The sequence below is a fragment of the Cydia fagiglandana genome, chromosome 17 (genome assembly GCF_963556715.1).
Source record: "Cydia fagiglandana chromosome 17, ilCydFagi1.1, whole genome shotgun sequence".
Classification (NCBI taxonomy): domain Eukaryota; kingdom Metazoa; phylum Arthropoda; class Insecta; order Lepidoptera; family Tortricidae; genus Cydia; species Cydia fagiglandana.
In genome coordinates, this window is record NC_085948.1 from 16,754,998 (window position 1) to 17,323,896 (window position 568,899).

The 568,899-nt window shown below is 37.8% G+C and overlaps 11 protein-coding genes, 3 long non-coding RNA genes and 2 other non-coding genes across 18 annotated transcripts; 8 read left to right on the forward strand and 8 right to left on the reverse strand.

Moving 5' to 3' along the window:
* Positions 1 to 54,085: 54,085 nt before the first annotated feature.
* On the forward strand, positions 54,086 to 57,677 carry LOC134672579 (uncharacterized). Its single transcript, XM_063530523.1, has 3 exons — positions 54,086 to 54,194; positions 54,739 to 55,783; positions 57,598 to 57,677. The coding sequence occupies exons 1-2, from the start codon at positions 54,086 to 54,088 to the stop codon at positions 55,776 to 55,778; spliced, it is 1,149 nt and encodes a 382-aa protein (XP_063386593.1). The 3' UTR covers positions 55,779 to 55,783; positions 57,598 to 57,677.
* Positions 57,678 to 64,518: 6,841 nt separating this feature from the next.
* On the forward strand, positions 64,519 to 363,786 carry LOC134672615 (uncharacterized). The gene is made up of 11 exons (XM_063530570.1): positions 64,519 to 64,772; positions 128,948 to 129,093; positions 143,860 to 143,905; positions 302,564 to 302,772; positions 303,401 to 303,567; positions 350,277 to 350,449; positions 351,202 to 351,403; positions 354,005 to 354,138; positions 354,516 to 354,667; positions 356,789 to 357,830; positions 358,235 to 363,786. Exons 2-11 carry the CDS (start codon positions 129,028 to 129,030, stop codon positions 358,450 to 358,452), a joined length of 2,409 nt encoding a protein of 802 aa, XP_063386640.1. The 5' UTR covers positions 64,519 to 64,772; positions 128,948 to 129,027; the 3' UTR covers positions 358,453 to 363,786.
* LOC134672603 (uncharacterized) lies at positions 139,961 to 143,580 on the reverse strand. Of its 2 annotated transcripts, none has more exons than XM_063530557.1 (3): positions 143,520 to 143,580; positions 141,984 to 142,217; positions 139,961 to 140,805 (listed from the first exon to the last, which is right to left on the reverse strand). In XM_063530557.1, the coding sequence occupies exons 2-3, from the start codon at positions 142,168 to 142,170 to the stop codon at positions 140,267 to 140,269; spliced, it is 726 nt and encodes a 241-aa protein (XP_063386627.1). In that variant the 5' UTR covers positions 142,171 to 142,217; positions 143,520 to 143,580; the 3' UTR covers positions 139,961 to 140,266. The 2 variants fall into 2 exon arrangements, with proteins under 2 accessions (XP_063386627.1, XP_063386626.1); XM_063530556.1 differs by having other exon boundaries at positions 141,984 to 142,191; positions 143,492 to 143,580.
* LOC134672816 (uncharacterized) lies at positions 156,744 to 158,790 on the forward strand. Its single transcript, XR_010099391.1, has 3 exons — positions 156,744 to 157,263; positions 157,761 to 157,889; positions 158,772 to 158,790. It is a non-coding gene; the product is annotated as an uncharacterized LOC134672816 (long non-coding RNA).
* Positions 158,699 to 160,524, reverse strand: LOC134672817 (uncharacterized). Of its 2 annotated transcripts, XR_010099392.1 has the most exons (3): positions 160,173 to 160,524; positions 159,843 to 160,075; positions 158,699 to 158,923 (listed from the first exon to the last, which is right to left on the reverse strand). It is a non-coding gene; the product is annotated as an uncharacterized LOC134672817 (long non-coding RNA). The 2 variants fall into 2 exon arrangements; XR_010099393.1 differs by having other exon boundaries at positions 159,843 to 160,524.
* LOC134672620 (uncharacterized) lies at positions 313,134 to 314,253 on the forward strand. The gene is made up of 2 exons (XR_010099355.1): positions 313,134 to 313,607; positions 314,002 to 314,253. It is a non-coding gene; the product is annotated as an uncharacterized LOC134672620 (long non-coding RNA).
* Positions 363,787 to 364,359: 573 nt separating the features above from the next.
* Positions 364,360 to 364,431, forward strand: Trnad-guc (transfer RNA aspartic acid (anticodon GUC)). The gene has a single exon. It is a non-coding gene; the product is annotated as a tRNA-Asp (tRNA).
* Positions 364,432 to 381,455: 17,024 nt separating this feature from the next.
* LOC134672907 (zonadhesin-like) lies at positions 381,456 to 404,229 on the forward strand. The gene is made up of 7 exons (XM_063530856.1): positions 381,456 to 381,568; positions 389,330 to 389,512; positions 389,682 to 389,900; positions 390,882 to 391,064; positions 400,546 to 400,746; positions 403,495 to 403,641; positions 404,062 to 404,229. Exons 1-7 carry the CDS (start codon positions 381,511 to 381,513, stop codon positions 404,211 to 404,213), a joined length of 1,143 nt encoding a protein of 380 aa, XP_063386926.1. The 5' UTR covers positions 381,456 to 381,510; the 3' UTR covers positions 404,214 to 404,229.
* LOC134672818 (p53 and DNA damage-regulated protein 1) lies at positions 399,305 to 399,841 on the reverse strand. The gene has a single exon (XM_063530773.1). The coding sequence runs from the start codon at positions 399,768 to 399,770 to the stop codon at positions 399,375 to 399,377; it is 396 nt and encodes a 131-aa protein (XP_063386843.1). The 5' UTR covers positions 399,771 to 399,841; the 3' UTR covers positions 399,305 to 399,374.
* A 1,675-nt stretch (positions 404,230 to 405,904) lies between the features above and the next one.
* Trnad-guc (transfer RNA aspartic acid (anticodon GUC)) lies at positions 405,905 to 405,976 on the reverse strand. Its single transcript has one exon. It is a non-coding gene; the product is annotated as a tRNA-Asp (tRNA).
* Positions 405,977 to 406,083: 107 nt separating this feature from the next.
* LOC134672652 (N6-adenosine-methyltransferase non-catalytic subunit) lies at positions 406,084 to 415,919 on the forward strand. The gene is made up of 6 exons (XM_063530609.1): positions 406,084 to 406,379; positions 406,457 to 406,615; positions 408,146 to 408,346; positions 409,064 to 409,220; positions 411,602 to 411,911; positions 415,665 to 415,919. Exons 1-6 carry the CDS (start codon positions 406,314 to 406,316, stop codon positions 415,906 to 415,908), a joined length of 1,137 nt encoding a protein of 378 aa, XP_063386679.1. The 5' UTR covers positions 406,084 to 406,313; the 3' UTR covers positions 415,909 to 415,919.
* A 15,086-nt stretch (positions 415,920 to 431,005) lies between these two features.
* Positions 431,006 to 504,412, reverse strand: LOC134672661 (phosphatidylinositol 3,4,5-trisphosphate 3-phosphatase and dual-specificity protein phosphatase PTEN). The gene is made up of 10 exons (XM_063530619.1): positions 503,629 to 504,412; positions 463,325 to 463,497; positions 448,854 to 448,995; positions 444,231 to 444,329; positions 442,937 to 443,118; positions 440,311 to 440,518; positions 439,886 to 439,983; positions 438,638 to 438,773; positions 435,091 to 435,166; positions 431,006 to 431,118 (listed from the first exon to the last, which is right to left on the reverse strand). Exons 1-10 carry the CDS (start codon positions 503,879 to 503,881, stop codon positions 431,115 to 431,117), a joined length of 1,371 nt encoding a protein of 456 aa, XP_063386689.1. The 5' UTR covers positions 503,882 to 504,412; the 3' UTR covers positions 431,006 to 431,114.
* Positions 504,413 to 508,473: 4,061 nt separating this feature from the next.
* On the reverse strand, positions 508,474 to 520,008 carry LOC134672623 (nucleolar MIF4G domain-containing protein 1 homolog). The gene is made up of 14 exons (XM_063530575.1): positions 519,746 to 520,008; positions 519,222 to 519,450; positions 518,599 to 518,985; positions 518,023 to 518,300; positions 517,558 to 517,648; positions 516,828 to 516,985; positions 514,997 to 515,051; positions 514,601 to 514,722; positions 513,641 to 513,837; positions 512,804 to 512,979; positions 511,522 to 511,700; positions 510,536 to 510,700; positions 509,579 to 509,710; positions 508,474 to 508,770 (listed from the first exon to the last, which is right to left on the reverse strand). The coding sequence occupies exons 1-14, from the start codon at positions 519,944 to 519,946 to the stop codon at positions 508,474 to 508,476; spliced, it is 2,667 nt and encodes an 888-aa protein (XP_063386645.1). The 5' UTR covers positions 519,947 to 520,008.
* A 455-nt stretch (positions 520,009 to 520,463) lies between these two features.
* On the forward strand, positions 520,464 to 539,306 carry LOC134672625 (outer mitochondrial transmembrane helix translocase). Its single transcript, XM_063530576.1, has 9 exons — positions 520,464 to 520,817; positions 522,922 to 523,030; positions 524,088 to 524,232; positions 524,600 to 524,767; positions 529,842 to 529,970; positions 530,183 to 530,322; positions 531,027 to 531,158; positions 532,410 to 532,565; positions 533,871 to 539,306. Exons 1-8 carry the CDS (start codon positions 520,645 to 520,647, stop codon positions 532,563 to 532,565), a joined length of 1,152 nt encoding a protein of 383 aa, XP_063386646.1. The 5' UTR covers positions 520,464 to 520,644; the 3' UTR covers positions 533,871 to 539,306.
* Positions 539,307 to 540,511: 1,205 nt separating this feature from the next.
* On the reverse strand, positions 540,512 to 542,309 carry LOC134672840 (uncharacterized). The gene is made up of 3 exons (XM_063530794.1): positions 542,295 to 542,309; positions 541,346 to 541,521; positions 540,512 to 540,941 (listed from the first exon to the last, which is right to left on the reverse strand). The coding sequence occupies exons 1-3, from the start codon at positions 542,307 to 542,309 to the stop codon at positions 540,512 to 540,514; spliced, it is 621 nt and encodes a 206-aa protein (XP_063386864.1).
* Positions 542,310 to 548,626: 6,317 nt separating this feature from the next.
* LOC134672626 (uncharacterized) lies at positions 548,627 to 555,030 on the reverse strand. The gene is made up of 3 exons (XM_063530577.1): positions 554,892 to 555,030; positions 551,444 to 551,625; positions 548,627 to 549,207 (listed from the first exon to the last, which is right to left on the reverse strand). Exons 2-3 carry the CDS (start codon positions 551,623 to 551,625, stop codon positions 548,661 to 548,663), a joined length of 729 nt encoding a protein of 242 aa, XP_063386647.1. The 5' UTR covers positions 554,892 to 555,030; the 3' UTR covers positions 548,627 to 548,660.
* Positions 555,031 to 568,899: the final 13,869 nt, after the last annotated feature.

Sequence of the window (568,899 nt, forward strand, 5' to 3'; positions counted from 1 at the left end):
AAATACATTAACACATTAGGTATGTACCTCCCTACTTACTTAGGACATTTAGGCTACCTGCACTATTGTAATTAAACTCCGAGCTGAACAAGTGAGAGCATTGTTCTTTGAAAAGAACATTTTTCAATTAATGAAAGGTCAACGAAGCATTTAATTGCGTAATTTAAAGGCATTTTACATTTTAGCGCCCGACGTTTAAATAGTCGAATAAATGGGAAATAAAATGCGCCTGGCGAAATGTTAAGAGCAATACAACTGGAGGGAGATTTTATTACAATTATTTACTATAGGGGAGCGGGGTATAATAATATACAGTCAAGTGGTTTTCTGATGTGTCAGTAATTAAATATGAATGTACAGTCTGTAATAATTATGATGTTACTCTTCGAAGGCCGCAAAAATATGTGAGACGCTCCTAGCGCTCTACAAAAAAGATCGTGTCTGATATTTTTGCGGCCTTCGTTGTGTAACATAATTATTGCAGGTGCTTTGTACAATACGCTGCAGAGATAACTGACCCCCCTGTAAACAAGTTTCAATGCGGGGGTCAGTTATATAGCAGATTTCTATACAGACAGCTTCAAAAGTAATGGGCCAAATTATACGTGAAAAGTATCTCTCAATCTCTCAATAACATAACTTAACCAGGGGGCCGATTTTTGAAATTCGACCACTCGATTTCGTGTATTTCGTTAAATGATATCTCCACTACTAGGCGTTTAAATTCTACTAATGGAATTGATATCGAGTGGTCAATACCACTTGATTCCAAATTTCGCTCGCTCGTATTTCAAAAATTAGCATTTCGCCGTTTTCCATCGATTTACGAGTGGCGAAATCGAGCGATCAAAATTCAAAAATCGGCCGCCAGGCGTGGCTCACTCCTTGATTTCGTTGATTTGCTACGGGTAGCTACAAGTACATCCGTTCCACACTAATTTTGGTGGCTAGCCATAAGCCGCGCGTGGCGCTTTCTCCACCTAGCGGCAATATCTGTCCTGATCGTAACAGACGCGTTTTGTTAGAGAGTGAGTCTTCTGTACCTAGTACTATTATTTATTCTGTCTTAACCAAAAAAGGAATGTCTTTCTATGTTAGCCATTATTATCTCATTCAATAAATCGCAAAATTTGGCCTACGCGTGTGGCCCGGTAGTACTTAACTGTTCCGTGTCGGTTAATCCGGCGGTTGAGGGCATCGTTCCACATTTAACAGATAATTCACGGTGACGAGAGGATTAACAGAGTGCAGTCTCACTGGGCCGTTGCGTAATTCGAACTGAGATTTAAACTATGTATAGCTAAAGCTCTACAGGTAAGTAAAGCGGACCACAGACCATCAGTTTTAACTGTTCATTCAAACTGTTCAGTTAAAACGTACGTGTATAGGCAAATCTTTGAACTGTGCAGTTGAACTGACGATCAAATCGAAATTTCATTCTATTCAGTCAAACTGAACAGTTTGACTGAACAGTTAAAACTGATGGTCTGTGGCCCGCTTAAGTAAACACTTTATTGTACACTCGACGTCAAAAATGTGTCTACACTTTTGCACCTTATTCCTTTGTAATAAGGCGAAAAATGTAAACATATCTTTGACGTTGACCGTACGAAAAGAAAGGAATAATGGTACATCAGATAAAAAGAAAAAAAAGAAAGAAAGAAAAGAAAGGCTATTTGAGGGTAGATTTTGTTTACTTTTATTTCCATACCTAAAGATACAGAGTATAGGGTGTCCTCAATTACCTATTTCGGCCTTCTTTAGATCACATCACATCACAGCACACTTTCGAAGCCATTCATATTTATATTAGTTAGTACCTATTACAATAATCCTACATATAAATGTCAATAAGAATATTTTTATAACACGATAAAATTGTAAAGCAGCGTACGCACTATTTGAGTAATCAAAATCATACTCATCATTATTGTTATAGAGTCTGGAGGCCGATTTTTGAATTTCGATCGCTCGATTTCGTCACTTGAAAATCGGTGGACAACAGTGAAATGCTAATTTTTGAAATACGAGCGATCGAAATTTGGAATCTATTGGTATTATCCACTCGATTTCATTTCAATTCTATTAGTAGTATTTAAATGCCTAAAAAGTGGAGATATTATTTAACGAAATACACGGTGTGGTCGAATTTCAAAAATCAGCTCCCTGTTCGGAAAGAGAAGAGTCGTCGTGGAATTTATGGGGACAATTATGTTTCCGAACATACTATAAGATAAGTACTTAACCGAATAATTTTGTTTATTGCCTTTTCTAAGTCAGATAATTTGTTTTTATTTAGTTTTTAACTTTGCCGGTTTTAACAACCGGTTTAATAAGCGTATTTTCATTAAAAAGTCAATTCTACTAATTTTTTCTTTGCATTTTCGCCGCAATTATTTATAATTTTATAACCTACACGCTTTATATTTATTGGATGAAGACACCGGCCTGACACCCGGTGAAATTAAATATTATTAAAAACGCGCGTTAAAAAAGCGCTTGAATCTGTCCGCGTCCGCACTCTAAATTCGCTTTAACGACCAAGGCTTAAAGTCGAAAATCCAACAACGCTTAATAAAAAGCGCCACCGCCATCGTGTGAATAAATACACATGTATCCATTTGTGCCATTCGAACTCTTTTTTAACGCGCGTTGAAAAAGCTGTCGTGCGAATGGGGTCTAAAAGCTTGTAAAATATATTGATTTATTTCAGAGATCGTGCAGTACTCAATTAATAAGTTCTGTTCTGAGGTGCACTTTATAAAAACATGCTTAACTCAAAATCGCCATTTTCGAAAATCCTGAAAAATTGATTCATTTTGAAATTAATTAATTTTTAAATTAGTCTATCAAATTAGGTACGAAATTCTCTTTCAAAAATAGATTAAGCAGGTTTACACTCGTAGCCAACGATATAACGCATGAATTGAAGCGCCCGCCAGTCTACACCCAGCCTTAAACTGACAAGTTACCAAACGCCACGCCGTGTGTATAAATCTTTTTTTAGCTGTCGTTTTATGAAGTTTTATGACACTGTTGCTGACATTGTTGTCACAACGTCTTATTAGCATAATGCGCTGGTGGTCGGGACACGGTGTATAAGTTATAGCACGGAATAAATAATAGTACTGCCGTACAGAAAGGAAACTTCCTACAAAACCGAAGTTTGACGATTTCGTCACTCGAAGATCGGTGGAAATCGGCGAAATGCAAATTTTTGAAATACGAGCGATCGAAATTTGGAATCTAGTGGTATTGACTATTGAATCAGTAGAAATTAAAGGCCTAGTAGTGGAGATATCATTTAACGAAATACACAAAATCGAGTGGTCGAATTTCAAAAATCGGCCCCCAGAATCGAATCGTGCTGTCCCTTTCTAATATATGGCACTATCCCTTTCGGCTATTTCGGGTTAAAATTCAAACCATTACCTTATCTGTGGTCGTGCAAGCAACGGGACGTCAAGTGTCAACCCTAATAATTGCTCGGAGCAATACTGAGCCGAGCGGAGCCGAGTTTGGCCGAGGTCAGGAATTTCGCACCCCTGGTTATAGAAAGAAAGAAAGTATCAACGTACAGTCGCTATCGGATATATCGGAGCGGCCGAGGCGCTCACAAATATCTGAACATGCCTCTATTGTTAGGGCGTTAGAGTGGATGTACGGATATTTTTAAGCACCGCGACCGCTCCGATATATCTCATGGCGACTGTACAGTCAACAAATTTGATTCGGCGTTTACACTTTTGCACCTTTACTCCTTTGTGATAAGGGGAAAAATCGAAACATATATTTGGCGTCGACTGTACATACCCAGTTCGGCGATCTGCGATGAACAGACATTGTTAGAGTCAGACCGAGAAAAGTCTGCAGCGATTTTGATAGCCCACGCAGTGCAAGTATCCTTTTAAACCTCAAACTTCTATGAAACTATGACGTAAAATAACACTTGCACTGCGTGGGCTATCAAAATCGCAGCAGACTTTTCTTGGTCTAACTCTATAAATTAATAACATTGTTTCTCAGGTTGATTCTGCGTTACAAACGATAATTTTCATATTACATATCTTCATAAAATTCACCATTCGAGGAGAAATGTCAAAATCTGGAACAACCGAACAACAAACAACAATTATGGGGAAAGTTGAGCCATTACTCAATAAGCTACCCCAATAGGCTACCCATGTCAATTGTAAACGTTCACCTGACATAAATATACCCGGAGCTAGGCGTCACAAACCCGGTTTCACCGAAATCGAAAATACCGGGTTTACAGCCAAGTGCGAGTCGGACTCCAACCGTATCACAAGCGCGTTGCCGATACTTAAACTATAGTTAGGGCATACTGAAAATTCCTGGACTGGCCACTTAGAAAATATAAGTAGTCTCATAGGTGTGGCCTGTAACATGAGCAAATAAATTAACTGTAGGCTGTACTCCTCATAGTGATCAACATTTTTCAGCGACTTTTGAAAATAACTTGTTGTTTGATTTTTAATACACTTTAAAGGTTATTCAAAGACGCAATGTATAGCGAATTTTGTTATGTTTAAGGTTTGACAAGCAACGTCAATCACAATGATATGACGTGGCAATGGGTTCCATTGAAGATAATATTTATTTTGTATGAAAAATAGGGAGTATAAATACTTCATAATTTTTAAAAGTTGTTGAACAAAAGTGTCACCGTTTGAGGAGTACAATCTATGTTTTAATTATTTGCTCATGTTACAGGCCACACCCGGTATATCAGAATTCAAAAACTTTCAGTATTGCCCACGTAACATACTAATTGCAAACGTAGAGTGACTTCAAAAACATGATTTCACGGAAAAGTATTTTTAAAATGTAAACAAACACAGTCACAATGTTTTGTAAGTAAACGATAAATCAAAAGAGCAACGAAATCCCTCTTTTTACCGAAAAAACGGTAACCAAACCTACCGCACACAAACGTGCTTTTCTCCAAAAAACAACAGATACAAAGTATGGCAATTAAACAAACCTACATACTAATTTAAATATCTCGCATCTTATTCACTTACTTCATTTTAAAAACGACCTTATATTTAACACAATAAGACTCACATTTCAAAATGTAGAATAAGAAAGAAAGTTTCTAAAGGTGTATATACACTAGCGCCATCTGTGATGAGCCATCGCAGTTAATTCTGTTCTTACAGGGGGTGGTAAAAAACTGCCCCTTTTAAATGACTTGGTTAATTATCTTTAGAAATACTTCAGAGGGTTGGTATGCGGGGGTATAATTGATGGGTCATGGAATGAGTATCAGGAATGGAATGAAAACATTTTTTCAGTATGTAAATGAGGTAGTTATAGATAAAAAGTGAGGTGTAATTACGAGTTTATTTTCACCTTAATGACGAAAAAGGGACGGTAGTTTTAATATCGGACGACATTAGAAAGACGGCAGGGCGGACTTGGCGTGGAAATCCATGAAAGAGGCTTATTTATGTTCAGCAGTGGACGCAAATATGCTGAGAAGAAGAAGAAGAAGAAAAAAGTTTTAATATGACTTTCGGATGACAATTGCGATATTACTGCGTCTGTCAATTTCTTTGATAAAATGAGTGACAGATTGAACGTCTTAATTGCGACAGTAAAAGTGACAGTCCATTTCCAACGACAGCTGCATTACTGTTCATTTTACTATGGAAATTGACAATAACAGCGACGCGTTCAGTACTAGGAGTGCAGCTGCGATTAGAAATGGAATGTTACCATAATGCGTCGGCGAACGACGAAAAAAAAATCATCTGTGACAATTTTCTCATTTACAATTAGGTAGCCCCTAAGTCTGAACAAATTATTTTTTCTGAGAATAATAATTATTCAAATTGTAGGTAATTTAACAAATTATCTTTTTAAGTTTGCCAGTGGCGCTTTTTTTTTTTTTTTTTTATCAGCCTATTAGTGTGTCCCACTGCTGGGCAAAGGCCTCCCCTCTTTCCCGCCACTTGTCTCTGTCTAATGCACACTCCCTCCACTCCACACAGAATGTATCTAGGTTGTCCCGCCATCTCCGTTTGGGTCTTCCTCTGCCCCGAGATCCATCCTGTGGGATCCAGTCCGTGGATACTTTAGCCCAGCGTTCTGGGTGCATTCGGCAGATGTGCCCTGCCCAGTCCCATTTCAGCTTTGCGGCCATCATACCCACATCCACAATGCCAGTTTTGGAACGCAGTTCGGTGTTTCTAATACGGTCGGTTCTACGAACACCCAGTATGCTGCGTTCCATTGCTCTCTGGCAAACCTTGAGTCTGGACTTTTCAGTTTCAGTTTGAGACCATGTTTGGGCGCCGTAGGTAAGGATAGGCAGGATACACATGTCGAGGAGTTTGCGCTTTAAAGAGAGTGGAAGGTTGCCCTTCATTAGCGTCTTCATGGACCAGAAGCTCTTCCAGGCGTTTGCGATACGGCGATCAATTTCTTTGAACTGCCTGTTGTCGAAGGACACTAACTGGCCCAAGTAGATATACTCGTCGACATACTGCATATCCCGCCCATCTACCATTACACTACGTTTCGCGCGGTTGGTCATCAACTGTGTCTTGGATCTATTCATGGAAAGTCCGACTTCAAGGCTTGCCATGCAAAGTTCTTGGAGCATTTGTTCGAGTTGGGATGCGGTGTGGGAGAACAGGACAATGTCGTCGGCAAAGCGTAGGTTGGTTAACCTTTTGCCGCCGACGTCGATTCCCATTGTTTCCCAGGAGGCCGCCAGCTTTCGGAATATCTCCTCTAGAGCACACGTGAAAAGCTTTGGAGAAAGCGGATCTCCCTGTTTCACACCTTTTTCAATTGGAAATTTGGGGCCGGGAGCGTGAAGTTTGATGCATGCGGTATTGTGATGGTATATGGTGCCAACGAGTTCGATGTAGGCATTATTAATATTTTGATTCTTCATTGCGGAAATTACAGCAGAGTGCCTGACACTGTCAAACGCTTTGCTGTAATCCACGAATGCTAGGTAGATTGGTTTTTTGAACTCGTTGGCCTTTTCTATGATTTGGTTGATGGCGTGAAGGTGGTCGGTAGTAGAGAAGCCAGGTCGGAACCCTGCTTGTTCAGGGGGTTGTGGGGGGGTCAGTGGCGCTTTACTTAAGTATTTTTAATACCTACCTAAAAAAACCTCTTTGGCTTAGCTAATTCTACGGTCGACTTTTCTCTTCCTATCAGTGAAAAAACATTCGTAAGTAAAGGTTTATTATTTATTATTTGAGTGACACAGTTCTAAGGCATAATACATACATACTTACAATATAATCACGCCTCTTTCCCGGAGGGGTAGGCAGAGACCACTTATCCACTTGCTACGATCCTGACATACCTCTTTCGCTTCCTTCACTTTCATAACATTCCTCATACACGCTCGCCGGTTTATGGTGCCCTTGACCTGGCTTTTCTTCAGGATTTCCCCGATCTGACCAGAGAACTTTCGCCCAGGTCTACCCCTTCCAAATGGAAAATATTTTCATAAATGAATGAAAAACACAGAAAAAACTGAAAATAACATTAGTTTTGCATCACAGTTCGGAGATTTTGAACTGTAATTTTAACAGTACACTTCAAAATTCAACACCCCATTATCAGATAAACTATTAAAAGATATTCCTCAAAAACGCTTTCTCAAGTAAAATGCTCTGACACTTGAGGTGACAAACGGACCGACGTCTTTTAACGGAGTCGTTATTTTTTTTCTTTTTTAATGGCTGCGGCACTAAATGAAGTGCCGGTACGTGTGAATGAGACACTTGTCTATGGTTTGCTGAGTGAGTTGCGATCAGTTTGGTCAATGTTTGTTAGGTTTTGGTAATTTTCTTGAATAGGCAAGCTTTATTTTAAATTGAAACTGTCGTGAAACTAACATTAAGCTAATTTTACGGCTTAAACTCAAGTGTTTGTAGTCACTCGCGTGACATGTTACGGAGAGCCTAGGTCTCCTTTTTCAAGCACTAACAGTGCGAGTAGCGTTCACGACGGCCGCGCTTCGCGTACTGCTGCGCGCGCTAGGCCCTCCGAAATAAGTCGCGCGAGTGACTAAAACACGCGACTTTGAACCCTAAACTTAGCTTAAACTTTATAGAAAATTAGTTTCTGCCCGCGACTTCGTCTGCGTGGAATGATGATGATGAATGATTGATAAAAACTATCCTATGTCCTTTCTCGGGTCCCGGACTCCATACCAAGTTTTGTCTAAATCGGTTTAGCTATTTAGGCGTGAAGAGGTAACAGACAGACAAACAGACACACTTTAGCATACGAAACGCCTGAGAAATTGTAGACGTAAACTAAAGGCTCAGTGGACTTTCGGGATAAATTCGCCTTTGTACACATTTAGAGTTAGACCAAGAAAAGTCTGCAACGATTTTGATAGCACACGCAGTGCAAGTGTTATTTATACGTCATAATTTCATGGAAGTTTGATGTTTAACACACTTGCACTGCGTGTGCTATCAAAATCATTGCAGACTTGTCTTGGTCTAACTCGAGACTAAAGGCTCAGGGATTTTGACGTCGTACACATTTATAGTTTTTAGGGTTCCGTACCCAAACGGTAAAACGGGACCCTATTACTAAGACTCTGTTGTCCGTCCGTCCGTCCATCCGTCTGTCACCAGGCTGTATCTCACGAACCGTGATAGCTAGACAGTTGAAATTTTCACAGATGATGTATTTCTGTTGCCGCTATAACAACAAATACTAAAAACAGAATAAAATAAAGCTTTAAATGGGGCTCCCATGCAACAAACGTGATTTTTGACCAAAGTTAAGCAACGTCGGGAGTGGTCAGTACTTGGATGGGTGACCGTTTATTTTTGCTTTTTTTTTTTTGCTTTTTGGTACGGAACCCTTCGTGTGCGAGTCCGACTCGCACTTGCCCGGTTTTTCTTTATTGTGAAGTGTTTTACTACTACTCCCCGCTGATATGATGATGACGAATGAAGGGGCTATAATCCCCACGCTGCCCCAGTGCGGGTTATGTTCACACATGTCAGCTTTATCTCTTATCTCAGTGGCGCCCCCATGCCGTGCGGCAAGGCCGTTAAGATACGAGTTTTAAAATAATGAAGAGATATTAGTACCTACTAATGCCTTTTTTACTTGGCTTTGTTAACTTTTGGATCAAGGTTCGTATATTCGTACCACTGTGAGCTGTGATACCTACTGGTAAAGCCTGAAAGTTGTAGCCATAGTAGAAAAACCGACCAGTGCGAGTCGGACTCGCCCACCGAGAGTTCCATACTTTTTATTGTCCATCACACACACATACACACACACATATATGAAGGTCATTGCGGTTTAATCTGTAGCTACGAAAGTACTCGAATATTGCATGCAAGTTCTTAAACTCACTAGATGGGCCTTAATTCTCTAATTTTGTTCTCAATGTAACATAAAAACACCTGCTCTCATTTCAAGCGTTGCAAAATCTTTCATCAAATTGTTAAATTTAGAATCGATCTTATCGTCTAGTCAGCACAAATAACGTATTTCAAGCACATGTCACAGTAAATTTTGGCCTACTTTTGCTAAAACTCGTCCATCATTCGGTCTTAGCATCAAAAGATCTAACCAAGACCAGCTATAAAGGTACTGTACCGAACACATTTAACACATAATGGCCCACATTTCGCCAACGACCCTGATGCGGATTTATGACCTTCTGTTCCTAACGACCGCAGCCTTATTGCGAAAAGGCACACCATAATAAGATAATCGTATCGCTTAAGACCTTTTTCCATCGAGATGTGTTATGAGTTCTTGGCGTTCGCTTTGCTAACCATCAAACATTTGCGTCGAAAAAATAAGTAAGCCAGTGCAGTTCTAGATCCATTGCAGCGAGCAGACAGATTGCCTGATGGTAAGCAATCACCGTTGCTCATGGACACCTGCAACACCAAAGGGGTTACATCTGTTACAAGTGTGTGTCAGCTTTGGATAGTAGTTCAGTTTTTAGACTGTGAAGGGATACGAGCCAGCAGGGAGGATGTGGAAACCATTAAACTATAGTATACTGTTGTTACAGGTTAGCTAATTAACAGGTATCGACTACTCTTGAGGCACTGGTCCCACCGCGAGCTAGTAAGTTATGAGCTATCGGCTTTAAACACGAACAAAAGATAAGCACTCCCGTGTAAATAAAAGAGACACGGCGATATTTATAGTTACTCGCCCAGCGGTGAGCTATAAATATAGCCGTGTCTCTTTTATTTACACGGGAGTGCTTATCTTTTGTTCGTGTTTATAGCCGATAGCTCATAGCTTACTAGCTCGCGGTGGGACCAGTGCCTGAAGGCTGCACCCCGTTCCATCTGACAGCGAGATCAGATTCTAAATTCAAATAGAGTGACTCACCGATCAAAAAGGCTGTAAGGTTGCAAACCTTTACAGTACCTAGATCAATAGGCAGTAGACCAATATATACTGCATGATTGCTTGAAGTAATTGCTCTGGTAGCTATTGGAATACTTCTTATGAGTCCGGGTCTCTGTGAAGGAAATAAAAGAAATGATGAACGTTAGAAGATTTAGCAACGCTTGGAATGAGAGCAGGACAGGTGCTTTTATGTTACATTGATAAAAAAATTAGAGAATAAGGCAGGCAGGCAGACATGCTTGGCGGAAATCAGTCCGCGCGCACTAGCCAATAACCCTATGAATGTACGAGTATGGCATGTATTAAGTCAAAAGTGTAAGTTCAGAAATTCTAATACCTAGGTAACATCATCATCTCGCGATGTCCTGGATTTTGCCATTGCTCATGGGAGCCTGTACTCCGCTTGGCGATTAACTCCAAAACTCGGCGTAGGCACTTAAAAACTTTACGAAAGCGAAAGCCATCTGACCTTCGAACTCAAAGGGGAAACGAGGCCTAATTGGGATTACTCCAGTTTTTTTTTTTTTTTTATTATGAATGGGCTTACTCATGGCCACAGACTAGCCGAGGCGTAGACGTGGCCTACGATGGAGCGAGCTCGCCCAGAAGGTGCCTGTTCACTCTTGATTTGAAGGTTGCCGGGTTATAAGAACACGGAAATATAGACGCCGGCAGGGAATTCCATTCCCTGCCGATGTTTCCTCACGATGTTTTCCTTTACCGGAAACCGACTGGTTAATATCAAATTATATATCATAATGAGTTCCGAAAAACCCATTGGTACTAGCCGGGGTTTAAACCCGCAATCTTCGGATAGATAGATCATAATCAGCAACAACTTTAGATGTACACAGAATATCAGAATGTGTGGTAACCCTGATTCAAACGGTGTCCATATTCTAACCTACGTATCTTACGAATATGTTGAACACAGACTATGGATCCATAATTACAATGTGTGATCAGGGCTCTTCCTTATAATAAGTTGAGGCTTAAGCTCGTCAAGTGAAAGTATTAGGTTAGCGTTCATTGTTCCGGCGTGCGCTGAACCACGGCGGTTGCGCCGAAATTACGGGCGAGGGTCGGCAGATACAGTGGAAATATTTGGAAGCACTGGAGGCCTAGCGGTAAGATTGTGCAACTTGCAATCCGGAGGTCGCGGGTTCAAACCCCGGCTCGTGATGAGTTTTTCAGAAATTACCTATATGTTTATGTACGAAATATCATTTGATATTTACCAGTCGCTTTTTGGTGATGGAAAACATCGTGAGGAAACCGGACTTATCCCAATAAGACCTATTTCATGTCATTTACTGGTCGAAGTGTGCAAGTATCATTTCTTTACCTCGACGGAGCCGGAAAGCGGCAACATTGTTAAGCGCAGCAGCGGCTTGAAAGTTGACGCTTGCCGGCCAGAGGACAGAAAAATTCGATTCCACTATCCAACATATTCAGAAACTCTCAATTTGCATTACTTTCTTTGCCACTCTTTTGAATCAAATGCGACTTTCTCGTCAGTTTTTGAATGATAAAGAGATCCTTTACGAGCTGTTGTGGTGAAAAAATATTCTAATAAGTACCTGCTTCTATCAAAATCTTTTTTACAAATCTCTCGCTCATCCACTGACTCGAATTTGCCGACGCTCCCAGTGAAAAGGGTTCATCCGTTCGGATGATTTATAAAAGGCCCTCTCATTTGAATCTGAAAGGTTAGTGTCGGATTACCGGGCTTTTTATCCGGCTAGCCGAATTATTGGCTGTCTGCGGTTTCAATGGAAAATACGTTCAAAGTTAGTGGAGTAGTTTAACTTCAAACAAAACAAAAGCATTGTTGAAGGAACAATAAAACTTTCGAAGCCGGGGTTATAAAGGGGCCCACAGATAACCAGTTCGCCGGACGATATCAGTCTGTCAGTTAAATGCAAAAGGTGACAGTTCCGAACAACTGACAGACTGATATCGTCCGGCGCACTGGTAATCTGTAGGCCCCAGGTAACGCCATTTATAACCTATAAGTGATTATATAGATTGTAATTGTTGTTGATAAGTGATTGTAAAATGTATGGATGATGTGATAACCGCCTTATCCATTGACATTGGGGTACTTATATATGGCGCAATTAGTCTCATTCAACATTAAGATATAAACTTACGGCCCGATTCTAACTTTAAGATACGTCAACTAGATCTAGAAACGATCGATATGGATTAGATATGTCAGTGTCAAATGTGACGTTTCTTCAGACAAATACGTCACTTTTGACACTGACACATCTAATCCATATCGTTTCTAGATCTATTAATTGACGTATCTTAAAGTTCGAATCCGGCAGGTAGTGTGGTTAGTAGATATAAACGTACAAAAATATCCAGAACTTTCATAGACATACTCATATTCTCCCTTTTTTAAGCTCTGCTTCGAATGAAAAAAAACATTTTTAAATTCGGAAATTGACGGTTACGAGCGAATGGTGATGGAGAGCGCTTTATTGACGATATTTCAACTGAGTGTTAAATGTCATTCGCATTCAGTTAAATGTGTTGGATTGGACATGGGATTTTATCGATGATAGCCTAATCCGCTGGGGGAAAGTTGTCCACGGCATGTTTTGTATAGATTTTATGGCTCCTCTACACATTGGGCCAGCGCCGGCCACTCCAAAGGACGCAGCCATACGGTACAATGAGATAGCAATATCACTTGCTCCCTCTAACGCATAAATGCGTCCCTTGGAGTGGCCGGCGTTGGCCCATCGTGTAGAGGAGCCATGAACACTTGGCTTGGCCATTATGTCCCTTACAATCGAATTTACGCTATTATTTTTAAATCTATATAATTAAATTACATGGAATATGGCATCAACATTAACGTTGCTTACTTATAGGGTGACTGCTATTGCTATAGTTATGGGACTTATGGGCCACTACCTACATAGCAATTGGCTCTAACTAAATAAGGTTTCAATTGCCTTGTTTCTTTCTGATTTTAGAGGTAGTTCGTCAGAGGTAGTTCTCTAAAGAACATCATCATCATCTAAATGTTATTCGATCTTATTTGTCAAAAAGGACCCGGGTGTAGAAGTTCAGGCCGCGTAGCCAAGATGCAGATCGCTTACGCTCCGTAGCGATCGAAACGCAACTATCACTGTCGCACTAATATGGAAGAGTGATAGAGAGACATAATGCTTTTCGTTGTCGAAGCGATAGCGATTGTAACCTTGGCTAGGCCGGCTGGGGTGTAAAATCGGTCTCCGGATTGAAAGTCGCACGCTCTTACCGCTAGGCCACCAGTACCAGCACTTGTAGAAAGAAAAAATAGAAATCAATCCTAGGCCACCAGCACCAGCGCTTGTAGAAAGAAAATAGAAAACAAATATCAAATGGATATCACGTGTGCCGTGCACGTGGTAAGAAGCACGTGTCGAGATATCGTATTGTATTGACGACTACTTAACTGCTCGATATCGGGTGTCGTATAGACGGGTAGGATAAAAAATACCAGCACTTTGTTTACTTTTTGCGCATGGATTTGTAGATTTATTTATTTCATATTTATAAGCAGTAAGTACTACTTTTTTTACCGGCCGAAATACAAGCGACGACATCGTACAGCGTGACTCTTAAATAAGTTTTAGGCAAAAATTTCATTTTTGGTACAAGCTTTTATTGCTGACTGTACTTTTCTTACGACAGACAACTAATACTCATCGAGACATTTCTAAAAACCCCTAACAGAATTAGGTTGCGTTGTTTCAGAGTTCCTATGGTCACCTCCTGTCTCCATCATCAGATCAACTCGATGGTACTATAATATTGCATTGTCATCCGATTTATACTTGCATGCAAAATTTCAGCTCAATCGGAAACCGGGAAGTGGATCAAATTTAGCTTGCAAGTTTTGATTACACACAGACAGACAGACAACGGTCAGGTGAAACTAAATAAAAGCTTGTAAAAGTAACAGTTGACCGACGCCTTTGATGTTATTGTAAATGCCGACACCGCACAAGAACACAGTAGGGTTGTCACAGACTTTTACACAACTGCACTTTCACACACTCGAGCACTTTTCGACCCCATCGGCCATCTTATCTGCGCGCAATGTGGCCTGCCCATTGCCACTTCAGCTTGCTAATCCGGTGGGCTATGTCGGTGACTTTAGTTCGTTTACGGATCTCCTCATTTCTGATTCGATTACGCAGAGAAAGAGACAGTTACCAAAACCATTTACCCCTATAATGCTTATTACTACTTCTGAACCCCCTGCGTCCCCGATAACCAACAACAATACTTCGCCATATGGCGCCGTATAATTTTAATTTAGACTACCATCAGTCACCCGTGACGTGACTTAATAACATCATTATGGAACTCATTAACTAGATTAATTAACTGGTTTCATTTATGATGGAACATTTGACATTTAGGATATGACATTCATGTACCTACTTCATCATCATCATCATCTCAGCCACAAGACGTCCACTGCTGAACATAGGCCTCCCCCTTGGATCTCCATACGTGCCTACTTGGCTTACTAAAAAATAAACATATTATACTCGTCGGGCAGGCCAAAGTGGGACTGTGCTGGGTCATGTTTGGGCTGGGCCGAGTAAGTTGTGGGCTTTTAGAGTCGGTAACGCGCATGTTACACCTCTGGAGTTGTACAGTCAGCAGCAGAAATCGGACGTGGTGTTCAAAATGATCTTGACGCGATTTTATTTGCAAGAGAATAAGAGCGTGTCAAGGTAATTTTGAACACCTCGCCCGCTTAGTTAGCAACTTCTGCGTAGGCGTCCATAGTCTACGGTGATCGATGGCTAACTACGACGAGGCTACGTATACTTGTTTACCGCCGACGCGTAGTTTCAGCTAGCACTCTAAAGTAGGTATGCTCTATTATTGCCCACGGTAAAAAAAAAAAAGATAAATACGCTCATAGGATAGGTATACGAAATTTCTCGAGACGAATTTGGCCGCATCGACTAAGGTACTTATGTATTTTTCAAGTCATTTCATTTCAGTCACTACACGGTCATGATATAATGTCCTCACTTACACGTGTGTATTTTTAGGGTTCCGTACCCAAAGGGTAAAACGGGACCCTATTACTAAGACTTCGCTGTCCGTCCGTCCGTCCGTCTGTCACCAGGCTGTATCTCACGAATCGTGATAGCTAGACAGTTGAAATGTTCACACATGATGTATTTCTGTTGCCGCTATAACAACAAATACTAAAAACAGAATAAAATAATTTTTAAGAAAAAAAAACCGACTTCTATGGGGGCCGGTGAAAGATTATTGTAGATGGTATACCTACTATGTATGTAGAAAAGGAGGTAAAACCACCCACTTTTCTACTAGCATTTCGCTTCTGTAAGGGTCGTAGTTCTAGCCTAACCTAACCCACTTCTCTGATAGCAGTTCGGTTCTGTGAGGATCGCAGTTCAAACCTAACCTAACCCACTTAACGGCGCATGCGTTGCGGTGTACGGGGGTTTAAGCGGGAGGGGCTAGTAAGATTGGCATCATCATACTTATATACTTACACATTTTATGGTAGGTAATCAAAGTGGTTTATTTAGTTAAGGTATCATAGTGGTTTTCCGGGTCAAGGTCCGGGTCCGAGTCCGGGTCCGAGTCCGGGTCTGAGTCCGGGTCCGAGTCCGGGTCCGAGCCCGGGTCCGAGTCCAGGTCCGGGTCCGGGTCCGAACCGGATCCGGGTATGAGTCCGGTTCTGGGTCCGAGTCCGGGACCCAGTCCAAGTCAAAATCGAAATTCGTAATCACCAAATGTGTACTATGCGTTGTTGAAGAGTTCTATTCTGGTCATCATCAGCAGTTCCATTTCATCAAATGTGACAGTTTTTAAAGTAAATGCTTGATTTTATGATGAAAATACAAAAAAATCTATGCGTATGCCTTTAATATTTGAGGAGTTCCCTCGATTCCTTATGGTTCCCATCATGAGAACTCGAGCTTGACAAAAATGTGGCTTAAAAACTTAACTTGCTTAACAAACATAACGAAGAGGAAAAATCGCCAAACGTGAACTATGCGTCGTTGAAGAGTTCTGTTCTGATCATCATCAGCAGTTCCACTTCATCAAATGCGACAGTTTTTAATGAAAATGCTTAATTTCCTGATGTAAACACAAAAATCTCTATACGCATGCCTTCAATATTTGAGGAGTTCCCTCGATTTCTTATGGATCCCATCATCAGAACTCGAGCTTGACAAAAATGTGCATTAAAAACTTAACTTGCTTAACAAACATAACGAAGAGGAAAAATCTCGAAACGTGAACTATGCGTCGTTGAAGAGTTTTGTTCTGATCATCATCAGCAGTTCCACTTCATCAAATGCGACAGTTTTTAATGAAAATGCTTAATTTTCTGATGTAAATACAAAAATCTCTATACGCATGCCTTTAAGATTTGAGGAGTTCTCTCGATTCCTCATGGATCCCATCATCAGAACTCGGGCTTGATAAAAATGTAGCTTAAAAACTGAACTTGCTTAACAAACATAACGAAGAGGACAAATCGCCAACCGTGAACTATGCGTCGTTGAGGAGTTCCGTTCTGGTCATCATCAGCAGTTCCACTTCATCAAATGTCACTTTTTTGGATGTATATGCTTGATTTGATGATAAAAACCCAAAAATCACTATATGTATGCCTTTAAGATTTGAGGAGTTCCCTCGATTCCTCATGGAACCCATCATCAGAACTGGGTTTTGATAGAAACGGGACCAATCTGTATGCATATACATTCAATCAAAAAAAGAATTTTCAAAATCGGTCCAGTAATGACGGAGATATGGAGTAACAAACATTAAAAAAAAAAAAAAAAAACATACAACCGAATTGATAACCTCCTCCTTTGGGATTTGGAAGTCGGTTAATAAAGATTTAAATGGGGCTCCCATACAACAAACGTGATTTTTGACCAAAGTTAAGCAACGTCGGGAGTGGTCAGTACTTGGATGGGTGACCGTTTTTTTTTGCTTTTTTTTTTGTTTTTTTTTTGCAGTATGGTACGGAACCCTTCGTGCGCGAGTCCGACTCGCACTTGCCCGGTTTTTATATGATTAACATTATCAAACATAATACAATGGTTTAATTAGTCTGTGAAAGCTCAACCGGTGGGTATCATTTTTCCCTAAATATTTATTCTTCTCTTGCTTTGTAGGATCAGGTAATATGTAATAGATAGAATAGTATAATATTAAATAAAATATACCTACGTAATAGATGTTTTTTCGACAGATTTCGATAAAATTTGGTGCATATATAACGTAACCTATTCTGTAAAATATGGCGCAATATCACCGCTTTTCCTAGTAAATCTTCCGTAGAGTTGCGAAAAAGTACCGTAAAATGGGGTGAGTTCGGTGAAATTTGACTTTCAAATCTCGATAAAATTTTATTTTTACATGTGAAAACTGAATGGTGTATAATATAATAAGTGGTTCGAACGTTTGTATTTAATTTTGGATAGTTCCATTTCATAACTTTGACGATAAAGAGGAAACCCCACCTCACCCCGTAGTGCCTCGTATTTAGGGTGAGAGGGTTTTTCATACAAAGGTGATTTTGGAAGATTGTTGTATCGATTTTTTTTATTATGCGTATTACTATAGCCTCATTTTAAATTGGAATACATTATTTTTGTAGCAGTAGCCTTAAAATCCCTTCTCACCCCCTCTCAATCCTTCTCTCCCCATTCATAACCCAACTCTCCCCGCGTAACCTACTCACCCCGTTTTACGGTATGGTATTTTCGTACGCGTTTTTCGGAATAAATTGTGACTTCGTATTTATCCCTCTCAGAATAAGGAACTTTTCAAACTAGGTAGCCAAATTTAATCCAAATTCAACGAAACAAATATTCGACAACAAATTAAAAATCTGCCCTCATTCGTCAATCTATTCAATAGACCACGTGAGTTACGCCTATTTGTATACAGGGTGGAATACCCAACGGGATCTTTTACTAATCGAACACACGTGTTCAGGGGTGCCGGTTGCCGTGTGTCCGTAAATGTGGTTATTTATTATGTTTAATAATAAATGGTTTGTTGTTGTAGGTGATATTGGTTTCGGTCGGAAATTTGCGGAGATATGTGACCCAATTTTCGGTTTTTGAGAATTTAGGCTAGATTTTAGATATTCGAATGACGCATAGATATTTTAGAACCTACCTAACGGTTGTGTGAAAATTAAAAGTTATAGGATAGGTAATATTAATACGAATGATAATACGTCATTATTGTTGGGGTTAATTATAAATTCAATGTAAGTAATTATCATCGTTATTGAAAATTAAATGTCAGACTTCAAAATTCAAAACATTAATTGAGAATGGACAAAAAATACTACAAACATAACTATTTAAAATCCTTACAGATGTGTCTATGTATCGGAAATAAAAATATTTCGAACATATTTAATCATATATGCTATAAATTATGATACTAAGTTTTCAAAACGTAAAAAATAAATGATGTTCATAAAGAAAACAATCATAAAGTAACAATATTTCTCACAAAAATTTTACAAGTTGGCCCAAAAACACGTTTTTAGATGATTTTTGAATGACAAACTTCCCAAAAATGCTACCAAAACACAACTTCCGATTCCCTATTCGCGTTCGCTCACTCGCTACCTTTACCCCAATCACAAGCCAATCCATTGTGATTTTTATTCCCTAGTTTTTAAGGTCGTTATTATAAGTAAGAGTATAATTCAGAAAGTTAGGATATATTTCATAGCTATCTCGCGTCAACTGGCTTTAATTTCCTGATGGGAAATGAACTTACATCTCATTAATTTAATTAATATTCGTCTTCATTAGGTTTTAGGGTTAAAGTTAGTAAAGGTTAGATATTAAAGGGATTAATTACGCGTAAATGAATAGATAGTAAAATGGGGAAAGTAGCAAAAAATATATAGTTTATTTTTATTTTTATTTATTATATTTGACATAGTAGTACTGTCAATGTGGAAAAGATCGTCTATAAAGCCTCATTTAGACGATTTAAGAAGTTGCATGCGATTTTCGTTACATTGCGGTATTTGGTGATCGACTGAATTTATTGTACCTACTCATTTGTTGGCAATGTATCGAATATTGCATGCAAGTTCTTGAACCGTCTAAATGGGGCTTAAGGGAAGACCGTCTACGGGCTCTACAGAGGGGCTACCGCGAAAACCGAAAGTCGCAAATTGCGGGGATCCCTTTTACTCCAATGAAGGCGTAATTAGAGTGACAGAGAAAAATGCCCGCAATTTGCGAACTTCGATTTTCACTGTTATAGCCCGGTCGTCGCTTTTAATTCTTGCATTTGTACACAATATTGTTTATACGTCCGTCATCCACAAATTGACCTTCAATTAAACATAAATTATATACGAGTCAGCAACCTATTGCACCCTGTATTTATAGGTAATTAATATTTTAGTAAACATACCTCAGTACCTATCCGTATCGAGTTATAATAATAAAGCGTTTATGTATGTATTTTTGTTTATCTTTTTTGCGATATACATACCAAAGTACTCGTAATAAGTAATCAACAGTCCTTTTAAAATATATATAAAAAAAATTAAATTACAAAGATCTCAGAGAAAAATAATAATATAATAATTAGACCGTCTAGAATTCCTAGACCACAAACCGGTTACCCAGGATATAACTTTTCTCAATAAAAAGGCTTCTTTTTATAGAAAATGTATGGCACTTGCGCCTTTTATATAACGTACTCGTCAATCCATTAAATAATAGAAAGAACTAAGTCTATGATAAAGTAAAGTAGATACGTCGTTTTGGAACTATCCTGGTTGAGTTTCTCGACCGGCGCCTGCGCTGATGGAAAACATGTTTTTACGATGTTCGTTTTATTCAGGTTAATGAGATTTTTCTATTTCTATTTAATAGAGCAGTCATTCCTGAGATACTTCGTTCCCATCACAGTAACAGTTGAAGTGCATTGGGATAACTTCGAAAGCGGGGTAATTTTAATCGGCCAAGTGCGAGTCGGACTCGCGCACGAAGGGTTTCGTAACATTACGCAAAAAACGGTAAAAAAAATCACGTTTGTTGTATACATTGTAGAAGCTCCACTTAAATATTGTAAAAAAAAAAATAAACGAAAGTGTCAACTGTCTAGTTATCACGGTTCATGAGATACAGCCTGGTGACAGACAGAAAAACGGACAGAAGGACGGACAGTGGAGTTTTAGTAATAGGGTCCCGTTTTAACCCCTTGGGTACGGAACCCTAAAATTGGCAAATATAAATCAGAAGCACCAGTGGCGGATTTGCAGTCTTTGCCGCCCTAGGCCCCAAGCCTTGTAGCCGCCCCTTTCTCAGCATCAGCACCCATCATATTGACTACATTTAGATCAGGCAACGAAAAGATATATTATAGAGAGAAATGCTTGGGACACATTTTTTACTTAGTAACTTTTTTGGACTCGTTAGGAGGTGAACATATCAAAAGTAGGGGGGGTCACATTTTTCGGTTTTTCGCTTATTATATCTCAGAAACTATACGTCCTTGTGACATGATCATAGGAACCAGGGATGTTGCGGATGCAGATTTTTTGACATCCGCGGACGCGGATGCGGATATTTAAAGCCTCACATCCGCGGATGCGGATGTCAAGATTTAGTACTTAAAAAACGTAAAATATTACAAAAAAACGAAACGTTTAGTATTTGAGCGAGAATATAGGTGCGTTTTATTTAATAAACAGTAACTTCGCCGACTTTTTGCGATCTAGACGATTTCGTTATATATAAGACGAAATTACCTAGCACTTACGCCGCCGGCGCCGCCGCTAATACGTTTCCTGTTACCGACTTGGTCGACATCCGCATCATGCGGATGCTCCGCATCGATTTTATGCGGATGCGGATGCAGATGCAGATGTTGAAAATAATGCGGATGTTCCGAGGATGCGGATGCGGATGCGAATATTCGCAACATCCCTGATTGGAACATAGGTTTTACGAAAAAAATAAGCAAATACTTATTCATTTTAAGTGACAGTTTTACCAATAACATTGACTTTTTATGTACCTACAAAAACAAATTCTAAAAAAGATACATAAGAAAAAATTTTTTTTGCCTATTTTCTTGAATAACTGCTAAACTATGAAACCTAAAACTATTTAAAAAAAATTGAGATTCTTACAATGAGCTCTTTGATTTGATATAAACACGATATAGTTTGAAAAACTTTATTATTAAATTTTCTCATTTACCCCCGAAAAATGGCCTCCATATTTAAAATTCATTTATTTACATTACACGTCCATCTTTGGGTCACAAACTTACATATGTATGCCCAACTTAATTGGTCCAGCAATTTCGGAGAAAATAGGCTGTGACAGACGGACAGCCAGACGCACGAGTATAAGGGTTCCGTTTTTTCCTTTTGAGGTACGGAACCCTATAAACGGGGAACAAGGCGCGAAGGCGTCAACAATAGGCGAAATCGACGCCACACTCGCGTTCGCGGCTTCGCGCCGCGATTCGCGCACAAGTGTGGAGGGCCCTCCAGATATCGTAAAAATTTTAGCTTGTAGCAAATTTAACCAACTTTCATTTTGTATAATGATCATGTCGTTAGAACGCATAGTTTCCGAGATATAAGCGAAAAACTGAAAAATGTGACCTTCAAACCTCTCTCTTCCCCAGGCTCAAGGGCTACGGCCGCCGGGGACTTTTGATATGTTCACCTCCTAGATAGTCCAAATAAAGTTAAGTACAATACAAAGTCAAAAATTGTGTTTCAAGCATTTCCCTCTATAGGTACCTTTTTTTGAGAATTCGTTGCCTGGCCTAATTTTGAGTTATTTTTTGTTATCAACAGGGAATTTTTTGTCACAATTTGCCGCCCCTAATATCTCGCCGCCCTAGGCCCGGGCCTACTGTGCCTTATGGGAAATCCGCCACTGAGAAGCACTGCATAAATACTTTAGCTACACTTTCGCTACTGAAACGCTTACCTAATAGGCATCTTGCTATTAGATGCAAATTATTAACCTAAGTCGTAAGTACATATATATATAACTTAGTATAGACATATGCCCAAATCATACAAGTCAACAAAAACGTTGTAATAAAGAAACCCTTTTGGATTAAATCCAAAGTCACTTCAATAGAGGAAGGGCTCACAATCCTAATAGTAAACATGATTTCATCGACAACCGAAATCTTCACAATCTCTTATCAAAGTAAAATCAACTTAAATTAAACTGTATCTCCTCAATTTAAAGTCGAATTTCGAACTAAGTTGAATGATATACGACTTTGGTAATGTTAAGTTGATATGCGTATGTTATTACCGGAAAACCATGCAGAGGACAATACAGTATGTTGTTCTTAATGCTTGCAGCAAAATTGCTTCGTTTCAGTCAGTTTAATTATGAACCCAATTATACACGGTGTAACATGAGCAAACCGAATAATTTTAACCACGCATTTCTGAGATCAAAAGAAGTAAAAAATGTAATATGAATTTAGGTCAATTTCGCCAAAAAAAAATTTGTTTTTGTTTTGTTTTTTCAATTTTTTGAACGTATTTGTACATAAAAAATAAATGTTATTGGTAAACTTGTCACTTAAAATTGATTTTTACATTTTTTTTTCGTAGAACCTACTTTTTGCAAAGTGTTACTTGTCTCTTTTTGACATCTATCAATAAGGATATTTAGACTACGTCCCATAGCAGCAACATCACCATCAAAAAGGCCTTTTACACTATGTAACAATAAAAACTTTTTTTTTTTAAATTAATAATATCTCTGAAACTAGGCGAATATCAAAAAAGTTTATAGGACATATTTGTCTCTAAATATGATCAGGAATACGCTGTTAAAATTATTCGGTTTACTCATGTTACACCGTGTATAAAATTATAAAACAACTAAGTACAATGTGGGGAAAACCGTCTCTATGTATAAGGAACGACCGTCTACAAGCTCTTTCGTCGCTTTTAACTCTTGCGTTTGTACATAACTTATACTTGGCCAACAGGAGTGGTCATTTCTCCATACAAACGTACTCGACTGTTTCCTTCATGGTTTTTGAAGCTAGAGCAATGATTTTTTTTCAACACTGATTAATATTGTCGTAATATCAAAATTGAGAACGGGCTCAGCTCCTGTTTCGCCTTAAAGAAGGCCGGTAGAGCAGGAGTGAAGATCCTCCTGTGTGACGGTCTTTCCAGCAATTTTAATATGCTGGCCTTCGCCACAATGACCTTGGGCAAATATAATCTCGGTAAAATGGGTTCCAACCAAGAACTCAAGTAACCAGTGGTGTTGGTGATCCTTCCGGCCGATTTCGACCAAGGCGACCACTTCGACTCCTAGTTAGCTCGACGCTCGTGCGCCCGAATATGGCTGACTTAGCCGATCTTTAACGTGAAGCTCCGCGCAAATTGATGGCACGTGAGAAAACCAACCACATAGTGTTAGTGAATGGAAGCAGGCTGGCGTGCTTTCAGTTCGTCGCGTTTAACGTCGAGGCAGGCGTGGCTCACTCCGCGATTTCGTCGCTTTGCTTTGTAGCTAAAAGTACATCCGTTCCACACAAATTTTGGTGGCTAGCCATAAGCCGCGCGTGGCGCTGTCGCCACCTAGCGGCCATATTTTTCCTGATCGTAACAGATCGAACCAGTTTTGTTAGAGAGTGAGTCTTCTGTACCTAGTACTATTATTTATTCTGTGGCCGAGGTCAACTTTACGTTGCTCCTCGAAATCGCGCACTTTGTCATAAACCAGTAGGTACCTACTAATATCTAAAAGATTTATAGCTAATTTGCATGAGGCGATCCGCAATCGCAACGAGAACATCTCCATCATTTATAGGTACTCAAACCAACAGACGTAAGTGCATCTCAATCTAATGGCGTATTAGCCATTTTCAACAAAGCCATAGCCAGTGTAATCAAAGTCCTCTTAACCCACATAAGGGTTCATTAACCTCGGCCCTTTGAGGATTAGTTATGATATTAGATTCTGTATAGGGCCTGTTTGATGCGTATGCGAAATGTTGAATGCCAAATGACATGACATACCGGTACTTAAAGCGGGTTTTCCACCGCGAGCGGAGCGGACTCATTAAGGACTTAGTTTAACTCGCAAGACTAAACTACGTACTTGTGTTTCCACCAACAAATAGTCGAGCGGAAATGACAAAATGACCAAAAAGAGTTGAAATGAGCTCGCTCAGCTCGTGAGAGCGGAGCGGTGTCATTACGGAGTCCGGTCAACTCGCAATGGTAAATTACATAGGCGCGTTTCCACAGGGAAAGAGGTGAGCGGAGCGAGCCAACTAGTTAAAATGAGCCCGCTGCGTCAAGGTCCGGCCGACTAGTTTGAAAAGGACTCGTTGCTGTCTCCGCCCCTCCTTCCCCCGCCGCCGCCGGCACCGAGCGCGCTTTCATATTGCTGTGATAGCTGAATGACTGATGAGTCGTGTTTTTTGGCAAATCGTTGAATAGCCTATATTCCCCCTTCAGTGTTCTTTCTCGAATGTGCTGGCATAACCAAAATCTTCGTTTGGCGCTTGTTTCTCTGTTTACAACAATATGTATGTATTTGTTGTATACAACAATATGTATTTTTTCTTCTTGTATAAAAACTAGTAATCGCTATCACTTGATTCCGTATCGCTCGACATCATGTTCAAACACGACTGTGTGGTCGACCAGTTCAAAACTTCAACTGAACTCGCTCTCTGTGGAAATCGACTATTCATTTTCTATTTCTCATTTTCCGTTCAGCCCGCTCCGCTCATTCCTCTTTTTCATTTCTCTTTTGCGGTGGGAATCAAACAACTAAACTCTTTGTTGGTGGAAACGCAAACCTATTTTTTAACAACGAAGTCCGCTCCGCTTAGCCATCTCTCGCTCATTACTCGTTCGCGGTGGAAAACCCGCTTTAATGCTTTGAACTATTGAAGACTCATCAGTAGTCATGGATAAAGGAATAAGTGGTACAAAAGTTGTGGTCCTAGATTTAAGATTTCCGGCTACTAATAAACACCATTCTTCAGCCGGTTTATTGCCACGGCATATGGGAGCCTGCATGGGGTCCGCTTGGCAACTATTGCCAAGAATTGAAAAGCAACTAACTTAACTTATAGGGGAAACTAAGAGGCCTTATATATCGGATGGCGCTGGAGCTAATATACGGCGTTGCATTAACAAGAGATTTCCTTTGGCAGGATTGGTCCTTAGGACCCAGGGATGGATTCAAGAAGTGGAGCCACCAAGATTTTTGATGTAATTTTTTAGGGGGGGGGGGGGCTCTCAACTTGATCTTGATATCTGTATCATTTAAGCTACTAGGTCAAGTTTGGTATCGTTTCTGTATAAATGGGGGGTGCCGAATTCATTTCTGATATCATAATGACACCATTCCGAAGTAAAAAAAAACACATAAAATATGAAAAGAATACTTTTTTTAAAATTCCTCTTCACGCTTAAACTGCTGAACCAATTTAGTTAAAATTTGGTACAGAGATAGTTTGAGTTCCAGGAAATAACATAGCATACTTTTAATCTCAATAATCATCCCTTAAGGGTGTCAAAAGGGAGGAAGAAATTTGTATGGGGATTCAATAACCGCTGAACCGATTTAGATAAAATTTGGTATAGAGATAGTTTGAGTGCCGAGGAAAGGATAGTTTTTATTCCAAAAAAAACCTTAAAAATGAAAGGTAAGGTGTAGGATTGTATGGGAAATCAATAAACGCTGAACCGATTTCGATTAAATCTATGTCTACATCTTTGATATAGTTGAAAATGACACTAAACTTGACTTAGAACCTAAGCTTTAAAAAATAATAACCTCAAACGTCGCAGACGCTTAAAACCCCCCCTACCCCCCACCTGCATCAAAAATCTGGGTGGCTCCACTGCTTAAATCCATCCTTCGGTCCTAAGGACCAATCCTGCTAAAGGAAATCTCTTGTTCATGCAACGCCGTGGTTGACCTTTTTTTGCTCTGAGCAAACACAACTAGCTAATATAGAAATCTGTACCTACATACTTACTTCGAAATATACTTACCTACAATTACTGTATGTTATATGTGACATTACGAGTACCTATCTACCGCGTACCATACATCCTGTAGGACAAGTGCGAGCTATAAATAAGTAAATATCAATTACTGCGGTGAAATGTTCCACACTGCTCCGTAGAAAGGGGTTACAATAATAATAAAATAACCTATTAAATGCGAACTTTTATTTTTCTTTTTTTTTTAAACGAGCAGGTAAATTCAGTCCACAGTATTGTCTGTGCGAGGCGGGAAGTTTCTGGAGAAACGCACAGTTGAAAACTGCCAACCATTTATATTTAGCCAATTTTTTTATTTAGTTTTGTATTAATTGTTGAACAATATTTAACATTGGGCAAATTAAAATGTGGCATTTTAAATAATGGATAACTCAAAACGTATTCAATATTTTTAAACATATTATTTATTCATTTAAACATTATTGCAAAGTATGAAATATACAGCACAAGGCGGACTTATTGCCACAAGACATTCTCTACCAGTCAACCTTTATGTCAAACAGAGAAACAAAGTTTTTGCGTGGTTTGTAAATAATTCTAGAAATGAGAAACTTGATTCATAGTAGATATAATGATTTTATTCCAATTACAGGTTGGATTGAATTACAATATAATTATTGACAAAATAGGTACCAGAATTAGTTTTGAGACCCTTACAATACATACGCTATAGTTTGTTTTTTTTAACATTAGAAGAAAGGTAAATAATCTTAAAGTGTCTTTAATGAAACAATAATTTTTATTAAGATTAAAATAGGTACATATCTACAACGAGTCCAAAAATACAATAACTAAAACAATACTTAGTCTAACCTCTCAAAACTCTTTAATTGAAAAACACGGTTTAAAAATAAGTCACGGCAAATATGTAGGTAAGTAACAATTATGAATCTAATACGATCATTTATATTCTTCTGATTTCATAACTAATAGTTACTGATTTTTAAAAAGCGTTTTTCAAATAAAGACATGTCAAGATCGCTCATCTTCTTTGTGCTTCTTTCTAATGCTTAAAAAAACGAACTATAACGTAGAACAGACGTCATGTATATAAACTCACATTTTATAGACGGGTCTAACGCGAAATTTATTCAATTACCATTATTTACCCATCAGGTACCTTCTGGGCGAGCTCGCTCCATCGTAGGCCACGTCTACGCCTCGGCTAGTCTGTGGCCATGAGTAAGCCCATTCATAATAAAATAAAAAAAATCTCTTCAAACATCATCATCCTCATCATCTTTAAACGTCATGTAGGCTACAAATATGTAGTCCTCCTCATCGATTTCGATGACGGCGAACTCAGCAAATACGGATTACGCCTGTTATGGGCCGGAATGTGGCTGGCCAGGCCGAACTTGGTCTTAAAGACTCTTCTGCAGGTGTTACAATAGAGTTGGCCAGACGCGTTGTATGTATACGTGTAAGAGGGCTTCGGTCTCTCTTTACGTTGCGTTGTTGGCGTTGGTTGTAGGCTACAACCAACATCGTTAATATTCATTCAGCAACGAGTGCAGTGCGGAACGCATCGCCCGGAGCATATGATATTAATACTGCATGCACTCGGACAGACGGACAGACACGCAATAAGGCGCCTTTCATGCCAGATGCATCGGGAAGCGTTCTGACACACTTGCTATTGCTAAAAATGTTTTCCTACTCATCTAGAGTTAAACCAATATAAGTCTGCAGCGATTTTGATAGCCTAGACGGTGCAAGTGTTATTTATACGACATAATTTCATAGAAGTTTGACGTTTAAAATGACACTGCATAGTCTCGGCCAGCGGTCGGCAACATGCGGCCCGCGAACCTCTTTCTTGCGGCCCGCGAGCGTCCCTGACTATTTTGTATATAATATTGACATTCATCAATGTCGGATAAAAAGTCATAAATATTAACAAAGTGCGGCCCGCGTCAACTTCGCTAACTACTATGTGGCCCTTGGCTGCTAAAAGGTTACCGATCGCTGGTCTAGGCTATCAAAATCGCTGTAGACTTATCTTGGTCTGGTCTAACCCTTATAAAATTCAATAATTATTTTTTCTCCAATATGCTCGGAAATGTTCACCTTACTGTAGCAAAAATAGTACGGGAAGTTCTTCGTTAATGTCAAACTCTAACTAAAAAACATCAAACTATCGCTGTCCTGTTCTAGCGGACGGGAAGTAAAAAAACACTACAGTAATAACTTATTACTGTAGTGTTTTTTACTTTTTAATAATAAAAAACGCAAACAGCCAATTATTATTGCCGCGAGCCGCTTCTACACGACCCGATCAGCTATCATTTCACGTGTATGATCGTGCGAATACTGCTTAATAAAATCAAAGATTATTTTTATATTTTTTTTAAATCTCATCCGTGTTCATAAAGCTTACATAGTTTGTCAAAGGACTTTCTCATTTCAAACATAGACAAAGAGAATCATACTATCTTTGTCTTACACTAGTACTAGCACCCAAAAGAAAAGGATGGGTGTAGTTTTCCTGGTTCTTACTGACTGAAAAGTTGGTTTGACAAACTATATTGCGCAATTATATTGAATGAACGAATATTGAATGGTACTGAATGGCAGAATAAGTTTGTGCCTTTAACTTTTAAAAATTAATTAAAGAGGGAAATTGTTTTTGACATTTTGGATGTGAAGGTTTGATTTGAGTGATGCTTGATGCTTAAATAATAATTATTTTAGCTTATTTCCTCGCATGTTTGGAGAAAAGCACTATATATGCCTCGGCAGGAATAGCAATTCGTGGATTCGTCTTCTTTGTCGGACTCCGCTTCGCGTCGTCCGACAAAATCGAAACTCATCCACGAATTGCCCTTTCCCGGCCTCTGCAATAATGTACTAATTATTTAAAGTACCTAAACTGCAAAACGTAATTCTAGACCATAAAAAGTAAGAAATGTTGCCACTTTTTTACTAGCGCGTCTTGTATTTATGTACAAATAAGTCAATAAAAGTATTTTTTTTAATAGTAGGAGTAAAATTACTAATGAATAAATTATCTTAGCGTGATTATTTATCAAAAGGAATTTACTATTTTACAAACAAATGATTGCAGTGGCAACATTGTCTTACTTTTTTTGGTCTTGAATTACGTTTTGCAGTATAAGCTTCATTTTTAGTGTTCCGTACAAAACTTTGTTTACGGAACACTTATGGGATCACTTCGGTCTTGCAAATCAGTTAAATACGTTTTTCTCAGAGACCGTTTGACATAGATACCTAAAATTTGAAACAGTTATAGCAATTACCACCACTCATATTGTAAATAAGTCAAAACTGCTTATTTCTTATTAAAGGGGGAAATTTAGGGGGTTGAGCGGGGTAGGCTGAAACTTTTTTCATTTGTAAGAATCGTGTGGGGTACCATCAGAAAGCTTGCAAAAAATTGAGTCGATGGACTGATTTTGACTTCATTTTAGACTGCAATAGTTTCGTCAAAAAATGCATTTAAAGTTGCAAGTTTTCATACAAAAATTTTCACCTCTGTCCTGGCGATTTTTGTGAAAACTATAGCTAACAGGCAGCTGACCAGTCAATACCCAACTTAAAGAAGAATGGAGACGGCGGGAAAATTATCAGCTTAACTTTATCTTTATTAGTTTTTCAACTGCAGCTTGACCTTTGGTTGCTTAGGGCTAGCTATCTGATGCTTACACTGGTCAATTCATATTAGGCGAGAAACATCCTTAGTTAAAACTTTGGCATTGAAATTTATGACTTATGTCTTTGACACAAAGTTTAATTCTGCTTGCTTATTTTTGTGGGATATTTAATTTTATCTCAATAGCCTACTATAAGTATGAGAGAGATCTACAAAATACGACCTTATTATATTGCAAATAAGTTTCAATTTCGAAGCGGGGCTTTCCAACCAATGGACTACTTATGCATCTCAAAAATCTGAAAAATTCAAATTAAGAATTCCGTTCTTGACTGTCGTTGTGTTTTTTTTTTCCACAATAGGACACATAGAGTTAGTAAGGCGTATAGAGATAATAAAGTCATTTAATATTTATGAACAGCTTTGGCCTCATGTATAGATTTTATTGAGAGTATCTGTTCGTCGAAACAATATACACAATATTCCTTTTCATTAAGTACCATTACATTTCTGTATTAATTGTATAATTATAATATCTATTAATTATATTCAGTACTTATGTATATTTTTGAACGGATCGGTGAGCAACAAGATTCAGGGCTATAACCGCGAAAATAGAAGTTCGCAAATTGAGAGCATTTTTCTCTGTCACTCTAATTACGCCTTCATTAGAGTAAAAGAGAAAGATCCCCGCAAATTGCGAATTTCGGTTTTCGCGGTAGCCCCTCAGTCCTGTTACGAGAAAATAATTTTGGAAGACATTAATAGTATGTGATGACAGTTAAATATCACAGTTTTTAGAAACAAAGGTAAAATTGACGAAATATTTAAAGTAAGCCGATCTTGTTTTTTAGCAGTTCTAAATAATATTAAAGTCTTTATATATGGCATAGAACTAGAAACAAAATCAAATAAAAAATAATAATGAGTTCTAAATTCAAATTGAAGGAGTATACATTTATTTAAGGTATTATAGGCCAAGCGCGCACCACGATATTAATTTTTGCGACACGATTTTAGAATCGCGCTGTAATATATCGCAGAAAATTCACTGCGCGCACTGCGATTAAAAAGTCGACGATTTGTTCATTCACAACATGGATTTCGTACCAGTCGCTTGTCATGGTCAACATCTAGCGTCTCATTTTGAGACTCCATTGGAGATGCAGGTGCCGAGATGTTGGGGTTTGGAGAGCGAAATGCCGACTGAGGTCCGGCCGGGGTGCGATTTTATTAGTGCGCGCGGGGCCGTACAACTCCGCATGCTGCAATTCACTTTGCGACAATCGCGGAAAAATGTGACAAATCACAATTTTAAAATCGCTGCAATTTTTTTGTCGCATATGCGCGCACTAACATATAAACACATACGTTGCATTTCTGCGACAAAATTATCGCAGGACAAAAAATCGTGGTGCGCGCTTGGCCTTACTCTAAATTATTATAATACATCAAGCATTCGCGAGATGCTCGATTTCGGTATTCAAACACAAAGCAATAGTACAAGAATCTAACTAAATGCAAAGGCCGGAGGAGCGATTCGAAGATCCGAAGCGTCCGACAGACGCGCGCCTCCCGTAACTTTTCCAAGTATTTTTAAGTACAAGTGTCTAAGTCGCAAGATCCAAACGCTGAAGTCGCATTGGGCCGAAAGTCCGAAGCACCCAGGAGGTCAGTTCTAAACACAGGTAATTAATACAAGTGTCTAAATGCGAAGGCCGGAGGCCGAGCTCCGCGTAAGTAGGGCCGAAGGCCCGAAGCCTGCAAGATGTCAGTGGTTAAACACAGAACTGACAGCCTGGACGCTTCGGGCCTTCGGCCCTACGCGGAGCTCGGCCTTCGGCCTTCGCATTTAGATACTTATACTATTGTTCTGTGTTTAAGTACTAACATCCTGGACGCTTCGGGCCTTCGGCCCTACGCGGAGCTCGGCCTTCGGCTTTCGCATTTAGACACTTGTACTATTGTTCTGTGTTAAAGCACTGACATCCTGGACGCTTCGGGCCTTCGGGCTACGCGGAGGTCGGCCTTTGGCCTTCACATTTAGACACTTGTACTATTGCTCTGTGCTAAAGCGATGACATTTTGCTAAAGCTCGGCCTTCGGCCTTCGCACTTAGACACTTTGTACTATAGTTCTGTGTGTGTAGTTGAATACGGTATCCTAAAAACAGGCAAACAACCTCTGTAAAATGTAACGATGCGAGCGGTACGGCTACCATCAGTTTGGCATTGACATAAACGCTACCGTGGGCGTGAACGTAATTTACTTTCTATGCATCTCGGTCTTACTGACATATTAGTGCGAAAGAGATATACCTATAGGAAGTAAATTACGTTCACGATATCGTTTATGTCAATGCCAAACTGATGGTAGCCGTACGGAACACTAAATGCCTCGAGCTATCTCGGACTTGGCCAAATTATTAAGGCTGCGGTCGTACTGCAGACGCCGCACGCAGCCGACAACGTCACGTCGCACGCAGCGTCTGAATGGTGGTGGCGGGGGGACGCCGCACGCAGCGAGCGAAAACGACCACTCCCGAGCATTCTCGAACACACCATTCAGACGCTGCGTGCGACGTGACGTTGTCGGCTGCGTGCGGCGTCTGCAGTACGACCGCAGCCTAATAGCTGAGACGCAAACGTTACACCATTTTGTTTTTGAAAGAAAATATCGCATGTTAGTTGAAAATAATATCAGCTTTGCTCGGAAAACATATAAAAACTTAAAATTTTATTTTATTTAAAAAAAAAAAACATTAAGTATATAATATTTTTCGCCCCGAAAACCCCATATAGCAAATTTCATCAAAATCGTTAGAGTCGTTTCATAGATCCCCGAAAAGAAAAAAATATACAAGAATTGCTCGTTTAAATAAATAAATAAATATCATAGGACATTCTTACACAGATTGACTAAGTCCCACAGTAAGCTCAAGAAGGGTGTTGTGGGTATTCAGACAACGATATATGTATTATATGTCGGTTACCGACGGTCTTAAAGGCGGTGGGCGCGTGGGGGCAGCATCTCGATGTATTACTTCACAGCTAAACCAGTATGCTACCATTGCTACCAGTGCATGAAATAAATATTCGGACTCGTTAACCATACTAGTGCCTACTATATTTCAGTACTAAATAATAAAAAGAACTAATTTCTTTAAGGATGTTAACGGATTACTTTCAAAACAAAAAGATCACATGAAACCGTTAAAATCTTTATTCAAGTCAAACTAGGCCGGCTCCAACCCTACACATCTGACCTAAGAAGATTTAGCCCTATATGGGACCGGCAGCAAAGTCAGAGGGACAAATCTTTTCAAAACAAGATAAAACAACACATAACACATCCTTTCTTTATTTCACAAAAGTAAGCTACTAATGAAACATAAGAAACCAAAATAACACTTGAAATAAAACACTTAGCTAAATGGTTAAACAACGCTAGATTCTATAAGCTATCAGAATAATCCTTCAGGTATAAGCCTTCAGGAACGTAGCGAGTTAGGCACGAGGTTGGCTAACGAGTACGTCCGATCTCTAGCGCGGTCCGATCCAGAAGAACTACCAGCGGCGGAGCCACCCTGCTCCCGCTTCAAGTCAAGTTGGCAAACCTGCTCAACCAGTCTACCAACATACCGACAAAATGCCACTCGTGCCTACGCTCACTCGAGAAAAACCTCTCGACGTTCCAAAGCCTTCTACCTGTCATCTTAGTTCAACAATACGCCGATAGATGGCGTTACTCTCTACGTGACTTTATATCAACAATGGGCCAATAGACGGCGTTACTCTCTACACAACTTTATTTATTTTGTTACAATCAAATAATACGTAGCTCAACATTGCTAATCGATTTTATACAGGCGTCTAAAATAAAGAACTATAACGCTGCAATACGTCTTTCTGGTGTCAGGCTCCGACACGGCCGTCCTGCGCTACACACGTCCTCGTGTGTGGGTGTATGCATTTGATTCTGTAACAAAATACTCAGCACAGTATCTCATCGCTCGGTCATTCCTGACCAACAATTTGGGTCTCACTCAAATTACTATTAAAATCAAACTGTTATCAATCAAACCAAAAAAAAAAATTGTTCAAAATTACTTTAACAATCCTCAATTCTCTAGTCAAAAATAGTCCATCGAGCAACGACTAAATAAAAAATAATCATCAGTAATCATCGCCGCTATCTAGCGGATACACTCCAATAATCATCGCCTCCATCTGGCGGATACTCTCAAATCTACGTGAAAACAGAACAATCTCAAACAACACCAACACTAATCGCAACAGCTCTAATTCATTGCTCGACAGTATCACTACTATTGTCATCAATATCAATTTACGGGAAAATTATCTGGTATAAAAAAAAAAAATATTTGGTCAAATGTGATAATAATCATTGTAGAAAATCTTAAAATAAATACACTCTGACTTAATAATGCCAATTTTACTCATATGAACACACTACATCAACGGGAATTCATTTTTAACAAAACAACACCAGTCCTTCGGTGCATTGCCAGTCCATCGGCAGATACCAGACCCTCGTCAGAAGTAACCATCTCAGCCGCGTAAGTGCTACTCCTCGCAAAGAGCATTCTGCACATAAAAAGCAGACCACTTGCACCTCTTACATGCTCCGGCACTTCTGATGCGGTCACTAAACAATTAATACCCAGTCCATCGGGCGTGCCTTCAGTCCATCGAAAGCAAAATAGTAGTGCCCAGTCCATCGGGCGTGCCTTCAGTCCATCGAAAGCAAAACAGTAGTGCCCAGTCCATCGGGCGTAATTTCAGTCCTTCGAAAATACAAGCTTTCAGTCCGTCGAAAGCAAAAACAATGTTAAGAGTGAATTCCAAAAATAAAAAAAAAACAGGCTTTTAAATTATGTTACTCAGAACCATTGGTACTATCAGCGTCAACTGATCGACTGAAACTGAACATTACTGATCAAAATCACTAAAGGTCGCTTTCTACTTTAGCTTTTAACAACAGAAACTCGCTCAAGACTTCTATGCAGAAGTAAAACCTCTCAAAATAATCCCAACAAAATGGGAACTGCTCACCAGATTAATAAAGCATGATGCACGCGACCAAGTCAAAGGTGGTGGTGGTGAAGTCCGACCCAAGCACGAAGGCTGATGCTTTCCGCCTTGCAGTTGCCGTTGCTGCGGCAGATGGCGAGATGCACGATGTAGTTTAACATAGCTGGGTGTTACTGAAATCATCATTTGCACGGTATCAGGTTTATCATGTAAGTAGGCTAAACTCAAAGGTTTATGAAATGCCCTAGTAGTGGACACTAAATACATGTTGCTACTTTTAAAAATCTCAGATTAAAATTTAAACTTCAATGAGTGTGTTCTATTTCATTCTATGAAAAAAAAACAAACACGTGTTCCAAAAACAAGTAACACGGTAAAATGGGCCAATACGAACAGCTTATTAGTTACGTTCGACTGTTATGCTTCGCCATTACACTCAAAATAAAATTCACTCATAAACAATTGGAACGAAACCTGTCCTTTTATTTCCAAATCTCCAGCACAGATGATACTGCACAGCTGCTTCTGTGTCACAGGCGTAATGGTGTCTGTAAGTTGGCTCGGCTCGGGCTGCAGGACACTGTAACATTAATTTTCATATGCGTAGCTAATGTTTCCATAGTCTGCACGATTTGTAAACTATCACGCCATTACGGGCAATAATTTGTTGTAATTTTATTAACTACTAAACGTTGCCACCCTAAGGATTGCATAATCCTATGCATTAGCAAATCAGCAGGATCAATTTCTAACGGTGCATTGATTTTCATAAAAAAATAATTTTTGAGGGTAGATGCACAAGTGAGCGATGAAATAATATCACTTCGCGACAGCCAATATTTGATTTAAATTAGCAATATGGATTTCACACCAAAATAATCCAAGATCACTTAGATTTCAATGGATTATAAAAATTAATTGTATTTTCATGAAAAATCATTTATCGAGGGTAGATTCGCAAGTGAGCTATGAAATAATATCACGTCGTGATAGCCGATATTTGGTTGTAATTAACAAGATGGATTTCACATCAAAATAACTTAAGAACACTTAGATTTAAATGGATTATCAAAATTAATTTTATTTTTATGAAAAATCAATTATTGAGGGTAAATTCACAAGTGCGCGATGAAATAATATCACGTTGTAATAGCTAATACTTGGTTTAAATTAACCGTATGGATTTGAAATCAAAATAACTCAAGATCGCTTCGATTTAAATGGATTACAAAAAATAATTACAAAGAGACGTAACGATCCCAGAGATGACGTCACGTAACGACCGCTATGCTTGACTGCCTCAATCACAATTTTATTCACAATTTCACAATAATTCTCACCAAATAACAATGAATTACACTCACCTTTCAATCAAGGTTAGACACGTGAGCTTACCATTACCACGTGTCCAGATTATGGAATGTAGGTCACCAGAAATACACCACGCTCCCAGGTGGCTGTGTAAGCAATACATGATACCTTGACATCCCACTTGCTGATGTCGGTTACCGACGGTCTTAAAGGCGGTGGGCGCGTGGGGGCAGCATCTCGATGTATTACTTCACAGCTAAACCAGTATGCTACCATTGCTACCAGTGCATGAAATAAATATTCGGACTCGTTAACCATACTAGTGCCTACTATATTTCAGTACTAAATAATAAAAAGAACTAATTTCTTTAAGGATGTTAACGGATTACTTTCAAAACAAAAAGATCACATGAAACCGTTAAAATCTTTATTCAAGTCAAACTAGGCCGGCTCCAACCCTACACATCTGACCTAAGAAGATTTAGCCCTATATGGGACCGGCAGCAAAGTCAGAGGGACAAATCTTTTCAAAACAAGATAAAACAACACATAACACATCCTTTCTTTATTTCACAAAAGTAAGCTACTAATGAAACATAAGAAACCAAAATAACACTTGAAATAAAACACTTAGCTAAATGGTTAAACAACGCTAGATTCTATAAGCTATCAGAATAATCCTTCAGGTATAAGCCTTCAGGAACGTAGCGAGTTAGGCACGAGGTTGGCTAACGAGTACGTCCGATCTCTAGCGCGGTCCGATCCAGAAGAACTACCAGCGGCGGAGCCACCCTGCTCCCGCTTCAAGTCAAGTTGGCAAACCTGCTCAACCAGTCTACCAACATACCGACAAAATGCCACTCGTGCCTACGCTCACTCGAGAAAAACCTCTCGACGTTCCAAAGCCTTCTACCTGTCATCTTAGTTCAACAATACGCCGATAGATGGCGTTACTCTCTACGTGACTTTATATCAACAATGGGCCAATAGACGGCGTTACTCTCTACACAACTTTATTTATTTTGTTACAATCAAATAATACGTAGCTCAACATTGCTAATCGATTTTATACAGGCGTCTAAAATAAAGAACTATAACGCTGCAATACGTCTTTCTGGTGTCAGGCTCCGACATATATGTAATATACAAGTACTTAAATACATAGAAAACACCCATGACTCAGGAACAAATATCTATATTATCATACAAATAGATGCCCTTACTGGGATTCGAACCCAGGACCAAAAAAAGTTTCGTTTAAAGGAATAAGATTAATAGACGACAACTCTTGTTTAAAAAAAATCTAAATTCTTACTTACCCCGCTAAGCATAATAAAATACTATCTTTAATGACCCGTGGCTATAACCCAGCGCCAGCCACTCAAGACCCGGCTTTCCTTAATTAGCTTATTGTTCTAAACAAACAGAACAATGACGTTAATTAATAATGGTAATTGTCCATAACCGATCGAATTAATATCTCTGCGGGTGGTGCGGTCGACGGAGCGAGACGCTGACGGCAGACGGTCACGGGTACGCAGGTCACATTGAAAACCACAATAGACCAACTTCCAAATCGAGATATAACATAGAATGCACATAATTTTTATTATTTATTAAATATCTGGGAGAACGAACTTTGCTCGGAACCATATGGAAACAGAAAAATGCGCGTTTTCCCAGACATAAGACCTAGCTTAATCGATTTATCGCCCTTTACGACGATACGTCGAACCTTTCCGACTTTGACGATACTCTAGGCTGGTTTTAGTGTCACACGGACCGTCCATGCGGATCGCTCCGCACCGCCAAATAGTACGAGAAAGCTGCCGCCAAATTGTACGACCATCAGCGCGGACCCGTCAGCTTTTACTCTATAACGCTGATCTCAATCTCCTGATCACAATACATATTGGGCCGGTGCGGAGCGATCCGCACGGACGGTCCGCGTGACACTAAAACCAGCCTAGTTTTACCATGTTCGTCTGCATATTCTATATTTATTTTTACTAGGTACCCTCTCTCTCTTCCTAGCTATCCATCCCACATGGTGGTGGGATCAGCTTTCCTGCTTAACCTTCTCCACTTCGCCCTATCCACGACATCATCCTCGGATAACTTGCACTCACTCATGTCCTTTAGCGCTACATCCTTCCATCTTGTTCTGGGTCTGCCCCTAGATCTTCGACCTGGGATGGAAAGTTGCAGCGCCAAATTTCCTACGTAGTCAGAAGGCCTTCTTTTTACGTGACCATACCATCGCAGCCTGCGCGATATAAATTTAATATAACTAGGTACCCTAGTTATATTAAATTTATATCGTTTTGATTTAGTTACTTACTCTTGCAGATATTTTTGATTTAGTTTACCTAACAGTTTTAAATGATTCACGGTTAGTTTCACTAGACTTATATCGACCGGGATATGAACCGTGATTACTTTTTGTATTGTTTTCGAGCTCCCGATATTTCGACGCAGTAAAAGGCGCGTCAAGTCAAGAGCGCGGTCTACACAACTTTGACACCCACCGCTATCATCAGAAGGGCTACCGCGAAAACCGAATTTCGCAAATTGCGGGGATCTTTCTCTTTTACTCCAATGAAGGCGTAATTAGAGTGACAGAGAAAAATTCCCGCAATTTGCGAACTTCGATTTTCGCGGTTATAGCCCAGTTACCCGTGAACAAGTCAAGATGCATGTAACTGCGTCGAAATATCGGGAGCTTGAAAACAATACAAAAAGTAATCACGGTTCATATCCCGGTCGATATAAGTTTAGTTTACCTAACAATGTCTAGAAAGACATTAAAGGGCATATGAATAATGCTGTGACGTAACGTCCTATAAGGAATCCCATTAATTCCATCAGATCTAAGCCGTGCGGGGAGGAATGTCCACAGATAATCGTATTCAAGTCTGTTCTAGTCCACAGAGTAGAAATAATAGCAGTTAGCTCACTTCAAACTGCGAAACTGCTACAAGTTTATAATATGCAAGAAATTGCATATGACAGAAAAATCTCACAAAATCGATAACAATTTATGAAATAGTAGACGCAAACTGTTAATATATATTATGTATTTTTAGGTTTTTGAATAAATCGACTATATACCACAAAACTAAATAGACAAAAGTAACTGTTGAACTTTGACCTGGATTGTTTGATAAACCAATTGATAAACATAATCAAGTAAATCTAACTGACGATTAGTCCATGAAACCTGGACTTATCAAATCTACTGCGGACATCAAAAAAGGAACTTCTTCAAATACCCTGTCGAGCAACGGAGGCGGCTGTCCATCCAGTCCTTTTTAATCGATGTCAAATGTCAGCTTGTTCGACGTACCTAACATGCGCATTGTTATATTAGATCTCAATCAAAAGTGAATAGGCACGATCTTGGAAATCATTCTACGCAGTCTATTTCAATCGTAAGATATCAGTTATTAGATTGTCATCCCTATTTTATATTTTAGATTGGCATCTAAATAAGCTGAAATTTCAAAAATCTGCAATTTTATCGTGTTTACTTAGCATTAGTATGTAATTAATGTATAGTAAGGGCCCAATGAAAATCAGCGTCTTTGCACTACGTGCTTTGACACATGCTGACTGCAATCCGTTTTGGAACAATAATTTATGTCATACGTTGAACATAATAAGTCGTAAGATTGTGTTGTTAAAATGATTTCATTTTAATTAAGTACGTAATATACTCGTAGTCAAGGAAAACTACATCCGGTAATTGACGATAAAAACTTGTCTCAAAAATCATTTTGTTTCTGCCATTTTTTTTGTACAGTGCACTTTCTTCTCCACTGCTCTGTGATTCAAGCCTGCGTCGTGAATATGTTAGTATAATGCGGCTTTTCAATGTAAATATTATTTAATCCGCCTGTTGCCGGTGCTATATGTCGTGACCGTGGACTTTCCTTTGTTGGTGGCGTTTTTCATTATAAATGTAGCCGCTGTATTTATAAAATAAATTGTTGTTTATGCATTGTCATTATGAGCAATTTTCGACACTGACAATTTTATTGATAAATTTAATAGCCGGGGGTAAGAATATTGTAACCTCGAGTCTTTAATTCCCACTTACCCCCCACGTTGCACAATGTACTATAAGTAGTTAAAGGAGAAGAGAACGAAAGATATTTTAATTCAAGCTATTGCAGCCTGTTAAGAGCCAACAGGAGTGGTCATTTCTCCATACAAGCGTACTCCACTGTTTCCTCCGTGGGTTTTGATATTTTCAACTAGAGCAATGATTTTTTCAACACAGATTAATATTGTCAATATCTGTGTCGGATCGTTTTGCTCTTTTGGTATTTTTAATTTTTTAAGGCGCTAGAGCCCTTCAAAAATGGCCAAAATGGCATCATTGACTATGCCGCAATGAGAGGCGTATAGTATTCAAAACAAAACTGATATCAATTAGCCAAAAAAGCAAAACGGCCCGACACAGATAATCTCATATTCATTTAGATTTCCAAATTTGGTTACGACTGGTTAAGTTTTGGAGGAGGAAACATTATTTAAAACTCAGCTCCTGTTTCGTCTTAAGTGTAGATAGATGTATGTCCTTGGTAACTGCGTACTACAGTCAACGTCAAAGATATGTTAACATTTTTCGCCTTATCACAAAGGCATAAGGTGCAAAAGTGTAAACATATCTATGACGTCGACTTGCTCTGACGCAGGCGTACGTAAGGGCCACCCCTTACCATAAATAGGTTTGAGCTAATATTGGTATTGTGACTGTTTACGGCTGTTTTTCCTAAGCAGTGACCTTACAGCTGACTTAGAGTGCTGTTGTACAGTCAGCAGCAGAAGTTGGCAAGCGGGCAAGGTGTTCAAAATTACCTTGACACGCTCTTATTCTCTTAACAATAAAGTCGTGTCAAGATGATTTTGAACACGTGACCCGCTTAGCAACTTCTGCTGCTGACTGTACCTAGATTTATAAGGGGATATACAGCCACTTTTTATGATGTAGAAGGCAAACGAGGAGACGAATCACATGATGGTAAGCAAATACCGTCGCCCATGGACACCTGCAACGCCTAAATATGAAGCCGATGGTCCTGCCTGGGTTCGAATCTCGGTTAGGACATAAAATATATACAGGGTGTCCCAGAAATCGACGTCAAGCCGTAAACGGATGATAGACCAAGTCATAACAGTTATCATAAAAATACAAAAAAAAAATCCAACTCATGTTCTTTAAAAATTATGGTCACTTTAAAAATTCACTAAAAATTCCACACCCTGTAATGGTTCTTTAACTCTTGTTAATACAAATTCCATAATTTATTCTATTTTTTTTATTATTGTGTAATCTTGAATAATTACAGGGTCTGGATTTTTTAGTGAATTTTTAAAGTGACTATAATTTTTAAAGAACATGAGTTGGATTTTTATGATAACTGTTATGACTTGGTCTATCATCCGTTTACGGCTTGACGTCGAATTCTGGGACAGCCTGTATACCTACCTATTGTGGTGTGAGTACCCATAGCAGAAGCCTGCTTAGAGCTTATCGTAGGGCTTTGTTATTAGTGTTCCGTACAAAACTTTGTTTACGGAACACTTATGGGATCACTTCGGTCTTGCAAATCAGTTAAATACGTTTTTCTCAGAGACCGTTTGACATAGATACCTAAAATTTGAAACAGTTATAGCAATTACCACCACTCATATTGTAAATAAGTCAAAACTGCTTATTTCTTATTAAAGGGGGAAATTTAGGGGGTTGAGCGGGGTAGGCTGAAACTTTTTTCATTTGTAAGAATCGTGTGGGGTACCATCAGAAAGCTTGCAAAAAATTGAGTCGATGGACTGATTTTGACTTCATTTTAGACTGCAATAGTTTCGTCAAAAAATGCATTTAAAGTTGCAAGTTTTCATACAAAAATTTTCACCTCTGTCCTGGCGATTTTTGTGAAAACTATAGCTAACAGGCAGCTGACCAGTCAATACCCAACTTAAAGAAGAATGGAGACGGCGGGAAAATTATCAGCTTAACTTTATCTTTATTAGTTTTTCAACTGCAGCTTGACCTTTGGTTGCTTAGGGCTAGCTATCTGATGCTTACACTGGTCAATTCATATTAGGCGAGAAACATCCTTAGTTAAAACTTTGGCATTGAAATTTATGACTTATGTCTTTGACACAAAGTTTAATTCTGCTTGCTTATTTTTGTGGGATATTTAATTTTATCTCAATAGCCTACTATAAGTATGAGAGAGATCTACAAAATACGACCTTATTATATTGCAAATAAGTTTCAATTTCGAAGCGGGGCTTTCCAACCAATGGACTACTTATGCATCTCAAAAATCTGAAAAATTCAAATTAAGAATTCCGTTCTTGACTGTCGTTGTGTTTTTTTTTTCCACAATAGGACACATAGAGTTAGTAAGGCGTATAGAGATAATAAAGTCATTTAATATTTATGAACAGCTTTGGCCTCATGTATAGATTTTATTGAGAGTATCTGTTCGTCGAAACAATATACACAATATTCCTTTTCATTAAGTACCATTACATTTCTGTATTAATTGTATAATTATAATATCTATTAATTATATTCAGTACTTATGTATATTTTTGAACGGATCGGTGAGCAACAAGATTCAGGGCTATAACCGCGAAAATAGAAGTTCGCAAATTGCGAGCATTTTTCTCTGTCACTCTAATTACGCCTTCATTAGAGTAAAAGAGAAAGATCCCCGCAAATTGCGAATTTCGGTTTTCGCGGTAGCCCCTCAGTCCTGTTACGAGAAAATAATTTTGGAAGACATTAATAGTATGTGATGACAGTTAAATATCACAGTTTTTAGAAACAAAGGTAAAATTGACGAAATATTTAAAGTAAGCCGATCTTGTTTTTTAGCAGTTCTAAATAATATTAAAGTCTTTATATATGGCATAGAACTAGAAACAAAATCAAATAAAAAATAATAATGAGTTCTAAATTCAAATTGAAGGAGTATACATTTATTTAAGGTATTATAGGCCAAGCGCGCACCACGATATTAATTTTTGCGACACGATTTTAGAATCGCGCTGTAATATATCGCAGAAAATTCACTGCGCGCACTGCGATTAAAAAGTCGACGATTTGTTCATTCACAACATGGATTTCGTACCAGTCGCTTGTCATGGTCAACATCTAGCGTCTCATTTTGAGACTCCATTGGAGATGCAGGTGCCGAGATGTTGGGGTTTGGAGAGCGAAATGCCGACTGAGGTCCGGCCGGGGTGCGATTTTATTAGTGCGCGCGGGGCCGTACAACTCCGCATGCTGCAATTCACTTTGCGACAATCGCGGAAAAATGTGACAAATCACAATTTTAAAATCGCTGCAATTTTTTTGTCGCATATGCGCGCACTAACATATAAACACATACGTTGCATTTCTGCGACAAAATTATCGCAGGACAAAAAATCGTGGTGCGCGCTTGGCCTTACTCTAAATTATTATAATACATCAAGCATTCGCGAGATGCTCGATTTCGGTATTCAAACACAAAGCAATAGTACAAGAATCTAACTAAATGCAAAGGCCGGAGGAGCGATTCGAAGATCCGAAGCGTCCGACAGACGCGCGCCTCCCGTAACTTTTCCAAGTATTTTTAAGTACAAGTGTCTAAGTCGCAAGATCCAAACGCTGAAGTCGCATTGGGCCGAAAGTCCGAAGCACCCAGGAGGTCAGTTCTAAACACAGGTAATTAATACAAGTGTCTAAATGCGAAGGCCGGAGGCCGAGCTCCGCGTAAGTAGGGCCGAAGGCCCGAAGCCTGCAAGATGTCAGTGGTTAAACACAGAACTGACAGCCTGGACGCTTCGGGCCTTCGGCCCTACGCGGAGCTCGGCCTTCGGCCTTCGCATTTAGATACTTATACTATTGTTCTGTGTTTAAGTACTAACATCCTGGACGCTTCGGGCCTTCGGCCCTACGCGGAGCTCGGCCTTCGGCTTTCGCATTTAGACACTTGTACTATTGTTCTGTGTTAAAGCACTGACATCCTGGACGCTTCGGGCCTTCGGGCTACGCGGAGGTCGGCCTTTGGCCTTCACATTTAGACACTTGTACTATTGCTCTGTGCTAAAGCGATGACATTTTGCTAAAGCTCGGCCTTCGGCCTTCGCACTTAGACACTTTGTACTATAGTTCTGTGTGTGTAGTTGAATACGGTATCCTAAAAACAGGCAAACAACCTCTGTAAAATGTAACGATGCGAGCGGTACGGCTACCATCAGTTTGGCATTGACATAAACGCTACCGTGGGCGTGAACGTAATTTACTTTCTATGCATCTCGGTCTTACTGACATATTAGTGCGAAAGAGATATACCTATAGGAAGTAAATTACGTTCACGATATCGTTTATGTCAATGCCAAACTGATGGTAGCCGTACGGAACACTAAATGCCTCGAGCTATCTCGGACTTGGCCAAATTATTTTTTGTAAGAAATGTCCTATAATATTTATTTGAAAAACAAAGAAATACCTACACTCAAACATGCCCTGAGTGTGTGGCATGTAGCGATTTCGGGCATTTCCACGTAACTGTGTACAATTAATAGCCGGTTAGCAATCGTCACAATTTGATGGTCAAGGCCGAAAATGTGACGGTTAGACGTCTCTGAAATACTAAATTAAGTCGCGCTTAAAAGTACAAGTTAAAATGAAATTGCCCATAGAACTAAAATAAAACAAAAAGTATATTCACAATCCCAAAAGATGCAATTTATGATTTAAACGAATGTCATATAATATTAATAGTGCTAAGGTAAAATAAACATAGCATTGCCTTTCTGCTTTCAGCAATTTATTTGAGAAGCGTCTCAAAATGCAACAAAACTAACATTAGCTTAGCACAGGACAGACAGACAAAAGGACAAGGGAACTGCATTAGGCGGACAAGGCAGGTGCCCGTAGGTTTTGTATAGGTACTTACAATATAGGTACCTATAGAATATTACAGTCTGACTTTACCTTTTGAGTAATATAAATATCCTTTGGTTCCAGAGGATATCTGGTGCTTTCGTGCCAAAAATTATGATCTTATATCGTACCAAAGCTGAACATTTAAGGAATTTTATTATAATTAGCATCGTAAACTGCGGTTTTTGATTTTTGGTGAATAGGTAGGCAGTTGATTTTTGAATGCGAGCTAAAATTGTATGTGTTGTTTGCAACCTTAACAGAAATAAATGATAAAAGTTTTCAGAAACGAACTTTTTATGCTTTATACATCGATGATCATTGATCAAGGTTAACCCACGAATCAAAGTAACCCCCAGTTTACGGTATTTGTCGAACCTTATGCATCGGGAAGTGTTATGATTACTTCAAATATAAATATTTCAACGTATGTTCACTTTGCATATACTTACCATATTTAATTAACTGATCAGCGTTAATACATAATTAAATTGAATAGTCAAACTTATTGATATGTTCACGGATGTCACAAAACAATTTAACCAACCGTAATATCCGTTCTGGCTATCAGCCACACATTTACTAAAAACGCATTCAGAATCACTGACATCTCAATAGTTTACGCAATAGAATGTAGGACACACGGGGAAGAGCAAGCATAATAAAAAAGCAATTTTAATAAATTAGAGTGCGTATTAGAGCACAAAGCTTAAACTATTGCAATTGCTTATAAAGAACGGGTGAGTCAAAAGCTCTGGAGCAGAACAGACCGCTTTTCGATCACGAATGATCATGTTCTTCTCAGCATGTCATAATATCACAGAATAAGTAATAGTACTACCGTATATATGTCATCATTATTCTTGAGAGCCTAGCTCTTCTCGGTAATCGCCATCCCGTTCTTCTCTCTGCCACTGTTTTGAGCTCCTGATACGTCTCTACGTTAATTTTCTCTTTGTCCTGGTCAATATATGCACGTCTTGGTCTTCCTCTGCCTCTCTGTTTTTCTATTCTGTCTTCAAATATAGAATTTATGTAAGTGGGTGAATCAACTTTTTCTTGTCACTAGTTGCCATGGTTACGGTCTCCTGGGTCACTCTTAAAATACTAGTTATTTCGTATTTAAATGAACCAAACTTTTTTTTTTGGTAGTTATAAGGCCTTTCCATAATGGGACATCTACTAAGCACGTTTATAGAACATGGTTCAGCAGCTCTTCTAAGAAACTATGCTACAATTGTCTCCTGGCTGATGGGACAGAATAACAACAAGAAATAGTTGATTGACCCAAGTATCGTGACGTATCAGGTGCCCCAACATGTTTCCCCTGTCTGTTTTCAATTGTTCTTAGCAGTGTAGGTTCCGAAAATAGCCGCGAATAGTGCTCAGACTAACTAGGATTCAAAAAGTTATTAATAGAATAGAATAGAAAGCGTTTATTCTTAAAAAAATAATAAATAAAGCAACAGGTAATACAATATCACGGTCACGAAATGGTCCCGACTCAGCACGTGCTAGCCTCAAGTTAGAAATAACAGTCAGAGTTAGAAATAACGGAAAGAGAAAAGTCGTGGAATTAATTTTGGGCCCCATAAATTCTACGACTCTTCTCTTTCCGCACCAAAATTATTAGGTTTCACTGATCTAAAGGTCATTTTATACTGGTCAGAGAACTCTGTTCTTTTTACAGAAAAGGCACTGGGAATGGCAGTGTTCAAACAAAAGAGCCCTCTGGCAAACAAACATGCTCGAGCGCAATAACGATTTCATGCCACTCCGGCGTACTCGAATAGAGGCCTATTCTGACTTCTGACAAATACACGGCTCGATCCGGAAAATGAATTAGATATCTACTAGACTTCAACAAGTTACGATATGGATAATTTAAAGATTCTGGAGGTCCTCTTGAACGATTTCGACAAGTTATGACTTAGATATCCAAGTCACATCTAGTCGATACCTAATGTAGATCTAGTTGATCTCTAAATCGTGTCTAATCTTGGCATTATCTCGTTTCCCGAATACGCGTGTCAGTCATGTAGTCTTCTAGCTGGATCGTGGATTATATGTAGAGAAAAGAATAGCGCCTATGACGGAATTTAGCCACATTGACCTTATATAAAGAAAGCCAAATCGACGACAATGCATGCCTATATTCAAGACAAGACCACCAGTGGACGGCCAGCAGCGTCCCGCAAATTCGGTGTACTCGACTGCGATCGCCAACCCGCCTGCCAAGCGTGGCGATTATGGCATTCACCCCCCCCTTCTCCCCCCGTAAAGGGGAGGCCTATGTTCAGCAGTGGACGTCTTATGGCAGAGATGATGATGATGGCATGCCTATATTATGTTGATATAGTGACAAGCGTCGTTACTTTTAGATTTTTCACCATTCTAATATTTAAAGTGTCATTCTATGGAACTTGCTAGCTATGTAAACAAACCGCCATATTGAAATTGTCAAAGAATGATGAATTTACTAGTGAATTTTGTTTACATAGTTAGCAAGTTCCAAAGAATGACACTTTAGGTACTTAACCTACTGTTGCACATAACACTTTATCTACTTGCTGTACCTAAATATATTTTTGGTTTTTGGAGATGTATTATGGACTTTTAGACTTGGACAATGTTTGTGATGTCAAAATTCATCGACCTGAAGTAAAATTTCAATGCCAAAAACGACCACCACCCCACACACAACCACCAACACACCAACACCAACCAACCACCAACACCAACCACCAACACCAAGCACCAAGAGGAAAACATCTTTAATTTTTTCCGCACTATCACCAGAAAACTTTACGCCTCAAAACAACTGCCGCACGCTCGAATACCCCCGTGACATGTCAATGTCACCAATCATCACGGGCGGATATAACGTATAACGAGCACGTGCTTATAATTTGTGCACCCTTTGTTTGGGGCACGTGCCCCTTTCATTTTATTGGGGTTTCTGTGAGAATCGACTATCGATTTGTTTTGACAAAATTCTGTATTGGTCTTTTTTTGTAGTGGTGTTGTAATAACTATTAAAGATCGATTGAGTCGGTCCAAGCTTTTGCATGGCATTTGCAATATCAAAGATTCTATGGAAAATATGGCTAACTTTTGTATTCAAGTTGGTGAAAAATTAACTTAGAGTTTTTACTATCGCTTTCGTTTTTTTAGCATTAGAATGAACTCTACAGAAGTAAGCGTACAGTTTTTATCAGTCTCTTTAATTGTTAATAATTATTGAATTATCTAATGTAGCACGGACAATACTTATAATTTACTTCAAATTATTACCGCTAAAAGTGCCGGATTGGGAACCACAAGCTTACTTCCGCGAAGTTCTTTCTAATGCTAAAAAAAACGAACTATAGCCTATTGGGTAACCTAGTTAAATATGTTTGCCTCCAAAATTCCGACCTCTCAACATTATCGTATTACTATGTAATTAATAAATACACAAAGTCATTCATCAATATAGGTATTTAGATTGCGTGTTCATTAATTACTGTATATGACTATGTTCTTAATATAACTGCCCTAAATTTACTACTAATTTGAACCCTATTATTACGTTAAATAAAGTCTATACCCTGTTCTAGAGTCGCAAAATTAAATATAAAATTTCACTTTCACAACCTCGCATCTCATTCGTTTCTCTTATTTAAATTAAACTCTATCTCCATGTTCTAAAATTCATAATTGCTTAAATCACCGTCACGAGATTCGACACTGCAAGGACTCCTTCTGTTCTGCAGTACGGTCCCCTCATAAGCAAAAGGTCGTAAGTGACATATATTTTGTACGGAAATGTGACGTTTCATACAAAGTTTGTAAGAACCCCGACCGGATGTGCGTACGTAGGACAATTATTCTAAAATAGAACTCGCAGGATGCATTATCGTTTATCGGTTTAAATTTAGAACTTCCATTAGTATTGTTTTCTTGGGTAAGGGAAAGATTTATGTACCTACATTTTTGTTAAGTGCTCTGCTTATTTTTACACAACTTGGAAAAAGGAGGCGCTTGTTTTAGTTTTTTTTCCTTATTAGAGTTCCGTTATGAAATACCTATCATTTTTTAATTACTTAACTTGCATTGTATCTAAGTAGATATGTAACTATGTTTGTACGGGTCAAATCTTGCAAGTTAAACTTGACCCACTTCCCGATGAAGCTAAAAATCGGAAAAAATATATAAAAATGTATGAAACAGTCAAATAGGTATTTTTTTTCGTGATTTCGGAGTAAAAGTGGCTCAGTATAATCTGGCAACGAGAATGCATTTATTTTTTTAGCCACCCTGTTGTAAATTCGACATGGGTAACCTAGGGAAATAAGAAATAACCATGCAGGCCCAGAACCGACTACACGATAGTATATTACAGCCCGGAAGTGCCCGCAAGATACAAAGCTGGAGTGTTTCCGGTGCGTGAGTTACGGCCTTATTTTGTACGGGCCTCGATTTATGACGGCCCCTACTTAGCTTGTAAACAACACTGATTCGCGTTCTTTGAGTAGAATAAAACATATTCTTTCTTGAGAGTCTACACTTCTACAGTAAAGGGTTCTTGAAATTATGCTTAAGAAAAGATAAACCGATTTTAACGGGCGGGCGGAACTGGAGACGTCATGGGCGTCATGGCTGTCATTTTCTGAACAAAAAAAGTCTGCCGATTTTTGCGGGGGAGGGGATATCAAATATGGATGCTGTCAACCCACATTAATTTTTCAATAAGATGTGAACTCAAAAAATTTACGCTTAAAGTTGTCATTTTATTGTAAAATGGATGTGGGATGACTCAGTTTTGCTAAACACCATCCATATATGGCTATTTCTACACGATTTGTACGTAACGTACAAATAGCTATGTCACTCCATATAAAAGTTTGCACAATTGTGCAAGGATTTCGGCAGAAGGGTAAGCTCTTAAAGGCGACTTCAGTTATTAAATACTCTAAGAAGTCTAAGGTTTGGGCAAATAAACAATAAAAACACTAAAAAAATGTAGAGTTATTTAAAAAAAAATTATACTCAGGCTTCTATCGCTGATTGTACTTTTTTTTTCAACAGGCTAGAGACAATTCTAACAAACCCAAACAATTATTTTTTTTCAACAGGCTAGAGACAATTCTAACAAACCCAAACAATTATATTAGGAATGCGTTGTTGCGTTGTTTTATCACAGACTTCCTATGGCCACCTCCCGTGTCCAGTCAGCAGCAGAAGTTGCTAAGCGGGCGAGGTGTTCAAAATGATCTTGACGCGACTTTATTGTTAAGAGAATAAGGGCGCGTCAAGGTAATTTTGAACACCTCGCCCGCTTAGCAACTTCTGCTGCTGAGTTATATCGTCGTATCAGCTGATGGTAATATGTTACCTATCGTATATAAAGTTTCAGCTCAATCGAAAAACGGAAATTGGGTATAATAGGCCTGTTGCAAGTAACAAAGAATCATGGAAATAATGGTTTCAAAGAAACATACATGTTAATATGATTCTAAAAAATGGTCCAATCTCAGTATAAACTAAAGGATTATTAAGATATTCAATAAAATAAAAGTGCAAAATTCTCCAATCGGCCATTATTACTGAAACGCCAATCAGAAGCATTCTAAACAGTGACGTCATCAATCCTTAACATATTTCTTAGAGCAACATAGACAACCTCTTGACCGAAATCCATACATCCTCACCAAAGAGTTCGAAAGGTGCAAAAAAAATATTGTTTCGCCACTAAACATTTATTACGTCCGAAAAATATTATTACACGATATAATGTAGATATCTATTTGTTATTATTTGAATAAAATGCTAAATAATACGATATTTCAACAACAAACTTTTTTCATTATTTGGCTGAATGGAACTATCATTGCCATATTGGCTGTCGTAACTAGAAAAAATGAAAAATTAATAAGTAAAATCGGCGCTGGGTAATTTCCATTAAAAATTTACATGTATCTAAATAATTCATTTTAAATTGCAATAGTGTGAGAGTTTTTTTTGATAAATGTTTGTAATATATTTATCATCCCTAATCGTAATATATGGTGCTGAATTAACAATATCATTCGGATTCAAGGGAAATTCGTAACTGTAAGTATGTAAACAATGTCTACCACCCTACCACCAACTAAATGGTGACGTCACAAATGGCATGCGAGGCGTTTTCGCGCGAAGTTTAAACTAGCTATAATAAAATGCGATTATTTATGTTAAATCTTATGAGTATAGCTGAAATATTGTGTTTTTCGGAACCAATACAAGTGTACCTACCGACAATAATAAAAGGGATTTCAAAATTTGTCATCAGGCCTATTACACTTTCAAGATTTGACCCACACGTACATACATACATACAAACATTGCTAGATTTGCAAGTTAAATAATAGATTTTACAGAACATATACCTAGTGATACTTTACCGCCCTAAGGCGGGATTAAGGACAATACTTGCCTGTTACTGAAAAATTTAAAGGGCCATATGTACTAACGTTACATGTACAATACACGTGCGAAAAGGTGATTCCTACTTTTCGAACTTGTATCGTAATGTACTATTATAACAAAGTGAACAATGTTTAATAGTAGTGTAAATAAATAAATAAACAATGATTAGTAAGGTTCATTGAAAGCCCTCAAGCCCCCCATGGGTGGTATCAAACACTGATAAGGGTAATAAATCTCCTCGTCTGATAGCGCTATCTGGCGGTGAAAACTGGAGATTAAAGTATTAATAAACGGCTTTTAGCAGCTGATCGTTATAGGCGTCTTCCTCTCAAACAGTTTTATATTTACTTATATTACGATCGTAAGATCGGCCCCTGTTTCACCAACGTGACAGGTGCGACGAATTGTAAAATCACTGTTGCTGACGTCACAGGCATCCATGGGCTACGGTTACCGCTTACCATCGGACGGGCCGTATTCCTGTTTGCCACCATCATTGTATTATTAAAAAAAACTTTATGATATCGGAAAAAAACAGATATTTCTCTTGCTAAGTTTATGACAATTGTCACAAGAAACACTACAATTGTCACGAAATTCCGACATATAACTCATTACCTGTCAAGAATTACCTACAATTCTTCTAAATCTTTGACAATTGTCAGAATCTTCGCAGGAGAAATATCTGTTTTTTTCCGATATAATAAAGTTTTTTTAAATAATACAATGATGGTGGCAAGCAGGAATACGGCCCGCCCGATGGTAAGTGGTAATCGTAGCCCATGGATGCCTGTGACGTCAGCAACAGTGATTTTACAATTCGTCGCACCTGTCACCGATGTGAAATTGGGGCCAGGCATAAGTATCGTGAAATTCCTAGGCATATCGTGAAACGTGAAAATCTTTGACTCGTTCCCTGATTCGACGGAGCCCCGCGTAGCTATTTCTGGACAGTTTGCCCTTCGGGCATCTGAAGCAACCTAACGAACCTACCCTATTACCTACGTTTTGGATTAATGTGACTATCGTCAAAACATTACATAGGAACATTACGATCTGCCTGATCTTACGACCGGCCGCTGACATATATACAGGGTGAAATTTAATTCACTGGCCAAATTGAAACAACCGAAAGAACTCGAAAAAATATTAAACCACGTGTTTTTTCTTTTAATACCGCTCAGTACATTTTTTTCAAAATAACTCATCATCAAGTTGTCCTAAAAACCTCGTACGTTATGGTGAACCGACAACTACCCACTACACCCGCTTCTCTCTTATCAGTTAAGGTCATTGACACCCCGCCCCTCCCGCTGTTTGCAATCGCGTCACCAATTATGAACCCTGTTGCAGCGAGATTACCTACATAAGTTGCAAATTTTTCCTTTCATATTAACGGGCTTAGAACCGTCAAAATGCAAAGGCAACCCATTTTTAATCTAAAATGTTATTTCTGACTAATGATTATTAACAAAACGTCCGTGGCTTAAAAACAATGAGTAAAAACTAGGTCAGGGATCTTTGCATTCAGGCGTATTTAAAAAATTGAATCAACTTACGTACATTTGATTAAAAATCGATGCAATTAACGAAAGTCCCACGAGATGGTACTCTTGGATTCAATCCTTGTCTGCGAAGGCGTGGAAAGGATTCCATTTCGTATAATCTTTGTGCACCACGTAAACACTCACCACTTAATAAATAACACCGTACCACTTCGTAATATGCCCGGTTCGAAAACCCGGTTTTTTTTAACCTTAGTACGCGCGCGATTATTATTTTAAGGTTGGCGAGTGACGAGTGACTAATCATTTATGCTTACCGTTATGTTTACCGCTAGCGCGGAATGGTTTAGTTTAGACTACCCTCGAAATTGATAAACCTGCCTACCATCGCCAACACTAACTGGATGGACCCTATTGCAACGATTATACTACGACGTTACATCCTCAAGATTTATTGTCACTCTGTAGTTCACTCTCAATGTATCAGGCATTGCACATAGTTTAAAGCTAGAAAATAGAATAAAAAGTACTAAAATGACTACTTTCCCCCACTCCTGCCCCACCGTCACCCGGTTCTTGCGCCCGAGTTCGTGTCATTCTCTTTCTTTGTGCGGGCATTGCAACATCGTGTTACGTAACTTTGTCATTCCGAAATATCGTATCCTTTTCTTTGGATCGCACAAAGTAGTGGTAATGGGAAAACGTAAACGTAAGGATAAAAATCGTCATTTAAAAGAAAAAATTAGGCGATTAGAAGATCGACTCAACCGTTGTTCATCATCAGATTCGGCAACAGACGAAGGTTAGTGTCTTTTTTGTTTAAATAGAACAATAGTAAGTACCTAAGGAATACAAACTATCATACATTATGTTTCACTACGACAAAATGCTGTGGAATGCGTAATAAATTGAATCTACCCTCCTAAATTGAAGAAAAAATTAATGCTTCGATTCAAACTCGAACAAACATATATAAACAAAGATTCTTTTTTTATGTCTTTTGTACTGTTACCGGATCATCAAGGTTCGTTGTTTACTTTATTAAAATTAACATTTTAGGTAGTAATGGTTATGTAAACGAAAGACTTTCATCGAATAACATGAATATCAGATATTATGACATTACTTATTAAAAGTATTAAAAGGCTAGGTATACACTCGAGCGATTCTAAGCCTAGGTATGCCAACTAAGCAGTCCCGCGTCATAGCGTGCCTATGCCCAGTGACTCAAAACTTTCAGTCCAGCGATATAGCGAGCCTATACCCAGTGACTTAAAAACACTAGTCCAGCAGCATAGCGAGCCTATGTTCAGAGACTTAAAAATTGTTTTTTATCGTCTTTACAGAATACAATGATTATGATCGGTACTACCCAGAACAGTACGATTACCCTCACAATCCAGGTAGTGAGGACGAAGTGCCCCTAATACCGTGGTCTGATTCGGAACACTCGATTCCTGATACAACGCCTAAATCGGTGATCATGCAACCTACACCGATAGCGGACCCAGTTCTTAATTCCGCCGTACCCAGTAACGTCAATGAAACGGTATCGGCTGATCCCGGTATCAGCACCGAGACCGATACATCACAAACATTGCCGTCTGATATATTAGAGGCCCTCGGGGACCCGAAGGGAAAAGAAGAAATATATGGGCCAAAAATAACTGATGAAATCTCTAAACGTTGGGGCCGGGTACTCGTTGATGGCCTAGAGAAAGATGTAAAGCAAAAACTGCCTAAAAAGCACCTGATACCAGATAACTTTCGTTTAGCTAAAGCCCCTATTTTAAATCCTGAGATTATATCGGTGCTCAACGAATCAGTCAGATATCGTGACAAATTATTAGAAAAAGAGCAAAACCAACTGGGTCTAGGCATTTCTGAGCTCACAAATCTAGCTTCAGCGGTAATCAAAGAAAACTTAGATAAAGTCGAAATACTAAAGAAACTTTCTGAAGCTAGCCAGATTTTCCTAGACCTTCATCACGATCAGACCACTAGGAGAAGAAAGCTCATAACCACAACTCTTGACAAAAAGTTTGTCAATATAATATCGGACGTAAAAAGGGATACCTACCTGTTTGGCGAAAACCTAGGAGAAAAAATAAAAGCCACAAAAACAGCGGAAACATCAGGGCTACAAGTGAAGCGTAAAGAGGTCAACGCTATCGCATCTACGTCTAGGAAATATCCCAACCAGGGAAACTGGAGGGGCCCACCCCGAACATACTACCAATACCAATTACAACATTTTCAACGAGCACCGAGACAGGGTGGGCCGAGACCGCGCTACCCTCACCAGCAATACCGGTACCGTCCGCCAGTTCCCGATCGTCAAGCCCAATCGACGCGCAAGCCGCCCAACAAGACCCCAAAAGCCTAATAGAGGTAAATGTACCCCATGCGGGTAGACTAAAATATTTCCATAAAAAATGGCGTAATATTACTGACGATCAGGTAGTTTTGAGCTATGTGAAAGGACTAGTCATACCTTTTAATAGTCCAGTCATGCAAAATGTGTTTCCAGCAAATAACAATTTTAGTCCTCTAGAAATTGAGCAAATCAATTGCGAGATTAAAAAATTAAAGGACTTAGGCGCATTGATAGACTGTAAAGATATACCTGGACAGTTTTTATCTAGTATCTTCCTTACTCCAAAACCAGATGGCTCTAATCGTTTCATACTTAATCTTAAAAACCTAAATAAACACATTGCACATCAACATTTTAAAATGGAAGATGTGCGAACGGTGACAAAGCTCATGACCAAAAACTGTTTTATGTCCACCATAGACCTAAAAGACGCATATTTTTTGATCCCAATGAATAATAAGAGCAAAAAGTTTCTGAGGTTCAAATTTCAGGGAAATACCTTCGAATTTCAGTGTTTACCTTTCGGTCTCTCCTTGGCGCCATATATATTTACCAAGTTACTCAAACCAGTGACGGCGGTTCTAAGAAGCAAAGGCTACATACTAGCTATTTACCTAGATGATATAATATGTTTAGGCGGTACTTATAATGAATGCCTAACTTGCGCTACGGAAACCGTTAATATACTAAAAAATCTAGGTTTTGTAATAAACCAGACTAAAAGTAAATTAATACCTAGTCAAGTTCAGACTTATCTCGGTTTTGAGTTAGACTCTGTTAATATGCGTCTAGGCTTACCAGAAAAGAAAAGACAAAAAATTTTAGACTGCCTCAAATATATCCACAATAAAAAATCAATCACGATACGTGATTTCGCCAAGCTTTTAGGTCAATTATGCTCAGCCTGTCCAGCGATTGCTTATGGGTGGGTTTATACCAAACCCTTAGAGCGTGAAAAATTTCTTGCTTTACAACAATCGGGAGACAACTATGATAGTCTTATTAGTATTGGTGCTCACCTTAATCCTGACTTTACATGGTGGAAAAATAAAATTTTAACTTCATATAACCAAATCCGAGAAGGCAAATATATTTTAGAAATTTTCTCAGACGCATCCTTGACAGGCTGGGGAGCATATTGTAACGGTGAAAGAACCGGAGGTTTTTGGAGCCCACAGGAGGCTAAAAGACACATAAATTTCCTCGAGCTGCTTGCAGCTTTTAATGGATTAAAATGTTTTGCTCGGAATCTTAACAACGTAGAAATATTACTACGCATTGACAATACCACTGCCATATCATACATAAACAAATTTGGCGGGGTGCAGTATATTCACCTAAATAATATTACTCGAAAGATATGGCAGTGGTGCGAGTCACGCCAGTTATACATATATGCGTCATACATTAAATCCAAAGACAACGTTGAGGCAGACGAAGAATCTCGTCATCGCAATATTGATACCGAATGGAGCTTATCTCCTTTAGCATTTCAAAAAATTACACGATGCTTTGGATTTCCTGAAATTGACCTGTTTGCGTCCAGATTAAATAATAAATGCCTCAAGTACATTTCCTGGAAACGCGACCCTGAGGCATTTGATATTGACGCATTTACGCAAAACTGGGCTAACTTTTTCTTTTATGCTTTTCCGCCTTTCTCACTTATCCTCAAAAGTCTGAGAAAAATCATAAATGAAAAAGCTACAGGTGTAATGGTCGTTCCTGACTGGCCCAGTCAACCCTGGTACCCAATTTTCATGAAGCTCTCCAAACAAAAACCGATATATTTCAATCCTGAGCCTCAGTTGCTTCTTTCTCCTTTCAGGAAGAGACACCCTCTCTGGAGTCGCCTTTCCCTGGTGGCATCACTATTATCCGGGAAGCATTTAGAAGACAAAATCTAAATCTAGACACAATAGATATTTTAATATCATCTTTATCAAAGAACTCTTTAAATCAGTATAATGGCGGATACAAAAAGTGGTGGACGTTTTGTTCAAAACATAACATAAGTATCTACTCCACCAACATTCCCGATATTCTTGCGTTTTTTACGGCTGAATATAACGCCGGTGCAAGTTACTCCACTTTAAATACACTTCGTTCTGCACTTTCCTTGATATTGGGCAAACAATTCAGTAATGACGAAAGGGTCGCTAGGTTCCTAAAAGGTGTTTTTAAAACAAAACCTGCGTTACCAAAATATCAGTCAACCTGGGACCCTAATCTAGTATTAGACCAAGTCAGTAATTGGCATCCGAATGAGGACTTGCCTCTAGAAAAAATTACAAAAAAGTTGGTAGCTCTTCTTGCGTTGTCTACAGGACAACGTATGCAGACGCTAGCCCTTATTAGCTTATCCAATATCAAGATAAATGAAAAGAATATTGAAATTGTAATTAATGACCTAATTAAAACTTCAGCTCCGGGTAGATCTATGCCCCGGCTAATTATTCCATTTTTTCCTCATAAGGTCGAGATATGTCCCGCTAAATGCCTAATTGCATATATGGAAAAGACCACTCAATTTAGACATTTAACCAAAACAGACAAGTTGATTTTAACAACAAAAAGTCCAGTCCACAACGCGAGCCCTTCGACCATTAGCCGTTGGATAAAGTCTGTATTGGTAGCAAGCGGAATAGATACCTCAGTTTTTTCGGCCTACAGTTGTCGTCATGCTTCTACATCAGCAGCTAGTCGAAAAGGGGTATCTGTAGACCTTATCAAGAAGTCAGCTGGCTGGTCCAAGAATTCTCTGGTATTCGCAAAGTTTTATAATAGGCCGGTAATTGAAGAAGATAGCAACATTTTTGCAGAGGCCGTATGTAATAGGGACAATGATTAAAATAGCATTTAAATACTGTAAATCGTTGATTAGTAAATACCTAGTATTAGCTTACTATAATAGGCACAGTATGTAATTTAACGAATTAATGCCAAATTCGAAAATACAATTTTTGATTACACATATACATTTATTTTATTCGGTCTTGCTACTTTCCCTTAAGTGCCAGTTTTGCTTGGCGCTAAACATCTACAGAGTGACAATAAATCTTGAGGATGTAACGTCGTAGTATAATTTAAGGTTAAACAAACTTACCTGAAGTGAAGTTTGACCATAATTATACGAGACGTTACATCCGAAAAGATTTATCACCCGCCCTGCCCTGCATTTTTTTCTCCGAGTCTCAAAAAATGATACCCAAAACTGTCGCAAAATGGCACTTAAGTATCTCTAAAACAATGACACGAACTCGGGCGCAAGAACCGGGTGACGGTGGGGCAGGAGTGGGGGAAAGTAGTCATTTTAGTACTTTTTATTCTATTTTCTAGCTTTAAACTATGTGCAATGCCTGATACATTGAGAGTGAACTACAGAGTGACAATAAATCTTTTCGGATGTAACGTCTCGTATAATTATGGTCAAACTTCACTTCAGGTAAGTTTGTTTAACCTTAAATTATAAGGTTTAGTGAAGGTCAGATAAGGGTTTTGCTGATGTTGTTGTTAAAACCTACTATTAGGTTTGTTTACATTTGTGGTAATAGGGTGACCACGACTCGTGGAAAATATTTAAAAATTGAAAAATGAAAATTAAAAAAAAGTGTACTCTTTTTTTTCGCTAGATTCCTTAAGTGTAACCTAGTGCCGGGAATGAATATGGCCAGTGATTTAAATTTCACCCTGTATATAGACATACATTTCAGGAGTGCATAACTATTAAATAGCCAAAAAAACCATTTTATGTAAAAAATGCCTTACATCATTATGGAAAAGAGCTGATACTCTTCAAACGGCTAGATCGTTTTTTATCAAACCTAGTTAAGAACCACCGCAAGGAAACTTGCTTTAACGAAAAAAAAGACCGCATTGAAATCGGTTCATTCGTTTGAGAGATACGATGCCACACTCGGACACACAAACAGACATGGCGTTAAACGTATAACACCCCTCTGCGTAAAAGCAGAACAGTCTCACAATGAAACTTTTCATTATCCTACAAACAAATACAAATAATTAGAAATATCTATGTACTTATTAAATTTTTGAGAAAAAGGGGCCCCGAAACATTTAACGTGTCCTTTTTACGAGCGAAAAGAGACCGGATAAAAACAACAGAAATAAAACGTTCGATTCATTACGTTTGGGCCACATCACTAATCCTAGTGATGGGCCAAAAGAACAATGCCAAAGGGCGCGCAGCCCTTTGGAACAAAGCTGCCTCTTGCAGTAGCGGAGAGGGCATGGCGATAGGCGGAGCGGGAGCGGATGCATAAGCGGAGCTAGTAACAGAAAAAACATGCCAAAGGCCGCGTAGCCCTTTGGAACAAAGGTGCCTCTTGCAGTAGGGGAGAGGACAGGGTGATCGGCGGAGTGGGAGCGGATGTATAAGCGGGGCTGGTAACAGAAATAACAATGCCAAAGGGCGTGTAGACCTTTGGAACAAAGCTGCCTCTTGCTGTAGCGGAGAGGACAGGGCGATAGGCGGAGCGGGAGCGGATGCTTATTCATTCATTTTTAGTTCATGTGTGACCAGTTAGTTATTAAATTGCGGCCAATAATTGAAGGAAAATAAGAAATACAGACATAAAAGACAATATGGACGCTAAAATAGGATCCCCACTCAGCATAACGTTGCGGCAAACCGTGGCCCTGGTTTTCTGTTGGGACCTTAAAGTTGATGGCGACACGTACGCCAATATACATATAATTGACGATTTATCCACCAAACCGCCGCTAAAGCTTATCACTACGCTCTGACCCGAGCCACCGAGCATGCTTTGAGCGTTACTTGCTGAGCGCCGTCGAACAATGAGAACTTTGAGGCGCAAATAACTTTACAGCGCTTCAAGATGCATAAATAGTATTTGTAGTGGTGTTTGAAAACTCGATAGTCAAAGACTACGTGACAAGGAGGGTTACAGAAACTATGCGGTGCCTGTCGTCTACAGTGGGGCCAATTATGGCAGGTAGATTCCTAAATGTTTAAAATACTATCTTACTTTATACTTGCAGAAATGTTATAAATACATCACTAGTGTTTCTAGCTACGTGCCTTCAGTTTTAGATGCATTTATGCATTTCAGTGAGTTTGTAAACGACACAACTATTAAGGGCGAATGTCGTTTACGAACCCTACTATTAAGGTGGATGGACTGTGTGAGAGATGAATGATATGAAACAAACGCAAGTGAATGATGAGATGACGGGTGACAGAGAGGTGTGGAAGAGAAAGACATGCTGCGCCGACCCCAAGTGAATGAAAAAAGGGCAAGAGAATGATGATGATATAACATACCAAAACGCCACTGTGGCTTATCACTATGCGCTGACCCGAGCCACCGAGCACGCTTTGAGCGTTACTTGCTGAGCGCCGTCGAACAATGAGAACTTTGAGGCGCAAATAACTTTACAGCGCTTCAAGATGCATAAATACACCACTAGTGTTGCTAGCTACGTGCTTTCAGTTTTAGATGCATTTATGCATTTCGTAGACCAATGCACCCTATTTTGGGCCGGATTAAGCATGTCGAGGCCCCTAGGCAGTTGCTTACTTTGACTTAGGGTTAATCCGGCCCTGACCCGATTGGGGTAACATCGAATGCAAAAAAACTTATATCGAAAACATCCATCCACCGGGATTCGAATTCAGAAACATACAACCAATTCTGACCTGCTAGCATGAGTTGCATTCTAGTGTTCTCTTACGCAAGTTGCGCACTATACCGGGTGTGGCCTGTAATATGAGCAAAAAATTAAACTGTATGCTGTACTCCTCATACTGACCTACATTTGTTCAGCGACTTTTAAAAATAACTTGTGGTTTGATTTTTAAGACACTTTAAAGTTTATGCTAAGACGCAATGTATTGCGAATTTTGTTATGTTTAAATGCGTGACAAGCAACGTCAATCATAATGATATGGCGTGGCGATGGCGTCCATTGAAGATAATATTTATTTTGTATGAAAAATAGGGAGTCTAAATACTTCATCATTTTTAAAAGTTGTTGAACAATAGTGTCACCGTTTGAGGAGTACAATCTATGTTTTAATTATTTGCTCGTGCTACAGGCCACACCCGGTATAATATATTCCGCGACTTCAAGTATGGACTCGCGCGCGAGAAAGCAACTCATGCTAGACGGCCTGAGCTAAACCGACCCCATCACCCCATCCACGCTCGTCATATGTTTCAATCTATTCGACATTGATGCAATTCGTATGTCAGCCATATGTTGTCACGTGCTCACAATATATCAACTCACCCTATGATCCGCTTCCCCTACTGACCCTATAATTAAACCATTGTCTACTATTTCCCAAAATAACCATTATAATAATGATCCTTGACTACTAATATTTTCTACAAATATAGAGGCCAAGCTAGACTGGAGTTTTATCCTCTAGCCGCCCATACGTCAAAACCTTGCCAAGCAAAATTAAATTTTATCTTGTCAACACAAAGTTCAAATTAGAATGGAACAGGAGACCTTTTTGTAGGTATCTGGGCGGCTAAAGGTAGCTATTTATTACCTCAGTCGCACCTGGAACCTATTTGATTAAGTGCTGCCCTGTAATTAGTAATGATTAAGTTAATTTGCTTGTTAGGGTGCTGATGATTTTAGTTTAGAACTTCAACTAAAGTCTGTTTTTAGGGTTCCGTACCCAAAGGGTAAAACGGAACCCTATTACTAAGACTTCGCTGTCCGTCCGTCCGTCCGTCCGTCCGTCTGTCACCATGCTGTATCTCACGAACCATGATAGCTAGACAGTTGTAATTTTTACAGATGATGTATTTCTGTTGCCGCTATAACAACAAATACTAAAAACAGAATAAAATAAAGATTTAAATGGGGCTCCCATACAACAAACGTGATTTTTGACCAAAGTTAAGCAACGTCGGGAGGGGTCAGTACTTGGATGGGTGACCGTTTTCTTTTTGCTTTTTTTGTTTTTTTTTGCATAATGGTACGGAACCCTTCGTGCGCGAGTCCGACTCGCACTTGCCCGGTTTTTTTTAACTTTTCAAGTACCTACAATAAGCAGTGAAAACGTATGCATTGCTCTAGAACAGCGATTCTCAAACTACGGTCACCGGGCCGTATCAGGTGGCCCACCAGAGGTGATGATATCATATCATCATATGATATCATCACATGATATGACATATAGCAATATACATACTCTTGCCATCCGAACGTCACCTTTGAGCAAATAAAACCGCATGAAAATCCGTTCAGTAGCTTTTGAGTTTATCGCGAACAGACACACAAACAGACAGACGCGGCGGGGGCACTTTGTATTATCTATATGGAGTAGTGATATTATTAGTATATAGGGGTTTATTTTATTTATAACTAAACCATCACCAAGGTGACCAAAAACCTACTGTATGTAACTATAATAATATTAATATTATCGCGTCTGACCGATGGAATTACAATAAATTTAAATACAACAGCCTTCTTAGAAGAGTGACGCATTTCGATTCTTGTAGCTACTTGGCTCTTTCATTCCAGGTATACTAGTATAAAATAATGTAGCTAAATTAATATATCTACTACCTAACTGCAACTCTCTTAAGAGCCAGGACTAAAACGTCGCTCACATACAATCGAAGAAAGTTAAGTACGGTTACCATCAGTACGGTTACCATCAGTTTGTCACTGACATAAACGCCGTCGAGAACGTAATTTACTTTCTATACGAGTACATCTCGCTCGCACTCGCATATTAGTGCAAACGGGATGTATAGAAAGTAAATTATGTTCTCGACGGCGTTTAATGTCAGTGACAAACTGATGGTAACCGTAAAGTTTCCTTTTTAAAACGACGTGGTGCATGAAACTTGTAAATATAAGTAAAAAAAACTCTCCAAAATAAAATATTTATATTTTACTATGTCACAATTTTTCGCTTTAAATATATACTTGCGACCCCGCAAAGGGCGCAGCAAAGTATAGTAACTAAGTAACCCAAAAAACTCAAAAACGCCGTCCGAAATGTTAGCAAAACAAAACACGCATAAAACTTTTTCAGCAGTTTAGCAAACGGCCTGCCCTATAATATTCATGGCCCGAGTTTTTTGCACCTTTTCCTTACTTTTACCCACATAACGTATACGAATTGCCTTTTTCCCTTTTTCTCGGCTTAGCGTTGTAATATTATCGCGCCGTCTTAAAAATATGCCGGACCCGACTTTGGCATAAATATTTTCCATGTCAAATTCCAAACCGTTTTCGCGAAAATGATTTCTCAGCATTTTATTACGCATGTTGCACAGAATTTACTTTTTTTTTAATTTTTTTTTTTTAATAAACAGACTACTGGAAATAAATTTCAGCGACGAAATTCTTAAAAAACATAATAAGAGAAACGAGGTCAGATAATGCCCGGGATTTGAATAACATTTGTGTTTCTCTCACATTTTTCACCGAGTTTTTAATAAAATAAAGAAGTAGGTACTTATGGGATTCGCAGCTGGCAGTCGTTTAATTATGCTATTTTCAAGTACCATTTTAAAACAAAACCACTTCGATACTCCCGAGCGCCGACAAAAACTGGTGAACACGTGGTTCGGATACAAAAACGCGCCAACTCTCAATTTGTGCAATGATTGTGCTTAATGCGTGCCATGTGGTCATTCCCGGTCACGCTTACTCGATTCCGCTAACTTCATTTTTATCTACCATCCATCTCTTTCACACTTGCGCTTTTTTATCGAAACCGAGCGCCCCTCTCTCTCTCTAGCTTCAGTCTGCGTTCTACCGCGTGAGGGGACGGTTGTGTTGCGCGTTTTTTTAATTTCGCGTGATCGCTTCCGATAAAAAACATTCGGAATTCAAATATACTTTTTTTTTTGTTTTTCGCGAAAGTGTGGTGATTGCTTGAGTGCGTAAACCGTTAATGTGTGTGTGCTGAATTGTGGTGTTGAAGTGCATTTTGGAATGTTGCAAACCTATCAGGTAGCGGGCGAAGTGAGCGGTTTCTGAACGGTTAGTTTTTTTTCTTATCAATCTATTGTTGGTTTGGATTTGACGTGGCCGAACGATTTTAGATAAAAGATTTGCGTTATCGAACTGTAACGGTATTAGTTTTTGTATGTACTTTTTCGTGTTTGCGTAATTTCCTTGCAGTTTTGTTTTGTTGTAATATGTAAATTGTGTAGGAAGACAACAAAATGTATAATTTTGCATTAACACGCACGTTCTTGACAATTAATACTCATTTACTGGCACTTGTGTAAATATTACCTGACTTGAGCGTGTTTTTGTCTGGTTTAATACATTTGACATTCACAAAAAGAAGCTATTGTTGTTTATTTCTGAGAATAAAAACAATGTTTTCTTTGTAGTATTTCGTAGTATGGAGGTAGAAACTTATCGTATGGGCTCATTTCTAATGCACGTCACATATGTACATACAGTTTGTATGAAGTGCACTTCACATACTTACTTAGTACTTACATTTTCATGATAAACATTTTTATCAATACATACATATAAAATCCAATGATAACACTAAAAATGTTTAACTTTTAAAACGATAAAGAAAGATACATTGACATTTGCTATCGCAAATTCTTGAACAACTTACTTTCAACAGTCAAAATGGCGCGTTGATAAAGTCGCATAACTCAATAATCTAAAAAAATATTTATCAGTGATGTGTTTTGTTTTAAAAGTTTTATTTTGAAAGGCGACTTAAACTAATTGTTTATTTACTTGTTTATCTAAACATACTCAAATCACGAGCAGCAATTCAAAAAAATAACAAAACAAACAACCCTTTCGCAACTCACGTCAAAACAATGCGAGCCAGAAAAATGCGTAATACAATAAAGACGTCAAACATAAAGTTACAGTCCCTTGTTACTGCCCAAGGGCCCAAAGGTCGGCTTTGTCACAACCGTTGCACAATGGAGTAATGACCTTCGTGATTTTCACGCACGGTAATAGCGCATGTGGAACGATGCTTGAAGAAACAATCGCATTTTACGACTATATTAACACCTGAGCCCTGATTTTAAATGAAAGTTACAATTTTTCAAGTCCAAACACAATACTGGTACAGTCGACGTCAAAGATATGTATACACTTTTGTACCATCAGATATATCGGACCAGCCAAGGTGTTCACAATATCTGAACACGCACTCTAACGACCTGATAATAGAGGCGTGTTCAGATATTTGTGAGCCCTTTAGCCAGTCCGAATGCTCTGACATATCTAATGGGCGAGGCGAAACATGTAAACATATGTTTGACGTCGACTGTACCTATAATAAAGGTTTTAGTTGCAAACACATCTACATCATCTACTATTCATGCAACTGACATGTGTGTAACTAAAGGCAAAAAGAAACCTCTAACATGGTACTAGCATGTAGAGAGAAAATAATCTCGTATTTATTTGAATTTGCTGTGATTGTTTTTTTTTAATTATATCTTTCCACGACGATTTTATTGAAACCTATGCCGAAGTCTCTTCACGGATGATTTTAAAATGATTGCTTTTATTAGGTTCTTTTAAATATAATTTCACTACACAAAGATTATAATAATGCGGGCGTGATTATAAAAAGTAATTGTAAACTTTAATTACAAGTTACAAAAACTGATATGAAGCCAATTCAATGCGAAATCGATGAGGAATGTGAGAGTGAGAAGAACAATACGTGGAATGCTGAGCTAGTCACCTACATATTCTGAGAATCGCGGTTTTGGCGTTGTTGATGCTTTATTTATACGTTTACATCTCTTCCAATATAAGTATAACATCTTAAATTTCTATTGTGAGTCATACTGACATGATTAAAATACTTATTTGAAGTCACAGTTAGCGTAACATGTTTCGATGGCATCAGGATTAGAGTTTGCTGTCACCTTGTAGCAGTTTGTACCAACTTTGTGGGTCCAATCCTGCCGTCTTGAAGAAAATACTTATGCATAAGGAATTCCTTGGAATCCTATTTCGGAATAAAGCAATTTAACTTTTAAATAAAACTTTTCAAAAGCTTTGCGTTTATTATTACTGACGTTACTTTCTATTTGAGGAAATCACGCCATAATATTATAAAGAAATATTAATATTCACTTATGTCTCTGCAGTTTAATAGCTTCGGAAATGCTTGAAAACGATTCTTATAAAAAAATTTAGTGAATGTTACAAAGTAAGTTATTTGTGCTACAAATGATTGACACTAACTATTCACTTCTCTCTATATTCTTAAGAGCGTAATGAGAGACAGTCATGTAGGCGTCTGTTAGCATAACCGCAAAACCTTTGAGGTTAAGCACAAAGCCAGTAAATCCACTTTAAAGTGACACAAAGATGAAAACTTTTAACTAAATCTCGAAATTTAAAGTCTGCGAAGTTTCTCACAGTGCGCGGTTTCGCAACTTGCTCAGTAGTTTTGGAATATGATGTTGATTTTGTGAGTGGAGAATTCAGCTCAAGAATCGTGCTTTGAGAACACTAATTAGGTGGGGAAGTAAACGGAGTTTCGTTACAATACAACAGTTGCAAGAGGAAATTTAAAGAAAGATATTGGCATTTTGAAAAAAATAAGAGTCGTTATGTTATATTGGGTCTAGTCACAGAAAAACCGTTTACTTCTTTCAAAGTTTGCATGAAAAGATTTTTAGATTTCGTTGTGTCATTTACTATTATTGATTTCTTGTTATCATTATGTACTGTAATTTTTAAATTAGTTAGATAATTTTTGTGCACTGGATCGATTTCGTTATCAATGCGTTCTTCCATTGTGATATCAAGATGTAAAAAGATTGACACAAATAACAATAGACTCATGTAGTGTCGTGCTAAATCAAGCGGAATATCTAATTGGCTTAATTATTCACGCATGCAAAGTGAATCTGATATCAAGAAGTGTGTCAAACTTGACTTGCAAATCACCATGCAAACACGAGGAGAATCCAAACTTTAATCCGTACATAACCATAGCTTCGTGGGAAAGATAAAACACCGGCATCGTAAAGTAAGGCTTCATTGAAGATCTAAAACCGGTTTAAGCGGAAAGGAAAGATGCAAAAAACCAAGGCCTCTGGCGCGTTTGAACATGTTTTTATACCTGTCTAATTAAAATTTTGTCTGAATTAATTTGTTATTGCCTCATGAAAATCTCGTCCATTGTCTTTTCTATCCTTGAGGATTAAATATCTAGTACATTTGGTACAACCATTGTTGTTCTTTAACATTTGGACCACCCTTGCGTAATCCATTCAAAGCTCTATTGATATTATCATTTGTAATGCTATTATAATAATTGGAACTTAATTGTTAAAACGTTCATATATAATTGGAGTCCAAAATCTTAACACGATCTTCAGCATTTTAAACGAAATAATGGTAGGTAATATATAAGTTTTAATTAATATTTTTCTTTATACTGGGTACATACTGAACAACTTTTACTATAGGACCGACCACGAAATAACGAAATATTGTTTGGCTTACAAAAACACATAACACAGCTAAAATGTCTGGAACAGCCAATTTTTTCGTTATTTCGATGTCAGTCCCATACTCATAGTAAAACTTTTTCAGTTTGACATAAATTCAACTCTGGAAATGCACTAGGTTAGGGTTGACAAATACACTGTATATACAATACTGAATTGAAATCAGAGTAAATGATTGCAAGAACCAAAGGTTTATTTGCTTAGGATTCTATTTTATGTCTGTATAAATTGTCTATGCTTTCCAACTTGCTGCTGAAATGGAGTCTCGCTTTGTTTCACTTTCGTTTCGCTTTCCTGTCCTTACACTTGTTACTTTACTGCCTGTCCATTCTCTGTTATTTTGAAATTTGTATATAGCTTGTCTAGGAATTTAACATAGCATGTAGCATTTCAGTCAATAGTGGACCGTAATTTACATAACTTATCTATTTTTAAAAGTATATTTAATTCCGAAACACCTGCAATGGCTGCAATTTAATTGCTTTGCATTTCTACAACTGTTTTATAATACATAGAAAATAACATCAGATTGCTTAAAGCAAATAAATGTTTCATGAGACTGATCCAAACTATAATTCCTTTACTACCATATATTTCAGTCAGTTTAGCTGAGCAGTACAATAATATAATAGAAACGGAAGATCCCTGATAAAAGATAATTAATCTTTCAGACGTAGGAACGCCGAGCATCCGTATTCCGAATATAATGGCGTTATTATTATAACTATTTACTAAAATGAATGATCGATTACTCCGGCAATTGTAATGTTAATCAATCATTTGAGACTTAATGGGTAAATGGCAATCATTGCTACCAGAACTGCATTCGTCGCGTGATTTTAGACATTCAGGACTTTGTAATAAGGTTGGATTTCCTTTAATATTTCTTATTTTGTTTTATGCAATTGAGGCACGTGTTTTTCGGTTTGTTTTTAGATGTTGGTAGTGATGTAATGGATCCGTTTTAATGTACTAAATTTGGAACTCATTCATGATGGTCATTAGTTTTGTAATTGTACATGAACGCAGCACAAATTGAGTTTATTTAGCTCATGTTTCAACTGAAATTATGGCAATTATATGATTGGCTAGAAAATGGTGGCAGTGTTTTTGAGGTTGCTAATGTTCACTGGAATATGCCTTTGCCTTGCCTTATTAGTGTTTTACGACTAAGTAGTATTTTTTTCATACCTCAGTCTACGTCAGAGAATAAATTAGAGTGTGTCAAGCTCGGAGTAATTAACAATGGAGCCGCCATTAACAGGCGTTCCCCTCTGTCGAAAATAGGCGGCCAATGGTCAACCTCATGTCAACCATATGTATGGACTGACGTTTATCTGACATGACGTACTCTATACATTTGATGTGCCCCTCCCCCGCAAAAAACGGCAGACTATTTTGTACCGAAAATTTTAGACATGGCGTCTCCGTTGGTTATATCCTCCAAGGTGTCAAGAAACTTAAATGTTGTTCTAAAATTTTGTCGTTAGCTACGATTCTCTGAAATGATAAACCGGTTCATTCTTAACAAACCAGTGATTTCTACGATAGTTTACCTTATCAAGACTTAATCAATGATTTTATAAAAATCTCAATACTGATAATTACCTGTTATTAAATTGACCTCGCCATTTGCGAAGCAAAACATTGCTATGGCATGCACTGAACGCAGACAGCATTCCATTTTTTATTGCACAGACTTGCAGGGCTGCTTAGATAATTAAATTCCATTGACTGCGTCTCGCTTGGGAAAAAATAAATAACACTCCGTTTCCTGGTCTACCTTTTTTCGTACATTTTGGACTTATGTCACTTTACCAACCCGTCGGAATCAAAATTCACAAGGTTTTTATTTTGTTCAAATTAAAATTTGATTTATCATTTCTGTATTATTACTGCGTCGCGACAAAACCCATATCTCAAAAATAGGCAAGATCAAGATGATTTAAATCTTGTGTAAAATAAATTGTAAACACAATTTACAAGTTCAAATTGTCAATTTTTTGTCTATTGACATTTATAAACCGGTAAACGAACTCGACGTAATTTATTAAAGCTTCGTAAATTTATTACGCGTGTTAGGACCAGCCGTAAATAAATCTAAGAGATCGTGCGAAGGTTAGAATGGATTCGAGCCAAGACATAAACTCATAATGTATATAGATACGACAAAGGATAGACATTTGGAGTGCTGAAAACTGTCGTTAAAGCACTAGGCATTACTAATTCTGGAAAAGTTTTGAGACGCATCCTTAAAATGAAAAAAAGAAACAAAAAAACTGCATTTCTTATGACTTTTAAACGTAAATATACTCGTATGTAAGTTTGTTGAGTTTGTAAGTAGTATCTTTGATCTTAGTATGCCTAGTTATAGGTTTCTGTGTAAAATTTATATTATTAGTGAATTTAATATGTGTCATAATAAATAAAAATAATGACATGGTTTCCTTAAAAAGTTTATACAAATATAATGTGTAAAATGATCAATGAGCGTTTACTCACATATTATTGTTTATGAGCGGTTACTGACATATTATTCTTACTCTATGGGTACCAAGTATCAATTTGAATGGTTTTGTCTTATAATAAAATTATGCTCAAACGTGATTACGTGACCCGTAACAGGTCAAGATAATAACATGAATTACATGAATGACCTTACGATAAGGAGTGACTTAACTAGTAATTATGATGTAATAAAATAACATTATTGTGAATCTAATTGTAATTGTCTTCCTATCATTCTGGGTCTTGATATGCCATTGATACTACCTAAATTGACATAATATATAGGTACGTTTACATGACAAAAAAAAACTAATTTAGCTTTGAATGGTGGCTCGTGTCTTACTGATTTTGTTCTATAAATTGTGCTTGTTTTTGTCTTCATAGACACAACAAAGTTATTGTACTCGATATTATAATGATTACTTGGCAACATAAAAAAGAGACAACAATGTTTTGCTTTTTTATCATTCACCTTTTTTAATCGACGCAGACAACAAAATTAATTATTAAATACGCAGGTACATACAAAAAGTTAAAACAGATAACACTAACATGTATCTTAACATTGTTTTTGAACTCTAATTGGTTTTAAAACTAGTTTTTGCAAATCTGGTTTTTATTACCAGTTTTACATAACCTTGGAATGGCCTATTAAATCTGAAGTCTAGTTTTTCTAAACGTAACGCTTCAGTGGCCATTTTAGACTTTATATCAATGCGATAAAAACTTGTTATGTCTGCGGTCTAGATTGACTAAAGTACACGATTTAGAATCGTATTCCTTGGACATAAAGTTCACTTTTGTGGATTATTCGATGTTTTGCTTCAACGTGAATTATCTTTAGTCTGTAATCTTGCGCATGACATCGCAATTATCTCAGGACGATGATGTAAAAGGAAATAAATGAAATAAACCAGCGTATTTACTGTCCTTTTTACGTAAATGAAAGTATAAATATGGTCATAATTTGTTTTATATTTATTGCGAAAAAGAACTTTAAAGCGCAGGAAATGGACGTAAATGGAATGTCAGTGCTAAGATAAATATGTTGAAATTATTGAAGTTCAACAATTAAAACATGAATTTCTTTCGTAACTCGAGTTTTAATTAATTTAGCAAATAAAAATCAAAAATGCTATTTTTGTGGTTGTTACAGTTTACCCCGTGTCCTTTCTCTAAGAAACATACTTACCTGTTACTAAGTATTTTACTGCATAAAATAACATTAAAAATATGCACAAATAATCCAATGTTCACTGTTCTTATGTCAAACGAGCTGTTGAGAGGTAGTAAAGCTATTGTAGAATTTGCAGATGTATTATTTTATTTTAATAAAATGCTACCTACATGTTCACGACAACGAAATTTCTTTACGATTCTTTTCCCCTAATTATCAAGGAATAAACTAAGATCACAGAATAAATAATAGTACTAGGTACTTACAGAAGGTTCACTCTATAACAACGCGTCTATTGCGACAGATATGACTGCTAGGTAAGCGCCGGTCCGCGGTGCGCGGCAACTACTACACGGTGTAACATGAGGAAACCGAATAATTTTAACCACGCATTTCTGAGGTCAAAAGAAGTAAAAAATGTAATATGAGTTTAGGTAAATTACGCAAAAAAATCATTTTTTTTGTTTTCTTTTATTAATTTTTTTGAATGTATTTGTACATAAAAAATAAATGTTATTGGTAAACTTGTCACTTAAAATGGATTTTTATATTTTTTTTTCGTAGAACCTACTTTTTGCAAAGTGTTACTTGTCACTTTTTGACTTCTATCAATAAGGATATTTAGACTACGTCCCATAGCACCAACATCACCATAAAAAAGGCCTTTTATACTATGTAACAATAAAAACTTTTTTTTTTTAAATTTATAGTATATCTGAAACTCGGCGAATATCAAAAAAGTTTATAGGACATTTTTGTCTCTAAATATGATCGCTGAAGGAATACGCTGTTAAAATTATTCGGTTTACTCATGTTACACCGTGTATAGCTAGACACCAAAATTGATGTAGGCCGCATGTGCTTGTACTCGTAGCGACGTGACGAAATCGCGGAGTGAGCCACGCCTGCTAAGATCTCAAATCTTTATGACCAATTTCAGAATCCACTGATGCATTACAAGAGTACCAACACATACTCGAGCAATGTTAAACTTTATTTACGTCAGATTAAGGTTCCATTTACAATGAAGTGAGATTCATTAGTACATCAAACTAATTGACGAAAATCGCAACGAAAAACCATCTTAATTGTCATAGCATTTGAGTTCATTTTTTATCGGATTTTTTTACTTTCACAGTTGGCCGGTTATGGTATTTAACCGAAAATACTTAATTTATAAATGGGCCGATTAAGTTTCTTCATCTGGACTGATTTGGATTTAATTGATGCTTTCACGAATGTTATGTTTTATGATTTATGATCGATGGCAAAAATTACAGACATGTCATGTTGGAATTGAAGTGTATCGTCACGGCGACTGGTGAAAACATTTTTAGGGTTCCGTACCAAAAGGGTAAAACGGGACCCTATTACTAAGACTTCGCTGTCCGTCCGTCCGTCCGTCCGTCCGTCTGTCACCAGGCTGTATCTCACGAACCGTGATAGCTAGACAGTTGAAATTTTCACAGATGATGTATTTCTGTTGCCGCTATAACAACAAATACCTACTAAAAACAGAATAAAATAAAGATTTAAGTGGGGCTCCCATACAACAAACGTGATTTTTGACCAAAGTTAAGCAACGTCGGGCGTGGTCAGTACTTGGATGGGTGACCGTTTTTTTTGCATTTTTTTCCGTTTGTTTTTTTGCATTATGGTACGGAACCCTTCGTGCGCGAGTCCGACTCGCACTTGCCCGGTTTTTTAAATATCGGACCGTTGTGATGTGAGCGAATAATAATAGATTCGGACCAACCTGATTCTGCATGGCATTTGTGATGATGAAGTGTAGAATGTCATCACAAATGCCAAATTTCTATGAAAATATGACGTCTATAATGACGACTCCACACTTTGCTCTTGCTGTATCAAAGTAAGTGCAAATGTCTGAGTTAGACTCGTCGGAATATTATTTTAGTCCAATAGTTTAGAAGAATATGTAGGTATATACGTTATAACTGTCATTTTTATATTACCTACACATAAAAACATAACAAAAACAAACTTCATAATACCTACTTCTTCGTCATTTAAAACGTCTCTCCATGATTTTAATTGAATTTTATTACAAAATAACTTGATTTTTATCTCACATTATGATTAACGTCGACTCAAACGATGAATAAATAAATATTGACATTAAATAGCCTTATATTATTCATGGTATGCGGGTAAAATTGCCACAGGCTGATTCCTATGCAAAACTAGGCAGGCCGGTTATACCGAGTCATTTATAATTATAGGCAACTAGCTTACACTGACATTTTGTACATATCTCGGCATATCTAGAACCTGACTTGTTCGATTATTATTTTTAATTTACCCTCGCTGGTTTTATTAAAGTTCAAAGCTACATCAGGCATAGGCATACCTACTCGAAAAAAAATCGAAGAAGCAATTAGCTTCTTATAAGCTGTACGGATATGATGGTCGTTCTTGTGACAGCGTGATAAAACGGTGTCCGTCACTTTTTATCCCGCGTGTTAAAAAGTGACAGTTATTTTATCACGTGGATAAACAATCCATAATATTTACGCCGGCTGCATTTGTTTGCATTGTAGATGTAGGTATTTCTACCTCCTCGAGAAATTGGGATGGGTGACGCCGTGAATCCTAGGAGTCCTAGGTCTCAAAGGTGCTCTTTTAAATGATTTCAGATTATCATACATATCATACATATTATTACTTAAACTTCTTAAAACGGTAGGCAGATATCACGGATCTGTTTAAGAGAAATTGTGTATGAAGATATTTTGAGTCTCGGGAATGAACCTAGGGTAGTATTTTACATAGGGTAGTATTTGTAAGCAGGGACCGTTACCGGTATTCTGACTACAGGTTATTATTGAGGTATAACCGGTGTAATTTGAATTTGGGTATTTATATCACTTAAGCTCCGAATAGAGGTATTCGAATACCGGTATTCAATAGTGTTATCGGTTTAGCCAATTGACAACAAATACCACTATTTGATAGTTTACTCCTAAAGCTATTACCGGTAATAAGTAAGTGCCAATACCGGTTGTAGTAGTACCACGATTCGTTCCTTCGCTACTCGTCAAGGACGTTGTCCGGCCCGCTTGTAAAGTTGTAAATACTTAAGATTCGGATCTTAGAATGCCCGTTTTCATGTTGCTGGTGAAATTAGCTGTTAGGTGATGATTTTGACGAATACATTTTTAATAGCGTTCATTTGATTCTTTTAATTGTTGATTTAATTGTATTTTATTATGTATGTAGTTTATAATCTCAAAGATATGAGCGCTGATTAGACGTGCGCGCCGCCGCCATAAGGAGTACGCGCGCCGCCGCCGCCGCCGGTAGTTTAAAATTCGCGCCGAATATTTTTTTATAAGACAGTATTATGCAGCGTTAAAATATGTAATAGGTTATAGTCCGATAAGAAATAGTTGAAAATTATTGCGGGCGCCACTTCCTATGTAACTCTCACATTTTTGACGTAAAATACTTACTTAAAAATGGCAATAATTACGTACTTACGGAATTTTTCTGGTTATATAATTGAATTTCTACTATTTTATGTCGCACCAACACCATACTAAGTCATTATTTGTCTTATTACAACGTAATGAACCAAATAGATAAAAAAATATTATTACGGATTTTTTTTCCTGTGCGTTCATCAAGACATCAAGAGACAGACCCGATTTCATTTAAGAAAGTTCTTACGAAAATATTGATAAAATTACATGCATTATTGTATACCATTGTTCAGATGTTGCTGCATCCTACGATACCCCGCTAAGTTTGATTTAATGTTTGTAAATGATAAAGGCGCACTGGTTCAAGATAGTACTTTATTACATGAATCCTAAGAGAAGACTGAACAAAAATATGGTGTCAAAAAGAACATAAAATTATAAGAACAAAGGAATTCAAAAATACAATAAAATTATAAAAAGTAAACGTATAAAAAGGTGCGTCGTCCACATTCCCCCCTTTTTTATTAAAGGGGGAGCTTGATCAGCTTCTTCAGGGGCCGCCGCATAACACCTCCAAGGCTGTGCACATCCGCAACTCTTATGATGCCATCAGGGCCTGGGAAGACAGCAGTAATGCGTCCACGGGGCCAGGAACCTCTCGGAGAATTACCATCCGCAATGAGCACCAAGTCTCCGACTGCTAATTGGGGAACCTCATCTCGACCACGTCTGGGTGTTAACGTCGGAAGATATTCTTTTAACCAACGGCGCCAAAAATGCTCTGATAATCCGACAGCCTTACGCCAGCTGGTTCGTGATAGGAGGTCCGTTTCTGATGATGTGACTGGAAGTGGGCGTCCCGAAGACGAACCCAACAGAAAATGCATGGGTGTTAGTGATTCCTCAGTCTGAGGGTCAACGGAAACATGAGTTAGTGGCCGCGAATTTACCAAGGCCTCCGCCTCAGCCAAAAGTGTACGTAGCACCTCGTCAGTTGGGGCTCGCTCAGTGAGAGTCACCTTGAGTGCAGTTTTCACGCTCTTCACAAGCCTCTCCCAGCAGCCACCCATAAACGGCGCCGCCGGTGGGATGAAACGCCAGTTGATTCTCTGCGCGGCAGCGAACTGGGACGTAGCGTCGTCGTATAAGCGTCGAAGCTCCCGGCTGGCACCCACAAAAGCAGTTCCATTGTCCGACCACAGCTCGGATGGGGTCCCTCTTCGAGCAGTGAATCTGCGGAGGCTCATGATCGCAGAGTCGGTTGTGAGACTGTCTACGATTTCTAAGTGGACTGCGCGTACCACAAGGCAAGTGTACAGGGCGACATATCTTTTTTCTCGTCTTCGGCCAACGGCAACTTGTATTGGGCCGAAGTAGTCCAGCCCTGTGAACGTAAACGGCCGTCTGTGGTGTCCAAGGCGTGCTTCCGGTAAGTCTCCCGTCACGGGTTGAAACTGCTTGGCCCGGCGTATTCGGCAAAATAAGCAGTTATAAGTGATATTGCGGACGGTACTTCTTAGCGACAATAGGTGGTATTCTTGTCGCAGCTCGTTTACCACGGTCTCCGTATTGCCGTGGGCAGCCCTGCGATGGTGGTTCTGAACAAGTAGGCGCACAGCTAGGTCTTTGCCATCAAGCACAATGGGGTTTTTCATCTCATCCCGTACTTGCGACGCTGCCCTTATACGGCCAGACAAACGCATAAGTTTGTCGTCTCCGATGGTCACTGATAGCTTGGATAAACGGCTGGTGCGTGGCATAAGCTGTGCGGGATGGCTGTGTAGGCTGGCCATCTCGTCTGGGAATGTGTTCAACTGTGACTGGCGCAGGATGTGAACTTCGGCTAGGCGAAGATCTGTGGCGGTCAGGCCCGTGGCAGATTCGCACACAGAGCGCGGAGCAGCGAACTGTTGCCATTGGTTGGCTGGCTGAAACACAAAACTACACAAGCCCCCCTCTAAGCGAACTAAATTGTTTACACCTAGACCCCTTCTAGCTAGGCAACGGATTCTAAGTAACGTCAAATACTTATGAGCTATGGCTGTTGCGCGTACCAGCCTCACCCAAGAACTGAACCGTTTAGGATCGGCTGAGACTGGCTCGTGCCTTCCAACGTCACTAATGAGATGAACTAAATCAGGACGCGCTGCACGTTTGCTCTCTTCTTCCATGCCTGGATATTCAGGTGAATTGGGCTCGCTGGGCCACTCCGAAGAGAGCAAAAATTCAGGACCCGAAATCCAGCGCGATTCTGGAGATAACGTCACTCGCTTGATGCGTGTAGCATCATCAGCTACGTTGAGTTGACTTGGCACCCATCGCCATTCTTTTACGTCGGTTATTTCCATAATCTCGGCTACTCTGTGAGAAACAAATGGTTTAAATAAGCGCGCCTCGCTTCGAAGCCACCCCAAAACGGTCATAGAATCGCACCAGAATACGCGATTTATAGGCTTGAATCTGTGTGCTTCGCAAATCGTAGAAGCGAGACGGGCTGCGATCAACGCTCCTTGGAGCTCTAAGCGATTTATGGAGATTTGTTTTAAAGGAGCTACGCGGACTTTGCTGCATATAAGAGCCAGCTTCACTTCACTATTTTCTAAGACGAACCGCCAATATGCAACCGCAGCAAAGGCAGACTCGCTCGCGTCACAAAACAAATGAAGCTCGCACTTATCAATTTTTAATTCGCTAAGTAAGTAACAGCGTGGAATCTGGCGCCAGGATACCGAGAGTGGATCGAAAACCCGCATAACGTGAGCTAACACTTCGCGCTTAGTGAGCCTATTCGGCAACGAACGTTCTCCTTTTATTCCGATATTAAACCCAATTTTATCAGAAACGGGTTGCCAAATAAGTCCCAGTGTGCGCACAGGAGCAGTGAGGCGTCCAAGATCAACATCTACGTCATTTCTAGCTACTGAGACTTCAGCCAAGCTCTCTTTGGGCAGTAGACGCAGCGCAGAGGGATTGTTTGAAGTCCAAGAACGCATCTCAAAGCCAGCATGTTTATGGATGTTGGTGATCTCGGCGGCAAGTTTTGCGGCCTTGTCAACACAATTTAAGCTAACTATACAGTCATCCATATAGTGGTCAGCTATGATGGCTTGAGCTGCGTCTGGAAAGCGCTCCTGCCATTCCACTGCGTTCTTGTTTTTTTATATAAATGGCAGTGAAAGGGCTGGAAGCGGCACCGAAAATCATGGATGACATACGGTATGTCATGATAGGGTCTTTGGGCGAGTCGCGCCACAAAAATCTCTGAGCGTCGCGATCCTCTGCTCGGATCTTAACTTGAGGAAACATCTCGCGAATATCACCAGTCAGGGCAATTTTTCCCTCTCTAAACCGCAATAAGATTCCGAGCAGGGGCTGCAACAAATCTGGGCCGGTTAATAGAAGTGAATTTAGCGAAATACCGTGACTTTTAGCAGCAGCATCGTGCACGACTCTTAATTTGTTCGGTTTATTTGGATTGGTTACGCCGAAATGTGGCAAAATCCAAACGGGCGACTTGGCGCTAGGTTCTTCGGTGCACAGTTCAGCATAACCTTTCCGAAACATGTCGTGTATGTTTTCACGGTAACGCTCTGCATACTGAAAATCACGGGCCATCTTTTTCTCGAGACTAAGAAACCTAGATAAGGCAAGCTTGCGACTATCAGGCACAGATAAATTGTCCGATTTCCAAAGTAAACCGACTTCAAAATGCCCGTTAGGCAGGTGACGCGCAGTACGTTCGAGAATTTGGATAGCGCGATCATCATCAACGCTGCGCGCTTCGTGTTTCGAAATGCCGATTGAGTCTAAACTATATTGCTCGCGAATCAACTGCTCTAAAACTGCGCGATCGCTGACATCCGCGGCCGCGGGCTCGCTCACTATAGCGTGGTTGACAGTTTCGGCAGGAGCAATTTTACTGCAACCAAAGGCAAATAGGACCCAACCTAACGCGGTGTTAATCGCGACTGGTTCTGCCCTAGTGCCCTCGCGTATAGCCCTGGGAATAGTGAGGTGCCAGTTATCGAGACCGACTATAATCGGCGGCTGAATGTTTCCATAACAAAACTCATCCGCGATGTCTGCAAGGTGAGGAAATTTAAGTACGCTCGACCTGTCGGGGGTTTGAGTAGCAAGACCTAAACCTTTCATAGCCCGCGCTTTGCTAATATAGTGCGTATCCTTACCATGGCGACCTTTCATTTGGAAATCGACATATTGCACGGACGTATGCTTTCCTAACCCGCCGACACAGTCTAACCTCATACGTCGCTCGGGTCCACAGGCACCTATTTGCGCGGCGATATCTTGCTCAATAAACGAACCTGTGGCCCCGTCGTCTAACATAGCGTACGTATTCACGGAACCTAACGGGCCGGCCACGGTTACGGCTACGATCTTCAAAAGCGGGCGAGCAGGCAACGTCTGAGCTGGAGATCCCGTGGCAACCGATGTCGATGTGTGGGTCAGAATCTCCTTTGATTCGACATCACACGCGGAGTCGCTCACAACAGTAGATGCCGCGGCGTTGTCAGCAGAAGATCGCGGTGCAGTGCCAGAAGTTCCCGCTACCGGCTCATCATCTTCCACCTCAAAATGCGCAGCTGCGGAACGCTCGTAATTCGGGTTGTGCAGTAATACGTGGTGACGGAACGTACATCCGTCAACGTCACAAACTTTCTTTGCTTTACAAAAATTAAACCTATGCCAACCTACTTTGAGACATCGATGACAGACTCTTTTCTTTTTAATCAAATTCCATCTGTCATCGACAGACATTGACTTAAATTTGTCACATTGAATTAAATCATGCGATTTTTCACACACGACGCATGATTTAATTTTAGGTGCAGTCGCCGATGAATTCAATTTAGCGTTATTTCGCGATGTAGAATTTGAATTCACAGAATGATTTTCAGCGGCAACGTGCACACTATCCCTGGCCCGCCTACTATCTACCGCTTGTGACGCAGTAGTCGGCTCAGGTATTATGCCGAACCGAGACTGCAGGTCGACTTCGTTAGCGAGGAAACCAGCTAGGTTTTCTAGCTTTGACAGACCGGTAGCCTCATAACGAACGGCATAGTCTAGCCATTTAGCTCGCAACAGTGGAGATATTTTAGTAATTAAGGCCTGAAATAGTTCAGGCGAGGCCAGATATTCCGTATGACCCAATAAACGTATTATTTCGACACAGTTGCGAACTCGACTGGCAAACACAGCTAAATCCTTACCTTCAGCGCTCACGCGCGGCAATGCGCGCACCGCAGCTACTTCGTGCGCCACCACCATCTCGGGGCGGCCGAAGCGCGCGTCGAGAGCGCGCACCACGACGCCGGGGTCGCGCGCAGACACAAGCAGCGCGGCGACTGCCTCGCGCGCCGCGCCCGTTAGCGCAGTATTCAGTCTTGACAGATTATTCGCGGCTGTGTAGGAACCTTGTGTATTTTCAAAGGCTTTTTTCAAACTAAGCCAATCTAAATGCGACCTGCCATCGAAACGGGGTAAAGGAACACGATTTATTGCGTGGCCAATGCCTTTATTTACACTGTCAACTAAAACACCCAGACTCCTAACCAACTGTGGAACTTCTCCGCTCTCGGGCCGCTCAGGATGGGCCGCAGTCATCGCAGCACCATAGTCGCGGCGTTCAGGAATTACCGCTGACATCGCGACACCACAGTCGCGGCGCTCGAGAGGAGCCGCCGTTATCGCGGCACCACAGTCGCGGCGCACAGTCACAGTCCGCACAGGGGACACGACATGCGCGCGAGGGGCTTTAGCTTCCAGATCCCTGAAAAAATCATTGTTCGTTAATGTTTCTTCATGGTTAAAAGCAGCTTCAGACTTACTGAGCCATTGGTCTATATTAATATGGCTGCTCCTAGAGCTATGACGACTCGCGTCTACGTCGATGGCGGCGATTTCCGCTTTTAACTCTAGGTCGGCGGTCACTCGTTCCAGATCGACCAGCCGGCGTGCATCTAGCTCGGCCACTTCAGCGGCCTCACGGCGGCGGCGTATTTGTTGTGTCTCTAGCTCGACGAGGCGACGCGCGTGCTGCGCTTCAGCCGCCAACCTCCTGGCCACTACCGTGGATGAAGAGCGAGATGACATACTTACGGGTCGGGATTGTGAAGGCGCCCCGGTGGTGCGGTTGTCGGGTCGACAAGAGGGGTTGAGGGCACGGTTGACGGCCCAGCCTCACTCTCCGCAACGGTCTTACCTTCGTTACCATCCTTACCCGCTTTCACCGATCGTGTGACGACCATATTTACCAATAATAATACAGCTCGCACTTAATGTTGATTCATGATTTACTATCAGACTATCACTTTTAAATCCACGAAGGATCACAATGAAAATGATAAAGGCGCACTGGTTCAAGATAGTACTTTATTACATGAATCCTAAGAGAAGACTGAACAAAAATATGGTGTCAAAAAGAACATAAAATTATAAGAACAAAGGAATTCAAAAATACAATAAAATTATAAAAAGTAAACGTATAAAAAGGTGCGTCGTCCACAATGTTAATAAAATGACGCCAATGACTGGTAAAATTTTACCACCTACGAGCTATAAACTTTTTGGAAAAATATAAAAATAGTAGGTTTTACTTTAGTTCATAACATAAGTTGACATTATCAGTAAGTGTATTTGTAATTAAAAGCAATTATTCTATAATAATTTAAAAAAAAAACCTTATTCATATAAAGTACTGTATATTCGGCAACGTCCAAAATACTAGACGTCTTTTCATTATGCAGCGTATCTTTTTATTTACACCGAACCTGGCAACATCCAACATATTTGTCATACCTATGTTTTTTTCGAAACTATTATAAATAGATTTTTTTCATGATTTTTCTACAATAAACAACCACATACCTAATAAGATAATAACACCGAAAAAATGATACTAACACAGTTTTTTAAGATTTTTTTTAATACAGTTGCTCAAAAAGTGCTACTTTACGTAGCTGTTTAGCGTGCGGAAAGTTGGTTATCTCGAACTAGTGCTTTTTACTTTTCCAATTTTTTTAAATTTATACTTGTTCCAATTCACGACTACTTATTGATGAGTGTTAATATTAGTTTCCTTTAAACGTCGTAATCATAAAAACCTACCGTTAATGTAAGAATACGAAAAATATTACATATTTCATATTTAATTACTTACCTCTTCATCATTATAACACGTTTATTTTTTAATATTCAATATTGAAAATTCCGTTCTTAATAAGTTGACTGAATGGAACGGAATAGCTGCCAAACGCCCATAGATATAATATACTTAAAGACGACGTCTAACCGAGCTGTCACTGTTACCACTTTTGTTTAGTGTACGATTAACAATGTTTTTCTTACTTTTTCGCAACTGTATTAAAAAACGTCGTTCGATACACGTGCGGAAATGTCATTCTTCCGCACTAGCATCGAAATGTACTATTTCCCTTGTCGATTTAAGGGTTAAGCATGACTTTTCATTATACGTCTTAAGAGTGCTATTACATTTCGGGGTTGAGCGAGTTTAGGTATTTTAAGCGCTGCGGCAGGCCGTGCGAGCTCAGTATTCCGATCCCTTCTACCAAACTCGCACTACAATGATGGATTAAACATTCTTGATCCTTCGCGAAGCATATTGAAATCAACCATAACAACACTAACTGTACTTAACTTATAAAGTCCTAAAACTGTTATTTGGTAAGTACGAAAATACTAAATGCAGTGCAAATGTACATAGGGGCTGTTCATAAATTACGTCATCTATTTTTGACCCCCCCATCCCTCAAATCATCCAAAAATCATGCTTCGGATGACTCTGTTTCCTCCTACGTCATGCTACCATCATCCGATGTCCAGACCCCCCCCCCCCCTCCTCCCATTTGAAACGACGTAATTTATGAATAGCCCCATACTCGTACTTATGAACGTATATTACTCGAAAGAAATTATAGGTACTCGCTTATTTACAAGAAACAAGTTACAAGAAACTGAAGATACACAGGGTCTGATGATGGAGCTGGAAGGTGGCCACGGGTACCAGTCTATCATGTAACTAAACCACTTCGTGTTTGGGCTCGTTTGATTCGTCTCAACAAGATCTTTGACACTGAAGATACACAAGGTCTGATGATGGAGCTGGAAGGAGGCCACGAGTACCCAGTCTCTCATGTAACTAAATAATTTCGTGTTAGGCTCGTTTTATTCATCTCAACAAGATCTTTGACACTAGGTGATACTCAGAGTCTGATGATGGAGCTGGAAGTTGGTTACCGGTACCAATCAACCATGCTACTAAAACACTTCATGTTTAGGCTCGTTTGACTAGTCTCAACAAGATCTTTGACACTAGGTGATACTCAGAGTCTGATGATGGAGCCGGAAGGTGGTCACCGGTACCAATCAACCATGCAACTAAACCACTTCATGTTTAGGCTCGTTTGACTAGTCTCAACAAGATCTTTGACACTAGGTGATACTCAGGGTCTGATGATGGAGCTGGAAGGTGGTCACCATTACCAATCAACCATACAACTAAACCACATCGTGTTTAGGCTCGTTTTATTCATCTCAACAAGATCTTTGACACTAGGTGATACTCAGAGTCTGATGATGGAGCTGGGAGTTGGTTACCGGTACCAATCAACCATGCAACTAAACCACTTCATGTTTAGGCTCTTTTGACTAGTCTCAACAAGATCTTTGACACTAGGTGATACTCAGAGTCTGATGATGGAGCCGGAAGGTGGTCACCGGTACCAATCAACCATGCAACTAAACCACTTCATGTTTAGGCTCGTTTGATTAGTCTCAACAAGATCTTTGACACTAGGTGATACTCAGAGTCTGATGATGGAGCTGGAAGGTGGTAACCGGTACCAATCAACCATGCAACTAAACCACTTCGCGTTTAGGCTCGTTTGATTCGTCTCAACAAGATCTTTGACACTAGGTGATAAACCAAACACGAAGCCCAAACACGAAGTGGTTCAGTTATGTGATAGACTGGTACCCGTCGCCACCTTCGAGCTCCATCATCAGACCCTGAGTAGTATCTTGTGTCAAAGATCTTGTTGCGACGAATCAAACGAGCCCAAACACGAAGTGGTTCAGTTACATGGTAGACTGGTACCCGTGGCCACAGTCCAGCTCCATCATCAGACCCTGAGTACTATCTTGTGTCAAAGATCTTGTTGAGACGAATAAAACGAGCCTAAACACGAAGTGGTTTAGTTGCATGGTTGATTGGTACCGGTGACCACCTTCCAGCTCCATCATCAGACCCTGAGTACTATCTTGTGTCAAAGATCTTGTTGAGACGAATAAAACGAGCCTAAACACGAAGTGGTTTAGTTGCATGGTTGATTGGTACTGGTGACCACCTTCCGGCTCCATCATCAGACCCTGAGTACTATCTTAAGTCAAAGATCTTGTTGAGCCGAATCAAACGAGCCCAAACACGAAGTGTTTTAGTTGCATGGTTGACTGGTACCCGTGGCCACAGTCCAGCTCCATCATCAGACCCTGAGTACTATCTTGTGTCAAAGATCTTGTTGAGACGAATAAAACGAGCCTAAACACGAAGTGGTTTAGTTGCATGGTTGATTGGTACCGGTGACCACCTTCCAGCTCCATCATCAGACCCTGAGTACTATCTTGTGTCAAAGATCTTGTTGAGACGAATAAAACGAGCCTAAACACGAAGTGGTTTAGTTGCATGGTTGATTGGTACTGGTGACCACCTTCCGGCTCCATCATCAGACCCTGAGTACTATCTTAAGTCAAAGATCTTGTTGAGCCGAATCAAACGAGCCCAAACACGAAGTGTTTTAGTTGCATGGTTGATTGGTACCGGTGACCACCTTCCGGCTCCATCATCAGACCCTGAGTACTATTTTGTGTCAAAGATCTTGTTAAGACGAATAAAACGAGCCTAAACACGAAGTGGTTTAGTTGCATGGTTGATTGGTACCGGTGACCACCTTCCGGCTCCATCATCAGACCCTGAGTACTATCTTGCGTCAAAGATCTTGTTGAGACGAATCAAACGAGCCCAAACACGAAGTAGTTTAGTTGCATGGTTGATTGGTACCGGTGACCACCTTCCGGCTCCATCATCAGACCCTGAGTACTATCTTGTGTCAAAGATCTTGTTGAGACGAATAAAACGAGCCTAAACACGAAGTGGTTTAGTTGCATGGTTGACTGGTACTGGTGACCACCTTCCGGCTCCATCATCAGACCCTGAGTACTATCTTAAGTCAAAGATCTTGTTGAGCCGAATCAATCGTGCCCAAACACAAAGTGGTTTAGTTGCATGGTTGATTGGTACCGGTGACCACCTTCCGGCTCCATCATCAGACCCTGAGTACTATCTTGCGTCAAAGATCTTGTTGAGATGAATAAAACGAGCCTAAACACAAAGTGGTTTAGTTGCATGGTTGATTGGTACCGGTGACCACCTTCCGGCTCCATCATCAGACCCTGAGTACTATCTTGAGTCAAATAAATACATATAGAATGTCAGGTCGTTTCAAATATTTTTAATCCTGTCCGGTAGTTTATTAAACTGTACCATTATAAATTATAATACTATAAAAACAGTGCTAGGATCAAAGTCTCTCGTTGCGGTTTACACGCACACAGTATAGCGTTTTACACGGCGCCCGCCGCACACAATGATAAAAAACCTCGTCGTCGCCGTTGAAAATGTGCGGAGCCGACCGACACACGTCCTACCTGTACAAGCTCTGCCGCGGCACTGAGCTGGCGAGCGCGCGTCATCGGTAATATAGAGTAGTTTTCAAAAAATTGCCATAAAATTATAGTAGAATTTCATAAACACTAATGTATACCAACAGTATAAGCAAACGTTGCAGATTGCTTGAGTATGAAAATGACTTCGATATTAAGTAGATTTTCGTAGAAATTGACACTTGTTTCGGAGAGAAAATTGAGTTCGTTTTACTTTGATTTTCTCTTTCTCAAAGGTATGTAGGAAAAATATCGTTTGATATGCCTAAAGTACAGGGTATTAGTAATACAAAATAGCCAGGTTTAGCAGAGTAAACTTCTCAACATTTCCAAATAAGAGCTTGCCGTTCAGTGCTTCACGGGGTTTTTCGGAAACGACCATCAGAAAAAAATTCATTACTAATTTAATAAGTCATTTTTCTAATATTTACAACGATATTTAAAAAGATAAGAAGACGCTTTTACTGGAACAAGTACTCATTGTTTCTAATAATGAGCACAAAGTCCTGAATTTCGTCGACTAGTATCATCAATTTTGCATTATTTCGAGTTTTCTTGTAAGAGCGCTCTTAATATTGAAAAGTTGAAAAATTCCACGCCGCCGCCGTGGATTTTTTTGTGGCGCGCCGTTGCCCAATTATTTTCGACCGGCGCGCACGTCTAGCGCCGCCCGATAGGCATTTAGCCGGCGACGGTTCGCCGGTCAAAATTGGTTGGCGGTGGCGGCGAATCGGCGGCGTAGCCTTGAAAACTTGGTTTATGCGAAGAGAATTCAAACCTTTTAATTTCAAGGATTATTTATTGAATTATGGTAGGAAAAAAGTTTTTCATGCCATGAACTGTAGATAAGCAGCACAATGAACATCTTTATATTGTGAGGTTACTGTTATTTGAATTTATCACTAATTCACTACACCTTATAAAACAAAGTCTCCCGCCGCGTCTGTCTGTAACTATATGAATGTATGTTCACGATGAACTCAAAACCTACTCAACTGATTTTCATGCGGATTTCAGCTATCAATAGAAAGATTTTTGAGGAAGCTTTAGTTTAGGTGTACAATTTGTTAAGGTTTTGTGTTATCCGTGCGAAGTCAGTGCGGGTAGCTATAGTCAAATATAATAGTTATTATATGTACGTATCGCCAGGAGAGGTGAATGATTACACACACTGCTCGCACAGAGTACCTACTAATCGCAAAAATAGTATGAATGAATCAATGAGTGAATGCGACTTAAACGTACGATATTAAAAGCCTATAAAAAAAACCTTCAAGAAACTTTTTTACAGTTGATATCAACTTGATATTGGTACGAAATACGGAAGCCTAAAAAGAATATTAATTTCAAAATCTCAATGTCATTACATGATTTTGTTGTTGTGTGCGTGACTTCAACTATCGTGCTCATACCTTTACATTCAATTGTTGAGGATATGTTCTGGAATAGACGTATTAGGTTAGACTCCATATCACCTATTTCTTATTCATTGACATTGCCTGGCCACCGAATCGCTAACTACTGCCACATGTTTAGCTTAAGCATAGACAAGAGAAAGCATGCAGTCTAATATATATTAGCCAAAAAAGTTATATATCCGAACTTAATATAAGGTGCTAACAAATTAGCTACCAATATTTTTACAGCTGATAATACTCGACTCCTGGAGTATATTTAAGTATGAAACATTTAGGTTTTATGATGTTCTTTGAGAAAATTGGAAAACAAATTTGCTACGTAAAAACACCCTGTTAATGAGATAATTAAATGAGACCTCTTTTTAACTGGCCACTTCACGTTGATAAATGAAATGACACGTTGATGATAATGACATTTAACACAAACAATTGTTGGCAAAACAGAAAGTGTTAAACATCTTGTCAGTTAAATCATAGACAAATATACTAAGCATAGAGTGCTCACTCCATACATCAGTTTTGGTACCAAAAAGACTATTATTTTCGTAATTGACATTTAGCATCGAGTAGCGGAATTATCAGTACCGCTACTTGATACTAGATGTCTCAAATGTCGCGACTCACGAAAATTGTATTGAACAACTATTTACAACTAATATTAAAGCAGAAGGAGTTGAAAATAAGTTCCAGTTAATCCTTGTTTAATATTAGCTGAAAGTTGTTGAGCATTAGACTTTTCGGTCGGTGCAACATCTATTGTCAAGTAGCAGTACTGATAATTCCGTTACTCGATACTAATGTTGACTACGAAAAGAATAGTATTTTTGGTACCAAAACTGATGTATGGAGTGAGCATGAGCACTCTATGTATGTTTTCTTTATGTGGTTAAATGCACGTAATGATTATTTTTAATTAATTTTATTAATATAATTTTAATTTATTTTTTTGTTCGGTAAATAAAACAAAAATATGATATGAAAAGTTTTCTTGATTTCTATTTAAAGTTAACTGTTTTTATATAAAGTACCATCTCTTAAAATATCGATACCTACAGCTTGGCAAAAAAGAGTAGAAATTAAAAAGTGGCAACATTGTAGTGTCGTCCCTTTCAAACCAATTTATATAAGAAAACGGGACGACACTACAGTGTTGCCACTTTTTAATTTCTACTCTTTTTTGCCAAGCTGTAATTTGTTAGCACCTTATATAAAAGCAATGAATTCCCGATCAAACTAATCTGCATAGCATTTGCAACGACAATGTGTGTAAATATCATCGTTAATGTCAAATTTCTATGAAAATATGACGTTTATATTATAATAACACTCCCTCACTTTGTTCTGTTCAAATCGGTGCAAAGTTAGCTTAGACAGACTCTAGTATCTAACAAGGTCACGCCGATGCCACGGCGATAGCGCAGTGTCGGCAGCGGCGACGCGAAAATTTTGGCGGCGGCGGCGGCGCGAAAATTTTGATGGCGGCGGCGGCGCGCCGGCGCGGCGCTCATATTTCATATGTAAATGTTTTCTGGGGTTAATTCTTTTCTTTAATTCATTCATTAACCTCGTGCTTTGAAACGGTCGCAATTTCGAACCACTTGCTACGCTCGTGGTTAAATTATGAAATATTTCGCTTGTACTGCGATCAATATTAGCATGAGGACTTAACAACAACTTTAACCTCTTGTCGCAAAGTTTTTGGTTACTCTTTGATCAAGTGCAATGAATACCGGTATTAAATACGATAACCATTACCGGTATACTGAATACCTGTTATTATTGAGGTATTAATGAATACCGGTATTTCATTATGTCAATTAGTGTAGTTTAGCGATAAAGACAAAAACGGAATGACATCAATACCTCTAATTCGAATATAGGTATAACATTTTAACCGGTATTCGTTTGACAGTTTATATACAGGTATTTAATAAAACCGGTTATACGGTCCCTGTTTGTAAGTTCGCACGCTATATACTTTATACAGTTTCTACCTGTGGAAACTTGTAATTGGCTTACTGTTTCTATGTTATTACCTAACTTGTTACTTAAGCTGTAAGTTTTCCTAATAAATAAAATAAAATAAATAAATAAATAAATCATCAGTTGCGATAGAAAAAGTCGCGCGCAGAAGATAGTCGCAAATATTTGCTAAAATTGTGCTTAACCTATACTGCTTTCTTATTTGATATTTAATTATAAACTGTTATTAGGTACGTTCAAGGTTCAAACGATTGCATTGACTGTATTGTCCACTTTCAATCGTAAACCGCCTTCTATTCTGTTGCCGGACAGCCTCGTTATATTAAAGTGTCAAATGTGGATGACCATTTAAGTGCCAACATTAACTATCTGCTTTAACGCGTTTTAACTTTCCTAGTTAATTACTTTGGTGCCACAAATTACTAAAGTGATCATTGTTTTGTAAAAGGTAGATAGGATATACTTTTTGATACCGCGCAATGGAAAGAGTCGAATGCGTCCGACAAGAAATTGTAGACAATTATTGAGGGCGCTACTTCAATAAAATGGATTTATACATTTTTTTTTTCATAATATCTACTTTTCGCAAAGTGTTACTTGTCACTTTTTGACATATATCAATAAGGATATTTAGATTACGTCCCATAGCAGCAACATCACCATCAAAAAGGCCTTTTACACTATGTAACAATAAAAACTTGTTTTATTTTCAATTAATATTTACTGAAACTATGCGAATTTCAAAAAAGTTTATAGGACCTTTTTGTCTCTAAATATGATCAGGAATGCGCTGTTAAAATTATTCGGTTTCCTCATGTTACGCCGTATACAGGGTGATCAATCTAAATGGGTCAGTATGGAGAAGTCAGAAACTATAAGAGATAGCGAAATCTGTTCTTAGGAACCATGGCTCCGATTTTAGATTTAATAATAATGGCATTCAATTTTTTTTTAAATCTATCATACATAACCGGGATTCGAACATGGTCAATATTCTTGTTGTTTGTTTGTATGGAAACTTTTAAACGATGCGTGATAGGTGGGGGGTGCTCGACCAAATATCATAGAGGGCCCCGAGACAAAACAAAGTACATAAAAAAAAACAAAATGGCCGACTTCTTTTTTTATTTTTTCAAGTTGGTCCGAGCGCGCTGAGAATTGGAATGCGGCGAGCCTGAAGGCCCAAGATTACAATGTCAAAAAAATATTTTTGGAAAACTCGAAAATGGCGGCGGACACGGGCAAAGACAAATTTCCAAGTAGGTTAAGCGAGCCTGAAGGGCGACCTTTTGGCCGGGAGGTCGAAGGCCGACCCCGGTGAAGGGCCGAAGACCCGAAGCCTCCACCCCGACGCCCAAAAAGCGACTCCCAATAGGAAAAGTGTTGGGTCGTGTTTAAGCTCCAACTTCCCCCTCTCGTGTGACGCTTCGGGCCTTCGGCCCTACGCAGAGCTCGGCCTTCGGCCTTCGCAAGCCTCGACGCTTCGCCGTGGGGGATTCGGCCTGCCGGCTTCGGTCATCAATACAGTTGACTTGGTAGAACGCTTGGAAGCACCGAATTCACGCAGTTCGGCCTTCAGCCTCGCGTTTTGGGAGTAGGGGTGGAGGCTCAGGGCATTCGGCCTTCCACCGGGGTCGGTCTTCGGCCTCTCGGCATGAAGCTCGCCCTTCGGGCTCGCTTAACCTACTTGAAAATTTTACTTTGCCCGTGTCCGCCGCCATTTTGAATTTTTCCAAAAATATTTTTTTGTCATTGTAATCTTGGGCTCCCAGGCTCGCCGCATGCCGAATCTCAGCCCGACTTGAAAAACCAACCAACTTGAAAAAATTAAAAAAAAAGTCGGCCATTTTGATTTTTTTTAATGTACTTTGTTTTATCTCGGGGCCCTCTATGATATTTGGTCGAGCACCCCCCACCTATCACGCATCGTTTAAAAGTTGCCATACAAACAAACAACAAGAATATTGACCATGTTCGAATCCCGGTTATGTATGATAGATAAAAAAAAAATTGAATGCCATTATTATTAAATCTAAAATCGAAGCCATGGTTCCTAAGAACAGATTTTGCTATCTCTCATAGTTTCTGACTTCTCCATACTGACCCATTTGGATTGATCACCCTGTATAGGTACCTTGTCTTGCTTATTTTCTCTCTCTCTCTCTCTCTCTCTCTCTCTCTTACTTATTAAAGTTCAGAAATACATATATAGGTATAGCAGGCTAAAGCGTGTGACTTTCAAATGTAGTTGGAATGTTAGACATTGTTCAGAACAATCAGAACAAGACAAGTAAACAAAGTTGTTCCAACTTTTGACTTTTTATCACAAAATTATACGGATTTTGTGATAAAAAGTTTTGCTACGTGTTTTGTCGCAAGTAAAGATCTATTTCTGTGAAAATTACTTATTTAGAATCTTCTCTAACAAAAGGCTTTGTCAAGAAGTTTATTAATAAAGATGTATTTTAATTACAAAACTTTAGTGAGTCTCTCACATATAAAATATATTAAAACGGATCTTTCACGTATTTAACGCTTCAACGCGTACTGTTGAAGCTCCTCGGTATAGACCGAAACATGTCGAGCAATCTTCGATTTAAAATACATGAGTGACCCGTTTTAGTATTTAAAGACGTATTTTTAACAATGTCATCACATGTTGCTGGCGTCCATAGGCTACGGTAACTGCTTACCACCAGGCGGGCCGTATGCTTGTTTGCCAACGACGTCGTATTAAAAAAATGAGGCTCATATTTATGTGTGCGACGTTTTATATATTTAATAAAACCGGAAAAATTATGTGTAGGTTAGGTACCTTTTGTTTGTGAGCGACACATCAGTCTTTCGTAGACTTCAATTATGTTATTTGAATGCGTTTAAGAGGACGTAGAGGAGGGTAAATTTTCAGATTCTGTCAAATTACCCCATTTCACGCACAAACGCAGCTCACGCACACTACCTCAATTTACTGGGACAGGTCAGTGACCCCTAATGTTTTTTTAAAGGTGCTGTTTCGAGTTTAGTGTTAACTACTGACCTCCTTTGAGGAATTAAAACTGTCAAACTTTCCTTTGTGAGAAGACAGAGAAAAAACACTTTTTATATATAGCTTTCCTTGTTTGTTCATGTCATGTCATAGGTATGTGACGTATTAGGTAATTATTTATTTTCGTTGTTGACTTTTGTATTAAGATAGGTACAAACGGCGACGCTCTTAACTGTCCATCGGTAGACCTTATGCCTTTTGTAATAAGGTTTACGAACTGTCAGTTAACAGTGTGGTGGTGTGCGATGGTAGGTATGCGGTTTGTAGACATAGACCAAATTAAAACTAGGAGTTTTATTATTAAAGATATAAGAAATCGTCTATTTTACCTACTCGAAGTGAACTACTTATATCTAAAATGATCCCTTCATTAGTTATATATAGGTCTTGTAACATATTTTTTACAACTAAACACGCTTATTATATTTTACTTAAAACTTAATTTTTAAAGCTCTATTGATAATAAGGCTTTAAAAACATCTAATAGAATGCAGGTACTACGCTTATACTTTTGTAAGTCAGTAAGTGATGCTTACTTAAAACTTATCGGGAAATCAAAAAACTCATAATTACCTATATTAAAATATTTAAATTTACTATTCCATCTCATACGTTCAATAAGGCCCGGGACCGGGCCTTGTCACCTGCACTGACAGAGGGCCTTTTTAGCCCCACATAATATTAAAGAACTGTGTCCCGGATAGTATGGGTTCTGGGCCATGACCATGACGCGTCCCGAAGTAACTTATACAGGGCGTAATCGTTAAGTGTAGCCAGGCTATAATTTCGTAAATATAACATATATCAGAAAACTTCAAATTGTTATCGAAAGTGCGTTACCCAATGAGTAAAATTACATTAAGGGGTCATCCATTAATTACGTCACACGTTTGGGGGGGGAGGGGGTCAAGAAAATGTGACATGTTGTGACATGGGGAGGGGGAGTCACAAACACTGTGACGTCACTTTAACTTCATCACTATTCATCAGTAACCGAAAATTAATTTATATTTTTTTATTCGCAGTACATTTAAATAATGAGTTTTTGGAAGTATGTAGGTAATTTTCGTTCCTAATTAGGATTGTTCATTTTTTTTCAAATGTTCTATTTCGAAAACCATTTCGAGATATAAGGTTTTTAAACAGTTTCCGACATTTGCTGCGATATAATAATTGAGGATTGAAGATATTTCAACAAATATCCTTATGACCTTAGTTTGACCTTCTCCTGGGCTGAATGTAAAGTCATTGCATAATAAAAGTTATCGAACCATAGTAAATAAATCCGTCACTCACGTATTGTCAAAGTTATCATTGTCATCGATTGTCATAACAAAATTTTTCAGTTAAACCGCTGCGCTTGTTTGTTACAATTTGATTTATAATTAATACCTAAACAGTAGATTTCATTGCTTAATAATATATCAAAAACCTTGTTCCTATGTGTGGGAATGATTCACAAAAATAATAGTTCGAATCCACGAAGACCTACGACGTGAAAGATGGTGCCGTGAATTAAACTTGGAATACCTACCTACCTACTTCACGTGTTACACACAGTATTGCTGTGAGAATCACGTCGATGTAAGTATAAAATTAATATTAATTTACTACAATTAAGTATTTAAAAGCTCACTTTATTGGTAGGGTCATGGTATCTATTTATTTTCTGTGGTAATGTAGCCAGAGTATCTAAAGGCAAACCGTTAAACAGAGATGGTGCCTACTAGAAAGAAGGAATATACAAGAATACATAGCCATACTCAAAATTCAGCCTGAAACTGCTTTAAAAAGATATAATTTCTAATTTCCAGGTACATGTTGCAGTTCAAGCTGCTGATATCATGGTGGACAAGACTTAATAAAGAGTTGTGAATAATAAAACATGTTTTTGTTTACCTACTTTTTTATTAATTTGGGAAATATGTTATATATGTTTCCAAAAAAAATAGTAACGTTACATTAAATGTATGTTTATCATGTTCTGCACGAGCATCTGACAATGATGGCTTCTTGTTGACCATCCAGAAGAGAAGTGTATGGTTTGTTATTTACTCTGTTCCCAGGCATTATTTACGGTCGTAAAGTATTACGACGATTAATAATTAATATGACGTTCGTTTCAATACAAAATGCTCAACTTTGTTCTGGGCCCAAGTGCAGTGACATATCTCACAGCTGTATCTAAATAGGAATCACGATGACCTGAAATAATAGGATATAATTAGCAAAATTGGCATGTTCCTAATATAGTTAGTAGTATAAGTATGTAGTACAATATCCAAACAATGGTGACAAGCCGGTAGAAAGCACCCACTGGGTGCTAAGCTACCTTTAGCAATGGACGCTTGTAACGATTTTATGAATCCAATCTTCTTACAAATCGAATCAGTTAAAATATATATGATGTAGGTAACTTACATTTGTATTTTTGCTCCCTTGATTTCAGCCAAGTTATGGTTGGAGTTGGATGCTATATGGATACATACTCCAATAAAACTAAGTTATATTATATAACTTAGGCAGATTTCTGGAATCAGCTTTCTCAAATTTATAGCGTAGGTATTTTGAAATTAATGATTCAAAATAAACGAGTTTTCCATTCCAGAAGATTGTTATTTATAGAAACACGTAACACTGACATTGTCGACAGGTGACATTACAATCAATTGACAATGACAACTATTTTTTCAATGCTTGTTGTTGCTTGTGCATTATCCTAATCAGCCGACGACATGTAATTTACGAGAAGTCGTATCTCATATTTTCAATAAATTATAAATATTCAACCGAGCCACGAATTACTAAATCATTCAAATTGGTATCTTAAATTAACCTATATTTTCAGAAAATAAAATAAAAATGGGGGTCTAAAAAAAATGAACAATCCCAATTGGTTTTGTGTTATAAAATTATATATATTTATTTTACCAAAAATAATTTTTTTTTTAAATAATGCCGACTTAGTACTGCCCATTTCGTTGAAAACAAAATTACCTAAAATGTGACGTCACACCAGGTGGGGAGGGAGTTGCATAATGTGACCAAGTGTGACAAGGAGGGGGGGAGGGGTCAAAAAACCTAGAAATTAATGTGACGTAATTAATGGATGATTCCTAATAACTTTTTTAAATAAAAGCAGAAATATCCCAAACATTAACGTCAAACCCTCCCATACATTTAGTACGACGACTCACCCCTCACTGTAATAAAATAATAAAACTACCGTTTATGAAATAATAAATCTATTATTTCATAAACGGTAGTTTTATTATTTTATTACAGTTTATCATCGCAAATAATGAATCTCAAGCAGTTTTATCTCTTACGACACCAACGTTCTTTGAAGGGTGAGTCGTCGTACTAAATGTATGGGAGGGTTTGTGAGTTAATGTCTTAGAGTAGAGTTAATGTCTGGGATATTTCTGTTCTTATTTAAAAAACGTTATTAATGTAATTTTACTCATTGGGTAACGCACTTTCGATATCAATTTGAAGTTTTCTGATATCTGTTATATTTACGGAATTATAGCCTGGCTACACTTAACGATTACACCCTGTATATCATTAGATAGTTCATAGCCTATATCTGTCGAATATATCGTTCTTATGAGCGTATTTGGTGGGCATACCTTATAAGTTTCAGTACAGGAAAAAGTACATATGAGCTGTACTTTTAATTGTTAGTACAATCGGTATCAAATAGATAGTGACGGCCAAAGTGACCAAATATAGCTATAGGATCTAAATGTGAACGAATAGGGTTAGGTGAGGCATATAAGGCCCACCTTTATTTTAACTGAAATAGTTTTATAAATAATCAGGATATTATTAACAATTCAATTCAATATAGATTTCTCATTTGTTCATGTTTCTTCATATACCAAAATAGTTATAATAATATTCCGGCGCTTTTGAAAAATACACGTTTTATAAAAAAACCATACCATGTTGGTTCGGAACCGGGCCTTGTTACTTGCACTGTCAGTGTCAGTGTCTGAGTCATAGTACAAGTTCAAGAATAACAGAGAATATTACCGGGCCTTATTACCTTTTATCATGAATTAATTTCATCTTTAATTTAAATGGTCTAGTAAAATAAGGCCTACATGAGTCATGGAAAAACAAATTGTATTTTATTTAGAAAGTACCTATATGTTGTTCATAATCTTCAGTAAGCTGACCTATAAGTGTCTATCTATTATAATAATTAATGTAGATTGACAGTTTACTTAGCAAATTGTACTTTTACCTTTAGGTTTTATGTCGGAAATATCTCACCCAATTTGTAATTAATGATGTTTACTGATTGTTAATCTTAAATATACCTACTTAATATTATGAAGGGCACTTATATTATTTTAGCGGACCGAACGGATGTATATTATTGTGGACCACTTTTTTATTTAAATAATTAAATTGTAATTCATTTCAAAAAAGGTTATTACAATTAGGGATATAAGTAGATACCTCACCTATCTTATTACAAAGCATTACAAAAATGTCCAAAGGCCAAAGCCACGCTGATAAGACATAAGACCTTACCTATAAACGACCTCATAAATATAAACGTTCACTGAAAAAAACCATAAGCATTTCTCATAATTTTATTTCGTTACTGAGTTATCGTTTTGCACCGAATATCAATGAAATAAAAGCACGTTGTTGTTTGATAGATACATTTATATAAACATCGTCACATGAAACCAATATAGGTACTCGTAAAACAGACCACTGCTGGTATTGGCTTTAAATATCGTTCTTTCAACTGATAATATAGCCACAAAAACTCGCTGAGACTGCAGTTCGAGTCTTGATTTCAATTTCTTGATGATATATCATTGAATTAACTTTCAGAGCTCGTGATAGCTCTTAGAATAGCAACAGAACTAGTTGAAACTAAGAATTTTATTGCTGAAATTATGTGAACAACATTGCTCCGTCTTCATAAATAAAATTTTAATAATTTATATTGCTTAGGCTAAAATGTGAAGAATTTTGTTGATAAATTGTTTATCTAGTATATTGACATTATGTCATATATGTTTTTAAAATGACGTAACATGAATACCAGCACAATGAAAATTTATTCCAATAAGAAATAACAAATCTTCAAACTTTTTTCATTTTAAGTGAATTAGGAAGAAGCTAATTACACTGATTTGGTTGTATTCATATATTTTATTAAATAATTTGTTATATTTTTTAAGTATTATGACTTGTGAATAAAAAGATGTCGAAATTTTAATGACTCTAGATCTCCGTGTGACGTTATTTATTTACCCTATTTATTTTGAACACAGTTTTTCACTGGTATCATCATTCGTATACGGATATGAATTTCAAACTGTCAAACTGGGAGATCCTGGTACGCGTCCGCTTTGAACCAAGCCCAGCGGGCATCTGATTGAAAGGAGAATTTGACAGATATGGCGGATGTATGGAAATTTTACGAAAGTTTACGTTTACGATTGAATTTCTCTGTAGCCTTTAAGAGGAAAAATAGGAAAAGCCTGATTCGTTGTAGTCCAGTTATCTGGCTTTCGAAATCACTCGATTTTATAGCATGAGCATCGATTTTTTTATACAAATTTTACTAAACGCTGACACTCGTTCATCTCGTTTTAGGTACAACTTTGCATAAGTGTATTTATTATATTGTAAAATATTTCAGATTTTCAAGGGTGATTCGTTGTAAACACACTCTTTGGGATAATAATGACATTTATTATAATTTTTTTTATCAAGAGATGTGAACGCTAGCGACTAAACGGTGACTGCCTTTTTCGCTGATTTTGCTCGATGCAGTCTTAATTCCAAGTCACGTTTTTAAATTACATTTCATAGAAAAAATCAATCGATCATAAAATAACATCGACATTTCCACTTTTCACTGAATATATCCAAAGAGCGAAATCGAAATTAAAGATGTGTGATAATTTTTCAATTTAAATTTCTAACGGAGATGAGAAATCGTGAAAATGAAAAGAATAATTCCTTTGAAAACGTATGAGTACGGTTAATGCGATTATTCCGATGGCCGCTCTCTGAAACTCGCTTATATTGAACAAGCTTTTAAGATCTCTTTTATTAAAGAAATGTTTAAAATAATGTTGTTAATATTTAGAACAGTTTGTATTGTAAAATGTAGTGAAATAAACGCATTAGTAATTGTATTTTGTATTTGTAAAATTGTCGTCGTGAAGTTTTACTAACGCACCTAAACTCATAAAACTAGTTAACTACTGAAACCCATTAGAACTACCTATGTTTTATTATATTATGTCCAATAATCTAATAAAATATAACTTTTATTACAGGAAAAGCTGCGACTCTGTGAAAAAAAAAACAAGATGTAATAAAGCCCAATTTGTGATAAAGTTATTACGATAAACTAACCGTGAAATGAGATTATTTGGACAACCGTTAACTTGAATTGCGAATTAATTGCAATCCTCGTTCCATCGCGATTTCCACGATTGGTCACAAAATTGCACTTTTGCATGGTTGTGACTGAAACTAGGACAATTACTGGTCATCTAGCTGTTAGATATGGTTGCGTTGTATGGTTATATAATTGTTGGTCATTTTGTCATTTATAACTTATAATAAGGTTAGGTTCGTTCGTTACTCGTTTCCTTAAATTTCTAGACATAATAAATATTTATTTAACATCTTGTAACTTACCTATGTTGAACAAATAAATCTTTGAATCTTTGAATCTAGTAAGCTTTGTATTTATGTATACGAACTTTATAGGTTTTTTACTACCTATTTATTTTCTTTACAAATCTTGGTACAGTCACCTGCAATAATATGTTACTCTTCGAAGGCCGCAACAATATGTGACACGCTCTTATGGCTCTACTAATAAGATCGTGTCAGATATTTTTCCGGCGTTTGTTGAGTAACATATTATTGCAGGTGACTGTACATAAGTTAGAGGGACACACACACATTATTGACTTTCATTCGGAGCGATTATTTCCAAAATCTCTTTTCTGTACCGAGTTAGGTTTTATCAAGGATTTTTGAGGAATCCTACACCAGAGCAAGTGACACCTCAACAGAAAACTGCGTCACGAAAATGATATTTTTTTTTAATATTTAAGTTTTTATATTATTGTATAATTATATATGTTAGTTTGTAAGGTATGTATCTATGGGCCTTGGTAGCCTGAAAATAAATGCTTTGATTGATTGATAATTATTGAAAAGTCATAATATAATGATTGTCAGATTATCATTAGTCATCATTCTGAAACCGTTACCTTTACAGGATTTTCGTAAGGTTATCCTATATATATGTTATTAAGTTAGGTTTGTTTTATGGCAATCCTAAAAAGTTCCCCGTTTCTGAGAATGCGAGAGATGCGGACAAACAATACATTATGACATTTATGACTTAAAACTTTATGGGAAACAATAGAGACCCGTTATCACTATGTCTGCTGTGTTGTCTTTCCACAGAAATATCGTTATTTACTTACGTAACGCAAGTAATAGATAGTTTTTAGGGTTCCGTACCCAAAGGGTAAAACGGGACCCTATTACTAAGACTTCGCTGTCCGTCCGTCTGTCACCAGGCTGTATCTCACGAACCGTGATAGCTAGACAGTTGAAATTTTCACAGATGATGTATTTCTGTTGCCGCTATAACAACAAATACTAAAAACAGAATAAAATAAAGATTTAAATGGGGCTCCCATACAACAAACGTGATTTTTAACCAAAGTTAAGCAACGTTGGGAGTGGTCAGTACTTGGATGGGTGACCGTTTTTTTGCTTTTTTTTGCATTATGGTACGGAACCCTTCGTGCGCGAGTCCGACTCGCACTTGCCCGGTTTTTTTGCTCGGCGAGCCGTTTCCAAATAACTGGGCCGTTATATTTTATGTCGAAAGTGGAAGTAGGCATGTTGCGATAATATTGTTTATGTACTTTATGGAGATGTTAGTTGGCGTTTTTTTTCCGGGAATTTTTCTTGGGGAATTGGGTCAAGTTTAACTGGTGAGATAAGAACTGATTTAGGTTATGTCGGTCCATAATTCACAGTACGGAGACCGAGGTGAGTTGTGACAGAGGAGAGTTGTGACAGAGGAGAATTGTGACATCGTCGATTTTTCGGAATCTATTAACTAATAACGAGCTCGCGATAGCGCGCGTTTGATACTTCAAGTTACTAACAAAGGCGCACTGTTGCAATGCTAGTTCGTATATAATTAATAGGTTCCAAAAAATCGACAATGTCACAACTCTCCTCTGTCACAACTCACCTCGGTCTAAAGTTCATAGACAAAAGATATGTTGGCTTCTATTAAAGAAATAGATAAGGTAGCTATGGAAAAGTGATTTAGATAATAATATGTAGCAGGGTTCCTTTTTGCAGAATGAAAACCTTACTCGTATCAGATAAGGTAAATTATTGTCATGTCTTGCATAAAATATTTTTACAAGCTTTTATTTAACTTGATTCAAATCTTACAAACTAAATTAGTTTGCAGACGTTTCCGCCTAAAAAAAATCATTTAGTACATTAAGTAGAGTTAGACCAAGAAAAGTGCAAGTGTTATTTATACGTCCTAATTTTGTAATAACATTGGGAATATGAGTGCTTTCAGTTAGTACGTAGTACGTAGTAACAACTTAAAGAAGTAAAGTTTTTTGGCCGCTCTAGCCCCAGCAAGCTACTCGTATAGATGACACCATCTACACACTTCTACCCAGCTACACAGCTTCCGTAGACTATTGCCCGCCGTTTGGCGGCGCGCCTGCCGCTTGCTTTTGGCTTCTACTTCAATAGCTAAGTGTTATTTTACACTCAGAACGGTTGTTAACTAACATTTTTAGTGTAGGTATTAAAACAGAAATATTTGTAATGACAAATAAGTTACAAAACGAATCCAAAATCGTTGGGACTACGACTTCTTTTAAGGCTTTACTCGTCAATTTTAGTTTTCGTCTTATTTTTTTATTAAGCTTATTGTGAGGGCTACAGCTCACAGAGCTGCGCTATCTATAGTCTGTATCTTCAGGTTAGTGATGGGTCGTTACCAGTAACTTACTCAAAGTGGGAATATTCCCGGTAATGCTACCAGTAACATTACCCCCGATCGGTAACATTGAGAAACTTTGGAAAAATTATTAGAATTGAATATCTTTTTTCGTGTTAAATACTTAAATAAATAACAATGCTATTATTTACAGTCATATAACAGTCAAGGATTCTCTGAGAGAGTAAATTCCCAATGTTACCGGTAATATTCCCAATATTACCAGGTATTTTTCCATAGTTACTGGGAATAATACTATCTGGAAATAACTATAAAGTAATGCTTAACTGTGTAAAATTAAAGAAAATATGTGTATAAATCAGTTTAATTATTAAAATATAACAATCAACATTTTGTATAATAATGATTACAGTTTTACGTTATATTAATTAAATTATTTAAAATAAAATGAGCTTTGTACATTTTTTATAATAATACAGATCATGATCAGGTACACAAATCAACAACTAAAAAGTTACAAAAGAGCTTATTTACTATAATTTATATTAATAAAAATATTTTACTTTCATATTAAAATAGGGACACAAATCAACAACTATAAAGTTACACAACAGGTTATTTAGTATAATTTACATCACTAAAATATTTTATATTCTTATTAAAATATTAATATTCAATCTGCAGATAAAACGTCATTAGATGTACTTGAATCTAAATCTTCCACATCTTCAACGTCTGAAAAATCATCTTCAGATTCGGAAGTATCAGCGTCTGGAATATCCTCATTGGTCGTAATACTTCGGTCTATAGGTTTTTGTGATGCTGATTGATGAGACAATTTCCAGTTATGGGATATATATGTCAATTTTCCGGGTCTGTTTGTCTTCAACCGATTCCTTCGTTTCGTATGAATGTTGGAAAATGTAGAGAAGGACCTCTCTACCGCTGCAGAGGTGGCAGGCATGGTTAGTATTTTAACAGCAATTTTACCTAAAGCTGTATGGGAAAATAATGTTTCCCACCATGTGACTGGCTCTGTAGTCGCTGCCATTTTCCACACAAAATCCTTTGCCCAGATGTTTTTGTGAGTCTTGTAGTCAGATAATTCCATTAATATATTAGTTGCTTCATTCCCAAAATTAAATATGATTTCGCATCCATCAACATTTTCTTGATCTGTTAATTGTCCTCCTTGATTCTTCGGGTCCAGTATTGTCGCTGCAAAATGGATAGGTTTCAGAGCATTTGCCTTTCGTTCTTCAAATTTCGCTTTTAAATCTGTTAAATTATTTTCAAGAAGATTTGTCGTTTGGTAATTGTTAAGCAATGCATCTAATTCTTTAAATGCTTTGTAAACTAAGTGTACTGCGAAATAGTCCCCTTCTAGAATGAATATCCATTGGACTATGGGGTCTAAAAACCATTCCAGGCTGCGAAGCTCTGTCCATGTGTCTTCGTTTAATATTTTATTTTTGTATGGTCTTAAAGATGTTGTGGATTCATTTATTGTGATATTTTGTAAAACAATTTTTGATTTTATAAAGCTTTGAAGGCATGCTAAATAACTGCCACATCTTGTTTTAACTGGTAACTGAAGAGGTGTATTGATACATTTTTCTTCCGCAAGTCTTCGGAATTCTGCTCCAAGAATATGAGATCGTGTAACTGTTTTTATAACTCTCACTGTAAATGCAAAAATCCGACGTATTTTCATGATTTTTAATAAGTCTCCAACAAATAAATGTAGGGTATGAGCCAAACATCCTGTCCAAATATGAACAAACTATATAGTTTGTTCATATTTGTCGTGCAAGAGCTTCCCAAATCTGACCATGTTTGCAGCATTGTCTGTGACAACTGCAACGAACTCTGACGGGTGAAACTCTTGTATCTTGTATCTTGATTATGTTTGTGACTTCTTCACATAAATACTCGGCTGTATGTCTTTGTTCCTTTGTTTCTATAAATTTGTAAAAGTATGGTTTCGGAGCATAAAGAATCACATTTAAAATAGATTCTTTTCTTAGGTTAGACCATCCATCAATGGATAAGTGAATAACACTGGCTTGATTGATTTTGCTCACTATGTCACTCTGAACTTCTGAATATTCTTCATCTAATAGCGATGTAGCCAATCTCTTTCTCGAAGGCAGACCGTATGAAGGGTTCATCAAATGAAATGCTTCTTTCCATAGCGGGTGCTCGAAATGAGAGAAAGGTGTGCCAGTTACATACATTGCTCTTGCAACAGCTTTATGTATATTCATCTGAAACAATAAGCGTCAAAAATATAATAAACGCCCTGTACATTAAGAGTACTAGTGGTTATATTCGCAATAAATAAATACCACGCTGTCCTGGCCATTGTTTTAGCTAGTCATATTTAAAAAGAATCACCACGCCTTTAGACAATGACCACTTCATAACAGTGAAAGAGTCGTGGTATTTATTTGCACATGGCCATTAACTTATTTTGTTTATATAAAATAAAAAATAAAATGTAAATGATAGAAATATAATGCAATTATTCAGTATGAGTAGACTACTCATCGTTTCTAGCAAAATCATTGATATGGAATTTATAAAAAGAGAGTCAGTTTTATGGTACGATCCATATTAAGATAAAAATATATTTACCTGCTCATCTTTGTCCATCAATGCTGGTCTTACATCTCTTGTATGTTGCGATGTAGAGGCACGGTCACTGTCACTTGATAGTTGAGTGTCACATAATGTTGTTGATTTTTTGTCATATTGTCTAAAACTCTCCTTTACATCTTGGGGACTCTTTTTACATTTCAGAATATGACATGCAAATTTTGTTGCGTTTCGAAAGTTGTACACAACACTGCAAAAGTTGCAAGTGAAACTTTTTTTATTGTTTATAGTATTTTGGGTAAAATGACTATACACTTGACTTTTCGACTTCATTGTAACATATCCAGTCCTCCATCCACTAGTTATCACCTTATCACAAATAATACGTTCACTCTAACCCGTGTTCTAGATAAGACTAACCCCCTGACTAGGGGTCCAGGTAACAATTGAGATAAGAAACAGATTGAGTGAAAGAGAAAGACATATTTATGTACCTACATAACTCGTTGTACTATGAAAATAACTTTTTAACCTTATTTTATCTCATAGAAATCATTACTATCATCAGTTTCGTATGTTACCACCTTTTGGGAATGTTACTGGTAACATTGGTAACTTACTAGTAATATTCCCAAATGGAAACTTACTGGTAGCGGGAATGTTTCCGCAGCCCATCACTACTTCAGGTATTTAAATATGTAAGTGTAAACAAACAATTTGTACATTTTCGGGTAGTTATAACATTTATTGGTTAACAAACCAAATACAAAACCGCCTGGATCAGTCACTGAACGACCTGACGTTAACCTACATTATTTGATCAATATTGATCATGTAATGTTTCCATCTATCCTCAACTGGCTTAAGGAGCCATTTGAGGATAGATTTTGTTTACTTTTATTTAAATACCTAAAGATATAGAGTATAGTTGAAATGAATATAAATTAAAATTACAAAATAACAAAACTGTACCGACCCCACACGTTGAGATCATCAAGTAAATTGGAAGTGTTGTAGGCCAAGTCTAAGTAAATTATCAGTTATGTGTATATGTTCTTTAAATCACGACAGGTAATGAGGTAGGTATCGATTTTCAAATATCAAATATCAAATATCAATATCAAATATCAACATTTATTCAGCAAATAGGCCACAAGGGCACTTTTACACGTCAACATTGAATTTACATAAAAGCAAAAATAATAACATCAACAATTTTATAAATTAAAACTAACAATTCAATCTAACGTATTACAATTACTAAGAGATGTATATGGTCTCTTAATGTCGAATTACATACAAAATACAGATAAAAAAACACACACAAAAAATCTATAATATTTAGAGGTGTAAATGTCTCTAGGTGTCAGAACTATAAGATTATATAGTTTATCAAGTTATCCTTAGAGATGTATAGGGTCTCCAAGAGTCAATATCCTGTATAATTAATACATTCATTAAAAGAAAAGAAACATACGAGAACAGAATGAGGCGTCTCACTGTAATTAATTAATAAAAGTTACTAAGTATAATAGCTCGTGTTAGCTTAACAGACCAGTCTCCACAAACAGCACCCGTTCACGAGTATGACGCGTATCTCAGCCATCGCCTCCCTCAACCTTCATTCGGGAAAGTGGCGACCCGATCAACAACGCCACCGTAAGCAAAGACTTTTAAGCGAGCATGACATGTTCAAGCTACCGGCCTATATTAATATTAAAATAGTAATAACATGTAGCTGTAAGACACGGCATTTTGTGCTCATATGTTACATAAAAAGACAGTAATATAGCTTCACATAATTACTAGCCTAAGTTGACTTAGAGATGTAAAGGTCTCTAAGTGTCAGAAACATTAAAAATATAGGTAAGTATGTACAATCAAAAATAAAAATCAAATAAATAAATATGTACTTAGAGATGTATAAGGTCTCCAAGTGTCCAAAACTAAAATTAAATTAAACAATATAATCAAGCGAGAACATCATTGTCTCATGTGTCAATTCTACTGGACACTAGCATATTTAATTCAGTGTAAAAAAAAAACAATATTTATTTAATTCTTATTATACTAATGAAACCAATCAAGCTACCGGCTTAAAAGCATCTCTATCGTTTATAAAATCATTTACAGTGTAGTACGCCTTACATAACAAGGAGTGCTTAATGTGCGACTTAAATTTGTGAAGTGGTAAATTCACTACATCAGTGGGGACTTTGTTATAAAAACGTGTACAGTTCCCGACGAAAGACGTACTAACCTTACGGAGGCGGTGGGCGGGCACGGCAAGTTTATGTTTGTTATTTCTTATAGAACTCCATGAAACATAAAACCCGATGTAAACAATGATGGCAGAACTTCTACAATTTCAAATGGCCCATTGTTAGTTAACCACAACGCATTTGACGCCGGTGTTGAAATATGAAAATTACGATGTCTAGACTTTGATAACATTGATAATAGTCCTAAGTTAATTACTGTAATCAAAATGCAGTTATTTAATTTAAAAGCAACCATAACAGAGGTATATCTAAGATAGTACATTATTACCAATCACCTTTCCAAACCTCAATTACCCTTTGCGATTGTATTTTCAGACTAAGTTTCTTAAACCTGAATGTTCATTAATGTGATATAGCACCACAGCGTTGAAGGGTCGATAGCACCTTCTGCCCGCTGTCAATTATATCGCAGTCCCCTCTAATTTCGAGTGGCTTGGCGCACTTGCCAAATCGCTGCCACATTCTGTTTGGTCTGAGTCACGGAATACAAGAGACTTGTCTTAATTTTTTAAGGAATATAGTCTGTATCTTTAGGTATTTAAATAAAAGTAAACAAAAAAATTGTAAATTTTCGGGTAGTTATAGCATTTATCGGTTACCAACAGTCACTGAATGACTTGACTTTAACCTACATTATTTGATCATATTGTGTTTTCACCTACCCTCAACAGACTTAGGAGCCATTTGAGGGTAGATTTTGTTACATCATCATCATCTCAGCCATAAGACGTCCACTGCTGAACATAGGCCACCCCCTTTGGGGGGTGAATGCCATAATCGCCACGCTTGGCAGGTGGGTTGGCGATCGCAGTCGAATACTTACACCGAATTTGAGGGACGCTGCTGCCCGTCCACCGGTGGTCTTGGACGTAGTTTAAGGACATACCCGGGAAACGGGGGAGATTTTGTTTACTTTTATTTAAATACCTAAAGATACAGACTACAGGTACAGAACTTTTGAGATATGAGACTACTTTGAGGTACACAATATTTACGAAATGTTGATTTGTTCAATCACAGTCCTTTAAGACCATTCTTAAAGGACTGTGATTGAACAAATCAACATTTCGTTTTCCAAACTTGGCACCAACTCCTACATAAGTTAATTGTGATTTGCTGATTAGATTTTTGTTTTTCCCAATGAAAAATCTTCGTATAAAAGATTCTAAATATGTTTAAATGATTCTACATACGGTATAATTTATTTCAATTTGACTTGAGACGTTCTCAGCTCATAGTTTGTCTTTTGTTGTCTTTTTCGATGCAAATTCATAAGTACTTTACCATTGCCAGGCCTTATACCATATTCAATTACACAAACGGGTCTACCGCGATATAATTTCATTGTTTTTACCTTTAATTCCGACGTTTCAGCTGAGTTGCACCAGCTGTGGTCACGGAAAGACTGACGTCCCAACAAATGTCGTTTGTGTAATTGAATATGTGTACAAAACGCGAGAGTTTAAAGTGTTATAGGCCTTACACCGTTGAAAATAAGTTTGTTTACAAATGACTAATTAAATAACTGTCTTTAATTGTGACGTCCCACGGGTAAAGGTACCTTATGGCGGTTGGCGCTTATGCTACTATTAATACCGCTCCAATATTATTGTGGCGCTATGCGACGTAAGCACCTGCCGCCATAAGGTACCTTTTTCCGTGGAACGTCACAATTGAAGACTGGTTCACCTTTCAACTAAGAGTAAACTTTAAAACGCTCATAGTTTATGTTCTAACCCCCAATAAGTCTACATAGCGGTGTAGCAACATAGTTTTTCCCGTTAATGAGGTGTAACGTGAATTGCTATCACGAGTAGTTTTCATATGCCATTATTACATTATACTGTAATGGTGTCTGGTTTTAAACTGAAATATTATACTGGAATATTTAGCAAAATTATGTTTGAAATTCTGTAGCTAAAAGCTACAGCGTCAATGGTTTTGGTCAGTCTTTCATCGAAATTGGCTACAAAATGGCGCAATCACACTGAGTCATTCGCTGCATGTAAACAGTGTCGGTTGCCTGGCAACTTCATACTTTGCATTCGGTGACCGAATTGGTGAACCCAGTGTGATTACGCCATTAGGTATAGTCGAGAAAATGTATGTGATTGATTACTTTCTTTTAAACTCGGAATTATTGGCGCTACACACTTTGACTTTTTGCCCAAATATTTATTGTATCTACATATAAACACACATACTTACAGTGAAACACCATAATCCAGACGGTTAAAGAATGGTCAGACAAAAGTTCGAACTAAAATATCTGGGAGACCGAGCTTTGTTCGGAAAACATATAAAAACTCAAAAAAGCGCGTTTTCCCAGAGAGACCTGACTAGATCGATTTTGCGCCCCCTAAAACCCCCATACCTACAGCAAATTTCATCGAAATCTTTAGAGCCGTTTCCGAGATCCCTGAAATGTAGGTATAAATAAACAAGAATTGCTCGTTTAAAAGGTATTAGATATATATTTAACATATTTTTAGGTTTTCTTAGACTTACAAATATCTCAAATTAAAAATATCCATTTTCGTTATTATCTCTATCCTTATGGATCAAGTTCATAAAATAAATATCCGGAGCACCTGTGATCATATCGTTTCTCGTTTGTCTTCCATGATAAAACGCACGTCACTCCACATAATTGTCACAACGTGACAGACATTTTACCGTGCGACATAAACGCCACCATTCCGTATCTTGTCATGTTACATACTAATATTAATATGAAAGTGTCTGTCTATCTGTCTGTTACCTGTTACCGATTTAGACTGGTATGGATATAGTTGGAGTACCGGAAAAGAACATGGTCTAGTTTTCATAATGAAAATAATTCAATAATTATTGACCACAAATTGTACAAATACATGTTGTATTGACTTATGAAAGAACCCTTGATGCTTACTTAAAGAATACATTTTGGATCGATGAACAGGGGGTTAAATTTATCATGTGGAATATGGTCTGGGCACGATTGCCATTCGAGCATCAGTTGCGTTCTCGCGTGCGAGTCCACACTTGAAGTCGTGCTAGATGTATGGATGGAGTCGCGCGCGAGAACGCAACTCATACTAGCAGTTCTGTATTTATTTCTCTTTTTTATTCACTTGGACATTCCAACAAATCGTCTACCAATGACGTTCCCGGCCAATGATGATTACGCAGACGAAGATACGGGCTTCGGTAGTACTTAATATATTACAGATTAATCCCATAATTTCCAAAACAAAACCCGGTCCAATTTAACCGGATAACCGGATCCGTTACGCAAAGCCACTCGGCTTCGATGGCACAATTAAACCTCTGCGGTTTGGGTTACCCGGCTTTATCCGGGCACCTTCGCCCGGACGTCGTAAACTCGGCGCGTGCGAGGTAATCCTTTTACTTGTTGGAGTCGATTAAATTTTCGGAAAATCCTGTGGAGTTCTTCAAAAGGACGTTACATTCATGTTTTCCTATACCTATATTAGTTTACCATCAATGAAATGAAATAAGGATTAAAATATACCTACTTAAATTAAATATTCTGCAGTGTAGAGGTATTGGATTGTTGTGAATTACACATAGAAGTTAGTATGTACTTAAGATTGGTAAAATAACTAATACCGCAGCCGCAACGCAACACATTGCAATCTTCGCATTTAGACTTACTGCATCCTTTTACGGCTTTAATATCTTAGTCACACTTAAATATAATAGCAGAAACGTACCTACGAGATTTCTGGTCTTAGATAAGAATTGTTAGTACTGTTTTTTAATTCTCTTGTTAGACACAGCTGACTTCAAATAAATACACTACACTACACTAGCCCAAGACAAAAAGTCCACCTGACACCTGATAGTTTCTCTACTGCTTCCTAACTAGCCTAGCTCTAACGTGTAATGTTGAAAATAGTTTACTCTATAATAAAGTCGCTCTGACCGGACCGAACCCGTTTTTGACTAAGGGTTACCCGGCCGGATATAAGCGAATTAGCTGTGCAAATTGATATACGATTGATGTTTATCTTTCAATTGGTTTAATCGGATGAGTTAGTTGGTAAGGGTCATGATTGAATTTGGGTCGTGGAAGGATTAAAATTTAAGTTAGTATTATTCGACTTTTAATTAGAATTGAGGTCAGTTGGCAATAACAAAAATTACAAAACCGTAAGTAACGAAGGGCAATCACTTTTAGGTATTCCAAAAGTTAAATGTCTTTCGAGGTTAGGACAAATAAACAAAGGATTGGAAAGATTCGCATGCTTCTGGTAAACTTCAGTAGCTTAGTTGGTTAAGAGCAATCGTAACGGTGTTCCAAAAGGTCGCAAAATCGAATCTAGCCTTAAGCCGTGGATTACCAAATTTGGCTTTTAGTATAAATGTTTTAAATGAGTGACAGTTTTTAACTTTTAGTTTTATAAAATCGATACATCTCTATCCATGCCAGCTATTTTATTTTTTAATTTCCTATTAACGCCATATTCGATCTACCTAAGCATGAAATAATCGAGTTGGCCCAAACCAAACGGATGTCGTTTTTTTCTCCGGCTCTGAGTTTTTGTACCGCTTCAAAATTATACCCCCTGAGCACTAATTTGGCGCGAAATTACATATTCCGTCGAAGGTGTCAGATTTCTGTAAATCACACACATGGTTTATTTAACAAAAGGCTTCGTTGTGCCCTTGTGTGGGTTTTGACACTTTTGACGGCTTTGTCTTGTGTTTAATTACCATAATAATATGGCAGAAAACACCATATTAATTCATCTTTATAAAAAAATACTGCAAAAAAGCGAAAAAGGCTTAGGCTGTTTTGCGTTTGTTATATTTAGATTATTCTCCAATGTTAAACTTCATGATATTATATGTACACATAGTAAAAAACACATTTGGTTACAGAGATAATCTTCTTTCAATTTTCTCTAAAGACGTCACTCATTCTTCGAAACGCATGTGTGATGTGCTGACATCGTAAATTTTATAGCATTTTGGGTGCAGCGGAGTGTGTTAACGGAATTGGTATAGATAATTCCAACTGAAACGTAACGTAATTAACGCTAAATTAATCATAGGGTTGAATTGTTTATAAAATTTACGATGTCTCGCTAAAGTGTATGTTTTTATCTATATACATATTTAAATTTGCACTAAATATGTATTAACACTGTACCAACTTAATGGTAAGCTTAGTGCTGCCATCTCTATCGATTTTTAAGAACATTTATTTATACTTACTGAGAATATAGGTACATACTCGTATCTCGTATAAAATTGATTAAATTCTAAAGCGACTGAAATGAAACTAATATGGTCGCTGTCGCTTCAATTAGGAAGGTATGAAGCCATCAATCTGCCCTAGGTTAGTTGAAGCTATCTTGAGCACCTCTAGGGACTAGGGACAGGTAAGTAAAATGCCCCTAGGTACTTACTTTAGGGTTGTCATATCCAGTACCGTCTTTACCATAAGAGCACACGGGGCCTGTGCCCAGGGCCCCCATCCTCAGGGGGCCCCGAAGGACAGACAGTCACAGTATATTTGAATACCCATAACAAATAGAAGATCATTAGAAAAAAATAGTTTAATTAGCTTTCTTTACTTTCCAAAAGGGCCCCAACTTCTTATGTGCCCAAGGGCCCCAGGATAGTTGGCCCTGGTCATATCCCATTCGACCCATACCGCCGTGACTCGTATGGACGAGCGGTTGAGGCATCTGCCGCAAATGCGGAGGACGCTGGTGTACATATATTTCAGTTTAAATAAAATAAATAAATATTATATGGACATTCTTACACTAATTGACCAAGTCCCACGGTAAGCTCAAGAAGGCTTGTGTTGTGGGTACTCAGACAACGATATATATAATATACAAATTTATACTTAAAAAAATAGAAAACATCCATGACTCAGGAACAAAATTAAATAGCTGTGCTCATCACACAAATAAATGCCCTTACCGGGATTCGAACCCGAGACCATCGGCTTCGCAGGCAGCATTTTGCATAAAGCCATCTTGATCATCATTTATGTGAGACGATTGAGCCGAAAGTGTATCAGCTGGACATCGCTTGCCAAAATATCTAGAAATCCTCTCAACCGACGGTTTCTTGCTATCGTATCGTAGGTTCGTAGGCCTACCTTATTAGTTCATCATTTCAGCCTATATACGTCCCACTGCTGAGCACAGGCCTCCTCTCATGCGCGAGAGTGCTTGGGCTATAGTCCCCACGCTAGCCCAATGCGGATTGGGGACCTCACATACACCATTTCTTCGCAGATGTATGCAGGTTTCCTCACGATGTTTTCCTTCACCGAAAAGCTAGTGGTAAATATCAAATGATATTTCGTACATAAGTTCCGAAAAACTCATTGGTACGAGCCAGGATTTGAACCCGCGACCTCCGGATTGAAAGTCAGACGTCATATCCACTCGGCCACCACTGCTTCTGCTGCCTTATTAGTTATTATTGTAACGGTGCGTGTAACGAAGCGTTACACTATCGACCTTCATACTATTTCTGGCACCATACAAATTCTAAATTCCTTTTTGAAATTCAAATCCTATTCCAAATTCCATTCAATGATTTTTATTTTCAGTTCGATCACATACTTTGATCGATAAACATCATTTTATCTAACGGACTGTACTTCCCAAGTTTCTAAACACGACCGTTTAAGTGTGATTTTTATTAGTAAACGTAATAATTCATAAGTGCGTGCAGTTCAGTATAGTGCTCGTTTTGTGGCCCTGCACACCTTCCAGATATATATCTACATCATCACCAAGGCACATATTGTAAGTTATTTGATTTCTAACCTTCTGAATTACGAAAGTATTTTTATACATACCTATCTGTTAACACGTAACCTGTATTGTTACAGGTGCCTTTTTATTTAAATAATAAATACCCCTCATCGCTCTGGATCCTGCCTTTTCATTCCCATCATCCCCGTGAGGCTCCTCTACCTGCCCCCTCACAATTATATCACATAGGTATTGAATAAATTTTACTTTGAAACGAGCAATAATACTGACAGAATCAGTTTTATTAAATACCTATTAGTGCCGAATGGAGATTACTCGTTAAATATTGACAATTATTCAGTATTTACGATTATAAATAACTTGACAGAGGCTATTATAATCAAACGGTAATTACACCTTTCTGAAACACAAAAAATAATAATGATTAGTTCCAAACGAAAAACGTCAAAAACAACAATTGCAACTGTAATACACAAAAAAACCGATCCCTTACAAGACATAATCAACTAACACCCATATCGGCAATAACAACCCAAGTAACATTTTAGTCCTATAATTTTAGTTTTTATCGCTAAAAGCTTGTATAGACGTCGTATTAAGGTTCCAGAGGTGACCACCTGTTGTATAAAAGCGTTTGGCAACACCTTTTTGCTCTATAGGCTTATACAGCTAATATATTCTATAAACAATTGATGTAAAGGTTTACATCATCATTTTATAGAGCCGTTATAGGCGTGTACTATGACAGGTTCAAATATAACCACTATAGAGCAATATTACTGTATAATAGTCTTTGGAATCACTTTTATGCAACAAATTTGCACTATTAAGGGTCCTCTGCAAGCCACTATAGTTTTGTGTTTTAACAGTGACAAAAACCCAACTATACAACGATTTTAGGATATAGTGGCTTTAGAGATCACTGCTATAGTACATAATACTTTAGTAGTTTGCTCTATTAAAGTTCCCTGCAAGCCGCTATAGTTCTGTGTTTTAACAGTGACAAAAACCCAACTATACTACGATTTTAGGATATAGTGGCTTTAGAGATCACTGCTATAGTACATAATACTTTGTAGTTTGCGCTATTAAGGTTCCCTGCAAGCCGTTATAGTTTTGTGTTTTAACAGTGACAAAAACCCAACTATACAACGATTTTAGGATATAGTAGCTTTAAAGATCACTGCTATAGTACATAATACTTTAGTAGTTTGCGCTATTAAGGTTCCCTGGAAGCCGCTATAGTTTTGTGTTTTAACAGTGACGAAAATCCAACTGTACAACAATTTTAGGATATAGTGACTTTAGAGATCACTGCTATAGTACATAATACTTTAGTAGTTTGCGCTATTAAGGTTCCCTGCAAGCCGCTATAGTTTTGTGTTTTAACAGTGATAAAAACCCAACTATACAACGATTTTAGGATATAGTGGCTTTAGAGATCACTGCTATAGTACATAATACTTTAGTAGTTTGCGCTATTAAGATTCCCTGCTAGCCGCTATAGTTTTGTGTTTTAACAGTGACAAAAACCCATCTATACAACGATTTCAGGATATAGTGGCTTTAGAGATCACTGTTATAGTACATAATACTTTAGTAGTCATATGAACACTATTATACAACTCTTTTGCTCTGTAGTAGCGTTTTTGGGACATATTTTTATAGCATTAAAAATCGCTTTCGTAGTTTTTAAATCCCTATTATATCTCATCGCTGTAAACGTCACAATGACTCTTTTATATCACAAAACTGTTGTATAGTGGTTTTTCTTTTTTCTTTTAAAAAACAACAACGTTATAGCTGAGTTTTTATGTCTTTTATAAACCGAGTTAGATACATAAAGGTAGAAACCGACTACTTGTAAATGATAAATTTGATCTGTAATGGCTACTTATATCTTGCTTATATAAGTTCAGGCCTAAGCCACATAATGTGGTTCCGTACAAAATATTTTTATATTAATGAATTGATAAAAAAAGACCCCAGTGATATTAGTGATTGTAGTTCAGATTTATCATCAATGGTTTAATACAAGCATATAATCGTGACGGTTTTGATATTTATCGCCATCCATTATTAGCACATTTTTTTTACCAATAACACTGAAAAAGAAAACAACAGTAATAACTACATCTTAATAAAAAAAAATCCTACGTCTTTCTAAAGAGTTTGTTGGTGTAACTGGGTCACAGCAAAATTCTTTTGGAACCCTAATTTTAATCATGATGGCGGTGAATATTTCGTCGTAAGTTCTATAGTTAGCCTATAAAAGCGTCGGATTTACTTCTTGGCTGTATAGTAGTAAATATGGTGAATATCATAATATTTTATTAAATTATTTTATTAAAATCATAAATAAATCGAGGGGGCATTTAAAATTCCTCATTAACCTAATACTATTCTAACGGTAAAACTTCCGTCCCATATACTTTTTGCGCTAAGGACCGAATTATTCGACATCTAAATGACGCATATTAATATAGTCTACTTGTCACCATTTTACTTAGTACTTACCGTTTTTGTGAAGTAAACACACAACAAAACCACTCACAACAGTTGATGGAAAACTTGATAGCAAATTGCGTAGTAAAGGAACTATAAATTCTACAATAGTATAAAAAAGCACTATAATAGAATTTCAAATACTACTATAGTATAAAACAAGCACTATAATGGAATCTCAAATGCTACTATAGTATAAATTGACACTATAATGGCGTTTCTGACAACAAATTAGAACAAGAATCATGCATTATATCACTTTTATAGACCTAAAACGTCACGACTGACACTGCTACAGGTCTACTATATCACTGAATGGCACTAAAGATGCGCCATTTTGGCTTTATACAACCTTCATAGGTCTTTTATAGGACCTTAAGTGGTATTTAGGAAACGTTCTATCGACTGCTATAGTACCACAAATTGTTACTTGGGAATGATAACATATCTGCTCAAGCGACAACCCTGGCCATCTGTCCAATACCAGCACTAGCATCATACAAAAGTAGACTTAAACCCATCTAGATAAGACACACAACTGACTGCAGATCTATTCAAACCTGAACGGAGACGTAGTGTTCAAACGACGTTCAAAAATGGACTTTAAGTTATAAATGTAAGACTCAAAACAGGTCGTAGATAATTTCAAACCTGGACAGATGCAAGACGACAGTGCGAAGTCAAAAGGTCTTATAGTCGCTATAAATTCATGTCGCTTACGCCTTTTGCTTCTAAGCAGAGTGCATAAGAAACCTTTGTTGAACATCGAAGTGGGTGCAAAATTAACAGTATATCGAAAAAATAGTATTGTCAGAAAGACAGTCTATTGGAAATCTGGAGCAGATGTTCCTTTTTGAAATATGATATTCTTTAGATATTGGGAAGGCAAATTATGGGTTAGAAAGTGTAAAATTTTATTTGTGTGGATACCAAGGCAGGGGGGATAAAAGCATTATAAATTATCTCGGTTCAAAGGGAAGTGTTGTTTACTTGAATCTTTACAATTAAATAAAACAACACAGCTAACTTTCCTCACATAAAATTATTTTAAGCAGGCAGGTATTTCGACAGAATGGGGAATGGGTTTAGTTCATTCTACAATCTAAAGAATAAGATATCTGGAGATTTTGGGGTCTTTGATAACTTTATTATAATGTTTAGATGTCTGACCTATAAGAAAATCACTTACTACCTATACTATGTATGACATATTTTTGTATTTAGGTACATATATACCGGGTGTGGCCTGTATCACGAGCAAATAATTAAAACATAGAATGTACTCCTCAAAAGGTGATACTTTTGTTCAACAACTTTTAAAAATTATGAAGTCATAAACTCCCTATTATTCATATAAAATAAATATTAGCTTCAATGGACGCCATCGCCACGCCATATCATTGTGATTGACATTGCTTGTCACGCCTTAAACATAACAAAATTCGCAATACATTGAGTCTTAGAATAAACTTTAAAGTGTATTATAAATCAAACCACAAGTTATTTTTAAAAGTCGCTGAACAAATGTTGGTCAGTGTGAGGAGTACAGCCTACAGTTTAATTTTTTCTTCATATTACAGGCCACACCCGGTATACATACCTACCTCAATACCAAAAATATACATTGACTGATATTATGTAGGTACCAAAATTAAATTTATACTTTAGTGTTAAACTTTCATCCGGGTTTAACACAAAGCATTACGCCATTACAAATATTTTAATCAAACAATTAATATAATCCATACGAATTGGTACAAAGCATTTCAATCAATATATTAATAGTAGCGATCTTGATAAATGACCCCTCGCTGGGGCGAGAATGAATTTGATAATGTGTTTTCATCGCAAATAAGTATTATTATATTCAGGGTGTTTCATTTTAAGAATCTACTTACATTATTTTTGACATTAATACCTAAAATTAGGTATTAAATACAATTTCAGATTTTTGGGTTTTTTGACGACCAGTCTGGCCTAGAGTTCTCCCAATGCTTGTGTCAGCCAACTAAGGCCAGTTTGAGACTAGCGTTTTTTACGCGCCTATACGCTGGTTTTTGGAAGTGTGTGTAGGCGCGTAACGCCGAAACAACCTAGGTACACGCGCAGAAAAAACGCTAGTTTTAAACCGCCCTAACGCGCGTGTAAAGGTGGCCACTGACGAGCCTTCCAACAGTCCAAAAAGCGTGGCTGCCATCCAAAATCGGTCCGTGAATGTCAAAAAAGTACAATGTTTAATATTACGATGCCGTCCATTTGGATGAATCCATTCCCAACAAACAATTAAGCGACACTTAGCACTTATTTTATCACCTTAAGACATAGAACGGCTGTAGAATAGCTACATATTCTAAGCTTACAGGCTCTGGTGACATCAAGGTCTTTAAGAGAGCCATGTATAGCTTTAAGATCCACAGTAGCCGTTTTGGCCGCTATAATGCATCTTTAGCCGCTAGTGTTATAGCTCAAAGTGAATTCTACCACCTTAATATCTATATGAGTAATAAGTAGCTGCAATTTTCACTTAAGGTTCTAAACAGGCGATAAAAAGTCTTTTATAGCTCCGTGTATCATAATCGCTACTTAACTCTCTTGTATCACTTACAGTCGAAAAGAGAAGTTATGAGTCACCGTTATCGATCATGTAGTCGCAGACGAGCGTTATTCAATACCTTAGTACATCTTATACTGTTATTAGAGTCTTACTCAGAACCTAAGCCTATAGCGCCATGTTAAGATGACCGATGAATCAATAAGCAAAACAAAAACTATTAATTAGAACGTAAATACTTCATAAAAATCGATACTTTTACGCAATATTGACTTAATGTTAGTATTGTTATATTTAAAACCGGACTTCACGTATATTGAGTAATTTTTCGATAATTAAATACGGTGGACCACAAATAAAAAAATATTATATTCAGATAAATATGCAAAGGATCAGAGGCCCATTAAAATTTTGTTAATAATACATATAGTTTTTGACAGTGTAATTAATTTCGCCATCATATATCCGCAGATAACTCAGGCATCAGTGAACTAAAATAATTATTCGCTTTTAATTATCCGCCATTACATTTCACTTCAAGCTGTCACAGAGCAAGCTTACGAATAATAATACAAAATGGAAACATCTGCAACCAAAGCAGATAGGGCTAAGGAAAAAATGTGCAATTACATTCTTGAGTGTTACAAATATTGACTTTAAATGCTAATATACCATCTAAAGCTGAAAGTGTCATCTATATGGCCCTACACTACTACTCAAATAGTTAGTAATCGCTTATTTGGCACCCTTTTAAATCCTAAGTACTTAATCAACGCTATTACAACACTACTTTAGCGCTCTTCTACTACAACAGTTTGTAGTCACCTATATGCAACCCTTCTAGCTCCTAAAGAATTAATTAACACTATTGTAGTTCCACTATACCGCTCTTATGTCTCTTTTTTTATCCGCTAAACCTACTGTAGCACTGTTATAAATCTTACGGTGATAAAATTTGTGCCCAATCCGGGGTTAAAACGGGGTTATAGCCGGCTATAACTCCTATTTTTAGAGTACTAGCAACACCTAAAGAGTAAATAGGCGCTTATATAAATCTCTTCTAACCCTTAAATTTAGCGCCTAATGTTAGTTGGGTTGTAACGGCATCCATTTGGAAGGCTCGTCAGTGGCCTGCTTAAGTCCACTAGATTTGGAAGCGCCCATAAGCTGCGGTTGCTGCTTAAAATCAGCCGGGCCACAAGCTTGTTTGCCACCGTCGTGGTTTAAATTAATAACACATATCTAAAGTTAAGCCCAGTAAGCTAATTCTTGGGATTAGTTGCCAAGCGGACCCCAGGCTCGAAGGACCGTGGCAAAATGCCGGGACAACACGAATAAGATGATGATCTAAAGTTAAGCCCAGCAGTGGGCTTGTATTTGTAATACACACTAATAAATTGGGTATCTATTTAAAATGCGGTCAAGTTGAGCGCCCTTCAAGCGCGTTCTATGCATACGAAATTGATCTTATTTGAATATTGCCCAATATATAAGTCAATAAAACGTGGTAACGATTTTGACACTTATGTATATTTGCGGTTTTCGTGATACTGTTAATACTTATTTACGAAGAGAAGTACCTACCTAGGAGGTATACGTAGTAGGTACTCGTACCTACGTATTAAGGTGGCCACTGACGAGCCTTCCGACAGTCCAAATAGAGTGGCTGCAATCCAAAATCGGTCCGTGAATGTCAAAAACGTACGTACAATGTTTAATATTAGGATGCCGTCCATTTGGAAGAATCCACAATGGATGGAACGGGATCCATTTGGAAGGCTCGTCAGTGGCCTGCTTTACGTAGGTACACACACGATTACCTACGTAACCTGGCTAGTAAATCCATTTGACCTTCAAAATATAAAATAGCTAACGCATATAAATACGGTCAATATGAATCAACCTGTACAACAAATTCATATTTCGAATCGATATCAATGTATTTGCGCCCAGGAATAGGTACGGAGGGTCATTCTGATGAACATTGGACCACATGGGGCCGTTGGGGCCATTTGGGGGCCATTCTATTTATTTTAGTGGACGAAATGGGCTTTTACCATTTTTTGCACAACACTTAATCATCTTTTCGGTAATAAATATAAATCGATTTTTGTGAGGGATCAACTGTTGCTTGTTACTTTTTCAAGTGCCTTCGAAAAAGGAAAATGTTATTATTAAAACTAACGCGCTTTTGTTTTTTTATCGTTCTCGATAATGAATCCTATGTAAGTACATAGGTACTTATATTTTTTTATATAGGTACATTCAGCTACAGAGAGAGGTGACCCCCTGCAAACAAATTTCTATGCATACTCTGGCATAAATTCTCAAAGAGATAATTTAATTTTGTAGTCACGAAATACACGAAATATCATTAAACGTTCATACATAGCTGGACATTTCTATTTAAAGTTGTACCAAAATTTATTATGTTAAAATTGGGAATTTTTATATTAAAATTTATACTCAGAAATCGAGTTTTTTCCATTTTTACTGAGAACGTGTTTACGTGTCCCCAAAATTTTTGGCCAGTTTGGTTACGGTTTTCAATACACACAGCCTTCTATGACCGTAACAAAACGGACAACAAAAATTTGTATGAAATTTTGGGGGCTCTTTTCTTGCATTAGGATCGAAAGGGCTCGTGATTCTGAGTGGAAATAATATGAAAATTCCAAAATCTAATATGCAAGTTGGGGTACAACTTTAAATAGAAATGCCCACTTACGTAAACTATAACTCACATGTCATTCCGCCTCCAGTGAGAAACCTGCAAAGTATATATAGTTTTAAAACAAAGCTCAAACAGTTTATGCTCAATCACCAGCTTAACCAGGAAACCTGCAGATTAGAAACCAGTTGCCTGTAGTCAAAACTCTTGCTATTGTTGTACTGTATTGTATTGTATTTTTGTTACTTACCACAATGTTTTTGTTCCTTCCGCATAGGAGACGACACCATTCCCGACACGCCATCCTTATTATCTGTGTCATTTCATTATAATGTTTATATTTGTTTCTTTCGTGTTGTTTTTGTTTATGTATTTTAGCCAACTTTGTAACTTGTAAGTAGTAAAAACTGATTGAGATTTTATATTAGGTTAACTCACTTTAATTGTTTGTCAAATCTGTCATCGAATTTAATTTCATGTAGCTACCGCTGGCGCTAGTTATGCGCGCTTAATGCCGCGCCACGATATGACCCGACCGGATGGTACAAGTTCGATCGGTTCTCATTGTCATGTATTCACTTATGTCGTCATGTTGTATCTCTTTTTTGTATTAGCTGTGCAAAATGTTTGTAATCTATTTTTTGGTATATTTTATGTTTCTTTCCTTTATGTTTCTTTATTTTAGTTTTTGTCTGTTACCTTCCGTGAATATTTCTCACTTGATGGTCTCATCGGAAGATCAGCGCTGGAAGTCGCCAGCAACATGCTGAGATGGTACCATTTCGTGACACTTTATTTTACACTGTTTTTTCTTATGTATGTCTGTTCTCTGTGTGTTTACGAATAAAAACCTATTCTATTCTATTCTATTCTATTCTATGTCAATTAATGGGCTGTGCACACCGGCTGCGTGTGCGTGACGTGCACGTGCGCGTGCGGCGTTGTAGTATACAGATCCTTATGAGAGATGGCACACCGCTTGCGTGACGTGTGCGTGTGCGGCTCCAACATTTTACGCACGCACACGCGCACGTCACGCACACGCAAGCCGGTGTGGCTCGGCCTTAAAACAGACGAAGAACAAAGCAAAGCAACGCCTGATTCTATTTACTAGACGAAGAGCCAACTAAGCGTAAAAAAATTTTTGTACCATCAATATCATCCACCTTAGGTTCGTGTGGCTCTGACAAAAGATTTGACTCCCAAATAAAACAAAAAACAAGCCAATTAAGTCAAAGATTTAATTTACTTGTAAATATCTCATTAGACTTTACAAGTATCAATGCGAATTCCGAACTCAATCAAGTACAAAAAGTCTATTTCACTCGCGCTCCCACCCATCACCCATGTTTTCATTTCATGTCGAAGTATCAAAATTTGTAACTTTTTTAATTTTAAACTTCGGCGGTTACATCGGGGTCGGATTAGGAAGAACAATGTAGATGTACTTTTAATACATATGTTTGAGAGTGTAGGGGATGTGACGACCCCATTGCCTACTGATGGTTTTACCATTGCAATCCGTCAACGTATAAGTAGGCACAGAATAAATAATAGTACTAGGTACAGAAGACTCACTCTCTAACAAATCGCGTCTGTCACGATCAGCACAGATATGGCCGCTAGGTGGCGACAGCGCCACGCGCGGCTTATGGCAAACCCCAAACTTGGAGTCGAACGGATGGACTTTTAGCTACCTGTAGCAAAGCGACGAAATCGCGGAGTGAGCCACGCCTGGTATAGGGCAGCTTGTGGCACACTGTTGGGGATTAGGGACCTCACGTACCCGAATGCGCCTGTGGGGAGTACTGTTACCCGCTAGGAGGGTGGGTGAGACAGGAGTCTCTGCCTCTAACTTGCCTTAGCCGGCCAGACAGAGTCGTTAGAGCTATAAGCTCCAGGGGTGGAAGTGAAATACGCAAGACGCGAATTGGCACAGTAGAAAGCGGCGCACACCTCTCGACACCTCTGAGCCGCTCACACCGATATGTAGTCCTTGAGCCATCCTAGATGTCGCTTTTTGTGGGAAATATAATTGCATACCGTTTTATTAGGCAGGCGTCCGGTTATCTATCGTATAGCTCAGTACTTAGTCCATCGCTTTCACCCAATACCCTAGTTCATTTTAGATCCCATCAACTCTCAATAGTCCTTACATCCTGGCTGGTGCTGCCTCTGCGTGCGTCCCATGACACGGGCAAGGGCAGCATCCGCTCGGTGTACCCCTTGCATTTCATTAAAGTGTCAAAAGGGCATATACGTGTCGGCTTCGACTCCGCGCACGCCTCCCAGAGGTCCGGAACCATTGACGTAAAATATCTAAGGACGGGCTAATAGGGCCCGGGACCCGGGTATGTCCTTAAACTACGTCCAAACCAGCGGTGGTAGGTCCCGCAAGGGGCCGCCTGGTTTGCTACCACCCTCCCGCCGGAGTCAGGCGCCAAGCAGCCTTGCTGCGTTTCGTCTATGAGCGGGAGTACCAGTGCCTTTGGGGGATGATTTGCTGTCAGTTGTGTTGCATAATGCCGGTTTTTGGATCCTTGAGTGACGTCGGGCCGAGCAGCTCTCGCTGGAGGGTAGCGGGATCCGAGGCACGGTCTTGCCGGTGGCCGACCGCAGGAAGTTGGGGGCCCAATTGTGCGACAGCCACGTGCGAGAGGCTGCCCCGCCACCTAGCGAAAAATCCTGGAATAGCTCCACCGTGCCAGTTGGCGACTGGACGGGAGGACCCGGTGGGTTATTTCAGGGGGGCTCGGGCGTCCCCGCAGTCTCCAAGTGAGCTCCTCATTGTCCGGATTAGCTCAAGTGATCCAATTGGTAAACGCAACACCTCGACAGGCATTTTTTCACCCATCCCACACTCCACAAATATGAAAACAAAAAGAAAAAAGAATAGGGTTAAACACCGGCTGCACTTCCTCCCATTGAAAGTGCACCTCACCAACATCAGGGGGTTGCACTCAAATATCGATCCGGTCCACCACCATCTTGAAACCGAAAAACCGCACCTATTCTTTTTGACGGAGACGCAAATCAAAACCCCAGCGGACGCGTCGTACCTCAACTACCCAGGCTACTCACTGGAACATAAGTTCAGAGCACGTGCTGGGGTCTGTGTGTACGTCCGCGACGACATTTGCTGCAAGCGTCTCCGTTGCTTTGAGGCTGCCGGGTTTTCCACTTTGTGGATTATGGTCGACTCGGGCTCAGAGAAAACTCTGTATGCCTGTGTCTACCGATCGCACAGCGGAAACCAGGAGACAACTAGGCTCTTTGACCACCTTACTGAGATGGCAGATAAAGCCCAACAGCGGTACCCCGCGGCTCAACTCGTATTCCTTGGGGACTTTAACGCCCACCACGAGGAGTGGCTGTTCCCGTACAAGAATACTTGCCACGCTGGGAGGGAAGCGCGCAAATTTGCTGTATCCCTAAACCTTACCCAGCTGGTAAATGTTGCGACGCGGATACCGGATGTTACTGACCATACACCCAATTGCCTTGACCTTCTGCTGACAACTGATCCAGACAGGCACTCGGTTTCGGTCTCAGCTCCGCTAGGATCGTCCGATCACTGTCTGGTGAAATCCGTGTCGATCCACTCTCCTCCTGATCTCTGCCCTAGGGGCACGAGGAGAGTATGGCGATACGAGTCAGCGGACTGGGATGAGATGCGGCATTTCTTTGCGTCTTTCCCCTGGCAGCAGGTCTGTTTTTCTTCGGGTGGCCCCTCGTGTTCTGCTGAGGCTGTTGCGGATGTGATTCGGCAGGGAATGGAATATTTCATTCCGTTCTCCGACCTATCGCTCGATCACAAGACCCGAGCATGGTACAATTCGGACTGTGCTCGAGCCGAGGCTCTTAAGCAGTCTGCATACCAGGCTTGGGTACTAGCCCGCGATACCAAAGCTGGAGCACAGAGGGTTCGCGCGAGGAAAAAAGCCTTTAACTCAGCTGCCAAGTCCTGCAAACGGGTGCTTCGAAAGGCTCGATTCGACCACGTCAGTCGAATAGGGGCCAAACTCGCCTCCTACCCTCCTGGTAGCAAGCGGTTCTGGTCCCTGTCGAAAGCGGTCGAATCCAACTTCTGCAGACCCACATTGCCACCTCTGCAGAAACCTGATGGGACACTGGCCCACTCCGCGACACAGAAAGCTAACTTGTTTGCTTCTCTGTTTGCGAGCAATTCACGTCTAGATGCAGGCTCAAAACTTCCACCTACGCTACCTCATTGCAGTTCCTCTATGCAGAGAATTGCTATACATCAAAAAGAGGTACGCCGAGCTCTGCTGAATCTTGACGTGAATAAGGCCAATGGACCAGACGGTATACCTGCACGTGTACTAAAGCAGTGTGCGCCTGAGTTGTCTCCTGTACTGACACGCCTGTACCGCCTCTCTCTCCAAACAAGAACGGTGCCGAAATCCTGGAAGCTTGCAAACGTGCAGCCAGTACCCAAGAAGGGTAGTCGTGCTGATCCCTGCAATTACCGACCAATCGCCATTACCTCCATGCTCTGTAAAGTCATGGAAAGGGTACTTAACGGCAAACTGCTGGCATACCTCGAAGCAAATGATCTGCTCAGTGACCGTCAATATGGCTTTCGCCGAGGTCGGTCTACTGGGGATCTTTTAGCGTATGTCACGCACTGCTGCGGCGAGGCCATCGAGAGGAACGGTGAAGCGCTTGCTGTTTCACTGGACATCTCGAAGGCCTTTGACAGGGTTTGGCACGCAAGTCTCCTTAGCAAGCTTCCTGCTTACGGCATCCCTGCTGATTTTTGTAGCTGGCTATCTGATTTCTTGAGTGAACGGTCGATCAGAGTAGTTATTGATGGCTGCTCTTCGGACCTCATGGCCATTGACGCCGGTGTTCCTCAGGGGTCTGTTCTCTCCGCAACCCTTTTCCTGCTCCACATTAACGACATGCTGCAACCCAGCATTGTAGGTTATGCAGATGACAGTACGGTTGTTGAGAGATATTTGGCTAGTGCAAGGGACAGCAGGGAGGATATACGTTCACAGAGAGAGGCCATGGTTGAGCGAATGAACTTGACCCTTAGTCTCGTTTCCCAGTGGGGTGATGACAATCTGGTCACGTTCAATGCCTCCAAAACGCAGGCGTGTCTATTTTCCGCTAAACGGAGTCCATTCGACCTGACTCCTTCTTTCCGGGGTGCATCTGTACCTATTACCGACAGCCTGGAACTCCTCGGCATGGAGCTGAGTTCAGTCCTCGGCTTCGGCAGCTTCATTGAGTCTAAAGCACAAACTGCGGCCAGAAAGCTGGGCGTCCTAAATAAGGTGAGGCGATACTTCACACCTGGACAGCTTCTAACACTTTACAAAGCTCAAGTCCGGTCGTGTATGGAGTATTGCAGCCACCTGTGGGATGGCTCAGCTAAATACCAACTCGCCGCTTTGGACTCAGTGGAGCGCAGAGCCAGGAGGATGATTGGCGACAAGAAGCTAACGGCTAAGCTTCAGACTTTGGCCCATCGGCGGAAAGTCGCCAGCCTGTCGGTATTCTACAGGTTGCACTTTGGGGAGTGTGCCCAAGAGCTACACGAGCTCATTCCACCGTCCCCATTCTACCATCGGACTTTTAGACGCACGGCCGGTTTCCATCCTTACTTGGTAGATATTCCGCCAATTCGCACTAAGCGCTTTGCTTCTACTTTCCTTATGCGCACTGCCAAGGAATGGAATTCCTTGCCGGCGTCTATATTTCCGTGCTCTTATAACCCGGCAACCTTCAAATCAAGAGTGAACAGGCACCTTCTGGGCGAGCTCGCTCCATCGTAGGCCACGTCTACGCCTCGGCTAGTCTGTGGCCATGAGTAAACCCATGCATAATAAAAAAAAAAAAAAGGGCATTAAAAATGGTACTAGTTCAGCGGTGTTACTCACGAATTCCAGCCAATCGTGCAGTCTAATGCAACTAGTTGCGACCAATAGCGCGCGTAATGCGAACTCGTCAACCAATCACGCGCGTGATGCGAACTCATCAACCTATCGCGTTGTCACACCGCTGTACTGGCCCCTGTAATGCCTCATTATTATTGCCCGTAAAGCCAGTCCCTAGATATCTATGTCAATGTCCGGAACACCATTGTTCTGTGATGGGAAAGACATACAAATAGTTACATATAAAATGTATCATGACCTAAGAAGCATGTTGGAACTGTCCATGTCCAACACGCTAACCAAGCGACAAGTAAGTACCTACCTACTCGTAAACTTACAACTCTTACAAGTATTCGAAGCACGACCGTCCTAATGAAGCTCATGTAGTAGACTAGATACTAGAACTAAACAGCTGAACTCAACCTTCGATAACGAGGTCTTGTGCTCGTTAGCCGCGGGTAGTTTTACAAGTTTTTAATTAACTGAAAGAAACAGAGTTGTGGACTTAAGGTTATATTTACTCTTGTTTTGCAAATAGATAATGGAATGTTTATAGAGTTAGACCAAGAAACGTCTGCAGCGCTTTTGACAGCCCAAGCAATGCTAGTATTATTTGTCATAATTTCATAGACGTTTGACATTTTAAATAACACTTGCACTGCGTGGACTATCAAAACCGCTGCAGACTTTTCTTGGTCTAACGTAGTTTGATATTGATATTTTTAACATTCTTATCGAAGGGCCACGGAACTCACGCTCCGAAAGTACATGCTCCTAAAGTCCCTAAGCATGAAGAATGTCGTACTTTGACCTGCCATGTCCTGTCCCGCTTGCACTGTGGTATTTACTGCCGACATCATGGGCAGGACAGCAATATACGTACGCGCGTGAGATAGAGATAGGAAATTGTGGGTCAATGTACGAAATTCTCCGTGCTTTGCGTCCTTACTTTAGCGTGGATTTCGTGGCCTAGGCGTTATACTTTTCTTATGAATAAAAGATGGTCTTTTCGACATATCTATGTGCCAAAAGATAACTTATACATACTATAATCTAACGAGCCGCTACTACCTTTAATATGCTGTTCAAAAAGGTCCTTATCGACCATCGACATGGTCACCTTTTGCCTGAAAAGGTTACATTAATACGATTCTTACCCAGTTAACATATTCATTGTATTCATAATAAAATACAATGTAATGAATACGTGATCATATTATAATATCGCATTGTTCGTCCTGATTGCTTTTTTAATCGCCAATGTTACCAACATAGCTACTTATGTGCTAAATTTAGCAACGTTTGAATCCAACTAGCCTTCAAAATTGCCAACTGGCTACTTTTATTCATACATTTAGCAACTTTCAGAATAGGTACTTACCTATTTATGGTGATATTATCACATAAGTACCGCGGCAACTTACATCTTGAGTTGAGCATGAGCTAAGTGTAAACGGCGTACCTATATGCAGGGTGGTTAAAAAATCACTGCATTCCCGTTGCCAGGAGGTTTTGGGAATATACTGAGTTACTTTTAGTATGGGACCAAACCCGAAATCGCGAAAAATTTTTTGGCTGTTTCATACATTTTGGCTGGTCCATTTTCTATGGGAGGGTATTTTTTTTGCGATTTCGGGGTTGGTCCGATACTAAAAGTTTCTCAGTATAATCCCAAAACCTCTCTGGCAACGGGAATGTAGTTATTTTTTAGCCACCCTGTATACCTAATCTTTAAAAAACACTCCGAAGTCGGTCCAAAAAGTATGCAGTCAGAAAATAAAATTTTTGGGACTATCAAATATCTGATTCCCATGCGTATCCGCTAATCCATTTACCTTATCTTCGGTGTTTTGTATTACACATACTCCTCTGGCGCAGCGACTTAAAGTGTGACTTGGCCTCCAACACGACTGTTCGCCACTCATCCCGGTCCTGTGCCGTTTCTCGCCAGTTCTCAACCCGGAGCTCGCGGAGATCAGCGTCCAGCACATCCACATCCACATCACACCACCACCACATCCACACCACATCTACATCGTTTTGTATTAACCTAATAATTTCGTCTTGTTCCAGACTTAGTGCCAGTGAAGTGCCAGTGATGTGCTAATAGCCATGCGCGCGCGCCGGCGCGTGACGTGACGTCAGAACCCAAGATGGCGGACACCAGTCCCGCCACCTCCATCATCGAGGGCACCGTCAAGTTTAGAGACGGGAAGAAGGTAATTTTCCTTCTTACATGTTATCTATGTGGCCTTCTAAGTGAGGTTGCACTCTACGACGTTTTGTAGTGATTCAGTAGGTATGCATCGTAAAAAAGTCGCTTTGCTGTCGCTGGTAATACCAGCGCCCACACTGTTAACCGACAGTTCGTAAACCTTATTACAAAAGGCATAAAGTCCACCAATGGACATGGTCAGTTAAGAGTGTTGCTGTCACGTCAAGGGGTCGTATCCCGCGATTCAAAAAGTCACTGAATCACTGGAAGAGATCCCTCAAAGGGATAAGTTCGCCTTTGTACTTCTTACTAATTGTACCTATGTTATTTTTAATGTCTTTTTGTACAATAAAGAGTTTACTACTATTACTAAAGTCGCCGTGTGCAACCTCCTTCAGAATGTATGTTACACTTATCGTATATCTCAGGACGGGCCTTACGGGCAGTAAAAATGTTACTAGTTCGTCGGTGTCACTCCCGAGTTTAAGTCAATTGTGCAGTCTAATGGCTCCTCTACACGATGGGCCAACGCCACTCCAAGGGACGCATTTATGCGTTAGAGGGAGCAAGTGATATTGCTATCTCATTCTACCGCATCGCTGCGTCACTTGGAGTGGCCGGTTGGCCCAGCGTGTAGAGAAGCCATAACGCAACTAAATGGTTGCGACCAATCGCGCGTGTTTTGCGAACTCACCACTCCCAATCCCCAATCGCGTTGTATTGTAGCGTTGTCACACCGCTGTTCTGGCCCCATTCTTATTACCCGTAAGGCCTAAGATATAGGTTAGTAGGTACGTTAATGATGTTACATAATAACATAATATTGAACTGCGTGTAACACGTGCGGTATCATGCGACCGCTAGCAAACGTGACAAGACAAGGTATGTCTTTTTATATGGCTACCAAGCTAACGCTGTCATGGTCATTTTGCCACCGACTATCTTCTCAGATATAGAGAGCCATATCTCAAGATTTCGCCTGATATGTCAGGATTTGTTGCCCTTTCTCAGGATTGCCCTACTTGGCAAGTGTCATGCAGGGTTTTTAGAAACCTCAACTAGAGATTTGGAGAAAGGTCAGGATTTTTGACAGGATATTAAATTTTTCATAAAATATGGCAACACTACTTAGATAGGTCATTGCCACAGATTTATACCACTAAATAAATCAAAATCATAATCATAAATGATTATTATTATGATTATGATTACCTATTAAAAATACCTCGCTCCCACCATAAAATGGCTACAGTACAGGTTTAAATCATGAATAAGTTTTAAAATCTGATTTGGTTAAAATTAAGCTAAGGATTTAAAGTAAAATTTATAAAATAACAGTTAACTGAGAGGTTTTCACTTTGAATGTGTCTCTATTCTCTCATAACAGTAATATTCAGGAAGCAATAGCCATTACCTAACCTAACTGACATTATCAAACTATAGTCCTACCGTAAAATCACTACAATGGATACTAGAAATTAAACACTAACATACCATACCACACTGTTATACTTCACAAATGACTCTCAACCTTATCATTGTGAATTTAAAGTTCAATATAGTTTTGTCTTGCTTTCAGAATCGTAGTATAATATTTTAATGATACAGTAGTGTTGACGGTTCTGCGTGTGGTTAACACCAAGTTTCCTGCCATTCTAGCAAGTTGCTACCTGTACTTACCTACTAAGCTACTGGTACGTGTTATTATGTGGCATTCAACCGCATGACTACGCCGCTAAAATATAGGTGTTCGTGGCGCTCAATGTACGTATTGCACAATCTTGGCATTATTTTATCATTGACTACTGATCTATCTATATATTATTTCCATAGACCTAGTATTACATAGATGAGCTATACGCGTGCCTCCGTGAGGGACAAAACATACGCAAAGCGACAATATTAAAAACACGTTTTGACATTCCTGACAACATACCAAAAACAATCTACGTAATTCGGTCGGGTTATTTGTTGCCCACCATAAACCATACTAAATTATTGGTGGGGAACAAACAAAAAGTGAGACTGTGACAAGGACAAGCAATAATACCGCTTTCTCTGCTACTCCTACTGAAATTTTTATAAGTGAATCTCGTTCGGTCGTTTGGCCCCTCCCCCGTGTCATCTCTATGTTATTGTACCTCTTTGATTATTTCGTACTTATTGTGGAAGTGTGTGTTACACGCGTATTCGGGAAACGAGATAATCACAAGATCTAGAAACGATATAGAGATCAACTAGATTTACATTAGATATCGACTAGATGTGACTTGGATATCTAAGTCATAACTTGTCGAAATCGTTCAAGAGGACCTCCAGAATCGCGGAAACGTCAAATTTGACATATCTATCTTGTCGAAATCGTTCAAGAGGACCTCCAGAATCGCGGAAACGTCAAATTTGACATATCTATCTTGCAAATATCTTTAAATTATCCATATCGTAACTTGTTGAGGTCTAGTAGAGATCTAATACATTTTCAGAATCGAGCCGAGAGTTAGTATTCAGTTACAGAGACATACTTATTTGATAATTTAGCTTGTCCTACTTCTGTAGTCTCTAACCTCTATTTCCTAAATAAACTTAACTAAATCATACAATTTGTTGTTTGGGTCATCATGCTTGCTTGCGCACACAGTTCCTAAAATAAGTCGTATCAATGTCGGCGGCCGATCGTAAGATCAGGCAGGTCGTAATGTTCCTGTGTATTGTTTTGAGGATAGTCACATTAAACCAATATATACCTACTTAGGTAAGATAGATTCGTTAGGTAGCTTCAGATGCCCAAAGGGCAAACTGCCCACAAATAGGAGCCCCGCGTTGTGGGGCTCCGTCGACTCAGGGAACGAGTCAAAGATTTTCACGTTTCACGATATGCCTAGGAATTTCACGATATGCCTGATCTTACGATCGGCCGCCGACATCACATAGAGGCACACATACGGACAAGCGTACTTTCATATCGATAACTGGATTTAAGGCGCGGTGTGTAGTAAAATGCGCTTTTTTGTAAACATATTTACAGACTTTTACAAGGACTTCATGCTTTATTTTCTAGTATGTATAACTTTAGTCCTTGAACTACGTTATTGCTTGTCAGAAACACAACGGCTCATTATTTTCTCGATAGAATCTTAAGTTGAAAACATGCTTAAAGCTGTCTTTTGATCCATATTTTAGAAGTACTGCGACGAAAATGGATATGAAACTTACCTCATTCGATAGCTTTTAAGTAAATCTTCGTTATTGCTGGTCCTTTTATCGATACGTTAATCTTTTCATTCATAATTTTATGAATTCAACTTTTGCCTACTAAATTACACCCTACGCGGCAATACCTTGCGCCCATTCCCCGCGCCAGTACGCCCGTGGCCACTGCCAGCGTCGGACCTATGCTAGTTTAGTGGACGTTTCATAAAATGGGTAATCACTGTATAAATATGCAAATAATGTTATACACACAATGTTTTTCAACATACTTACGAAGAAAAGCAAAATAATTCTTAATTACTGTGACATTTCAGACATTCGCCCATCATCAGAGAGCGCAACTTTGGTGCCGATGACAGACGTATGACGTGAAGCTAAATACAGAGTGTTGTTATCTAGATTATAGATACTTAAACAAATAACAACTTATTAGCCTCTTTAGCTTTGAGTTGAGAGTTTTTATACGTACTAGCCACGTACCTATAAAAACATAACTGTCTTTGTCATGTTAAAAATAAGATTGTTGGAAATGACAACCAATTACTGTTTACTTATTTTTTTATTTGTAAAATATAACCGAAATATTATTGTTTGAAGTCGCTATGGAGTCTTTGCAGCCGTATTTGCAGAAATTTCCTTTTCTGATTGTAAAACATGAAAAAATGTGACCAAAATTTAACAGCAAAAGCAAGCAATATAGAGAAACATTTGAAAACAACGAAGCATATTGAATGAGAAGGAGATCGTTTCGTATCGTTTTTTAATGTTTACATTATTTTTTTTGTAAATTACCAAGCATTTTTATAAATATACAATAATATAGGTATATATTATCATTATTAAGAATCATTGAGGTGTTACAACGTTGTTTTAAAAAAACATCCTATATGCGACTTAACGTCATAATGACGTCATCGGCACCAAAGTTGCGCTCTCTGCCCATCATATTGTCATTTTATAACAAGTTGGGAAGCAAAGGCACACACCCATCTAACCAATCCGGAATTCAGTCACGATTGATAAATTGTGTAAACATATTTTATTAAAGGCTATTAAATTAATCAAATTTAATCATTTTTAAACATATGTGTACGGATTTCAAATACATATGTGTGAGTGTTTAGTGTATGGTTACCACCATCATTTCACCGCTTTTAGTTTCCGAGTTACCTACATGCGTTTTAAGGGAAGTGGTCGAAAAATGCCTAAAATGGTTTTCTGTTTAATATTGGGTAAGGTAGATTGCATGTAGCGGAGATGAGAATGTTGAGATGGATGTGTGGCGTGACGAGAATGGATAGGATTAGGAATGAATATATATGAGGAAGCCTGAAAGTTGCACCCATAACAGAAAAAGTAAGGGCAAATCGCCTAGCGTGGTACGGGCATCTGATGCGGAGGGATGAAAGTCATGTGACGAGAAAGGTATTACGAATGAATGTGGAGGGAAGTACGAGGAAAGGAAAACCGAGGAAAAGGTGGATGGACTGTGTGAGAGATGATATGAAACGAATGCAAGTGAATGATGAAATGACGGGCGACAGAGAGGTGTGGAAGAGAAAGACATGCTGCGCCGACCCCAAATGAATGGGACAAGGGCAAGAGAATGATGAATGATGATTGGGTAAGGTAGAAGTACTAGTGCTCGACGCTGCACTAGTATTCGACATGGGTATAGTGTGTAGCGTTCAAATAGAACTCGACGGCTAATCCTTTTGTTATGTAAAACCGCTAATGCCACGTGCTACAACCTTCTTCTTTCCCCTGCCCTTATCCCACCACCTGCATAAAAAATACGTACTTCAGTTACTGAATGCCGGCGAGTAGAACGCTACAGAACCAGTCTAAAATGTGTCATCGAGATGCGTAACAAAGGCGCGTTATCGGAGAGCGCACCTACACTGGTTTTTTAGCGTTGGCTTAGCCCGCGCTCAGGTGCCAAATAAAATAATTAAGACCCTTTTTTGCAGGTAAGTAGCACGTGCGGTTTTACTTAACAATAGACAATAGGATTAGCCGTTGAGCTCTATTTGAAAGCTACACACTATACTTTATGTCAAAGTAATATAGGTTAAATTTGAACGGCGACGATCTTTCTGTATTCAAATTTAATTCTTGTCACTTTGACATAAAGTGCCCGTGTCGAATACTAGTGCAGCGTTGAGCACTGGTACTTCTACCTTATTTCCGCCAAGTCCGTACCGTGCTTTATGGAAATTTATTCCAAAAAATACTGTTTTTAAAGCAAGCATACGACCCGCATTCACCATAGCCTATGGACGCCTGCAGCTACGGGGATGTGACACATCATGCAAATGTTGATTGATTTTATATAAAATAAAAGTCCTAATATATAAAATAAGCTTTCATAAGTAATAGTTACTGATTTTTAAAAAGCGCTATTCAATTAAAAGACATGTCAAGATCGCTTACCTTCTTTCAAGTACTTTCTAATGCTAAAAAAACGAACTACAGTATTCTTCCTTATTTTCAATACCTACTTGCCCGAAATTGACTTCTAGAATTAGACCAAGTCTACGACGATTTTGATTGCACACGCAGTGCAAGTGTTAATCATAATTTCATAAAGGTTTGTTGTTCAAAATAACACTTGCACTGCGTGTGCAATCAAAATCGTTGCAGAATTTTCTTGGTCTAACTCTATTATATTTTTAAGGTAAGTAAGTACTAATTTCTGCCTCATAATAATTGGGTATAATTTGATTAGTTTCTTATTAGTTTGTCGGGGTATACTCTCATATTGTATACATATAATTTCATTAAGTACTCATTAACATACGAATTTGCTAATAAACCTTATTCGATATTAATTGCCGGAAAAAATCCCGGAACTGACAAATCAGAATATTCAGAATACCGATGGCGCCAGAATAAGGACGTAGACGTGCTGCGTGAGAATGGTGCGGCGGGGCGCGCGGGGCGCCCGCCCGCCTGTTCTACCACTCGTCTGCTTCACCCCCTCGGAAACGTAAAACTCCAGTATAAGAGCGCCTTAAAGATAGCCCGTAAATAGGACTCGTTCACGTTATCACTGTCACGATAGCTTATCAAGTTATCATGGAATTGACAGTTATATTGATTATTGGCGTGCTACGGTAGCAATACGTGACCGTTTCTCGAACGTTTAGAAATAGCAGGCAGCTAAGCTGGCAAAATGTCTAAAATGATCTAAACACTATTTTAAGGTTAGATTTGGCGACTGTTGCAGCTTTGCTGCTGCTGCATTGTTGCAGACTGTTGATCTCTTTGTCAAAGTGTGTTGGTGTCTATGCCGCGTTGCTGTCGCGATTAGAACGAACGTTCAACTCCGTCACTCATCTTGTCAATATATTTAATTCCTAATTATGATTGCCTTTCTTCTAGCATTACGAATTAAATATATTATTAGCTACTTAGACGGTAGTGTTTTTTCAGAGAGTTAATGTTTGGTATATCAGGCAAATAACTAAGTATATACCGTAAAACACCCAATTTTAGTCCAGAAGCTCTTATAAATGGAATAATACACTCAAACAAATAATATGTTTTAGGACTGTACCCACTACTGAACTATTAGGTAAGTACAGTCATGTGTAAAAATATACGTATAACTTACTCAATAATATGTCTCATAGTTCTTAATTTGCTGACAACATAAGAGCTAAGGGACATATTTTTGAGTACCTACCTATGATGAGTGCACCCATATTTTTATACTTAACTATACCTACCTAGTTGGGTGTTTTTATGGTAGGTAGGTACTTAATTTAATCGATTGCACAGAAACAATTAAAATGTCTAACTATAGATAAGGTAGCTACAAAACTATAACATGATAAGACACCTACTAACTATAAACATAAGATTATTAGGAAGCTAGTCACGATGTTATGATAACAAATCTAGATTAGCTAGAAATTATAATACTAGGAACCAAATTAATGACTCTGACTCATTAGTTAAATGGAAATACCTTGTAGAAGGGTGTGGTGTTTTAACCCTTCCATTTTGACGTTTAAGGGGCTACCCGAGGTTTTCGTCGATTTTTGACAAGTTTTGAATCGTGTCGTATTTTTTTGCACTACAGATAAAATTATAAGACAAACGGTTATCGGTTCTTCAATCTTTTATCTCCGGTTTTGTCCACCGGCTTTTGAAAAAAATGAGTACATACTTATTTTTTTATTAATTTTTAAAACATTGTCTAAAAAAACACTTATTTCGTATCTAGTTTGCAGTGAAGGATCTTACATGTACGAAGTATATTTGGGTTCGTCTTTGAACTCTCGAAAATCGTGTCCAAGGTTTTAATTTTAAACTAATTAACACAAAAGTTATGGCCAGAAAACCAGTTTTTTAGCCTAAAATTGTTCAACTTTGATGCCAAATATCTCGAAGACAATGAACTTTAAAGTAAATATGGGATTAAAGCTTAAAGCCGTTGCTGTTAATATGATAAGCTACAAAAAACATTAGAAAACTAAGGGATTCAGATCGAAGGTCATTGGCGTGGGGGAGCCCCTTAATAAAAGGTGAAACTGAAAAAAAATGGGGTAAAAATTAATTCATCCATCCAGACTAACTCACAAAATTAAATCATGAATTTAGAAGTGTTGCTGGGAAGTGGGCTGGGGTTTTGGGTTAGCAGTTATCCGTTATAAAATCGAACTTCGCAAATTGCAGGCAGCTTTTTCTGTCACTTTAATTACGCCTTCATTGGAGTAAAAGAGAAAGAGGAGCGGTAGGCCCTCTATTAATATTACAAACATAAGCATTTATTTATAAGTAAGGGATAAAATGTAATTTACCCATTGAGGTTTATAATTTTTTTTAAAATGGTATGTCTTTGTAGGTTACGACTTATCACCTAAGTGTAGACGATAGTTCAGACATGGTCAGATATTAACTAACCTTTGTGGATCTTACGTCTTTGTAATACGGTTTAAAATGCTACTCAAATGTGGACGAAGTGGACATCAGAGATCTTAATGACTTCTAAGGTTTCAAAGACACACTCATGTGCACGTTCCTTTGACTGGACGTTTTCCGAATGGAGTTCCAGTTCCGATTACAGGGCTACCTATACTTGGGAATTTGACACACACGGCGTGGAATGTATACTTTAAATTCTCCCAATTTTACTATCCGAATATTGCTTGCCTTGAAAAGCAGACAACTGTTTTTCTGATACTTTAGCTGTAGCCTTCACCACCACATTATTAGAGATATAAGATGGAGGTTCGCGCTGCGACAGAGACAAGCGACCAAGACATAAAGGTGGAGGTTCGCGCTGCGACAGAGACAAGCGACCGAGACAGAAGACCGCGACCGGAGACCGCGACCATCACTTGACCATCAGGCAACATATAAGCGACAGTTCGCGGTAAGACAGAGACAGGCGACAGAGACGCGAGAGGTCTCTGTCTCTTCGCGAACTGTCGCTTTAAGACCGCGACCGGAGACCGCGACTATCACTTTTGATCATAGGCAACATTCGTTACCTACATAACTACGTCATACTAACAACAAAAGAATCACGGCGCCGTATTTCGGCACCGTACACCGTACAGCCGAGCGAAACGCCGGAAATATAGGTTCCGATTCAGTATTACCTCGATATGTAGATGGAAAGCGCAGTATGCGCTCACGCGAATTAGGACGAGGATATAAAAAGCATAGAAGAGTTAATATTCATCAAAATAAAAGATAAAGAAAAGGGTACACAGTTCGATCTGTAATGTATCATTTTAAATTGAGCAATTTCAAATGTACCTACCAATACCATTATGCCTGCTGAAATAATAACACCTTTTCACCTCAAGTTTGCTTAGTAGCCCGTTTTTTGTCCTATTAAAAAATATATATGAGGGTCTTCTTCGCCTGTCGATACCTATTTCCAACAGATAACTAATGGATGACTGTATATACTTGCTGATATCGCAACCGGAACGAATGAGGATTGCATCGCAGCCAATGTCACAGATAACACTACCGTGGCATAACAATAACACGTACGTTCATAGGTAGATATGACGTGTTCTGTATGCACGTTCTTTAATGACTACTAGTTTTCAATAGTATACATGTATTAACAAAGTGTGGACTTGAGGTGCTCAAGTAGAGCGGAGCTAAATTGGAAAACTGTAACTCTGTGCTACGTTATTTATTTATTTTCACCACACCAGCTCGGAAAGAATTACTTTGCACTTCAAAAATGAATAGCAAAGTTGCATTTTATCCACATGTGAGGCAAAGTAATCAAATGCAAATTTTGAGTTGTTTTCTTATGTTTGCTGGTAGAATTGACTTTTAAATGATGATTTTTGATGATAAATATCTAATAACATTCATTTGGATTTGATTTGGTTTGATTTTGTTTGATATTTTACATTTAATATTTACTTCGGGTTGGTGTGGTGAAAAATTTTGTGTTTCACTCGCGGGGCAAATTTTGTTTAACCCTCGTGCTTTGAAACCCTCGCAACGCTCAAGATTCCATTTTTCGAATCTTTCGCTTGCTCGGGTATCAATATTAGCACGAGCGGTTAAACAACAACTTTGCCCCCTTGTAAAACAAATAACTATTTTAAATCCTCTTCCTCTTTTTTAAGTCAGTTCAAAACAGCCTGATGTAAAACCTTCTTCCTAAAACCAGATCATTAAAATCCCCTCCATTCATAGATTGCTAAAGTCTATATATAATTCTATATATTCCCTTAAAAATGTGCTTTGATAATAAAGGAGAAAAATCAATATACAGTGTGGAAAGATAAGTCGGGCCCTGGAGGGAAACTACCTTAAATCCTTAAGCTGGCTCATTTTACTTAAAGGAGACATTCCTTTATTTCTAAAAAGAAACAAAACTGCATTCAAAGATTTTCTAAAACTCGCTTGCCTCGCCCGGGACTCGAACCGACTTAAAATTCCAAAAAATATATACTCGCAATTTTATTGTACTAGTCGATAAAGTTAATGTTAATGATAACGTTTCTCCAAGAAACATTAGGTCTTACACTCGTCTGTCGTACAAAATATCCATAAAATGTAATATTTCGTACTCAACATTTTTTTAGACAAGCAAAATTGAAGAAAAAAAGAAAAAATCGTTGAATGCAGTTTTGTTTCTTTTTAAAAATAAAGGAATGTCTCCTTTAAGTAAAATGAGCCAGCTTAAGGATTTAAGGTAGTTTCCCTCCACGGCCCGACTTATCTTTCTACCCTGTATATTATATCACAATCTCAATATCTTGTCCAAACATCGATCGACCATGATGTTCCGTATCCGAATTTAATAATTCACACCTCAGACATGAATGCATTTTCTGCAGGCATTAATTGAGTCGTTTCCATTAAAAATCTACATCACTGTAATATTTTAATTAAACCCCGGCTTCATAGCGGACAACAAAACAGACATGACAGCATTAAAACATTTCATTGATATCGTATCGACATTTATGTATGCCAATAAAAAGGTCGGGAATATTTCAATCGAGATATTTATGTAACGGTGTTTTACGGTATGATTGTTTTGGAGTTCAGATTGAGCACATATTTATGTTGTTTTAACATTTTTATTGGTATCAATTTACAAACAGTTACGTTATTGTATGTTACATTTACATGATATATTTCTTATATGTAATTAAATATAACGAGTTTAGATGTTATGAAAAGATTTTGAGTTCCTCAATATGTATAAAAGTAAATAGGATTTTGAATTAAAAGTCCCTATGACTTACCTATGATATAATTTTACAAAAAAAACTAAGATATATCTCTCATCAAATATGATATTTGAATCAGACCACAACCAATGTTAAATATATAGTTTGGCCAACCATTTACTTTTAGTCACTAGAAAAGGCACTCAATTTCAAAATTGTCAGTGCCGAAGTTGACCTTCAGATATTTATATGCGCCGTGGCTAAACTAATTGATTTCTAGATACAGAATCAATTATTTTCTCATTCATCAGGAAATTGTATCTTCTTTAGCGCCTGCAAAATCTGAATCTTAGCTTCAAATTTCTGTCTATCGTCGAATTTTCCAAAAGTTTTCAACAGTGACAGCAAAAATAGTTTATCTTCCTCACAATTTAAAGAATTCAAACTAACACCTTCAACAATCTCAGTGTTTTGAAACGGGTTTTCTGCTTTCAGTTCTTCCTGAGGCTCTATGACCATAATATTATCATCATCCTCATATTCACTGGGACTGGGACATTCAGTTTTGATTTCATTGGAATCATTGTTGACTTCACTCTGATTATCCACATGGTCAGTTGTGTCAGCATGATGATTTGAAGAGGTTACAGCCATAATTTTTTCCATTTCTTTCTTTTGTTCCTTACTTAATAGGAAAAGCATTCTGTTGAAGTATTCGTATCTCTTTCTGCGTTTCATTTCTCTGCCATCTAATATGTCTTTGTATTCTTTCTTCTGAAAAGACATTTCCCTTCCAAAGCAGGTTCGGAGGTTTTTCCAGCGTTTTTTAAGCTCCCTTCCTGTAATAAAAAAATTAGGTATCATAACTAAATATTCCTGGATTGACATGCAAGTATAGGAACGAATGAAAAGAGCAAAACACGAAATATTTAAGAGCGATAGAGAGGCAAATAAGGATTTTTTTTTTGCGGTAGGCCCTCTAGTAGTAAATGTGAAAATAGGCATAGTGTCCTGCGCAATACAAAATCTCAATGTACGCCCTGTATATCTTTGTAGTACCATCAAAAAAGAAATAACTATATTGACCGTAACATGAATCTTATTCCTTTGTGATTAAGGTCTTTTTTAGGCATTTTAGCGACTCACTTGCCCACAGTTCATAACAATCTCAAAGAATTCCCTATGGACTATTTTCCTTTGCTTAAATAACAGAAAATTCCCTACAGTGCAAAGTCAATTTCACACTTTTAAAGCTTCACGCGATTTTGGACTTTAAGAACTATAGTTGTGAATGCATTATAGAATGGAAAGTGAAAATCAATGCCAATGAAAGCAAGAATGGAGGCAACTTAGGAATATAAGATGAAAAGTAAAAGTATGTTCAGAGAGAGTGAGTATTAATAAAATATGATAACAATTGTGTACTTTTACTTGGTACAGTCAGCAACGACGCAATTTAATGTCAATAACAGATGGTTTAAAATGGCTAAATATATTGCAACATACTCTTTGCTGCGTATCTTCAGGCGAGCGAGCTAAAATGTCTTAATTTACTTAGCTAAAATCGAAAATGTCAATAATATATGTTGTGTATACTAAGGCTTCCCTAGATAATTTCATGTCAAAAGTCTAATAAAAAGACAAATAAAAAGTTACATTATTGATAGGATTCCTCGAGGAGCTGGGCTGGCAAGACTAGCCCACCCCCTATCACGCAAAATAGGCGCAAGACGTCGAGTTGCGGAAAATCGCCCGAGCTACAATACAAGTTACATTAAGGGTAAAAATTAAATATTATCGTTTGTTTTGTTCACTGTACTTTTTAACTGAATACAGCGACGTTGATATAGCAGTTTTTTTTAATCGGCGATCAAACATAGACATCAGTATTGTTGATATTAATAACAATTTTAACCTATTAACCGCCGTAGTCTCAGGCAACAAGTCCATCCAACTCATAAATAAGACAAACGTGTAACTTCGTACGCGGTTAAAAGGTTAATAACTAAGTACATACCATACTCTATCCTCTTTTGCATTGGCATCGTCTCCCAATCCGAAAACACTTCAGTACACATTTCCCTCCACAGTCTGTGTTTGAACTTATTATGGCAGTGATACATTGGGTCATCTTTATCATACAATGGGGGTCGTTTTGACACCGCGTCTATTAGTTTGTATAAATTTATGTTGTTCACGTTCATATTTTTGGTCAAACGCTGTTTCTATATATTGATGTTTTGTGTGTTACCTGTTTTGGTTTATTAAATAGTGATGCACTTTGAAAGTTACTGCCCAAAGCGTAGCGTAGGTATTTAAGTGCCTACCTACTTATTGAGTAGTAACCTATGCAAATTTAAAATTGGGAAATTTCTATGGTGGGTCTTACGAGGAGGTACATACCATATTCTATCCTCTTATGTAAGGTCATCGTCTCCCAATCGGAAAACACCTCCGTACAGGTTTCCCTCCACAGTCTCTTCTTGAACTTGCCGTGACAGAAATACATAGCGTTGTGTCTGTCATACAACGCTGGGCGTTTCGATACCGCATCTATCAGTTTGTATGAATCTATGTTGAGTACGTTCATATTTTAGGCTGTTTAAAAAAAATGGTTTTGGGTGTTGCCTGCTGTTGTGTGTATGTATATCCCTACTTATTTCTTTATTCATTTCCTTATTTATTTATTCGAAATTCTCTCTCATTAGTCTTAATAAAAATGTACCTTATATGTATTACCTAATATGTTTTTAAAGGTTTGAAATTCTAAATATATTGATAGCGAATTTTACTAACCCAATAGCACAGAATAAATAATAGTACTAGGTACAGAAGACTCACTCTCTAACAAAACGCGTCTGTTAGTTTGTTACGATCAGCACAGATATGGCCGCTAGGTGGCGACAGCGCCACGCGCGGCTTATGGCTTTCCCCAAAATTGGTGTGGAACGGATGTACTTTTAGCTACCTGTAGCAAAGCGACGAAATCGCGGAGTGAGCCACGCCTACCAATAGTAGGTACATAATAAAGGAATATATAAAGCAAGAATATCGTAATTAAATGTATTTAGATTGCACACGAAATTATATTATTAATTTATGTAAGCGTAGAAGTCGGTTATTTACCCTCGTAAGGCCCTTCATACAACAATTTCCTATTTTTAATTTAAACCTTTTTGAACGTAGGTACGCCCGCAAAAGGAGTTTGACAGATGGATGTCATGTAGATTGACCTATACGTATAATATTATACTCTACATAATATTGGTAAAGAAATGTTACGGGCAGCAGAGTTATATATGCAAAACCCCTTTGAATGAATAATGTGGATACCGGCAAGCACATTCCTTATAAAGACAAGGTCATAGAGACACACGTTTTCGGTATTACAATACGTGTGCCATAAATAGCACATCTTTTACAACACGTGTGTCATAGTCACATCACTATTTAAAGAATGCCCACAAAAACAGACAACACACGAAACATCACTTTGGTTAATACAAAAACACAATACCAACATACACACACTTTTAAATCTATTTTTATTTACTATGTAATAAACGATTTAAATTGCCAGCAACGTAATACTTCGATGTAGCGTTCCCTTGGCATAGGGAAAGCAACTGAGTTGCCTCAGTTGCCGTCGTTGCCAGACGATCGCTAGCGGTGTGGCAACGTCGCGTTGCGTCGCAATACGAATGTTGACAGTCCTGTAAAAAGGTCGTATGTACAAAGATACCTTGTTTGCCAAGTTTCTTTAGACATATTTATACCTACTTAATTTGGTTTATTGGCACAGGATAGATGTTTGTATTATTTTTAAAATTACAGTTTAATTTTTGATCACTTCAGAGCTTAATGGACAACAAAACATTTTTTTTTTGTTTCAGTGGAAATCAAGATGGTGCGTGATGCGGAAGCTATCTCCAGTAGCAGGTAAGATCACTTGTATCTAACCCCTTCACCGCCATATATGTCAAACTGACTCACGCTGCAGCCCAATATCATTCAGTACGGCTACCATCAGTTTTGACATTGACAGATACGCTCGCGTCTAAGTAACTTACTTTCTATGCATCTCGCTCGTACTCGCATATTAGTGCAAGCGAGATGTATAGAAGGTAATTTACGAAGACGCGAGCGTATCTGTCAATGTCAAAACTGGTGGTAGCCGTACAGGTTCACGCTGACGCGCCCACGATGGCCACGATAGGTGATGCGTTCAAAGGGTAAAAACCAACTATACCCATTTTCAAATATCAAAAACCCTACTGTTCTTCCAAACTTGGCTATGTTTTACGCGCACACTGTTTTTAAAAATTAAAAACCCATTCATTTCGGAATACACGAAACCACAAATCGTTTCAAAGCACTTAATTAACGGTTACAAAAAAAAAGTAAATGTAATATAGAATTAGTTTCTAAAACGTCTTAAATCCTTCTCAAATCTTCTTGTAATATCGACTTTATTCATTTAAATTCAAGGTTTATTTTTGAGAAACAGTAGGAATGGAAATATTTGCACAATTTGCAGAATCCGGAGTTCCGGACGAGGCTAGTGAAAATTATTAATATGGTTACTTTATTCCAAATAGAATCTTATTTATATAGAATTAAGAGTTAATTTATCTGTTTAGTATGTAAGCAGGTAAACGGTAGATTTTTATATGACTGTAGAAAATTGTTATTATAGTATGTGTCTGTCTATGTTACTATACTAGTGTAAATATACAAATACAAATATAACATACGAGTATATAGAAAATACAAAATGAAATAATGTTTTCCATGATACAACGGCCAGCAATATTTACCGCTCACGGATAGAAAATGTTACTTCCTGACCGGAAAAAAATATGGAGACCCATTCAGATTTAACAATTTTTTACAATTTACATCATATTTTGATACGACCTTGAAAATAGTTCACTCTGATTGGTGCATGAGAAATGAAGTGAGCCGTGCGTGACATGCGCGCCAATCACCAAGACCAGGGCTCTCCAAACCCCGGCCCGCCGGCCAAATCCGGCCCGCGAAGCGTTCCAATCCGACCCGCCGACAGCGTTCCAATCCGGCCTGCGGGAGCCAGGCTCCAACCAGATACATCCCCCCTCCCCCCTCGGCGCCGACGGTGGCCCGCGTGAAGTTTCTGAGACGCAATATAGCTCTCAGGTACGTAAAAAAAGTTAGGAGAGGTGACGACGATCGTCAAGGTATCAAAACTGTAAGAAATTATTAAATTAGAATCGACCCCCAGTCCTGAAAAAGATTGGAAGTTGTTTACACGCTTCAGGAGGTAAAGGAAGTTTTCAAACAAACATGCAATAGAACAAATACTATATTACAGTTCCAGGTTGCTTTAGAAATCCCAGGGAAACCTAGAAATTTTTATTTCCGGATCGTCTCTAGCGTTTATTTTATTCTTACTACGGTATCGTCTTGTCCCATTCTTAAATTAGTCATATTCTGCTTTCGTCACTCATTCTACATTGAAAGCCACCGACGATTGTGACGAATGTAGAATGGGTGACGAAAGCAGAATAGGACTAATTTACGAACTTGACGAAAAACGAGACCTTTCAGACTTCTATCATCAATTTAGGGATAAAAATATATGTTTATTTAAAATTTTTAGTTTTCATCAAAGATTATTGTCTTTGGTTTGTATGCTTTCGATATTTCCGTGAGCAGCAACCTATGCAATTTAGATATAAAAATTCTAGTATTTTTTTTAACTTAAAATGTGATTCAAATTCAATCACCAACTCTTTAAGGCCCCCTACATCTGGCCTCTTTCGAGCGCCGGCGTCTACAATTCTATGGCCGATGTCGACGCAACGTCGACGCAGCGTCGACGCAACTGCGCAGCGACGTCATTTTCCATAGCGCTGGACCGACGCCGACAGACGCCGACGCTCGAAAGACGCCAGATGTGGGGGGGACCTTAAGCTATCCTATATATTTCATATATTTTTCTGTACATAGTATACCTAATGAGTCACTACTAACTATGGGGAGTTAACTGCCACAAAAATTTAATTTATTTAATTAGGAGTACTAGAGTTAGACCAAGATAAATCTGCATTGATTTTGATAGCACACGCACTGCAAGTGTTATGTACGTCATAATTTTATAGAAGTTTCTTGGCCCTAGGCCCTAACCCCTATTACACTCACAAAAATGATGCTTGTAAGTTTTGAAGAAGAAAACCTCATACCATATATTTTTAATAAAAACATTACTATAACACCGGGCCCGCGGGACTCGCATTGGATATCAAAATTTCACAAGCGTACAAAGTTTCCGTAAGTAAGTGTTTTGCGAAAACTAAAACACAAACTTATGCTTGCGCGTGGCGAATTTAGGAACTAAAGTTTGTACGAACATATTGAAGTTTGCTTTGACGTCCAGCGCTACGTTTAAGGAGTTTTATAAGTTGGTATTATGTGCATTCCTTTGGGAGTTGTCTTGGATAGAGGGCTGATAGAAAATTTTTTTTAGAAAATGTAAAGAAGAGACTAGTGAATTGGGCCTTGTTTAGAAATATGAACTAGCTTTAACCACGGCTCTGCTCGCGTGTAATTTTAATTTTTGTTGTCAGGGTTTATGATTTCTGCGTGCCAAATTTCATTTAAATGGGTTAAGTAACTTTTTGTAGCTTAGCCGCAAAAAAGGGGTTATTCCCACTAGTTACCACCAAGTTCTTACCAGTGGTAATAACTTACTGGGACTTTTTATTCCCCGTAGTTACCACTGGTAAAAGGTGGGACTTTTTTCCCAGTAGATACCGTGGTAAAAGGTGGGAAAAAAAATTCCAGTACTTACCACAGGTAAGAACTTGGTGGTAACTAGTGGGAATAACTCCAAAAAAGTAACAAACAGAACAAAGTAAAAAATACTGTGTAAGTGTAGATATAATTTAAAAAAAAGTATTGCTTAACGTTTTAGATTATTATAGGACAATTTTTACACAGATCAACCTAGTCCCACAGTAAGCTCAATAAGGCTTGTGTTGTGGGTAATAGACGACGATATATATAATATACACATATATACTACTTATATACATAGAAAACATCCATAACTCAGGAACAAATATTTGTGATGAACACACAAATAAATGCCCTTACCAGGATTCGAACCCGGGACCTCCTGCTTCTTAGGCAGGGTCACTACCGACTAGGCTAGGAGGCCGTTGCTGCTTAGATGCTGACTACAATTTCCTTTTGTTTTCTACTGTTAACTATCACCATATACATATTTTCCTCGTGTTTTTTTGCGCCGAGAACATCCTTAAAGCCTTCCTCGAATCCGTGTAAAAAGTTTAGGCACAAAAATAAAAACATGGTAGTTCCACGTTCCACACAAGTAAGCTTTTTAATGATCTAACATGACCTTGGCCAATGCACTACCTTGCTTCCAACTAAAAGTAAACAAAACTATTTAAGTAGTTAGAATTTTTGAATAAACCTTGAACTTAATGCTAGAGCTAGTCATCATGAATACTAAGTAAAACCTATTGCTTGAGGCTTGTCCAAGGATGTTGTCATTTGAGATAATGTTGCCAGCCAAATAGGTACGTCATCGTTTTAAATGAAACGGCCCTATTCGATCTTTAAGATACGTCAAATACCTATTACACGATACGATACGATAGATACGATATGGATGACTAAAAAATAATTGTTCTTGAGTTTCTTAATAAATCATAAAAAGTATTTAAGGACCAAAATATATTTTTTACTATTCATTATGACTCTTTTTATTTAGATTTCGAATGTCTAAGATCATCTCCAAGTATTTTTTATTTTTTTTCGCAGACATGATCTGTTCGTCATCAAAATCTTGCTCTTTCGTGAAGTTGCGTCATATAAAAACTATTATATAATTTAACAATTGCGAAAAAACAATTCCTACTGTCGTTCCCATAATTTGCCCTAACTTGACACTAGATTGCATGCCGCATCGCATTCGACAATGTAAACAAGCTATTATTTTGAAATTTATAAAATCGTATTTGAGATGGAACAATGTTTCATATTGTTTGATGTGGGAAATTTTAAAATAACCACGAAGAGAAAAAAACGGACTAAAGGTAAAAAGCAATTGCATTTCACTTTAGATTTAATGGACCTGCACTCACCACAATCAATTTAATTTAATTCTAATTCAATCTAATTACAGTGCGAAGAGCCCTGATACACATGCATTTGATTTGATTTCGGTACAGCTCAAAACCTTAAAAAGTTCCGTTTGTGTATACCTATAGGTAAATTAATTCAACACAAATTGACGTTAGATTTCATTAGATCATAACAAAAATTTGCTGGAACTGGCAGGAAGTTGCGCAGGATCAGGACAGGTGGCACGCTCTCGTTTTGGAGGCCAAGATTTTCTTTGGATGGCTAAACCAAATAGTTCGATTTGCATTTTCTGTCAACAATTGTTATCTTGGCTACCTCCCAGGTTACCTTATAATATACCTACATATTATTATATCATCAGTTAAATTAAGTTACATATGAATTGAGTATGTAACAACACTAACAACATATTATTATCTCATTGTTTAATCGCTTCCATTTTACATTCAATTTACTTGTTAATTGAATTAATAAAGGCCGGTTAAAACGTCTGGTATTGAATTACTTCATCCGAACATTAGTCTATCACCATCGAAGGTTATCTCTCGTTAATTTGATCATTAACTGGTTTGAATTATGGTTGATTAATTAAATACTATTTCCAGTTGCTAGAATCGGTTGAGATATAATTCTTGATATATTTTATTTTATTACGTACTGCCGGATTTATTATTTAATTTAAAATAAATGAAACATATAGTAAATAATTTATGCATAACGTTTATGATATTTTAACGTTTTTTAGGGTTCCGTACCCAAAGGGTAAAACGGGACCCTATTACTAAGACTTCGCTGTCCGTCCGTCCGTCCGTCCGTCTGTCACCAGGCTCTATCTCACGAACCGTGATAGCTAGACAGTTGAAATTTTCACAGATGATGTATTTCTGTTGCCGCTATAACAACAAATACTAAAAACAGAATAAAATAAAGATTTAAATGGGGCTCCCATACAACAAACGTGATTTTTGACCAAAGTTAAGCAACGTCGGGAGTGGTCAGTACTTGGATGGGTGACCGTTTTATTTTGTTTTTTTTTGCATTATGGTACGGAACCCTTCGTGCGCGAGTCCGACTCGCACTTGCCCGGTTTTTTATGATATAGGAGACGCACGAGCAGTAGAGTCGCATGGTAAGCAATTACTGTCGTCCATGGACAGCTGCAACACCAGAGGGTTGCAAGTGTTATATTAGAGTAATTGATTTGAGTCAATCGGTCCTCGCTAGAAATACGGGCGGCCGTTTGCTCTTTCTTTCAATAAGAGTTGTATTGGTAGTGGATTGCGGGGTCTGTTTAGATGTGCCAAGCAAGAGGTTTCCGAACCGAACGATAACTTTCATTGATATGGTCCGAAAACCTTATTAACTTCTTGCATTAAAACGTAATGTAACGCAAGTCGCAACCCCTAAGGAACTCCACAGGAACAGGGCTGTAACCGCGAAAATCGAAGTTCGCAAATTGCGGGAATTATTCTCTTTCTCTCTAATTATGCCTATTAATTACGTCTAATTACGCTTGGAGTAAAAGAGAAAGATCCCCACAATTTGCAAATCTCGGTTTTCGCGGTAGCCGCTCTGGTGTAGATACACACAGAGGTATTCGCAGTTAAACCATACATACTATTAGTTATTCTGTGGTTAAACCCTCTTTCAAATCTATAAATATTGCAAAATACTCGTACGTTTAAATTAACAGCTAGTTGACAAGATTTACTATTTCAGTTTATCTTTTAACCAAACATTGAATGCCTGTCATAATTAGACCCCTCATCTCTAGGCAAATGGACCAATTCAAAGGCCAGTCTTAACTGGTTGTCGTGGAGAATTTATGAATATAAGTCTAACAGTAGATCACCGGCTCACGAGTTGCGCAGACGCAGACTTTCACTCACGATCCGCGGACAAAAGACTGAGAATAACAGATCTAGAACAGGATGGGATGATGAGCCAGGTGCATGACAGTTTATGTATCTCTTTCACTCAAGATCTGCGGACAAAGGTTGGAGAATAACAGATCTAGAACAGGATGGGATGATGAGCCAGGTGTATGACAGTTTATGTATCTCTTTCACTCACGATCTGCGGACAAAGGATGGAGAATAATAGATCTAGAACAGGATGGAATGATGAGCCAGGTGTATGACAGTAGTTATGTGTCTCTTACACTCACGATCCGCATACAAAGGATGGAGAATAACAGATCTAGAACAGGATGGGATGATGAGCCAGGTGTATGATAGTAATTATGTCTCTTTAAGTCAGGATCCGGGGACAAAGGATGGAGATTAAGAGATCTAGAACAGGATGGGATGATGAGCCGGGTGTATCGGGTGTATCGGGTGTGTGCCGGGAGCCGGGGGGTTGTCATATGGAAAAAGGGAATCTCCTGACAAAGTCCGTCCCTTGGACGGTAATTTTTCCAAATTGAGTGAGATTGTTTTCCGTATCATCCACGATTTACCGTTAGGTATAGTATAGGTACAATTAATCAATCAATCAAAGCATTTATTTTCTTTTACTAAGGCCAATAGATATGTACATACCTCACAAAATAACATATACGAGTATATACAATAATAAAAAACTTAAATACTAAAAAAAGAAAACATTTTCATGATGTAGTTTTGTGTAGCGGCGTCGCCTGCTCTGGCAGGTTCGGCAGATTCCCACGGAATCTTCGAAATATCACACCCTTCGGCCATTCCTTTTTGCAAAACCTTTCGTGGGCCACTTAGCCCTCGCTATTACATATGCTGTCAGGGAAAATCCTGACATGTCAGGACTGTAGACTTTTAAATCTGGCCTGGTGCTTAAACCAACAGTTTACGTCCAGAACTGTATAATCTAGTTACATATCATGTGATACAGGGCCCAATTCGGATTTTGAAATAGACATCTATTAGATATATTTTAGATATCCCAAGATACGATAACGATATGTTTAAGATCTAACCTGTCAAATTTGAGATACTCTTGAACGATTTCCACAGGATATGACTAAGAGATCCATTTCACATCTAATAGATATCTTACTCTATCTAACGTAAAAGTAACATTGGTTGCCCGAATTGCGCTGCAAAAGAGAACTAGCTGATATCTAAACTATAACGTATCTAGAATGGATCTAGTATGTGTCGTCTCTTGTGAATATCTTGAAGTTCGAATACGGCAGTTAGTGTTTGCATCATTAAAAGTAATGTAGTAAGAGTTCTTATCCGTAATCATATCCGTTACAAATTAACATACAGCTGTATCGCCGCGCCTCTGCGCACACGCACTAATTCCAAAACGACGTAACTTGCTCAACAATACAAGGCATTTACGTCCTTGTTACATTAACTGGAAAAGGACTTATTGTTGTAAGAAGTACAAGGCGTTTAGAACCTTAAAGACATAAAGTAGAATGTCTCACGTGCAGTGATGTCAGATTCGCAGCGAGCTTCAAGGTTACCGTGACATTTTACATTACATTTACATTCTGTAATATTTGCATATGCGAATGTGAGATGGGTGGTAAAATCATCATGATCATCATTATATCAGCCTTTTATCGTCCACTGCTAAGCATAGGCCTCTCTTCGAGTAAATACGCCACTTATCCTGGTCTCGAGCCAATCTCCAATCTCATCCAGAAGTGACCTGCAATCTTCCGAATGTCGTCCACCCAACGAGCCAAATGGACGGCACGCACTCCTTTCGTTTGAAAGTGGCCACCATTCCGTTAATACTTTTATACCTTAATATTTTATCAATATATTTACGAGGACGTTGTTTCGTTACTATTTCGTATTGATGTACTCAAGTCCCGAGTTTTCAATACAATCTAAACGTTAACCTAAGCCTAACAGCCTAGCCTAAAATGTGCATAATAAGTACCTAGCCTTAACAATTGGCCTGTGTGTGTTTTCACTGCACTTCACAACACTAAGGAAAACTAGCTGTATAAGGTGTAAACAATAAAAGAAGATTGTCCTAGACATTGCTGCAGTTGTAGGTCAAAGTCTAGCCTCATTATCACACCTTAGCGCACTAAATAAAGGCAGTATTATCTATTTTCTATTTTTAGCTGAGGTCGCACTATCGGCCCAAATTATTATTTTTTCATTGTTTTTTTTTGGAGTGTCGTCTCAACTGAACAGTTGTCTCAAGAATGGTAACTTTTTTTGTAGCATACAGTGCAAAAGGTGAAATTATTAAAATCACAATCCTAGTTTTGCCGTAGGTACCTACTTGAAAAAAAACCTTAAATTTTGAAAAGACACGACCTTCAAATACCTTGCACTATACTTATACCTTGTTACTCCGACAAGGACAAAATATTTAAAAATACAGCACTTTTAAAGTTTTTGTGAAAATAAAAAGTTGTTAGAGATAACTGCTTCGTAAAATAAATGTATTCAGAACATAACGTTGTAAAACCAGTAAAAGAGATTCGTGCCAAAAATCCGCTAATTAAAAACAACAGTTTTCGGTTTTCATGAAACTTCAAGTTGCACAGAACACCGTTGTACTAATTAGCCTCCTTAATGAGATGAGTGTTAACTAATTATTATGCGATAATGTAGCTACAATTAATATTAATTGCTATATCAAACGTAGTACTTGGATGTAACGTGTTTCGACGGATTATACCATTAATCAATTATTATAATGTAATCAGGGTTCTTGTTAAATCGATGATATATAACTATGTAATCGATGATATATAACCTTCCAAATCCATGTTGACAGTAGGTAGGTACTTATCAAAAACTTTAGCCGATAGGATGACCAAATTTTGAAGGCTGATTGTAAACTTCTTTTCGTTAATATTTTAGGTACATTAAAGGTAGCCAGTGACGAGCCTTCCAACAGTCCAAATAGTATGGCTGCAATCCAAAATCGGTCCGTGAATGTCAAAAACATACAATATTTAATATTAGGATGCCGTCCATTTGGATGAATCCATTGTAACGGTATCCATTTGGAATGCTCGTCAGTGGCCTGCTTTACATATTTACAACACAATATAAAGTTATTTAGCTAACTGTAGAACTAGGTTTATTCAAGATTCTTTCATTAGGTACTCATAATACATGCCTAAATACTATTTATCTAAAAATAGGCCGGCTTTACCAACATTGCCATGGGTAATGTGACTAATGTGTGTACTATATATCTCAGTATCTATAGTGTAAAACCACATTGCATCAATCATAAAAGGAAATTACAAAACCGTGCCACTTGAAGCCGGCAATGAATAGAGCTCTGTCCGTCTGTCTGTCTGATGGATCTCGTGAACCAGCGAAAGCGGCGTTGTTCGATATCCGGGAATTTCAAGTGGTTGGGGTTCGATTTCTAGAGCTTGTCTAATATACATTTCTATGCTTCATATTTCGATAAGATCTTAAAATAAAGCTAGGCATGAAAATGGATTACTAAAGTGTCAATCTATGGAACTTGCTAACTATGTAAACAAAAGTCACTAGTAAATTCATCATTCAGAGACAATTTCAATATGGCGGTTTGTTTACATAGTTCTAGACATATATTAGACATCTTTTAGACATCACCAAGATATGATAACGATATGTTTAAGATCTAACCTGTCAAATATGACATTTGCGCGATTGTGGAGATACTCTTGAACGATCTCCATAGGATATGACTTAGAGATCTAATTCACATCTAATAGATACGTTACTCTATCTAACGTATAAAAGTGACATTGGTTGCCCGAATTGCGCTGCAAAAGAGAACTATGTAGTTGATATCTAAACTATAACGTATCTAGAATGGATCTAGTACGTGTCGTCTCTTGTGAATATCTTGAAGTTCGAATACGGCAGTTATACACTTAAACCTTCCTCAAGAATCACTCTATTGTGATAAGTGAAAACCGCATGAAAATCCGTTCAGTAGTTTGTGAGTTTACCGCGAACACACAGTCATACAAACACACAAACAGACAGGCGCGGCGGGTGTCTTCGTTTTATAAGGTGTAGTGATAATATACTGTTTTGCAAGTGGTTGTAGTCTCGGCCTTCTAAACCAGAGCATGATATCATTTCTATCCGTGCGTGATTTCAATCACTTAATAATAGTTTTCGACAAGTAACTGTTCGCGAGGCACAGCTATTGGCAATTACTCTGTAAGTAGGTGCTATAAGTCTAAATTATAGGTATTTTAATTACTGATCATTGGTAGATATTATGCCTTTGTATTAAGGTTTAAGAATGAGCAGTTAACAGTGTCGACGATGTATGCTTCAAGTACAATCACCGCAATTTATACCAGCGCTCAAACTTGTATTTTTTTGGTTGCTTTTTTGGTGCTATCGCGTTTTTATCAAAGTATTAAAGCCTATTTCTATTTAGTAAAATACGTGGCACACAAATATCAAGCGGGCAACATACTTGTTTGCCATTATTTTGTATAATGTATATTATAAAAGCGGTGATCAGATCGGGGAAATCCTGAAGAAAGGCCAGGTCAAGAGCACCCTAAACCGGCAAGCGTGTATGAGGAATGTTATGAATGTGAAGGAAGCGAAAGAGGTATGTCAGGATCGTAGCAAGTGGAAATCCGTGGTCTCTGCCTACCCCTCCGGGAAATAGGCGTGTTTATATGTATGTATGTATAAAAGCGGTGAAACACACATATAAGGCAAAATCTCTCTTTAGTTTTACATTGACTGATCCAAATGTTATCAATATGGTATTCCGCTATGCTCTCTCCAAACATAATGATGATTACGATGTACGAGTTCTAACAGTATTTACTGCCAATCGATGGACCTTAAGGTGTGCGCAATAGAGTTCAAAACCTGTCAGTTAACAAGGTATCAAATATTTGCCCACCTCTCAATCGTAATCACTGAATACGCAGTTACCATTATTAGACAAGCTTGGCTTATTTCCATCACTGGCAAAGCAATCGCCTCATGAAAACCAGTACTTATATGGGATCTTTAGGGGAGACCGAGGTGAGTTAAAACAGAGGTAGGTTGAAATATCTTCAATTTTGAGACGTCTATAACTGTTATCGAGCTGGAATATAAGATGATTAGAGGGGTATTCGACCTGTCCACTATCCACTTCTCCCTCTCGTATGCCCATATTCTTGATATGACAAGACACCAGCTTTTTCTTTTATTTGGTCTACATAGCTACGTCTTGGTCTGCCCCTGCCTCTCTTTCTTTCTATGTTGGTTTTAAAGAAGTTGACGTGCCGTAACAAATGTCCAATCATTTTTCCCCGTCTGTTGTTGATGGTGTTCGATCAATATCATCTTTTTCTCTGTCCAATATTTGATCAAATGTGCATTGCGTCTCACCCTCTCATTAAGCAAAATATGAGACGCAAATACAAATTTGATCAATTATATACCATCCTTAGCCGCGTCTTACTGTCCGCTGGACCCTCAATCTGCGTCTTTGCCTCAAGACGATTATAAAAACCGCAAAATAGACGTTGTTTCAACTTACCTCTATTTTGACTCTCCTCGGTCTCCCTATTTATGTTTAATTATAACAGATCTCTAAGTCGCATAATACTGGTTACGAAAAAGCGAGCGGCTAATAAGTTAGGAATAACATAAAGGTCATTGACTTACTGTTTTGCACACACCAAACGGACCGCGGCTACTAATACCTACTCGAATGCCGTCAAAGATACTTACTTTCACACTTTTGAACCTTACGCACTTGTAATAAGACTAAAATAGTGTACATATTATTGATGTACATAAAAGTGTATACGTAATTAAAATGGTGTAAATGTACCTACTTGAAATATTTTGCAGTTGAGACGGTTTATGGCTTAAATGTGGTTGAATAAGATCGCAGAAACGTTGTGTGAATGCCGGGTTAAACTTAGTTTATTTGAAGGTTTTATTGGGTTGTAAACTGCGCGGTTTGGTTGAGATTTGCTGTTTTGATTTGCATTGATTTCTAGGTGAATAGTGCAAAAAACGAAACTAACAGAACATACACGAAGAAGAACGAATATCGACAGTCGATAAATCGAATATCGTTAGTGTTGTGTGTCGACAGAGTAACTCCCTAGCAGTGGCGGCGCGTCCATAAAAGCCGATTCCCACCGGCTTGCCTGTTTTTGGACGTTTGAGCAGAGTTGTAAAGGAAAATGTAAGCCAAATTAGCCCCGGCTTGCCTCTGGATATGTTTGACGCGCCGCCACTGCTCCCTAGTGAGCAAAACGTTCAAACTGATAAACAAGACCAAGTGCGGGTAGTTCGAAAAACTCGCGCGGCTAAATGTTGATGTCAACTTGAGCCAGTCTTCTCCGAGACCACGGGGACAACGCCGTCCTCGAAACGTCGTAGGTAAATCTTAAAACTTAAATACCCGACTAAGTCCCGTTGTGCAATTCAATAATGTTTAAAAATCGTGAAAGTTTAAATCAGTGTGTCGAACAGAACAGATCGATATGCCTAGGAATTTCACGATATGCCTAATTTTACGATCGGCCGCCGACATATATATACATTATATCTCGTCGCTACAAAACGAGCAATCAAACCTGCCTAGCTATAATTGTATGGTTATTTTCGACCGTGATCTAACTCTCATTAGTATAAATAAAGCTTGATGGATGGGGTGAGCTTCGGCTTTTGCAAGTGTCTCTGCGTTGCGTCATTTTACACTCTAACAGCCGTATTCATAAACAGTTAGAGCATTGATCATCAGTTGCTGATAACCGGATGTCACAAAACGTGATTCATAAACACTTTTTAGCGCTAAACAGTTGATCATCTCTTTATTAAATCCTCGGAAAGTTACGGAGCCGAGGACCCTTCTTTATCTGTTTATTATCTGCTATTTTACAAGATGGCGGTCACGAAACAGCTGATTTTGGCAAGAGTGACAAGAGCAAGAGCAAATAGTACGTTTTGGTTAAAATCCCAAATGTGAATGGAAAACAACTTTAATATGTGCAATTACGTATTACATACCTGGATATAGTGCGAAAATGGCGCGAAACCTAAATATCCCGCTTTTTATAAGTTGTTTATGTGATTTTGTGTATGGTGATTTTCGTTTAACCAAAATATCGAAGAAGGCAACAGAATTCTATGATCGCGTAGTCGGAAAAATGCATCATAAACGGAGCGAGTTCCTCCCTCACAGCTATTAGGCGTTTGGAGAAATAGGTAAACCGCCAGATTCACTTAAATCTATGCGGGCCAGCTTCATTGCTCGCCATACAATCGCATTTTCGAAACCAAGTTTGGCTTGGCAAGTAATATTAGAGCGTTCCATGTTCCTAATTAAAAATATTTGGAGGAGTCGCCATCGTCGGACACGGCGAGGACTTACTTATATTTGTGCGTAAACCCTTTAGTTATTCGTTATTACCACTTGCCAGAAACGTTGTTTTTAATTTAAGATCAGGGTGTTCGCATTTCGCAAACTTAAATTTAATTGCATTTCTTGCGCACATTATACCTACCTATATAATATTATAGACCCTGTAAGAGTACATCAATCTCGTTCATAGTTTGCAATTGAATAACTAACCATTATACCTAATGAGATTATAATATTTACCATAAGTTAACTTGTTTTATAGACATATTTAACCGACTGTGTTTAATAAAAAATATCACAGGTAAGTAGGCACTACTTAAAAGTATCAACTTATTTACAGGTAAAAGAAGTGTGCACTCTTGTCAGTCTGGTAAAGTGATGAAAAATCTGAAAAAGTCACGGGTATATGCAGTCATTGCATAGGCAGTTTGCTCAATATTGGCTTTGAGCATAACAATTTGGCCTCCAGGTAAAAATATTGCAAGCTGAACTTTATAGAATGAAAGTTTCATTTATGTCAACTAATTATTCAGTATGGTCATCCAGGTTGGATTCTATACCTACCTGTTCTTGACGCTAAGGTTTCCAGTGCTCCCAAAAATGCACTGTCGGCTATTTGTAACTCCGCTAGTTGCCTGTAGGCTGCAGTGCTTAATATCAGATGGGCAGCACTAAACTTGTCCTTGTCATTGTCTGGTATTCAAAAATACCTTTTAATTTTATTCTACATAAGAACCATTAATTACCAATATTATTTTTGAACTTCTTTGAACTAGGTACATAGCATGAACTTACCTATGAATATCTACTTTACTTTATATAAATTGTACACTTTCATCAGAACAATATTGCAAACACATGAATATCATAAATATGTGCAAAATAGGGTCCTACTTTCCTTTTTAGAACTCTCAAAATGATTTGCTATTATGGTATTTATATGAAAATTTATTTTCTAATAATAATCTGGTGCTTTATTTTATACATGGTATGGTGTGACATAATTTATTTTAAGTACAGGAAACATCCCTATTAGACTGCTAGATACATTTAAGATTTTATTGCATTGTAATTAGAAAAATGGAATTTTGAGTATTTCAATATGGGTACAGTCGCCTGCAATAATATGTTACTCTTCGAAGGCTGCAAAAATGTGCAATGCTCTTATGGGCCTTTGTTGTGTAACATATTATTGCAGGTGACTGTACATCATTAATAAAAATTGTACAAACCTTAACAAGTCAAAAAATATATTTAATTAGTAAAATAAAACACCAATTAAATTAGAACAATTTTATTACTTCAACCTAAATCAAGCTAGGTTTTCATTTTGATGTTTTTTTTCTTTTAGGTTTCTTGCTGATTTCCTGTTGGGACTTGCAGTGTACGGAGTCAGTTACACTTCTCTGACCAATATTCACAGCTGTTCACAGGCCACAGCTTTTCTTCCAAAGCCTGGAGTTATTCAACAATAACAGTGGCTAATGATGGTACTTTCAGGATCTGAAAAGATGCAATAATTTGAATAAAAGTATTTTTGTATTCAACAATTTTCTTTAATTTTTAGCTTATGATATAATGGATGTACTTAAGTGAGGGTCACATGATTCAATATAGTTATGGTAACTAAGTATCATTTTAAGCTATAGACAGAGATCAATATGACTTCATTTATTATTCATTACCTATTAGGTACTATAATATGATATCATTGTACATTGACCTTGCAAACTCTCTGGAATAGATGTCCAAACTGTCTGATGAGATATAGATTAGCCAACTTAATTATAACCAACTGTACGCAGAAAACATCTTATTTTTAATCAGCAGGTACACAGTATCTATACACACACCTGTACACTGGTATTTAAATACTGCCTAATTTGTGAACCATCCTTCCTCGTAGTAAGTAGGTTGGCTAGGTGATCGAGTATAATAACCATCGCATTGTTCCATGCATAAAATAAATACCATTACAAAATTATTACTAATGACACGATGACAAGAAGTAAACTCGCGACACAACGGCTTGTTACAATAAAACATCACTTGTACATATAATTATCATTTGGTTCCATTGTATGGTTAAGAAATATAATACCTATAATAGGTAGGTACCTATGCATAATTTTAAACAAATACACCAAGCTCCACAAAGCACGGATAAATTTACCAAATTTATAAGTGTTATAACCTTTAAATAATGTCAAAGCCGTCAATGCAAGTGTCAATCTTAACATGTTCAGATACTACATTTTATGTTACGTACCTATGTCTATAATATATTATAAATAGATGGTCATGCCCAAAATTTGAACTGTACCTAGAGTTATCATCAAAATCGCTGCAGACTTTTCTTTGTCTAACTCTAAACACTGCAGGTATGTAAGGTAAACAAGAAAGTATAGGACATTGTTCATACCTGATTTAGTGAGTCTGAATGGACTTCGTTTTGTTGACCCGTTGTGAATTTCTGCCGCAACCAGAATAAATTAGTGTGAACTCATGAACCATTATTCAATGGTTCTTCTTGCGGAGGCGAGTGGGGTCTGGTACGGTATCTGGCTTCGACTTCTTCTCTTCGCTAATTATGCACTTCTCGGTTAGTTTGAAAGAACCCCACTTCTTTCGACTCCATTCCACATAATATTGAAACTAAAAGCAATAAGATATAGGTATATCAACATTGCAGTGAACTCATATTATTACTTGTTGCTGTATAAGATACTTGTCTGTAAACGTAGTTACTCACCAAGTTTTATAAAATTTCCAGCCATGCAGCAATCTTTAATTATTTTTGTGGCACAGAAGCTATTTTAATAAGAGATAATTCCGAAAATTAGTCAAAATAGTAAATCAACTTCTTCATGATATTACGATTGGCCGCTAGTGCTGCTGTCAAACTTTTTTTTTAATTTAATGTTCAGCCATATTTTAGTCTATGATGCGCCAAGATGCCAACATAACGCGTCTAATCTGCTTATTAGTTAAGAAGCCCCTAATAAACGTTTATAAATCATGGTTCTTATCAACGGCTTATTAAGCCTAAACAGCGGATTAGCTAATAAGCTGATCATTCCTCATTTAAGGATTTTTTATGAATACGGCTGTATATCACTAAAAACGGGTCGCAGTGTGTAAAATTTACGAACAAATTTACCGATTTTCATTGCATTTGAGTTCGTACCGCTTTGTTTACAAATGACAGCGGTTGCTGCGTCATTTTATTGTACTGTTATGGCTAATTTGTTTATAGTACATTATTGTCGAGGCTCGGAAGTAGCTACTTGCAGGCTGAGGATTCGTTTTAAACGGACGACCTTGGGAGTCCGTTTAATTGAATCCGAAGCCAGCAAGTAGCTTTCCAGCCGAGTCATATATAGTGCTTTTCTCAAAAATGGTGCAAGAAATATAAATACCATAGAAATATTTTACAAAAGCAACGTTCTTACGTATATATTTTCACATAAAAAAGCCCTTGCCGCCTTTTTATTTTTTTAATAAAAAAAATTTTCTGCCGAAAATACGCCAACCTATTTGAGACGGCTAAATAGTCGCGGTACTAATCATCTATTTGGCTGTTTAATGGGCCTGTGCCTTCATTTGATATGGCCATTTCAACTTTTAAAAAGTTTGGAACACGACAAATAATGGAATTTGTATGCAACATTGCAGTCCCAAAATCGAGACTGCAATGTTTTTAACTTTTTAATTTTTGACTGACCATAAACTATGCGCTTCGCGACCTATTTTTTAGACGGCAAAGTCGACTTTGCCGTACATTTTTGAGAAAAAGGCTTTACAATGAAGATAAATATGAAAGCATGGAAGACAAATACTTACAGAGAAATCTTTGAGATTTAATGTGAGAAATTTTTTAGTGACAGCATAGCGGAATTTTAACAAATTTCAACTGGCTACAGCCTGGTGGCCACTGGCCAGCCAGGCAAACGGACAGCGGAGTCTTAGTAACAGGGTCCCGTTTTTACCCTTTGTGTACGGAACCCTAAAAATACCTTCTTCTTGCACAAACAATAAACTATGATTACAACAAACTATGAACAACTGCCGTATTCGAACTTCAAGATATTCACAAGAGACAACACGTACTAGATCCATTCTAGATAGTATAGTTTATAGGTAGATTTATTCTAGATAGGTACTTAATAACTTAGTTCTCTTTTGCAGCGCAATTCGGGCAACCAATGTCACTTTTACGTTAGATAGAGTAAGATATCTATTAGATATGAATTCGATCTTGAAACGAACCCCAGTCTGAACTCTACTTATCTAGACGATGATGGCCCAATAATACCCCAACATTCACCCCTAAAATAAAACACTTGAAAGTTTCCCTAAACTGAATACTTACCATAATTAAATCTAACCTTATCAGGACCAGGGCTCCATGCATGTGTGGCTTATCTTACAAACTAATTGGCCAGGCTTGTGATCAAGTGGTAGGACTCTACACTGCGAAGAGTAGCAACTCAGATTCTTTAGAGAGAGAGAGGTATATTATTAAAGCAAACAACAGAATAAATTTCAAGGCATTTATTAACTGAAAAATTGATTTTATATTATTTTGATTGAGTGGTTTTGTTTTTGTTTATTTCTTTTAATCCCTAAGAAGCTACCTGCCTAAACTGATCCTAAAAAGACTCTACTATGATTTCGGAACCTGCTTTTACTGGTAGAAAGAAATCACGAAAGAAAACTAAGCCAGTATGCCTATCAACGCGATTAGCTTTTAAAAACGAAACGAAAATCTAAATTTCATACTAAAAGACTAAAATCTCTGAATAAATTCAAAGCTATTGTACAAAAATTCGCAAAGCTAGGTGTCCCTACTAAAAATGAATATAAACAGAATCAATTCAATTGAATTTCTTTGACGTGAAGGCTTGCAGAAGCGAAGGCTCCATGACCGCATAGATCCTGTAAATTATCTAAGCAGTAGTATTCTGACAGACAATGCCTAAGTTTTACATGCTTCCTTTTACAAATTTTACCCGCAAACAAAACCAGATTAAAGCCCATATATAAATACATACAAATAAATTATAAACTGTTCAAGTTTCAATCATTATTTATAAATGGTTATGAACACAGAATGCAGGAGAGGTTCTCTTACCCCCACAGACTTACGGCTTCGTTCAACTATCCGTTGTTCACCATATCATGAAATCTGAACAGGTTTTTGGCATACTTTTTTTTTACGCCAGGCCTTATTCTTCTTACAAGGCTTCATTCTAATTTTATTCACATTTTATAAATCACTCAATTTTCCTTGAGCAAAAGCACATTATTTTTCATTAATTCAGTATCAAATCTCTTTAGAATCAAAATTTCCATGTTTAATATCAATAGCACATAATTTCATATTGCCATAGTTGAAGCTTTTTTATTTAAAATCACCCTATTTTAAAGAAGATCATAGAAAACAATTCATTTGTTCAAAAGTTATTTGGAAGAGATAAGTTCACCTTTATACAAATGATCAAAGTTATTTTTCTTGTTTTGTTTTGATTTTTGTACAATAACGTGTTTTTCTACTACTACTTAAACAATAAAATTCGCATTGCCAAAATATTCTAAAATAAAGACCAGTATTAAGTTTTTCAAATTAAAAGAAAACACAACTTTATGAATTTATAAACACTCACCCGGAGAATTGAAGGCTTCTATGAAGTGGGTAGCTCAGGATTCCCTGGACCCCTGCTCTGATGCTCGGCTACCTGGCCCTTGTAGCTCTGCAAGCAGCTCCCGTTGCCCGAAGTTGTTCGGAGAATGCCCGCTAGGGCTCAGCTGATGTCCTAGGGCTCCTCTGGACTCCAGAGGCGCCGCCGTAGATCTTCGGAGACTCGACTCCGCTGAAGGACTTCTGTCTGCTGTGGCTGGCGTCCCGGGCTGCGCAGGCTCCGCTAGGGCTCCGCCTCGGTCCCTGGGGCTTCTCTGGATCTCTTCCTTCTTCTTGGTTCTTCTCCTGGAGCTCTTCTTGGTTTGGCTGCTGTAGACTGAATGAATCTCCTAGGCTTTTGGCCCGTCTATTTATACCCCCTAAATTTTGGTATTATTTTGTTTTGTTCGTAACCATGGTTACAATCGTCGACTTCGTCACCATCGTCACCATCGTCGCCTAAAATATCTTTGTACCCTTCTAACAACCACAACATGCATTTTTTTTAGCTAGGGAGTGCAAGCAAATTTGAACTTTATATATATGAAATTAAGGTCCATTTTTCAATGACCCCGTATACTGCAAATTTTCCTATGAGAATTGTTTTTCTTACTTTTTACAATAATTGCTAGTTTTCAAGTGATTTTTTAAGCTAAATTGGATGTATTTATTTTTTATCTACGATTTTCAATAAATTTCTTCCATCAAAACTCTATACTTTTGAAGTAATGGACAAAAACAATCTAACATTTTATTTGCATGTTTATGTGGAGTTTTTTAGTATTTCCACTCTTATTTATGGCTAAAACTAATTCTTAAGCTTATAATCTAATTTACTATGGCATTATTTAACAATACAAACACTATTTTCATGTTTTTTTTTACAACTGAACTTTCCTTGCAAAATTCCATTAGTACTAGTAAAAATGTGATCTTTTATTATTTAAATGTCCCATTTTTATATACAATATGCTTTATAAATTGACTAGAATACACTACTCTCATACTTCCAAATCCTCCTGGTCTCACATTGGCATACAAAATTAGATTTTCTTGGTCTATATTCATACATAAATACACTCAAGAATTATATGCAAATTTTAGCTTTTAAGACATTATAAAATTTCAATGCCTTACTTAATTACATTCTTCATAAATGAATCATGATATGCTTCTATAATTTTAACGATTATTAGCAAGAATAGGTTCTCATTTTTCAATTTATTTGCTTATTCCATATAGTATGTATATTGAAAATATTTATTTTAATGGATCGACCAATTATTAAATTCCTATGTACCATACACATATAATGACTCATTTTACAATGAAATTATGTATATCAGTTCTCTAGTTTTGTAGTAATTAACAAAACTAAGTTTTTATTTTACTAAGCGAACACTAATATTGTCATACTTGGCCATAAGTGATGTCTACAATGTTTTATGTAAACCATATATCTTTCTATCAATTTATTTATGTTTACAGTTTATTTAAAACATCTCTACATACAAACAAGCTTATAATTAATTAGTTTAATGATGACAGAGAACATTTTTATGATTAAATTTGTTTTTTCCAACAATTCCAATTTATGTAAAAGCATCTTTATATGTAACTAAATGGCCATAACTTTGATGAACGAGCACAGAGGTCATCTGTCTCGTTTCAGTTCTCCCTTTCGAAGTTGTTTGACGTGATTAGATCGTCTGTTCTATAAACAGAAAACAATTCGCACCCCAAAATGATAAAGTTATCGATATTTCTCCCACCAAAATGTAATTTCGCCCCATCTGAATAACTACCAATCACAAAGTTGATAGTATCATCAAATAGAAAAAATATATAAGTGTGATTTGTATTAAATGACCATTACTCAGTAATAACCAGTTAATCCCGAAAAATTTACAAACTTTAATGATTAAATTAAATTCATGAGTCAAAATTATAAAGAGGCCAGAATTTCCACTCTCGGATAAAGTGCACTGGTTGTGAATCAATACATTCTCTAATAGAAACTACTTATGCCCAATCGCCTGGTAACCTTAAGTTAACTTTTTTTAACATACAGATACCACGTCCACGATGCTCGGACTGACGAGGAGACAAGGCAGTCTTCTCCAAGAATGACTATTCCTTTTATTATGTATAACCTCTCACAATAATATTCCCATGTTCCAATAACCAGCTCGCAATTTTTCGCAATCCAACCAGAATTACCTTTCATGGCGTGATGTCCATATCCAATCTAAGGCAAAACAACTAATAAATACTTGAAAGTTCAAAATATCTTTCATTGATTTACCCTGAGATTGATTACAGGTGTGTAAATTAAATTTGCATCATGTAGAGTGTCACATTATCAAAGAAATATACCTAAAACTGGTATCTTTTAAACTAGCCTAACACCAAAATTTCCTTGACAATGATCGTTGTAATCCCTTCACGAACCCCGGCCCCCCGACCATAAGCTCAAATATTCGAAATATCCATAACCTTGATGACCATATTTTCGAACTTTGTGTCCTTAAACAGAATCTCATTTACACACATAATATACATTCATCGCTTTAGACAACATTCATCAACTCACATAAATCATCTTTGAATCTTGCATACATCGTTTTCGTTGTCTAACACACGGTTCTGTTCAAAAACCCAAAATCATTTAAAACATGATCAGAGTAAATAAAATTTCCTAAACACAAAAAATTCCATTTAATTTATAACACTCAGAAAAATTTCTTTTTAAAAGAATCCGTAATTGACTACGTTTTTCTTTTCTAATTACCATTGTAATAACCACCCTTTAATATTTAAATCCAACCCGCAAAAGCCCACAATACAATCATTACAATATCGCATTTACACAATACTCGCGTCTGAAAACTCGTTTAAATGAAATATTTAAATAAAAGGAAATCAACTACACGAGCTTTCTGAACCCGAAGTATTTTATATTTCTTACATAACAATATTTAATAGATATCATTCCTAAAGTGAGTAAAGCTCATAAAAATCTTTTAAAATACTCAGATTAACAAAATATTTTAAACACCCTAACAAACTTTTTTTTTTATGTTATTGTGAGTTACGCCAGAATTCTTACTGATAAAATAAACCAAAATTTTGCGAACTAAGTCCTATATGCGTTAGAATATTTTAATCACGCAATGAACTTAAGCAATTATAAAATAACTTATAGACCAAACATTTGCAACACGGCCTGCTTCCAAGTATAATCATGCTAGAATATACACATTGCTGTCCACCATACCGAGTTCCACCAAGGTAAAAACTCAATAAAGTTAGATTATCTATGAAAAACAAGGACTATTATGGTCAATTCATCAAATAGTCTGTATATTTCCATTGACTCCGAAACAAAACCTGTTTGTAATGGCAAATGGATAACACCCAGATTTCTCATCCCATGCATGGAGGCCAATAATTGTTTTGCAAGAATCACAAGATTATTACAATCAAAATATTCCTCAACTCCAGCACTTCGTTACACAAGTGTACGGGGACCAAAGATGATTTATTTTCATAAACACCCAAGGACTGATCCTATAAATTTCATACCAAGTATTCAAAACATACACCCACAACAACATTTCCAAACTCCTACAATTTAAAATGTACATGACATTTGCAAACAAATCACATGAACTTGTAGCTCTCAAGAAATTCTCCAATTTGCTTACTGAATAGTATTGAAACGCTGGTATGTATCAGTAATGCATTTACAATACTTAATAAATGATACATGATTCGCATCCAGCCAAACTGAACCAGATTACTTATAAATGAATATATAAAACCAAATCAGGACAAGCCCACAACAACCTTAATTACACACATTATGCTAATAAGTACCAATAAACCCATTATTGTCCTATCTCAGTTCAACACCACATATTATCTTATCACACCACAACTCAAGAATAAATATTGTGTTCTACACATAAATAAATACTTCACTAGGATTCGAACCCATATTATAACAAAAGTTTTACTACATAAAATTTACAGTTCTGTACACAACTTAAACAACTCTACATAGTAGACTCCCGTCCAGTATAAACTCCCTTTATTAATGAACACTCCCTTTATTATTTTATTTCTTCAGGCTATGTGTACTGTAATAGCTAGATCTTCCCAGTTCCATATCATTTCCAATTCCTTATAGCTAGAACAGATGTGCTACTACGTTTTAATGAGGTCCGTTCTGAATATAATATTAGCCCTTAACACCTGACTTTCTTTTCTTCCTTTAAATTGAACTGTTTTAAATCCCAGGCTGTCTTCAATTTATTAGTTTGTATTCCGAAAGCGTATGAAGATAAGGTTTGCAACGTTCTGATCCAAAACGTTCATAGATATTGGTTTTGTTTCCAATTCTTTGTTTCCTTTGCTATTTTTTTTTTTATAAAACTATTCTTCTTTTTACGACTATTTTATAATACTACAATGTTAACTATTTACATAAAACTAAAATGAAATTATAGTATGTTTATGGTCTATTTGATTTCAAACATAGGCAGAAAAAACCATGCCTTCCCTGTCCAACATCAGTACCAGCTCACAAAATAAAAGAATGAGTATAGTTTCCCTGTTCCTTTTTACTGACAAGATTTGGTTGACTTAAAATATTTAAAAGATGTTATAAAAGAAAAGTCTTTTTTTTTTCATAGTCAATCAATTTTACTTTCTAAATTGTCGCGCCTTTTTCTAAATTTTCCCGCCATCTCTTCATATTTCTTTTACTTGTGCAATTTACTTATAAATACATCTCTGCCAAAGAAGTTCCTCCGGAAGCCAAGCCCCTGAGGCTCTCCAAGATGACCTTCCTCCTGGAGCTCTGGCCTATGTGGCTCCCGAGGAGATACATAATTTCTATTTCATTTCCATTTCTAGTCCGGTTAAACTGTACCACAATGGAAAGCCATTCCATTTATATAAAAGGTCGGTTCTGGCGTTCTGCCGGCCCTGTCATGGCATGTTCGCTTTGCTCGCTTGACTCACTTAGTCCTTGTAGTAAAATATTCTCAAAGTCATTGCTCTTTTCCTTCGCTTCTTCATTTTGCTCTGATTTAATCGTTATTATGCATTGCTCATAAAAAATCCAAACTTATGTCTCATTTCTTTCTTGTTTCACAAATTAATTTTATAAGTTAAAAGGTATCCAGAGAGCCTACCATAGAGTCTAGACCTTCATATCTCGTCATTGGTCGGTTAAGCTCCAATCAAGTTTCCATTTGTCTAATTGTCTTAAAAGCCACTATAGACGTTACGACGTAAAAATCTTGATAATATTTTTTTTATATGCACATTTTCAAACACACTTTAATATTTTACACTAAATAGAAATGAACATGAACACACACACCCACACACTTATACACTCACACTCGCGAACGAATCTTAATCACTATCACTCACTATTACCACTATTATCACTACATTTTTGTTACAATACATTTTTAGAATTGATGTGATAAACACTCTTCACGTAATTTTTCCTTATCTATTAATTACAAAATGGTCTTTGTTAGAAGGAGATAGAAACAAATACAAAATCGCACTTATTTTTCACACTTATTATACACCACGAAATCTTGAACAGACGCCAACATTATTATGAGATAGAGTTTTCCTTGTCCCATGTTTATTCTCCTACAATCTTTGTGTCAAATTCAATTATTATTTCCAATAGCGCTCTAAGAATCGTTCTTCTCTTTCTCCCTCTATACATGTCTCTTTCTTGCATACATAAGCATGACAGTGATTAGTATTCATTTTTGACTGCAACAATTTTGCTTTGTTATGATTTACATTTCTCTTCGCAATAAATTCTCCCTTTATGATTTTTCTTCTTCTATGGACTGCTATATAAATTTCCTTTATTGTTTATTTTTCTTTTATTTATTTTTTCGCCACATAAACACTATATAACACACCACTCGAACAATAATAATATAAAACCGCACGCGATTTGATGTAAGAACTGTAGAGCCCTTTAATCCAACATAACGAAACAAAACGCAAACGTGAAACAAAACGCAAACGTTTCAACGCCATTTTGTATTTTGTATCTTGTTATCTATGGTACGTTTCCTATTCCATTCGCCACTTTAAAACGTCAACTTGAAATTGTATTGACTTCAGTGTGTCCCTTTCTTTTATCGTACTGAAGAAAGAGACGTGAGAGCATACTACCGAATCTAATTTTGATTTACGTATCGTGGTGATATTACCGCTAGAAAATTATGTCCACTCATACAAATGTCAAATGTCGTAATGGAGAAATAAAAGTCTCTGTTTGAATTCATATTTGTTTAAAGTGTTAAAACGTTTGGGAAAAAACAAGTGAGTATACATTTTAGAGTTTGAATATTGCTTGATTTTTAATAAAGCCGTATAAATAGTTGTATGTAATTATGCACATTGTTTCTTACCTCCAATGATTGGTTTTTGTTTTGATTCCAGATTCAAATATTATTTACATGACTACAATACGATTTTGCAGCAAACAATGAAGGAAATAGTATCTATTTTACTAGGATAATAATTACAAAATGCAGTCCAAGAAGTTAAAATGACTACAAAATCAAAATTGTGAAAATTACCGGTACGTATTGTCTTTAATTGTAAAACATTATCTGAACCGAGTTATTGTAAATATACTAACTGTTTAACCCTTAATAAACAAGCTTTATTTTATTTCTAACACTCATACTTTTGATTTTATAAACTTGTTTTGTTTTTCAGGTTATGCAACAACCTATGAAAACTTGATCCACTAAAGATGTGTGTATCTAAATTGTGCTTCAATCAGCTTAGTATGGAACAAATGGAATTAATTTGTTGTAAGTACAAAATTATCTATACCTCTTGTAAATAAGTGATTTCTGAGTCAAGAAAACTTCATGATGTCAAATGTTATAAAAGAAAACATCCATATATATCTGAAAAAAGACAATAAAATTGTACCAAAACCAAGCTGTTGAAAATCAAACGTTATTTTAGTATGACAAGATGAACTCTATTGTTCATTATTTTATTAAACCTCATTACCCTATTCTGTTATATGGACTGTTACCCCGTGATATAAAATTCTTACACTAAACTCTTTGATCTTGTACCTTTTTAAAACACCTTGATCATTTATTTTACTACATAATTTCAGATCAACAAAAGCTGATAGAACATCCATTCGCCGGCGTCTCAAGCTTTCAATCTGAAAATAAACATTTTGGAGATTCTGTTCTGCGCTAATGATATCAAGCCATCGACACCCTCTATCAGCACGCCAACAACTTCGCGCTGACAACACCTTTCTCCTTGCTCCAACAACATCAAGCTAACAACACCTTTTCGTGAGACACAAGAGTCAAACATGTAGTCCTATATAATGAAGCAACTACAACAATACAGCTGACGCAGTGTGGCAGGTTCACAGTCTAAAATAATTGAAGCAACCTAGAATGGATAGATACATCTACTGAAAGATAAAGAGAATGTTGCGCTGCTCCTGCTCCATAAATCCTGTCCGTTGTCACGTGACTGCTTTCCTTCTTCAAACCCATTGTAAATCTGCGCTACCTTTTGCCTACAAAATGTGAAAAGTGACTAAGATTTTAGCCCTTCAAGCTACGCCAACATATCATCAAGGTTGACTCTCCACATCTTCCTGATCCAAACCATTTAAACAAAAGTCCTGTGAAACTTGGCAAGGTACTGTCGACGCCTGAGCTACAAACAGCTGATCTGAGTTGGAGGGATGCGAAACGCGAGGTAGGAGTGAGGAGAGGAGGAAGATGGTGCTGTCTCACGAAGGTCGGCCGTATCAATGAAGCTCCATAGGACAACAACAACAACAATCTGTGAAATAAAATGCTAACAAACACTTATCAATGACGCAACGCTTATCAACGACGCACCTGTGTTTCAAGTCAGAACAAACGCAACGACAGAAATGAAGATGAATAAAATGACTTATCTCAAAGAAGAATACTAATATCATAACTAGAATGCTCAGAACTCAAGTTTGATGTAATCCAAAAGGGTATTAAACATTTTTTTATTTATATAAATATAAGTTAAAAATAAGCATGTAAGACCGTATGCTCTATCAATGCTATTAAATCTAACTGAACCTAACATGCATACATACATTCTTACATTTTTTGTAATGACTAAATTTGAACTAGTAAATAACTGCCCTTATGCTATGTATATAACCAGGAAATGGCAGAAAATTACTAACTGAATTCCCCCTATAAACTGTATATTTGAAATCTTTATTTCCAAACTTATTACTCTAGTTTTATGTCATCTGTTAACCAGATACTGAGACCAATTAACTCAAGCAATAAACACTAATTTAATTTATTTTTCTGATTTCAGAATGTATTGATCAACAAGGCTGCAAAGGAGCAAACTCGTCTGTTCCAGTATGATCAGCCTAAGGTCTCCTGACTCGATACTACTACAAGATGTCAAATCTACAGACTACTAAAGAAGAATTTATTTTATATGTTAAGCAATTAATGATGTCTGTAATATGTGACTGAAATTTGTTTTCTGAACATCAATAAAAACGATATTTTGCATTATTCCAATCCCTATACATTATAATTTTGTGTGCTAGCCTTGATAACTGTCTGGCATAATAATAATCAAAGCCTGTAACTTTACAAATACTAACTTTTCCAACCTTTGTAATACTTCCACATTATGTATCTAGATTTTACTAAATAACTGAATAAAAACTGATCTAAATGTGGCAAATGTGATAACATTTACTGATTATTTGCCAATTAAATAAATAATGCTCAAGACTAGTTTACAAAATTATCATTACCCAGTATGAAACGTGGTTCCCTTTCCAATATATCTATCTGTCCATAGACATGTTCATGAATATCCTAAATATGGCTGAACAAATTTTGATAAGACTGGCCTAAAAATAATTCTTTAGCAAAGTTTAGGTATAACATAAAGTTCATGCATGAAGCATAGAGCAGCACAGAAGCGCGCGTCAATAAGCATGGGCTCATTGATGTGAAGCGTAAATAAATGTGAAGTTTGAATGGCCAATGTAGCCAATAAAATGGCATTATGTTTCCAATGCAGACCCCTATAAATTGGAGCAAATTCAAGGCAATAACCAGCTCGCTAGACCGTATTGCAATTCTGTTTTTTTTTCAAAATTCCCGCTTGAATGTAAAACGCATATAATGTTTGTATCTAAATAAATGAATATCGCTTTTAAGTAATTAATTCCTTTAAGTTATTTAAACTGAAAATGCTAATACTTTCAATTGCAAGAAATAATTGATACATGAACGAACTTTTAACCTAAAAATCAGTTGTCATTTTTACCGCTAAATTGGATCCAATTGCAAAGTTGTTTTTTATTTAGTTTAATAGTAAATAAACTCTTAAATATCGTACAAATCGTGAGTGAAAGTAATTATACTGACTAAATGGAAATGCAGTGCTAGTTAAGTGCTGTGCAAAGTGTAAAGTGAGGAAAAAGTTATGTGTTTAAAGTCATCAACAAGTAGGTACAAAATAGTCAAATTTAACTTTTCTCCTTCCCAATAGCTTCAATAACACACCTCTCATTCTCTCTCCGTTAACACGAACAACAACTGAAGCCACACATCACATAAAGCCAAGGTCCCAATAATACTAAAAAATAACCTAATCATAACACCCATATAACACCGGTAAAACCCCTTATTTTGGTCACGGGCACCAATTGAAACGAACCCCAGTCTGAACTCTACTTATCTAGACGATGACGGCCCAATAATACCCCAACATTCACCCCTAAAATAAAACACTTGAAAGTTTCCCTAAACTGAATACTTACCATAATTAAATCTAACCTTATCAGGACCAGGGCTCCATGCATGTGTGGCTTATCTTACAAACTAATTGGCCAGGCTTGTGATCAAGTGGTAGGACTCTACACTGCGAAGAGTAGCAACTCAGATTCTTTAGAGAGAGAGAGGTATATTATTAAAGCAAACAACAGAATAAATTTCAAGGCATTTATTAACTGAAAAATTGATTTTATATTATTTTGATTGAGTGGTTTTGTTTTTGTTTATTTCTTTTAATCCCTAAGAAGCTACCTGCCTAAACTGATCCTAAAAAGACTCTACTATGATTTCGGAACCTGCTTTTACTGGTAGAAAGAAATCACGAAAGAAAACTAAGCCAGTATGCCTATCAACGCGATTAGCTTTTAAAAACGAAACGAAAATCTAAATTTCATACTAAAAGACTAAAATCTCTGAATAAATTCAAAGCTATTGTACAAAAATTCGCAAAGCTAGGTGTCCCTACTAAAAATGAATATAAACAGAATCAATTCAATTGAATTTCTTTGACGTGAAGGCTTGCAGAAGCGAAGGCTCCATGACCGCATAGATCCTGTAAATTATCTAAGCAGTAGTATTCTGACAGACAATGCCTAAGTTTTACATGCTTCCTTTTACAAATTTTACCCGCAAACAAAACCAGATTAAAGCCCATATATAAATACATACAAATAAATTATAAACTGTTCAAGTTTCAATCATTATTTATAAATGGTTATGAACACAGAATGCAGGAGAGGTTCTCTTACCCCCACAGACTTACGGCTTCGTTCAACTATCCGTTGTTCACCATATCATGAAATCTGAACAGGTTTTTGGCATACTTTTTTTTTACGCCAGGCCTTATTCTTCTTACAAGGCTTCATTCTAATTTTATTCACATTTTATAAATCACTCAATTTTCCTTGAGCAAAAGCACATTATTTTTCATTAATTCAGTATCAAATCTCTTTAGAATCAAAATTTCCATGTTTAATATCAATAGCACATAATTTCATATTGCCATAGTTGAAGCTTTTTTATTTAAAATCACCCTATTTTAAAGAAGATCATAGAAAACAATTCATTTGCTCAAAAGTTATTTGGAAGAGATAAGTTCACCTTTATACAAATGATCAAAGTTATTTTTCTTGTTTTGTTTTGATTTTTGTACAATAACGTGTTTTTCTACTACTACTTAAACAATAAAATTCGCATTGCCAAAATATTCTAAAATAAAGACCAGTATTAAGTTTTTCAAATTAAAAGAAAACACAACTTTATGAATTTATAAACACTCACCCGGAGAATTGAAGGCTTCTATGAAGTGGGTAGCTCAGGATTCCCTGGACCCCTGCTCTGATGCTCGGCTACCTGGCCCTTGTAGCTCTGCAAGCAGCTCCCGTTGCCCGAAGTTGTTCGGAGAATGCCCGCTAGGGCTCAGCTGATGTCCTAGGGCTCCTCTGGACTCCAGAGGCGCCGCCGTAGATCTTCGGAGACTCGACTCCGCTGAAGGACTTCTGTCTGCTGTGGCTGGCGTCCCGGGCTGCGCAGGCTCCGCTAGGGCTCCGCCTCGGTCCCTGGGGCTTCTCTGGATCTCTTCCTTCTTCTTGGTTCTTCTCCTGGAGCTCTTCTTGGTTTGGCTGCTGTAGACTGAATGAATCTCCTAGGCTTTTGGCCCGTCTATTTATACCCCCTAAATTTTGGTATTATTTTGTTTTGTTCGTAACCATGGTTACAATCGTCGACTTCGTCACCATCGTCACCATCGTCGCCTAAAATATCTTTGTACCCTTCTAACAACCACAACATGCATTTTTTTTAGCTAGGGAGTGCAAGCAAATTTTCAATGACCCCGTATACTGCAAATTTTCCTATGAGAATTGTTTTTCTTACTTTTTACAATAATTGCTAGTTTTCAAGTGATTTTTTAAGCTAAATTGGATGTATTTATTTTTTATCTACGATTTTCAATAAATTTCTTCCATCAAAACTCTATACTTTTGAAGTAATGGACAAAAACAATCTAACATTTTATTTGCATGTTTATGTGGAGTTTTTTAGTATTTCCACTCTTATTTATGGCTAAAACTAATTCTTAAGCTTATAATCTAATTTACTATGGCATTATTTAACAATACAAACACTATTTTCATGTTTTTTTTTACAACTGAACTTTCCTTGCAAAATTCCATTAGTACTAGTAAAAATGTGATCTTTTATTATTTAAATGTCCCATTTTTATATACAATATGCTTTATAAATTGACTAGAATACACTACTCTCATACTTCCAAATCCTCCTGGTCTCACATTGGCATACAAAATTAGATTTTCTTGGTCTATATTCATACATAAATACACTCAAGAATTATATGCAAATTTTAGCTTTTAAGACATTATAAAATTTCAATGCCTTACTTAATTACATTCTTCATAAATGAATCATGATATGCTTCTATAATTTTAACGATTATTAGCAAGAATAGGTTCTCATTTTTCAATTTATTTGCTTATTCCATATAGTATGTATATTGAAAATATTTATTTTAATGGATCGACCAATTATTAAATTCCTATGTACCATACACATATAATGACTCATTTTACAATGAAATTATGTATATCAGTTCTCTAGTTTTGTAGTAATTAACAAAACTAAGTTTTTATTTTACTAAGCGAACACTAATATTGTCATACTTGGCCATAAGTGATGTCTACAATGTTTTATGTAAACCATATATCTTTCTATCAATTTATTTATGTTTACAGTTTATTTAAAACATCTCTACATACAAACAAGCTTATAATTAATTAGTTTAATGATGGCAGAGAACATTTTTATGATTAAATTTGTTTTTTCCAACAATTCCAATTTATGTAAAAGCATCTTTATATGTAACTAAATGGCCATAACTTTGATGAACGAGCACAGAGGTCATCTGTCTCGTTTCAATCTCTAAGTCATATCCTGTGGAAATCGTTCAAGAGTATATCCAGAATCGTGCAAATGTCAAATTTGACAGGTTAGATCTTAAACATATCGTTATCGTATCTTGGTGATGTCTAAAAGATGCCTAATAGATGTCTATTTCATAATCCGAATCGGGCCGCAAAACTCCGCTCAAATAAAGTAACTGAAATCATTACTGCTTTTAAAAAAAGTAACGCAGGAACTACGAAAAACCTGTTTGTTTGTCAAGTTCATATTTAACCTAAACTTCACAACTTAACACTGTGCCCGAGAATAAATAAAACGTACGAATTTGAACTCTGTTTCAAGGAAATAAGGGGTTGTAATAAATTTAAGCGATACTTAAAAAGCATTTTTTTTGCTGTCGCACATTTGCACACGGAAACCCGTAATGATAACGACTTTTGTTGTGACAACTAGTGCTGTGACACTAATCCTGTTTATCTTTATCGATATCCGTGGAAAAAGTCTAGGTGTTATCGATGTTAGAAACAGTAAATCTCCACAGCATTTTAATAGAAAGTTAACTAATAAACGATCTACATGGATGACCTGGTATCACAGTGAGAATACGGTCAATTGCTGATCAGTTATAAATAAAAAAAGAATATGAAAATACACTGTTGTGTTCCTGCTGATAATAACTAAAACAAAATTAAATTGGATGGTCCCGCAATGTATGTCAGATAACTTTCTCATAACTGTTTGTGAGTTCACACCTATATGTAGTTCAAAAAGTACACACTTAAGATGCAATTTTAAACTAGTTTAAAGACTATAATATTTTCCTTTGACTTGGTTTAATAACATTGACATAATAATATGTATCTTTCTGTGTAAACTTTGTATTACACAGAGTTTCACACGGATTAGCCACTCGTGTTATAGGTATGTGTTGTCATGCAAAAAATGTCTGGACAGTTTTGGAATACCTACAGTTACTTTATTACTCAGATTAAGCCATAGAGCACTTTTCATCCCGTGAATCATCAACGAATGCTAACTGGGGCACAACCATCGATACATTCTCAACTAATTCTATCGACACTATACCCCATCCTTTTAAGACCTCCGAGGTGTTGACTATCCAGCGACAGGTGAACCCAGCTTTTTGTCACACAAACAGATTAACGTTTTCAAGTTAATATTAACAATATTAAGCGTTGGCTTAACGATGTTTTTGTCGTCATTTTTGAAACGGTGCGGTGGGGTGGGATTCCATTTTGTTGGGTTTAAAGCGGCATTTTAAGTGTCATTTACAAGGAGTATTTTTAAGTTGCTTTAGAAGAAAGGTTTTGGTTATAAATATTGTACTTACACCAATGTCTAAGTTAATTTTAAATTTAAAAAAAGTCACACATTTTAGGCTAATTCCTTAGCCGATTCGTTTGCTCGTTGGCTTCCTATATCATATCTTAAATTAAAAATATCTTCCTTTTAAAAAGTTCAGTGGCTTAGTCAATTTATTATTAAACTCAACCATGTTGTTGCATTGCATTCAATCAGTCCCTGTGGTCTTACGTAATATGAAGTCAAAAACTAGCTTATCATCGAGCTATTACGTCTAAATAACAATCACGAGCAGATCAAAATGCTTACTCAACTTCACCTCCGCCGGACAAAAGATAACACAAAAAATGTAAAAAACACGCTTTCTACTCCACTCTTACTTATTTCTTAAAAATTACAACCTTATCAAAACACTAGTAAACTAAAATTTATTGGAATATATTCTTTATAGCGTTGGGAGAAGGATTAGAATAGTTTTAAGCGACGGTAAAATGTAGGTGAAGTTAAGTAAGGAAGTTAAGTTTTTAATTTTTTTGTGGCAAGGGTCCGATTGTCAGGCATCGAGTTACAGATTTGTTAATATAAGTTATCGTGGGATTGTAGGAAGTGTGGTAGAATGGTGTTAGATTGTTTGTTTTATTGTTTTACAAACAAAAGTACGGTCTAAATGGATAATAAGGCTAATTAGAGAGATTTTAACGTATTTTTTTTCTATTTGAAAGTTAGGTACGGTTCCAGACCATGGAATAAAATGAACAGCATAACGAAAGGTTGGCATCATGTAGATTTGGCTTTTATTTAATTCAATAAAAAAATAAATGTACTATCTGTAAGTACAAGTGTAATATATTTAGAACGTGTATTTTTGATGATAGTCGAGTTAATAAAGTAAGTTGTAAATGCCCTATAAAAATTACGCAAATAAATTGAATTGAGAAACTTGACAAAAAATCAGGTCGCGTTTAACCACATGTAATTCCATTTCTGTTCTGATATAAATGTAAGCTTTATTAAGAGCCAACAGGAGCGGTCATTTCTCCATACAAACGTACTCAATTGTTTTTTTTTTTGTTCTTTTTTCTGTCATTTTTGTATTTGATTATTCTGTGTGTATTGTGGCAAACAAATAAACAGATTATCTATCTATCTATCTATCTTTCCTCCGTGGGTTTTGATGCTAGAGCAATGTTTTTTTCAACACAGATTAATATTGTCAATATCTGTGTCGGACCGTTATGTTTTTTTTAAATATTTTTGTTTTTTAAGGCGCTAAAGCCCTTCAAAAATGGCCAAAATGGCCTCATTGATTATGCCGCAATGAGAGGCGTAGTATTCAAAACTGATATCAATTAGCCAAAAAAATAAAACGTTCGACACAAATCATTTTATAATCATTTAGATTTCCAAATTTGGTTAGGATTGGTTAAGTTTTGGAAGAGGAAACAGTCGAGTACGAAACCTCGATTTTTGAGATTTTTACGCGTGATTTGCGCCTTATCTTATCGCACTAGTTTTAGGAGCCGCTTCCGTTAGCGAGACGAGTATATTTAAAACTCAGCTCCTGTTTCGTCTTAAGGTTAGCATAGACGCAGGCGATATCACTGTTAATCTCACACGGTCACATCTCAAACGGTCGATCAAGTAAATTGACAGTAAAATCGTCAACGCATTCTGCAAGTCTACAGGGCTGTAATTCAATTTCAATATAATATATTTAATGTAAAAAACACATGTCCAAATATACAATATAAAATTAAATTAAAATTAAAAATACATCATAACTTACACACTAAATTAAAAAGCAATGCAGTGCCGCTGCAGAGTGCAGTCGGGAACCAAATATAACGTTGAGGTTTTAGACTTTTGCTTTCTGCTCGTTAATTTTAATTCCACATTCATTATGTCGACATGTTATAAAACTAAAATATGATTTAAATACCTGTTGCAGCTGCACAAATGCACAATCAATATTGATAGCCGCAATCAGTCACGGTTATCTCAAGTGGCCGAGATACTGACAGGGGAAAATTTGTGATGAAAATTGATGATGCGATCAAGTGGCATAGTGACGTCAGCGAAATTTTAAATTTGCATAACATTTTTTTCGTGTTTTTGGCTGAGGATATAGGTTTAATCTTGGGCGAAAATGCTTTCGTTTGTATATCCGTTTGTAGTATGTTATATTGGCAGTCGCTTTCGTAAAAACTAGTGCTTACGTCAAGTCCTGGGATTAGTTGTCAAGCGGACTCCAGGCGGCTTGAGCCGTGGCAAAATGCCGGGATAGCGCGAGGAAGAAGAGAGATATATGTTACGTACTTTAATGTTTATGCCAAGTTTCAAGTAGTTAAGCATGTCGTTTTAAAACGAGAGCGTAACTCTATTGTATGGGAGCGTCTTTTGGCGATGGGTTCATGTGGCTGTTAAAATAAGCTTTTTATGGATACGGATTTAAGGAAGATATTTTTTAAAGTAAAGAAAAATAAACAAAAGAGAGTAACGCAATAAAAACAAGTTTTTATTGAAGCGCTCAAATAAAATTAAATAAAGTTTGTATCATATCGAAGGTCTCAATATTCAATACTCCAACATATTTCTTTATTTAGTTCACTGCACTGTAAAAAGTCCCCCTCTATTTTGCCACGCGATAAATATTGACAGCCCCGCCGTTCAAAATCAATCCAATTAAGAAATTTAATTTGTTTAAAAGCCGAGCCCTCTAACTGAAAAAGTTTTTTTGAGGTGAGATTTTTATGATACGGAATTAAAAAAATATTCTGAGACATAACAAGGCAGTTTTAGAACTTCGAGAGGTTATTTTTAAAATTGAGAAGTTTTTATTTCAGTTCCAATATTTTTCACATTGTTGATTTGTATTTTGGCAACACATTTTCTGCAATACTTAATTATTTCGTGTCTTTCATAATAATCAAATCAAATCAAAATCAAAATATACTTTATTCATGTAGGCCTAGCAACAAGCTCTTATGAATCGTAATTAATCTTAATCTAATTATCAGAGCAATTTATTGATGTTAATATTATTCCATAATAAAATTGGATTATTAAACATAAAAATAATTGTTTCCAATTTAACCGTAGAAGAAATACCACATCTAGAAATTGTAGAAGTATTTTTAAGCTAACATTAGTGGCTGCAAATAAGCTGTTAACATTTGTAACAAGTGACCATACATCGTTATCGCGGGAGCAAATATAAATTTATTAAAGAAGTGGTAAAACAGACTGCCCGTTTAGTAAAAACAGACCTTTCTGCCTACACATTATAAGCCTCCAAGAAGTTCATCATACATAGCACGAAGTTTTTGTTGCATAATGTTCATAAATCTTGCTTTACACTCTGTTAGTAAATAATGACCCGGAATCGACATATCAAATAAATATTCATGATTTATTTTGTACAACATTATTTAATTTTTGTTGATCTTAAGTGATTTTCGTAATATACGACATAAATTTTCTCTATGTTTTCTACTCTTAATCTGCGGCGTCGTGCAGTAAATATCCATTTTCATTGGCTAAATGATCTTTCGACTGCTACTGTTGTAATGGGTGCGTTTTTAAAACGACGGAAGTAATCAAATGTAATGAATCTTTTTTGAGAGAAGTGTGTCTTTCAGAGTTAAAATGACGTTTCACGGAAGATTTAGTTTTACAAAAACTAATATTGCACTTCGAGCAAAATAGATTTGTATCGCGAGCCTCTAGCTCAGGATAATCCTGTGTATAAACAACCCCACAAATTCATCACATGTTATTTTCCTTCGAGGCATTTTAAAGGCAACTTCTATTTGATTATGTTGTTACAAATAAAGATCAGTCAAGATTGACAAATGTCTAAATTGACTGATAAGGTTGCGTACCTAATAGGTAATCTTTTTAAGTACCAATCAAGTCAAGTATGGAGGTAAGATAGCATTGATATTCAATAAAATAATTATACATTTTAAGGTCGTAGGTATAAACGTTTCTCTATACGAATGTCATTTCTGTTTTTGACTGTTTTTTATAATCTTTCAGTATTGTCAAATCGTATTTGCTCCCGCGATAACGATGTATGTAACAACTAACTACTAGGTACCTACCTAATTAATTATACTGCAAAACGTAATTCAAGACCAAAAAAAGTTAAAAATGTTGCCACTTTTTTACTAGCGCGTCTTGTATTTAAGTAAAAATAAGTAAATAAAAGTAATTTTTTATTTAAATTGTAGGAGTAAAATTACTAATAAATAAATTATCTTAGCGTGATTATTTATCAAAAGGAATTTACTATTTTACAAACAAATTATTGCAGTGGCAACATTGTCTTACTTTTTTTGGTCTTGAATTACGTTTTGGAGTTTAGTGACAATTCTTATTTAGTATCATGTTATCAACGGTGCCTAAAGAAACCGGCAGATTACATACTGTACACAAAAAGCATAAAAACATCGACAAAACACGGACACACAATGTAGGACGAGAAAGATAAGTCAGTGCATACATTTCACTCGAAATCACGGCTATCAGCTGTTTTCTATCAGATCCTCTGATTGTGTACGCTGTGACATTTAAGGAGAAAGCACAGATGAGATCTTGAGTACGTTTGAAGAATACGTACTAGTTTCAGTACCTTTAGGTACAGTCGTCATGAGATATATCGGAGCGGCGAAGGTGCTCACAAAGATCTATGCACGCCTCTGTTGTCAAGGCGTTAGAGTGCTTATTGTTCATATATTGTGAACGCCTTGGCCGCTCAGATATATCTGATGGCGACAGTACCTACTACTAGGAACTTTCTATACCCACATACGTTACATACTTTACTTTTTAAATTATTTTCTCCTCGCACAGTTAAACTATGGAATTGTTGCCCGGGGTATATCCGAATCGATACAACCTGCAAACCTTCAAGATAAGAGCGTACTCCCATCTTAAATACTGATAACGCACTTACATCCCTTGAGACACCTGGGAGTCTAACTCATAATTAAAATTTGTTTAAGTTTAAATCTACACATGAAAATAATTATTTACATTCAATTTACGCTAAAAACACGATTTAAACATTTCTTGTACTATACATCTCGTTAAATGAAAAATGGCAACAATTTCTCACTAATTGCAATCTGTCAGAGCAAGCTGCGCGAATCCACTCGCGCGCAGGTGATTCACAAATTGATATTCTGAAAGCCTGAGTCCGATTAATTAATAATAACCAGTATAAGTTTATTGAACCAATTGGAAAAAAAGAAATAGGGCCCAATTTTTGTCACTGTGGAACTGTGGTTCTTTTTGAAACTTGTGTACGAAATATCATTTGATATTTACCAGTCGCTTTTCGGTGAAGTAAAACATCGTGAGGAAACCGGACTAATCTCAATAATGCCTCCCTCTGGGTTTGGAGGTCAGATGGCATTCGCTTTCGTAAAACCTAGTGCCTACGTCAATTCTTGGGATTAGTTGCCAAGCGGACCCCAGGCTCCCATGACCCGTGGCAAAATGCCGGGACAACGCAACGAAGAAGATCTATTCATAAAAAAAAAATGAAAAAAATGATGAGTTGATCAATATCCTAGAGCTCCAGTTATACTGGTGGCAATCTCACAGCACACGTTTTGTGAATTGAAAGCCAGATGTAACCAACCTGATTCGGTCGCCGGCTCGCTCAAACCTTATAAGTGTGAGCAGGATGTGATGAGCATCTGGTGGTTTTGCCTTGACATTGGTTGGACATCTGCCGATTCTGAGTCCGAGAAAGTATATCTTTTTTTTATAGGGTTAAGTAGGACATTTTTTACAGGTGAAGGGTCCAGGAGCAAGGTTTTTTTGGAGTTTGTTTTACTTGCTTTTCGGTGAAGGAAAACATCGTGAGGAAATTTGCATACATATGCCAAGAAATTCAAAGGTGTGTGTGAAAACTATAGCGCAAGCCCTCGCGCACATAATAGGAGTCTGTGCCCAGCAGTGAGATGTATATTAGGCTGAATTTAGTTTTTATTTTTTATTGTTTATATTTTCTTTATTTTAAGTTGTTGTAAATTTCTACACGTTTGGGGGAATGTCTATGAAACGGGACCCCATTTCTAAGACTCCACTGTCCGTCTGTCTATCTGTCACGAGGCTGTATCTCATGAACCGTGATAGCTACACAGTTGAAATCTTCAAAGATGATGTATTTCTGTTGCCGCTATAACAACAAATACTAAAAAAGCGGAACCCTCAGTGAACAAGTCCGACTCGCACTTGTCCGGTTTTGTTTTATAAAGCTCTTATACATAAATATATTAAAAACCAAATTTTTTTGGACAATAACATTTGTAGTTACAAAACGTTTAACATATATTTAAACCTGATACCTCACAAACGGTAACATTGCGAATTGGAACCGTGCAAATGCGCCGACCTGAAAAACAATTGTCGTATTTTCAGTCGCAGCTGAAACTGGGCTAATAGCATGCACTCGTGTTGACGCGAATTACTGAAGGATTACCTACTTTCTCTCATTTTCATTCACTATCAGTCTTTTCAGCGCCTTTTCAGGATTCCGTGTCAAAAACTGTTTTGTTAGCTTTCACCCTAATACGAATCTCAATGTATTCGGTATTCGGCCAAAACCACTATTTGGGGCATCTCCACTTTCAATGAATGCATGGCAATCAACTGGTATAGGCATGACCATGTTAGTTTGTTATCGTATACTATACCAGGCGTGGCTCACTCCGCGATTTCGTCGCTTTGTTACAGGTAGCTAAAAGTACATCCGTTCCACACCAATTTTGGTGGCTAGCCATAAGCCGCGCGTGGCGCTGTCGCCACCTAGCGGCCATATCTGTCCTGATCGTAACAGACGCGTTTTATTACGATTAGTGAGTCTTTTGTAACTAACTAGTACTATTATTTATTCTGTGGCATGGCAATCAACTGGCATAGGCATGACCATGTTAAACTGTTCAGACGACAACGGTTTCACTCACTTGAATTTCACGAAGTGCAGCCGCCGCGAGCACTCGAGCCTGAAGAAGGACCCCCGACGGGCCCGAAACATGTCGCCAATAGCGACTAAAAATTCAAGTGAGTGAAACCGTTGTCGTCTAAACAGTTTAAAATATGTCTCACGAAAGTTTAATTTCGATGACCATGGGCCCGATTCGGATTATGAAGTAGACATCTATTAGACATCTTTTAGACATCACCAAGATACGATAACGATATGTTTAAGATCTAACCTGTCAAATTTGACATATGCGCGATTCTGGAGATTGAACGATTTCCACAGGATATGACTTAGAGATCTAATTCGTATCTAATAGATATCTTACTCTATCTAACGTAAAAGTGACATTGGTTGCCCGAATTGCGCTGCAAAAGAGAACTAGTTGTTATCTAAATTATAACATATCTAGAATGGATCTAGTACGTGTCGTCTCTTGTGAATATCTTGAAGTTCGAATACGGCAATATGTTAGTTTGTTATCGTATACTATACTATAAGTTTACGTTTACTGTTTGTCCGTAATTTTACGTAGGTTAGTGGCCGCAGACGCGGCAAACGACGCCCCTGACATTAGTCAACACGTTGGAAATAAGTCCAAACTGTTGCCACGTGCATAACACGCTTAATAGGATTAGATGAGTTATAGTAATCGGTAGATACGGGCAGTGCCATGCGGATGAAATAAGGTACAATCGCGCATACTATACATACATGATACGCCTGATGAAACTTCGAAACGTCGGTGTCTGCTTCTCTATCGCTCTTGCATTTTTGAGCGACCAACAGGCAGATAACGATGTTGTGGGTTACAAAATTAAATTATCTTACCCCACCTATTCTTGCCGCTTTTGCCATCTCTAGAAACGATTCTATTGTCATTTAGATTTTAGAATATGTCTACAATAATAATATATTTATTGTTACATATTTTACACTTTTCTATTAACAGAATTAGGGCTGATTTAGACGGCGCGCAAACTCGCATGCGATTTTAGTTACATTGCGGACTGTTGGTTACGTCCAATACTACCGCCCAATCAAAAACCGCAATGTAATGAAACTCGCATGCGACTAGACTAAATAGGACTTAACTTCACAATCTGTTGAGAAATTCTATGTTCATAGCTCAACAAATTCCACTAGGCCGCATCTAAACTTCCATCTATCTAAACTAAACTTTAAAACGGACAATTCCTTTCACTGGCACTTAGCTCCTAAACTGTAACAAGTTTACAAGTTGCTGACACCCCCCCCCCACCTAAGGGGAGGGGGTAATGGAATAAACTTACTCTGAAGCGATGCTGCGAACAGATTTCGGTAAAACGGGAATTACGGTGGCCGATTCGGTTTTAGGAATTTGATACGGTTTAAATCTCGTTTTGATACGACTTGAGTCGTGATATCAGGCATCTCACGCGCACCGATGAGATCGAGCGTAATGCTTTAGGAGCGTAATGCCTCAACTCCTGATTTAATTTCATCAGCACCAATAAGTTATATGTTTTATTTCTGTCTTCTCTGTTCTTTCTCTTTCGTTGATTCGTGTTTCGTTCGTGTGCCGAGATTGTTTTACCTGATGGTGAAAGTTACCTGAAGGTGGAGAAGGTGAAGATCACCACTAGAAATCGCCAGTAACATACTGAGATGGCATTTCGTTGCACTTTCTCCTTCCTATGTTTTTCTGTTTTATATCATTTTCTTTTCTGGTTTCGTCATCCTCCCTCATCCGTCATACCCTCATTACTGAGGATCGTGACTTCTTCGAAGAATCTATAAATTGTAAATACAGATGTCAATCACAATGAAAAAATTAACGATGATCAACTCTGGCCAACGTGGGACTCGAACCCACATCCTTGGATTGCCAGTCCAATGCGATACCAATTCCGTCAATCAACGCAAATTTAGTCATTGAAACTGTGACAACGTCACTAGCGACTGCATTCTAAGGTTCACAACCTTTCCTTCGAAGAAGTTTCGAAATGGCTTCCCTCCAGCTTCTGTCTTCTGCCTCGTGGAGAGCCGTGCTAACCGACATCTCCAGGCTTGAAGCCACCTGGTCTGTCCAACGTTTAGGGCTCCGGCCACGAGCCCTTTTTCCTTCCACTTCCCGATGACCATAAGGTCTTTGAGGATGTGTAAGGTTGAGCTATTCTATGATGGATGCGTTCGCACGACGTGCGTGTCTGTTTTTGTGCTTATGATTAAATTATTTCTATTCATATCAGCTTACGCCGAATGGTACTCATGGTCAAGGTCGTATCAAAATGAGATAAAACCCATATACATATCAGAATCGGCATTACGTTGAAGTTAGCTTTGGAGCTAATTTGAGGTCGAAAGTTGGTTGGCTGTTAATCTAATAAATATAGGGGGCTGACATCGCTTGCCAATGAAATGTGATGAATTAATTTTATGTTATTGCTTAGCATATTAATTACAGAGTTACTTTACGATCATTATTACGGTTATATGACTATATGTGTGTTGAGTGATAGATTTCTTTGCAAAACCTACCAACATTGTATAAATTCAAAAGGAGGTTGTCTGGAAGAGGTCGCTTTTTAGTGATAAGACCATGTGTTGTTTACCTCTACTTCTGTTGCTGTTTTCTGTCTTGTTTTTATTGAGGTGTACAGTAAAGAGTTATTGTATTGTATTGTAGGTATATTTGAAAAAAACAGACTCCAACCAAAATATAAAAAGATTAAAGTTGTCTTAAACAATCAACTCATTTAATGATGCCTTAGCCGAGTGTTTCCCATTTAACAATAACACCAAAACACCTGTGAATATGTTTATAATAAAATCGCCATTATCGGTCTACCTTTTGGTTGTGGCAACCCTAATGTTTACATAGCTGCTGCAGCCCTGCGCTTCGTCAATGGGCAAGCGCATAGTTTGGTATCAAAATAATAAAACATACGTAGCACGTTCTAAGTTTTCTTAAATATTTAAGTAGGTACGGTTATAAGAATAAGAATAATTATGGTTATTATTTAGAACAGCGGGAATCAACCTCTTTAAGAGGGCCACAAAGACGTCTTTGACTTGGCCCGGGATGCAAGATGAATTAGTTTAAAGATGACGTTCGGAAGGCAATGTTATGTGTCTATACCACGTCACCTGGCGGGCCATATTCCAACGACGAAGCGAGGACGTGGAAGGCCACCTGCCACCTGGCTGACGACGGTTCAGCGAGACCTGAAAGACCTCAATATAGACGCCGACCTTGCACTCAATCGTGCAGAATGGAGGAAAAGAACAGGGAAAGCTGCCCCCAAGTAAATGGAAACAAGGCCTAGCAAGATGATGAGTCAATAATTGAAGTCGTTATAAAAATGACACTTTGTATGTAATATTCGATCTCCAAAAGGGGCCGGCAGCAGCGTGAGACAGTGGTAATATCACATTGGATTCATGGGAAAAGAAGTGGTTTAGCATTACCATCACCATGTGTCACCAATGAATTTACCCAGTTTATCATACATATTTGAAAATTCTGTCAAGACTTAAATCGACTGAAAATATTACTATAGTCAGACAAATCTGCAACGATTTTAATAGTAGGTACACGAAGTGCAAGTGTTATTTATACATCATATTTTCATAGAAGTTTAACGTTTAAGATACTACTTGAACTGCGTGTGCTATTAAAATCGTTGCAGACTTATCTTGGTCTAATTCTAACCGTATTGCAAATCAATTAGGTGTAATATTAATGTAAATTATTTTTGTTTCAGGTAATAATTTGGTGATAAGTGATAAAACTATAGACGATATCTTTCTACTGGTAAGTAACAACCACAGGTGTCAGGATTTTTATCAGGACATTTAATTTTTAGGGTTCCGTACCCAAAGGGTAAAACGGGCCCTATTAGTAAGACTTCGCTGTCCGTCCGTCCGTCCGTCCGTCTGTCCGTCTGCCCGTCACCAGGCTGTATCTCACGAACCGTGATAGCTAGACAGTTGAAATTTTCACAGATGATGTATTTCTGTTGCCGCTATAACAACAAATACTAAAAACAGAATAAAATAAAGATTTAAGTGGGGCTCCCATACAGCAAACGTGATTTTTGACCAAAGTTAAGCAACGTCGGGCGTGGTCAGTACTTGGATGGGTGACCGTTTTCTTTTTGCATTTTTTCCGTTTTTTTCTTTTGCTTTATGATACGGAACCCTTCGTGCGCGAGACCGACTCGCACTTGCCCGGTTTTTCCATATGGCAAATTGCCATTGGCAAGTGTGGCTCTCATTATTATAAATGGTAAATTTATTTTGAGGTTTTGCAATAAAGAGGATTAGTACTTATTGTATTGTATTTTATCTTAACACTTTGCTAGAAGAGTTAGGTTATGACTGAAACAAGCCAGTTATAAAGACTAGGTACCAGTGGCGGCGCGTCAAACATAACCATAGCACAGAATAAGTAATAGTATTATCATACAGAACGGACACGCACCGCCCCGCCCCGACTCGGATTACCTCGCCCCGCGACTGAGTTCTGACGGCCTCCTGACATACGCTCAGTTCGGCTAGCGACGCGGCGACGCGATGACGCAACGTTCAAACTGCCGGTGTATTGTGCGATGTACGGGCACCTACTTATTGTAGAAATGAATAATAATATAGTTTTCCAAAGAGACGAAATATGTATCAGTAAATAAGGCTATACTTTTGCGTAAAAATAATAATATTATATGAATTAAAACCCGTTCGTTGAATTTGTGAATGTTAAGCCAACATTTAATATTTAAAGTACCTAAGGTAACTAGACCTTTTACACAGATATTCCTCGTAAATGTTTTATTTTTAGTTTAAAACTCTTTTCTCAAAAAAGAACTTGTTGGTCGCGGGACATTCGCGTTTGATTTTTAATTTAATTTTAAGAATTTAAGAATTAATTATGTATGTTATATAAAATAATCAATAGGCATCAACAATAAGGTACATTTAATAATGGCGTGTTGAAAGTCCAAGTACGTGCAGGACTATAAACTGACAAAGCCAATTCAACAATTGGAGCGAAATAAAACATAAACCTATATTTTGTTTTTTTACGTATTTCGGTCGAATTATGCAACGCAGCGGGCCGCTCGTCGTGTCCTTCGGCCGGCCTCGGCAAGCCTCGGCTTCGCCTTCCCCGCGCGCCGCACGAGTCAGCCCTAAGCCAATTACTCACACAATGACGCGTGTACAGACGTGCCGTGCACACACATAAACGCAAATGATTTTCGATGTATGGCGTGTCCGCCCTGTGACCATAGACAAGCCGGGGCTAATTTGGCTTACAAATTTCCTTTACAACTCTGCTCAAACGTCCAGAAACAGGCAAGCCGGTGGGAACCGGCGTTTATTAACCGCCACTGCTAGGTACACAAGACCTCAGGTGGTCGTGCGCGCGGCATTTAAAAAGATTAATTCACATCTCGCATGTGATATCACTCACTATATTGTTTACACACAATCCAAAACCACCTTTATTATTTCACTTACAGAGTTTATTTCTGATTTTTATAGCATTATTTGACCTGTATAAAGCACAAGGCTGGTAATAAAACGTGGTTTAGTGGTTAGTAAAACTTTTAGTTCAACGCTAGTAGGTAATTGATAGATTTGTTATTAAACTATGGTTTATGATGATAAGTTAAATTCTTGTTACGTTGGTATTTTCCAATGAAATAAAATGTTTACGTATAAAGTTTTAAATGAAATGAAATATTTGTTGTGTCTAGTTACTAACCTAGCCAAAGTTTCTTACGATACGACTGATTGAGATATATCTTAAATTTTCCAATGGACAACATTTTTATACACTTAATATTATAGATTGTCGATAATCTTGGAAAAACTTAAGAAACGCTTAGTTAAAATTACTCTATAACTCGAAAACATAGACATTATTAAAATTTTATCACTCTAAATTAGGGTTGCCATAAGTGTGGGGGCTCAGACCGGGACATTTAAAGCCCCCTCCAGACTATGTGCGTGAATCGCGGGCGAAGCCGCGAACGCGAGTGTGGAGTCGATTTCGCTGTCTACGAAAATCGACGCCACACTTGCGTTCGCGGCTTCGCGCCGCGATTCGCGCACGAGTGTGGAGGGGGCTTAAAGAAAACCGGCCAAGTGCGAGTCGGACTCGCCTTCCAAGGGTTCCGTACATTACACAATTTTCAACAATGTATATTTTGATGTGAAACGTGAGTGAAATGTTTAAAAAAGACCCGTAAGGGACGATCAAAAACTAAGTAATAAGTTCGACGCACGCTTGACTGCATATTTCTAATAGGTTTTTCTGTCATCTATAGTTAAGGAACTATTTAGTATTTTTTTTTAATTTTAGTAGTTTCGGAGATAAAGAGGGGAAGTGGTAATTTTTTGTCTATTTACTTAAATTACTTCTAAACTATTAATCTTAAAATTATTAATAAAATATATTTGAGATTCCCACAGCTCTATCACTTGATATATATATAACACCATATAGTTTGCAAAACTTTGTTTATTAACTGTCTCATTTACCCCCCAATAAGTGCTCCCTATGTTTAAAATTAATTTTATTTACGTTACATGTCCGTCTTCGGGTTATAGATTGACATAATATATGTGTACCAAATTTCAACTTAAGTGTCACAAATAATGTAGGTACCTAAATGAAAACGCGAGCGAAGCGAGCGCGAAACTTTTTCGAGATAATAGTAGGTAGATTTTTAGGATTTCAAAAGGAAAAAAACGGAGCCTATATACGATCACTATGTTGACCGTCCGGCCGTCTCTGTCTGTCTCAATGCCCCCTACTAAATAACTATGATTTATAAACCGGGACAATTAGCTTATGGGCCGGGACACCGGGACATCATGCTTCAAACCAGGACATGTCCCGGCGTACCGGCGTACTGGCAACCCTACTCTAAATTATATTCTTCCTCGATTTATCCCGGCATTTTGCCACGGCTCATGGGAGCCTGGAGCCTGGGGTCCGCTTGACAACACCTCTAATATGATTTTTTCATTAATTTGACCTAAGTAACTCCAAACCTCTTTAAGACAAATAAAAAACTTATAAGAACCTCCCTAAGTATAGATACCCTTTATAAGATGAAAACTCGTTACGAACAGTTTAGCGTTACCCTTGATATTCGAGCTATCGAGGGTCCTGCCCTTTCTAGATATTTGTAAATTAGAGGGTAGGGGCCCGATTCGGATTTTGAAATAGACATCTATTAGATATCTTTTAGACATCACCAAGATACGATAACGATATGATTAAGATCTAACCTGTCAAATTTGACATTTGCGCGATACTGGAGATACTCTTGAACGATTTCTTCAGGATATGACTTAGAGATCCAATTCACATCTAATAGATATCTTACTTATCTAACGTAAACGTAACGTAAACGTGCGCTGCAAAAGAGAACTAGTTGATATCTAAACTATAACGTATCTAGAATGGATCTAGTACGTGTCGTCTCTTGTGAATATCTTGAAGTTCGAATACGGCAGTAGGTACTCCCAAACTCTGAACTATTCGGTCAGCTAGGTCCCAAAGCCAAGTTGGCAGTAAATCAGTTACAAGTTTAGTCCATCAGTTAATATGGCTAGCTAATGGAACATGGATGTTTCGAGAACATGTAATGACAGTTTGAATTGTAGTTTAGAACTTCATTTTAGTGAGTGTGGTTGAGTAGGGCTGGGTTAACCCCTTAACAGGCTAAGGGCCACTTGCACCATTCACTAACCCGGGGTTAACCGGTTAAACCTGGAATTACCATGGTTACCAGTACAATTTGACACTGGGTTGACGGTTTAAGCGCTTAACCCCGGGTTAGTGGGACGGTGCAAGTGGGCCTTACCAGGCTAAGGGCCACTTGCACCATTCACTAACCCGGGGTTAACCGGTGAAACCTAGCGTTACCATGGTTACCAGTATATTTTGACACTGAGTTAACGATTTACCTAACTGCTTAACCTCAGGTTAGTGGGATGGTGCAAGTGGCCCTAAGGGATATATATTTCCCACATACGGCACTTCAATCATGTGTTCCATTTTCGATCAGTAAGACTCCCTTCGATCGTGTTTAATTTATTACGAATTTTCTATTTTTCGCACTTGTATCGTAAATTCGTTGTACTAATAACCTACCCATGTATGACCAACATACATGAAAAGCACATGAAATGCGTTGTGTTGTTATTTAGAAGAATAAATTAAATTATACACGTATTTTTAAAGAATGTAACTTACATTGAGTTTCATCTTAGTAACGTGAGTTACCTTGGCCCATCACTAACCCACGAGGCCGAGAAAGGTATTAAAACGCTACAAACTTACAAATACTGGTGCTCTAACACAAAATTAACTATATTACTTCTTAGGTACAAGTAAATACGGCGATAGAGGCACCTTTCTAACTGCAAATATAAATTTGTCACGGGATTGTTATAAATGTTGCTGGTCAAATAATTGTTTCTAATAAAACGTTCGTGTATATCGTTGTTTCAACCGCATTTTAAACTTTGTTTTTAAATTTTCTTCAAATGCCGTTGGTCAAGCTATAGTTTGAAGTAAAATATATTATTGTAGTGTGTATTTAGCAGCAAATGTAAGTTTGTAATATTGTCAATGGCTTTGATTTCGTTAGCGCGTTATTTATCTGTTTTGATTCGGCTGTGGGGATAATGTTGGGATTATTTTAACAAGCATTATTGATGTTGGTTAAGTTTTGCAATATGTATTAATAAGTTAATAACAAGACTTCCGTGAGACCAGACATATTAAATACCTATATTAAGAACGGGTCACTCACGTTTTTCGACTTAAAATACGTGAGTGACCCGTTCTTAATATATTTAATAAGTTTTGCAATAATCAAGTGCTATAATCGTTACGATGTTTTACTTAGTAGGTACCTAATTATATTACATATATGGATTTTATAATATAAGAAAACCATAAGGCAGGGGTGGTACTATTGATCTCTATTCTCACCAGCATGCCTAAATTTAAACAAATTAGCATGTGTTCTTTTATTTACGTACAAAATTTAATGCATTTTTTTGGACATATTTTGATTTAAGTTTTCAATCCGCCCAGAATGAGGAACTTTTCAAACCAGCCAAATATATCCAAATCTAACAAGAAAAGTACCACCACCTTAATCTATCAATTTAATTAAGTATCGAACCTGCTCACAAAACTTCACGAGATTCGGTTGAGAATTGCGACCTGTAGAGGAGAACATCCGGACATACGAAACATTTTTGGCCGAGCTGAAACGGACACCTTCGCTAACGCTCGGTCAAAAATCGGTCCAATGTAATCTTACTCCCAAGATTCACTTCTTAATTGAAAACCGTTCCCTTTTTAGTAGTTTATCAAAAAGAGCTATAAAACTCCGAATCCCCATCTCCAAAAATAACCGCTAAAGTAAACATAGAAAATTAACGGATCACCGGCCCTTTGATGGAGTGTTTACCGTCAGTTAAGTTTAACCGTCGGTTAGTGTCGGCTTAGTAAACATTATTGTTTATGGTTGCTTTGATATCTAAGAATTATGGTGTTAATGGTCGGGTGAAGTTGGGAGTTTCTTTAAGTAGGGGAGAATGGGGACGGTTGGTTCGATAGGATAAATGATACCATAAAACTATGATTTTTTTGTATCAATGTATGTAAGCAGATCCCCTCACTTGTTCGAAAATTTCGTTCGAAAACTGGTTTTAGAGTCAGACTGACATAAGTCTGCAACGATTTTGATAGCACACACACTGCAAGTGTTATATATACGTCATAATGTCATAGAAGTTTGACGATTAAAATAACACTTGCACTGCGTGCGCTATCACAATCGTTGCAGACTTACCTCGGTCCCACTCTAACGTCCTCTGGATTGCTCAACAATCAGCGCTTCTACTTTCAATAAATTATGTTAATAACATAATTAAATATTATTCGGTCAACCGTGACTTGTGCAAAGCGAATCAAACAGCCATATCACACGGGCGCGTGTTAAAAACGACCCGCGATCACTATCAGCTTGGCTCGTGACTCCCCAACCCGCACGAGCAATACGTGACGGCCGAACCGCGTGATAATAAATGTTATATGATATCAATTCAATTGTGTAACGCAACAAGTTTTGCATGAGTTGAATTATAGCGAAAATTGATATAATAATGAAGTCTTGTCACGTTTACACGAATTTAGCAAAAGTTTACTGATAAAGTAAATGATACCTACAAGAGGGATAAGGCTTCCAAACTGAAGGTCGTGGGCTCCAATCCTGACTGGCACAAATGGATTTTTAAACCTACGAAATGCCTCTTTATACCTAGTTTTATACTTACCGCGATTGCTTTACGGTGAAGAAAAACATTGTGAAAAACTCGGGCTAGTTCCAATCAGCCCTAGTTTCCCCTCGGGGTTGGAAGGTCAGATGGTAGTTGCTTTCGTAAAAAGTAATACCTACCTTTCACTGTAAGGCATTAGGGCTCGCATGCGAGTTCTCGCACCGTCTTGAGCCCTGCTAACATCGAAAAATGGAAAATCGTTATCTGCCTCTCTATCGTTCCTGCATTTGAGCGACAGAGAGGCGACACGACGGAAAGACTTCCTCTCAGAAATCAAATTCTGTACACGTGAAACATGAAAACATACATCAACACTTTGCTTTAATTAATTGCTAGTGTAATCACTAATCAGTCTAATCACCTACATGTTTACGTCAATCAATAGTAGACAAGCCTCAATACTCTCATTAACATCGGTTGTACTATCAAGGACTTCGCACTAAGCTGACAGTTGCCAAAAACTGTCAAAACGCCTTATCTCTACTTAACTACCCTTTTAAATTCAACTTTAATGTTACTCGGTTAAAGATCGTTTTGGAAAAATCGCGATTCCTAATTTAAGCACATTTTATTTCTCAGGCTTATTTTATAGACAGCTGTCAAATCATGACTTTCAAAAAGGCCTATCTCATCTACAATCTCCGTTCAAAATTCAATCTTACGTAAACTGCGTAAAGTCAATTTTCGTAAAGCAAGGACAGTGAATATACCTAAGTAGTTTTCAAAAGGGCGTAAGTGACTGGATTATAGTATGAAAGTGAGACGTTTTGGAAAAATACATGGAGTCAGGGAGTCAACTGGTTAGGACAGGTGCGAAATCTGCACGCACACCTGTCGATAATAGGGCTGTCAAAAATACTGGTTACAGTACAAGACAAGTACAGCTTGCGTTCGAAGAAAAGCTTGTTATGATAATTGAAGTAGAATTTAGTATGTCTTAAACTTAGGTACGTAAGTAAAACATAATAAAATTAACTTTTAACCTTAAAATAAACTTTGACAAATAAGATATCAAATATCAATTTAATACACTTTTAAGCCAAAGCGAAGTTGGTAGTGAACATACCTGCCTACAATAGTGTCACAGTATAATAAAGAGTACTAAATGTGTGGACATTCCGACTAGTAGGTATGTGTATAATATCTGTTCCTGAGTTATAGATGGAGAGCTAGCTACGGAAATAGGTTTGCAATTTATATAGCAACGAAATCCCTCTAGTTACTCGTAGTGTGCCATACTATCATTATTAATTAACCATTATGGATGGTTTTCCATCATAAGCACACAAATGAGAAGGGCTTATTTTTGTATGGTGTTGTAGTAGATATAAGCGCTTTTGAAAAGACTTTCCTCAAATATATGCCCTTACCAGGATTCGAACCCGGGACCTCGGGTCTAAAGCAAGGTTACTACTAGGCTAGGAGGCCGTCAAAATAATAAAACTAAAAACCTCCTAATCGCTAACCAACTGGGATTAACCCAACCTAACAACCTGCGCGCGCGCGTAAACCCGACAGATTGATCGACGATTTGATAAATACCATCATTAATCATCCACTGACGTGATTTAACCTTTTAGAATGTTATTTGATTTATTATTTATCGTATTTTTAGTTTTTGGAGCTTAATTAGCTAGTTAGGTTTAGTATTATCAGCAAAATGTCTTAAAAATAGGAAAAATCTAAAGATAAAGTGTACAATATATTACTGATTTGTCTTGATTTTAATATGATTGACCGCCAATAGATTTCTGAACCAACACTAAAAACGTGGTACGTTTATATGTTTGTTTGTCTGTCTGTAAAGTCGTAGCTCCTAAACAGAACCTAAGCGAAGAGTTATCCGAGTTATTGAAAGAGAAAAAGAAAAAGTAAAAAAGGGTTAGGTAAAATTTCAGCTTTGAGGCAACCTTACCAACCTCCACAATCTTATTCTAAAGAAAAAAGAAAAGAGTCGGACTCGCCCACTGAGAGTTTCGTACTTTCTAGTATTAGTTGTTCTCGGCAACAGAAATACATCATCTGTGAAAATTTCAACTGCCTAGCTATCACGGTTCATGAGATACAGCCTGGTGACGGAGAGACGGACAGTGGAGTCTTAGTTAATATGGTCCTGTTTTTACCCTTTGGGTACGGAACCCTAAAAAAGAAGGTTTATAATTCAAGGGCAGTATTAATTTACGAGTAAAATGCGGTAGAGATATGCGTGCGAAATGCGGCAGGTGGTAACTTGTGGTTAAATATGCTGGAAATTTTGTCAGTTGTTGTTTAAAACTTCGTAATTGAAAGATTTCCATGCATAAACATTAATTTGTATTTATGTAATTAAAAAGAAGAAATGTGCTGACAGGCATCAATTGAAAAAAAAACTTTCTAGCGCTATCTTTTCGCGGATTAGCAAAGTAATATTTTGGTTTTAATTAATATGGATTTCCGCAAATTAACGCCTGATTCTTTTCATAAAAAAACCTTTTTCCATATAGGACTAGCTTCTACCCGCGATTTCGCGTGAAATGAATATGATTGATGGAAACTACCCTACGTCGTCCCCCGTGGCTCAAACTACCTCAAATACCTCAATACCAAATTTCATCTAAATCGGTTCAGCGCTTTACGCGTGAAGAGGTAACAAAAACAGACAGAGTTATCTTTGTATGTCAAGTGATGTTAGTAGGGATTTTAACAAGAGGAAAAACAATTTAAAACGAACAACCTAGGTTTCACGCAGAGAAGATGGCCGATGGGGTCGAAAAGTGCTCGAGTGGAGACCACGGACTAGCAAGCGCAGCAGGACGTCCACCCACAAGATGGACAGACGACCTTGTTAAGATCGCCGGAAGACGCTGGTTGCGGGTCGCTTCCAACCGGCACGTATGAAGGTCCAAGGGGGAGGCCTATGTTCAGCAGTGGACGTTATATGGCTGAGATGATGATGATGATGAAAGAAAAGAATGCATTCATATCGGACGGAAAGGTACCTTAAAGAACAAAAGTGAGCCTTCTACGATTGTTAATTGCTTGAGTGGCCTTTGCGAGAAAACTGTTTTTCTCCTGCCCGAGTTTTTCCTTCTATTGCAAGTTTTATATTAGTTAGTAACTACTTTTACACCATTTACTTAAATCTTATTTATCGTAGAGAATGCCACTGGTAAATGTTTAGTCTGAGAAATACCGATAATTTAGGGATTTCTATTTCATTTTTAGAGCTCCGTACCTTAAAAGGAAAAAAACGGAACCCTTATAGGATCACTCGTGCGTCTGTTTGTCTGTCCGACCATTTCCCCCCCCCCCCCCTTTATCTCTGAAACAACTGGGTCTAAAATTTTGATAAAAATACACAAAATAGTACTTTACTTTTAGATGACAGGAAAATCTATTAGAAATGTGCAGTCCAGCGTGGGTCGGAACGGAACTCTTGGAACGCGAGTCCGACTCACACTTGACCGGTTTTTATAGTGACGACCTACTTATTAATATTAATATTTCAAATATTTATCTACCTATTATGATTGTTGAGATACAGCCGTAGCCGTCGACAGACGGACAGACAGACTGCAATCAAGCGAACTTATTTTTCCATTTCTCATTTTTCGGATTATGGCAAGCGTGGCTCACTCCGCGATTTCGTCGCTTTGCAACAGGTAGTTACAAGTACATACATCCATTCCACACCAATTTTGGTGGCTAGCCATAATCCGCGTGTGGCGCTGTCGTCACCTAGCGGCCATATCTGTCCGGATCGTAACAGACGCGTTTTGTTAGAGAGTGAGTCTTCTGTACCTACTATTAAGTACTATTATTTATTCTGTGTTTGTGGTCCCTGAAAACCATACCACGTACAGAAGACTTACTCTCTAACAAAACGCGTCTGACACGATCAGCACAGATATGGCCGCTAGGTGGCGACAGTGCCACGCGCGGCTTATGGCAAACCCCAAAATTGGGGTCGAACGGATGGACTTTTAGCTAAAACCCCAAAATTGGGGTCGAACGGATGGACTTTTAGCTACCTATAGCAAAGCGACGAAATCGCGAAGTGAGCCACGCCTGACCATACGTTATTTAAATAGAAGCTTTCATCCCATTTAAAACAGTTATGCCGAGTACCGACGCGTTACCGCGCGTTGCCACAACTTAATGTCTTTTTGGTGCCAGAAATAGTCCCGGACTCAGCTTAAATACATCTTGGAGAGTAGTCGAGGCGGAGAATTCTATTGTATAAAGTAGTCCGGTTCTGTCTGTTAAGTTAAGAGGAGGCTGAAAAAATTCACACGCAAACTAGACTATATTCGCATAGGCTATTAACTTCAACCGAAATCTTAACAAAAGGTTAAAATTGGCTTGGTAGTAAAAAAATCATGAAAACATGTCAAATTTTCATTTATTTTAACAGGCATTATTTTGATAAGGGTTGTGAATTCTTGTCGCCGTCTACATGAATACAGTTACGGTCTGTACGGAAAGAGAAGAGTGGTAGAATGGGCTCCACTACATCTCACGACTCTTCTCTTTCTACTATATATAGACTCTACCACCAAAATTGACTTGTTACCTCTAACAATTACGAGTATACTGCCCGAACCGAAATAAGTTTCGATATTTTCAAAATTATGCAATGGTGGTCGAACACTAACTTACATGTAGGTACGCCACAACAGAACAGACGGTAAATCGCGTCGAAAATCAGCTGAAACTTCAATCCGAACCAGATTGTTTCGTTTCTCTTTGTAGCAAGCAATATGCTACTGCATTTTCTGTTAGTAGTGTGTTTGTACCGGTTTTGGACCAGAACTTTTCCGCCAGAGGGCGACAGTATGTATGCGTAAGGTAGTGACAATTTAGTTCACCCTACTCCCCGCTAGATGGCGCCACTGTGTATGCGCAACGTTAGTTCCAAAGGTCGCCGCTAGATGGCGCCACTGGCTAGTTCACCCTACTCCCCGCTAGAGGCGCCACTGTCTATGCGCAACGTTAGTTCCGAAAATATCCGCCAGCCCCGCCGGAGGGCGACGGTATGTATGCGCCGCTGGTTAGTTCACTCTACTCCCCGCTAGAGGCGCCACTGTGTATGCGTAACGTTAGTTCCAAAAATCCCCACCAGCCCTGCCTGGGGGCGACAGTATGTATGCGCAAGGTTAGTTCTAAAAATCCCCCGCCAGAGGGCGACAGTATGTATGCGCAACGTTAGTTCCAAAAATCCCCGCCAGCCCTGCCTGGGGGCGACAGTATGTATGCGCAACGTTAGTTCCAAAAATCCCCTCCAGCCCTGCCTGGGGGCGACAGTATGTATGCGCAACGTTAGTTCTAAAATTCTCCCGCCAGAGGGCGACAGTATGTATGCGCAACGTTAGTTCCAAAATTATCCACCAGCCCTGCCTGGGGGCGACAGTATGTATGCGCAACGTTAGTTCCAAAAATCCCCACCAGCCCCGCCAGAGGGCGACAGTATGTATGCGCAACGTTAGTTCCAAAAATCCCCACCAGCCCTGCCTGGGGGCGACAGTATGTATGCGCAACGTTAGTTCCAAAAATCCCCACCAGCCCTGCCTGAGGGCGACAGTATGTATGCGCAACGTTAGTTCTAAAATTCTCCCGCCAGAGGGCGACAGTATGTATGCGCAACGTTAGTTCCAAAAATCCCCACCAGCCCTGCCTGGGGGCGACAGTATGTATGCGCAACGTTAGTTCCAAAAATCTCCGCCAGCCCTGCCTGAGGGCGACAGTATGTATGCGCAACGTTAGTTCCAAAACCATCCGCTATGAAATGTTTAGATGTCTCCACTTTGTATGTGAGTTGTTGAATCGCTTAAATGAATAGATATCGCTAGTGGCGCCTTCGTCGGTGGACACCGCTAGTTAATTCCAAAAATCCCCGCTAGCCCCGCCAGAGGGCGACAGTATGTATGCGCAGCGTTAGTTCCAAAAATCCCCGCCAGCCCCGCCCAAGGGCGACAGTATGTATGCGCGACGTTAGTTCCAAAAATCCCCGGCTGAGGGCGACAGTATGTATGCGCAACGTTAGTTCCAAAAAATTCCGCCAGCCCGGCCAGAGGGCGACAGTATGTATGCGCAACGTTAGTTCCAAAAATCCCCGCTAGCCCCGCCTGAGGGCGACAGTATGTATGCGCAACGTTAGTTCACTCTACTCCCCGCTAGAGGCGCCACTGTGTATGCGCAACGTTAGTTCCAAAAATATCCGCCAGCCCCGCCGGAGGGTGACAGTATGTATGCGCAACGTCAGTTCACACTACTCCCCCTCAGAGGGCGACAGTATGTATGCGCAACGTTAGTTCCAAAACCATCCGCTATGAAATGTTTAGATGTCTCCACTTTGTATGTGATTTGTTGAATCGCTTAAATTAATAGATATCCCTAGTGGCGCCTTCATCGGTGGACACCGCTAGTTAGTTCCAAAAATCCCCGCCAGTCCCGCCAGAGGGCGACAGTATGTATGCGCAACGTTAGTTCCAAAAACATCCGCGATGAAATTGCAAAAAGGCCCATTATGTTTGTATTAAAATATGGAGCATATATCGACGTTTTTTTATACCACGTCGGTGGCAAACAAGCAGACGGTCCCCGCCTGATAGTAAGCAGTCATCGTAGCCTATGAACGCCTGCGAATTCTATAGTTTACACGGATGCACTTTTATTTGCGGTTGGTTTTGTCGCTTGTGCTTATCAAATGTATGGAGTTTATAGTTTACCAACTGCAAAAGGTTTTTTCTTTTATGATACCACATTGGTGGCAAATAAGCATACAGTCCGTCTGATGGTAAGTTGTTACCGTAGCCTTTGGACGCCTGCAACTCCAAGGTGGACAAGCGCGCTGCCGACTGCCCAAAGATTCAATAACTTTGTTTTAAAATATGAGGCTTATATCGGCGTTTTTTTAATACCACGTCGGTGGCAAATAAGCAGACGACCTCGCCTGACAGTAAGCAGTCACCGTAGCCCATGGACGCCTGCGAATTCTATTGTTACCACGGATGCATTTTTATTTGCGGTTGGTTTTGTCGCTTGTGCTTATCAAATGTATGGAGTTTGTAGTTTACCGACCGCAAAAAGATCCAGATTTTTTTTATATACTACGTCGGTGGCAAACAAGCATCCGGCTCACCTGATGGTAAGCAGCCACCGTAGCCTTTGGACGCTTGCAAGTTCAGACTTTTGAAACCTATACATCATCATCATCATCATCATCATCATTATCATTATAAAGGCCCTCAGGAAAACTTCGACCTCCCCCTGCTCATGTAGTATTTGGGTTTCTAGCATACTTATTTGCGGTTGGTTTTGTCCCTTTTGGTTATCCAATGTAGTTTGTAGTTTGCCGACTATAAAAAGTAATAAGTATTTTTTTTTTATATAATACGTCGGTGGCAAACAAGCATCCAGCTCACCTGATGGTAAGCAGTCAACGTAGCCTATGGATGCCTGCAACTTCAGAGTTGTTACATGCGCGTTGCCGACTGCAAAAAGGTTCAATAAGTTTTTTTTTTCTTTTTTTTACATATCACGTTGGTGGCAAACAAGCACACGGCCCGTCTGGCAGTGAGCAGTCACTGTAGCCTATGGACGCCTGCAATTTCGAGATGTTACATGCGCGTTGCCGATCGTTGAGATGTAGACCGTGACGTTCGAAAACAAAAAGTCGTATGTGACTGTAAACTTCCATTCACCGTAGAATTTGACAGATAGAGAGAGTTTGATGTATCGAACGTTACCGTATTAAGAGTTAATAAGGTCTACTGTCCTTAAATTTTTGTATGAAATTATAAGCAAATATCAGCCGTCATGAATTAAGTATTGTAACCTTAGTCAGATAATGAAGCTTATTTTAAAGATTATGAACTCTAAGTAGTAGAAATAAAGTAGATTTTACTAATGCTGTAATTCTGTAATGCGACATGGTTATGAAACTCGTGCGATGTTGGGGGTATACTCTTCAATCTTTTCAATCGGAATGGTCAGAGGTCAGAGGTCAGAAAGTCCGTGAGGGACGGAACATACGCAAAGTGACGAAATTGAAAACACGTTTTAATATACCTGACAACATATCAAGCATAACCTACGTAACTTGATCGGGTTATTTGTTACCTAACATAAATCATACTAAATTCACTGTGGGGAATAAAAAATGTGAGAATGTGACAAGGACAAACAATAATAACGCTTTCTCTGCTACTCCTACTGAAAGATTACATAAGACTATCTCGTTTGGTCATTTCCCCCTCCCCCTCCCCCCACCAGTTCCAATTATAATATCATAAATGAGATCACAATACCTGCAACCTGTAACTGACGCATACGCTTTCTAAAATTAATTAAAAAATCTGAAAATAACAATGGAGTACGTCATTCAACTCGTTGCGAGGCTGTGGTTTAGTAACAAGGGGTTAGGGTACAATTATAAATGTGGAGATAGCGACGAAACAAATATTGCATTCATCTCATCAATCGAGGAGCTGGCACCTGACGTGGACATTTACAAGTGGGAGGCGGCCCGGATCGATCTCAAGAAGCTGATCAAAGAACTTCTGGAGGATAGGACCATCCTTCAGTTACACTCGGGATACCATGCGGAGGGGCTTTTGCTGGAGGTGCTAAGAAAACACAATATTAGATCATTCCTCTCCGTGCCTCTTAAACAGAAAACTTTAATCTGGAAAGACGCGGGGGTATGGTTCGTGGAGGCGATCAACCCGAAAATCATTAAGAGAACTTATGTGTTTTTTGACTTCGAATAAGTGTACGTCTGTGTATGTCTGAAATAAAAAAAATGTTTAAAAGTGAATGACTATTTATTTATTTACCAATCATTTAGGTAATTTATAATGTCCCAATGCGAGTACAAAAAAAAATGCAAAAGCTGGTTTTTCTAAATTCGTTGTTAAGGGGCTCCTTGGCGCTAATGACATTCGATCTGAATCCCTTAGTTTTCTAATGTTTTTGAAGTGAGAACTTCTTTAGCGGCGCTGGGCACTTTCTGAGGGGGGGGGGGGGATTATAAACTCGAGACAGCGATCACGTGATCGTAACGTTTAGATGGCCACTCAATTAGATGGCAATTAAATCAATAAAGAAAAACTCAATGACATTACATGAAAAAGGTTCTAATCTTATACGGGTTGAAATACGAGGATCTCACAGTTACATTCAAACTTTATATCACTCAAATATAATTCAATAAAGCTACATCTTGATGAAATCGCTAATAAAAGTGAACTCTAGTAATGGTGAATAAAACTCAAAATATCATGATCAAATATATTTAGATGCGAGATCTGCAAGGTAACTTTACAATTTCTATTCGAATTTTAAAGAATTAACTGTACAAATTTGAATTTCTAATTTTAAACAAGCTCACTGATCAGCAATTTCGGACTAAAGTGTTTCAATAGAAAGGAGGATGGGTCAATTATACAATATACATAGTGCTGCAGACATTTTGGACTAGTCATTGAGTTTTCACTTCTGTCGGCACTCCCGGAGTGCAATCCGTTGTTTTTTTGTAGCTATAATAGCAACGACTTTTAGCAATATAGTATGCCATATTTACTTCAAAGTTCATTGTCTTCGAGATATTCGACATCAAGTTGAACAATTTTAGGCCAATAACCTGGTTTTCTGGCCATAGCTTTTGTGTTAATTATTTTAAAATTGACATTTCTGACCAGTTTTTAGAGACGTCAAAGACGAACCCAAATATGCAGATTTCGTTCATGTAAGATCCTTCACAGCAATCCAGTTACGAAAAAAGTGTTATTTTTAGACAATGTTTAAAAAAATCATAAAAAAATTAGTATTCATTAGTTTCCAAATCCGTTAGACAAGAATGGAGATTAAAGATTGAAGAACAGATAGCCATTTGTCTTATAATTCTATCTGTAGTGTAAATGTAGAAGTAAAGGCTTAAAACTTGTCAAATATCGATGAAAACCGCGGGGAGCCCCTTAAGGTGAGGTTGTGTACTGGTAAAAGCTGATTACTGTGGATAATAGTATGCAGAGCAATGTCTCAGAGTTACTAAGCGTGTGTCATCATCGTCGTTAAAAATATATCAAGTCTCGATTTCAAACAAAAACAAGACCTAACCTAATCAAAGCAAGTGCTATACCATCTACATATTATGCATAGTAGGTTCTGCCATCTTGTGGGTTCCATTGGAAGCATAAACGTCACATTTACGTCTCACGCCAAAAATCAGATGGCTCCTATGCTGTATAGTTCATGCATGCTCCCTATTGTCAGTTCAGTACGGTGGCGCTTAAGCAATGTCAATGTGAAAACAAATCCGTTTAAAATTACAAGGAGGGATTTCATATCATCGCTAAGTAGGCGAAAGTGTGTCTGTCTGTCTGTTTGTCTGTTACCTCTTCACGCTTAAGCCGCTGAACCGATTTAGTTGAAATTTGGTATAGAGATAATTCGAGTCCTGGGGAAAATCAGGGATATCATTCCTGAAGAGAGTGCAAAGGCGGGTGGAATTGAAAGGGTTAATGGCATTGCCTAATGATTGAAGTAAGCAATGAGCATATTGAATGATTGCTATTAGCATTATCCAGGCGCTATACCTACTTTAGCTGCTGTCACTAATTCCACGCAGACGAAGTCGCGGGCAAAAGCTAGTATTTCAATATTTTCGCTAGGATTTTTTGATTGTTTAGTACAAAAATCAACTTTACTTAAATGTAATAAGGTTGACATCTGTTGCGGGGTAGCAGAACTTCTGTGATTGTAGCTCAACTATGCGACGCTAGATGGGCTACTCGTATCTTCAAAAATAAAAATCGTAGATGCAATTTCGACATAATTTCCTTTACTGTAAAGTTCAAATTATTGTAATGGGCTAGGGCTCATAGGATAATCTCTTTCGAAATAAGAAAATATGGTCAATCATCCTTTAGATAGCGTTGCGTTTGTAGTAGTGTGCATGTTGACGACATAGGTTTCCAGACCGCAGGGAAGCATCATATATTTGTTAATGCCTGGAAGATTGAGGCCTGTCTGCCCATGCTGATGCTAGCTCTGAGCTTATTGAATTGCCTTTCTTGGAACTCTTCAACGTACTTTCGGTCATTGGTTCATTTGTCTTAGAGTTTGGTAAAATGACATTCGGTGTATATATGTTCAGTGGGCATGCTAAGGGTTATATTTGCAAAAACCCAGGTGTTGAGTTTGGTTAATGCTTGAGAGCTCCATGTGCATTTGGCCTGTTTAGTGTCCATATTATGCAGACGCACTGCTTACCACCATTTGAATATTGTCTTTAGAGCTCTTTGCATTAGGTTGGATATCGTGTGGAAGAAGAAGTTTTGGGTAGAAACGATGTTAGACTAATAATGGACTGACGGATACAGGCTGTCAGTAGTCCTTTTTCCCTGCTTTTGCTATGAAGTTTACCTTGACCCGAGTCCAATTATCTGGTACGATTCACCACGCGAAACTTGCTCTGAATATTATGGCCAGATGCAGATTGCTGTAAAAGCGCCGCTGATTTAAATCAAAAAGTTTGGTCTAAAGATGTTTCTTGCTATATTCCAGTCGATATTGCGTGCCACTGTGGATTCGAGGATTCCTATGGGCGCAAAGCTGTGTTTATTACTGGTTGAGTATGAACCGGGGAAGTGGGTGTCTCTGAGCAAGTTCCTCTTCCGTGTTCATAAATGTGTCATCTAGTGTTTAAGGAGACCGAGATAGTTGGTTGGTGTCTTGGAGAGTATTATGTAAGTTCATGCTCCTTTATGAGTTTGGGCAATATCAGGAGGCACCCCGTACGATTGCCCTGTCTAGACGGAACCACAGTATAAAAAGTAACAGTGAACCGACGCCTTTGATATATGCGTTAATGCAGACACCGCATAAGAACACAGTAGGGTTGTGACAGACTTTAACACAACTGCCCATAAGACAAAGAACATTTCAAATAAGACCCGCTAGCCCTGTAAGTGGTACCGAGCTACTAACAATGGCAATGTATGCAACTCGGGTGCGCGCGGCAACAGAACAAGTCACAACAGAAGAGGTCACAACAGAACAGATCATAACAGATCAGGTTAGAACAGAACAGATCACAACAGAACAGCTCTCAACAGAACAGGTTAGAACAGAAAAAGATAGAACAGAACAGAACAAGATAGAACAGAACAGAACAAGATAGAACAGAACAGATCACCAGAACAAGATAGAACAGAACAGATCACAACAGAACAGGTTTTGGAATTGATCTGTTTTAATTGTTAACAGAATGGGTATGGTACTACGCGTATCATAGAGCATTGACTGAATATAATAAACAAATATGGGAGGCAAAAATAAGATAATGGAGAAGGTTCCGTCTAGACAGGGCAATCGTACGGGGTGCCTCCTGATATTGCCCAAACTCATAAAGGAGCATGAACTTACATAATACTCTCCAAGACACCAACCAACTATCTCGGTCTCCTTAAACACTAGATGACACATTTATGAACACGGAAGAGGAACTTGCTCAGAGACACCCACTTCCCCGGTTCATACTCAACCAGTAATAAACACAGCTTTGCGCCCATAGGAATCCTCGAATCCACAGTGGCACGCAATATCGACTGGAATATAGCAAGAAACATCTTTAGACCAAACTTTTTGATTTAAATCAGCGGCGCTTTTACAGCAATCTGCATCTGGCCATAATATTCAGAGCAAGTTTCGCGTGGTGAATCGTACCAGATAATTGGACTCGGGTCAAGGTAAACTTCATAGCAAAAGCAGGGAAAAAGGACTACTGACAGCCTGTATCCGTCAGTCCATTATTAGTCTAACATCGTTTCTACCCAAAACTTCTTCTTCCACACGATATCCAACCTAATGCAAAGAGCTCTAAAGACAATATTCAAATGGTGGCAAGCAGTGCGTCTGCATAATATGGACACTAAACAGGCCAAATGCACATGGAGCTCTCAAGCATTAACCAAACTCAACACCTGGGTTTTTGCAAATATAACCCTTAGCATGCCCACTGAACATATATACACCGAATGTCATTTTACCAAACTCTAAGACAAATGAACCAATGACCGAAAGTACGTTGAAGAGTTCCAAGAAAGGCAATTCAATAAGCTCAGAGCTAGCATCAGCATGGGCAGACAGGCCTCAATCTTCCAGGCATTAACAAATATATGATGCTTCCCTGCGGTCTGGAAACCTATGTCGTCAACATGCACACTACTACAAACGCAACGCTATCTAAAGGATGATTGACCATATTTTCTTATTTCGAAAGAGATTATCCTATGAGCCCTAGCCCATTACAATAATTTGAACTTTACAGTAAAGGAAATTATGTCGAAATTGCATCTACGATTTTTATTTTTGAAGATACGAGTAGCCCATCTAGCGTCGCATAGTTGAGCTACAATCACAGAAGTTCTGCTACCCCGCAACAGATGTCAACCTTATTACATTTAAGTAAAGTTGATTTTTGTACTAAACAATCAAAAAATCCTAGCGAAAATATTGAAATACTAGCTTTTGCCCGCGACTTCGTCTGCGTGGAATTAGTGACAGCAGCTAAAGTAGGTATAGCGCCTGGATAATGCTAATAGCAATCATTCAATATGCTCATTGCTTACTTCAATCATTAGGCAATGCCATTAACCCTTTCAATTCCACCCGCCTTTGCACTCTCTTCAGGAATGATATCCCTGATTTTCCCCAGGACTCGAATTATCTCTATACCAAATTTCAACTAAATCGGTTCAGCGGCTTAAGCGTGAAGAGGTAACAGACAAACAGACAGACAGACACACTTTCGCCTACTTAGCGATGATATGAAATCCCTCCTTGTAATTTTAAACGGATTTGTTTTCACATTGACATTGCTTAAGCGCCACCGTACTGAACTGACAATAGGGAGCATGCATGAACTATACAGCATAGGAGCCATCTGATTTTTGGCGTGAGACGTAAATGTGACGTTTATGCTTCCAATGGGACCCACAAGATGGCAGAACCTACTATGCATAATATGTAGATGGTATAGCACTTGCTTTGATTAGGTTAGGTCTTGTTTTTGTTTGAAATCGAGACTTGATATATTTTTAACGACGATGATGACACACGCTTAGTAACTCTGAGACATTGCTCTGCATACTATTATCCACAGTAATCAGCTTTTACCAGTACACAACCTCACCTTAAGGGGCTCCCCGCGGTTTTCATCGATATTTGACAAGTTTTAAGCCTTTACTTCTACATTTACACTACAGATAGAATTATAAGACAAATGGCTATCTGTTCTTCAATCTTTAATCTCCATTCTTGTCTAACGGATTTGGAAACTAATGAATACTAATTTTTTTATGATTTTTTTAAACATTGTCTAAAAATAACACTTTTTTCGTAACTGGATTGCTGTGAAGGATCTTACATGAACGAAATCTGCATATTTGGGTTCGTCTTTGACGTCTCTAAAAACTGGTCAGAAATGTCAATTTTAAAATAATTAACACAAAAGCTATGGCCAGAAAACCAGGTTATTGGCCTAAAATTGTTCAACTTGATGTCGAATATCTCGAAGACAATGAACTTTGAAGTAAATATGGCATACTATATTGCTAAAAGTCGTTGCTATTATAGCTACAAAAAAACAACGGATTGCACTCCGGGAGTGCCGACAGAAGTGAAAACTCAATGACTAGTCCAAAATGTCTGCAGCACTATGTATATTGTATAATTGACCCATCCTCCTTTCTATTGAAACACTTTAGTCCGAAATTGCTGATCAGTGAGCTTGTTTAAAATTAGAAATTCAAATTTGTAGAGTTAATTATTTAAAATTCGAATAGAAATTGTAAAGTTACCAGATCCTTGATACCTTGCAGATCTCGCATCTAAATATATTTGATCATGATATTTTGAGTTTTATTCACCATTACTAGAGTTCACTTTTATTAGCGATTTCATCAAGATGTAGCTTTATTGAATTATATTTGAGTGATATAAAGTTTGAATGTAGCTGTGAGATCCTCGTATTTCAACCCGTACAAGATTAGAACCTTTTTCATGTAATGTCATTGAGTTTTTCTTTATTGATTTAATTGCCATCTAATTGAGTGGTCATCTGAACGTTACGATCACGTGATCGCTGTCTCGAGTTTATATTTTTTTTCCCCCCTCAGAAAGTGCCCAGCGCCGCTAAAGAAGTTCTCACTTCAAAAACATTAGAAAACTAAGGGATTCAGATCGAATGTCATTAGCGCCAAGGAGCCCCTCAACAACGAATTTTGAAAAACCAGCTTTTGCATTTCTTTTTTGTACTCGCATTGGGAACATTATAAAATATCTAAATGATTGGTAAATAAATAAATAGTCATTCACTTTTAAACATTTTTTTATTTCAGACATACACAGACGTACACTTATTCGAAGTCAAAAAACACATAAGTTCTCTTGATGATTTTCGGGTTGGTCACCTCTACGAACCACACCCCCGCGTCTTTCCAGATTAAAGTTTTCTGTTTAAGAGGCACGGAGAGGAATGATCTAATGTTGTGTTTTCTTAGCACCTCCAGCAAAAGCCCCTCCGCATGGTATCCCGAGTGTAACTGAAGGATGCTCCTCTCCTCCAGAAGTTCTTTGATCAGCTTCTTGAGATCGATCCGGGCCGCCTCCCACTTGTAAATGTCCACGTCAGGTGCCAGCGCCTCGATTGATGAGATGAATGCAATATTTGTTTCTTCGCTATCTCCACATTTATAATTGTACCCTAACCCCTTGTTACTAAACCACAGCCTCGCAACGAGTTCAATGACGTACTCCATTGTTATTTTCTGATTTTTTAATTAATTTTAGAAAGCGTATGCGTCAGTTACAGGTTGCAGGTATTGTGATCTCATTTATGATATTATAATTGGAACTGGTGGGGGGAGGGGGAGGGGGAAATGACCAAACGAGATAGTCTTATGTAATCTATCAGTAGGAGTAGCAGAGAAAGCGTTATTATTGTTTGTCCTTGTCACATTCTCACATTTTTTTTTAAATTCCCCACAGTGAATTTAGTATGGTTTATGTTAGGTAACAAATAACCCGACCAAGTTACGTAGGTTATGCTTGATATGTTGTCAGGTATATTAAAACGTGTTTTCAATTTCGTCACTTTGCGTATGTTCTGTCCCTCACGGACTTTCTGACCTCTGAACTCTGACCTCTGACCATTCCGATTGAAAAGATTGAAGAGTATACCCCCAACATCGCACGAGTTTCATGACCATGTCGCATTACAGAATTACAGCATTAGTAAAATCTACTTTATTTCTAGTACTTAGATTTAATAATCTTTCAAATAAGCTTCATTATCTGACTAAGGTTACAATACTTAATTCAAACTCTCTCTATCTGTCAAATTCTACGGTGAATGGAAGTTTACAGTCACATACGACTTTTTGTTTTCGAACGTCACGGTCTACATCTCAACGATCGGCAACGCGCATGTAACATCTCGAAATTGCAGGCGTCCATAGGCTACGGTGACTGCTCACTACCAGACGGGCCGTGTGCTTGTTTGCCACCGACGTGGTATATAAAAAAAGAAAAAAACTTATTGAACCTTTTTGCAGTGGGCAACGCGCATGTAACAACTCTAAAGTTGCAGGCATCCATAGGCTACGTTGACTGCTTACCATCATGTGAGCCGGATGCTTGTTTGCCACCGACGTATTATTAAAAAAAAAAAAAAGTCTGGGCCTTTTTGCAGTCTGCAAACTACAAACTACATTTGATAACCAAAAGAGACAAAATCAACCGTAAATAAGTGTGCTAGAAACCCTAAATACTACATGAGCAGGGGGGCCGGAGGTGTCCCCTGTCGAGGTTTTCCTGAGGGTCTAATGATAATAATGATGGTGATGATGATGATGATGTATAGGTTTCAAAAGTCTGAACTTGCAAGCGTCCAAAGGCTACGGTGGCTGCTTACCATCAGGTGAGCCGGATGCTTGTTTGCCACCGACGTAGTATATAAAAAAAAAAAATCTGGATCTTTTTGCGGTCGGTAAACTACAAACTCCATACATTTGATAAGCACAAGCGACAAAACCAACCGCAAATAAAAATGCATCCGTGGTAACAATAAAATTCGCAGGCGTCCATGGGCTACGGTGACTGCTTACTGTCAGGCGAGGTCGTCTGCTTATTTGCCACCGACGTGGTATTAAAAAAAACGCCGATATAAGCCTCATATTTTAAAACAAAGTTATTGAATCTTTGGGCAGTCGGCAGCGCGCTTGTATCCACCCTGGAGTTGCAGGCGTCCAAAGGCTACGGTAACAACTTACCATCATACGGACTGTATGCTTATTTGCCACCAATGTGGTATAATAAAAGAAAAACCCCTTTACGGTTGGTAAACTACAAACTCCATACATTTGATAAGCACAAGCGACAAAACCAACCGCAAATAAAAGTGCATCCGTGTAAACTATTGAATTCGCAGGCGTCCATGGGCTACGGTGACTGCTTACTGTCAGGCGAGGTCGTCTGCTTATTTGCCACCGACGTGGTATTAAAAAAAACGCCGATATAAGCCTCATATTTTAAAACAAAGTTATTGAATCTTTGGGCAGTCGGCAGCGCGCTTGTATCCACCCTGGAGTTGCAGGCGTCCAAAGGCTACGGTAACAACTTACCATCAGACGGACTGTATGCTTATTTGCCACCAATGTGGTATAATAAAAGAAAAACCCCTTTACGGTTGGTAAACTACAAACTCCATACATTTGATAAGCACAAGCGACAAAACCAACCGCAAATAAAAGTGCATCCGTGTAAACTATAGAATTCGCAGGCGTTCATAGGCTACGGTGACTGCTTACTGCCAGGCGGGGTCGTCTGCTTGTTTGCCACTGACGTGGTATTAACAAAAAACGCCGATATATGTCTCATATTTTAAAACAAACATGATGGGCCTTTTTGCAATTTCATAGCGGATGTTTTTGGAACTAACTAGCGGTGTCCACTGACGAGGCGCCACTAGCGACATCTATATTGTTAAGCGAATCGATAGTCTGTCAAGCCGGATATGTCAGAAGCAATGTAAAGCAAACTAAAGTATGGTAACCCTAGGAAACGAACAAAAGGCAGGAATGTACATCGAACAGCGATGAAATGTAAACAAAACAGTTCCACAGATAAGATATAAATGACACACGATTTTCGAACTATTCAAACGTAGTGTTGGTAGCCCACGATTTTTCAAATTTGCCGCCTTTTTCTACTGACTAGATTTGCTTGACCAAGATTAATTAACTTACCATGAACCCCCTCTGACTCTGCGGACTTTTTTAGAAATACTCAGACGGCTGCTCATCTATACATATCATAGCGGATGGTTTTAGAACTAACGTTGCGCATACATACAGTCGCCCTCTGGCGGGGAAAGTTTAGAACTAACGTTGCGCATACATACTGTCGCCCTCAGGCGGGGCTAGCGGGGATTTTTGGAACTAACGTTGCGCATACATACTGTCGCCCTCTGGCGGGCCTGGCGGGGATTTTTGGAACTAACTAGCGGTGTCCACCGACGAAGGCGCCACTAGGGATATCTATTCATTTAAGCGATTCAACAACTCACATACAAAGTGGAGACATCTATTCATTTCATAGCGGATAGTTTTGAAACTAACGTTGCCCATACATACTGTCGCCCTCTGGCAGGAGAATTTTAGAACTAACGTTGCGCATACATACTGTCGCCCTCAGGCAGGGCTGGTGGGGATTTTTGGAACTAACGTTGCGCATACATACTGTCGCCCTCTGGCGGGGGCTTTTTAGAACTAACCTTGCGCATACATACTGTCGCCCTCCAGCGGGGCTGGCGGAAATTTTAGGAACTAACGTTGCGCATACATACTGTCGCCCCCAGGCAGGGCTGGTGGGGATTTTAGGAACTAACGTTGCGCATACATACTGTCGCCCCCAGGCGGGGCTGGTGGGGATTTTTAGAACTAACGTTGCGCATACATACTGTCGCCCCCAGGCGGGGCTGGCGGATATTTTTGGAACTAACCTTGCGCATACATACTGTCGCCCTCTGGCAGGAGAATTTTAGAACTAACGTTGCGCATACATACTGTCGCCCTCAGGCAGGGCTGGTGGGGATTTTTGGAACTAACGTTGCGCATACATACTGTCGCCCCCAGGCAGGGCTGGTGGATAATTTTGGAACTAACGTTGCGCATACATACTGTCGCCCTCTGGCGGGAGAATTTTAGAACTAACGTTGCGCATACATACTGTCGCCCCCAGGCAGGGCTGGAGGGGATTTTTGGAACTAACGTTGCGCATACATACTGTCGCCCCCAGGCAGGGCTGGCGGGGATTTTTGGAACTAACGTTGCGCATACATACTGTCGCCCTCTGGCGGGGGATTTTTAGAACTAACCTTGCGCATACATACTGTCGCCCCCAGGCAGGGCTGGTGGGGATTTTTGGAACTAACGTTACGCATACACAGTGGCGCCTCTAGCGGGGAGTAGAGTGAACTAACCAGCGGCGCATACATACCGTCGCCCTCCGGCGGGGCTGGCGGATATTTTCGGAACTAACGTTGCGCATAGACAGTGGCGCCTCTAGCGGGGAGTAGGATGAACTAACCAGTGGCGCCATCTAGCGGCGACCTTTGGAACTAACGTTGCGCATAGACAGTGGCGCCATCTAGCGGGGAGTAGGGTGAACTAAATTGTCACTACCTTACGCATACATACTGTCGCCCTCTGGCGGAAAAGTTCTGGTCCAAAACCGGTACAAACACACTACTTCTGTTGCTCCTGAAACTGCAAGTAATGAAGTTACTTTTAAAGAGGAGTCCCGTTTGAATCGAATGTTATTTAGATAGGTAGATAACTAAATAGATGGAATACTCTTTATGTGCGCACCTCAGTTAAATTCCGATTTTTTTAAGGAATGTCACACATGTTTCTACAAGGGCCGTTTCTGTGTTCCTCTCATCGGGCTTTATTTTTAAAACCGTTATACAAATAAATAGTGATTTTTTTTTGCTAAATATGTACATATTTCTAAAATGTAAGGGCAACCTCAATACCTTCGGGAAATATTATTATTCGACGCTTTTATTTTCCTGTTAAAGGTACTTATGGAACAGGTTTTTTTTAGTTTCGGCAGTTCGGACTGTTCGCGGTATTCCTTGATCACTTTTTATAACCATCAAACTAGAATCCACAATTCTCCAGACAATTTTAGTTGCAAAATGAATTGATTACTTAACCTGTCATTTATTCAAATTGCTGCTAATAACTTAACCGCGCTTGAAATTACATATTCATGTCTTTAATTCAAGATCTAAGTAGAACGCAGCAACAAAACAAAATAGGTGTTGGACCGACGCCCGAATAGCGGTCGTTAAGTTCCTTCACCATCAAAAATATGTATACACCTCCCGATCTTATCTCAAAGGAGTAAGGTAGGAACTTGTGTAGATATTAGTGAAGCAGTGTACAGTTTCTGTGAACGTCTTTATTTCATAGTTACATGCAACCGAATGTTTTGCATAGAGCGATTTCGCTGGCCTAATACTACAGGGTTCTATGTTCCACTTTTATCGAACTGAAATTTGAACTTTCTCATAGTGACATTAAGTCGAATTTCAACTATGTTGAAAATGTAATATAGAACCTGGTAATATTGGGCCAGCGATTTGTCTGTAACCTAACAATAGACATTAAAATATTTTAATTCCCCGTCAAAATTGAGCGTTACTTACCCCTGTTACATTAAGCCCCCGGCTCCCCCACAGTAGCACGTCTAGTAAAATACTTACAATATGACTTTTATAAAAATGAAGATAAGTTGTCTAAGAACAAAGTACAGTCAGGAGCAATAGTTGCTAGCCGGCGAGGTGTTCAATATGATCTTGACGCGATTTTATTGTTAAGAGAACAAGAGCGCCTCAAGGTAAGTTTGAACACCTCTCCCGCTTAGCAACTTCTGCTGCTGACTGTACCATCGTCCATACAGACAATGTAATATGAAAACATTTTTGCCTAAAACGGAGACGCTTCGCGAGCGCTTCGTGCTCGGTTTTCAGTGTATTTTTTTTAATAACTGAGACTTCTTTTGCTAAGAAAATATTACGACATTTTAAAATACCTAAAACTAGGGCTGTCTCATCGGGATTGCCCCTGACATGTCAGGATTCTTGGTCCTTTGTCAAGATTGCGGGTGGACTTGGTGAGTGTCAGGGTTTTTTAGTAAATTTTTAGCAAATATGTCAGTGTCAAGCTCTTGGTAGCGGTACAGTACGGATATGATGGTCGTTCTTGTCAACGTGCCAGCGTGATAAAACGGTGTCCGTCACTTTCTATCCCACGGTGTTAAACAGTGACAGTTATTTTGTCACGTGGATAAAGTTGGGTAAAGCTATCCATAATACGCCGGCTGGTGCGGTTAACTTTTATTCCCAAAAGTTTGCCGACCTCTAGTCTAACATCTAACCACGCTATATCAAAGGAATAGCTGCAGGCAGGCTTAAAATAGACTTCTGCTAAGTGAAGTCAGAAAGACCGGTCTAAATCTGTTTTATGCGAGCTAATGTTTGTTTCACAGTTCAAGCCAGTACTGAGGTATAAGCAATAGCAAAGTTTGCAACTGTTTTAAATGTTTATAGTTCTGACGAAGCTTTGTTAACTACATCAATACTACTAAGGAAATATCAGCATTTAGATATAAGTAGTTTAACTATTGCTAAACTTAAATTAATGTTAAAGTAATTGAATAAACGATCTTTAATTAATTATATACTCAATGCACCACGACAGCCGACACCACCCATGCAAATCTGGTATCGTCTTGGGTCGTGCCATTCGTTTTTAGTCAAGTTCTTAAATTAGTCTTATTCCGCTTTCGTCACCCATTGTACATTCGTCACAATCGTCGGTGGCTTTCAATGTAGAATGAGTGACGAAAGCAGAATAGGACTAATTTAAGAACTTGACGAAAAACGAATGGGACGACCCAAGACGATACCGCAAATCTATTTAGAAACTTATCACGGGTAGTTATATACAAAGTATCTCTTATAAATAAGAATAATTGAGTAAATTTACATACCTACTCGTTTAAGCAACATACTTTAATAACATAAATATTCAATTCCGCTAAGAATGGTATCACCTTACGACGTATTTATAAGATTTCTTGGGACTAACTTATTGTAAAACTATGAAAATAAAACATTAATTTAGTCTTAACCCAATAATAACTGAAACAATAGGTCATTCACACATTCTCCGTTGGCATACAGTCGTATGTGTGTAGCACTTTATGAACACATCTTTCTTTTTATGACCGAATAATAAAGGCACCTTTATTCATTCGACGTGACAAAATGTAAAACATGGCGGTGTTTTTCATAATACCTTACATAGGTCGTTGTTTTTAGGGTTACGTACCAGACGGGTGACAACTATGACCATACTAGCTTTTGCCCGCGACTTCGTCTGCGTGGAGTTAGTAATTTGGATAGCTTATTTTTTATCGATTCCCCATACAAACTTCCACCCCCCTTTTCACCCCCTAAAAGGGTGATTTCTGTGATAAAAGCTACCCTACGTTCTTCCGCGGGACTCAAACTATCTCCATACCAAATTTCAACTAAATCAGTTTAGCGATTTAAGCGTGAAGAGGTAGCAGACAGACAGACAGACAGACAGACACACTTTCGCATTTATAATAATAATATAAATATAGCGCGGATAGTCCGCCGGTTCCTCTCTCTGCGGCTCTAACCACCGGCAGCTTGGGCCCTGCCCCGCTGCTGGCGGCACCCTAGGTTAGGTTTTTTATAATGTGTTTATACTTATTTTTTATATTCATGTTATAAATGACCTAGCCTAAGAAGAAAAATAAATAAATGAATATAAATATTAGTATGGATTATTAAGATCAACGTCTGTATGTCCACTTTGATCGACGTGAACTACATGGCTGCGTTTCTTCCAGAGATGTGCGAGAATGCGTAGCGAGGGATGTACTTGTTCAGAACAATAGAATCACTTCATTTAATACCTATCTTCACTCAGCGCAACTCTAGTGGGCAAATTTCCATTTCTTCAAAAAAACGTCACTTTTGACACTGACACATCTAATCCATATCGTTTCTAGATCTATTAATTTACGTATCTTTAAGTTCGAATCGGGCAGATGCTTATAACTGTCAGTTCAGACGTACTTAAACCGGTAGTTCAAAATAGCATCAATAGATCAATCATGGGTCTTAGGTTCAATTTCCAAGCCTTTCCACTCCGTCAAAGCATTCTAAAACCCCTTTGTGCTCAAATATCTGTATTCAGTTCAAGACACTTCAACCACGTCTCCTTTATACCAAAGCTGTACCTACGAACAGAAACAAAACAATACTCCTAACAAGGCTCGGTTTAAATGTAAATACTAATAGGTTCCTTAGCGTATCTAGGACGCCTGTGTTATGTTAATGGTGTCCTAGATAAACAGGGTTCTCAATGCTTTATTCATTTCGCTGACCAAAAACGAGATGCTGGTAGTTAAAAATACCTATCTAGGGATTCGGTAGTTGAAAATACCTATCTATCGGTATTCGGACTTTTTTTAATGAGAAGGCAAACGAGCAGACGAGTCGCCTAATGGTAAGCAATTACCGCCGCACATGGACACCTGCCCGCCAAAACGACGCTCCCATACAATGAAACGCTCTCATTTTAAAACGACATGCTTAACGCATTCACTGTCAGAGGGCGTGGCCTAGGAACAAACTTGTATGACGGTGGACGCACATGTGCGTCGGGGACAGTGAATGTGTTAAATTGGACGAGCGAGTCGAATACAAGTTTTATATGTACTTCTTAACTTCTTCTCGCTCTGATTTCTTAGTATTTAAATAGATATGTGACGTTCCACGGAAAAAGGTACCTTATGGCGGCCGGCGCTTACGTCGCATGACGCCGCAATAATATTGGAGCGGCGTTAATAATAGCGTAAGCGCCAACCCCCATAAGGTACCTTTACCCGTGGGACGTCACATATATGTATAATGTTACACGAATGTTCATGTCAAATTTCATGTTATTTCAGAATGTCGTTTTAAAATGAGAGCGTATCTGCAATTGTATGGCGGCGGCTTTTTGTGGGACTAAAGAAAACGCGCTAGTATTTTAATTAGACCCCTAGAATTCAGAGCACGTACGCCAAATTATCTTCAAACGCTTTCCTCGAGTTTCCACGGAAAGACGGAAGGTGGCGCTAATCGCGCGGCGCGGGATCAAAGCGCGCGACGCACCAATTACCGCGCGTGCGCTGCCGTGTGCGCCGGCGCAATTTACAAGCGTCAACGATTGGTATGGATTAGACTGACAGTATAAACGTCAAACTGCACGAAGCCATGCGCTTGGCGAGGAATAGAAGCCTATGGAGGAGGTGAGAAGGATATGATGTCACAATCCTCAGCATTGAGAACCGACTGAAGAAAAAGAAGATTATCGCAAATCGTAATACTGATTTGTCAATATTAATCGCGATATTTTGCTGATAATATGCCGTGCCATTGTCCAATTGCGCGATATTCTCATTCAATGGTTCCCTGCAATCTGGATGAGTCACCCATCGGCCATCGATTCTTCGAGTTGATCCTGCTAGTAGTCGAGGTACAGTCGACATATTGCCAGATTTAGGGCTCATTTAGACGGTGCGAGAACTCGCATGCGAGTTTAATTACATTGTGGTATTTGATTGGTCGGCTGAATTTGAAGTGGCCAATAGCGAAAAGCTCCATATAGCTGCATTTTAAATAACCCACTTATATCATTCAGGACAAGATTCAGTTCACGGTGTCAGTCCATCGTAGGCCAGCTCCCTGGCAACATGTTTAGGCTTTTTTGTACTGAAACATAATTACGGCTTGGCCACGACATCGAGCGACTTGCGACGGCGGCTGCGATAACCATAGGTTGAAGCGAAAGGTCCAATCGCTTTGTCACGCTCCAACCTATTGTTATCGCTCCCGCTGTCGCGAGTCGCTCGATGTCGTGGCCGCCGTTATGCATTTATGCAAAAATGCATCAACAAAATAGGACCTTTTAATTACGTTAACATGTAGGTATGCCAGCTGTCGCATAGAAAGCAGTGAAACTTTCTTTCAAACTTTTCCGAACGTAAACTTATTACAAACAAGATCAAACTCATTATGGCATAAGCGTTAGCGATATTAACCGTACATACAATAGGTATTGCTATCGGTTTTTAACGAGCGATTATCATTAATACTAACCTATGGATCGATTATCAATCAAGCACTGGCCCTATCAAGAAGTCAGCCTGTTGTGACATCTGTTTTTTCTGAATGATAATTATTTTATTTTTCTGAATGATAACTATTTTATTTTTCAACATGAGTGACGTTCGCCGCCGAGTTGCTGCGGCGATTATGACGTTCGTCACCCATTTTATCGATTTTCTTGTCGATTGGTTATTTGGCGATACGATTGTTATTTTGTCATCTTGATGGCTAAGGACTTTCATGCGTTGCCGAATTTTAAAAACGCTAAATCCTACACTTTATAAAACAAAGTCCCCCGCCGCAGCTGTCAGTTTGTGTGTTTGTTCGCGATAAAGTCAAAAACTACTAAACGGATTTTCATGCGGTTTTCACCTATCAATAGAGTGATTCTTGAGGAAGATTTAGGGTTATAATTTAATAACCCGTTCGAGGCCGGGGCGGGTCGCTATAGTTCGTTTTTTTAGCATTAGAAATAAGGTAAACAATCTTGATGTGTCTTTTAATTGAAAAATACATTTTTAAAATAAGTTACGGCAAATATGTAACAATTATGAATCTAATACGATCATTTATATTATTCTGCTTTCATAAGTAATAGTTTTTGGTTTTTGAAAAGCGTTTTTCAATTAAAAGACTTGTCAAAATCGCTTACCTTCTTGCAAGTTCTTTCTAATGCTAAAAAAAACGAACTTTATAGTACTTGTAATATTTGAAATGTGTGTTGATTTTATTTCAACTTGGACCAACCAATGAATTAGTTAGTGTCGAAACCGCGCATTGTGCAACGCTAACAGAACCGTGCGATACTAACTACTTATAACTATAGTTACACTGGAATTGAACCTTATTTCAAAGACTTAAGGTCCACCAATAGTTTGAAGTTTTAATGTTAAAACGTAAACAGAACCGATAGTTAAAGTATCACGTTCGGAGTTTTCGTAATTAAGCTTTCATAGCTATTATAACTTGATATCTGGAATTATTATTTAGTCAATACCATATAGTAGCAGTGAGCTGGAACGAGGCCAAGACGGTTGCTCAAGACAGGAGGGCGTGGAAGGATCTTGTGGAGGCCCTATGCACCTCCGGGGTGCCCTAGGACAGACAACAACAACAACAACATATAGTAGCAGACAACACACCAAAAGTAATTGCCACCCTAGAATGTTTTAACCCCTAACGAAATTTACGTGTATCTGACATCCCGATACATTTTTAATGCTCCGTTATCGAAAAATAGATAAATAGAGTTAGACCAAGAAAAGTCTGCAGCTATTTTGATAGCCCACGCTGTGCAAGTGTTATTTTTAACGTCAAACTTCTATGAAATTATGGCGTATTAATAACACTTGCACAGCGTGGGCTATTAAAATCGCTGCAGACTTTTTTTGGTCTAACTCAATCTACTATTCGATCGACTTATGCTGAACAATTGTTATCTGAACCCCTGGTGTTATATTCAAATGCATTAAAGTCAGGAAATATCGTTAATGACTCCTGTCAAATGCTTTGTATGGCTGCTTTACAAATGTATAGGTACTTTCCTTTGAACAAAGAAAGGTTTTTGAAAGAAAGTGATTTTGTCAAATCACAGTAGCGTTTACAAATGTACTTTCCTTTAAACAAAGAAAGCTTTTTGAAAGAAAGTAAGCTGTTATTTAACAGTAGCGATGACAAGCTTTTTGTCTTTGTCACTGGAAATGTTGCATAATTGTACTTTTTTAGGGTTCCGTAACCGAAGGTTAAAAACGGGACCCTATTGTTAAGACTCCATACCAAGCTGTATCTCGTGAACCATGATAGCTAGACGGTTGAAATTTTCACAGAAGATTATTTCTGTTGCCGCTATAACAACAAAATTAAATAACGTTGTAAAAAAGTACGTAACCCTAGATGGGTGAGTCCGACTCGCACTTGTCCGGTTTTTCATGATTACGAGTAAAAGTAGGTTTATTTCCTATTCTCGAAAATAACTTTATTGTTTGTTTGTTATCTTTGAAACACTAAATTGGTACCTAAACTGATTTGTTACTGATCCCACCTAATCACATTTTTCAAATATGTAATCAACAAAAAATCTCATAGGTACTATGAATAGACGCTCGGCCGGATGTTGTGTTAATTAGTATAATTGAGATTTTATTTATAAAATACCTACTCATTGCAGAAAGCATACGGTTTAGACACACAGCTGCAAAAGTGCATACCCACTTTATGAATGCGAAGCCGCAGATAAACCTGGTTAGCTACTGAAAAAAGAAGAGAAATAATGCAAACTGAAGTGATAATTAATGAAAACGTAACAAAAAGCCGTTATTTTTAAACCATTGTCATCCACGCGTCACAGCACCTATTTCCTCCACATATCCATCTTCTATATTTAGTCATCCATAAACGTCAACGATGATTAGGAACCGTCAACGAGCCATATGCGTTTGCGCACCCCACATAACACCGTTCCAAATTCAACGGTATGTCTATAAGGTTAAGGTTGAATTTCGAACGCGGGTGTTTGACAGCTGGGTGTGTATTATCAAACTCTCGCGCATAAGGTGTTGATTATACTCTAGGGATATGGAAATAGCCCCCGAGTGCCACTTTCAATATTACTTGTCTGTGATCTTGTGATCTTTGTGGTGATATTTTGGGACGATTTTGAACTTGATTTTCGAACGGCTTCCGAAAGGAAATGTTATTTGGGTTTTTTTATTTTTGAGTATTTAATCGATATACACATAATTGTAAAAAGTGTTAGCTCACGCAAAATTAACCTTATTTTATAAGTTTTTCAACACCTGGTAATATGTATATGCATCTCTTCACAACAAACGAATCGAATTCATTAATTTGCAATTTTTTATGTTCTTAAGTCTTCATTTGTTTGGAACGTACCCCTAAGCTATAACAGTTTAATAGTGAAACATATGACGTCTGCAAATCCCTGCCATTTCGACAGTGTGTCTGTCAGGACTCGTGACGTGTGCATTTAGCCATTCAATCTGTCAGTCTGTGCGTTTTGCATTGTTATTTTCAGTGCCAATGTTATGACTGACGCGGCAGTGAGTATATGTTCTATTTACTATGGTAAGTAGAATATAATAGGTACACTCTATTAGCACACCACATTAAAAGATTCAACTTAAGAAAAAAACAATATAATAGTTATTTGTTTTACAAGGGGGCAAAGTTGTTGTTTAACCGCTCGTGCTAATATTGATACCCGAGCAAGCGAAAGATTCCAAAATTGAACCAGGCGCTACGCTCGTGGTTCGAAAAATGGAATCTTGAGCATTGCGAGGGTTTCAAAGCACGAGGGTTAAACAAAATTTGCCCCGAGTGAAACACAAAATTTTTCACCACACCAACCCGAAGCAAATATGAAATGTTAAATATCAAACAAAATCAAATCTAAATGAACGTTATTAAATATTTATCATCCAAAATCATCATTTAAAAGTCAATTCTACCAGCAAACATGAAAAAAACAACTCAAAATTTGCATTTGATTACTTTGCCTCACATGTGAATAAAATGCAACTTTGCTATCAGTTTTTGAAGTGCAAAGTAAGCCTTTCCGAGTTGGTGTGGTGAAAAAGAATATTGTGCAGGTAGAGGTAGACAACAGACGGATTAAAAAAGGTTTTGCAATAGGTACATATACATAAATATATATTGTCAGGTTACGACCAAAACTCTGTATTATTTTATTTAGAACAGTTTAAAACTAGACAATTGGAGTAACTGTTAAAAAAAGTAAATATTTATTAAGAAAATATTTCGAGGGAGCCATAATTAACAACTCAAGATAACTTAAATTGAATCACAGTTATATTTTAATACTTGTAATTTACTTAAAAGCTTTACTTCCATGCAATACAAATGTAAAGCTGTTGTCCTATTTTTAGGACACTTTACTTTTGTCTGGGGACTTTTAAGTGCCGCTAAAGTGCGGTATTAATAAAGTTCCGTCTGGAAACTTGGTCGTTGCTAGTGATGGGAAACGGGAATATTAATGACTACGGGAACTTTGCTTAAATAAAGGGAACATTCAATGCGATAACAACGTGAAAACAAAATGTATTATAACGTCGTCATTTCGTCAAAAACGCCCCATTTTCTTTGGTATCTACATCTTATTTTTATTTATATGTTTAGAAACATTTATTCAAGCCATTTCCGTCAGTAGAAAAAAGCGGCAACTATAAAAAAAATTTTGGCGCGCAGGTTTATCGTCCCATCAATTTGATTTTCGCGATATTTATTACCTGGCAATGCAAATATGTTGATACATGCGAAAACAAAATCTAAATGTTGTTTACTTTTTGTAGTAGTAGTAGTAGTAAACTCTTTATTGTACAAAAAGACATATTAAAAATAACATACAATTAGTAAGAAGTACAAAGGCGAACTTATCCCTTTGACGAATCTCTTCCAGTTAACCTTCGAGTAGATGAGAATAATAACAAATATAACAATTTGTAATATGTAACGTAACTGGTTTCTTACATAGTACCTATATATTTAAACAAATTGGTTAAGCGGTTACTTTAGTTCTAATTATTGAACCTACATTTAAAAGATTACATTATATCATGATATTTATGTTTTAATCAAACAAAAATCTTGATAAGTACCTAATTAAACACATGTAATCGAAAATGTATGTTGAAATAACGCGTTAATTTAGATGCTACACTATTCCCTTCAATTTTCCATCAGTCAGGAATGTTTTCCGTAACACATCACTAGTCGTTACAGACAGACAGACAGAATAAAATAACCGCGCAATAAGGCGGTTACGACAATTGAACTTGCTGTCGTTACAACTTGCCGGCTTCATATCGACAGTTAAATATGTAGAAGCTTAAAATAATAAATTTCGGAAATAGAAGACCACTTTTTTCTGCGCGTGTATTAGGCCTATTCGGATTTCGAGATAATCACAAGATCTAGAGACGATTTAGAGATCAACTAGATCTACAGTAGATATCGACTAGATGTGACTTGGATATCTAAGTCATAACTTGTCGAAATCGTTCAAGAGGACCTTCCGAATCGCGGAAACGTCAAATTTGACATATCTATCTTACAAATATCTTTAATTTATCCATATTGTAACTTGTTGAAGTCTAGTAGAAATCTAATTCATTTTCCGAATCGAGCCGTATGACCCCAAATATATGTCGTTTTTCGTTTGAGACGGATGTATTATCGTCTTGTTCCCCTCGCGTGCCTGGTTGCAATTTCGGAATCGCCGGACAAACTGACACCGCCCATTATATTATATGATACCCGCTAATCATAATTTCCTTTCTATTTTTCCATAATACGTTTATTAATGGGATAGTGTAGGTTTCTAGGGAGTAAAGATTATAAATGGTGCTAATTATTGGTAAGTTAATGAAATAAAAACTAAAATGGAAGACTCGGGGTTTGGTTACTAGTATTAGGCTTTGCAATTTAAAGACAGGCAAATGGAACAAAATGGTAAAATATTAAAATGACTTGATGTTGAAACCTACCGTGTTAATTATGAGAAGGTAGTATTGTAATGTGTTCTATACCATACGTAAGTACTTACCATATAACTGACGTATAACTGATATGAATGTATATCTTAAATTGTAATGTTTGCATGATTGCTTGCCGCGTACCTTGTATTGCATGCCTATCATAGGGTAGAACATAAGGACAACTTTTATTTTAAGACCTACGATTGTATCAATCAAACTCTATGTTCTCGCAATAAACATGTTTCATTTCATTTCATTTTTATTTCATTTCATTTCATAGATAAACATAGGAATCCTAGGTCGTATAAAGTACTTATACTAGCTAATAGACGGAAATTTGAAAGTTGTAAAAGACGATACTGTACAACGCTATGCGTCTCTATGCAAAGAAAAGTCACGTGATCCTTTTGAATATATGATTTCACTTTTGCCATTGTTTATCAACAAATGTGGCTAGGCCTCCATCTTTTCCATATACTTTGATGATATATATACTATCCATTTTTAACTGTATAACTTGTATATAGAAGTAACTGTATAACTTGTTACTTAAGTAACAAGTTATATATAGAAGTAACTGTATAACTTGTTACTTAAGTAACAAGTTATACAGTTATACAGTTACTTCTCCTCACCCTTAACAAAGGGAAACATAATTTATACAATATATATTTCATTGACATTCCAACCACAGAAACAATTTGAACGCGTCACTCAAAATTACAAAATTCACGCAACCGTCATTTGGGACGTCACTCGATACGTCACACCCTGGTTTTTTAAAAAGTTTCCTCTTTCCGGGAACCGTCAGAAAAGGCGGGAAACTGATTGACAGCCGGAAGTTTGGGTCCGTAAGGAAAGCCGGGGAAAATTGCATTTCATTCCGCGGCCATGTTTTTTAATGTTAGCGGGTTCGATAATATCCATAGATTAAAACACACACACTGACACTGCGCGGTTGCGAACTGCATCGCAGCGCAGCCATCCATACTTGTTGTGTTTGTAGTTTTAAGAAGTATTTTATAATAATATGTGTGCTAGTTTTAAGGTATTTATCTATGGGCCAATAGTTGTCTGAAAATAAAAGTAAATTTATTTATTATACAAAAGGTTAATGGTACGGGCTGTACCGGGTGCAAAGGTACCCATTATACTTGCCGCGTTACCACGTTGGATAGCGATGGCCAGCCTTTGCACCATCAGGTACGAACCCACGCGAGCATCAGAGGTCCGCTCCCTGATTATATATATATATTTTCATTTATTTTCATATTTCGTTAAAATATGTGTTATGAAAAAGTATAAGAATTTTAATGAAAAAACAAAAGTGAAGTGATAACATTATTACGCCACTTAGAGTTTTTAATTTGATACATTACGATATACCTAAACATGACACGACCAATAACCGCAATCGAAATTCACTGAGAGACTAGGGGCCCGATTCGGATTTTGAAATAGACATCTATTAGATATCTTTTAGACATCACCAAGATACGATAACGATATGTTTAAGATCTAACCTTCTGCAGATAAGTACTCTTGAACGATTTCCACAGGATATGACTTAGCAATCCAATTCACATCTAATAGAATATCTTACGCTGTCTAACGTAAAAGTGACATTAGTTGCCCGAATTGCGCTGCAAAAGAGAACTAGTTGATATCTAAACTATAACGTATCTAGAATGAATCTAGGACGTGTCGTCTCTTGTGAATATCTTGAAGTTCAAATACGGCAGTCGTGAACTTCGTATTTTATGAAACAAATGAAGCAAAGATTTTTCAACAGCGAATAAACCCTTTGCTTACACAGTACCCGCGAATAGAGTAAACATTTTTCCCTATAATGGCGATGTCGAATTTGAAATATCGCAGGAAGAGCGATTGTCTTACATTTAGGGTTCCGTAGGAGGGTGTTTGTGCAAATACACCGTTATCACACCGATACGGATAGTGTGTGAGCGAGACAGGAGTATAGATGTCTCACATAGGGTTGTCGTACGTTAGGATTTCCCGTGGCAGGATTTTTGGTCCTTTGTCAGGATCGCGGGGTGACTTGTCGAGAGTGAGGGTTTTTTAGAAACCTCAATTAACTACTAGATGCTAGTTAAGAGTTTGGTGTTGGGCTAAGGAATGGAAAGGTTAAGCTGTATCTACAACTTATGTTGGCGAGTTAAGGGGCTTAGTGCTCCACTGGATCGTTTTTGGACCACACTGAGAGAAAAGTACAACAAAAACACACTTAGAACTACAAAAATAAACTTAATCCGGGGACAAGGAGAGTTAACTAATAGGAACAAATTGACTTTTGCAATTTCTATTAGTTCTTGCAATTTCTATTATCTGTTTGTTGAAATTATATTTGGGATTACTGAGCTGTTTGTAGAAATAAATACCTAAACTTTACAGAAATAGTGAATCGTCCATAATTATTACTAAAACTTCATTTTTTTCCCCAGTACAGAACTGTTTTTTTTAATTCCTGGTGATGATTTTTCTCTCAGTGCAATGATCATCGAGGAAACGCCAGGATTTTTAGGGAATTTTAACAGTATATTCCATATTAACTCTCATTTATTGACGGGTCTGTCGCGAATTTATTTTATTACCTTTATTTACCGACGTTATAGGATATTCCTTGTTTTCATATAACAGCCCTATGCTCACACAACAATGTAAGAACCGCCTTAAGGGGGTGTACACAAACTCTTAACATACGGAGTGAATTTGTGTACAATGTATGCCGGAGGCTTTCTTAGATTGATATCGAAATATGAGGGAGATTGGATCAAGTTTCGCTTTAAAATAAACGTTTGCTTAAATTTACCACTTCGAGCGTTTGATTTTCTTCTTCGTGTTTCTTTTTCTATGATATGGAGGCAAACGAGCAGAAAAATTATAATTGAAGATAGTTTTTTAACATATATGACAACGACTATCTATTATATCAATTATATCGAATATCGAAGGGGCGTCCTCTGGCTGATATGATAATGATAGAAAAGGTGACAAATAAATAAATTTCATACGTTTGACATGTGGCAAAACCATAGTTCGTGTGCTTGGTATCTAAAATCTTCGTTATTCATGTCTGGACGCGGTGATACGGTTTTTTTTGTTATGCAAATATTCTCCATTCTTGAATCTTTCAAGGAAACGTCCATTACATAGTTATTCTTAAAGCAACTGACACTGACGAATACCCCACTCTATATTCCCCAAACTTGAAATACATTCAACGCGTCCATAATACGATCTCTACAAAAACAACCATTTCTCGAAACCTCTCGGAAGCTCGCACTTGGCTGACTCGAGTTGTTTGCGATGATCTATTCACGCTTTTCGACACAATGACATACTGGACCACAGTATTAAATAAGACAGTAAGCTATTTTTGTAGTAAGCAGTAAACTCGCGACTCTGGATCACTAACCCATTGTTTTGCTAACTGAGCTTCCGAGACTTACCAGATGAGAGCGAATATTTTCACCATATCCTTTATACTTCATATGCGCCTCAGGGAGGCGCCTAACAGTGACAGAGAGACTGAATTTTTCCACTTTTCTTTTTTGTTTTATTTCTAAGCAAGACGGTAACCTCATCTCATGCCAATAAGGCCCACTTGCACCATTCTACTAACCCGGGGTTAACCGGTTAAACCACTAAGCTAGTGTCAAATTGTACCGGTAACCGTGGTGACACTCCAGGTTTAACCTGTTAACCTCGGGTTAGTGAATGGTGCAAGTGGCCCTAAGGCTTTCAAGTTCGACGTTCAGTTTTTCAACTTTTTCTTGTGACTCGTTGCCATGATTAGATTATTCCTGCCTCTTTGAAGCCACTATTTGAAGTAACCTAAAAAGAAGCATCAATGTGGCAATTTTAAGCCTTACCTGGGCCTTTCTAAAAATAAACAATAAACAGTTTTTCTAACTGGCTAAATAGTTGAAGATGAAGGACTAAAGATGAGTTCAGTTTATGATGTCTCTAAATTCCTTTATGGGCACAACGAAAACAGCTAAAATACCAGACTAACAATGCCTTTGTATACCTTTCTTTTGCCGCCATCCCTTTTGCGGCCCGCCGTGGACCTCGCTTGCATGCTGCAACGCGGATCCGCGTACAAGGAAACTATTCGAAAGATGTAGTACTCTATATCCATTTACTCTGATGGTACCCCGCCTGATTCTGACACTTCGTACAATTTATTTTACATATCCCTACGCCACGGGCAGAAGAGCCATTATCGCTTGACTTAACTTTTACTGACATAAATCCAGAAAAATGTATCATTTGAGAACTTGTGAGTCTTGTGACATTCGCAGAAGAGTTGTTTTTGTTTGACTCTTGAACTTTTTATGTTTTGTTTGAGCAGAAATTACGTTAGTGTTTAAGGCGTTGTAAGAAGGTTGATTTTTGAATGATTTATTGAGTTTTTGGTTGTTTTTTGATGGAAATGTTTGCGTAATGCGTATGCTATACTGTTTATTTATGCTTTTTCTAGAGGTTAATACTGGAGGCTTGTGGGAACGCTTCGTGGAATTAGGAATAGGTTTATCTATATAATATATCTATTATTATGAAAATTATTTAACACACTGTTTGTTTGTTTGCATTCGTAGTACTTAGTCAGTTAAAGAACTTCGGGAAATTCACAATTTATTTTTGAAAAGTGTAGGTCACATCGTGAATGAAACAATAATTAAAAAGTAAACTAAAATTAAAATAATACTAAATAAATCTAAAATAAACCGCTTACAAACAAAAATGCTTAGTATGTTTTGTAAAAAATCCTAAACAAAAAATATCCTGGCAAGTTCTTTCATGGTAGTTGGCCAAAGCACAAATGAAGTTGAAATAAGAGATTATTTAATAATATTGTAGTTATCTACTTATAATTAAAAAAATCTTTCACAATAGGTACCTCTTACAAAATTTTCATTCCAGTCTAAATTTGATTTCACTAAAACATCTTTACTTAGACATCTGTAATGCATTAGACATTTATTAATATGAATTAAACTCAATAGATAAAAATTTTTTTTTAGTAGAAGCTACTACCGAAACTTACAATTTATTATGAACCCTAACTTTTTAGTTACAAAGTCGAGTTTCCCTTAGCTAACTTTAGCCATACATTTATTTTCATTTGGAGTGTTTTGCCGGGCCAGCTGATTTATATCGTTAATTGTGATTGGCGGAGGTCATGGGTTCGATTCTTGGGTATGTTTTTGTATCAAATCAATCATATCATAATCGTTTGGACAGTGGTTTGGACTAATAGTAAGGTTTTAAAGAAATGGTCTAGTTTTATACAAAATATAAACAATTTACCTTTGTTATTCCGTAACCAGGTAACCACTTAAAAAAACGAAGATTTAAAAACACTAAATTTTAAATTATGACCTTACTTTTCACGGTAGGCCTGCTATCCTTACTTTATTCATAAAATATTAGATTTAGGTTATGCAACTTCATTTGTATAAAACTTTTCTTTATGTTTTTTGTGACAGAGTTAAATTCCTTCGTAATTCTAATTAAATATTTTTTGTTACAGGTAATGTCGGCGTCATTATTTAGACGAAACAGTAAGAAAGCTTTTACGACACGGGCAGAGGGTAACGACAATAAATATGCTTTACAAAGGTAATAAAATCAAAACAGCCGTAAGGCCGTGCCAACAAGATTGATGGCAACAAATCGTAATAGCTCCGACTGTCTTAGTGTAAGGTCACGCCTTGGTTGAAGCTGTAAGCGGGCGGATTTCACGAGCTCCTGGGACGTGGTGACGTGATATATTGAAAGGTAATTTCAATAAATGTTGAGCTTATGGTCAGTTTTCACACGAATTTAACCATTAATCTATACATAACATGCCATTATTACTCAGGAATGAAATTAGGCCCACCTACTTTTTTTGCACGGCCTACAGCCTACACTGTTTAATGGATTTCGAATTTCGATGTATGAGAGATATCATTTTATGTCAGTTGATGAAGTAAGTATCATGATGATGATGGTATCCTGTTATCCCTCATCAGGGACATAGGGCTCTCAGATAGATTCTCCACTGTTGTCAATCCTGCGCTGTCTCTTCAAGTTTCTTCCAATCGAGGCCAGCGGATGCCACCTAGTAAGTATCATAGGCTCTATTAAAGTTACTTGCGATACTTTACCGAAGTCCAGTTTTTAATTTCCTAAGTAGATTAAAGAAGCTCGTACCGTAGTCTCATGCGAAGATTGCGAAGGCGATTATTACCCGCTATCGCGTATCAGCCCCGCGTATTCCTGACTGCATCCTTACCAAATTGGGGGTGTTCGCCCTTAAAATTAGATATTAATTTAAAACTCCCCTTAAAGGGGGCATAAAACAAGATTATGCACAATGTCTTGATGGATGTAATGCAATCTTGGGACAACATTTTAAGTACTTTATGAGACTTTAAGACCTTATTTGAAATTTCCATTTTCTTGGGGACAAGGGGTCATATACAGATTTAACAATATTAAACTAACTCGATACAAATATATTTGCGTTTCGGTCGCTCTATATTTGTGCGATTGAAAATGATATCATATTAGTAGGTAGGTAGGTCCACATTATTTCATCAGTAAAGCATTGAGTTAACGGCCTTTTTAATACGAAGACTGTTAAGTACAAATAAAGTGGTGAATAAACTATAAAGGAATTAGGTACCTAATGGAAGATGTTAGAAATATGAATATTTTTTTTTTTTTTACAGAATTGATTTTATTACACAATTCAGTTTATCGGCCCAATTCGAACTTTAAGATACGTCAGTTAATAGATCAAGAAAAGATATGGATTAGATAATGTCAGTGTCAAATGTGACATTTCTTCAAACAAAAACGTCACTTTTGACACTGACATATCTAATCCATATCTTTTCTTGATCTATTAACTGACGTACCTATCTTAAAGTTCGAATTGGGCCGTATGCCATTCACAATGAGGCAAAGTCAACGTATTATGACTTAAGAATCTATATACCTGCTTACTTAATCTGTCAAACCATTTGGGCACAGACAACTTACAATACTTACATAGAACATTCCTAATTAGAGTAAAAAATCAAATTAACACGTTTTCTACAAAAGGAACCCGAAATACAAAGTACTCAGCACATCCCTTATCAGACACATCTAAACATCTGTGCTAAACGTAACATATTGACACAAATGGCCGGCATTTGTCAATAAATCCCCCCCTTGACCGAATAAAGAACAATGACCCTGTGACAGAATCAAAGAAAGCCTTAATTTCATAGTAAAATCTTTGTAACATACGACTTTTTACACAATAACGAATATTGCGGGGAAATAACCCAATATATACACATTAAGAATGTATTTTTAAACAAAGCAAAGGTGACTAAATCCGATTCCCATAAAAAAATACGAAGTACTTTAAAACATTAAATTTGATAAAAATTCTGAGCATTTTGTTATGGGGTCCCAGATAGACGAAGTACCTACCAACGTTATAACAAAACTAGATATCAGGCGAAACTAGTTTGTCACAGACTAAACCAAAATAGTCTTGGTCCGTTAGGAAAAAACTGTACATATGTGAGTTGGACTCGCCGTACTTTTTAGTATTTGTTGTTATGGCGACAGCAGAAATACATCTTCCGTGAAAATTTTATTGTTCTAGCTATCACGGCTCATGAGATACAGCCAGGTGACAGACAGACAGAGAGATAGAGAATGGAGTCTTAGTAATAGGGTCCCGTTTTTTTTTTACCTTTTGGGTACGCAACCCGAACTAGGGAAAGCCTTGTGAGGTCAGTCCCAAAGATTTTCATAAAACCTACAGAAAAACGCAAAATATATCCGGTAATTCTAAAAAGCAATATTCAATTAAACCTCACAATGGCATAGGCTTTGTATTTGATCCAAATCAAATTTCCAATGCAATATCAAAAGGATCCGAAATTCCAGTTCAAAACAGTTTATACGTAAATAAAAGTCAATGTAGTTACGACCATTCTTATAAAGGTTTGAAAATACGTCATAATCTTCTTTAGAAGCCCCTTACGTTTTTAAACAGAAATCTATTGTGTTTGACAGTGCCGATTGCATTTCCTTTGATTCTGACCCTTGTTTTGAACATTGACAGTAATATCCATTGTATGGTAGAAAATATGCCCCTTTGTATAGAATTATTGATCCGAAATGAGAAAAAGACGCCCCAAAACAGGTGTGGACGCGGGAAATTCGAGTTTAATACTCTGGTTTTATTTGGTGGGTTCACACAAATTTGGTGCAAGGCATAAGAGATAGCGGAATCCTTTACTAATGTAAATGCGAAAATAATTCTGTTTTCCCCTTTTCACGTTTAAATGCTTATTCAGCTTTAGATGATTCATACATATTTAGTTTGGAGATAGTTTGAGTTCCCGGGAAGGATATAGAAAAGTTTTTATTACGGAAATCGTCATTCCATTTACGCAGATAAAGTCACGGGAAGAAGCTAGTAGAGGTAATAAGGCAAACCATACAGCTAAAGCTACCGAATGTGACGTATGATTTTTTTTTCAATAGCCTACATTGTGTCCCACTGGCTAGGCAAAGGCCTCCTCTCTCTTTCGCTACTTTTCACGGATCTGTGTACGCTCCCGATGTCGCCATAATGTCATCTCGCCATCTTGTGTTTGGTTTGCCTCTGCCTCGAGTAATATGGCCAAACTATCAAATGTGAAAGTTACTGCAGCGTTGTCGCGGACGCAGTCACCGTCATGGTAAAATTCCATTTCTAACCGCAGCTGCACTATACCGGTACTGAACGCGTCGCTGTCATTGTCAATTTCCATAGTAAAATGAACAGTAGTGCAGCTGTCGCTGGACTGTCACCTTCACTCTCCTTTACAGTCGTGTAACGTTTGTTGCCCCAATTGCGTGGTTCAGCCCGCTCATTACTCAGCTCTGCTCTTTTCACTTGCCCCACATATTTTAGTACTGGGGTGAGACCCTCTGTAGGAAATTTTAAACACCCCCGCAGTGCCCCAGCTATAAAACGACTGCCTAAATGTGCAGTCGATCATTAAGTTTCAGCTTGCTACGCTTTAGGCCCCAGATATATCGATACGGCCAAGGTGCTTACAAATATCTGAACACGCCTCTATTCTCAAGGCGTTAGAGTGCACTTGAGTATATTTTAGCACCTTCGTCGTTTCGAAATATGTGTTCGTGTGCTTTTTTATATGGCTGTCTGTCGGAGATAAAGTTTTGGAAGAATTTAATGTTATTTGCACTAGTGGTTTTTGAGGGTGATGCTGTTATCTTATGGAGCCGATGCACATAAAACCAATAGCCAATATCGGTTTTATGAGTAAACCAGCTGAATAAATATCTACATACACGTATACCTACACGTTTTTATATGTTTTTCACGTATCCACGTTTTTAGGGTTCCGTACCCAAAGGGTAAAACGGGACCCTATTACTAAGACTTCGCTGTCCGTCCGTCCGTCCGTCCGTCCGTCCGTCTGTCTGTCACCAGGCTGTATCTCACGAACCGTGATAGCTGTTGCCGCTATAACAACAAATACTAAAAACAGAATAAAATAAAGATGTAAGTGGGGCTCCCATACAGCAAACGTGATTTTTGACCATCAAAGTTAAGCAAAGTCGGGCATGGTCAGTACTTGGATGGGTGACCGTTTTCTTTTGTATTTTTTCCGTTTTTTTTTTGCTTGATGGTACGGAACCCTTCGTGCGCGAGTCCGACTCGCACTTGCCCGGTTTTTTATGTTAGTGTGTTTCAGTAGTTCTTTGTATATTTGTTTGTGTTGGCGATTCATTTTTGTGGCGTGTGACAATTTTTTTTTTCGGATATGTAGATAAAGTAAACACTACAGTAAGTTTCTTTAAAAGTATATAAACAGGTCGATATACATAGGTAGAGTTAGGCCAAGAAAAGTCTGCAACGATTTTTATAGCATGCGCAGTGCAAGTGTTACTTTAAACGTCAAACTTCTATGAACTTATGGCGTATATACGATTATAACACTTGCATTGCGTGTGCTATCAATATCGTTGCAGACTTTTCTTGGTCTATTGAATCAAAAATCAATCTAATTCCAATAGGTTATATCCGAGTTCGAGGTAATATAAATACTGTATTATTACAACAGTTGGCACTTTACGATCCAGACTATATAGCAAGATTTGACGACTTCTCAGATTCTTATATTCATTTTATGACGCTTCCAGCTGCTTATGTTATGCTGAAATAGATAGTATTATTGAAATATTTTTTTGGTAAATAAATGCGATTTTCACAAAAATGCATAAGAATAAGAATTACCCATATACTAAACAATAATCATGTTTAGTATATCATATGAGTTCATACATTTGCCACTAAATGCACGTAGGAATAAACACACAATCAATATGTGACCTACGTTTTTCATATTACCAAAGGCATACTTAAAATCTGACCAGTAATATACACGGTGGCTAACAAATAACTGCATTCCCGTTGCCAGGGAGTTTTTGGGATTATACTGAGCAAATTTTATTATGGGACTAACCCCATATTGCGAAAAAAACATTGCCCTCCCATAGAAAATGGACCAGCCAAAATGTACATACGAAACAGCCAGATCACATATTCCTGGTCAGGCTTTACTTACTTTTTTCGGTCGCCTAGTTGAACCCCAAACCACAGAATAAATAATAGTACTAGGTACAGAAGACTCACTCTCTAACAAAACGCGTCTGTCACGATCAGTACAGATATGGCCGCTATAGGTGGCGACAGCCGCCACGCGCGGCTTATAGCAAACCTCAAAATTGGGGTCGAACGGTTGTACTATTAGCTACCTGTAGCAAAGCGACGAAATCGCGGAGTGAGCCACGCCTACCCAAACGTGAAATCCAAACCATATTTACTCGAAAACCACCCTAACAAGCTTTACTTAGTGCTATTTGCTGTTTGCCTAGATATCAAACGCCACAAACGCAAATTAGGCAATACACGGTGTAACATGAGGAAACCGAATAATTTTAACCACGCATTTCTGAGGTCAAAAGAAGGAAAAAATTTAATATGAGTTGAGGTCAATTTCGCCAAAAAAGTTTTTTTTTTGTTTTTTCAATTTTTTGAATGTATTTGTACATAAAAAATAAATGTTATTGGTGAACTTGTTACTTAAAATTGATTTTTACATTTTTTTTTTCGCAATACATTCTTTTTGCAAAGTGGTTCTTGTCACTTTTTGACATCTATCAATAAGGATATTTAGACTACGTCCCATAGCAGCAACATTACCATCAAAAAAGCCTTTTACATTATGTAACAACAAAAACTCGTTTATTTTTAAATTAATATTATCTCTGAAACTAGGCGTTTTAAAAAAAAAGTTTATAGGACATTTTCGTCTCTAAATATGATCAGGAATACGCTGTTAAAATTATTCGGTTTACTCATGTTACACCGTGTATAAACGTTTGCCTAATTAAAACTTATGGTAGTAAACATGTGAGCAGGTTCGGTCTAAGTATTGCTATGTAAGCAGCTGATACGTCTGAGTATTCATTTCTAGACTTGAATTTAGTCCTTTGAAGTCTTCTGCTTTTAGACGAATGTATTTTTCAGGATAATCTTATAGTTCTGATACCTAGAGACATTTACACCTCTAAATATTATAGATTTTTTTTTGTTTTTGTATCTGTATTTTTTTATGTAATTCGACAATTTAAATGTGCCCTTGTGGTCTATTTGCTGAATAAATGTTGAAGTTTAAGTTTCAGACTCATATCATTAAGTCGAAACTCGAGTTATAATCACCTTGTTACAGACTCGAGTCATTTGTAGAAACTTGAGTCCTTTAAAAAATGTATCTGCATGTAAAATGTATAGATTAAGTAGTACACCGTATGATAGTAACGATTTTTTACTGCTAAACTTATGTTTTTTTTTTTTTAATTTAGGTTTAATTTTTTACACGTTCTAGCAAATAAATAGAGGCACAAGACCGAAAACGTTGGAAGATATTGGAGGAGGCCTATACCCGGAAGGGGAAAAAATAGTTTGTATAAGTGCTTGTAAAAAGGCTTTTTACAAGCTTTTATTTACTTTCACCTGACCGTTGTCTGTCTGTAATCAAATCTTGCAAGTTAAATTTGATCCACTTCCCGGTTTCCGATTGAGCTGAAATTGCACGTATAAATTGGATGACAATGCAATATTAATGTACCATCGAGCTGATCTGATGATGGAGACAGGAGGGTGGCCATAGGAACTCTGTGATGAAACAACGCAACCTAATTGTGTTAGGGGTTTTTAGAATTGTCTCAATGAGTATTAGTTGTCTGTCGTAAGAAAAGTACAGTCAGCGATAAAAGCTTGTACCAAAAAAGATTTTTGCCAAAAACTTACTAAACCTGCCGATGCAAGCGGTGCAACTAATTAAATGCGAATATCCAAAACACTGGAAGTATATCAATATTTGCTCAAGACGTAAACACTTCCCACAGAATCGTCATGCGCATTAAAAATACTGATAAAAGAGGTCAACGCATCAGTAAATATTGACCGAAGGAGTTATGCGTTAACAAGTCAGGCCAATATTTACTCAGCTGCCAATAAAAAGCGTAACTCTATAGGAAATAACCGTGACTTACATCCTTTTACATGGCGACCCTGCCGGATTAACTATAAAAGGTCGTATCTCAATATTAAACGTGATATGGAGATAGGAGGTTTTGGAAGATAACGATCGAGTATTGACTCTCGAAAGCCCGTGTCCGAGTAATACGATTATACGATCCGATTGTGAAATAGCTTTGTAGAAATTAGAATATTAGTGACAGTATTTTGACTGCCGTGTTTAGTAAACAAGGACTACGTAGAAAACTAATCTCTTGGGAAAACTAGGTGTACATAATATAAAGAAACACATCATCAAGGAGACCTCAGAATTCCTGTGTAATAGAAATGTACAGATTAAAATGCCGTTATTGTTAAATAAATATGCAATATAATAATTACATCGTCCCAACCAATCGAAATTTAAATGAATTGAATTTGACAGTGAATGTATTTGACGCAACAAAAAGCTTAACTTAACGTAAAAAATTGTGGGTTAAAATCTCGCGGCCCGATTCGAACTTTAAGATACGTCAATTAATAGATCTAGAAACGATATGGATTAGATATGTCAGTGTCAAATGTGACGTTTCTTTAAACAAAAACGTCACTTTTGACACTGACACATATAATCCATATCGTTTATGATAGTAGTAGATCTATTAATTGACGTATCTTAAAGTTCGAATCGGGCGGTCGGTTATGTTTGTATAGAGCAAAAAAGAACGTAAATCACTTTTTTTTGTTATCGGCTATTATGCCTTTCTAAGAAGTTTCAAAGCATTTGTAATGGATTAAAATTTTCAACCCCTTTTTAACCCTGTTAGGGGATGAATTTTACAAAACGCTGAAATTACTTTTCCTGTCTTCTAATAATATCCCTAAATACAAAGATTCAAGTCCCACACTCGAAAAAATGTTTGATATCCATACAAACTTTCAACCCCTTTTTCACCACCTTAGGGGATGAATTTTCAAAAACGCTGAAATTAGTTTTCTTGTATTTTAATAATATATCTTTTAACGAAGTTTCCAATTCCTAGCTCAAAATAAAACTTTAACCCCATACAAACTATCATCCCCTTTTTAACCCTGTTAGGGGATGAATTTTACAAAACGCTGAAATTACTTTTATTGTCTTCTAATAATATTCCCAAATACAAAGATTCAAGTCCACCCCTCGAAAAAATTTTTGATATCCATACAAATTTTCAATCCCTTTTTCACCACCTTAGGGGATGATTTTCTCAAAATCGCTCAAAAAGAAATACATAAAGATGACTAAAGATTCGGTCAGGATCCTTATCATACACATACAGGTTAAGCGTTTTTATGCAGTTAAAATACTGGTTTAATATTATTTGAACAGTTATGTTTGCTTTATAACGGGTCCAAGTGTGACAGCGGCGGGGATGTTGGCTTATTGCGGAACCCGGGCCTTTTGTTTGGGTTTCCGGATCTGGATGCCGAAATGGCTATTGTTTATATAAATAGTCACTTTTGCAACAGCTAATTGCAATTTGCGGCATTTCCGGATCGATACGGCTTCAAACCTTCAAGAAAAGAGTGTACTCCCATCTTAAATTTCGGCAACGCACTTGCAACCCCTCTTGCGTTGCAGGTGTCCATAGGTGATGTGAATTGCTTACCGTCAGGCGATTTGTCTGTTTGCCTTTTATATCGTAATAATAACATTAGGTATTCTTTTGACGAAACATCCGGTAACTATAGTTATTTACGATACAAATGCGAAAAAGAGGAAATTCGAAACGAGTGGCGATAAATTAAAATACGACCGAAGGGAGTGTTTTAAATCGACACGAGTTACGAATTGCCTATTCGCACGTGTATCGTACAACGTTTTACAGTACATGTGGCCCTTTAAACTTTTGACATCGTACGAAAAGTGCTATTTTACGCACTAGTGCGTTAAAATAAGACCATATGTACTGTAAAAGAAATTTCGTATTAACAAGAACATTTAGTTAAGAGTAGGTATCTATTTTATTCCTTTTCCTATGAAAACTGTTTTTAAAAAAATTCAACAAGCTTAGAACCTCTGTATTGGAAGTGACTTGAAATTTTACTTCTTAATTTGTAGTCTGCCTGTCAATCCTTTTGTGTGTTGAAATACCACCCATCCATGACTAAAAGTTAACAGCGACTCCATAAAATGCTTTGTTTACAAATTGTTTTTTTTTTAATTAGCGTAATTGTGCCCCTGCTGAGCTGAGGCCTTCTCTCTTTGTCTCCATTCCACACTGTCCTTGGTATTTTCCCCTTGATTGAAAATTAAAACTCAAAAAAATCACTACCCCAAAAAAACAAAAATGGTTTCCATTCCATTTATAAATCAACGGGCTTGACATTCATCAATCCTGAATTTTGACAAAAAAAAAAAGGATATACCAAACGGAGTAGCTATTAACAGGCGTTCTCCTTTGTCGAAATTAGGCGGCCAATGGTCATACACTTTGTATGGACTGACGTTTATCTGACATGGCTATTTAAACGTTACGTATAGTATACCTTTGACAGCTCCCCCGCAAAAATCGGCAGAATGTTTTGTAACGAAAATAAAAGACAAGGCGTGTCCATTTGTTTATATCCTCTAAGGCGCTAAGTCACAAACGACAGCGGCCATTGACAACTCTATGGTCTCTAATATTCATCATTTCACAACGTGCGTCATCTCAACCAACCAGTTTATAATGAGACCTCCGTGTTTAATGATTTTGAGAGATTGGTGAGATGAGACAACACTAGCGTCTCCCCAGCGTCGGCGTCTAGCTGCTCTCTGCTCAGCGACGACATTACGCGACTGGCGACGGCGGCAGCGACAACCAGAGGTGGGAACGAAAGGTCCGATCTGTGTCTTGCTCCAAACTATGGTTATCGCTGCCGCCGTCGTAAGTCGCTCAATGTCGTTATACTAGTTATGGCTGACATTCGTGCAATTGCGCAGCGATGCCATTTTCCATAGCGCTGATTAGACAAAGTTATTTTAAGTAGTTTATGGTTGCCTGCCTAAATAGGTTGGGTTCGTTAGGTAGCTTCAGATGGCCGAAGGGCAAAACGCCCAGATATAAGAAGGAAAATATTGTCAGAAATAATTGAGTTGCAAAGATTAGGCTTTTTTATCTATTTTGAGCATTGAATTTCAAAGTATTGTCATTAGGCATTTTGTGCAAAGGAATATTGATTTCGAAAATGAGATCTTTCGATTAGTGTATTAGTACTTTTAAAAGAGCCTAGGAGTCTTTAGGAATTTCGTACATTACACATTTTCATTTTAGATGTTTTGTCTTAACCTCCTAAGGCCCAAGGTTCTACCTATAGTACTTCTTCAGTTCGATGAAATTTAAATCCTATTCAATTGGAACAGAGTCGCTTTACTTTTCTACTTTGTTTCATTCAATTTTCAAACAACGCAAAATCAACTCTATGCCCTACACTAGAGATGCACCGGATATCCGGTTACTATCCGGTATCCGGCCTATCCGGCCATTATTTTACTATCCGGCCGGATACCGGATAGTGACCTGCTATCCGGCCGGATACCGGATAGTAACATTGCTTGATTTCGGAGTAAACAAATTGGATTTAAGCAACAGACACGGTCATAATCGTATTAGTTTATTATGTTAAAACAATTTAATCATTCCAGTGATTTGCACGCGCACTCATTTCGAACCTAGAAATGTGTCCGCGCGAATGTTTACTAGGAAACAGGTCAAACCTGCAGAATGCGCACCTGAAAAACCGAAATGTAGGTGTAGTTCCGCCGGCCGAATATCCGGCGGCCGGATACCGGATATTCGGCCAGTGTCCTGGCCGGATATCCGGTATCCGGTATCCGGCCAAACAACTATCCGTTGCATCTCTACCCTACACTATAGGTTCAAATTTCAGTAGCAAATTTTGGATTTTTCATTTGTATGGCTGGGCCTTCGGAGGTTAATCTGTAAAAATAGGGTTTATTTCATCTGAATAAATGTTTTTTTTTAGGTATTTCCTACTTAGGATGTTTGATTTTAGAAATTATGCAACATAACCATTTTAGACCTGTGATACATTCAGAGATCCAGTTATACTAGTGTTAAAACTCATAGTCCCATAGACAATGTATTGTGAACTGTAGCTGTAGGTATATCAATGTTAGATTGGCGTTAACGCGCACTTCCGCCCACAGACTATCAATTTTCGGTCCTGCCCATAACTTATAGAGTTGAGAGCGATTGCTGGACTTTTGGGTTTAGGCCGGCTTTGTCTACTAAATTTTGACTGAGCTTAACCCTTATTTCAAAGAGATAAGGTATATCTAACGTCAGTTGCAGTGTTGTTAGTAACTATGTGTGAAAGCACTTTAAATATTGTAAGCCTGTCTGCTGTCTGCCTGTGTAGGTAGACAGGTTTTCGACTACAGTTTCGGTGTGAAAGTAATTTCAAAATCCTTTAAAATAAATAAAAATGGGAAGCTGTTTTTGGGACTAGACGCTTTTTATTTTCTTTTTATAGTGGTTACATCTTAAATGAACCTTAAGTCTTAGTATGGAAGTAGTTTTTATGTTTTGGGTAAAAACCCAAAATGTTGGGGTTTTTTTACGGTTTGGGATTAGGGTTGGGGTTTGCAGTTTTCAATATCTTATTTGAAGTGATTCTCAATTGTTTGCAACCACATGACCTACCATCGACTACGAAATTTCATAGAACCACGTTTAAAGAAGACACTTTATAATGTCTAAATTGGTGTCATCGCCCGCTACGCGTAATTCACGTGTACCTTATAAAAAACTTACTTACAAGAAAATAGACGCTCACGTCGCTCACCAATACGTAGCATTTCACTTTGTATTGTTTCTGAAATATGAACTCTATTTAAAGATGATTAAGGTTGTTTTCGCTGCTACACGGTGTAGTAAGTTACGAGGTTTATGAAGTTTGTTATAAATTGGCTTAATAAAACATTTGAGGTCTTTGTTCTTGAGGCAGCGGCAGCGGTTACATAGATGAGAGCTGAGATAGGAGATTTTGCAAATCGATAATGGTATCGATGTTGCAGCTAATAATGACATGTCTGTATGGTTATTTGTTGTTTACTTACTGTAATATTACAGATAAACATATTGTTTGTTAGAAACTATCTAGCTAATAAACGTACCTACAGTCAACGGTAAAAATATGGGTGTAGACAACTTACTCAAAAATATGTCCCATAGTTCTTAATTCACTGACATAAGAGTTATGGGACATATTTTTGAAATGATTTGTACACCCATATTTTTACCGTTGACTGTACTTAGACAGACATTAGAGGCCTAATAAAGTAATCAATAGTGACTAGTCAGTTATGACCTGATTGGGACTTTAAGGTACGTTAAAAATTCGCTAATAATACGTCATGGACCGGATATGTCAGTATCAAAAGTGACGTTTTTTCAAACAAAAACGTCACTTTGGATAATTATTTTTCCTATCTGTAATTTCGGCATTTCTGTTTATAAGAAACTGATAAAATTTAACAGAGTTTTGCAAGAGGTTTTCTAGGTTTTGTTTGGTGGTGCGTATTTTTGTATTTTTCACTGACGGCAAGGTACAGACTGGTACCATTTTAGTCGTAGGTACTTTTTACTTGCCCAGCCACCAAGACCTAAGCTTTACGGCGCGATTCGGGAAATGAATTAGAGATTCACTAGATATGAAATAGTAAAGATATGTGACGTTCCACGATAAAAGGTACCTTATAGCGACTGGTGCTTACGCTATTATTTACGCCGCTCCAATATTCAGCCGGGGCCTTTTGGTACCTTTTGCCGTGGAACGTCACATATCTTTACTATTTCACACCTAGTGAATCTCTAATTCATTTCCCGAATCGCGCCGTTAGCCTCGTGGCGGGAGTTTTTCGACAATTACGATTAAGGCGGTCTCATAAAAAGTTTATCTTATCGCGTTCCGCGCGATAAACCGCGGGATCGTCGCCAAACTTGCTTACGAGTACGACTGTTCATTGTTTTTTATTTAGGTATTTTATTTTTAAAACTTTACGAAACTCACTTTATTTCCTAAGTTGGGGTCAAAACATGTTTTTTATCTGAAATATACCTATGTTAGTGTATGCAAAATTGTATGTGTTTTTTGTATTGTAAGTCCGACTGGTGAAATCGCTTGATGGCATTTGACATTGTATACCTTAGTTATTAAAGTAGGTTTATACGTATATGTAAAGTATCTAATAATAATAGTAGTAATACCTTAGTTATTAAAGTAGGTTTATACGTATATGTAAAGTATCTAATAATAATAGTAGTAATACCTTAGTTATTAAAGTAGGTTTATACGTATACGTAAAGTACCATAACCAAAGTCCAACATTATTTTTTTTAATTTGGCATAGTCTGGATCTGAACGTAATATTATTATTAAAAATATATCCTTACTACTTTGTTTAACAAATTGTGTCACACATTATAAAAGTTATGTTAAAAACTGTAATTTTAAAACTTACAAAAACAACAACGAAAAGAATACCCCGTTTTTTTAAACAAGCCGTATAGAAAATAACCAGTACGCCGTAAAAAAAAGAAAACAGATTTTAGGCCGAAAAATCCTGACTGAAAATCACAGTGTAAAAATGTCCATAGAGGCGACAGAGCGAAGCTACGAGCGAGTGTTCCCAATGGGTGCGCGTGAGTGGAGAATCTAGATTTTGGGTGCCAGTGTAAAGAGATCCTCCGATTTGTATTTGTATTTGTAGTGAATCTTTTAAGGAATCTGTCTTAAAAGGAAAATAAGATGAAAAAAATTCAAACGAAAACTAGATTGATTTGCAAGGGCAGATTCAAACGTTTTAAAATGTTAACGTTGGAACGATAAAAAAAAATCACGAAAACATGTCTAATTTTCAATCGTATAATCGATACCCTGCCCTGTACATCAAGTTATATTTTTAAATTATTTAGTCCAAAATAGCCAGTGATGTGGCTGTTTTAGCCGAAGTAGGTATATTTTCGAAACGTTAAAAATCGGGTGATGTCTTCCGTTTCAGGTTTAGCGCGGCGAGCCATATCTCTTGTCGCTTTCTAATTTCCTAGCTTTACTTAGCTCTAAAGAACTGTGCTCAATACCAAGAACGGAACCACATTTCTGTCTCTGCAGAGGTTATAATGCTGTTTTTTTAATTAATTCATTTTGTATCCATTTTGCCACTGCATTAAAATGTATAATAAGAAAGTCTTTGCTGGTTTTATATGAACGGTCGAGAGGTTTCGTATAAAAACAAAAAATATTCGTAACTGGTTACGTATGAGAAGAAAATAGTTTTTGATCGCAACCGGTTTCGTACGAGACCAAAAAAGCTTTCGATCGCAACTGGTTACGAAGCTCCGGTTGCGTACGCGGCCGAAGGGTTGCAAGCGACCGGAATATCGACACTTGTGTCCTGCAACGTTACTCTCTCTTACCAAACTCAGGTTTACAACCAGCATATCTAAGGTCTCTAATTACGCATTTTCAATACAGATCCATAGGTCAACATACACTGGTTTAGTAACGATGTGTTGTAAGCTGTGGAAGTTTTAAAGAGGCTATTGTTCGTCTAGTACACTCAGCTTTAAAAGGTGCTTGAAATTTCAATATTTTTTCGCTGGATAAGGCTACTGGAGTTTTAAAATGTTTCATATTTTTGATGTTGCACCGTATTTTTATGTTTCAGATCGTAAAATGACAGTTCGATTGGCATATTTACTAACCAAACATTGCTTTTTCGATTTGAAAAAAATGGGCAATCAACCTTTCAATTTAGATCTTCCATAAAATCTTTAACAGTATAATAGGTGGTCTTTATCAATACGGCTACCACCAGTTTTGACATTGACAGATACGCTCGCGTCTACGTAAATTACTTTATATACATCTCGCTTGCACTAATATGCAAGTACGAGCGAGATGCATAGAAAGTAAGTTACTTAGACGCGAGCGTATCTGTCAATGTCAAAACTGATGGTAGTGGTTCAAATGTGTCTTGAGTTTAGTTATGAATAAGTTTTTGCTCTCGATGTTTTTTTATATCGGAGGGTAATCTAAAAGCTGCACAAAATTGTCTTAGTATGATAAAAGCTCAATCCTAGGGGTATATTGTATACTATCTAGCCTCTCTAAAATCAGCTTAAATATTCTAACCGCCTAATTCGCAGTTGAATGTACGAACATAATATATGTACGTATATTATGTAGTATATGTACGGACATATAAGTAGTTTAGACCAAAACCGCAGGCCATCGCTGGGGAACGAAAATGCGAGCATATGCACATGCATACCTATACGTACCTATCATCATTGGCCTTTACGTCTATTGCAGACGATTTATGGTGTAACATATATTACACCGCCTGAGACGGAATTAAGGAAACGCAGGGATGCCCAGCACCTGCATTACCCTCTCGGCTTCACTGTCTTATGCCACAGGAAAGGCGTACGTGTGGAGACAGGTCAGCTGCAGGAATCTGCCGCATATTTCAGGTTGGACCCTACTCGCGCCTTACGGAAACTCCATTCCGGGTTTTATTTTGGAGTATCCTTCTCCTAGATGGATTGCAAAACAATGCTAAGAGGACCATCTCCCCTGTGACGAAATAGCTTCTTACTTCGTTTGTGGACTTAGTCGCCTCGTACGACACCCTATCCTATGTGAAGGTTGGCGCTATTCTAAAGCCGGCCTATACGTACCTATAACTTCTACATAAAAGCACAGGTACAGGGTGGCCAGTGGCAGATTTCCGATTTCATGATTTGATAAAAAAAAAACTAAAATACATACATAAACCAAAACTGTATAGGTACTTATATAAAAAGTTGATGAATGTGGATAAAATTTTTTGAAACTCATATTTTTACCTAGCTTCCAATAAGATTAGCTGAATACACGCCATGCTGCGATGCACCGGCATGAGGTACAGTTTGCAATTACAATGTAATCATCATCATCATTGGCCTGTCACATCAATAAGATGATGGTTTAAACAGCGTCTATATTAAGAGTGCGGCACTTCCGCAAATGACTATTAAGCCCAATGCGAGACAATGTAATAGTGTTATGTGTATATGGTCATATTTCCATATTATGGAAATATGACGTTTATAATGGCCCTAACAAACCTTGTCATGTCCAACCCAGTGTAGAGATACAGTTAGCGCCGAAATGAGACCGGAGTGGCGTCATGACATTAAACTCGGAACTTTCACTGCCTGGATTATCCAAATCCGCTGCAGACTACTCTTGGTCTGACTACACTCTAAAAAATGAAGACCAACTAAGAGCAGTTTTCTCTTAGTTGACGTTAAGTTAATTACAACAATAACGATCTTATATAAATCAAAGAAAGCTGATTACTTAAAACAATAAGTGTATCTGTGATTGAACTAATAAAGTAGGTATGTTATTAATCCTAACAATTGTATACTTTGCATCTATTATTAACTTGTTGGCATAATTATGTAACGTAGGTTAATTCAATCCTTAACAATTTAATTAAAACAGATAAATATGTTAATAGTTATGAACATTTTAATAGTTTATTTGATTATTTTGTCTTTGTTGATTTACATAAGATTTGCTAGTTGAATCAACTAAACATATAATTTATTTAGAACAACGAAGATAAAACACTCAATCCCATTATGATCAAGTTATTGTATTGATTACGAAACTAATATTCCATTCTACTAAGAATTATTTGTTAAATCGATTTTCTTAATAATTAAATTAAATAATCGGTTAATCCGATCAATCAAGAGATAAGTAGGAGGATCGCCTGTACACCCGCTCTCCGCCCCACCTGCGCCCCTCTCGTGGCGCGTGCGACCGAGCAGTCAGTCTCTGTAGCACGCAGTTGCGTTAAGCTCATTCAATTACTTATTCCTCTGGAAAAACCTGGTGTGTACAAAGTTGATTGCAGTTGTGGTAGTTCGTACAGTGGGCATACCAAACGCACTATTGCCTGCAGAATTAAAGACCACATCGCTGCGGTCAAGAACAACGACGCTCGCAAGTCAGCTATTGCTCAGTGTCACCTTGAGTCGGGTATAAGTCACTGGATCGAGCTGCATAGTCCCAAGGTCATTTCGACAGCACGCCACTATATACCAAGATTGGTAAGAGAAGCCTTAATTCACAAATACAACAATTTTAATCGTGAAGATGGGTTTTTAAACTGTGAAATGTGTGGAATATTGTGATTTGTTTGACTAAAAAACAACCAGTGACATCCGAATCAAACTCGCGTAGTGACACTGTGAGTGTAGTGTGCTTGGATAGACCAACAAGTGTGAACGTGATTAGACCAACGAGTGTTAACCCCTCGTATGCTTAGACACGGATCCGTGCGCGTGAATTTAAATGCAAAACGTTTACTTTCAAAATGATTCAATGAATAAATAACATCTTATTATAATATTTTTTTGTTTTATTCATTTACCTCCTTTTTATAAAACTACGGGCTTGATTTAGTTTAATTATGTTTTATCCCTTTCTTTGTTGTAATATTTTATTCACTACTTATTCGTTTAAATTTTATAAATTTTCTTTGTGCTAGTTTTTATACGCGCCGTGCTGAATAAATGCTGGTCCTCGTACTCGCATTATACTCAAGGCATTAGTCTTAAATACTAAGTAGGTAATACAGATTACAGATTTATTTCAGATCTTTTTGAGGATCGGCCTAGGCCGATATGGCTTCACATTTCACAAGCACGCCTCCTCCCGTGTTTGTAAAGCTAAACCGGTCTAAGCCGATCGCCAAAAAGATCTGAAATAAATGTATAATGTATATTTAAGTATTTAAGACTAATTCCTTGAGAATAATAACGAGGACCACCAGCATTATTCAGCACGGCGCGTATAAAAACTAGAGATGTGAAAGAAATGTTTTAGTAAATGCGACAAAGTAAGTCATAGTACAATTGAACAAGAATGGTATTGTACTAAACAAGCTTCATAGTTGAAATGATTAAACAATTAAGATTCAAATTGAACAATATCTTACTTCAGGCTAATAAGATGCATAAGTCGATGTAATCATGTTCTTAGTTGAACTTATTTAGGTAAAATAGTTAATACAGTAATTCTTCATGTTAACATTGATTTACATCTTAGTTGAAATGATTAAAACAATTAAGATTCAAATTGACCAATATCTTAGTTCAGGCTAATACGCCATAAGTCGGTGTAATCATGTTCTTAGTTGAACTTATTTGGGTCAAATAGTTAATACAGTAATTCTTCATGTTAACATTGATTTACATCTTAGTTAAACTAACTTGTTTGTTTTCATTATCAAGCCCTTAGTTGATCTTACTAGGATCAATTAGTTAGCATAATTATTTTTCGTGTAAATATTGAACAAGATCTTAATTGGTTCAGTTACCTAACAATAGTAATAGCAATCAGAATTACCTTGTTTGATGTGTTTAAGTTCTTGTTAGGCTCGTATGGAATCAAGATGCTTGATTACGGCCATCAAGATATTGATAGGGCCAACCAAATTTTTTTTAGAGTGTAGGTATACTATTAGGTCTAGGTAAGGGATAAGTTCGCCTTTGTACTATTGATGTGTGTTCTTGTATAATGTCTGACATAATTTTGTTAAACAAAGTAGTAAGGATATATTTTTAATAATAATATTACGTTCAGATCCAGACTATGCCAATTTTTTTTCTCTCTCTACTTTTATCTGCCATCGGCTTTCTTAGCCATAATCAGATTGTATGTATCTATACATTTCTTTTTCAAGGTGGTGGTCCATTAACCACCATTCCTTTTATGTGAAGAGAGAGGGTGGATTATTCTCTCTGGTCTAGTTCCAAGATCTGCCACCTTTTGAGTCTTGTGATGTTATCGGTGTCGTTTAATAGGTCTCGGGCAAGTTCGTTCTCATGGTTTGTTAGCCTTTCTTTATATTTCTTTGCCAAATAAAAAATGTCAAATGCCATCAAGCGATTTCACCAGTCGGACTTGCAATAAAAAGCATGACGATGACTGACTAGAGAGCTTGAAGCGGAAAAGTCTTCGTCGTGCTCTGCCAGCTCCTGCGGACTCGCTCGCGTTCTGTGTGCGATCGATGTGGCAAGAAATGCCGCGCTGCTATAGGACTTAGGGTCTCCCCTGATATATCGACGCGCATTCGGCAAAAGCCGATAGGAAAAAGCTTTATGTCCACGCAATACGAGCGAAAAAGCCGTCGACGCGGGGTGTGTAATGTTTAATATAATTATAAAAAAACTATCATACATTTGTTATAACGCCATTTGATATATTATTGTATGTTATAATGTAATTTTTATCATACGTTTCCTTTAATATATTGTGATTTCATCTAAATTGTCATGATATAATGCCTAATGTGATATAATTTTCAAATATTATAAAGACATGTTTTATAATAACATTTGTTATATTATATTTTTGTATAACGTAATACTTCATACAATTTTATCAAGTATAAATACATATATTGTATAACCTTTTGTGTCATATTTCATTTACTGATAACGTAAAGTTTTATATACTTTTTATAACTAGTACGCAAGCCTACTGCTTTTGCTAGCTATGTTAACCTAGGGAGGTCACAGTTCTAACCTAACCTAACCAATTTTTTCACGTTTTTCGTTCTGCGGGGGCCGCAGTTCAAACCTAACGTAAACCACTTTTTTGTTAGAGTATTTTATTCTACTGAGGGTCAAAGTTCTAACCTAACCTAACCCTCCTTTTGTTAGGTAGTTATTCGTTTATACATAAATAGTCGCAGTTCCAACTTAACCTAACCCATTTATGTCATGCAACTATTATGCCATACAAATAATTAATTATGTGATGTCACTTGTTATAACAAATAATACACTCTAGAGTATTTAATCATTATGACAATGTATATTAGGGGAAGTGTAAATATACCTTATGATCATTATATCAATAATAACATTATGTATACCGTTAATTAGGTATTACGGTAGTATGCCATTTATTACGTTATTCCAAATAACGATATATCAAACTATAATATATGAAAAGTAATTATAACAAATGTAATGCACCCGTCGACGCGTCGGCCGGCGCCGGCCGATGCGAGCCGAGCCGAACGACGACTTTTTCGCTCTTATTGCGTGGACATAAAGCTTTTTCCTATCGGCTTTTGCCGAATGCGCGTCGATATATCAGGGGAGACCCTTAGCCATCGTAGGCGATAGGGTCCCATAAACCCACAAGCGCCGCAACAAGCATACATGTACAACAGATGATGTGACCATGCAATGATTACACTAAATATTTTACAATAGCTTACTCTCTTCATTCCGTATACCAAAGACATATGTAACTTCGTATAAGATGAATAAAGTCTAAGAAAAAAACGTGCCTCGGAAATCAAGAAAAAGGCATTCTCGCATAGATGGCGCACACACCTTTGGCCTATGCTCGGCTAGATGGCGTGACGACACCGTTTCATATTTAACAATTTTAACACATAGATATCAGTGAATGAGCAGTGAGTCTAAATGATATAAAAATAATAAAATCATTTATCCATATATGTATATTCATTTTTTTTATAATTTTATTCGTGTTTATTTTGAGTTATAGTCGTGTGTCGATAGATTTACAGATTACAGATAGATTTAGAGAAATTTACAATGACTACAACATTTTCTATGACAGGACCCCTCTATACTATCTATTCTTTTTGCGTATACTGTGGTCCGTATGCTGTGCACTCTATTTATTTTTCCCTTCGCTCTGTAAAATTCGCAGGAATAGTTTTGTTCGGCATTCGGACGTGCAATTGACCGAATTTATCGGACGAGTTTTACCGGTACGTGTAAAATTTATTTAACGCATTTCCGTGGTCCACGGAAAATGCTGTTTGGATTTCGTGTTAGAGTTTCGTAGTCAACTTGTTGAGTTCGTAAATAACTACTTAAAAGCTGAAATTTGATTTGGGTAAATAAAATAAAAACAAGAAAATATTTTTAGGTCTGAACAAAAACTGTCTATCTCGTAAAAACTGTACCTGGGTGGACATAATGTATATATGAAACAGCCTTTTTTGCGATTTCTCTGTTAATCCTATAGTAGGTAATTTAAATTTTTAACAAGCAGAAACGTCTGCGAACGATGCTATCCAGAGCGCTGGATGCGATGCGTCCAGAGGCCGTGAGTTCAAGTCTCACCCAAGACAGTAATTTTTCCACTTTTAAATTTACTCTAATCCTATAGTACACCTGAACTTTGAAGAAAACACCGTGTATGAATAGCCCAAGGCCCATGGACACGCAGTTTACAGTATATAAGGCCTAGCATATACATGTACTGTTTGATTAAGGCCCATCACAGGTTAACAGTATGTCCCCGTGACGAAGCCAGCATTGACCGGAACAAACAGTCGCTGTACACTTGACTCACTTGAGCAGCCATTAGATTCAATTGCTTTGAGACTGGCCTGCTGGACGATATATGTCACACAGAACCAAGGCTCGGAACAGGTTTTTTCTACATACAAAAATACCGGTATTATTACGTTCATTTTCGTTCTTTGGTTTATTATTTCATTTTTGATGGGTCAATCTAATAATACGAAGTCTGTACCTAAATACATGATTCAGTCCTACGGAAAGAGCATAAAATTATTAAAAATATTGGGCTGTGTTGGGATGTAAAAAAAAACCGGTTCCGAGCCCTGGATAGAACCCCAATACTATTTAGGGCCATTTTCAGGAAAAAGTGTACCATTTAAAAAAATACTTACCTATTAACTTTTGGATTATTTTTACTCATAACTACGAGGACTATCGATTTACGAAAGGAGAAAGAAGTGCTGGAAAAAATTTGTCACTGTACTGACGCATTTTCACATACATTTTGTATGGACCGGCGCCCAAAATTTGTTTTGCTTTTATCCCGTTAAGGAGAATCTGCACCCAAAGGGTAATAACGGGACCTATTACTAAGACTCCTCTGTCCGTCTGTCTGTCTGTCTGTCTGTCCGTCTGTCACTAGGCTGTATCTCATAAAACGTGATAGCTAGACAGTTGAAATTTTCACAGATGATGTATTTCTGTTGCCGTTATAACAACAAATACTAAAAAGTACGGAACCCTCGATTGGCGACCCGACCCGCACTTTTTCGGTTGTTTTAAATACAAATATTACATGCGCCGTCTCGCATAAAGCCATCCCCAGATCAAAGCCCGTGGGAGCACATTAATTAATTCATGCACTTGGTTGTTTTGATTTGTCCCGTCAAGGAGAATGCGTGATCGTGTGACTTGTTAATGATGTTTGTTTGTTCGTTGTTTAATGTTTAATTTAGTTTGGATCTGAAAGTCGTGGATGGGAATAGTAAAAGCACAAACATTATGTAATTTCTTTTAGTATTATTTACTGGTAGGGTTTACTTTATGCGTATCAACTTTACGTGCAGACATATTTACAATAATTACAATGTAAAAATACAGCAGATTACGAAAGTATCTATTAAATAAATTACAAGCTTTTATTTAACTTGCCTGTTCAGTTAGTGTGTATATTATGTGATTTTTACTATTTTTCAAACCAACACCTTCAACAAATTTTATTCTTACAGATACATTACTTAACAAACCCCACAATAATAGAAACAACTATAAAAGCCCAAAATCCAAAAATAACAAATGTCACCACTGATCTTATACCAAACAAATTAAATTTTTATAGCACCAAACAAGGCGTGCTACATTCGTCATACAACTCATACAAATATACACACATCAAGCAAAAATCACCCTTATTTCAGTGTACTTAGACTCATTTTACAAAAGCAAAAAGCTGTGACAATAAATATCACATCAAAGCCACAATTATCTTCTAATATATCATAAAGCTATATTTTTAACCCGTGCCAGACCCTAATATTTCTGTCCTACCTATTAATAAAATAATTTTAGGGAACGACATATTTTTATTGGGCCATCTCTCATCCCTAGTATATACACATGAGGACAATATAAGGGTACACTTGAGTTTATGAGTAGTAAAACTGCTTTCAGTGCTATTACTTTACTATGTATGTTATAGTAAATATTGTATGTGTAATATCGTAAATGATGTTGTGGGTGGAATTTATAATTATGAAGTATAATTAACCTAACCTTACCAATAAAAAAAAACCTGTTAACCGCAACGACTATTACGCTAGTAACTTTGTATAAGAGACTGCCGTATTCGAACTTCAAGATATTCACAAGAGACGACACCGTACTAGATCCATTCTAGATACGTTATAGTTTAGATATCAACTAGTTCTCTTTTGTTTGCAACGCAATTCGGGCAACCAATGTCACTTTTACGTTAGATAGAGTAAGATATCTATTAGATGCGAATTGGATCTCTAAGTCATATCCTGTGGAAATCGTTCAAGAGTATCTCCAGAATCGCGCAAATGTCAAATTTGACAGGTTAGATCTTAAACATCGTTATCGTATCTTGGCGATGTCTAAAAGATATCTAATAGATATCTATTTCAGAATCCGAATCGGGCCAAGAGTTATCTAATAGTAAAGGCTTATTTAGAAGGTTAAATTATGTATAATCGTAATCAGCCAATCACAATATATTTAGTCAAATAGTGATTATTAAATTTGTTTTATTAGTGCAAATTTTGTTATAGATTTAGCATGAGTTTTAAGTGATCTATTATAAATTTGGATAGTGTTATTACATATTTTACCTTGTATCGCATATAGTAATCCAAACTTGCAGTTTTATCTAGTAGTACTAACTTATAAAATATCAAAAAGTTATTTTTATTTTAAGGTAAAAAATTATTACTTACTTACTACTTACTGCCGTGGCGCAGCGACCCGAAGTGGATCTTGGCCTCTGACACTATAAGGACCGCCATGCTTCTCTGTCTTGCGCCGTTTCTGTCCAATCGTCGGCACCGAGCTCGTTCAGAAAACACTAAACTAAACTAAAAAAAAATTAAACTTATTCCTTTATTTTTTTACTAAACCTAATTTTATTTACATTTATTCACAAATCAACCTTCAGGAAATTTAACTTTATTTAGTAATTCATCATCGTCATCTCAGCCATAAGACGTCCACCACATAGGCCTCCCCCTTGGACCTCCATTCGTACCGGTTGGAAGCGACCCGCATCCAGCGTCTTCCGGCGGCCTTAACAAAGTCGTCCGTCCATCTTATGGGTGGACGTCCTACGCTGCGCTTGCTAGTCTGTGGTGGTCATTTAGTAATTACTTAAGTGAAATTAAAAACCTACTTACCAATAACACCCATAACGATAACCTTCGAAAGTAATCGCGTCATAAACCGCGAAACTTTTTAATTTCCCTCACTTCGATGGTCTCGGGCCTTAATGCAATTATTTTTAATCTTCTGCGAGTGAACTTAATTGAAATTGGTTGAATTTTAATGTGAACTCATCGGAACTTTGAGAAGAGTGCGATACGGGGGACATAAAAAATGGAGGACAACGCTTAAACAGTTTAAACACTAATTTATTTAAAAAGAGAATTCAAAATTTAAATCATTCATAATGTTTTATAATTTTATATCTTACAAATTTAGAGTAAAATTTTGAGAATCCAGAAAAAATATGTTGGTATATTTAAAGAAAAAATCAGTTAATATAAGATAAGTACACTATAAATCCACATTTTACATTCATGATATATTTTTGTTACAGGTAAGCATTTGACCACAATCTAACCGGATGTTCTAGGATGGAGCAAGCTTATCAAATATAGGTATGTGTTATCACTGATGTGTATTCAGATCCAAGTTAGGCTGGCAATAGATTTGCAAATAACAAATGTTGGTTTAAAAACTGGGTAATGTTATTTTCTACCAATCATCGTTAGGGATAAATATACATAATACTGGGATAAATAAATACTGTGCAAAACTAAAATGAAGAAAATATATTTAAATAAAAGGACTAAAGTCAGACCGAGAAAAGTGTAAGTGCCATTTTAAATGTCAAACTTCAATGAAATTATGACGTATAAATAACACTTGCCCTGCGTGGGCTATCAAAATCGCTGCAGACTTTTCTTGGTCTAACTGTACCAATATTGAAACCTAACTATGGGAAACAAAAAAGAAACACATTGCTTTAGTGTGATTTTTTTCTTCACACACATACATATTTGAAAGTACCATTTTATTGCACTGTATTGTATTTAACACGCCCTAACCCTAAGGGCCAATTAGTAAAAAAAAACAGTAATTAACTACGCGTGTGAGCTTATAATTGTTCAACGATAACCCGATCAACGAAGACATAGCCTAGTCGATCAAACCGACCATTTTTACTATAAAATTAAGACAGTAGTCCTGCCAATCTACAAAATAATACTTCGTCCTGCTTTAATGAAATAGATACACCTCTAATCTCTTCGAAGATAGCTTGGCGTTGACAGTACTAGTGCTAGAGTTAGACCAAGAAAAGTCTGCAGCGAATTTGATAGCATACGCAGTGCAAGTGTTATTTATACATCATAATTTGATAGAAGTCAGACGATTAAAATAACACTTGCACTGCGTGTGCTATCAAAATCGTTGCACTTTTCTTGGTCTAACTCTAGAAAAAAATATATATTTGTATTTTGTTTCACATGTTTCGAATCTCCTTTCACTGGGTTATCTAGTTAGTTATACATAGTTACTTACGATTCGATTCGAACTTTAAGATACGTTAAATATTACGTCTAGATACCATATGGATTAGATATGTCAGTGTCGAAAGTGACGTTTCTTCAAACAAAAACGTCACTTTTGACACTGACATATCTAATTCATATCGTATCTGGTTCTGTACGGATATGATGGTCGTATTTGTCTACGTGACAGCGTGATAAAACGGTGTCCGTCTGTTTCTATCCCGCAGAGTTAAAAAGTGACAGTTGTTTTATCACATGGATAAATGTGGATAAAGCGATCCATAATAGGCTTGCTGGAAATGCTGGACTTAATATTTGACGTATCTTAAAATTCGAATCGGCCCATAGTTACCATTTGAGAACAAGACAAACAGGGTGGAACTTTTGGCAACGGCCCAAATGAATACGGCGCTAACTGTTCCAGGACTCCGAAAAATAATCAGTTAATGCCATTTTAACGAGAAGCGACGACACCGTGACTGAGAAATGACGTTTATGTTTGTTTTCCAACTTCGTAAGTTATTGTAACTAGGTATTCAGTTTTATAAAAAAGCGCTAAGAGCATTTCGGGCTATGCTTAATATAGCTGTATAAATAAATAATATCTGGGAGACGTAGGTTGCCATACGTCCGGATTTGTCCGGACATGTCCGGATTTTTGACCCTTTGTCCGGATTGCGGCCGGACTTGTCATGTGTCCGGATTTTTAGGAATGACCTTATAAAAATAAAATGGGCGCCCGGGGAGGGGGCTATGGGATCGGGCGAAGGGAAAGGGAAAAGTAGATCCACGATACAGTACATCACAGAGAGCAGCGCGCCGCCGGGGCGTCGTTCAAGCTACGCCAAATCTCTGCTACAGCAAAATGTCCGGATTTTTAGGGTGATGTCCGGATTTTTGTCAGGACATTTAATTCTTCCATATGGCAACCCTAGGGAGACGGAGCTTTGCTCGGAAAACATATAGAAACTCAATAATTCCCGTTATCCCCTAGACCTAGTTAGATCGATTTTCAAGTATTTCATCAGGTATTTTTATATCATGTATTTTGCATTTCTAGACATTTCTCCAAGCTGACTCAATCTTTCGTATCAAAGTGTACTTCCCATAAATCTTAATCTGCGTTAAGCAAAACAAGCAAAAAAACACGCCAGTTATGGCTATCCTAAAGGACACAAATCCTTTACATTTTAATTTGAACCTTAAGCTTCACGAGATAAGATTGCATATCGAACAAATTAAAATTAGAATTTGCGCCGATACAGACTTTATTATACGCATAAGACGTATTAAACGCTGAACTGCGTCATAAATTACACCAATTTCGACTTTATCTCGAAGTCCATTAGGTTGTTAATCGTTTTTAAAGTTAAACTGCATCTCAGGTGGGTCATTGACCCCAAACGTGACAGGTGACTGTTTTGCATAGTGAGTCATACTGGAGCGCGTGTGTTGAAAAATAACCCCTGATTGTTATCGGTGCAGAACGGCCCTTTATAATTGTTCAATCAATCTATACCGTTAAACGAGCAATTCGTGTTTATATATATATATTTATATAGGTATATATTTCGGGATCTAGGAAACGGCTCTAATGATTTCGATGAAATTTGCTATATGGGGGTTTTCGAAAGATCGACCTCTGGGAGAACGCGCGTTTTTGAGTTTTTTTATTTTCCGAGCTGAGCTTTATAAGTAAGTAAATAGGTCAAATTTTCCGTTTCCAATAGGTATGAAAGTTTCTTTAATTTCCTATGAAATTTTCGAAAACTTTACCGAGAACTATTCCAACTTTTTTGAAACTTACAGGAACTTGCGCTGCTGCACTTGAAACTTATACATACCTACGATTTGTTTTCCTTCACCGAAAACGAAAACCAACTGACAAATATAATGAATTGGTAATTAACATTGCTTAATTCATAATTTAACCTAATAAGTAAATATTAATTATCAATAATAGTATGTAATTAATTGCACTGTCGGTTCTGACTAATTGGTATGATAATAATGAATCATTTCATAACAACCGGCAGCTATCAACATCCTAAATGGTTTTTCAACATTTATGTAATAATTGCATGTGATTCATATTGGTAATTAATTAGTTAATTAAGCATTCTTATTAGCCAATTACATGCACGAGGGAGTAAAAACTGAACGAGGGTTTACTTTGTAAGAACCGTTTCATTTAAAAGTTAGGGATCAAACGTAGAGCCCATTTTTCTCTCTGGAAATTGACATTATGGACAATATATTTACATAATTTGACCCTACGTTTGACTTTTATTGCTTTTTTTATTATTGTACAAAATAAGGAGCCAAAAACAGATTTCTATAAAAAAAATTAAATGCTCCTAACTCTTAAAAAATTAAAGTACGGGCATAGCTGTGATTAATATTGTGTCATAATATTTTCAATAATATCCATCATGTCACCCAGAGAGGGAAATGAGGACTAACGTTTGTATCAAATTGAAAGGCGATTTCGCAAAGGTCCTCCACTTTCGTCTTTAAGTAGGTAATTTTGAACACCTCCGTGTCGCTACACGTATAATAATATAATAATATAATAATATAATAATATAATAATATAATAATATAATAATATAATAATATGCTCAATAACATAGTCTTTCCGGTCGGTGCTACATCTATTGTCACTTGTCAGTACTACTACTGCTACTTAAAGTACTATTAATTCCGCTACCCGATGCTAGATGTCGACTATGAAAATAGTCTTTTCACCACACCAGCTCGGAAAGAATTACTTTGCAATTCAAAAACGAATAGCAAAGTTGCATTTTATCCACATGTGAGGCAAAGTAATCAAATGCATATTTTGAGTTATTTTCTTATGTTTGCTGGTAGAATTGACTTTTAAATGATGATTTTGGATGATAAATATTTAATAACATTCAATTGGATTTGATTTGGTTTGATTTTGTTTACATTTAATATTTGCTTCGAGTTGGTGTGGTGAAAAATTTTGTGTTTCACTCGGGGGCAAATTTTGTTTAACCCTCGTGCTTTGAAACCCTCGCTACGCTCAAGGTTCCCTTTTTCGAACCACTCGCTACGCTCGTGGTTCAATTTTGGAATCTTTCGCTAGCTCGGGTATCAATATTAGCACGAGCGGTTAAACAACAACTTCGCCCCCTTGTAAAACAAATAACTATTTTGGCACCAAAACTGATGTACGGAGTAAGATATCTATGTATTTTTTCTCTAAGACGTAACGCCCCTACACGCCCCTGTGCGCTCTGTAACTCCTCACAAATTAGTTGTCAAAACTTTCCACCCAGAAGTATGTAAACGCTGGAATTTCCCGGGACTCATGTTCTTTTCACCCAGATCCAACTTTCAGTAAGCTCCTACTGGGTTGTTATTGTAAACGCTAAAGTTAACATAGACGAAACGAACGCTTAACCAGGCCAGTGTATGGTGCCGTTCTCGGTATTTATTATCAGTCATACTGAAAAACTTTTAGTATGGCGCCACCCCATAAAAGGTACCGTTTCATAGAAAACAATGACAGATGATTTGTCGCAATGTATGAAATAACTAATTTTTCACCACACTAGCTCGGAAAGGCTTACTTTGCACTTCAAAAACTGATAGCAAAGTTGCATTTTATTCACATGTGAGGCAAAGTAATCGAATGCAAATTTTGAGTTGGTTTCTTATTTTTGTTGGTAGAATTGACTTTTAAATTATGATTTTGGATGATAAATTTTATAACATTCATTTGGTTTGATTTTGTTTGATATTTTACATTTAATATTTGCTTCGGGATGGTGTGGTGAAAAATTTTGTGTTTCACTCGGGGGCAATTTTGTTTAACCCTCGTGCTTTGAAACGCTCGCAACGCTCAAGATCTGATCTTTAAGTTTGTAAACACACACAGACAAACTACAGACAGACTACAGACAGACTATTAACAGATTGAAATTAACGTAGGTACTTCCATTTGTCTCCGGCGGGCTTAGATGAACGTCAGCAAGGTGAAAAGAGATGGGAATATATCTACTTATTATTGGTGTTATTCATAAACGTTTCTGTCCTAACAAACTGTTGAATCGTTTGTCCGTATCTGTCATTTTGACATTTCTATTTGTTAGAAAAAGACAAACTTTAGAGATGTAGGTTTAGAATACACATTTGTAAGGTACGTAGATTCGCCTAAGCGCTCGGTTCTCGGTAACAATGAGAATATGTGCACGGCCAGAAAGGGTTTTCTTAGCGTAGTTAGTTGGAGACTTAGTCGTACTTAAAATAACTTACCTACTCAAAGCTCTTTTTTGAGCAGGAGTAGTCAAAACAAAGGTTTCTTATTTATTTGCTACTGTCACAAAATATCTAGATCTTTGAAATGTTACTTGACAACTTAAAAATAGGTTCCCGTATAGGTCGGTGGCCGATCGTAAGATCAGATAATTTTATTTTTCAACAAAGTAAGAAAACGTGAGCTATACACCGTGTTTTTTTTATTTCCGTTAATTGCAAGGGTGCATTCAGGAGATAAATCAAGTAACTTTCTCAAAGACACCGATATTCTAATTAACTCCATTTAGGAGATAATCAATAATTTATTTTTTTCTTATAAGGCCTAGACAAGCGTGTACACTTGCCTTAAGCCCGGTTTACATATTGATTAGTGTTTAGAATGAGTTCATACATTTGCTACTAAACTTAAGTATAATCTCGGTCGGTCGATGTTCGAAATGACATTGATATGTCACAGATTTCAATTGTTTGGTTGAGTTAAATGTAATGTCCGTGTTACAACAACGCTATATGCTACATTTAATTACTTTTTATACCTTTTTTTTTTTGTAAAAAAAAGTAAAAAAAAATATTTTTTAAGTTAGTTATGGCATTTAGTTCTCTTAAACGTACTTAACCATACCCCGAAGTTAACGGAATTCAATAAAAACACGGTGTATATATAAGCGTAGCTATAACTAAAACTAGATAATGCTAATAGCAATCATTTAATTCGCGCATAGCTTCAATTATTAGGCAATTCATTAACTCTTTAAATTCCATCCCCCTTTGTACTCTCTTCAGGGATGATTTTCGACATAAAAACTATCCTATGTCCTTCCCCGGGACTCAAACTATCTCTACATCACATTTCAACTAAATCGGTTCAGCGGCTTAAGCGTGAAGAGGTAACAGACAGACAGACACACTTTCGCCTTTATAATATTAAAATAATATATATATATTTAAAGTATGGATTAGTATGGATTTCAAAACTTAACATAAATATAGCAAAACATCCTATTTACAAACACGTTTTACACCATGTAATACCTCGCCTCGCCTATATCCCAGGGGTCATTAACACTAATTACCAAAACAAATGAGCTCGATCAAAAAACACAACAAAGGAAATTGCATGACTGCTATCGTTACATTATCAACCTAAATTGTAATTGGTTTGCCATAAAGTGATCAAACCGTGGAGTTCAGTATGTTGTTATACATATTATACGGATATTATTTCTTATTAAAAAGCAAAATTATAATAAGTCTGTCAAGCCATTTTCGTCAGTAAAAAAAGAAGCAAATTTAAAAATGTGAATATATATAGGTGCGAAGGGTTATCGTACTTATAGTCCCATATAAAAATTTTATTTCCGCCTTTTTCTACTGACAAAGTTGTTTGATAGACTATACCGATATTTTTTGAGCGAAATTATTTGTAATATTTAGGACTCTGGAATGAAGGCTCTTGGACAAGTCTAAGGTACTTTTATTCTAAATAGAGCGCGAAAAATACAACGCGAAATAATTTTTAAATTACGGCTTAGTATTATATAGGTTAGCTCTTAGGTTAGGCTTAGTAGTATATGGCGCATACTGAGGAAAAGAGGTATACCAGACAAGATCATAAAAATTATACAAAATCTTTATATGGGTTCCTCTTGTAGAGTTATGCATAAAGGGCAGTTGTCAGACCGTATACCTGTCACGGCTGGGGTGAAACAGGGTTGCTTGCTGTCACCGTTGTTGTTCCTCATTGTCTTGGACGACGTGATGCGCAGAGTAACAAGCCAAGAGAGGAGGGGGCTCCCGTGGGTGAATGGAGGAAGCCTCGAAGACATAGACTTTGCCGACGATCTTTGTTTACTCGCGACGTCACGCGAACATCTCCAATCCAAGACCAATGACCTTGCGGGATTTGCTGCGAACGAAGGACTGCGCATAAATTGCTCGAAAACAAAGGACATGCGCCTTAATACCTTGGATGCAGCGACAGTATATGTCAACGGTGAAGCAGTTGAGCAAGTAGAGCGATTTACGTACCTGGGGAGCGTGGTCGACCCTTCAGGGGGAGCGGACAGCGATGTTGAATCGCGCATCAACAAGGCGCGAGCAGCATATGCGCAGCTGAAGCCTATATGGACGTCCACCGTGATAACTCGACGCACGAAAATCAGGATGTTCAACTCCAACGTCAAGTCGGTCCTGCTGTACGGTTGCGAGACATGGCTTGTGAGGAAAGATGTGACCAATCGTCTGCAGGTGTTCGTAAACAAATGCCTGCGACGCATTCTAGGGATCTACTGGCCACGAACCATCTCAAACGTCAGACTATGGCAGATGACGGAACAGAAGCCCATAGGAAGGGAAATCCTCGAAAGGAAATGGCGCTGGATCGGACACGTACTCCGTAGGCCGGACAGCCATCTGGCCAAGCAGGGTCTCCGCTGGCATGCGGCCGGCAGTAGGCGGTCGGGGAGGCCTTGTACTACATGGAGGCGATCAGTTGAGAAAGAGGCTGGCTCAACTGGACTCGGCTGGAAAGAGCTGGAAGAAGCCGCTCAAGATCGTGACAAATGGAGAATTCTTCTGCGAGCCCTATGTCCCTAATGAGGGATAACAGGAATGCATCATCATCATTATATAGGTTTAGCGCTTATATTATAGTAGTGGACAGTTTATTTTATCCTTCCTTCCTAGTCGAATCCTCATGTCTGAGGGTCGTGACCACCATAAGTCGCTCTGTGCTGTAGTGCTCTCCATCCTGGCCGATTCATTGCCTTCCTTAAGGAACCCTGGAACCTATTTTATACAATAGTAGAAACAAAATAACCACCCCTTATTTGGACTATTTCGATAGGCTACAAGTATAGGTACCTACATAAAAAAGCGAACTTTAGCCAAGAAAATATACCTATTTAAACTTTAAAGTTTTCTTAAAAGTTGAATTTAGTGATATCAATATTAAACTATAATTTATAATTCAAATAGAATAGTCACGGAACCCTAAATGATTAGGCGGTAAGCTGCCGTATCATGCACATATCCAGTTCCGTCATTCAATATGCAAATGTGTTACGGTACAGTCGGCGCACGCGTGATACTCGCACATTATATGGGGGATTACTGGTAGAGGTGGGATAAAGGTAATTCTATTTTCACCACACCAACTCGGAAAGGCTTACTTTGCGCTTCGAAAACCGATAGCAAAGTTGCGTTTTATGCACATGTGAGGCAAAGTAATCAAATGCCAATATTGAGTTGTTTTCATATGTTTGCTGATTAAATTGACTTTTAAATCCCAAATAACTTAAATAAATCTACAACTTTTAAATGATGATTTTGAATGATAAATATTTAATGACATTCATTTGGATTTGATTCAGTTTGTTTTTGTTTGATATCTTACAGTTAATATTTTCTTAGGATTGGTGTGGTGAAAAAAATTTTGTGTTTCACTCGGGGGCAAATTTCGTTTAACCCTCGTGCTTTGAAACCCTCGCAACGCTCAAGATTCCATTTTTCAATTTTGGAATCTTTCGCTTGCTCGGGTATCAATATTAGCACGAGCGGTTAAACAACAACTTTGCCCCCTTGTAAAACAAATAACTATTATTTAATCGTAGGGCATGCACTATACAGAACACTCAGAATACCTATAGCTCTAAGGGCCAATACAGACAGACGGCAACCCGATTGCAATGTATGGGACACACTAACTTGCAACGTCGGCGTGCAGTTCCCATACAAGTTGCAATCGGGTTGCAGTCTGGACCGGCTCTAAGGTCTTGAAGCCAGGTAACCATGGAACTGAGTCCAAATTAACAGCTGGTCCAGAATACGAGTGTTGTAAGATAATTATCGCACACCGCACTCGCAGTGTCACAGAATGAATAATAGTACTAGGTACAGAAGACTCACTCTCTAACAAAACGCGTGGCACGATCAGCACAGATATGGCCGCTAGGTGGCGACAGCGCCACGCGCGGCTTATGGCAAACCCCAAAATTGGGGTCGAACGGATGGACTTTTAGCTACCTGTAGCAAAGCGACGAAATCGCGGAGTGAGCCACGCCTGGCAGAGTGGAGAATCCTAACCCAGTTTGTGTGCAAGAGAATTGTAGCGGCCATGCCCAGTTCTCAGATTATTTAGGCGGCACATAGTTTCGGCACATTCTGTTGCAACAGCATTCACAGACTGCATTGCTGTCAAAAAAATGGTATCGTCTTGGGTCGTCCCATTCGCTTTTCGTCAAGTTCTTAAATTAGTCCTATTCTGCTTTCGTCACTCATTCTACATTCGTTATAATCGTCGGTGGCTTTCAATGTAGAATGAGTGACGAAAGCAGAATAGGACTAATTTAAGAGCTTGACGAAAAACGAATGGGACGACCCAAGACGATACCAAAAAATGTATTGTTCAGGTTATGTCAATAATGTGTCGATGTCCTGGATACTTGTCATTTTTCTGACATGATATAGCTGTCAAATAGTGTGAAGAAGTAGCATTCAAGTTCACATTTTTCCCGTGTATTTATTTCCCTTATCACGCACTTCGCTATAAGTACAGTATACAAACAGCAACACTCGTAACTGTCCGTCGGTGGACCCTATGCCTTTTGTAATAAGGTTTACGAACTGTCAGTTAACAGTGCGGGCGATGGTACAGAACAATTTCTGCCGTATCTATTCACATATCAATTAACCTCTACCAACCAATCTGCACCTAAAGTATACTAACATAAAGGTAATTTTTGCATAGCAACCCTTAATCCTACGCAACACGGCGGCGTGAATTCAACACCTCATTGTGTACAGTTGGCTAAATAACGTCCCCTGGCTACTAAGTGATTATGGAAAACGTATACCTGTTTGAAAATTATTTGCCTGTCAGCTAGTGCAGACGATGCTCTAATAGATATCCACTTTTCTATACATTTAGTATGTCGTCGTGAACACTTAAGTTGGAGCACTTATTGTATAGATAAGTTGCAATTATGTGGAAAAAGAGAGTGTTAAAACCGATTTAGACATAACTAAATTTAACATTTTAAATTACAGACATTGTAATATCTTATTACTGCTAACTCTTGTACAGGCGCGCGTGGTATTTCCGGACTTTGTGTAGTTTATTATAGTTTTGATACTAGAAAATATTTTAGATTTTCTATGCATACGTAAGGTACCTAAGGATATAAGTTAAATATACGTTGACGTGCACTCCGGACCGATACGACTTTCAAACCATTAAGAAAAAAGCATCTACTCCCATACCTATGACTGTATGTGAATAATAGGAGTTTAAATCTAGGCTAGTCTTAAAACTTTAGTCACGTCTCGTTATCGAATGAAATACACTAGGGGCAACTGCGCTGTAATGGCGGCGACCAAGTTCATGTAACTCTTAAGAATATTTTCTTGCCATTGACGCCATTTTTACTTTCTAAATATATAAACTATTTGCGATAGGGGAAAACTCTGAACAAACGGAGAAACGTAACAAATCAATGTAGAAATGAACATTCATTCATTTCAATACGATTTGCAAACCTATAACTATTGAACCGCTATACTTATTCAAAATGGCGGAAATTAGCCGTTATTATAGGCCGTGAAAGCGGAACCAACATCATTTTCGCATGTAAACTAGCTAACGAGTTCATACAGTATATCCTGTTTTTTCAGTCAGTCAGACGCGTAGTCTAGTGAATAGTAAAAATGATTATTAATAATAAAAAAGATAATAGTAAAAAAGTTTTTTAGCCATTCACTGCGTTGGAACATCAAAACAGTCATGTCAGACCACAACTGAACAGACTACCAGTTTTCCGGTTTTCAAACACAAAACTATTTCCAAGCCACAGAACCCAACACGACCATTAGATCAAGTTAGCCCTTAATATATTGTTGCCGGATGACGCGCCGTTTCGCCGGCCCGGATCGGATATTAAAGGTTCGAGATTCCGTCCGGCGGGCCGGTCATTAAGGAGAAAGTACGTCATCATCTTCGCTAATTAAGTTACGGGTTGAGGCACGAGCTCCAAGCATTTTTGAAGAAATGGTTAGCCGCGACGTGCGTAGCAAGCAAGCGATGCTCCTAAGACGTTGCTTATCGAGGGTGGAGTACCATGAACTTCTAACTGTGTCTACTAAATGAGTGAAAATACTAAAAATGTTATTTAGGAGTTCATGGTACTTCGCCGACATTATTATCCTGCGGTATTTCCGGACTCCGCCTTAAATCTGGCAACGCACTTACAACCTGTTCATGGGCGGCAGTAATCGCTTACCACCAGGCGATTCGTCTGCTCATTTGCCTCTTATATCATAGAATAAAAAAACAGTTACCCAATTTACAAGAAAAACTGATGTTTGCGAGCGTAGCTTCGTATAGATTCAGTAGTTCTCGAGATATTTAGCAATGTGACAGACGGACGGACAGACGGACAGAGTCGCACCATAAATCCTTTTGTACCTTTTTGGTCCAAAGAGGGTACATTTGGTATGGAGCCGTGGTTCTTTTACAGTACCTATACAATACTTTTACTCAAGAGTAGAAGAGTAGTATGAGCACTGACAGTGTCAAAACTGACATATACTTACGCTAATGTCTACGTAATTTACTTTATATACATCTCGCTTGTACTAATATGCGAGTACGAGCGAGATGCATAGAAAGTAAGTTACGTTCCCGATAGCGTTTATGTCAGTGCCAAACTGTGGTAGAGTCAGACCAAGAATAGTCTGCAGCGGATTTAATAGCCCACGCAGTGAAAGTGTTATTTTAAACGTCAAACTTCTATGAAATTATGACGTATAAATGACGCACTGCGTGGGCTATCAAATCCGCTGCAGACTTTTTTTGGTCCGACTCCAGCCACACTTGTCAACCGTCTCAAGTCGAAAACGCCCATCGCACCCTTTCATCACATAAAATAAAACATCCAATTTCTTTTTAATTCAGTTGTCTCAAACATGAATGACTTCCATACAACAATTACGTTTAAACTTGACATTACCTGTCAAACTGTCGGCACCCCGACCTACGCCACGCCATTGTATGGTAATGTCAGCTTTGGGGGCCAAGGTAAAGAATACGTTACACGTGCGTGCATTGCGATCGGTAAGATGGCTTACCTACTACGAGCACTTTATATGGCCCATTTTATTTGAGCATTGTGAATATTTATTGAGCGCTGGTGGCCTAGCAGTAAGAGCGTGCGACTAACAATTCGGAAGTCGGGCTCGCACCAATGAGTTTTTCGGAACTTACGTACGAAATATCATTTGATATTTACCAGTTACTTTGCGTTGAAGGAAAACATCGTGAGGAAACCGGACTAATCCTAATAAAGCCTAGTCTCCCCTCTGGGTTGGAAGGCCAGATGGCTTTGAGCTGATCCTCAAAACGTATCAAAACCCAAACAAGTCAATAAATCCGAATCGGGGCCCAGGATCCCTGTCTCAAAAACTCCGCGACATCACGATTAGAGCTCGAGTGATGACGTCATGATATTAGAACTCAAGTGATGACGTCACACTTTCCCTGACAAATTGCTGGCTCGTCTAATCCGAGAGCCAAGATTGCCTTATCACGACCGACAGTTGACGGTTTATGTGGAATATAACGGCTTGGACACTTTCTTTGGTGAAAAAATAAAGATACTAATACAGAGAAAAAAACATAGATGTGTAAATATACCGCTGAGGGTTTAATAAAGTTGAAGTAAGTATAGTTCTTATACATTTTTAGGAATACCTATGCCAGATTTTTTTACTTTATTAACCGAATTGAACTATTCAACTTGATTTTGACATGGGAACTTTATTAATCGAATTGAATGATTCAACTTAATTTTGACTTAACTGGAAACGGCATCTATCAACACGTTAACTCTTTCTCTTTATGATACCTACGAGTACGGCATTGTATTGTATGTTAATTATTTATGTAGGTACCTAATGGCCACATTATCCACAACGGCAGTCCCGTCGGATCACGCTTGACTGGTCACGTAATTCATGTAAAATGATTTCCGCTCGGTATCAATCGGTATCGGTTGCTGAAGCGACTCGATTATGAGTCAGTAACTGTGTCATTGCATTAGGGGTTGTGCACAAATCACGCGAGGTGTTTTCGGCTACTTTTTGACCCCCCCTCCCCCTTGGTGATTTTTGGTGAGGTGTTTGGCTACCCCCTCCCCCCACACAACCTCACGTATATTTTTGGATTTTTTTGCATTTGACCTAATTTTAGGATAAATCGTATTGTATATTGAAAATCTTGTTTATTTTTCTGTTTTGAAGTACAGAGTGAAGATTTATGTTTAACGAAACCGAGAAAAAGTATCTACTCACATAGTAAGTATTTTTTCATAGTTTCGTTCACTGTAAGAAAAATACACGTGAGGTCCCCCCTCCCCCAACGTAATCTATCGTGATTTTTTCGTGACCCCCTACCCTATCGAACCTCGCGTGATTTGTGCACAAGCCCTTATCTGCATAACCAATTAACCAAGCCGTTAAGGTCACGTTCGGGTTGAGACACCAGCGTTGCTGCTACAAAGCAGTGCAGCATAACTGCAGAAAATTCAGGACATCATGAATCCAGCATTAATTAATTAATTAATTAATAAAAGCCATTTATTCCGAACAATATAAATTACAATTGAATATTTTTAATTATAATAGGTATATCCCTCATATAATAGGTACGAGTATATTGGTTAGTTTGTAGATTGCATATTTTACTAGACATTTTATACAAATATGTGATGAATACCGCGATGAAATACTGACTATATATTTAAAAAAAACTGCTTACCATCAGGTGGGCCGTATGCTTTTTTGGGTATCGTCTTGGGTCGTCCCATTCGTTTTTCGTCAAGTTGTTAAATTAGTCCTATTCTGCTTTCGTCACCCATTCTACATTCGTCACAATCGTCGGTAGCTTTCAATGTAGAATGAGTGACGAAAGCAGAATAACTAATTTAAAAACTTGACGAAAAACGAATGGGACGACCCAAGACGATACCCTTTTTTGCACTGGCGTAGAATAAAAAAATCCTTGTTTTTGCTTCAAATCTTATGCAATCTAGCATTTCTTTAGCTTTTAGCTAATCGACACGGGAAATTAGTTACATTTTCATAGGACACCAGTTTTCCTGTCCCTTTCATTAACAAATGGGACGCATTAACCTAGTTCGCTATTGACGTGTTGATTGACGTTGATCAATGGGTTAACATGTTAACACGTTCAATGCTGCCTGCTGTGGACATGGGAATTAATATTAAATTAGCCATACATATACTTATAGTGCTAAGAGAACTTCTACATTTTCCCACACATGATTTTTGTTTTAAAAGAAAAAAAAAGTCTAAAGAAAAAGAAAGAAGAAAAGAAAAAATAAAAATAAAAATAAAACAAAAAAAGAATAAAGAATAAATGTCAAAATTAATAAAATAAAACTTGGTAAAGTAGGCTCGTGAGATAACCTAAAACGTAATATTTAATTATTAAAGGCGGTTGGTCAAAATTTCTAGTTGGTGGATTGTGATTCTCTTCGTTGGTGGAATCTGATTTAAATTAATATGTTTATGAATTATCTGTTAAAATGATGAAATTGATGAATAAGTACGTACCTCTTAATTTATTACTTTGCATTTTTATAAATCAACGCATCCACTATTGATGAAATCCGTAATATTTTGACCTTCTTACTGGAATCAGTTATGTATTGCTGCCATACATGACCCAAAAATTTTTTATTAAGCTATAAGCTTCATCACATCTGATATTTGAGTAATTCTAAGCATTTCTAGCCTGGGAGGCAAAACGAAGCGTGCGTCTAGTCGGGGAGGGTGGGGTACAAAGCAAGTGTCCTGACTGACTGACTGATTCATCAACGCAGAGCCGAAACTACAAAAGATAGAAAGTTGAAATTTGCACTCTAGAGTACATTTATAAATTGTACAAGAGATAAGAAGCAATGTTGAGAAATTCAACCCCTAAGGGGGTTAAAAAGGAGATGAAAGTTTGTATGGGGTTCAAGTTTTATTTTAAGATAGGAATTTGAAACTTAGTAAAAAGATATATTATTAAAATATAAGAAAACTAATTTCAGCGTTTTTGAAAATTCATCCCCTAAGATGGTGAAAAAGGGGTCGAAAGACTGTATGGATACCAAAAAAAAATTCGAACGCGGGACTTGAATTTATGTATTTGGGGATATTATTAAAAGACAGGAAAAGTAATTTCAGCGTTTTGTAAAATTCATCCCCTAACAGGGTTAAAAAGGGGTTGAAAGTTTGAATCCATTACAAATCCGAGTAGACGCACATTTCTTATTGCCTCCCAGGCTTGAAATGCTTAGAATTACTCAAGGAACATATATGATGAAGCTCATAGCTTAATAAAAAAATTTTGGGTCAACTTTATAACTGCTTCCGCTATCTTGAGCTAATCGTGGTACTTAGACCTGTGCAAGAATGTCCCTATAATATTTATTTTATTATTTTTATTTCTTTTTCTACTCGGGTACTTTTATCTGTCATTTACATAGTCACGAACGAACATATAAGGGCGTACATTATTAATACTCCTTAAAAGTCTATAGTCTATTGCCCAAAAAAGCACTTGTATCGTTTTAGAGACATTACGATACGGTAAGCTAGTGCAGGGTAGCAGGTGGCACATACCGGTACATTGCTACCAACGTGACAAACGATTGAATGCATACGGTTTTTATTAAAAAAGAAACAAATTTGTACTGAGTTCATTGCTACCAACATAATAAAAAATACTTTTATACCCTACAGCACCACGACCCTTGTGCGGTGCGGTAGTGTGTAACGGCTTTAAAAAAAAACATAACCATAGACATTACTCGTTTGTTTCTCGTTTCCCGCCTTTCCCGGTAATTTCTTGTTCTTTGAGTACTTTGCGTTACTATTTGTTTTGCGTTCATAAAAAGTGTTGAAAATGGACAAAGAGGACTACATTGTTTCTACACCTGAAGAAATATCCGCTGCAGCACAAGCAACGACCGAAAATTTGTTGCCTAAGTACTAAATCTCAGCGCCTATACGACAAATCTTATGAGAAGTGCATGGCGTGGAGATTGGAGCACAAAACTTCGTCATTCTCTGAAAACGTCTTTGGTGTATTTTCAAAGACTAATTGGAAGCACCGGATCAGATCTATCTTTTAAGCAAGGTTGGTATATGTTATAAAAATTTTTGATACACATTTTTAGGGTACACAGTACAACGAGCTATATTTATGTACATTTTATATTTTTGCATTGAAACTGAATATTATTTAATTCTCCTTTTTCTTGTTACAGGTTGCAGTAATATTTGGTATTATGGGTGCTTGTCGCAGACAAGAGCTACATACATATAGTAATACCTACTATCCAAAATTTACATTGACATTTTCATAAATAAAATTTTGTTTATATTTTTTTGTATTTTATTTAATATTGCCTACTCATAGAAAAAGCATTGTATGCAACGTTGTATAAGTAGTCAAAAAATGCTCATGGCGTATTTATTAACAATGTTCGCCTTCGGCTCACATTGTTACCCACGCCACTCACATTTTTTGACCCCTCTTATAAAACTGTTGCATAAAATACTATTACCTATTGCAATTTTTTTTATCACCTAAACGGTCCGATAATGATGTCCTCGCTAGGGTAACCACGCGTCCCTACAAACAATGGACGTGTGTTGTCATTTGTTGACTTGACAGTCGTTATCGATAACGATGGCGTCGCACGTTATGTCGCCGTTATTGGTATCGTTATGGCGTATATGCGTCATTAAAATATGGGGTCAGGGGTGTGTTTACGATTATAATATAGATAGGGGAAAATACAGTTTGTGAAGTATTTAATGAATAAAGGTAATAGAAAGAACACTTATTTAAAAATAATTATAGCGCAAAGAAAAATAAAATTTGTAACGAGTTTTGTACTACATAAAATGTATTAACAATTTAACATATATAATTGACGTTTATTGAATAAATAAAATACAATACAAAAAAAAAGTAACATGCTGACTGAGTATTTAGGGATCAGTAGGTATATTACCTACACTCATGTATTGGTAAATAATATTTTACACTGCTAAAATAAAATAAAAAACGTTTAGCACTTTTAGAACAAAAAAACAGTCTAAAAATATAATGACAATGCTCAATTAGTTAAACAGAAGTGTACATAAGACGAGTTAACTTAACCTTATTTTCTTTCAGGAAAAACACCTACTATAATATGTGATTTACTTTTACATCCAAACTTTACTGTAGTGTGGAGTATGTTCCCCTCTCACTGTTCGTTACGTTACTATATAAGCATGTACCCAACGTAATTAGGCAGTCTTATAATAAACCTCGTACAAACAATAACTTGTGTTTCGCTTACACATCTCCCACATCACATGGCGATCCTGCCAGTCGTGATTGTGGTGAGCGCGAGTGAATGCAATCAAGGACATGAAATATGTGATTCGTGAACTTTACAACAAAAATGTGCAAAATAGACACTAAAATGTTGGAAATTCCTGACGACGTTAAGTTATTCCGATTTCTTTTATCTTCTGAGTGCTAAGTAATTAAGACTTTAGAATGGGTTCCAGTACATCAAAAGATGAAGTGGTTATCGCCCAAACCGCTAGTGGCGGCAGCAACACAGCCGGAGTTGAACAAGTCAAGGCTCACCTATCTACGACTAATATACTTCTTGGCGTGATCATAGTATTCCTTGTAATTGCAAGCTGTTTCGGCCTTGTGCGTGTTTACAAGAAAATGCACACAACCTGGATTCGTCGCGAGTTGTCTTCAGCCCAGTTTCGTCGATCTGGTCGACGGGTTCCAGCTGCCAATCCGCGAAGTGAAGAATGTGCGTAAGTGAATCGGTAGTGGAAAAAAAAAGTGCGTGTAAAACATAAATGATTAACTGCGTAGAAATACGCTAGCGTAAATGAGTTAATATATGACATTGGAACATTTTGCGTCATATTCAATAATAAGGACATGCTCATTGTTTACACTCTGTGTAGCGGGGCAGATTGCGAGCTTAATGTAATATATATACTACATATGTAGTGTTAGGTAGTCTAGATATAACTTATACTTCGGTACCTAAGTACTTGCCGTGTAAAGCTTAATGGCAGATCAATTAGAAAATATACATGAGCAGTTGTTAGCGATACGAACGCAATTAATTAAAAAGGGTAAAGAGCGTTATAAAATATCTGAAAAAAAAGAAAAGGAGGCGATAGATTTATTTACTCAATTTAACCTTATTATTGACGATATTAAGAGTAAAGAATATAAAAGTAGTTACACATCTCCCACATCACATTACTTTTTACTTTTTTTAATGTAACGAAACCATAAAACTGTAAACCGGCTCATAATTATTCACAATCATAAACACATAATCCGATTAAGCATGGTCACCATGTTACATTCCTACCTATCAGTATTCACTTCATTTACACCTTAGGATTTCCAAATTCTGCAATTTAAAAAGCACCTTATAGTTAACGAATTAAGACACAAATTTAAGTAACTTGTTAAGGAGCCAGTGTTTTTTAAATCCACTTTCAATTGCTTAGAAATTTGAATAGTTTCACTTAAATTTGTACTTTAAAATCGTATAGTTACTGTTCCTTTTTCATTGATTAATAACTTTGGCCAGTAGTTTTCCTGTAAAGTATGACGCAGTTCTAATTTGATATTTATATCCTGTCTAATAGAGTAGTATATTATTTAGCAGATTTCTTTTAATAGATAGGGTAACCATGCGTTAGTAAATTGTCGTTTTTAACAGGTTTAAACATTTGATAGTCGTTTCATGGAGTGACATGAAAGAAACCGCTTTAATGTGATAATTAACAGCTGTTAATTTGTTTAATCCGGTTTGTTTGACATGGAATTAAGAGGTAGAAACAGCATGAATCCTAACTGTACATCAGTGGACCTTATTACAATAGGCATAAGGTCCACCGATGTACAGTTTGGGCGATGGTAGTTTTTATTTAGATTTGTGGACTTTGATAACGTTTGGATTAATTAAAATAATGTCTACAGGTGCAGTGAAAAACAAAACAGGCTATAGGTATTTTAATCTGATGTCTCCTACGACCTGATTCGAATTTTACGATACGTCAGTTAATAGATCTAGAAACGATATGGATTAGATATATTATGTCAGTGTCAAAAGTGACGTTTTTGTTTGAAGAAACATACATACATTTTAATAAACGTTACCATCACTTTTGTGCTAAAATCATAAATATCTTGCTGGAATTTAATTTCGTATATAAATTACACCAAAAACATATAAAAATCATAATGGCTACCGACATATAAAATAAAATGCCTTTCATTTGACCCCAAAAAGTATCTTTTGTTTGGAAAACCTAAATTTAATTTAATACCGTTCGTTTACTTTTAATTTTAAAATTGAACAAAAGCCTCTATTTGACTTACAAAGGGATTTGAAATTTATTAGGTTTGTTTTATACGTTAGAGTTGTGAGTTGGAGTCATTGCGAATTCTGACTTTTGCCCCTAGGGCCCTAGCTGTGCGATGTAAAAATGGAATTATATCCGCAATTTTAACAAAAAGAATAGATAGTATAGAGGGGTCCTGTCATAGTAAATGATGTAGTCACTGTAAATTTACTGCCATCTATCGACACACGACTATAACTCAAAATAAACACGTATAACATTATCAACAAAAATAATATAATATATATGGATAAATGATTTTATTATTTTTATATCATTTTGACCCATGTTCATTCACTGATATCTATGTGTTAAAATTGTTAAATATGAAACGGTGTCGTCACGCCATCTAGCCGAGAATAGGCTAAAGGTGTGTGCGCCATCTATCCGAGAATGACTTTTTCTTGATTTCCGAGGCACGTTTTTTTCTTAGGCTCTATTCATCTTATACGAAGTTACATATGTCTTTGGTGTTAGTGACATTTGTGAATACCTGAATTCTTATTTGTGGTCAAAAACCGATGGCTGAGTGTACTTTCTATAGGAGCTAGCCTTTGCATTTACTTTGTTTGCATAAGTTACTATAAGTCCCTCATTTTGTACTTTCACACTTCTAATCCTCATCACAAAGCCAAAAGCGTGAATTCTAGAATAAAAATTGTGCCTAATGGTATCATTCCATTTCTAACCGCAGCTGCATTACTGCCAATTTTACTATGGAAATTGACAATGACAGCGACGCGTTCAGTACCGGTAGTGCAGCTGCGGTTAGAAATGGAATGTTACCATACGTGATGTCTTTCCAGTGTATAAACTATAATTATAGTTTATACTTAAGTCTGTTTTTTTGTACTCTTAAGTAGATAAAGTTAGACCAAGAAATAGCCCACGCAGTGCAAGTGTTATTTATATGTCATAATTTCATAGAAGTTTGACGTTTAAAATAACACTTGCACTGCGTGGGGTAGCAAAGATTCGCGCGCTTCAGTTATTTAGCGATTGGACCGATGTTCCAAAAGGTCGCAAGTTCGAGTTTTGCCCAAAACTGAGAATTTTTCCTTTTATATAAAAATGTATAATATTACAACCACATGACAGGGTCCAGTGGAGAAAACGAGGGGAGGCCTTCGCCCAGCAGTGGGACACCATAAAGTAGGCTAATAAAAAAATAAGACTGGAAGTCCAAACAGTGTAAAAAGGGTCGTTTTCCTTTCCACGTGTAATCCCTTTCGTCCCAGAACAATAACACTTTGTACGGACTTTATTAAGAACCCGAAAGATTCCCGAGGACCCTGTTAATTGGAACAATATTAAAAAAGGTTGTTAACATTCTTGGGTCAGTGAATTGAAATCTTTGAAGCGTGATTATGAAGTTTGGAACGTAATTTAGCCGAGCTTCGAAGCTTCTAATATTACTAGGATTTTTTTTACTTTTTTTTGTAGCCTATTTGTGTGTCCCACTGCTGGGCAAATGCCTCTCCCCTGGTTCTCCATGACTCCCGATTTAGCTTCCTCCAGCCAGTTGTTAAGGGGCGCACTGATTAACAATCCGCCGGACGGTATCGGCCTGTCAGTTAGATCAAAATTTTGACAGTTCCGAACAACAGACAGGCCCATACCGTCCGGCGGACTGTTAATCAGTGGGCCCCTTTAAGGAAGGCGTTAAAGTCTTCCCGCCATCTCCGCCTGGGCCTGCCCCGCCCACGCTTTTTCATCGGCATCCACTTGGTGGCTATGTTAGCCCACCTATCCGGATGCATGCGATAGACGTGGCCAGCCCAGTCCCATTTGAGCCTAAAACTTTATTGCATATCAAAAAATATCCAGTCCCAAAAGGCGGACTTAATGCTACACGGCATTCTCTACCAGTCAACCTTTAGGCCAATCTTATAAATTTTCAACCTTTGTATATTATTTTAAGGGAATATGTTTTCACATAAGTACCAGAATTACGAAACTAAACTGACAGCGTAAAAATATAGATGGCGTAACTGTCACGGTCCGTCGCTCCCGGCCGTGGCTGTCATATCACGTGACAGCGTTGTTTGGTCTACGGTTATGGCGACACTTGATGACGTGACATGACACCTCGACCACAGTGTAAAAAGTAACAGTGGACCGACGCCTTTGATGTTATTGTAAATGCCGACACCGCACAAGAACACAGTAGGGTTGTCACAGAAACACACCAACACAAACACACCAAACATTTAAATGATACACGCTAACCCTGCAAGTATAGTACCGACCTGCTAACAATGGTGATGTACAGTCAGCAGCAGAAATTGCTAAGCGGGCCACGTGTTCAAAATGATCTTGACGCGACTTTTTTGTTAAGAGAATAAGATAAGCGTGTCAAGTTAATTTTGAACACCTCGACCGCTTAGCAACTATTGGTGCTGACTTTGCTTGAATCTATTATATTTTCTAAAACTACTTTTTCAAAAAAGTAAATAATGAGCCCATGAGAAATCAAATCTTATTACCGCTTTAGCTAACCGTATTATGCTTTAACTATTTGCATTATTTTTCGGTAAAATCACTGTCAACGATTTAACAAAACAACAAAATGATGAAAACACTTCGCAAGCGAAAAACAAAGACAATACCCTTGACCCATTTCTATATAACTTCGTTCTAAAAGACCCATCTTCGAATAACTTCGTTCGAAAGGGCTAAATTCCATTTCTTTCCGTATTTGGCGTCAATAACAAAGTTATTTTTCAATAACGAAACAACGTCGGTATTTCACGGGGGAGTCTTTGCTGAACTAGATATCGAATTGTGAAATAAATGTCCCCCTTTTGGGCGGTTAAATCGAGTGGGGAGATAAGGGTTGAGCAGTATTGTTAAAGCTATGATAAAGATGGATAATAACTGGGAGACAGAAAACCTATAAAAAAAAATATAAAAAGTCAATAATGCGCGTTTTCCCAGAGATAAGACCTAGCTAGATCGATTTTTCGCCCCCGAAAACTCCCATTATAGCAAATCTCATCGAAATTGTTAGAGCCGTTTCCACAATATATACAATAATTGCTCGTTTAAAGGTAATAAGATCCCACCAAAAACATAAATGTAAAAAAGGAGAGCCAAGTTCAATACAAAAATTATGCTTGGCTGTGGGGCTCGCCGCAAAAAGAATGGAGATCTAAATGAGTGCCACTGCCAAGTTCTATGCAAAATCCAAATATGTATTTATAGGAACAAAATAACATTATAAACAAGTATTAAACTCTATTTCTTTGCTTTATTGGATACCTATAACAATTGCTGTTATTTAAAAAAAATGTGAGATCTTAAAGTAGGTTAGATTTGACTTGGCCAGTTTTCATTATATCAATCATTTTATTTATATTGTAATTCTGATAAAACCTGGCCAAGCCAAATCTAACCTACTTTAAGATCTCACATTTTTTAAATAACAGCAATTGTTATAGGTATCCAATAAAGCAAAGAAATAGAGTTTAATACTTGTTTATAATGTTATTTTGTTCCTATAAATACATATTTGGATTTTGCATAGAACTTGGCAGTGGCACTCATTTAGATCTCCATTCTTTTTGCGGCGAGCCCCACAGCCAAGCATAATTTTTGTATTGAACTTGGCTCTCCTTTTTTACATTTATGTTTTTGGTGGGATATCAATACTTTTTGTAAAGAAAACTAGGCAGGTATTGAGATTTAATGTTTTTTCTTGTGTTTCCGCTGTATGGTTTTTACTTCTGTTCTTTGTATAATTATGTGGTGCCGCGCGCCGCCGACGACACACCGTTGGCCGGTTGTTTAGAGCGTATTACAAGTTTTTTGTATGGGGACACCACTTATTTTTTGACTAAATTTTAATATAGCAAATATAATAATATATATATTGGGGTAGTTTCAAATATCTGCTTGTAACGGTTCCAACGCTACAATAAAAAAATATTTTTTTGTATGGGGACCCCCCCTATTTTTTAACTTTTTTTTATTTTTAGATTTTTTCCTACGCTTACACACAATAACCGAGCTGGATTCCAAATTTCATCCTTCTAGGTCATCTGGAAGTAGGTTAGGTTTAGGTACTTATATGTCAGTCCCAATAAAAATTGGTTTTTTTGTATGGGGACCCCCCCTATTTTTAAACTTTATTTTATTTTTAGATTTTTTCCTACGGTTACACACAATAACCGAGCTGGATTCCAAATTTCATCCTTCTAGGTCATCTGGAAGTAGGTTAGGTTAAGTTTAGGTACTTATATGTCAGTCCCAATAAAAAGTGTTTTTTTTGTATGGGGACCCCCCCTATTTTTAAACTTTATTTTATTTTTAGATTTTTTCCTACGGTTACACACAATAACCAAGCTGGATTCCAAATTTCATCCTTCTAGGTCATCTGGAAGTAGGTTAGGTTTAGGTACTATAAGTCAGTCTTAAAATTTACGACTTTTTGACCTTCATACCTTTATAACCGTTTGAGCTAGCTTCATGAAATTTGGGCTTCTAGATATCCTTATGGATATAATTAAACACACGTAGTTTTATGTGTTTACGTCAAAGATGTTTTGAGTTATAGAAGGGTCAAAAGTGGCACCAAGTGGTTCGTGTAATATTACACTCGGCGCTGGCTAGCCAGTTCCTTTGCTTGAACTTGGCTTGACACGCTGCCGCGTGTCTAGATGAATGGAGGAAGCGCTGGTGGCCTAGCGGTGAGAGCGTGCGACTTTCAATCCTGAGGTCGCGGGTTCAAAGTGTTCAAACCCATAGATAATATGCGATACCTACCTAATTTAAGTTAAGAATATTACTCTCTAAAAACGATAAGTAACTAAATAAAATTTTCTTACCTTATTCATAACTTTAAATTCAACGTTATTATGACGTTTCAATAGTCTTTGTTACATAGGTACAGTCAAAGAATTTAATTTCCGACCCATTTCGTACTTTGTCACAGTGACAATCAATATGAAAGCCGCTAGAGACCTCATACGGTTGTCACTGTGACAAAGTACAAAATGGGTAGTAAATTAAATTCTTTGACTGTACACCCAAGATTTGCTTCGCTTAGCCTGTTTCATACGTGTGTGTCAAAGGTTATTACCTATTCTATATCTATATACATATATATCAGCGCCATCTCGCATATTCGTTTCTGGTATTGATGTGTCAGAGCGAACACAACTCTTTATGTAGCAAACGCGTCAGCTGAATGCAAATCAAATAACTCTCGGGACCCAACATAGTACCCTGTGGAACACCAAATGAAGCTTACAAGGAATGTGAACCTAAAGTGAATACTGATAAGGCTTAATTTGCAATACCGGCAAAAGGTTGACGGGCCATTTTACTATTGAATTTGGAAAGGCGTATATCTAATAAAAATAGACTGTCATAGGAAAACCTATTCATGACGATGTTTATAAGCCTTTGCTATAAATATTATAGAAAATGTAGTAAACGTACTTTCGTTAATGAGGATATTGTTTTTATACCATGGTTGTTGCAATAAGAGCTATTTTTATATTACGATAAATTAATTATGTATTGTAGGACAACACAGATCGACCTATTCCCATATTAAGCTCAATAAAGCTTGTGGTGTATATACTATACGTTCATATACTAGATATCCAAAACTCAGGAACTAATATTTGTGACAAACACACAAATATATGCAAAAAATGTTGCGCGAGTATATATAAATGCGTGGTTTATTTAACCACGTCTTTATAATTACCAGTAAAATAAGTTTAACCATCAAAACAAGTCATTGGTAAAACAATCTTTGCCCCAGTTTTGTAAAGTTTGCGACCTCACATGGCGGCGGGCTTATCTCGAATGAGCATAAGTTGTTTGGAACAAATTCCCCGTTGCTCTAATCTTGCATAACTTTGTTATCCTGTCAGCGGTTGATACACGGTATAAGTAAATTAGCAGTATGTTGACTCCTTATTTACTTGATAGGAGAATAAAAATATACTTATGTAAGTAGGGGAGCGGGGGGCTTGTTGTAACAGTTTTAGGGAAAAGGCCTGTATTGTCTAAAATATGTATAATTTTATGATTCTGAGGATGAGGGTTTGTAAAGTATTTATCTATGCACTAATTCCGAGTACATAATAATTTTAAATGTTTACGCATATTTTGCACCAGACACTTTTTGAAAAACTGGAAGTTGTTACGATTTACCCCGTAGTTGGGGCTTGTTGTAACAGTTTTAGGAAAAAGGCCTGTATTGTCTAATATTATGTATAATTGTATGATTCTGAGTATGAGGGCTTGTAATCTAAGCACTAATTCCGATTACAAAATAATTTAAAATATTTACGTATCTTTTACACCAGACACTTTTTGAAACCCTGGGAGTTGTTACAACTCAACTGGTAATTTTTTTTTTTTCAATATCTGGTCGAAACAGAGCTCATATGCACATCCACTCACTTCGCTGTCTGGCGGGGCAATGGTGGTGTTTACGTTATTCCTCGAGTTATAAGAAAGTCATTCAACAAAAAAAATTAGAATGTTTTTAATTCCCCGTCAAAATTGAGTGTTATTACTTAGCCCTGTTACATTAAGCCCCCAGCTCCCCTACAGTTGTAAGATGTGGCATAAATATGGTTAGAGATCTCGTAGAAAAGTATGCCAACAGCATGGGTCTCCCGAGTTTATTTCGTAACTTTGAAAAGTAGGCTAGACGACTAAGCCGTCTGTAAATACTCAATATTCAAATATCCAAGACGTTCCATTTTACAAGAGCATTGTACTGCTTTTGCTTAAACTATAATTTCCACACAACTTGAGCTCATCAGAGCAGAGAAAGCGCCATGAAAAGCTCAGAAAGAGCATCAGCGCTGGTTATCTGACGTTACGGCATAATGACCAAATTGCTGTACACTTAGTTAGTTTGACATTTCTGGCTATTGGCAGTGTGTAGAGAGGAAGTAAGCCTAATAATATGATGATTGTGTGGTATGAGATTATCTTAGTCATTTGGTAATTTTGACTTAAGCAGGAGTATTAGCCGCGCGTATAATGCATGATACGGGGTTATATCTGTATTACAGCATACCTACTTACATAAAACTTCTGGCCGAAAGGTGTCGTGTTTCGGAGGTTCCGGGGCAAACTGCCGAATCCGACACAAGAGCAGCCGACACAACGGAGCCACGCCGTTTTGTCGTCTAAATAGTGTTTAGTTTTAAGTTTATAAAATACATATGTATGTTAGTCTGTAAGGTATTTGTAATATGGGCCTTGTTGCCTGAATTAAATATCTAAATAAAAAAAAATAAAAAAATAAATAAAATAAGTAATAATACTACCGTACAGAAAGGACACTTCCTACAAAACCGAAGTTTGACAGCGATTCAGGGTCGAATCATGATATCCCTTTCCAACTTATGGCACTATCCCTTTCGTTTCGACTATTTAGGGTTGTTAAAATGCAAGTAATTATCTTATCTGTGGTCGTGCACGCAAAGGGACGTAAGTTTTGTCAACCCTAATAATTGGTCGGAGCAATGCTGAGCCGAACGGAGCCGAGTTTGCCCGAAGTCAGGAGTGTCTGCCCACTGGCATAATCTACTTTTCTCAAACATGCAATGAAATATTGATGTTATGTTCCTTATAATAGGCTGCGAAGTATGACGTTTCAGGTGCGGCTAGGACAAAAGGTCGTTAATGGAATTTCATACACATCTTGCAGGTCTAGGCCGGCAAAGTCCTCTTTTTTAATTTTCATTTCACAGATATTTGTGACACAGCATCGTGGCATTCATCCATTAAAAAAAACTAGAGGCAGTATTTGCTTTATGGTTCGTAAAGACACTCTGCCACTACGCCTATAAAAAAAAAACAAAAAACAATGTTTGCTATAATTTGTAGTTTTATTTGTATAAAATCAACTAAAACTTAATAAATAATACATGCTATAATTTTAAATTATAAATTTAACTACACAAATAAAAACATTTAAAATATTTCATCTAAACGTTAGCGGTAAAACGGTCTACTCAAACACGCGTAGTTATATTTTTTAAATTGTTATGGAGGTAAAGTTGAAAAATATTCATTCTGTTTTATTGGATTTATGGTGCGTTGTTGATTTTTTGACTTTAATATGAGTTCCGACGAAATAATGAAATTAATATTAATTGTAATCGTAGGTGTTGGAATTGGCAGCGTAAGCAGAATTGATTTTAAATAACTTGCTGCCTCTGCCGCCAAGTCAAAGACGAAGTATGTATATGCTTATGGCAATTTTATTATTTAAGAAACTAAGAAAAATGGCTTACAGTTTATTAGAAACAGTTTTGTGGCATATTTTAAATGAATGTAACTACAAATTCGTCAACACTGTGGAAATTATACTTATTTACTCCATGCATAAAGCAACGATGTATGTGAAACATGATATCAATATGAAAGAGTATGTAAACTTACTTGTGACGAAAACGACAGTCAGACGGATACAAGGCGAAAAAATCAAAGATACATGAAAATATACGGGTAGTAAAAATACACGACTCGTGTAAAACATACGCGTGATAATGATATAGGTACGTGTTGGTTATATTTTGGGTGTAGTTTACTTTTAGTTTTTTCTATAAATAAAACTTGGGTTTCGTGGATTTTTTATTTTATTTATTTCATTGCATGTTTGAGAAAAGCACTATACATACCTCGGCGGGAAATGGGGTTGCCCGCGCTCAGACCTATCCGGCCTCGCTTCGCTCGGCCGTCTATATGTCTTCGGCCGGCAACCCCTTTCGTCCCGGCCTCTGTACCCAACTAGCAAAATCACGCTAACAACAGTCTCTAGACTACAATTTTGTCGCTCTTATATTGATTTTATATCATCGTATAAGCCCGGGTTTGGGCACAAAGCATAAGCGTATTTATTTTAATATCGTTCTAATATCAGTCTAATTGAATGTTGTTTGCATTCACAGTAATCTTTTTCAAAACTATATTAAGCTGCTTTAGGCTAATATCGCTTTTACGTAAGTATCTTGTAAGCCTACATAGGCTTATATTGGTCGAACGTAAGTATCTTGTAAGCCTACATAGGCTTATATTGGTCGAACGTAAGTATCTTGTAAGCCTACATAGGCTTATATTGGTCGAACGTAAGTATCTTGTAAGCCTACATAGGCTTATATTGGTCGAACGTAAGTATCTTGTAAGCCTACATAGGCTTATATTGGTCGAACGTTAGAATCTTGTAAGCCTAAATAAGCTTATTTTGGTTTGAAACATTCTATTTGTGAAGTATAAATATACGGGTGAAATTAACTGCAACGTGACAAAAACATATAAGTGTAAGTGTTTATCAAACTTTTTATGAATTATGTTTAAATATAATAACGTGCTGTTTATCATCGTCTGTTTATGTTTCAGGGTAAGTATTCACATGGGAAAATATTATTTATTGTAAAGTAGACCCTGTTTTACACTTCAAACTTTATGCGCCTACTCAAATATGGTATTTGAATATTTTTATAATTATTTTATTTCTTTATTTTGTATTGATAGTCAGCCATTGATGTAGGTGCATTTTTCAAGCGCACTATTAGAGTATTTTAAGCATTCTGAATACAAATGATGTGGCCATGTTGAATAAATTACGGTTCCTTGCTTTACTTATACTAACAATAGTGTTCCCAAAAACGATTTAAGATCAAACCATCTTATATTGATCTTCTCTTTTGTGATTTAAGTGTCTTGATCTTATATCACTCTAATATCTTACTAAAGTGCTGCTGTTGATCTTATTATAGCTTTAGTAAGATCAGAAAAGTACGTACTTACAGTGTTCTTATGCTATGTTAATATTAGTCTTACATTCTTACAATAGCATTTAGAAATCTAATATAAAATCAAATGAACTAAGAGAATGAGGATATAAGACCAGGTACTCTCAAGTTCAATGAGACTTCGTAAATGTTGTTGTAAGAGCAAGAGGCTTATAATAGTATTATGCTATGTCGATATTAGTCTTACATTCTTATAATAGCATTTAGAAAGTCTAATATAAGATCAAATGAACTAAGATAATGTGGATATAAGACCAGGTACTCTCAAGTTCAATGAGACTTCGTAAATGTTGTTGTAAGAGCAAGAGGCTTATAATAGTATTATGCTATGTTGATATTAGTCTTACATTCTTATAATAGCATTTATAAAGTCTAATATAAGATCAAATGAACTTAGAGAATGTGGATATAAGACCACGTACTCTCAAGTTCAATGAGACTTCGTAAATGTTGTTGTAAGAGCAAGAGGCTTATAATAGTATTATGCTATGTTGATATTAGCCTTACATTCTTATAATAGCATTTAGAAAGTCTAATATAAGATCAAATGAACTTAGAGAATGTGGATATAAGACCAAATACTCTCAAGTTCAATGAGACTTAGTAAATGTTATTGTAAGAGCGAGAGGCTCATAATAGTATTATGCCATGTTGATATTAGTCTTACATTCTTATAATAGCATTTAGAAAGTCTATTATAAGATCAAATGAACTTAGAGAATGTGGATATAAGACCAGGTACTCTCAAGTTCAATGAGACTTAGTAAATGTTATTGTAAGAGCGAGAGGCTTATAATGGTATTATAAAATGCTCTTATATACATATATAAGACTAGGTAATAAGACTAAACTTACTAAAGTGCGTATTAGCTTGTCTAAGACTAATATAAGAGCGATGATAAGTTCAAAACAAAAATAAGAGCGCTATAAGCTCACTACTCTTATAAAGTGCGCAATCTGAGACTTTTTTGCTAGTTGGGTAGTAATGTACTATTCTGATACCGCGCGTTAGCACATTCAGCATCAACAGTAACGTAACTATTAGAAGAGTATGCGCCAAAAGTATAATACACTGTCTTCTCTTCTTCTTTGCACCTGGCGGGGACCATCTCCGGATATATCATATTGTGCGTTCGGGGATGATATCCGCCACGTGTATCCCTTGCTTTTAGATTAAATTGTCTTAAAGGGCCTCTGCGCTGTTGGCTTCGGCCCCACGCATGCCTCCCAAATGCATGGGGTCCCGAGATTTTGGAAAGACAGACAAATAGTAATAATAATTTAGCTTATATACGTCCCACTGCTGGGCACAGGCCTCGTCTCAAGCACGAGAGGGTTTGGGCTATAGTCCCCACGCTAGCCCAATGCGGATTGCGGATTTCACATACACCTTTGAATTTCTTCGCTGATGTATGCAGGTTTCCTCACCCAAAAGTATACTAATATCTAATAGCTTAACATAGAGAGATATGTCTCTATATGTAGAACAATGGCGGGACTATGTACCACCAGTTTGACATTGACATATTCGCTAGCGTGTGCATAACTTACTTTGTGTGCATCTCGCTTGTACTCACATATTAGTGCGACCGAGATGTATAGAGTCTCTTCGTTTGCCTCCTTTATCATTAAAAACACAGTAGTTAAAAAAACAACGGGTTGCACTCCGGGAGTGCCGGGAGAAGTGAAAAGTCAATGACATTGTAACAGTTTTTCGATCAGGTCACGTGTCCGTCTTACGTTTTACAAATCTTACGGTCACGTGACCTGTCGTGAGTTTAACATTTTTTCCCCATCACAAAAAGTGCACAGCGCCGCAAAACAAGTTCTGACTTCAAAAATTAAACCGTACAGACAGACGGAGCGACTTTGTTTTATATTACGTCGAGATAACGCTACATGTATATAGAACAGTATTTTACTCGCTATAAAACTCGACGGTATGTCAATTTGTAAGAATCCCTCGCTGACATTGCAACTCCATCCCTGGGTAAATGTATGTGCGGAAACACACGGGGGGTTATTGTGTGCGTGATCTATTGATTCGTGTTTATTAACCAGGAGAAAAACGACCAGACAAAGTGCCTTATAGTAAGCAATCGCCGTAGCCTACGGACAATTGTCAACTGCGTTGCCGGCCTTTAAGATGGGATTACGCTCGTTTCTTAGAGGTTTGAAGGCGTTATCGATCCGGAAATATCGCCGCTGACAGTAGATTCCATAATTTTGTAAAAACAATAACCCCTTTGACGGTAACCCCTTTATTATTTATTAACCTAATACCTAATTTTTTTTTTTTTTTTAAACCTAATACCTATTTAAATGCAACTTAACTAACTTTCCTATAAAACTACGACAGCGCATTACCTTTTAAGTGCATCCATCTTTGGTTAGTTTTCCCTTTATGTATGGTCTAACCCCCTTATTCATAAAACTTTACGGGCCTGATTTAGTTAAATTATGTTTTATCCCTTTCTTACCAATTCATTAGTCTAAATGACAGATAAGGATATTAGCTAATTGAGGTTTGTAGCGCGTTTATGAATAAGGGGATTTCTATGAGTCGAACTCATAGAAATGACACTGCCTATTTTATATATTAAAAAAAAAACTTAATTTCGAACAAATATTTTTTGAAAAATATATTTATAAAACCAAGTCTGAAGACACAAACAAAAAAAACGCAGCGTGCCTTTACATAGTACTCTCTCGTCCGTGGTCCTTCTAAAAGGCCCCCGCCGCCGCTACCCAAGGGATCGTTAGACGCCTGAATAAGTAATAAAGGTGCCTTCAGAAGAACCAGGTAACTAAGCGACTGCGATCAATTTGTCGCCGAGTGTACTTCTGCTCTTGTTTTGTCCTTTTCAAAGGCTTTTATTTGTGAAATACGCATAATATATCTTGTTTTGAAAACGGTTCAATATTTAATGGTTTTTCTGAATGATAAATACGTAGGTATGTGGAACTTCGGGAACAAATAATTTTTTTTTTATCATATATTTTGATTTGTGTTTTTGAAATAGGCTCGTGAAACATTTTACTTGCATGTTATAAAATACTTTTTAAAGTTCCGGACCCAAAGGTTAAAAATGGGACCCTATTACTAAGACTCCACTGTCCGTCCGTCTGTCACCAGGCTGTATCTCATGAACCGTGATAGCTAGCCAGTTTTTGGACGGTTCCTCAACACTATCGCGTTGCTCATGCTATTGGTCCAGAATTTAAGAATGACCGACCGCATAGACAGGACTACGTCACATGCATAGATTGTAGATTTCAAGAAATTTGTCTTGATTTAATCATGACGTGTTTCAATTGTCCCCGTTCTACCCTACTGTAGGTACAAAATGTGATAGTAAGAATAACCTTGCAAACCGCTAACCTATGTCAATTTTAGCATAAACATAATGACATAACACATTAGCATGTGTTAGCAATGACCCAAATAGGACCGTAATATGCACGTAATTGTATACCTATGTCTATATATTTACCGTGACTGTATAGTAACCTTACTCGTATCACGAGTTTGACTCTGACATATTCGTTTAACGTCTACTTTCTTATCTATATCTACATCTCGCTCGCTCGAGATCCATGTGTCGGCGGCCGATCGTAAGATCAGGCATATCGTGAAACGTGAAAATCTTTGACTCGTTCCATGCTCCGCCGGCTCCTATTTCTGGGCAATTTGGCCTTCGGGCATCTGAAGCAACCTAACGAACCTATCATACCTATATATTGGTTTAATGTGACTATCATACGATCGGCCGCCGACACATAGAAAGTAACGCACACACTAGCGAATATGTCTTATTGCGATGTCGTCAAAATACATATACAGGGCGTCCCACGGCTATGCCACGTGGAGGGAAAGTATCGTCGGGTGACAAGCAAAAGTCACTAAGTACTACCAAAAAATTAAATAAATAAATAAATAAATATTATTTCTATTCTAGCTCAAGAAAGCTTGTGTTGTGGGTACTCAGACAACGATATATATACATATAATATATAAATATGTACTTAAATTCATAGAAAACAACCATGACTCAGGAACAAAAAATTAAAGTAACAATGCACTTTATTACACTTGTAACACGGTTTATTGTCCAATAATTTCAATGGTGTTAGTTAGTGACTTTTGCTTGTCACCCGACGGTATGTAGGTATGTGGTTTGCCACATTTTTGCTAAACAGCATCCTCTGTCTGTCGTTAGCTCGTCTATTTAAATAAATAAATATTATAGGACATTCTTACACAGATTGACTGAGTCCCACAGTAAGCTCAAGAAGGCTTGTGTTGTGGGTACTCAGACAAAGATATATATAATATACAAATACTTAAATACATACATAGAAAACATCCATGACTCAGGAACAAATATTTGTATCATCATACAAATATATGCCCTTACTGGGATTCGAACCCAGGACCATCGGCTTCGCAGGCAGGGTCACTACCCACTAGGCCAGACCGGTCGTCAAAATATGCGTTCTAAAATTTGCACTAGGTATTTGCGTTCTAAAATTTCGCGACATGGCTAGTCAAACTGAAAATGTCACAAGCTTTCCAATGACCACTAAAATGGTCACAGAATTTACTCATAACGGTGATGACCAAAATAGTCGATAACCAATTAACCACTTCAAAACATTTTCACAAAGGTCGAATCGTATTGTAACGTAGTACATTTTTCTAAATTTGAAATAAATATTTTGGGTCGATTGATAATTAAAAGAAAAATACCTCTTCTTATTTCAACGTTTTTAACGGTGTCCAAAACAAACCTCATTGATTGCATTTCTATGCATAATCTGTTGCATTCAGATGCACCTCTCGATGCTTATCTGTTGTCGGGGTTGTCATATGACTAAAAATAATTAAAACTTGAGATATTTATGTTGTCACTCCAGGAAAACTTTGTATGAAGTAGGTAGGATTTATAAGATAAAAAACAATTTTGATTTAAAACAAAACATAGAAATAACAGACTTACAAAGTGGCTCTGGAATGAAACAATATTAGATTAAATGGTAAAAATATATTTCTTAGGCTCAGGAGTGATATTGTCTAAATAATTCAGACAGAATTTTCGTGGGATTTGTGTCTTCAAGGGACTGCCACCCTACCTTAGGGCTCTCAGGGACTCCATATTGGAGATCATTCGAGAATGATAGGCACATTTGATTTGGGAACCCCTCTGGGGACACTCGCTCGCAAGAGCCCAATTTGTGGGAAGACCACACTTTCGGCATGGTGGTCTGAAAGATGGAAACGGCTTGAGTCCTTCGGAAGCTCCACTGAGTGAGTAGAAATTAAATTTCGTGGTGATCGACTCCACAATGGCGCGAAACGTTGTGGGTTTGTTCTTAACCAAATTTTGGTTCTTTGCAGAGAGACTCCTGCTCGAGGGAAGGGAGCGCTCCGCCAGAAGGCTTAGCAGCTACCAGTGCGGTGAGCCAAATTTCCAATGGTTTCATCTCTTTTCTAGCGGCCATAAAGGGCGTAGGCTAATATAACCTTTTCTCGGTTTTCAGGAGCCGGGATTTACTGATTTCTTCATCCATTTATTTCATTCGTTGAGTAATTTATCTCAAAAGCTTCAAAATCCTAGAAGTCAATTTAGTTTTGGAGACCTCCTGGAGCGAGGAATTTAAACACGCCATCTGCCTCTGCCACGTCATTTTGGTACCACGTGCGCGGCCCCTGAGCTCTACGTCACCGCTCAGCATCTAGCTTCACCGGGGAAAGCAGCCTGTCACCCCGCTGCATCTGAGGAACGTTTAAATTCTGAGGTCGGTCCTTTCCATGATTTAATTTAGTAGGGCATCAGCGCCAGCTGCAAAGTTTAGAGTAAATTTAGAATTTTGAGCAACCACTAAAGTAAGATAAAGACATTTGAAAATCCTGGTACATAGTATTTAGTATAAAAATAAATTAGTTCTTAAAATAAGTAGAATTCTGTGTGAAGCTTTATTCTGGACCTGTTAAGCGGCCCAGCTTTCCACTGAGCTAAGTTCTGAAATGAGGTGTCGTCAAATCAAGTTAAAGGTTCACATAGAAGTCAACAAGTTTAGATTTATCAACCTACATTCCATAGGCAAGATATTTAGGTTTAATAAAGTTACTATAATATAATTTGTGTTCACCTTTTTCATCTCCCAAATTAGGTTCCTCTAGCAAGCAATTTTAGACACCACATTTTTTATTAAGTATTTATTTCATTCTTTTTTTTGTGCTAACGTGCTATAGCTTTCTTTGAACAAGCCGGAGCTTTGCGATTTGATTTAACCCCTTTAAAATAGCACGTTTCACTGGCGCCCTGGGTATAAACTTGCTAAAGGAATCTTGTGAAATTTCATGTACCAGGAAAGTTGTGAAATATTTACTGTGTTAATCACCTTTTTGTTTAGTCTTGGTTGCTCTCTATTCATTAAATAGTCTTTAGATATAGTAATTTGAGGATTTGTTTGCAATTTTGCTGGTTTGATGCAATTTATTTGATGTTTTTTAGAAGAGAAAGTGACAAGCAATTTTTTGATTTTTGAGGTTATTGCCAACCGTAAAAATAACGTGGTTTTGTACTTTGCACCAAGTACATGCTAGGAAATTTCACTCATTTTAGATACTAAGATTTAATTTCAACATTTGTTTTAGATTTGTGTTGCTTTTAAGCGTAAAATTGAAATTTAAAAAGGTTTTTGTGCATTCTTTTGTAGTACGGACTTATTACAAAGATATTCGAATTTGAGAAATAACAATTAATTTCGAGTACTTGCTTACATTTCCCTTAAATTTCTTTAGTGTCAGCTCATTGTTACATATTTAAAGTAAAAAGTATTGAATTTCGTTGGAAGTATTACCTTCTTGGAAGTTTGTGGTATTGTTTGGAACCAATTTCATAGTAGCTTTCACTTTGCAAATTTAAAAAGAAAGTTGACGTTTGAAAGTGTACACCTGTCAGTTAGAAATTATTTTCGGTAGGAAAAATACTTTACTCATTAAGGATTACAGTTACATTATTTGTAGATTAAGATTGGTTTAAAGAAAATAGTACACTATTTAATATTATTTAATCTTGTTAGAAAACAACATAGTGATACAGTCATACATACAATACATATTGTTAATACCAGAATTTTCAATACAGTAGTTTATACACTAGTTAAAAATGGAGCGCAGCATTCAATTTCACAGTCTTTTGAAGGATGAGTTGATTTATGAGGTTCAAATTCGGTCGGAAACGCCTGCAACCACGGTTGACGCTTTGAGAAAGCAACTTAGGTCTCTTATTTTAGAAGCGCCTAGCGAGGACATAGTGGAGACTGAACTGTCAGCGGAGTCGGAGCTAGGCATTGTCTCGGAGAAAGTGATCGATTTGGCTTCTATTGTTGACAAATATTGTGAGACAAAGGAGAGGTATTCTTTAAGTCGCGCTAAAGCCCTCGGCTACCATATTTATCACCGTCTGGCTAGGGTTCAGCCGGAACGCAACCAGACATTGCTAGAACTGAAGACTAGTTTGCAATCCAAGCTTGAGAGTTTATTGGCAAAGATTGAGGGTCCAGGTTCAAGTCCAGCAGCACCCAGCGGCAGCGCAGAGGTTTCAAATCCAAATCCTTTGGTCTCCGGCAATAATTCTGAAATGTTAACAAGCGGTATTAGGGAAATGCAGGTTCAGTGCTCTAGTGATTTGAATATTTCAAAATGGCAGGTTAAATTTAATGGTTTGACAGACCCGCGCTCATTTTTGGAGCGTGTGGAGGAACTAAAAGAAGCAAATGGGGTTTCAGATGCCAAACTATTTAGGGCGGCACCACATTTATTTGTAGACTCGGCGTTGTTGTGGTTTAGAGGTGTCAAGGGTTCGGTTTCAAGTTGGCAGGATTTAAAGTCACTTTTGTTGGATGAGTTTGTCCCCGGTGACTATGATTTTAGGTTGAGACAGGAAATTCAAGCTAGAACGCAGGGGGAAAACGAACCCATCCACTTATATTTTGCGGTAATGTCAGGAATGTTTGCTAGATTAAAATCAGACTTACCGGAGGAGGCGAAACTGGACATCTTGTTGCACAACATTCGCCCACATTTTACTCAGCAGTTGGCATTGGTAGATATTAAGTCGGTCGCCGAACTGAAGGCTTATTGTCGCAAGGTTGAGTTTTCACAGCAAAGGGCGAAATTATTTGTAGAACCGCCCAAGGTCAGCGAGCATACACTTTGTCGTGATCATGTTTATAAAGGCTCCAGTGCCAAGCAACCTCAGGTGAATGCCATCGCTGCTAAACAAAGCTCAAGCTTCGCGACCAAGTCGGATAGTTCCTTTTCACAGCGAAAACAGCAACCAAGGTTTTCGGACGCGAAGTTTTCGAAACCACATCGTGGAGTTTGTTACAAATGTGGTAAACCGGATCATAATTTTAAATTGTGTAAAGAAAAGCCTAAATTAAATTCGTATAGCTGTTTTGGTTGTGGGAAAGCAAATACAATACGATCGGAATGTGAGATCTGTCAAAAGGGTAACGTTACAAAACCAATGCAACAACAGTCAAAAAACGCCTAAGGTTGAATCGTAGCAAGTGTCAATCGAATCGATTAAAGTTTAAATCGATTGAACAAAATAAAAATGCTAGTTCGATTGCTACGATTCTGTTTGCTCCAAATAAAGACGATATTAGACCATATTTAAAATTTAAAGCGAATGATTTTGAGATTTATGGATTGGCCGATAGCGGTTCAGCATTGTCAGTTTTAGGGAACAATGCACATTTGGATTTTGTCAAATTTGGTTTTACATTTCAGGAAGCGTACTCTAGTTCGTGTAGGGTCGCAAATGGAGTAAATTGCGAGTCGATTGGGTACATTTTTGTCCCGGTTACGTTTGAAAATACAACGAAAGTAATAAAGTTTGTAGTAATACCCTCGATCGTAAATTACGTTATTTTAGGATATGATTTTTGGAAAGCTTTTGATTTATTGCCTGAATGTTTGAAAAATGCGGAACACATGACTCCACCTGAAAATTATTTTAGTTGTAACGGTTTAAGTGCAGAACAAGTACACACGATTCGGTCTTACGAGCATTTAACTGCGGCCGAGAGGGAACTCGCGGACACCGTCGTAGGGAAATTTAAAAACATTTCGTTCGAGGAGAAGGGGCTTGGCAGAACCAGCTTGACGGAGCATGTTATCGATACTGGTGATGCCACGCCCATCAAAACGAAACAGTACCCGTTATCGCCGGAAAAACGCGCTGCTTTAGCCTCCGAGTTAGACCGCATGTTAAAATTGGACGTAGTTACACCCTGTGAGAGTCCGTGGAATAACCCGGCTCTTTTAGTTAGAAAACCTAACGGGGATTGGCGATTTTGTTTAGATTGCAGGAAATTAAATGCGGTCACAAAGGGAGATTCGTATTCCATTCCGTATATACCCCAGATTTTGGATAGTTTGAAGGAAGCGAAATACCTGACCTCGATCGATTTAAGTTCCTCATTCTGGCAGATCCCGTTAGCTGAAACCTCACAGGAGAAGACAAGTTTTTGCGTGCCCGGTCGTGGAATGTTTAAGTTCAAGGTCATGCCTTTTGGTCTCTGCGGCGCATCGGCGCGTCAGCAGAGGCTGATGGACAGCCTTATTGATCACAATTTGACAGGTGACATCGAAACCGGTTTAGCTTTTTGTTACATCGATGACATCGTTATTTGCTCATCAGATTTTCAGACGCACTTGCTTTTGCTAAATCGTGTGTTGGCGAAGTTGGAAAAGGCGAATTTAACTATTAATTTCGAGAAATCTAAGTTTTTCAGGCAGTCCATAAAATACCTCGGTTACGTCGTGGACGAGTTCGGGTTGCGTACTGATCCTGACAAGGTTTCTGCCGTTCTAAACTTCCCCACACCCACGAATGCGCGTGACGTAAGGGCATTCTTAGGAACGTGTTCCTGGTATCGACGGTTTATCCGAAATTTCGCATCGATAGCCGCTCCTTTGAATAAACTTACGTCACAGGGCAAGAAGGCGCCACCTTTCGAGTGGTCTGCGGAAGCAGAGGAAGCATTTAAAATTTTGAAGAACGCTCTAGTGACGGCACCCATTTTGGCGGTACCGGATTTTAAAAAAGAATTTTCAGTACATTGTGATGCGTCTTCATACGGAATCGGTGGAATGCTTTCCCAGACCATTCAGGGGGTTGAGCATCCGATCGCATACGTTAGCCGCGCCCTAAACAAAAGTGAGCGAAATTACAGCGCCACTGAAAGGGAGGCTCTTGCGGTCATATTTTCAGTTGAGAAATTTCAGGCATATTTAGGCTCACGTAAGTTTAAAGTGATCACGGATCACGCGTCACTCAAATGGTTCATGAATCTTGAAAACCCGTCAGGGAGGTTAGCTCGTTGGGGTTGCAGACTGTCTCAATTCGACTTTGAGATTGAGCACAGAAAGGGATCGCTTAACGTTGTGCCTGACGCACTATCAAGACTCATGCAAGTAGATGCAATTAACGTGACAAATGATGACGTTGAGCCAGATGAATGGTATGATAAGATCTTCAATGGTTGTAGATCTTTTCCCGCAAATTTTCCAAATTTTTGTTTAAAAGACGGGAAACTTTTTAGACTTTCAAAGTCAAAGTATAATTTGTTGCGAGAGTTCGATTGGAAGGAAGTGGTGAAGAAGTGTGATCGTAAGAGAGTTTTGCAGCAAAATCATTGCGAAGCAACTGCTGCGCATTTAGGTGTTTTTAAAACTCATCGCCGGTTGGCGTTGACCTACTTTTGGCCCGGTATGTATAAGGATGTAGTCGAGTTCGTAAAAGCGTGCGATGTTTGTGCAGCGTACAAGCACTCGCAGAAACCGACTGCAGGCCTCATGGGACAGCCAAAGGTATGTCGACGACCATGGTTGGTAGTTAGTATAGATCTCGTCGGTCCACTGCCGCGCTCTCGCGCAGGTTATACATTTTTATTTGTTGTTACATGTTGCTTTTCGAAACACACACTGCTATTTCCACTTCGCCGCGCTACTAGCGCTTTGGTGGCGAAGCATTTTGAAAACCATGTCATTTTGGAACATGGCGTGCCTGAAACCGTGATTGCAGACAATGGAACGCAATTCACGGGATCAGAGTTTAAGCAGTTATTGAAACGCTACAACGTACCTAACATTTTTTATGGCCCGCGCTATACTCCGCAGGTAAATTTAGTCGAGCGTTATAATAAGGTAGTGATGACCGCCGTAGCGTCTTACGTAAAGGACAATCACCGTACATGGGACGAAAAGCTGCACCAAATCAGGTTTGCGATAAACAGTGCAGTAAGTGAGACCACCGGGTATTCTCCTTTCTTTTTAGTGCACGCTAGGGAACCCGTCATTAACGGCTCGTTTTATAAAGATACTGATAAACAGTACGATGTGGGTATGCCTAGAGAGGAGTATGCAGGCGAATTTGGTTGTATGAGAGACATTTTTGAGCAGGTTAGGGTACGTATGCTGCAAGCACATGAAACAAATGCCAAATATTATAATTTGAGACGCCGAGAGGCGAAGTTTTCAGTAGGGGATATTGTTCACAAGCGTACTTATACGCAAAGTGACGCCTCTAAGTTTGTTATGTCAAAACTCGCACCTAAGTATGAACCGTGCAGAGTTAAAAAGGTTTTATCTCCGTTGGTTTATGAGCTTGAAAGGCTGGATGGTCACCCGATTGGGTCGTGGCATATTAAAGATTTTAAGTAGGAAATGGAAGTTAGGTTTTGAGGTGGAAGTTATCTCTGGACGCAAGACCCCGAGTCTCTTTGGGCTCGTCGTCTTGCCGCCAGAGTTGACAACCACTATCACCTACCTCTCATAACATAACAAAAACGGTTGAGATCGTTAGTAGTGTTAAATATTCGGTAAATATTTAATTCACGAATTTTGTTCGGAACGTGGCGAACAGTAAAACTGTTACGTTATTATTTTTGCATGGGCGATGAATGTTTGAATCTGTTAGTGCGTGATGTATGTGCGGTGCGATCAAAGCTGTGCTCAGTCTCAGAGCGATTTGGACTATAGGACTTAGTATGGTTTTAGAGTTTGGAAGAGTTATCCTTGGACGCACGATCCCTCGTCTTGTACCAGTCGTCGTGCCGCCAAGGACGACAAACCACTCACCTGCTAAGTACCTCTCAACCCCAACATCGGAGCTATCTTTAATATGACCAAATGGTAACGCATTGTTACGCTTTGTCCGGTACTTACCATACCCGACAAATATCGAAATAGTACTTTATTTTGTTTTTTAACTTAGCGTTTTTTTTTTTAAATTCACGTGTCGTTAGGCGTAAGTCCTAATGATTTTTATAGTACTATTTCGCATGTTGCCGTACCTCGGTTTTGTTTAGGTATACCGTGTTTTTTTGGGGGTGTTGTGCAACATGATTTGGGACGTTTCGTTTCCTCCGACAAGTCAGTCGGGGACAAATTTTTAGGTACAGATTAAAGCTCAATTTAGCAACTTTGATGGTTTGAAACTTAGATTTTGTTGGATTGTTTTCCGGTTTGGATTTATGGTTGTTGGAGTCGGGTGATGGTTTATTGCCCAGACTTCATCATTTTGCCCGGACAAGGAGAGTTTATATTGATGAATGCTGAACATCGGTCCTGGCGGTTGGAATTGGCTTTCTCAGTACAACAAGCTTTTTCCGCGTTGTGCTGAGAAGGCCAACGGTTTGTTCACTAATGTGTAAGGTAAAACGGAGGTTTTTTTCTATGTGTTGCGCAGATGGCCGCATAGTTTTTTTTTTCACCTTCCGTATGTTAACGTGGGTTCGAGATTTTATATTTGGTCGTTTGGTTTTTAAGATTCGGTTGATCCATGTTTGGGGAAACGGTAGACTATTTTTAAGATATATAGAGTAGAGTCCTTAGACTCCTGTGGGACAAAATCTCGAAGCCGCGTTAGGTTTTTTTTGTTCAATTTGATTAGCTTGTTTATTAGGTTAGTTTTCTTGCCTTTGGTGTGTTGTTGGTCTGTTCCAATAAACTTATTTGTAGGATCCGAGTCGCTGAGGACAGCGAGCGGTTCACCTACGTTGAACCTTAAAATCGGGGAGGGGGGTATTGTAACGTAGTACATTTTTCTAAATTTGAAATAAATATTTTGGGTCGATTGATAATTAAAAGAAAAATACCTCTTCTTATTTCAACGTTTTTAACGGTGTCCAAAACAAACCTCATTGATTGCATTTCTATGCATAATCTGTTGCATTCAGATGCACCTCTCGATGCTTATCTGTTGTCGGGGTTGTCATATGACTAAAAATAATTAAAACTTGAGATATTTATGTTGTCACTCCAGGAAAACTTTGTATGAAGTAGGTAGGATTTATAAGATAAAAAACAATTTTGATTTAAAACAAAACATAGAAATAACAGACTTACAAAGTGGCTCTGGAATGAAACAATATTAGATTAAATGGTAAAAATATATTTCTTAGGCTCAGGAGTGATATTGTCTAAATAATTCAGACAGAATTTTCGTGGGATTTGTGTCTTCAAGGGACTGCCACCCTACCTTAGGGCTCTCAGGGACTCCATATTGGAGATCATTCGAGAATGATAGGCACATTTGATTTGGGAACCCCTCTGGGGACACTCGCTCGCAAGAGCCCAATTTGTGGGAAGACCACACTTTCGGCATGGTGGTCTGAAAGATGGAAACGGCTTGAGTCCTTCGGAAGCTCCACTGAGTGAGTAGAAATTAAATTTCGTGGTGATCGACTCCACAATGGCGCGAAACGTTGTGGGTTTGTTCTTAACCAAATTTTGGTTCTTTGCAGAGAGACTCCTGCTCGAGGGAAGGGAGCGCTCCGCCAGAAGGCTTAGCAGCTACCAGTGCGGTGAGCCAAATTTCCAATGGTTTCATCTCTTTTCTAGCGGCCATAAAGGGCGTAGGCTAATATAACCTTTTCTCGGTTTTCAGGAGCCGGGATTTACTGATTTCTTCATCCATTTATTTCATTCGTTGAGTAATTTATCTCAAAAGCTTCAAAATCCTAGAAGTCAATTTAGTTTTGGAGACCTCCTGGAGCGAGGAATTTAAACACGCCATCTGCCTCTGCCACGTCATTTTGGTACCACGTGCGCGGCCCCTGAGCTCTACGTCACCGCTCAGCATCTAGCTTCACCGGGGAAAGCAGCCTGTCACCCCGCTGCATCTGAGGAACGTTTAAATTCTGAGGTCGGTCCTTTCCATGATTTAATTTAGTAGGGCATCAGCGCCAGCTGCAAAGTTTAGAGTAAATTTAGAATTTTGAGCAACCACTAAAGTAAGATAAAGACATTTGAAAATCCTGGTACATAGTATTTAGTATAAAAATAAATTAGTTCTTAAAATAAGTAGAATTCTGTGTGAAGCTTTATTCTGGACCTGTTAAGCGGCCCAGCTTTCCACTGAGCTAAGTTCTGAAATGAGGTGTCGTCAAATCAAGTTAAAGGTTCACATAGAAGTCAACAAGTTTAGATTTATCAACCTACATTCCATAGGCAAGATATTTAGGTTTAATAAAGTTACTATAATATAATTTGTGTTCACCTTTTTCATCTCCCAAATTAGGTTCCTCTAGCAAGCAATTTTAGACACCACATTTTTTATTAAGTATTTATTTCATTCTTTTTTTTGTGCTAACGTGCTATAGCTTTCTTTGAACAAGCCGGAGCTTTGCGATTTGATTTAACCCCTTTAAAATAGCACGTTTCAGTATCGCAAATATCAAAGAATACCACCAAAGGTTGCCCCGCAACGGACCCCGGTAATACGGAACCCCTCTCAGGTACGGACCCCTTTGGCTTTGAAGCTTTTGTTTTAAATAACCAATCTTAATACGATGGCGTTTAAGACGTTTTATTTTCTAACTTATTATTGTATATTTTATGATTGAATTTGGAATGACAATTATTTTGAATTCTGTTGCTACGTGACCCGAGTTATTTTTAAACATTTTCAAGTCTATTACAGTATATTTGTATCAAAAACAATATTAATTTTATCTTTACAGAAAAAAATCTGAGCCTAATTTTACAATTCAAAGACAGTTAAACTCTCCCATCCGTTCAATTCTCCCTGGCTCCCCCTACTTTTGATAATAGAACATTTAGATATTACATTTATTACAAAGATTATGGAGAAATTTCCTTTGGTTTAAGTTGTATTTCCCCTGTCGCCTTAGGCAATATCTTTCCCTCTTATTAATATCTCAAACAAAGAAAATAAGGCCCCTTTATGCCCTAGAGCTTCAAAACGTTGATTAATATCACATTAACGAAACAAAACACATCCATTTCATAAATTGCTAGCGCAAACACAAATATATCCTTTATAAAATATGTAAATTCGATTTAATTATCGGAACGCAGCCTATGTAGGAACAATCACAAAGCAGAAAACACCACTTACACATTCTCTCTTTATCCTTAACTTGTTCCTTGTTAAATTGTACTTTAATCCTACGAGATAAAGTCCTGTTTTAAACGGCGAAATCGTAAACAGATATGAGCTAGCAAGAGCTATTCAGAGAAGGGTTCTAAACACAAATTGGATTCGAAATTCAAATATCACCGATTAGGTTCGAACAGGCGAGTCACGTCCCGCCAATTAGAAAACGGTTCCCGAATTAATTTTGAAAATGGAACACTTGATATTGATGTAGTGGAAATCTGTCACGTTCTGTTTGTAGTGCATAGGCGATTTTGAACTATGTGCCTTGGTGAAAGAGTTCAAAATTTCTTGTATTATTTTTGGCACACCTCGCGATGTTAGTGCTAAATAATGCTTTGTACTGCACAAAGAACGAACGAGATTCTAAATTTGAATTTAATGCATTGAATATTAAGCTGAATTTGGTTTGAGTACGTTTCGTAGACAGTATAAAAAGAGATTGATACATTTTGATACTTGACTCCACAGTCAACCAAAACTTATAGATATTTTGGAGCTTTGTAATAAGTGAAATAAATAATAAACTGTATTATTTTATTTCATGCAATAAAGTTACGGGTTTTCCGACATTGATGTATCCTTTTAATGTTCCCCATTTTCCTTACAATTTTTACGATGGCCGTTCCCGAAATTGTCTTCTATTAAGTATTATTATAGGCTATAATAGCTCATTAGTTGCAAAGGGAATCGGAACAAAGGGACAGGTAAAAGGTCTCATTAGTTTGGGACAAAATTTTCTTTGATAAGATTTTCTTTTGACAATTTCGTTGGGAGATAATGTATTGGGGATAGGATCAGTGAGTTTTATTGTTATTTTCCATATTTGTTGCATATTAACAGTAAATTTTGTGATTGACTTGAAAAGATAAAAAGGCTGGCAAATAAGCATACGGCTCGCCTGATGGTAGGCAGTAACCATAGCCTATGGACTGCAACTTAAGTGATGTTACATGCGCGTTGCCGATCCTTTAAAAACATGCACACTCCTTTTCTGATGCCATACTATAGTATCTCGAGAAAGCTTTGGCAGGGAGCTCATTCCACAGCGCGAGCGCCAGCGGGAGGAAATTCCTCTTAAACCGCACGGTGCCCGACCATTTAGGTTCTAGGGTGTAAATATATTCATACTATCTATAATAGATAGACAGAGACTGGTGGGAACCAGTATCTGTCAAAGGCGTCAAGCTCATCCCGCCATATCCGACGAGGTCTGCCGTGACCCCTTATGGCTCCTCTACACGATGGGCCAGCGCCGGCCACTCCAAGGGACGCAGCCATACGGTAGAATAAGATAGCAATGTCACTTGCTCCCTCTAACGCATAAATGCGTCCCTTGGAGTGGCCGGCGTTAGCCCATCGCGTAGAGGAGCCATTATAATCAACAATCGAGGTTACAAATCGTGACTTCAGGGGATACTAGGTATAGGGATACGTGGAGATATTAGAGGGAGATATTTTCCTAGCAGTGGGACAATATGGGCTCATAAAAAAGTATGAAGTATAATTATCATAAGATCCACTATAAATAAACAATAACCTATTGTAAGAGCTATGTAAAGTTGGTCAAGCAGATCGTGTCAGTAGAAAAAGATGGCTGAAAAATATAGGCGCAAAGGGATATCGTCTCATAGAAAATTTGAATTTCGCGCCTTTTTCTACTGACTAGATTTGATTTGCTTGACCATCTATAGTACTTTATTTCGTCAACTAGTATTCAAAAAAACCTAACAAACCCTCGTTCTTTCCAGACTGCGTGCACCTCCAGCTCTACAAGGACCTGAAGGAACGCCAGAAGAACGGGCAGACCAAGGCATCCCTGTCCCTGCAGCAGTACCTTGGCTTCGAGGCTGGCTTCACTCTGGATAAGGAGTCCAACACCCTGGCCATCCTGTGCGAAGATGTGGTTCCTGTGCTTGCCTTTGATACGAGGGAGATCCTCATACAGTGGAGAGTTAAGGTACGTCTAACTCATAAATTAAAAATGTGACTAAGTATCTAACGCGCTTGACATTCTGTAGGCTGCTTCAATCCTGGCTTTTAAAGCCAGAGTTATCGTCACACACAAGGTGAGTGAATGTCAGTAGACATTGACACGTTGTGCTCAAAATCACTGAACAAATCTTAAGTTTGAAGAATTCATGCTACCAAAGCTTCGAGCACCACCGGCTTCCAACACGTCGGAAGGGAGGGGCCCAAGCGATATCTTACCGTACAAATCTTTCTGCCATTTTTGCGGGGGGAAAGGTGCACACAGTCGCACTTCTCACACACTTACATACAAAATCCAATCTGTAATGACGACACAAATACATAGAAAATGACACCCTACACAGACAAATCTTGCACACCTCGAGCTGTTTTTGTGTACGGACGAGTCACAAGTGTCACAACATGCACACTAACACATTTTCGTCGAAGAATTTTATGTTGCAAGTTATACTTATATTGTAATATAGATAAAATGTCAACACCATCTTTAATACCTTTTCTTAATCGGTAAATTCAGAACAAGTAGAAAAATATTGGAATTGGAACACTGCTATCAAATGGTGACTTTTTCATTAATCTAAAAATATGTCCCTCAGGTGCAACACAACCTCGGCAGCAGCAAGGAATTTGCCGCTGTCATCATCCAAGCCCCCCATTCCTTGAAGCCGGGTCCATGCCGGCTGCACGCCTGCGGACCAAGGCTAGCTCTCTGTGCCAACCGGCCTCCTGAAGTCCTGGCGTTATGGGACGTCAAACTGTTAAGGTAGGTTCTAGAATGTTTAAGAATAGAATATAATAGTTTTTTATTCGTAAATACACAGACAATAGATATACCTACATAATACATAGTGAAAAATAAAGTGTCACGAAATGGCCCCATCTCAGCATGTTGCTGGCGACTTCCAGCGCTGATCTTCCGATGAGACCATCAAGTGAAAAATCAACCTCGTCAGCAACAAAGAAGTATTAGCTATCATCATCGAAGCCTCCAATTCCTTAAAGCCGGGTCTAGCCCGGCTGCACGCCTGTGGGCGTAGGCTGACGCTCTGTACCAACCGACCCCCTGAATTTCTTGCGTTAGGGGACGTCAAACTGTTAAGGGAGGTTCTAAATGTTCTCGCCGGAAACCTACTTTGTTAAGTCCAAACGAATATTTTGCCAGAATCCTGTGAATTATGATGTTTTCGGGTAAAAGTTATCGGGAAAAATTCTAACTGAACCCGATGACAAGTTTTAGTCTGCAAAAACACTCAAATTATGTATATCTTCTTTCTCGTAGCAATGTAATTGCTATCTTAATTATACTTAGGTGTTTTATCTTAGGTTTCAAAAGCCCATTGCCACGGTTATCATCTAACTGCTTTGTTAAAAAGGACGAAATTAGATAAAGAGATAACCAAAAATAACTCTAAATGAAACAATGATCTTGGTATCCAGGTAACAATATAAACTACGTAACAATTATATAGAAAGCCAGACATTCTATAGAGGGTAACTGACGTCATCAGTCTTAATATTACGTCATCATCGAACTTCTTCCATCGAGTCTCTACTTGCTACAAAATCTTTTTAATTAAATTTCCTTTAAACCAGCATTGTTTTCCAGAAAACCTCTAAAATTCCATCCATCCGTATCACAAAGCCAGATCATAGACAATAGCGCTTTTTACCATCCTGCAATTTTACGCCGCGCACACGGACAAATGTCCGTTCTGAAACTTCTGAATGCGCACTTTTTTTTGGCGGGAAGAGGATGTATTGGGGCAAATGAAGCGGTAGTCTCGATACGCCCAACAAATTATTTATTTATTTTCTTTATTGGGGAAAAAACAGACATAGGCAGATAATACAAACAGAGGACATAGGTTTATACATTAATAAGGCAACCTACATCCTGGGACAATTCCCAATAAGATTTGTGAACCAAGAATTAAAGCGTGAAGTTTTCAAGGCACGAGGGTTATTAAACAAATTTTGCCGGCGAGTGAAACACAAAATTACTCACCATACCAACACAAGTACGAGTAAAATACTAACTGTAAAATATCAAACAAAATCAAAGCAAATCGATTCAAAATGAATGTTACCTATAAAATATGGTAACCATTCATCATTTAAAAATCAATTCTACCAGCAAACATAAGAAAACTACTCAAAATTTGCATTTGATTACTTTGCCTCACATGTGAGGAAAATGCAACTTTCATATTAGTTTTTGAAGAATCAAGAGAGTATTTTTCAGCTGGTGTGGTGAAATAGTAGTTTGTGTTATGAGGGATCAAAATGATATATTTGTAAGTGTTGTAGTTGACGGCCTCCTTTGATATCGATATACTTTTATACTTTTTCTATATTTTACTGTTTTTACTGTCACTAATGTCTTACGGAAAAATTACACCTATATTTTGCAAGATTTCCTCGTTTTTATTGCGAATCAAGCTCTGACCATTTCAAGCGTTAACGCCCAAGACGAAATAATTTTGATACCGTGTGACACATATTGCTTTTCACATCAACTATGAGGAAAATAAAAAAATCTTAGTGTTGACATAATTATTGTTTCAAAATATTATTCAAGCTAAAAAAATAATGCAAAAAATAACAAAAACAGTGTCCTAGAACAGAAAAGTGCCACTTTGATCCCCCCTAGCAGGCAGGAAAAGCGCCACTTTGATCCCTCCTAGGCCTCCTAGCGAGTAAGAGAAAGCCCTTTTCCGAATAGGTGATGTGAAAATAACTATTGTTTGTTTAAAATAGCTTTAAACTGTTCCCCAAGTCTTCGAAAAAGATTAAAACTAAACTACTTATTTTTCTCAAGTTGCAATCCTTATCCCGGTTCTTTAGTATCAAAGGCAATCAGAGGAAAGCCCTTAAATAAATCAAACAGAGTTGCCAGTAAATTAGTTTGCCCACTTTCTGTGTTCCGTTACTTAATCTCCTTGATACAGTTGTGTTAAAAAGAAAAATAACTCGTAGCGAGTGGTGTTTGCGTTAAGTTCTTAGTTCTTGCTTGTTGAATGGTTTTTTTTTTTCATTATAAACTAATAATTGACTTCTTTCAATGTTAGTGTTATTTTATTTGTTTATTTCCTCAGGACTCCGACATTATGAAGCATTTTTTGTATATGTTATTTTTTATTTACCTGATTTACTTTGTGTTTGAAGTACTTTAACTTATGTTCATAGGCAATTTGCAGTGTTATATTTAATTTTACAATTTAAGTCATGTATTTTGAACGTTTCAAGGAAAATAAATCAAAATTAGACATATTTTCATGATTTAATGCTATTGAGCCATCTTTAATACTATCAAAATTTTGATTAGTATCATCCCTTGCAAATGTAGTTTTAATAGTTACAGTGTGATGTTTTCACGGTTTTTTTTTGACATACATAAAACGTGTACAAATTCACTATTTTAGTATAAAAACGTCAATTTTGCACCTCCCTGAATCAATCGTAGAAGTAGCATAGGTAACTTATTTGACATGACATGTCCCCTCTTACCCAATTGAAATCAACTCAACAACAGAACTAGTTAGAAATTCTTCACAACATACGAAACTACAGAAAGCAAAAGGTAACCCAACCCTAACCGAATAAGCAAAAACAATAGACACGCGCTTTCCGCAAACAACTGATGAAATTACGGTCCCGAGAACGAATGGAACAAAGAACGAATGAAGGAACGAATGGAACCGAACAAAGAAACTAACGTGACCAGTAACTTCTCAACCTCGTATTTGTCTTGCTGCAAAAATAGAAAATGGACGCTGTGCTGCTGTAAATAAAGTTGGATTTTGTACGTAAGTGAAAATAAAGATTTCAAGCGACAATTGTCGTTGGAAGTTTAAAATCCGAACACTATAGGAGTAATTAGAGGTACGAGTAATAACTTAATGGCCAGAAACTATTTGTTTTGTGTGTCCGACAAAATTGTAGCTACACTAGGTAATTTTTACTTTCTTTTCTAACTTAAATTTTAGTCAATAATACATTACAGTGTTGCCATTTATTTTATAAATACATAAAAGTACCTAAATTTAAACAGTCGAGTCGATAGAAAAAAACTTTCATGGGTAGGTAGTAGGTACTGTCGTTGTCAAGTTCAGGATAGTTATTTGTTTTACAAGGGGGCAAAGTTGTTGTTTAACCGCTCGTGCTAATATTGATACCCGAGCAAGCGAAAGATTCCAAAATTGAACCACGAGCGTAGCGAGTGGTTCGATAAATGGAATCTTGAGCGTTGCGAGGGTTTAAAGCACGAGGGTTAAACAAAATTTGCCCCCGAGTGAAACATCACTAGTGCCGAAAGTGACCTAATAATGTAAAATTGCGTTTTTGTGAGAGTGACGAATGTGTCCTGGACCCAAAATTTTTCAACACACCAACCCGAAGCAAATTTTAAATGTAAAATATCAAACAAAATCAAACCAAATCAAAACCAAATCAATGTTATTAAATATTTGTCATCCAAAATCATCATTTAAAAGTCAATTTTACCAGCAAACATAAGAAACTAACTCAAAATTTGCATTTGATTACTTTGTCTCACATGTGAATAAAATGCAACTTTGCTATCAGTTTTCGAAGTGCAAAGTAAGCCTTTCCGAGCTGGTGTGGTGAAAAAATCTTTACAAACCAACTTAACCGACGTTTCAAAACATATTACACGTTTCTAAGACCCTGACAATCAGTACGGCTACCATCAGTTTGGCATTGACACAAACGCTATCGTGAACGTAATTTACCTACTTTCTATATATCTTTTTCGCACTAATATGTCAGTACGAGCGAGATGCAGTAAATAGTACAGTAAAAGGTTGTATAAATAGTACAGTCGCCATCAGATATATCGGAGCGGCCAAGGTGCTCACAAATATCTGAACACGCCTCTATTGTCAGGGCGTTAGAGTGCGTGTTCAGATATTGTGAACACCTTGGCCGCTCCGATATATCTGATAGCGACTGTACACTACGATACAAGTGCACTATAAAAGAAAACTTGTTCAAAAACACTTTCAGTACATAATTTCCTTTGTTATAATGACAAGGCCTATTGTGTATTTTATTCTTAATTTATCCAAGAAATAAACAAAAATAAAGGCCCTTTATAATTCATTACCATTTTCCTCAAATAAAGGCAGAAAACATGAACGGCGTCAGGCGTAAACTTAAGAGTTCCAGTAATCGCGTTAATTCAAACGTCAAAGTTAAAGTGGGTCAAACCGGCAGTTAAGATGCGGAATGAAATGAATGGTCTCGGGCTCTCGGCTGTTGGCTGATAGAGAATATAGAGATGCTGGGGTCAATTTTTTTTAATTTAATTTGTAAACAAAACATTACCCTATATACTACTCAAATATAAAAAAATGTATCATTGATTCTATTAGCTGCATAAAGCAATTAAGCAATAAACCAAAAAGTGTTATTTCTGAAAACACAAGCTTACTACTAAATAGAAGGATAGAGCTGCAAAATAAAAAACCACGAACAAAGGAAGAAAAGCATGAACTCAGTAACCTATACAAAATAATACATAAAAAAATTAAAGAAGAATACGAAGCCCATCGATTGAAGATAATTGAAAAACACCTGTCCTCCACCGGAAGCCTGAAAAAAGGTTACAAAGAATTAAATTTGACAAAAACCTGGATACCAAATGTGAAAGCAAGACCATCTGATAGCGAAATATCCTCGAGATCAAAAATAATAGACACTGCCACTAACCTCTACAGAAATGTATATATGCTAGAAAACCCAATGAGGTACTTACAGAGCATCACGGCCCAAAGAATCTGGAATTTCCTGGATTCAACGGGCATTAGTAGTGAACTTTAAAGGGCCGTCACAATCGAGCACAGCTTTGTCGAAGCGGCACTCAAAGGCCCACAACACCCCAATAATAATAATAAACAAAACACAACAAGCGGGACAAGCAGTGGGACACTATAACGGGATTAACGGGCTAAGAAATAAAGTAATCTATAGGAAACAAAGCAAGTAGAGCAGAGCAGGTTCGATAATCGTAATTTGTTTTTTGTCGATTCCGTTTTTTAGATTTTGACTAAAATACATATCGAGTCGCAACATCATATTTTTTCACCTTGCATCCTATTAATCACTAATACACCTTATAAAACAAAGTCTCCCGTCGCGTCTGTCTGTTTGTGTGTTTGTATGATCCGGATAAACTCAACTACTAAACGGATTTTCATGCAATTTTCACCTGTCAATAGAGTGATTTTTGAGGAAGGTTTAGGTGTATAATTTGTTAACCCTTGCGAATCTATATCAGGTATCCAAACCCCGGCCCGCGACGCGTTGCAATCCGGCCCGCCGACACGCAAAGCGAGTGCCCACTGTCCGGCCCGCGGGAGCCAGGCTCCAAGGGTTCAGCATTCATTGAGAGTGGAACTGTTCCAAACAGCAGCAACCAGACACCCTCCCCCGGCACAAAAACCGACGGTGGCTCACGCGAAAGCTTCTGAGGCGCAATATGGCCCTCAGGTAAAAAAGCTTGGAGACCCCTGATATACAGTGTGGAAAGAAAAGTCGGGCCCTGGAGGGAAACTACCTTAAATCCTTAAGCTGGCTCGTTTTACTTAAAGGAGACATTCCTTTATTTTTAAAAAGAAACAAAACTGCATTCAAAGATCTTTTAAAACTCGCTTGCCTCGCCCGGGACTCGAACCGACTAAAAATTAAAAAAAATAAAAACTCGCAATTTTATTGTACTAGTCGATACAGTTAATGTTAATGATAACATTTCTCCAAGAAACATTAGGTCTTACACTCGTCTGTCGTACAAAATATCCATAAAATCTAATATTTAGTACTCAAGATTTTTTTAGACAAGCCAAATTGAAGAAAAAAAGAAAAATACTATGAATGCAGTTTTGTTTCATTTTTTAAATAAAGGAATGTCTCCTTTAAGTAAAATGAGCCAGCTTTAGGATTTAAGGTAGTTTCCCTCCAGGGCCCGACTTATCTTTCCACACTGTATATGAACATATCACGAACTAGATCATAACACAATTTGCGTAAATATGCAGCCGACATCATTAAAAGGTCTATAATGGCATTAATGGCCATAAAGGAGCGTTTAGAAATTCAACGTGCATTTACATACGCGTAATCCACCCGATTTTAACAATATCGTATCTTAATTCAAAAATGTTGTAAAATCAACCTTGTTATATATGGAATAAAGTCGAAAGTTAATAAAACATTTGAAGGGTACGTTCGTAATGCAATGATGCCGCACGCAGGTTTATTGCTAGTCGTAAATGTGTTTTGAAACGTGTACTTGTGTTTAGTTATTATTTGACGCGTGCATCATTAAAACAGGTGTAATTATCACAAGTGTGTTTAATAACTGCTATTAAAGTACTAGATATAAATGCTTAGATAATATATAATATAATGACTTATGTTAAAAATTTCTCTAACCAAAGATGCCTTTCGTAAAAGGCTAGAAGACTAACGATAATTAAAATAAGATCATAATATTCATTTTTATAAATGACTTTAAAAACATAATACTCTAATCGTATTGCTACGAACTTAAATAAGCGTTTCCATTCGAAATAGTAAAGTTCTTACTATAAAAGACCCATCATCCAATACCTTAGCGCAAACCAGACACGTTTAAGAACCCAAATTTAAAAATAATCGAAGCAACTCCCGCATTTCAATTTACACCTTAACACTTTCGAAATATAGTTGAAAATAAAGTAAACTAGCGGAAAGGAACGAAAATTCGAATTTAGGAGTTTTCAGTGAAATTTGGACTTTCAAAAGGTAACTATAAAGTGCAAAATAGTTTGAAGCTTCGTGCATGTAGTAGCTGGCAGTACAGAAAAGTTCCGGTAGAATTTTTAAAGAAGGAACGTCTACATTTGTGTTTGAAGTTTTAAATTCAGACTTTAGGCAGTAATGCTGGTACGCGGTCTGAATTTTTGCTTAGGTATGCATAACGGGAATTTTAGAAATGAATTTTTAATGTACCGTTTTAGTTTTGTTGGCAGATCAAATTAATTTACAAACTTTTAAGAGCTGCTTGAATTGTTAGTACAGAAAATAAATATGTATCTTATTTTTGTCTCTTAATTTTTAAACAAAATATTGGGTTCCAGAAAAATACAAAAAATAAATGGAAAGGGAATGATATTGGTAGTCTGACACTACAAAATAAACATTGAGGATGAGGATACATTTACAGGAAAATTGAACTCGCTTTATGAAGGCTTTTTTACATGTATTTACATATATTCATAAAATCTCTCTCTCTCTCTCTTAATATCTTCTTTTATTCCATTTATTTAACGTTCATTCGGTAGAGTGAAAATATTCGGAAGAAGGATACTATGTTTTAATTTGAATTATACATACTTAAGTTAAAACTTATTCTAAGTACGTCCCCAAATATTCGATACGCGAGCGATTAGCGATCGAGTACAAATAATATATGTATTTTTAATTTTCATTTGAAAATGTACTTACAAATTATATCCAAATTCCGCTTCTTTTAGAAGGAAACCCGCGAAAAAACGCCTATAAAATACGTGGCGTCACTTTATATGCTCATAAATCCATATAAAAGCCGTGGTCGGTGCAAATTGTCGACAAAAGTAGCGACAAATCATGTCAGTTATTGTTTACAGAAACGGGGAGTCGCGTTGATGACAGAGTATTTGTTACTTATTGAACAAAAGGCGACGGGAAATGACTGAGGCTTTTTAACCCCTGACGCAAAAAAGGGGGAGGTTATAAGTTTGACACCAAAATCTATAGTTACCTTAAGATAATATATATGTCATACCTACTTACAATTCATAATCAATTCATTAGCGGCACTTAGCGGCTAAGGTTATTAACTATAATTATACGAGTAGTTGTGAACTAAAATGTAAGCTAAAATTGTGTCCTTTATTACTGAATAAAGATTTTTTGTATTTTGTAAAAGTGCTTGTTGCTAGGCCTACGTGAATAAAGTATATTTGAACTTTGAACTTTATTTTATAAGCCTGTCTGTCTGTCTGTGGCATCGTAGGTCTAAAATGGATTCACCGATTTCGATGTATCTTTTCGTAATTCGTCATTTTTCTTTTCATTTGTTTTTAGTCTATAGACGATTGTCATCTTGGCTAGGATCCTGATGTCTATGTTGCGGAATAGATTCAGCTCAAATTATCTACGGTCAATAGTTAGTATCAAATGCTTCCAAAGTAGCGGGAGTGTATGTTATCACGCTATAACGCGACAAACAGACGCGTCTGCTGTTTGTCACACCGTATATATCGCCTTTCCGACGATAAAACGTGTTCTGACACTTTTATAAGACCCACCATAAGACTTTTTGAATTTAGAGCGGAATTTTCTTATGGATACATTAAAATCTTTCAAAGTTAATTCATATCTGTCTATAGTTATGGAATTTGTGACAGATTTCCTTCACCATAGATATCTGCCTGCCCATTTTGGATGGTCATATCCACGTGATAAAATAACCATCACTTTTTAACACCGCGGGATAGAAAGTGTCGGACACCTTTTTATCACGCTGTTACGTACACAAGAAAGCCATCATATCCGTGCAGATCTATGGTGGACTAATTATGTATTTATTGTTTGTCAAGCCATTTCAGTCAGTAGAAAAAGGCGGCATTCAAAAAAGGTGCCTAAAGGTTATTATCGTACCATAGAAAATTTTGCGCCTTTGTCTATTGACAAAGTTGTTATACCGGCTATACATAAATAATTCAGAAAAACAAAGTTAAGAAGAACGTTTCTAACGGTCTAGCAGGCTTACTAGAAAAATATATCTGATTCGGTATCTGTTGTATATCTAGTTATTAAATACAACTCATTTAATCTTATATTATAGGGTGACGTGAAAGTGATAAAAAAAAACTAATAAATTAATAAATAATCATGGATATTTGATTAAGACTCCTACAAAATCTTGCTTCTGACATTCAAATCGGAATTTCAAAGGAAACAGATTAATTTAAATTTTGATATTTCCATTCTTAATAGGCATTTCAAAAACAACAATCGTGAAAAGTATTTAATCTGCCAAAATCAACAGTCCTCGATCCCAGTTAAAAACGCCTTTGCCAAGGGTTAAAAGGAAAACATCGCCGACCGAATAAAAGACCTACAGGTTCACCAACTTAACTTTGCTGTTCAGTCAAGTAAAATCATACCTTAAACCCATAGAGGAAGATACAGACAAGTAGCACAGATAAGTTGGTGACTTTCTAAACTCGGCAAAGTACTGCGAAGGGGCGTTTTTCTCCAGTTATCTTTATTTCTTTTTTTTTTTTTTTTTTTAACAATTATGGCCTGGATGCGAGTCCTTTAAGCCAAGTCTTTATTTTGCTATTGTTAGAACACTTCATTTAAAGAGTTAAATGGCAAAGAATGCACTAATAATTTTATTACAACACACTTCACTTTATATCTTCAACACTGTTGTTTTTATATACTTGTATAATGGAACGTAACTGTCAACATTTTTAAGAATATCAGTGAGGCGGCGGGGGACATTATTATCAAACACTTCACTTAATTCACTTGCAAGGATGAGTCTTTCAAACGCAAACACTTGGCATTTAAATATAAGGTGTTCAACATCTGCAACGCTACCATTCTGGCAGTGAGGACATGTACCATCGGCTATAATCGAAAATCTGGCTAAGTGCGCTGGTGCACAGTTGTGACCAAACCTCAATCTATTGATGGTGGTAATAAAGCTACGACTTCCAATCTTTATCTTCTCATACCAAGGCTTTCCAGGTAAGTCGGTTTGAATACTAGCGTACCATCTTCCTTTTGTCTCTCTATCTTTGGTCCATAAATCTATCCACATCTTAGCCACAACAGTCTTAACAGAAGCTTGACAATCAGTTAGTGGAATTCTAGTACTACATCTTACATCTAATTCGTTGATACCTAAATAAGCAGCTTTGTCTGCAACTTCATTCCCTGTTATACCAGTATGGGATGGAATCCACATAAAATTAATATTTACATTATTATTTTTCAGTTGTAATAACAACTTTTTAATTTGGTACAATATAAAATTATCTTTATAATGCAATTGATTATTCTGTAATCCATAAATTAAACTAAGTGAATCAGTGAAAATAAAGAAATGCTTATATTCTGACATTCTTAATATAACTTTCAGGGCTTCAAATACAGCATATGCTTCAGCCGTAAATATGGAACATAAATCATGCAACCTAAAGCTTTGTACAAATTTAGTCTGAGGATCATACACTGCACATCGAACATGGGACTCTGCTTTACTACCATCTGTGTATAATTTGTAATAATTGGGAATTTGTGACAAGAAATGTAGAAAATCAGTATTATTATTGATAGATTTTGTGCATACTGTAATGTTTAAAAGTTTACTATTAAAGCTATCGTCATAACATGGCCAAATTTCATTTTTATATATATTACTAAACTTAGCTTCCACCTGTAAGAGTAATGCTGTTAACTTAGGAATTCTGGGATGACCCTTTATTCTTCTTATTATACTTTGATTATTTTTAGCATATATCTTAATTAAATATCTGTAAGCTAACAACACCCATCTGACAGGTAAAGGCATTGTTTTTGTCTCTACTTCCATTGCTCTTATTGGGGTTGAACACATTGCCCCCGATATTATTCGCATTGCCTTATTTTGAATTATTTGTAACTTATGTGTGTGATCAGTATTCATATGTACAAGAAAACTATAATCAAAGTGACTTCTGACTAGGGTTTTGTATAGTAAGGACAGTACTTTAGGGTCGGCACCCCAAGATATACCGGCAAGACATCTCATAATATTTAAACCTTTAACAGAATTACAAATTATGTGCTTAGCATGTAGCTCAAAATTTAAATGATTATCTATTACTACGCCTAGAAACTTATGAGAAGGAACTTCTCTAATAATCTCATTATTATATACAATATTTACATTTGTTGTGTCTTTGCTCAATATTAATAACTTGCTTTTGTCAGGATTTATCTTTAAGTGTAAATAATTATTGTAATAAACATGAAGTTCATTAAGTGCATTATTAATGTGAGCTTTAGCTACATCTAGATTAGAATTAATAGAATATATTACAAGATCATCTGCAAATTGCAGTATACTAACATTAGAACTATTTACAAATGAGTTTATCTCGCTAGTGTACAAATTATACAGTAAAGGAGACAGCGTTGCTCCTTGCATTGTGCCTTTGGAAACTTGTCGTGGTCCATGTAATATGTTATTAAATTTTACATATAGCTCTCTATCATCTAAGAAATTAAATATCCATTTGCATAATTTCCCAGGGATATTAATATTAGATAGAACTTTTACTAGTATTGTAGGATCAACATTGTCAAATGCTCCTTGTACATCTAAAAATATACAAACAGCATGTGACTTGTTATAATTAGCTAATTTTAAATCAGAAACAAGAGATATGAAGCTGTCAGAACAGCTTCTACCTCGTCGAAAGCCGTTTTGAAATGGAGGCAATATGTTGTTTGCCTCAACATACCAATCAAGTCTAGTCTTTATCATATTCTCAAAAACCTTACCAATACATGATGATAGAGAAATTGGTCTATAAGAATTGGCCTCACTAGGAGGTTTATCTGGTTTCAAAATAGGTACTACACATTGTGTTTTCCAAGATTGAGGTATTTTGCCATGTATCCAAAGTAAATTCATAATTCTTAGCAAAACTTTTTGACCATTAACATGCAGCTTCTTTAAAAGTAGGTATGGTATATCATCTAAGCCTGGGGTAGTATTTTTCCTAGATTGCAGACTTACAATGAATTCCTCCCAAGTAAAAGGTTCAATAAGGTACTTAGACTCATTATTATCATTGTTACTTTCAAATAAACTTTCTATAGAGCTAGAATCGTTACTACAACCTTGGGTTAGTTTAGTTATAAATGGTTCTATAAATTCATCATTTTTAATTATCTGTTTAGATTTTAATCCCTTAAAACGTTTAATATTGTTCCATATTAACCCAATAGGTGTACATCGATTTAAAGAAGCACAAAAACTACGCCAACTACAAGTTCTTTCCTCTGCTATTGTGCGTTTTTTAAGAGCAACAAGTCTCTTGTACGTAATATAATTTTCTATGGATGGATTCGCCCTGTAATATTTTAATGCCTCGTAGGCTTTAATGACACTATCCTCACATTTTTTATTCCACCAAGGAACCGGCGGTCTGCTAATAAAGTTTGTATTTTTAGTAAGTTTTGGGATACATTGTATTTTTAATAGGTGGAGTTCAGAAGTAAATTTGTCATATAATTGTATAGGATCATTCTCATTTAAAGGAAAATCCGAAAATACCTCTTCTGAAAGCTCTTTATATTTACTCCAGTCAGCTTTAGTATATATACTTAAATTTATCTATAGGGTCACTTATTTGATATTTTTCAAGAGAGGTCAATATACTAACTATAGTAGGGTAGTGATAACTGCCCATAGGGTCGTCGTGGACTTGCCACTCGCACAGAGGTGCTATGCTTGCACTGCAGAAGCTAACATCGATCGCTGAAGGATTTCGATTAGGGTAAGTAACTGTAGTTGGGTTTCCGTCATTTAAGATACATAAGTCTAAGTCACTTATAATATCGAACAGTGTGTTACCTCGGGATTGGTTAGTAGCGCAACCAAACGCTGTATGATGTGCATTGAAATCTCCTGATATTATTATAGGTGTTGGTAATTTTTCAATTATATTTTTAAGTCTATTTAGTCTTATGTGTGGACGGTTTGGAGGACAGTACACACATAAAACTGATAAAGGCCCTCGGTCAGTCACAATTGAGATCGCTACATTTTGAATACTTTCATAAAAGTTAGTTTGTATAAAAGTATGTTTGTATATATTTTTAACAAGTATAGCAACTCCGCCATGTCCATTTTTACTATATTTGCAGTAAATATTATAATTAGGTATTCTAAAAGCAGTAGTTGGTTTTAACCAGGTTTCATTAAGAAGACAAACATCAATATTATTAAGTTTTAGAAAATTAATTAGCAACGGTTTTTTATTTGAAACAGATTGAATATTGAATTGAGCAATACGAATGTGTGTAGGATCCATTATTTAATGTTTTTAATAAGCATATCTTTAATAGAACTATTAGTGATTGGGTTGGAATCGGTCTTGTTGGCTAATTCTATGAGAGTGCTAACCAGTGCATTCATTAAATCTGTATTCTGTAACAATTCTTTTTTAATGTCAAATTTCGGGATTTCTGCTGATGTAGAAGGAACAGGTTTTTGCGATTGTGTTTTTGGTGTTTTTTCAGGTCTTACAGTTTTGCTTTTGTCAGGTAACGCCGGAAACTCGACTTTTCTCGTGTCAGCCTTAGAAGCATATGTGATGTTTGTCTTCTTTTCCATTATTTTTTTAAGTTTTACAGGACAAGCTTTTGAAATTGCCAAGTGGGGGCCGCTACAATTGGCACAACATAAGTCATTCGGTTTGTCACAGTCCTTATAAAAGTGGTCGCCCGAGCAAATGGAGCAACGCTGTTTTCCGTTACATACTTTAGCTGCATGATTAAATTTAAAGCATTTGAAACACTGCAGTAGTGGAGGCACATATTCAAATACTCGGTACGAGAATAAATCGTACTGTACATTGTCCGGTAGTACATGCGACAAGAATGTAATGCTCACCGTCTGTAAGGGAACACGATCCTGTCCGATTTTTTTCGTGAAGCGGCGGACCGCTATGATCTCATAAATAGAGCTCAACTTTGTGTATAAATCCTTGTTCGAGATATTGACTGGCACGAATCGAATTATCCCAGTTTTTTCGATTTGGGTCGCCGGTATGTACGCCTTCATGTTGTTTTTGGTCAAAAATGCAGTGTTGCTTAGAAAGTTGTTTGCATTATTATATTGCTTGAAAACGACTGCAATTTTGTTAGCGTTTACGCGCTGTATAGCTGTTACACCTTTTATGCCATTTGTGAATATGTGGTTGAGAAATATTGGACTTTTATTTCCCAATCTGTCCTTTGCGTCCACATGCTCTACAAAAACTTTAAACTCTAGTTTTCCCGAGTTCTCAGGGTATAGTCTTTTGTAGTCCGGTTTAAAGTACGGTAAATAAGCACTATTAGTTTGCTCACCCCCGCCGCCATCGTCCGTGCCGCCTTGGCCGTCGGTTTTGGAGCGCTTGAGGGTGGGCGGGTTTTCCCCGCCCCCCTCGTTATCTCCCATTGTTAAAACACTATCTATAATTATTTACAACTTTTAACATTAAATATATACAAGTTAAGTCAGTTTAAACTACTTTAAACTAATAAATAACAATTTTTAAAAGTTGGAGCGAAAATTTTCCGTCTACTTTTTTTAAATTCCCGCCAAAGAATCTATCTTTATTTCTTTAAGAGCTATTCCGAGTGGGTTAGGCTCGAAATAAGCCTTGATCTTTGTATTAAGGAGTTTATAGAGGTTTACGGTACTGACGGAGTGAAGATTTTAAATTCGGATATAATCAAAAAGGTTCGAGTCAGTTTATTTTTATTGCGATCATTTTTAAGTCCTTCTTATTTTTTACACAAATTCTATTTTCTTTATATTACAATCACACTACGCATTGTGTATAGAGTATTCTCATAAACGTCCGGGTCTATAATAAGATTAATAAGCGATCACAGTAGCGTAAAGACGCTTACATCTCTAATTATCTATGTACATATGTGCGTTATAACCACCATATAAACAAACTTACGTTAGTACCTAGGAAAGAAGTAGGAAACAAAGGTAAAATTTCCCAAAAATATATTAATTAATAGCCTGTGAGTAATAGGGTATTTTAAATCCTACAGTCAAATCAGTTACTTTTTAGGGTTCCATACCCAAAGGGTAAAACGGGACCCTATTACTAAGACTTCGCTGTCCGTCCGTCCGTCCGTCCGTCCGTCCGTCCCTCCGTCCGTCCGTCCGTCCGTCTGTCACCAGGCTGTATCTCACGAACCGTGATAGCTAGACAGTTGAAATTTTCACAGATGATGTATTTCTGTTGCCGCTATAACAACAAATACTAAAAACAGAATAAAATAAAGATTTAAATGGGGCTCCCATACAACAAACGTGATTTTTGACCAAAGTTAAGCAACGTCGGGAGTGGTCAGTACTTGGATGGGTGACCGTTTTTTTTTTGCTTTTTTTTGTTTTTTTTTGCATTATTTAGAACAGTCAAAACGATTTGCTAATATGAAATTTATATGAAACATTACATCGTGACGTCACGGTCAACTCACCTGTTTTTTATATTTCTATCCGATTTATTAAATAGAACTTGTGTTTAAAAATAACTCCTATCTGTGTTTTTCTAATAATTATCTGGTGCTTTATTTGCATGCCTGGTGTAAAATAATTTATTACAAGCTTTTATTTATACCTACTTTCACCTGACCGTTGTTTGTCTGTAATCAAATCTTGCAAGTTAAATTTAATCCACTTCCCGGTTTCCGATTGAGCTGAAATTTTGCATGCATGTATAATTCGGATGACAAAGCAATATTATCCTCGTGCCGCCCAAGAAAAAAAACGCAAGATCAGCTAAACGCCCAGTGTGCAATATATGAGCCATAATATTTTTTTTACTTAAAACTTTTTTTTTTACACAAAACTCGAGCAGGATTTTTTTTATTTTTTTCTGGGTATAAATGAATAAAAATGAATACAGTAAACTGAATTCCACCTTCGTATCTTTTGTTCATTTAAATGTACATTGGATTTTTGATTGATGTTATAAAGTAATAAAATATATTTTTTTAAATCAACTTTAAGGCACGTAATTGCGATAACGTAGCCTCTGACTATTATTATTCTGCTTAAATAGTTACATAATAAGCCACGTAAGTCAAAAATTATTAGAATTTTTTTTTTTTGTATTGGGCTACTTTTTTATGTATGTTAACATTCATATTTGACATCGAAATTCTTTATAACAAGGTCTGAAAAATAGTTAATAAACTTCCTTAACATACAACTTAATATCCTTCTTAATTATATATAAGTTATTGTATGTTTGCTGTGTTTCAGTATCACTGCCTTAGAAACTTTATTTTTCACTAAGACTGTAAATATCTGGTTCATCACCAGAAGGTTAGTATCCAGGATCACAAATTTTATTGTGTGATTGCAAAAAGTCTTCCAGCTCGTATTCAACAAGTAAATCATCATGCAGAACTAAAATAAACTATCAAAAAAGAACCTTCAGTTGTAGGTTAAATTATGTATTTTTATAACAGTAGTGCCCAATGTGCAATATGATGAACATAATCGATTACGATTAAGAAAAAAAAATGTTTATTTGTGCCTTTGTAAAAAAATAACAGTATATTTCAATAAAACAAACATTTAGGATAATTTTTATGTCACTCTCTAAACGATAAAAGCCATGATTCATTTAATAAATTAAGATTATATACCCATGTGTCGCGCGTGTTTGAATAATTGCGGAAGTACAACACTTGTCTATGAATATCTGTCAAACGTCAGCTATCAAAATGGTCGCCACTGAACCGACCATTCACGACCTCTAGGTAAATTCGAATTATGCGCGAAAATTTAAAACTTACATCTGATAAACTTTTATGTACTGCGTATTGTACACTGGGCGTTTAGCTCTGAATTTAATTTCTAAAGTCTGGGCAGTTATGCTGAGTGTCACTTTGTACAATGTATTGCACATTGGGCGGCACGAGGTTATGGTACCATCGAGCTGGTCTGATGATGGAGACAGGAGGTGGCCATAGGAACTTTATGATGAGACAACGCAACCTAATTGTGTTTGGGACTTTGAGAATTGTCTCGATGAGTATTAGTAAAGTTGTCTGTCGTAAGAAAAGTACAGTCAGCGATAAAAGCTTGTACCAAAAATGAAATTTTTGCCAAAAACTTATTTTAAATACCCTATTGTAATTAAGTTTGCTATATTTCGACGTCCACTCCACAGTATATCCCAAAAGGAGAACTCAAATTACTGAAAGCCACTCCTAATAACATTGTCAGAGCCATATAAAAATCCATCAAAGCACAAATCATTGGCAAATAATAACCTGTCCACGTTAATAGCTACCGTAAGAAATTAATAACATACTCTACACGAAAACAAAAAGTCTTATTATCGAATTAAATTCATACCAATTTCAACCCTATTTATAACTACGTTAAGCACAAAAACGTTAAACTAACAAGTTTTATCGTATCTACTAAAATTTTATGAATCAAAATAGGTACAAACTTACAAAAAACAATCGACCGAGGCGTCACCATCAACTGTTTAATAGAACGTCGTAGGTGTTTTTATTAGTTCCAAATTTTTCCGCACGCAAAGATAAGATTGTATTATTCCGGTCACCTGAAGTGATAGTTTGAAAAGGCCTAAGCGTACATTAAATTAAATGTAGATATGACGTTTCATTATTGATAAGTACTTGGAAATTATTTTCATCGCTTTGCGAACTCATCGCATGAAAGAAACCAGTAGGCCAAGCACACGATTGGCGCGACAGTCAGGCCTATTCGGATTTCGAGATAATCACAAGATCTAGAGACAATTTAGAGATCAACTACATTAGATATCGACTAGATGTGACTTGGATATCTAAGTCATAACTTGTCGAAATCGTTCAAGAGGACCTCCAGAATCGCGGAAACGTCAAATTTGCCATATCTATCTTACAAATATCTTTAAATTGTCCATATCGTAACTTGTTGAAATCTAGTCGAAATCTAATTTATTTTCCGAATCGAGCCGAGTATCTCGCGGCGAGATAGACTACCCGTCTTTTACTAAGTATGTTAACAAAAGAGGGACGGGTAGTCTATATCGCCGCGAGATACTGTCGCGCCAATCATGTGCTAGCCCGGCTGTACCTATTTTGTCAACTCCATTTTAGGCGTACGTGATTACTTTCGAAAAAGAGTAGACGAATGGATATGCGGGTAGCCATGTAGAAAAACTATATAGTAAGGGCTAGCAATTTAACTAAATTATGGCAAAGCCAAAGGTGGCAAATTAAGAAATGTAATAGGCACGGAGTTGCGAAATTTTAATACTGATCGTATTTATATTTCGCAACTTTTTCTACTGACACATTTTTTGCCATATAAGTTTTTTATTAATTTTTCAACCCTTATATACAATAGTTGTAAAAATATCGTTAACGCGATGTAGAAACCGCTTTGTTCGTTACAGCGACATCTAGCTAGTTAGTCGATAAATAAACATTAAACTGGTTTCATTGCAGCGAATTCTTTGTAAGTTTGGTAAATAAAAGCAGTGATATGGGAAAAGGCGGGAAATAAATTGGTTTAGCGCCGATAATCGGTTGTATTGAGGGGTAATGAGCGTACGAATGGCGTTAAGGGATGGTTTTCGGGTGGGCTCGAGTTGTATTGAGTAGGTATAGGAGATTTCTATAGGATTAAAATATTTGCCTTGCTAGAGCCCTAGCATAAAAATCATGTAATCTCATGTGATGACAATTTCATGTGATGTTGAATAAAAACCGGGCAAGTGCGAGTCGGACTCGCGCACGTAGGGTTCCGTACCATAATGCAAAAAAATAAAAAACAAAAAAAAGCAAAAAAAATAAAAACTGTCACCCATCCAAGTACTGACCACTCCCGACGTTGCTTAACTTTGGTCAAAAATCACGTTTTGTTGTATGGGAGCCCCATTTAAATCTTTATTTTATTCTGTTTTTAGTATTAAATTTGTTGTTATAGCGGCAACAGAAATACATTATCTGTCAAAATTTCAACTGTCTAGCTATCACGGTTCGTGAGATACAGCCTGGTGACAGACAGACGGACGGACGGACGGACGGATGGACGGACAGCGAAGTTTTAGTAATAGGGTCCCGTTTTACCCTTTGGGTACGGAACCCTAAAAATCATGTAATCTCATGTGATGACAATTTAATGTGTTGTTGAATAAAAACGATCTATGTCTAAATAATTATTATGTAATTAGTATTAATTTATTGTAATATCAATTAGTACATAAACCCATGAAGATGCCACTAACTAGTGACTACTTACTAACTACATTTAAATAAAGCCTTTAACTTTTAAATGTCTAGTTGTCCACGGAAAAGACTTGAACATTGAAATAATTATGTCCTTTTTAGGGTTCCGTACCCAAAAGGTAAAACGGGACCCTATTACTAAGACTTCGCTGTCCGTCCGTCCGTCTGTCCGTCTGTCTGTCACCAGGCTGTATCTCACGAACCGTGATAGCTAGACAGTTGAAATTTTCACAGATGATGTATTTCTGTTGCCGCTATAACAACAAATACTAAAAAACAGAATAAAATAAAGATTTGAATGGGGCTCCCATACAACAAACGTGATTTTTGACCAAAGTTAAGCAACGTCGGGCGTGGTCAGTACTTGGATGGGTGACCTTTTTTTTTTCATTTATTTTCCGGTTTTTTTTTCATTATGGTACGGAACCCTTCGTGCGCGAGTCCGACTCGCACTTGCCCGGTTTTTCTGTCCTCTGAGTAGTAAGAAAGTACTAAAAATTGCTATCAGAACTTTAACATACTTTTAGCCTAAGGTACTCTCTTTGGGAAGAATGTTATAAGCCGACGGGATAAGTGAGAAAAGTGCTAAAGTCGATAAAAAAGTTAATATAACGCCCGGCAGGGATTCAAAAACTTTGCCAAATTGGCACCTACTCCAGTCATAAAAGCCAAGTTTTTTTTTTTTGTTTTTAACGAAGAATTTTTTACTCTATTCTGTGACAATGATAATACCTACCTAAAATGTCATTCTATGGAATTTGCTAACTATGTAAACAAAAGTCATTAGTAAAATCATCATTCAGAGACAATTTCAATATGGCGGTTTGTTTACATAGTTAACAAGTTCCATATAATGACACTTGATGGTAGGGACATGTACAATTGTCCATACTAGTACTAGTTTTCGTTGCTTGATATTGTACCTAATACAAAGAAATTTTACTGGATTTTTGTTAGTTTATTCGATTTATAATATTCTCAATTTGTAGGGTTCCGTACCCAAAGTGTAAAAACGGTACCCTATTACTAAGACTCCACTGTCCGTCTGTCTGTCTGTCTGTCACTATGTCGTATCTCATGAACCGTCGTAGCTAGCTACGAACACACTACAGTTGAAATTTTCACAGATGGTGTATTTCTGTTGCCGCTATAACAACAAATATGTAAATAGGTACTAAAAAGTACGGAACCCTCTGTGGGCAAATCCGACACGCACTTGGCCGGTTTTTCTCAAACCGTTTTAATATAGTTATCAAATTTGACACAAACATCCATTAAAATTAATAACTCAGTTATATATTCTACGTTCTGATTCATTCCCCAAAAGCCTACCACTCAGAATTCCATTCATTTCATTCGTTCCGCACTCACTCTAATACATCTGTCACATCAACTATCACGCGGGGATTTATTCATTCATGTTTCCATTCACGTCAGTCAGTGAATGAAAGATTAATATTTTATTCATTCAAATTACTACGAGTGATAGTAAAGTGAAGGTGAAATATTATGACACAAATGACACAAATTATATGATCGCGAAGTTTATAAATCAAGGTCATATTCGATTCCTATATAATAATACCCCTAATTCATAAAACTTTACGGACCTGATTTATTTATATTCAAATCATAACGGGGGTGTTTACCAGCCATTACGGGGCGGGGTCAAAGGAATTCTGGCCAAGATGGGACACTCTGACAACACCGATTGTCGTATGCGTGGCGAAGAGGAAGAGACAGTGAAACACTTAATGTGTGAATGTCACGCCTTCGCCAGACAAAGAATGAAGGACATTGGAGCAGGATACCTGGAACCAAAGGACTTCAAAATGCTACCCATGAGCTCCATCATCCGACACATGGATATGGTGGGAAAAGCTCTTGAGTAGTTGACAGATCTTTTCTAGGGGGTAGTTGCACAAAAGATCAAGGGCCCCCGAGAAACAATAAGATAAGATAAGATATTTATATTAAATTATGTTTTGTCTCTTTCTTACAAATACATACATAAGTCAAAAGGCTATAGACAAAGGCAAACGATTCCGCGTAAGCCGTTTATCAATAACGACATTAATATAATTATATGTCGCAGTCGCAGGCGTTTTGTAAGAATCCGCCGTTTACAAAACCGCCGTTTACAAAACCGCCGTTTACAAAACCGCCGTTTTCAAAACCGCCGTTTACAAAACCACCGTTTACAAAACCGCCGTTTAAAAAACTGGTATTTCTGTCATGTTGGTATAATATTTGGAAATTGCGGACACGCCTCCAGCATTAGCTAACTAGCGCCAATAAACGAGTACAATATACAACGGTGGCCGGTGCGCTAATTTCATTATTAAACCGGCACGCGTGCTCCCTACAACTCCCCGTGGATTACATCCCGTGATGTGCCACGGGAATATCCCGGGGTTACGGAAATCCCGGGAAAATCGCCACTCAAGGGAATATTGCGCAATTTCTAGTGTTGAACTATATTTACTCAAATAATATATTAGCGTTGGCCGGTGCGCTAATCTCATTAATTATTGAACCAGCATGAGTGGTCCCTACCACTCCCTGTAGATTATACCTAATGATGGAAATGTTCCCGGGAAAATCCCGGGGTTTCCAACTCAAAAGAATATTGGAAATTAAGGGCATCTTGTCATTTTGTCCCTGAAAAATAAAATAGAGAGTCAGAATGGGAGATTTTGTATGAAATGAAATTTCATTAATAATTTTTCTCATGTGAATGTTATGCGAACACGAAGCGCAATTTTCTCTTCTTTGATCACATATCACCGACCTATACCTACTTGGTCACACTGCAGAATGAGAATGTTGCCAAAAATATTCCCACAGGAAATTTCCCGTGGCCACCACTAATTACACCACGGTAGGTACACAGTATTCAAGCCACGGAAGTTAGCGGGAATCGGGGATTTCAGTTTCATGTCAATTAAAAACTCCAAGTTTCTGACTGGCTAATATCAAATGTCTTGGGATGTAGTACAATCGACATCAAAGATATGTTTACATTTTTCGCCTTATTAGAAAGAAGTAATATGAAAAATTGTAGGTAAACGTATCTTTGACGTCGAGTGTACCGTGTTTGGCGAGTTTTGGGGTAATAGTTACACGTGTTACTGAAATAACTATACCTTAAACTAGGGTCATAAAGCTGGTTAAGTTCGACGTCACAGTAATTTCTCCCTGTTTTAAAAAACAGGAACTGTCCATGACTGGAGAAAAGAAAACTTTTTTTTTTAAGTTGTTATTTATATTGAAACCAATCGCAGTATCTTTCACTGAACACTTTTAGAAATTTTACAAGTAAGGTGCGGGGTGGGGGGGCAATTTTGACTGCGACGAATTTCAACTAATAAAAATATCTTCCATGTTTTACAATTTACATTATTATCTAAACTACCATATATATCCAGCCAGATAGCAAAAAAGATGTGTTGTGTGTGACTAGTCAATAATGTAAAACATAGAAGCTATTACGATTAGTTGAAATTTACCCGCACTCGAAATTGCCCCCCTGCAACTGTTAGGAAGAAAACACCATACATCATTAAATAAAGGTTTTAATACATAAAACATGGAAAACAGGCGTAGCTTCAAGTAAATCACACTCCGACGCAGTAATGGCGGGCGATGCTCGTCTGACAGTCCGGGTCGCGCCCATCGTAGTGTCAGCATTGACACCACCGTAGGGCTGCGTTCGAGCAAACCACATAATCGGTTATCAGTTCGGCCTCCTGATGAAAAACCTTCGCCCACGAAGGTCAGCAAGTAGCACCACAGCACTTCCGTCTTCGCGCACCTCCCCAATCGGTTAAAGGGAATCGTGACGTAGCCTACTGGTACTCAGCGACTCCGTTGACTGGGCTACAAATATCAAAACATAAGCCAATTGGCATCTGTTACAGTTGCAAGTCATATGCTGATGTTGAGACCCCTTTAGGCCACATCAGTTTTTTTTTCTGCAGTAAAGCTCTTTAAGCACTGTAGTAATTATTGTAGTTTTTTTTTGTATTATGTTATCACGGTATCATTAATGTGATCATCAGCTCTCAGGCAATAAGCAGTCGTCCGCTCGTATTATATCTAACCGTGTACTATCTCTTTTTATTTTATTTTAGGAGAATTGAAGAATTATCATGTAGTCAAGAGTGACCCTTTACAGCAAATGTCATATAGACACATATCAGTTCTTAAATGAAACATGATGTAGACAATACTCAGCTCTCTAAGCAAGCATCAACTCCTGAAGAAAAGCATCAGGTAGACAAATATAAATTCTTAAGGCAACCATCTTGTAGACAACTGTCAGCTCATTAAGCAAACATCTTGTAGGTAACTGTCAGCTCATTAAGCAAACATCTTGTAGGTAACTGTCAGCTCTTGAAACAAATCTCAGCCTCTAAAGGAAAACATCATGTAGACAAATAAAATATTCGCTCTTAAAGTAAATATTTTGTAGGCAACTCTCAGCTCTTAAAGCAAATAACAACTTCTAACTGAAAACTGTAGACTAGGTACTTTCAGCCTTTTTTTAATCTTATGGATAATTATAAGCTCTTAAAGCAACCATCCTATAATAATTGTCAGCTCTTAAAGGAATAACAGTTATTGAAGGAAAACATCATGCAGATGTCGTAGATAAACTAACAGCTCTTAGCACACACATCTCAACTAGACTTTTATTTATTTGTTCAGCTCTTTGAGTAACTCTAAATCATGGGCTCTCTATAAGCAACTTTAATTTATAGGCTCTGTAAGTTAATTGGTATTATAGAGCTTTTTAACAGATTTGTAACATGACCTCTAAGGAAATTTATAACATGGGTTTTTTTTTAAGCAGATTTGTAATATTAGCTCTTTAAGAATTTGTATTATAAGCTCTTTAAGCTGATGCGTTTTATGGACTCTTTAAGCATATTCGTAACATGGGCTCTTTAAGCAGATTCGTAATATGGGCTCTTTAAGCATTTGTACCATAAGCTCTTTAAGCTGATACGTTTTATGGGCCCTTTAAGCATATTCGTAACATGGGCTCTTTAAGCAGATTTGTAACATGGGCTCTTTACGATTTTTTTTTGTAACATAGGCTCTTTAAGAATTTTTGTAACATAAGCTCTTAAGCATTCGTATCATAGGCTCTTTAAGCTTACTTGTATAATGGGCTGGCTAGGCTGATACGTCTCATAGGCTCGCTAAGCATTCGTATCACAACTTACCAGTGAAATATCAAAAAAAATGGTGGTGCCGTTACGTCGTGCGATTTGCCATATAAGTTGTTCGAGACATCGGTCCAAATACTCCAAATTATATATCGTCAACATACCTAATTCTGGTACATTCATTAAACAGTATCACCCACTTTGAACACTCAATTAATTCCACAAACAACCCCAAGTGACTATTACAGTGCCTTAACATGGCTTTAATTTCCTACAAATAACATCCTAAGGTTCTATTACGGTTGTATAATAGCCATTTAAATGGTGGACAATAACTGTTATGTTAAGCTTAAATAAGGGTTATGTAATGGTTTAGATGGATTTCCGTGGCGCTTTATATTTTGTAGGCGTAAATACTTGATTAGGTAAACATAAGATGAGAAGAACTAAGAAAATGTAACTATTTAAAAGGAAAACATTGAGACTAAACTCGGATTGTTCAGATGCAACTTTTCAATTGTCTCTTCGTGTAAATCTACTACTAGTGGGAACACGATTATGACTCTTTAGTTGTCGTTTTCGTAAAATTCTGACTTATAAGGGGCCCGCTGATTAACAGTCCCCCGCACGGTATCGGCCTGTCAGTTGTTCGGAACTGTCTACATTTTGTTCTAACTGACAGGCCGATACCGTCCGGCGGACTGTTAATCAGTGGGCCCCTTTACTCAGCGTTTATAGAACCGCTGGCTGTCCCACCGCGCGCCGTCGTATAGCCCGGGGCAGCGTAAACAAACCGTAATGAGCGATGGAAATAATGGAACACCGACAATGTTCCGCCTTTGATGTGTAATTGGCTTTATTATTGAAGTTCTGGAGTTGATCAAGTTTGTTACGATGTCAAAACTATTGGGATTAGACCAGTTTTCCGACGAAGGCCGGAATTTATTCAAAATAACCGTTACAATAGTTTAATTATTATATGATTGCCTTATATATTTCAAGTGTTTACTGTATACTGTGTATTTTGCTATGTTTTATTTCTCGGTGTATTGACTTGTCTATAATGCCGTGTAAATATATTATTAATAAATAAATATATAAATGATTTCAAAAAACAAAAGACCGATACGTTACATCTAATATAATCGTAAAAACTTTTAAAATTCATCACAACCACGATATTTCCTAGATTAACCATTTAAAATGACTTCGGTGTAACGTTTTAATAACGCTTATACAACTAACTCAACAAATAAGAGCTCCAACTCCAGGGAATCGAACAAATTAATTGATTTTGTCGTGCGAAAGCCCGCAAAAGATTTAGAGTCGCCGACCTGTGAGTTTACGAGTGCTCGATTTATTTGCTGCCCCTTTTCTTCCATCGACTACAAAATGACTTAAATACCCTAGTTATACAGGATGACAAATCAAAATGAATCAATAGTGTAAACCAAAGATATAGATATAAGAAATTTATATAAGTAAAAATATTTGTACACCGACTTCACGGTAGAATATGATGCAACTTGCATTAATTCTTATTTAAGATCACATCAATGTACCATATTCTGACAAATAAATACATTTTATTTCATTCAATAGTAGTCTCTTGTGGGCATAAAAGGATTTAGGACTACTTAGGCGGTTGACAATCCTAAATTATGCTTTTCTCCAAAAACTCCCTGCCTCGTACTGCTAAAAGCAAAACTATTGAATGAACTGTCGCCCGCGGTTTTTCCACTAACACCCTAGCAACCTTATCGAATGCACAATTTTTCGCTACTAAAAAAAGTTGTGGCTTTAGTCAATAAAAGTTTTTAATGACTAAAAAAAGTTTATATGCCAAACCTACAATATTAAGCGTTGTCAAACTACGCGCTGTGCAGTTTCGTCGCTCGAAGCACAATAGCCGCGGGGTCATTTTTGAGCTCCAGTCAGTCAGCCAATCAGCAGTAGTCAATTATTCTAGATCATTGGTTGAAACTAATACACATCCCAATATTTTCAAACTTCCCATAACTGTCTACCCTGCTACCCTATGTATGCTACCCTGTATATCGTACTTAATTCAGTTTCGAACCGTGTAGTGACCGTGAGAAATGGCGCATGTAACTCAGAGCTGATGTGGCCGAAAAAACCCGGTTAGGCTGGCGCGTGTAAATTAGTCGGTTAAGAGTATAGGGGTTGTGGGATGTTTGCTTCGTTATTGCTGGAAATTGGTTGGGTTAAGTTAGTACTAGAGTTAGACCAAGAAAAGTCTCCAGCGATTTTGATAGCCCAAGCTGTGCAAGTGTTATTTTAAACGTCAAACTTCTATGAAATTATGACGTATAAATAACACTTGCATTGCGTGGGCTATCAAAACCGCTGCAGACTCTTCTTGGTCTAACTCTAAACTAGCGACCCACCCCGGCTTCGCACGGGTTAACAAATTATACACCTAACTCATGAATCTCTATGGATAGGAGAAAACCGCATGAAAATCCATCCAGTAGTTTTACAGAGTTTATCGCGAACGTATGATAACATTTATTCATTGCAAATACCATGCAGAGAAACAATATCAATTATGTTTTCAAATAATTTGACGTATTTGGATACTAAGCTACTGAGGTTTGTATTTTGGCACGGAGTGAGCCAATGATGGCCACGTGACGGAACTCTAAATCTCATGCATATGCAATCTCAACATTGCAAATGAGTTGCTATCTCTGAGGCACCTGGCAATTGTGTGGCAACTACTGTAATCTCAACATTGCAAATGAGTTGCTGTCTCTGAGGCACCTGGCAATTGTGTGGCAACTACCTATGTCAGTAAAGTCGGACCAAGCTAACTATGCTCAGAGTAGATAACATGCACAGAGTATTGGTATCAGAGATGGACATCATTCGAATAAACTTTTATCGGAATAATCATTCGAATAAACAATAATTCACTATTTTTTTATTCGCGACGAATAATTATTTAAATAAGAATAATCATCCGTCATTTTTATTCGTCATTTGCGATAAAATTTGTTATTCGTAGTCGTTATTCGTCATTCCAATAAATTTTGCCCATTTCTGATTGGTCGGTAAATTATTTTTTTTAATCAGTTAATTACATTTACCTATCATTTCGTAGGTACCTAGCCAGTTAATAAAGCTCATTTTCAATTTGTTTTTACTTACGAAATATTCGATGACAGTTAAATATACTAAGTGGCTCTCGGCCTACAAAATTATACTTCAATGTTTCCGTTTTGCAGAGCTTTTTCCATATAAATGAATATGAATGTTAAAGTGGGAACGTTCGGAAATGAGACGAGCATAAATCTAGCGAATGAATGAACGAATGATTTACTGGAGCGGCATTCAACCATTCATCTCAACATTCTCAACTTGATTTTATATTGAATTGACATTTGCTGTGGATCTCGCTCTCACCAATATAAAGGAGTACGAGATTAGGGGCCCGATTCGGATTTTGAAATAGACATCTATCTATTAGACATCTTTTAGACATCACCAAGATACGATAACGATATGTTTAAAATCTAACCTGTCAAATTTGACATTTGCGCGATTCTGGAGATACTCATAAACGATTTCCACAGGATATGACTTATCTAACGTAAAAGTGACATTGGTTGCCCCAATTGCGCTGCAAAAGAGAACTAATTGATATCTAAACTGTAACGTATCTAGAATGGATCTAGTATGTGTCGTCTCTTGTGAATATCTTGAAGTTCGAATACGGCAGTATGGTGTCCCTTATATTACGATTTTCCGAAATTAATAACGCCTACCCCCAAATCGGTTTATTTTATACCAAATTATTTTCGGTCATTCCTGTAACCGTAAATAGCCCGTGTAGACTTTCATGCGATTCTCCTAAAATACAATGTATGAACATTACCAAAAAAAAATCTTCTTTTTACAATTTTTTTCATATCGACTATTATTATCGAGCTTGTATAATACTGCCATATAAATACGAACACAAAACCAATGAACAATTATCAAATCACTGTCTAACCATAAGTCTCCACAATAATTTGTATGGGAATTTCAGTTGCAAGTCGGCACGGGTTCCTGTTAGGTACGTACAGGAATATCCTGCAATTTTTTAGGGTGTTTTGGTGTAGTGTATGTGGTGTAGTTTGTGGGATTATCTTAGGGGCTTGTTGATTTTAAAAATCGCTAAATAAGGGACATCCTATACGAGATGTAGGTACCGTGGGTAATATTAAATTAATATGCGATGTTTGAAGGTCGAATATGGCTCTCGTCGGTATTAATGGAATATTCGATATGAGTGCACAGTGAAATTAGTGGGCTAAAGCTGTGTCTACATGCGCAAAGCAGTTGCGAGGCGTTAATAGAACTCGATTTTCACCGGCTTGGCTTTTTGTGAGACCATTAAGTATCCTGTTAATGTGAATAATTACAAAATAAAAGTAGTTTTTTAGGGTTCCGTACATCAAAAGGAAAAAACTGAACCCTTATAGGATCACTCGTGAGGCTGTCTGTCCGACCATTCCTCCCCTCCCCTTTATCTCCGAAATTACTGGGTCTACAATTTTGAAAAAAAATACACAAAATAGTTCTTTACCTATAGATGACAGGAAAACATTAGAAATATGCAGTCAAGCGTGAGTCGGACTTAATTACATTTATTTCATTTATTTTCATTTATTTATTTATTGCATTCCATGGTATTTACAGATGGTATTTTAAATTGAATTGTACAACATGGACCCTGAATAGGGTATGGCAAGTTAACCTTAATAGCTAAATACTTAAAGTTACCTTACAAAACATATTACACGTATTGCTTAATTAGTTAGTTTCATCATAGTAAATAATAATTATGGAATCTATTTAACACTAATAATAATCAATACGAATTTAAATGCTATACTTGTTTATATAATGCAATGATGTCAAATATTAATAATCAAATTTAAGCTGTCGTGAATCATACTAACACTAAGCGATACAATAACTAATTATGTCAATTCATTTATAATAATAATAGTGTCAATTTATTTATAATAATAATTATGTCAATTCATTTATAAAATAATAATTCATTTAATCATTCCATTACATTGAGACAAAGTTATCGGTTTCAGTAAAATTAATTCTCAGTCATTATCACTATTGTCAGATGCCATAAATTCCTGATAAGAATAAAATGATTTATCAATTAACCACGTTTTCAGTTTATTTCGGAACATATTATAAGTTTCAACGTCTTTAATAGAATCAGGGATTTTATTATATATTTTTATCGACTGGTAATGGGGCCCGTTTTTATACATAGTTAATTTAGGTTCAGGGAGAACTAGTTGTCTATTTCGACGCGCGCTTTTAACATACTGGAAGTTGGATATGTGTTTTCTTACAAATAGTCCAGCCTCCAGTATGTAAATACATGGTAAGGTTAGAAGCTTTAGGTTAATAAAGTGTGGTCGGCAGCTTTCTGGTTGTCGGATGTTAGCTATAACGCGTACGCATTTTTTTTGTGCTATAAATAGATCTTCGACGTCTGGGCTATTCCCCCATAAGACTACCCCATACCGCAACCATGCATAGGCATATGCATAATATGCCGAGAGTGCACATTCTACGTTAGTGTTCCTTTTTAATACACTTAACGCAAACAAAAAACGTGATAATTTGTTCCTGACCTCTTCAATATGCGTTTTCCAATTTAAACTCGTGTCAATGTTTAATCCTAGTAGTTTGAAAGAGCTAACCTCTTCGATGCCAAGTTCTTTTGAGGTGGCCGATAAATCTAAATCGTCTTTTTGGTACGGGTGAAATTGAATTAATTTGGTTTTGCTCATATTAAGTTCCAAATTGTGTTCATTTAACCAATTCGTAATTTCTGTTAAGGTTTCATTGATATCGCTCTGAAAGTTATGGTTATTAGGGCTTCTAAACAAGAGGGACACATCATCTGCGAACATGATGCAAGTGTGTTTTGTAATTTTGGGCAAATCATTAATATAAACTAAAAATAGGATACATCCCAAAACTGACCCCTGAGGTATTGAACAATTGGTTATTAGGGTGTCTGATTGTATGTTTGAGACTTCACCTGTTTGTTTGTCATGATGTTGGATTTGTACGCATTGCGCTCTGTCTTTTAAGTAGGATTGTAACCATTTGTGTGCATCGCCTCGAATACCTATTCCATAAAGTTTATTTAATAGGATTGAATGTGAAATTTTGTCGTATGCTTTCGTCATATCTAACATCAAACCGATAGCGTAATGTTTATCTCGTATACAATTAAGAATTTCATTGACATATTTATATACTGTGAGCGTGGTGCAGTGTTCTTTGCGAAAACCATTCTGATTTACATCTAATAGGTGAAATTTTTCTAAAAACTTGTAAATGCGATTTGCCATTGTTTTTTCGAAAACTTTGGATATTACAGGTAGTAAGGCTATGGGTCGATATTGGTTTGAATTTTGCGGGTCACTTTTATTTTTAAGGATAGGTTTTATTATTGTAAATTTTAATTTATCTGGAAAAGTTGATTGGGTATAGGACTGGTTAATTAATTTAGTAATTATAGGCGTAAGTTCTGCACTACAGTTTTTTAGCAAAGCTGTGGGTATTTCGTCTATACCGGCACTATATTTGTTTGGGAGTTTCCTTATTATTGAATGTACTTCGTTATCAGTTACGGGTCTGAGGTACATCGAGTTTATGGCAGGTTGCATAACCGGCCGGCCAGTTGGTCGGTTGCTCTGCGTGCAAGATGATGCACCCACGGTCGAAAAATAATCATTAAATAAATTTGATACTAGTCGAGGACATTGTACAGTGGAATTATGGTGTTTTAGTGTAATGTTAGACGAACGATTTATGGTTTTTGAACCAATTATGTTGTTTATCATTTATATATATTTATATTACTTATTTATTGTAAACGATTCTTCCGGAAACTTTTAAAGTTTTAAATTTATTTGACTACTGTTTGATTATAAACACGCACCATCGTAAACTATTATAACAAGAATTGTCGAAAAAAAATCTAAGATGTTAACAGGTTTTGCCTCAAAACTCTTATTTTTTCCCATAAAGTTATTATTGGGATGAAATCGCATTTCGTATTCCGTAGCCAGATAAGAAATTGGCTTTTTACGACTTTTGGGTCGCCATATTTTATTTCCGTAGTAAAAATATTAAAACGGAGCCATCATTTCAACAAATAAAATGGACGTTACGCGCATTTTACTGTCCATGATAGAAATCTTATGAATTTTGAGTTACGACATTTTTTACACTGTGTCATGAATATTTTAAATATAATTTTGTTAATGTATAAATATAATGTTTGGTTATTTATTCTCAGCTAAAAATCTTCTAAAACAACAGTTTTAATAAGTACACAGGCTTAAGAAGTGGTTAACGCACGAGACATTCTATTCATACGACGAGTTTTTTAGTCTGCCGATTGTTGATTAATTGTTTAAAATTAGATAATATTGTTATGACATATTAAGATATTCAAATAAACAAGAAAATAATTGGACATACAATGCGAATAAACTGTAGCTAATTGGATTAATTATATTCGTTAGCTATTTATTGGCTTATATAATTACTAAAATAGTATTCAATAAATTAAATTAAATGTTATTTTTTACACTATGGTATTGTCAACATTGTACCTACCTCGACATGTAACAATTGTTATTAAATATATTTCATTTCATTTCATTTCATTTCATTTCATTTCATAGTTTTATTCATTAGTAGAAAAAGGCAAGTAGGTACTTAATTCAAAATAGCAACTCGAGACCGAACTTTTAAGGGGCCCACTGATCATCAGTGCGCCGGACGATATCGGCCTGTCAGTCAAACGCGAAATTTGACAGCTCCGAACAACTGTCAGGCTGATATCGTACGGCAATCTGTGGGCCCCCTTACTCTCCAAATTTGCTGTATTTTTCTACTGGCAACTTAGTTATAAATTAAGTAACTGATTTAAAAATTCAAACAGTACTTTTTTAAAGTATTTCGCATAAACCATAACAATAAAAAGTGATGTTTTCGTTTGTGCCTTAGTTAAATAAACAGTATAAACACCGTGCCATCTGCCATAAACTCGGAGTAATTAACAATGGAGCCGCCATTAACAGGCGTTCCCCTCTGTCGAAAATAGGCGCCAATGGTCAACCTCATGTCAACCATATGTATGGACTGACGTTTATCTGACATGACGTACCTATACATTTGATGTGCCCCTCCCCCGCAAAAAACGGCAGACTATTTTGTACCGAAAATTTTAGATATGGCGTCTCCGTTGGTTATATCCTCCAAGGCCATAAAAGACACATTGACAGCTCACGCTATAAGCTTCGTCAGCCATTTTAAATTTCACAATGTTGCCAGTGTTGCCACCTATTTGTTATACTCGTAAAACTTACTTTTTAGGGTTCCGTACCCAAAGGGTAAAACGGGACCCTATTACTAAGACTTCGCTGTCCGTCCGTCCGTCCGTCTGTCACCAGGCTGTGTCTCTGTCACGAACCGTGATAGCTAGACAGTTGAAATTTTCACAGATGATGTATTTCTGTTGCCGCTATAACAACAAATACTAAAAACAGAATAAAATAAAGATTTAAATGGGGCTCCCATACAACAAACGTGATTTTTGACCAAAGTTAAGCAACGTCGGGAGTGGTCAGTACCTACTTGGATGGGTGACCGTTTTATTTTTTGCTTTTTTTTGGTTTTTTTTTGCAATATGGTACGGAACCCTTCGTGCGCGAGTCCGACTCGCACTTGCCCGGTTTTTTATACCAAATGCGCTGAATTTCCATCTAATCTACTTTTCCCAGTACCTTGTTTTACAAGCGGAACTTTATCGTAGGAATAAAATAAAAACCCCTTTCGGAGGCTTGGTGGAACAAAGTTCTATCTTACTAAGGGACTGTAATGAGATAAACCCTTTTTATATTAAGGCCTCAATATGGAGTCATTCGTGCGGGTCATTAAAAAGGAGTCGGCCTTAAATCAGTGTTGCTTCATGAATTTTAATGCATTTAATCCTATTTAAACAGTTTTGAAACTATTTTTTTTTTATCTAGTGCGTGGCTTGAATACGCATCATCATTATACGATAAATATATAATTTTACATTTACTGTAGTTTTTAAGTAGTCTATTAGACAAATAGTTTTGTGCACCTATGTATTTACTTAATGCCAAGAATACAAATGTAGGTAAATAGAGTTATCTTAAATATGTTTTATTTATAATTTATTAGAATGTGACACCCAATAAAATGTTCTAGCTTACTTAGTTTTCAGTGGCTTCAGATTATATCATAGTAATAAACTTACATGAAATTTTACAATCCTACGTAATAAATTCCTTTCCAAAGTATTACTCTTCAGACTTCGACAGATTTAGACTGGTCTGAAACATGACAATATTTTTTCGCACAATACCGAATGCAAATACGAAACGCAAACGTTCACCGCTACAAAAAAAAGGTGGCAACACCGCGCCGCAACTTTTTTAAATTCCGCAACCCAAGGCGCGATGAAGTCGTGCGTCCCGCGGCGTAACGAGTGTTACACACGTTTTATTAGGGTTTTAAGGGAAATAGAGGAATCAAAGAAGGTTTTTAAAGAGTGTCATCAAAGAAAAAAAAATTATGACGTAGTATACTCGTAATGCAAGGGTGAGCAGTGGTTCTTCTTCTTCTTCCTCACGTTATCCCGGCATTTTGCCACGGCATCGTTGATTGTGCAACCCGCCCTTCTTTATACAGGGTGTGTCTGACCTTGGAGCTTTAACTCCAGGGCTCGATTCTCCTCGCGAAACTGAGCTACTTTTATTATGACACCAACCCCGAAATCCCGATTTTTTTTTACTTTTTCATACATTTTGGCTGATCAGTAGTCGACGTTCTATGGAAAAGCCAAAAATTTTTCCCCGATTTTAGGGTTGGTCCCATAGTAAAAGTAGCTCAGTTTAGCGAGTAAAATCAAGCCCTGGATTTAAAGCCCCATGGTCAGACACACTATGTACAATATCTGATTTAGATGTAACAAAATTGTCCCTCTATGTCAGCGGTTCTCAAACTTTTTTGGTGACGGAACCCTTTCGGTAAGCGAAATATTTGACGGAACCCCAAATAAAAAATTTTCGTTCATCACTGTGGACCAGATATACCTATAGAAGAGCTGTTTTTTTTTCTTATTATTACAAGTATATTTTCGCGGAACCCCAACAGAGGCTTTACGGAACCCTAGGGTTCCGCGGAACACACTTCGAGAATGGCTGCTCTATGTAATCGGGTTTCCCACGAGATATACCTCTTTTTTATAACATAGGAGGGAAACGAGCAGACGAATCGCCTGATGGTAAGCAGTTACCGTCGCCCATGGTCACCTGTAACACCAGAGGGGTTGCAAGTGCAATGCCAGCCTTAAAGATTGGAGTACGATCTCTTCTTGAAGGTGTTATGGTAGTACTATTATTTATTCTGTGGCTATGGTCGGATAGGTCCGGTAATACCGCGGGCGACAGAGGGCCTACCGCGAACCACGTTCGACGTGTTGCCTCCCTGTCACACTTAAGTACGAATTTACAAGTGCCACTTACAAGTGAAATACCACCAAATAGGTACCGGGTGTGGCCTGTAACATGAGCAAATAATGAAAACATAGATTGGTATCCTCAAACGGTGACACTTTTGTTCAACAACTTTCAAAAATTATGAAGTATTTAGGCTCTCTATTTTTTATACCAAATAAATATTATTTTCAATGGACGCCATCGCCACGCCATATCATTGTGATTGACGTTGCTTGTCACGCCTTAAACATAACAAAATTCGCGATACATTGCGCCTTAGAATAAAATTTAAAGTGTATTAAAAATTAAACCACAAGTTATTTTTAAAAGTCGCTGAACAAATGTTGGTCAGTATGAGGCGTACAGCCACAGCCTACAGTTTAATTTTTTGCTCATATTACAAGCCACACCCGGTATAAAGAGTCAAAGATTGGTTGTTGTGAGGCGAGAAAGTAAATAGTTAACAACGCATGTGGGCCGACTGATTGATTGGCTGTTTTAGGACATCGTAAGAATAAATAAAATATTGCTTGTTTGAGCAGATTCTTTTGTTAGCTAAGAGTGTTTGAAATAAAATTCACACTGTATGAGAGTACTAACGAGTGTCAAATTGACGTGAAAGCTTTGAATAAATAATCAACTGTTTATTTCAAACGTTGGCTCATTCATAGGTATATAGGGTGTGGCCTGAAATATGAGCAAAAAATTAAACTGTAGGCTTTACTCCTAATACTGACCAACATTTGTTCAGCGACTTTTAAAAAAGACTTGTGGTTTGATTTTTAATACACTTTAAAGTTTATTCTAAGACGCAATGTATTGCGAATTTTGTTATGTTTAAGGCGTGACAAGCAACGTCAATCACAGTGATATGGCGTGGTGACGGCGTCCATTGAAGATAATATTTATTTTGTATGAAAAATAGGGAGTCTAAATAATTCATAATTTTTAAAAGTTGTTGAACAAAAGTGTCACCGTTTGAGGAGTACAATCTATGTTTTAATTGTTTGCTTGTGTTACAGGCCACACCCGGTATACTCGTAAGGTGTCAAACAGAATTAATGTATTAAATAATGTGCATGTATTCGTGGTTAACAGATATTAGCAACCTAACAAAATGTCAAAATCTAAGAAAATAATGACACTTCCTCACTTCCCTAATGGTTCAAAGTCAGTTCATACGGACTCTTTACCTGTAAATAAGTCCTAAAACTAAAAATAACACATACATAGCAGATTTTCAAATTTTTGACTTAATTTTTGCTGTTAAATAGTACATAAATTATTTGTTATGTTTTTGTTACATATTAGACTGCTTTTAAGCAATATTATATTATTCCCTGCAAATATATACATATTAATTAAAAAAAGAAAAACGAGCTAGTCCTTCCCCAACCGCCGCGAATAACCCCGGCTACACACGTAACGATAAATCGTAGCGATTGAACTGTGCAGTCCGGTTTGCGCAGTTTTATCTGCCGTGTGTATGACAAATCGTTACGATAATCGACAACGATTCGTCATACACACGGTAGATAAAACTGCGCAAACCGGACTGCACAGTTTTATCGCTACGATTTATCGTTACGTGTGTGGCCTGCATAATACAAAAATTGAATCCGCCACCTCACCCTTACCGGGCCTATTCTGGTAAAAAAATCTACCATTTACATCTTTCCGAAAACAAATCTACTAACTGAATAAGGTTCGTTTGATCCCAGTCCCTTTGATATTATCCCGTCTTTAATGGAACTCGGAATATTACGTGATATTTATATTCCGCATTTTCTAGAAATTGACGAAAACGCCTATTCTGGATAAAAATATTTTACTCTAACTCATATCTAAAGTTTACAAACTAAGGTTAAATCTAACTTAACGGAGCGGACCTCCTCGTGAGTAAAGGGTTGCCAGGATCAAATGGAATGTCAGTGTCAGTCATATGGACTGTTTTCAGCGTCAAAAAAAAAAATTAAGAGCTTTGTTTTTATTTATATAATGTATTCCATCGATGCTATAAGTATGAGCACATAACGAACAGTCGTCAATGATCTATATACTCTGTATATTTAGGTATTTAAATATAAGTAAACAAAATCTACCCTCAAATGGCTCCTTAAGCCAGTTGAGGGTAATTGAAAACATTATATGTTCAAATAATGTAGGTTAAAGTCAGGTCGTTCAGTGACAGATCCAGGCGGTTTTGCATTTGGTTGGTTAACCAATAAATGTTGTAACTACCCGAAAATGTACAAATTGTTTGTTTACTTTTTTTATATCTAAAAGATACAGACTATAGAGGCCACATATAAACTGTTCCTTGAGGCAGACATTTTGTAAGTACGTGCAACGAAGAACAGAGGGCCTACCGCGAACCACGTTTGACGTGTTGCCTCTCTGTCGCACTTTTGTAAATTCGTATATACGTGTGACAGGGAGGCAACACGTCGAACGTGGTTCGCGGTAGGCCCTCAGTTCTTATCGTCCGTTTTGCTTTGATTAAAAAGCACTCCTTTGAATTAAGAAGTAATGAAGACGGCGATCATATCTCGAGGCGATTGGTTCGCTGTGAATGTTTCTCTTTACATTCCGATAAATAGGATAGGAAAAGAGGGAAGATTTTCTGTTTAAATCCTTGGTAGAGGTACGCTTGAAATCTTAATTAAAAATAATATAAATAGAGGCAGCATTTGAACTATTTTTGTTCTGTTGGATATTGACTTGTCATAACTCAAATGGCATTTTGGTCTGATTTATATTTGTCTCATATTTGTATTCTCCATTCATAGGACCTGGGGGCCGATTTTTGAAATTCGACCACTCGATTTCGTGTATTTCGTTAAATGATATCTCCACTACTAGGCGTTTAAATTCTACTAATAGAATTGAAATCGAGTGGTCAATACCACTAGATTCCAAATTTCGATCGCTCGTATTTCAAAAATTAGCATTTCGCCGTTTTCCACCGATTTTCGAGTGACGAAATCGAGTGATCGAAATTCAAAAATCGGCCCCCTGGTAAAGGTCGCGGGAGTCCACTGGAGGCGGGTAGCGCAAGACCGGTCATTGTGGCACTTTTTGGGGGAGGCCTATGTCCAGCAGTGGACGTCCTCTGGCTGATATGATGATGATGATGATTCATAGGATATGTCGTACAACAAATTATTCACCTGTTATTACTATAAGTTCTTAATACCATTGCAAAAGATTGATTTTCGCTTGATGAATAAGAACCGGAGGTCGTTTTAAAACTTATTTATACGCGATTGACCTCATTTACTGAATAATAATGGAACTTTACCGTTTCCCAATTTTCTTCTGGCTTAACTTATCTATTTACGTAATCATAGCTTCCGCCATTTTCCTAAGCTATAAGGCACAAAGCGAGGGACTTAATCTAAACAATTTAACTCGCTAATAAGGGAACTTAGCAGCTTAAGTGTTAAGTAAGTTAAGTGATGCCGACGCTTAGTCAACTTGTGCGAGAGACCTTAAATCTGTTAAAGGATTTGGGAGCTTTACAATGGGTATTGTTCAGAAATTGTGATATCATACCAATGTAATACAGGGTCATTTTTGGATCGTTAGCCATATTGTGCGAAGTGATTAGGTAGGCCATACTGAGCAACTTTTTCTATGGGACCAACCAACTCCGAAATCACAAAAAATTTTTTGGCCGTTTCATACATTTTGGTCGAGTGGATGTCGACGTTTTTCTATGGGAAAGCCAATTTTTTTTTTGGGATTTCGGGGTTGGTCCCATAGAAAAAGCTGTTCAGTATGACCTACCTAATCACCTCGCACAATATGGCTAACGGTCCAAAAATTACCCTGTATAGTAAGGACTGCCTGCTAACCCGCCTGTTCATATTTCTATAAATATTGCTATCCCGCCGATGATGCTGGCGGCAGTGGGGGACACTCCTCCTTTCGGGCATTCTCGGCTCCGTTCGGCTCAGCATTGCTCCGAGCAATTATTAGGGTTGGCACAACTTGACGTCCCTTTGCGTACACGGCCATTTAGAGTAATTCTAAATGCCAAAAACCGTCGGATAGTTCCGAAAAGAGTCTTAATATGAGGAAATTTTGTGTTTTATCTGATTTTCGGAACTGTCGGAAACACGAAACTACCCGAATACACCCTATATTCATTTACACAAGACTTCCCTGTTAATTAAATATAATATACTTACTTATTTGGATTGGTATTACATTTTCGTTTATGAATAATGCCAAGAGACTCCGAAAGAGCGTTACAGCGAACAGCTAAATTTTGATGTCCCAAAAGATAATGTAAATTAGTACGTGCCTCTAGTTACTGGCACAGCGAGACGAGTTATGTGTAAGTAACTTGCCATACCTTTTGTCTAAGTTCTCTTTGTTAACGTCTAGTCGTTTCTGACGCTAGGCTGAGTCTGTCCTGCCGGGACCCTTAGGTACTTATGATTCACAAAAATACAGTTTGTTAAGGTTGCTGTCAACAACGATCCAACAATCTTCCAAAATCACCTTTGTATGAAAAACCCTCTCACCCCAAATACGAGGCACTACGGGGTGAGGTGGGTTTTCCTCTTTATCGTCAAAGTTATGAAATTGAACTACCCAAAATAAAATACAAACTAAAATACAAACGTCCGAACCATTTAGTTTTCACATGTAAAAATAAAATTTTATCGAGGTTTGAAAGTCAAATTTCACCCAACTCACCCCATTTTACGGTATTATTAAAGATTACGTTTGTAAAATGTTTATACGACAACGGTTTCACTCACTTGAATTTTTAGACGTTAGTCTAGTCGTTTCTGACGCTAGGCTGAGTCTGTCCTGCCGGGACCCTTAGGTACTTATGATTCACAAAAATACAGTTTGTTAAGGTTGCTGGAAGACGCTGGATGCGGGTCGCTTCCAACCGGCACGTATGGAGGTCCAAGGGGGAGGTCTATGTTCAGCAGTGGACGTCTTATGGCTGAGATGATGATGATGATGATGATGATGATCCTGATTCTGTGTGGTGTGGCGGGAGTGTGCATTAGACAGAGCCAAGTGGCGGGAAAGAGGGGAGGCCTTTGCCCAGCAGTGGGACGCACTAATAGGCTAAAGAAAAAAAATACACACTTGTTCATTTAATCGTTTATTCATTTCATCTTTAACCTCAAAGTTTCCTGCCATTTCTACATTCAACTTTCATTCATTATCTCCGGCAAGCGTTTGTACAATATTATAAATCTCAGGGTTATATTAATATTGGTTTTCCCGTGATGGCATTTTGCAATGACAACCCTATATTAAGAATTTTGAAGCTCATCTACGCTTCCACTTCAAAGAAGCGTAAGTGACGTAGTTTGTCTATGAAAATATTTATGATGTTTCGTGTGTAAAGGGCTTGTTTTAATTAAGAAGGAACGCGAGGAATCCGCTGTTTGACTTGTAGTGACAGTAGACGTGATGCGGGCTTGGTAAATTGCGCGAAAAGTTGACGAATTCTGGATGAATTTCAATTGCTTTTGACACTTTGTAGCAATTTTACGTACCGTAAAACGGGGTGAGTAGGTTTCGCGGGAAGAGTTGGGTTATAAGAAGGGATTTTAAGGCTACTGCTACAAAAATTATGTATTCCAATTTAAAATGGGGCTATAGTAATACGCATAATAAAAAAAAATCGATCCAACAATCTTCCAAAATCACCTTTGTATGAAAAACCCTCTCACCCCAAATACGAGGCACTACGGGGTGAGGTGGGTTTTCCTCTTTATCGTCAAAGTTATGAAATGGAACTACCCAAAATAAAATACAAACTAAAATACAAACGTCCGAACCACTTATTATATACACCATTCAGTTTTCACATGTAAAAATAAAATTTTATAGAGATTTGAAAGTCAAATTTCACCCAACTCACCCCATTTTACGGTATTATTAAAGATTACGGTTGTAAAATGTTTATACGATAACGGTTTCACTCACTTGAATTTTTAGTCGTTATTATTTAAATATGTCTCACGAAAGTTTAATATCGATTACGGTTGTATTTATTTAAATATGTGATTTTTTGTGGCTAATAATAGGCGGGAGGCTAATTTTAAATTAGATTATCTTTTACTCACGTATTTTTAAGTCGAAGATTGATTGATTTGTTTCGTAGCACGCGTTGGCGAAAAAAACCGGGCAAGTGCGAGTCGGACTCGCGCACGAAGGGTTCCGTACCATAATGCAAAAAAAAAAACAAAAAAAAGCAAAAAGAAAACGGTCACCCATCCAAGTACTGACCCCTCCCGACGTTGCTTAACTTTGGTCAAAAATCACGTTTGTTGTATGGGAGCCCCATTTAAATCTTTATTTTATTCTGTTTTTAGTATTTGTTGTTATAGCGGCAACAGAAATACATCATCTGTGAAAATTTCAACTGTCTAGCTATCACGGTTCGTGAGATACAGCCTGGTGACAGACGGACGGACAGCGAAGTCTTAGTAATAGGGTCCCGTTTTACCCTTTGGGTACGGAACCCTAATATTAGGTATATGAGATCACATTAGTACTTTAGGACTTAATTTACCCACTTTTAGCATAATAGTGAGACAAAAATGGTGTGTAGGTAGTTATTATGTTCTATTGGTACCTAACATACCTACTTCATCAAAAAGACCATCTTAAAGTTTTCATTAATGAGCCCATATTTGATTTGATATTTACATATTTGACACCATTTCGTGCGGACCGAGCAAGACAAGTACCATCAAAATCAATAAAGGTGGCATTTCTAAAATTCCATTTCGCCTCCATATAAACGTAATAATTCACAGTTTTCCCCTTATTCTCAGAACTCAAAGTCGAAGTCAAAGTCCAAAGGCAAGTTGAGATAAGTTCCAGTAGCTCGAGCCGGCCTGTCGGCGGCAGCGAGGTAATGACGGCCTTTGAGAGCATTTTACAGAGGACCTCTTGCTAATAGACATTGAGCCTTGTGAGGGAAAGAATTGAACGGACGGCGGCGTACGGAAGAGCTAGAAGGCATAAAGTACAAAACTTTAGTACAATTTGAATATTACATTTACCACTTAAAAATATAAAGTACAATATAAAACAGGCCGCATAGAACATATCTATTACCTACCTAGAATCTGATTGAGGCCATTATTTTCTTCTTCTCAAAAATTGGTTAGAAACGAGTATTGTCCATCATATTTTTACGGAAATGTACGGACGTGTTTTGCTATTTCAGTCAGTTTCGATACAATAAGTACTGAGGTTGACTGAAGTAGCATGGCAAATACGAACGTTTCCAAGAAAATACTATTGAAGTTAAAGCCTTCATATCACAATTTCCTGTTTTATCAAGTTTGTGCGACTTCTATAAGTTCTATAGGTGAAAACTAAAATATTTATTGCTTAGAGATCGCATCTAGTGGCCAGATGTTTGTAGAGTGAACTAGCCAAGACTCAAAGCTGTCCGCGCCAGCAACGGATGCATGTAACGACGTCTCTTTGAGGCCACTTTTGAAGAAGAGCCGACTGCGATGCGCCTTTGGTACAAACTGCAGAGACACGAAGCGATGTGGGATATCTATTCTAATCTAATATATTTAATCGAGCAATTCCTGTTTATTTATTTATTTATATGTATATGTTGCAGTCAAAAGTGTGAACTGGTCAAAAAACAGGCAAAACTGCTTTTGACTGAGCATGTTGGTCAAAACAAAAGTAGTTTTACCTGAAAATCATACCTATTTCTGGCAGCAGTTTCGTTTTTAGGGCGTAGCAAAAAAAATAAACCTAACCTACCTATCTCTGGGAACAGTTTCGTTTTTTGGGCGTAGCAAAAAAAAAACCCTAACCTACCTATCTCTGCGAGTACTTTTGACTGATAGTAACAGTCACAATTACTATTAACCAATGATTTTCAGGTAAAACTACTTTTAACCAACATGCTCAGTCAAAAGCAGTTTTGCCTGTTTTTGTCGGTTAAAAGGTCTTTTGACCAGTTCACACTTTTGACTGCGACATATATATATTTCGGGGATCTCGGAAACGGCTCTAACGATTTCGATGAAATTTGCTATATGGAGGTTTTTGGGGGCGATAAATCGATCTAGCTAGGACTTATCTCTTTGAAAACGCGCATTTTTGAGTTTTTATATGTTTTCCGAGCAAAGCTCGGTCTCCCAGAAATAATGTAGATTTTAGATGAGATGCAAATAGTTAAACTAAATGATACGAAATTAGATCTAAGGTGCTTATATTAAATTTAAATTTTTAATTGAATTATTTGATATTTTTGTTAAGTTTAAACAAAACTCAATTGAGAATACATACAGATATATTTTCAGATTTATTAGAATGATTCATAAATATAAAAATAGGAACCAAGTTCGATAACATGATTACATGACAATGCATTTCAAACTTCGCCAACAAAATAATTACACATACATATGTATGTTAGTCTGTAAGGTATTTGTAATATGGGCCTTGTTGCCAGAATTAAATATCTAAATAAATAAATAAATACATAAAATAAAGCTCATTCTATAGATCGTTTTTTTTAGCATTAGAAAGAACTTGCAAGAAGGTAAGCGATCTTGTCATGTCTTTTAATTGAAAAACGCTTTTTAAAATTCAACAACTATTACTTATGAAAGCAGAAGAATATAAATGATCGTATTAGATTCATAATTGTTACATATTTGCCGTAATTTATTTTTAAAATGTGTTTTTCAATTAAAAGACATATCAAGATTGTTTACCTAATTTCTAATGCTAAAAAAAACGATCTATAAGACTTAGGTGAGAGACGTGCACGAACCATTTTATAAAAAAATAGTTTCATTATAAAAATATTTAATAATGTATTTTTTGGCATGAACGAATCATGCCCAAATAGATATCGTTACCTACTGAATATTATATATTGGATTGGATATTTGATCTTAGAGTGCTCCCCCTACTTAAGATTAATGAAAACTGAGCGCAGTCTTTACGTAATGGGTAGCTAATGTAAATGTAGGGTAATAATGAACAACATGTGTTTTTTTAGGCATTTATTTTTACAATTATGTAATATAATATATGTAATAACTGTAATAAGTACTCGTAGTTATAAATAAGAAAGCAATATGAGGCCATGTTAGATCGCCTCAGCTAGAAGATGGAGCGTGTGGGACAAATATAGGGTAACCTTCTTAGGGCCACTTGCACCATTCCACTAACCCAGGATTCATCGGTTAAACCGTTAATCCAGTGTCAAATTGTACTGGTAACCATGGTAAATCCAGGTTTAACCGCTTAACCCCGGACTAGTGAATGGTTAAAGTGGCCCTAAGAAGGTTACCCTATATTTGTCCCACACGCTCCATCTTCTAGCTGAGGCGATCTAACATGGCCTCATATTGCTTTCTTATTTATAACTACGAGTACTTATTACATATATTACATTAATTGTAAAAATAAATGCCTAAAAAAACACATGTTGTTCGTGTTGTTCATCCATTTTCGTCAGCAGGAAGCAGTTCCTATTATTACACTAATTACTAATGTTCATCAATCATAGCAACATAACGGCCCTTATAACAGTTAATAGGTACAGTCAGCTTCTAAGAAAGAGTGATTTTGTTATACCTGACCATTCTTTGAGGAGGGAATATGTGTATACTGAACAACATTTACTATGAACCCAACGCCAAAAACGCGAAAAATCGGCGGACTACATTTCGGCGAATCAAAGTATAAACTGTAATATACTAAGAAAATATATGTCATATATTAAAAACAGTGACAATCCGCCTCTATTTAAATGCTCTTTGCTACGAATAAGGCATAAAACTATTACAAGAAGATATTCTACAGTCTGCGATCCCTAAAATCAAAAGAAATTATGCAGTCAACTGTCTCCTTTCTGGCGTTATCTTGGCATTTTGCCACGGCTCATGGGAGCCTGGGGTCCGCTTGATAACTAATCCCATGATTTGACGTAGGCACTAGTTTTTACGAAATTGACTGTCATCTGACCTTCCAACCCAGAGGTGAAACTAGGCCTTATTGGGATTAGTCCGGTTTCCTCACGATGTTTTCCTTCACCGCAAAGCGACTGGTAAATATCAAATGATATTTCGTACATAAGTTCCGAAAAACTCATTGGTACGAGCCGGGGTTTGAACCCGCGACCTCCAACATACAACATATTACGAGTATGCAGTCAACTGTACTGTAACTAAATTAATTAAAGCATGCGGGTGGCCCCACAATCCGGTGCCATATGTCAACAGCATTTCATTTGAGCATGCTATTGAGCTGTTAACTGTACTTTAATAAGCGAATTAGACTGTACAAAGTTAGGGCCATAAAACAATCAGGGGACATTTGTTTTTGGAAATGGATTGAGTATTTAATTAATTAAATAACATAATCATGCGTTACAATTGAAATGAGAAAGTACTTAATTAATCGTCGTATTCCCGAAATCGGACTTATTTAAACATACATACATATACATACATATAATCACTCCTATTTCCCGGAGGGGTAGGCAGAGACCACGGATTTCCAGTTGCTACGATCCTGACATACCTCTTTCGCTTCCTTCACATTCATAACATTCCTCATACACGCTCGCCGGTTTAGGGTGCTCTTGACCTGGCCTTTCTTTATTTAAACTTTTTGGCTATAATGGCTACCATTGGTTAGGGCCGATACAGACGGACTCTACACGGACGGACGGACTAACAGACAGTAAACATCTACTTAGAAACCCTTTTCCAACCTAGACGGGTCAACACAACACCCTCAAAAATGACAATATTCAAACTTCAAAACCGAACCGCAACAACCCTCATTTGCGTAAAAATGAACCTAAACTAAAACTAAACCTGTATCCATTAAGTAAGATCACAAGTCTCATATAATTCGTATGAAACTTATACCTTTTTTCATAGCTAAAATTTGAGCCCTAACTTGTGTGCAAAAGCGTAACAGACCAGTCAATCCATTTAAGTAACCAACATAAGTACATTATGAAACTCATTAGATTTCGTACCTTATCGCTTAAAGACATGGTTTAAAATGGAATAACATAGTATGCAGGTAGATTGCTATGCCGGTCGGGTGGTTCGCGTTTCGGCTGTAAATACGATTGGTGGCGGCCAAGCGGAATGTCGTGAGATCATTTGCGGATTTATATTTACACGAAGGGTTAATATGGTAAAATCAGGAATAAGACATTGTTATGGTACCTACATACATACAAACTCATTCCTTACATTTAAGAATATTGACGTGCCCTGCCAGGGGCCATGTGAAACAAATACTACCTATGTAACACCTGTGTAGTGTTTCCTTACCATGGATGCAATAAATATATGAATTATAAATAAGCTATGGCCAGAGGATGCGTAGTAGACGTGCACATGCGCGTGCGCAAAATTTTTGGAACCTAATTTATTTTTCTTTAAAAAAATCTAGGGTCTTAATTTATTCTAAATAAGTACTTACCTAACCAAGAGATAATATTAAGCCACATTAGAAAGTAGATACTAGCATAATACATAGCTAATTATTCCCTTGACGAATGTAAATATAGAGATATTTATAAAACTAAATTTTATCTTCTTTCACAGACGTTTCGGCATCGTAGACAAGCGGTTCTGCGTGGAAGGTGGCTCCCGCTGCGGCAAGGGGGAGGGGTTGTTCGTGTTCGCTGCGGAGGGGGGGAGGGAGCTCACGGACCTCCTCAACATGTACAGCCACGATGCGCAGTCTAGGCTCAGCGTCGCGTCTAGGTCTGGCTCAGGTGAGTTCTGGTACTTACTTACTCCGTTGGCTCAGCGACCCAAAATGAGACTTAATCTCCGACACAAGACAGCGCCACTTTTCTCGGTCCTGTGCGACCTCTCGCCAATTGTTGACTCGAAGTTCGCGCAGATCCGCCTGCACCATGTCGCACCAGCGATACCTGGGGCGTCCGATAGGACGTCTTCCTGCTGGGCGGTCCAGGCCCTGTAGCCAACATGCCGGTCGCTAACGCTTTGTAGCGATCGAAACGCAACTGTCACTGTCGCACTAATTTGAAAGAGTCATAGAGAGACACATAGCGTTTCGTTGTCGAAGCAATAGCGATTGTCACCTTGGCTAGGCCGGCTGGTATGCTCTTTTCACGTTCCGATCTTCATCCATTCTCTCAAGATAGCCCAACCAACGGTGTCTGGTTATTTTCCTGAACTCTTCCTAAAATGTTTGTCACCTAGGTGTTACTAACTCAAAGCGCATACCCTAGAACTCCTCAGCTCTGAAGTAGCTTCCTAGAACTCCTCAGCTCTGAAGAAGCTTAAAGCCTGAGAACCTGAATGAATTTGTGACATGCCTAATGTATTTGGGCGTTTTCAAAAATAAATATCGAAAACCCGATTCTCACAGATCCCGGTGTTTTTGGGTTCTTTCAACTCAGAATCACTAGCATATTCAATTCTGATGAAGTGATGATAAAATAAACGCCATACGATGAAGTAGGTAAATAAATAAAATAACACAAACCAATTCTCCCAGTTCTAGAAAAGCGCTACTCAGACACATCCAGCATGGACGACGGGTTCCCTTCGCTCCGCTCCGTGTCCCCCTGGGCGCCGACCAGCCAGACTATGCACTGTATCTCAGACCTGGACTCCAGTATGGAAGAAGACAAATTTAGGAGGCCTACGTCGCTGCCTAGGTGTTCTAGCTGTATTGGGAAGATCAGTCATCTCACTAGGTGAGTTAAAGGACTATTTTAAAATATTATCTTTTCAAACAGCCAGACCATACACTGTATCTCAGACCTAGTCTAGTATAAAAGAAGAAAAGTTCAGAAGACCTACGTACCAAGGTGTTCCAGCTACATTCAGAGGATCAGTCATCTTGCTAGGTGAAATCAGAGTTCTGCTTAAGTATTGTGCGTTTGACACATGACACATGCTTGATCAATGCATTGGTTTTCCAGTTTTGGGCAGTGTCACTGATGTAAGTAGACTTGTTATTTTATTACTTATTAGTCGCCTAGTATTCAAGTACTTATTCTACACGTTGTAACATGAGTAAACCGAATAATTTTAACAGCGTATATCTGATCATATTTAGAGGCATAAATGTCCTATAAACTTTTTTGAAATTCGCCTAGTTTCAGAGATAATATTAATAAAAAAAAAAAACAAGTTTTTATTGTTACATAGTGTAAAAGGCCTTTTTGATGGTGATGTTGCTGCTATGGGACGTAGTCTAAATATCCTTATTGATAGATGTCAAAAAGTGACAATTAAGTAACTCCAACAAAAATTTATTACATTAAAACAATCATAAGTATCTAATCGTAAGTATAGTAATTCTTTTACTTTAAAGACACTGCACCTACTTAATCTTTCTGGTTTGACCCATTGGTTGACTGGTAGAGAATGCCTTAAGGCATTAAGTCCGCCATTTGTACCTTCATGTATTGTGCAATAAAGATTAAAATAAATAAATAAATAAATAAGTACATAGGCAAAGGGTTAGGTAATACATATGTGGGTAGGGTAGAAAAGTGGTTTCAATCGATGTGTGGAAGGGCGGCACCGTCGTCGAACCCAAGCCACCTGGCGGTCGACTTAAAACGGTGGCGTGTGCCTCGGATACACATGCTGGTGGCGCGTATAACGGCGATACTGATCCTACATCTCAACCAGCCCAGTATGGTGCTTAGAGAACGGTTCCACCGTTGAGATATGGTTTCTGCCATATGTTTTATAAAGGAGGACATTTGGGGTGCATAGACGCTGTCAACAGATGTTACAAGTGGGGTGAACGTTGCATGTCGCATTTCACAGGCCGTGGAATATTTTCTCTGCTTTTCGTCTTCAGCTGATTTTAGTACAGATGTGACGGGTCGTGAGAGGTAAGAAGGAGCGTCAGTGTCGACGACACGGATATCAAACAACGCCTCCCTCTGCGCATCCCAAACGCCACGACAAGATAGATCTGCACGTAGGCCGCAGTCATTTTCCGAGATTATTGGTTCTTTTGTTACGTTGCCCCACGCGTGTTGACAAAGTTCACAGAATAAGGGCCAGTTGCACCAACCACATTTGACAGACTGATCAACGTCAGCCGGCGCCCCCCGGCGCTTTCCTATGAAACTTTCCATACATAAAAATTTAGCGAACTCTTTAACGATACGAACAGTTTGGTGCAACCGACCCTAAGTCTCTAATCTCATTGTGCCGCCTTGTGATTAGGCCTCCAGTTTTAAGTAACACTTTGCAAAAAGTAGGAGTTACGAAAAAAATGTAAAAATCAATTTTAAGTGACAAGTTTACCAATAACATTTATTTTTTATGTACACATACATTCAAAAAATTGAAAAACCGAAACAAAAAAAATTATTTTTTGGCGAAATTGACCTAAACAATCATGTTACACAGTGTATAGAATTAATGTTACGATACATACAGATGATCACAATTCGTTTCAAACATGAACTCTGTAATCATCATCATCATCATCAAGCTATAGCAGTCCACTGCTGGACATAGCCCCTAAAGAGCGCCATAGCGCCCTGTCTTCAGCTTGCCGCATCCAGCATCTCTCTAATACTCTACTCTGTAATATATTAAACCAAATCTGTATACATAATTAGTTCCCACTACAAAGCGCTAAAGCTGCTGTGATCACTAATGACAGTTAATTAAGTACACCTTGTACAATTAATACCTAATCAGCACAAATATATGCCTTTGCTCTTGCCAATTGCCTAAAAGCTAAATGATGGCTTGTCACTGTCAGGCTAAGCCTTGTTGACACATTCGAGGATTGCTTTGTTAAATCGTATAAGGGCCACTTGCACCATACCACTAACCCGGGTTTAACCGGTTAAACCCGGAGTTACCATGGTCACCAATACAATTTGACAGATTCAATTCAATGTCAATTTGGGGATGGTGCAAGTGGCGTGGCGCTAAGTAGTAGTACATATAAGGTATAAGCTCACTATTTGTATAAATTATGGTTAGATTTATTCCTACGAGGTACAGTTCACGCACCGTGATTGTTACGCCATTTAGGGTTCTAGCTAAATTGGACATTCCATAGCGTGTATGGAACAACCAATTTAACTAGGACCATAAAATGGCGTAACGATCGCCGAGCGTGATGGTACAAATGATGATGAATCAATGAACAAATTATTAAGCGTTCAGATACATTGTTTTTTTTTTGCCGATTATTCTTATCTGACAGTTATAAATCCAAACTAAAAAAATTGTTCACGAGTGTCGTGACCTAAAATGACTCTTCTCTCTTGATCTTCTTGACTTAACCTTAAAATATATCCATTTATTTCCAGATCTTCCGTGGGCACACCTGGATCCATGATGTCTCCAGTGTGGACGATGGGCAGCATCGTGGAGAAGCGGTCGGATTGCGACCGAGCTTCGATTTACTCTCGCTCCAGTGGCAGTGCCTCTGAGTACAACACAGGTATGTCATCTCCTTGCGGTTTTTGCGATCCTGGTACGCCACCGGGTATTTAATGTTTATGTCTGGTAAATTAATATCTAGTTTATCAGATCTTCTATGATTTAAGCCATTTAAAAACTAACAAACTCCGTTTCAACGCTTAGAGATACTCTCATAACCAGACCATAAAGAAATTAGGAACATACATATATCAATTTCATGAGTGTTAAATTTTCTGTAGCTGTACTATATTTTCGTAAAGGAAGGAATTTCGATTGCTGCTTAATAATAAATATAATCCTGATTTCCAAAACTCATTTAAGTAGAATGTGGACACCATATACTCTCTCGTGTATTATCATTAGTTTCTAAATATGGTTTTGCTTATCTCTCAACAGAATCAAAACGCGGCAGCCCCGTGTGCTGCCCCAGCATCCCCGCCAAGACGGGCGCCTGCCCCTGCTGGCAGCCCAAGCCGTGCTGCTGCCGCAAGTTCAGCGGGCCCTACGAGAACTACGACGTGCCAAAGACCCCCATGCCCCTCATCCAGGTGAGACACCTTGCTCTAGCATCCCCTGCCCCTGCTGGCAGCCCAAGCCGTACTGCTGCCGCAAGTTCAGCGGGCCCTACGAGAACTACGACGTGCCAAAGACCCCCATGCCCCTCATCCAGGTGAGACACCTTGCTCTAGCATCCCCTGCCCCAGCTGGCAGCCCAAGCCGTGCTGCTGCCGCAAGTTCAGCGGACCGTACGAGAACTACGACGTGCCAAAGACCCCCATGCCCCTCATCCAGGTGAGACACCTTGCTCTAGCATCCCCTGCCCCAGCTGGCAGCCCAAGCCGTGCTGCTGCCGCAAGTTCAGCGGGCCCTATGAGAACTACGACGTGCCAAAGACCCCCATGCCCCTCATCCAGGTGAGACACCTTGCTCTAGCATCCCCTGCCCCAGCTGGCAGCCCAAGCCGTGCTGCTGTCGCAAGTTCAGCGGGCCCTACGAGAACTACGACGTGCCAAAGACCCCCATGCCCCTCATCCAGGTGAGACACCTTACTCTAGCATCCCCTGCCCCAGCTGGCAGCCCAAGCCGTGCTGCTGCCGCAAGTTCAGCGGGCCCTACGAGAACTACGACGTGCCAAAGACCCCCATGCCCCTTATCCAGGTAAGACATCCTACCCTAGCATCCCCTGCCCCTGCTGGCAGCCGAAGCCCTGCTGCTGTCGCAAGTTCAGCGGGCCCTACGAGAACTACGACGTGCCAAAGACCCCCATGCCCCTCATCCAGGTGAGACACCTTGCTCTAGCATCCCCTGCCCCTGCTGGCAGCCGAAGCTCTGCTGCTGCCGCAAGTTCAGCGGGCCCTACGAGAACTACGACGTGCCAAAGACCCCCATGCCCCTTATCCAGGTAAGACATCCTACCCTAGCATCCCCTGCCCCTGCTGGCAACCCAAACCCATCATCCAAGCCTCTTCACATTATTCCAGAAAGCTTGAGCCGTAGTCCCATCCTATCGCGCTATACAATATCCTGAGAATTCTTCAAAGATTCAAATCTTCTTTGAATAAACCATTCTCAAACATAGACAGTGTTATTTTTGGTGTTATTACATTTCATTTTCATTTGAGAATCGTCTTAATACCTAGTTGTTTTGTTGGCTTAACCAGCTCGACATATATTATGTTTATCAAAACATAATAAATGTTTATCAAAACATAATATATGTCGAGCATAATATATGTTGATGTGTTTTTGATGTTTAAAAATTCGTGTATATTTTAAAAGTTTCCTTTAAAATAAACTTACACAAACTATTACAATTAAAATCCCCATGGACTTAAAGTAACAAGCGCTTGAGATGAAATTACAAAGGGTTTTGAAGCTTAATTTAATCACTACACACATTCTACACATCGCCCGTAGGGACTACAGGGTAAACAACATGTGTACGCAAATTGACTCGGTCGGATACGGATACGATGCCTAGGGATAGACCTACGGGGCTAGCTTCGAAATGAAACTACTAGAATATGCAAGACGCTAAGGGCAGTAATCCGATAACAGAGTATTATTTGTGGGAAATGTTAGATTCACTATTCTTTGATACATTCGTAATACATATACTTCTTAAGCATACCCTATACATCTCTAAGGATAACTTGATAAACTATATAATCTTATAGTTCTGACACCTAGAGACATTTACACCTCTAAATATTATAGATTTATTTGTGTGTTTTTTTTATCTGTATTTTGTATGTAATTCGACATTAAGAGACCATATACATCTCTTAGTAATTGTAATACATTAGATTGAATTGTTAGTTTTATTTCATAAAATTGTTGATGTTATTATTTTTGCTTTTATGTAAATTCAATGTTGACGTGTAAAAGTGCCCTTGTGTCCTATTTGCTGAATAAATGTTGATGTTTGATGATGTTTGATGCATGTTTCACTATTTTTACTGTAAGTTTACCAGTTTTAACACATGTATATTATGTATACATCTTTCATGTATACCTACTGTGTAACAAAATAAGAAGTATTTTAGGGGATAGCTAAATTTGTCAAGAATAAAAGCTTCAATAACACACAATTTTTCCACAAGCGCCGTCGAAATGGGCAAGCCCTTACATTATGGCGCCTTATTAAATGCAATAATTTTTCTTTTCAGGAACATCCAATCGACGGAGGAGACACAAAGAGCTTATACGATACACCAAAGAAACTAAAATGCCTTCTCAACCAAACGTGCAATTGTAGTGAAGCCAAAAACCAGGACACTGTACATAACGAATCATTTTCGAACTACGTCAATGTGACACCCATGCCCGAGAAACCGGCCAGAGTGCACAATTGCAATTACGCAAATGTAGACCTTTCAGCTACGTTAGAGAAGTTCGAAAGTTCCTTGCAGATTTTAAGAAGCGCTGGTTTCAGTCAAGAAGAACTAGACGCTTTAGAAGATATACCAGAAAACGATGACGATATATCAACTGCCACAACGAATACCGTCCATCCTTCAGCGGAATGCTGCAATGAGCATTCCAACTACATGCACATGGAGCCACTTGAAATAAGCAGTTCAAGTAACAGCAACAAAAACTGCTCGGATAATATAAGCAGGATCAGTCATGTTTCCGATCCAACGCAGCATTCGGAATCAGATACGATCAGCACAAGACGTTCTAGCTCTGCAGACTTCACGAAAAGGCATTACGATGACTTCCAATGCTTCACACCAACAGTGTTGAGGAAAGCGCGGAAGAACGAATGCATCAATGAAGGAATCCCAATCATCAACGAACCTGAGGCGCCTAAAGAGATCAAAGCACCTGAGAAAAGCGAGACCACCTTCGTTACCAGGTTTAGAGATGCAGTCAAGATTAGAAGGTCATCTAGCGTACCTAGTAAATCGGATAAGAATAGAGATTCTTCGTCTTCAAACGATTCTGGGGTTTCAACAGGCTCTTTGAAGCATCATAAAGGTGACTTCGAGTTTGAGATGCCGGTGACCAATGGCAAGAGCTCTAAGAAGTACTTTAAGAGTAACAAGCCAATCAGGAGAGCGTTGACGCCTGTTCACGGGCCGTTTGTGAAGTCGAATTCATCGGACCCACTGAAGAACCTGACGTTTCACTTCGAGGAGGTCGCGACGATGACTAAGTCGAACTCTTGCGACGTAGACACGCTGACGAGACGGAAAAAACGGAATGGTAAGTGACACAATTCCTTGAAAAATAGATCTTAAAATATATTTTAAAAAATCTTAAACTTCGTCATAGTACCCACGTTTCTCTGCCAAGCAAAGATTACCTTCAAAAACGAAAATATGGTGGCGTTTCCTATCACACCATCTGGTGATTTTGTGAAGAACCGATGATGTCAATTTAGAATATTATACCTGAAGTTTAAGTTTTAATTTGAAATAATAATTATAACCGCGAATTTTAATCATCACTTGGCAAGTGACAGCACGGCATCAAATCGCTATGAAAATAGGAAGTATATATTAGCATTGCCACACTTTGTCGCTGCCAAATTGATGCATTGTTAGATTAGCCGAACTAGGTAATGTTAAAAGTCATAATAAAACTACAACATCAATTTTCTTTTCCAGCAGACACGGACATGACGGCGCGTCACAGCCAAGTCACTAACAATACGTCCTCGGGCGCGTCCGACACGTCCGACTACATGGAGTCCCTCTCCGTATCCTCCTTCAGCTCTTGTGACGTCACTGCCGATCGCCACGCTGCTAGGCCGAGATCAGGGAAAGAGTATGCTAGTATAGACAGGGCTACCCTCGCTAGCGTGTGTGACGTCACCACTGCTTAAACTGGACTGTGTCGTTGTTATATTAACCTAATCCACTGATTGTAGTTATTTTAGACAAGAACCCCTATTCGACAAGCGACGTTTGACGTATCGTGTTGATCTCCCGTTGATGTGGGAAAAATCATAAGTTCTCGAATACGTACAATGTCAAAATTTGACATTAACAATCCACAGTTAGGGCGACAAGCAAACCAAACCGAACCACCCTTAATTTAGAGTTGAGTTTTGGTTGTACCAAATGATATTATCCACCGTTGACGGAATCATCACTCAGTATGCAATAAAATCAACTGTTGATTTGACGTGGATGCGAAATCTGACAGTTGTACGTGTCGAATTTGGCCCAAGGTAGTAGGAAAGGTCCTTCAAGGAACCTTTGATACATTGACATCACTAGATGACATTGATTACATGGAGTCTCCGTGATTTCGTTTAGCTCTTGTAACGTCATTGTTCTGGGAAGGAAAATGCTAGTATAGACAGGGCTACGCTCGCTAGCGTGTGTGATGTCAACTCAACACTGCTTAATCTTGACTATGAGAAATTGAGAATCAAATGATCGTATTAAACCAATGGTTTTTAACCGGTGGCATCTTAAATAATCTGCGAAAATTTAAAGAATGAAAAATTGTAAAAAATTTAATTCTATTGGCAGCTCTTTTTAGAATTAAGTAAGTTTTATACACAAGACCATATACACTGGTTAACACATTCTTTATCCCAGTCTCAAATTTTCAGAAATGACTTTAATCCAAATTAAGACCTTATGTCGTTTTCATAAAATACTTTTTTTGTAAGAAACCGTCCTCTGGATGATGATGATGATTTTGTTCTATTATCCCTCATCAGGGACATGAATATGACTTTATCATTTCTGACTTTGTACTTATTTGAAGATAAGATAATCTATGCTATACCAATGACCTTACTTAAAACATGGCGAAAAGAAAGACATGAAAAAATATTTCATAACCAGTAAGCACTATGATTAAATTGATCAGTAGAGCTAACATGGGCGGCTCTTTATCATTTGTCACCATGCCTGTCACGTTCTAACAAATATGTTAGTGCGAAAGTGACGCATGGCATGAGAGGTGATAAAAAAGCGGGCATGATACCGCCACAGAATTTATCTTATTGGTTTACAAATGTTTAGCGACTTGTAAATATAATTTAGACTCGTATGTAACACTTGTAGGTACTTATTCTTTCGTTCCTATGTAAATAGTTGTTAAGGTACATATTAAATAGGGAATTAGAGGTAGCAATGTTTCGTTATTTACCTAGTAGAGTGCCAAAAGTTTTGTAGTCTCTTCGTAAACGACTTTTTTAAGATTATTTGAGAAATTTTTATATGCTATTCAAGGTATTCAAGTCTTAAAACTGAGTTGGTAGTAAAGTAATATAAATTACTTAATTTCTCGCATGATCTTATACGATAAAAAATGATAAAATGATAAAACATGTCACTTATTGATAATGGTCGGTAAACGTAAAAACACGGCAGGGGCTGAAGGTCTTTTTGATTACGAGCATAAATCAAATGAAGACGATATAAGAAGAATACTTGCCGCTAAAATGTTCCACTTTCTCGTCCACAGCTAAGAAAATCTTTATTTTTATGCAAAAAAGTAACGAAATAACTTACCTCGAAATACATTTTTTGGACAATTTGAAATTGTTATCTTATACTTCGGAAATGTATTTTTAATTAGTGTTTTTGGAATTTTACTTAATATAAAGATAGGTTAAGGTTTTTCGATAGTTTTTAGTACTTAAATTATTTGTGCCTATACGTACAATGTTTTAGATATTTCATTTATTTGTGTTACCTTACATTTAATTTACGAAGTAGTTTAATACTTTATACTTAGATATATTAACTTAAGTGTGGTGCATATTAAAAACTGTATGCAATTATATACAAATGTTTATTCATTTTATTATATCTTTTATAATATTAAGTATCGCCTCATTATCTAGAAGCAATAGCCTATGTACTTCCAATATGTCCATATGATATAACTACATTATATACAACACTAAAATACATTTTTGTACTACATAAAGCTTCGGAAACGGTTATCCTGCCAAATAAATGGGTTATTCCCACTAGTTAGCACTGGGTAACTACTGGGCATTTTTCCCACATTTTACCACTGGTAACAATGGGAAAAAATCCACCTTTTACCAGTGGTTGTTAGTTTGTGGTAACTAGTGGGAATAACTCAATAAAATTAATCAATATTTATCTATTATATTTTTTGTATGACTACATACAATTTGTCAATGTTTAAACAGGAATTAGGCACTATTCTTCTAAACCGGATGTATAATACATATATGACATTTTGTTTATTTGACAGCTTATATTTCTAAGGTTTGTCACATTAGCATTGATTTAAATTATAAATGTAAAACCTTTAGAAATAAAAGGCGTATGGAATTGAAGAATTATTTTTAATCCCGAGTGGTTGAATATAAAAGACCGTTTTAACTCTTTACCAAGCTAAAGCTATATGTGCCATTTTCAAGCAAAAGGGTAGGTACGTATTGTCAGTTGTCAATAAGGTGCTATTTCCATATAGCTTTAATTTGAAATCAACCTTATCGACAACAACGATTGGTTGAAAACGTCACATATTTGCCACATACGGCACTTATACACGTGTTTTATTTTCGATTAGTAAGACTGACATTCGAGTGTCAATTTGAACTGTCAGCCTGAATAATTCATAATAAAAAATACACGTATAAATGATCATCGCTATTACCGGGGACAAAACGTCTCAACAATTGTCAGTGACTTAATATTATATCCACGACGATAAGTGATAAAATATAACCATTGTAAACCGAGTTGGTCACACTTTTTACACGACTGCCCAAAACATGGAGTGTATTGTTTTGTCATTTGTCATCGTAGCAGTTACTTTCTAAAGAGTAACTTTGTAAGGGCGGGAGTGACATACGGCGCAATAAACGATAAAAATGTATCAGATCCGTACTAAAAGACGTAGATTGCTTTTTAACCGCTATTGCGACAAACCTTAATTTTGAACGAGACAAAACTGTAAGGATTAATTGGAACAAACTGAAGTGTTTCTGTCTAGTTTGTCTTTGCAATATATATCTTATTGCAAATCGTTCAATACATTTGTAGTAACTGAGGACAGAATATTGAATGATTAGATTACAGTGCGACATAAAATAGTAGAAATTAAATGAGGGCGCCACTGTCTATGTAACTGTCACATTTTTGACGCAAAATGCCTTAACATGGCAACAATTTAGTATGGAATTATTTTACAGCTTGGCAAAAAAGAGTAGAAATTAAAAAGTGGCAACACTGTAGTGTCATCCCGTTTTCTTATACTTACCTATTGGTTTGAAAGGGACGACACTACAGTGTTGCCACTTTTTAATTTCTACTCTTTTTGCCAAGCGTTCCATTTTATTGTATTTTTACTATTTTATGTCGCACTATATTGAAGGTAATATTAAGATATCTGTTAAAATGACTCCACAGTCATACTTCGATATTTATCAATTTATAACAGGACCTGTTGACCACATGAATATATTACGGTCAATGAGCTTATGAAAAAGGCAATCACTGGTTTGCATTTCTTACGATTTTGTCTCTTTTAGGAAAGTACTGGTATAAGTGCTGGCATAATGCCGTATAGTCGCGACACTAAAGATACCTAATATTTATATTTGCTATATATATATATAATATAATTCTTAACCCTTTGAACACCACATGTATTGTGCGCTGCGCGTCAATTTTAAATTCGGGAAAAGGATGGTACGGCCGTGCGTCTTTGTTTTGCTCGACTTGGCGGGGGCACTACGGTGCCCACAGATACCTGTGTAGGTAGGTAGGTATATCATGGTCGCATTTTTATCGCCTGTCATGTGCCTGTCTGCGTCACTTTCGCACTTTCATACTTGTAAGAACGTGACTGACATGGTAACAGATGATAAGAAGGCGACCATCTTAGCCCTACCTGGTTTATTAATATGAATATAACCTATGTAACGAACACGTGAACGGTGTATCAAAGAGACTGATGAAATAAATTTTGGTTGCGCTTATCACGCACGAGAAAACAATTTAAATGATTAAAGCCCCCAGCTCTTACTAATGCCCGGTCCGGTGTCGGAAAACGATGTAATGTGCAGGGGGACAATTTCGACTGCTGGGTAATTTCAACTAATCGAAATATCTTCCATGTTTTACATTATTAACTAGAGTGCCAGATAGCGAAAAAGATGTGTTTTGTGTGTTGTGAGTGACTCTAGTTAATAATGTAAAACATGGAAGATATTTCGATTAGGTGAAATTAGCCCGCAGTCGAAATTGCCTCCTACATCTTAGGTATTTTATAATTATTCGTGATAAGCGCAACCATAATAGCAATTCCTGTCTTATTTTATTAAAACTACAACAAAGTTACTAACAATAGTGTCTCGTCTATACGAAGTCTAGATTTTGTTGTATAGTAGAATCACAACAATATACACGGTGAGATGATAAACATAACTTTTTGTGGTTCTGCTATACTGGCTCTCTGTCTAGTCAGATTGTGTGGTGGCCACATTTAGTTTTTTGGCATTAAGGATATTATTAATAAGTAGTACATATATGGAACTAAGGTGGTGGTACTGGTGCTCGACGCGGTCCCGGTACATGTCATCTTGAAACTTAAGTCATTGTCAATAGAGGTGACAGCAGGGTGTCATCTATTGGGCATTAGCATGTCGAGCACTGGTACCTCCACCTTGGTTAAACAAAAAAGAATCAAAAATTAAAATGTTTTTTTTGGATGGTTATAGTAAAATTATGCTGTTTTGCAAAAAGTAGGAATGTACAGCCATCGCTTTCAGATATATCGGAGCGGCCGAGGCGCTCACAAATATCTGAACACGCCTCTATTGTCAGGGCGTTGTAGTGCGTGTTCAGATATTTTTGAGCAACTCTGCCGCCCCGATATATCTGATGGTGACTACATTCAACTATTTTACATTTTATTTTGGCGGCTCTAAAATCTAACAAGCCGTTTATAATCGTTTGTCCCTAAACATCATTTTAAAATTAGTTTTTTAACTAAAGTTTGTTAAGTTTTATGATTTTTTAAAGAAAAGGCATATTTTTTAACTATTTGGGGCCACCACGCTCATGGTTTTGGTGTTAGCATATGAAGGGTTCTTTATTCAGCACAAAATTATATTTTATGTGAAAGATATTTTCTTATCTTGCGTTTAGCACATCTTCTTTCTTTACGTTTTGTAATATTACGTCTCAAGACAAAATATAGTGCATTGAATGATTGAAGCTATTTTATTTATTATACCTGTCTAACCTACCCTTTATATTCAATGGCGTGGCGTGAACCGATCTAGCCGTGGGCGAAAACCACCCCCTACCGCCTACCTACCACCTACCTACCGTGCCTACCGTGAACCACGTTCGACGTGTTGCCTCTCTGTCGCACTTGTAAACTCGTACGTAAGTGTGACAGGGGGAGGCAGCACGTCGAACGTGGTTCACGGTAGGCCCTCTGGTGAGGCCCTTTTAAATATGTTTTCCCAAGGTAATAAAAAGGTTGGCTTTGCGAGGCCCTAAGTGCGAGGCCGTGGGCAAAGGCCCGATTCGCCCACGCCTAGCTATGCCACTGTTTATATTTTCTTGGTTAAATCGCTAAAGCAAATAGTTAGCGATTTTTATAGCCCACGTAATAATTTCATAGAAGTTTGACGTTTAAAATAACAGTTGCACTTGCACTTTTCATGTTCTAACTCTAGTGATAAATTGAGCTAATTTGCGTTGGCAAGGCGTTGTAATTTTGACATTCTAGATATGTGTAAAACATCAAGTTAAAATTCACCGTCGCCACCACATCTTCGGTAGTATAGTGGTAAGTATCCCCGCCTGTCACGCGGGAGACCGGGGTTCGATTCCCCGCCGAAGAGAACATTTTTTCTATTTTGTAGTTATGTTTTGGTCATATCAACATTATTCCGCATATCACTACACCTTATAAAACAAAGTCCCCCGTCTGTATGTGTGTATGTATGTTCGCGATAAACTCAAAAGTACGGAACAGATTTTCATGCGGTTTTCACCTATCATAGAGTGATTCTTGAGGAAGGTTTAGGTGTATAATTTGTTAAGGTTTTGTGTAACCCATGCGAAGCCGGGGCGGGTCACTAGTATTTTACAAAGAACATCCAAAAATACATAATTTCGGTACTTGTTGCATTATGTACAATTAGTACCTGTACTGAATCTATTAAGACAGAAATGTACTAATAAAATTCAGATTCAGAATAGAGATGTTGCTTTACCCCGTCTTCTTAAATCTAATTTTCTTGCACCCTTTTGGGCGGTTTTATAGGAATACCCCAAGTGTAGGTACCTACTTAGATAAACACAACAATCTTCAATCTCGACATTCCGGAAAAACAAATTTTACACCCAAGAGGTCAGGGGGCTTTAAGGCAGGGCCGCAATTTACCCGCTAAGCGCCCCAGGGCTGGCCCGCCGAGTAATCCGGACCCATGTGTTCGGGTTTAAACGAAGTCCGGTTAAAATGGCTACATACGGGTGTTATTTTCCGGACGCAAAGCCGCTTTCACTAATGAAATGATCAACATTTTATTTTCTACTACTTACAGCGTTGAGCGTCTATTTTGGATATAAACACAAACGTTATACAAGATGTAGACATACGTAGGGTTTTATTTTCAAACTTTGAGTCGATAATAGGAAGTCGTTTATTTTTATGGAAAAATATGAAAGTTAAATACTTATTATGACCTCTACTTGGACCACAGGTGTGCTAATATGGTTATATTTAAACGCACCTTAAGGTGTTCAAAAATCTAAATCAGCTCGAAGTTTTCTCTGTATTTTTATCACTAAACCACAGACTAAATTATAATAAGTACAAAGGAATTGAATAGAAAAATATATTAATAAGGTGCTCGACGCGATCCCAGTATCTACATTGTCATCTTGAATTTGAAGTCATTGGTGGTCATTGTCAATAGAGGTGACAGCAAAGTGTCATCTATTGGGTCGAGCACTAGCACGTTTACCTTAGTTAACCACGAACTGTTGACTAACCACACAATTCAAAACAGCAGACAATGATGTTATGTGGATATTTCCTTGTTTGGCTGTAGAAATGGCGTGTGAAATGTGTTACCAATGAGATTTCTGTAAAACCGTAATAAATAGATTTAACATACTTAGGTACTAAGAAAAACTTAAGCAAAATCGCTACCTACCTAAGTACAATAGTTTATAATTTTTATAAGGTTTACCGAGGATCTGGGAGGCGATTTTTGAATTTCAATCGCTCGATATCGTCACTCGAAAATCGGTGGAAATAGAAATACGAATGATAGACATTTGGAATAGAGTGGTATTGACCACTCGTTTTCATAACCATTAGTAGAATTTAAATGCTTAGTAGTGGAGATATTATTGAACGAAATACGTGAAATCGAGCGGGCGAAGTTCAAAAATCGGCCCCCTGATCAAGATCGCAAGGATCCCTTGGATGAGGCATAAAGTCCATAATACTTACATTACTTGCAATCATCTTTTGGGTGCCATCTGCCACCGTTTAGCAATTTGGACACAGCAGCTTCAAATAGCGAATGAGCCACCACATATGCATTATTCGGAACCATTAATGCATATATTTCTTTCTCCAGAGCCTTGCCTGTATACAGGGTGTTACTGACCATGGGGCTTTAAATCCAGGGCTCGATTCTACTCGCTAAACTGAGCTACTTTTATTATGGCACCAACCCCGAAATCACGAATTTTTTTTTTTACTTTTATATACATTTTGGCTGGTCAGATGTCGACGTTTTCTATGGAAAAGCCAAAAATTTTTCTCCGATTTTAGGGTTGGTCCCATAGTAAAAGTAGCTCAGTTTAGCGAGTAAAATCAAGCCCTGGAATTAAAGCCCCATGGTCAGACACATACTGTATTTAGCTATGTATATATTATTAAAAAAAATGTGTTCAAATACCTGTCCAAATTAGCTATATTATTAAAAAAATAAAATGAGTCCAAATACCTGCCTAAATTGCTAGGGTCCACTTTCCCTTTATATCCCGCTGTCTCCAAAGCACCCCACAGACAGGTGCCCTACAATGCCCTACGCAGTACGCAGCTGCCACAAAACACGCATTAATCCTGACCAGCCACTCAATCATGCTTAAAGTACCTACAAATCGTTTGGTTAAGGTGCCGTGGGTCAGCCAGCAGAGTTTTTAGATCATAATACGATTGCCAAAAACATGAATAGCAATTTTGAGGCCTTTCTCTAGTATCGATTCGAAACCTGAAACAATATGTAGGTACATAGATATTTTTTCAGGCATTTTTTGACGACCGGTCTGGCCTAGTGGGTAGAGACCCTGCCTATGAAGCCGATGGTCCCGGGTTCGAATCCTGGTAAGGGCATTTATTTGTATGATGATACAGATATTTGTTCCTGAGTCATGGTTGTTTTCTATGTATTTAAGTTTTTATATGACGACCGGTCTGGCCTAGTGGATAGTGACCCTGTCTGCTAAGCCGATGGTCCTGGGTTCGAATCCCAGTAAGGGCATTTATTTGTGTGATGAACACTAATATTTGTTCCTGAGTCATGGGTGTTTTCTATGTATATAAGTATGTATTTATCTATATAAGTATGTATATCGTCGCCTAGCAGCCATAGTACAAGCTTTGCTTAGTTTGGGGCTAGGTTGATCTGTGTAAGATGTCCCCTAATATTTATTATTATTATTTGTATGTCTTTTCCATATCTCGGGACCATGGGGTCCCGGACCTTTGGGAGGCGTACGTGGGGCCGAAGCCAACAGCGCAGAGGCCCTTTAAGACACAGCCCTTATTATTATTATTATTATATATTATGTATATCGTTGTCTAAGTACCCACAACACAAGCCTTCTTGAGCTTACCGTGGGGCTTAGTCAATTTGTGTAAAAATGTGCTGTAATATTTATTTATATTTATTATATCGTTTTGTTTTCAAGTGTAGGTACGTTCGAATAGAATTGCCCTCGTGGTTTTAATGATCCCGCAGCCTCCCGTGCACGCAGGTGACGTCACTTGCGCCCGCGCACGATATCGTGACCGTTGTTTATTTCACCACAACATGATTGTAACTAATAGGAATGCATCGGTCGGGCTTCCCCGATGTTTGCGGGCGATGTTGAGAATATAACAACGCAAAATAGCAATCTTAATCAATCGTCTAACAATCAACATCAAGAAATGAAAGAACAACGCGCCAATCGATGTATGTGCTGGCACACAATAAATAATAGTACAGAAGACTCACTCTCTAACAAAACGCGTCTGTTACGATCAGGACAGATGGCCGCTAGGTGGCAACAGCGCCACACGCGGTTTATGGCTGGCCACCAAAATTGGTGTGGAACGGATGTACCTACTTTTAGCTACCCGATGCTGGGGACTGGCCTATTATACAGTGTGGAAAGATAAGTCGGGCCCTGGAGGGAAACTACCTTAAATCCTTAAGGTGGTTCGCCTAGGTTACTCAAAACTTAACTCTCGCTAGATGGCACCACTTTTGCAAAATTTCAGATTTTATTTTTTTGTGAAATGGTCTTGGTATTTGTATACTTAAAAGTATGTTTCGCGCACTCTTTAAGTAAATATTGAACTATTAAAATAAACATTGAATACTTCATTGTGCAAAAACCACCTTTTTAATTCGACGGAGTGTTGCTGTCACGCTTTTTCCTACTATTACTCACACATGCAAACAGTGTTTCCGTGATCCTTGTAGTAGACAATTTCACACAACGTAAGTATGTTGCAATAGCGTAACGGTATGTTCGTGGAAATACGTGCAAGAGGATTGGGGTTCAAGACTGGTGCGAGTAGGTAATTTCTTTTTGTTTCTCCTTTGTGTTATCTTACCTTTAAACGAGCAATTATTAGATATATAATTATTTATTTATATATTTGGATGGTATCAGAAACGGCTCTAACGATTTCGATGAAATTTGCTATAAGGGGTTTGATCTCTTAGCTAGGTCTATGAGAAAACGCGCATTTTTGAGTTTTTATGTTTTGTAAGCTTTGGTCGGTCTCCCAGATATTCAATCCCAGAATTGGCATGCGCACTAGTTTTTACGAAATCGACTGCCCTGACCTTCCAACCCAGAGAGTAAACTTATTTGGATTAGTCCGGTTTCCTCACATTGTTTTCTTTCACCGAAAAATAGGTATCGGTGTATAAATAGGTAGGTATCAAATGCTATTTCGTACAAAAGTTCGAAAAATCATTGGTACAAGCCGGGGTTAGAACCCGCGACCTCCGAATTGCTTTCCGCTAGGCCAGCAGCGCTTCCCCCACATACTCAGTGTTATCAGGTTTTTTAAAAATCAAAAACCGGGCAAGTGCGAGTCGAACTCGCGCACGAAGGGTTCCGTACCATAATGCAAAAAAAACAACAAAAAAAAGCAAAAAGAAAACGGTCACCCATCCAAGTACTGACCCCTCCCGACGTTGCTTAACTTTGGTCAAAAATCACGTTTGTTGTATGGGAGCCCCATTTAGATATTTATTTTATTCTGTTTTTAGTATTTGTTGTTATAGCGGCAACAGAAATACATCATCTGTGAAAATTTCAACTGTCTAAGCACGGTTCGTGAGATACAGCCTGGTGACAGACGGACGGACGGACGGACGGACGGACAGCGAAGTCTTAGTAATAGGGTCCCGTTTTACACTTTGGGTACGGAACCCTAAAAACGATTACTTATGAAAGCAGAAGAATATAAATGATCGTATTAGATTTATAATTGTTACATATTTGCCGTAACTTATTTTTAAAATGTGTTTTTCAATTAAAAGACACGTCAAGATTGTTTACCTTATTTCTAATGCTAAAAAAAACAAACTATAGTAATAATTGTGTTTTTCATTCATAGACAAAATCCATTATTTTTAACCACAGGAAATTTTATACACTTCTTTTTAGGGTTCCGTACCCAAAGGGTAAAACGGGACCCTATTACTAAGACTTCGCTGTCCGTCCGTCCGTCCGTCCGTCTGTCACCAGGCTGTATCTCACGAACCGTAATAGCTAGACAATTGAAATTTTCACAGATGATGTATTTCTGTTGCCGCTATAACAATTAACAAATACTAAAAACAGAATAAAATAAAGATTTGAATGGGGCTCCCATACAACAAACGTGATTTTTGACCAAAGTTAAGCAACGTCGGGAGTGGTCAGTACTTGGATGGGTGACCGTTTTTTTTGCTTTTTTTTGTTTTTTTTTTTGCATTATGGCACGGAAACCTTCGTGCGCGAGTCCGACTCGCACTTGCCCGGTTTTTATTGCAGTGAGGAAGTCCTGATTGTAAAAATCAGAGAGATTAGGAAGAGTATAATTTCTAATTATCTTTGTAAAAATAAAAGAATACGTGTAGCCCATACTTAATAATCTATTTATGATAATAAGAAAAATTAAATAAAAATAAAAAAACAATACCAAATTTAGGTGTAACAAAAATACAAAAAGTTATGTTCCAGCATACAATGACTGGGGATCGAACCGGGAATCTTCCGTTTGCAAGCAAAAAAGCGACTGTTTGCATAACACGCCATGATAGTTCTTAGCTAAGCTGACGAACTTCTCGCTTAGGTCAATTAACTACCTGTCAAATATCAGTGTCAACAAAATTGCACTAAACATGACGGCACTCCAAATTCGAGCCGTGGTCAGCCCGGCAACGTCGGAAATGGTATGGCAACGTCGCAAATGTATCTGTACACGACATTTGTGACACATACATACGTAAAATTGATGAAAAGTTAACTATGATTTTTGCATGATTTCTGTATGAAACATTGTTTTCCTGTTAATTTCGCGCAAACGAATATTCGAAAGAAGATAAATGCGGAAATATTTGTGTAGTAATAGTGTGTAGTTACTTAATGAGCTTTGATTTAATTTTGTATGAAAAGCGAACCACCTTAAGCTGGCTCATTTTACTTAAAGGAGACATTCCTTTATTTTTAAAAAGAAACAAAACTGCTTTCAAAGATTTTTTAAAACTCGCTTGCCTCGCCCGGGACTCGAGCCGACTAAAAATTCTAAAAAATAAAAACTCGCAATTTTATTTTACTAGTCGATTCAGTTAATGTTAATGATAACATTTCTCCAAGAAACATTAGGTCTTACACTCGTCTGTCGTACAAAATATCCATAAAATCTAATATTTAGTACTCAAGATTTTTTTAGACAAGCCAAATTGAAGAAAAAAAGAATAATTCTTTGAATGCAGTTTTGTTTCTTTTAAAAAATGAAGGAATGTCTCCTTTAAGTAAAATGAGCTAGCTTGAGGATTTAAGGTAGTTTCCCTCCAGGAACCGACTTATCTTTCCACCCTGTATAGCCTCCTGAGTCCCAGAGGCCCTTATACAGTCTTTACTCGTATTCGAAAACGTAATTTTAACTTTGATTAAATAAGTCAAGGTTCCAAATTCAAAAAGGAAACTAACGATTCTGGGACAAAGTTAGGAGGATAGATACCTTTAAGTATGGTGAGGACGTGACCGAAGGCATATAGACTGATCTGCCCTGACACGGTTACTTCTTGCGCCCTGAACCCAGCCCGCATATGCTGTGCGTACGCGCCGTTTTTACGGTTCTTATTATAATCTACCTTTTGGTTTGACATTTTCTGCTATGTATCTTGCTAAGAAGGACAGAGGCATATTTATTATTATTGAACTATGGGCATTTTTTGAGTGCCAACTTTCACGGCGACCCTATAAAGTTCAATACTAACGCCCGCTGAATCTAGGAAATTCCATACCCTCTGGGCTGTAATACCTACGCTGTACCTCATTGTTTTTTGACCAGCATTTTTTTTAAATATTATATCATTTTTACATAAATCGCCCTAAGCCCCACGCTGCCGCCCTAAGCTAAAAGGCAGTTTTTCGACATTTTGCCAAAATGGACTTTTTGTGATATTCGTAATGTAGAGATCGAGACGCATCGACCACTTTGGCCCGTTTTCCGATAAGTGGCTTAGTTTTCGAGAAAAATATCGTAAAAAGACCGTATTTGCACTAATTTTCGTTCGTTCCTAGTCTAAAAAGCGACTATTTGACAAAGCCAGGCTAAAACAACGTATATGCAGCTATACGTTTTTTTACGCTCTGGTTTGCGTAAAATCTTATCCACCATATCTAGCCTAAAATAACGTATAAGCTAAAAACTAGGCTAAAAATACGTAAAAGACGCTATACGCACTTTAAGATTAGGATCTTTAGCAAAATTTGAGATCTGATACTAGTCTAAAAAATCGTATAATATTTTTTTTTGTTTAAATGTCTCATACGCCATTTTAGCCTAGTATCACTTAACTTTTTTACGTCACCATAATAGTCTTTAGAAACGTATAACTATTATACGTTCTTCTTATTTTGTATGGACGTCGTATTAAACGCAAACAAACTTTTAAAATGGTTGAAAGTGCGTCTAACTAGTCTATAACGCAGTATATGCTCCAACCTTCGTCATGCTCCCCGCGCGCCGAAAGACACCTTTACGCTAAGTAAAAGTCGTCAGCCGCAAGCGCAGGCTTGTGGCTGCCGGAATGAGAGCGGAGGTGGCTTTTTGCGCGCGAAATATTGACCGAACGCCGAGGTTAAAAAAATACTTTATTATTGCATTACCATCATATGTTATCAATAATATGTAGTGTTTACAATTAGTACCTTCGAGTATTATCATTTTTATCAAGGTATATACTTTAAAAATGCCTCGCAAATACTTCCGCTCGACAGCAAATACGTCTTTCTAGCGTAGTTTGTGATGGAAAAATTGTTCATACGTACTTTTCTACAGCAAACGTTGTTTAAGTTTTATTTATTCATTGGACGGTTTGACTGCTTTTATTTAAATAAAATCAAATTGATATTACAGCTAATCGTATCGGGTTTAATTCCTTATAAGCCAAGTAGGTATTTGACATTATGAAGAGTTTAAATCTTATTGAAAAATGTTTTAAAGGGAAATTTAATGAGAATTCTTACGGGCAGTATAACATTTTCCGCCTAAGTATTTAGATAACCAGGACAAAGGACTTTATTTGAGGAAGGAGGATTTTTTTTTTTGATAAGGAGGAGGAAAGGACTGTTTTGTTTTGATTTTTGTACAATAAAGTGTTTTACTACTACTACTACTACTACAAAGGACCATGGGCATCTTTGTATGGAACCTGGGTCCATCCGAAAACCAACTGAGAATTAAAGATAATATTATATACACATATATATATATATAATATTTTACTTAAATGAAATACTTAAGCAGGTTTTATCTAGTTCATATCGCACCAATAGATTTCGATAAGAAATATCGTAAATTAATTACTGCAAATTATATTACGTTTTATTTATCATAGTATTTATATATTACAGTACTATCTATTACGTTTTATAAAAAAACAATATGTATCTTAAAATAGGTTGGTATGTTTGTGTATTAGATAATAGTTGTATGTTAAAATAGTCAAAGCTATGAGTTTGTAATCTAATAGAAAAATAATTTTATTGTGAATCTAATTTTTAATTACAACCGCTAAAAGGCGTTTTAGAATTAAATAAATGACAGAGTATGTGCAGGAATTAATACACTCGTATTAATTCTATTGCTAATGTAGACTACATAATTCGCTAACGTATTACCGTGCGATGGTTCCATGCCTATTGATAACAAACTAAAATAAATATTAGAGATGCCACGAATTCGGTAAAACATTATGTATTTTTTGAGTTACGTGTATAAATAAAAAAACTGGTCACCTACAAAGATAAATGTTTGCTAAGATTTAAGTCAGCAGCAAGCTGGGTTCTCCATACAACTGTAGTTACGCTCTCATTTTAAAACGATTAGCTAGATTGCTCTAAAATTTTGTACTCAGTAAAGGACAAGGTATATCTATGCCTGTAATTAATGTGTAGCTTCAGATACCATGGAAAAAAATAGAGCGAAAATAAGTTTTTCATACAAAACTTATTTTTCCTCTATTTCATTAGTTTTGTTGGAATATAAACTAATTAGGTACTGGCATAGATATACCTCATGTCATTGTATGTGCAATTTAGTACAATCCAACACGTTGTTTTAAAATGAGTACGAATCTCCGTTTTTATGGGAAGTAAAAATTCGGCTGAGCTTACTGCGGACTCTGTAAGTTTCGTTGCTCATGCTCATTAGAAGTATATGTAATGTCATTAGTAGAGTCGAGTAAATGTAGTCTATTATACAAATAAAATCAGAAAGGCCGTACACTAAAAATTTGTTACATATTATGGGGCTATTCCCACTAGTTAGGTATCTACCGCCTAGTTGTTACCAGTGGTAACTACTGGGAATTTATATCCCACTTTTCTTCCCAGTAGCTACCACCAACTCAGTTTTGTGGTAACTACTGGGAACTTCTTTTTCCAGTAGTTACTAGTTACCACTGGTAAAATGTGGGATTTTTTCCTAGTAGTTACCACCAACATTTTTTTACAGTACAGTTTAAATGTTTGTTTATTATATGAACACAAAACACTATACTACCAGGCTATTATTAAAAAAACAAGATCCAGCGATTACTTTTTGAATTATAATCTTAATTACCATACAAAATTAACACATAGATCGGGTTTTTCCCACTAATTACCATCAAGTTGTTACCAGTGGTAACTAATGAGATTTGTTTCCCAGTAGTTACCACTGGTAAAAGGTTGGATTTTATTCCTAGTAGTTACCACCAACATTTTGTTACAGTTCAATAGTAATAAAAACAGTATAAGTAGAATACTATAAATATTGAGGCTTTATTGAACCCTAACAAGATTGTAGTGGTAACTACTCCCATTAGTTACCACTGGTAACAACTTGATCGTAACTAGTGGGAATAACCCAATTTATATGTTAATTTTGTATGGCAATTGAGATTATAATCCAAAAAGTAATTGCTGGATCTCGTTTTTTTAATAATAGCCTACTAGTATGGCGTTTTTTGTTCGTATATAAATAAACATTTAAACTACGTGACTGTTTTTTGTTCTCATTTCTTCCATAAATACTAATCTATAAAACCGTATATTCGGTGTTTTTGTTGGTATACGTTTTTTTACACTAGCACGCTAGTCGAAAATCTGGTCAAATTCATAATTTTTCCTAGTATACTAACCAAAAAGGCCGAATAGCTGCTATAGGGTCTTTTAACTTAGGATCTCAAGTGCGAATTATTCATTGGTACTAAGCAAAAAGGCAGCATGTGACATATACGGCATTTTTACCTAGTTTCTACTTCGGAACTAAGTTAGAACGCCGCATAACGCATGTTTACCGCCTTCTTGACTAGTACGACCTACTCATTTTTAAGCTTAATACTAATTTAAAGTGTTTTTTATAAAATAAAAAAAAACTGAGCTATTTAGAAACATACTATAAATACCTAAAATAAGTACATATATATACCTACCACATACAAAAAGAAAAAATGGAAAAAGTTTTACCGTTTCGTAGAAATTCAAGAAAGATGTTTGGGTTGGTTTTTTGCGATTATCTCGAGACTAGCTATTGTCGAAAAACTGCCTTTTAGACTAGGACGGCAGCACGGTAAGCTCAAGAAAGCTTGTGTTGTGTTGTGGGTACTCAGACAACGATATATATAATATATAAATACTTACATATGTATATAGAAACCAACCGCGACTCGGGAACAAATATCTGTATCATCATACAAATAAATGCCCTTACCAGGATTCGAACCCGGGACCATCGGCTTCATAGGGCTACCCTTTAGGCCAGACTGGTCGTCAAAAGCATGACTGATGCATATACCTTACTCTGTCCCTCTCCGTAGAAAGTGTCCTGAAAAATGATAGATGCAGTAACCCCTTTACTGCACCCGCATGCGTAATGACGTCACAAGCTGCGTACGCGCCGACCGTGACCGCTGTCACGAGACATTACGTTATCTGTGGTCACATGGGACGTTAACTTTGACACTTGGTTGTCAAGAAATAGAGAACTGTGGTGAAGAAATAGAGTTAGACCAAGAAAAGATTGCAGCGATTTTGATAGTCCACCTCATTTCTATAATAATATGACGATAAATAACACTTACACTGCGTGTGCTATCAAAATCGCTGCAGACTTTTCTTAGTCTAACTCTATTTCTTTATAAAAGTACAAAAAGCACCTCAAGTACGTATAGTCTATTTCGACATATTTACCAAGAAATTATTGACCCCCAACGCAGACATACTGCCGTATTCGAACTTCAAGATATTCACAAGAGACGACACGTACTAGATCCATTCTAGATACATTATAGTTTAGATATCAACTAGTTCTCTTTTGCAGCGCAATTCGGGCAAACACTGTCACTTTTACGTTAGATAGAGTAAGATATCTATTAGATGGGAATTGGATCTCTAAGTCATATCCTGTGGAAATCGTTCAAGAGTATCTCCAGAATCACGCAAATGTCAAATTTGACAGGTTAGATCTTAAACATATCGTTATCGTATCTCGGTGATGTCTAAAAGATATCTAATAGATGTCTATTTCAAAATCCGAATCGGGCCCATAATTCCTAAGCCCTCGATGTAATTATAGAAAGTACTCGCCAGATTTAAGAACCTATCCAATTTCACAGCAGCGTGCCCAAATTTGGGAGCTTTTCACAAAATCCCGTGTCACAGCCCGCAATAAGTTTAATCCCGATAATCTACCATCTGTTAGACCTACACTATCGCCTAAATACTAGAGATGCCACGAATATTCGGCAACTATTCGGTATTCGGCCTATTCGGCCAGTTTGCCGAATATTCGGTATTCGGCCGAATATTGCCTACTATTCGGCCGAATACCGAATATCTGTTGCACCTACCTAAAAAGAAATATTACACAAAAAATAAACGAAATCTAGGTATATTTAATATTTAAAATGTATTCTTGGAAAGTAGTTAAATACGAAGGCACGTTTTTGAGCATTTCTTGATTACTTACAAAATATTTTATTTTTATCATGGGTCTGATTTGATTGACTCTAACTACATTCATTAATTCTGTTCAACATGAAATAAATCTTAGCAAACATTGTGCTTTGTTAATTGGCAAACAATTTTCATAATAATTGTGACTCAAAATATTCGCATGTCATGCCGAATATTCGGTATTCGGCCGAGAGAGGGGCCGAATATTCGGTATTCGGTATTCGGCCAAATTCACTATTCGGGGCATCTCTACTAAATACCCCTAAATAGGGGCCGATAACACCCCGTAGGGGCTAGGGGTTGCATTAGGGAAATTGCAAGGGGGAGGATTTATCTGTTTCTTTCAATGATGGGTAAGAATAGATTGCGAATGTTTATCTTCAGTTGGCAAGTAATGGGTAGTTAAATGTGTATACCTATGGGCTATGGGACAGCGGATGCAAAAACCGGGCAAGTGCGAGTCGGACTCGCGCACGAAGGGTTCCGTACCATAATGCAAAAAAAAAAAACAAAAAAAAAGCAAAAAGAAAACGGTCACTCATCCAAGTACTGACCACTCCCGACTTTGCTTAACTTTGGTCAAAAATCACGTTTGTTGTATGGGAGCCCCATTTAAATCTTTATTTTATTCTGTTTTTAGTATTTGTTGTTATAGCGGCAACAGAAATACATCATCTGTGAAAATTTCAACTGTCTAGCTATCACGGTTCGTGAGATACAGCCTGGTGACAGACGGACGGACGGACAGCGAAGTCTTAGTAATAGGGTCCCGTTTTACCCTTTGGGTACGGAACCCTAATAAAGGGCGTAAATGTACAGTCGCCATCAGATACAGGTGTTCACAATATCTGAACACGCACTCTAACGCCCTGACAATAGAGGCGTGTTCAGATATTTGTGAGCACCTATATCTGATGGCGACTGGTACAGGGGCCCGATTCGGATTTTGAAATAGACATCTATTACATATCTTTTAGACATCACCAAGATACGATAACGATATGTTTAAGATCTAACTTGTCAAATTTGACATTTGCGCGATTCTGGAGACACTCTTGAACGATTTCCTCAGGACTCAGAGATCCAGTTCAGATCTAATAGATGTCTTACTCTATGTAACGTAAATGTGACATTGGTTGCCCGAATTGCGCTGCAAAAGAGAATTAGTTGATATCTAAACTATAACGTATCTAGAATGGATCTAGTACGTGTCGTCTCTTGTGAATATCTTGATCAGATGTAGTGCATAATTGTAGTGAAATAGCAAGACACGTTCGTACGTTTGCCGTGAAAATACGATTATTACAGAGGTACATCTGTATCTGCTGGATCTTAATCTGATGATTAAAAAAATAGATAGGTGTCTTATTTGCAGGATTTGTGTTTCGTTTTTGTATATTAACTCGTCATTTAAATACCTGTTTAAATTAGTTTTTTGTAATTTTGTATTTTTTTTATTCCTTGTACAAAGACATGTAAAAGTGCCGCAGTCGCCTATTTGCTGAATAAATATTTAGTGAATAGAGGCGTTACTTTGCGGAATTAATTAATTGCATGTAAAAAATACACAAGTAAGTATAACGGGTTAGCACTGATTGGCTAGCACGTTATCTTTTCGCGGATTAGCAAAGTAATATTTTTGGTTTTAATGAATAAATATTTGTTTGTTTGTTAAAATAAATTCTATTAGGAGGTAGTAGAAAGGCAAACTTTTGTCTTATAAACGTGCATACAGCTGCCCCGCTCACACGCCGCAGCGGCATGCGGATCCGCATCAAAATGATACCTACGTGAAAGCCCATTTCCCTGAAAATTAACATAGAGATACAGCCATATTCGAACAATGAGATACGTCAAATACTAGATATTGAAATGATATGGATTGGATATGTCAGTGTCAAACAAGTGTCAAAAGTGACGTTATTGTTTGAAGAAACGTCAATTTTGACACTGACATATTCCATCCATATCGTTTCAATATCTAGTATTTGACGTATCTCATTATTCGAATACGGCTGATAGTGACAGTGATGCTGCGTCACCGCAGGCCCGTATGCGCCAGCGCCGTGACGTCACCCGCGTAAGTATATAACAGTTACCTCACCGGCTTCTGTGCCATTCGCAATACGTAAGTGTTTACTAGCCGAGGGATTGTTTACTAACAGTTTATAAACAAAATTAAAGTTCAAAGTAATATCGATCTAGTGAGAATAGAAGTGGAATTACCGGACAAGGATTATGTACGTTATATTTTCTTTTTTACTATATTCTTTCTCGCGTTATCCCGGCATTTCGTCACGGCTCATGAGAGCCTGGGGTCCGCTTGACAACTAATCCCATGATTTGACGTAGGCACTAGTTTTTACGAAAGCGACTGCCATCTGACCTTCCAACCCAGAGGGTAAACTAGGCCTTATTGGGATTAGTCCGGTTTCCTCACGATGTTTTCCTTCACCGAAAAGCGACTGGTAAATATCAAATGATATTTCGGACATAAGTTCCGAAAAACTCATTGGTACGAGCCGGGGTTTGAACCCGCGACCTTCAGATTGCAAGTCGCACGCTCTCACCGCTAGGCCAGCTTACCATTTAATTTTACTTTTTTACTAATATGATTCAAAAAAAATGCATGCAATGCCTGCACTACGGCAGCAATAAAATGAACTTCTTGACGTTACTTGCAGCAATGCAGTCGGCTACATTACTTCATTGCTAGCAAGATCGATATTACTTCTACTTCCAAACAGGAATTTAGACCATAACCTTCTTGCAGTTCCAGAAACGCGTACTGTAGCACACTCTCCTCTCATTCGCGCTCATAAATTTCTGAACGCGCTTCTGTCATGGTCATGGGCTGCTGAAAGAGATTTGTTTACAACTCGATGGCCATTTGGTGACCATGCAATGTCAAAAATGTTAAATCCGCCCCTATTCTTTGTATTCTTTATTCTTTAAATAAATACAAGTATAAGTTTACAGCTCTAGATATGCCAAAACACTTATACTCTTAATACATAGTCATAACTATCTCTAGGATCTTACGCTTCTTATTTACGCTCCCTGCTTTTGAATAACAAATTAAATTGCCTGATTCTAAATACCTATTTGACAAACGGATATCCTTATTACATTGAAACTGAAACCTAAATTGCATTCGATAAGGCAAAACAAAAGACGAAAGAAAGCGGATGTGTGGTATCACTTTCATGAAAGCTAATACAGGTTTTTAATCTGTCAGAAACTGCACACTATTGATATGAATCTAATTTGTTGTCATTATTTTTAATTCGACTTGATAAGTAAACAAACCGTTTCGTTATTGTGCATCGTCACTTGTCACGATTTCTCTACTTAATTAAATTCCTGTTTTAGCACTAGAATAAAGGTTTTTTATTATTTTTATCAGATGTGTGAATTGCCTGGCGGTTATTAAATCCTTCTACCTCCATTCTACCTCCCCAACACTAATCCAAACATTTGCAGTATGAAAATCTATTCCTGCCAGAATATTTTTCATTATTCACTCTTGGTCTTGGACACTCTTGGTCGAAAATAGCTAAATACCCTTTAGTATACTTGCATGAAATAAGATCTTTTTCAAGCAAGTGTGAATGGAACTGATGAAAAGTCTTGAAAAGTAATAGACAGTTGTCTTCTCTCGTCTGGCTCGTGTTCAGACTAAATATGAACAACTAATGAATTTAAAATACGTATGTTACTGATGATGATGATGAGGTATTTTAATGTAATTAGGCCATTATTTCGTTAACAATTACAAGTGTCAAGAACATACCCCGCCATACAATAGAGGTTAGGAGGTTACGCGCTCATTAGGGTTCCGTACCCAAAGGGTAAAAACGGGACCCTATTACTAAAACTCCGCTGTCCATCTATCTGTCTGTCACCAGGCTGTATCACATGAACCGCGATAGCTAGGCAGTTGTAATTTTCACAGATGTATTTCTGTTGCCGTTATAACAACAAATACTAAAAACAGAAACGTGATTTTTGACCGTTTTTTGCGTAATGGTACGGAACTCTTTGTGCGCGAGTGCGACTCGCAATTGGCCGGTTTTTTTCCTTGTAGCCTTAACAACTTAAGAGTTAAGTACCAGCGTAACTTTAGTACTTAGACAAGTAAACCCCACTTGCACCATCCGACTAACCCGGCGTTAACTAGTTAAACCGTCAATCCAGTGTCAAATTATACTGGTAACCATGTTAACTACAGGTTTAACCGGTTAACTGGCCCTTAAGGGGCCCACTGATTAACAGTCCGCCAGACGGTATCGGCCTGTCAGTTAGAACAAAATTTTGACAGTCCCGAACAACTGACAGGCCGATACCGTCCGGCGGACTGTTAATCAGTGGGTCCCTTAAGTAAATTTTATTCTACTAAGGCCCACTTGCACTATTCCACTAACCTGGGGTTGACCGGGTAAACCTGGCGTTGTCGTGGTTACCAGTACAATTTGACACTAGGTTAACGGTTTAACCGCTTAATTCCGGGTTAGTGGAATGGTGCAAGTGGGCCTAAGCGGCAGTTGCACCATATCACTAACCCGGTTAAAACGTTAAACCTGAAGTTACCATGGTTTCTAGTACATTTTGACACTGGGTTAACGGTTTATCGGGTTAACCCCGGGTTTGTGTGATGGTGCAAGTGACGCTAATGCCGGCTACATACGTAACGATAAATCGTTGCGATAAAACCGTGTGTATGACAAATCGTTACGATAATCGACAACGATTTGTCATACACACGGTTCGATTTATCTGCACAGTCGGACTGCACAGTTTTATCGCAACGATTTATCGTTACGTATGTAGCCGGCATAAGTTTTTTTATTTAGAGCTAACCCGTTGCTCGCTTCTCCACAGCTCCCACTGGCTGACTTGCGCAAGCGCATACGATCAAGTGCAGTAACACGATCAGTTCCAGTAGTGCGCCTGCGCCGGAGATGGAGCGAACGTGTCTGCTTGTCTGTGTGCTGGTGTGTGCAGTGACCGGCGTTTTAGGTAAGTTTACAGTATTGACGAGATCTTTGCAAATTAAACTGATTTTTACAAAATTATCATGCATTTAACTTTACACTTTTAATAATGACATTTTTATTGCTTTATTTGTACCTACTTTTTTTTTGTTGGTTTAAGTGTGTTTTTGGATTTCTAAGTATTGACATGTCCGGTCCCGCTGTTATTGTATAATTTTAATTATGTGCATGTAGGTATTCGTTTGTAAGATTTTTCTACACAATATCATATTGTTATAGAAATAAATACATGAATGAAATGAATGAAGTTCATTGAAACGTAGAGTTAGACCAAGAAAAGTCTGCAGCGATTTTGATAGCCCACACAGTGCGTTATTTATACGTCATAATTCCATAGAAGTTTGACGTTTAAAATAACACTTGCACTGCGTGGGCTACCAAAATCACTGCCGACTTTTCTTGGTCTAACTCTAGGGGCGTTTGATTTATTCTTTTTTTTTATTTTTAAGTAATATGACTTAGGCTCTTTTAAAAATTTGTATAAAATCTGTTTTTCGCTCCTAATTTTTACAATGATCAATAAATGTAAAAAAGTAATCGTAGGGCCATAGATGTGGTTAATATAAGTACATACAACAAATTACGTAAAATTATTTTCCATAATGTGAATATATTTTTAGTGATTAGATAATTACAAACTAGGCTGTCCATAGCCATCCAACGGGGTAATGCCGTGAGCATTATGGGCACTTTTGCACCGGAAGCGATAAAGAACGAGTTTGACTAATAGTTACTTTCTTTGTAATTCATTTCATTTTCATTTATTTAAACCACATGCAAGTTTATACAGGGCTGGACCAAAACACTTACACATTAATTACATTTTTATCATTAAATCTTTTAAAAATTCAATACATTCAATAAAAATTTTACATAAAGAAACAAAATGTCATCACATCAAGCTTATTCTAATATAAATGTCATTTGATAAGTAAAGATAAAAGTCAACAAAAAATAAAAAATAGAAAAAAATAATAACAAAATAGTCAAATACAATTAGCGTCACTATAATCATAATACAATAAATACCATTATATGTAGAGCAATTGTTAAGCTATTATTAATTAGTATGAGAATATACATATATGTGTGTATGTGAGGTGTGCAATAAAGAGTATAAGTAGTATTGTATTATATTGTATCCAGAGAGGGAAATGGGGACTACGTTTGTATAGAGAAGCGATCACCTCCTGATAGTCATCATCATCATCATTATCATCTCAGCCATAAGACGTCCACTGCTGAACATACCCCCCCCCTTGGTCTTCCATTCGTAGCGGTTGGAAGCGACCCGCATCCAGTCGTCTGTCCATCTTATGGGTGGACGTCCTACGCTGCGCTTGCTAGTCCGTGGTCTCCACTCGAGCACTTTTCGACCCCATCGGCCATCTTCTCTGCGCGCAATGTGGCCTGCCCATTGCCACTTCAGCTTGCTAATCCGGTGGGCTATGTCGGTGACTTTAGTTCGTCTACGGATCTCCTCATTTCTGATTCGATCACGTAGAGAAACCCCGAGCATAGCCCTCTCCTGATAGTAAAAGTTACCCAACTCTACCTTTAACGTCATTATTACTTACCTACCTATTAGTCTTATTACACTCAGTTGAGAGGAACGTGAACTTCAGCCCTTAACTAGGATTTAAATTTTAATTATTCAAAGCGAAGTTAACCGGATCAGGAAACGCCTAGTTAATATTCTAGGTTAATTAACTTGCGTTTGTAGTGTTAATGTGGGTATTACCTACTCATATAAACCTTACTATTAAACCGATTTAATTGATGTTTACTGTAGAACCTTGTCGCTAATGTCGCTATGGCACTTTATTAAAGTGATGGCAAAAATAGTCAAACGGCATTATGTAGGTATTAACATTAACTTCGAGCCGCCCACTGTATGTTTAATACTGCGGGGCGATTTCTGAATTTCGATCGCTCGATTTCTTCACTCGAAAATCGGTGGAAAACAGCAAAATGCTAATTTTTGAAATACGAGCGATATAAATTGGGAATCGAGTGGTTATGACTTATCGTTTTCAGTTCTATTAGTAGAATTTAAATGCCTCTAGTAGTGGAGATATTATTCAACAAAATACACAAATTTCGATCGCTCGATTTCTTCACTCGAAAATCGGTGGAAAACGGCGAAATGCTAATTTTTGAAACACGAGCGATCGAAATTTGGAATCTATTGGTATTGCCCACTCGATTTCAATTCTAGTAGTAGAATTTAAATGCCTAGTAGTGGAGATATTATTCAACGAAATACACGAAATCGAGCGATCGATATTCAAAAATCGGCCCCCTGGTGTGTAACATATTATTGCAGGTGACTGTACCTACCTACCTAAATCGAGATTAAACATTTTTTTTGATCAGCATTATTATCTCTCTTAATTGGCGATGTTTATTTGTTTACCAAACTTGTTGTTCGTTTTCCTTGCAGCTGAGTTTTTGTTGCTGCAATCAAAATTCGACGAAATAATTGGTTTATTTATAAGCTAATTGTCAGTATATTCACAGGGTTTAAGATATTGTGCATTGGCTCACGATATCTTAAACCCTGTGAATATACTGACAATTAGTACTTAAACTTAAATGGATTTTCTGTACGTTACAGAAATAAACCTTCTAACGTCCTCTTTTTATTTTATTAATTAGTAATACTAAAAGGATAATAATCAAATTCGATTATGGCATACACCCCCCAAAAGGGGGAGGCCTATGTTCAGCAGTGGACGTCTTATGGCTGAGATGATGATGATGATGATGATGAATCAAATTCGACAGGTAGGTAATTACAGTGTAATGTAAGTCTTCAGTGAAAGTGTTTATCTAGATATGTAAAGTATGTTTAAGTATTATTATGTAGCATGTATGACCGCCTCCATGGATTTGCATAGATCGATCAGCGATAGTGAAAGTTAGATCACTTGATTGACATGACATTGAAAAGGATTAATTAAAATAATTAATGTTATGATATGAACAGTTTGTTTTAATGACAGTTCTGGAATTGCACGCGTGCATAAGCTACGATTAGCGCTTAGCGATGCCGCGGACTAACAATCCTCCGTGATGCTCCGAGGTCGGTCTCAAAGCATTGAAATTTATACTATAAGGTAATTGAAATAGGGAAGAAATTACATTGATAATTTTAAAGTGATCTGCGCTGCGCTCCGCCGCCGGTTTGCGCAGGCCTGAACTCATGCGAAGCTGGGCCGGATTGCTAGTTTTTAGGGTTCCGTAGCCAAATGGGAAAAAACGGAACCCTTATAGATTCGTCATGTCTGTCTGTCTGTATGTCTGTCATTCTCTCCGTCCGTATGTCACAGCCACTTTTTTCCGAAACTATAAGAACTATGCTGTTGAAACTTGGTAAGTAGATGTATTCTGTGAACCGCATTAAGATTTTCACACAAAATAGAAAAAAAAACAATAGATTTTGGGGGTCCCCCATACTTAGAACTGAAACTTATTATTTTTTTTTTTCATCAAACCCACACGTGTGGGGTATTTATGGATAGGTCTTCAAAAAAGATATAGAGGTTTCTAATATCATTTTTTTCTAAACTGAATAGTTTGCGCGAGAGACACTTCCAAAGTGGTATGTGTGTCCCCCCCTCCCCTGTAACTTCTAAAATAAGAGAATGATAAAACTAAAAAAAATATATGATGTACATTACCATGCAAACTTCCACCGAAAATTGGTTTGAACGAGATCTAGTAAGTAGTTTTGTTTTAATCGTCGTAAATCGTAAACCGCAATTTTATTATGTTACTTGCTGCTACGGAACCCTTCATGGGCGAGTCCGACTCGCACTTGTCCGGTTTTTTTATATAAAATACCTACACCGCCTAGCCTGTGTGACCTGCCAGTTATTCAAAGTCTCAAAATATCGTAACAGCAGTAACTGCACGCAACCGGTCTGTTTGTTAAACATGGATTGGCCGCTAGCTCCAATTGATAGATGACACGCCAGAACAATGAGAGAAATTGAAACCGGATTGTCAGAGGCGTTGTTTGATAAATTGTCTCTTTCGTTGGATAGACAATTGGAATAGACAGTTAGACATTCAAACTTGAGTATAATTTAATTGTTTTAATCACAGACTAGACATTCTTTAAAAACCAGGGAAATAGTCAGCGCTGAATTTTTTACTTTCATTCTCTTTGAAATTCAAAAAATATTATGTATTATTCAAAAAATAGTTGTATGTTTTTTGTCATGTATGTAGAACTTTTAATAAATAGAAATTCTTTACATCAAAAAAAAAATTAAAATCTTAGTAGACTAAGCTATATACATATATGTACTTAGTAAACATCGAAGGCTCGTGGCATCTCAGGTAGCATAGTGATGCGACACAACGTTTTTCATGTGGTATTTTCGATACGATAAAATAACCAATGAGTAAGTTTTGTATTTCAACCTTCATAGTTATATTTATCAAATATCTGAGAAGTGGGCAATTATGAAAAACATCACTGTCAATTTGTCAATATGAAATATGTCACTGTCCTTTATTCAATAATTATTAAAAAAACGTGTCGCGAGTGTTCGTGAAATATTTATCAAATAATGGAGGAAATCATGAAAAAACATCCAGAAATCGTGCTAGAAGGTGATAAGGTAAAATGCACCCGTTGTGATGTTTTTCTGGTCTGCAAAACACATAACGTAAACAAACATTTAAAATGTATGAAGCACAACAACGAATCCTTAGGCAACTCATCTTTAGAGGATTTGGTTTTAAATGAACCGGAGCTTGAGATAAGGGAAGATAAGTGTTTTTGTTTAACATGTCAAACGTATTTAAAATCAAAAAAGTATAATATACGGAAACATTTAGATTCGGACACTCACAAAAAAAAAAACAAAGTAATGCAAAAAGAGTTTAATAAGGACCTTACAGAGTTTATGATCACGTGTAATATTCCATGGTCACAAGCAAATAACCCGAACTTCAAAAAATTTATTGAAAATTGTATTCATAATAAATATGGAAGCAATGTAGCTATGCCTGCCGACACAACATTAAGAACGAATAGTCTACCTACATTGTTCAATGAGAAAAAAGAAAAAATTAAAAAAGAGTTAGAAAATGCATATATATATTTAAGTGTGGATGAAACAACTGATGGAAATGGTAATGATGTTCACAATGTTATAATTGGAAGCCTACAACAAACGTCATCAATGCCACATATTTTTGCATCAAGACATTTCGGGGCAACAAACAATCAAACAATTCAAAATTTAGTAAACGAAACATTAAAAGATTTGTGGGGTGAAAAATATGAAAACAGCAAGAACAAGTTTCTTTTTTTTACTACTGATGCTGCCGCGTACATGGTCAAAGCGGGGAAAAAATTAAAAGAAATGTATCCTAATTTGACCCACTTGACATGTCTAACCCATGGATTGAACAGAGTTGCCGAAACGGTTCGGTTGATATATCCAAAAGTAAATGATCTAATAAACACTGTATAAAAAGTTTTTGTCAAGGCTCCACGTCGAATCAAAATATTTAAAGAAAAGTTCCCCAATACACCCTTGCCACCTAAGCCCGTTATAACCAGATGGGGCACCTGGCTTGAGGCAGTCAAGTACTATGAAAATCATTTTGATAAAGTGAAGGAAATAATTTTGAGCTTAAACTCCACAGAAGCCAGTTCAATTAGAAATGCAAAGAGATTATTGAGACTGGGTGGTTTACAAAATGATATAAGTTTTATCCATCAAAATTTTGGTATTTTGGCCACGTCAATTAAGGAATTAGAACGTAGAAGCCTTAAGCTAAACGAGTCTTTGGAAATCGTTTTTAAAATTGAAAAATTATTTTCGTTACTAAGACTGCACCCAAAAGGTAAACTGGTTTACCAAAAACTAAAAATAGTCCTATCAAAAAATCCAGGATATCAAACAATAAAACATATCAATAACTTGTTACAAAACCAAGAAGTCGAAGTCAAGGAAAACATTAACAAAAATACACTGCAACATTACAGAAGAATGTTATTCTTACCCATTACGTCAGTCGAAGTTGAGAGATCATTTTCGTACACCAAGTGGATTTTTACAGATAGAAGACGTAGAATAACTTCTTACAATTTAGAGCAAATATTAATTGTGTATCACGAATGTCACATACTAAATGGTTGAATTGAAAACAATCTTTTTCTTAATTTGGGTCCTTTATCGACTTGGCTACATCACTAGTCTGTGATAAACGTCAAATGCTACCTAGATGCCACGAGCCCTCGATGTTTGGTACTTAGGTACTTAACTACAATAGGCTACATTCCTACTAGTCAAATCAGCTTCTTTTTTAGAACTGTCAAAACAATTTGCTAATATGAAATTTATATGAAAACGAATGTAGTGACGTCACAGTCAACTCACCTACTTTTTATATTTCAATCCGATATATTAAATAGAAATAGTGCTTAAAAATAACTGCTGCCTATGTTTTTCTAATTATTATCTGGTGCTTTATTCCGTGTACGGTGTGAAATAATTTATTTTAAGTAGAGGAAACATCCCTATTGAAGAATACCACCTACATTGTTTTAAATTGCAAGTTTCGTTTAGGTATTTTGTACTGTAAAAGCCTAAAGTACCTACGGCAGACCCTTGCAGTTACGGGTAAAACCCAAACCAATTCGTATTTATTTTTATGTCATTTTTACAACTTTATAACAAAACACTAAAACTATAAATAAAAAATTTGCCCTAAGTCATGATCCGTAGGTAGGGTGCCCAGAAGGCTGGCCGCATTGCCCCGCTGGATGACAAAATGCTGATCCTTTGGGCAAAATATAGGCCAGCCCTCTGGTCACCGGAGGCCTCTATGAGGCGCTTTGACAGCTCCTCATAGAGACGACGCGCGCTAGGTCCCCACGGCCCCAAGGTTTCCACACCAAACGCCGCAAATATGTAGCTACTACCTACCTAGTGTGACATATTTTTATGTCTATATCTATTTATTTTATTTTATTTATTTATTAGTCAAATAAGTATCACAGCATTACAGTAAAACCAAGGCACTGTGAAACTACAAAATAAAATACAATACAAAGAAACTACAAATAAAAAGCAAAGACAAATTAAACATTAGATTTGGGCGACGACGTAACAGCGTATTATGTCTGTCATGACATGGTCGTTAAAAATACCACTAGGGGTGTCGATTTTCTTTTTTTTTGTAATTCCATAATAAACTGAGATATTTTTTTAGGGTTCCGTACCCAAAGGGTAAAACGGGACTCTATTACTAAGACTTCGCTGTCCGTCCGTCCGTCCGTCCGTCCGTCCGTCCATCCGTCTGTCTGTCACCAGGCTGTATCTCACGAACCGTGATAGCTAGACAGTTGAAATTTTCACAATGATGTATTTCTGTTGCCGCTACAACAACAAATACTAAAAACAGAATAAAATTTAAATGGGGCTCCCATACAACAAACGTGATTTTTGACCAAAGTTAAGCAACGTCGGGACTGGTCAGTACTTGGATGGGTGACCGTTTTTTTTTGCTTTTTTTTTCGTTTTTTTTTTTTGCATTATGGTACGGAACCCTTCGTGCGCAAGTCCGACTCGCACTTGCCCGGTTTTTTCCTCAAGTAGTCATGAGCAGGTCCATCTTCTGGTGCCAGCATATCGTTGAATTTTGGGACACGTTGCATAGAAATATTAGAAACTAAGTAAAATTATTTTTGAATTGGCAGGCCAAGTAGCCAGCATGTGTCGGCCCAACGAGCGTTTCCTCTCCTGCGGCGGCTGCCAGAAGACATGTGCAGAACCTGCGCCGGCGTGCGCGGCGGTTTGCCGGACCGGATGTTACTGCGAGGACGATCACGTCCGGAACAGTACCGGACATTGTGTGAAGCTGTCTGAATGTCCGGCAGCATGTAAGTCGTATTTTTCTTACATGTCTCTTGTCCGTAAATTTTTGTTATGGATCTGGATATTCTGAATAGGAATTGTCAAAACGTATATAGGTAGGTAGAGAACCTAAAGTAGTAGGTACCTACTTACTCTTCACGAATCTTCATTTCATAAGTCCTTTTACTTCTTTAGCTGCAGCCCTTAAACAAGACACCACAGAACCCCGTCAAGACTGTCCCGCCAACGAGGAGTACCGCTTCTGCGAGCCCTGCAACAAATCTTGTGACAACCCTAATCCCATATGCCCGGCGCAGTGCTCTAGAGGGTGCTTCTGTAAGGGAGGCTTGGTGCGGGACAGAGACGGCAGCTGTGTGGCGTATGAGAAATGCTCCAAGTTTAAGAATGAGACGTGTAAGTAGTTAATCTTGTGACAACCCTAACCCCATATGCCCGGCGCAGTGCTCTAGACTCTAGAGGGTGCTTCTGTAAGGCCCACTTGCACCATCTCAGTAACCCGGGGTTAAGCGGTTAAACCGTTAACCCAGTGACATATTGTACTGGTAACCATGGTAACTCCAGGTTTAACCAGTTAACCCTAGGTTCGTGGAATGGTGCATGTGGGCCTAAGGGAGACTTGGTGAGGGACAGAGGCGGCAGCTGTGTGACGTATGAGAAGTGTGTCAAGTTTGCCAAGAATGAGACTTGTAACTAGACTTGCTACACTTGTTAAAGGCGTTTTAACCTCTAGCCGCCCAGAGACCTATGAAAAGGTCTCCTGTTCCATTCTAATTTGAATCTTATTTTTGACAAGTCAAAGTTGAATTTTCATTGGCAAGCTTTGACGTCTGGGTGGCTAGAGGTTAAAGTTAGTCCCTCGCGTGACACCTACACCTACTGTAGATGGTGCTGTACGGCTCTGTACCTACTCCGTACAGTTAGCTGCAGAGATAAATGTCACTCGCATAGTTTGTTTTCAGGGGGGTCAACTATTTCTGCAGCTAACTGTACACTATCACAGAATAAATAATAGTACTAGGTACAGAAGACTCACTCTCTAACAAAACGCGTCTGTTACGATCAGCTCAGATATGGCCGCTAGGTTGCGACAGCGCCACGCGCGGCTTATGGCTTTCCCCAAAATTGGGGTGGAACGGATGTACTTTTAGCTACCTGTAGCAAAGCGACGAAATCTCGGAGTGAGCCACGCCTGACACTATGCGGTAACAACATTTAACAATTCCATTATCAACTTATCACATAACGTATAACGCCTTACAGCGCCATCTATTCAGCTGTTAAACTCGGAGGCAATATTTTTTCTTAGACATCTCTACTACAATCAATAGCTCTTTGCTCTCTACCTATACCATAATTAACAACATGTTTTTTCAGCAGTCTATATCAAGCTGACCTGCGCTCCTGGCCAGGTCTACAAAGAGTGCCAGCCCTGCGAGAAGACCTGCTCCAACCCCAACCCCGTCTGCCCCGCCCATTGCAACCGAGGGTGCTTCTGTGGAGACGGACTGGTGAAGAGCCCCAACGGGCAGTGTGTGAAGAGGGAGGACTGCCCGAAAGGTCGGTATTGGGGGTTCAAATACGGGCTAGATAATACACTAGACAGTAACAAGTAGTATTCTACCCAAGTAGTATTCTACCCTAGTAGTATTCTACCCTAGTAGTATTCTACCCAAGTAGTTCTACTCTACCACTTCAAAATTAGATAGGCAACACATGCTCAAAATCCTAAACTTAATTCTCGACTGTTAAACTGTCATACTGTTAAAACTAAACCTGAGTACCTACTTAAATAAAACATTGCTTTTCTGCCAAATAAATTTAATTCCTTATAATATAAGGAGTATTCCGAGTAATTATTAAAAATATAGCGTGTGACAGGGACAGCACGCCCACGCGTGCGTTAGAAAGGGATATCACGCCTTGTGAGCGTCTTCCTAAGAGTCAACCAATCGCGGTCGACCCCCGGCTCGCTTCTTAACAGATTAAGCCGCGGGTCAACTTATGATAGGCGCGTGTGCCGCCATGTTGTATCGCGTGATCGCTGAGGGCGCTGCGCGCGAGTTAGTTCGGTAGCCGACACCTTTGTGTAAAAACGTATGCGCGTATCCGACCCTACGACCGATCATAGCTTTGTTCAATTGTAACAGTTTTAGTATTTTAATGTGTAGTGGACTGTGTTGTATCGTAATCCGTGTACTTTAAGTTTAATAAACTGGTTTTAACTTCAGTGCCGACTATTACTATACCCACGCCCGCTATATTCTGGCCGCCCAACGTTTTTGGGTCTAGAACATTCGATCAACGCGTTCACAAAGTGTACCTGCCGGCCACGACTTGTTTAAAAGAATGCCTCCACGTCGGCGTCGTAATGGGAGACTCTCGTTGGGTTCACAAGGGAGCACCGAGTCAATCAACGAGAACAGTATCACCATGAACCAGGACGCCCTAACGGCGGTGTTGACCACCTTGCAACAGACTCAGAACGAGTTTTGTCAGCAATTGCTTCGCGAGGTGAGGTCCTCGACTCCGTCCCAGGCCGACGCCACGGCTGCTGCCATCGCTGCGGCTGCTACGTTCGCTGCAGCTAATGGTAACTTCGCACAATGTACGGCGCGTTACAGCGGCAGCAAGGAGGAGCACCTGGAAAGCTTCGTGGATAACGTAGAAAGCTACAAGTCATGCATGCATATTACGGACGAAAATGCGGTTCGCGGTCTGTCGCTACTGCTTACCAAGGATGCAGGAGTTTGGTGGCAAGGTGTAAAGTCACAAGTAAGGACGTGGGAAGATGCGCTCGGCAAGCTGCGAAGTGCTTTCGGCGAGCGACGCCCTCCTTTTGTAATATACACAGAGCTTTTCTCTTTGGTTCAAGGTGAACAAAATACGGAGATTTTTGTTTCGAAAGCCAGAGCGTTGTTAGCTAAACTGCCACCAGAAGACCTTAGTGAGCGAGTCCAAATAGATATGGTATTCGGGCTCTTAGATCGCCGCATAAGAAAAAGATTAAAAAGAGAAAACATAGATACGTTTGATACGTTGTTGAAACATTGTCAAAGTATTGAAGATTCACGCAAAGAGAATCATGTACCCGTTGCGGCAAAGAAGTCGAACGATCGTAAAAATTCTACGACAGCGAGCGTTTCGCCGAATCGCGCAAGGTCGCGCGCCACCGGTACGGGCGGCGTTGCTAAGCAACGCGTTGCGGCCGCCGAAGGTACCTACGCTTCAACGTCGCGTGCGCCGTCTTCTTCCGATCAGGCTGACGTCAAACCTCGCCGTTTGTATTGCGTTTACTGTCGTCGCGGCGGGCACAGTAAAGACAATTGTGAAAGGTTAAATAAAAGTGAAGATAGTGATAAAACTGATAAGTGCGTAGAAAATAAGGTCGTTGAAAAAGTGAAGTGTTACGGTTGCGGTGCCCCTAATGTTATTCGGTCCAAGTGTCCTAACTGTAACTCTAAATCGGGGCTGTCGTTTTATTCGCTCGACGTAGTATCCTGTCACGTCGACGACGCCGCTAACCCGCGCGAGGGCGGGTCGAGCGGACACGATTCGTCGCAACATGCATCACCGCCGCCGCCCGACGCCGCGAAGGCGCGTGCTTGGCACGGTGAAACTCCCGCCGTACGGCTCGGCGAAAGTCCTGCGCGCGCTCACGAGTGTTCGCAAGAGCGCGATACTTACGCCGCCGGTCGCGGAGCAGCGGCGCGCACCGCGCGCACGGCAAGCGATGCGCCGGTGCCAGGGACAAGCGCCGGCGCCGCGCCGAGCGCTAACCCTTCGCCTGCGCACTGTGGAGGAGGTAACCCTACGCCTGCCGTGGGTGATTTTAGTTACGTACAAGCTTTATTTTGTAATGATGAAAGTCAAAGTCTGTCTTGTAGTAATGTTAATCAAACTTTGTTTTGTAATAATGAAAGTCAAGTTTGTGGTGATAACATTAATGTTTGTCAGGTCAATGTCAAGGCTTCTCCCCGCCCTATTATGATTATAAATATTCTTGGGGCGAGTGGCTCTGCGCTTGTTGATCCTGCGGCTAAGGCTAGTGTCGCCGGTCACACGTTATACGCTTTCCTGCGAGGTAAAGGACACCCGTTAGTGTCGTCAACAATGAGTGTTAGGTTGGCAGACGGTGTTAGTAGGAATATGACTGTACTCACCGCGGAGGTGGAGGTGACACTGAAACACAAGACAAGAAAAACTAGTTTTGTGATTTTTCCTGATGCCGTTAGTAATGAGTCTCTCCTGGGGATAGATTTCCTTAAGGATTTTGGTTTAATCGTTGATTTTCGCGACGATCTCTGGTATTTCGCTGAGAATAGTAAACAAAGGTATGGGTTACAGTTTGAAAGCTTGTCACCTCCCGCTCTGTGTGTTGCTGCTTTAGAGGTGCTTCGGGAGGACGAAGCTACTTTACTCGGCGCGCAACAACACGAGTTGCTTGCCCAGTTGCCCCCTGAAAACAAGGACCTGTTTGAGCCAGGGGGAGGGCCAGCTCTTGCTGAGTCCAGGATCGACACGGGCGACCATGCGCCTATCGCGGTGCCGCCTTGTCGTGTCACGCCTGCCAATAAGGAGCTGACGCAAGCGGAAATAGAGAAGATGCTAGCTGATATTATAGAGGTTAGTTATGACTTAAGAGCCGTACTTGATAAAGAAAACTTTGCTCCTCAGATTACGCCATATCTTCGCTCATTTATTAGTTCTCTGTCAGCAGTACGAGATCGGGTTGAAGCTCAGCAGGATAGGCGTAAGGAACATGCTGACAAGTCTCGTCAGCCAGGTGATGTATTTGACGTCGGGGACAATGTCCTCATTAAGTCGCACGTCCTTAGCAATGCAGCAAAGAACGTCTCTGATGGCGCTGACGTGGTTATTAAGAAGGTTAGTCCGACAACTTACCTGGTCGCTGATCTTGGCTCACCCGGTGAGGTTCTGGGCAAGTATCACTCCTCTCAGCTCGTTCGATTTAATAGTAGAGATGATGTGCTTCCTTCTCCCGTAGTGCCTAAACGAAATAGAGGTCGTCCACGTAACCGAGACCAGAGCGTTTTGCGAGTCCATGGACGTGGGCGTCTTCATGAACTCGAGGGGGAGTCTATAGCGTGTGACAGGGACAGCACGCCCACGCGTGCGTTAGAAAGGGATATCACGCCTTGTGAGCGTCTTCCTAAGAGTCAACCAATCGCGGTCGACCCCCGGCTCGCTTCTTAACAGATTAAGCCGCGGGTCAACTTATGATAGGCGCGTGTGCCGCCATGTTGTATCGCGTGATCGCTGAGGGCGCTGCGCGCGAGTTAGTTCGGTAGCCGACACCTTTGTGTAAAAACGTATGCGCGTATCCGACCCTACGACCGATCATAGCTTTGTTCAATTGTAACAGTTTTAGTATTTTAATGTGTAGTGGACTGTGTTGTATCGTAATCCGTGTACTTTAAGTTTAATAAACTGGTTTTAACTTCAGTGCCGACTATTACTATACCCACGCCCGCTATAAAAATGAAATATTAAAATATTAAAAAAGCTGTATTGAATAATCTGAATCACAGGTTTCAAGGGAGATAAAGCAATGTTGGACAAGTTTATTGTGTATAAAGATGTTTTTTTTTTGTATAATTTGAAATATAAATAAAATAGATTCTTGAGGACATTTTAAACCACCCATCGGAAGTGTTTAGTATGTTCTTGAAAAGACCTCAAGGAATATCTGTACAAATTTTCTACACTACTCACACCAATAGTTTTTCGGATCAACTACTTTTAATCTAAACTGAAAATCATAATTAGATTCCAAAAAAAGTGGGACAATGTTGCCACTTTTTACTAACGCGTCTTGTATTTATGTAAAAATAAGTAAGAAAAAGTACTTTATAAATCGTAGGTGTAAAATTACCAATAAATAACTTATCTTAGCGTGTTTATTTATAAATAGGAATTTACTATTTTACAAACAAATTATTGCAGTGGCAACATTTTTTGGAATCTAATTACGATTTGCAGTATAATTTACCCAGACTACATTTTCTATGTATAATCAGTATAGGTAATTAACCTACCTATGGTTCTTACCTACTTATTTATGTACACCACTTAACGTAGTGCTAAATGTGATTGCACTGGTACTAAAAGATAGCCTTAAATTATGTTTTAAAATTGATGGGGTGAAAATAGTTATTTGTTTTACAACGGGGCAAAGTTGTTGTTTAACCGCTCGTGCGAAATTGATACCCGAGCAAGAGAAAGATTCCAAAATTGAACCACGAGCGTAGCGAGTGGTTCGAAACATGGAATCTTGAGCGTTGCGAGGGTTTCAAAGCACGAGGATTAAACAAAATTAGCCCCCGAGTGAAACACAAAAGTTTACACCACACCAACCCGAAGCAAATGTTAAATGTAAAATATCAAACATAATCAAACGAAATCAAATCCAAATGAATGTTATTAAATATTTATCATCCAAAATCATCATTTTAAAGTCAATAGAGTCAATACTACCAGCAAACATAAGAAAACAACTCAAAATTTGCATTTGATTACTTTGCCTCCCATGCGAATAAAATGCAAGTCTTTGCTATCAGTTCTTGAAGTGCAAAGTAAGCCTTTCCGAGCTGGTGTGGTGAAAAAACACTTGTATGGTTTGCAGCCCCATTGCTGATTCTCTTGCCCTGGAGTAAAATAAACTATTTTCCACTTGCCTATGAACTTATAAATGTTTGTTAATTGGATTAGACTTTGGCACTTTCTATTTCTGCACCCTATGGTAGAATTAAAGCTACAGTTAGCTACAATAGTTATTTACGATACAAGTGCGAAAAATAGGAAATTCGAAACGAGTGGCGATAAATTAAAACACGACCGAAGGGAGTGTTTTAAATCGACACGAGTTGCGAATTACCTATTCGCACGTGTATCGTACAGCGTTTTACAGTACATAGGCCCGATAGCACGAAAAGTGCTATTTTACGCACTAGTGCGGAAAAATAGGACCATATGTACTGTAAAAACTATTTTCCACTTGCCTATGAACTTATAAATGTTTGTTAATTGGATTAGACTTTGGCACTTTCTATTTCTGCACCCTATGGTAGAATTAAAGTTACAGTCAGCTACAAAAATATTTACGAGACTTCATAATAACTTGATAGCTACTATTATATACTCGTAATGGTTTAGGTATATATTTGTAGCTGTCTGTATTATTTATGGTGGTACTGATTTAATGTGATATTAATTTATTGTTAATTGAAATATATATTTAACAAAGTAGTTCTATGTGTTTGACTCACTCACCTAAACTTTATACTTACTTATTTTAACCTCTAGCGGCCCACCAAAACAGGAAAATTGGCAATTGAATTGGAATCAACCGTATTAGAAAATAGAGTTGAATTTGTTTTGTTTTAAAATCGAATGAAACAAAATAAAAGAAACTCTATTCCATTTCATTAAGATTTAAATTTCATTGGAGCTAATTTGTACTAGTACTAGGACATTGAACCCCAAGACCTTTTATAATTCTTGTAAGGTTTGAGATGAACAAACAGTGTTAAAATAAGTTACCATTTTACTCAGATATAAAGAAATTAGATGCTAAATAGTCTGACATTCCTAATTCGGACATATTAAATCCTAAATAAAACTTTTACTGAATAAAATTTATTTTATTTTTTATTTATTTTATTTTATTAAAACTACATACCTACTTACTATTCCATATCTTAGTTTATCTGGAGATATTTTTAAGAACTTAAATCAAAATAATTCTCTTGAAAATGCCGAAACAAGAATGTTTATGGATTAAAAACAGCTTTTTTCTATGTATTATTTATTTATTTATTATTATCTATGTAGATAGTTTTGTGAAAAAACTCATTTGAGACTTAGATTTTATTAAGAGACAGACTGATGGGAGTACTTTTTAACCCTTTAATTGACCAGATAAAAAAAATACATGATTCAAGCCTCTTTATAGTCCGAGAAATTCTTCAAAAGTAAAAAATACAAAAAATATACCGGGTGTAGCCTGTAACATGAGCAAATAATTAAAACTTAGATTGTACTCCTCAAACGGTAACACTTTTGTTCAACAACTTTTAAAAATGATGAAGTATTTAGACTCCCTATTTTTCATACAAATAAAAATTATCTTCAATGGACGCCATCGCCACGCCATATCATTGTGATTGACGTTGCTTGTCACGCCTTAAACATAACAAAATTCGCAATACATTGCGTCTTAGAATAAACTTTAAAGTGTAATAAAAATCAAACCACAACTTATTTTTAAAAGTCGCTGAACAAATGTTGGTCAGTATGAGGAGTACAGCCTACAGTTTAATTTTTTGCTCGTATTACAGGCCACACCCGGTATATGTTATAGGGTGGTCATTTTAGCCATCCAATATCTGATTTAGTCTCTAGGGTCGATCATGTCGATCATGGTCACCAATTGTGGGACTCCTATTTTAAGATATAGAAATAATTAATTGTTGTAAAATAAAAATATATAACATATATTCAATATTTATCCAGACATTCAAAGAACAAATTACATTAGACAGTTTATGTGACACCACAGTATATATTAGAGATGCCCCGAATAGTGAATTTGGCCGAATACCAAATATTCGGCGTCCGAATATTCGGCATGACATGCGAACATTATGAGTCACAACTATTATGAAAACTGTTCGTCAACAAAGCACAACATTTGCTAAGATTTATATTTTTATGTTGAACAGAATTAATAAATGTAGTCTTTGAAAATTCTTTGAAAAAAAGAATGTAGTTAGAATCAATCAAATCAGATCCATGATAAAAATAAATATTTTGTAATCAACAAATGCTCAAAAATGTGCCTTCGTATTTAGCTACTTTCCAAGAATACATTTTAAATATTAAATATATCTAGTTTTTGGTAATTTTTTTGTGTAATTTTTCTTTTTAGGTAGGTGCCACTGATATTCGGTATTCGACCGAATAGTAGGCAACATTCGGCCGAATAACGAATATTCGGCAAAGTGGCCGAATAGGCCGAATACCGAATAGTTGCCGAATATTCAGTCATCTCTAGTATATATCCTACTTAGCGGCCTGCTTTTGCAGACAGACGTAAGCCGACCAAAAGAGGTTCGCCACATGTCCATCAAAGAGGTAAGTTTTTGAGCCATAATTTATCATTTACAAATAGTTTACATAATAACTGGAGAGCTGCATTGGATTTTACTCATTGTTAGAGCTGCTGTGGATCAGGATTAACGGAGATTGGTCCCAATTTAGTTGAGCTGTGTTTGGTACAATCATCATGGCCAAGGTGCTCAAAAATATCTGACACATGCCATGTCAAACACAAAAGCTGTCTCTCAGACGCCACGTCACCAAAGTGTCAAAACTGAAATTGAACTTTATGCATATGCATGTCTATGTTGCTCTGTGGTCTACGACCGATTAATACGTCTTTGGCGTTGGACCTGCGGTGCGTATATATCGGTCATTGGCATCCAAAAGGTTAACACCTTAACAATAGAGGCCTGTTCAGATAATTGTGAGTGCCTTGGCCGCTCCAATATAATTATACAATGGCGACTGTACCTACTGTCTACCCATTTTACTGTTTGATTAAATAATTAAAATGTGGAGAAAACATGATACACAACAAACTACTCATGACAAACACAAGTTTTTGATTATTTCCTTTCAAGAATGTAACATTTTGTGGTATCGGCAATAATAGAACAAGTACATTAAGTTCATACCATTCTGTTGATCTCCCCAGAAATTTAAGAAAACAAAAACAATTTTGCTGTTGAGTGGTAGTAAATTTATCCGGTACATTTACAATTCAATTCAATTTAGTAGCTTCTTGAACTAGGGTGAGAAAAGTCCCGCATTTGACATAGCAGCAGTTTCCTTCTGCGACATAGGCACCAGCATGAGCCCAGGAACCGCGGGTTGCATCTCCAAATCTCTCAAATTATTAACCTTCACTTTCAATTCACTTCGCAGTTTATTAATATCAATATTCAGCTGCTTCTGATCTGCTTCTAGAAGTTCCTTGGTAGTTTTATCGTTGTATTTGATAAGCACTGAACCGACAGTGATCCAATGTTTATTTTGTGTTGATTTCGACAACTCCCGCAACGCCTCTCGGTTTTGATTTCTTCGCTTGTCTAATAAAACTATCTCTCTTCGGTCACTCAATATTTCCTCTGCTAGTTTTTCCACACTTTCCAAGTATTTAAACAGTTTTTCTTGATCATTCATATTCAAAACCCAATATTTACAGCAATTTTAGTTTATTTTTAGTGAACCTCACCTATAACAAAGTACTGACAAACATATCTATGTGCCAAACTGACAGTGACAGCTCACAGTTTTTTAATGAACTGCTTGACTATGGATGCAGAGTTATTCTGCCAAATAGCATATTATGATAGAACTATAGTTTGTCAAAGGACTGTCTCATTTCAATCATAGACAGAGAGAATCATACTATTTTTGTCTTACACTAGTACTCGGATCCAAAAAAAAGGATGAGTATAGATTTCCTGGTTCTTGCTGACTGACAAATTGGTTTGGCTAAGCTAATTTGGCACCGATTTGAATAGAACCAAATGAGGGAGTGTCATTATTATTAACGTTATATTTTAATTAAAAACTGATATTAATGATGACATTGCCACTTTTTGCCATTGTAAATGCCATGCAGAGTTATCTTGGTCCGACTTATAAGTACTTAACACGATCAAACCATTAAGGCGAAAATTGCAGAGGCTGTAATTTTCTTCTACGCTGGCGTTGAATACGGCATATTACACATTTTTGTCTCCGCAGCTTAGTATAAAAGCTATAACAGACGGGCATACCGGACCGCCACTTTGAACCGGTCAGCATGTATCTTTCTCGCGCTCACTTATGGCGCCCTTAACCGATGCCGATGTACGTCAGACCACGTTACACACGATCGAATGTGCGCCGGACCGCTCCAAGGTGACAGTCCGATATAGCCGTCTGTAACGGCTTTAACATTTCCCTACAGCCGAGGTGACGTTCGGAAACGATCCCACCATCGAAGACTGCGCTCCGGACGAGGAATTCCTGTCTTGCGGCTGGTGCGAGCCGAGCTGCTGGGCGCGCTCCCCCGTTTGTCCGGGCGTGTGCACCCGCGGCTGCCTCTGCCGGCCGCCCCTAGTGAGACATTATAGCGGACTCTGCGTGCAACTGAGGGATTGCGAACCACGTACGGATTTAAGCCCCACATTCACACTCCTACCTTGTAGGCCGCCTCGTAGTCCGCCTCGTTGAGTAGGATTGTGTATGGGGGTTGCGGACTACGAGCCGTCTACCGGTTAGCCGTTTGTAGGACGGCTCGTAATCCGCAACCCCCATACACAATCCTACCCAACGAGGCGGACTACGAGGCGGCCTACAAGGTAGGAGTGTGAATGTGGGGCTTTAGGCGGTCTTCACGTTCAGATCCGCACGCCGATTTGGTGTGTGAGTGGAACATAGCTAACCTACTTACGTGCATTAAACACTGTCTCACTCAGACACCGGAGCGGCGTGCAGATCTACATCAGTGTGATGACCGCGTAACTTTGTAGAATCTTTGTTAGTAAATTTCTCTCTATCTGCTTTCCTTAATAACACAAGTCACAGTTACCAGGTTACTGCCACACTACTACTGCTAAAAGGTCAAAATAGGACATATTCATTTTTTGAATTCACCTCTTGAAAGAAGGGAAAGGAGAATACAGGCCAAATTCAATGCTTATTTATGCCCATAACTGAGGACTTGCCTGAATATTTAAGAAATAAATATTAGATTCAATCCCATGCCGGTAGCCAACGAGCATACAACCCACCTAAGATACATGAATACATCTATTATAGATACATCGATCTAACATGTAAAAGTTTCTGTGCATCTGCATTTTAATAAACGCACGTAAACCCATTATCATGTTTAATGGGATAGTAGGTAATTAATTAGGCTTATCTCCTGAACGCTCTGTCGTTGATGAATGGGACGAGCGAGAATTAAAACAAAAATAATTTTAGGTACATATATATACAGGGCGTCCCACGGCGATGCCAGATGGAGGGAAAGTACCTTAAATATCATAGATAGCATATTTTGCTGAAAGAAGACTTCATTTTATTTTTAAAACTTAGTAAAGTTGCATTCATACTTTTTTAATTTTTTTTTTGAAAAAAAATATATGGAAAAAAATTATCGCGTCATTGGAGGAAAAGTACCTTGATTATTGTAAATGAACATCTTACTGAAAGAAGACATTATTTCGATTTAAAAAAACAAGTTGAATTGCATTTTAAATAATTTAATGGTTAAACCGGGAATCGAACCCGCTAGCACGCTACACGAGAAAAAAAAAACCTTGTACCAAAAAAATAATTCTCACATTGAAGCCTTTCGATCGGTATGACCCGCTATGACAAAGCTACAAGGTATTTTTTTTTCTCGTGTAGCGGGTTCGATTCCCGGTTTAACCATGAAATTATTTAAAATGCAATTCAACTTGTTTTTTTAAATCGAAATAATGTCTTCTTTCAGTAAGATGTTCATTTTCAATAATTAAGGTACTTTTCCTCCAATGACGCGATAATTTTTTTCCATACATTTAAAAAAAAAATTAAAAAAGTATGAATGCAATTTAACTAAGTTTTAAAAATAAAATGAAGTCTTCTTTCAGCAAAATATGCTATCTATGATATTTAAGGTACTTTCCCTCCATGTGGCATCGCCGTGGGACGCCCTGTATATAGAACATGCATTTAATGTCCTTAGATACTTTCATGCAGCACCAATACTTTCCACTAATACCTAAGGCTAGGCCTTTGTACATAAATTGCAACGAATAGTTATAGGTACTTAATTACTACAAGTTATTGTGCCGAAAAGACAAAGCAACGATTCTCACCGACTCGACTAGGTATTTTAAGAAAATTGAGCATATTATATGTAAAGAAAAATGGCTTGTGGTATGTTTGACGCTCAGCCACTGTTAAAATATACTTACAAAATTATCGTATGAGATTCTTGCCTGTTACCTATCATTATTTATGCGACCAACGACCAACCCTGAACCTATTTAAAGAACTATATCCCGCCATATTTTAATCTATATTTGTATCGACATACATTCAACCTATTCGTCATTTCGGGTCATCATGTGGGTGCTATATGTTGGCATAACTTGGTCAACCATTCGTCATGCCCTTATACGATAAAAACCTTTAAAACTGCAAAATACTAACGTGCTTTCATTATGAACTTAACACATTTGTGAGAAGGTTGAATTTTCCCTGGTACCTATCATACCTATCATAGGTATAAGGTAACCTATGGTAGTTCGAACTTGTTACATTTTAGTATGAAAACACTTTACCTTGCACCAACCTTGCACCTTGTACGCTGAACTTTGCGTGGGTTACTACGGTTATATAAATCTCATGTTGGTGTTAATCCTCTATTTGATTAAATGTTTACGCATCTTTTGTTAAAGCTTATATCCAAAATCATTGCACTTTTAAGCCGTTATGTAAAAATAACGGAACCCTGGCTTCCATTGCCCACTAAGATCGTACAAAACATACATTACAAGCCAACATTTACCCCTTAATTGGAGAGTGAGAGTTCATAAGGCGCATTGTCAAGAAGGAAAGGTAAACGGTTTTTTATTTCGAAATGGGTTGATGGACCCATACTGTCCCATACTTGGAAAAAGCTATTGTCCAGGTGATAAATTAAAAAAAACACGAATGAATTCCATTTTTAAAGTATTAGAGGATCTAAGAAGAAGAAGTACTTATATACTTAGCTAAATAGCGTACAGTTACAAGCGTTAGATATCAACCTTCGGCGAGTCTAAATATAGCTAGCTTAGTTATGCGTTAGAGCAGGGCCTCCAGACTATTTGCCTGCGAGCCCTTATTAGACTGATTAGAGCGATTTCACGGATTTCAGAGACTTGCAATAACCCCAATGAAGAATACGTCTGCCGCTACGGATGTGAGATCGTCTGCGGAGGCTCGAACACCTGTCCGGACCGTCCGCGGCGTTGCCAGCTCGGCTGCCATTGCAAGATTGGTTTCTTGAGAGATACCGCTACTGGTAAGAATAGAGTTGTTGGACTCAAATACGGGTCCAGAGTCCGGACCGTCTGCGACGTTGCCAGCTCGGCTGCCATTGCAGGATTGGTCTTCTGAGAGACACCGCTACTGGTAAGAATAGAGTTGGACTCAAATACGGGTCCGGAGTCCGGACCGTCTGCGGCGTTGCCAGCTTGACTGGCAGTGGCACTGCAAGATTGGGCACTTGAATCTGAGATTTCCTACAATTATCCCGATTTTGCCACGGCCCATGGGAGCCTAGGGTCCGCTTGACAATTAATCCCAAGAATGGACGTAGGCACAAGTTTTTTAAAACTATATTATAGGACTCAAAAATCCTTATATATGTAAAAATGTCGGATACTCGACTTGAAAAGTCAACTGATCCTGAATTGAACCAAACTTTATCAATTATTTTCAGGCCGCTGTGTCACCCCTGCAGAGTGCAAAACCGTAACGAAGGCTTCTGTCCCGGGTTCGAAGCCGAGCCTGCCACCGATATTCAGAGTGCGGGTCACACCCAATCCGCAGAACCTACTCGGAGAAGTCAAATCTACCGTTCCTAAGAATTAAAGGCCGAAGCTCACCTTTCCACAATTTACCGTCATCATTTCAGCATTAGATCGGTCGGTTGAATTCGTTGCTCCTAAATAAAGCCAGCCAGATCTAAAATCAATCGTATGGCATTTTTTGCAACGTCTGTATTAGAAGATTTGGAAGTCTTATTGTTATGTATAGCATGACTCCGGCTCGAAGGACCATAAGATGTATGGGTCGTACATCTGAACTGATATGATTCTTGATGGTTGATTGCAATCTTGATGGAAACACTAATTTCGGTATATGTATTTATTGATAACCGAGGTATATGAGTAGGTACTAGCCACAAGCACGTATAAACGGAAACTAATTCATAAATCGATGTAAATACTTATGGCGTAATCGCAACACAACACAACGCAAGCAATGTACCTACCTACTGAGAAAGCTCTCAGTACATTGCATGCGTTGTGTTATTAAGTAGTTAATAGGGTTTCTGTATATTTATAGGTTCCTATTTAATTATTGTTTAAAAAACTTATTAAATGTTATTAAATTTTGTCGAGAAGGAGCTCTAGAATTAGGAAAAAACTCAACCCCTCGAACTCGAGAAATCAATTCCGTGAGATTAGGACAATTTGATTTAAGTAATTGATCACATCGGGGTAGGTATCAGTTTAATCTGTAATGAAACAAAAATTTAAAAATAATATCCTATTCGAGATTTGCGAATTCTTGTGACTCCAGAAATGTAAAAGTTACTGGTGACTCTAGTAGGTGACTGATGTGGCGTCAAAAAGTTGCTAAATTTGTGAAATTCCCACATGGAACATTTTCAGAAACTTCACATGTTGTATGGGGATGAAAGTTTATAGTTCCAGAATGAAAGTCTCCTTTATTTTCTGTGACGTTTCCCTCCAAGTTTTTGGAAATTTGCCACAACTTGTTTGTTAAACTTGGTTGCGGCACGCAATGATCCGATGTACCTGCCTAGGTGCTTCATAGACAGTCATAGGTGTCCTGCGTACCTACCTAGTTACCTACACATCCGGTGTGGTCTAGCCTTTATCTACCTACCTGAAAGAATTTTGTTTACATTATTTTTGTAAAATAAAATGTCATCATACTACTAGGTATTCATACTATAATATACATATTATAGAATGTAAAGATGGATTAACGTGTTTTACTCTGATCGAAATAGGTCTATATTAATTGGTGATTTGGTGAATAAAGAATGTTTTTATTTTTATACTTTCACTGTGTAATTCATTACCTATTCACCTAATACACGGCCCTATATCCACAAATACATCAAATTCAGTCAACAGCATAATATTTATAATACAATACGAGTATAATACCATTTATGTCTCTCGTAAAGGTAAGCTTACAGTAGGTAGTTTAGCCTAAACTAAACAGTTTAGGTACCAATTCGCTTACACGGTAAAATAGAATATATATAAGACACATTAACAAATTATAAATTAAATAAGTAATACTCAAATACAGTGAAAACAAAACAAATAGAAATATATATGTAGCAGATAAAAAAACAAATTAAAAAAAACGGTTTAGAGCACACATAATAATGTACTATGTAGCGTTTTAAGTATTTCAACTATCAAGACGCAGTGAAATAGATGCAAATATCGTATTTTATTTTTTGTCCTATTAAAGGACAAGAAATAAAATAAAAAGCGAAGAAAAAAATGCAAAAGAGTCTCTCCGGCGGGGAATCGAACCCCGGTCTCCCGCGTGACAGGCGGGGATACTTACCACTATACTACCGAAGATATAGTAACAGGTTTGAAATTAAGCTTCAGCTCTGTAATGACAATAACAAGTAACAATTCATAACATTTTGTGATAAATACTACAAGAATACATGCTACAATTTAAACACTATACATTTGCGAGTGGATAGAAATTTATCAAAATTTATAAAATAAAATATTACATAGACATCAATGAAGTATGGCATCATGATTTGACCAAATTAATGATCAGAAACAATGCAACTTGTTGTGGGACCGGTTTCGAAACGTCACCTTATCTGTCAAATCAAACAGAAATGACGCCGACTCCGTGTCGAGTCGAAGTTTTAAATTTTATACAGACATAGCCACAAATATGAGTGAAAAATTAAAGGAATTACGCGAGCGCTCTCAAAAGAGAAAGAAACTTTTAGCACAAACTGTACGTGAACTATACATAACCTCTAAATATTTTTGGTGGACTATGGGTGAACTCTAGTCGGTAATTCTGGGTTCCAGCTTGGTGTTTCGAGTGTGAGTGAGCTGAGGCAGGCTCTAGGGACCTCTAGCGATGTGCCGGCGAAGAAGCAAGCGGTGTCGGAAGGCACGGAGGACAAGCCAACCAGCAAGGAACAGCCTGATGGATTAGTGTACACAGACTCTTCCACTTTTCTTAAGGTTTGTGAAGTGTAAAGATATGTGTATACTGTTCTATTGGAGATTATAATAATCATACTGAATAGAAAAGTAAGTTATATTATATCAAAAACATACCTAAGATATTACTGGACTTGATTGTGTAACTTAGATCTCATATTTAAATTGTAACTGGTTCCCCGCGACACAGGCGTAGCCTAGTGCGGAGACCCCTGACATATTCTGTTATGTGTTCTTTTGATAATAAACTTATTCTTATTCTTAAGTGCCTACTTTACAACCTGTATTTAATACTTAAAAACTTAAATGCAATAACAATCCATTTTGTGCTTAGCCACTCACATGCTTGATATTTTTCACCTCAGCAGCTCGAACAAGGGTACTTTACTTCTTAAAAACAGTGAGCAAAATGCGATTTTGCTCACTGAGTCATTTTGTCTCATTCAGTGAGCAAAATCGCATTTTGCTCACTTAGTGAGACAGTATGAGTGAGCAAAATCGCATTTTGCTCACTGAGTGAGAGAAAATGTCATTCAAGTGACTTTTATAGTCAAATGTCATTTCAACATGCGGGGTCTAATACAAGTTCGATATACTTGGGTTCTATTATCTCTGTCCCTCTAGGTATGTTCTCACTGCTTAGGGTGAAAAATTTTGTGTACTACACGAGATCAAAGTTATTTACATCTCGTGCGCTTTTGAATCCCTTACTACGCTCAAGATTCTAAATTAGATTCACTCGCTACGCTCGTGAATCTATTATAGAATCTTTTGCTTGCACGGGACTCAAAATAAGCACTCGAAGAAATATCAAACTTTGATCTCTTGTTGTACAAATAACTATTTCAGTGATCTCTATTATTATAATGAAATGGTAGCTACAGTTACCAAAAGCATGTGAGTTAGATAGCACAAAATTGTATGTGACTTACCTGAAACTAAAATTAACCCTACAAGGAAACAGAATACACATAATTGTGGTCAATAAGCAATGTCATTTGTACACTGATTTTAATTCAAACTTTTAATTCATAATTTAAAACATTCATAGAGTCAGTTTTAGCTATAGAGTTTAATCAATAAGCACCACTTACACCATCCCACTAACCTGGGGTTAAACCGTTAACCCAGTGTCAAATTGTACTGGTAACTATGGTATCTTCAGATTTAACCGGTAAACCCTGGGTTAATGGTGCAAGTGGCCCTAACAGAATTTAATTACAATGGAAGTCCAAAATATGCTCTAAGTGGGCATTGGGAAGGAACTGGCTCTTTAAACAAAGGGAAACCTACTTTGAGAGCCAGGAACCAATCTTTATTGCAACTTTGAGTTGTTATGTAACAACTCAAAGTTGCAATAAAGATTATTTTATTTTATTTATGAAATTAAAAAGTCAAAGTCAAAATCACTAGTTTAATGTTTTATGTTGTATGTTTAGTTTAACGTTTGACATTTCTCATGGCCTTTGCCTTTGACGAAAATGGGTAAAAATCAATATAAAAACGATAAATTTGCAAAAGCGAGTATACATGACTAACAACCCCCTACAGGGCACCCAGTCCTCCAACCCCCACAATGACTACTGCCAGCACTTCGTAGACACCGGCCAGCGGCCGCAGAACTTCATACGAGACGTGGGGCTCGCAGACCGCTTCGAGGAGTACCCGAAGCTGCGGGAACTCATCAAGTTGAAGGATGACTTGATCGCTCAGACTGCGACGCCGCCTATGTATTTGAAGTGTGATTTGAAGGTATGTAAGCTCAAGAATATAATTGCCACTCTAAAGCTATGTTTTATAAACCTACTATATTTGTTATCTAGTGTATTGCTTATTCACTGTACCCTAAAATCAAGCCACAGTTGGTAAACAATAAACATTTGGTCTTGAGTCTATTTCTTGAGCATCTTTTTTTGAGCAAAACTTGAGTCCAATATCAATTTTGAAACTTTAATTCAAGAAAAATTATAAACTTAAGTAGTATCTGAAAACAATGTGTTTTTAAAATTGTTATCATAGTTTTGACTTCAATTTTGTGGTTAGAACCTAAAAACTTATGATGAGTCCTAATAAAACCGGGCAAGTGCGGGTCGGGCTCGCGCACGAAGTGTTCCGTACTATAATGCAAAAAAGGCAAAAAAAAAATGGTCACCCATCCAAGTACTGACCCCGCCCGACGTTGCTTAACTTCGGTCAAAAATCACGTTTGTTGTATGGGAGCCCCACTTAAATCTTTATTTTATTCTGTTTTTAGTACTTATTGTTATAGCAACAGAAATACATCACCTGTGAAAATTTCAACTGTCTAGCTATCACGGTTCGTGAGATACAGCCTGGTGACGGACGGACGGACGGACGGACAGCAGAGTCTTAGTAATACGGTCCCGTTTTACCCTTTGGGTACGGAACCCTAAAAATGGACTCAAAAGTCACGAGTGTACCAACCAAACACTGTGGTTTATGTTGCAGACATTTGACCTTAAGCAGATGGGCAGCAAGTTTGACGTGGTACTAGTGGAGCCACCACTGGGCGCGGGCTGGCGCTGGCCTGACGTACTAGCCTTGGACCTGCAGCAGATAGCCCAGCCTCGGTCGTTCGTGTTCCTGTGGTGCGGGAGCTCGGAAGGTGTTTCTTTTATTCTATTTTTGGTTGTGGACTTAACTTTATGCTACATGCACACTTCAAACTTCAACATTTATTCAGCAAATAGGCCACAAGGGCATTTTTGCACGTCAACATGGGGTTTATACAGGGTGTCCCAGAAATCGACGTCAAGCCGTAAACGGATGATAGACCAAGTCATAGCAGTTATCATAAAAATACAAAAAAAAATCCAACTCATGTTCTTTAAAAAATATGGTCACTTTAATAATTCACTAAAAAATCCACACCCTGTAGTGGTTCTTTAACTCTTTTTACAACAAATTCCATAATTTATTCGATTTTTTTTATTATTATGTAATCTTGAATAATGCTTCTGTAGATTTTTGCCTAAAATTTAAAGCCAACTGCTATTACTTGGAAGAAAATTACACTTTTTCAAAACCAAATTATTTAAATTTACTGTTTCGCCCAACTTTAACTGACTGTACTGAAAAAAAAAATGTACTACGCTAGTTTGGCAAGTAACGTTAAAAAGTGGCGCGTTTAATAAGGATTCCAAAATGGTATAACACTTGCTAGATTACTTTTTAAATAATTGGTAAATTTTTTTTTTGTAAATAATCCCAGTTTTTTAACAAAATGTCCATACTTCCTTAAAATGACTTTAGCTTACCTAAAGCTTTGCTCAACGCCGTTTCTTTGTTTGATAGAGACGGGAAGAGTCATTTTGGAGTGTGAGCGAGATAAGAAATCAAATTTCCACGTAATTTAAGAGCAAGGTTATGATATTGACTCAATCTTTTTACTTTAATTTAGGACCAGTTTTCTCATTAGAAAAAAATTAAATAAAAAACAAATTATAAGATTTCTTTTTTTTTTTACAATAAATGTTCAAACTGCCTTCCTTCAGCGGCAATGCACGCACGACATCTTCTTAAAAAAGATCGGGTTATTTTCCGGGCAAATCTTCCCCTATTTACAAATTCAACCGCCTCCGTTATTCTTTCCCGCAGCTCAGCTAAATTCTCAATTGTTTTTGAGTACACTTTCTCTTTAACCGCTCCCCAGTAAAAAAAATCTAGGGGATTATTTGTAAATAGGGGAAGATTTGCCCGGAAAATAACCCGATCTTTTTTAAGAAGATGTCGTGCGTGCATTGCCGCTGAAGGAAGGCAGTTTGAACATTTATTGTAAAAAAAAATGAAATCTGATAATTTGTTTTTTATTTAATTTTTTTCTAATGAGAAAACTGGTCCTAAATTAAAGTAAAAAGATTGAATCAATATCATAACCTTTCTCTTAAATTACGTGGAAATTTGATTTCTTATTTCGCTCACACTCCAAAATGACTCTTCCCGTCTCTATCAAACAAAGAAACGGCGTTGAGCAAAGCTTTAGGTAAGCTAAAGTCATTTTAAGGAAGTATGGACATTTTGCTAAAAAACTGGGATTATTTACAAAAAAAAATTGACCAATTATTTAAAAAGTAATCTAGCAAGTGTTATACCATTTTGGAATCCTTATTAAACGCGCCACTTTTTAACGTTACTTGCCAAACTAGCGTAGTACATTTTTTTTTTCAGTACAGTCAGTTAAAGTTGGGCGAAACAGTAAATTTAAATAATTTGGTTTTGAAAAAGTGTAATTTTCTTCCAAGTAATAGCAGTTGGCTTTAAATTTTAGGCAAAAATCTACAGAAGCATTATTCAAGATTACATAATAATAAAAAAAAACGAATAAATTATGGAATTTGTAGTAAAACGAGTTAAAGAACCACTACAGGGTGTGCATTTTTTAGTGAATTATTAAAGTGACCTTAATTTTTAAAGAACACGAGTTGGATTTTTTTTTTGTATTTTTATGATAACTGTTATGACTTGGTCTATCATCCGTTTACGGCTTGACGTCGATTTCTGGGACACCCTGTATACAAGCAAAAAAAAAATCTAATGGCACCTCTACACGATGGACCAACGCCGGCCACTCCAAGGGACGCTCATCTCATTCTACCACATGGCTACGTCCCTTGGAGTGGCCTGCGTTGGCTCATCGTGTAGAGGAGCCATTTAATGCATCTGCAAATATTAATTCAAACTAAAGTATTGCAATTACTATGTGAAGAGGGCCGCATAGGAGCAGAGCTGTTCAGCGGGAAGTGCAAATATCAATTATATTATCATATCATCTCATGTTATCTGTATCCAGCAATCTTCAAGATAATATTATTGTTGAGTAGTAGTAGTAGATATTTGTATATGCTATTCTAAGTTATTTTTAACAGGTTGACATATTGACACCACACCCACTGGCTGTTTGTTTGTCTCACTACTCAGGTTCTCAAGGAGGTGTCTATAAGGCGTGCTGTTTATGTTTTTGTCTCCTTTACATTAAAAATCTTCCAGGTCTGGACATGGGCCGCGAATGCCTCAAGAAATGGGGCTTCCGTCGCTGCGAGGACATCTGCTGGATCAAAACCAACATCAACAACCCCGGGCACTCCAAGAACCTAGAACACAATGCTGTGTTCCAACGCACCAAGGAACACTGCCTCATGGGCATCAAGGGGACAGTCCGGAGGTCTTCGGACGGAGACTTTATTCATGCTAATGTGGATATTGATCTGATTATATCTGAGGACCCGGAGTTTGGGAGTACGGAGAAGCCTATTGAGATATTTCATATTATGGAGCACTTCTGTTTGGGACGGAGAAGGTATGTTTGTTTATTTAGAATTTCGGTTTCTTAAATTTTATGCCATACTCTCTGGCAACCCCACATTGCGTTTTTCCTTGGAGGATATAACCAAATGAGAGGCCTTGCCTGTAATTTTCTGTACAAAACAGTCCGCCGATTATTGCGGGGGAGGGGCACGTAAATTTTATACGTAACGTAAAAATCATCATCATCATCATCATCTCAGCCATAAGACGTCCACTGCTGAACATAGGCCTCCCCCTTGGACCTCCATTCGTACCGGTTGGAAGCCACCCGCATCCAGCGTCTTCCGGCGGCTTTAACAAGGTCGTCCGTCCATCTTGTGGGTGGACGTCCTACGCTGCGTTTGCTAGTCCGTGGTCTCCACTCGAGCACTTTTCGACCCCATCGGCCATCTTCTCTGCGCGCAATGTGGCCTGCCCATTGCCACTTCAGCTTGCTAATCCGGTGAGCTATGTCGGTGACTTTAGTTCGTCTACGGATCTCCTCATTTCTGATTCGATCACGCAGAGAAACTCCGAGCATAGCCCTCTCCATAGCTCGTTGAGCGACTTTGAATTTTGAGATGAGGCCGATAGTGAAAGACCACGTTTCGGAGCCGTAAGTCATCGCTGGTAACACACATTGATTAAAGACTTTCGTCTTGAGGCACTGAGGTATGTCGGACGAAAAGACATTACGTAGTTTCCCGAACGCTGCCCAACCGAGTTGGATTCGGCGGTTGACCTCCTTCTCGAAGTTGGACCTACCTAATTGGACTACTTGTCCTAGGTAGATGTACGAGTCAACAACTTCGAGTACCGAGTTCCCAACAGAGACTGGGATGGGCACAACATTGGCATTTGACATAAGTTTCGTCTTGTCCATGTTCATTTTCAAGCCCACCCGTTGTGAAACTCGGTTGAGGTCATCGAGCATCATGCTGAGTTCCTCCATCGACTTTGCCATGACTACGATATCGTCGGCAAACCGAAGGTGAGTGATGTATTCGCCGTTGATGTTGATGCCAAGTCCTTGCCATTCCAGGAGCTTGAAGGTGTCTTCCATTACGGCAGTAAACAGTTTCGGAGAGATAACGTCTCCCTGCCTTACGCCTCTTTGCAATGGAATCGCCTTCGTGCTCTGCTCCTGTACTCGGACCGACATGGTGGCGTTACTATACAAATACTTCAACACTTCGATGTACCGATAGTCAATATGGCATCGCTGAAGAGACTCAAGCACCGCCCATGTTTCCACCGAATCGAAGGCTTTCTCATAGTCCACAAACGCTAAGCATAATGGTAAGTTATACTCTTCGGTCTTCTGTATAACTTGCCGCAGCGTATGGATGTGGTCTATGGTACTATAGCCTTTTCGAAACCCGGCTTGTTCGGGAGGCTGGAAGTCATCAAGTCTGTGTTCGAGACGGTTCGTGATGACCCTTGAAAACAGCTTATAGACATGGCTCAGAAGCGTGATGGGTCTGTAGTTCTTCAATAGGCTGTTATCACCTTTTTTGAAAAACAGCACCACCTCGCCTCTATTCCATGTTTCAGGCGTTTTGCCCTTGCACAAGACGGAATTAAAGAGCTTCTGGAGGACTTTAAGTACCGGTGTTCCACCCGCTCTCAGAAGCTCTGAAGTGATTCCGTCTTTGCCCGGCGCCTTGTTGTTCTTAAGCTGCTTCAGGGCCATCCTAATCTCGTACAGACTGATGTCCGGGATATCTTCGGTATAATGTCGGGACAGCTTGGCTCTTGGATCTCCTACCAAGCTGTCGACGGGCTTTGCGATCGAAGTGTATAACTGTCCATAGAACCTCTCGATCTCGCCTAAAACCTCCGCTTTGCTCGACGCTATGCTGCCATCTTCCCGTTTCAGCTTCGTCAGCTGGCTTTGCCCAATAGACTTGTCCTTTGCGAACACTTTGGAGCCTTGGTTTCGCTCAATAGTCTCTTTAATACGGTTAGTATTAAAGAGACGCAGATCATGTCGCAAGGACTTAGATATACGTCTATTGAGTTGCCTATATGACTTCGCGTCATCGGGAGACTGCAACTTTAGCGAGCGTCGTTCAGCCATGAGGTTTAAGGTTTGCTCGGTCAATTTCTGAGGTCTATCTTTACGGCGGGGTCTAAAAAACTTAGACCCTACTGTGTGGACAGTTTCCACTAGCCCGTCGTTGATTTCGTCCACTGAAGCCAAGTTCTCTAGGCAAGCAAAGCGGTTAGAGAGCTCGAGTTGAAAGCTTTCGGGGTTTTGAACATGGGCTCGAGTAGGTCGGAGCGTAGACTTCATCAGGCTGGACCTTTCAAGTTTAATATTGATATTCAGTGAGCCTCTTACGATTCGGTGATCACTACCGGTCTTTACCCTGTTGATCACAGAGACATCGCTGAATATCCGTTTCTTGTCGGTCATGATGAAGTCTATCTCGTTTCTCGTGGAACCGTCAGGACTCATCCAGGTCCATTTCCTGTGAGGCGGCTTCTGGAAGAAAGAGTTCATCACGAAGAGTTCCTCTCTCTCCAGAAAGTCGGCCAGCCTCTGACCCCTAGGGTTCCGTTGCCCATACCCAAATTGCCCCACTCTCAACTCATCACCGCTTCTCTTGCCCAACTTTGCGTTGAAGTCCCCCATAACAACAGTAAAGTAGGTTTTAGAAGTATGTATGGCCCTACTTACGTCCTCATACATAGCCTCTACTTCATCATCGGAGTGTGACGAGGTCGGTGCGTATACCTGAATGACCTTCAGCGAATATCTTTTGGATATTCTGAGTATTAGGTATACGACCCTGCTCGACACACTGTCGATGGTTATTATGTTGTTTATGAGGGACTTGTGAACGAGAAACCCGACACCACCTTGGGACTGTTGGTCGCCCTCCCGGTGGTAGAGCAAGTTACCAGACTTCAGGGTTGTCGTGTCCTCCCCCTCTCTACGGACTTCGCATAACCCTACAATATCCCAGTGTAACCTGCTCAGTTCCTCTTCCAGCTCGCAGATCTTTTCGTCAGTCCTCAGAGTGCGTATGTTGTGTGTTACCAGGGCCAGTCTTCGTCGGGGTGGGTAGCCGGATCTTTGCCGGAGATTCTTAGCACCCCTGACCCCGCTAATGCCCTGACCGCTACCATAGCCAGAGCACCGGGGGTCGCCGGAACCTCGGGGCCGTGGTTTGATTGTGCTCTGCATGATGGGGGGTGAATGCCATAATCGCCACGCTTGGCAGGCGGGTTGGCGATCGCAGTCGAGTACACCGAATTTGAGGGACGCTGCTGCCCGTCCACCGGTGGTCTTGGACGTAGTTTCAGGACATATCCGGGTCCTGGACGTAGTTTAAGGACATACCGAGGCCCTATTCAATGTGTTTTCCCAAGGTAATAAAAAGGTTGGCTTTGCGAGGCCCCCCTAAGTGCGAGGCCGTTGGCGAAGGCCTCATTCGCCCACGCCTAGCTACGCCACTGAGTGTAGCATCTCTCCAACAACTCTTACTAATATACTCAATAAGCCAAATAAACTGGCATTTTTTCATACAAATGGAATTAAATTTACTTATACAACAAGGTTCAAATTAAAAACAGGAAAATATGGGTGCATATAACTTATTCAGAAATATGTCCCATTGTTCTAGCTGACATACGATCTATGGGACATATTTTGGAGTATGATGTGTGCTTCCATATTTTTTACACCTGACGATACCTAGGCTAAAAAAACTGTTTTATGATATGTCTATCTGAATTTTACTATTCTGATTTCCCTCAGAATCCACCTATTCGGTCGCGACTCGACCATCCGGCCGGGCTGGGTGACGGTGGGCCACGAGCTGACCAACTCCAACTTCAACGCGGAGCTGTACGCGGCCAACTTCGCGGAGGGCCGCGACTCCACGGGCTGCACGGAGCGCATCGAGGCGCTGCGCCCCAAGAGCCCGCCCAACACCAGCAAGGCGAGGCCGAGGGGCCGCGGCGGCTTCCGCGGCCGCGGCCGAGGCCGCCCGGCCTTGTAGGGCCGACACTAACTGACGAAAATACATGGTGTGTCTGACCATGGGGCTTTAAATCCAGGGCTAGATTTTACTCGCTAAACTGAGCTACTTTTACTACTGGACCAACCCTAAAATCGGAGAAAAATTGTTGGCTTTTCCATAGAAAACGTCGACATCTAATCAGCCAAAATGTATGAAGAAGTAAAAAAAAATCGGGATTTCGGGGTTGGTGCCATAATGAAAGTAGCTCAGTTTAGCGAGTAGAATCGAGCCCTGATTTAAAGCCCCAAGGTCAGACACACCCTGTATACTCAGAGTAGAAAAATAGAATTAGTGCCGTACAGTAAAAGCAGCAGAAGTTATTATACTAAGCGGGCCAGGTGTTCAAAATGACCTTGACACGACTTTATTGTTAAGGGCCACTTGCACCATTCTACTAATCCAGGAGTACATTACACCTGGAGTTGCCATGGTTAGTACAATTTGACATTAGGTTAACGGTTTAACCGCTTAACCCCGAGTTTGTGGATTGGTGCAAGTGGGTCTAAGTGAATAAGAGCGTGTCAAGGTAATTTTGGACACCTCGCCCGCTTAGCAATTTCTGCTGCAGACTGTACCATCGTCCACACACACTGACAGTTCGTAAACCTTATTGCAAAAGGCATAAGATCCACTGATGGACAGTTGAGTGTTGCTGTTTGTTTAAAATAATAAAATCAGAGGCATACAAGTATAAATGAGACTAACAATTTTCAACGACGTTGCCTTTTTGTGTATGAAAACTGACAATTCACTGTTGCTAAAGCGAGTACCGAAGTATCAGGGTTAAAACAAGCTAAGATGGCTGCGATTTTGGTAGCCCAGAATGCAAGTGTTATTTTAAACGTCAATTATGACTGCAAGTTTTATTTTAAACTTCAAACTTCTTTGAAATTATGACGTTTAAGTAACACACAGTCTGGGCTATTAAAATCGCTGCCAACTTAGCTTGATCTAACTATACGACCCTATTTAGCAAACAAATAACAATGATAAATGAAATGTAGCTTCATACAAGCTGTGTCTCATTATTATAGTACAACACGACGGTACAGTCACCTGCAATAATATGTTACACAACGAAGGCCGCAAAAATATCTGACACAATCTTATTTGTAGAGGCATAAGAGCGTGTCACATATTTTTGCGGCCTTCAATGAGTAACATATTATTGCAGGTGACTGTACAGCTTGGCAAAAAAGAGTAGAAATTAAAAAGTGGCAACACTGTAGTGTCGTCCCTTTCAAACCAATATGTATAAGAAAACGGGACGACGCTAAAGTGTTGCCACTTTTTAATTGTACTCTTTTTTGCCAAGCTGTACTTACATTTGTCTCCAAACTTAAAATTGTAAATGGCGCTTTCGACCATTGTTCCTCCCTTTTTTGGAATTTGCCAGCCAGATATAGATGGTCAAGCAAATCTTGTCAGTAGCAAAAGGCGCAAAATTCAAATTTTATATGAGACGATATCCCTTCGCGCCTACATTTTTCAAATTTGCCGCCTTTTTACTGACAGGATCTGCTTGACCAACTATATTTATATTATTTTTTATTTACAATTAGTGCCACTTGCACCATTCCCACCAACCCGGGATCAACTGGTTAAACCTGGGGTTACCATGGTTACCAGTACAATTTGACGCTGGGTTAACGGTTTAACGGGTTAATCCTGGGTTAGTGGGATGGTGCAAGTGGCGCAGTGTGGTTACATTCTTGGTCATCTACATATGTAAAAGTAAATCACACAGCTTATTATACGTACGAATTTTTTTTATGCATAAACTACACAACTCACAACTTGTCATAACTTATTGTATGGTGTTTTGTCTGTGACCCCTTTGTGACCTCTAACATAATCAAATTATTAGCAGCCTTTACATTTTTAAAGAATGGTACTTTTAAAACGCTTTTAATGAACTACAAATTTCACGGCACGATTTTAATTTTTTTTAATTAATTTTTATGTAAAAATGCATGCACATTTAAATTAAGTTATTTTAATTGATGAACTGTATAAGGCGCATCTCACACGGTCTAAAACCGGAAGGAATGAAAAATGTATGGAAATATTGGGACTCTTTTTTATCCTTTTTTATTTCTAAGTAGAAAGAGCATAAACAATCCCAAATTTCATAAGTACAGTTACCTGCAATAATATGTTACTCTTCGAAGGCCGCAATATTATGTGTAATGTGACACGCTCTTATGGCTCTAAAAATAAGATCGTGTCAGATATTTTTGCGGCCTTCGTTGTGTAACATATTATTGCCGGTGACTGTACAACTTTAGAAAACCATACAACCGAAATGAGAACCTCCTTTTGAAATTTAGAAGTCGGTTAATAAAATGGAAGAGATTCTTCTTAATTTCGGACCGCGAGGGAGGCTCCGTGCCCACGTGCGCAATAGCTCAGGTCTGTACGCAGCTTTACAATACTGTATGGTTGTTTTAGTACTTTTAGTTTAGGCGGCATAAGAAATAGTGACATGTGAATGAATTCAGTATTTTGTATGTAATCGGTTATTTTATAGGAATAAAAATGGTTATCATTTTTAAGACTCGTTTGTTTTATTCAATTTCATTCATAACGAATTTGATCATTTTTTTGTCGACTTGACACATAATGTCACAAGTGTACCTACTGACGAAAAATGTACTTACAACTAATATTACAAGCGGAACTCCTTTTCTAATAAGTGAAGTTAGAAAAGGAGTTCCGCTTGTAATATTAGTTGTAGTTTATTATGCAACACGGCCCAGGAGTTGAAAATAGAGTTCCGGTTTGAAAATTGTTGGTCCGGTTTAGCCCCCCCCCACATCTAGCGTCTTTCGAGCGTCGGCGTCTGGTCAGCGCTATGGAAAATGACGTCGCTGCGCAGTTGCGTCGACGTTGCATTGAGCAGCGGCCATAAAATTGTAGACGCCGACGCTCGAAAGACGCCAGATGTGGGGGGGGGGGGGGGGGGGCCTTAAAAAAAAGACATTGTTGAGCATTTGACTTTTCGTTCGTTACGACATCTATTGTCGACTAGCAGTACTGATAAATTCCGCAACTTGATGCTAGATAGATGTCGACTACGATATAACTGAGATTTGGTAAGAAAAATGTATGAATTACCCCTCTTTCCTTAACTGGGTTAATATTTCGGTATGCTTATTACACACAAAGCAAATTAGTCATGAATCTAGAATATACCTGGATCTGGCATGAGTGGTGGGGGTAACTGACAGAACGGGATAGTCTTATGTATCTTTCAGTAGGAGTAGCAGCGAAAGAGCTATTATTGTTTGTCCTTGTCACAGTCTCACATTTTATTTGTTCCCCACCTTTTTTTAGGGTTCCGTACCCAAAGGGTAAAACGGGACCCTATTACTAAGACTTCGCTGTCCGTCCGTCCGTCCGTCCGTCCGTCTGTCACCAGGCTGTATCTCACGAACCGTGATAGCTAGACAGTTGAAATTTTCACAGATGATGTATTTCTGTTGCCGCTATAACAACAAATACTAAAAACAGAATAAAATAAAGATTTAAATGGGGCTCCCATACAACAAACGTGATTTTTGACCAAAGTTAAGCAACGTCGGGAGGGGTCAGTACTTGGATGGGTGACCGTTTTCTTTATGCTTTTTTTTGTTTTTTGCATTATGGTACGGAACCCTTCGTGCGCGAGTCCGACTCGCACTTGCCCGGTTTTTTTAGTATGGATAATGGTGATGGTGGAATTCGACCAATCACAGTGTCGCATTTGCGTATGTTTTGTCCCTCACCGAGGCACGCGTATACCACTTCTATACGATCCTACCTTCTATGAAATTAGTCCTTCCGGCATTGGTTAGGCCTGTACCAAAATTGCTACAGCTGTTTTCATAGCGCCTAATAATAATTTAGTAATTGTGTCGCTTTTTGTGGGGGCCCAAGGGCCCATCTTGTGGGGGCGGGTCACCGTCTGCCGGAAATAAAATTGCATACCTACCGTTTTATTAGGCAGGCGCCCGGTTTTTTACCCCATAGCGCAGTACTTATATAGTCCATCGCTTTCACCCAACAACCTAGTTCATTTTAGATTCAATCAACTCTCAATAGCCCGGCAATGGCGGGTGCTGCCTCTGCGTGCGTCGGGCAAGGGCAGCATCCGCTCGGTGTACCCCTTACATTTCATTAAGGGCCTCTACGTGTTGGCTTCGGCTCCACGCACTCCTCCCAAAGGTCCGGAACACCATAGTTCCGTGATGGGAAAGACATTCAGTAATTTTATACATTTGGCGTTTGCGTCAAATCCGGTAGTTCTGATTTTTTGCAGACTTGTTTATGATGTTGGCCCAATGAATAATTCAAGTTTGAGACCTCGAAAATCTGATCTACCGGATTTGACGCAAACGAGCCCCGTTACAAAATTACTGGATTATAAGGAATTAAAAATAAAACAAAGCAAATATATACATCAATATATTTTATTTTACATAGGTTGTCTTTAAATCAACTCGACTATTCCGAAGTTCCTCAAAATATAAAAAAGACAAAACAAAAAAATATGACATATGAGATCTTTTACTTACTAGGATAAGAAAAAATTTACATATTTTTTACTCACTGTGGAACTAAGAACTTACGATTTATAAAAAAAGTATTCGCGGAAAGGGCTTTACCGACAGGGGTACGGAAAAACTATTGTATAAAAAACGTGTCAAAATGGAGGAGGACATATTAAAAATTAGTTCATACAATCACTGCACGCCTGATGGCTCCTCTACACGATGGGCCAGTGCCGGCCACTCCAAGGGACGCATTTATGCGTTAGAGGGGGCAAGTGATATTGCTATCTCATTCTACCGCATGGCTGCGTCCCATCGTGTAGAGGAGGCATCATATAATATTGCCACTAGAGGTCTTTATAAGCTTTTTAGTAAAGATACCTATTATTTTTGATGAAGATTAAGTTCATATCAGTTTCATCTTTTCAATATTGCCACCCAGTACCATTTCGGACCTTCGTGCTAAATGCATTGAGTTCAAAATGGCATGCTAAATGTGACGGTATCTTCAGTAACCGATTACATCGAATGAACAATTTTTAGAAGAAAACGGATTAGAATTTGCAGGTAAAATGAACAACTTTGTCAATTGTTGATAAAGCTTAAAATGCAATAAGAAATAGTGCAAAATGATAACGTAACTTGTAAACAACATATAAATTTACTGATGGGAGAATTCCACGAGAATGTCGCTTACGTAACGCTTTTGCCAAATCCGTAATGGCTCCTCTACACGATGGGCCATCGCCGGCCACTCCAAGGGACGCAGCCTTGCGGTAGAATGAGATAGCAATATCACTTGCTCCCTCTAACGCATAAATGCGTCCCTTGGAGTGGCCGGCGTTGGCCCATCGTGTAGAGGAGCCATAAAGCTCTAGAACAGCATTTCCCACACTATGGATCGCGAGCGAATATTGATTGGGCCTTGAAACTACTAGGGCATGTGAACTTTACCAATAATATTTATGCTCCATTTTTAAGACGGCCAAGAGGTGGGCCCTGTTAGCAGTTTTTGTTAGGTCGGTCGGAGTCCACTCAACTTTGGGAACCACTGCTCTAGAATATACTTATTGCCAATTTGTAAGCAAGAAAGCAAGTCATGAAATATTACATCGCTTTCTCAGCATGTTCAGAAATATTAGAGTGGCGTTACGTAAGCGACATTCTCTGTTTATAAATGTCCAATAAAGCCCTCCGCCTCACCGTTGCCTCCAATTGACAGTCGTCCGCTCAGACCCAATCCATACATTGTCAAGTCTTATATTATACAATACATAATTCATTTGTTATTATTATACAAGGCATATTATTACTCGCGCTGCGGTCTGCGGCTTGAAAAAAAATGATTTGTTTTTTTTTATGTGGGCGGAGCCTGGAACCGCAACGCAAAGATACCCTTTAAGTATAATCGTCATAAGATCACATTTTTTTATAAGGCAAACAACAATCTTTAAAGCTAAACCTTTGTTAAGGGAAGGGAGGTCGGGCGTGAACCGATAACGAATGTCTAGTGCGATATAAACTGAGAATTATCCATGGAATGGGGCCTTTAATACTAGAGCTGGTAGAAATTCGTTTCATGTAGCCTTATCACGAGTTTCACACTGACATATTCGCTAGCGTGGTGCGTAACTTACTTTATATGTATCTCACTCGTGCTGGCATAACCTCCTAAGGCCCATAGTCCTACCTATAGTACTGATTCAGTACAATGAAATTTAAATCATATTCGATTGGAACAGAGTTGCTTTTTCTTTGTTTCGTTTAGTTTTTGAACAACGCAAAATCAACTCTATTTTCTACATTGTAGGTTAAAATTTCTGTGGCAAATTTTGCATTTTTCTTTTGTATGACTGGGCCTTAGGAGGATAATTATAAGTGCGAGTTTGATGTATAGAAAGTAAGTTACGCAAGGGAAAATGTCAGTGTCAAACTCGTGGTAACCACACTGATGGATTTATGACTTAGTTACTCCACGTAGACGGATCCAACAAATAAGTAACTCCTAATAGATTTGTACTTGATGATATATAAATATTATTATTATAAATCGGTCGCAAAGGATAGCGATGCTTACACAAATGATGCGCCGTTACATATTTACAATCATATTTTGAAATTTTATGAATTTCCTCGAATGAGCCAAATACTTAACAGTAAACTATTCAATTTTAGCCATACATTAAAAAGAATTACAAACTAATTAATGAAAAAAAAAATGTTACAATTTCATGACACTTATAAAAAACATTATTCAAAACGGGAAGCATTCGTGTAACAAGGACAGGACAGCCTTGTCCAAACAAGTTTCGTTAAAAAAAAACTAATTTTTATTAAACCCTAAGGCCTATTTTAATAATTTGACGGTCAGTCCTAACGACGATTGTGCTTATGCAATTTTTATTACAGTTTGATCAGCCAATCTCCAACTAGGGCATAAATATGTTCTTGTCTAAAAGCACACAAAATTTCTCTCGCCATACTGAAGTCAAGACCGTCAAAAAACCAAAATTGACCTAAAGCCTGTAATTCACTAGGCAAAAAATATCCAAGGACATTGGCCGCCCGGTGCATTAGCAGCTTAAACAAACCGAAACGTTTTTAATTTTTTGTATTTTTTTCATAAATTTTTCACATTTCAGCTCTCAAATCGCGTTTAGAGCGTTTCTATGACGTTCAAAACCTACTCCTATTAAATAGAACCTATGCCTAACCTATCTACGTGTCCTTAACCGAACCGATTCGTTCCATTTATGGAATCTTGTCCACCACTAGGCCATTTCTATTATCTAAACAAAATAGAATAAATAGGAATGACCTCAACCAACATCCGACCATGCCGCGCGCCTTTAAGGTGGCCACTGACGAGCCTTCCAACAGTCCAAATAGCGTGGCTGCAATCCAAAATCTGTCCATGAATAACAAAAACGTACAATGTTTAATATCAGGATGCCGTCCATTTGGATGAATCCATTGTAACGGCATCCATTTGGAAGGGTCGTCAGTGGCCTGCTTTATACGATAGAAAAATAAACGAGAAATCGTTCAATATCACTAAGCAATCCAATATTTGAGTCTAATGCCGGTTGTACACACTCGTCGAGACAGGTCGAGAACGAGTGTGTAGGTACATACTGCCGGCCTAGCCAAGGTTACAATCGCTATCGCTTCGACAACGAAAAGCTTTATGTCTTTCTATCACTCTTCCATATTAGTGCGACAGTGACAGTTGCGTTTCGATCGCTTCGGAGCGTGAGCGATTGGCATCTTGGCTACGCGGCCTGTTCCCTTCTCGTCTCCGATTGGATCAGAGCGGTGCCGAGACTCGACGAGTGTGTACAGTCGACATAAGAGAAACAGTCGCGTAAAAAAGTAAATATAACTGTAGTCATTTATAAGAAAAATATTCTAAAATGAAGATGGACACAACTTAGTAGTTAAAATAATGTTTGCATTCTGACTGACTTTGTATCTTATTGATTGTATAATTATATGTATAGGCGCGCGTTCCTCACCGTTACCCCAAATCCATTCTAATACTTTAGGCATTACTGGCGTTTCCATTTTCGCCTCAACATTCTATGTTGTCCCATTAATTCTATCGATGGTAGAGTGCAGAAGATCCCTCTTTGACATTTAAATAATAACCTATGGGGCTGTCCATAAATTACGTCATTGACCCCCCCCCCCCCCTCAAATCATCCAAAAATCATGCTACTATCATCCGATGTCCAGACCGGCCCCCTAATTCGAAATGACGTAATTTATGAATAGCCCCTTTTGCGTGAGAATGACACATCAACGCAGGGTTTCTATGTATCTAAGTAAATAAGGACCTTTCATTACATCCGTAATTTTTTTACATCAAATTAAAAAGTAAGATGTCAACCGATAAAACGAATCCCACAGATACCACTCCCGAAAACGTCATAGAAACACAAAACGCACACACGAGTAAAACGGATGGGCCTGCCATATTCACCTTTATCTATTGTCTGAACCGAGCACCTACTGTGAACATCGAAATTTCGTTATAACATATTACAATCGGCCACTTAATTTAAAGTTGTACCCAATATACTCTAAAAAATACGAGATTTTTGTTATTTCTACTCAGAATCAAGAGTTCTTTCGATCTTGTAGCTAAAAAAAAGTGCCAAATTTCCATACATTTTTTCGTTACTTCAATTCCGTTACCGCCATTCTATGAAAAATGGTAACGGAATGGAAATTAAAATCTTGGGACACTTTTTCTCCTGTTAGGATCGATAGAGCTAGTGATTCTGAGTAAAAATAACATAATAAATCACAAATCTAAAAAAACAAGTGCAACTATAAATAATATGGCCTATTCTTCCATCGCTCTAGCATATAATGGCTCCTCTACACGATGGGCGGTAGACTGAGATAGCAATATCACTTGCTCCCTCTAACGCATAAATGCGTCCCTTGGAGTCGCCGGCGCTGGGCCACCGTGTAGAGGAATCATTAGAGTGATGGAGGCATATAAAGAAACTTTCGATGCTCGCGGTAGGCCCCCTGACGATCTGTCTATTGCGAGCAGATCATTAACACTAATACATTGTCGTATTTACAATTACAAACAAAAGGGCGCCAATAGCATTGTGTTAGCTTCTTAGTCGTTGGATTGGTATTGGAAATTTTGAAATGTGGTGGGTGGGTTTATTTTCTGATTATGTGTATTTGTGGACTTACCCTTTGAACGCCAAGAACCCTTAAACTTTTGGACGCCTATGACCGATATATCCGCACCGTAGGTCCAACTTCAAAGACCGATTAATCCGTCACAGACCACAGAGCACCACAGACCTATATGCATTACGCATAAAGTTCAATTTCAGTTTTGACATTTCGGTGACTTGGTATCCGAGTGACAGCTTTTGTGTTTGACACGGCGTCGAAAAGGCTAAAGGCGTCGTAAGTTATCGTGCCCGTGGCGCCAAGAACGCTTGTAAGTGCTATGGCGTACGTTGTTAAAGTAACCTTCGACGTTTCCAATGCGGTTTATATTTGCTAGCTTGTGCCAGAGATACTCGTATTGGCGTGTGTGGCGTTCTTAGGTTCAACAGATGGCGTTCAAAAGGTTAATAACACAAAGCCTAGTGTCATTCTATGGAACTTGCTTACTATGTAAACAAACAACATATTGAAATTGTCATAGAATGATGAATTTACTAGTGACGTTTGTTTACATAGTTAGCAAATCCCATAGATCTTTGTGTGATTCTTGAGAAAAATACCCAACACACGTCGCAATGAGAACCTATTTACATCCGTGTCTCAAGATATACTGAACAATTTCTTGATAAAAGGTAACAATTAATGTCACATACTTCAACATTGCACCCATTCACAAACGTGTCGTTGTTCTTGTTAAATTACTAAACCTTTACAAGGACTAAGAAGCGAAACATCAAATAATTCGAAAATTGTACAATATTTATTAACAATATATTTCATTTATTGTGAGTTAAGAAACGACATCAGGAGGGCTAAGATGGTCGGCTCTTTATCATTTGTCACCATGCCTGTCACGTTCTAACACGTATGTAAGTGCGAAAGTGACGCATCACATGACAAGTGATAAAAACGCGACCATGACACCGCTGCAGATCGACAATAACTCTGGTTCTGTAGAAAAAGGAATATACTACGACACTTACCAATACAGTAGTGAAAACGTATTGCAGGTAACCAAGTTTTTACAGCTAAAGTAGATGGCGCTGCATGACACATAAATTACTCTGACAATATTTCGCTCGCTGGCAAACCTTGAGTTTGGATTTCAAAGCCTCAGTCAATGACCATGTCTGAGCACCATAGGTTAGGATAGGCAGGATACACATGTCGATGAGTTTGCGCTTGAGACACAGGGGAAGGTCACCCTTCAATAGCGCGTTCATGGACCAGAAGCTCTTCCAGGCGTTATCGATACGTCTATTGCAAATATGCGATAATATTAGTGCTACTGCGAACAAATTAAAATTATTTTAAACGGGTTACTGGCGTATTTATAAGTCGAACAATCGCTCGATATTTTGATCCGCTTTGGGGATCTTCTACTGGAGCACCGACTGATCTCTACTGAGCGCGCGACGTGTACACATAAATACGTAATTTTAATATCTTAGTATATTCCTTTGTCTACATATACTCAGTTGGTAACGGTTCCATTTGGCAGTGTACAATTTGAACCTTAACACCCCAAGTTAAGGTACATATTCCGCCTCCCAACATCGTTTCTCAACTAAACGTTCCAAACATTGACGGCAGTTGAGATCTTTCGAAACTAAACAAACACCCCCAAAAGACTTAGTCAAATACGCTGGTGGGAAAATCTGCCTCGCCACACGGCAATGTAGTTCTTTAACAATTAATATTAAAATAGAATCAAATCACCAGGCCGACCTGGAAAGATGACGTCACAAATTATTTAAGAACCTTACAAAAAATTTATGGAGCTGTACAGCGCCATCTCGTTACCTGTCAAAATTAAAAGCACGAAATTGTCTTAGATTTTACGCTTCTCACTCAATCAAATGTATCTTTTGCTCGAAAGTAAGTAAGGGGCTGTTCATAAATTACGTCATCGTTTTTTGTCGATTCATGATCCCGCCGCCCCTAAAATCATCCAAAAATCATGCTTCGAATGACCCCGTTTCCTCCTACGTCATGCTATCCATGATGTCCAGAGCCCCTCACCCCCTAATTTAAAATGACGTAATTTATGGACAGCCCCTACAGATGTAGTGCATTATTATTTTCAATTGTATTTTCACGGAAACGTACGAACGTGTCTTGGTGTTTCTCTGTCTCGGTACAAAAAGCACTGAGGTTGACTGAAGTAGCATGACAAATACGAACGTTTCCGAGAAAATACGACGGAATACAATTATGCACTACATCTGTACTTACTTTACAGCAAAAGATATACCTATTGATGATGCGTAAAATCGAAGACAATTACGTGCTTTGAATTTCGACAGGTAAACGAGATGGCGCTGTACAGCTCCATACATTTTGCGGTAACTATGATTGTCAAATGTTGACGTTTGACAATTCAGTGACCGCACAACATATGGCCACAAAAGAGATAGGTACAGAAGTCAATCACATGTATGTACTTTACTTTTCATACCTACGCTCGGCGGTCGCTCTAGGGTTGTCAACTATGGCTTATGCACAAAAAACTATCGTGGTAGTGGCACTCGTATCTATCGTATCGTATCTCGTATCTAGTTGTTTGATTACTTTGATTAGTTGCTGTTGAGGATGAAACGGGAAGAATAGAAATAAAAATTAATAACGACATTAATAACTCAAATATTAAAATTTTAATGTCATTGTTATATTACAAATTTGTCACAGAAAATATCTTGCGATGATTTCGAGATTGGCGAAAAGCACGATTATTATATTTTAAAGTGTAATATAATAAATTCGCATTCTCATGTACAATGTAATAAATTCGCATTATCTCTGAAACCACTGATAAGTAGCTTAAAAAACGTCACTTCACCGTTTAATGTTGAATTTAAACAACCGTCCACTGAACAGTTATAATAACTTTTTGTTTGTTTCTCCATTATTGCACAAAAAAGTTCACAGACGCGTGTTTCAAGCGGATGGTACTCGCCAAGTGAGTGGTCCCAACCGGTCCGAGATATCGTGTCCGTGAGCAGTGTCTATGTGTGCGTTGCTCGAGCGCACTTTGTATGTAGATTGATTTCTGTACCTATCTGTTTTGTGATATGGCGCAGTACTAGCGCCATCTGTTTTGAATGTCAAACTAAGGGGCACGTTTTTTTCTTAGAATTTATCTCTCTATTACAATCAATTCTCTTTGCTTTAGAGTAAGGACGATAAGCACAAAGAATTTCGTACATTGATCCAAATTAATTTAAACCTTATCAATTCAAGTATATCAACCGACAAGTGTTTTATCAACCGACTTCCAACAGATTCGAGTGAGATGGACCTACCTACTGTCTCACTCTAACAGATTCCTTTGCCTAAAGTATGGACGCTAACCAGGAAGAATTTTGTATATTGACAACGCGCATAATCATATTCCTGTCCCGCTCGCACTGTGCGATATATGTGCATAATTATTCGCGTGCGATAGAGATAGGAAACGGCGGGTCAATATACGCAATTCTTCGTGCTTAGCGTCCTTACTTTAGGTAAAGGAATCTGTTAGAGTGAGACAGTAGGTAGGTCCATTTCACTTCAATGACCCCAACGATTAGCTTCATAAATAGAGGTAGTATTATGTAGGTTTGTGACGCCATCTTCCTCCAAGCACGCCTTCACAATGAATTCTTATAATAACACTAAAACTCGACATTACAACAAGTTGCGAGACTATTTTAAACAATAGCCTCGGTGCAGTCAGTTTTGTATATTTCCGAGTATTATACTTTTCAGAAATAGTTTTGATATAATTAAAGAAACCCTAAGAAAAGAGTTATTAATAGAGGAAAATGAAATTTAATAGTCTAAGACAGATTTCGGCTGTTAAATTCAGAGGCACCATTTTTTTCTTAGATTTTACACTCCTAATAACTCTTTCGTTTGAATAGTAAGTCGAAATTGAATATCTTTACCAAAAGGAGCGCCATTTATATCTCAGAGTTAAATTATAAAAAAATTGGGACTCACTAGTGCCCGCCAAGACATTTCGTAATGTCTTATAGCATTATTCATAAACGCGATACTGGCCTGAATTAGCTATGAATCGTTTGTCTTTATCTGTCATTTCGACTTATGTATTTGTGAGAAAGGGACAAAACATAATTTAAATAAATCAGGCCCGTAACGGTTTATGAATAAGGAATATTTTCGGTACTTCATGTCGGAAATCACTCACAAATATTCAAAACTGGCTGCAAGTCATAATATAATAAAAAAAATCCTCGATTTATTTCGATACTGGCCATGTGAAGGCTAGAAAGTATCTGCGTTTAGGGAGCGAATCCGATTCGATATATTAACATCGATAAAGTTTGTCACTAATAAAAATATATATACAGTACCAAATATACAGGGTGCATATTAGACAATCGAGTATACTTAGTTCGAGCTGCCATTAGCTAGATCCTTTTTTAGAAATGTACCTGTAAAGTGATGAAAAACTAAGAATCTGAACTGACTTCAGTATTAAAAAACTTAGTCAAACAAGTTCCACGCCCTTCCAGACGCAAAGGTGCCTATCACACTCTCCGCGTTACCGCATTGAATCACGACATCACCGTATTGTGATCAAAATTGCTTAACAATAAATTTTGAACAGTAGCGTAGGTAATACTTTCACGATGTTAGAAAGAGATACAGTAGTAGAGAGGGACAGTAAACGGTAGCTCATTTATTTTTATTAGTGACAAACCTTATGCCTCATTAGATGTATCGAAAAGAGTAGATGTCAAAACTGTTGACCTAAACATCAGTTTTCCATAATTCCCATATGCAAGTGATACGATTTTTATCAAAAATCCGTTGAACCCAATCCAGTATCAGATCCAATCATATTACAGGTACAGATGTAGTGCATAATTGTTTTCCGTCGTATTTTCTCGGAAACGTTCGTATTTGTCATGCTACTTCAGTCAACCTCAGTACTTTTTGTACCGAGACTAACTGTAATAGCAAGACGCGTTCGTACGTTTCCGTGAAAATACGATGGAAATCAATTATGCACTACATTTGTAATAACGATCCGAATTAAGGTCTAACGATTTTTTTATAATATAAACCCAAAAGCTAGAAATTAGCCAGAGACTTGGCACCATAGACAACTGAATCAGACATACAGTTGGACATTATAACCCCTAGCCGCCCAGAGACCTATAAAAAGGTCTCCTGTTCCATTCTAATTTGAACTTTGTGTTGACAAACTCAAAATTCCATTTTGCTTGGCAAGGTTTGACGTATGGGCGGCTAGAGGTTAAGCCGTTTCCCTAACATCTCCATTAGATGGCGCCGCACAATCGTGCAATAATAGTCAACGATCAATTGACCATTCGTAAACCGTATTACAATATCATAAGGTCTACAATTGGCCAATTCTGTGCCTTCATACAGAGGTCAAATAACATCTACGCTCCTCGACCATCGCCTCTCCAAAAAGTGCGTTAGACAATAAAAGGTCAAAAAAGCTAATTCAATGTACTTTTCATTCAGTCATAAAGACAAGAGCACACATTGTGACCTTGAAAACTTAAATGTATCAAAAAAACCACCGTTTTTTACATCGAGGTAACGTAAAGTACAGTCGCCATCAGATATATCGGAGCGGCCAAGGTGTTCACAATATCTGAACACGCACTCTAGCGCCTTGACAATAGAGGCGTGCGCAGATATTTGTGAGCACCTTGGCCGCTACGATATATATGATGGTGACTGTACCATGATCACTAGTCCGCATTTCCACTTATTATCACAAGAGTCTTTAAAAATCTCTGTACAAAAAACTCCACGTACCTACTCGAATATCTACACACAAAACTATTAGTTCGTAACATCACTAGAGTAAAGGCTTCAGAGGATTTTAGTCTTTAGTGCACCGTATTAGGGGAGCCTTTGCCTCGGGGAGGGGAAAGCGAGAGCACCCGCGTGCTTCACAAGTATGTAGATTCACCTGGAATCAAGAAACCCATATAAGCGTGAGGACCATTATGTGTGCCATGAACAGAATGAGTGGAAATAAGGCCAAACAAGAATTTACTCTTTGATTTGTCAATTTTGACTCTAACTGCTCGGCCACGACATTGCGCGACTGGCGACGGCGGCGGCGGCAATCATAGGTTGGGGCGAGACACAGCGATCGGACCTTTCGTTCCCACCTATGGTTGCTAACGCCGCCGTCGCCAGTCGCGCAATGTCGTGGCCGAGATGTGAAGACTCGCATATAGCATTTCTGGTTGGGAAGACCGTCTTAGTGCGAGAACACTTTTATTTGTATATGTACAGTCAGCAGCAGAAGTTGCTAAGCGGTCGAGGTGTTCAAAATTACCTTGACACGCTCTTATTTTCTTAACAATAAAGTCGCGTCAAGATCATTTTGAACACCTCGCCCGCTTAGCAACTATTGCTGCTGATTGTACGTCGCACAGACACAGTCAGAAAGGAAGGGCTTCGCTCCTTCTGCTCTACCGACATTCTCTAGTTAGTTTTTTTTAGCCTTAGAAATAAGGTAAACAATCTTGATGTGTCTTTTAATTGAAAAACACATTTTAAAAATAAGTTACGGCAAATATGTAACAATTATGAATCTAATACGATAATTTATATTCTTCTGCTTTCATAAGTAATAGCTTTTGATTTTTTAAAAGCGTTTTTCAATTAAAAGACATGTCAAGACCTTCTTGCAAGTTCTTTCTAAGGCCTGAGTTACACTTGTAAGTTTTACTTACGTAAGTAGGGACAAAGCTATTTGTTAGAATGAGATAACGATATTCATCTCTCATTCTGTAGTATAGCCGTGTCCCTACTTACGTAAGTAAAACTTACAAGTGTAACTCAGGCCTAATGCTAACAAAAACTAACTATAAGTGGAGTATGTATACAAACGCAAGATTTAGAAGCTAAGAAAGAGCTTAAAGACGGTCTCCGCCATATTGACCTTAGAATTAATTAAAACGAATATTCTTGTTGGGTCTTAAAGGGCCTTAAGGACCCATGACGGTCGCATCACTAAGATTTCTCACTTCATAAAATATAAAAGGAGTTTTTCATAAATGCGACCAACACAGTTCCGTCAGTGAGATTAGATTATTAACTATAGCAAATTTTACGTTAATAATCTAAAAATCTGATCTCACCAAACACGATTTACAACGCATGCTTTCTAAATAGTTGTAAAATATCACATTGTTTATAAAAGTCTAGCCTTGTGCCGCCCAATGTACATTAAAATGTACACTCAGTTTCGATGGAATGTCAACCTTAATTAAAAACAAAGTAGGTAGCATTTCATTGGACTCGTAAAATTTTCGAACAAATAAACATAGTTGAAAAAAACAACAAGATTCTAACTTCCTTGGCTATAATTTTGTATGGTGGGCGGCACAAGGCTAGACAGCTAATGTCACTAAGTAAGAAAATTCTCAAGAAAAATAATGAAGTGAAATCGGCTCTAACATTAGAAAAAATGCGTGTAAAAACTCATTCTGTCCATGGCAATAGTGATGCATTTGTGCAAGCGGTGTAGCAATGAAGTTAAAACATGGGATGAAGAATTTAGTCATAAAACAATAAGGGCATGCACAACTGAGACTTGCTTGTCACACACTCTAGGTTCTTAAAACTTTTGTTGATAGTGTAATTCGCCAGTAACTGGCCACTGTTAGTAATTGGCCAACCTAAACTAAAAATAAATTCTATTCACTTAAAAACAGAATTCATTTTAGTATAAGGTTTCAATAACTGGCCACTGGCCAGCCTTCAAGAACTAGCCACCTTATACTAATACGAACTCTGTTTATATGTGAATAGAATTCATTTTTAGTTTAGGGTGGCCAATTACTTACAGTGGCCAGTTACTGGCGAATTACCCTACATATAAAATAATATTTATAACGGGTTACTTACATAATTTTGATCTAATTTCGCTCAACATGTTTCAATCCTTTTCGAGAACACTGCACTGGATTCTCGCCAACGTCGTGCTTGTGCAACGAGGTGATTTGCTCCAGTAGACGATCCTCGAAACGGATCAAAACATGTTAGCGAAATTGGAACAAAATTACTTAAATAGTATCCGTATTTCATTATGAGTCTCACGGAAGTTATATAATTAAAAAGTATCGATACATTTATAGTCACGAATAAAATGAAATAAATGCGCTTTTAAAACTAGTAAAATGATTAAACATGTATGACAAGAAAAAATCAGCTGAGCTAGCCCTATTTTTTTAATACGTAAGGTGGTAAATAGCATTATACAATAGTATTATAGCCAATAAAAAAAAACGGAAAACAAAATAGTGTTTAGTACATACATCCGTGTTAGATTTAGATTAATAGAACATGACAAAGGCGGGGATATTTACCATATTACGCATTCATAATTTTATATACACAAAACACATCAAGAAAAAAACAGCCTGTAAGAAATGTCACTAGAAAAAAAATGCGAGTGAAAATAGTACCTTTTAAAACATTGTATAACAAGTTTAATTGCAAACAAAACAAATGACGTATAATAGATTATTATTTCGGCATTAACTATCTATCAAGGATCCATCTACATCAGTGTAATTTCAGTCATAATAGTGTTTACATAAAGTTGAAATTTACTAAATCATTTATAGTTGAATCCTTTTTATCCAAGTCAAAGATCACGCAAATCCATGCACATTGAAAGCACACAGTATTCACACAAAAATCACATAAAACGATTTGAGGTAGAAATGTGTCTATCACATATTAAAAAGAACTTTCGTTTCGTTATAAAGTCAAAATTTCGTACATTGACCACTGTTCCTATCTTTATCGTACGCGCATAATTATTTGCTGTCCCGCTTATACTGCCGGCGGTCAATGCCAATGTGCGAGCGCGACAGCAATACAATTATGCGCGTACGAGAGAGATAAGAAATAGCAGGTCAATATACGAAATTCTTTGTGCTTATATTCTTAGAAACATACGGGAGTAAAAAACGTCATTTAGACAAACGTATAACAATAATGTGGTGGACACATTTCACCTCAGGATCCCTTCTAAGTCTGAAAGGGTTCCGTGCATGAGTGAGACGGACATATACGACAAACGGTGGGCAGCAAGCGATGGACGATACGAGTCGCGCCAAGCTGAGGCTAGCGGATGAGCTTGACTTGCGGTGGCGCAGTTTGTGGCTTTAAAATGTCACCTTTTCTCCATTTGAATTGTATTATTTAAAATCCAATCCAATGTTATTTGAGTTATATCCAATCTTATTTGACGTTTATCAAACGTTTTAGACGACGATATCAAGTTATTTTTTTAACCTTGTTTAATGTAATTTAATCTGATGTATTTTAAGTTTAATTTGAGTTTATGTAACGTTATTTAACATTCATCAGTTTTAGTTGAATGGTTTTTTTAAAAACTTCTCGTGAAGATTTTCTTTTGGAAATCCATTAATTCGTCCAGATAAGAAAAAAATCTGTTACTTAAAACTTTTTTTAATTTTAAGTAGTCATTGTAAAGGCTACTCTGTTTTTAGAAATTTAAATTTATTCGAATACACTGATCGTACCGGCACTCTCGTAAGAGTTAATAAAAGCTTTATTTAGAATAAGTTGTATCACATTTTAAACTTTCGCGTTTTGAACACATATTAACTCACATTATAGACAACAACACTACATCGACATCGACATCGGGTCTAACGCAATAACAAAAATAAGTTAAAATTCAAGTAAAAAAAGTAAAGCAAAAAAAAAAGAAAAAAAAGTAAAGTAAGTAAGGTAAGGTATAATTCGCGTTAGACCCGTCTATAATGTGAGTTAATATAGGTTATATCACACTTTTAAAACGTAGTTACCCCTCATGGGCCACCAAAATTGTATCACCAACAAACTGCGCCACAGATGAGTGTTGTTGTATAGCGGTGTGGGTGTACGTTACGTGTCGGGCTGGTGCTTGGGCGCCGGGTCGGGCGGCGACAGCGGCCGGTAGCGCCCCACGCGCTCCACGCGCGCGCCTGCACCACCACACACGTCAGCACCATATTACGAGGACATTACCGACACAAATATCCCTAAAGTCCGTCTAACGCAGTGGTTCTTAACCTTTGGCCGTTAAAGACGACAGACGCTCGCGGTAACAGCCCAATATCAACATTCGTGCATTCCCACAAGGTTAAAGATTTAACCGGTGGTCCACTCCTGGACACATCTGAACTGTTCTTCGAATATATGTAGATATAAGCGGGACAAACTATTATCCTTTCAAATGGCATACGTCATTTTTGAGTTGTTGGCATATTGATTTTATTTTAATGAATTAAAAATGATTTCGTCATAATTAGTTAGTCCCAAACAGTTTGTGGTTCACAGATTATGTGGTCGCTTATTAAGAAAGGTTAAGAACCACTGGTCTAAGCTAACTCTGCGCAGACTTGTCATGACAAAGTGTTAAATGCTATTATGAATGTCACACATTTTCTTTAAAAAAAATACGCATATTACACACACTTTGTCATTGGAAAGTCTATAAAAAAGAGTTGGCTAGGCCTGACTATTCAAGTTCTCGATGTTTTCTTGTAGCATTGCGTTCTGTTTGCTTGCTAATAAAAAAGATACACTCAATTTTTTAACTACTCAGTTGCTTCCCAAATGGTGACAACTAATCAATTATAGAAAAAAATATTATTTCAATAAATACCATCGATTATTCTGAGTTAACTCATAACCAGTTTTCTTATCGCACGTCGCCTCGTGTCATATATCTCGCTAACACAATTTCGAATGAATGACCATTCCATGTTCTGTATCCCAGCATTCCCATTTCAAATGAACACACATTCAACATGAACCCAAAATGAATTTTACATTAAGCTATTAAATTACTAGAGTTACACCATGAAAAATCTGCAACGATTTTGATAGCACACGCAGTGCAAGTGTTATTTATTTTATACGTTATAATTTCATAGAAGTTTGACGTTTTAAATAACACTTGCACTGCGTGTGCTATCCAAATCGTTGCAGACTTTTCTTGGTTTAACTTATGAAACGAACTAATAACTTGAAACTGACAGCTTATTTAATAGACAATTCTATTGCCATATAATAAAGAATTTAAAAAAAATCCTTGTTTTAGGACTCGCAGGCCATTTTCCGAATATTCTAATATACGTTTTGCTTTCATATTGTATAATTAGCTGACGTCACAATACCCCCATGATAACCACTTTGATTTGACCATCACCATGAAATGAAGAGGAATTTCAGACGGGGTTTGGTCCAAAAAGGGAAAGGACTGCGGCGAGGCGTCCATAGAGCTCGATTGCCATCGGCTTGCCTGCTATTATATTCAACACCAGTCTCAAAGAGAAAGTAAACCAAATCATATTAGGCGTGGAAATAGGCAAATTTCGACCCTTATTCACGTCTACGTATGCTGTTTTAACAGATTAGTAAAACGTGTGTAGTATACGCGAATAGACAGTTCTAACCCCGGTATATAAAGACTGAAGAGGCAAAACAATACTTATTATTATTTAATATGTAGAATAAATCACGTCACGTCACATATAATAATTAGTTTTTTTTTATTAATCGACAGGCGAAAACTCGTAAAGAGGTTAAGTGCAATCTGTAATAATAATGAACCGTCGTCGCGTCAGCTGCCACTCCGTTGGTGGGTTGAAGAACTTTTGGAGGCGGACGAAATTTGGGACTGGATTGCGATCTATTGAGCTCAATAAACAACAGCACTTTCGCATGTATATTTTAAGACTAACTTAGCTGGATCTGTCTAAGACTGCCCAAAAACAATTCATTATTTTGCCTCTTTAGCCTTGACCTAAAGAATCGTTATCGGTTTAAGAGATCAATCGTTTGTGAGACGAACCGACGCCCACCTCCCTGAGGGAATAATTGTGTACTATATACATTCGTTAATCAAAACAAAAATTAATCTAAACAATGCACGTGCTGACACAACAATGAGAAATTTATCTATTAACAAAAATATAATTATAATTTATAAATAAGCAAACAAGAGCACACATCTCAGAAACTTGTAATAATAGCAAATCTTTCAATGAGTTAGACACTTCCGCTATAGTTGGCACAACCTAAGATAACATATTATTTTAAATATCTGGGAGGACAAGCAATAATACCGCTTTCTCTGCTACTCCTACTGAAATTTTTATAAGTGCATCTCGTTCGGTCGTTTGGCACCTCCCCCCGTGTCATCTCTATATTATTGTACCTCTATGTATAAGATATATAGATATTGCATTGCATAACAATGGTTGGCCAAACATTGCCAGTAGAGTTGTCTGAAATTGTGTCAGTACGTGTATCGTATTGCTGTAGCACACTTCACACAGCCCGCTTTTATTAAACTAAATGATATAACTTTACAACTCCTACCTATTACTCCGCTTATACAGTTAGACCAAGAAAAGTCTGCAACCATTTTGATAGCATACACAGTATAAATATTACATCATAATTTCATAGAAGTTTGTCGCTTAAAGTCACTTACTAAGTAACTTGTTAGTAAGTTACTTGGACTGAGAAAATCGTTGTAGACTTTTCTTGGTCTAACTCTATTTATATATTTCCCAGATTTACGATTAGTTTTAAGGCCAGATCACACCGGTTGCGTGTGCGTGTAATATAGCAACGTGCATAACGTGCACGGGCGCTAATGTTGTATTTGTGCATGCATGCGTCACTCAAGCGGTGTGTCATCTCTCATAAGGATCTGTATATTACAACGCGTACACGGACACGCATCCGACAGGCCTTAAGAATTAGTGCTGGAAGATTTCGAGCCTAGATATTATGGTTCATTTGATAGTCAAAATCAATATACGTACGAAATTAATTATGTTAGAATGTTGAGCGCTTATAAAGATTTATATTCAGTCAACATATATTTTTATATCATCAGAAATTGTGGAATCATATATCATATATTGATTTTTGGTATCACTTCAGCTCAAGGTCCCTTTCATCACAATTGCCCCCTACTGGAAGTCCTAAGACGAAACTTGGTTTTCATATTTTTCCCTTTCGTTCATTTAATTTATCATTTTTCCCAGGCGCACTCACTTCGACACGTGAGAGACGACGACGGCTCGACACGGCCGAGCGCTTCGAGTTCGTTTAAAACTCGAGGCCGTAACTTCAAACGGACACGCTCAAGAACGTTCCGAGCGCGGCACGATCAATCGAGATCGGAGCGCTACATAATTTTATGTAGACTTCACAAAAATGTTTATAGTTCGTCTAATTCTAACACTTTCACTAGCTATCCCTATTCTTCTTTTTATCAAACTTCCCACTAAACTCGCGCCAGGAGGCGCGCACGTCGCCGAGCGCGCGGCTCGGGCGGCGCGGCGCCGGCAGGGCGGGGCGGGGTGGCGGGGGGAGCGCGTCCACACCGGGCGGCGCGACCACACGGCCGCACATGGAGGGCGGGGGGAGCTCACCGGAGTCCCAGTGCTCGTCGGGCTCGGTGTCGGGCTCGGAGCAGGACGAGGCGCTGGAGGAGGGCGGCGTGGCCGCGCGCGCCGCCGTGCCCGTGAACTTGGACGACGACGGCAGCTTCTGCACGATCAGCTCCACCTACAAAACAAAAAATTCAATAAACTTTCGGGTCGCACTCCGGGAGTGCCGGCAGAAGTGAAAACTCGATGACATTGTAACAGTTTTTCGATCAGGTCGCGTGTCCGTCTTAGGGGTCATCCATTAATTACGTCACACGTTTAGGGGGAGGGGGTCAAGAAAATGTGACATATTGTGACATGAGGGAGGGGGGTGACACAAACTTTGTGACGTCACTTTAACTTCATCAGTAACCGAAATTTATTTAAGTTATTTTATTCGCTGTACATTTAAATAACAAGTTTTTAAAACGATAATCGTTTTTATCCGTTTAATTTTCTTTCCTAAGCAGTTTTGGGTTATAAAATTACTAATATTTATATCGTCAAAAATATTTTGTTAAAATATTAATAATACTTAGCTACTTACTTAATTCGATTTGGCGATTTCGTAGAAAAAATGTGACGTCACACTAGGGGGGAGGGGTTTGCCAAATGTGACCAAGTGTGACAAGGAGGGGGGAGGAGTCAAAAAACCTAGAAATTCGTGTGACGTAATTAATGGATGACCCCTTACGAATTTTCAATCTATCGAATCTATCGGTCACTTGACCTGTCGCGAGTTTAACATTTTTTTCCCATCACAAAAAGTGCACAGCGCCACTAAAAAAGTTTTCACTTCAAAAAATTTTTAAGCTTTTATCGCTGACTATATTTTTCTTTCAACAAACAATTAATCTACTCGTCAAGACAATTGAAACAAACCCAGACACAATTACGTTACGTTTTACCACAGAGTTCCCTTCCCTCCTGTTTCCGTCATCAGATCGACTCAATGTACCATAATATTGCAATGTCATCGAACTTACATATAACTTACCGTTTAACTCAATTGAATAATCGAAAGTTGATCTAATTTAGCTTGGACGATTTGACCCCAACAAACATAATTATAAACAAACATTGCAAGTTAATAAAAACTTCTAAAATAAAATAGAACGGCAGACGTTTCTGTAGGCCTCCGGGCGCCTACAGATTAAGCATAATGTTTATTATGTCACTGTTACACTTTGTCACGTCAAAATCTGCGCAGAGTTAACTTAGTCCGACTATGTTTGACAGACTCGCACTCACCTTAAAATCTTCGCTATATAATTTATGCTGTTTGTCTTTGTGTGCGTCATCCAACTGCCATTTGTTTAACGTCAGCTTGAACGTCTCCAAATTCGAGCCTGGAATTCACAATGTTCCCATTAAAAAATCAATGATATTTTCTCAACCTTCAAGCCGTAATTTTCTAACTCTTCCGCATATTATTATTTCTAAAAGCTAGAGTTACACCAAGAAAAGTTTGCAGCGACTTTAATAGCCTACGCAGTGCAAGCGTTCTTTTAAACGTCAAACTTCTATCAAATTTCGACGTATAAATAACATTTGCACTGCGTGAGCTATCAAAGTCGCTGCAGACTTTTCTAGGTCTGAGTGTAAAAATATTTTTCGCCGATATTGGTCAAAAGGACACTTGATATAAACCGATGCAAATGTAATATACTACTGACCGTCATCCGGCTCCACTCGGACCGCGTCCAGCCCCGCGGCGAGGAAGAAGGTGTTGAACCAGAAGTGGAACAGCTTCTCCTTGCGCATGTACACCTTGGGCTTGGAGCACACGTCCACGCGCACGTCGCCCCACATGGGCGTGCAGTGCGTGAGCGCTACGGACACTGCTGATGGACCGCGGCGGACTTCGTGACAGCCCGCTGGTGCCTGGAATCATATAATGGTCCTATAGTAGCTGTTAATTTTCCTAAGGGCTTGTCCAGACGAAGCGTCCAGACGCGCTACAATTCATATTGCGTCCGCGTTTTACGCGTGACGAAGGGGCTCTCTCTACTCAACGCTACAATGGCGCTAAAGTTTCTCGACTCGCGATTAAGGCCCCCCCCCCCCCCCCACATCTGGCGTCTTTCGAGCGTCGGCGTCTGTCGGCGTCGGTCCAGCGCTATGGAAGAACTTGCGTCGACGCTGCGTTGACGTTGCGTCGACGTCGGCCGTAGAATTGTAGACGCCGACGCTCGAAAGACGCCAGATGTGGGGGGGCCCTAAACGAACGAGGCGAGAATCCGGCGCACTGCACGCGTCATACACGCAAGTATCTGGACGGAGTGTATGTGGCTCTAGTATCCCGGGAACGCGTGAGTGCGCTTCGCCTGGAGAAGCTCTATTAAGGAGCCTAGAGCAAGCCCTCGGTTAAGGCCCACACAACGCGCGCTATCGGCATAGTGTCCAGACGAACCAGCGCAGGAGCGACGCGACGGTAACTCTACCAGTCTTTTTCTTACTGTACAAGGGGTAGTCTATCTTGCGAATGAGGTTCTGTCGCGGCGCTCATGCCGGCCTAGCCAAGGTTACAATCGCTATCGCTTCGACAACGAAAAGCATTATGTCTCTCTATCACGCTTCCGTATTAGCGCGACAGTGACAGTTGCGATTCGATCGCTACGGAGCGTAAGCGATTGGCTTCTTGGCTACGCGGCCTGAGCTCAGCCTTCTTTCTGTCTCGCCTGGATTCCAGTGCACCTCTCGCACTCAACCTTTAGCGCTGACGTCCGTAACTCTATGACCGGGCGTTACTGAGATTCTTTACATATACATTTCAACATTTACTGTCATTCTTCAGATACGAGTATATGTAGATGCATTTTTCATGTGACGCACAAACATTTTGTCGTAATCATTAAATTTTTGAAATGGAAATCAAATACCAAAGAATATAGCATATTTCAAATAAGGCAGGTTTCAAAATTGACTTCGGTTAGGTTCGTACAGAAATCATACATCCTAGACATTACGCGAGACGGTTACCGCCAATCGCAGTGTGGTATTGGCTGATACTTGAAATACTGCCCTCCATTCAACATGGGTGGAGGCGACATGATGAGCTCGCGAATGTGGACTTTTGTAGCGGTCTATGAGATAGACGACTGGAATTCTGTACAGTCACCTGCAATATTATGTTACTCTTCGAAGGCCGCAAAAATATGTGACACGCTCTTATGGCTCTACAAATACGATCGTGTCAGATATTTTTGCAGCCTTCGTTGTGTAACATATTATTGCAGGTGACTGTACATTCTGTTACCTTCAGAGGCGGACTGGCCTGCGACACAGTGAGCTCCAGCGAACATTGTCCACCATTCAACATGGGTGGAGGCGACGTGAGCTCGCGAATGTCGACTTTTGTATCGGTCTATGAGAGACGGCGGGAATTATGTACATTCTGTTACCTTCAGAGGCGGACTGGCCTGCGACACAGTGAGCTCCAGCGAACACTGCCCACCATTCAACATGGGTGGAGGCGACATGATGCGCTCGCGAATGTGGACTTTTGTGGCGGTCTATGAGATAGACGGTGGGAATTATGTACATTCTGTTACCTTCAGAGGCGGGCTGGCCTGCGACACAGTGAGCTCCAGCGAACACTGCCCACCATTCAACATGGGTGGAGGCGACATGATGCGCTCGCGAATGTGGACTTTTGTGGCGGTCTATGAGATAGACGGTGGGAATTATGTACATTCTGTTACCTTCAGAGGCGGGCTGGCCTGCGACACAGTGAGCTCCAGCGAACACTGCCCACCATTCAACATGGGTGGAGGCGACATGATGCGCTCGCGAATGTGGACTTTTGTGGCGGTCTATGAGATAGACGGTGGGAATTATGTACATTCTGTTACCTTCAGAGGCGGGCTGGCCTGCGACACAGTGAGCTCCAGCGAACATTGTCCGCCATTCAACATGGGTGGAGGCGATATGATGAGCTCGCGAATTTCGACTTTTGTAGCGGGCTATGAGATAGACGGCGCGAATATTGTACATTCTGTTACCTTCAGAGGCGGACTGGCCTGCGACACAGTGAGCTCCAGCGAACATTGTCCACTATTCAACATGGGTGGAGGTGACATGATGAGCTCACGAATGTGGACTTTTGTAGCGGTCTATGAGAGACGGCGGGAATTATGTACATTCTGTTACCTTCAGAGGCGGGCTTGCCTGCGACACAGTGAGCTCCAGCGAACATTGTCCACCATTCAACATGGGTGGAGGCGACATGATGAGTTCGCGAATGTGGACTTTTGTAGCGGTCTATGAGATAGACGGCGCGAATTCTGTACATTCTGTTACCTTCAGAGGCGGGCTGGCCTGAGACACAGTAAGCTCCAGCGAACACTGTCCACCATTCAACATGGGTGGAGGTGACATGATGAGCTCGCGAATGTGGACCTTAGTGGCGGTGTATGTGAGACGGGAGCGAACGAGGGCAGCGAAGTATTCCACGTAGCGCCGCTGCGATGGTATCGTTACGCCTGTAAATGTTAAGGTTTCATATTTAGTTATTTTATCTGTGTGAGAAGTGTATGTTCAGATCTTTTTGAGCATGGTCGCTCAGTCTGATGGCGACTGCATCTACTTAGCATAGTTAACGAAATAACTAAGTTTATTAAATTAAAGTAAAAGTGCCATGAATCGAGCTTTAGAATTGAGTTTTATCCACTTTTACTTTATTTGAGAAATACTTTGATGTTTTTCTTGGATCTAAAAGACATCTTTTGCCATTTACTAGGGTTGGCCCATTGTGAAAAACGTCACATTGTGTAGAATTGCACATGGCGGATAACGAATACTGAATATTGCCATCTGGTCTGGACATAGTTACATTGAAATCCTAACTTTATGAAGTGTATTGGTCTACCGTTTAAAAATGAAAAATCGTTTATTAACCGGCAACAAACGCCCATAAATAGATACCCGAAAACTAACGGAGGTTGGTAAAAAGTTATGACTGGTTGAAGTGAAGGTTGCTATCTCCGTAATGATCGCTAATGCCAAAATAAAGAAAACAAACGGTTTAGTAGTTACGAAACATATTGGCGTTGACAGACGGACAGACAGACACACCAGTGATCGTAATATAAGGTTTACATTTTTGTCTTTTGAAATACTGAACACAAAAAGATAACAAATAAATAAGGGATCATCCATTAATTACGTCATACGAATTTCTAGGTTTTTTGACCCCCCCCCCCCCCTCCTTGTCACACTTGGTGACATTTTGACACGTGACATTTTAGGCAATTTTGTTTTCAACAAAATCGGCAATACTAACTCGGCATTACTTTTTTAATAAAAAAAAATATTTTTGTTAAAAGAAATATTAGTACATAATTTTATAAGTTTTATAAGACAAAACCAATTAGGAACGAAAATTACCTACTTCCAAAACCTCATTATTTAAATGTAGCGAATAAAAAAATATAAATTAATTTTCGGTTACTGATGAATAGTGATGAAGTTAAAATGATGTCACAATGTTCATGACTCCCCCTCCCCCATGTCACAGCATGTCACATTTTCTTGACCCCCTCCCACCCCCTAAACGTTTGACGTAATTAATGGATGACCCCTAACTGCATTTTACCTTTTTCGTCATGCGTCCGTCTCGTCCCGTAGAACCTGAGCGCCTCGTCGGCCGTCGCCTTCTGCTGGCTGTACAGCAGGTAGCAGCATATCATTGTGCCTGAAAACAGTACGGTTCGCATAAAAACTCACTTGCTTCGTCAAACTTTATGGCTCCTCTTCACGATGGGCCAACGCCGGCCACTCCACGGGACGCATTTATGCGTTAGAGGGAGCAAGTGATATTGCTATCTCATTCTACCGCATGGCTGCGTTCCTTGGAGTGGCCGGCGTTGGCCCATCGTGTAGAGGAGCCATTAGGGTCTCCAAGTCCCCACACCTACCGACGCGGAATCGGCATAAGCCGATAGAAAAAACAGGCCAAGTGCGAGTCGGACTCGCGCACGAAGGGTTCCGTACCATTACCCAAAAAATAACAAAAATTCACGTTTGTTGTATCGGAGCCCCACTTAAATATTTATTATATTTTGTTTTTAGTATTTGTTGATATGGCGGCAACAGAAATACATTTTTGAAATTTTCAACTGTCTAGCTATCACGGTTCATGAAATACAGCCTGATGACAGACAGACGGACAGCGGAGTCTAAGTAACAGGGTCCCGTTTTTACGCTTTGAGTACGGAACTCTATAAAGGTCTATTAAATTCGTAAATTATTAGTCCTAACGCAACTCAACCCGATAACATTCACGTACAAATACAGTAGGAAGGTACCTACACTGCCGTTCAAAGTGCATGGAGATGTTTCAACCGTAATATTAAGGCATTACGGTCGACATCTATCCATGCACTTTTGCCACGCCAGTGTACTACAACAAAATACTAGATTTTAGGTTATATCGCAATCGTTCGTGAACTGGAAGTCAAGGCCGCGTAAAATATGCAAGCATTACAAATTAGTCTGCGTACCTGCGGGCGCAGCACGGCTCCATTTTTATCGACTATCACTATGCGCGTCCCTTTTGCACTTACATACTTGTTAGAACGTGACAGGCATGGTGACAAGCGATAAAAAGGCCACCGTGCTAAGCCGCCTAGACTCTGGGTTTTATCGTAAGTCTGGAATTATGTAACGCTCAATTTTCGGGTGAAATATGGAAGTATTTTACTCGTAGCTCGTAGGTTTGGTACAGTCGCCATCAGATATATCGGAGCGGCCAAGGTGTTCACAATATCTGAACAAGCACTCTAACGCCTTGACAATAGAGGCGTGCTCAGATATTTGTGAGCACCTTGGCCGCTCCGATATATCTGATGGCGACTGTACCTCGTACGGAACGGACTGTAGGGTACTGTAGAAAAATCCATACTAAATATTTATACTAATATTATAAATGCGAAAGTAACTCTGTTTGTCTGTTACCTCTTCGCGCTTAAAGCGCTCAACCGATTGAAATGAAATTTTGGAATGGAAATAGTTTGAGGCCCGGGGAAGGACATCATTATTAGCTAGTAATATTACACTTGCGAAATTATGTTTCACGTTTTTACCGCTGTACCGATTTAGATGAAATTTGGTATGGTGATAGTTTGAGACCCGGTGAAGGACATAAGATAGTTTTTATCACAAAAATCATCATTCTACGCAGACGAAACCGCAGGTGTAACCTAGTTATAATAACGAAGTAACCGTCTGTTATTTTTTGACAGCTAAACTACTAAACCATAGGCTATTTATTATTTTTTTTTATTGCCTGCGGGTTCATACAGTTTACAAACGTATAGATGATTTTAAACAATGAAGCAAAAGGCAAGAGAGGCAAAAGTGACTACGCAACCGGAATCACGTATCCCCTTTTTTTCAATCAATTTTTTTCTCTCAACAATTACTCTTATAACCTCCATTTCCTAATTTACATCCGAAACACCGAAAACCCATAAAGTTTTAGAAAAGAAAGAAAACTATATTACCTTTTTTGTCAGCAAAAGAAAAAAGTCACAAAGGCGAAATCTATGGTCCGATCCCCGCTTTTTATACCCTTTACGACTGGCCACAAAAAAGAAGGGGCGGTTTGTAAAAGGTTCCTTTTTTAAAATTTACGATGCCGGTGTGAAAGTCCGTTGGCGAGGGACAATTATAGGCCGTAAAGAAATTTGGCGAGACCCGGGACGCGTGTTCCAAATGCTTCAAGTTAAATGAGCCAAGCCAACACTAACTTTAAACTATTGTACACATATTTAGTGTTTTAAATTTCATTATTATTAAGGGCCACCCCACATTTAGCTTCTTTCGAGCGTCGGCGTCTGGTCAGCGCTATGGAAAATGACGCCGCTGCGCAGTGGCGTCGACGTTGCGTCGAGCAGCGGCCATAGAGTTGTAGACGCCGACGCTCGAAAGACGCTAAATGTGGGGTGGCCCTTAAGTTACCCGACGTTTCAGCTGGGTTGATGCAGGGTTGACGGTTCAACTGTCGTCTCAGCAACATGTTAATAGAGATGTCGTGAGGTCGTGGCCAAATCATTTTAATACAGATTTGACTTTTTCATGATAACCGATAATTTCATGACATGATGAAGATGATATCAATTCTAATATCTCCATTCAACTCTATTCCCTACTCTATAGGTTAAAATTTCAACAGTAAATTTCGTATTCCTCGTATGTATGGCTGGCTGGCTAGGCGTCCGCTAGCCTACCGCGCCTACCGGGCCTACCGGGAACCACGTTCGACATGTTGTCTCTCTGTCACACTTGTAAATTCTATGTAAGTGGTACAGGGAGGCAATGTAAGCAAAATCCGTTGACGCGTCCGCGCCAGCGCTGCTCATACTATTTTTCGTTAACCCGCTCCGTGCAACCGCGCCAGCTAGTGGCTAAGGGTGAAAGCTCGCCTAGTCGGTAAACTACTGGAATATACCCCGTCCCGGGAACCAACAATGATTAAAAGTTAGGGGACGAAGCGAGGAGTGTCTTTTCAAAAGGGCTTATTTCTCTATGGACACCATACAAAAATAAGCCCTTTTGACAGTAATGTGTACCCTACATGTAAGTAGTTTGCGACCTTCAACTTACCAATCGGCAAGTAATTTATGTGCCACATTAAAGAAAATTGCTACGGCGTATTCATATTGAAATGAGGCTTGGGTTAGGTATGATACTGTGATTGACGACCGGTCTGGCCTAGTGGGTAGTGACCCTGCCTGCGAAGCCGATGGTCCTGGGTTCGAATCCCAGTAAGGGCATTTATTTGTATGATGATACAGATATTTGTTCCTGAGTCATGGGTGTTTTCTATGTATTTAAGTATTTGTATATTATATATATCGTTGTCTGAGTACCCACAACACAAGCCTTCATGAGCTTACTGTGGGACTTAGTCAATCTGTGTAAGAATGACTCTTTTGTAATGTAAGACTTGTGTCTTGTTTCTGTGCGATAGGATTAATATATAATACCTTTAAACGAGCAATTCTTGTGTTTATATATATATCGGGGATCTCGGAAACGGCTCTAACGATATCGATGAAATTTGCTATATGGGGGTTTCGGGGGCGATAAATCGATCTAGCTAGGTCTTATCTCTGGGAAAACGCGCATAATTGAGTTTTTATACGTTTTCCGAGCAAAGCTCGGTCTCCCAGATTATACGAGTATTTACTATAGAGATTTTTTTGAATTGTAATGTTTTTTACTCACTTCCCGGGGGCATTCCAGAATCCAATGTAGTGTCGGGAACGTGATTTCTAACACTTCAGAAAAAGGTAAGAAGCCGATATTAAAATTAAGGCAAATTAAGGCATTATTATGATACGTTTCGTAACTAAGTTTTAAACTCAAATTAGGCCTTTTTGTGGAATGCCCAACCTACAGTAGTTTTTCATCAATCTACGGATTTTCAAAAAACCGGATAAAAGAGAGTCGGACTCACCCACCGAGGGTTCCGTAATTTTTAGTATTTGTTGTTTAAGCGGCAACAGAAATACATCATCTGTGAAAATTTCAACTGTCTATCACGGTTCATGAGATACAGCCAGGTGACAGACAGACAGACGGTCAGTGGAGTCTTAGTAATAGGGTCCCGTTTTTACCCTTTGGGTACGGAACCCTAAAAAAGTAACCTAGCAACACCGGTGTTAAGGACAATGCAGTGACAAACGTGGTATCTCGATCTCGCCTAGCAACGATGCTCTTTTGTACTCGAGATTGACGAAATTCTTTAGATGGTATGTCGGAGTGACATCAACTGGATAATAAATAAATTTACAATTGACAATGGACTGTAAAAAAAAAATGGTTTTTCTTCGCTTGACCCGAATGAATGACATTACATTACAGCATGTTTACGGTGTGTAGGAAATATTTGAAAGGACAGTATGGAAAAAAATTAATGAGCCCTGGAGGGAAAGTACTTACCTACCTTCTTAAACCCTTAGGTTTGCAGTTATGTTTCTTTAAAAAAATAACGTTTCCTTTAAGTATAATGAGCTAACTTAAAACCTTAGGTTTGCAGTTATGTTTCTTTTCTCTCCAGGGCCCATAAACATTTTCCACTCTGCATGCAGTTTTGTTTCTTTTTAAAAGGAATGTCTCCTTTAAGTAAAATGAGCCAGCTTAAGGATTTAAGGTAGTTTCCCTCCATGGCCCGACTTATCTTTCCACCCTGTATATATATTTAATAACGTACCAGTTCGGCCCTTGCCCGCCTTGCAGTGCACGGCGGCCACGTTCTTGGGGTCCGCGTTGAGCCACTTGTGCACGTCCTCGCAGAACGGCAGGATCAGCTCCATGTTCGGCGGCGTGTGGTCCTCGAACGCGTACCTTACCACCTGGAACGACACATCACCATTACTGACTATCACGATTTATCTTATGAGGTATCATAAAAGGATTAAGCTGGCTAGGGTATGTACAGTCTCCATCAGATATATCGGAGCAGCCAAGGCGTTCACAATATCTGAACAAACGCTCTAACGCCTTGACAACAGAGGCGTGTTCAGATATTTGTGAGCACCTTGGCCGCTCCGATATATCTGTTGGCGACTGTACCATCACTCTCCCCGATTGTTACGCCATTTATGGTCCTAGCTAAATTCACCAAGGAGGAGTTTTGGCCGAAGAGTGTCAAGTTCCGGCGGGACCGCGGCCGGCTCCCTGACACTGCGGGGTTGCGAACTGCATCGCAGCCATAATTGTGTGTTTGTAGTTTTAAGATATATTTTATAATAATATGTATTCTAATTTTAATTTTTAACAAGCAGAAACGTCTGCGAACGATGCTATTAAGCTTAGCTTATTGGAGTATCGATCCAGAGGCCGTGAGTTCAAGTCTCACCCAAGACAGTAATTTTTCCACTTTTAAATTTATTCTAAGCTTAATATGTATTCTAGTTTTAAGTAGTTTTAAGGTTTCTTTAAAAAAAAGTTTTAAGGTAATCTATGGGCCAATAGTTGCCTGAAAATAAATATTTTCATTCATTCATTCATTATTGGTTGTTCCATACTTAACGCTATGGAATGTCCAATTTAGCTAGAACCCTAAATGGCGTATCATTCCCGTGTGGTGACTGTATATGCTAGGTTCAGGTTCTTCTCTCACTCTAACTGAGCGGAAGCGTGATCGAGATGGCTGTGCCAAATAGAGCCAAAGTCAAAAAATCGGATTTGGAATCGGCGAAGTTACTAGAGGCCTGGCTTCAAGCTTGCTTATTGCTATTTTTTGGCAACCGTATTGTGATCTAAATAAGTGCTATGACTTGCTGCTAAAACTGCTGGCTGTACCTACTGCACCTTAAGAACAAACCCGTAAGAAAAGCAAAAGGAAACCAATTGTTCAGGTAATAAATCGCCCTAGATTTATGTGGCTGAAGGAAAGGAACTCTTGACTGTTTAGTAGTTATGCAGACTGTTGTCCGCTTTTTGCACAACACGTAGTGTCGTGACGGCGTCAATTATTAGGGTTCCGTACCCAAAGGGTAAAACGGGACCCTATTACTAAGACTCTGCTGTCCGTCCGTCCGTCCGTCCGTCCGTCTGTCACCAGGCTGTATCTCACGAACCGTGATAGCTAGACAGTTGAAATTTTCACAGATGATGTATTTCTGTTGCCGCTATAACAACAAATACTAAAAACAGAGTAAAATAAAGATTTAAGTGGGGCTCCCATACAGCAAACGTGATTTTTGATCAAAGTTAAGCAACGTCGGGCGTGGTCAGTACTTGGATGGGTGACCGTTTTCTTTTTGCATTTTTTTCCGTTTTTTTTTGCTTTATGGTACGGAACCCTTCGTGCGCGAGTCCGACTCGCACTTGCCCGGTTTTTATTTACGTTGTAGGTCTAGCATCATTGACGTGCCTATATTGCTTATGTCGTTTGTCTCTGTGGATAAAAAGATTGTCATTCTGACAGATTCTGAAGTTTACTTCTAATACATATGAAATTAATATAAAGCAGCAACTACCACGAACATGCAGACTCAGGTAAACTAGTGATATGGACTCCCTTAAAGCTTTTAGAGTCGGACCAAAAATAGTCTGCAGCGGATTTGATAGCCCGCGCAGTGAAAGTGTTATTTATACGTCATAATTTCATAGAAGTTTGTCGTTTAAAATAACACGTGCACTGCGTGGGCTATCCAATCCGCTGCAGACTTTTATCGGTCTGACTCTAACAAAATTTATTAGTCCTAATACCTGTCCACATAGAATTAGCAACATGTATTCAATACTTAAGGTCTTCGGGTGATTTCGAAAATCATTCCGTCGTATAAAATTCAAATTTCAGTATTATCAAAATATACCTAAGTATCATTAATCCTTCAATATACATTACTTATTTAGTTTATTTGTTGTAATAAAAGAAAGGAGAAATTGCAAAGGTGATATTCCTATATACCCAAAGCATGTATATGAACTATCGCTATCAGCCACTGATAATGAGGCCGGTGTGCCTGACAAGCCCTAATTTCACTCAAATGACAGATAACTGTCGTTATGTCACTCCATTGTTTGCTATGGCTTATAAATTATAAGCGTGTATAAGGTGAAGTGACGTAGTCAACATGACAATAGGGGATATTACGATCACAATCTAGGGGTCTACCGCGAAACAAGAAAATCGAAATTTAGTGAACAGCACAGTAGCAGTAGTAGCAACAGAAATACGTCACCTGTGAAAAATACAATAATTGGTCTAGCTAGCACGGTTCATGAGATACAACCTGGTGACAGACAGACAGACGGACAGGACACGGGAGTCTTAGTAATAGAGTCCCGTTTTTACCCTTTAGGTACGGAACCCTAAAAAATAGAATACCAATGCCATAAATCAAAAAACAATTTATTAACTATTATGTAATATAACGTACAATACATTTGCATGTAAATTGTCATGAATATCTATTATTATAATACATATTTATTAGCTCATTGGATTTACCAAGACTTTATCTTACAGTAATCGACACAAACAGAGGTAATATTTTTACACCTAATTTACTAAGGAAAAAATATTTTTCACCACACCAGCTCGGAAAGACTTACTTTGGACTTCAAAAACTGATAGCAAAGTTGCATTTTATTCACATGTGAGACAAAGTAATCAAATGCAAATTTTAAGTTAGTTTCTTATGTTTGCTGGTAGAAATGACTTTTAAATGATGATTTTGGATGATAAATATTTAATAACATTCATTTGGATTTGATTTGGTTTGATTTTGTTTGATAGTTTTACATTTAATATTTGCTTCAGGTTGGTGTGGTGAAAAATTTTGTGTTTCACTCGGGGGCAGATTTTGTTTAACCCTCGTGCTTTGAAACCCTCGCAACGCTCAAGATACCATTTTTCGAACCACTCGCTACGCTCGTGGATCAATTTTGGAATCTTTCGCTTGCTCGGGTATCAATATTAGCACGAGCGGTTAAACAACAACTTTGCCCCCTTGTAAAACAAATAACTATTACATAAATTATGAAATTCTAAACCCGCAACTCATTTTAATGAGTAAATATCTGGGAGACCGAGCTTTGTTCATAAAACATACAAGAACTCAAAAATGCGCGTTTTCCCAGAGATAAGACCTAGCTAGATCGATTTATCGCCCCCGAAAACCCCCATATAGCAAATTTAATCGAAATCGTTAGAGCCGTTTCCGAGATCCCCGATATACAGTGTGGAAAGATAAGTCGGGCCCTGGAGAGAAACTACCTTAAATCCTTAAGCTGGCTCATTTTACTTAAAGGAGACATTCCTTTATTTTTAAAAAGAAACAAAACTGCATTCAAAGATTTTCTAAAACTCGCTTGCCTCGCCCGGGACTCGAACGGACTACAAATTCCAAAAAATAAAAACTCGCAATTTTATTCTACTAGTCGATACAGTTAATGTTAATGATAACATTTCTCCAAGAAACATTAGGTCTTACACTCGTCTGTCGTACAAAATATCCATAAAATCGATTTAGTACTCAAGATTTTTTTAGACAAGCCAAATTGAGGAAAAAAAGAAAAATACTATGAATGCTGTTTTGTTTCTTTTTAAAAATAAAGGAATGTCTCCTTTAAGTAAAATGAGCCAGCTTAAGGATTTAAGGTACCTAGTTTCCCTCCAGGGCCCGACTTATCTTTCCACACTGTATATATAAACACAAGAATTGCTCGTTTAAAGGTATTAGATATTAATCCTATCGCACAGAAAAAAGACACAAGTCTTACAAAAGAATACAAGTAGGTATTTAAATTAGTAAAACGTGCAAACATTGTGGCACTATAATTAAAATGTAATCAAATCAAGCACGCTAACCGACAGATGTTTCCGTAGTTTCGTACCCCACATCCATACTTGTAGCGTGTTAGTATATAGTAAATCTTTTTATCTATAGGTAGACACGCGGCAGCGAGTCAAGCCAAGTCAGGCGTGTCTCACTCCGCGATTTTGTCGCTTTGCTACAGGTAGCTAAAAGTGCATCCGTTCGGCCCCAATTTTGGGGTTTGCCATAAGCCGCGCGTGGCGCTGTCGCCACCTAGCGGCCATATCTGTGCTGATCGTAACAGACGCGTTTTGTTAGAGAGTGAGTCTTCTGTACTTAGTAGTATTATTTATTCTGTAGCCAAGTGCAAAAGAAAAAAGTTTTTGCCAAAAATATTCATTTTTGGTACAAGCTTTTATCGCTGACTGTACGTTTCTTTCCACGAGCAATTAAAAATCATCGATACCATTCTAAAAACCGCAAACACAATTAGGTTGCGGTGTTTTATCACAGAGTTCCTATGGCCACCTCCTGTCTTCATCATCAGATCAGCTCGATGGTACCATAATATTGCATTGTCACCAGACTTACATATGTAAGCAAATTTTCAGCTTCATCGGAAACAGGGAAGTGGGTCAAATTTAACTTGCAAGATTTGACCCGTACAAACGTAGTTACATATACATTGCAATACATAGGTACATTGCAAGTTAAATAAAAGCTTGTAAAAAAACTGGCGACGCAGCGGCCGTGTGTTATATTACACGAACCATCTGGAGCCACTTTTAACTTTATCCCCTGCGTAACTCATAATCTATTAAACATAAACATGTGAAATTTGGTTAATATTAAGACCTTAAAGGCTAACTAGAACCTCAAATTTCATGAATATAACTCAACCGGTTGTTAAGATACAAACATCTAAAAATCGGGATTTTTCTCACTGAGTCACGTAGTGTAGTGACCTATCATCAAAAACCTAACCCACTTCCAGATGACCTAGCAAGTTGAAATCCTGAACTTTAATCACACCCCAAGCAAACTAGAACTTGTCACCCATATAGATCTCAATTCTTATTCCGGCGAAGTCAACAACGACGAATATTCTTAGTATTGAAATGAAATGAAAATCTTTATTTTAGGCAACTACAAAACATATCATAGTCTAATAAAACATGGTCTTCTCTTCCCAGAGTGACACAAGCCTACGTCACAATAACATGGCCGCTATATATAGCGCTATCGCATATTGTCATATAGCGCTGTCGCATGATGACGTAGGCTTGTGTCAGTCAGGTGACTAAGAAAAGACGGGAAGAGAGTACCAGGCGGAGTATATTATTATACCATGCATACATATTATATTATTTTATATTGAACTTGGCTCTCATTTCACATTTATGTTTTTGAAGTCCTTTATTAGACACGTGTATGCTGATGATGGTAACTCTGTAAGTGGCGCGTGATAAGACTCGAATGAAGTGCTAGCAGTAACCGAACTGATCAGGGTTCACTCTTATGTCTTGGGAATAAGGTTTAAGTATAACTAACGATGTGGAAAATACTACAATCAACGAATTTAATTTCGGATTTTGTAGCTTGTCACAGTGACAATGGTATGAGGTCTCTAGCGACTTTCATATCCTCTAGCCGCCCAAAGACCTATAAAAAGGTCTCCTGTTCAATTTTAATTTGAACTTTGTGTTGATAGAATAAAATTTCATTTTGCTTGGCAAGGTTTGACGTATAGGCGGCTAGAGGATATTGATCGTCACTGTGACAATGTACGAAATGGGTCGGAAATTTAATTCTTTGACTGTACAGTGGACGTCAGAAATATGTTTATACTTTTCCATCTTACTCATTTGTAATAAGAAATAAAATTGTACCCTGGGGGCCTAGTCAAGATGACAATCGTACATCGACAAACGTCAAACGAAAAAGAAAAAACTGGACAAGTGCGAGTCGGACTCGCGCACCGAGGATTCCGTACTTTTTAATATTTGTTGTTATAGCGGCAACAGAAATACATCATCTGTGAAAATTTCAACTGCCTAGCTATCACGGTTCATGAGATACAGCCTGGTGACAGACAGACGGACGGACAGACGGACAGCGGAGTCTTAGTAATAGGGTCCCGTTTTTACCCTTTGGGTACGGAACCCTAAAAATGTATCGGATGACAGATGCTACGAAAACCCACGTGACTATTTACATTATTGACGGAGCGTTAACGAAGGTTTCCGTTTCAGCTTGGACAAAAGAATCTTTCGTATCGTATGTCCGGATGTTCTCTGGAGAGGGCCTACCACGAAGCACGTTCGACGTGTTGCCTCTCTGTCGCACTTGTAAATTCGTACGCAAGTGTGACAGGAAGGCAACACGTCGTGGTTCGCGGTAGGGTAGGCCCTCTGGTCGCATTTATCAAAAGATTCTCGTGAAATTTTGTGAGCAGGTCCGGTAGTTAGCTAGAATTTTACTGCCATTACGGTTTTTGGAAAAAGTACAAAATGGTGAAAATTTGCATAAAGCACTTAAGCGCTAGTGGGGTCTATAGAGTTAAGATCATTGTGAGTTGAAAATGACGCAACGATGTTAGAAATGTAAATATTAATAATTCTTACTTCGTTGAGTGAGCCTAGTTTCCCCTCTAAGTTGGAAGGTCAGATGGCAGTCGCTTTCGTAAAAACTAGGCACTACGCCAATTATTAGGATTAGTTGCCAAACGGACCCCAGGCTCCCATGAGCCGTGGCAAAAATGCCGGGACAACGCGAGGAAGATGATGATAATTAGAGAATGACCCATCACGAGGTCTATAAGTCACAAAGCCACTAGTTTGTGTTTCGATTTTCGTTTTGAGACTCGTATACGGACGAGTAAAGCGGTTTGTGAATAGATAAGTTATCACGGCTCGGCTTACCGCGAACCGAACAACGCCTTCCTAGAATCGCCACACGTGCCCGAGATAGCGTTAGTCACAACACAACACAAGCAAGGTCGTTCAACTTTGCTCCTTTTTGCCTTTTTCAATTCCTGCACCTCTACTTGCTACACCTTTACCTTTACCTTTGCTTGCTTTGCTAGTTTCTTCTTCCTAATTACCTCATGACTGAGGGTTGCGACCACATGAGGTCGTTTTTTAATGCACCAAGCCTCTCCTTTGCCTTTATTATTCCGAAGTCCAATGTCTACCCGTTTAGATTTATATAGTCATCGTATATTAGGAGTCTCCTGTCTGTCACGATTGTGCTGAAGAACAGAGTTTACAACATATTTTCCAAGACCCCTTTAAACGATTCGTTGCGTGTTCCATTTTGGAAAACTTTTGGCTGTGGCGCGGAACAATCATTTCGTGACACGGAGTCATGCCATGCGCTAAATATGATGACACTCCTCCCGTGTCATACGCCACACGTAAAAAACATTGATGACACGGCAGGCGTGTCATCAGCACCGAATGGGTTAAATAATCGACAAGGTCTACTTAAAGTGGTCGACGTCTAAACTGGATAGACTATCTTCGCGAGCCGTTCGTTCCTTATCTATCGACAGCGGCGACATCTAGTCTAGCATTTAGTTTTCTTCGCGCCGTTCGGGCGAGAAGTTTCTGGACTGATAAGGCTACAAATATGATATAAAACAAACAATTTGATACAAAGTTCTACCCGATTTCACATTGGGAGTTGATTTCCAGAATTTCTTTCCAGTTGTATGCAGTTTTCTTCACTATATTTTTCCTTTTATACGAGGCAAAGGAGCGGACAAATCGCCTGACGGTAAGCGATCACCGTCGCTTAAGGACACCTGCGGTGTTGCAAGTGCCTTTGCTTGCCCGAAGCGGTGGATTTATATTTTGTAACATTGATAAAAATTAATAGTTGAAAAGTATGCTAATTATGAATTATAAAATATACCTATTCAAGTTTTTAAATAGCAATGTTATTTTTAAATTATGATTTATGTTTATGTTTAGAAGTCTGCAAGATATACATTATGCAATATGGACATCGTTGAATAAATTAAAATAATAATTTTAGGCAATGTGTAAAAGCTACGTAGTTAACAATCTCCACGTGTAGGACCGCTTATTTTGGAACGTTTCGTGTTATGTTTACGATTATTTTTTATGCCATTTGATAACGAATGTGTAATTTATTATACAGAAGTGTAAATATAAAAACATAGATACGAGTGAATGAGCTTCTGAACCGCAATGTTTCGGCTAAATTGTGTAATTTTTAGCCAAAACAATGCACAAAAGCAGCACAGTCTGTCAAAAGAAACGGAACACATTCTAAGACCCATTTTTTAGGGTTCCGTACCCAAAGGGTAAAACGGGACCCTATTACTAAGACTTCGCTGTCCGTCCGTCCGTCCGTCTGTCACCAGTAGCTCTACTATCAGTTGGCAGAGTATTTTTCACTTACTTTCAGTGAATAAACGTGCCGTGAGTCACGTTTTACGTTTCTTTACGGTCTTATGTACCTAACTTCACTCCACTCCAAACGATGCTGTCCCTTTCTAAGTATACTAAAAAACAGAGCAAGAGTTATCGGAGTTTTATACAGCGCCTCTAGGATTCACCTAAAGAACTAAATAACAAAATTGACACATTTTCTCACGTCTACGTAATTTACTATCTATGCATCTCGCTCTCACATATTAGTGCAAGTGAGATGCACAGAAAGTAATGTTACATATACTGATGGTAGCCGTGAATATGGAGGGTAGAGGTAAGGAGAATCCTTTATGACTTTATGAGAAAACTCCTTTAAGGGAGAATATTTGCAAAAACTGGGCACGCTGTCAGCTATTATATTTTTTCTAAATCTCTCCAGAGTAGCAAAAAAAAGAAAACCCATAAACCTAGTTTTTTCTACCTAGCTCTTTTTGTATGGACGATTACGTAGTATACTTCCCTCTTAAGGTTTTTGACGGACACTTTTTCATTATTAATTACACGGAGATTGTATTCCTTACCTCTACCATCCACTAAGAGCATTTAGAAGGGAGATGTCATCGCTGTCATTTTCTTTACAAAACAGTCAGTAGCAATGTATTGCTATTTCTACATGATTTGTACGTATCGTACAAATAGCCATGTCGGTCCATACAAAAGTTTGCACAATTGTGCAAGTTTTTCGGCAGAGGGGTAAGTAATAATGTCAACAAAAAAATAAAGAGTATACCTTCGAGACTACTATGACTATGATATTTGATTTATTCGGTTGTCAATATAAAACAAATGTAGGTGTTCTTTCTTCTCGTATGAGACGCCATTACTATGTAGTCTTGCTTGAGATTAATAAACATTACCAATATGGTGTTAAAACAAGCTTTTCTTTCCTGCTTGGAACCCTAATCCTAAATCCTAACAGTAAGCACTCAATGGCCACTCCAGTTATTAAATGCTCTAAGACCAGTTTTGTCACTTTGTTACTGACTCAACCTTCATTCTACAATTTTTTAAAGATTTGACGTTGCCATAGTTACGAAAATAATAAACACATCAATGTTAGTAAACAATGTATAAATTAAAATATAATTGTATTCAAGACAAAAATTGCAAAATATGATAATTACGTAAACATCATTAATAATCGAGTTAAAATTATGACATTGCGTGTTAAAAAATAGGAAGCAAAGTATATGGCGCGATTATACAGGCTACTTTTGGCTACATATTTATTACCTATGATGAAAATAATACACACATGAGAAGAAATCTTAAAATAGGTATGTATTATAATGGTCCGCTTCAGTCCGCATCATGACAGCGGCCGTCTCCTACTGCTAAGTAACATTATCTAATAGAGTGTCCGGAAAGAGAAAAGTCGTGAAATTTAGGGGAGCCCATACATTATACCTACGACTCTTCTCTTTCCGCACAGACCCTACGTATGACCTTAATAGCGATTTTAATTTTATAGTACGGTAGTACCTATATGATCTCGAGTATATTTCAGTGCCAAGCGCCCCATTTCCAATACAAAATGAACCCACGCAGCGGGTTTTTGGCAATAAATGTGTTTAAATCTTATTTAAATTTTCAGATTCAGAACCACCAGCAAAAGTTTTTGAAGAAAGTTTTATATTTCCTGTTACCAAGTTGACATGAAAAACGATTACCTAGGTACCAAACACAATAATTTGAACAACGGAAAATAAAATAATACTTACTTAAAGAAAAATAAATAAACCCACAGAACATTTGTATGTTTTATTTTATTTAAGATAATAATGCTTAATAAAATACGTAGCAATTCTTGTGTAAATATTATAATAGGTCTTGCGGTATGTCTTATTCTTACTATGTGTTATGTGCACCCAGCAACAAAAACAGCAACATGTCTATGTACCGCTCCTTGTATTGAGCCTTAATTCTTAATACATATGTAACTTCTACATGCATACATGATGCAATCCGGGTTTTCATGGAAATGTTGTTTTCAATCAGCTTCTTGCCTAAAACCAAAAACTGCTCGTAAGCAATGTGATTTTCGCAAATGTAGCAGTAGAAATAGGAAAATATGATGTCAAGTATAACTCATTACCTTTGTACTAAATCAGCCTTTTATCGAACTATTAATTGATTTATCCCTAAAAGTTTTGCTTGAAGTTCACATACTGTTATAAATTTATACATATTACGTTGAAAATTGCATTGATATTCGTGAAAAATCTGCGTATTTGTTGTGTTTACAAGTTGACAGAAATGTCACGTTGGAAACGCACGTATTTTTCCATAACATCTGTCACGTTTACTCGCGTAAAGTATTTACGCAGAATAATTCTGGCTCAGTTTTCATTATATAATTAGAAAGAGAGCGTTTTAGGTGTGAAGTTAGGCAAGTATGGAAAACTCGCGTAAAAACGTTTGTAACTCATGGTACAAATTGAAATTTTTAGTTCTTTACGTGACCGGTAGAGGCACTGTACAATTATTCCATACATTTTCCTTAACTTTCTCACTATCTTCACTTCTCACTGTCATTCACGGAACTCATAGTAGAGCTACAGGCTGTATCTCACGAACCGTGACAGCTAGACAGTTGAAATTTTCACAGATGATGTATTTCTGTTGCCGCTATAACAACAAATACTAAAAACAGAATATAATAAAGATTTAAATGGAGCTCCCATACAACAAACGTGATTTTTGACCAAAGTTAAGCAACGTCGGGAGTGGTCAGTACTTGGATGGGTGACCGTTTTTTTTTTGTTTTTTTTTTTTCATTATGGTACGGTAGAATGAGTTCTATATACAACGTGTCCCAAAATTCAACGATATGCTGGCACCAGAAGATGGACCTGCTCATGGCTACTCGAGGATAAATAATTAAAAAAATTGTAGACATGGTCGTTAACCGATTCGGGGCTGATGACACGCCTGCCCGTGTCATCAATGTTTTTTACGTGTGGCGTATGACACGGGAGGAGTGTCATCATATTCTATGGCGCATGGCATGGTTGCCGTGTCATGAAATGGTTTTTCCGCGCCACAGCCAAAAGTTTTCGAAAATGGAACACGCAACGAATCGGTTAAAAATACCACTCCTTTTAATTTTTTTTGTAATTCCATAAAAAATTGAGATATATTTTTTCTTTTTTTTCCTCGAGTAGTCATTAGCAGGTCCATCTTCTGGTGCCAGCTTATCGTTGAATTTTGGGACACGTGGTAGAAGGCAAACGTGCAGACGAATCGACCGTTGGTAAGCAATTACCGTCGCCCATGGACACCTGCAACACCAGAGGGGTTGCAGGTGCGTTCGTCGGGAACGCTCTATTCTTGAAGGATTGATGATCGTATCGGTCCGGAATTACCGCGGGCGACAGAGTTCATTCCAAAGGAAGGTCGCGGACGACAGTTCATTCCGAAGGAAGGTCACGAAATACCGCGGGCGACAGTTCATTCCAAAGGAAGGTCCCGAAATACCGCGGGGGACAGTTCATTCCCAAGGAAGGCCCGGAAGTACCGCGGGGGATAGTTAATTCCCAAGGAAGGTCCGGAAATACCGCGGGCGACAGTTCATTCCAAAGGAAAGAGCTTTGAACTAACTACCACTAAAACTTATGTTTGGTTAATTTACACTATTTAAAGTTAATGGTGGCCTGCCTATGACGACGAACGTAACGTCACGTTCGAAACGTCAGGCTATAAACATAAGTTTTACGCAATTAAGTCCCGTGTTAGTTTTAAAATTACTTTGGTGAAAAAATTCCGGTTCTGTCGGACACAAAAAATTTCTAACAAATATCCAAAAAAATTCTTACTTAAAATAAGTAGTGCAACGTTTTCCCGTAGGTATGTCACTGTGTCTGACTCTGACCTCACGCCGACGTAACGAACGTGATATATAAGTGCGCAATAAAATCACACCACGAGGGTGTAACAGGATACATAATTATTTTTTCGCGTTTCCTAGTATGAACCACTTTTGTTTCCTACTAAATCTACTAATTTATTATTATACATATTTGCAAACATCGCCAACATGTTGTTTTGGTAAAACATTAGATCTTAAACTCCAGTCAAAATGTCTTTTACTTCAGTCTTTAACGTCTAAAATGCTTTGATTGCATGGACCTCAGGTAAAAAGCTATACCTACAGCACGACATTAGAAAATAAATGAGGGCGCCACTTTCTACGCAACTGTCACATTTTTGACGTAAAACATGGCAACAATCTTGAATGGATTTTTTTAGTTCCATTTTATTAAATTTCTACTATTTTATTTAGCACTATTTTATGCAAAGAGTAATATGATTTTATGTATGTTGGTAGCTACCAATGTTATTTATAAATTATAATAAATATTACACTACGAACGGTATGAGTATGAAAGCCCAAGGGAAGGAACGAAAGCTTCGATACCGATTAAATATTCAACCCGTTACCATGAATTTAACGTAAAATCTTTTCATTTTGGTTTCGTTCCAAAAACCGTTATTTTGTAACCGGTATACTTGAAACCTGTTTTGAGGCTTGGTATCAACTAAATTGCAGAAAGCATTGCAATCCAAATACCTACCAGAGAACCATATGCGTGAGGCACCACACGTAACACATAGGTATGACTCAGACCACAAACTACAAAACCGCAGCTACGAAATAACTTATCTACAAAACGTCCTTAAAGAAAAATGAGTCTTAATGTAGGAAGCACTTACAGGAATTTCCTATACAATTCGCCTAAGATTATAAGGTTGGTTTTCCTTAGCATGGTGCGTTGTTTAAAAGGCACATACGCCTTTTTAGCGAGGCAAGGCCGTGTATGTTTATTTGTTGTCACAGCTTGCATGATAACCGCGATCAACTTTATTGTATTTATGCAATCCTTGTTGTTATGCAAAAAATAATTTAATCCAGTTTATTCTGGGTTTTTACCCGAATACGGCAAAGCAAAGAGCATGGGTTACAAATGTTACAATGTGTGTATTTGACAGTAGCGTCAAAACTACTTGGACGATTTTAATGAATGTGAATTCAATCATTCGTACCCACTTTCAAACAGAAAGAGGTTCTTCATACTTAGAGGAAAAAACTTTAGTCGGGTCAAGATTTTAAACTTTCTTTCATTTTGACAAAAGTTTTACATCTTGATGACAGAGTTTTGCAGATTAGAACATTAGCCACTGAACTACGTTCAAATGATCATGTAGTATTGTTATTCAAATTTGTTGTATGCACACAAAAACAAAGAAAGTGTCAGGATAATCTTGAAAAACATACAATTTCTCTAATATCCTCCGAGATTAGATAAAAGATTCAGTGAATGACGTTCGAATTGACGAGGTTTATCTCATAGTCACAATATTCTGATAACAGAATCCCAAGATAGATCTCACGTAATGCTGGAAGCCGGTATCAAAACATACATGTCGTTAGTGTTAATCTCTAAGCCAATTACGGGTTGAAATGACAACAGATTGTGGATTTAGAGATAGATGTCATCTTGACTACCATCGTCCACAGTTCCACACTAATAATTTGTAAACGTAATAACATTTGCAATAGCAAAGATGCAAAACTGTCCGATAAAGTGTCACCCATCGAAGACAGTGTTAATGTTAAACTTGAGAATGAAACAAAAAATAATAACAAATAGTCGGACCGCAAGCCAATTCTACATGCTATTTGCAATGACAGAGTGTGCTAATGTCAAATTATAATGACTATGATAAGTCAGGGACTTTGTTCTGTTTTGAAAATAGGCAGTGGCGGATGGAAGTAACAAGAATAAATAATTTATTTTACGGTTACAAGTTATCTGCTTTGCCCGAAGGTTGACTGGTAGAGAATTCCTTGTGCAATAAAGTGAAAATAAAATAAATTAATTAAGTAAAAAGCAAAGTTCAGTTATAAAGGATAAAAGTAAGACCACAAGTAAAAAGATCAAAAGACTCACCCTCTCATGAAATTTTGCAGAGTCGTAGGACCTCTCAGAGCAGAGGTTGTAAATCTTATAATGGTCCTTGTGCATCTGCTCGAGGAACCTGTAGACCTCGTCGATGTGATTCCTGTAGACTCCTTCTAGCTTCTCCGCCGGGAAACCCATGGCTATCAGCCGATCTGTGATATCTGGGGTTGCGGGGTTAAGGAAAGACATGTTGGAGAGAACAGGTTTTTTAACAAAAAATTTGCAAAGATTCTGGTGATGTCTGGCAAATGAGAATTAATTTAACCTTTTATATTTTATATTGTTCACCAAAGTAGGTTAAAAAAAATGTGTGTGGTAGTCAAAAATGGTCGGTTCAAAAGTTCAAACCTCGGTCATGCTGCATGAAAAAATAGTTCTCGAAAAAAAAATGCTTTAATATGACGTAACATTGGATCCGTATAATACACAAACAAGGGTTTAAGCAACTTTGATATTCAGATTGCAGGTAAATAGCAGGTGTGTCAACTTTTTATTAGTTTAGGAACTTTAGAATGACCTTGGTAAATTACTATGTGACACTGCCTGTATCATGTTATGTAACATATCATGTATGCGACGAATAAATGATTAATATGATTATCATTCTTCTGTAAGTATCGTTTCGGTATCTTCGGAGATATCTAAATACTTATAAATAAACTCCGTTTGTGATTTGTCAAAGTGTCAGTTTAATTGTGCCAGCTAACCAAGAAATTAGAGCTTTGTTTCAATGCTATCCTTTCAGGCATTTAAAGCACGTTTATAAAGTTAGGTACATGCTATTTCTCCAAGGTTATGTACCTATCTAAACTTCTATCTCCAACCGCACCGTAGTCACGTACAGTTACAATTATCCCAATTAGTTCCTAAACTCGTGAGAGCCCCGAAAATGTCGAGAACAACTAAAGTTGAAAATTTCCATCCCAAAAATGTCCTCTGAAAGGTCCAAAGTTTTAGTAATCGAAGCGGTTTTAATTTCGTTATAGTTCCGGTGGGTAGCATAAAGCATTCATTGTGGGGCCAAACAATACGACGGAAAATTAATTAAAATAACGAGGGTGACCGTCTACCACCGCGCTAATACCAGGGAATTAGTAATGTTCGGTCAGGTCGGTGCAACTAGAAAGAGCTATTTCAAAAGGCCAAATAGATGCTGTTCGTCTTAAAATTTTATTATAGAGATCCATTAAAAGTATTTATAGTTTAAATACTACAAAGAAAAAAAGTCCATTCTTCGTGTGTTTTGGTAGGCGTCGGTTACAAAGATCTTTGTTCATGCTTTAATTATGTCAAAAACATGCTTTGTCCTAAGTAGAATAAGGTCAACGTTGTTAACATTTACATTTAGGCCATCTGTTTTGGCTCGGGTTTGTAAGATGTGGGATTTATTTCTAAAATTATTAACATTCCTAAGAATGTAGCAGAAGCAAAAGTCAACATTTTTGATGAATTCAATTTCATGATGCAAAAATCTATGAAGATAAAAAATTTGGCCCAGATCACTGTCAACGGGCAAGGAGCCCAGAAGGCTGGCCGTATTTCTTCGCTGAATAAAGATAGTTATACGCTGTGCGAAATAGTGGCCAGTGGACAGCCCTCTGGTCACCAGAAGACTCTATTAGGCGAGCCGATAAAAGCTACGGTCAGCATCATGTTAACAAAGTAACAGTGCCCTTTCCAGTCGTGGTTAACGATTCCACGATGGATACACCAAAACGCATTGATGCGTGAAACTCCATGTAATTCTACACCGGACACTCCGTGGGCAGGTTACGTTGACACTGTTGACAGCATTACCACCGTACACATTATTAACTGATAATTCATATACCTTAATGCGAAGGCATAAGGTCTAGCTATGGTTACTTGTGTTGTTATTAATACAGCGGATCTTCGGATTTCGAAGACTATAATCTTATTAACATTTGAGAAGCTTTCCATGACATTGAATTTAAGCTTTTTGTATAAACTTGATACTCTTGCGTTACATTGTAACTTAATTGTTTATATAGTGGAGAAATAGTTGCGGTATTAGAATGTGACCCTGTGGAACACCTTATGTGGTATTATTTGAAATAAGGTTAGCCTGTTCGTTAAAATAGCTTGTGTTAATATTATTAGTATTATTACACATATGTAAATTAAATTAAATTTCTTGATATCGGAAACTAATTTAGATCATTGACGGGCCAATGTAAATTCCCCGAAAACTTATTACAAAACATAAACATGTCGAAGGCTTTTGCTAAATCAACTTAATGTACGGTCACAAACTTTAATTGTTCATCCATTTAAGGTTTAAGCTAATATTTGGTTGTCATTGTCAATATTAGCGGTATAAAATGTCTAATGTAATGTAAACCTTAAAGGGCTCAATAATCTAAGTCCGTGTCTTTACTCCTATGTGAACGTTCAAAACTCATCATATGTGACATTGTAACAAAACAAAATAAACACATAAAGTTGCAATATTCGAATAACATCGTCCGATGCATACAAATAAAAAATAAAGTTACCTACAAGTCAACAACAACAAATTGGATTTGGATTACGTTTTAAAGAAAGCTAATGTGAACTTTCAGTTGAAGCCCGTAATCTATAAATGAGCTTAGTTTAACCCGCTTAACTTAGTCTTTAAGTAAGCTTAATCAGTGTCTAAGTTTTTCTAGACATGTAATTACGGTGACATTGTCCGTTATGCGGAAAAGCGCTTGACGACTTGACACAGTTACATTCAAGGTAAGAGTCCTTTACGTTTCCTTAGCGGTAAAAAATCTAATTGTGTACAAGATTTTTTTCAATGAAATAAGGTTTACAAAAATGCATAGTTATAGGTGAATAGAATTCACTTTTAGTATAAGGTGGCCAGTTATTAAAGACTAACCAACTCATAAATCTCGGAATGATAGAAGAATAAAAGTGTCCCAAGATTTTGAATTCCAATCGGTAACAAAATAGAAGGAAATACTTTAAGAAACCTCAGGGAACCTTTCATGAGAAATACTTAGCATAAAAATTACCTGAAAGAAAAGGCTAAGGGTAGTGTACAACTTTGAATAAAACGGCCTATCTATATCCATACCATACAAATGATTTATCCGACCCGAGAAGCTAAAAAACTATACGCAAGTAAGTCAAACCTGTCAGAAGATCTGTTGTTTATGCTAATGTCTAGAAAACGATCTCATTTCCAAACCAAATATGATAAATCTGCAAGACATTAACCTGCCGCATTGAATTTTAAATCGACGGTGAAACTTCCTTGTCTAGGCACCATCTAGCAAGCCACGTGGAAGAAAATTTGAATGTGCTATGACATACGAAAATCGTCTACCTGCATGCCCTGCATCCCTATTACTCTAATATTATAAAATAGAGATGGAGGTTATTTTCCTGGAATTTCGATTTTCGTGGCAGCAATGAGACTGAATATTTGATATGGGCTATAGGTATTCTAAAATTGTCTATCTGCGTCCCTGTCACTCGAATATTTAAAGATAGAGATGGATTTGTTCACCTGGAATTTTTCGCGGTAAGCACCCTAGCAAAGACGAAAATCGTCGACGGAAAACGCAAATCCATGCGTAAGTAATGTATGGAAATGTGTGTTTTTTCGTAGCATATTTCATCCCGTTACATTTTCGTATGTGTATTGCCATCATGCCATCTTAACATAGCCCACAGTAATAGGTACAATTTTCATTCACTCAATCGGTTCGCGACAACTCCGAGTTGTCATCGTGTAAGTGAGAAAGAGCACGTGTCATGCGTTAGGGAGGGACATCCGGACATCACAGTGAGTGAGAAAGGTACAAAACATATTACCTCCTCTACAATACAATGTTACAATTAGTGATGGGTCGTTACCAGTAACTTACTCAAAGTGGGAATATTCCCGGTAATGCTACCAGTAACATTACCCCGGATCGGTAACATTGAGAAACTTTGGAAAAATTATTAGAATTGAATATCTTTTTTCGTGTTAAATACTTAAATAAATAACAATGCTATTATTTACAGTCATATAACAGTCAAGGATTCTCTGAGAGAGTAAATTCCCAATGTTACCGGTAATATTCCCAATATTACCAGGTATTTTTCCATAGTTACTGGGAATAATACTATCTGGAAATAACTATAAAGTTCTGTTAAATTTTATTTTTAATTTTAATGTTGTTTTTATTATCACTATAAAGTAATGCTTAACTGTGTAAAATTAAACAAAATATGGGTATAAATCAGTTTAATTATTAAAATATAACAATCAACATTTTGTATAATAATGATTACAGTTTTATGTAAAATATTAATTAAATTATTTAAAATAAAATCAGCTTTGTACATTTTTTATAATAATACAGATCATGATCAGGTACACAAATCAACAACTAAAAAGTTACAAAAGAGCTTATTTACTATAATTTACATGAATAAAAATATTTTTCTCCAATATGCTCGGAAATGTTCACCTTACTGTAGCAAAAATAGTACGGGAAGTTCTTCGTTAATGTCAAACTCTAACTAAAAAACATCAAACTATCGCTGTCCTGTTCTAGCGGACGGGAAGTAAAAAAACACTACAGTAATAACTTATTACTGTAGTGTTTTTTACTTTTTAATAATAAAAAACGCAAACAGCCAATTATTATTGCCGCGAGCCGCTTCTACACGACCCGATCAGCTATCATTTCACGTGTATGATCGTGCAAATACTGCTTAATAAAATCAAAGATTATTTTTATATTTTTTTAAATCTCATCCGTGTTCATAAAGCTTACATAGTTTGTCAAAGGACTTTCTCATTTCAAACATAGACAAAGAGAATCATACTATCTTTGTCTTACACTAGTACTAGCACCCAAAAGAAAAGGATGGGTGTAGTTTTCCTGGTTCTTACTGACTGAAAAGTTGGTTTGACAAACTATATTGCGCAATTATATTGAATGAACGAATATTGAATGGTACTGAATGGCAGAATAAGTTTGTGCCTTTAACTTTTAAAAATTAATTAAAGAGGGAAATTGTTTTTGACATTTTGGATGTGAAGGTTTGATTTGAGTGATGCTTGATGCTTAAATAATAATTATTTTAGCTTATTTCCTCGCATGTTTGGAGAAAAGCACTATATATGCCTCGGCAGGAATAGCAATTCGTGGATTCGTCTTCTTTGTCGGACTCCGCTTCGCGTCGTCCGACAAAATCGAAACTCATCCACGAATTGCCCTTTCCCGGCCTCTGCAATAATGTACTATTACTTTCATATTAAAATAGGGACACAAATCAACAACTATAAAGTTACACAACAGGTTATTTAGTATAATTTACATCACTAAAATATTTTATATTCTTATTAAAATATGAATATTCAATCTGCAGATAAAACGTCATTAGATGTACTTGAATCTAAATCTTCCACATCTTCAACGTCTGAAAAATCATCTTCAGATTCGGAAGTATCAGCGTCTGGAATATCCTCATTGGTCGTAATACTTCGGTCTATAGGTTTTTGTGATGCTGATTGATGAGACAATTTCCAGTTATGGGATATATATGTCAATTTTCCCGCTCTGTTTGTCTTCAACCGATTCCTTCGTTTCGTATGAATGTTGGAAAATGTAGAGAAGGACCTCTCTACCGCTGCAGAGGTGGCAGGCATGGTTAGTATTTTAACAGCAATTTTACCTAAAGCTGTATGGGAAAATAATGTTTCCCACCATGTGACTGGCTCTGTAGCCGCTGCCATTTTCCACACAAAATCCTTTGCCCAGATGTTTTTGTGAGTCTTGTAGTCAGATAATTCCATTAATATATTAGTTGCTTCATTCCCAAAATTAAATATGATTTCGCATCCATCAACATTTTCTTGATCTGTTAATTGTCCTCCTTGATTCTTCGGGTCCAGGATTGTCGCTGCAAAATGGATAGGTTTCAGAGCATTTGCCTTTCGTTCTTCAAATTTCGCTTTTAAATCTGTTAAATTATTTTCAAGAAGATTTGTCGTTTGGTAATTGTTAAGCAATGCATCTAATTCTTTAAATGCTTTGTAAACTAAGTGTACTGCGAAATAGTCCCCTTCTAGAATGAATATCCATTGGACTATGGGGTCTAAAAACCATTCCAGGCTGCGAAGCTCTGTCCATGTGTCTTCGTTTAATATTTTATTTTTGTATGGTCTTAAAGATGTTGTGGATTCATTTATTGTGATATTTTGTAAAACAATTTTTGATTTTATAAAGCTTTGAAGGCATGCTAAATAACTGCCCATCTTGTTTTAACTGGTAACTGAAGAGATGTATTGATACATTTTTCTTCCGCAAGTCTTCGGAATTCTGCTCCAAGAATATGAGATCGTGTAACTGTTTTTATAACTCTCACTGTAAATGCAAAAATCCGACGTATTTTCATGATTTTTAATAAGTCTCCAACAAATAAATGTAGGGTATGAGCCAAACATCCTGTCCATATAGTTTGTTCATATTTGTCGTGCAAGAGCTTCCCAAATCTGACCATGTTTGCAGCATTGTCTGTGACAACTGCAACGAACTTTGACGGGTGAAACTCTTCGATTATGTTTGTGACTTCTTCACATAAATATTCGGCTGTATGTCTTTGTTCCTTTGTTTCTATAAATTTGTAAAAGTATGGTTTCGGAGCATAAAGAATCACATTTAAAATAGATTCTTTTCTTAGGTTAGACCATCCATCAATGGATAAGTGAATAACACTGGCTTGATTGATTTTGCTCACTATGTCACTCTGAACTTCTGAATATTCTTCATCTAATAGCGATGTAGCCAATCTCTTTCTCGAAGGCAGACCGTATGAAGGGTTCATCAAATGAAATGCTTCGTTCCATAGCGGGTGCTCGAAATGAGAGAAAGGTGTGCCAGTTACATACATTGCTCTTGCAACAGCTTTATGTATTCATCTGAAACAATAAGCGTCAAAAATATGATAAACGCCCTGTACATTAAGAGTACTAGTGGTTATATTCGCAATAAATAAATACCACGCTGTCCTGGCCATTGTTTTAGCTAGTCATATTTAAAAAGAATCACCACGCCTTTAGACAATGACCACTTCATAACAGTGAAAGAGTCGTGGTATTTATTTGCACATGGTCATTAACTTATTTTGTTTATATAAAATAAAAAAATAAAATGTAAATGATAGAAATATAATGCAATTATTCAGTATGAGTAGTCTATCATTTCTAGCAAAATCATTGATATGCAATTTATAAAAAGAGAGTCAGTTTTATGGTACGATCCTTATTAAGATAAAAATATATTTACCTGCTCATCTTTGTCCATCAATGCTGGTCTTACATCTCTTGTATGTTGCGATGTAGAGGCACGGTCACTGTCACTTGATAGTTGAGTGTCACATAATGTTGTTGATTTTTTGTCATATTGTCTAAAACTCTCCTTTACATCTTGGGGACTCTTTTTACATTTCAGAATATGACATGCAAATTTTGTTGCGTTTCGAAAGTTGTACACAACACTGCAAAAGTTGCAAGTGAAACTTTTTTTATTGTTTATAGTATTTTGGGTAAAATGACTATACACTTGACTTTTCAGCTTCATTGTAACATATCCAGTCCTCCATCCACTAGTTATCACCTTATCACAAATAATACGTTCACTCTAACCCGTGTTCTAGATAAGACTAACCCCCTGACTAGGGGTCCAGGTAACAATTGAGATAAGAAACAGATTGAGTGAAAGAGAAAACAGATGCCAAGTGTGAAAGAGAAAGACATATTTATGTACCTACAATACCTACATAACTCGTTGTACTATGAAAATAACTTTTTAACCTTATTTTATCTCATAGAAATCATTACTATCATCAGTTTCGTATGTTACCACCTTTTGGGAATGTTACTGGTAACATTGGTAACTTACTAGTAATATTCCCAAATGGAAACTTACTGGTAGCGGGAATGTTTCCGCAGCCCATCACTAGTTACAATCCACGAAGACACTCGCGTCCATATTTGACAATATCACCGAGGTTATTATGTACATATATAATTACTCTAGTAAATTGTGTAACGCGTTGTGCAATGCATTAATGTGTAAAATTCACGATTTGTATGTGATACAACGTACAATACAAGTGTGAATTATTTGCGCGAATGCGTCTTGGTGGACCGTATGGGTCACTTCATGATCATTATTTATGAAAAGAGAATTTTTTTTTCAATATTTCGTCAATTATAATTTGTCCCATTCCCATGACATGTCATGATGATGAAAGACCCAGTACTGCTGTTCTTCAAATTGATCCTACAAATCTAAGATCTATCTTTGATCTTATAACTAAAAGATCCTACAAATTATTGGCCTTCGTAAACCCATACATATTTATAACCATCAGAACAGACGCAAGTGAAATTAGCTCACCCGTGACGACACCGACGTGTGAGCGTCACGAATTCGTCACGACCGAGTATACCTTATACGGACAACCGCAGAGTTGATGCTTAACCACAGACTGCGCTGGAGCGTTCATGCAAAGCCGACCGCAGGATATTAGGGAAACCAATAAAAATGGAACCTTACGGACTAACAGTTGATATGGAACTTGGTGTTGCATTTATGATTACTGACTCGGTGTGCAAGGGAATGCAGGATCAGGATGTATTATCATAGGTTGCGTTAGCAAGAGCGCATGGGATTGGGATCACGTAGCTTTTTGGTACAACGTACCCCCTTATTCATAGGGGCCCAGCACAGATTACCAGTTCGCCGGACGATATCAGCCTGTCAGTTGTTCAGAACTCTCACCTTTTGCGATTAACTGACAGGCTGATATCGTCCGGCGAACTGGTAATCTGTGGGCCCCTTAAAACATGCCAAACCTCCGTTAAATTTTGTGTCTCTAATAAAGACTCTTGGTTTATAAGCTTAACGACCGATCTCGCCTAGTCAATACTGACCCTACCTATGAAGCAGATGGTCCGAGGGCTTGCTGTTTACTTTAGTTTATGACATCTTTTTCAGTTTGTGTGTATGTTGACACAATTCACTTTTTACGTCACTGAAGTATTTAGCAGCAAATGAACCTCCGCCCCTGGTAGAGAATATGAGGTAAACAATACTTTAGGTAGTTCTGGCCGATCATAACGTTTGTGGGTGTTTTCCCTGTGCCATTACGGGATAAAAATTCATTTATACAAATATAATGAAATGACGTTATCAGGAAAACGTGGCGTTGGTAGTTTTCATGCGTAAATTGTGATATAGGTTTTCTATTTAGTTAATTGTGTTTTATGTGTTAAACAAGATGCTGGTTTTGATATAAATAGCCTAAACTTTTGAGCGCATGACAGTTTAGAACGCCAGTTTAGTCGCCAAAATTTTAAATGAAGATTCAATAAGGAATAGTACGCAAAACTCTGCGTAGAGGGCGTCACTAGGTCAATCACATGGCCTACCGTGAAACAAGACAGTGGAAAGTTCGGTTTCTGCCTCTCTATCACTATTGCCTATTCGATCGATAGAGAGGCAGATAAAGAAATTTCGATTTTCGCGTTTCGCAGTAGGCCACCTGTAAACAAACCGCCTTGATGCATCAATGTCATAGTGAAAACTTGTCAAAAAACTGTTTAAGGCCTAGTAGGTATGTATAAGTAATTCTATGGTTTACTAAACAAATTAGTGCTGCACTCTGGCGGCAAAAACACTGCAGTAATACTATTTTGTATTCATTTTAATTCTAATTTAACTATTTACGAATTGAAAGCTGAAACACCCATATTGTATGTAGGGAGCCGAATACATAATCGACCATGCAGTCACCTTGTCTGTCCGAACGCCATTAATATTAATTTTATGCGTTGAATCATCAATAGGAATTAACGATTGTTCACGATTTTCACGAAGTACGGTAACGTTGTGATTAAGTCAACGGTTCGGCGAGTCATTATGGGTTAATTAGTTATCCAGTTTTATAATTGGACTTAGTTTAGCGAAAAGGATCCATCCTCGAAAAGGTTTTGGCAAAAATTAAATTTTTGGTACAAACTTTGATCGCTGACTGTACTTTTCTTTCCACAGGCAACTAATACTCATCGAAACAATTCTAACCCCAAACACAATTAGTTTGCGTTTGCGTTGTTTTATCACCGAGTTCCTATGGCCACCTGTCTCCATCATCAGATCAGCTTTATGTCATCATAATATTGCATTGTCATCCGATCTACGTATGTATGCAAAATTCAGCTCAATCGGCAGAACAGGGCAAGTTAAAAAAGCTTGTAAAAATGGACATTTAAACGAGTGATTTTTTTTCAGGGGTTCCAATGTTAAAGGATGGATTTTTGTTGGTCCTATTCCCTAAATGTCATCCAATTTGATTTGGGTTCTCAGTTATTTCTGTACTAAGCAGAAATGTCTGTTAACAAGAACGATGCAGGATACGTTAGAATATTCGCTGCACGGGTACTTAACATGGTAGAGCAGCCTGGTATCTTTCAATTGCTTTCCTTCAGGGCCCCCCCACATCTGGCGTCTTTCGAGCGTCGGCGTCTACAATTCTATGCAACGTCGACGCAGCGTCGACGCAACTGCGCAGCGACGTCATTTTCCATAGCGCTGACCAGACGCCGACGCTCGAAAGACGCTAGATGTGGGGGGGCCCTTAGTTCTAACATTGTTTTGGGTGGTGGTGAATTTTAGTTAATTATAGAGGTCTTCGGGCACAAAGCCCGCAAAACCAGTAAAGCCCTGCCATCCTAGTTTATCTTAGCTTGGAGCCTATCCGAGGAAGGGATTGTTAACCTTTTCGACGCCGTGTCACCGAAGTGTCAAAACTGAAATTGAGCGTTATGTATGTAGGTCTATGTTGCTCTGTAGTCTGTGACCGATTAATCCGTCTTTGGCGTTGGACCTGAGGTCCAGATATATCGGTCATTGGCGTACAAAAGGTGAAACACACTGAACACCATTCATTATATTCAAGATTTAGAATTAGAATGTGCCGCGCAAATTCAGGAAGGCATACATTGTTGATCGCAACATGTTGCACGGCTAGTTATAGAATTCAGGGCGTACGGAATCCGTGCGCCGAGTATAAATCGTCTCATTAGGTATGTCGAAACACGTAGCTGAAGCGTTTCGTGTTAGGTGTGCAGGGTACTTGATTACCATTCAGCTTTCGAAGTGCAAAAGTTATTTAGGGGCCTGAAAGAACACATTGGGCCTATATTGGATATGGTGCCTCAGGGGAGTCAGGGGGCTAACGCGAACGAGAATCGAAGGTCTACCTCTATCACTGGAATGATGATATATTAATTACAGGCACAGAATAAATAATAGTACTAGGTACAGAAGACTCACTCTCTAACAAAACGCGTCTGTCACACTCTAAAAAAAATTAGGTTGGCCCTATCAATATCTTGATGGCCGTAATCAAGCATCTTGATTCCATACGAGCCTAACAAGAACTTAAACACATCAAACAAGGTAATTCTGATTGCTATTACTATTGTTAGGTAACTGAACCATTTAAGATCTTGTTCAATATTTACACGAAAAATAATTATGCTAACTAATTGATCCTAGTAAGATCAACTAAGGGCTTGATAATGAAAACAAACAAGTTAGTTTAACTAAGATGTAAATCAATGTTAACATGAAGAATTACTGTATTAACTATTTGACCGAAATAAGTTCAACTAAGAACATGATTACACCGAATTATGGCGTATTAGCCTGAACTAAGATATTGGTCAATTTGAATCTTAATTGTTTAATCATTTCAACTAAGATGTAAATCAATGTTAACATGAAGAATTACTGTATTAACTATTTGACCCAAATAAGTTCAACTAAGAACAGGATTACATCGACTTATGAATCTTATTAGCCTGAACTAAGATATTGTTCAATTTGAATCTTAATTGTTTAATCATTTCAACTATGAAGCTTGTTTAGTACAATACCATTCTTGTTCAATTGTACTATGACTTACTTTGTCGCATTTACTAAAACATTTCTTTCAGATCTCTAGTTTTTATACGCGCCGTGCTGAATAATGCTGGTGGTCCTCGTTATTATTCTCAAGGAATTAGTCTTAAATTCTAAAATATACATTATACATTTATTTCAGATCTTTTTGGCGATCGGCTTAGACCGGTTTAGCTTTACAAACACGGGAGGAGGCGTGCTTGTGAAATGTGAAGCCATATCGGCCTAGGCCGATCCTCAAAAAGATCTGAAATAAATCTGTAATCTGTATTACCTACTTAGTATTTAAGACTAATGCCTTGAGTATAATGCGAGTACGAGGACCAGCATTTATTCAGCACGGCGCGTATAAAAACTAGCACAAAGGAAATTTATCAAATTTAAACGAATAGGTAGTGAATAAAATATAACAACAAAGAAAGGGATAACACATAATTAAACTAAATCAAGCCCGTAGAGTTTTATAAAAAGGGGGTAAATGAATAAAACAAAAAAATATTATAATAAGAAGTTATTTATTCATTTAAACGTTTTGCATTTAAATTCACACGCACGGATCCGTGTCTAAGCATACGGGGGGTTAACACTAGTTGGTCCAATCACGTTCACACTTGTTGGTCTATCCAAGCACACTACACTCACAGTGTCACTACGCGAGTTTGATTCGGATATCACTGGTTGTTTTTTAGTCAAACAAATCACAAGATTCCACACATTTGACAGTTTAAAAACCCATCTTCACGATTAAAATTGTTGTATTTGTGAATTAAGGCTTCTCTTACCAATCTTGGTATATAGTGGCGTGCTGTCGAAATGACCTTGGGACTATGCAGCTCGATCCAGTGACTTATACCCGACTCAAGGTGACACTGAGCAATAGCTGACTTGCGAGCGTCGTTGTTCTTGACCGCAGCGATGTGGTCTTTAATTCTGCAGGCAATAGTGCGTTTGGTATGCCCACTGTACGAACTACCACAACTGCAATCAACTTTGTACACATCAGGTTTTTCCAGAGGAATAAGTAATTGAATGAGCTTAACGCAACTGCGTGCTACAGAGACTGACTGCTCGGTCGCATGCGCCACGAGAGGGGCGCGGGCGGGGCGGAGAGCGGGTGTACAGGCGATCCCCCTACTTATCTCTTGATTGATCGGATTAACCGATTATTTAATTTAATTATTAAGAAAATCGATTTAACAAATAATTCTTAGTAGAATGGAATATTAGTTTCGTAATCAATACAATAACTTGATCATAATGGGATTGAGTGTTTTATCTTCGTTGTTCTAAATATTATATGTTTAGTTGACTCAACTAGCAAATCTTATGTAAATCAACAAAGACAAAATAATCAAATAAACTATTAAAATGTTCATAACTATTAACATATTTATTTGTTTTAATTAAATTGTTAAGGATTGAATTAACCTACGTTACATAATTATGCCAACAAGTTAATAATAGATGCAAAGTATACAATTGTTAGGATTAATAACATACCTACTTTATTATTTCAATCACAGATACACTTATTGTTTTAAGTAATCAGCTTTCTTTGATTTATATAAGATCATTATTGTTGTAATTAACTTAACGTCAACTAAGAGAAAACTGCTCTTAGTTGGTCTTCATTTTTTAGAGTGCACGATCTCACGATCAGCACAGATATGGCCGCTAGGCGGCGACAGCGCCACGCGCGGCTTATGGCAAACCCCAAAATTGGGGTCGAACGGATGGACTTTTAGCTACCTGTAGCAAAGCGACGAAATCGCGGAGTGAGCCACGCCTGTTAGAAGGTTCGAACACGACGTCCGAAAAAGCGAAATTTCACCCCGCTTGCAACCCATGCACACCTGTTAAATACCCAACCGCAGCGCAATAAACTGATTTTAGAACTCGGTTTAAGACCATAATCATATATCATCCCTAGTCACTTGCACCATCCCACTAACCCGGGGTTAACCGGTTAGACCATTAACCCAGTGTCAAATTGTATTGGCAACCATGGTAATTCCAGGTTTAACCAGTTAACCTCGGGTTAGTGGGATGGTGCGAATGGCCCTTAGTACAGTCGCCATCAGATATGTATATATCGGAGCGGCCATGGTGCTCACAAATATCAGAACACGCCCCTACTGACAAGGCGTTAGAGTGCGTGTTCAGATATTGTGAACACCTCGGCCGCTCCTATACATCTGATGGCGACTGTACTCTCGTCCAAATTGCATCCCCCATTGCACCTCTTCGGGGGTGATTTCCGGGATAAAAAAATCGAGTAACATACACAAAAAACCCGACGTTGAAAACCCTCTGCTGTTTAAAGTCGATTAAGAACTATCTTAATTATATTACGTGTATAACTTTCGCCGCCCGTGCCCAGCCAATCCAATTAAATAAAGGGTAGAATTGCTGACTACTCGCATGTAAAGAGGGATAATCGTCTGATGCCGTTCAGATCAAAAAGGTCTTTGAACGGCTCTATGTTTAACCTTTAGATGCATGAAATATCGACACTCATATATCAAGAGTACTTATATCGTCATAACAGTCTTAATTGGGCATTTGTATTTAGAGTTGTACCAAAAACCGACCGTAACAAAACGGACAAAAAAACTTGTATGAAATTTTGGCCACCTATTTTATTTCAGAATAAATATTGATACTTCACATCTAAGTAACTAAGATATAATAAGGTTTAAGCAGGCGTGGCTCACTCCGCGATTTCGTCACTTTCAGCGTCAGCTAAAAGTCCATCCGTTCGACCCCAATTTTGGGGTTTGCCATAAGCCGCGCGTGGCGCTGTCGCCACCTAGCGGCCATATCTGTGCTGATCGTGACAGACGCGTTTTGTTAGAGAGTGAGGCTTTTGTACCTAGTACTATTATTTATTCTGTGATTTATGTAAGCTTTTAACAGTATTTCATTTTCTGTGTATTTAACTGTACAAACACCAACACTCCTAACTGTATAGCGGTGGACCTTATTACAAAAGGCATAAGGTCCACCGATGTACAGTTAACACTTAACAATGTGAGCGCTACCATCACACTTGGTGCACAATAAATAAATGTACCTATTTACTTACTGCTTACTTACTTATTATTTCAATTCTCCATTCTCTTTTATCTCTGACAACAAAGGTTATAAAGGTATTCGACCTTTTCATTGCGACTTTTTAAAAACCTAACTTAAGACAGTATTTTTAGTACCTAACCTAACTTTTTCACGCTTTTTGCAGCGACTGGCGAGGACATGGACCAAACCGTGATGAGTGGCGGAAGAAAGGGGAGGCCTTTGGCCAACAGTGGGACACAAATAATAATAAGAAATCTTCTTCTTCCTCGCGTTATCCCGGCATTTCGCCACGGCTCATGAGAGCCTGGGGTCCGCTTGACAACTGATCCCATGATTTGACGTAGGCACTAGTTTTTACGAAAGCGACTGCCATCTGATCTACCAACCCAGAGGGTAAACTAGGCCTTATTGGGATTAGTCCGGTTTCCTCACGATGTTTTCCTTCACCGAAAAGCAACTGGTAAATATCAAATGATAATAAATATGTAACTGAAATAATAATAAGAAACCATTGTCCCGATAGTTGTTTCAGCGAACGGTCTAATATCAATAGCAAAGAGTCTCGACCAACGTCTTGAGACTCTCGCTAGGTGGTTGGATCAAGGGTCAGATAGCCGAAGGCGGTGATCCTGGACACGCTGCCACGCTGCTGGCGGCACCCTAGGCACAGAATAAATAATAGTACTAGGTACAGAAGACTCACTCTCTAACAAAACGCGTCTGTCACGATCAGCACAGATATGGCCGCTAGGTGGCGACAGCGCCACACGCGGCTTATGGCAAACCCCAAAATTGGGGTCGAACGGATGAAGTTTTAGCTACCCGTAGCAAAGCGACGAAATCGCGGAGTGAGCCACGCCTGCCCTAGGTCAGGTTTTTTATTGTCTTTTATGTGTTTTTGTATTATACTTTTATATTCATATTATAAATAAAAACTTTTTACAAAAAAAAGAAAACCGACTTCAAAAAGGATGAAATAAAATATTATCCTTTTTAAGTCTATGCGTTACCAACTGACATGTTTGAAGTCGGTGCCAAGCCAACTTTTGAAGCATACCATGATTTTGGTGCGATTCTATAATGATTTACGTTGGATTGCCTTACACGACGACAATGAACGTACTTTCTGTAGGTACAGTCGTCGTTAAAAATATGTTTACACTTTTCGTCTTATATTACATATTACAAAGGAGTACGGTGCAAAAGTGTAAACATATCTTTGACGTCGACTGTACCTAAGAACACACGATCAAACCTTCTTGGTACAGTCCGTACCATGTTTGTCGGCACGCAAGCGTGGGATTGGGACTGAGTTATTTCCCGTCCCTTATTCAGAGGACTACATCTCAAAATATAAAACAAATCAAGGAATTTACGTTCTTGCCAAATTTCACCTAAAGCGGTTCAGTTGTTTAGCCATGAAAAGGCGACAAAGAGGCAGACAGAATTACTTACACATTTATAATACTCATTAGTACAGTTCTAATGGGGTTTAAAGCTGATTATTTTTGACGGGTATTGTTACTACTTGGCTTGGCACCGACTTCAAACATGTCAGTTGGTAACGCATAGACTTAAAAAGGATAATATTTTATTTCATCCTTTTTGAAGTCGGTTTTCTTTTTTTTGTAAAAAGTTTTTATTTTTCCATTTTTAGTTTTTAACGCATTGTTAAGTGCGCGACGCATGAATGAAAAACAACATCATGATTAACACTAAATTCGTGTACCTACTTTAATAAATATGTACTTAATCAGGAATTTTTTCGAGTCCGTCTGGGTAATTATAATTCCTGTCACTACACTAAATCCATCCTCCGCCCCGCCGCTGACCCAATCCCTCAACTCCCCGATCACTCTACCTCACAGCGCATCAACCCCTGATCCATGAACCCCTCGACCCTGAACCAGCAGCCCTTCAACCGCCATTCCCTTAACTTCGCTTCGCCTTAACTCCTAACCCTAACCCCCGACCACCACCAACCAGCCACCAAGCCACCAACCTACCAACCACCAGCTTACCAAGAATTTGACATTGATTTATTCGCTAGCGTGTGTGTAACTTACTTTCTTTGCATCTCGCTCGTACTGTCATATTAGTGCGAGCGAGATGCATAAAAAGTAAGTTACGAAGACGTTAGCGTCGCTAACTTAGCGAATATGTCAATGTCAAACTCGTGGTAAGGCTACACTTGGCTACACTTGCACTACATCAAATTGGCGGTTTTCGGAAGCAAATGCTCGAGTTACTTTAGAAAACACCGAAATCACTTTACACGTGCCTTTATAAACTGATGAGTTCCCTCAATTCCTCATGGATTCCATCATCAGACCAGAACCAAAAATAATACGGGAACACCTTGGAGGTAACTCCTTCCAAACAAAAAAAGAATTACTCAAATTGGATCACAGGTGCCGGAGTAATTGCTGAACATAGTACATTTAAAAAATCATCATCATTATCATCAAAACAATCATCATCATCAGGTCTACTTCATCAAAGTGGTGGTTTTCGGGAGAAAATGCTCGAGTTGCTTAAGAAAACACCCAAATCACTATGCATGTGCCTTTAAAAATTGAGGAGTTCCCTCAATTCCTCATGGATTCCATCATCAGACCAGAACCAAAAATAATACGGAAACACCGTGGAGGTAACTCCTTCCAAACAAAAAAAGAATTACTCAAATCGGATCACAGGTGCCATTGCTGAACATACTACATTTAAAAAATCATCATCATTATCATCAAAACAATCATCATCATCAGGTCTACTTCATCAAAGTGGTGGTTTTCGGGAGAAAATGCTCGAGTTGCTTAAGAAAACACCCAAATCACCATGCATGTGCCTTTAAAAATTGAGGAGTTCCCTCAATTCCTCATGGATCCCATCATCAGAACAGAACCAAATTAAAATGGGACCAACTCGGAGGTAGCTCCTTTCAAACAAAAAAAGAATTACTCAAATCGGACTACGGATGTCGGAGTAATCGGTGAACGTACATAGAAAAAAAATAAAAAAATAGCCACAACCGAATACAGAACCTCCTCCTTCTATGAAATGGAAGTCGGTTAATGACCTAAAATACCATAAGACCTTTCTAGCCCAAGCTCCCATATGCAACGTTAGCAATTAAAGTGAATCACCTGTATGACCTAGATATCGGTGCAATTACAGTCTTCAGTAAAACCTTTTCTTTATAAGTTAATTAGCTGGCACGCGTGCAGTTTCATATTTTCTTTGTTATTTTTAAACAATAAAAGAACTGACTTTACAAAGCAGTTTAAAATACACACAAATAAATGTAATTGTAAGCGCACAGGGAGTAATAGCCGACTTTATTCCCAAGGGTAAAGTTCTAATGTAACTGCAATGCTGCTGTAATGTGTAATGCAAACTGAGGACAGTCAATAAATTAAATATTTACATAAATGCCGCCAACTCCTAACAATTAAATTCTAACGCTCCTTAGATAAATCTGTCATAATTTCATGGTTAAGATACGGAGCAGACCAATTATGTATAATAAAGTTTGGCTTAAAAAAGCTAGTAAATAGTCATTCATCATTACTTATTTTCTAATCATTTCCTCAAAGGTTAACTAGAAGAGACCCAGTCGAATATATAGGGATAAGTTCGCCTTTGTAGTATTTAATTCTCTTTGTAACTGTGTTTTTTCGTATTTGTTATTCTATGTACAGCAGTAGAAGTTGCTGGTCCGCTTAGCAACTTCTGCTGCTGACTCTACAATAAAGAATATACACGAATACATACATAAATGGCTACTTTAGTTTTTGAAAATCCACCCCCTGGAGACAGGCCAAAAAGAACAGTAGACAGATTCCCATGCGCGGGATGCATCGGGCACAGGGTTATAAGCGCGAAAATCGAAGTTCGCAAATTGCGGTGATTTTTCTCTGTCACTCTAATTACGCCTTCGTTGGAGTAAAAGACAAAGATCCCCGCAATTTGCGAATTTCGGGGTTCGCGGTAGCCGCTCGGGTTACTAGTACCATCGCCGATAGTGTTAACTGTCCATCAGTAAACCTTATTACAAAAGGCATAAGGTCCACCGATGGTCCGGAGTGTTGTTGCTACGTTAATCCTGACTATCCAAAAAGAACCACTATCCGTAATCTTATGGACACTGCAGTTCTTCAGTTTAAGAATAGATAAAATAGGGCTAGCACGAAAGATAATTATAGCAAACGACAATTTATAGCATTATAAACCAGAATACATTAGAGACTCAGTGCACAAAACAGATAAGTACAGAAGTCAATCACATGTATGTACTTTACTTTTCATACCTACGGTCGGCGGTCGCTCTAGGGTTGCGATTGTTGCGAACTATGACTTATGCACAAAAACCTATCGTGGTAGTGGCACTCGTATCCATAGTATCGTATCTCGTATCTAGTTGTTTGATTTATTGTTGAGGATGAAACGGGAAGAATGGAAATATAAATTAATAATGACATTAATAACTCAAATAGCTATTTTCATTTCAATGACATTGTTATATTACAAATTTGCCACAGAAAATATCTTGCGATGATTTCGAGTTTGGCGAAATGCACGATTATTATATTTTAAAGTGTAATAAATTCGCATACGCATTCTCTCTGAAACCACTGTGCCTCTACTATCAGTTGGCAGAGTATTTTTCACTTACTTTCAGTGAATAAACGTGCCGTGTGTCACGTTTTACGTTTCTTTACGGTCTTATGTACCTAACTTCACTCCACTCCAAACGATGTTGTCCCTTTCTAAGTATACTATAAAACAGAGCAAGAGTTATATCGAAGTTTTATACAGCGCCTCTAGTATTCACCTATAGAACTAAATAACAAAATTGACACATTTTCTCACGTCTACGTAATTTACTATCTATGCATCTCGCTCTCGCATATTAGTGCAAGTGAGATGCACAGAAAGTAATGTTACATATACTGATGGTAGCCGTGAATATGGAGGGTAGAGGTAAGGAGAATCCTTTATGACAATTATGACTTTATGAGAAAACTCCTTTATGGGAGAATATTTGCAAAAAGTGGGCACGCTGTCAGCTATTATAATTTTTCTAAATCTCTCCAGAGTAGCGAAAAAAAGAAAACCCATAAACCTAGTTTTTCATTGTATCAATACCGTACTAAAAATCATGGAGAATGGAAGATACTCGTATTTACAAGTGGAAAAACGTTTTCTCTTTTTGTATGGACGATTACGTAGTATACTTCCCTCTTAAGGTTTTTGACGGACACTTTTTCATTATTAATTACATGGAGATTGTATTCCTTACCTCTACCGTCCACTAAGAGCATTGAGAAGGGACATGTCATCGCTGTCATTTTCTTTACAAAACAGTCTGCCGATTTTTGCGGGGGAGGGGACGTCAAATGTATTGCTATTTCTACATGATTTGTACGTAACGTACAAATAGCCATGTCAGTCCATACAAAAGTTTGCACAATTGTGTTTTTCGGCAGAGGGGTAAGTAATAATGTCAACAAAAAAATAAAGAGTATACCTACGAGACTACTACGACTATGATATTTGATTTATTCGGTTGTCAATATAAAACAAATGTAGGTGTTCTTTCTTCCCGTATGAGACGCCATTACTATGTAGTCTTGCTTGAGATTAATAAACATTACCTATATGGTGTTAAAACAAGCTTTTCTTTCCTGCTTGGAACCCTAATCATAAATCCTAACAGTAAGCACTCAATGGCCACTCCAGTTATTAAATGCTCTAAGACCAATTTTGTCACTTTGTTACTGACTCAACCTTCATTCTACATTTTTTTAAAGATTTGACGTTGCCATAGTTACGAAAATAATAAACACATCAATGTTAGTAAACAATGTATAAATTAAAATATATTGTATTCAAGACAAAAATTGCAAAATATGATAATTACGTAAACATCATTAATAATCGAGTTAAAATTATGACTTTGCGTGTTAAAAAATAGGAAGCAAAGTATACGGCGCGATTATACAGGCTACTTTTGGCTACATATTTATTACCTATGATGAAAATAGTACACACATGAGAAGAAATCTTAAAATATTAAAATAGGTATGTATTATAATGGTCCGCTTCAGTCCGCATCATGACAGCGGCCGTCTCCTACTGCTAAGTAACATTATCTAATAGAGTGTGCGGAAAGAGAAGAATCGTGAAATTTAGGGGAGCCCATACATTATACCTACGACTCTTCTCTTTCCGCACAGACCCTACGTATGACCTTAATAGCGATCTTAATTTTATACTACCTATATGATCTCGAGTATATTTCAGTGCCAAGCGCCCCATTTCCAATACAAAATGAACCCACGCAGCGGGTATTTGGCAATAAATGTGTTTTAAATTTTCAGATTCTGAACCACCAGCAAAAGTTTTTGAAGAAAGTTTTATATTTCCTGTTACCAAGTTGACATGAAAAACGAGTACCTACCAAACACAATAATTTGAACAACGGAAAATAAAATAATACTTACTTAGTAAAGAAAAATAAATAAACTCACAGAACATTTGTATGTTTTATTTTATTTAAGATAATAATGCTTAATAAAATACGTAGCAATTCTTGTGTAAATATTCTTACTATGTGTTATGTGCACCCAGCAACAAAAACAGCAACATGTCTATGTACCGCTCCTTGTATTGAGCCTTAATTCTTAATACATATGTAACTTCTACATGCATACGCATGCATACATGATGCAATCCGGGTTTTCAGGGAAATGTTGTTTTCAATCAGCTTCTTAAAAAAAATTCAGCTTGCCTAAAACCAAAAACTGCTCGTAAGCAATGTGATTTTCGCAAATGTAGCAGTAGAAATAGGAAAATATGATGTCAAGTATTATAGGTCAGGAAATGAATGCTCAAAAAACGTTGTAGAGGGAAATGCTAGGAACACAATTTTTGACTCCGTAACTTTGTTTGGACTAGTTAGGAGGTGAACATATCAAAAGGCTGTAGCCCCGCTGCTGGGGGGTAGAGGGGGGTAAGAAGGTCGAATTTTTCGGTTTTTCATTGATATCTTGGAAACTTTGCGTCTTAGCGACATGACTACTAAGACAAACCGAAAGCTGATAAAATTAGTTACAAGTTTTATCCAGTCAAGTTTTTCGATATCATGAATAGTTTTTGAGATACCCGCTCTTGAAAGTTTATTTAGGGATTTTAATTTTATCTTGATATCTACGTCAGTGAAGCTGTTAGGCCATGTTTGGTATCATTTTCGTATAAATCGGGGGTGCTGAATTCATTTATGGTACCACATTGATACTATTCCGAAGTAAAACCAAAATTTAAAAAAAATATTTTTTTTAAATCTCTCTTCACGCTTAAACTGCTGAACCAATTTCGTTAAAATTTGGTATAGAAATAGTTTCAGTCTCGACACAGAACAGGATAGTTTTAATAACCAAAAGCATCTTTTGAGGGTGTGAAAAGTGGGGTGGAAGTTTGTATGGGGAGTCAATAACCGCTGAACCGGTTTAGATGAAATTTAGGACGGAATACATCTGTGATTTAGATGAAAATGATACCAAACATGACTTCAAACCTTATCTTGAGGAGTATTAACCTCAGGAATTCAGTTTCATCGACGAAGTTGAATTCCCCCCATACTCCATTTCACAACTTTAAAGGATGATTATTGAGATAAAAAGTATCTTATGTCCTGTCTTGGGACTCGAAATATCTGTATACCAAATTTCAATTAAATCGGTTGAGCGGTTTAAGCGTGAAGAGGAATTAAAAAAAAAAGGTATTTGTTTAAAGTTTATATGTTTTTTCTTAGGAATGGTGTCAATGTGATACCAAAACTGAATTCAGCACCCCCGATTTATACGAAAATGATACCAAACACGGTCTAGCAGCGTCACTAATGTAGATATCAAGATAAAATTGAAAGCCCTAAATAAACTTTCAAGAGCGGGTATCTCAAAAACTATTCATGATATCGAAAAACTTGACTGGATAAAACTTGTAACTAATTTTATCAGCTTTCGGTTTGTCTTAGTAGTCATGTCGCTAAGACGCAAAGTTTCCAAGATATCAATGAAAAACCGAAAAATTCGACCTTCTTACCCCCCTCTACCCCCCAGCAGCGGGGCTACAGCCGGGGACTTTTGATATGTTCACCTCCTAACTAGTCCAAACAAAGTTACGGAGTCAAAACTTGTGTTCCTAGCATTTCCCTCTATAACTTCTTATTGCTTGGCCTATTACCTTTGTACTAAATCAGCCTTTTATCGAACTATTAATTGATTTATCCCTTAAAGTTTTGCTTGAAGTTCACATACTGTTATAAATTTATACATATTACGTTGAAAATTGCATTAATATTCGTGAAAAATCTGCGTATTTGTTGTGTTTACAAGTTGACAGAAATGTCACGTTGGAAACGCACGTATTTTTCCATAACATCTGTCACGTTTACTCGCGTAAAGTATTTACGCAGAATAATTCTGGCTCAGTTTTCATTATATAATTAGAAAGAGAGCGTTTTAGGTGTGAAGTTAGGCAAGTATGGAAAACTCGCGTAAAAACGTTTGTAACTCATGGTACAAATTGAAATTTTTAGTTCTTTACGTGACCGGTAGAGGCACTGTACAATTACTCCATACATTTTCCTTAACTTTCTCACTATCTTCACTTCTCACTGTCATTCACGGAACTCATAGTAGAGCTACTGGTAGCTTAAAAAACGACAATTCACCGGTTAATGTTGAATTTAAACAACCGTCCACTGTACAGTTATAATAACTTTTTGTTTTGTTTCTCCATTATTGCACAAAAAAGTTCACAGACGCGTGTGTCTCAAGCGGATGGCACTCGCGCTCGCACTGGTCCCAACTGGTCCGAGATATCGTGTCCGTGACAGTGTTGGGCGTAATTAATTACTCGTGTAATTTAATTACTAATTGAATTACATGTAATTGAATTACAATGTAATTGAATTACATAAAATTTAATTACATGTAATTAAATTTTCTGTGTAATTTGCAATTGTAATTACATTAATTAGTAATTAAATTACTCAATTACTTTTCATTTACCTTTTTAATAATATGCAAATATGAACAAATTTACTTGGAGTAATTATAAAGAAAAACTTTTATGAATTCCATTATACGCTGGATAACGTTATAACATATTTTTTGTCCCTGGAATCATACCTTTACAGGGTACTATGTGACAAACCACGTTGAATATGGCGGTCGGCGCTTACGTCGCATAGCACCGCATTAGTATTGGGGCGCCGCTAATAATGACGTAAGCGCCAACCTAAGGTGCCTTTCGGGTTGGACTGTAGCAAAGGGGGGCTGGGACTTAGAATTTTTTTTGACAAAGTGATGTCATTATGACACTATTTTTAAATGATTGTAATGTGTAGATCACGTCAAAATAAGCATCTTTTACTGAAAAAACTTTTCTCTAAAATAAAAAATGGCTGAGTAAGACGCCTCCAAAGATTGATGTTTTTAAAGGGAGCTGGGACTTAGAAAATTTTCATCGCGAGTGGTGTCATTATGACATATATTTTAAATGATTGTAACTTATAGAACACGTCAAAATAAGCTACTTTTACTTGAAAAACTTTTTTCTAAAACTTTATTAAGAACTGTTTTAAAACCCCTGTTTTTTTCATTTTCTCAAAAAAAAATCCAAGTGTCAGAAACGGCCCCCCTTTGTTACAGTCCGCTATTTTCAATTTTAGAAAAAAGTTTTTCAAGTAAAAGTAGCCTATTTTAACGTGTTCTATACGTTACAATCATTTAAAATATATGTCATAATGACACCACTCGCGATGAAAATTTTCTAAGTCCAAGCTCCCTTTAAAACCATCAATCTTTGGAGGCGTCTAACTCAGCCATTTTTTATTTTAGAGAAAAGTTTTTTCAGTAAAAGATGCTTATTTTGACGTGATCTACACATTACAATCATTTAAAAATAGTATCTTAATTATTAATGACACCACTTAATCAGAAAAAAAATTCTAAGTCCCAGCCCTCCTTTTCTAAAGTCCAACCAAAGTTAACATTGACAATGTTGCTTAGTCAAATTTAAAACCATTCAAAATGTTCATCTGATTTTGGAAATAAAGATGATCAAAATAATTGTAATTCAAAAAAGTAATTAAATTACAAATTTTAATTACAAAATGTAATTAATAATTTAATTACTAATTACATTTTGCAATTGTAATTAGTAATTAAAATTTTAATTACTTTCCACATGTAATGGAAATTATTTGTTGGAATTACATTTTGTAATTGCAATTGTTAATTAGTAATTCAATTACTTTTTGCCCAACACTGGTCCGTGAGCAGTGTCTATGTGTGCGTTGCTCGAGCGCGCTTTGTATGTAGATTGATTTCTGTACCTATCTCTTTTGTGCTCAGTGTCAATTATATCATGCACGTGGATCCATTTGTAGTACACGAAAACCGAATAATTTTAACAGCGTATTCCTGATCATATTTAGAGACAAAAATGTCCTATAAACTTTTTTGAAATTCGCCTAGTTTCAGAGACATTATTAATTTTAAAAAAAAACAAGTTTTTATTGTCACATAGTGTACGAGGCCTTTTTGATGGTGATGTTGCTGCTATGGGACGTAGTCTAAATATCCTTATTGATAGATGTCAAAAAGTGACCAGTAACACTTTGCAAAATGTAGGTTTTACGAAAAAAAATTGTAAAAATCAATGTTAAGTGACAAGTTTGCCAATAACATTTATTTTTTATGAACAAATACATTCAAAAAATTGAAAAAACAAAACAACAAAAAAAATTTTTTTTTGGCGAAATTGACTTAAACTTAATATTAAATTTTTTACTTCTTATGACCTCAGAAATGCGTGGTTAAAATTATTCGGTTTCCTCATGTTACACCGTGTATAGTAATTAGCCACTCCTAACAAATCTGAAAGAAACAAGCCAATACAAGTCTTATTGTTAAGAGTGGCCAATTACTGATTTTTGCATGTGATTTTGAATAGCGCGCCAAGCGGGACGTTTTGGGAACTCAAGATCCCATACAAAATGACACTTAACGCAAACGCGTGCGTCACGACACGCTATCGAACGATATTTACACTAGGAATATTATTGTGAGGTGACCGTGAATCGTCTTATATGCTCCATCTTTTGAGGTGATCTGTGGTCACAACACGAGGGCATGAATGCATACATATTTATGACCAGGATCACGTTTTGCTTGTACCTAACACGCTAATACAAGATCTTTATCTAACAAGTAATAATACGTGAAGAACATTGTTCTATAGATAGACAAGAATTTGCATAGGAATGTAGTTGTGAAAATTCCGTATCAGACGCTATCAGAGAAATTATAAGAGGTGGCTTACGCAAAATTTTGGGATATGACCAAATTTCCCAATCCAACGAGGCAACTAATGATCCAAAAGACTCCAGCCTTTTAGCTCTTTTTTAGGGCTCGCCTCATCTCTTGACGCCTAAAAGGCTTAAAAGCCTGTTTCTATTTAAGTTTGGGCTTCCTAGTAAAATAGGCTTTTAGGATTTTTTTGGATCACTAGCGGCAACGCAGCGAGCGTGATGGACACGTTTTTATATTTATGTTATGAATAAAGTAGCATTTCTTTTGTTTCGTTGCATTCTCAAACAAAATTCACCCTAATTTACTATGCAACAAGGTTCAAATACTCACAAGGTAAGAAACTCTCTAAACATCAAGAGTATCAAAACCGACTGACCTGCCATCGCTCTAGATCCCAATTACAACTGTCAGAATAAAACCTAAATTGGTAGAACGAATGACAGACCGCCAAATTATCTAACCTCGGCAACGGCAAAAAGTTGTTGGCATAGCAACATCTTGCTTAACAAGAAAAAAGATACACGGAGTAAAAAGTTTAGTTAGCGTCGAGCCACATTAGCGGCCCGCTGACGCTGCCGCTTGTGGAGATAAGCGTGTGCAGTCGGCGTCAGATATATCGGAGCGGCCGAGGTGGTCAAAATATATGAACACGCACTCAACGCCTTGACAATAAATTCGTGTTCGTTCAGATATTTGTGAGCGCCTTGGCCGCTCCGATATATTTGATGGCGAGATGGCGACTGTACCTATAGACATGCAAGTTATGAAGAATATTCTCAAATTTAAAAATTTTAGGAAAATTTCACAGATGTCACAGGAAACAAAGGTAAACTTTCATCATGGAAATGGAAAATTTCGATACCCACGCAAAAATAAGAGATGATTCTGAAAACTTTCTATGTGGAAATTTTCCAACCGCACCGCACATCAGTATATGAGCGTGGATGTGTATACTTGTATAGTGAATGAACGACTGGCGGGAGCATGCACCAAACCGTGATGAATGAGTTGATGAGTGGCGGAAGAAAGGGGAAGCCTTTGGCCAGCAGTGGCACAAGATAGGCTATTAAAAAAAAACAACGGGTTGCACTCCGGAAGTGCCGACAGAAGTGAAAACTCAATGACTAGTCCAAAATGTCTGCAGTACTATGTATAATTGACTCATCATCCTTTCTATTGAAAAACTTTAGTTCCGAAATTGCTGGCCAGTGAGCTTAAATTTGTAGCGTTAATTGTTTAAGAGCGGTTTCGCACTACGTCCGATCCGAATCCGATCCGAACCCGTGAAAATAAGGTCCGTAGAAGCCGTAGAACTTTTTCTATGGTAAGTTACGCACTAGATTCGATCTCCGTCATCCGATTTCTTTCCGTCATTCAACGTGTGCGGTGCGTAACTTACCATAGAAATAGTTCTACGGCTACTACGGACCATATTTTCACGGGTTCGGATCGGATTCGGATCGGACGTAGTGCGAAACCGCTCTAAAATTCGAATAGAAATTGTAAAGTTACCTTGCAGACCTCGCATCTAAATATATTTGGTCATGATATTTTGAGTTTTATTCACCAGTACTAGAGTTCACTTTTATTAGCGATTTCGTCAAGATGTAGCTTTATTGAATTATATTTGAGTGATATAAAGTTAGAATGTCACTGTGAGATCCTCGTATCTCAGTCCGTGCAATATATTTAGATCATTGAGCTTTATTGCTTAATGTAATAGTCCAGTTTTAAGTAATTGACCTGATTATGATACGTTATGACTAAAGTTCTTTGGTGAATAGCATAGTCCGTAACACATGACGTCAGCGTTACGTTACGCGTTACGCTGAATCGAGTTTATAATTTTTTCTCCACCTCAAAAAGTGCATAGCGCCGCTAAAGAAGTTTTCACTTCAAAAAATGCAATCCTTATAACGCTTCACGGCCCAAGTTAACCGTAGTTTCCACAAGCATAAGCGACTGGATAATGTGTTCCGGCCCGTTCACGTCCTTATCATACCTACCTCACGTAACCGACAAACGTGTAGTTATACTTGTGCTATTTTAAGAACAATTGACCGTAGATATGCAGAAAACGACCAACTCAATTTTTTTATCAATGCAGAAAGCGACCAAAGCTACTGACTTAGGGTGTAAGTCACTTTGACAAAAATAAAACTTTGGTCGCTTTCTGCATAACTACGGCCAATTGTAGCGGTGCCTGGTTAAATTTAACCATTTTTAAGAAATGCTACATATAACTTTTATTGGATCTTTGCACGCTTTTTTAAGAAACCGTTTATTTTTGGCTCAAATATGTGAGATTTTTATGTATTTTATTGTCGGACGGACATGAAATAGTACATTTCGATGCTAGTGCGGAAGGTATGTCATTACTTCACGAGTACCGAGATATCTTGCCACGAGCCGCAGGCGAGTGGCAAGACTCTGGACGAGTGAAGAATGAAATTTCCGCACGTGTATCGAACGACGTTTTTTAATACAGTTGCGAAAAAATAAGAAAAACATTGTTAATCGTACACTAAACAAAAGTGGTAACAGTGACAGCTCGGTTAGACGTCGTCTTTAAGTATATTATATCTATGGGCGTTTGACAGCTATTCCGTTCCATTCAGTCAACTTATTATTTAGGAACGGAATTTTCAATATTGAATATTAAAAAATAAACGTGTTATAATGATGAAGAGGTAAGTAATTAAATATGAAATATGTAATATTTTTCGTATTCTTACATTAACGGTAGGTTTTTATGCTGATTACGACGTTTAAAGGAAACTAATATTAACACTCATAAATAAGTAGTCGTGAATTAGAACAAGTATAAATTTAAAAAAATTGGAAAAGTTAAAAGCACTAGTTCGAGATAACCAACTTTCCGCACGCTAAACAGCTACGTAAAGTAGCACTTTTTGAGCAACTGTATTAAAAATTCGGTTTAAGTGCTTAAATCCACTCCAGATGTGGATTATTTGGAATTTGCGATTCCAAAACTGAGTTGCAGGGTAAGCTGAGGCAATACTGAGGGCCTACCGCGATCATCGAAGTTTGCAAATTGTAGGCATCTTTCTCTGTCACTCTAAGTACGCCTTGATTGGAGTAAAAGAGAACGACGCCCGCAATTTGCGAACTTCAGTGTTCGCGGTAGGCCCTCTGAACAGCTTTTGTTGACAAAAACGCGTGGTCTTAAAATAAAACTTGTTTTATGTTTAACAATTGCATTATTATGAGGCAATGACCCGTTCCTCGGATATTATTTTTGTATAAACGCATACTGCAGTCAATAAGAGTTCGCAAATTGCGGGCATTTTTCTCTGTCACTCTAATTACGCCTCCATTGGAGTAAAAGAGAAAGATCCCCGCAATTTGCAAATTTCGGTTCCGCTGTTATAGCCCAGGCGTGGCTCACTCCGCGATTTCGTCGCGTCCCTATAAGTACATGCAGCCACACCAGGTTTAGTGTCTAGCAGTAGTCCATCCATAACGACGGAACGGACGCCTGCTCGCGCTTGCGCTTAATCCTCCTGCTCCCTTAATAGACGTGTATTGTTAGAGAGTGAACCTTCTGTACCTAGCATCAGTGGGGAGACACTCCTCCTTTTGGGCATTTTCGGCTCCGTTTGGCTCAGCATTGCTCCGAGCAATTATTAGGGTTGGCACAAGTTGTCGTCTCTTTGCGTGCACGACCACATATAAAATAATAACTTGAATTTTGACAACCCTAAATAGCCGAAAGGATAGTGCCATAATATTAGAAAGGGACAGCATGATCCGTCCCTGAATCGCTTCGGTTTTGTAGGAAGTGTCTTTTCTGTACGGTAATACTATTATTTATTTTACCCAGGCTGTTAACGGACCAGCCATAAATATGGCGACAACCCTAAAATAAAAAAAATACAATAAATCTAAACAAGCTTAATTAACTTTGAAAAAAACTAAACCACTCTTTAATCAGTCTTTTATCAAATTCAATTGGCACTTCTTATCAGGAGTTCGTACAATTTATAACCCATTTTCAATAAAAGCCCTGATAAGAAACCTTACTGTACTTTATTAGAGTCCATGGGAACCTACGGGGATATTTTTATGAGATAAATATCTCGCACTGGGGGCTGTCCATAAATCCAAAAATCATGCTGCAAATGACCCCATTTTCTCCTACTTCATGCTACCGTCATCCGATGTCCAGACCCCCCCCCCCCCTAATTTGAAATGACGTAATTTATGAATAGCCCCCTGTGAGATAACTATTTCGGACGAAAGTTTGAAAAAACTGATTGTGATTGGACACACCGAAGGCGGGCGATCACGCGGTCGTTCACCAATAAGATGGACCGATCAAGTTAATGACTCGTCATCCTCTGCTTTCTACACGGTCGTCAGAGACGCGTTGGACAGAAACCGGTGGAGACTGAATCCGCTCCAGATGCAACCCTGTTACTGACCACGATCCTCAAACATGAGGGACCGACCAAAGAGAGAGAGAGAGATCTCGCACTACCAATCCCGTATGCCCATTTAGGGTTCCGTACCTCAAAAGGAAAAAACGGAACCCTTATAGGATCACTCGTGCGTCTGTCTGTCCGTCTCTCACAGCCTATTTTCTCGGAAACATGTGGACTAATTAAGTTGAAATTTGGTACAGTCGCCATCAGATATATTGGAGCGGCCAAGGTGTTCACAATATCTGAACAAGCACTCTAACGCCTTGACAATAGAGGCGTGCTCAGATATTTGTGAGCACCTTGGCCGCTCCGATATATCTGATGGCGACTGTACACATAAGTGACCCAAAGATGGACAAGTAACGTAAATCCCACCAAAAACATAAATGTAAAAAAGGAGAGCCAAGTTCAATACAAAAATTATGCTTGGCTGTGGGGCTCGCCGCAAAAAGAATGGAGATCTAAATGAGTGCCACTGCCAAGTTCTATGCAAACTCCAAATATGTATTTATAGGAACAAAAAAACATTATAAACAAGTATTAAACTCTATTTCTTTGCTTTATTGGATACCTATAAAAATTGCTGTTATTTAAAAAAATGTGAGATCTTAAAGTAGGTTAGATTTGACTTGGCCAGTTTTCATTATATCAATCATTTTATTTATATTGTAATTCTGATAAAACCTGGCCAAGCCAAATCTAACCTACTTTAAGATCTCACATTTCTTTAAATAACAGCAATTGTTATAGGTATCCAATAAAGCAAAGAAATAGAGTTTAATACTTGTTTATAATGTTATTTTGTTCCTATAAATACATATTTGGATTTTGCATAGAACTTGGCAGTGGCACTCATTTAGATCTCCATTCTTTTTGCGGCGAGCCCCACAGCCAAGCATAATTTTTGTATTGAACTTGGCTCTCCTTTTTTACATTTATGTTTTTGGTGGGATATCAATACTTTTTGTAAAGAAAACTAGGCAGGTATTGAGATTTAATGTTTTTTCTTGTGTTTCCGCTGTATGATTTTTACTTCTGTTCTTTGTATAATTATGTGGTGCCGCGCGCCGCCGACGACACACCGTTGGCCGGTTGTTTAGAGCGTATGACAAGTTTTTTGTATGGGGACACCACTTACTTTTTGACTAAATTTTAATATAGCAAATATAATAATACATATATTGGGGTAGTTTCAAATATCTGCTTGTAACGGTTCCAACGCTACAATAAAAAAATATTTTTTTGTATGGGGAGTTGGGGACCCCCCCTATTTTTTAACTTTTTTTATTTTTAGATTTTTTCCTACGCTTACACACAATAACCGAGCTGGATTCCAAATTTCATCCTTCTAGGTCATCTGGAAGTAGGTTAGGTTTAGGTACTTATATGTCAGTCCCAATAAAAAATGGTTTTTTTGTATGGCGACCCCCCCTATTTTTAAACTTTATTTTATTTTTAGATTTTTTCCTACGGTTACACACAATAACCGAGCTGGATTCCAAATTTCATCCTTCTAGGTCATCTGGAAGTAGGTTAGGTTTAGGTACTTATATGTCAGTCCCAATAAAAAGTGGTTTTTTTGTATGGGGACCCCCCCTATTTTTTAACTTTATTTTATTTTTAGATTTTTTCCTACGGTTACACACAATAACCAAGCTGGATTCCAAATTTCATCCTTCTAGGTCATCTGGAAGTAGGTTAGGTTTAGGTACTATAAGTCATAAGTCAGTCTTAAAATTTACGACTTTTTGACCTTCATACCTTTATAACCGTTTGAGCTAGCTTCATGAAATTTGGGCTTCTAGATATCCTTATGGATATAATTAAACACACGTAGTTTTATGTGTTTACGTCAAAGATGTTTTGAGTTATAGAAGGGTCAAAAGTGGCACCAAGTGGTTCGTGTAATATTACACTCGGCGCTGGCTAGCCAGTTCCTTTGCTTGAACTTGGCTTGACACGCTGCCGCGTGTCTAGATAATTATGAATTTTAAAAATGGGGACCACTTTTGGGGGGTAAATGAGAAAGTTAATTAATAAAGTTTTGTCAAACTATATCGTGTTATATATTGTGTTAGAGTGCGTGTTCAGATATTGTGAACACCTTGGCCGCTCCGATATATCTGATGGCTACTGCAGTTTGTCAACAATGTCGATCTTTCGCTTTGACATCTCAAGTATCTTTAAGATGCCGGAAGTTTTCGTTGGAACAAAAACACTATATAATAAATTATATAAATAAACCAAGTTCCTATGAAGCCATTCTCATTTTCTATACAAAGTTGCATGATGAGATGATTAATTTGTTTAATATTATTTTAAGCACACCTCTGTGTGTGCCCAATGCATTATGGCACCATGCTTTGAAAAAGTAGTGACCAGATTTAATATATTTTTAAATTAGCGTTGCGGTTTATATTAAATTTTGTTAGTAGGTAGTAGTAGCAGTTGCACCGCCAACAATCTCTCCGCTTTGCCTTAAGGTTGACTGGTAGAGAATGCTTTTGGCATTAAGTTCGCCTTTTGTACGATAAGTTTTTGTTTTGTGCAATAACGTTTAAATAAATATTTAACCTTTTAACCGCCGTAGATTGATATAAGATATACAAAATCAGGCTCATTTTACTGCGGTCTGATACCACTAAAACTTCTGGCGCAGTTAGCACAGTCTCCCCTCATGTCTCTTCCCCCGCGTGGGAATAAAGTGTTCCTCGAAAAGTTAGAGTTCTTCGCCATGAGCCCCGGAAGGGCTCGAGCTCTGGGTCACTGCTTAGCTTTAAGACCTAGTTTATATAATTTTGCCTCGCCTTCAGGGCGCAGGTACTGCTCCGATCTTAAGCATAAGAGCCCTGCGCGGCTAGGCTTAAAAGCTAAAAAACCGCCGGCGACACGAGCACGCTCGATGGATAATTCTATAGTGATTAAAAGGTTAATACATTATAGGTATGATGTGATGTCATGTAATTTATTGACTTGTGAAAAAGCCCTTTAGGCCTACTTACAGAAAACATTTTTTAATTTGAATAAAAATGTGCCAACAGCATAGGCTGAACAATCTCTTCTTCTTTCTCGCGTTGGCCCGGCATTTTGCCACGGCTCATGGGAGGCTGGGGTCCGCTTGGCAACTAATCCCAAGAATTGACGTAGGCACTAGTTTTTAGCGACTGCCATCTGACCTTCCAACCCAGAGGGTAACTAGGCCTTAATGGATTAGTCCGGTTTCCTCACGATGTTTTCCTTCACCGAAAAGCGACTGGTAAATATCAAATGATATTTCGTACATAAGTTCCGAAAAACCCATTGGTACGAGCCGGGGTTTCAACCCGCGACCTCCGGATTGAAAGTCGCACGCTCTTACCGCTAGGCTACAAGCGCTTAGGCTGAACAATCTATTTATATTTATTCAATAAATAACACTTAGTAACAAACTAATTTGTTTGAATATAAGTCAAAGAACAAGGAAAGGTATAAGCCTAATAAGGAAATAATGTCGAAGAATAGTTTGCAATCACGCTGATACTGCTTGCATGTGTGTCGGGTGAATGACCTAAACAAGCACTGATTAGGCACAACAAAGAACTAAAAACCGGGCAAGTGCGAGTCGGACTCGCGCACGAAGGGTTCCGTACCATAATGCAAAAAAAAATACAAAAAAAAAGCAAAAAAAAACGGTCACCCATCCAAGTACTGACCACTCCCGAGGTTACTTAACTTTGGTTAAAAATCACGTTTGTTGTATGGGAGCCCCATTTAAATCTTTATTTTATTCTGTTTTTAGTATTTGTTGTTATAGCGGCAACAGAAATACATCATCTGTGAAAATTTCAACTGTCTAGCTATCACGGTTCGTGAGATACAGCCTGGTGACAGACGGACGGACGGACGGACGGACAGCGAAGTCTTAGTAATAGGGTCCCGTTTTACCCTTTGGGTACGGAACCCTAAAAATATCTGGCCAGTTTATCTTTGTAATGAATGTAATGTCATAATGTGTCAGTATTTACGGTATTAACAAATGAATAGCAACATAATTATACACGGTGTAACATGAGGAAACCGAATTCCTGATGATATTTAGAGACATAAATGTCCTATAAACTTTTTTTAAATTCGCCTAGTTTCAGAGATATTATTAATTAAAAAAAAAAGTTTTTATTGTTACATAGTGTAAAAGGCCTTTTTGATGGTGATGTTGCTGCTATGGGACGTAGTCTAAATATCCTTATTGATAGATGTCAAAAAGTGACAAGTACTTTGCAAAAAGTAGGTTTTACGAAAAAAAATGTAAAAATCAATTTTGAGTCACAAGTTTACCAATAACATTTATTGTTTTATGTATAAATACATTCAAAAAAATGAAAAACCAAAACAAATAAAAATTTTTTTTGGTGAAATTGACAACTCATTTTAAATTTTTTCCTTCTTTTGACCTCAGAAATGCGTGGTTAAGAGCCCTTCAACGTGCACACTAGCGCCACAGCTAAATAATCGTGATTATTTAAATTTGACGAAAGATATTGAAAAAAGGGGGCCGCTACGTACTGTCACAATACAGTACGTAGCGGCCCCTTTTTATCAATATCTTATAATATAAGAACCTTTTGAATACATCAGACTAGTTTTTATGTTGCTGGTTTCGTCGATCTAGGAACTCAAAACAAAAACGGCCGTTTTAACTTTGGACGTTGAAGGGCTCTTAAAATTATTCGGTTTCCTCATGTTACACCGTGTATACACACTAAACGGTTAATAAGCAGTCCTAAAGGACTCCTAACTCCTAAAGGCAAGGCTAGCTTACTAATTTCTTTTTCCTACCCAATTTGAGGGTCCCACTGATATAGTCTGTATCCTTAGGTATTTAAATAAAAGTAAACAAACAATTTGTACATTTTGGGGTAGTTATAACATTTATTGGTTAACCGACCAATTACAAAACCGCCTGGATCTGTCACTGAGCAACCTGACTTTATCTTACATTATTTGATTGTGTAATGCAGGGCTGAGTCGGACTAATTACTTGGTTTTTGATCCGACCCCTACGGGTTTTTTAAAGGCAATTCACTCGCGTTTCACATATAACAAATACATTGTTAAAAATTGAGTAATGTACGGAACCCTTGGAACGCGAGTCCGACTCGCACTTGGCCGGTTTTTTTATCTGTGTAAATTTTACTGGCGAGATTTAAATAAATGTATGTTTTTTTTTTCTTTCAGTGGCTTGCAAGTGCAGTTGCAGTTTTCAAGCAAACATTGCTATTGTCGGGACTAACCTATTATGTGGTACCTTTTGCCAAGTGTCATGTACCTATTTATGTGTGTAAATGTCTTTTATATCTTAATAGTAACAACATAACTACAGTTGCCTCCAGAAACTCGCGAACTAAATTGACATGAGTTTGACAAATAAAATGATACCAGGAATAGCAAAGAAAAAATAGTCAGGGGTATATGTCGATAAAATGATATCGATAAGTAAGATGCACTTACTACCCATGTGATAATTAATTATAAAGGGGTCACAAACGATTTCGACTTGTATGAATGTGACGAGAAAAGTGGTTCATCATCATCATCATCATCTCAGCCATAAGACGTCCACTGCTGAACATAGGCCTCCCCCTAGAAAAGTGGTTGATTCGATTGTAAGATTGTGACGTTACCAATCAAATCATCAGGAGGTGCGGATGTGAAACTGACAATTTTCAATGTTAAGACGCAACAGGAGCTGATTTTAGGTAAATATACACATCTCGCTAACGGAAGCGGCTCCTATAACTAGTGCGATAAGGACAAGGCGAAAAATCCTTATAATATAATCCTTAAAAATCTCAAAAATCGAGGTTTTGTACTCAACTGTTTCCTCCTCCAAAACTTAACCAATCGTAACCAAATTTGGAAATCTAAATGATTATGAAATTATCTGTGCCGGACCGTTTTGCTTTTTTTGGCTAATTGATATCCGTTTTGAATACTACGTCTCTCATTGCGGCATACTCAAAGAGGCCATTTTGGCCATTTTTGAAAGGCTTCAGCGCCTTAAAAAACAAAAATATCAAAAAAAAGCAAAACGGTCCGACAAATCATTGCTCTAGCATCAAAACCCACGGAGGAAACAGTCGAGTACGTTTGTATCAAGATATGGCCACTCCTGTTGGCTCTTAATATGCAGTTTTGGGGGCAAGTTGTTTATATCAAGAGCTCGCGGTTGTCGCCATAAATCTAAAATTGGTGATTTAATTTTATACAATGTGAGTCGTAGATGAGATTGATCGATAATTAAAGTTAGACCAAAAAAAGTCTGCAGCGATTTTGATAGCTCACGCAGTGCAACTGTTATTTAATACGTCATAATTTCATAGTATTTTGACGTTTAAAATAATACTTACACTGCGTGGGCTATTAAAATTGCTGCAGACTTTTTTGGTCTAACTGTATTTAAATTCTGACCTAATCTTATTTTCCCTTCTGGGTCGGCCTTATTTGTATTTTGAGCCAAAATCACTGTTTCTATGTTATCACCTACAACTTGTTACTCTAGCTGTAAGTTTTCCTAACAAATAAAATAAAATAAATATAATAAAATATTTATTTAGTTACCTACAATGTTTATCCAATATTCCTGTATTTATTACTATAAAATTGCACAATTTTCGAAATATCAAGTAACATTTGTAAAATAATTTAAATTACTTAAAGATACATTTTAACTGACCGCGCAACAGTAGCGCCGCTAGCGGTGAATTCTCGCGATATTCTCTAATTCAAACTTTTTTGAAAATATCGATACGAACAGCACTGGCCAAACTGTGGTATCATTTGTGCACATTGACCTGTCAATTTAGTTCGCGAGTTTCTGGAGGCAACCTTAGTGCCTACTTCAAATCATGGGATTAGTTGTCAAGCGGACCCCAGGCTCTCATGAGCCGTGACGAAATGCCGGGATAACGCGAGGAAGAAGAAGTAACAACATGATGTAACTAATGCCACAAGCACAATTTTAATTTTCTTTAGGATAAACAGCTGTGTCAGAATATGAGTTATTACAATTATTACATAGGGAAAACCTATAATTTGAGAAATATAAATACTGTAGTACAATTCAATCAATACAAAGTGTTATTTATTTACCACTGCTCTTAGGGCCACTTGCACTAATCACTAAACCGGGGTTAACTGGTTAAACCTGGAGTTACCATGGTTACCAGTACAATTTGACAACAGGTTAACGGTTTAACCGGTTGACCCTGGGTTAGTGGGATGGTGCAAGTGGCCCTTTTAGTCTGGTTCTTAAAATAAAATGACCGTTGCGGTCTGTTTCTCCTTGAGTTTATTAAATAAGCAAAAAAATAAAATAGATCGGCGGTCTGGATGCAGACCGCGGTCCGCCGTTTGGTGACCCCTGGTCTATTCTATTTGATAAAGTTGTTGTTACATGTGTTGCATATTTCATAAAAACAATATGATCCTAAATGACTTTTTAGGGTTTCATACCCAAAGGGTAAATTGGGACCCTATTACTAAGACTCCACTGTTCGTCCGTCTGTCTGTCACCAAGCTGTATCTCATGAACCGTGAAGCTAGACAGTAGAAATTTTCATGCATAATGTATTTTTAGTTGTCGCTATAACTACAAATACTAAAAAGTACGGACCAACTCTCGGTGGGCGAGTCAGACTCACAATTCTAACAACTTTCTTTTAAAGTGAGTGACCTTTGTAATAAGGAACATCAGAGAAGGTCCTTACACTTCATCTGCAATAAGGGCATTTCTATCAGAATTTCTGTTGCAATTTCAGATGAAAACAACCATATTGCACTTGAAGCATAAGGCCCTTCTCTGTGGAAAGCCACAATTAATTGCCACAACAATCAGACCTAGCATAGACATTAAACCTTTCATAATAAAATTATTTGTGTGTGGGTCAAAAACTGTGGGTTCAAACCTCAATTGCGTTGTATAGCAGCATTGTGTAAAATCATTCCCGAAAAAAAAAAAAAAAAATTAGTCACAATCCCTACCATATCATACACAAGACAAGAGGTTAACCAATTGATCACATAAGTAATAATAATGATTTATAATAACAGCTTGAATCAGTCTATACCTATAGCAAATTAAATTATTTAAGAATAATGTTCCACTTTAACAAAAAAACTAAAACCGTAAAAAAATCCTATAATATTGGCTAATTGTGCTTAGGCCAATTCTTAGGATTAGTTGCCAAGCGGACCCTCAGCATTTGCAATTTGCAAAATGCTGGGATAACACGAGGAAGATGATGAATATTTCACTTTTTAGAAAATAAAATTCAGCTCACCCCTCTCAACCCCCTCAATTTAGAAATAAGCAGTTTTGACTTATTCACAGTGTTAGTGATGGTACTTGCCATAACTATTCCAAATTTTAGGTACCTACATCAACGGTCTTTGAGAAAAACGCATTTAACCGATTTGCAAGACCAAAGTGATCCCATAAGAGCACAGTGAACAAAGTTTTGTATGGTGCTCTAAAAATGGAAGCAACCTTTTACTTGTGGTAGTTTTTGTAATTGTGTAGTTGCTACACGTTGATCAAAAATAATGTTTTATAGTATTAATGTTATCACTTTTGTATATGAATGCGTATAAGCACTTCTACTACCTAGAAACATTGTTCATGCTTATAAACATAGCAGTAAAACAGAAATTAAACTAGTATGTAGAAAAATAATGACCCAGATTTTCATTTCATAATCACAGTTAATGTGGTCAAGATAAGAATATGCAAAAACTCAAATAGAATGCCTTTGCAGGCTTCAGAAATAGGTAATCAACTAGTTCACACAGCTAGCTATGTGTGCACAGCACAGAGTACACATTTATAGGTTATAGTGCTTGTTGCTATGCAAGATTTCAACTCCTTCAAACAAGGCAAATATTGAGTGGTGTAAGCAATATTTGCTTCTGAGTTGACACACCTGCTTTATGGACTTTAGTGACTGTATTTTAAGCAGTCAAACCAGATTAGGTACAACCAAATTGAACACTACAACACATAAGACTTTCTAACTCTAACAACCTTGTGCCCCCAATAAGATATTTTAAATCACTAAGTTTCATGTTTATAAATTTCTAATGCAATGTTTTTAAAGCGTTTAAAAACGGGTATAACCTAATCAAGTGTAATATGAATGCATTTTATAGGTTATGAATTGAATGCCCTTGACAGAAGAAAAACGATGAACGAGCCAGGTTATCACAATAATTCCAAGGTTGCTAGTCGAGAGCGCAGCGCGCGTGTGCTGCGGCTCAAGGCCGTAGCCACGAAGGGGTCGCGGACCCGGGGGAACTCACCTCGGCACATATCCATGTCGCTTTCGAACCCTAAACACGGAAGCACTTTCAACTAGCCATAAAAACACTGAAAAGGATACAGGCCAAGTCCAGGTTAAATCCGTCCTTGATGTAGCGTTTCCGCCGCTTGCTGACCATGCCCTTGATGGGGTTGGTCATCTTGATGTTGGAGATGGAGTTGGCCATGATGGGCAGCGGGCGCAAGAGGCGCGGGTCGGCGCGGCGCGGCAGCAGCAGGGCCGCCGTGCCCTTAGCGGGCGCGCCCGCGCCGAGCGCCGCTAGCTTCTCCGGGGCCTTCCTCTCGCGGCGCCGGCAGCTCACGCATATACCCATGCAATAACCTCAGCCGTGCCGCGTTCATCGGGCCGGCTGAGCGGAGCGGCCCGCGAGCCCCGGGACCGACGCCGCGGCCGCTCAGCTCGCGTCCGCCATGCTCCGCGACCGCCGAGCCGAGACAAGCCTGCCCGGCTGCACGCGCCTCGCGCGAACCGCTGCTCCCCGTTCCCGAGGCCGAGATCCTCGCTCCGCTAGGCTCCTCCAAAACCACTTTCGCACACGGTCACACTATTGCATAGCTTCACACCCGGCACCGAGTTACGCGTACGCACTCTCGCTTCACGATAGAGCGAAGAAAAGATTTATCTCGTGCGAATGGCGTCCATCGTTCGTTTGCACTAGAACACGGCCGAAGAGAAACAGTTGCACAAGATGGTTATGATGGCCGAAAGTGTTCGTGCATCTCATTCCCGCGCGCCCGAACTGCACGCAAGGGACAGAGAAGGAGCACAACCTCTTATTTTCTAGTGGCTGGTTAGCTCTTTGTTCGAGTTTCCATTATTTAACGTAGCGCCACTGTTGATTCTTCTACCGCCTGTTTCTGAACCTGAATTTAATAAAATTATTTTTTCATTAAAGTTTTATAGTTACAAGTAAAATAATTGACTCTGTTTTATTATAAAATAACTTTAAAATAAAAAACAGTAATAGAGCTTGCAACATACCGAGTGAATGCAGAGTTGTTGCGCCTGATTTTGAACAGATGGCGCTATAATCAAAGTTTTAATGAAATGGCGCGAAATATTAAAACAAATCCGCGCAAAGTCCCACAAATATATTTTCATTTCCTTACATTACATATAATTAAAATAACAGATGAAGAATTTAAATTCCAGTTTTTAACTTATTCTACCTAGGTAGAGTATAATTAATAATGTCACCTCATCAAAATGGTGAAAATTTAATTTAGCAATGTAACATTATACAGTTACTGTTATTTTTAACGGAGAGGGTTCAAAACGAGTTACAATGTCATCATCATAAAATCTGACCGTTTCAGTTCATGCAAATTTAAATACCTATAATCCTTATTTGGGTTAATAATTACAATAAAGTCATTCACCCCTGTTTTACGACTCGAAAGTATAACTTTACTATACGGTAGCCTGGTAGCAGAGATAACAAACATGTAATAAAAGATTACTGCTCATTATTGCATTGATTATTGCTGAAATTGACATTGGTTGAAATGGTGAATAGTTAATTAATATCAATACTAATACTTACGGTACCTACTTACACAGCTTTTACATTTTATCTTCGCGCAGAAATTGACCCCAACCTTTTAAATTGTATTTCACTTACTACTTTTTATCGAAGTAATTTCGTAGTAATTTTGAATGCTGTGCTAACTGCTGTTTTTTTTAATAGATCAACACCATGTTTTCTGCTGTTTTTAATAAGTATGGCATGCACGATAGCTGTATATATGAAGGTAGATTATTTTTGTGCTATTTTTTATATCATAGGAGGTAAACGGGCAGACGAATCGCCTGATGGTAAGCGATTACAAGCGCCCATGGACACCTGCAACCTGCAAGCCTGCAACACAGGAGGAGATTTCTATTTCTATTTGTTAACCCTTTATAAGGCATAAGGGTGTCAGGAATTATGCAAATATGAACCCTATCACTTTAAGTTAAAGTTCAAAATTAGGTAGGAAATATATTCCCTCTGCCTTATAAAGGCTTAAAGTACATATACTTAAGCACCTTAACACGATACTGAGACACGATATTAAGATGGGTACCCATACCTATCTCAATATCGTATGATATCATGACGTCATGTAAAACAACATAAATATATTTTTACATTGTGCTAAGTTACATACTTATTTAGCACAATGTAGACATATTATTTATATTTATTTTCACATTACCACGCCCACGCACAAGGTATTAGGTAATTGAGCTCAGTAGACTGCTTGTTGCCAACCGAAGCACGTGCAATAATTTTGCACGAACACCTTTGCCATAAAAAAAAACTAGTGTCTATTCCTTTTACCACAGAGTCGAAATTTAAACATCCGATTATATTTCCCGCCTTCAGTAACGCGCCCATCTTTATCGATTATCGTATCGATAAGCGATAGTGACAATCGATGCATAGAGGCAATTTTATTTGACCTTGATGCGCTATGATGCAGAATAATTTTACAAATGATGTTTTAATGACTGCTATTAAAGTGTAGGTAGGGCTTAGCAACAAAGACGTTATACAATAAATATTAGTAAACAATGAGATAATCATATTTGTGTTACAATAAATTGAATGATTGATATATTTGATTAAGCCGCTGACCCATTAAATTCGAGGGACTATTCATGTGTGTAATTATGGGTATTATTGTTAATTGCGCAACAAGAGAGTTAAAAGAAGCGAGTGCTGATTTTGAGCCCCGAGGGCCCGAGCAAGCCAAATATTATATTATAAAATATGGGTAAATTCTTTGTTCCTGTGGCACCAGCGCGCTCTAAAAACCTATAGTCGAGACATGGTCGAGACCGATATCATATTTTATTTTGCTACTAACTGTATGTAGGCACCTTAGAATGCAGTAAGCATGCATTTTGCCAACTACTCCAAACGTTACTTAAACGGTACACTCGAGACAATGTAAGAAGTGGGGATTGCAGACCACTCAGCCTCGAGGGCCCTTGTCACAGGTACCAGACGGTGAGTGCTTATACCTACTTGTATGTGTAGGCACATTAGGCACGTAGGGAAGCACTAAAACGACTAGGTACCTTTTTGTATCTCGTTAATTATAAAGAAACCGTTTAAGAATTCGTAAGTTTACGTTACTGACGTTTGTCATGGTGTAGTTTTAACCGACTCCAAAAAGGAGGGTCAGTTTTGTGTTTTTGTCACTGTTCGGATATCTCGATGACGGCTGGACTAAATTTGGAAGTAATTGGAATATGTATTTGGCCAGTAATTCAAATTCGTTGATCTATGGAAATCCCTTCATGTTGTAATTTTCAAGCATTCTATATTTTTTCTTCTATTGTATTTCGTTCAGGATCTGCATGATGACATGAATCCTCTATAGATATTTCGGTATTTTTTATTGTGCAGTTTTTCGGAAAGCATACTCTATGCTTATTTGGCAATTATTTGGTATTGTAGGATTACCGATGTAGACCATAAAATGATGGCGATTACTGTTTTGTGAAGTCGCTTTTATTTTGCTAAACATTTTTCCAGGATCTTATTATTAGTAACTTATTAGAACAATTAGTAACTTATCAGTAACTTTTTCTAACAATGGGACCAGACCAGAAGAAACCAAATTGCTTTTTGACGTCTGTTAAAACATCCTAAAACCTATCCCGGTACGAAGATTTCCGCAGACCCAGCCCATGTGTTATCGTCTTATCACTTTATCACGCGAAGACAAACATGTCAGGCTGCAGGCGTATGTAAATAGGCATTAGTCAATATTGGCCCTATCAGTTAGTTGATAGTAATAACGTGTTACTAACGCAGACATACAATTGATCTAGATATAGGTATAAGAATGTAGGATGTTATGTTATAAGGACGAATTGGGCTTAGGTACTTTTGAATTATCAACATTAAAATGGTCAGGTTTAGTCGGCGCGATTCGGGAAATGAATTAGAGATTCACTAGATATGAAATAGTAAAGATATGTGACGTTCCATGGCAAAAGGTACATTATGGCGGCTGACGCGCGCATATGAGCGGCCGCGCCAATATTCTCGGGAATCGTCATCATCATATTATAATATCACCGCGGAGCGATAGCGATGTTTGTCTACGGGGCCAGATATAGGATAGGTACATGATTATTGATTACACGCGTCCATCGATTTTGCAGGTGTGCATACGGCTAGTCATCTGATAACGTCCAGACGTCTAGCGATAACGCTTCATTCCCATAACAAGGATTTCATAGAAAATGATAGTACCTACCTACGTTGTTGAAGTCAAGGACACATTGTTGAAAACCGTTGGCTGTCGTTCGGGTTACAAAAAGTACATAGGTAGTCGCCATCAGATATATCGGAGCTGCCGAGGTGGTCAAAATATCTGAACACGCACGCTTTGGCAATAAAGGCGTGTTCAGATATTTGTGAGCGCCTTGGTCGCTCAGATATATTTGATGGCGACTGTACTTACCTGTCAATTTTTTAGATGTAATGTAGGTAAGCAATCAAGAGGTTTTTAAAATGGTCTTTTATTTTGCGTGGTTTTTAGGAGTTTTAGGGACATACGTAGGTACACTCCAATTACATTAATATCTAACCAAGCTTTAACGTTGCATTAAATTCTGATAATTTAGGATAACTTACTTTTACTGCTGACCGTACTATCATGGAGCAAATGGTTCAGAGTCAGGACTCCGGACTCAGGAGTTCCCGCTTATATTAGTTTGATGTGTCAGTCGGCAATGTCAAGTTTAAGTTTCCAATATAGACCACAAGATGGCAGACATAACAACGCGCATTAGTCCTTCTAGGCTGACGTTAAAAGGACACATAATTATTTACCTATTTTGCAGGAATCTTGTACATCTTAGGTAGGTATAGCAAAAAACGCATTTAATAAACATAATTTATATTTAAAACTTCAACTTAGTCTCAAACATAGTCAATATCCTCTCAACTTCAACCGTCCTTTCCTTCAAAATCCCCATCTCTTCTTCACTCAGCACCGCACTTTTCTTGCCCGCATTTTTCAACAAGAAGTGTTGTATGAATAGCCTCAGACTTTCCCTGAACATGTGAAGTTTGGGTGACTTGGCGATGCGGTGGAAGACCTGGAGGGAGGCTTGGAGGTCCGCATTCATGATGATGGCGAGGAGAATTTGACGGAGGAAACGGACCGAGCTTTTGTTTAGGTCCGAGAATTCTATTACCTGTGGAAAAATGAAAAAATATGGTCGCGTTTGAGCAAAGACAAAATATCATAGTATTGGTGGAAGACGCAAAAGCACTGTCTTTACAGGAAAATATTGATGACTTTATACTTTTAATATGGGATATTCGGTTTTACACTACAGTTCGTTTTTTTAGCATTAGAAAGAACTTGAAAGAAGGTAAGCGATCTTGGCAAGTCTTTTAATTGAAAAACGCTTTTTAAAAATCAATAACTATTACTTATGAAAGCAGAAGAATAAAAAAGATCGTATTAGATTCATAATTGTTACATATTTGCCGTAACTTATTTTTAAAATGTGTTTTTCAATTAAAAGACACATCAAGATTGTTTACCTAATTTCTAATGCTAAAAAAAACGAACTTTAGTTTGTTATTAATAGAACAAAAAATAATCGATTACATTGAAAAACTAGTCGATCTAGTGAGACTCGAACACATATTGATACACTCGAGTGTTACCGGCATTACGACGGCCTAAATAATCTTAAATAAATAAAAAATCGTAGTCACGGAAGTTTAGGGCATAAGAGAAATCAATTATAGAGGCACGTTCGCCTTTACTTTTATTATTTCTTTCACTGTGACAGCATTTCTTGTGTTTTTAAATACAATATAACTTATACATACATACCATCACAGATCGACCACATTCGATGATTAAATAATCATTATTTAGATCGATTGATCATTTTCGATTTTAAAAAGTTTTAAACGAAAATAAATTTATTTAAAAAATAAACGGGTTGCGTATTTGCATGAACGTCGTTGACGTTCATAGGAACTTACCTTTAAAACAGATAACGCAAGGCCCTTCTCCATAATAAGGTGTATGAGGAACTGCGCCAGATTGGTCGTGGCCTGCTTCGGCAAGCTCTCCAAATCCTTGATTTTGTCCCAAACGGCAAACTGGATGGACAGCTGAAACAAACTTTATATTAAAAAAGCATTCTTTCTTAATTTTTTTAAAAGTTCGCGTAACCAACGCGTCACTGTGTCCCCAGAACAGAACGCCATAACTAAATAAAGAGTAATCACACCCATAGTAGACTAACACAAGAGTAGGTACTGAAAGAAGGGAGCAGATGTCATGATTTACATGGAGCAAATAAATATGTATTTTTTTTCTAGCAGTATTTTTTTTTAACCTTTGGACTCCAACATACAAAATGTATTGGTCATTTCCTTCGATGACCACAAACAAACAAACTTTAAATCGGTCAAATGTTATATCATGAAGTCACGTAAACGTCAGCTGCCGCTTCGTTAGTGGTTTCCTTTCATAAAAATCAGTAGCACACGGTTCAAAGTACAGCGCGAAGCGACATAAAATAGTGGAAATAAAATGAGGGCGCCACTTTCTACGTAACTGTCACATTTTTGACGTAAAATACTTGGGCACATGGCAACAATTTATTATGTTTTTAGGGTTCCGTACCTCAAAAGGAAAAAAACGGAACCCTTATCGAATCACTCGTGCGTCTGTCTGTCTGTCCGACCATCCCCCCTTTTTCTCTGAAACTACTGGGCCTAAAATTTTGAAAAAAATACACAAAATAGTACTTTAACTATAGATGACAGGAAAGCCTATTAGAAATGTGCAGTCAAGCGTGAGTCGGACTTATGTACGGAACTCTTGGAACGCGAGTCCGACTCGCACTTGACCGATTTTTTTAATTTTTTTTTAGTTTCATTTTATTTAATTTCTACTACTATACCCTACCCTACCCTATCCACGCACTATACCTGGTATTTCCTATCAACGTCGCACAGTTTCTGAGCCAGCACGGAGTAGTAAGGGTTGTAGGTTCGTTCCTGCGTGCAACACGCTAGTAGAACGTGCACTATTTCGCGTTCTTGACTGCCTTTTAGACCTAGGTGTTGGAGTTTTTCAAACGCGTCCATGTAATCCTGAAAACAATACAGAAATTAAACCTTCAACCTCGGTTACTTTTACTTTGCTTTTTTAATGCATTGATTTTGGTTGACTTGTCTTGATTCACCCACCCAGTTAACTGCGTATTGGTAGACCTTACAGCTTGGCAATAAAGAGTAGAAATTAAAAAGTGGCAACACTATAGCAGGGGTGCGAAACTCCTAACTTCGGTCAAACTCGGTTCCGCTCGGCTCATCATTGCTCCGAGCAATTATTAGGGTTGGCACCACTTGACTTCCTTTTGCGTGCACGACCACAGATAAGATAATCACTTGATTTTTGACAACCCTAAATAGCCGCAAGGGATAGTGCCATATATTAAAAAGGGACAGCATGATTCGACCCTGAACCGCTGTCAAACTTCGTTTTTGTAGGAAGTTTCCTTTCCGTACGGTAGTACTATTAATTATTCTGTGACTATAGTGTCGTCCCTTTCAAACCAAGTTATATAAGAAAACGGGACGAAACTACAGTGTTGCCACTTTTATATTTCTAGTCTTTTTTGCCAAGCTGTATGCCTCTGGTAATATGGTTCACCGGTGGACAGTTAATAGTGTAGGTGATGGTACTTATGGCAGGCGTGGCTCACTCCGCGATTTCGTCGCTTTGCTACAGGTAGCTAAAAGTACATCTGTTCGGCCCCAATTTTGGGGTTTGCCATAAGCCGCGCGTGGCGCTGTCGCCACCTAGCGGCCATATCTGTGCTGATCGTAACAGACGCGTTTTGTTAGAGAGTGAGTCTTCTGTACTTAGTACTATTATTTATTCTGTGCTTATGGCTAAATTGAAATCTAACCTCAGCAGACATAATAACGCAGAAGATGCTCCTCCTGACGTCTGTGTTCATCCTCTGTTTCCTGGCAAGTTCTAGAAGCTTCTGGTCCGTGCTGGGAACTGCTTTAATCTTCTCTTCTGGCTTTGGGCGATTGCCTTCCCATGCGGAGCCTACTACCCACCATTTGCCGCGAGTATCAGCTGAGAAGGAATAGTAGTGATGTGAATTTAAAAACATAATTTATAGAATCAGACGTTACTTTGCGGAAATTCATATAAATAAATAATAATAAAGCCTAAATAAATAAAACCTTTATTTATTTATGAATTCGCGAAATGTGTATTATATTATTTCGCGCATTAGCAAAGCAATATTATTGTTTTAATTAATTTGAAATATATTAAGCAATATCATATGTTCATTGCACAATTCATTATGAATTTAAAAATATCAAATACCTCGGTTTACATTAAAACAACATTAAAATTGACTAATATCAAGCAATTTAACAACTTAAAACACATAAAGAAAAAAAAAAGATGTTTAAAGAAAATATTAGTCGTAAACTCCTCAATCCACCAACGGAGCAGCAGCTGACTTGGCGAGGCTTCAGTATACATTTCCCTTAACCAAATATGTTGCGGGTTTACAGTACATATGTTAAGAGTTGAGCTTAGAACATTTAGTAAGTGGAGATGTCATCGCCATCGCTGTCATTTTCTTTACGAAACAGTCATCTGATTTTTGCGGGGGAGTGGACGTCAAATGTATTGCTATTTCTACATGATTTGTACGTAACGTACACATAGCCATGTCAGTCTATACAAAAGTTGCACATTTGTGCAAGTTTTTCGGCAGAGGCGTAAGCTCGCAAAAGTCACTACTAACACCATTGAAATTATTGGACAATAAACCGTGTTACAAGTGTAATAAAGTGCATTGTTACTTTAATTTTTTGATAGTCATCATCTCAGCCATAAGACGTCCACTGCTGCCTCCCCCTTAGTACTTAGTGACTTGATAGTACTTAGTGACTTTTGCTTGTCACCTCTCCTCTCAGGCAGCGGTCGGCAACCAGCGGCCCGCGGGCCGCATGTGGCCCGCCAACCTCTCGCTTGCGGCCCGCGAGCCTCTCTGGCTATTTTGTATGTAGTACTGACGATCGACAATGTCTGCTAAAGTCACAAATATTACCAAAGTGCGGCCCGCGTCATCTTCGCTGACTACTATGTTGTGGCCCTTGGCTGCTAAAAGGTTGCCGACCGCTGCTCTAAGGACTTGAGAGATATAGATCAAGTGTTACCTTTAAGTAAATCTTCAAGTGTGATATTGAGTGGAGTAGCATAGTTCCCTTTTCTAATAATCCCTCGGACGGTCTTCTTTAGCTGTTCCACGAAACTCGGATCATAGTTGGGTATCTTGTTCAAATTATTGTTCTTCACCGCCATTAGGACTTCTAGTAGGAACTTTATTCGAGACCTGGAAATATCATTTTTTTAAACAAACATACAACAAGTATACGGCCCACCGGATGGTAAGCAGTCATTACCCCCCCCCCCCCCACTCTTGCTGAGCTTTGGCAACCTTACTCACCGGCAGGAGCACAACACTATGAGTAGGGTAGGGCGCTAGGCCAGACCAGCCGTCAAATTATAAACCTAGTCCTTCATTGTGTCAATAACGTACTAAAAATCATGGATATATGGAAAATATTTAGAAGTGGAATAACATTTTATCTTTTTGTATGGACGGGTAAGTAGTATTTCTTCCCTCTTAGGCCCGCTTGCACCATCCCACTAACCCGGGGTTAACCGGTCAAATTGTATCGGTATCCATGGCAACTCCAGGTTTAACCGGTTAACCCAGTGTCAAATTGTACCGGTAACCATGGCAACTTCAGGTTTAATCGGTTAACCCCGGGTTAGTGGAATGGTGCAAGTGGGCCTTAATGACTTAACAACTTAGGGGCTGTCCATAAATTACGTCATCGATTGTTGACGATTTTTGACCCCCCCCTATAATCATACAAAAAACATGCTTCAAATGACCCCATTTCCTCCTACTTCATGCTACCGTCATCCGATGATCCAGCCCCCCCCCCCCTAATTTGAAATGACGTAATTTATGAATAGTCCCTTACCCCGCCTGGTCGCTTCCCTGCACCGCGCTGGCTTGTTTCTGCGCGTCCTGTATGAAAGTCTTCAAGGCTGCAGGCTCATCCTTCCGTAGAGAAGCCCCCGCACAGCGGAACGCGCACAACACGCAGTCTATACTTTTCTCGGTTGGATTCAAAAGTAAGTGGTTGAGAATGTCGTAGAGGAGGGTAGCGTGGAAAATCTGCAAGAAAATGCAATGTTCGTTAATAAACTTTCTAAATCTTATGGTGTCGAATCTACTCTTTATGTATTAATATTATAAAAAGTTTTATTTTTTATTTATTTATAAGATTTCCATTCGTCTCGATTTTGAGCAATCTCCGGCCAGTCGTTAAGATATGAGTCCAGGTCGTCCCGCCATATCTGGGCCTACCACATCCTCGCCCGTCTTGCGGCGGTGCCCATACACCGTAGTTATTTTGGCCCACCTCTGTGGGTGCATGCGGCACACATGGCCGGCCCAGTCCCATTTCAGCTATAAAATGTTATTTTATTTATTTTAAATTTTAATGGACATAACAAATGACTGAACAGACGGACTTAATGACTGTTATGAAACAATTTAATTTATTGTTAGGTCAATATTAAGGTGCCGTAGGTTCAGAGAGCGGAGTTTTTGAAAAATCGTACCGCTTTTTTAGATCGCAATACCGTTCCCAAAAATTTTATTAGTAATATTAAGGATATTCTCTAGTGACTTCATCGATTCGAATCCTGATTTTTTGACTTTCGCGCGATAGAAAAAAATCACGAACATAAAACGCATTAAAAAAAATTGTTACAAGTTATACTTACACAAAAGATAAAAATTGCTTCTAAAAATGGCCAATTTTAGTTTTGAGGGAATGAATCGATTACTTTTTTTTTTGTTATACAAATTACATATTGAAAGAGAAGGACATGAACCTACGGGGCCTTAATTAGTTAAAAGGTAGGTACTTTACCTTAAAACTATACAGGTAAGCGAGACAGCACACAATGTTGTCCAACGTTTTATCCTCCATGGGCTGCGAAGTCTGCGTCAGCCGGTCGAATATCGTGCACAATTCTTCTAAGAAGTGAGCTCCTGAAATGGGAAAATAATATCAGTATAGTGGCCCCCATGTTTAAAATTCATTTATTTACGTTACCTACATGTCCGTCTTTGGGTCACTAATTTACATATGTGTACCAAATTTCAACTTAATTGGTCCAGTAATTTCCGAAATTTGACCGACGGCTGTGACAGACAGACAGACAGAAGCACGAGTGATCCTATAAGTGTTCCGTTTTATCCTTTTGAGGTACGGAACCCTAAAAAGCGGATTAGCAATACGATGGCATTGCCAACTGGTACTTACCAATTTCCTGCCCCACATTGGCGTGTAACACGCCAACTAGAGCCGCATGCTCGGCCTGAAAATGTAACAAAATATTCTGCAAAGGCGTTTCTATAAGGGGTCATCCATTAATTACGTCACACGTTTAGGGGGTGGGAGGGGGTCAAGAAAATGTGACATGTTGTGACATGGGGGAGGGGGAGTCACAAACATTGTGACGTCATTTTAACTTCATCACCATTCATCAGTAACCGAAAATTAATTTATATTTTTTCATTCGCTGTACATTTAAATAATGAGGTTTTGGAAGTAGGCAATTTTCGTTCTTAATTGGTTTTGTGTTATAAAATTACTAATATTTCTTTTAGGTAAAATATTTTTTTAATTATAAAAATAATGAGTTAGTGATTGCCGATTTCGTTGAAAACAAAATTGCCTAAAATGTGACGTCACACCAAGTGGGGAGGGATTTGCAAAATGTGACCAAGTGTGACAAGGAGGGGGGGAGGGGCCAAAAAACCTAGAAATTCGTGTGACGTAATTAATGGATGATCCCTAACTCACAAAACTGTGTCATACTGCCATGAAAATTCATAGAAAGTAGTACTAATACTAATAATAGTCCATTATTGAATAGACAACAAAGTGACGCCAAAGATGGGTTTGCTAATATTTAAAACGCTGGACCTATCCTCCTAAGGCCCAAGGTCCTACCTATAGTACTTATTCAGTTCAATAAAATTTAAATCATATTCGATTGGAACAGAGTTGCTTTTACTTTGTTTCGTTCAGTTTTTGAACAACGCAAAATCAACTCTATTTCCTACATTGTGGGTTCAAATTTCTGTGGCTAATTTTGCATTATTCATTTGTATGGCTGGGCCTTAGGAGGCTATAATCAAAACAATGCATGTTTATTATTTTTAAAAGAATTAATATGCCTACCATAAATCGTCGGGTGACAAGCAAAAGTCACTAACTAACACAATTGAAATTATTGGACAATAAACCGTGTTACAAGTGTAATGAAGTGCATTGTTACTTTAATTTTTTGATAGTACTTAGTGACTTTTGCTTGTCACCCGACCAAAATGATCTAATGAACTGGGCGCACTGAGATTGGTTGAGTGTCAACCAATCAGTGAGTGGAAAGTAAAAGTATAGTACAGTCAAGTGTACTATACTTGTGTGTGTATGTGTGTATATTACTCAAAAATATGGCCCATAGTTCTTAATTTGCTGACATAAGAGCTATGGGACATATTTTTAAAATGATTGGTGCACACATATTTTTACACTTGACTGTACAAGTAAAACATAAAATATGAAGATTTAGGCCATCTATTGCTATATTTTTTGAGCCGTAACGTACCTGGAGGCGTAAGGGCGCACTCACTGTCCCGCAGACTGCCTCCAGCCGTAGACCACAGAGAGACGCGCTGACCGAGTGACAGCTGTTGCTAGAGTAGAGATTCTCTATGGATGTGCAGGCCCAGTGCAGGTTGGTGTGGGCTAGCTTGTTTAATATATACCTGGAGGCGTAGAGGCGCACTCACGGTGCCGCAGACTGCCTCCAGCCATAGACCACAGAGAGACGCGCTGACAGAGTGACGGCTGTTGCTAGAGTAGAGATTCTCTATGGATGTGCAGGCCCAGTGGAGGTTGGTGTGGGCTAGCTTGTATATTATATACCTGGAGGCGTAGAGGCGCACTCACGGTCCCGCAGACTGCCTCCAGCCATAGACCACAGAGAGACGCGCTGACAGAGTGACGGCTGTTGCTAGAGTAGAGATTCTCTATGGATGTGCAGGCCCAGTGCAGGTTGGTGTGGGCTAGCTTGTTTACTATATACCTGGAGGCGTAGAGGCGCACTCACGGTGCCGCAGACTGCCTCCAGCCATAGACCACAGAGAGACGCGCTGACAGAGTGACGGCTGTTGCTAGAGTAGAGATTCTCTATGGATGTGCAGGCCCAGTGCAGGTTGGTGTGGGCTAGCTTGTTTAGGACGCCTGAAAATAATATTTAGGATCATAGGTATAAACTTTTCTGCGGTTGACTGGTAAATAATGCCTTTTGTACGATACGTTTTACTTTTATGCAGTAAAGATTAAATAAATAAATAAAATGAAAAAATAAATAAATAAAAAATATGGGGTGGAGCGTGTATTTTCTGTATGAAGTAGTAATTCAATATATTCTGTGGCGGTAGTGTTATTTATACGTCATAAATGTCATAATTGCTTAGAAATAAATGTTTAAAATAACACTTGCACTGCGTGGGCTATCAAAATCGCTGCAGACTTTTTTTGGTCTAACTCTAGTGCCTTTATTGCAGAGTAGGTAAATAAATAAGTACTAATTGAGGAATATGAAATTACCTAAGATTATTTCGGCACTGTTTATGATCCATATCCTCCAGCCGCCCATACGTCAAACCTTGCCAAGCAAAATGAAATTATATTTTTTCAACATAAAGTTCAAATTAGAATGGAACAGGAAACCTTTTTATTTATAGGTCTCTGGGCGGCTAGAGGATATAAATAAGCACTTTCAGAACATACACATTGTAAGAAGCACTTACTCTTGATTTGTCGTTTTAGTTGAGCTGTCGCCTGATCTGTCGTAGTCTCCTTATTTCTCAAATGAGGTGGAATGTAGGCACCTTTGTCTTCCTGAAAATAGAATTCAAAGTTTCACACAGACCCGCCGCACGTTGGTTGGGTTGAACGTTGGAGCCGCGCACGCACACGTCACGCAAGCGGTGTGTCGTCTCTCATAAGGAACCGTATATTACAACGCGCATGTGCACGTCTACGCACACGCACCCGGTGTGCACACTGCACAGGCCTTAACTTAACTATTTTACACAGAACACAACATTATTTCTATAAAAGATTAATAAACAATTTGGATTTCAATCCAATCTAACTCTTCACACTTCACAAAACATAAATACAGAGCAAGAGCGTGACGACTAATACGTGACGAATAAATGATGATGATTTTGTGATAGTTAGCACTTAGAAAAACTTAATTTACTCCTTACCTTTATAACATTTCCTTCTTTGTCTCTCTTACGTCCATAAATATCTTCCCAAACATCTGGTTTCTCTTTCACCTCCTCAATTTCATCTTTCTCATCCCTAAATTCACCACTCCCTAAATCATCATCATCAGAGAGATGTGACACTTCATCATCACTGAACATTTTCGATAATTCCTCTTCTGAAACTACCCTCTCTTTGCTCTTTTTCTTTTCTGGTATTTTTGGGACTGGGTTTTCTTTTGATTTCTGTTTAGATTTTGATGGTTTTGTAGGTTTTTCTGAAAGCATCAATAAAATAAATCTCTAAATTATACATACAGGTAATTTTATCTCTAAACTGTCATTTCTTATTTATTTATGTGATCTTCGTATACTTATGTAGTTTTAAAATCAAGGTTGTGATTTAAAAAAATCTTAACATGATTCTATGTTTCTGTTTTTGTAATCAATTGGTACTTAGTGAATGCCATTTTGAAAATATAGTATAGAAGTTCTGTTTTTTGAAAATTTCTGTTTTGCTCAAACAAAATATCATTGGCATAGCTATAGCTAAGAACAAGCAGATAAAATACATACCTTCAGGTTCTTTATCAGAATCCTCTTTATCACTTAAACCACCATATTCATCATGATCACTATTTTCATCAAACTCATCATCATCCCCACTCATATCTTCGTCAATTTCATCATCGTCACCAATATTACTCATATCATCTTCATCTGCATCATCACTGCCAATATCACTATTTCCCTCACTAAATTCATCATCACTGTCTTTATCCTTTTTAGTTTTAGTATCTTTAGTTTTAGCATCTTTAGTTTTTTTCTTATCTTTCTTTAATTCTTTTCCAGTGACAGCTGCCAGGTCCTCTTCAAAGTCTGATGCACCCTCGACATTCGCTAGATGTTTCTCGGCCGCTACTATTTGTTCTGTTGTTTGTCTGTCACAGATTTCTAATACATCTGATTTAGATATTAAGGAATATTTTTACTAATATGCTTATATTGCTTATATTTGTTTTCTCTAAAAGTACTAACTACTACTAGTACTTTTGGAGACAATTAGAAAAACATGAATTAGAGGAAAGACCTTGTTCATTTTCCTGTGTAAGCCTGGTGACAGACAGACAGCGGAGTCTTAGTAATAGGGCCCCATTTTAACCCTTTGGGTACGGAACCCTAAAAATTTAAAAGGATACAGTCAAGACCATCATCCTCAAAGAATTTCTTCTTATTTTTAACCTTGTTCAACCCGAGCTGCTTTTCCAGTTTCTTTATCATCCTGTCCTCTTCCTCATTGGCTTCTAGGTACATCTTCCGTCTCTGTTCCTCCATCTGAGCTTTTAGACGATCAGCTTCTTTCTTCTCCTTTTCACGTTCTTTTTGAATAACATCAATTGGCAGTGGTTGGGATTTTTGTTTTTTCTTCTAAAATAAAAATAAAAACTTGTTATATGCAAGTTATACTTAGAGTCTGTGCGGAAAGAGAGGAGTTGTGAAATGTAGAAGAGCCCATACAATCTACGACTCTTCTCTTTCTGCACAGACCCTAACAAAATAAGGATTGTTTAGAGACTATAGACCATAGATGGTAGGACCCTATAGATGTGCTATACGCGTGCGTTCGTGAGGGACAGAACATACGCAATACAAGTCAATAACAAACAATAACAACAAAAATATTTTTTTTGATATTGATTTCTAGTAATAGACTTCTATTTACCTTAACTTCTACATCAGGTTCTGGAGCATCAGCGGGTCGCTTTACAAACCTCCCTGGAGTATATTTTGGTTGTTCCTGGACAGTTTTCTTCTTTGAATAATGTTCCTGTCTATGAACTTTCTTTTGCTGCCTCTTTTGTTTGCGCAAAGCTTTGCGGGTGTTTGGGAAACTTGCATGTGCTGCTTGTTTTGGTTTCTTCATGATACAAAGTTAACAATCAATTCTTTCAGGAAGAAAATAAACTTATTGTATATTTTTAAAAACGAGCTTTTAGGTTATTAAAATCACAAATTTACGTCAACTTGACATTTTCAATTTTTCATTCGCATGGCCTATTCCGTTTAGGAATCACTATAATTAGGAAATTGAATTTTTACTTCCCTAAAGTTGGGAATGAAATCAATGCATGTTTTCAAGTAAATACAAACATTTACTATTTTACAATAGGAATAAACAACTGCTTGATATTTTGGGAATATGATTTCCGAACGGAATTGGTTCAACGTTCCGTTCCATGTATTTTTGTAATCACTTTGACCATAGACAATAATAACTGAATTTTCTAAACAGCATTTAAATCTCTTCCCTTCCCATCCCTGTAATTGAATGACTGAATCAAGCATATTAACAGAAACAAATTACTTTATTTTATATAATATAAAGTTACGTTTATTACTAAAAATTTTTTGAGATTCCAATATTCAACGTGACAGTTGTTTGTTTGGTAACGGAATGTTTCTTGTCTAGTTTGTCTATCACTCAAAAATCACAAAAAGCGTGATTTGAAGGAATTTTTGTGAACAAAATAAAATATTTTACTCGTGTAACTCGAAAAGCACCGCCAATAGGGCACCAGCTCCGTATTTTTTCAGTTACAAAGTGTTAGATATTTAAAAGGCATGATGGTGGAAGGCTCTGCATTTACCCGAACCGATGTGTTCCAAATGGCAATACGGGTCTGCTTCGTGTCTGCCGTCACTTATTTCTCGATCAAATGGCTCGTCAACCAGATAGACCCGACGTCGAAGAGCCGGAAGAAGGCTGAGGAGCGTGCACGGGAACAGTTACGCAAGTATGTATCGATCGGGGAATACCAGACAGTTTTTTAAATTCCATCGTGCTTTCGTCACTTTTCTAATAATTTCAGAACTAATAACTGCTCACCTAATGCATGTTGCATTGGATATTTTATTTTTGGTTACGGATTAACAATGTTATTTACATGAATTACATGTGTTTTTATACCATGTTTCTCATTAGATACCAATATGAATTTTCCCTCCAAATTCTGTTAAACAAGTTCATACCATTATATGAATCAGGTAAAAGTTTGTATTGTTATAACAAACATTACAGAATGGATATAATAATTTTGGTTCCTTAAGAATGGATTATGCAATTCATTGTAATATTTAAGTGCCTCATAGAGTTTTCTAACCCATGAAACTACTGTATTATCAACTAATTAATTTGGTTTAGTTAATTTAGTAAAACATACTCTTATGAGTATGATTATGAGGTAGTGTTTTACTGTTGAGTTGTTTTATTAATTTCCTTGTAATCGTCAGTAATATATGACCAAATTTGTATCATCATAAGTATAATTACTGAAAGAGTAACCCTCATAGGCCATATTATAGGCAATATCTGGCAGACCAAGCTTTGCTCGGGAAACATAAAAACTTTAAAATGCGCATTTTCCCAGAGATAACACCTAGCTAGATCGATTTTTCGCCCCCGAAAAACCCCATATAGCAAATTCAATTGATATTGTTAGAGCTGTTTCGGAGATCCCCGAAATATATATACACCGTGTTTTTTTTGTTTTCCGTTAATTTCAAGGGTGCATTCCTGAGCTTAAATCAAGTAACTTTCTCAAAGACACCGATATTCTAATTAACTCCATTTTGGAGATAATTAATAATTTATTTTTTTCCTATAAGGCCTCTACAAGCGTGTACACTTGCCTTAGGGCCGGTTTACATATTGATTAGTGTTTAGAATGAGTTCATACATTTGCTACTAAACTTAAGTACAATCTCGGTCGATCGATGTTCGAAATGACATTGATATGTCACAGATTTCAATTGTTTGGTTGAGTTAAATGTAATGCCCGTGTTACAACAACGCTACATTTAATTACTTTTTAAAATTATATTTTTGTTTTAAAAAAAGCAAAAAAAAATTTTTTTTTTGAAAATTAACTATGCCATTTAGTTCTCTTAAACGTTCTTAATCATACCCCGAAGTTAACGGAATTCAATAAAAACACGGTGTATAAATAAACAAGAATTGCTTGTTTAAAGGTATAAGATTTGTAACTTGAACAGAGATTTGAAAGAGGTTTTGCAATTTATTACATGTTACAGGCTTTTCAGCCTTTTCATCCTGAATTGGTATTTTGTGATTTTATTTTGCATCAGAGTATGTCCCTCAATTCAGTGTGCCTCTTGGCAAAGGCCTCCTCTAGCTGTTTCCACTGTACTCTATCGCGGGCCACTCTTCTCCATTTGAAAAGAAAAAAAAGGCTAATATAAAACATGTTACAGGAGTTTTTTAAATGCCCCCTGACTTTTCAATGAAATATTATCCATCTTAAAGTTGATCTAGTGTCTGCATTATGTAATATTTATGAGTACTAATCTATTCATATAATGATTTATTAACACTGTATGTGGCTATTTGTTTGAGCATGTATGTATAAATCTGTTATTAAAAAATCTAACCCTTAACTATTATAGTATGTATGAATTTGAATACTACTTTCACTAATATTATGGTGCTGCATGGCTGAGTCTGTAGAAATATATGTTGTGCAAATCACATTACTTCAGTTTATAATTATATATCATATTGGTATACTTTACTTATTAATTTTAACCACATTATTTATATACAACTTTTAATATTGACATCTATCGGACAATTTTTTTAAATGTAGTAACTTTATTATTTTCTGAAACTTAAAGAAAAATTTTCTAGAGAAGCTATATAACCATCTAATTATCATAAAAATATCATAATCTTAAATTTGTTAAATCTTTTTTCATTCATCATCTCAGCCATAAGACGTCCACTGCTGAACATAAGCCTCCCCCTTATAATCTTTTTTCATTATATTTATTCTATATCTATGTATCTGTATGAATGGCCACTATACAGTCCGTGCATTTAAGGGTGTCTTCCAGAGCGGGGCTCGGCAGCAAGCACGCCATCCAGTTGGACAAGCTCACCGACCACGAGATGATCATCGCCTCGCAGCTGGTGGTGCCCGATGAGATCAATGTGAGTAACACTATTGCCACCGCTGCCACCATGTCACAGTGTAAAACTTAACAGTGCTCCGACGGCCTTTGACGTGTAATGAGCTACTATAGTACATTTTTTTTAGCATTAGAAAGAACTTGCAAGAAGGTAAGCGATCTTGACATGTCTTTTAATTGAAAAACGCTTTATAAAAATCAGTAACTATTACTTATAAAAGCAGAAGAATATAAATGATCGTATTAGATTCATAAAGGTGACATATTTGCCGTAACTTATTTTTAAAATGTGTTTTTCAATTAAAAGACAAATCAAGATTGTTTACCTAATTTCTAATGCTAAAAAAAACGAACTATAGTTGTAGTGTAACACAACTTGCTGACGAATCCAGCAACATAAAAACTAGTTTGATGTATTCAAAAGGTACTTAAATACAAAATACAGTACAGTCAGCAGCAGAAGTCGCTAAGTAGGTGTTCAAAATTATTACCTTGACGCGACTTTATTGTTAAGAGAATAAGAACGTGTCAAGGTAATTTTAAATTTGAACACCTCGGCCGCATAGCAACTTCTGCTGCTGACTGTACGTAGCGGCCCCCTTTTTAGGGTTCCGTACCCAAAGGGTAAAACGGGACCCTATTACTAAGACTGCTGTCCGTCCGTCACCATGCTGTATCTCACGAACCGTGATAGCTAGACAGTTGAAATTTTCACAGATGATGTATTTCTGTTGCCGCTATAACAACAAATACTAAAAACAGAATAAAGTAAAGATTTAATTGGGGCTCCCAAACCTCAAACTTGATTTTTGACCGAAGTTAAGCAACGTCGGGCGGGGTCAGTACTTGGATGGGTGACCGTTTCTTTTTGCATTTTTTTCAGTTTTTTTTTGCATTATGGTACGGAACCCTTCGTGCGCGAGTCCGACTCGCACTTGCCCGGTTTTTTTTAAACATCTTTCACTAAATTTAAACAATCACGATTATTTAGCAGTGGCGCTAGTGTGCACGTTGTTGGGTGAGGCACGTATTACATTACTTATTTTTTTGTGAATAAAGTAAATTTCATCTCATTCCAGGTGAACTGGAAGGACATCGCGGGCCTGGACGCCCTCATCCAAGAGCTCCGGGAGACTGTGATCCTGCCCATTCAGAAGCGAGATCTGTTCGCTGACAGCCGCCTCACGCAGCCCCCCAAAGGGGTACTGCTCCATGGACCACCAGGTATGCCTATCCGATCTGCTTACCCCTGGACTTGAAACTTTTTCTAGGGGCTTGAATAATTACCTATACATTCACGCATGGATAATCGTATATAGGGCAGGGGTCGGCAAACATTTTAGAAAAAGGCAGCCAAAACCAGCACCGCTACGGCGCCCTGGCGCGCTTCTTGTTGCTTGTTGTAGTGTTGTAGTGTCGCTTGTTGTTGCTTGTTGTAGTAACGATTTATTAAATGGATAAATAAATACATAGAAACACGTATATCTTAAATTTTACTTCCTTGGACAATGTGAAAACGCTCTTACTTGCACAATAAATGTTAAAATTTTGCTGTTAAAACAATTTTTAAACACTTATTATTTCATTCTAGGATGCGGCAAGACCCTGATAGCTAAAGCAACAGCGAAGGAGGCCAATATGAGTTTCATCAACCTCGACGTGTCGCTGCTAACCGACAAGTGGTACGGCGAGACGCAGAAACTGGCCGCTGCCGTCTTCAGCCTTGCTGTCAAACTACAACCTTGCATCGTCTTTATAGGTAGGAAATTAGACCTTATATCATTTTAATAAGGTGTACAAATATCAGTATTGTTAGAGCAGTAGAGAAGCCGACATGAGCTTCATCAACCTCGACGTGTCGCTGCTAACCGACAAGTGGTACGGCGAGACGCAGAAACTGGCCGCTGCCGTCTTCAGCCTTGCTGTCAAACTACAACCTTGCATCGTCTTTATAGGTAGGAAATTAGACCTTATATCATTTTAATAAGGTGTACAAATATCAGTATTGTTAGAGCAGGATAGAAGCCAACATAAGCTTCATCAACCTCGACGTGTCGCTGCTAACCGACAAGTGGTACGGCGAGACGCAGAAACTGGCCGCCGCCGTCTTCAGCCTTGCCGTCAAACTACAACCTTGCATCGTCTTTATAGGTAGGAAATTAGACCGTATGTTATTGTAATAAGGTGTACAAATATCCAGCATTGTTAGAGCAGCAGAGAAGCCAACATGAGCTTCATAAACCTCGACGTGTCGCTGCTAACCGACAAGTGGTACGGCGAGACGCAGAAACTGGCCGCCGCCGTCTTCAGCCTTGCCGTCAAACTACAACCTTGCATCGTCTTTATAGGTAGGAAATTAGACCGTATGTTATTGTAATAAGGTGTACAAATATCCAGCATTGTTAGAGCAGCAGAGAAGCCAACATGAGCTTCATAAACCTCGACGTGTCGCTGCTAACCGACAAGTGGTACGGCGAGACGCAGAAACTGGCCGCCGCCGTCTTCAGCCTTGCCGTCAAACTTCAACCTTGCATCGTCTTTATAGGTAGGAAATTAGACCTTATGTCATTGTAATAAGGTGTACAAATATCCAGCATTGTTAGAGCAGCAGAGAAGCCAACATGAGTTTCATCAACCTCGACGTGTCGCTGCTAGGGTTTGCAATATCCGTCAAGTTTTCGGATCCGGATATTTCGGATATTAAAATTTGACGGATCCGGATATCCGGATACTTCGGATAAAACGGATCTGTATAAAAAAGTGACTTTCTATGAGGATTGGTTAAAAAAGGCTATTTCCATGGATAGTAGGATTTATTTGAAACTATTGTTAGTATTATGCATTTTTATTTTAGGAGGCCGTAGTCGATTTGTAACCGAAAATCGCCAATAATTAAGTAATTAGAGCAAATTTATTTCTATATATATCTGCTCAGAAGAATTAATTCTAAAGGTGCCTAATAACACCGCTTTTACTTGCGTTTTTTCTTTAATTTGCCATTATAAGCTCACAAAATAGAAAATAGAGAAAAGTTACATTTATGTATTTTTATTATTTTATACCGGTGTGATATAATTATACTATTAAAAAACGTATTTACTTTGCCTTGGAAAAATAGCTATACCTGCAGTCGTTAGATTGAGAAAAATGACTTAGAAAAAGTATCTAACTCATTTATTCAGTCCCCATTACAACAATCTTCCATTATAGCTATATATAAAACTTATATAAATCCAGCTGTAGCACAATTCTTAATTTCGCAAAACTTTTGTAATAAGTTTACATTATCTTGCAGTAATTATAATTACAATCTTCCATTATAGGTATATATAAAACTTATATAAATCCAGCTGTAGCACAATTCTTAATTTCGCAAAACTTTTGTAATAAGTTTACATTATTTTGCAGTTATTATAATTACAATCTTCCATTATAGGTATATACAGGGTGGAAAGGCACGACGATCCTTTCCGCAAAAGGCAGATTGTTTAGCCTAAGATCTACATTTTCTCCATAGAAACTATGTTAATATGGGCAACCGTTTCTAAATTATGGCCTTTTAAACATCCATGCAAAAAACTACTTTGTTCTAACCCTAACAGGTGACAAGGTCAATGAACTTACTAGTAAACAATCTGTATACGACAGGAAATTGTACTAATTTGTTGCTATTCAACTATTCTTAGGTCTGCTTACAACACGGTAAGAATCGTTGCAGGATTTTCGCTTTCTTAGTGGTTCCACTTGTTCAATACTTGAATGAAGTAGTTATGTTATTCCTTAATATTAATAATACTAACCACCATACTAACCACAACATTGATTACAACGACAGTTTAAATTGTGACATTGACAACCACTCAAAAGTACGCAATCATCTTATAAATATCTCTGGTTTCCTTGACTGATAAAAAGGTTTTAGTTTCTTAACACGTTTCACAAAATTATTTTCGAATAATTGGAAACTATCGAAAATAATAATAAAAAAATACTAGTAGGTTGTGTTTGATAGATCAAATGAATTTGCAAAAATGAAATATCTACTAAGAATACATCAAGAATAAATAGGTACTTCTTAAATACCTAACTAACAAACCTTCTTGCGTGGTAGGAAATAGACAAGACGTCTGATGTTTGAAATTAAATTGTCATTGAACTTTACTTATCTAATGTCATATTCTTCAAATAAAAATACCGTTGTTAGATGCTCGTGGTTATTTAAATTAGTGGGATTGTGTAAAAGATATGGTGTACCAAACGGAATGTGAAACTGCGGACGAAATGAGACATTAAAGGCTAATTGCTGCTTTTGACAATCTGCGGAGGAAAAATGAGGAACATTATCAAATATCTAAGTACTACAAAACTCTTCTCTTTCTTCTTCAATGAAATGACATGTGGGCAATGTGCGCGGGCTCGGGTGCGGGCTGCGGCGTACATAAGACACGGAGGTACATTTGAAAACCGTATGTGAAGAGAAGATAGTGTTAAATATTGGCAAAAAGTGATTATCTAAGGAAGTAATAAAATTGTTTGTAATATTTTTGCATTCATTTGATTTATTTGTCATTTATGCGTCATTCATACATCATTGCGATTCTGTCAACGATCGGAAAAAAGCGTAAAGTCCCGAGCTTTCCCGACGGAGATCCTTAACCTAGCTGTCATGTGCACATGCTATAGGGTTATCACCACAGTTAAAAAGTAGAAAATTTGGTATTTTTATTTTTTACTCAATTAGCGATTCTTACCATTACCAATCTGCTCTGTATCACTTAAACGACCTAATACTTCCGGGAAGGATCGTCGTGCCTTTCCACCCTGTATAAAACTTATATAAATCCAGTTAATTATAATTACTGCAAAATAATGTAAAATTACTACAAAAGTTTCGCGAAATTAAGAATTATGCTACAGCTTATTAATAACACAAGCACTAATGAGAATGACGTTCCAGGTAGACTACCCAAAGGCGACTGAGCGAAAGCCTGATAACAATTATTTTAAAACATAGTAATAATTACCCTTATTCAAGTCAAGAGGTATGCAGGTGCAGCTACTTTTAAAGTTGTTTAGTTACTAGTACTGTTTAGTTTAAGCAATATTTGTATTTAGTTATCGCGTGATGGCCATGACCAATGCAATATTTAACGGATCCGTGGGATCCGAAATATCCGGATCCTATGAGACGTTGGATCCGAATCTTAGATTCGACGGATATCCGGATAATTCGGATATCCGGATATCCGGATCTCAAACCCTAGTCGCTGCTAACCGACAAGTGGTACGGCGAGACGCAGAAACTGGCCGCTGCCGTCTTCAGCCTTGCTGTCAAACTGCAGCCTTGCATCGTCTTTATAGGTAGGAAATTAGACCTTATGTCATTGTAATAAGGTGTACAAATATCCAGCATTGTTAGAGCAGCAGAGAAGCCAACATGAGCTTCATAAACCTCGACGTGTCGCTGCTAACCGACAAGTGGTACGGCGAGATGCGGAAACTGGCCGCCGCCGTCTTCAGCCTTGCTGTCAAACTACAACCTTGCATCGTCTTTATAGGTAGGAAATTAGACCTTATATCATTTTAATAAGGTGTACAAATATCAGTATTGTTAGAGCAGGATAGAAGCCAACATAAGCTTCATCAACCTCGACGTGTCGCTGCTAACCGACAAGTGGTACGGCGAGACGCAGAAACTGGCCGCCGCCGTCTTCAGCCTTGCTGTCAAACTACAACCTTGCATCGTCTTTATAGGTAGGAAATTAGACCTTATATCATTTTAATAAGGTGTACAAATATCAGTATTGTTCGAGCAGGAGAGAAGCCAACATAAGCTTCATCAACCTCGACGTGTCGCTGCTAACCGACAAGTGGTACGGCGAGACGCAGAAACTGGCCGCCGCCGTCTTCAGCCTTGCTGTCAAACTACAACCTTGCATCGTCTTTATAGGTAGGAAATTAGACCACATGTCATTGTAATAAGGTGTACAAAATGCTAGCATTTTTAGAGCAGCAGAGAAGCCAACATGAGCTTAACCTGAGGGTCTACCGCGAACCGCGTTCGACGTGTTGCCTCTCTGTCGCACTTGTAAATTCGTACGTAAGTGTCGCTGCTAGAGTTAGACCACGAAAAGTCTGCGATTTTGATAGCCCACGCAGTGCAAGTGTTATTTTAAACGTCAAACGTCTATAAGACGTCTAGCCGATAATTCACCAAGTGGTACGGCGAGACGCAGAAACTGGCCGCTGACGTCTTCAGCCTTGCTGTCAAACTGCAGCCTTACATCGTCTTTATATAGGTAGGTATATGGAGACTTAATAGTACTAAAATAGGGTCTATAATCGCATAACAGCTGTTTAGTGTGAAAACCAGTGTCGCCAAACTTACACATTCATATTTAAGTTAGAAGACGGCATACAGTCAGCAGCAGAAGTTGCTAAGCGGGCGAGGTGTTCAAAGTTATCTTGACACGCTCTTATTCTGTTAATAATAAAGTCGCGTCAAGATCATTTTGAATGTCTCGCCCGCATAGCAACTTGTGCTACTGACTGTACATTAGTAGTAACTATCCTTTCTAATAGGGTGTGAATTTCTAGAAAGAATATCAACGAAGGAATGAACGTTTTAATTTTAATGAATGTTAACATTAATATCGGGATTTATATGGTAAAATTAAAAAGAAAAGGATATTAATTGCAAATTAAATTACAACTAAAGGTTAAAAATAAAAATTAAAACTATAAATTTAAAAAGACAACCGCTCTCAGCCGTTGTCGGTGCAAAGGTGCCCATGATGCTCGCATTAACATCTGATTTTCAACATTGTTCACAGATGAAATAGAGTCGTTCCTCCGTACTCGCACGCAGCACGACCACGAGGCGACGGCCATGATGAAAACACAGTTCATGTCGCTCTGGGACGGACTTATCACTGACAACAACTGCACTGTCATCATCATGGGTAAGTCTCTTCCAAGCGACGTGAACCACGTACAGAAATGAATTTTCCGAATGAGTCCAGAAGTTTTAGAGAAACAAAAACAAGATTTTGATTTCGCCGTTTTCCACAAAATTTTCGAGTGACGAAATCGTGCGCTCGAATTTCAAATATCGGCCCAGACCATCAGCCTTTCCAGGCCTCGTAAACTATTAAACTCAATCAAATATTTTCAGGGGCGACCAACCGACCACAGGACTTAGACAAGGCCATTCAGCGTCGCATGCCGGCTGCCTTCCACGTGCCTATGCCTAATGAGTCACAGCGGGAGACGATCCTCAAGTTGATCCTTCGAGATGAACCAGTGGCGCCCTCTGTGAGTATATACAACCGACCACAGGACTTAGACAAGGCCATTCAGCGTCGCATGCCGGCTGCCTTCCACGTGCCTATGCCTAATGAGTCACAGCGGGAGACGATCCTCAAGTTGATCCTTCGAGATGAACCAGTGGCGCCCTCTGTGAGTATATACAACCGACCACAGGACTTAGACAAGGCCATTCAGCGTCGCATGCCGGCTGCCTTCCACGTGCCTATGCCTAATGAGTCACAGCGGGAGACGATCCTCAAGTTGATCCTTCGAGATGAACCAGTGGCGCCCTCTGTGAGTATATACAACCGACCACAGGACTTAGACAAGGCCATTCAGCGTCGCATGCCGGCTGCCTTCCACGTGCCTATGCCTAATGAGTCACAGCGGGAGACGATCCTCAAGTTGATCCTTCGAGATGAACCAGTGGCGCCCTCTGTGAGTATATACAACCGACCACAGGACTTAGACAAGGCCATTCAGCGTCGCATACCGGCCGCCTTCCACGTGCCAATGCCGAATGAATCCCAGCGGGAAACGATTCTCAGGTTGATCCATCGAGATGAAAAATATATATGTAGGTATCTACATCAAATCATAATTTCAAATTGTTACAAAAGGAAAAGAAAATAAAATGAATAAAAGAAGAGAACATAAGAATTACAGAGTCACTAATTTTAATAAAATATAACTATTTATTTTGTGTTCAGATCGACTTCCGCCGCCTAGCCGCAGCGACGGAAGGTTTCTCCGGCTCTGACCTCCATGAGCTGTGTCGCCAGGCCGCCGTATATAGAGTCCGGGATCTAGCCAGGGAAGAGATGGCCAAGGATGAATCTGAGGTACTTATATCCATAGTCTAATAAAACATGCTCTTCTCTTCCCAGAGTGACACAAGGCTACGTCACAATAACATGGCCGCTATATATAGCGCTATCGCATATTATGATATAGCGCTGTCGCATGATGACGTAGGCTTGTGTCAGTCACGTGACCACGAAAAGACGGGAAGAGAGTACCAGGCGGAGTGTATTATTATACCATGCTTATATCATAAGAATTTATTAACCTTTTGGCCTGTGACCGATATATCCGCACCGCAGGCCCAACGCCAATGACCGATATATCCGCACCGCAGGTCCAACGTCAAGGACTGATTAATACGTTACAGACCACAGAGCAACCTAGACCTATGTGCATATGCATAAAGTTCAATTTCAGTTTTGACACTTCTGTCGTGGCGTCCGAGTGACAGCTTTTGTGTTTGACACGGCGTCGAAAAGGTTAAACATTCAAAAATATTAGGCATTATCTGTTTTCTTCATAATGTTATACATTTATTTATATTTAAAAAGTAGGATGTGCTTCTAAATCAGGCACTTGAAATTTGAAATGATTTTAACTAAAACGATTCATGATTATTTCTTGAATGTGGTGTATTTCGTCAGGTGACAAGCAAAAGTCACTAACTCTTAAAAAAAAGCAATAATCGACCTTCTTTTAGTACTACAGTACATGGTTCACTATGGCTATGAACTTGTGGTGGTACTTAGTGACTTTTGCTTGTCACCCGACCATTTTATCTTCATAAATGGTATGATTTTAAACTACACGTTTACTTATGCGGACTTTCTTGTCCTAAACGGAACCAAATATATATATATCTCTCTTTCTCCCTTTTCTAAGCTTCGGGTGTAGGCTTCCTTCATTATACGCCATTCGTCACAGTTCTGTGCAACCTGGAGCCACTTTTTCCCCGCAGTCCTTTTGATGTCGTCGTCCCAACGCATCTTTCCAACCAAATATCTATAGAAATCGAAACAAATTCGTCCAATAAGCAATAATACGCGTAAAAGTAAACCTTATAGTAAGTCTCATATGGCGGTCGTATTCGTCAAAAACAAATCGCTGGCCCAATATTACACGGTTCTATGTTTCACTTTTATCGAACTGAAATTTGAACATTGTCCTAGTGACATTAAGTCGAATTTCAACTATCTTGAAACATAGAACCCTGTAATATTGGGCCAGCGAAATGTCAACTATGTCAGCCGCAACTTAAATGATCTGAACACAAAACTTGTCATCCACAGAAATCCGGCAAATCCGAGGAAGACTCTGACTCCGAATACCACGACGCGATCCGGCCGATCACCATGGAGGACCTTCGCCTCTCCCTCACCAAGCTTAAGGAGGCCAAGATACAGTGCGGAGCGCTGCCCCCTAGCATGCGGATAGAGTTGGACTAGGTAACATTTACAATTCGGAGGTCTACAAACCTACAGGCGAGGTTTCGGAGGTTCCCGCAACCCCGCCTACGAAGCGCGCGGCGGAACACCCCAGGGGATTCAGTCCGTGGAAGTCGGAAATACCCACTGAACTTCTCCCGGGCCGGTGGGATCCATAAAGGATTCCCCTGGGTCATCAAAAAAAAGTTAACATTCACAATATTCATATTTAATTACACAAACGGGTCTATCGCGATATAATTTCATTGTTTTTACCTTTAATTCCGATGTTTCAGCTGAGTTGCACCAGCTGTGGTCACGGAAAGACTGTCGGAATTAAAGGTAAAAACAATGAAATTATATCGCGGTAGACCCGTTTGTGTAATTAAATATGTGTACAAAACGCGAGAGTTTAAAGTGTATAAATTCACAATATTTTCAAATTTACCTCATTTTCAATAATAATGAACTAATGGATAAATATTTTGTTAAGATGTGTGTGGTCCGTTCAACTCGCCGGCACTTAGTACTGCGGTTACAGAGTGCCGGCGAGACGAACGGTACAGAACCAGTCTAAAATGTGTCATCGAGATGCGTAACAAAGGCGCGTTATCGGAGAGCGCACCTACACTGGTTTTTTGAGCGTTGGACTAGCCCGCGCTCAGGTGCCAAATAGAATAATTAAGACCCTTTTTTATAGGTGGTAGCACATGCGGTTTTACTTAACAATAGACAAAGGATCAGCCGTCGGGGCCTATTAGAAATCTACAAACTATACTTGCGACTATCTTTCATCAAGCACTATAAAATCAAGATACACTGCGGGGCGTTGCCCCCTAGTACTTATTACATATCATCTATACAACATATGTTTCGGTTTTTATTTATGCTCAAAAATAACTACCAAATACCAATTATGGCTTCATTTTCAAATTTGAAAACGAAAAATAAAGAAAAAATAAACAGCAGCTAAATGTCGACTTTATTTGTAACAATTTAATGTATATTTTCTTAATTTCAAAATTTATTTATTTTTAAGGTAGATACAAATATTAAAAATGAAAATAAACTAACTTATCTATAAAATAAAAATAAATTAAAACTAAAAACTAATACTAAATAAAATAAAGTAAATTAAAATATATCTAAGAAATTGGGCCCCTTTGGCATGGTGCCGAGGACGCTGGCAGCATTTCCCCGCTGTATTGCTAAGCTAATACGTTGAGCGAGAAAGCTGCCAGCTCTTCGGTCACCAGTGAAGTCTACAATCCTTTTCGAAAGCTCCTTAAAAAGTTTTACAGCACAATTTAATTATTTCCTTTTCAGAACTGTTCGTGCACTGTACTTTGCTGGCTGCTGTCAACTGTCAATATTAGATTAGACATAGAGGCTTCTAACTGTGAAGTTAACTTGAACGGAGTGAGTTTTGTTAACAGGTATTTATGTAGTTATACTAACACGATCCTGAAGCCATATTTTTAACATAACGTCAAATGATGGCCGAGTTTTTATCACTTATCGCCATGGATTAAGATTTGTCAAGGTCATAAATGTTAACATTTTCTTAATTCAGTGAAACAAGAGAAGACCGTGACTGTAAAGCGCTTGAGTGATATCGTTTTTTATCCACAGCGATAAATTATTGGCCACGCAGCGTGATAAATCATGAGTTAAATATGGCAATGATGGGAACAACTTGAAAGGAATGTCGCCCACAATGTTAACTGTCCATCGGTGGACCTTATTACAAAAGGCATAAGGCCCAACGATGGACAGTTCAGAGTGCTGCTGTTTGTACTTTGCAGTAAAGCACATAAAATAAGGGGTCATCCATTAATTACGTCACACTAATTTCTAGGTTTTTTGACCCCTCCCCCCCCTTGTCACACTTGGTCACATTTGGCAAACCCCTCCCCCCCTAGTGTGACGTCACATTTTTTCTACGAAATCGCCAAATCGAATTAAGTAAGTACCTACCTAAGTAAAAAATATTTTTGACGATATAAATATTAGTAATTTTATAACCCAAAACTGCTTAGGAAAGAAAATTAAACGATTAAAAACTATTTTCGTTTTAAAAACTTGTTATTTAAATGTACAGCGAACTAAATAATTTAAATAAATTTTCGGTTACTGATGAAGTTAAAGTGACGTCACAAAGTTTGTGTCTCCCCCCTCCCCCATGTCACAATATGTCACATTTTCTTGACCCCCTCCCTCCCCCTAAACGTGTGACGTAATTAATGGATGACCCCTAAATTCTATAATATTTTGTGCTTCAAAGACTATTATGTGGATATAAAAAGTTGTTAACTTAGTAGGATTGGTAGACATTTTGTGAGCGTTTTTTTTATTTTTTGCCAATTTTATATATCACATATATTTATATGCCACTTGTCCTTTTCATCCTTACAGGAGAAAGTGTCCTAAAATTTCCCTACATTTTTCAAACTTTCCTTTTTGTTACCGCCATACTATGGGGAAATGGTAACACAATAGGAAAAAAACTCTGGGTTATTTATTTAACCAATTAGGATCGAAAGAGTTCGTGATTCTGAGTAGAAATAACACAAAAGTGGCAAAAAAGGTCACAATATATAAAAAACCGGGCAAGTGCGAGTCGGACTCGCGCACGAAGGGTTCCGTACCATAATGCAAAAAAAAAAAACAAAAAAAAAAGCGAAAACAAAACGGTCACCCATCCAAGTACTGACCACTCCCGACGTTGCTTAACTTTGGTCAAAAATCACGTTTGTTGTATGGGAGCCCCATTTAAATCTTTATTATATTCTGTTTTTAGTATTTGTTGTTATAGCGGCAACAGAAATACATCATCTGTGAAAATTTCAACTGTCTAGCTATCACGGTTCGTGAGATACAGCCCGGTGACAGACGGACGGACGGACGGACGGACGGACGGACAGCGAAGTCTTAGTAATAGGGTCCCGTTTTACCCTTTGGGTACGGAACCCTAAAAATGGCAAAAAATAAAAGAAACGCTCTTGTAGTGATGTCATAAAACCATGTATTAATTGTGTTTTATACCTCCAATACAGTAAGGGCAAGCTTGATTGCCCAAAACAAAGCTTTATTCGCAAGATGTTCATATTTGTGAGTAGTGTTGTTGTCCGTTCTATTTCCGAGATGTTGTGAACTAGTAGAAAAAAAGTCAGGTAAAATAGTTCATATTACAATAAAATAGATGTGTCATTTTGACATCTTCTGTGTGTTGAAAGCTGCATGTATCAGTGATAAATTGATAATTATGAATATTATTAGTTCATAAAAATTACTCGATAGCATAGATATAATAGTGGCTTGGCGTCTATTTGTTAGCCTTTAGGCGTCATGTATATTAATGTAATTAATATTACAATACGATTGCCTTTAGCAATATTGTATGCGATTTTTGTGCAATAATATTAATTAGCAATATCAAGTTGTAGCTTTTTGCAATAACAGTTGTTAGGTTTATAGACGCCATGCCATTATTCATTGGAGTTTTGGTGATTTTAAAAAGTTACCAGTGATCAACCATAGATATTATGTAGATAAATAAATAACACCCTTTTGAATAAACTATCATAAAGTAATTTAAACGACGATGAATCTTGTGAATGTTTTTGTAACTGGGTTACCGTCACGCCATTTGATGCTATTCTAGTTCAGTATAGTTCAGACATCATTAGGTAGTTCATTTCAGAGCATTACTTAAAATTGCTTCTTTCTTGAATTGTGAAATATCCAGTGAACTTCTTGAATTTCTTGTCAAAATCACTGTTTCGATCCTAATAGCAAAAAATTATGTCCCAATATTTATTTCCTGTAGTGTTACTTTAATTCAATACAGTTTGTATGGCGGTAACACAAAGGAAAGTTTCAAAATGTATGAACAATTTGGACCTCTTTTTGCCTATTGGGATAGAAAGAGCTACAAATAGGAATTGTTTTTTTTGAGAAATTCTCTATAATCTCGTTTCGATAAAAAATTGTTAGCACTGCAGCATAATATTTGGACCTTATCGTCTTATCTTTAAAGTAGAAATTCGATTGAAAGCCAAGTCAGCTTTTGGGCTTTTGTATACACGCTTCCAGCAATAATTATAGATTTTAGATTAGTTTAGCTTCGAATTTATTTTGAATCAAAGGTTTGTGCTAAAAACGAACCTTATTATGTGTTACTTAGGTGCATTTTGGCTTGTTATGTGTTAACTTATTGCTAGCCTAGTGTTTTTAAATCAGACAATACTTTAGGAATGGGCATTTTGAATGTATTTCTTTTCGCTAGAGTTATTTGTACTAAAATATGTTTATGTATTATGTTTTTTGTATAAAAGTTTGAAATATATATACAGATATTATGTATAATAAGTATGTACATTTTAATTAAACTCAATCTATATTGTAACTCACATGATTTACTATTTTAACATTTTAGGGTCCCGTAGCTAAATTGGAAAAACGGAACTAATAGATTCCAAGATAACAAAGGGTTTTTGTATAACTCAACAAGAAAAATATATTTACTGGTTAATAAAGTGCATTATATTTTAAAATATAAATGGATATATTGACCCACCTATTTATTAAACAGTTTAAAATAATAAATATCAACTAAAGTGACCTGAAAAATTGAAAATATAAATTGTTAAAATTATAACAAGTTAAATTTAAAGAAGTTTTACTTAAATTAAAGTGTTATTCTGAGCTCTATTGTATATAAGCTTTGTTGAGGGTATATTTAAATTGAAACTGTAAAAATACGCTTGAAATTTCAGTTACGCTGCAGGCAGTGTTTTTCGAATTATTTTTGTAAGTGAGAACTTGTTGTTAGTTATTTTAAACTTCTATAAAAATGCCATACCGGGTGTGGACTATAACACGAGCAAATAATTAAAACATAGATTGTACTCCTCAAACGGTGACACTTTTGTTCAATAACTTTTAAAAATTATGAAGTATTTAGACTCCCTATTTTTCATACAAAATAAATATCATCTTCAATGGACGCCATCGCCACGCCATATCATTGTGACTGACGTTGCTTGTCACGCCTTAAATATAACAAAATTCGCAATACATTGCGTCTTAGAATAAACTTTAAAGTGTATTAAAAATCAAACCACATGTTATTTTTAAAAGTCGCTGAACAAATGTTGGTCAGTATGAGGAGTACAGCATACAGTTTAATTTTTTGCTCATATTACAGGCCCCACCCGGTATAAATAACACTTGCACTGAGTATGCTATCAAAATCGTTTTTCGTGGTGTAACTCTACTTTTGTTACCAATCCACCGTTTGAATGTATCACTTGTAATGTTGTTAGGATCCTTGTTTTAGCGTTTGCCAATATCGCCATGAATTTAAATTGAAAATGTAAAGGCACTTGGATTTACTAAATTGTCTATGTCGGTTTTTCAACATTTCGAGTAAAGCAATGTCTTGCCGCATCGAAATTGGTCCATCCAAACAGACATTGGCGTCAAACATACTTATCACACCGTCTTTGTGCGTTGGCGGTTATAACGGTCATATTCAAGCAATCGTTTGTATATAAGCTTTCTTGTATATTGCGTGCATTTTATTTATACTTTTGTAGTGAAATACAATATTACGATTTTTTAAATAAATAGGTTAGGTGTATTCGGATAGTTCCAAAAATGAACTTTAACGTGATGGAATTATGAGTAATATACGAACTTATCCCACGTAATTAAGTAATCGAAATTACCCGAATACACCTAATAGCGTGTCCCTTAAAAGGATTATTAAAGTCGCAATATTATAGGGGTGTAGGCTGTGCTTTGAAATTGTTAAGTTATTTAAATGGTTTGAAAGCATAATTTAAATTAATGAGTTGCACAATTTTGTGTGATCCAATTGTTAATTTCTATATGAAAATGTTTTTATTAGTTGCCCTATTAGACTAAGAATGCTGTACAGTCAGCAGCAGAAGTGGCTAAGCGGGCGAGATGTTCAAAAATACCTTGACACGCTCTTATTCTCCTAACAATAAAGTTGGGTCCAGATCATTTTGAACACATGGCCCGCTTAGCAACTTCTGCTGCTGACTGTACCAATGTGGGAGTCCACTATTATATGTAGGTATGTAAAAAGGGTTTTTGTGAGTCAAAATCATACATAGTTTTTTTTTTAAAAAAATTAATTCTTAAAAATAAAAGAATAACATCACTCCTACTCAAAATCGCACCGAAAAATCAACTATATGTTGCTCAATAAAAGCATTCCTTTGCTTTTTTATTCGTATTTCAATCGTGAGTTACTTGTGATTGGCTATTTTTTATTATTTGTTATAAGTATAATTTAAACAGCCTGAATTAAAAAAAAATACCTATTGTATGTTAAATCTAAATTATTGTGTCAAACACAAATATCATGTTGAGCAATATGATGGTTCGAAATCGAGCTTTCTGTAATTGGTTATCTTATTATCTACAAAGTTACATGTTACGAATTATTGGCTATGTACACGATTGCAGCGCTCGGCTGGCGCTTTTGGGGTGTATTCAATATTTAGCAGTTTAATGTCAAATAATATAAATATATGGGCCTACGAATGTTCACATTTTTGCCACGCTGTTGCGTTTGCCACACAAAGCCAATAGGAGTAAGGTGTAGGAATCATAAAATAGTGTAAAATATGTGACCACTTCTCAAATGTAGTGAAATAACAATCTTTGTTATCGTTGATTTGTGCGCAAATATTTATTGTGTAAATAAAAGCAATTATGAATGGATAATATGTTTTCATTATTAAATACTTGAAATTATAGACCATATAGAAAAAACTACATATACTGCTCACTCCATACATCAGTTTTGGTACCAAAATGACTATTATTTTCGTAGTCGACTTCTAGCATCGAGTAGCGGAATTATCAGTACTGCTACTTGTAGATTAGCGGCGAGTGCGGCGACCGAAAAGTCTAATGCTCAACAATTTTCAGCTAATATTATAAACGGATTACTTAACCGTAACTGTATTTTCAACTCCTGCTTCTATTATTAGTTGTAAATTGTTGTTCAATATAATTTTCGTGAGTCGCCACACAAGAGACATCTAGTATCGAGTAGCGGAACTGATAATTCCGCTACTCGATGCTAAATGGGGACTGTGAAAATAATAGTCGTTTTGGTACCAAAACTAATGTATGGAGTGAGCACTCTATTCTTACTATATTTCTCTATGCTTAGACTGAATAAGATCTGCGTCGGAGACCCAACGCGAGTGGCTTTATGAAACGAAACAATTCAAGGAACATTCGATTTCATAAACTTGACGTGAGTGACCTGTTTTAATATTAATATGGCTGAATTTCACGTCCGTTTTTGTCTTTGTCGTCGTCAGGATCAGAAAGTTTTTAATGAAACTTATTCTTACAAATAATAAGTTTAATGTATTATTATTAGGTATATTATTCCGAGCCCACTGTGTCCCACTGTTGGACAAAGGCCTCCCCCCTCTTCCTCCACTCGTCTCTATTTAGTGCAATATCTGGCCAGCCACTCAAGAAGTAGTCCAAGTTATCCCGCCATCGCCGACGAGGCCTGCCGGCTCCCCGGTTGGACTCGTGGGGCTCACATTGTGGGTTAACTTGGCTCACAAGTCGTCCGCCATTCGGCAGACATGACCAGCCCAGTCCCATTTTAACTTAGCCGCTTTCCTAGCTACCTACGTCCATTATTCGAGTCTTAGAGCGCAGATGTACAAAATTAAAAATTTAAGTTGAATAGATAAATTTGAAATAAATATAATCATTACAGGCCCTTCGCCGACTTTAGGGGATACACAGCCTTGTCTCTTAACCGGTTCGTTGCGTATTTCATTTCCGAAAACTTGACTGTGGCGGCGAACAATTATTTCATATCACGACAGGCCTGTCATACGCCACACGTTAAAAACATTGAATCGGTTAAGCAATCGGTGAAATCCGCACCGAAACGGTTAAGGCAAGATAGCTATATCAGAGCATCCCCTAAACTCTTCTTGCGGGCCACACCCCAGTTTCCCAGTTCCATCGGTGCACCACCCCCAACTATTCCCCGCCACATATCTCCATTGCAACACGCAATGCTCACACGTCAGAGCAGGCAGCTTATAGTCCACAGTGTAAGTAGTGCTACCTTTCATAGGGTAATATTTAGTTCCACCGCTCTCTAGCTCTAGAAGCCTGTCAAAGCATTCTTGGGTGTTGTTCGTGTGGTCAGTACACAGTCTGAACTCCCAAAAGCCTTTGTGGTAAGCGGTTAGTTTAGTTGTGGTTTGTATGGTGGAGCCAGGGAGGTATTTGGCGACGATGACGCCGCGGTAGTCTCTGCCGTTGTACTCGTAACGCCGAGGGATTGGCTTGTATGGGTCGCCGCAGAGTCCGCATCTGAAATAAGTTGGATTTTTTATTTGGTCTAAAATCACTACTGAAATTAAAGTTACATATTTGCTTGTCGAGACAGAGGCGAGGAGTGGGAGAGGGGGGGGGGGGGTCGTTACAGAATGTTGGTGTTCCCAGGATGCCTGAAGCCTCTCTAAACAGCACAAAGCCAGTCTGAAGATAGTGGGTAGGCTCCTCCCATCTTTCGCAGTTGAAGGTGCCGGAAGGTGAGATTCAGAGGGGATAATGTGCGCGTTAGGCGTTTTGTCTTTGTCGCCTAAATAGTGTTTAGTTTTAAGTTTATAAAATACATATGTACGTTAGTCTATAAGGTATTTGTAATATGGGCCTTGTTGTCTGATTAAAATTTCTAAATAAATAATTCCCACACCGTCAAAAAAGGTACTCACTTGCCCCCATTGCGATTCCACTGCGTCCCTAACCCTCCACAATTCAGGCCGTTGTCATCATAGTTGGTTGGAGTTTTGAAGCCATATCGCCAAGCGGTTGCGCGGCCTGGCGGGTTCAACACCATGCCGTGACCGAGCACCAAGGACGCGGAATATAGCAGGATGGCCAAGCTAATCTGTAAGTACCGGTGTTTAAATATAGATGGCGCGAGTTGAACAGGGGATCGGACTATCAGTTTGTCAAAATGGCTCGTCACTCGTCAGTATGAAGAATGACAAACGTACGATAGCTTAAAAATAAGTAGGTAGAGTTAGATCAAGAAAAGGCTGCAGCGATTGTGATAGCTAGTGATAGATTGTGCTAGTGTTATTTATGTGTTTATACGTCATAGAAGTTTGACGTTTAAAATAACACTTGCCCTGCGTGTGCTAACAAAATTGTTGTAGACTTTTGTTGGTCTAACTTTTAAAAGTTTGTTGTATTTTGTGTAGTTTCGTATGTTTGCTCGTGAGTCAGTAGAATAGCTTAAAATGCCAAAAAAATCTTATATCCGATTACGTTAAATGTACCTGGGGCCTATTTCTCGAACGGTATATAGTCTAATATTATTCGTGTGTTGTCATGGCAACCCATACGATTTGAGAGTTCGTGGACTAATAATATTAGTCTATAGTCCGTTTTTTTTAGCATTAGAAAGAACTTCGCAGAAGTTCGCTTGTGGTTCTAAATCTGGCACTTTTAGCGGTAACAATTTGAAGTAAATTATATGTATTGACCATGCTACATTAGATAATTCAATAATTATTAACAATTAACGAGCCTGATAAAAACTGCACGCTAGCTTCTGCGGAGTTCTTTCTAATGCTAAAAAATACGAACTATAATATCGTCCGAGGAATGGGTCCCTGTAAGTACATACCTACGTAATAAAAATTAAAGGATACTTACATAATTAATCATCATAGTGACTTCAATTCACAATTTAAAATAAAATACAAATTATCTTGTTAAAAGCACTTTAGAGTTTGTACTTGATGTATTAGCCACGTCAAATTAAGCCGAATTTGGGCAAGCTGCGGAAATAATTCGTGTAGTTTTGAAAATTGGTACAGGCATACCTTGTGGTGTCTAGATAAACATACTAAAAGTCCTCGAGGGTAGGGGGTGTGCTGGGGGTGTAGAGGGGGGTTGAAGGTACCTTTTTTCATATTTTTGCTCATATCTCGAAAATGTGTACGAATTGCATTATAATTACTTCGAACAAAAGTTTTAACATAAAATTTACTACAAATTTGGTTATGTTTATTTTTACTCTGCGATCAATACTTTAGGAGCTACAGGCTGTTAAAGTTAAATAAGAGATAAAAAATAGACGGTTTAAAAAAACGTCGTATTTTCATAATTGTTCATCATAAATAAAAATTTTAATTGAGAATAAGCAAGCTAAATGACCTGCTGATAAAATATAAAAAAGCCGGCCAAGAGCATGTCGGGTCATGCTCAGTGTAGGGTTCCGTAGTTACCCGTCCGCCAAAATAGACTATTTGCCATAACGCAAAAACAGCTGTACCGATTAGGTTCGCTATATTTTTCTCTGAAAGTCTTTACTAAGTTTTACTTTCACGATTTTTTTCATATTTTTTGGACCCATGGTTCAAATGTTAGGGGAACTAAAGTGGAAAACACAACTTTTTTTCTTTCAGATCGATTATTTCCGAAAATATTAAGCAGATCAAAAAATGGTTCTGAAAGACCCGTATTATTTTTAAAAGACCTATCCAACGACACCCCACACTATAGGGTGGAAGCGAAAAAAAATTTCATCCCCTTTTTAATGTACGGCAGCCACCCTAAAAAAATATTTTTTCTAATTTATATTTTACAACTTTGTCAGCGTAACTGATTTATATATTCGTGTCAAACTTAAACATGAAAACTAGAAAAAAATTTTTTCATGGTGGTTGCCCTACATTAAAGTGGGGATGAATTTTTTTTTCGCTTCCACTCTATAGTGTGGGGTGTCGTTGGATAGGTCATTTAAAACGAATAAGGGACTGCAAGAACCATTTTTGATCAACTTAATAGTTTCGGAAATAATCGATCTGAAAGAAAAAAAGTTGTGATTTACCCCTTAGTTCCCCTAACTTTTGAACCATGGGTCCAAAAAATATGAAAAAAATCGTGAAAACATAACTTAGTAAATACTTTCAAGGAAAAATATAGCGAACCTAATCGGTACAGCTGTTTTTGCGATATGGCAAATAGTCTATTTTGACAGACGGGTAACTACGGAACCCTACACTGAGCATGGCCCGACATGCATATGGCCTATTTTTTTATATTTTATCAGCAGGTTGCTTAGCTTGCTTACTCTAAGCTAATTTTTTTATTTGTGATGAACAATTCCAAAAAAACGACGTTTTCTTAAACCGTCTATTTTTTATTACTTATTTAACTTTAACAGCCTGTAGCCCCTAAAGTATTGATCGCAGAGTAAAAATAAACATAACCAAATTTGTAGTAAATTTTATGTTAAAACTTTTGTCTTAAGTAATTATAATGCTATTCGTACAGATATTCGAGATATGAGCAAAAATATGAAAAAAATTACCTTCAACCCCCCTCTACACCCCCAGCACACCCCCTACCCTCGAGGACTTTTAGTATGTTTATCTGGACACCACAAGGTATACCTGTACCAATTTTCAAAACTACACGAATTATTTCCGCAGATTTTTCTAATTTGCTCAGGCTATATGGAATTTCAGCCTTGATATGTTATGAGTGCAATGACTCCCGCACTTTTATATCTGAAGTCTGACTAACATATTAGGAACAAAGGGAGCAGATAATATAATTTCATCCCTTTCTTCCGGTTAATATTCTGGTGTAGGACAAGGATAGAATAATTGTAGTATTTGTCAAACTGTTCCGAGTTCCGAGTTCCTACAGGAAAATTTGCGAATTTTCCTATCTGTTGTTTATTTTAGTGTAGGTCTACATGGTGAATTAAAAATTGTTCCTGAGTTAATACAGTGTGTAAATTCGATACGGACAATAAATTAAACCAGATATAGAATTTATCCATGTAATCATTAATTAAGAAGTTCTTTAGTTACACTTATGACCCCGTACCTATTGAATTTTTGAAAATTTTGGAGCCGTAATGTACTTAGAGTTAGACCAAGAATAGTCTGTAGCGGATTTGATAGCCCACGCAGTGGAAGTGTTACTTTAAACGTCAAACTTCTATGAAATTATGACGTATAAATGACACTTGTACTGCGAGGGCTATCAAATCCGCTGCAGACTTTTTTTGGTCCGACTTTACCTACTGCAAACATTACGTTACGAGACAGTCTTCCAGTCGAGCAGTCAGTTTCATTCAAGTTGTCTTTTCATTTGCTACTTATTTTACCGACAGGTATTTTTTATTTATTTACTACATTTGAATTGTGAAGGCGACAATCGCTTTGTGTCTCTCTATCACTCTTCCATATTAGTGTGTCAGTATAAACTCAGTAACAGTTGCGTTTTGATCGCTACGGAGCGTTACCGATTTGGCATGTTGTCTACGGGGCCAGATATATAAAGTCAGTAGCTTTAGCACGAGATCGCCGCTATGTTATCTCGCGCGCGACATGGGCTACCCGGCCCTTTCTAACAGAAAAAGACGGGTAGTCTATCTCGCGCGCGATTTTTTGTCGTGGTGCTCTTGTGCTAAGTCTACTGGGATGATGACGTGTGCTGAATTTACGAAGAGAAAAGAAACTCGAGGGTAAACTTTAAAAATGTTACTTATATTTATTTAAAAGTACTCGTAAGTATGTTGCTCGAATACTTTTACAGGTCTCTTTGGTTTTTTTGGCTTCTGATGAAGACCCGGCTGCGTCTGTAAAAAAATAAGCACGCGATATAATTTACCAAGATAAGTTTGCAACGATTTTGACAGCACACACAGTGCAAGTGTTATCTAATACGTCATAATTTCATAGAGGTTTGACGTTTAAAATAACACTTGCACTGCGTGTGTTATCAAAATCGTTGCAGACTTATCTTGGTCTAAATCTATCATTATTAGACTCTTATTTGACTGGAGGCAGTGACGGGTGGCATTTCCATTATGGCTACCAATTAAAAAAGCCCATGGTCGTTATGTAAAAACAATGAAATCTTATGGTTTTTTTTTGGTTTATTATCACTTGGTTGGGTTGAAAAAGTTTAGTTAAAGTGCATCTCTCACTTTTTTTGCCAATTAAGTTATCGAACTTCGACGCTAATAATTTCATTTTTGGTACAAGCTTTTATCGCTGACTGTAGGTACTTTTCTTACGACAGACAACTAATACTCATCGAGACAATTCTAAAAACCCCTAACACAATTAGGTTGCGTTGTTTCATCACAGAGTTCCTATGGCCACCTCCTGTCTCCATCAGCTCGATGGTACCATAATATTGCATTGTCATCCGATTTATACATGCCTGCAAAATTTCAGCTCAATCGGAAACCGGGAAGTGGATCAAATTTAACTTGCAAGATTTCATTACAGACCGACAAACAGACAGACAGACAGACAGACAACGGTCAGGTGAAAGTAAATAAAAGCTTGTAATAAAATGGTTGAGCATAATCTGCGCTACATCTAAGTACCTCGTAAGACAAATAGTCGGGAAGTACAAAAATCTAAACTAAAAATCTTTAATGCAGTGATAACTTGATAAGTAGGTAATTGTTAACCATCAGTCTTTGATCTCATAATTAAAGTTCAACAAACCTTTTTCTTCTTCTTGCGACCATTTTTCTTCGTTTTCCGCTTGTCATTTGTCTTATACTCGTATCGCAAGAGTTTCGATTTGGGCTGACGGCTCTTTTGTCTTGGCCGAGACTGTTTTGAAGGTTTTGATTTTTGAGGTCGAGATAAATGGTTTGAGGATGTTTGAGTTAGTCTTTGTGAGTGTTGATTTTCGGGTTGAGGGTGTCGATTTGAGGGTTGAGGTTGTCCATTGGAGGGATATCGATGTGATTGAGATTGCTGCGTTTGAGTTAGTTTTTGTGAGGAAATCTGTTGATTTCCGGGATGCCGATTTGAGGATTGTGGTTGATGTGATTGGGTCGGGCTTTGTGAGTTTGACTGTGGAACAGATTGGCGATTTGGATGTTGGGAATGGGTATTGCTATGTTTTTGTGAATATTGGAGATCTTTCGATGGATATGGCTGTATATTTGATTGTTGATGTCTATTCCCAGTTTGTGGGTATTGTTGCGAAGGATAATGATATGAGGGATGATTTGGAGGATACTGTTGTGCATTTGAGGGTTGTTGTTGACGGTTGGACTGTTGAGGTTGTTGATTGGAGGGTTGTGGTTGACGGTTTGAGTGTTGACGTTGCTGATTTGAGGGTTGTTGGGGTCGGTTTGATTGTTGAGGTTGCTGATTGGAGGGATGTGGTTGACGGTTTGATTGTTGAGGTTGCTGATTGGAGGGATGTGTTTGACGGTTTGACTGTTGAGGTTGTTGATTAGAGGGATGTGGTTGACGGTTTGATTGTTGAGGTTGCTGATTGGAGGGATGTGGTTGACGGTTTGTGTATTGAGGTTGATTTGAGGGCTGTCTGTTTAAGTGTTGAGGTTGCTCGATTGAGTTTTGCGACTGCTTATTGGCTTGTGGCCTCTGAGACGCTTCTTTCGATGGTTTTGGTTGTCGATGCGAGGGTTTCGTGTTGGTGGGACGCTGAGGTGGCGACGGACGCTTCGGGTCATTGCGTGTCAGGTAACCTGTGTAAAGATATCCAATTAAATTATTACGTCAATTACTGCTGCAGGAACTTAGCATTTTTTCTGAATATCGCCAAATACCTACTGCAGCGCATTTAAATTTAAAATATTTAAAAATAAAATAGATATGTGCAGTCCGTCTAAAATTAGTCTGCACCGAATAGCAGTTAGAGTACAGACCTAGCAAACGGATTGTAATTGAGTTTTATTATTGCAAAAATAAAAGAATCTCCATTTGTTCATGCTCGAAAACCAATGGTTGCATCAAAGACCTTAGGCAAGCCGGGGTCAATTAGTTTTACTTTTTCTTTTGAGCTGGAAACTGCTTAGTATTTGTTTGTAAATAGTACTTACTACCTATAATTTTTGCTTTCCCTCTGCATATGCATATGTTACCTATACACCGTGATTATTTCAATATTCTCAAATAAAAATAGATTTCGGCTTTTATTCCGTCGTGTTTTAAATGCAATCAGGAGGCGTCTGTCTGATGATGATATTATTATGATCAACGACATATCAGAAAAAGATTAAAACCTTATCAAATTCTGAAAACAGAATTGGTCTCAATGTATGGTCGTGCCGTACTTCTAAACAGCGACACTCCTAACTGTATGTACATCAGTAGACTTATTATTACAAAGGGCATAAGGTCCACCGATGTACAGTTAGCAGTGTGGGCGATTAGCGAGCAGACTACTCTCTTAACTACTCTGAGTAGATATAGCTTTTATGACTCTTACCAGGAAAAAGCATAATAGTATGCTATCAACAGAATACAAAAATGTTTTTTTAGGTACCTACCTAACACAATTTCCCAGTAACATGATTAACGTCGTGTTGTAGGGGTAATTTTGCTCACTAAGTACCTAATCATATAAATAAGAGTATACCTACTCACATATTCGTAACGAATAAGTAGGACAGTTCAGGGTCCCATTTCTCGAACGATGTTAGTCTAATATTATTAGTGTGTTGTCATGGTAACCCATACGCACTAGCAATATTAGACTAATCCCGTTCGTAAAATGAGCCCCTGAACATTGATTACTTACTATTGTAAATTAGGTAACACTTTTGCTCTTGACAGATATGTGGATATGATCTATTATGTAGGTATGTGGTGTGGGTGGAAAATTGGAAATATTTAGATAGGGATTTATTATTATTTACCTGAGTTTGAAGTTCAGCGTGTCAAAAAACTTTATTGAATTCATATAATCTCATAAGAATTAATACAGGTAAGTATGATGCATGATTTCGAGCAAGAAGAAATGGGATATCTACGTCTCAAGACGTATTATTAAAACAAGAAATTATGTTTTATCATGTTTTATTATAAAACAATAAATAACTTATACTAACCACTTTGGTTTCAGAAGCATACATTCATTCACCTCCAAAAATACTTTAAATTATATAGCTAAACCTAACCTTACTTAATGATAATGACATATGGCGCCAAAATGAGGCAAAAACTTAAAATACTAGTTGATAAGTCAATTCGATTATTAAAGCTGTATCAAAACCACTCAAAATTACTCTTCCAAATCATTCTCTACTTCCTTACCTTGATCTAAATCATAGAATCCGTGCTGCAAATAATAGAGCAGCGGTGAAGGTATGTTTTCGTTGCTTAGTGTCTTCGACACACCAATAGCAATGTCGGAGCATGCACGGAACTCCTCCTGATTCCCGCAGCCTAAGCCTGCCGTCCCATTACTGCAGATACCCCAGTTATTTCCAGCTACATATCTCCATTGTAACACACAATGATCGCAGATTAAACCAGATGGCAGTTTGTAGTTGACTTCGTAGATTCCACTGCCCCGGTTTGGAGTATATTGAGATTCTCCGTCTTCCGACACCAATAGATGCTTGTCGAAGCATGCCTGGGAGTTGTCGGTCGGGTCAGGGCAGAGTTTGAACTCCCAGTAGCCCATGTGGGAGGCGGTGAGGTGGGTAGTGGTGGCGATGGTGGCGCCGGGGAGGTATTTGGCGACGATGACGCCGAGGCCGTAGGTGCCGCCGAGCTCGTGGGGGCGCGGGGGTGGGATGCTGTAGGAGTCGCCGCAGATTCCGCATCTGGGGGAGAATAAAGGGTCAACGATGTGTTTCCTCAAATTATAAATTGTCACTAGCAAAGCCTAAGCCTTCATTTTATTTTTAGCTGTTGTTAAAAATAACGGGATAAATTCTAATATCCTAGAGCGGAAACAAATGGTAATATTGGGAATTTAACTCGTTGATTCAGTCCGTTTGGTTTGGTAAAACTCGTAGGCATATTTTTAGTTCGTGATATACCTATTATACCTAACTTGTTCAATTAATAAAAACTTTTTACAAAAAAAAGAAAACCGACTTCAAAAAGGATGAAATAAAATATTATCCTTTTTAAGTCTATGCGTTACCAACTCATATGTTTGAAGTCGGTGCCAAGCCAACTTTTGAAGCATACCATGATTTTGGTGCGATTCGATAAGGATGTACGTTGGATTGCCTTACAATGAACGTACTTTCTGTAGGTACAGTCGACGTTAAAAATATGTTTACACTTATCGTCTTATTACAAAGGAGTAAGGTGCAAAAGTGTATAATACATATCTTTGACGTCGACTGTACCTAAGAACACACCTCAGAACACACGATCAAACCTTCTTGGCACAGTCCGTACCATGTTTGTCGGCACGCAAGCGTGGGATTGGGACTGAAGTTATTTCCCGTCCCTTATTCAGAGGACTACATTTCAAAATATAAAACAATTCAAGGAATTTACGTTCTTGCCAAATTTCACCTAAAGCGGTTCAGTTGTTTAGCCATGAAAAGGCGACAAAGAGGTAGACAGAATTACTTACACATTTATAATAGTTCTAATGATACAGTTCTAATGGGATTTATAGTCATAAAGCTGATTATTTTTGACGGGTATTCTTTACTACTTGGCTTGGCACCGACTTCAAACATATGAGTTGGTAACGCATAGACTTAAAAAGGATAATATTTTATTTCATCCTTTTTGAAGTCGGTTTTCTTTTTTTTGTAAAAAGTTTTTATTTTTCCATTTTTAGTTTTAACGCATTGTTAATAGCGCGACGCGTGAATGAAAAACAACATCACGATTAACACTAAATTCGTGTATCTACTCTAATAAATATGTAATCTGGAATTTTATCGAGTCCGTCTGGGAAATTATAATTCCTGTCACTACACTAAATCCATCCTCCGCCCCGCCACTGACCCAATCCCTCAACCTCCCCCCGATCACTCAACCTCATAGCGTATCAACCCCTGATCCATGTACCCCTCGGCCCTGAACCAGCACCCCTTCAACCACCATTACCCGACCCCTTAAACCCCGGCCCCTTAATTCCTAACCCTATCCCCCGATCAGTAGCCTTACCAGCTTACCAAGAGTTTGACATTGATTTATTCGCTAGCGTGTGTGTAACTTACTTTCTTTGCATCTCGCTCGTACTGGCATATTAGTGCGAGCGAGATGCATAAAAAGTAAGTTACGAAGACGTTAGCATCGCTAACTTAGCGAATATGTCAATGTCAAACTCGTGGTAAGGCTACACTTGCACTATATCAAATTGGCGGTGTTCGGAAGCAAATGCTCGAGTTACTTTAGAAAACACCGAAATCACTTTACACGTGCCTTTAAAAACTGAGGAGTTCCCTCAATTCCTCATGGATTCCATCATCAGACCAGAACCAAAAATAATACTGAAACACCTTGGAGGCAACACCTTCCAAACAAAAAAAGAATTACTCAAATCGGATCACAGGTGCCGGAGTAATCGCTGAACATACTACATTTAATAAATCATCATCATTATCATCAAAACAATCATCATCATCAGGTCTACTTCATCAAAGTGGTGGTTTTCGGGAGAAAATGCTCGAGTTGCTTAAGAAAACACCCAAATCACCATGCATGTGCCTTTAAAAATTGAGGAGTTCCCTCAATTCCTCATGGATCCCATCATCAGAACAGAACCAAATTAAAATGGGACCAACTCGGAGGTAGCTCCTTTCAAACAAAAAAAGAATTACTCAAATCGGACTACGGATGTCGGAGTAATCGGTGAACGTACATAGAAAAAAAAAAAAAAATAGCCACAACCGAATACAGAACCTCCTCCTTCTATGAAATGGAAGTCGGTTAAAAAAAACGAACAGCCCAGGCATTAAAGCGAAGCGTCTGATGCTCCACTCTGTTACGGGAACTAACAGCAAAAGAGAAGTTTTGACTTTAAATAAAGAACTTTTTTTTCTTTTTCTACAGTAAAACATTGGCCTATAGTACTTTGGTACTTACTTGCCGCCATTACTCGACCACTGCGTCGAAAAGCCGCCACAGTTCAAGCCATCATCGTCATAGTTGGCCGGCGTTGGGAACCCTAGTCGCCAGGCTGACGCTCTCGAAGGAGGCTGCGTCACTCTCCCGTGACCCAGCACGAGGGATGCAGAAGCGAGCAGGAGGATGTAGTAGCTGATCATCTGTTAAATGAATACTATATGCATAACATCGTCCACATTGATAAAAAATTAGTGATGTACCGACTATTGATTTGGCCGACTAGCCGACTAGCCGAATAATCGGCGCTCGAATGGCCGATTAGTCGGCCGACTAGTCGGCTAGTCGGCCAGATGATTAGTTTCGTATAAGTTCAGGTGAAAAACAATAGTTTTGCTCCTTTTGTTGCGCTATTCATCATATTAGCTTGGCTAAAAGGTGTTCTCTACAGGTTCAAAGACCTACAACAAGAATCCTCGTTCAATTTCTGTCTTTAGTTATTTTATTTTACGATCCTGAGCAGACCGTCAGTATAGCTTGTAGGAGGTATTTCCAAGGCTCTATTTCCCGTATGAAGTCACCAGTTAAGAACCTATCCCCTGTGGTCAGCGTCTTTACGAGCAACGTCTAGCCCTCACGAGCCCTGTCTAACCCCCTTAGTTATTCATAAACGTCTACTAAAGTTGAGAAGCCGATGATAATCGTTTGTCCCTTTCCATCATACCAATACGTCGGAAAGGGACAAACGATTATTATCGGCTTCTCAACTTTAATAAACGTTTACGAATAAGGGGGTTAGTCTATAAATTTTGCAATAACATTAATAGTTCCTCATGGCTCTACCATAAAAAAAAACTGAATAACAATAAAAATAATTAACTGTCGAACTTGCACATGAAATTACACGAGAATCAGTTGAGATCGACCTGTAGAGGAAAACACTAGCCCACCAACATACGATAACGATCAAACGGTCAATTATTTATATGAACAAAAGTTTTCGTATGCATCCCGAATAGGTATTTTAGTAAAATAAACATAAAACATATGGAATTTTTTCACTAATAAAGTGCCGACTAATCGGCCATTTTTGCCGACTAGTCGCCGACTAATCGCCGACTACAAATGTGGCCGGATAGTCGGCTTTCCCGACTAGTCGGCGACTAGTCGGTACATCCCTATAAAAAATACTTTATTACTAGTAGTTCGCCCCGAACTGAGAACTCGTAGTTAACCCAAAATTATTATAGAGCGTATTTGACATTACATTACATTTGATACTAAATTCGACCATGTTTTATGCACCTCTCACAAACAGCTTTTTGGCCTTCTAAGCTCTTCTACCTCAATAATCCCTTGAACGAGCCTGCTCATAATTTAATGACTAAAATATAATGCCCTCGACTACACGTTTACCCAATTTCATTTAAATTAGAACAAATTTACTTTAGTTCTTGAGTATCAAACTATCTTCTGACAAACACAACAAACAACAAAATGCCTAAATCTCAAAACATCTAAATGCCGGGACGTGCCGCTAGCCAGCCGCGTGATCCAAGTCGAATGTAAGAACTTCGCTTCGCTTCGCTCGCTCGTTCGACAAAGAATTAGGGTATGTATATATCCATTGCGTTAGCTAAACTTTGCTCAGTAAAACAACCTAGGTTGGCTTAAAACAATACCTAAGTATGACAATGTTTTTTTACTCTGCACATTGTTGATAGTCTGTTCGGAAAGAGAAGGAGTCGTGGATTGTGGAATGATAATTTTTAACAATAGTTTGCGTAAATTTGTGTATCAAAGTCAAAGTAGAATAATTTGAGGATAATAAGTTCTGTTTTAGTTAAATCATCGAATAGCAGGATTTGAGTTGAACGAATGAAGTTTGACTAAGGTTGCCTCCAGAAACTCGCGAACTAAATTGACAGGTCAATGTGCACAAATGATACCACAGTTTGGCCAGTGCTGTTCGTATCGATATTTTCAAAAAAGTTTGAATTAGAGAATATCGCGAGAATTCACCGCTAGCGGCGCTACTGTTGCGCGGTCAGTTAAAATGTATCTTTAAATAATTTAAATTATTTTACAAATGTTACTTGGTACCTATTTCGAAAATTGTGCAATTTTATAGTAATAAATATAGGAATATTGGATAAACATATTGTAGGTAACTAAATAAATATTTTATTATATTTATTTTATTTTATTTGTTAGGAAAACTTACAGCTAGAGTAACAAGTTGTAGGTGATAACATAGAAAAAGTGACTTTGGCTCAAAATACAAATAAGGCCGACCCAGAAGGGAAAATAAGATTAGTTCAGAATTTAAATACAGTTAGACCAAAAAAGTCTGCAGCGATTTTAATAGCCCACGCAGTGTAAGTATTATTTTAAACTTCTATTAAAATTCTATGAAATGATGACGTATTAAATGACAGTTGCACTGCGTGGGCTATCAAAATCGCTGCAGACTTTTCTTGGTCTAACTTTAATTATCGATCAATCTCATCTACCGGTCACATTGTATAAAATTAATTCACCAATTTTAGATTTATGGCGACAACCGCGAGCTCTTGATATAAACAACTTGCACCCAAACCTGCATATTAAGAGCCAACAGGAGTGGCCATATCTCCATACAAACGTACTCGACTGTTTCCTCCGTGGGTTTTGATGCTAGACCAATGATTTGTCGGACCGTTTTGATTTTTTTTTGATATTTTTGTTTTTTAAGGCGCTAGAGCCTTTCAAAAATGGACTCTTTGACTATGCCGCAATGAGAGACGTAGTATTCAAAACGGATATAATTAGCGAAAAATGCAAAACGGTCCGGCACAGATAATTTCATAATCATTTAGATTTACAAATTTGGTTACGATTGGTTAAGTTTTGGAGGAGGAAACAGTCGAGTACAAAACCTCGATTTTAGAGATTTTTAAGCAGGATTTTTCGCCTTGTCCTTATCGCACTAGTTATAGGAGCCGCTTCCGTTAGCGAGATGTGTATATTTACCTAAAATCAGCTCCTGTTTCGTCTTAACATTGAAATTTGTCAGTTTCACATCCGCACCTCCTGATTTGATTGGTAACGTCACAATCTTACAATCGAATCAACCACTTTTCTCGTCACATTCATACAAGTCGACATCGTTTGTGACCCCTTTATAATTAATCATCACATGGGTAGTAAGTGCATCTTACTTATCGATATCATTTTATCGACATATACCCCTGACTATTTTTTCTTTGCTATTCCTGGTATCATTTTATTTGTCAAACTTATGTCAATTTAGTTCGCGAGTTTCTGGAGGCAACTGTAAACGGCAAGCCTTTTTTTGTTTATTTATTCAACTCAGAAATAACAATGCAAGGTATAAATAACCTTATGTTTAATACATAATATGCATATTTCGTATTTATTTATTATTCTTTAAAAATAACAAGTAACTTAAATAAATACATTTACCCACCTTATTTTATCTTGCAGTGTTTAAACACCCAGAAGATGCACCAAAAAAACAATTTAAAAAGTTAATTAGGCAATAGAGCCAAACGGCTTTTTCACGGCACCGTTCAAAATCGGAAGAAGCGTTCAGAAATGAAAGTGATGACTGATGCGATTTCCCGCCAATTTATATAGAAGCGTATCTTTTGATCGTTATCTGACAAACATAAATACTTGGTGTTGTAAAGATATGAAACGAATCACAACAATTAACAGCGTTTCTGTGTTTGACTTCCTAATCAGATAAGTGACCTAGTTTGAATTCGCGATATATGGATTCTGGGCCTTGGGCTTAGTGTGCACAGAAAAAAAATCGTTGTAAAATCTGGTTGTTAGGTTCTTTGTTTTTTTTAATCCGTCGTTTTTTTACTCAAAGAAAGGATTGTCAAAATGTAGTGTTTTTATACGACTGGTTTATAAATTTGAACTTGCTTAACTTTATTGACCGAGCGAAGCGAAGGTCACATTTCCGCTTGGGCAAAAATGCTTTTGTATGTCCGGATTACGGTAAAGTAGGTGCCAAGTTACAGTGCGAAATGAAAGAGAAGAATTTAAATAAAATGGAACTAAACAATTTCCATAGAAAATCGTTGCCATGTTTAAGCATTTTACGTCAAAAATGTGACGAAGAAAATAGCGCACTCATTTATTTTCTACTATTTTATATCGCACTGTACTGCATTATAGCTATAGAATGACTGCATTGCATTGTTTTGATATCATCACTTTAGTATTTTCAAGTATTTATTTAAAGGAATATCTGCGAGGGAAATCCTTGCAAAATACATGTTTACCTATAAATACTCGTCTTTAAGTGGCTTAGGTATTTCATTTTACGAATGTGGCAATAGCCGGAAAATGGAGCGTTTAATTTTAACAAGTGGTTTTTGACCCGATGACGTTAATGAAAACATGACGACATCAAAACATGATGCGTCAGATTAGGTTAGGACAAAGCTGTGTTTTAGGTAGGTATATAGTGTAGATACATATCCTTCCTTTTTTAGAAGATTATAGGTACCTACCTACCTAACGTAGGGTTACCAGATACAAATTTAGAATTTCCTGCCAAAATTCCTGATTTCCGAATATTTTTCCTGACATTCATATTTTTGCCCACCACACTACATTAATGGCCACCCGATTGAGCCGAGCCGCGTTGTATTAATGTAAGTTTTTATTAATTTGTATTAATTTCACTAAATATAAAGGTACTTTAATAAAAAGTCTACCGATTCAAAAAAAATCCTGACATTTTCGTGTTCCGTCCCCATTCCTGACAAAAGGCCAAAATTCCTGACATGTCAGGAAAATTCCTGTCATCTGGTAACCTTAACCTAACGTTCATAGGCATTAATATTGATTATTGATGGTAACTATGGTAAGCTGCATAATTGCTTTATAAATGTCGGTGGCATTTCGTAAAATCAGGCAGATCATGAAATTCCTTGACATATCGTGAATCGTCAAAATCATTGTGACGTTCGAGACTAAATCGTTCGTGAGTCGACGTCGTTTTTTGAACAGTTTGCCTTTCGGACATCTGAAGCAACCGAATGAACCTATCCTACCTATCTATTGGTTTAATTATGACTATTGTCGAAACATTACACAGATCGTAAGATCTGCCTGATTTTACGATCACGACACACATGATACGAAACTAAAGACATTCATTAATCGATAAAAACACTTTCCCCGGGGATCTCCAAATTTGATGATTGACCTTACTTGTTTGTCATTATTTTATTTCGTGTCTTAAGTAAGTAAAACAAGCCCTTGAAATAAGACATTTTAAATTTTGACTGTAATAAGATAAGATTAATTTTTTCCATTTGCCAAAATAGGAAGCGCCTTGAATTTTATTTCCCATTTGACAATATTATACTTGAAAGATAAACATCCGAGAGTTTTTTCGTATTTTGCGACAATGTATTTCATATGCATTATGTATATATTTTTTGTGATATACCTACTATATATTTGTTACTTATATATTTTGTGTGCCTTTATGCTTCATTTAAAATTTGAATTTTTTACATAATTGAATTAAAAGTAAAGCATTCCCACTTATTCTACTTCCGATTATGTACATACGTACATACCTACATAAGACATATTTTATAAATAAAATTTATGATGACTATTGTATGTAACCGAATCCTGACCATACTCTTTTAAAGATTCATTTGGGAAATGAAACTAATGCGACAAGTTTATTGGAAAGTGAAATTTGGTGTGATAAATAGTTGGCCAAAAGGGCAGTAATCTACGGTCGCGAGCCGAGCAAATAGGTAATACCGCATCACAGTATGTTAAGGCCCAGCATTGCGATAACTCCTTTGCGTGTAGTATTTAATGCAAGTGCAAACGTTTCTCTCAATGTCACCCAGCTGACGGTTCTAAACCTATCCTAGTTCAATGAAATAAACCTAATTTGATAACCTCATTTAATTAATTTACTTTCAAAGTTGAGTAAGGAGGTAATAAAAAATTAGAAGTCATTTTTCAAAACCATAATTAAACAATGAAGATTATTTGGTATAGTTGAAAACCTTGTTTTTAAATTACTGAAGTCGTTTAAATAATTAATATGAATAGAAACTGAGAAAAATATTTATTAATACATACAGGTATATAGTCCTACATACCGTGAGTTCCATTCCGATGTATTAATGTTTACTTTCGATTGCGGTTAAATAAATTTCTTATTCTTATTCGTAATATTTTTTATAATAATATTTTTTGTTGTATGTTGTAGGCTTTTTGTAACTTTTAGAAAGACCATTATGAAGGTGTACTGCTATCGTTATGCCAAAGTACATTCATTATAGTACAATTTCCTAAATCTAAAAAGAATGTATACTGGGTCAAGCAAATCTTGTCAGTAGCAAACGGCGGCAAATTTGAAAAATCGCGGGTTAGCAACACTGTGTTCGAATAATTCGAAAATCGCGTGTCATCTGTGTTATATCTGTGGAATGTGGATCGCGAATGACAGCCATCATCTTCTGTGTTTACAATGTTTACATTCTGAATCGATTCTATTTCAAGAGATATTTCTGCTGTGTCACCATTAAATACCAATATATTAAATAAGACTGTGCTTAATTAAAGCTGAGGTGCCTACAATGCCTACAGTGCCAACTGAGAAATGTAATAAAATATTAAAATCCAGTATGACATATACCTGCTGAAGCAATGATTTTATTCATACATTCTTGTTTAACGGCATAGTCCACTTACAATTTTATTTTGAGATCTTCAAATTAGTTAATCATTTTTATCAACATCACACACCGCTTTTAAATTGTCCGTCCATACGTATTAATAACAATTTCAAACATTTTCATTTGAGAATCCGCGAGTGACAACTTGAATTGACGTACGTGACAGGGCGCGCTCAGTCGCTCAGCGGGGGAAAAAAAAGTTTTGGTTCGATGTACATTGTACATTGCTGCTTTTCTTAGCGCAATACTACTCTTTGAGTGTTGCCCTACTTCAGTTTGCTTTACATTGCTACTGACAAGATTTGCTTGACGCACTTATATGTAACTAAAGTCGGAAGCCGGGGTTCGATTAACTAGTTTGTTTTCTGAAAAGTTTTCCGACCTCTGGCCTAAAATATTGTCAGCCCTGATTACATTGCTCTATTGGTCACAGATTAGTAGACCTAATAACCTACGTCTGTTTATAATTTCTGTTTAAATTGAATTTGACACAGTTGCATCAGCATTGTCGTAAAAAATATTGGTATATTTCTAGACCATCGGTAAACTGGTGCTGAAAATCAATAGTTAACCGACTTTTTCGCAGCTGGATCAAATGTGTGTTCTGTAGATAGATTGTTTAATCCCTTGGTATGTAAATCTATGGCTTTGCATGTGAAAACATCGTGTCGCGTCGTCAAAGTTGCAAAAAAAATGTTCTACAAAATCGAGTTTCCAAAGAGTTATCAAGTATCAATATCCGAAATAAAATGATTTTTTTTTTACTAAAAAAATTAAGTACATCAAAAAGTGACTATAATAACGGAGCCAATTTCTTAATACGAGGGCTTCAGTATTAACTAATACATTGAATCATTAAAGAAGGCATATGGATAGCAATATAATTATTTTATTACGAAATCAAATCTCGGAACATATATTGTAACATGCATAATAAGAATGATTGGAAATAATACAAGACAATGGGTTATAAAGACATATAAAAGATAAATAAAGGGATTTCGAGAGCGTGGTTTATTCCGGTTATCTTTAGGGCGGCGATGTTTATGCCTAGATTACCGGGTCAATAAATTAATAAATTTGTGACGGTGAAAATAAATTAAAAGGTAACGACACCAATCATAGGACATTTAAGAGAATTATTGGAGAATTGTAAAGTTGATACCGCTTTGCGCGTTAAAAGTTGAATGTCTTATTCGTCCTTAATGTTTTCGACGTGTTTAATGTAAGATTACTGCATTTGGTTTTAACATAATTAACAAATTAGTGGTTCCGTGAGCTAGACCTCCATTAACCGGCAAATTAAAAAAAATTGAAAATATTAATGGACAAAAATCGGTTAAGAAATATTTTTTTTTTTTTTTATTATGCATGGGTTTACTCATGGCCACAGACTAGCCGAGGCGTAGACGTGGCCTACGATGGAGCGAGCTCGCCCAGAAGATGCCTGTTCACTCTTGATTTGAAGGTTGCCGGGTTATAAGAGCACGGAAATATAGACGCCGGCAAGGAATTCCACTCCTTGGCAGTGCGCATAAGGAAAGTAGAAGCAAAGCGCTTCGTGCGAATTGGCGGAATATCTACCAAGTAAGGATGGAAACCGGCCGTGCGTCTAAAAGTCCGATGGTAAAATGGGGACGGTGGAATGAGCTCGTGTAGCTCTTGGGCACACTCCCCGAAGTGCAACCTGTAGAATACCGACAGGCTGGCGACTTTCCGCCGATGGGCCAAAGTCTGAAGCTTAGCCGTTAGCTTCTAAGTAAAATCCGGACATGTGTACGTTAGAATTTTAGCCAAAGCTGAACGCATAACTCCGTTAAGCTGTTAATAGGTATAGAATCGGTACTTTTCGGTACAGAGTATTTTTTACTGTTGTATTTTTTGTTAAAAGGTGAATTACTTACTTAAGTAAAACAGTAAATTAAGAATAAATTCTATGTAGTTCAGTTTGAATATGTGTTTAAACAAACACAGCCTAGAAAATAACGAAATGGCGAAGATGAACACTAGCAAAAAGTGTAAAGTTTTCTTACTTTCTCCAATAATTTTCGTACACTTTGTAATGCACAATATCTATAAGAAAACAATATTAGGCCCTATTTATTGAAAGATAGACCCTATTGTATGTAAATGTTGTATTAGTTGAAACATACAACATTTACCGGTCGACTTCATTGAACTAGGTTTGTAGGCTTTAACATTGTCAGGGCGTAAGTTCAAAAATGTCAAGCCTGACTGTACACAACACAATAGGTATGAACTCATGTTCAAACCCCGTTATCAATGTTTAAATTCATTGAAATGAGGGTGTATATATATATATATATACTGTGTGGAAAGATAAGTCGGGCCCTGGAGGGAAACTACCTTAAATCCTTAAGCTGGTTCATTTTACTTAAAGAAGACATTCCTTTATTTTTAAAAAGAAACAAAACTGCATTCAAAGATTTTCCAAAACTCGCTTTCCTCGCCCGGGACTCGAACCGACTGAAAATTCCAAAAAATAAACAATGGCAATTTTATTCTACTAGTCGATACAGTTAATGTTAATGATAACATTTCTCCAAGAAACATTAGGTCTTACACTAGTCTGTCGTATAAAATATCCATAAAATCTAATATTTAGTACTCAAGATTTTTTTAGACAAGCCAAATTGAAGAAAAAAAGAAAAATCTTTAAATGCAGTTTTGTTTCTTTTTAAAAATAAAGGAATGTCTCCTTTAAGTAAAATGAGCCAGCTTAAGGATTCAAGGTAGTTTCCCTCCAGGGCCCGACTTATCTTTCCACACTGTATATTTACAGTAGGAAAATCCGTTTCCATTTTTCCTTTAATATTAAAATGAGTCATTTGGAATTTTAGTTCACTATTAAACCGATCTTATCAGCAACATCATTCGATTACCTACATATTAGCATTATTACGCAATAACCTTTTATTAATAGTAGGTAGATACCTATTATTTTTATCACTGAGTGCAATCGAGTGCAATTTTAGAACTTTGTCGCTTTGAAATCATGAAAAATATCACCATATATGATGATTTAATTTAAAGCGATATAGTCCTAACGAATTATAGTCCTAATAATAAAGTGACACATATTCTTATTCATCGCTTATCGAAAAAATCACGGTTTTTCTTTGAAATGGGAAAGGAATAACCCAATTATTACCAATACACGGAAAATAATAGAGTTTTTTGTAAACAAATCGATGACCACGGGGTGATATTAGATACGAAAAAGAAAAAAAATTAAAACATGATACCTATTTGTAAATTCTCATTAAATATGGGTAAGTATATTTAATGTGTATTTAATTCAATTCAATTCAAAATTCAAAAATTCAAAAATTCTTTATTACATAAGATACACTTTGTTTATAATGTAAAGTGATGGAGCCACCCGGTAAGCAAAAATGCCTGTGTTGGGTGGCGCCGCTCTTCCTTTAGACATAACTATTATTTAATACATGCTAAGCTAATTAACTCTAATTTACTGGCTAAAAATTGAAAAGTTTATCTTATAGTTACTATTTACACTTAATCTAGCATTATGATACATGAATCAAGAAAAATGAAATGTATATGTATCCCTCTCTATCTGTGTGTGTGTGTGTGTGTGTGTGTGTGTGTGTGTGTGTGTGTGTATGTGTGTGCGTGCGTGTGTACTTGTCTGTTTGTGTGGTTTTTCGATCAAGGTCAATGTAGTAAAGTCTCTGTCTCATCATAGGTTAAGGTCTTCAGCCAATTTGTCACTTCTCTCTTGCAGTCATAATAATGTTTCGAGTAAATTTCAAGTTGTTTGTTCAATTTATTGTAAATATGTGAAGATTTTGGGCGGAACTGTCTGCGAGCAAATGAGGTCCTTGTTTTTACAATTTCCGCTACGACAGCTTTTTTTCTTTTGTTCTTGTGATTTGTGTTATAGGGTAATATTTTATGTTTTTTTAATGTGATATTTAGAATATATAATTTTCTGACTGTTAGCAAGTTACTAATTAAATAAAGTTGGTCAGTAGGAAACCTAATTCTTTTAAAATACATAATCTTAATTAATGCACGTTGGGCACGTTCCAGGTCAATAAAACGGCTCTTTGCCGATCCACCCCATACAGAGATACAGTATACTAGGACAGATTGGACCAGGGATATATATATTTCGTTTAATATATTACGCGAGTTTGATTGGTTGTTTTTCCCTGGTACAATGTGCCTTAGTGTCCTAAAAATCCAGACTAGTTTCCTCACTCTACTCATGACTTGGTCAAGTTGTGAATACCAGTTAAGATGTTCGTCAAGTATAACTCCTAAGTATTTAGTTTGAGCAACCTTCTCTATTGCTGGACAGCCACAAGTAGACGAGGTTGAAGACGGGCATGAATGAATCTGGATCGACATATCATTTTCGGGTTGTGTATATTTCGAAATACTGAAGCATGTGTAATTTGTTTTTTTTGTTAATAATACACAAAAAAAATTTAAACATGATACCTATTTGTAAATACAAATAGGTATCATGTTTTAATTTTTTTTAGAATAGAATAGAATAGAATGTTTTTATTCGTGACAAAACTTATAGATAAAACAACAGGTAATACTATCATGGTCACGAAATGGTTCCGACTCAGCAGGTGCTAGCCTAAAGGCTAGCGCTGGTCTTCCGTCGGGGCCATGGACTATTACGTCTAAATTATAAAAGAACACATTATAACTATAATATTATATAATAAAACTAAAATTACAGTTAATGTGACAGTTAAAATTAGCGATGTGCCGAGTCCACTTTTTTTCGATTCGAATCATTCGAATCGATTCGGCCACTGATCCGAGTTGAAATTCGAACTGACTCGACTCGACGGTTTGCGTGGTTCGCGACAAGGTCACGGGCCGCGGAGCCGCAAACGAGTCAAGCGGCATTTGTTGTAAACAGAACCTTCAGGACACCGAATTAAGGTTTATTTTTCAATGGCCATACTACCAGTGAACTCGACTCGGGATGGCGAATCAAGCGGCAGTTGTTGTAAAAAGAACCTTCGGGCTACGGAATTAAGGTTTATTTTTGAATGGTCATAGTACCAGTCAACTCGGATTGAAACGGCGAATCAAGCGGCAGTTGTTGTAAAAAGAACCTTCGGGCTATCGAATTAAGGTTTATTTTTGAATGGCCTTAGCGTAGCGTTGACTCGGCTCGGAGAGTTGGTGAATTGGCGATTCATTCGCCGAGTCAGCGGATCGGATACCAAGTTACCAGTCAGTTTAGTGGCCGAGTTGATTCGGATTGCCAATAGTCTTGATTCGAATCAACTCATCTGTAGGTTGATTCGGATTATTCGAATCAGATAACTCGACTCGCCCATCGCTAGTTAAAATGAGTGGCGGTTGTAGAAGAGACGAAAAGCAGTAATACTAGGAATGCGTCAAGGGTGCTTAAATGTAGCTAGTCTCAAGTTTGAGGCACTCTTCGTTTAATTGGTGTTTGAGCATAAACTTTTTTAAAGTTGATTTAAAACTGTGAATGCTTTGCAGGTTCCTAATAGGAGGAGGGATGTTGTTCCAACACTTAGTGGCTGCGTAACGAAAACTGCCGCGGAAGGCTGCTGATGTGTGTCTATGAGTTAGAAGTTAAGTCGCAGATCGCCGACCCCCGGGTGACTCGGAAATGGACAGCTTCTCGTACAAATAAGTAGGAGCCTGAAGGTTTATTACACCAAAGAGCAAAGAAGCAAGGTGCAGCTTACGGCGGTGGTGCATTTTTAGAATGTTGTGCTGATTTCTTTCTCGAATCTAATATCACCCCGTGGTTATCGATTTGTTTGTTAAATATGGGATTTAATAATACAAATAAGTATCATGGGTAATAATAGTAGCTTTTTTTCCGAAAATTTACTCGAAGTCTCGATATTAAATAGAGTCGCACGCGAGAACGCAAATAAAAACATTAACCACAAACAGATTGTATTACAAAATATGAAACAGATAGAATTTAAAAATAAGTATTTGTGTAGAAAATTTATGAGTCTTAGGACACCGATTTATCTGATTTTCATCTTACTTTATCCAATAAGGATAAGGTCACCTGTTTATGACCCTTGACTGTTCTAGCTTAAATTGGCGGGAAAAAATCAAAATAAAGTCTATCCGCCTTGATTCCAGAGATAAAATATTTACTTACCTTATCTTCGCGAGTAAGTATCCTTCCGAGTTTTGTTTACCTACATCTTTTTCCAAGATTGATTACATCTTAGATAATTACAAATGATAAATCACAATTTCCTCAAATATAAATTAAAACGCACTTTGCTAACCGCCGTTATCTTTAAAACTTTATTCTCTGTTGGTGAAATAACTAAAAAACGCGTTCTTTGTTAAAACATATATAAACACATTAATTTGAATTTTAAAACGTGAAAACAAAGTACTTAACCTTTAAATAGGTAGTTCAATATCCGCACTTGAAAAAGAAAAGTCAAAGTTCAAAAGAATTGGAAATTTTTAGCACTAACAAAACGCAGAAATCTCCCGCCAACCCATATTTCCCGCGCGGATCTATGGTATTTTTTTTTTTAAAGATAACGATGCGCTGGCATCCAGCTAGTCAGCCAGCGCTCGCGACGGACCGACTGCTCTGGGCTATTCCATTATTCTGTTTAGAAGCCTTTCTATTACTATTAGAACGATCGGCTTTCTCCGAATCGATGTCCGTGCGCGAAATATTATTAAGTCGTTGCGGATGAACGAGCAGGGGGCCTACCGCGAAAACCGAAGTTCGCAAATTGCGGGCATCTCTCTCTGTCACTTTTATTACTTCTTAAATTGGAGTAAAAGTGAAAGAAGCCCGCAAATTGCAGAATTCGATTTTGGTGGTAGTAAGCCAGTGATGGTGATGGTAATGGGTCATTGGTTATTCCATATTTCCCTCATCTTGCAATTCACTCAAGTTACTCAGGTTAGCTGGAAGAGATCCCTATAAAGGCTAAGTTCGCCTGAGCACCACGCTATAAATAATATGATTGTGTCGTAATATACGTACATGTAACTCGTACTGATCAAAATCTCTGCAGACTTATCTTGGCCTAGACTCTACACGATCTTTTCGGTGATTTTTGCGTACTTATTCTATTGAACTTGGCTTGTTTGTTGTGTCTAGATTGTGGTATTCTAGGGTGTGTAATGTTTTTAATAACAACTATTTTCGAATTTTCATTTTGCATAATTCAAATTGCATAATTTTGAATGCAGAAATGATTATTTAGTATAAAAACAAAATGAATAAGAACAAATTGCATAATTTCAGAAATAATAATAATGCAGTTGCATAGTAATGTATTTGCATAACAGGCAATCAGTATAATGATCACTTTGTATACAACGTTCTTTTTCCATAAAAACCACGCACGCCTTCCAGTCCCGAGAATTTGTAAGAGACAGACAAAATAATAATAACAATACACGCCTATACACGCCCCACTGCTGGGCACAGGCATCCTCTCATGATCGAGAGGTAATAAAATGTGTACTATGTATTACAAAATAAGTAGGTTCTGGCGCTTCGCCGGCCGCTACCGCGGCACGCTCGCTTCGCTCGCTCGGCTCGCGCGCTGTAGGGTCACAGTTCTACCTAACACTCCTCCTCGCTGCGCTCGTCGTCGTACCTAACGGCGACCTGCCGTAAGGTAGAAAATGTAAGTAAGTTGTATTATGGCACCCGATCATTCTTTAAAATATAATTCTACATTTTAATCTTAATACTAACTGTATGATATAACAAGTAAAATTATTCCTAATGATCAAAGAATATAATACTCACTAGGAGAAGAACGATAACTCCATACAAAAAAATGTCCCCTTCAAAAGTTCGTTTATACTACTAGCGCTCGGTAGGATACCATTGTAATTAGAATTGACAACCCGTTTAGCCTAGCGCCCCTAGCGGGTATTGGCAGTAATCGAGTTCAGGAAGCTAATGGTCCTGGGTTCGAATCCCGGAGAGGGAATTTCTTTTTGTATTATTTTATTTTTTGTTGGGGTCAGGTTTTTAAGAGCCCATCAACGTGCACACTAGCGCCACTGCTGAATACATTAAACTAATTTTTATGTTACTGGATTCGTCAACCTACCCGTTCCATACTAAAGCGGCCGTTTTTGTTTTGAGCTCATAGATTGACGAATCCAGCAACATAAAAACTAGTTTGATGTATTCAAAAGGTACTTAAATACACAATACAGTCAGTAGCGGCCACTTTTTTAAATACCTGTAAAATTTAAATTTAACTTAAATAATCACGATTATTTATTTTAGCACTGGTGCTAGTGTGCACGTTGTTGGGCTCTTAAATTAGCATATCACAAATAAATAAAGAAATACGTTATAAGATAATGATTAGGTACTATATTTAAAAATTCGTCAAATATAAAAGGTTACAAAAAGTTACGTATTATTAAGATATAAATATTTTCATTCCTATTAGGATTAGTGTATATATGTTAGGAGCAATACATATGAATACATACATTGATATGGCAAATGGTTACAAGTTGTTATTACATCTATCCGGTTATCGGACATTTCTGCTCCACAGCTCCACGCAGCGTTCTTGGTCACCGGAAAACTAGTCTGTATATGCAGCAGATACGTGCCCTTTGATCTTTTTCCAAGAAATCATATGACGGGCCAGGATTATATTATTATCTCACGCTCAAGCCATGATTCACTTTCTAAAACAAAATAGTCACAAATTAAACAATATAATCTAACTTCCTAATTACTAACGTCGCTAATTCCTAAGGTCTGAATTTACCAGCTTACTCGTAAACAATGAGAGGTTTTACATCTATGATGAATTTAGATTATAATTTCGGACGCGATATAGCGTCCGCGGCACTTACGGGGATAGTAAGATTAAATTATTATATTTGAATTTGGTAATTAGTACGCTCATTTTTATTTAAAGATTGATATATTTCTTACCTTGAAATTATCGCTATTTCTGGTTTACTACAACGGTTTCCACACACACATTAGGGCTTTTCATAATCCGGATAAGAATTGTTGATGAAGTCGCCATTGCCGGATACATAATACAGCAAGGAAGGAAGAGCGACAACGGTTTAAATTTAACTAAGTCTGTGCGAAGACGCATTTAGATATGTTGCTCGTACATATGAATAGTTTTTATTTTTAAATTAATAGGTAAATAAATATATTTCAAGTGAATAAATCGTTTTATATGAAAATTTATATTTTTGGCGTTAAATGACTTAAATGACAGCATTGACATTACAGACTTTTGTCTTGTCTATGTTCTTACCGGCCAGACTCAAATCAAGGCCTATAAAAGAGGCCTATTGACAAAGATTTTTTTAAAATTTTATCAAGGAGGGTAGAGGCACGTCTACCCTTCATAGATTTTATGAACATAGACAAAGACAAACTGAAATAGATAATAATTTACATATTTCAAAAAATAAATAATAATGTACATATGACTTTGACTACTTCATAAAATACAAATCAAAATATATTTGATAAAATAATTGGATTTGTTCCTAGAAATCGTATAGACAAAGCCAGTTCTAGCAATGTTGCTGTAGTAAAATATTTTTATGGTAATTACTGGCAATACAGCTCTAGAAACGGAGCACACATGTACAATTATGAAGGGTCACGTCATTCCAAGGAAGTCAATAGGCCTTGCTAATGATCGTTATAAACAACGTTTTTATGATTATAGAACATTCTGTAATTTAATTATTATAACGAATAATATTATGGATTTTGTTTCTATACATTGTGTTTATTATGAGTTTTAAAAGTAGTTAAATGTAATTATGCAAAATGTTTGTATTCAAATTGAACGGCACCCGGTATTCTATGATTGGTAATTTTATTGATTGTGCGTAGTCCGACATGCACTCGGCTCGTATCTGTCATTCATCATCACAAGTAGCGCAATAAGCGTCGCATCGTTTGTTCTGCAACATCATCTTCATTTAACGGTTATTTTAAAAATTGAGAGCGTGACAACCGCCGACCCTTAAACGCCTTAAAGGATGAACTCACGCTAGACCGGGCCGGGCCCGGGCCGAAGCATCCGACATGTCATTTTCTATGACGGCTGGTCGGTGACCACGTGGTACTTTCCATAGAAAACGAAGCGCCGGAAGCTCCGGCACGGCCCCGGCCCGGTCTAGCGTGAGTCATCCTTTAGTTCGTATTGAGTTCAACATTATTTCTTGCAATAGTAATAAATAGATTTGGTAAACTGATTGAGTGATTGACTAATAAAATAATGTATAAATTATAATAGAATCTGATGGCCACGGTAAATACCTAATCCACGACGTGCTTAACCTTTTCGCCACCACGTTAATGAAGTAATAAAGAGTCATTATTTCATTAACACCATGTGAAAAAATCCTACATAACACACAACAAGTCGTGGCGTGTGGGACACGAAATCTACTGACTTTATATCAAGTCAATGGCGCAAAAAGTTAATGTCACATTTAGATGTCGAATTCGAGATCACTGAAATCGCTACATCTTGGTATGCGTTTAGCGTCCTATTTTACTTAGTTTACGGTGTGCAGATTGAATAAAATAACGTATAACCAAAATTACTTGTTTATTACCATAGGTGTCCCTTGCCATAATTTTAGGTACATAAGTTTAATAATAAATAAAATCACAACTTAATGAATACTTAAAATTAACTGGATCGTCACCCATAGTCCAATTTCAAA

What these genes read in the sequence shown, in the direction of transcription:
- LOC134672907 (XM_063530856.1), top strand. Translation starts at nt 381,511, where the DNA reads ATGGAGCGAACGTGTCTGCTTGTCTGTGTGCTGGTGTGTGCAGTGACC. An exon ending in GTCTGAATGTCCGGCAGCAT is followed by an intron (nt 389,513 to 389,681) that starts GTAAGTCGTATT and finishes TTACTTCTTTAG; the next exon opens with CTGCAGCCCTTAAACAAGAC. An exon ending in CAAGTTTAAGAATGAGACGT is followed by an intron (nt 389,901 to 390,881) that starts GTAAGTAGTTAA and finishes ATGTTTTTTCAG; the next exon opens with CAGTCTATATCAAGCTGACC.
- LOC134672603 (XM_063530557.1), bottom strand. Translation starts at nt 142,170, where the DNA reads ATGAACGTGAACAACATAAATTTATACAAACTAATAGACGCGGTGTCA. An exon ending in GCAAAAGAGGATAGAGTATG is followed by an intron (nt 140,806 to 141,983) that starts GTATGTACTTAG and finishes TTTTTATTACAG; the next exon opens with GAAGGGAGCTTAAAAAACGC.
- LOC134672626 (XM_063530577.1), bottom strand. Translation starts at nt 551,625, where the DNA reads ATGATCAGCTACTACATCCTCCTGCTCGCTTCTGCATCCCTCGTGCTG. An exon ending in TGGTCGAGTAATGGCGGCAA is followed by an intron (nt 549,208 to 551,443) that starts GTAAGTACCAAA and finishes ATTCTCCCCCAG; the next exon opens with ATGCGGAATCTGCGGCGACT.
- LOC134672652 (XM_063530609.1), top strand. Translation starts at nt 406,314, where the DNA reads ATGAGTGAAAAATTAAAGGAATTACGCGAGCGCTCTCAAAAGAGAAAG. An exon ending in ACTCTTCCACTTTTCTTAAG is followed by an intron (nt 406,616 to 408,145) that starts GTTTGTGAAGTG and finishes AACCCCCTACAG; the next exon opens with GGCACCCAGTCCTCCAACCC. An exon ending in TTCTGTTTGGGACGGAGAAG is followed by an intron (nt 411,912 to 415,664) that starts GTATGTTTGTTT and finishes GATTTCCCTCAG; the next exon opens with AATCCACCTATTCGGTCGCG.
- LOC134672625 (XM_063530576.1), top strand. Translation starts at nt 520,645, where the DNA reads ATGATGGTGGAAGGCTCTGCATTTACCCGAACCGATGTGTTCCAAATG. An exon ending in ACCTTGCATCGTCTTTATAG is followed by an intron (nt 524,768 to 529,841) that starts GTAGGAAATTAG and finishes CATTGTTCACAG; the next exon opens with ATGAAATAGAGTCGTTCCTC. An exon ending in ATGAACCAGTGGCGCCCTCT is followed by an intron (nt 530,323 to 531,026) that starts GTGAGTATATAC and finishes TTTTGTGTTCAG; the next exon opens with ATCGACTTCCGCCGCCTAGC.
- LOC134672840 (XM_063530794.1), bottom strand. An exon ending in TGGAATCGCAATGGGGGCAA is followed by an intron (nt 540,942 to 541,345) that starts GTGAGTACCTTT and finishes AACTTATTTCAG; the next exon opens with ATGCGGACTCTGCGGCGACC.
- LOC134672661 (XM_063530619.1), bottom strand. Translation starts at nt 503,881, where the DNA reads ATGGGTATATGCGTGAGCTGCCGGCGCCGCGAGAGGAAGGCCCCGGAG. An exon ending in TATATAGCGAAGATTTTAAG is followed by an intron (nt 438,774 to 439,885) that starts GTGAGTGCGAGT and finishes TTTGTTTTGTAG; the next exon opens with GTGGAGCTGATCGTGCAGAA. An exon ending in CGACGAGCACTGGGACTCCG is followed by an intron (nt 435,167 to 438,637) that starts GTGAGCTCCCCC and finishes GTGGTGGTGCAG; the next exon opens with GCGCGCGCGTGGAGCGCGTG.
- LOC134672818 (XM_063530773.1), bottom strand. Translation starts at nt 399,770, where the DNA reads ATGAATGATCAAGAAAAACTGTTTAAATACTTGGAAAGTGTGGAAAAA.
- LOC134672623 (XM_063530575.1), bottom strand. Translation starts at nt 519,946, where the DNA reads ATGAAGAAACCAAAACAAGCAGCACATGCAAGTTTCCCAAACACCCGC. An exon ending in GTGCGCCTCTACGCCTCCAG is followed by an intron (nt 515,052 to 516,827) that starts GTATATAGTAAA and finishes TTACATTTTCAG; the next exon opens with GCCGAGCATGCGGCTCTAGT. An exon ending in GCGTTATTATGTCTGCTGAG is followed by an intron (nt 510,701 to 511,521) that starts GTTAGATTTCAA and finishes TATTGTTTTCAG; the next exon opens with GATTACATGGACGCGTTTGA.
- LOC134672615 (XM_063530570.1), top strand. Translation starts at nt 129,028, where the DNA reads ATGGCGGACACCAGTCCCGCCACCTCCATCATCGAGGGCACCGTCAAG. An exon ending in AAGATCAGTCATCTCACTAG is followed by an intron (nt 351,404 to 354,004) that starts GTGAGTTAAAGG and finishes ATTTATTTCCAG; the next exon opens with ATCTTCCGTGGGCACACCTG. An exon ending in CCCCCATGCCCCTCATCCAG is followed by an intron (nt 354,668 to 356,788) that starts GTGAGACACCTT and finishes TTTTCTTTTCAG; the next exon opens with GAACATCCAATCGACGGAGG.
- LOC134672579 (XM_063530523.1), top strand. Translation starts at nt 54,086, where the DNA reads ATGGGAAAACGTAAACGTAAGGATAAAAATCGTCATTTAAAAGAAAAA. An exon ending in AGATTCGGCAACAGACGAAG is followed by an intron (nt 54,195 to 54,738) that starts GTTAGTGTCTTT and finishes TCGTCTTTACAG; the next exon opens with AATACAATGATTATGATCGG.